Source organism: Equus quagga, chromosome 15 (assembly GCF_021613505.1).
Source record: "Equus quagga isolate Etosha38 chromosome 15, UCLA_HA_Equagga_1.0, whole genome shotgun sequence".
Lineage (NCBI taxonomy): Eukaryota > Metazoa > Chordata > Mammalia > Perissodactyla > Equidae > Equus > Equus quagga.
Window position 1 is genome coordinate 40019071 of NC_060281.1, and position 576716 is coordinate 40595786.

General features: G+C 40.3%; 4 protein-coding genes and 1 pseudogene across 12 annotated transcripts; all 5 read right to left on the reverse strand.

Moving 5' to 3' along the window:
* Positions 1-7383: 7383 nt before the first annotated feature.
* On the reverse strand, positions 7384-13795 carry LOC124227099 (histone H2A.J-like). The gene is made up of 3 exons (XM_046640998.1): positions 13782-13795; positions 13286-13641; positions 7384-7475 (listed from the first exon to the last, which is right to left on the reverse strand). The coding sequence occupies exons 1-3, from the start codon at positions 13793-13795 to the stop codon at positions 7384-7386; spliced, it is 462 nt and encodes a 153-aa protein (XP_046496954.1).
* Positions 13796-18916: 5121 nt separating this feature from the next.
* Positions 18917-19300, reverse strand: LOC124227386 (histone H2B type 1-A). Its single transcript, XM_046641364.1, has one exon. It carries the CDS (start codon positions 19298-19300, stop codon positions 18917-18919), a length of 384 nt encoding a protein of 127 aa, XP_046497320.1.
* Positions 19301-71413: 52113 nt separating this feature from the next.
* On the reverse strand, positions 71414-116335 carry SCGN (secretagogin, EF-hand calcium binding protein). Its single transcript, XM_046640935.1, has 11 exons — positions 116078-116335; positions 115087-115157; positions 110022-110114; positions 107393-107482; positions 102945-103001; positions 102447-102524; positions 90080-90135; positions 82555-82600; positions 82243-82302; positions 80397-80465; positions 71414-71950 (listed from the first exon to the last, which is right to left on the reverse strand). The coding sequence occupies exons 1-11, from the start codon at positions 116157-116159 to the stop codon at positions 71822-71824; spliced, it is 831 nt and encodes a 276-aa protein (XP_046496891.1). The 5' UTR covers positions 116160-116335; the 3' UTR covers positions 71414-71821.
* Positions 116336-144789: 28454 nt separating this feature from the next.
* Positions 144790-455249, reverse strand: CARMIL1 (capping protein regulator and myosin 1 linker 1). Of its 9 annotated transcripts, none has more exons than XM_046639893.1 (38): positions 454613-455248; positions 449645-449742; positions 335744-335794; positions 330412-330471; positions 322318-322439; positions 310732-310829; positions 310327-310397; positions 310001-310074; positions 294936-295011; positions 289246-289334; positions 287941-288035; positions 275596-275682; positions 269509-269612; positions 267021-267098; positions 266809-266885; positions 263166-263270; positions 257572-257641; positions 248934-249015; positions 248089-248188; positions 247932-247986; positions 243265-243437; positions 241598-241666; positions 238733-238826; positions 232106-232204; positions 223645-223773; positions 222774-222905; positions 211362-211537; positions 208226-208313; positions 205873-206022; positions 181070-181136; positions 180219-180415; positions 169215-169327; positions 163315-163744; positions 160109-160190; positions 158737-158931; positions 155041-155181; positions 152090-152239; positions 144790-145837 (listed from the first exon to the last, which is right to left on the reverse strand). In XM_046639893.1, exons 1-38 carry the CDS (start codon positions 454650-454652, stop codon positions 145701-145703), a joined length of 4254 nt encoding a protein of 1417 aa, XP_046495849.1. In that variant the 5' UTR covers positions 454653-455248; the 3' UTR covers positions 144790-145700. The 9 variants fall into 9 exon arrangements, 6 of the variants coding, with proteins under 6 accessions (XP_046495849.1, XP_046495848.1, XP_046495847.1 ...); XM_046639892.1 differs by having other exon boundaries at positions 152090-152236; positions 158737-158949; positions 454613-455244; XM_046639891.1 differs by having other exon boundaries at positions 158737-158949; positions 454613-455244.
* Positions 253623-253740, reverse strand: LOC124227471 (uncharacterized; annotated as a pseudogene).
* Positions 455250-576716: the final 121467 nt, after the last annotated feature.

A 576716-nucleotide genomic window follows, 5' to 3' on the forward strand; every position in this document is an offset into this window, starting at 1 on the left:
TTTCTTTATGCAGGGAAAAAGAGTTTTTCCCATGATCTGTCCTCCCTCCCCCAGGAAACATGCTGTGATTTGAGGCCAAAGGACTAGTGAGTGTTAAAAATATTCCTTTGCCTCTCATTGTCCCCTGTACATGCATCGCATTTAAAGGCCTCTCTCAAATGTATAGCTTATAGACAGTGATGTGCTGGTAAATGTTTAATAACTGGCTCTAATAGAAAAACGAATACACACATACATACACACAACACATACGCATATATACATACATACATATATATGTTAATTCATGATACTGCTTGATGGTTAATTTAAAAATTTCTGTTAAATGTTTCTTTATATCGTTTTAGAAATAAATTTTAAGCTAAAGTCCTTCCCTGATTTTCAGGCTAGATCTATAACTTCAAAGGAATTGCTATTTTTTACAAAGTCTACTATTTATTTTTATAATTTTATTGCCAACAATAGTGTTACAAAATCAAACTGCAAATAACTGATTACTATCCATTTCATCACAGAAATCATTCATACCATTGACCAATGAGTATAGTCCTTCCCTAAACTTGGTTCTTTTCTTTTCATGAAGTAAGAAAAAGTATGTCAAAACATTGCTCAGATGTCAATGACATGAGCAACTAGTTTGCTGAAGCAGATAATAGTTTTCGAATACCAGAAGAATATTTCTTTAATATTTCAGGCTATTCACAGTATAATAGTTACAGATACATCACACTTGTTTTCTTCAAGATGTTCTTAAATCTAGATAATCAACAAAACAAGTAAAGTCCCGATTGATAATATCTGTTGATTTCCATGGTGTAAAACATCCCAGCAGGCTGATTTCCAGTCACCAGCACATCTCTGAAATCAGAGCTGGAAAGAAATGCACAACTGCATGTCATTGAATGGCATTTCTACTACTCAGATAGAATTTGATGTAAATAACCTCAAAATGCTAGCAAATAATAAGGAAGTGACGAATATTTTCCTCTTGATTTAATTTTATTTCTGCAACCTGTGACACATTAACAGGATTTAAATTTCCCTCTATTTTACACAAAAGTAGAACTTGATATGTAATTTTTCTACCTTTCTTCCCTTCACAATATATCATGGAGCTCTTTCCCCACCAGCACATGAAGATGGTTCTCATTCATTTTCATGCTTCCTAGGTGCCCTCGTGTGAGTCTGTCCTGGAGATTGCTTAACCTTTCCCCTATGAATGGACATTAACATTATTTCCAATTCTTAATATTATAAATAATGCCACATGAGCAACTTTGTACATTTTTGCTAATTCACATATGTAGAATTATATTTTCAGAGTAGATTCTTAGAAGTGGACTTCCTGGGTCCAAGGTTAAGGCATACGTTATTTTGTTAGATTTTACTAAATTTCCCCACTATCTGTACTATATCATTTTACACTCCCACCAACAATGTACGCATTTGCCCATTTCTCCTTAGCGTTGTCAGCTGGTTGGGTTGTAGGATTTTTGACCTTCTAATCAGCAAGAATTGATATCCGAGTGTAGTTTTAATTTTCCTTTTATTTTGATTATAAATAAATATCTTCTCATGTATTTAAGGGCCATTTGCCATTTTCCCCCTGTGAACTTTCTTTTCATCTTGCTAAATAAATAGGATTACGCTGAATGTGACATCTTTAGTATGTTATATCATTCTGTCCGTAAGAATAAGATGGCCTCTTGTTTATTCAAACCTACTTTTGAGTCTTTTAGGAATTATAAAGTTTTCTTTATATAGGTTTGCCATATTTCCTGTTAAGTTTACTCCTAGATGTTTTATGTGTTTTGTTTCTTTTGAAAATTTGGTCTTTTCCTTTTTTATATCTTCTGAATGGCTATAGTTTATAAATAATGCTATTGATTTTTGTGTTAGTTTTCTACCCTGCCACTTTACTGAATCATCTTGCTTTTCACTGGTTCTCTAGGGTTTCCTCCAAGAAAGTTCTGTTATCCTGTTCCCTACAGAAAGAATCCCTCCAATTCCTGGGCTTACATTTTCTCCCCTTCTGGTGCCCCTTTTGAAAGCACTTATACATTCATGTGCCATGTAACAATGTTTAGGTCAACGTCCATCGTGTATGACATGTATGACAGTGGTCCCATAAGATTATAATGGAGCTGAAAAATTCCTATTGCCTAGCAACCTTGTAGCTGTCATAACATCATACCTGGGTGTGGATGAGCATGACGTTGAGGAGCTTCTAGAGGTGGTTCCAAAGGAATTGACTAATTAGGATTTGTTGGAACTGGAACAGGAACACATAGCTGATGAAGAGGCAAGAGAAAAGGAAACTACAGGAGAAGAAAAAATAGAACTCCCAAAAAATTTTCAGTAAAGGGTTTAGCAGAAGATTTGCAGACCTCAAGAAGCTCCTTCCAAGGTTTGAAAACACAGATCACAAAACCAAAAGGTTTTCATTAATAAAGAGGAATGTTCATCACGCATTATCCCCTGACAAGCAAATCTATGATGAAAGAAACAAACCAAGCAAACCACCATGGACATATTTCTGAAAAGAGTATCATCTCCTCAAGAAGAGCCTCAGGCAGGTCCTTCAGGAGGTATTCCTGAAGAACACATTTTTACAAAAGGAGATGACATCTCCATGCGAGTTCTTGACCCTGAAGAGCTTCCAGTGGCACAAGACGTGGAAGTGGAAGACAGTGATACTGATGATCCTGACCCTGTGTAGGCCTGGGCTTACATGTGTGTCTGTGTCTTCGTTTTTAACAAAAAGTTTAAAAGGCAAAAAAACAAATTTTTAATTTTAAAATAGAAAAAAGCTTATAGAATAAGGATATAAAGAAAGAAAATATTTGTGCACAACTCTACAATGTGTTTGTGTTTTAAGCTAAGTGTTAATACAAAAGAGTCAAAAAGTTAAAAATTTAAAAAAGATTATAAAGTAAAAAAGCTACTGTAAAGCTAAGGTTAATTTCTTATTAAAGAAAGAAAACATTTTTTCATAGATGTAGTGTAGCCTAACTCTACGGTGTACACAGTAGGGCACAGTAATGCCCTAGGCCTGCACACTCGCTCACCACTCACTCATTGACTCACCCAGAGAAACTGCCAGTCCTGCAAGCTCCACTCATGGTAAGTGCCCTAAATAGGTGTACCATTTTTTATCTTTTATACTATATTTTTACTGTACCGTTTTTATGTTTATATACACAAACACCACTGTGTTACGATTGCCTATAGTGTTGAGTACAGTAACAAGCTGTACAGGCTTGTAGCCTAGGAGCAAACGGCTATACCATTATAGCCCAGGTGGATAGTAGGCTATACCATCTAGCTTTGTGTCAGTACACTCGTGATGTTCACACAACAACAAAATCACCTAATGACGCATTTCTCAGAATATATTGCTGTCATTAATCGACAAATGACTGTACAGCACTTGCTATGTGTTAGTCAATATTCGAAGCACTTGATATATACATTTATACTTTAATTCTCACAACAAATGTACAAAGTACTATCATTATCCTTACTTCACAGAGAGGTTAAGTAATTTGCTTTAAGAGATGGAGTCAGGATTCTAGCCCCAAGCCCAGCTATCTATAGGGTCTGTCCTCTTACCCTCCACCTATTAGAAAATAAAATAGTTTCCTTTAACTTTTCTGTATTTTCCTTCTCTTAGTTCAACCACCTCAGAATTCTAATCTTAGCTTGGAGACAAAAGCAAGAGGAGTTTCGGGGCTGGCCCAATAGCATAGTGGTTAAGTTCACAAGCACCCTCGGCAGACTGGGGCTTGCCAGTTAGCATCCCGGGCGCTGACCTAGCACCACTTGTCAAGTCCTGCTGTGGCAGCATCCCACACACAAAATAGACGAAGATTGGCAACAGAGGTTTGCTCAGAGCCAATCTTCTCCACAAAAAAGAAAAAAGAGATAGAGGAGTTTCTTTTCTTTCTTTTTTACTTTTTTTTTAAATACCCACTGCTCTCTTTAGGAATGTCAGACATAGCTTCAAACTCTACTTGACTACCTTCCACTTCCACCATTTACCTTAAAGGTTTTAAAGTGGTTCAATTCCATTAGGTTCCTCTCTCTCCCACTCGGATTTTCACTTCCCTTTCAAGGAAATATAGGGATTAAGAGCAAGGTATCAGTATGGTTATTACAAAAAAAGAAGGGCAGAATGCCTTTATTTGTTCCTTATTCTAGTAGATGGAGGTGGAATTTTCATTGTGCTGAGTTAGTTTTACCTTGGATTTGTCAGACACAGTCTTTTGCAAGTGACAGAAGTCAAACCGAAATAGCATTTTTAAAAAAGAGAGACAAAAGAAGAGTGCAGATTCAGTATTATATAGACTGGGACGGCTCACACGATAAGAACCTTTGGAACAAGCACAGATGCTGAGACTGAATATGAATGCCAATCTCTCTCTTTCCCACCCCAAACTTCCAAACTCTCATTTTTGTTGATCCCTTTCACTTCACCTTTCTTTTCAATCTTTCTAAGAGATAGGAGACGCTTCCTCAGCAGCTGCAGTTTCATTAACATCCTCATAAAGGAAAAGAAAAGTATGTTCAAGCTGCCGAGATGAAAAATCTCGGAAAGCTCTTTCACTGGCTCAGCTCAGACCGCTGCCCCACCTTTGGGCCAATCACTGCGATCCAGGAGGGTCGTTCTATTGGCTATAGCCCAGCGGTTGGGAGAATGGGCAGCTTTCGTCGGGCGCTGATTATGCCAGCATTTCTCAAACTGCAGAGTTCTACCCTACCTTGAAATCAACTTAGTGGGCACCCAGAGCATGGTTTTTAAGAAATAGAAAAGGTTAGGATAGAACAGGATTAACATCTAACGACAATCTAAGTTTCAAGTAAAACATTTCACAAGATAGTTACAGACTTTACAAGAAGGGTGTGAAGAAAACATATTCTTAAATGGATTCATTTATTGAAATACTGCATATTGTTCTTTGGAATCTGGCCAGGGCTCTTTCTCTGCAGTTGTGTGCAGAGCTCTGAAAAAGCGCCGTTGGTGTTTGGTTTGCTGTTGTTTGTTTCCGTTCCCAGAAATGCCTATTACTCGCTGAGCTGTACTACCTGGAGACTTGACTGCATTTGCCTCTGGGGTGGTGGCACCTCGGTTTTCTTGGATAAGGGACAGGAAGCACGCCCTGCGCAATGATGCGCAGAAGCACGCGGGATGATGCCCGTCCGGTCGTTGCCATGTTGTTTGCCAGCTCCCGACGCTAAAGCATCGCTCCCAGCTCACTCGCTCCTTGCCAACCACGGAGGAGACACAATAGATCTTAGCCATAAGCCTTGCCTACGTGCTCCCGCCTTCAAAAACAGAAATAACAGAAAATTAAGGATACTTAAAACTGAGGGAAGTATACTCAGACGATTTTACTTTCTTGACTAGGGGATAGGGAGAGGTTAGTGTTCTGATTGGCTGATGTTGGGTAGGCATCTATCCAATCAGAGAGTCGAACTGGCAGTTCTACTTTTACACGTAGTCCCCTTTATTCGTTCGTCCAATTAGACCTGGTTATTTCAAAACCTTATTTGAATACACAGACCATAAATAGACCCCTTCCAGCTTGCCCAAGAAAATCGTCAGTCAGTCTTACTATGTTGTGTTGTGATTGATTCTCTAAAGGGTTTTTGTGAGTCTCTAGGAAAGCCGATGAGAAACGCGAGGACCACAAATGTTGACATTGAAACAGGAGTTTCGTTTGTTTGGCGAGATCCTAAAGCGAGTTTTTTCCGAAGTTCAGCTGTGAGAATGGGAGTCAAGTTTTCTGGGAATACCGGAAGTTTTCTAATACGGAGCCTCTGCTGCTACCCAGGGGTCTTGGAGGCTGTTGGACTGTTTCCCCAGAAGCCAAAGGCTTTACTCAGAGCCTTTTGAAGTTGTTTTTATCAAAGGTATGTTTTCTGAGTAATGACAATCAAGGACACCAGCTGAAAGTGAGCTCTAATTTATATTCTATCTCTATAACTTTGCTATTTCAAAATGGAACGTAAATAAGATCATACAGTATGTAACCTTTTGAGATTGGCTTTATTTTCACTCAGCATAATTCCCCAGAGGTCCATCCAAGTTGCTGCATGTATCAATAGCTTGTTCCTTTTTATTGCTGAATAGTATTTCATAATATGGATAACCAAGAGCATATTTGACAGTCATTTATTAAAGGACATTTTAGTTGTTTCAGATTTTTATTATTACAAAATAAAACACAAGCAAACAAAACCCAGCTATGAACATTCACATTCAGGTTTTTGTGTAAACATAAGATTTCATTTCTCTGGGATGAATGCTCAGTAGTGAGAATTCTGGATCACATAGTAAGCATATGTTTAGGTTTTTAAGAAACTGCCAAAGTATTTTCCAACGTGACTGTACCATTTTATTTTCTCATCAGTGTATGAAAGATGGAGTTTCTCCACATTCATGCCAGGATTTGATGTTGTCGCTATTTTTTATTTTAGTTGCCTAATAGGTGTATATTGATATCTCATCATAGTCTTAATTTGCAATTCCCTAATGATTATTAATGTTAAACATCTTTTCATGTGCTTGTTTGCCATGTATATGTCCTCTTAGGTAGAATGTCTCTGTGTCTTTCGCCCATTTTTTAAATGAAGTAGTTTGGTTTTTTTACTATTGAGCTTGGAAAGTTCTTTGTATTTCTAAATATAAGCCCTTTGTCATATATATATATAGTTTGCAAGTGTTTTCTTTATGTCTATAGCTGTTTTTTTAATCCTCTTCATAGGAACTTTTACAGAACAGAAGTTTTTACTTTTGAAGATATTTATCAATTTTTTCTTTTCTGGATCATTTTGGTTTCATATCTGAGAACTTTTTCCCTAGCTCTAAATTCCAAGGATTTTTCTTTTTTTCTAAAAGTTTTATAGTTTTACTTTTAAATCTACCATCCATTTTGAGTTAAATTTTGTAAAAGGCGTGAGGCTTAAGTCAGTGTTCGTGTTTTTGCCTCCAGCATCGTTTCTTGAAAAGACTTTTCCTCCTCCATTAATTTTCTTTTCATGGTTGTCAAAAACCAGTTGCCCATACTTGTGGGTTCTCTATTCTGGACCATTGATTTCTCTATCCCTTACCCTTTACCATACAGTCTTGATTACTGTATTATATAATAAGTTTTGAAATTTGGGCGAGTGATTCCTCCCACTTTATTTTTCTTTTTTAAAGTTATTTTAGATTTTCTAGTCCTTTAAAGTGTCAATCATTAATTTTAGGAGTTTTGGGTTTTATTTTTGTTTTTGTAGATTCCTCATGATTTTCCACATAGACAATCGTGTCATCTTCAAGTAGAGGGAGTTTTATTTTCTTCTTTGAAATCCGTATGCCTTTAATTTCTTTTTCTTGCCTTACTGTACTATGAAGGACTGTAGTATGAAGTTGAATTTAAAGGTGAGAATGGATATCTTTGCCTTGTTCCTGATCTTATGGGGAAGGATTGAGTCTCTCTCCATTAGTCTAATGTTACCTGTAGGGTAGTTGTAGATACCCTTTGTCAGACTCAGAAAGTTCTCTTCTATTCAAAGTCTGTTGAGAGTTTTTAGTCAGGAAAACATGGTAAATTTTATCAAATGTTTTCTACATTCCTTGTTATGATGATGTTGTTTGTCTACGTTATGCTGGTAACATGGTGGGTTACATTGATTGATTTCAAATATGGAACCAGTCTTGCATTCCTTGATCTTTATACACTGCTGGACCTGATTTGCTAATATTCTAACTATGTCCATAAGGATGTTGGTCGGTAATTTCCTTCTATTTGTACTGTTCTTTGATTTTAGTATCAGGGTAAATTTAGACTCATAAAATGAGTCGGGTAAGTGTTTTTTCTTTTTTTATTTTTGAGAAGAGATTGTATAAAATCAGTGTGAGTTCTTTAAATATGTAGTAGAATTCTTCAGTGAAACCTTTTGGGTCTGCAGATTTCATTTGCATAAGGTTTTTAATTACTGTTTCAGTTTCTTTAAAAGTTATAAGAATACTCAATTTTTCTAATTTATCTTGGGTGAATTCTGCTAGTTTGTGGTTGCTTATAGTATTCCCTTATCATTTTAATAGTCAGTTGTTATAGCCTCTGTTTTATTTCTAGGATTGGTAATTTGTGTCTTCTCTCTTTTATTATCAGTTTCAATAGAGCTTTTTCAATTGTACCGATCTTTTTAAAGGGTATTTTTTTCTTTCAATTATTTTTCTATTGTTTTTCTGTTTTTAATCTTATTGAGTTCTCCTCTTATCTTTATTCTTTCTTTCTGCTTGCACTGAATTATTTTGTTTGTCTTTTTCTATGTCTTAACATAGAAGCTTAGATTAATGATTTGAAAACTTTCTCCTTTTCTGATGTAAACATTTAGTGCAAAATTTTCCTCTAAGCCTGGCTTTAATTGCATCCTACAATTTTTTTTCCCAAGGAAGATTTGTCCTGAGCTAACATCTGTCCGAGTCTTCCTCTATTTTGTATGTGGGTTGCCACCACAGCATGGCCACCAATGAGTGGTGTAGGTCAGTGCCCAGGAATTGAACCCAGGCTGCTGAAGTGGAGCTCACTGAACTTAACCAGTACCCCACGGGGCTGACCCCTCTACAGATTTTTTAAATTAAACTTTTTTATTTTTAGATAATTGTAGATTCACATGCAGTTGTAAGAAATAATACAGAGACATACCATGTACCCTTTATTCATTTCCCACAAAGGTAACATCTTGCAAAACTTGGTATAATATCAAAACCAGGATATTGACATTGATATAATCAATATAGAATATTTCCATCACCACAAGGATCCCTCATGTTGCCTTTATATGGCCACAGACACTTCTCTGCCACCCACACTTCCTCCTCAATTCTTGGGCCACTAATATATTCTCTTTTCTTTAATCCTGTCACTTCAAGAATGTTATATAAATTGAGTTATATAGTAGTATATAAAAATAGTATATAAAAATAGTATATAAAAGTAGTATATAAAAAATGACTTTATTTTTTAAAGCAGTTTTAGGTTTACAGAAAAATTGGACAGAAAGTACAGAGAGTTCTTATACACTTCCTCTCCCTTTACATTAGTGTGGCACATTTATTGTAATTAATGAGCCACTATTGCTATACTATTAACTAAAGTCCATAGTATACATTAGGGTCCACTCTTTGTGCTGTACAGTTCTGTGGGTTTTGACAAATGCATAATGTCATGTATCCATTTTATAGTATTGTACAGAATGGTTTCCCTGCCCTAAAAATCCTCTGTGCTCCACCTCTTCACCCCTACCCTCTCCCACCACCAAACCCTGGCAACCAGGGATCTTTTTAGTGTCTCTGTAGTTTTTCCTTTTCTAGGATGACATTGGTTGGACTCATACAGTATGTGCTCTTTTCGGACTGGCCTCCTTCACTTAGCTATATGTATTTGAGCTTCGTTCATGCCTTCTCATGGCTTGATAGCTCATATCTTTTTATCACTGAGTAATACTCCATTGTATGGATATTTCATAGTTTATTCATTCAGCTATTGAACAGCATCTTGGTTGCTCCAATTTTTGGTGATTGTGAAGATTTATATAACATCATAATAATGTTGTAAGCATTCGTTTGCATGTGTGTGTATATGTGTATATATATATATTTTTTTTTGACTCATTTGGGTAAATACCTAGGAGCATGATTGCTGGATCAAATAGTAAGCCAATGTTTACTTTTGTAAGAAACTGTCTTCCAAAGTGGCTGTACAGTTTACATTACAACCAGCAATGAATGAGAGTTTCTGTTGCTTCATCTCCTAGCCAGCATTTGGTGTTGCCAGTGTTTTGGACTTTGGCCATTCTAATAGGTGTTTGGAACACTGGAATGATGAGACTAACCAATCAAAGCAGCGCACAAGGCACCGGGTTCAGCCAATAGAGGATTGTGGTTTTATTTGCTATTCCCTAATGATATATGCTGTTGAACAGCTTTTCATGTGCTTATTTGCTGTCTGTATATCCTTTTTGGTGAAATGCCCCTTGATGTTGTTTGTCCATTATTTCATATTTTTCTACTATTGAGTTTTGGGAGTTCTTTATATATTGTAGATACTAGTCCTTTGTCAGATATGTGTTCTGCAACTATTTTCTTTGAGTTTGTAACTTGTGTTTTCATCCTCTTAACAGAGTGTATTAGTTTCTTATCGCTGCCATAACAAATTATCATAAACTAGGTGGTTTAAAACAACAGAAATTTATTCTCGTATAGTTCTGGCAGGAAGAATTCCAAAATCAAGTGTGGGCAGAACTGGTTCCTTCTTTATCTTCTGAGAGAGAATTTGTCCCATACTTCCCTCCTACTTTCTAGTGGCTTCCAGGAATCTTTTGTGTTCCTTGGTTTGTAGCCACATCACTTCAATCTCTGCCTTCATCTTTCACATAATCTTTTCTGTGTCTTCTCTCCTGTCTCTTATAAGGACACTTGTTACTGGATTCAGGCCCTACCTGGGCTCTTGAGATGATATGAGATCCTGGATGACCCAGAAAGAATGCAGATACCAACCTAGAATCCAAGCAGACCCTGAATGGCTGGGATTAAGGAGAATCAGAAGAAAGGTGTTAGGAATTAAATGATTTATATCACATAGGACTTACATTTCTCTGTGGTAGCAAAGGAAGAGGAGAGTCATTCAGAGATTGCCATATTTTTCTCCCAGATTTTTTTAAGGGGTAAACTGTCAGTGCTCTAATAGTAGTGTTATATTTCAACAAGCTTACCTCTTATTTCCAGCATCATGTTATTTGGGTGCCATTCTCATACGATGGTCATATATTATTGGTTGATGAACACACTGATGAGTTTAGTTGGACTGTTGTAAAAAAGTACAATTCAAAATGGAAAAGGTATTCAAGTATCAGTTTTATTTCAACAGGGTAGAAAGAGCTTGAAGGCGAACTTAGTTAAATATGGTCCAGTTCTGATAAATTTCAGGATTTCAGAAGACTCACAGAGCGAAAGAAACCATGAGTGAGAGACCAGCCTATGTCACTGCCTTCATTTGGATTCTAGCAGCAGAGGGAAGGATTGGATTGATGACCCCATCAAATGGAGTCAGAATGTTCTGATGATCCACACATATTCTCAAAGAGCCACACCACTTACTTGGTACTAAAATTGTTTTCATTTATTTATTTATTTAATTTTTTTTTTTTTTGAGGAAGATTAGCCCTGAGCTAACATCTGCTGCCAATTCTTCTCTTTTTTGCTGAGGAAGACTGACCCTGAGATAACATCGTGCCTGTCTCCCTTTACTTTATATGTGGGATGCCTGCCGCAGCATGGCTTGACAAGCGGTGCATAAGTCCACATCCAGGATCCAAAATGGCGGAACCCCAGCCGCCAAAGCAGAATGTGCGAGCTTAACCGCTGTGCCCCTGGCCTGGCCCCCTAAAATTGTTTTTAATTGCTTTAAACTATTAGAAGAAAAAGGAACATTCCATTCTGTAGCTAAGTTTCATGTTTCTTCTCTGCCTGTCTCCCCCTTATTGACTATCTCTCAGTGACACACTGATTAAAAACAAGTCCATTTCATTTCACTAAAAAGAATACGGTGATGAGGGGCCAGGATTGAAGACGAAACACATTTAATTGATCATGGTGCTGGAGGTAGGGTTTTTGTACCAAGTTGAAAGTTGTCACTTGAATTTGCCAGACAAATGTGCTTGCAAATGAAAGAAACCCATTAATGAAATAGATTAGAGAGAAAGGGAGAGGCTGGTTAAAGGTAGTCTACTGAGGTAACCCTTAGAACAGAAAGAAAAGCTGCTGAGACTGAGTCCTCAGAGAGTGGAATCTGAGATACACAGACATCTCCTCTTCTCTTTCAGCAACCACAAAATTTCTTTTTTCTGATGTCACCTTCATTTTCTTAATTCACTGTAAGAACAAGAGACTCAGCCACTGGCAGCTCTGGATTAGTTTTCTAAAGCCTTCAGACTGCCCTGCACCCCTACAAATGCGTCCCTTCCATCTCTAGGTCTGAAAGTCCCAGGAAAGACTCTTATTGGCTCAGCTAAGGTGGCATTCGCACTCAGCCAATCATCGTGGCCCAGTGTGTGCAGTACCTTTTACTGGCTAAACCTGTTGCCATGTGGCCTGCTTTGATCAGCTATTCCCATCATTCCAGTGTTCCAAACAGCAAGTCCCTGAACCATTTGTGAAATAGGATACACAAGAAAACAGTAAAACAGAACGGAATAATTTAGATCAGTAATCTCAGAATCCTTCCACAATAGTATATTGTTTCTGAAAACTTTCTTTTTAGTTATTGTTATGCATGCGTATGCCTGAATGTGATTTTGGTCATATAGTAAAATGTATTTCTTAATGTGTATTGTAGGTAAAAAAAGAAAAAAAACCCTCAGCTTTGCTGCATTGTTTATTTGAATTCTGTCGCTGCCGTTGTTCCCAGAGCAGATGCCTGTGTAATGCGTTACTCCCAGCTGTAAGGCAGCTTCCCTTGTGTGGCCTTAGCCTAACAGACTACGTTAGAGTGTGATTGCTCTCTTAGCCCCTGTGCTCCTCATTCACCCACTTACATAGTAATCAGCTGTACTTATTTCCCCATCTGGGCTTCAGGATCATCTTACTCGTCCTTGTTTACTCCCATTTCCTTTGTCTTTAACCGCCCTCCACTCCCCACATTTCCACAGTCTGATTCCAGTGGAATATTACATTTGTTTTACTAAGAGTTTGCTATGGCTTTCTGAATTGATAAATGAAAAACAGTAAACACTCATCAAAAAAGTCCTATTTTACTTTACTTACTAAAATGGTTTCTCATATAACATTGCTGCCGAGACCAGCTAGGCAGCCAGCCCAAGGGGTGGACGGAATTAATGGAACACAATCTTTATTATTCAAATGGGACAGGGGACCATCAGCCTCAAGGACTGAGGTGAGGTCCCTCGGATAGCCACATATTTATTTGTAGGTAAAGAACCTCAACCGAGTACAATAGCGGAACTCATGCCTGTAGGGACACGCAAGCCAAAGTCCAAAGGTTCTATTCTTCATCCCCCTGAAACACACCAGCCCATCCCAGGTCACTCCCTTGGGGAGTATTTCAAGAATAATCAACAAGGTATACAGACGGCATTCTGTTCCTGCAATGGCCTGGCGTTCCTAAGCCTCATGCCTTCATGCTTAATAAGATATTCCCTTCGGGCCTTTGACTCCAATGCACAAGCCATCTGGTATCAGCCTAGGTTTAAAGCCTAGCAAGAATGCTGCTATGATCTGCCTGGATGTTGGGCAGGACACCGCCCTGGGCGATAGTCACTTTCCCCAAGAGCTTGCTGAGCTTCTCGTCGTTGCGGATAACCAGCTGCAGGTGGCGCGGGATTATGCGCGTCTTCTTGTTGTGACGGGCGGCCTTGCCCGCCAGCTCCAGGATCTCGGCCCTCAGGTACTGCAACACCGCCGCCAGGTACACCGGCGCACCGGCCCCGACCGGCTCAGAATAGTTGCTCTTGCGGAGAAGGCGGTGCACTCGGCCTACGGGGAACTGCAGGCCCGCTCTGGAAAATGAGGTGTTGGCCTTCGCCCGTACTTTGCCACCCTGATTTCCACGACCGGGAAAGATTATACAATACCTGTTTTAAAACTGTAAAAGTCGCATTAGACTGGGTACGGCCCTGTTTACAGTCTGACGGTAGGTGGTGATTTGCTATTTGATTGGCTGATAGCCTGTATCCAATCAGAGAGCCATACTGGAATCACCTTATTTACATACACGCTCCTACCCATTACCCAATCAGATGTTGACTGTCCAACAAGACAGTTGCACCTCACCTATAAATACCGCATTTGGGGGCCGTGCTAGGTTTTTGCCGTTTAGGGGCTGTATGGTAACTTTGTTAGAGGTGTCTTCAAAGGGCGGGGCGCTACTACAAAAAAAAGGTTTTAAGAAAACCTAAGTAAAACTCAAAGAGGAGAAAGGCTCCAAAAACGCCAGTTGTTTTGTTTGTATCTACAGGGTGTTGAAGCACGTTCTCCTCGATATTGGCATTTCTTCGAAAGCCGTGAGTATCGTGGATTTTTTCATCAACGACGTTTTCGAGCGAATCTTGGGCAAGACGTCTCACCTGGCGTATTACAACGAGAGCTGGATCATGTCCAAGGAGATCCGGACGGCCGTGCGCGTGCTGCTGCCCGGCCAGCTAGCCAAGCACGCTGTGTCCGAGGGCACCAAGTCTGTCACCAAGTAAAAAGCTTCTCACCAGGCAAGTTTTATAATCGCAAGGTTCTTTTAAGAGCCATCTACTGTTTTTTTAAAGGGCTGTAGACTCTTTTTTTTTAACGTGTGTCAGTAGGCCTTACTAGAGGAACAAACGGCTGGTCTAGCTAGTAAATGTGTGTTTTGATCCATTTGCCAAGTGTGCTTCGTTCACACCATTCGGCATGGTTAGAAATAGGTAACTTTTCGAGGTAGTTACACTCTTCTGGTTCTAAACATTAAGTGGGTTGTCGCATTTGCAGTGTTTTCTGTGAAACCTCAGAACTCAAATGAAGCCATTGAAAGAAGGGGAGCTCTCTGAATAGAAGCACACTCTGCCAGATGACAGTGAAAAGGGTGTTAAGCTGTGGAAAGACTTTAAGATCTTAGAGGAGTCTATCGTGGGGACATCAATCAAAGCTGGTTTGCTTCCTTTTTACGTGTCAGGTTAGCGCCCCCTAGCAGCTGAGACTTGAGGCTCAAAGCCCAGCGTTTCATCTACCTATTTATTGGAGTCAACTGGGCTACTGAGAACAGGTTAACGTTGGACTGTGGAGACCCTGCCATATCAAATAATTCTTACTGAAATCCAACAGTCTAGCTAACAACAATCAGCTGGCAAAGAGGAGTAACATTAACTGGATTTTCTCTCTTTTTGCATTACTTTTCTTAGAAGGATTACTTGCTTTTTGTTCTGTGACAGGCTCATTAAATTAATGCTTGTGTCTTGTATTACTGGACTGAGATACTGTGTCCAAATTGGGTCATAGGGTATTTATCAAAATATGGATGCCCAATATTCAAGTCAGGGGACTTTGGGTATAAGATTTATTCTGTCGTCATCTGGACTCTGAGCAGACAAGCATTAAAAAAAAAAAAAAAAAATCAGTGGTAAAGGGCATTGGAATAAACATCAGAAAGAAAGGATCAAATTATTACTACTTCCCAAAACCTGTGGCTTAGCGGGAATCCTCAATCTGTTTATATTTTTCATTTTTCTTTTTAAGATTTAGTGTATGTACTTCGTCTTTATAGTGAAAAAACATCCTTAGTACCATTTGATTGAATATTTACAGTAAAAATCTATAGGGAAAAAAGTGCCTCACACTTCCGTACACAGTGAGCCATCCTTGCAGAACCTTTGAATGCCTTAGCTGGGAGTCCTTCAAGGAGCTAACAGATGAGGCATCTGCACCACATTGTATGGAGGGAGCATCATTATCCATCAGAGATCCCAGCTGTCCTGGTAAGACCACATGAAAGAGCAGATAGCTGCATAGCTCCCAAATCATTGTCAACTCTGGAATTGAAAAGTGCAGTTTTTTCAGGCTGGTTCTTTCCCTTAGCAGCATGTATTCACCGATTGTGCTACGTGGATTAATATCTTGTTCCTTTGTATTGCTGAATAGTATTCATTGTATAGACGGCAGTTAGTCTATTCATCTGTTGAAGGGATCTTGGTTGTTTCCACTTTTTAGTTATTGCCAGTTCCTTACAAGGCTAAACACATGAGCCAGCAATCGTGCTCCTTGTAACATTTACTTAACTAATTTGAAAACTTATGTCCACACAAAAATCTGCACATACTTATTTATAACAACCAGATTCCTCCTTTGATGATCCATTTTTGTCATGTAAGTTTATCAGTGGGAGACAAGGAGGCAGCTGAACTACATGGTTTCTACTTGTGACTAAACTGAATAATGTGCAGTGACAAGTGACCCACAGATTTTAAAATAAGTGACAGGATAGGTCACTGATCACGACGTGCATCTGTTATTTGTGCAGTGACTTGTGAACTGAAGAGTCAGCAGTGGGGTTTGTAATTTATTCAATTACTGACTGTTAATGAAATCTGAACTATATTGTTGGGCAATTGGTGTTACTTAAACTGTGGTAAATGAAATCCATTTATATCAAAACCATGCAATGTGAAGACTATTTCTATAAAGTAAGCACCCCGTTAAAGATAAGAAAAATGAAAAACTGAGTGGAATCAGAAAGGTTAAGTAATGGAAAAAGTATTTTAAAAAATAAGGGAAAAGAAAAACAGTGAAATTAATAAATGTGAAAGTAAAGAAATAGCAAATAAATACAGTTTTAAGACTAATTAAAAGGTTAAGCAATAATTAATGTGGTTTGTGAAAGAACATACAAAATTAAGGATAATAAAGGAGTTGTAGTTACAAATACTGTGGAAATAAAATCATTGGAAACCAATTTGCTTATCTTTAAGACAATAGCTTTAATTTTCTTGAAAAATTTAATTACCAAAACTTACTACAAATTATTAGGAAATATAAACAGAATAATTTCATTTAAAAAAATTGTGAAAGAACTGTCATCTGAGAAAAGGCCCCAAGTCCAAATTGTCTTAAGGAATTTTACCAAAATTTTAAGAAAATAATTCCAATGCTGTTCAGTAGTTCCTGACTATTAAAAGGACAGCTATCCTCCATGTTTATGAATTGAATAAAAATTTATACCAAAAGCTGAACATCACTGCACACACAAAAAAGGAAAATAGTGATTATTTGTAGTATTAAAGTGTAGATTGTAAATGATACCTTGGCAACCACAATTCAGTAGAACATTAAATGAATTACATATGATACCCAAGCAGGGGTTTATAGCACAAATGCAAGGATGATGCAATACTAGGTAGTTTATAAAAATAACCCATCATAGTATATCTAAAAAGAAAAAGTTTATGATGATTCTCCAGAGATTCTGAAAGGGCATTTTATATAATTCAACATCCATTCTTGACTTACAGCTCTTAATAAAGTTGAGACAAGAATTCTTCCTTATCATAACAAAATATATCTAAAGAGGAATAGTGCAGATTCTTGAGGAAAATAAAGGACCAAACAGGAATGTCGACACTCTTCACTGCTGTTAATATGATTATGAAGGTATAAGCCTCTCAAATCAGACAGGAGAAAGAAATTAGAAGTGAACTAATGAAAAGGAGGCAGTAAAATGTTTACTAATTTCAGATATTACTGCAAAAAAGGCAAAACCCACCAGAATTTACCAAAAAGCCAATCTGAAAATGTCAATGCAGCAAGGTATAGTAGGGTGTGAAAAAGATGCACAGAAATCAATACTTTCATGTAAAAAATATAATGCTGGAAGATATGAATAGGGAAGTACACCGTTTACAATAAGAAAACAAAATATCTAGAACTACATTTAATAAAAAGTATGCCAAGTTTACAAGAAGGAAATTGATTCGTCCCTACCAGTCACATGGTCCCATTCCTGTAGGTGAATGGCTCAGGCAGGACTTGGGACTACGCTCAGTTCTAGAAAAGGGCCGTGAGAGGAAATCCTCTGGGAAGGCTTTCCTTGTTCTCAGAGACCCACTGAAATAGACTGTCTCTTCCTGTCTTTATTTTGTCCTCTCTGCGTAAACACTTGGAACTGGGACCAGCACGAGGGTAAAATCAGAGTGTGAACAGAGGCAATGAAACTGCAGGGCAGTGGAGCCAGGACTCTGATCATCCCAGTCCTGTTATTTCTCCACCAATCACAGTTGCCTGTAGAGAATATTCACGAAGTTCACAGGGATTTAGGAGCTATGTGCTGTGTCACTGGGGCAGCTGGGACTCCGATTACAATGAGTACAGTTGCTGTTAGCTCCTTGGAGGACTCCCAGCTGAAGCACACTAGGGGCTCTACAGGGGCTGTCCATCTATGGATGGATGTGTAAGGCACTTTTAATGAAATTTCACTGAATTTTCTTCATGTAAAGAAAACACGCAAATTCTGAACCAGTTAAAAATTAACTTGATGGTTAACCTAGGCTTTTGAGGCTTCCCGTTATACCACTGTTACAATTCGATCCTTTCTTTTCAAGGTTGTTTCATTCAGTGTATTAACACTAATTTTTTTAAAGCTTGTGTGTTTAGTCCCGCTTATCTAGTAATGCAGAGCTTAAACAGTCTGTTAATGATCCATCACACAGCAGACAAGCAACCTGTACCACATCTTACAAGAAACGTAAAGGGATTAGTTAATTGCGCTTTACCAGAGGATTGTTCCGTTCCAATATGAAGTACTTTTGAGAGAAGGCACTGTTTTCACACACGAATGTCAAGATGCTCTCAACACTGTAGAGCCTCAAATACACGTGAAAGGGTCAAGCTTAAAAACCGTGACTTGCCACGCTGAAGTCCCCACAGTTGGAGGGCATCCAGTCAACTGCACAAGACCAAACTTACCGTGCTGAGCTCTATGCACATGAGATATTTTCTTAAGACCCCGAAGTCGTCTCAGTTTTACTTTTCCGAGGGGAGTCTGGGGAAGCAAACCTGTGTAACTTTCAGGCGCACCAGTAGTGTTCCGCCAAGTCATACCCACGTGTTCCAAGCGACTAATTTTTCAGAGGGTTCCTCTTCGGCTACTCGTGCTGTAATTGAGGTAAACTGAATAGTGCCTCTACTATTAAGAAACCACATGCTAGCTGCTGTCTCCACACTGCGTTACCCACTTTTCTGAACCACTAAGTTTAACTTAAACCTCAAGTATTTCTTTAGCCCACCTACTTGAGAGATGTAGTCGCAAAGTTTACAGCCACTTTTTGGGAGAAGTTAGGTGGCTCTGAAAAGAGCCTTTGGGTTAGATGTGCAGACGCTTACTTGGGAAGTTTACTTTGAACTAGTATACTTGGTGACAGCCTTAGTACCCTCAGACACCGCATGCTTTGCCAGCTCTCCAGGCAGAAGCAGTCGAACTGCTGTCTGGATCTCTCTAGATGTGATAGTTGAGTGCTTACTGTAATGGGCTAGGCGTGACGCTTCTCCTGCGATGCGCTCGAATATATCAGTCACGAAAGAATTCATGATGCTCATAGCTTTCGATGAAATACCAGTGTCAGGATGGACCTGCTTCAGCACCTTGTAAATGTAGATAGAGTAGCTTTCCTTTCGGCACCTCTTGCGTTTCTTTCCTTCTTTCTTCGGAGTTTTAGTCACAGCCTTCTTGAAACCCTTCTTAGAGATAGTAGCACCTTTTGAAGATAACTCCGGCATGATCGGTATACAGCTCTATGAGAGTTAACAGCTCAAGAGTTACAGCTTGAAGAACTACCGCCCACGCCAAGCAAGCGAAGAACGGCTGAGAGAGTGGAAAGACTGGTATTTATAGGCGCGGCGCTCGAGTGACGTGTGGAGGAACCAATATCTGATTGGATAGTGGGTAGTGGCGTGTATGTAAATGAGGTGATTGCAGTAGGACTTTCTGATTGGATAGACGGCCATCAGCCAATCAGAGAGCACATTACAACCTACTGTCAGACTATAAATAGGCCTAGTAACGTCTTTTTCAGTTGGTGTTTACCGGTTATCTGTAGAGAGATGTCTGGGTGTGGGAAGCAGAGGGGGCAAGTTGAGGTCTCGCTCTTCCAGAGCAGGCTTGCAATTTCCGGTAGGCCAAGTTCACCGACTGCTCCGTAAGAGCCATTATGCTGAGTGTGTGGGAGCTGGTACACCCATTTGTTCAGTAGCCGTGTTAGACTATCTGACCGCTGAGGTCTTAGAGTTAGCCGTTAACGCCTCTCACAACAACATAGAAGATACGGATCATCCCGCGTCATTTGCAGCTGGCTATTCGTAACTATGAGAAGCTGAGTACAACTGTTGGGTAGTGTGGTTCTGGCCCAAGGAGGTGTCCTGCCAAAGAAGACCGAGAGCCAGCATCAGAAAGTACAGAGCAAGTAGACTCTCCAGGAAGCCACACCGGGCAACCTGAACGTCTGGGGAGTAAAGAAACATAAGGCTCTTTTCAGAGCCGCTCATATTGTCAATGAAGACTGTGCATAGGCTGCAGAGCGGCAGTAGTTGTGCCGTTTGGTGGCAACAGACTGCTGAAGGTGTATTAACTCCGTTTCTAAGTAACGTGCGGTACTCAGAAGTAGTGTTATGTTATGAGATCCTTGAGTTCTTTCCTTACCCCTCAATAATAATGCTAGAGAAGTAAGTTTATGGACTCAGTAGTCATCGGTTGGTTCTGCTATTAGTGTCTACTTTAGCCGTCGTATTTATTCTCTGGCAGCAAGGGATTAGTCAACTCACCACTGGAGTCCTTGGGAAAGAGAGCAAGCAAAATAGCCTAAGGGCTACGTAGTTTCTGAATTGTTGTGAATACAGGATTCTTCCTTTTAAGGCTTAAATTCTTAAAGACTGTGCCTGAGTGATGATTGGTTTAGGACAGGTGTAATCTTTCAGTTGCCAGTTTAATTCAGGTGGCAGTCCTACAGGACATGAATTAATCTAGCTGAGGCTGCACGATTTTCCAAAAGTAGTCTCTAGAAGTGAACTTTCCAAACGTGCTAGTGTGGTAGTATCAGAAAGTCGTTAAAGTTAGAAAAGAAATTAATCCTGAAATATAGTAAGGCATGTCTAACTACTTTAGACCTGTGATTTTACACATACCTAATAGAATGGCTTATTAAAATGTTGGACGAGATATGTCTTGAAGCTTGATGACATGTAATGGAGAGATACTAGTGTCAGTCTCAGAGGCAGGAATGTGACAAGGTCTACAAAAGTAAGTTGAAATGACTAGAGAATTTGGTCAAGTTTTTTAGAAATTGTAACTACAAAGAGAAGATAGTTTTATTTGATCTGTTTTGCAGACACCAAGAGGAATTGGGAAGCAAATGAACATTTAATGGGATTCCATCCCCTATACTGGAGTTTGGTCTGGATGGTCTCAATAGCACAGTCTCAAGGCTGCATCCTTGAAGTGACTCCTTGAAGGAACAGGGGGTGGGACTTAGATTCGAAGGACGGTGGAGTGGGTAAAGAGCCTTTGTTCACCTGGGTTCAGTTGACTGCTCAACTGACAGTCATGTTCTCTCAATGAGCACCTCCAACACTCCACACCTGGTGACTGGCTCTTAACACCATCACACGTCTCCTTTATTCTGCAATGTGCCCTGAGTGATCAGCAAGGGGTTTGATTAGTGTGGAGGTGGCTTATTTGGTGGATATCTGGCTGCACTGGAGGCAGATAGCCCAGCAGCAATAAGGCATATGCAAGAGAAAACAGATAATGATCCCTAAAATAAGTAGTATGTTTTTCCACCCAGAGCCCCATGATCCTAACCACTAATGAAAGCCCCTAGGCTTGGGGTTGGATCACTCAGGGAGTTCACTATGTCCTCATATGACTTAATGAAGATGATACATCAAGTGTGAACACAACATTCTGCTTGGATAATGGCACAGGTGCCTCCTTGCCAGGCAGTAGTAATGTCCAAGGCCATCCTATTTTGGAGGACGGCTGTGTTCTTTGGAGACATTTCAGTGTTCAGTAAGGACAGGCTTTGTCGGCTATCATTGAAGCCTTGTTGGGTGAAGTTAGTAAGGGGTTCTGTGTGTCCTATGTTGTCCTCCAGGCTAATGGAGGGAAAAAAGATGGAGGCCAAATGATGGTGCCAGTGGGAAACAGAATGTGACCTCCTGGCTTTTAGGAGAGGGAGGTTGGCAACTTTTGTTACCATAGGATGAGTTCTCACTTGTGCCCAGGGAAAACCCAGGGTGCAGCAGCCCAACCACCCATGTGGAAGCCATGGCCAGATATTTTGTGCCACACAACCACTGGATGCCATTTAGGGAAATAATAAATTACTTGGGCAGTGCAGCCAGTCAAGAGTTGCTATTTTTTAATGTGGCGGAATGACTACACAGTTTTGGAGTTAACTATCCCATATCCCTGGTACAGTTGGGTTGATTCTGTTTATAAGGATTTTTCTGTTCCTAACATAGGGGTGCATAAGTGCTCAAATGTTCATAACTTGGGGAGAGCCACATAAACCTATCCCAAATCTGAGCATAGCCACCAATGGCTCTGGTGGTGGTGTTTTTAGGACCCCCTGGTCAGTAGTTTGACAGGCTGATTGTGTAGTTTGACAGAGAAAGAATACCTATGCCCCACATTATTGATAGTGTGTGCCACAAGCCAGGGTTCTGGATGACCATATTGGTAATATCAGGTGAATTACGAGTACTAGTCCTAGCTTGTTTTTCCTTAATGTACTACTTCAGGGCCTTCCAGTCTCCTCCCTGGAGTGTGGGTTATCCTCTATGGCAATCCAGATGAGCTGGAGAGGGGCAGCTGCTCGCATATCCAACAGTTGGGTTGATTTCTTTGCCAAGCATACAAGTGGGCCCCCTGTAGAAAGATATTTCCGTCAGCTGCCTATTCTGTGACCAGACACCACAGGAGCAGCAGAAGTACAAGGTTGGAAAGACGGATATTTAGTAGGAATTTGTATGAGAAAGTCTTCCCCTTCTGTAAGAGTTATGCTTGTGGTGTGATCCTTAGATATTAGTATGCCTGCAGCTTTAGGAACTTGACCTGGTTGTGCATACCATACATGTTGGCCAAGGGAGGCAGCACTGTCAGACATGAGGGGACGGACTGGGGGCAAGCTATGCCAGACCGGGATCCCCGCCTTCTGCCCTCTTTCAGTGGTGCATGTTCCATTCCAGGTATAGTGCATTTCAACGGATCCGTCTTGTACAAGGCCAACAGGATCCCAACGCAGATTGAGTAGTTCCGCTTCACCCAGAGGTGTGAAGTAATTCACCCATCCCAAGAGTACATCCCATGGCAAATTCCAGTAGACAATTCCCTTCCCAGGAATAATGGGGCTTGGTGTTCTCAGCAGCATAGCACATTGGTTCACTGTGAGACTTAGGGCAATGACCGTTTCCCAAGACTTCTAAAACTTTACAGTATTGGGTGCCTCAGCAGGGGTCCCCAGTATGGCATATGGGGCAACAGGTCCTACTGGTTGATCATTCAAATGTAGTAAACCCTGGGATAGTACATTAATCCATCCAGCCAGGGTGGTTTTACCTCTTAATAATTTGATCTGCTGCTTTAATATTCCATTCTTCCTTTTCTACCTACCCTGCTGCTGTGAGTTATAGGGGAAATGGAACCTCCATCCAATGTCCTCTTATTTTCCCCGGTCTTACACATCATGACATTTAAAATGTCACCTCAGATGACTGTTTGACCAAAGGTTTCCCTACATGGTACTGGGCTTCTCTAATCCCCTAATGGTGGCAGCCTGGTTTGTGCAGTGACAGAGGATAGCTTGAGTTAAGCCGGACACAGTGTCCACACAAGCTAAGGCATGTTTAGAACCCTTACCAAGAGAGAGGAGGCCAATATAATCAACTTGCCAAGCCCTCACTGGTTGGAAACTCCATCGGATGGACCCAGACTTCTTTGTCAGTTGCTTTGGGCATTGTTTAGAAGATGCAAGACATGCTGTTATTGCATTAACCAAGTCACTGAATCTCAAGGGCAATCCGGCATCCTTGTCAATATGGCATCCCACCTGGGCGCTATGGTGACTGCTCTTCCTATGTGCCTAACCTGCTCTATCTATTGAAGGGTCAGTTGCCAGGCTTATAACAGAACTAGGGCATCAGCTTCCTGATCACCAGGGGGTGTCAGCGCTTTGTAAGCTGAGAAGTGGAAGACCATGAGGACTGCCTCAGGCTCTTGCCGGTGAACCCAAATGTCTTTCCACATATCCTGACCCCACAAGGGCTTATTCATCATTGTCCATCCCTTAGCTTCCTGTTTTCCAAGCCATAGGATTTGTCCTTTTGGAACAGCCCAACTGTCAGTGCAAAGAGTTAACAGCCGAGGCTCATGAGTGATCACCAGCCAAACCACTCTGAGTTCAGCCCACTGACTGCCGTGGTTTGTTCCTATTGGGCTGAATAGTGACTGCAGTCCATGTGGATGGGTTGCCTCTACTAGACCCATCTGTATACCAGGCATCAGTGGGAATTTCCCGTACTCTCTCTCTACAGGCCACAAAGACTGCCACAGGAATAGGGACGGGGGCATTTGGAGGATCTATATATTCTACAGGGCCTACTAGCATCCACATTTTTAACCACAAGCTGGTGGACACAGTGCTCCTTTGCTGCAAATAAGTATGTCCCTTAGTCAAAGTGGGAGTTTGAGCCATGGCAGAGGTGAGTCTGTGGACGTATCCTCAATCTGCTCCTTGTTAGGAAGGGAAATTGTTACCACAATATGCAGTTCCTTCACAGGAGGCTCTACCTGGACGAGCGCTGAGTACACTGCTAGGAGCTGTTGCTGTATGAGGTTATATGGGGTTTCAGCCCCCTTCCAGAGCTGAGACCAAAATCCTAGGGGTACTCTCTCCTCCTGTTGTCTCTGCCACAGTGCCCAACCCATACCTCCCAGGGTCACAGACACATCTAACTCAAATGGCAGCGCTGCTTGGGAGATGTCTGGGACTTTCATCTACTTCACTAGTGTTTTTGCTTCCTCAAGGCGGCTTGTTGCTCTGATTCCTAGTCCCACATGTGGCTTTTTTTAAATGGGCGTTATAAGGGATGGAGACACTGTGCTGGGTGGAGAAAAAAGTCCTCCAAAACCCCCAAATTCCTACGAAAGCTTGCACCTGTTTTATGTTCTTAGGGATTGGATAGTCTTGCACCTTATCAATCTTAGCTTCTGGAACAATACACATCTTACCTGACCAAACGACTCCCAGAAACTTTACAGCAGTGGCTGGGCCTTGAATTTTTTGTGGGTTCTATCCCTATCCTTTCACTCACAGATGCTCCAAGAAAATCTGCAGAGCGTCCTGCAGCAGAAGCAGTCTTCACATGTCAACAGTATATCATCAATGTAATGGGCCCATTTTACTGATGTGGGGAAGGAGAACGGGGACAGATCTTGGGCTACCATCCCATGACATATTGCGGGGCTGTGCAGGTACCCTTGGAGTGGCACTTGAAAGGTCTATTGATGCCCCTCCCACGTGAAGGCAAATTAATCTTGTGACTCAGCAGCCAGGGGTATACTAAAAAAAGCATTTTATAAGTCCACCACAGCATGGCACACTCCTAGGACCGTGGCCTAGGTATCCAGGATGATGGCAATATTGGGCATGGCCACATGGATGGGGAGGCACCTCCTTGTTAAATTCTCAGTAGCCCACAGGCATCCACCATAAGCTGTCTGACTTTTTGTATCAGTCATATCGGGCTGTTGAAAACCTATGGGCAGGGAATGCAATACCCACTGGGTGCAGTTCTTGGATCATTTCTATTTTCTTATGCCCCCCGCAGGCAATTTATATTGTTTGACAGTTATCACTCTCAGTGGGGATGGCAGGCTTACTGATTGCCACTTAGTGTTTCCCCTCAGCGCTGGTTTGATTATTCTAACCTGGAGGCAGAGTTCGTGGATAGAGGTTTGCAAATTTTGACCTTGTAGGATATCAATAACCAATATGTTCTCTACTATTGGAAAGATAAAAACCTTGTATTCTTTTAAGGGAGAACACCCAATATTCCATGTCAGAGGGATCTTCCTGACCATAACCTTTTGTCCTCTATAACCATTGATGGTGCTGAGGGGGCCAGAACTCTTCTGAGGGCTACCATGTGTTAGAGTACATTCTGCTCCATTGTCAGCCAGAGCCATCACCTTTTGTTTATTTCTGGAGGACCAGTGAATAGTGAGCTCAATATGGGGCCTCCGATCACCTTCAGTGGCCCTCACCTGAGGTGGTCTTGGCCTGCTTCCTGTACCTAGGGCATGGGAGGCACCTACCCCGAATAGGACTGTATCCCTGAGGCCTCTGCTGGAGCAGGCGGGGAACTAGGGATGGTAGGGGTAGGTGTGAACTGTTGTTAAGGTTTTAAGGCTTCCCACAGGCCAACCAACACAGCCTTGGGTTGCTGGTCTACCTTTTCAGGTAGAGTCCTGGCCGCAAGGAGGTCAAGCCACATTTGCTTCCAGGTTACTTTCACAAGACCCTTTCCAGCAGATTGAGATAGCCTTTTGGCTTTTCCAGCTCCCTCTCTATCTCAGGTCTTTCCCGCAGCCCGTGCCCATTTCCAGGATTTGTCAGTTTCCCCACATCAGCAATGGACTGCCCGACATCATAAAGGTCTTGTCCCCTGACTGGACTCAGCAGACATATCAGTTCCCATACCAGGTACTGAGGGCAACTGGAGTATCTTGGCTTTCATTCCTGCAGTGAATGTGGTCTGGTTAGGGCCTTTAAAGACAAGGATGTAGATGGCCTGTCTCATTCCAGGCTATCTAAGAATTTGTTGTACCTCTGTATAGGTTTCTAGGGTCGCCTGTGCCCAGGGAGATCCCCCTCTTTGGGCCAAGCCTCCCTGCAGAATAGACTCATCCAATCTATAAGGGAGCAGGTATCTTGAATACTCCAAGCATCATGTAGGCTGTGCCAGAGGGCAGGGTGAGTGATGATGTTGCTTATTTTCTCTGCCTCTTGCCTGGCCAGAGAAATGCCACCCCGAAACCCCCACACCCCCATTCCATAGCCATACTAACCACGCCTGGATACTTACCCTGGTCTTTTGCTGGAACTTTTCAGCTATATCAGTAAACTCGGTGAGAGTATGTTCTCTCGTCATGAATGTTTGCTGAAGTGGAGTTTGCCCCAATGGCTAGGGTGGTTCTTGCTGGGTTTTCACTTTCCTTTGTATTAGGAGTTGGAGGGCATGGGGTGCTTTGTCCATTTTACTGTCAATCATCATAACATCCTCCTCTTCACTCTCCTCACCTTCCCAGGGATTCTACCTCTTAGCATCCCAATCAGGCTGTCACAAGCACTCAGATCTTAATCCACACCAGCTTATGCCCTCCTAGCTTTGTGACACAGCATGCTAAGTTCTCCAGTTCTTTATTCTACTCTCCTACCTTATCTAACAGCCCTAAAGCTAGCAGAGTAATGGACAACTGCACGTCATTCTCTAATCTCAGCTGTTCTTCCAACTTTCTAACTTAAGCTTCAGCCTGTAGTTGGGCATCAATGGCCAGCCCACTGAAGCAGCCGTTTGTTTTCCTTCTTTGCCACAGTTTCATTTCTCAAACAAACACATTAGACCAGGCGCTGTTTTCTGGGAGTCCTCATACTCACATGGTGGTCCAGAAGCATCTAATATATGGGCCACCCCTCTCCACGTAGAGATCAATGGCAAACCCAGGATTTCCCCCATGGATGCCTCTTTCCCAAGACCCATTTCTTCTGTCTCCTGGCTGGCTCACCAATTGTTGGTTCCCCAGCTGTTCCCCAGGTGAAATTCAAAACTGTCCCTCATATACAGAGGGGAAGGAGAGACCAAAGAAAGAGGCAGGTCATTCCAGATTGGTAGATTGCAGTTTTCATAAACAAGAGAACTTACATAGAGGCAGCCACAAGATTAGTAGATCTCTGCCCCTGCCCACCAGAATCTTAAGAGTGTATATACCTGGCTTCAGTCACATATACTGTCCAGATGACCTCAATAACACATTGCTCTCTTGAGAAAGGCTGTGTCCTTGAAGTGGCTCCTAGTACAGGAAGAGTGAATGGAATGTACATTCCGAGGACAACGGAGAGGGTGTGAGGAGCATCCAATTGCCCAGGTCCAATTTGAGGGTCAACCTGCAGTCACATCCTCTCAATGACTTCCTCCAAAAACATCTCTCCACTGTTACTCCTAGCTTACAGGGCAAAACTCAGATTCTACAGCTTAGTGGTGGGATCACGCCCCTGCCTATCTCACAAGGTTCTTTCTTTATACTCTCCCATGCTATGGTTGTATCAGTCTCCTTACAGTTCTTTGAACCCATTTTGCTTTTATTCACTTTTGTCTTTCTTAGTTGCATTCCCTTCTTGGAATGTCCTTCCTGTCCATCTTCATTTAACTAGTTTCTATAAATCATTCAAGATTATGCTCTTATATTACATCATTTGTGAAGCTTCCCTTGACAATCCCCCCATCTTAGAGCCATTTAGATGTCCCTCTTTTGTGATCTTGTTGAACCTTGGCTGAATCTCAATTATAGCATTTAACAAGTTCCAGTGGAAGTTGTTAATTTTTATGCCTGTCTTTTCTACTAAACTACAGAGTTTTTAAAATAGTCTTAATTGTTTAGCCTGTCACAGTGCCTAAAACATAGAAGATACCAATTGATAGCTTCTTGAATGCATTACTAAATAGATTTTTCTTCCAGCTGCTTACTTTTTAGTATTTTAATAAGATAATAGCAATATAAAGAATTTCAGGGGGCGGAGGGCATCTGTGACATCAACATTTTGACAGATTTATTTTTATTTTTGTATGTTTTCCATTAGCCTTTATGAATATAGAATATTTTCTATTTCATATCATGATTTTTAAGACCATCATATCATTAGAATTTTTTCCAAAGTGGTTATGTCATTTTTATAATTCTTACTTTCAATAGCTGCATAGTAGTCCATCAAATGACATTTATTGAGCACTTACTATGCACCATACACTGTTCTATGTACTTTATGCACTTAATATTATTTAATCCTCAAAATTATTCTGTAGATAGGTACTATTATGTATGAGCTTTACAGATGAAGAGACTAAACGTGTTTGAGACGACAGAGCTAGCATTAGAGCCATCATTTCAACCCAGACACTCTGACTCGAGAGCCCACCTTAACCACTACTATACTAGAATGGATGTACCATAATTTAGTTAAATATATCATTTTCCCATTGGTGGCTACTTAGGATGCTTCCAATATGTCACTCTTGCAACCAATGCTGTAATGAACATCTATGTGCAAATACCTTTTTCCTCCTTCTAAAGTACTATATTTGCTTAAACCATCCTGATATAGGATGATTCGATCAAACAGTATGCAAGATTTTATGGCTTTGTCTACATATTGTTAAATTACGCTTCCAGGTGGCTGCAGCAAAAGCTATCAACAAAGCATGAGAGTATATCTGTTTTATTTTTCCCTCACACAATTTGGTGTTATTTAAATAAAGATTTGCTTCGTTGGTAGGGTAAAGCCTTACCACATTGTTGTTTTAATTTGCATTTTTTTAAATCAGAATGAGACTAAACATTTTCTTTGATTTCATTTCATATATATATGTTTGGTTTTGCCAGTTAGTCTTATCTTGTGAAAGGCCTCTTTGGATCCGTTAAAAAATAATGTAAACAAGAAATGCACATTAATTGTTTTCCAACATTATAAAACTTATGTTAGACCCTTAATAGAATATTTGTGAAATCTGAATAAAACAATTTTACAGTGTAGTCAATAAGAGCCAATTGGATTTTCTAAACTGCCTCTTGACGATGAACATATTCCTCATTAACTTGAAATGTGATCACACATGAGCTCCTTTAAAGTCAAATATAATCTTATCTGACACCAAAGGGAGCCAAGTAGGCAATCCACATAAAAATATATCCAATTTTTAATGCATTTCTGAAATGACACCAGAGAAAATGTGCAGCGAAATTATGAATACTACATTTAATAGTCCTAGGGAGAAAAATTAAAATCAGTGCTGAAAATATACCTTCAGACTTCAGCCTTTCTCTGAACTAGGAAAGATATAAAATAAGAATGGTGATTAAGTGATCAATTGTAGAACACCCACAATGCCCGTACAGATAGATCTTGTTTCAGTTGTTATTTCTGGCTCCTCGGAGCAGGGGAATCAGACAGAGCTGCTTCAAAACCTGCTCTGCTGCTTCTAAGTTGGGTGTTCTTGAGCCAGCTGCCCAGTCTCTCTGTGCGGCAACCTCCTCCCTGCACACTGGAATCCTACCTCACAGGGTTATCGTGAAGGTCAGATCATAGATTGCATCAATAAAGCATCTGGCACATAGCACATGCTTCAGATATGTTACTTCTTTTCTTCATCCTGTGCAGTGGATCTCAACCAGGGGTGATTTTGCCCCTCCAAGGAATATTCAGCAACGTCTGGAGACATGTTTGGCCCATGGAGCCTGGAAGAAAAGGCCTTTGAGTTAGAAATCCTGGGTTTGAATCCTGGCCCTGCCTCTTTATGCCTCAGTGACCTGGGGAAAGTCTCTTGACATCTCAAGCCTGTGTTTCCACATCTATAGCCTGAGAGGAAGACTCCCTCCTGAGGTTTATGTGGACTTTACCCGTTCATTGCTTTACAAGTGTAAATTGCAATCCTCTTCTCCTTTGCTTTTGAGTCCTCTGGGCAAGCTCAGAATTTACCAAAGAATTACTATTTATGGCCATAAATTGCCAGTTGGAGGCAAGTGGATTCATGCTTATTGAGCACCTACTATCTGAGGATTCTGTATTCGACACTTCGTGCCCATTGTTTAAGATGCAAATATGGAAAAGCATTCTAAAGGAGGCCAACGGGCTAAGCAGTCGGCTTTATCCCAGGAACCCACTTCCTGCCTCCTCTTCTACCTGTGCTGCTGCCATCAGCCGGGTGAGAAGCTCAGCTCTGGACAGACCCACTCTTCACAGTTTTACAACAGGCCGCTTAGGGATCCACATTTGTCTAAACGGAGAACACCCACACCGTGCATCTGAAATGTCTACATAAAATTTGTAGTTGTGACACTTCCATCAGATCAGAAACTTACTGGAAACATTTAATAAAACAGTGGGAACCCCAGTGGGGCTAATTTTATGGGTTTCCTTCTGTGCAGTGTCTGAAAGAGATAATGGATGATATAATTGAAAATCGAGTAGTGTTGTGGGGCCACAGCAAGGAAGCCAGCTGGTGGATGTCAGAGAGGGACAGCAGCAGCAGGTTTGGGGCCCTGTGCCTGTGGGGTGAACAAGGTCTGAGTCAGTCTTACACCATGCCCTTGGGGAAAGTGCACTCTCGAATCTGACCTATTACTCCTACAGCAGATGGTTCAGCAATGTTTGTTTCTCCTGACGGGAAATATACAAGCATTTTACAGAAACATACATCTTAAAATGAAATTTGGTGTAAAATCAACATGGGTTTGGAGAGTACTTTCCCTTCTTATTCTTTTAATGGACTCGCCTCAGGTAAGCCTTCTGTACCAGGCAGCAGCTAAAGAACCAAGGGAAAAGCCACTATTTTACTTTCAAACATTAATTCACATGAGCGTGTGGGGCAGGCTGGGCCCAACCTTATCTACCTGAATGAAAATAGCACTAAACCCACTTTTCACATCTCAGCACAGAAGCGTCAAGGACTGGAGGGTCAGAAGAAATGCACCAATACCTGTGTGATCTCTGAAGTAGGCTCCTCTGTACCAACACGGAAACACTCAGACACCCAGGGAAGAATTCCTCTCGTCCTCATACCTGTCTGGGAACATACTTTGCTTCAAACCAGGAGTTTTTCTGGGTCTAGAAGCTGGTATCACAGGCAGTCATTTAAGCAGGAAATATAGACTCTTCTATCAAGGGGTGGAAATCTGCTCAGTCTTATAAGTAAAAGCAGATATGTACAGTTTCTGCAGAGCTTAATCGAACATTGCCTGTGGTATGTGCTGGAGACCCAGGATTTGAGACCATCTTCATGTAGGATCAGCTGTCTGGCAGGTGTGTAAAAGCAAGTGATGGTCTGATCTATCCTCTGAGCCTCTTTGCTGCTATCCTTTCCATTCAGCAGAGTTCTGGGGTTTGGGAAGAGTGAGACAATGGCAGAATTGGGGAGCCAGCCTTGAGAGTGAAGCCAAGGGTGGCTGAAAGGTTCTGCTTTAGTGAGGGCTTCTTCTAAGTAGATCAGAATCCCCAGCGATACGAGGAAGGTTTGAAAAAGAGACGTCCCTTCTCCCACCCCCCGGCACACCGTTGGTTAACTGATAACTGGTGGTGCTCTAAACCAGTGCTTCCCAAACTATCTGTGCTGAAGGACTAGTTTATTTTGTTGTTGTTGTTTTCCTTTTAAATACCCAATCTATTTCGGACTATTACTTCTGTCAAATAAAATAAAAGTAAATGGTTAGCAACATGAAAGTTTTGGTTATGCAAAACGAGTAGGTTCTAGAGATCCAATGTACAACAATGTGGGTACTGTTAGCAATGTTTTATTGTGTACTTGAAATTTGCCAAGAAGGAAGATTTGAAGTGTTCTCACCACAAAAAAAAAAAAGTGATAACTATCTGAGGTGACGGATGTGTTACTTAGCTTGAATGTGGTATTTCACAATATATGTGTATATCAAGTCATCAAACTGTACACCTTAAACATATACAATATTCTTTTTTTCTTTTCTTTTTTTCTTAAAGATTGGCACCTGAGCTAACAACTGTGGCCAATCTTTTTTTTTTTTTTCCTGCTTTATCCCCTCAATCCCCCCTGGTACATAGTTGTATATCTTAGTTGCAGGTCCTTCTAGTTGTAGCATGCGGGACGCCACCTCAACATGGCCTGACGAGTGGTGCCATGTCCACACCCAGGATCCAAACCAGCGAAACCCTGGGCCACCGCAGCGGAGCGCATGAACTTAACCACTCGGCCACGGGTCCAGCCCCAAACATATACAATATTCTTAATTGTCAAATATACATCAGTAAAAACATAAATACAGAGCCAGCCGTGATGGCCTAGTGGTTAAAGTTCACATGCTCTGCTTTGGCCACTCAGGTTTGGTTCCCAGGCAGGCATCCACATCACTCATCTGTCAGTGGGCATGCTGTGGCGGCAGCTCACGTAGAAGAACTAGAAGGACTTACAAATGGAGTATACAACTATGTACTGGGGTTTAGGGGAGGGGAAAAAAAGAGGAAGATTGGCAACAGATGTTAGCTCAGGGTGAATCTTTCCCAACAAAAAAACAAGTACACAAAATATAAATTCTAATTTTTTATTACTAAGGTTCAGTAGACAAAATCACATTTTAATCAAGAGAATCAGAACAAACATAATTTAGAGGAAAATAGGGACTCATACAAACTGTATGCATTTATGGAAATGTATGTATCAGTGATGAGTAGAGCTTATGCTTGTCTTGTGGTAGCTCTGTAAACCATTTTGAATGGCACTGCTCTGAGCCACAGGGCTCCAAAGTGGAATAAGCAAGGCAATCACTAAGGAATATAAAAGAAATTTTACATCAGTCTGTTTACTTTTTTAATCTTAATGTGTTAATTCTTGTTTTGTGTATGTTTTGCAATGGATATACAGTACAGTGTATATTATTGCATATAATTTATGAACAAATAAATGCAAATATTTTTGGAAATGCTAAAAAATTTTTTATAGCCAAAAATGTTTAGGGATGTCTTCTAGACACGTGGTGGAAGTTGGAGGAGATGCTCTGGGAAGTGGGCCTGGGGGATGGTGCACCTGAGTCTCACTGTTCCTGAGCAAGAAAGTGAAGATGACAGAGGCTCAGCATGAACAGTTGTCATGACTCCCTGGGTCATGGACAGTCACAGAGCATGGGACAGATGTCCATGTACCTAGTCCCCACTGTTGTGTCTCAAAGTGTGGTCTACAGATCACCTGTATCAAAATCACCTGGAATACTTATTAAATACGCACTCTTGGGACTTTCCCCCAGAGATTCTGGTTTCTGCGTAATCAAGTTTAGGAGCCATGGCTAAGGCCCAAGGGAAATTTCAGAGGCTGAGGGCTATGGGGTAGATATGCTGCTGAGGCAAAAAAGACCTTTCCCATGAAGACCACAGTAGCTTGGAGTCCTGGCTTAGCATAGCTCAGGACCCCAAGGTTCAGATCTGGGACTGAGAATCCTTGTAGTATATTGGTCCCTGAAAGCTACCTGGGAGACGACAAGTAGTGCTGGACATCAGTGGAGGAACGAGTCAAAGTGAGTGCTGTGGCATGAATTGTGACCCCCACAAATTCATGTGTGGAATCCCTAACCTCCAATGAGATGGTATTTGGAGATGGGGCCTTTGGAAGTAATTAGGCTTAGGTGTGTTCATGAAAGTGGGGCTCTCAAGATGAGATTAGTGCCCTTAAAAAAAGAGTTGCCAGTTGATGAAGTCAGCCTCATGGCAAAGTGAGCACTTCCCTTAGTTTCTCTTGCTAAGATATGATGAAAAAGACTTTCATAAACCAACAGAGGACATTCACACAACAAAATAGGTGTATGAGAGATCTACACAGCCAAGCATCTGAAGGTGGGGGTGCTGGACTCTCCCCAGGAGGCAGTGGAAGAAGGTAAGAGGATCTTTCCCTCCTGAGTGGCAGTGACCTCGGGCACAAGACTTCACACAGTGGCTGGCATGTGATCCTGAGAGGCGAAGGGGAGAAGGCAGCCCTCCACAGAAAAGCTTGCAGTCTCAGAGTTGCCTTCAAGCCTGTGGGAATGCTGCACACTGAAGTGGCTAAGCAATCGCAGAGGCATCCACCCCAAGCCAAGCAGCCCAGACGAGCAGGCCATGGGACCACACTTGTGAAAGAAAGTACCCCTTCCCCCCTCACACTCGGCACACAAGCCCGGCCTGTCGGCCAGACCAGAGGATCCCCGCACAGCACCTGCACGTACATATGTAAAGTATCAATGACCAGTGGGTAAATGCAGATGGGCCCTGTTGTCACAGCTTCCAACAGACAGGCACATCTGCCAGGAGTCACAGAGAGCTCAGAAAACATAGCTCCTGCCCCCAGCCAGTGGTGGCAGGTGGAATCTGTGACCAGATACGACCACTATGCAATGGCAAAAGTCCACCCCATCAAATAGAATGAAGAAATATGTTAACACTCCAGATCAGAAGGAAAATGAAAAGTACCCAGAAATCAGTCTGGAAGTCACAGAAATTTATAAGCTAAATGACAGAGAATTCAAAATAGTTATAATACAGAAACTTGATGAGTTACAAAAAAACTTAGAAAGACAGTTTAATTGCCTCAGAAATAAAATTAACAGAAGAAATTCTTCACAAAAGAGATCAAAACTATAAAAAAAATCAGAAATATTGGAGATGAAAAACACAATGAATGCGATAAAGAAAAATCTGGAGTCCTTAAAAGAGATGGTATAATGGAGGACAGAATCTGTAATTTAGAAGACGTAAATGTAGAAATGCTGCAGTTGGAGGAGGAGAGGGAACTAAGACTGAAAAGAAATGAAAAAATTCTCCAAGAAATATCTGACTCAATTAGGAAATGCAACATAAAGATTATAAGCATTCAAGAAGGAAAAGGGAGGGAGAAAGGAGCAGAGAGCTTGTTCAAAGAAATAATAGCTGAGAACTTCCCAAACCTGGGGAAGGAGCTGGAATTACATGTAAATGAAGCTAATAGAACTCCTAATTATATCAGTGTAAAAAAGACATTTTTCAGGGCATATATTAGTAAAACTGGAAAAAGTCAATGACAAAGAAAAGATATTAAGGGCAGCAGTGCAGAAGAAAATAACCTACAAAGGAACCCCTATCAGGCTTTCAGCAGATTTCTCAGCAGAAACCTTACAGGCTAGGAGAGACTGGAATGACATATTCAAATCTTTGAAGGCCAAAAACTCTCATCCAAGAATACTCTATCCAGTGAAACTACATTTCAGATATGATGGAGAAATAAAAACTTTTCTAGATGAACAAAAGCTCAGAGAGTTCATCACCACAAGACTCTCTGCTACAGGAAATGATCAAGAAGGCCCTCATAGCTGAAAAAAAAAGAAAAAGAAAAAGAGTTAACAAAGCCTTGAGCAAGGAGATAAATAGACAAAATCAGAAAATTGCAGCTCTCTATCAGATTAGGTTAGCAAACAATTAATTATAACATTAAAGATAAAGTGAAGGAAAGTATCAAAAATAACTATAGTTACTTCATTTTACCCACAAACTCACAACACAAAATGAAATAAGTTGTGACAACAATAACTTAGATGGGGAAGAGGAAAGGAGTGGAACCTGCTTGGACTAAGGAAATAAGAGGCTATCAGAAAACGGACTATCTATGGGGCCGGCCCCTTGGCTGAGGGGTTAAGTTCTTGCACTCTGCTGTAGCAGCCCAGGGTTTGGATCCTTGGCGCAGACGTGGCACCGCTCATTGGGCCATGTTGAGGTGGTGTCTCACATGCCACAACTAGGAGGATTTACAACTAAAATACATAACTATGTACTGGGGGGATTTGGGGAGAAACAAGCAGGAGAAAAAAAAAAAGATTGACAACACTCGTTAGCTCAGGTGCCAATCTTTAAAAAAAAAAATGGACTATCTCATCTATGAGATCTTTTATACAAAGCTCATGGTAATCACTAAACAAAAATCAGAACACAGACACAAACGGTAAGTAAAGAGAAAACTGAGAAAACCATCATACAGAAACACCAAACTGAACTGGCAGTCAGAAATACATGGGAAGAGAAACAAGAGAAATCCAGAAGAACTGGAAAACAAGTGATAAAATGGCAGTATTAAGCCCTTATATATCAATAATCACTTTAAATGTAAATGGATTGAATTCTCCAATCAAAAGACACAGAGTGGCAGGATGGATTAAAAAGCAAGACCCAATAATATGCTGCTTCCAGGAAATACATCTAAGCTCTAAACAAAAACACAGGCTCAGAGTGAAGGGATGGAAGACAACACCCCAAGCTAATGGCAAACAAAAGAAAGCAGGTGTTGCCAAACTTATATCAGACAAAGTAGATTCAAGATAAAAAAGACAATGAGAGACAAGGAGGGGTGGTATATACTGATAAAAGGGACATTCCACCAAGAGGACATAACACTTATAAATATATATGCACCTAACACAGGAGCACCAAAGTACACAAAGCAACTATTAACAAACCTAAAAGGAGAAATTAACAATAACACAATAATAGTGGGGGCATCAATATCCCACTTATATCAATGGATAGATCATCCACACGGAAAATCAACAAGGAAATAGTGGAATTAAATGAAAAACTAGACAGATGGACTGGAGATATATATAGAACACTCCATCCAAAATCAACAGAGTACACATTCTTCTCAAGTGCACATGGAATATTCTCAAAGATAGACCATATGTTGGGAAATAAGACAAGCCTCAATACATTTAAGAAGATTGAATCATATCAAGGATCTTTTCTGACCAAAATGCTATGAAATTAGCAATCAACTATAAGAAAAAAGCTGGGAAAGTGACGAATATGTGGAGACTAAACAACAGGCTACTGAACCACCAATGGATCAACAAAGAAATTAGAAGTCAAAAAGCATCTGGAGACAAATGAAAGTGAAAATATGCCATACCGACTTACATGGGATGCAGCAAAAGTGGTCCTAAGATGGAAATTCTTGCAATACAGGCCCAACTAAACAAATAAGAAAAATCTGAAGTAAATAATCTTAAATTACACCTAATAGAACTAGTAAAAGAAGAACAAACAAAGCTCAAAGTCAGCAGGAGGGAAATAGTAAAAATTAGAGCAGAAATAAATGAAATAGAAACCAAAAATAAAAAAATAGCAGAAAGGATCAATGAACTAAGAACTGTTTCTTTGAGAAGATAAACAAAATTGAAAAACTGTTAGCCAGACTCACTAAGAAAAAAAGAGAGAATGCTCAAATAAATAAAATTAGAAATGAAAGAGGAGAAATTACAATGGATACCGCAGAAATAGAAAGGATATTGTGAAAAACTATAAGGCAACAAATTGGACAATCTAGAAGAAATGGGTAAATTCTTAGTCTCATAACAATCTCAAAACTGAATCAATAAGAAATAGAGAATCTGAACGACGAATCACAAGTAGAGAGATTGAAACAGTGATCAAAAACATCCCAAAAAATAGAAGTCCAAGACCAGATGGCTTCTCTGGAGAATTCTACCAAACATTCAAGTAAGACTTAATACCTCTCCTTCTCAAAGTATTCCAAAACTTGAAGATGAAACACTTCCTAACCCATTCTGTGAGGCCAACAACACCCCGATCCCAAAGCCAGACAAAGAAGACAAAAAGGAGGGAAATTATAGGCCAATATTGCTGATGAACATAGATACAAAAAATCCTCAACAAAATATTGGCAAACCAAATAAAGCAGTACATTAAAAGGATCATACACCGTGGTTAAGTGGGATTTATATGAGGGCTGCAGGGATGGTTCAACATCCACAAATCATCAATGTGATACACCACATTAACAAAATGAGGAATAAAAACCACAAGGTCATCTCAATAGAGGCAGAGAAAGGACTTGACAAGATTCAACATCCATTTATGATAAAAACTGTCAATAAAATGGGTATAGAAGGAAAGTACCTCAACATAGTAAAGGCCATAAATGACAAACCCACAGCCAACATCATATTCAATGGTGAAAAATTGAAAGCTCTTCCTCTGAGAACAGGAACAAGACAAGGGTGAGCACTCTTGCCATTCTTATTCAACATAGTACTGGAGGTTTTGGCCAGAACAATTAGGCAATAAAAAGAAATAAAAAGTGTACAGATTGGCAAAGAAGAAGTGAAAACCTTGCTGCTTGCACATGACATGATTCTAGATATAGAAGGCCCTAAAGAATTCATTGGAAAATGATTAGAAATAATCAACAACTACAGCAAAGTTACAGGGTACAAAATCATCTTAGAAAACATCAGTTGCGTTTCTATACTCTAATAACAAACTAACAGAAAGAGAACTCAAGAATACAATCCCATTTACAATCACAACAAAAATAATAAAATATCTAGGAATAAACTTAACCCAGGTGAAAGACCTATGCAATGAAAACTATGACATTATTGAAAGAAATTGATGATGCCTTATAGAAATGAAATGATATTCCATGCATGTGACTTGGAAGAATAAACATATTTAAAATGTTCATACTACCTAAAACAATCTACAGATTCAATGCAATCCCAATCAGAATCCCATTGACATTCTTCATGGAAATAGAACAAAGAAGCCTAAAATTCATGTAGTGCAACAAAAGACCCCAAATAACTAAAGCAGTCCTGGGAAAAGAGAACAAAGTTGGAGGCATCACAATCCCTGACTTCAAAATTTACTACAAAGCTTTAGTAATCAAAACAGCATGGTATTCCTATAAAAACAGTCACACAGATCAATTGAACAGAATTGAAAGCCCAGAAATGAAACCACACATCTATGGACAGCTAATATTCAACAAAGGAGTCGAGAACATACAGTAGAGAAAGGGAAGTCTCTTCAATAAATGGTGTTGGGAAAACAGGACAGCCATATGCGAAAGAATGAAAGTAGACCATTATCTTACACCATACACAAAAGTTAACTCAAAATGGATTAAAGACTTGAAGGAAAGATGTGAAACCATAAAACTCCTAGAAGAAAATGCAGTCAGTACATTCTTTGACATCAGTCTTAGAAGCATCTTTTTGGATACCATGTCTACTCGAGCAAGGAAAACAGAAGAAAAAAATTAAAAATGAGATTTCATCAGACTAAAGAGCTTCTGCAAGGCAAAGAGAGCCATTAACAAAATGAAAAGACAGCCCATCAACTGGGAGACAATATTTGCAAATCATATGTCCAAGAAGGGGTTAATCTCCAAAATATATAAACTCACGTAACTCAACAACAAAAAAACAAACAACCCGATCAAAAAATGGGCAGAGGATATGAACAGACATTTATCCAAAGAAGATTTACAGATGGCCAACAAGCACGTGAAAAGATGTTCAACATCACTAATCACTAGGGAAATGCAAATCAAAACTACAATGAGATATCACCTTGCACCTATTAGAATGGCTATAATTACCAAGACAAAAAATAACAAAGGTTGGAGAGGATGTGAAGAAAAGGGAACCCTCATACACTCCTGGTGGGAATGCAAACTGATGCAGCCACTGTGGGAAACAGTATGGAGATTACTTAAAAAATTAAAAATGGAAATACCATATGACCCAGCTAACCCACTACTGGGTATTTATCCAAAGAACTTGAAATCAACAATTCATAGACTTATGCACCCCTATGTTCATTGCAGCATTATTCACTATAGCCAAGACATGGAATCAACCCAAGTGCCCATCAACAGATGAATAGATAAAGATGTGGTGTATATACAAGGGTACTGCTCAGCCATGAAAAAGACAAAATTGTCCCATTTGCAACATGGGTGGACCTTGAGGGTATTGTGTTAAGCAAAATAAGCCAGACAGAGAAAGATAAACACCACATGATTTCACTCATATGTGGAACATAAACAAACACATAGACAGAACAGATGGGTGGTTACAGAGAGGAAGGGGCATGGGGAGTGGCCAGAAGGGGTAAAGGGGCACATATATACAGTGACCGACAAATAATAATGTAACTGAAATTTCACAATGTTATGAACTCTTCTGAACTCAATAAAATAATAATAATAAAAAAGAGACACCAGAGAGCATGGCCTCTCTCTCTCCAGCATGTGAGGACACAGAGAAGGTGGCTGCCTGCTACCCGGGAAGAGAGTTCACATCAGAAACCAACCAGGATCTTGGACTTTCCAGCCTCTGGAACTGTGAGAAGTAAATTTCTGTTGTCCAAGCCACCAAAGTGTATGGTACTTTGTTTTGACAGACTAAACAAGCAGACTAAGACAGCGGGCAATCTATTTACAGTGACTCTGGGACCTGATAGGAACACCTTTCATCACCCTTACCTACCACATTTGACCTCTTATTTTACTTTTCTCCACTCTCTCTCTTAAGGGGGCTGCTCTAGGGTCTGGAAGAGAGATATAAGCAGAGAGGTAGCACTTGGGCTAGGATCTCTCCTCCAGAGCTACCACTAATCCACAGAGTACCCTGTGGGAATTAGGAGAAAGTGCTCCATGTCTGTGGCCACACACAGACCTGTGTTGCCTCCCATGGCTTGAGAGTTAGAGCTTGGGCTGGATTTCAGCCCCCTTTACCAGGTACCTTTATCAGGACATAATAGGTCTTACCGATGACCTCTCCAGGCCCATAATCTCGTGAAGCACTTAGTACCTTGTATGGTGTATTATCTTTTGCTGCATAACAAATTACCCCACCTTAGTAACTTTTATTATCTCACAGGAGTTTGGGAGCCTCTTTGCTGGGTAGTTTTGGCTCAGGGTCTCTCATGAGGTTGCAGTCACACTCTTGATCTGGGCTGCAGCCAGCCCAAGGCTTGACCAGGGCTAGAGATCCGTTTCCAAGCTCACTCACGTGGCTGTTAGCAGGAGGCTTCAGTTCTTGCTATGTGGGCCTCTCCATAGGGCTGCTCATGACAGGGCACCTGGCTTCCCCCGAGCAAGTGATCCAAGAGCCAGAAAGTTTGCCCAGGATACAAGTCATGTGTCTTTTACAACCTAACCTCAAAATGACACGCCATCATTCTTTCCGTCACACAGACCAACCATGGTGCAATATGGAAGGGATTCCTCAAAGGTGTGAATACCAGGAGGAGGTAACTGTGGGTCTATCTCTTTTGCCCGCAGATTGTGAACGCCTTTGGGAACCTTGTATTGTTCACCTTTAGATCAGCGTTTCCTAAATTTGTCAGATCATTAGGATTGCTTGGGACACTTGTTAAAAATAAAGATTCTAGGGGCCAGCCCTGTGGCGCAGCAGTTACATTTGTGTGCTCTGCTTCAGCAGCGTGGGGTTCACCGGCTCGGACCCTGGGTGCAGACCTGTGCACCGCTTGGCAAGCCATGCTGTGGCAGGCATCCCATGTATAAAGTAGAGGAAGATGGGCACAGATGTTAGCTCAGGGCTAGTCTTCCTCAGCAAAAAGAAGAGGATTGACAGCAGATGTTAGCTCAGGGCTAATCTTCCTCAAAATAAATAAATGAATAAATAAAATAATAAAATAAATAAAAGTATTCTAGGCTCCATCCAGACCTATGAAACCCTCCAGAGGATGGTGGAGTGCTTATGAAAAGTGCTTTAGGTGGTGCCTATGACCAGGAGACTTTAGGAAATATTCTAGACCACCAGTGCATGATGAATGCTTGCTGAAGGGAATAAAAAGTCGTGATGAAGGCTTAAAAACAGGCGTTAAACCTGTCCTGCTCCTGAGGCAGAGCCCAGAAGGGCCGAGTCGAGTGCTTCAGGCCACTGGCAAGGTCTAGGGGTGTGAGGTGGGAGATGTTGTGTGGAGGTGGAGTAGATTAAAGGAGTGTGCCCTCCCTGTGGTGAGTGAGACTGCTGAAGCCTGCTGTCCCGGGTCCACTCAGCAAGGGAGCAAGGGGACTCAGCTTGCTGCAAGATTTAGGGCCAAAAAAAACATATGCCAGGCCTTGGTGTCTCTGGTTATCCAGCTGACTGTCTTCTTCCTTAAATTATATCTTTCTTTGCTCTTTGAGAAGCTGGCTCCCTTCAAGCCTGAGACTTCTGTCTGCTAAAAACTCTGTCAAACAAACCTCCCACAAAGGGAAAAGCCTTAACTGGCAGCCAAGATAAAATTTCAATACAATGGACCCCCTGGTGGGCTAGTGGTTAAGATTGGATGCTGTCACCACCATGGCCCGGGTTCGTTTCTGGTCAGGAAACCACACCACCCATCTGTTGGTTGTCATACTGTGACAGCTGCATGTTGCTGTGATGCTGAAAGCTAAGCACTGCTATTTCGAGCACCAGCAGAGCTACCCATGGTGGACAGTTTTCAGTGGAAGCTCCCACCCGGAGTCACTAGGAGTCGGAATCGACGGCACTAACAACAACAAAGGAAAAGGAAGTTGTATTAGTTTTCTATTGTTTTCCTAATAAATTACCACGAACTTAGCAGTTTAAACAACACAAATTTACTGTGTTACAGTTGTGTAGATTCAGAAGTCTGACCTAGGCCTCAAACAGCTAGAATCAAGGCATCGAGAGGGCCGTGTTCCTTCCTGGACCCTCTAGGGAAGGATCCATTTCTTTGCTCATCAGGTTGTTGGCAGATTTCAGTTCCTTGCAGTTGTAGGACTGAAGTCCTCTCTCCTTGCTAGCTGTTTGCAGCTTCTAGAACACCACATTCCTTAGCTCAAGCACCCCACCCCCAACTTCCTCCATCTTCAAAGTCAGCAACAGTGGGTTGAGCCCTTGCATTGCCTCTTTCTGATCCACTCTTATGCTGCTTCTGATTTTTAGAGTCCATATGATTAGATTTGGCCCACCCAGACAATCCAGAATAATCTCCCCATGTCAAATTCCTTGACTTAAACACATCTACAAAGTCCCTTTTGCCAAATAAGGTGACATATTCACATGTTCTGGGGATTAGGATGGGGGGGCACTTTCTTTATTCAGCCTACCCCAGGAGTGCTGGTTGAGAGCCAGAATTATCTCTGCCCTGAGCCCTACTTGGGGAAAGGCACTTGCTGGCCTTGCATATTCCACATTGAAGAGTTCTGGTAATGTGCTTAAGGTAGAGAGAAGACAAACATCACATTTTTCCTTAAACACTTCAGCTGCAAGTTTCTATTTCAAATTAACTCTTGGGTTTCCCAACTTCTACACAAAACTACCCACAATTCAGAGTTGTATTGCAATGCTCTCCTTTCACATGTTGGGTGATAGGCCTTGTTGTCTTCCTTTATAAAATAATACTTCTTGTTCCCCTGTTTATAAAGCCCTCATGGTCTTGGCAGAATATATGAAAGGAATGAGGGAAAATTTAAAAGAAAGGTAAAAAATCATGCAGAATCTTACCAACTGTACTTACTTTTAACACTTTGGTGAATTTTTTCCTAGTTTGTCCCCATGCATTTATTTACATAAATATGATTTAAATAAAATTGAAATTGACCTACTTATAGAGTATTATATCTTGTTTTTTTACTTTTTTATAGTTAGCTCCTTCTTATTTTATTACATAGCTTTTGAAAGCATTATTTTCTAATGCCTGCATTATACTGATCACATTGACTTTACCATAAATTATTAGACATTTCCTTACTATTGGGCATTTAGGTTTTGGGGAGGTTTTCCCTATTATAAATAGTCCTATAGTAAGCATCTTTTTTCATAGACATCTGCTGTGTTTTCTCCTCTTAGGATAGATCACTAGAAGTCAGATTTTTTTTTGCCAAGAAGTTAGTTTTCTTTTCTTTCTTTATATAAAATAACATTGTTATGGGACACTTGCGCACTAAACAACATAATAAATAACCCTCATGTGCACGTATCACCCAGCTTCAGCAATATGAACTCATGGCCAAACTGGTTTGCTCTGTACCCCTATGCAAATTAATCTGAAGCAAATCCAGTCTAGATATCATATCTTCTGTAAATATTTCAATATGTGTCTCAAAAGGATAATGTCAGCTTTCTTTTAAAGTAACAAAACTTCAAAGTTGATACAACAGCAAATCAAAGCAAATAATATTTGCAGACCAGGTAACCAGTTGTACTTACATATTTTTAAACCGTAAGTTTAATTGGATTAAACAGATTTACAGAATCTTTCATTTGGGTTTGCGTTTTGTAATTTCTCACTCTCTTTTTGTAAGTATTAAAAAGAGTACTAGAAAATCAGACATTCTCCTGCCTCCATCAAGTGTCTTAATAGCCTCAAGCATTCCTTTTAACTCTGTCATCCCTGGAATAGGTTATTTCCCTGATTGTGTATGTGCAAACTCAGGAAGATACCAATGTAACATTGAACCTCAGTTCGTTTACTTAAGTTCTGATCGTTTATTGGAAAATACTTAGTTCCAGCTTTATTGAGATATAATTGACATATAACATTGTGTAAGTTTAAGGTGTACAATGTGTTGATTTGATACACTTTATGTATTGCAAAATGATTACCGCTATAGCACTAGCTAGCACCTCCATCACGTCACATTATCACCATCTCAGCAGAGACTTCGCAGGCCAGGAGAGTGTGGGATGATATATTCAAGGTGCTGAAAGAAAAAAACTGACAACCAAGAATACTTTACCAGCAAAGATGTCCTTCAGAAATGGAGGTGGGATAAAGACTTTCTCTAACAAAGAAAAGCTGAGGGAGTTCATCACCACTAGACCTGTCTTGTAAGAAATGCTGAAAGGAGCTTTTCAAGCTGACATGAAAGGATGCTAATTAGTAACGTGAAAGCATACAACACACTGGTAAGGGTAAGCATGTAGTCAGATTCAGCATACTCTTCATCTGGTAATATGGTGGTGTGTTAATTACTTAACTCTAGTATAAAGGTTAAAGGACAAAAATATTAAAAAGAGCTATGATAATTTGTTAATGCATACGCATTTATTGAAAAATATTTCCCTTCAGGTCATCCTCAGTCCTCCAGGGTATCTGGTTTTCATCCCAGGCAAACTTCCCTTCTCTTCTCTTATTTCCATTTCTCTAGAGTGGTTCTCCCTTCCATTTTCCAAACACCACCCATGACGTCCAAGGTGCCGTTGACCTTTTGCAGCTGAAAAGAGTAAGTGACTAAAGTGTAACCAGTGGCTTTCTAGTGCCTATAATGGGAATGTTAATTAGTTCCCTTTTTCTGGTTCACCTCAAAACTTGCTTAAAGGAGGAGGTGGCAAATGAATTAACTAGATGCCAGGAAGAGGGATATGGGTTGAGGTGAAGAAAGGTTGAGGAGAGGAGACCCTGGGTGTGAAGGGCCCCCTCCACCAGGAGAAGAGATTCCAGGGCTGGGGAGAGAGCTGTAAGTGCACATCCTTTCTGCCTCCTCCTCCACCTCCTGGCTTCTCTCTTTTTTTTTTTTTTTTAAAGATTTTATTTTTTTTCCTTTTTCTCCCCAGAGCCCCCCAGTACATAGTTCTATATTCTTCGTTGTGGGTACCTTCTAGTTGTGGCCTGTGGGATGCTACTTCAGCGTGGTTTGATGAGCAGTACCATGTCCGCCCCCAGGATTTGAACCAACAAAACACTGGGCCGCCTGTAGCGGAGCGCGTGAACTTAACCACTCAGCCACGGGGGCAGGCCCTCTGGCTTCTCTCTTTGAACCTACTTTCTCTGCCCATCTACCTCTCTCTCCCTGAAGACCTACCTCTCCCAGGCTCAAGCTTTTTAAAAGTAGTTGGGTGCAGTGACTGCTGGAAGGAAGAACAAATAAGAAACAGAGGGGCAGTCTGTTTTGAAAAAACGGCTTGGGGCAGGGCATTTAACTTTACCTTCTTAGTCCTTCCAGCCCTTTGGTTTCTACCTGAAACTTCTCTCTGCTCTTTTGCCAGAAAATGACCAGCTTCATGCCACCCATGAGAGTCTATACAAAGTGACAGAAAATTGCCCCTCATTAAGAATCTCAAGGTTCAGCTTGAGTCAGCTTTCCCTTGAGTGTTCCCAGGAGGAAGCATTCCAAACGATTATTCATCTAGAAGGGAGGGAAACGTTTAACTCCTCACCATAATAGCTCTGGTTAGGATGAGAGCCAGACTCTTGCATGAGTTCATCCAAAGGGAGATGAGACTGCTGACCCTTTAACTCATTGCGTTTGAGGAAACTGATTAGAGACCCAGGTCAAAGCCACCTGGAAGACAGAAGAGCCTATAGGCTGTGGAAAGTGGTTCCTGAAGCCAGCTTTGGCTTTTACCTGTACACCAAGATACCCCTGCCTTGTCCCCAAGCTGTTGTGATCACAATAGCTGTGGTTACATGAGTGTGTACCTGGTAGGATCCTAAAGGTCCGACACCTCCAAAATGACGCCCTGAGGGAAAAATGCCTCTGTGTATATTTACTCATTTACATCATAAACTGCTTAACCCGACTTCCGCGGTCCTGAATGTATTAGATTCTTAAAAAGGATGAAAGGGGGAAATTGTTGAGGAGTTCCGTTAACTAACACATATGTATTTGGGAAACTGAGGACAAGCATATCCCTTATCCAAAGTTCATCTTTGAAAACAATGGTAAAAAATTATTCCCAAAGGTTGTTTGAAGTGAAAAAAAAATCACTAAATCAACTATATTTAGCACAGCAGATATATTTTTGAGCAGGGACTTTCTTTACCATCCTCATTTTTATATCATTTAGGGCCATTCATCTTTTCTGGACTCACAGAAAGACATTTTTCCTAAGTTCTCACAAGAACCAGCATTGTCTAGAGCAAGTAGCATATCTGTGGTGAAGGGCCAGGGTTTTCTTCTTTTTTGAATTTTCTATCCATCATTGACCAATACTTTTGTGAAATACAGTAAAACTAAATGTTAGAAAAATGCAGTAGATTTGAATTACATTTCAATATATATAATCAGTACAAACCTAAACAAAGGAAAAAAACTACAAAAACTGCAGGCTGGTCGTTGAGAGTGGAATGAATGTGTCCTTGTTGCCAGATCGTGGGCTGGCACCAGTCTGAGGACCAGATCCTAAATAGCACTGAGAAAAGTCGCTGGACTTTGAAGACAGACTAAATTCTTTTGAGCCTCTGGTTCCTCAGCTATATTAGTTTGCTATTGCTGCATAAAAAATTACCACTAACTTCACAGCTGAAAACAACATCCATTTATTAGTTTACAGTTCTAGAGATCGGAAGTCCTGCATGGCATGGCTGGGTTCTCTGTTCAGAATATCACAAGGCTGAAATCAAGGTGTAGGCCAGACAGTTCTCATCCAGAAGCTCTGGGGAAAAATCTTCTTCCAGGCTCTTTCTTGTTTTTGGCAGAATTCAGTTCCCTGTGGTTGTAGGACTAGGGTCTTCATTTCTTTGCTGGCTGTCAGCTGGGGGCCACCCTTGGCTCCAGGAGGCCGCCCATATTTCTTGCCACATGATCTCTCCATCTTTAAGCTAGCAACTGTGTGCTGAATCCTTCTCATGTTTTAAATCTCTGACTTCTCCTTCTGTGAAGAGCCAGAGAAAACTCTCTGTTTTTAAAAGACTGGCGTGATTAGGTCAGGCCTATCTGGATAATCCTTATATTTTAAGGTTAACTTTGACATATAATCTAGTCACAGGAGTAAAATCCATCATAGTCTTAGTCCCAGGGATTATGTGGGGTGTGGACTGGAGGAAATCCTGGAGTCCAATTTATAATTCTGCCTACCACACCAACCATGAAATGAGGATCCTAATTCATATGCCAGGAAGGGTGTGAGGGTTGGTGGCATGGGTGAGAACTGCTGGGCCAATATCAGGTACTCCGTGAACTGCAGCACGAGAGATGCGCACTGGCTGAAGGCTTGACTGTCTCCATCTGCCGCCTCTGTTAACGTGACTGGTGTGGTTTCTGACCTTCAACCAGCTCTTGATTGATACACTTTGCTAACTCCTACTCACCCTTTACGATTCAGCTTAGCAGTCCTTCAAAGCCTCTTTGGGAAGGCTTGCCCAGATTTCTGCAAGGGCTGAATTTGATGTCTCATTTCTTCCAAAAATCCTTGGGTATATCTTTATCACAGCACTTACTTTATTATTTTGGACTCGCCTCCCAGATTAGACCCAGGGCAGAGAGGTAGGGGAATAATTTCACCTCTACAGAAAATTTGCAAGAATAGTACCAAAAAAAATCTATATACCCTTTCTTTACCAAGATTCACCTATTGTCAGCATTTTTTTCCATTTTCATGTTCTCTTTATAACACATTATAATATACAATATAATATAATATAATATAATATAATATAATATAAAATAAAACAAATTAGTCTATGGCCCACAGACCACTTCTGGCTGGCTGCCAGTTTTTGTAAATAAAGTTTTATTGAAACAGCTAAAGCTTTTTGTTTACATCTTGTTTATGGCTGCTTTTGTGCTACAGTGACAGAGTTGTATGACCCACAGAGCTGAAGACATTTACTATCTGGCCCTTTACAGAAAGAGTTCACCAGCCCCTGTAATATAGTATAGTATAATATAGCATACTATAACATAACACTATTATTCTGTACCATTTCTGTATAAGTTGCATACACCATGGCCTTTGCCTCTAAATATGTTAATGTGCATTTCCTAAGAATAAGTATATTCTCTTACATAATGATAGTAGTTCAGTAAATTTAATATTGATTATATTTATATTATATAATATATATACATATATATTCTAATACTTTCATATAATCCAAGTTTTCTCAGCACTATTGACATTTGAACCAGATAATTCTGTGTTGCCTGGGGGCTGTCCTGTGTATTGCAGAATGGTTAGCCACATCCCTGGCCTCCATCCACTAGATGCTGGTAGCAAAATTGCTCCCTGTTGAGAACCGCTGATCTAATCTACCATGCATATTCCAGCTTTATTAGTAGACCCATAATGTCCTCTATATGGAGTGTTATTTTTTCTCCCAGGACAGAGTCTAGTCTAGGATCATATATAGATTTTATATATTAAGTCATCATATCTCCTTAGTTTCCTTTAATCTTGACCATTTCCTCAGCTTTTGCGATTTATGGCGCTTTTTGAAAACTAAACTCTCTTCTTTAAAATGTCCCTGATTTGGGGTTTGCATGCTATTTCTTCACAATTAGATTTGGGTCATTCATTCTTGGCTGGAATACTTTTGTGATGTTGTGTCCTCAGGACATCACATCTGGAGCCACACGATGTCCATCCGCCCCTCACTGGTGATTTTGATCACCCAGTCAAAGTGTTGTCTAGTTTCTCTACTGGAAAGTTACTATTTTGTCACTTGCAACTAATAAGCAATCTGTAGGAGACACTTTAAGACCATACAAATGTCCTGCCTCTCATCAGTTTCTTCCTAGATTTAGTATCCATCAATGATTTTTAGCCAAATCAATCTTTACTATCATGATTGCAAATTGATGATTCTCTAACTCCAGCCCTCCCTACACATTTACCAATCAGCATTCTACTGCAAGCAGGAGCCCTGTTTTTTCAAAATAAGTACTGTTGTTGCACTAAGTTTTGGGCAATTTGTTACACAGCAATAGATAACCAATACATAGTATGATTTTAAAATCTTCCCTACCATCACTAGACTGCAGACTTCCTGGTGGATGGGGAATGGGTCTTACTTATCTCTGTGCATTTAGCAAGTCTATATCCCTGATATATTATAGGTGTTATCAGTATGAACTCAAGGATTCCCATTTTTCCAATGGTGTAATTTATTAGACGTATGTTCTTAATTATTTTGGAAGTCAAAGTTGTCCCAGATTTGGTTGGTGGAATCCCATTCACGCTGACTCTTGTTTCCTTTGACATGCCCCTGTCATTGTTGGAGCACTTCCTTACTTATTTTCGCAACGAGATGTTCTAGGCTCATTTCCTACCTTCTCTGTCCCAGGCCCATAATCAGTCATCCATCCGAGGAACCCCTGATCCCTCTAGTTTACCACATGTAGTAAGTAGGTTCAGATATGGCTTCCAGTGGTTCCTGCCTCCTGGTATTCACACTCTTGTCTAATCGCTTCCCATGAGTGTGGTCTGCACCTAGTGACTTGCTTTTAATGCATAAAATATGTCAAAAGTAATGGGATGTCATTTCCCCGATTAGTGTGATGGTTAATTTTATGTGCCAATTTGACTGGGCTAAGGGATGCCCAGATAGCTGGAAACATTATTCCTGGATGTGTCTGTGAGGGTGTTTCTGGAAGAGATTAGAATTTGAATTGGTAGACTGAATAAAGAAAATCACTATCCTCACCAATGCAGGTGGGCATACCATTATAGATGGAATTAGGTAAGATAAGGTCGTATTGGAGTACGATGGGCCCCTAATCCAGTATGGCTTGTGTCCTTATAAAAGGGAAAAATTTGAACACAGAGACAGACGTGCACATAGGAAATGACATGTAAAGATGAAGGCAGAGATCAGGGTGATGCTTTTATAAGCCCAAGGATGCCAAGTACTGCCAGCAAACCACCAGAAGCTATGGGAGAAGCATGGAATAAAGTCTTCGTCACAGCTCTCAAAAGTAACCAACCCTGCTGCCATTTTGATTTCAGACTTACAGCCTCAAAAACTGTAAGACAATAAATTTCTGTCATTTAAGCCACCCAGTTTGTGATTCTTTTTTACAGCAGTTCTAGGAAACTAATATAGCCCCCCAGGGAGTTATTAGCAAAGCTAGGATTTGGGTTCAACACTTCTGACTCTTGGTCTGACGCTCTTTTCCTGATAGGCCAGTTGTCTCGCTTCTTGAGGAGAAGCAACCACTTCCATCTGGATAGTCAATATTTTGAAAAGAGACTGCCTCCTGTAAGAGGTGGGCTTTGAGGTGGGCTTTGAGCTGTGCTTGAAGATGAAGAGTGTTTTGGAGTGTGGAAAGGAGAGTTGGGAATGAGGGTGGCACAGACAAGAACTAGGAAGACTCCAGGCCAGTCTGGCTGGAAGAAAGGACCTGTATAAGGAGGCACCTGGTTAAGACTTTTGTATTTCCTGAGTGTTACAAATATGATCTTGTAGTGTGTTATAAATCTGCTGGAGATAACAGTTGTAGCCAATAGGGAGCCATTTAACATTTCTGTGAACCTGAGCAAGCCAGCAATCAAAAGTCAAGCATCCATAGAAGCTAGTTCTTTCTTTGGTTTGCTGGTGGGGGCAGGATGGGGAGAGGAGGGGGAGAGGGTCAATGGAATATATCAAAGAACCCAGTCATGTAAGCAGCGAACACCTCTCTCCTGAGCAGGTTACCTGATCTTCGGATATTAGGAGTGATCCTCTGTGTTTGGAAGACTACTCTGTGTACCCATTAAGGTAAAAATATTAGGCAAAACATTGAAAGATGAAGTTTCCCCGTCAGGAACAGTTGATGAATATAATCTCATCACTGCGGGCACAGGGAGTGGAGGGGAATCCTTCCTCTCCAAAAATGTGAAAAGGAAAATGTCAAGAAAATGGTCAAAGGACTGGTGAAAGTGAGTGATTTGGGTTAAATTGACCCCAAGGATACTCAAGCACAAGATCACAGATGGGGCTGGCTGGTTTGGTTCCTTGAGAGATCTCAGCAATGACCTTTGCAAGCCTAGAAGATGCTTCTCCAAGCAAAGAGGGAAAGATGAAGCAGCCAGCTACAAAGCTTCATTCCTTTATGTGCTCTGGACTCAAGGGTTTTTATATTGAGATTCTACATCTTTAAAGGTCATCACTAACCCTAGAGCCTGTGAGCATGTGAGCCAGGCCTGCCAGCCCCCTGGTGACAGCGTGTTTGAGCTAATTACAGGCTGCCCTCTTCCACAGCTCTTTTTGACTGAACAAGTGCTGCCCTCTCCACCACTGGCTTAATGTGTAGTTACACAAATGCTGTAATCCTGATGCAACAGCTGAGAATGGCTCTCAGATAATCACTCTGCAAAGCGATATCATTAGCAATATTAACACTTGCCTGCAGATTACTATAATTGTGCATGTGGTAATCAATGCTGACTCAGAATGGCACAAATCTATAGAAAAGACACAAAGAGAGTGTGCCAAGCAAGGGTTTCCACACAAACCTTCCTCCCCCTCCCCCCACCATATGTAGAACAACATTTTCTCACTCAATTCTTCTACCATCTGCACTCAAATAACTAGGGGAGTAAAATTTTGCTTCAATGTCTAGGAGAAAATGTGCATTATATTTCAATAGATGAAAGAAGGCTGCCTCATTATTCAAGCTCAAAATGTCGATCTCAAGACAGTACAACCAAGCAGGACAAAGCAAGGATTTGAGGGTTTCAAGTCTCACAGACAAAGCTGGCCATGTCATGAGGTGGAGAGGAAGACTACTGCCCACTTGGAGGGCTTGGAAAGGCCAGAATTGTCCAGAATTATTCTTCCAGCTGATCATAGAAGTCTGAAACACTTTTAACCAGAGACAAAGCTTCTCATATCAGCAATAAGAAATGAAGTTGTCTCTAAATACATTATCTCAGTAAAATCTCCTAACAACCTATAAGCTCATTCTTGTCATTATTCCCACTTACAAGAAGTTTAGAGAAGTTAAATGGCACAGCTAATTATGTAATAGTAACCAGGATAAACCCAGTACATTCCGACCCTGACCCCATGTAACTGTTCTGTAGGCCTGTTGTGTCTAGTATCATAATTGAGTGGCACCAGATTCTCCCATGAAGTCTAGGAACAAGGAGGAGAGAATGTGAGGCAAGAATGGGTTTCTGAAGCCTATGGCACTTCAAAGGAATTTGAAAAGAGAGAGAAAGAGAAAGTGGGCTGGGGCCCTGACTCACTTCCTCAGTGATTGACCCTGGATGGTGTTTCCCTCCTCGACTTTGAGAACAGTGGGAGCCACAGAGAACTGCAGTCCAGTAACAAAAGTCAGGGGAGCCCTGCTTTGTCCAGGCAGATTAGTTTGGAGACTCTAAGTCCACTATAACTAAATAGGCGCAGCCGGAATTTCAGAGCCCGCAGGCTGGGGGAAAGGGAGTCTTGGTGATTTCTTAGATTTGCCCTGAGCTAACATCCATTGCCAATCTTCCTCTTTTTTTGGTTGAGGAAGATTCACTCTGAGCTAACATCTGTGCCAGTCTTCCTCTATTTTGTGTGTGGTCACCACCACAGTATGGCCAATGAGTGGTGCCTGGGATCTGAACCCTTGTACCCAGGCCGCTGAAGCAGAGCATGCAGAACTTAACCCCCAGGCCACAGGGCTGGCCCCTGGTGATTTCTTTTTTTTTGCATTTATTTTCTATACATTTTTCCCCTTCCATTTTTCCTCAAATACCTTTCTTTAGTCTTTCATTGAATGGAAACTGTTGCCAGTAAGGAAGAGAAGATATGTTGTAAACTATTTACAGGGATTCCATATTTGTCAAAAAACTGCTGTCTTGCTTTTCATTTCTTGCAGATAATTTTTGGCCCCCATTTACAATGCCTACCTAGTCCTCCCCCCAAAAATTCATAATATAAAAGACTAAGTGTGAGTGGGAGAGAAAATTACCTAAATCAAGTGTCTACTGTGTTTTAGACATTTATATCATGTGTGTCTTTACCCATCACAAAACTCATAGGTAGAAGACACTCGCCGTGTATTACTGCCAGGCATTCCTTTTTCCTTTTTCCTTTTCCTGATAATTGAATGCTCTGTTTTGAGACTTTCAGGGTCATTTAGGAAGGTCAAGCTCTGCAACAGGGGTAGCTGGACCATCTAGACCAGGGCTCAGCAAACTGTTTCTGTACAGAACCAGATAGAACATATTTTTGGCTTTGTGAGACATGCTGTCTCCGGCACAACTACCCGACTCTGCTGTTATAGCGTGAGAACAGCCATAGACAATGTAAATGAATGAGCATGACCAGATAGGACCCACACTGGGCTGGATTCAGCCCAGGGTCATCATTTGTCCATCCCTGATCTAGACCTGACCAGTTGAAATGCCCTGTGATTGGTTCAGAGATAGGTATGTAATCCACACTAGGCCAATAAGAATGTTCCCTAGAACTTTTCTGTTGGAGCTACGGAAAAGTCGGCCCTGTGGTTAGTTGCTTGAGAGGATGTGAATCTGGAACTGCCAAGGGCCATCTTCTTTGCACGACTAGAAAGATTCTGACTGAGAAATGGAAAAAAGAGAGAGAGTTGATAGCATTTCTTAAGCCCCTAATCTCAACCCAGGATCCAGATCTACCTTTATGAATTATAGTACCATATGCAAGAAAGATTTTGTGGAAGCTACTTGGAGTCTGATTTTGGTCTTACAACTAAAGTATTCTAGCTAATACACTCTAAGAGGTCAACATTATCCCTGTTTTACAAATGAGTTCATGTTCTGCTCTGTCACTTACTAGCTGGGAGACATTGAACAATTTGATTAGTCTCTCTAAGCCCCAATTTTCTGATTTGTAAAATAAGAATAATAATGTACATTCATCCTTTGATTAAAGGGGATAATTTATGTGTAAAAGGTATGAATCTCTGTTCACAGTTCAGGTGAGCAAGAAATATTTCCTTATTTTCTATCACTTCATTTATACTCTGAGGCCCCATTCTTTCTGGCTGGTGAAAATTTTAATCTCTGGCATTCTTGGGTGTTCCTGCCCCTTCCTACCCTTGGCTCACAACTCCAGTTTGTGTGTGTGTCTGTGTATGTGTGTGTGTGTGCACGTAGAGATTATTTGTCATTCGGTCTTCATCCCTTTGTCCACTCTATTCTGGTCTGCAAGGCAGCTCAGGTCTGCTGGTTCCCAGATTCTTCTTTGCCTTACTTTGGACACAGGGAATCTTAATGTGACACATGGCAATTTCCCCTCCAAGATCTTGCTGTTTCTCTGGGATTCTGCTATGAAGCTGGGTCCAATGCAACTGCTCTGGAACCCAAAGACCTTTCTTTCTTATTACAGCCAAAAGAGACCTTTCTTTCTCTTTTTTTTGGTTGGGAATGGGAAGTCCAACTTGCCCTTCTGCTTCTTCAAGACCCTCTGCTTTTCCCCCCAAGGCCTTTTGTCTCTTCCACCTTCTCCTCAGACCATATGAGTTCTTAGGCTTTTGGAAGAGGAAAACCTGGGAGACTCGTGGACCAAGGCCATAAACCTCCTCTGGGGCAATGGGAAGTACAGCTCTGGTTACCTGTAGAATAACAACAAGGAAATGGAAAACACGCAAGGCTGCTGCCCCCAAATTAAAATTCTTAAAATAGTCAGCTGGCATCAGGGGCATGCCAAGCCATAGTGCAGCCTGAGGCAAAGGTCAGTAATACTGATCCCATCTTTATGTAACATTTTGGTAATTTTTTCGTCATGGGTTTTTTGCGTTGTGATCTCTTTTTAAAATATTACGTTAAAATAGTATTTTTCTTGATCACTGATTTTTTACAATCCCTTAAATTTTTTCTCCCTAGGAGAGAGCCTCACTTGATCCATCCTGGTCCTGGCCCCGACTGCCGCATACTAACTGCTCAACAAATGATCACCATAATTATCATTTGGGTGAAAAAAAGGAAAGATTGAAGCACTGTGTCAAATCTCACTTGAGTCCTGGGTCAAGGTAAGAGGAAAGGAAGCCCCATGTTTGCAACTAAAAAATTCTGACTAATTCACGATAAGAGGTAAATATTATCTCTGTTTCACAAGTGAATTTGTGTCCTGCTTCATCACTTACCAGCCTGGAGAACTTGGACAATTTAATTACTGTGAGCCCAAATTTTCTAATTTACAAAATAGAAATAGTAATTGTACCATCATCACAGCCCTCTCCATTGTTCAAAAATCAGTTCCTACTTCAGCAAGACGGTCAGCCGTTTTCTGCTGCTTCCGGCCAACAGTAAGGCCAAGCCACCCCTAGATTCCTTGGACTAAATGCAGACCTAGTGGGGAAGCTGGAAAGATTTACTGCTCTTTCAAGTTTAGGAATAGGGATGAGGCTTAAAAGAGAAGTGAATTAACTGCAAGCAGAATGAGTCCTGAGGTGACTGCAAGGGGACAAAGTCAGGACTCATGGTCAGCATGACTGTGTGACATACAGACCCATAAGGGACCTTGGATAACTGCAAGCAACCACATTTAAGGGACTTGGGGAGCAGGAATGGGACAAGGGAATGACAGACTGTTTTAAGCTTTACTACTTAAGATGGTGATGAATGAAAACCATCCCTTCACCTCCCACCATTACTATCTGACCGACCTAATGTCTGTGCAGAGCATCACGGTTTATAAAATGTTTTCATATACGTTAGCTCATTCAATCACATAATCTCTTACCAACCATGTGGGGTAAGTATTATTATTACTATTGTTATTATTTCCATTTAATAGATAAGGAAACTGAGGCTTAAACAGGTGGTACGTGAGTACACAGAGCACAAAGCTCATGGTAGGCTCAGTCCTTTGATGAGGTTTCCTGATCCCAAGTTCAGATGCTTTTCTTCTCATTTGTATAGGATCTTTTCCTATTGCATGTTCTTTCTGACCTTGAATATTCTAGCACTTTTTTTAACATTAGAGGCACCTGTTGGGCCAAATGTCCTGCATTTGCCCTCTTACCGTATATAAAGTACAGACAGGCCCCATGATGCTCTTTAGTTCATATAAGCAGCTTTCAGCTTTGAATCATCTTTGGGGCAACAGTTGTTCACAAGTAATTTTAGACAGTAATATCTGTAATTAACACACAAAGTGAAAACAATTGCTTACTCTTTCATCATAGCAGATGTTTCTACAATGTTGATGCTGGCAGCTCTGCTAACTTGCAGGCTATTGTTTTCATTAATAATGACATTTTATTTTTCTACAAACAACCATAAGCGAGAGAGAGAGAGATGAAAACAATCTGTTTGTTTTCATATTCTCAAGTACTTTTTTCTTCCTTAAAAAATTTTTTTGGCAAGTGATGGGAACTAGAAAATTGTTTTCTAATTCTGTCTTAGGAGGAGTCAAAACTGGTAAGGATTTCTCCAGACGTACTCTAACTTTGTCATGGTTCTTTAGAACTATTAGATTAAATGAGAATATTTACCCGATTCTCTTTCTTTAGAATACTGGGATATTAGAAGCATGTCGTGAAATTGTCTCCCTTAAAAATATACCCAACTAGGGCCAGCTCCAGTGGCCTAGTGGTTAAGTTTGGCATGCTCCCCTTCAGTGGCCTGGATTCAGTTCCTGGGTATGGACCTGCACCACTCATCAGTCAGTGGCCATGCTGTGGTGGCAGCTCACAGGCAACAGGAGGAAGATTGGCAGTGGATTTAGCTCAGGGCAAATCTTCCTTAGCAAAAAAAAAAAAAAAAAAAAGCCCATCTGATTAATTCTGACTAATAGTTCAACTCATATATCCTCTTATCCAATGTGAGATGAGTCAGGCCATGCAATACAGTAAAAGGAAAGCTGGAGCAGAGGCTAGTGGGGAAGGAAGAGAGAAGAGGGATCTGGGCTCTGCTCTAGAGTGTCTACATGTGTAACAGCCCCCTCCTCAACCAATAATTTGCTGCGAGCTCTTGGCCAAGACACAGTCTCTCTAGACTTCAGGGCTATGTTGATATAAATATAATAGTGTGTAAAACAGCTTCACCTACAGATTCACAAAGATATTGGGAAAGAAAATAAAAAACCAATCCCTCCTTTTCATCTAGTGGGGAAGATTAATATGAGCTCTTAATAAAGACAAATGAGGAAATTAATAGTGTTAATTATATTAGATTTTTCAGTGTACTTGATTTTTTTTTTCTCTACCTTTCAAAACAGCAGACTAATTTCTCTAGTTCTTTTGAACTCAACTGTGGTAAAAATTCATCAGAACCCTTAAACACCACTGTGCCTGGCAGTGGGCCATACTGAAGAGGAGAGTGACAGGAACATACTACAAATTAATGGGGCCTGGTGATGTGAAAGGGAGCCCCTGAGGCAAATCTCAGGTAAAGACCTTCTTATTCAGGGATTATGGTAGGTAGATCACAAAAAATGGCTCCAGTCCTCCTCCCCTTATACCCATGCCATTGCCATGAAATTTTGCAGGGCCCTCCTCCACTTGGTCCTACTCTTTGACTCTGAGCTTTGGTCAATGAGATGTTAGCAAATATGGCTCAAGAGATGCTTGAACAATGCCTGCCTGCTCATATGTCTGCAGCTGCCATGAGGAGAATATGCCCAGACTAGCCTCGTAGAGAATGAGACATATAGAGCTAAGGTGAGTTGCCCCAGCTGCCCAAGTGAAGGCCAGTCTCTATCAGCCAGCAGCCAGCCGATCCCCAGCTTTCTGAGCCAACCTAGCCACGATCAGCAGAGTGACCTTGCTAACCCCTAGTTGATCTTGGACATGTTAGCAATAAACACTTATCGTTACGCTTCTGAGATTTTGTGGTTGGTGGTGACACAGGAAGTGCTCATTGAAACAGCCTCCACCTCCCAATTTTTGTACCTGGGCCAAACCTAGTAGTCCTGGTGGTAGGAGAAACTTATTTGGAGCTTATCCAGAATAATGCTTAGTGGTAGGGAAAAGTCAACCTGGGATTAATCATTTAGCCAGGATGGTTTACAGTGCTACTCTTTCCCTTGTGACTAGTTGAGAGTTGACCACATTTCTATTCTTAATTTCTATTTATATCTGGTGACTGTGAAATGTTATTCTTTATTTCATAGTTTCCTTATCATCCCTAAGACTCTTCTTCCTTTTCTAAAGAGATGAAACAAAGAAACACACACAGGAAACTAATGGGGGGGCAGTCATTTATGTTGCTTGATGTTAGAAACTCCAAGATGCATCCATGTCCCCCATAATCTTTTCCATTCTCTTATGTTTCAAAGGGCCTATCTACTCCTTTGAGAGAAAGCACTGTTCTCAAAAAACATAACAAAAAAGGATTACTGTACTAGTATGCCCAGGAAAAGGCAATTCTTTAGGTTATCAATCCTGCAACATGCATTGTAATCAAGTATGGGATCAGAGCTGGAAGGAACCTTAGAAATCTATCAGTCTGGCCTTTCATTTTTACATAAAAGAGACATAATCCCAGGAAAGTCAGATGACTTTGTCCAAGATAAAATGGCCTAAGCAGGAACTCACATTCAAGATTTCAGACCCCAGGTTCCATGCCTCTCCTAATATCCTGCTGTGTTCTTCAGATGGCAACTTCTAACCCCTCAGAGAAGAAGAACCCACACATATCAGATGGCCTCACTAGGTACTACAAAGTATTACCAATTTAAAATTGAGCAGCCTGTGGCCCACTCACGCACAGTGACTTATTCAAGGAAATGCCAATCTGACTATCAAAAATAACTTGAAAAGAAAATTCAAATCATTATTGAACTATTTCAATAAATATCAAAGGGGGGTTCCATTAATAAAATCCAGTGAAGTTTTAAAAATCCTATTTTTCCATCTTTCTCCCTTTTTAACTCACACAAATGACTCCCCCCTCTTTGCAGACTCTCCTAAACTCTCCCCAAATTCCAGCCCACACTGTTGCTTCATTTCTTTCCTCCTTTATCCTCGTTCGGGTCTGTCCCTCTCCCAGTGACTCCAGGCCTTTCCAATGTAAGCCAATTGGAATTCCAGGCTTCTGCAGTTGTCTCTGCATGATACCCTTATTCTACATAACAGAGTCTTGGGAATCTAGGGGGAAAAGTAAAATTCTTCTCAGTGGGTGGGGATGAGAGATGAGCTATACATACACCAGGATATAAGGCCACAGGGCAGTATTTTGCGTCTTTGATACTGCTATGTACTGATTGCCCAGAAGAGGAGTAGTACGTTGTATTAATTAAACACATAAATATTTCCTAAATAAAGGCCACACATGCAATGAAACCTACAGGAGGCCACAGGAGGTACAAAAGAACAAAGACTGTCAATTTATCTTATTGGTCTTGTGGATACCATTGCAGCAAAAAGGCTGGTGTCAAGGAGAGGATCCTATAATCTAACAAAATCTGTTGTGCCATGTGACGTTAATCCTGTTGATTCCAAGTCATGAAGTAACATTAGGAGTGAAAGATTATTATTTTCACCACAATGAGATTTTCCTGGTAATAGGTGAGCACAAGATGGCAGGCGAGCCATTGGTTATCATGCCTCTTTTTATGGTGGGTATAAGAAGAAAGAGAAGATGTTCCCTTGACTGTAATAGGGGATGCAAAAAGTGGAGTTTATCATTTCATGCTCTAACAAATTAATGAACACAATTATTAAAGGAAAATGCAAGCTACAGGCTGTAATTCGCTAGAAATGATTTCCCTGTGAAAACGATTACCTCAACTCTGTTGCAATATCATCTTCATTTTCACATACAGAAAATAAGTTGAGAAAATGTTTAAAAATAATTAGATTCCAGGAAAGCCAATTAGTCAAGCGCTAATTCTATTTTAAGAGGAAGATAATGGATAGAGTTTTATGACAAGACAAAGTAGAGGATGGGGGAAAATCACATCAGAAGAAATGCCATAAAGTGCTTTAGCTTTTTTAAAAGCCAGCTCCCCCACCCTTGGCCCCCCACCCCCACCCCCCTGCAGCTTTCTCACTTCTCCATAGAGAGTTGGGAGTTTTTCCTTATAATTTGACGTGTAATAGAGTTAAGACAGATCTGTCTCTTTTATCTACAAAATGTCTCTAAACTACTGAAATGCTCCTTCCAAAAGGGTGAATAATCCCATCTCTGCTTGGGGTGTATTTCCTAATTCATTCCAGTCAGTTTCCTGTTTATACTCTCAATGATCTTAAAATGTCTTTGCACATTTTTTAAAGTTGCATAATACTAATTGTTCCATCATTTTCTGAAGAAAAAAATAATCATCTTCCTTTTCTCCTCCACTGTCAGGGAAGTATAAAGGATACTAACTAACTAAAGGATGTAACATCGGAAAAACTCTTTACCACAAAGGCATTTTCTCAGATGATTATGTAATATGCAAAAGACTGAGGCATTTCTTTGAAGAGGCTAAGTTTTTCATAAAAATGAAGTGCTACAAAGCTTGGAATAGCTGTCAGAAAGTTTAAAAAAATTTGTATTAATGATCAAATGTTATGTTTTCAATCAATGGGTCAATTAACATAATAGAATTATAACCTTAGAACTAGAAGAGACTTAGAGATCATCAAATAAAGCATCTCATTTTTTCTTCGGAAATATTATTTCCATCACTGTGTGATATGAAAATATTCCATGTGACAGATGTAACATAATCACATCCTTACCATTGGCATTTTAGTTGCTTCTAGGTATTATCTATTATAACTAATACTACAGTAAACATCTTTATATACTAATTTTTTACCAGATCCTTGACCATTTCTAAGGTTTAGATTGTTAAAAATCGATTTCTGTGCACACTGTTATTTATGTGTCCAACAATTTCCTTTTGGATTTACTTTTCTTTTGCTCAAATACATTCTTTACTAGTTCTTTCAGTAAGAATCTATGGGGGAGTGGTAAATATTTGCATATCAGAAATATTATCTCACCCTTTAATTTTGAATGATACTTTAGCTAGGTCATGTATTTAAGTTGACAGCTATTTTCCTTCATGACTTGGAAATGCTCCATTGTCTTTTGGCATCTAGCTTTGCTGATAAAAATCTGCTGATGGTCTAACTATCATTATTTAGTAGATATTTCTCTCGTTGTTCTCAGGTAGCTATTGAGATTTTTCTTTTTGACTTTTGTTTTCAACAGTTTTAATATAAGGTGTCTGGTGTGAGTTTATTTTTACTAGGTTTGGCATTCAATGTGTATTCACACTCTGAGGACTCATGTCTTTCTTCATTTCTGGAAACTCTCAACCATTCCCTTCAAGTTTTGTTTATTCACTACGTTTTCTATTCTTTTTGTTTGGAATTGCTATAGACATATGTGGTGGACTCTAATAAAGCTAGCATCTATCTTCTTTTTCATATTTGTTATCTCAGTGTGTCTCTATGTGGCTTTCTGTGTGAATTATTTAGCATATTTTGATTCACTAATTACTTCCAACTGTGACCAGTCAAAAGTTATTTCTTGTGTTGATATTGTTTCAATGATTATTCATTGGATGAAGGTGGTCAAAAGGTACAAGCTTCCAGTGATAGGAAAAATAAGTCCTGGGGCTGTAATGTACAGCATGGTGGCTATAGCTAATAATACTGTATTGTATATTTGAAAGTTGCTAAAAGAGTAGATCTTAAAAGTTCTCATTACAAGAAAAAAATTGTAACAATGTGTGGTGATGGATGTTAACTAAACTTATTGTAGTGATCATTTCACAATATATGCATATGTTGAATCATTATGTTGTACATCTGAAACTAATATAGTATGTCAATTATATCTCATTAATAAAAAAATGGTTATACATTTTATTTTAAAGATTTCTAATAGGTTCTGTTTACATCCACCAGTTTCTGTTTTATTTCTTCCTCTTTAATAATTGATTATTCTTTTTAAAAGGATGTTATTATTCTTTTATCATTGTAAATATCATAAGCATACTTATTTTAGTATTATCTATGTCATATATAATGTAATTATAGTATTCTAATTATTACATTTTAAATTTATAAATTTGTTTAAATAGATAACACATTTATATGGTTCAAAACTCAAAAGGTACAAAGTATATTCAGTGAAGTATCCTTCTCACTCCATCTATAGCCACCCAGTTCCTCTTCCTGAAGGCAAATGAATTACAAATTTCCTTCCAGAAATAAGCTACACATATTAAAGCAAATACAAACATACTTACTTTAGAGCTATTTTCAGTTAGAACTATTATTTTTATTTCATTATTTTATTCCCTGAGTATTGACTTTTGTCTTAGTCCATTCGGGCTGCTATAACAAAAATACCTTAGACTGGGCAGCTTATAAACAACAGAAATTCCTCACAGTTCTGAAGCCTGGAAGTCTAAGATCAGGGTACCAGAATGGTCAAGTTCTGGTGAGGGCCCGTTTCTGGTTTGCAGACTGCCAACTTTTTATTGTATCATCATGTGGCAGAGAGAGAAAGAGAGGAAGCAAGTTCTCTCATGACTTTTATAATGGTTCTAATCCTATTTTAATCCTAAATATCTCTTCTAATCATAATTACCTTCCAAAAGTCCCACCTCATAATACCATCACAATGCGGGGAGTGGGGTTTTCATATATGAATTTGGAGGGACACAAACATTCAGTCCATAATAATTTTATAACAATCCCTTTCGGCGTTATTTTTCCTTATGAGTTATGGAATTAAAGTTTTCAGGCTTAGGTAAATGAGTCTCTGTCTCTCTCTCTCTCTTTCTCTCTTTCCCTCTCTCTCTGCCTCTGCCTCTCTCTCTCTTTAAATTCTAACTTCCCCTTCTCCAGTGGCTTTGTGGTTGCATCACACTGGCCTCTCAGGGTGGTAGCTCAGAATCAATGTCTTGCACTGGTGGCTTGTGACTCCTTTCCTCTGCAAATATTGGGGATATTAGAGGCTGCGTGATGGAGCAATGGGTGACTTGGGACAGGTCCAGCCTATGCAGTTGGGATTTACTTCCTCCAAGCTTCCTAGATATGAGCCACTCATAAGCCTTAGGCCGTGAAGCACCGCGCAGCTTTTCAGCCTCTTTTAATGGGCTGGGAAGTCCATCCCCAGCCTCTGCTATCAAGCAGTGAGGAGAACTTTTGCCTCCCAACCTCTCTTAATGCCTCCTGCTGACCTTTTAGTCTCAGGATCGGGTGCCCTGCAAGACCTCAGGCCCTGCATTTTCTTACAGAAAGAGGATTATCTTGTTTGTGAGCATCATTTTTAGAATTCTTTTTATCACTTATTGTGACACTGCTATGCATTCAGAGTGGTGGCCTGAGGAGAGATGTGCTCAAAGCCTGAAAACACAGCATCGCTTTCACTGGAAGTCAACATTCTTGTTTCACAGATGAGGAAATTGATGTGTAGAGAGATTAGGTGAACTTTCCCTAGAAAAAGTTAGAATTAGAACTAAATACTGGGCTACTAGTCTCATAGTCAAAGCTCTCTCCATTGCGCAATAATGTTATACATTTCTGATCAATGCTGGGCACTGTCCTAGGAGATGCATGCGTGTATAGTCATAGAGCAGAGCCCAATGTTGGAGGAGGTCTAAAACATGATTTTCTGATCTTACCAGAAGTTGCCACCTCACTGGAGGTGACAGAAACAAATATATAAAACAACTACAGAAGAATTAGAATCAGACTATGGGGTATTAATTAAATAAAGATAGAAATTGGAGGAAAGAGACATTAGTGGAGAGAATTGGAGCACACTCTATGGAAAAGTTGGAATTTAAGCAGACCCTTAAAGAAAGGGTAGATTTTAATTGGTCCGGGGCAAGAGGGATGAGGTGGAAGGAGGGAAAAAGAGAGGAGAGACTAGACAAAGGTAAAGAAGAGAGAATGGGCAGCTGTGAAAGCACTGCAGCAAGGGGGTAGAGGTGGCAGAGGAGAGCAGAGCGACCCTCTGGGAAAGGAGCCCGGGAGGGGCTGAGATGTCCTAATGAGGTGTCTTCGAGCGGTGGAAAGAAACAGGATTCAGAGGACCGGTGAAGAGGGACGGTTCGCAGTCACGATTAGTTCCTCTAACGCTCAGGGGAGAAAAGAGAGAAAGTCCATGAGGGAACAGAAGCAGGACTTTATCTGCCAGGTTGTGATTGCTTGTATTGATAATTAGAAACTCATATTATCCTAAAATTCTCATAGAAGTATCCGTGACTCTAAGTATTCTCACACGAACAAAACAAAAATAGGGTGACTACTGCTATTTGGCAAACATAAAATTTCAGAATTTATAAAGAAATAAGGAATCAAGAAGCAGAACTAAATCCAGTGGGTCGAGCAGTAGAGCCTCTGGAGTTGTTTTTATACCAAGTCTTGTCTGGGTTCGATTAGAAAGTCTGCTACTTGGGCGACTATTAAGTCCACTCAAACCGCTGGATTTTATAGGATTTGGGGCCGAGTTGATCAGATATTGCAATTTTGATATTGCAATATCCGAAAATAAAGCTAGGTACTCACACCAGTTTTACTGAATTTTATACAAAAATGAATGATTGAAATCTGTCATTTTGTTTTAGGCTACATTATGCAGCAAATGTGATTACATTTTCTTGTTTTTGTTTTAGTATCGTGTGGACTCAATAAAAGAATGTATTAAACACTGCCTCATCCCTAATTATGCTTCTATGAAACTAGGTAGAGAGATGTGAAAAAGGAAGGGTTAGATTAGAAAACGTGTGGAGGATTCTTGGACCAACACCACCAACAGCATCACCACTGACATCACCAGCAGCACCACCACCATCATCAACACCACCAAACATTCTTAAGCACAGAGGACGTGCTAGATATACAAAGGGTTGTAGGACACAAGTCCTTGATATCAATAATTTTATAATCCACTTTAAAAAAAAAAGTAGCCTTAAATATAAAAATGATACTTCACGGAGGCATAAATGCCAAATGAGCAGCACAGTGAATAACTGGGATCATAATTCAAGGGAGAGAATGGGGTCTGAGGACCTAACAAATTGAAAAAGGCTTTATTCATTCTTAGTGAGGTTTTTTCCCCAGTTTTATTGAGATATAATTAACATATAACATTGTGTAAAATTAAGCTGCACAATGTGATGATTTGATACCCACAAATATTGTGAAATGTTTACCACACTAAGGTAGTTAACATATCCTTCGCCTCACATAATTATCCTTCAGTTGTTGTTATGGTAAGAACACTCAAGATCTGCTCTCTTAGCAGCTTTCAAGTATGTAGTATGATATTGTTAACTTTAGTCACCCTGCTATACGTTAGATCCCCAGAACTTATTCATCTTATAACTGGAAGTTTGTACCTATTGACCACATCTCCCTATTTCTCCCACTCCCAGACCCGGCAACCACCATTCTACTCTGTTTCTATGAGTCCGGCTGTTTTAGATCCCACATATAGGTGAGATCATGTAATATTTATCTTTCTCTGTCAACTTATTTCACTTAACATAATGCCCTCAAGGTCCATTCATGTTGTCTCAAATGGCAAGATTTCTTTCTTTCTCATGGCTGAGGAATTTTCCATTGTTCTCCTTTATCTTCTTTATCCATTCATCTTCTTTATCCTTTCATCCTTTGACCGGGCATTTAGGTTGTTTCTGTATCTTGGCTGTTGTGAATGATGCTGCAATGAACATGGGAGTGCAGATATCTCTCTGAGATCCTGATTCATTTCCTTTGGGTAGACAGCCAGAAGTGGAATTGCTGGATCATATGGTAGTTCTATTTTAAATTTTTTGAGGAAACTCCATGCTGTTTTCTATCATGGCTGTACCAATTTTCATTCCAACCAACAATGCACAAGGGTTCCCTTTTCTCCACATGCTGACCAACACTTGTTATTTCCTATCTTTCTGATCATGGCCATTCTAACAGGTATGAGATGATATCTCATTGTGGCTTTGGTTTGCATTTCCTTGATGATTAATGATGTTGAGGACCTTTTGATGTACCTGTTGTTCATTTGTATGTCATCTTTGGAAAAATGTCTATTTGCGTCTTCTGCCCATTTTTTGATAGGATTGTTTGTTTTTGATATTGAGTTGTATGAGTTCCTAACATGTTTTGGATATTAACCCCTTATCAGATAGATGGTTTGCAAATATTTTCTCCCATTCCATAGGTTGCCTTTTCATTTTGTTGTTTGTTAATTGTTTCCTGTGCAGAAGCTTTTTAGTTTGATGTAGTCGCATTTACTGATATTTACTTTTGTTGCTTGTGCTTTTGGTGTCATATCCAAAAAAATTATTACCAAGACCAATGTCAAGGAGCTTTTTCCCTCTTCTCTTCTAGGAGTTTTATGGCTTCTGGTCTTACACTGAAGTTTTTAATCTATTTCAAGTTAATTTTTGTGAGTAGTGTAAGATAGGGATACCATTTCATTCGTGTGCATGTGGTGAGCCAGTTTCCCCAACACCATTTTTTGAAGAGACTATCCTTTCCCCATTGAGTATTCTTGACTCCCTTGTTAAATATTAGTTGACCATATGTGCGAAGGTTTATTCCTAGGCTATCAGTTGTGTTCCATTGATCTATGTGTCTCTTTTTATGCCTGTACCATACTGTTTTGATTGCTACAGCTTTATATTTTGAAACCAGGAAATGTGATTCCTCCAGCTTTGTTCTTCTTTCTTAGAATTGCTTTAGCTATTTGGGGGTCTTTTCTTGTCCCATACTAATTTTAGGATTTTGTTTTTTCTATTTCTATGAAAAATGCCATTGGAATCTTGATAGGGATTGCATTTTATCTATAGATGGCTTTGGGTAGTATGGACATTTTAGCAATATAAATTCTGTTCATCTGTGAATGTGGAATATCTTTCATTTATTTGTGTCTTCAGTTTCTTTCATCAAAGTCTTATAGTTTTCATTATACAGATCTTTCACTTCCTTGGTTAAATTTATTCCTAAGCATTTTATTGGTTTTTGGATTTTGGTTTTTTTTTAAAGATTGGCACCTGAGCTAACAACTGTTGCCAATCTTCTCTTTTTTTTTTTTTTTTGCTTCATCTCCCCAAATCCCCCCCATACACAGTTGTATATCTTAGTTGCAGGTCCTTCTAGTTGTGGCATCTGGGGCGCCGCCTCAGTGTGGCCTGATGAGCGGTGCCATGTCTGTGCCCAGGATCCAAACTGGCGAAACCCTGGACCACCGCCGCGGAGCACGCAAACTTAACCACTCGGCCACAGGGCTGGCCCCAGCATTTTATTGTCTTTGATGCTATTGTAAATGGGAGTTTTATTTATTTGTCTCTCAGATATTTCATTGTTAGTGCATAGAAATGCTGTACACTTTGGTGTTCTGTATGTTGATTTTGTATCCTTCAATTTTACTGAATTCATTTATTAGTTCTAACAGCTTTTCGGTGGAGTCTTTAGGATTTTCTATATATATCAGATTGTATCATCTGCAAACAGAGACAGTGTTGCTTCTTCTTTTCTGATGTGGAATGAATGAACAGACATCTTTGGCACAGAGCACAGCTCTCAGGGGTGCCATCACACCTCTCCCCGCCCCACCAAACATATACAGCATGGGCTCTGATAAGAGACTTCTGCCTTCTGGCAGCCCTCCTTCATTACTCAGTTCCCTTTTGGTTTTCCAGCAGAGGCCTAAGGCCAGTTACCTTCCTTGGCTATTGCGATAGGCTGAATGTTTGTGTTTCTCCAAAATTTATATGTTGAAATTAAACCCCAATGTGTTGGTATTTGGAGGTGGGGCTTTTGGGAGGTGATTAGGTCATAAGGCAGCATCCTCATGAACAAGATTAGTGCCCTTATAGAACTCCAAAGACCTTCCTTCCCCCTTCCACCATTTGAGGACACAGGAAAAGACAGCTATGTCTGAACCAGGAAGTGGGCTCTCATAAGACACTGAATCTGCCAAGGCCTTGACTTTGGACTTCTCAGCCTCTAAAATTGTGAGAAATAAATGTCTGTTTTATAAGCTACCTAGTCTATGGTATTTTTGTTACAGTAGCCAGAATAGACTAAGACAGTCATCCATCAACAAACCCACCAGCACCTAAATTGTAGGATCTGAGGCTCAAACTTATTGAGAATGTCTTTGAGCGAACTCACCCCTTATCTCAAACAGACTCACCTTTCCACTCAAAGATCTCCACCAGCCCTTTCTTTGCTTGTTTGGAAAAGTCTTTGCCAGTCTAAGGTTCTGATCAGGCAGGAAACCTAAAAGCTTCTGATAGAGTCTCAGCCATATGCCATGACTCAAAGCTTGCTGGTGCTCATGGCTAGTAGCTGCCTTCTGTGCATCTGAACAGACAAATTACCTTAAAATAGTAAAACTTCCCTCCCCTGTTAATCCCCTCAGTCATGTCCAGATAGACACTGAAGGGGATGAAGACTCTTGGCTGAGAATTTATATAGCCATTGCTGGAACAATAGCCTCAGAGGTGTTCTTCCTATAGCTAAAGGAAGAGTCATGAATTAAGCAGATATAGGTCAGCCTTGAGCCTAGTTTCTACTTCAGGAAGTTCCAGAAAGGGCTCTATTTAGAAACAGGAGATTAAAATTGGACCACATGTACATTGCTAGTGGGAATGTAAAATGATGCAGCCATGTGGAAGCCAGTTTGGCAGTTCCTCAAAAAGATAAATGTAGAATTACCATGTGACCCAGCAGTTCCACTCCTAAGTATATACACAAAAGAACTGAAAACAAAGACTCAGATGCTTGTGTGGTAATGTTTATTGCATCATTATTCACAATAACCAAAAGGTGGAAACAAAGCAAGTGTCCGGCAACAGATGAATGGATAAACTAAATGTAGAATATCCATATAAAGGAATGTTATTCGTCCATAAAAAGGGATGAAGTTCTGATACATGCCACAACATGGATGAATCCTGAAAGCATTATGCTAAAGACAAAAGGACAAACATTATATGAACTATCCGGAATGGGCAAATTAGACAGAAAGTAGATTAGAGGTTAGCAGGGGCTAGGGAGAGGGGAAATGGGGAGTTATGGTTTAATGAGTCCAGAGTTTCTATTTGGAATGATGAATAAGTTTTGGACATAGATAGCGTTGATGGTTGCACAAGATTGTGAATGTAATTAATACCACTGAATGGTACACTTAAAAATGGTTAAAATGGCAAATTTTATCTCATATATATATATCTTACTATAATTTTTTAAAAGTGTTAATAAATGGTAGTAGAATAGAATGCATTTGTGACCTATAGAGCAATATTTCTCAAACCAAATATAAAAAGCATCACAATAAATAAATATAAAATAAATCCAACTATGTTAAAACCCAGGAGATTAAGAAGAGGAATTAACGTTCTGCAGAACCATGTGATGGCCTGGAGATAGAGATTTTTTTTTTTCCTTCTTGTGGGTTTAGACTGTCTGAACCCTGTAAATGAATTTTTGTCCTTTGAAGGGTCTGTGTGTACACAGCTCAACATTGGGACAATGAGGAGAAGTTTGCATGCCTGTCTTGCTCCATGCTGCCTTCTGGGCTCTGCAAGCTCCCATCAGGTGTTACCCCAGACTTCATGCCCCAGACCTGGAGAGATGTCCTGCTGGATGTGGCCGTGGATCCCACATCGGAACCAAACCTGGGGGAGGGGGCCTAGGTTCCCGAAAGGTGCACGAAAATTGGCCCTAATTAACACCCCAGCTCCCCACTTCCGAGATGTACAAGCACAGACACATTGCTTAACTTCTCTCTGCCTCAGTTTCTTCATCTCTAAGATGGGTATCAGGGGAGTACCTACTTCATACGGTTCTGATGAGGATTAAATTATGTAAGGTATGGAAAGCACCTAGAAGTACTTGGCCTATAGAAAACACTTAGTAAATGATAGTTATTGATATTAAGGATCTGTATGTTTGAGATGAGTGACACCTGGGGGAAGGGGAATCAGGTCAGGACCAGGGTGTGCCCGTGAGGGGAACCTCTGTGAATGTTGGGGTTCCTTGGGTTGTGAACAGCTCTACATACACCATGCTACACTGTCATTTTTCTCAATTGCCTGTAACACTTCATTAACCTGAAATTCCTGCACGGTCTACTATAAGACAGGAATATTACGGAGAATAAAGTGTCAGGACAGTAAAGGAAAGTGGGGCCTGCCCCTGTCCCAGGAAGAAGCAGTCCCCCCTCTCATGGGGATCGTGTCAGAGTTCCAGAGTCCATGGTGGAGCCAGCAGAGGGGCCCCCGATACTCAGGAGCATAGGAGAAGACCTCAGTGGTCCCGGATTCACTAGAAGAAACTGTTAGAAGGGGAAGGGATGGAGTGGGGAGCAGATGCTTGGCTTACCTGGGAAACATTTTCTCCAGATTTCTTCTGCATTCCGATTGGCCTGGCCGTGTGAGCTCACAGAGCACTTAAAGAGCAAACCCCAGCCCAGGATGAGTGTTCTGGTCTTCTCTGTGCAATGAATAAAAAGTGATTATTGGCAACTCCTACTTTCATGCGAACTCACCAGGGCATCCAAGAACTACAGAGGACTGGTGGTGTGGATTCCATGAGGATCTTGCCCTTCTCTCTCCTTCTCCTCCTCCCCCTCATCCCAGTTTAGAGAAGTAGTTTGTCTGTCAAACCATCAGGTAGAACATTTCAAAGGTCATAACACAAAAACAATTACGACTGCATCTTTGTTTCCAGCTGCAGGTTTATTTCCAGGTCAAAATCTATTTGTAGAAGTCATAGGACTGTGACAGATGCCACTCAGCAGAAAGCCCACAAGAAGAGCACAGAGGGGTGGCCTCAGCTGTCCAGCCTCCCTGGTGTCTGGGGGAGGACAAGCAGAGCAGATCCAGCAGGTTAGCTGAGTCTTTGGGGGGGACAGGAAAGCCCAGGGTCAAGGGGAAACTAACACGGACACTGTATGGGGGGCTTTCAGTGAGGTGGGAATACACCATGCCACTAGAAGGAGACTCTAGGGTCCCTCCCCTTGCCCAAAAATATCACACCACTTGTTAGAAAAGTTTGCCTACTGCGTCCCCAACAGCAAAGCACAGATAGAATTTTACCAGCAGGCGCACAGAAACACCCTAAGAGCAAAAAGGCAGAGCAGCCTGGGGATTATGGGTTGATCTTCAACCCAAGACACAAAGCCAGCTCAGACTTCTGAATTTTTCCATCCTTGTTCACATCACAGTGACGCAGAAGAATCTCCCGGAACTTATCGAGGTCCACCCCGCTGATGCTGGGCTGAGGACAAGAAAAATAACACGTCAATAGGCTAGCCAATGGCAGTCCCACTCTTTAATGCCACCCCCCTCTCTGTGCCCCATGCTCACTAAGCTTAGGGGACATCCTGCCTTCCGAGAAAGCCTCCGTGGAGACAGGCATGGGGGAGGGGTTCTACCCGCTCATCCCACCAAACGTCGCCAAGGGCGAGTTTCCTGCCGACAGGTTTATTGCTCAACACGGTTCTTCAGGCAAAAGAACTTGTATTCCCGCATCGCTTCTCTGTGGTTCTTACAGAAAGCTTTCCTTTTTAGCAACCATAATAAAGATATTTTGCCTTAGAGCAGAGATTGTCACCACAAATTCTGTCTTGCTACACTAATGAGAGAAGACACATTTTATGATCTTCCCGTGGGAGATTTTTGTGCCTCTCGTTTTCAAAAGTGTTGTAATGAATGAAAATCTAACTGAAACATTAAATTGTTGAGCGAGGGACGTGGGATTCATTCCAGGGGATATTATAGAGGCTAAGAAGGAATGGTGATACATGTCAGCTGGGAAAATATTTTTAAACTCAAGTCATGCAAAAGTGAGTGGTGCCTGAACTAAGTGATCCTCCATAGGTTATTTCATTTTATCCTCACAATAACTTTGGGAGGTAAATGATCACTCTTCATTTACAAATTGAAAAACCTAGGCTCAGAGAGACCTGAAACATCCTGCCACGTTAGAAAGGTGCAACAGCATTTTTGATCCCAGTCTTCCATGTTCAATTAAGGGCTGGTTTCCGCAGTTGGCGCTGTTGTCATGGAGAAGGGGCTGGCCTGATGAAGCCGTACGAATGGTGATGAATGTAACTTAAAGAGTCAGTGTCCAGAGAGAAAGGAAAAGGAGCTAATCAGATTTCCAAACCCCTTGATTACTGCACTAGTTATGAGTGAGCTGAGGAGGCAGCTGGCTGCAGGGTTTGATCTCAGGAAACTGGGAAGCAGTTCCCAGCACCCAACCCCACCCCAAGGTTTCTCACTTCCAAAGAAAACAACCTGTCATTCTTCAACTGGACAGCCATATTAAGACAAGTTAATTTGCACTGTCCCACAGGGTAAATGACTGACACCAAATCTGTCCCTGATGGCAGGATTTAACAGAGAGAAGGAGGGAGGAGAGCAGCAGGAGCTGGGAGCCAGATGGCAGAGCAAGAAGAATAAACACCAAAGTCGGGCAGGGTTCTGGGAGATAGCAGGAGGTGAAAGAGTCCTGGGGCCAGAAGCTAAACTTGATCAGCTTCACTCCTCTGTTGAGGGTCCTTCAATGACTGGACAAAGAGGCTGAGAGGGAACACATTGTCAGTAGGTTCCCTTTGTTGGGGTTCACAAAGGACAGCTCCCTGGGTGTCAGTGCCAAGCAGTTATAGGTGTGGCCCAAGGAAATATGGCTTAGAGTTCCAGAAAACAGCAGGCTACCGTCTGTGGCTCCGTATTGGGAGCTCATTTATTGTGCAGTAACAAGATGAGGATGTTTGTTTTTCAGCATCCTCAACCACTTTTACTACCTTCTTTCTGCAGTTAGTGGCACCCTGCTTCAGAACCCTCTTAACAAGTCCCCGCTGTTAGAAAAGACTCAGGTGGTAGTTGTTTACATATTAGCATAAATTAATTTCCCAATATATTTACCTCTTTCAACCTATTCTAAGCCTTTTTTCTAATCTGTTAACTACAAAAGGAATTATTCCCTTCAAGTGAGTGGCAGTATTTTTGGTGTGTGAATGTGTGTGTGGGCAAGGTAGCAGGGGTAAGTGGAACAGGTAGGCATGAATGTAGGTGACTGTAGGTGTAAGGGATGTTTATTTGGACCTTTCGAGTTATGTTTTTAACGCTCAACAATTCACTAGGAGCCAGGAGAACTGAATGCCACTGCTCAAAAATGCTTGAATCACAGAATACAAATCACCTGAAACTACTGAGGGCCTCAGTTTTAATAGCAAGTCACCAACATAAATGCATACAATTCTCTGATCTAAGGCCTCTACACGCATTAATTCTACTTAAACAACCATATGAGGCTGTATCTACTATCATCTTTAATTTACAGATGAGCAAACTAAAGCACAGAGAGGCCAATTAACCTGTCCACTGTCACACAGCTGGTACATGTCAGAACCAGGATACAAACTCAGGCAGGCAGTCCCCAAAAGACATCTCTCTATCACTACACTGTATCATACCCTTTCATGTAAAAATACATTTTTTTTCTCATCCATCTCATGGGAGAGTGTGAGAATGGATCTGGGATAATTGGCTGAAAACTGCTTATCTGTCCCCCTTAAATCTGGCAATAGGGGGACCTCTGGGGCTGGATCTGTCCCCCCGGCACTTGCCTATAGTAAGTGCTCAATTCTATCTATGGAATTAGTGAGTGACTATCTCCCAAGATAGTCTTTTGTCATATGCCTTCACTTTTCTACCCATTTCATTTCTCTTAAAATAATGAAAGCCAGTGTCCAGCCCCTCTCTTTACCAGCACTCCCCAAATCTCCATCCTAGATTCATCACGGTGACCCCAAGGCCCTGCACCACCTTCTCACCACTAGAGGAATGGGATTATTATAATCCACTTATGATGACTCTGTCAGTCACACTGTTTAATTAACCAGAACCTCATTCTCTAACTGTGCAAAATTACAACATGCTCTCTATCTCCACGTTGCTATTTATTGGCCACACTGGTGTCTGAATACACCAAGGTGACAGGCAGAGGCCAAGACATTATTGCTTAAGATGTTGGGCAGGTCTCTGCCAACAAGCCTCTGCTTGTTTGTAAGAAATAATGATAATAAATGCCATATCCAGGGCCAGTTCTGTCCCAATTTTCTTCTAATTATCACCTGCCATTGGATATTTTACAATGAAATGAGGGATTAGGTTGGTGTTCTCTTAGGACCATTTCGGTAAATAAACGGAAATGCCTGATCAGATATTGGGAAGTCTACTGGAGTGGTGTACACAGGTGGCTGTACTGTCATGTGAGGAGCTTCAGGAAGAACATCACCTGTTCCCACAGCTCCCAACGTTCTTTTTCTTTTTGAGGAAGATTAGCCCTGAGCTAGCATCCGCCACCAATCCTCCTCTTTTTGCTGAGGAAGACTGGCCCTGAGCTAACATCCGTGCCCATCTTCCTCTACTTTATATGTGGGATGCTGCCACAGCATGGCTTGATAAGCGCTGTGTAGGTCCACACCAGGGGTCTGAACCAGTGAACAGTAGGCTACTGAAGCAGAGCATGTGAACTTAACCATTATGCCACTGGGCCCAGCCCCACTCTCTACATTCTTTTGTTAGATATTCACTCTTTTGGATTACATTGCCTTCTCCTTGCCACCCATGGTCTCTTCTTAAAAGTTATCACCCAAGGGATGGCAGTACATTAAGTCATTAACATCAAAGTGAGAAAAAATGTACATACCAGACTGCTTTCTTCTTTAATAGACAAGTCTGGGTCAAAATGAAGTCATTGGCTATCTGGGCAGTGAGGGGAGGACAGGTGGGGCTGGCAGAAAGGACTTTGAAGAAGGAAATAGGGAAGCACACACTGCTCTTTCTTCAAAAGTTTGATAAAAGGTGACAGTGGGTGCCAGGCATTTTAAAGCGTGCACACCCCTTGACTTAGTAATTCTATTCCTGGGATAAGGCCAAAAAGATAAATATTTATGCACAAAGTTACTCATTACAGTATTATTTTGAATCACAAACATGAGGAACAATCTAAATTACTAGCAAAAGGACTGTTTAGGTAAATTATCATCTAACTACAGGTGGAATATTATACAGTCAGTCAAATGATGCCTGTTATTGGGAAATGCTTATTCACTGTAATGTCAACTGTATGCGAAACATACACAGAAATGAAGTCAGTTAATAGGAGGTCTACTTGAGTGTAGAGATTATGCTTCTGGGTTTTTCCCCTCTACTTTCAAATTTCTCTATGATGTATGTATCATTTTTACATTTGTAAAAATGAACAGAAATTATAAACTTTGTGCTAAGAGTTTGTAGCTCTTTCAAGGGGCCTTAGATTAGATCCAGTCCTTTAGGTTAAGTCCTGTCACCTCTTGTCAACAACAGAAGGAAGCAGATGGGGCATCTAGCAGGGAAAAGAGAGAACTTTGTGGAGGCCTGGAGGCAGGAACTCTCATGGAATCCAGGCATACGCCCTGGTCATCTACAGCATCCCATTTATTTGGCTTCCAGTATTGTTCACATTTCTATTTCTTGGTGGGTGCTGGGAGTCTTGAATGTCTTGCCTTTCCACTTTCTGGTTTGGGCTGTACATTCTTATGTTGATTTTCTTGCTGTGCTGTTTGAGCCACAGGCTCTTAAAAAGCTTTGCACAGAAATTATGGTGTCTGCTCCCTCAGGGACTTGCTATCTCATCACGCTGACTGAGGACAGCCTTGGGTACCATTTTCCAGAGGTTAGGGAAAGGGATGTTCTGGTAACCAAATAATTCTTGTAATGCAAAGTCAACAAATGCGTCATACAAGGTTGTGCAAGAATTAAAAGGCTATGAAATAAGCCTACAGGAAGGTTATTATTGCAAACATCAGGGATCCTGACCAGGACCGTACACTTAGAACCTGGGCCGGCTCCCTGCTGACCCCATGGTATGCTCTGATAGTTGCTTTTAAAATAAATTCTAGATATTGGTTTGTTTATTTGTCCCATGGCCCTTGTTTATGAAATGAAAATAAAGAAAAAAATCAGAGGAGATGACTAATTTATGAAGCTATGAAATGTCAGATTCACACGATGGTTACCTCTTGACTACATTCTTCAAATTGTAAGGTGACTTTTTTTTTTTTGAGCAACCTGGAAGACTAGGAAAGATCCGGTCAAGGTATGTACCCACAATTATCTGGCTTCAGAGGAGAACATTAATAGTTAACTCCTGTGTACCTACGTTTTAGCTCAACAAATCAGCTCCCTATAAACTGCTTTTGTATTAGCAATCACAGTCTGACACAATTCTTAGAAACCAGCTGTCTCAAATTGTCTGCTACTTACACCAAGAGATGCCCTTTTTTTGCTCCACTAGCTCCCTAGAAATAGAGGGGCAAGGTCCAAAGTGGTGGGGAGCCTCTGGATTCCCCTGGAGGTGTATGAGTCTGTCAAAGAATGAGGCAGACTCTTGCTTCCAATTCTTGTTTTTGAATGGTCTAGAATTTTTCCCTTCTCTTCAATTTTCTCTGGAAAAATGTCTTCTCCACTCTGTTGCTGATTTAGGTTTTACTTCCATCCTCTCCCGTTAACCTTTGGAAGCCATTGCCAAACTCAGCTATGATGAAAGGCAATTGAAAGGGTCTGTCAGGATCTGAAGCACCTGGGCTCTGCACTGGCAATCGGCAGCTCTGGCTCCACAGTGTGGAAGAAGCCGTACCCCTCTGAGAAACAGGCTTACCATCTCATTGATTCTATCAAAAGCAAATTAAGATTCCAGTTTGGCAAGGCCTTCTGCTGTGCAGTTTTAATGTCCTACATGTAATTGCTCATTTTCTGTTACAGAAGTCACTCTGGCATTAAACAGATAATGAGTAAAATGGCATTTCCCTTAGCAATCAATGTAAAAGGCGATACCACACCAAAACCCGTCAACTATTCTGGCTCTGCAAATGCCGGTGAAATCTCCAACAGGAGCAACGCATGAAGGGGACAGAAAAGAGGCAAGCGACCACTTGGGATGGGAATAACAAGAATTAGGAGGCAAAGAAGACACCTCAGTCATCATCCTGATTAGACGTCAGAAAAGATCTCATCCGTGCCTGCTCAACTGCATATGTGAACTTCCTGGAGATTCATACAAAACTCGGTGTCTGGGCATTCTTCTGCTACAAAACTCCATAGTTTTAATCAGATTTTTGAAGGAGTCTGGGACTCCAAAAGCGGTTAATCATTGCTACTCTAATTTGTTGCCATCTGGGCCAATCAGGACGCAATTATTGTGTCCTGTACGAACCTCAAAAACTCCATAAGGAGATGAGACTACTAAATTCAGTGTCCACACAGGCCCATAGAAAAACTCCCAGAGAGGAGTTGGAAAGTATCTGTCTAACTGGGTCATGCAGCCAGTCTACACAGTTTATCCGGACCTCAAAGGACATTGCTTTTTTAAACATTGTTTACCCTACATGAAACTGCTCTGTGATGTAGCTGTAATCTAAATTGCATCAGTCCCAACCACAGTAATGCCTTGATAGATAAAATAGCCATCTTAGGCTAGGTGTGAGAGCAACCCTTTGGTTAAAAAAAAAAAAAAAAATTAGAATCCCAAGTATTGGACTTATTACATGAAATTAAAAGCTCTACTTGTTCTAACAAGCAAGTCCAGGGGAGAAGGGCTGTCTGCAGTCAAAAAATAAAGCAGTAACCAAAGAGGTGAATGACTTGTACACTGAACTATAAAACGTTGTTGAAAGAAATAGAAAAAGACACAAAGAAATGGAAAGATATTCCTTGCTCTTGGACTGGAAGAATTAACATAGTTAAAATGTCCATACTTCCTAAAGCAATCTACAGATTCAATGCAATCCCCATCAAAGTTCCAATGACATTTTTCACAGAAATAGAACAAAGAATCTTAAAATTTGTATGGAACAACAAAAGACCCCAAACAGCTGAAGCAATCCTGAGAAAAAAGAACAAAGTTAGATGTATCACACTCCTTGATTTCAAAATATACTACAAACCTACAGTAATCAAAACAGCACAGTACTGGCACAAAAACAGACACACCAATCAATGGAACAGAATCGAGAGCCCAGAAATAAACCCACGTATCTGTGGATAGCTCATTTTTGACAAGGGAGTCAAGAACGTATAATCTAGAAAGGAAGGTCTCTTCAATAAATGGTGTTGGGAAAACTGGACAGCCACATGCAAAAGAATGAAAGTTGACCATTGTTTTATACCATACACAAAAACTAACTCAAAATAGATTAAAGACTTGAATGTGAGACCTGAAACCATGAAACTTCTAGAAGAAAACATAGGCAGTACGCTCTTTGACATCAGTCTTAGCAGCATATTTTCAAGTACCATGTCTGACCAGGCAAGGGAAACTATAGAAAAAATAAACAAATAGGACTACATCAGACTAAAAGCGTTCTGCACAGCAAAGAAAACCGTTGACTAAATGAAAAGACAACCTAACAACTGGCAGAGGATATTTGCAAACCATATATCTGATAAGGGATTAAGATCCAAAATATAGAAAGAACTCATACATCTCAACAACAAAAAACTAACAACCCAATTAAAAAATGGGCAGAAGATCTGAACAGACATTTCTCCAAAGAAGGTATACAGATGACCAATAGGCACATGAAAAAATGTTCAACATCACTAATTATTAGAGAAATGCAAATCAAAACTACAATGAGATATCACCTCATGCCCATCAGAATGGCTATAATTAACAAGACAGAAAATAGCACGTGTTAGAGAGGATGTGGAGAGAAAGGAACTCTCAGACACTGCCAATGGGAGTGCAAAGTGGTGCAGCCACTATGGGAAACAGTATGGAGATTCCTCAAAAAATTAAGAATAAAAATACCATATGATCCAACTATTCCACTGCTGGGTACTTATCTAAAGAATGTGAAAACATGAATGCGTAAAGATACATGCACCCTTATGTTCATTGCAGCTTTATTCACAATAGCCAAGACTTGGAAGCAACCTAGGTGCCCATCAAGGGATGAATGGATAAAGAAGATGTGGTGTATATACACAATGGAATACTACTCAACCATAAAAAAGGTTTAGATCTGGCCATCTGTGACAACATGGATGTAGCTTGATGGTATTATACTAAGTGAAATAAGTCAGGGAGAAAGTCAAATGTCGTATGATCTCACTCATAAATAGAAGATAAAAACAACAACAAACAAACACATAGAGACAGAGATTGGATTGGTGGTTACCAGAGGGGAAGGGGGGAGAGAAGAGGGAAAAAGGGGTGATTAGGCACATGTGTATGGTGATGGATTGTAATTAGTCTTTAGGTGGTGATCATGATGTAATCTACACAGGAATCGAAATATAATGATGTACACCCAAAATTTATATAATGTTGTAAAGCAATGTTACCCCAATAAATAAATGACTAGAAAGAAAGTAGTAAGATATACAGTGCCCCTGTGCTCCTTTGCTAAAATAGATGACTTTTAAATGGTAGGAACAAGAAGCTCCTATGGGGGCTTCACTTAATTGAAACTACAAATGCTTTTAAGAGAGAAAGGGAGATTTGTTGGGTTTCACAGAAACTCAAAGGTTGTCAAGTAGACTACATCCCTAGATTTTCTCTCCATCATTAATCTTCAGCCCTACTGATTCCCAAATGTAAACAACGGAATCAATCAAAATGGCAGCCCCAATTCATGATGGGAATAATCTACACAGCCTCGTGAAGTCACCTGGACAAGCTCCATCATGTCTTTGACAAATCCATCCACTTCTGGGCCTTCTAGGGCTCCAGTTTTACTCTGAAAGATAAAAGATCCACTCAACTAAATATCATTTTCTGAAGTCAACAGGCTAAAGAATAAATTGGGCAAATAGACCAAATCAACATTCTTTTGTGACTGCAAACAGGCTCAGAGATGACATGTTCCAACTTGTGTTCTCTGTGCAGGATGTGAATGTTTCACATAAATTAAAAGAATTCTTTGTAAATAACTCCCCCCATGTAACCAAATGGGAGGCAGTAGTTTTGAGGTCTTTGGCTCTTATAAACAGCATTAACATGACATTTATACTGACTTTATCTGCTTCCCAAATACCAGAATTCAGTGCAGACAGGTATTAATTGCAGATCATATTGATCCTTTGAAGGATAGATTGACATTTTTTTAATTCTGTTTTACGACTTAGCAATGATTTGATGATTATTAAAATACATATTTTAAATGAAGAAAGACTAGAGTGAGCATATTAGAATAATTATATGGTCAATACATGAAACCTTTATTTTTTTCTACCTATTTTATAAGAATGCCTATAAAATACAAGACATATTAAAATATTTTAGTTTCTCCTCTAAAGTTCCAGTTATGACAATGCATCCATTCTCTTCAAGGTTTTTTAATCCTGGACCTTTAACATTTTAAAATTCCAGTCAGTGTACTTAGCAAAACACTAATATAATACTTGCTACATGCCAGGAACTCTTCTAAGAGCTTTACAAACATGAATTCCTTTAGTTCTCATAACAACCCCATGAGGTAGGTATTATTAGTATCTTCATCACCCTAATTCTGCAGGTGAGGAAAATGAGTCACAGGGAGTTGAAATCATTTGCCCAAGGTCATGTGGCTAGTAAGCAGTGATTCAAACCCAGGTAATTGGTCACAGAAGCCACACACTTAAACACTTTGCTACACTGCCTCTTTCAGGTGATTCTCTTTTCTGCTCAGACTATGACACACAGATAGTCAGTCTGATTAGTTTCAGGATCTTTTATGACCTTTCCCAATTTTCTCCTTGTTTTTCTTCCTTCTTGCATTACCCTAAGTTGTCCTCAGGAAATTCAATCTCTCTGCCGTACTTTGTTCTTTAGAATTATTACTTTCTCCATGCTAAAGAAGAACCAAATAATTAGTCCTATAGGAGAAGTAGTTCTTATGCCAAATACGTCTGACTTTGCCCATTTCTTGAAGTTGGATGCATTTTTTTTCTAGAGAAGAAGAGAGGAAGGTGGGCCCCAAGCTAACATCTGTTGCCAATCTTCCTCTTTTTTTTTTCGCTTGAGGAAGATTGACACTGAGCTAACTTCTGTGCCAATCTTCCTCTATTTTGTACATGGGATGCTGCCACAGCATGGCTTGATGAGCGGTGTGTGTGTCTGCACCTGGAATCCAAACCCACGAACCCTGGGCCACTGAAGCGGAGTGTGCAAACTTTACCACTACACCACCGGGCCAGCCCCAAGGTTGGATGCACTTTTTAATTTGATTGTTTGCTTTTATTTTCAAGCATACTATTTTAAATAGAGACCAAGAAGGAGAAACTTTCTCTTAGTTTGGATCTAAGGAGCAAAAAACTATTGTGATTTTTTCCTCTTCTCAACCATAAATAGTTCCTTTCTCCATTTTTACTTAGTTCTCAGAAGTTAGAAGATGAGGGTACCTTAACATAGCAACACACATGTGGGATTGCTATTCATCATATAAGTTTAGGGTCTGTGAGTAGAATGACCCCACATGGGGATAAACAATCTTCCTACCTAAAGATGGCCAGCACAATATGAAGAGGCACACTTACAACATCATAGTGAGCAAAGATTTTCTCAAAGTCTCTCTTTCTTTCTTCAGCAGAACAAGCCTGTGTATGGAGAAAACAGTATGTCAATCCAGCAATGTGAAACTTCAGTTGTACAATTCTTCCAGGGTCTTAGACAACTTTTATAAACTTTGAGTTAATGACCCTTAATCCTTTGATTCCAACACTGTGCCTTGTCAATCTCTAGATAAGTTAAAGCCAAGACAAATAGATGCCTTTTTTCCTTCCCTCCCTTTCAATTCTGTAGAGAAAGATGAATGACGTAAACCCATCTAGAGAAATGTCACTACTTACGTCCATTTTAAATTCAAGAAGGAAGTTTTCCTGAAGAGCCAGAATCCTAAATGGAAAAAAAAGAAAAAGTAATCCATGTGATGATCTGTCAGCTCTCAAGTACAAGCAAATCCATAACTCTAATGTGAGGAAAGGGCAGGCAATTTCCCGATTATTCTGCAGAATAGGATAAATGCTTGAAAATAGAAATTTGTACATTATAAAAACAAAGTTAATTGGAAAGACTTTTGTTGAGATTAGCAGTCACCATAGAGAAACTTTTAAAAATTCATCTTAGTGGAAAATGGCAGAGTAAGAGCTTATGAAAATTCTTTCCTCTATGAAAGCAACAAGAAAACTGACCAAAAAAATGGTCAAAATAATGCTTTTCAGAACTCTGGAAATTAACCAAAGGCTTGCAGAAATCTGGGAAATATTTATTTTGGAAAAATTACTAAATCATGGTGAGAAGAGTGGACTTTCTGGCATTTTAACTTATTCCATTCCCCCATCCTCCAAATCCCCATGGTATCCTTGAAAAACCAAGAGCCCACAACCCCAGGGAAAACCATTAGTCTAGCAGCTACTGTAGTGAGAACAGGATAGGAGCTCTTTCAAAGCCTAATACCCAGAGAACTGCCAGTATTTGATCTCTTTTATCATTCCCTAAAAAACTTCATTTGCAAAGACGCCTTTATTTGACCTGATTTTGAACTCATCCAGTGGGCAAACCATTTGTGAAAAACAGTTAGAAACAATTGTTTAAGAGCACAGCTGACCAAATCGGTAGATAAGAATCTGGGTAAACAATAGGCTAACCAACAAGCTTAAAAGGAAAAGCTGAGGAATGAGATATCCATAGGGGCTTTTATAAGCTCCAACATATTTCTGGGAATCTAGAAGGCCACACACATGCATGGGGCTACCTCTATGCCCAGGGCTGTGTGCATGCTCAGGAAAGACCCAAGAAGGCCCTAAGCTTTCACCTCTGGCTTATCTTCATGCTCTGTGCAAGCAGGAATTGAAGGCTAAGGCAGAGTTGCAAACTGCCTGGTTGACTGTTGAAGATGTGCCCCAATATATACACAGAGCCCCTCAGCAAAGACTGGGAGACTTATTGATTCTAGGCATTTAAGAAAATCTCTGTGCAATTATTAACTAACTGAGCTAACTGAGTTAAGCTAACCGAGCTGAGACTTTAGTATGCACACATGACAAAGATACAGACTTTACAGAATTAGTTCAGAAAAGTCACTAAAAAAAATTATCAACAACAAAAAAAGTGACCTATAAGAAATACTAAAGGGAGTTGCTCAGACTGAATTGAAAGCACATTAGACAGCAGCTTGAATCCACATGAAGAAATAAAGAATACCAGTAGAGGTAGCTACATATGTAAATATGAGAGACAATATAAGTATATTTTTTATCTGTAACATTATTTGCTATATGACTTAAAAAACAATTGCATAAAGCAATAATTAAAAATCTATGTTGATGTAATTTGTATAACAACAACAGTACAAAGGAGAGTGGAGGAATTGTAATTATATAGAAGCAAAGTTTTTGTATAATATTGAAATTAAGTTGGCATTAATCCCAATTAGATTGTTATAAATTAAGATGTTAATTGTAATCCCTCAGTCAACTGCTAAAATAGTAGCTTAAAAATATGTAAAAGAAATAGCAAGGGAATTAAAATAGTAGGCTGGAAAAGATCTATTTAACACAAAGGAGGCAGTAATAGAAGAAGAGACAAAGAAAAAGACATAAAACATGGAGAGGATGCAGAGCAAAGTGGTAGACATAAATCCTATCTGATCAGTAATTGTATTAAATGTACGTGGATTAAACACTCCATTAACAAGCAGAGATTGGCAGAATAGCAAGAAAGAATTAAAACAACCTCTGTTTGCAGATGACATAATCTTTTATATAGAAAATCCCACAATATATACATATGTTGAATCATTATGTTGTTCACCTGAAACTAATATAATATTATGTCAATTATACCTCAATTAAAAAAGAAAAGAAAACCTAAGGAATACCTCAAAAACCTTTAGATCTAATAAATGAATCCAGCAAGGTTGCAGGATACAAGATCAACGTGCAAAATTTGATTGTATTTCTATACATTAGAATGGCCAATTCAAACAAGAAATTAAGAATACCATTTCATTTACAATAGCTTGAAAAAGATTAAAATACCCAGGAATAAATATGACAAAAGAGACATAAGATTTGTAGACTGAAAACTATAAAACAATATTGAATGAAATCAAAGAGCTAAATAAATTAAAAGACATCGATGTTCATAAATTAGAAAACTTAATATTGTTAAGGTGTCAATACTTCTCTAATTCATCTACAGATTCAATACAATAGCTATCAAAATCCCAGTTGACTTTTTTCCAGAAAATTTGTGTGGAAATGCAAGGAACTCAGAATAGCCATAACTTTATTGGAAAAGACGAAATCGTTCCTGATTTAAAAACTTACTACGAAGTTACAGTAATTAAGACAAGGTGGATTGTACAGCTTATGATGTGGTACTGCCGTAAGGATAAATCAATGTAGATCAATGGGATAGAATTGACAGTCTAGAAATAAACCCATTTATGGTCAATTGATTTTCAACAAGGATGCCAAGACCATTTAATGGAGAAAGAATAGTCTTTTCAAGAAATGGTGTTGGGACAAGTGGATATTCACATGCAGAAGAATAGAATTGGACCCCTACCTCTCACCATATGTAAAAATTAACACAAAATATGTCAAAGACCTAAAAATGAAAACTGACCCTATAAAACTCTTAGAAGGAAAAGTAAGGGTAAATCTTCATGAGCTTAGATTTTTGGCAATGGTTTCCTAGCTATAGCACCTAAAACACAAGCAACCAAAAGAAAATGAGATAAACCGAACTTCATCAATATCAAAAACTTTTGTGTTGGGGCTGGCCTGGTGGCGCAGCGGTTAAGTTCGCACATTCCGCTTCTCGCGGCCCGGGGTTCGCTGGTTCAGATCCAGGTGCAGATATGGCACCGCTTGGCAAGCCATGCTGTGGTAGGCAGCCCACATATAAAGTAGAGGAAGATGGGCACAGATGTTAGCTCAAGGCCAGGCTTCCTCAGCAAAAAGAGGAGGACTGGCAGTAGTTAGCTCAGGGCTAATCTTCCTCAAAAAAAACAAAAAAAACTTTCGTGCTTCAAAGGACACAATCAAGAAAGTAAAAAGACTACCTATATAACGGGGAAGAAATGTTTATTAATCATAGATCTAATAAGGGTCTAGTATCCAGCATAGATTGAAAAGACTGTGACAACTCAACAATAAAAGGACAATTAACCCAATTTTAAAGTAGGCAAAGGATCTGAATAGACATTTCTTCAAAGAAGATAAACAAATAGCCAACAGACACATGAAAATATACTCGACATTATTAGTCATTAGGGAAACACAAATCAAAACCACAAAGAGATACATGTGCACTAGGATGTGTAAAATCAAAATGATGCCAACAATAATAAGTGCTGCTTAGAATGTGAAGGAATTGGAACACGTATACATTTACATTGGAAATGGAAAAGGTGTAGCTACTCTGGAAAAACAGTTTAGCAGTTTCTCAGAAAATTAAGCGTAGAATTACCATATGAACCAAAAATTCCATTTCTGGGTAAATAACACCAAGAGAATCAAATACGTACATTCACACAAAAACATGTATAGAGATGTCCATAGCAGCATTACTCATAATAGCTAAAAAGTAGCAACAACCCAAATGGTCATCAACTGATGAATGGACTAACAAAATGTAGTATATACGTAAGTGAAATATTATTCAGCTATAAAAAGAAATGAATTATAGATACATAATACAACATGGATATACATTGAAAACATTATGCTAGGTGAAATAGCCAGACACAAAAGGCCACATATTATATTATTCCAAATATAGGAAATGTCCAGAATAGGCAAATCTATAGAAATAGAAAGTAGATGATTAGTGGTTGCCAGGGGCTAGCAGGAGAGGGGCGGAGAGAATGATTCCCAATTGGTATCGGCTATCCTTCTGTCATAATAAAAATATTCTGGAATTAGGTAGGGTTGATGATTGAACAACCTTATTAGTATACTAAAATGTACTGAATTGTATACACTTTAAAAGGGTAAATTTTACGATATATAAATTATACTCAATAAAAAACTTAATCTTGTTTTTGTCTTGGAAAGCAAATGTATTTGTCTCTTTTCTGTATAATTACAATTGTACTTCACTGGAATACATTCAGTTTCAAAAGACCAAGTCATTGGATTCATAGTGTATTCATATTCATGGGTATATATAGAGGAAGGCAGAAAAACATATCGTACAACAACTTGGAAAATTTTCTCCTCTGGATGCCCAGGGTAGAGAGAATTAACTTGAGCCAAGTAAAAGGTAGAATATCCTGGAAATCTACAAGAGATGCTGTCCTTATCTGTTTGTTGGCACCAAGCAGTCTAAACCACATTGCCAGTGAGAGGCCATATGCTTGAGAGGTGCTTGTATGTGGAGTAATAGGGCTGCGTTTCAGAGCTAGGAGTAGAAAAAGAAGATTCCCATGTATAAAATGTTTTAAGACCTTTCTGCCACATACTTAGTGGCTCAAAATAACATAAATTAATATCTTACAGTACTGGAAGTCAGAAATCTGAAATGGATTTCGCTGAGCTAAAATCAGGCTGTTAAAAGGGCTGCGTTCCTTATGGAGGCTCCGGGGGGACTCAGTTTCCTTGCCTTTTCCAGCTTCCAGAGGTTGCCTGTTTTCTTTGGTTCATGGTCCTTTCCCACATTTCAAAGCCAGCAGTGCAGCATCTTTAAATCTGTCTCTGACTCTGATCTTCAGCCTCCTTCCACTTTCAAAGGACCCTTCTTATTACCTTGTGCCCACCTGGGTAATCCAGAATAACCTCTTTATTTTAAGGTCTGTTAATTAGCAACCGTCATGCTATCTGCAACCTTGATTCATCCTTGCCATGTGACATAAAATACTCTCCGGTTCTGGGAACTAGGACATGGACATCTTTATTCTGCCTATTCCAGTTGTCATTTTCAAATTCCATATCAAGTTGGTTTTGAAATAATACAATAAGTGTTTGGTTGCTTTGCATCTCCGTTCAACTCTACTTTAAGTTCTTCTTCGGTCCACAAGTATTCGTTGAATTCTTTTATGAACATAACACTCCACTGTGTGAGAAATTATTTAAGAGATTAAGGCCTCGTCCCTACCCTCTAGGTAAGACCACGATAAGGGGTGTTTGGATATCTGCAGGGGGGCTTTTTGGTTATCTCAGTGATGAGGAGACATGACTGGTCTCCTCTATCTTGTAGATGGGGGCCGAGAATGCTAGATGCCCTGCCTTGCATGGAAATTTCCACAGAATGAAGAATATTCCCATGTCTGGCCTGACTTTCAAGCATCCAGTGAAGCATTCATGTATGTAAAAACCCTGCTTATGATTATTTGAGCTTAAAACTGAATTCCTATTTACATAAAAATCCAAGGAATTTTTTTCAAAGTATATGTAATTTACTACATCTGTAAATTTTCCATATAGTATACTGAGCTGTGTAAATTGAGGGGTGATTGTACTTTGCTTCATTTGGAATTCTACCTGTAAGACTTATTTATAATTTTATGAAGTCATATCAACAGCAACTGTGTCCCTGACACATGAGTTGCCAAAAGGCCACACTTGTTATCAGTCAACATTTGAGCTGCAATATGCGTGGTGATTCTACACCAAGGTACACACAACTGACCACTTCATTGTGTCTTCACCTACACACTGACATCCATGTTATTTTGTTATTAACTACTTTTCCTTTATTTATCCTTTACGTGTTACAGTTTGTGCATTATATTAACTATTTTAGCATTATGTATATAGATAGGTTACATTGTCTATGGGTTTTATTTCAGGAATAAACAGAGCTTTGGGACCAATAAGGTGGAAAGCAGCTTACTGATACTGGCACCCTCCAGCCTCTAGAGGGCACTCAAGGCTCCTGACTCTCACTATCCGAGAAGTACAAAATTGAGTCAGCGTACGAGGTGGGTGGATGCTTTTGGTGGACGGAGGAATGGAGATTAAAGGCTCGTTTTTCATCCAGATTGCCATCTTTTGAGTGAATCCTTTAGGTGCTTTGGATCCTCTTGTTAGGAATGGTTCTCTCACACAGCTCTCTCAGTAGCTAGAACTCACCTCCACTTGAGAGGAACACTTGCCTTGATTGGCCAAAAGAACTGTGGGAACTGTGAATGAGATCGAGAGGATAGAGGCAAGACTGCATGGCTGAGATCCCTTCTGTGCTAAGCCTTTGGGAGAAGCACTCTTGTCCTCATCTAGTTTGGCTCATCTCTCAGAGCCTCTTCTCTAAAATTAGGAAGAAATTAGGCCAAAATTAGGAAGAAGACCCTGGAGAAAGCCAAGGAAAACACATAGGCTGCCTCACAGTTCCTATGAGGCTCAGAAAAGAAGATTATATAGAGTGCTGGGGTCAATGTCCTGGTCATTACTGAGGAGAGATTCTTCCTGGTGTGTCCCCTTTTGCAGATCCCCTTCAAGACCTGGCAGAGATAGCTGCCAAGAGAGGAGGGGGCTGGCACAGGATTTGGTGATTCTGAATTCAGGTTAATATCCACGCTTAGTGGATAAGTTAACTCCCTGTCATTGAAAACTCACCCTCAGTCCTTGGACTTTCTCTCTCCCGGCTAAACCTACTTCTGCCCTTCAGCCTGTAGCTGCCTTCCTCTGTCACTGTCAGTCTACAATTGCCCTCCAGCCTGATCCTGAGGTCCTGGTGTTATAGCTGCTCCCCCATAAGAGTTAGATCCGTGTATTCTGGATGCAATGATTTCAACCCTGTCCATCTATTCAAAATCTCTTTTTTCTTTTTATGGACAATCACAGGTTGTTTGGAGGTCAGCTGGCCTTCACAAAACATGCTGTCATGCCCGTCAAGTGTCATAACACCAAACTGACAGCATTTTTGCAGATACTAGGTCACTTCCACCGTCATCCTCTCCTCCACTTCTAGCCTCCAGGTGCTTGGTGCCCCGTGGAGGATAGGCCAACACTCAAAGACCAGAGAGTGCAGCTGGAATCTAGCTCAGTTGACCTCTGTCCTGAACTAACTGCTCAGTATTCCTAGAGCCAGTGAATGGGACTTGGGACTTTTTTTTGTCATTGGGTCCCTGTGTGGGACTATGAATGTCTGAACTTTGAGGGCAGGGCTGGCCCATGACCTATCCATAAAATTTGATGAAAATTTTGTGCATTGCATATTTGGTGGGGGGGGGAGACCTTTCATTATCTCCATAAAGGGATCTGTTACCCCAAAAGATTCAGAACCACTGTGGTTAATTTGGTAATATGTGCCTAGTCTTCAGGATTTCAGGTGAGACTGAATCTCTGCCTTTCAAAAAGAAATGTGTGCTGTCGTCAAACCCCTATGAAGGAATTTCTGTATCTATGACACCATTTCCATGCTACTCACCTGGCCAAGTCATTAAGATCCAACCGACCATCTTTATTTTTGTCAAAGATCTTCATCTGGAATGTAGAAGGGAAAATGATTGTAAGAAATACTTGTAACACAAATTCATTTTGAAAGTTATTAAAGCGCTTTTCTCTTTTGCCCTTCCAATTATACATTTGTCTAAATTGGCTAAGGATGACTTATACTCTTTATGGAGTATAAAAGAAATATCATTTTTCCATGAAGGCAAAAGTAGCGAGGTAGATATGATATAGGGGAAAGCCTGCCCTCTCTAGGCCTCAGAGGATTGTAGGAAGAAAAGAGGGAAAGACAGAGATAGGAGAGTAAACTAGACAGATGTGTGACCTAACTCTGCTGGAAAGGGGATCTCGGAGGGAGAAGAGTTCAGGAAGGACAACACTGAGTGGAGAGAGTTGCTGTGGCTTAGCTTTCCTAGGACACTCTGAGCACCCAAGGGTTTGGATGCTGAGTCAATGGCCAGTGGACCTCCCATGGGGCCAGCTGTGACAGTATGTGATGTTGCAGGAACAGAGGGTGGGGGTGGGTCACTGAGGAGGATGTGGCAGAAGATTAATGGTCTGCATCTAGCAAGAGTTAAAAGACGGCTGTTGGACTAGCCTATACCTCCCGATGGACTAGCAAAAGCTAAGAGTATGGATTCTGAATTCATCACAGACTTCAACAATGAATACCAATAAGGTAACAGCAAGTGAGTGGTCAAGAGGCATCACCCTGGAAACCAGTTGGAGCATGGTGCCCAGGGACCTCGATTCCTCCCCTCCACCATGAGGTCTCATAAACCACTTTCCTATCCTTGCCCACCTTGATGCCATTTTTGTAGAAGAGTTTGTGTTGGACAAAGATGACTGAGAAATCTAAGAGGCTGAGCTTTTCCTTTTGTGGAGATACTTAGCATTATTCAAAGAGGCTATTTAAATTATTCTGATTCATTATAAGAGGTTCTGTCTTAATAGAGAGCTAGATTATCTTGAGGTTTAAGCAAGTAGTGACTCAATTTGAAAGAGCCATCTCTGTTGCCGTGCAAAGTTAATCGAAGGGGAAAAAAGCCCTTTGCTGGAAATTATCTTGGGGAAGAACTGAACACCAGTGTGGTAAATTATGCTTCTACCCGTTAGCAAATTAAGAATCAAAATCAGAAAAAACAAATACTTCCTGAATTCCCCCCACCCCACCCCACCCCACCCCCGTGTGTGTACACATATGTGAGTGATACGTGCCTTCCCTCGTATCTGCTCTTCAAGTTTACTAGGACCTCTACGGTGATAAGAAATATGCATAATGAAGGAAGCTTGGGACATGCCTGTTACACCAGACCAGAAATCAGACCTTGTGTGGCATTAGGCAAGACATATTATCTCTTCAGGTGCATCTTCTTCATCTGTAACTGTGTGTCCATGATTTAAAAACTTTCCTTATCAGGGGCTGGCCCCATGGCCGAGTGGTTAAGTCCACACACTCTGCTTCGGTGGCCCAGGGTTTCACGGGTTCAGATCCTGGAAGCCAACGTGGCACCACTCATCAGGCCATGCTGAGGTGACATCCCACATGGCACAACCAGAGGCACTCACAACTAGGATATACAACTATGTACTGGGGGGCTTTGGGGAGAAGAAGAAAAAGGAAGATTGGCACAGATGTTAGCTCAGGGCTAATCCTCCTCAAGTGAAAAGAGAGGAGGATTGACAATGGATGTTAGCTCAGGGCAAATCTTCCTAACCAAAATAAATAAATAAATAAACAAAAATTTTTTAAAAAGCTTTCCTTGTTAGCAGAACCCTTCTGATGACTTTCAAATGAAATTTTGTATGATACTTGATTGTGTAAAACAAAGAAATGGAGCTGCACAAGTAGTGAGTGAGAATGGTCTGGAGTGTAATCCTCTGGGCTCCCTCTCACTCCTGAAGTACTGCCTCTGAACCTGAGGATTTCTTGGAACCCTACAGTTTGATAACCACTGACTAGATGAGATCCTAGATCCCATCCAGCTCTGAAAGCTGAAAAATGATTTCATGACTTTGTCAAAGCAGATGAAGGGGAATGAGAGTGATGCTCAGCACTTTTCCTGATAAAGTCAGCAAACAAAATCCTTCAGAGCAAGTTCCAGTGTGGCTGATGGCAGAAGCGGGTTCTTGGTGGTCCAGGGATCTCAGTGGCACCTGCCCTTGAACTTTTCCCCTGAGTAATTGATGGTGAGCATCTTCTCAAGGGATGCTATTTGGCTACTAAACAGTGGTATTCAGAGCACCCAAATTAGGTAACACCTACACACCATAACACTGTATCGTATGCAAGTTCACTGCAACCCGCACAAGCGTATCTTCCACCAAAAAGCCATTCTGAAACATTAAATTAGTAGCTGGTAACTAATTCAGTTATTTGAATTTACTAGGATCTTTATCATCCCAAAATTTGATTACAAAAAAGAATAATTTGATAATGAAAAAAAGACTGACCAGTTTCTAAGTGAGAGGGAAGAGTAGTCTCCTAACGGCTCATGGTCTCAGTGACTGAGAAGGTTGACTGTAAACACGTCTGTCTTCGGAAGTATAACCTTTGGTGAATTTTGAGTGTTTGGCATATTTGTTTGGGAAATAAAGTCTTCTTAAATTTTAAAACTATAATAGTAACCATTTGTAGAGTTATATATGTTATTTCATTTAATCATCACAACATTCTTATAAGGTAAGAAATACCTGCAGGTCACAGATGAGGAAACAGCGCATTTAGAGAGATTAAAGTAATTTGTCTAAGAAAGTAGCAAGATTTGAATCTAAGCATATCTGACACCAGAGCTCTTTCCATAAAACCAAGCTTTCAGCTTTATAGAGTCTGGGTATCTCTTGGTTAATTTGGTTTGCTTCATGTTTGGTTATGAAATAAAATATCTGGTGTCATAGATTATGCCAGAGATGTGGTATTTACCTTTTCTAATTGCCCGTCTTTCCCAGGGAAAGCAAAAAAGACTTTGTTTTTATGAATTTCTTTCTGACCTCAGTGTTCTGGTTTGTTTTTTTGGTTTTTTTTTTCTGGCAAGGAAGATTGGCCCTGAGCTAATATCCATTGCCAATTTTCCTCTTTTTGCTTGAGGAAGATTGGCCCTGAGGTAACATCCGTGCCAATCTTCCTCTATTTTGTATGTGGGATGCCGCCACAGCATGGCTTGATGAGCAATGTGTAGGTCTGTGCCTGGAATCAGAGCCCATGAACCCCAGGCTTCTGGAGCAGAGTGTTCAAACTTAACCACTATGCCACCGGGCCCTGAATTTTCTTAAAGAAATTGAAACAATGACTAAGTTGAGTCAACTCTAAGGCCACCAATTTTCACTTCATTCACTGGATTCATGCTCAGATAGTCCTTTCCTGTACATTTCCCCTAACTCTGAATATGAAACAAGAGATATAGGCCTGAGATGTTCCCTCCTTTGTGGCATTAATCCACTCCTGGAGGGCTGCAGTAGTTGAAGGTGGTTGGAGGGGGGACAGGATTCCATTCTGAAGGGCTGATTGTTGAGAGGTTGTGAATGGCCCTTAGCCACTGTTCTCACGTGTACCGCAGCTTTTCCAAGACTTGAACTCATGTTCCACAAGTTTTTGAGTACTAACTACATGAAAGGCTCTGTAAAGGCTCCCAGAAATGGAACACAATGCAATACCGACAAACTTGTCAAAGTTCTGTAGGCCAGTGGTGTCTCTTCCCAGGTAAGAGATTGCTCGGAGATTGTGGAGCTACCCAGCATTCTCCTTAGATTGAATAATGTGTTTCTCTTAATTTCTCAAATCTTTATAGATGCCATAGTGATTGAGAAATGCAAATTCATTTAAAATCATTACTGGGTTAATAGTAACTTCTTGTCAGTAGACATTTTCTCAAGCAATAGATCCAAAGTACAACTACTGTCACGTGGTGGGAGAGGTAGTCTGTGAATTTTTAAAGAATTGTTAATTGATAATTTGAGATGATGGTTCAGCCGAGTGAAGAGTACAATATATAAGTCCTTCCCATGCCTGTTCTAGAGAAAACTACCACTCACAGTCCTGTGCATCCTTCCAGAAACTTTTAAGCTTATTATACATATAATATAATAGTAGTATTATATATATATTTAATATCTATATATATATAGTATATATATATAAGGTCTACATTTTTTTGACAAATAGGACTGCATTCTGTATACTATTTTGCAGCTTGCTTTTTTCATTTAATAATATTCTTGGAATTCATTTCTTAACAGTTCTTTTTTTTTTAACTTAAAAAGAGATCCTCTTTCTTGAGAAGTCTGGAAATTGTGGCCATACACAACCTCAAAAAGGATTCAGAGCCACCCTCCGTCTTACCAATCAATAATTCAGTGTTGAGTAATTACCATGTGTCTAACAACATGTTAGGCACCATGAGAGATCCTCAAAAATCATCAAGGTGGTACATGATTCAGGAGCTTACAATGTAATTGGAGAGGCAAAAATGAAGATCTGAAATAAGATTAAGCATTATCGCTGCGACCACTCAGACACAGAGACAGGGCAATGTGTCAGAATACTGGAGAAGACGGAGAAAGGAGATGGGACTTCCGATAAGTCCTGAAGGAGGAAGAGGATTTGGACAGAAGGCAGGAAGAAGAAAGGAAGACACCGGAGGCAAGCAAGTGTAAGAACAAAAGCACCAACGAGGAAATCCACATGATGGCAATGGGATGCCCACAGAGTGTGACCACAGAGGAGGGGTGTTGTGGGAGTAGAGCAGAATAAGTTAGAGAGAGACAGACTAGCTGATGCAGGGTTTCAAAAGCCACAAATAGGAGTTTGAATTTTTGTAGATCCCTAAACAGGTGAGTAGCATCATTCATTCATTCATTCACTCATTCACTCAACAAATATTTATTGAGTACCTACTATGTGCCAGCCACTGTTCTGTTCATTGAACAAAGATTCATGCTCTCATGGAGCTGATTTTCTGGAGGGGTGATGAATAATAAAAAAGAAAAGTAAGTAAAACATTGACTGTGTTACATCTGGAACATAACATACATAAGTTACTCATGTTCAATGCTATGGAGAAAAAAAATGAGTAGCATATGGAATAGTGAGTTGAGGGATACAATTTAAAATAGGATGGTAGTGGAAAACTTCGATGAAACTTTTGAGTAAAAGCCTGAAAGAGAGAGCAAGTCATATCCATACTCCCGGTAAAAATATTGGCAGAGATATGGCAAGTGCAAGGGACCTGTGGCAGTGCATACTTGGCATGTTAGAGTAACAGAAGGTGTGTTAGTTAACAATGTGGTGAGAGCAGAGTGAATAAAAGGAGATAAGGTGAGAGAGGTGATGACTTGGAGTGTGAGTATGTGGTATGAGTAAGAACTTTGGTTTTTTTGTCTGAGAGACAGAAGCCATTAGAAAGTTTTGAGCTAAGCAATGATGTGATGTGACTCACAGCTTAACAAGATCACTCTGATTGCTGTGTTTATCAGGTACTGCAGGGGAAAAGAGTAAATATAGGGAGATCTAATGAGAAGTCACTTTAATAATCCAGGTAAGAAATAATCGTGGCTTGGAACAGTAAGAAATGGTCAATGCAGGATATAGTTTGAATATAGCCAATAGGATTTGTTGGTTAGACATGGGGTGGGAGAGAGAGAGAAGCAGCAAGGATGAGTTTGAGAGTTTTGGCTTGAGCACTTGAAAGGTAGAGTTCACATCAACGGGGATGAGGAAGCTCACTAATGGAGCAGGTTTGTGGGGAAAGGTCAGGATTTCAATTTTGGACATGCTCAGTTTGAGAGGCATATTGGGCATCCAAGTGGAGATACACATCCAAGTATATCCAAGAAGTTCAGAGAAGTGGTCTGAGTCAGAGATATAAATTGGGGGTCGTCATCTTTAGCTAGTATTTAAAACCGTGAGACTAGTTGATATCACCAGGAGAGTGAGGGTGGACATATAAGAGATCTCAGCACAGCCCAGACATGGACTCAGGTTGGCCCAGATCAGCGAAGAGAAAGCCTAGACCTAGACAAAGGAGCAGCTAGGAACCCAGATATTTCAATCCAGACCTGAAGGATGAGACCCAGGACCAGGGTAGAGGATGAAGACAAGCTTAACCTCATATACGTCTCTGTCTGCCGTAGCCTCAGATTTTAATTTGTTGTTTTACAATAGTTCAAGTTCCACGCTCTAATTCGGTACATGAACTTAATATTTCCCACACGTATTAGCTTACATTTGAAAAAGCTCCATGTTATCTAATAATAGTCTGTTGAGACAGCTCATCTTTCCCCCTGCTGGGTCTTGGCCGCACCTCTCAATTAGATGTCAGAGTTGGATTTTGTTAACAAGTTGTTTCCTTCTTTGTCCAGAACATTAATTAGGATTTAGAATAAGGCAAGGTGTGCAGACCTCAACTTTTCTTTTCTGATTGGATGTTCTGCCTTGACTCATTCATTGTTCATGCTTTAGACAGCTTCCAAATGTGCCAATCCTTAATTGGGTCAATTTGAATTCATTTAGTAGTTACATCTCTTAAGTAAAGCATTCAATGCTAAACCTCGGGCCCAAATCTTTAATACAGTGTTGCTATGACTGTGTTCATTGCTCAATAAAAAGCCATTAAAGCAGCAGTAAGGGGATTTCACACGTGGTGTATCGCTTAAAGCTCAGGTCCTAGAAGTCTTTTTTGAGAATGTTGAGTTTTTGAGAATTAATACACCCAAAGGTCTCTAGGGAAATGTAAAAAGTCTTTAAAAAGAGAAAACTATAATCCACTTGCCAAATCTGTTTATTGGAAAAGTATAAGTGGCCTCTATAATTTAAGGAAGAAAAATGAAATAGATTGGCCAAAATTTCATTAAACTCATCTAATCTTGTGGTCAAACTCAGATCTTTGGGTGGAAAGTCTTTCATCAGATTCCTCAACACTTACCTATCACCTGAGTGCATAAAGAACCAGTGAGGTGCCACTTGGAGTCTGATTGATCGTGGACCTATCTTCGCAGGACAGTTTGGAATGAAAATGAGTGCTTAACTGCAGCACACATGAGCAGAAGAGCCACAAGATTTTAGCAACGAAACAGACACAGAATAACAGGACAGCCTTGGTCAATGGACCGTTCTCAACCTACATGCTCAAAAGTCGGGTAAGACAACTCTGATTCCCCCCCAGCTACTTCACAGGACTCTGAGCTTCTGGATCTAAGCTCGAAGCCGTCAAAAACTGCCTATTGCCAGATTTTCTTTAGCTCAGGGCATTCCATTGTAAGGGCTGCCAGCTTGAGGTTTCTTGCATTTAAACCTAAAGACGATGAAGAGAAGAGCCCTGAGCAACTAAGGCCGCTATGCTGATGCATGAGGTGCATACTATCTTTTCAGCCAAGTACTGACTTTCGCAACACTCTGCATGTCTCCTTCAGGCCTGTTCCTATCCCTTATAATGGGTTGTTGGAATGAAGTCACCCCTGGACCTTTATGCAGCCACAATTCACTCTTCTCCTCCTCTCTTCCCCAATTTAATCAGTGTGCCTCTCATCTCCAGAACCATTCTGTGGAAATCCTTTCTTCTTTCTTTTGTCTTTCATTAATTTGTTTCCTGTTTGGTGTTTAATAAAATGCCAGTTCTTAGGATTACGTAGGGACTTAAAACTGAAAATCAGTTTTTCTGGGTAATAAATTCTGTTGTGGCTATCAGCGCTCCTGTATTATCTTTAAAGATAGTAAGAGAATCCTAATCTCCTAACAAGGCTTTGTCCTCACCTTGCTCTTCATTTGCTTCATAGGATTGTCATCTCTTCATCTCTCAGTAGAGCTTTACTGTTTGCCTTTTGAAAGTTTCCTTTTTAATAATTTAATTTAAATAACATTTAGACTTTCAGACATGAATGTTATGGTTGAAAAATAGGCTTCAGAGATAGATTTGGGTCTGAGTTTCCACTCCACCCTCACCATATTGACCTGTTAAAGTCTGTAATCCTCACTTTTTTCATTTATAAAACAAGGATTAAAAAAATACTTATTTTATAAGGTTGTTGTGAGAATCAAAGGAAATGTTTGAAAAGTGCTTTGCACAGGGCTCAGCACAGAGTGGACACTCAGTTCTTATGATTAAGATGCTCAACTCTAGAATAGATGCTGGCTATGTTTCAATGAAAATAAAATAGCACATGTACTCAGTTGAGAAGACATCTTACAACAATATAACTAACTCTGTCCACCTACCTTTTTTGGTCCTGCCTTTGCTGAAGCTCTGGAGTTGCTATCTCATTGTAATACATCTTATTTTTGAAAAATCAGGAAAAGTCTTCAAAAATTTCTTCAGCTGGATCTCGGGATGAGATTGATGTACTTAAGGACTGAAGGCGAAATTGAACTCAACTCCTACTTACTGGCGGATGTTCTATGGCAGTGATATGCACCATGGGGATGAAAGGGAGGGACCAGAGTGACTTTTGGCTCTTTTTCCCCCTTTACCATATTTTCCCCAATTGGAAGTCTCCATAAGGTCAGGGATCATGTCTTTCTTGGTAGGTTCTCCCTAAATATTGGTTGAATGAATGAACTCACATCTTGGTGTGAACTAGTTCACCAGATCATATTCTAACCTGAGAGAAAAGCATTAGGAGAGTGAGTGTTTTGGTTAGGGAGGGGATGTACTGAGCCACTTTGAGACCCTACCTCTCACCCAGAAAAAATACCTCAGACTCAACTTAAGAAAACCAACATAATGATGTGAATTCCAAATCCACAGAGACTTGTCCTACTTGCCCTGATTGTCCTACCTGCCCTGATTGTCCTGCCTCAATTGTCCTTTCTGGATTTGCTCTGCTCTTTCTCCTCACCTGCCTCTGGGGCTCTAGCCCTCACTCCAGGCCTCATTCCTGGTTTTCCTGTTCCTCCTACTTCTCATCATCAGCTTGGGCTTCAGTTTCCTCGTCTATCTCTGCCCCCTGGGCTCAGCACAGCTCATCCCCACTGCCTGGTGGGGATCCCTCTGGCTGACTCTCTTTGTGATGAAGGACCCCAGTGAGAGCCATAAAGGATCAAGCTGAGCTCTTCCAGGCATTCTTTCTGGCTCTGCCCTGGAGGGTCTGGTTTAAAGAAAGAAAAGAAAAAAAAGGAAGAATTTCAGAACACAGAGCACTGCTTGAGGAAAGTTGAGTCTACGCACAGTGCTGAAATGTGCATTATGCAATGTACCAGGCACCCCAAGAGAGAGCAAGAGTTGTAATGGTGGTGGAGGGTCACAAGGGACACAAACAAGGGAGGTAGGAGGGTCCCAAAGGCAACTTTACTTTTCTTGTCATGGTTTATTCTTGATGGCACTTAGGTAACAACTGAAAACTCAGTTCAGACAGTTTATATTAGGCAGCCTAATGTGCCAGGCCCCTAATGTGTGAGGGCTGAGAACACAAAGATGCTGCCCTGGCCCTTGAGGAGTCCCAGGCCAGCAGAGTGCAAGATCCATAAACAAATAATGTCAGTGTCATCCTTGACTCCCAGCTGATTCATCAAGAAATCCTATTGATCCCATCTTCAAAATACATCAGGTTTTCATCTCTTCTGCTTCCCTACCCTGATTCAAGCTGCCATCCTCTCTCACCTAAATGGCAGCAATGACCTTTTAACAGGTCTTCCTGATTCTCTTCTTGCTCATTTTTGGCTCTTCTCAACACAGCAGCCAGATCATGGCATCCTCTGCTTCAAACCCTCTAGCGACTCTCCATTTCACTCAGACTAAAACCCCAAGTTCTCACAATGGCCTAAAAAGCCAGTCAGGATCTGGTCCCTGTTTAGTCTCATCCTTGCGTACTCTGCTCCAGCCACACTGGTCTCTTCCTGTTCTTGAAAATCCCAGGCACACGCCTGCCCCAAGGGCTCTGTGCTGGCTGCACCCTCGGTCCTTTCTCAAATCTCACCTTCTCGAAGGGCCTATCCTGACCACCCTGTTGCAAATTACACCTTCTCCTCAATGCCCCATCTTAGCTACCCCGCTGGCACTGCTCTGTTCTACTTTTTCATTTTTTCCATGACACTCATTACACTCTATCATGTGATATAATTTATTATTTATTATGTTTATCGTTATTATCAGTCTCTCCTTTGTCTGTTTTGCTCACTGTTAAATCCACAGTGATCAGAACAGTGCTGGCGGCATAGCAAGTATTTAATGAATATTTATGGAATGAATGAAATGGATGGCTATGAAGTCAGACAGTGATATACACAAGGAACTATAGGGGCACAGAGGAGAGGTACTTGGATTCACTATGAAAGGGAGCTTATGGAAGATTTTCTAGGGCAAGATGATGTCTAACTGAATCTTGAAGGATGAATAAGAACCAGAAGAAAAGTAGGGAAAAAAATAGCTAAGCTATGTTAAGAAGTCAGAAAATAGTGGTTTAATATTATAGTTGGAGGTAGAGGAAAGCCCCTCAGAGTCAAAGGTATTCAAGGAAATACTGGAAACATGCTGGAGATTCTAAATGCAAGCATTTCATTGCATAGTGCACGTTTTATAAGTTAATAAAATCGAGATAACAATAGCCAGTGCTAACATCGTGCTAAATCAATGTTGAAAAAATGCTCAACTGGAAAAATAATCTCCCGTTATTCTCTCCCTCAGGCAGTTTCAGTCTAATTTCCTTTTTCATATCATTCATTTTATTAGACGGTTTCACTGGAACTTAGTCCAGAAGGAACCTAGAGATTTCCCTGTAGCTGGGAAACTGCTTCCTGCTTCAAGGGAATTTCCCACTTCACTTTTTAGGGCTGAGCACGTATTTACTCAGGATTTCAAACATCAATTTGCATGCTATTAAAATAGATCAACAGAGTAAGAAGCCAAATTATTTCCTTGATTGAGATCCTGGCCTGGGGTTTGATTCTGTCGTTGGCATCAGCTCTGCTCCTGTCTAGGCCATTTACACGTTATCATGGTCAAGAGCACCTTCTTCTTCCCAGGGCAGATGCCCTTGACTGGGGGCAGCATTCAGAGTAGCAAGAGTGCAGAGAGCTGGAAGGATCCAGGGCTGAAAACCAGGAGAGTTCAGCTTCCAATTTACCTGCTGCCTTTGGCTGGGTAACTTAACTTTTCCAAGTTATCTGATCTTTAAAATGAGATGAAGAATACAACTTGGTGGTGACTCAGTCACTTCCGTTTCTAAGCCCAACCACCAGATACATAAAATAGCATGAACAACGCCAACACTGCAGAGAAGTTGTTAGAAATAATGCAGTATTTGGAAACACCAATTAAAGGCCCAAATAGATCAATCTAGTGGTTCACATTATACCAGGAACCTACAAACTCTTTTCAGTGATATGTATCTCTGACTATTCACCAGAAGGTTCAGTAAGGTGAGTCTACTCAAGAACTCTTTATATATGTAACAAGCCTACCAGTAATTAAGCCTTTACCAGCTATTTTTTGCTTATTAATTAAGAAACCTACAGAGTTTGATTGGCATGAAGCATACTCCTGGGGATGAGAAGGGGCTTGGAAGAGACAAAAGGTAGAGAAGCCAAATCCAATTCAATACAAATTTCTGATTAGTACTGGGAGAAATGCATCAAGTTAGGTAATGAAACAGCACAGAGGATGAGTTCACCAAAGGCAGCTTCTACTCCACTGCTTTCCAAGGAGCTTTGACACTGAAATAACCTCAGGGTCACTTAGGACATGGATGCCAAGAGGGGCAAGCAAAATAATGACAACAAAGACCATTGCAACCACTACAAGAGCTAACACGTGTCGAGCACTCATTATGTCCTCGACACTCTGCAAAGTGCTTCATACACATCAACTCACTTTGCCCTCACAGTAACTAGGAACTATTATCCCCATTTTATGGATGAAGTAAATAAAGTTGAGAAGCTTGGTAATTTCCCAAAGTCATAGCAAGTAAGTGGCAGAGGTAGGACGCACATTTCCCATCTATCTGACTCTCAACTGTGCCACCTCAACACACTAAATGTGTAAGGAATCATCCTCCAGGGCAAGAGGTGGCTCCTGTGTGTTTGGTCCTGATTGTCTAAGTCCATGTTTACTTGCTTCTATGTGACTTTGATTAACATTGAAGTTATTAGCTTGCTGCTTAGTGACCTAATGTTGACTGAACTTTTCAGGTCTCCCCAAGGACAGCTGAACAGCTTTCTTTCTCAAATGCATGCAGTGTTGTCCGGAGAGGCTACAGCAGCTCCATTTTAGCCAATGTTTTCCAGCGTCAAGGTTTTCTCATGCATTTAGTCTGCAAACACTTATTGAGGGCTTACTCTGTGCCAGACACTGTTTCTGGGCCTTGGGGAGGCAGCGGGGAAGCTGGCCCCAAGGAGATCACATAGCTCAGTTACTTACCATGGTGCCAGTATACTCCTCCAGCTTTGCCTCAGAAATGGTCTTTTTGTGGTGGAGGAAGAGATCCCGGAGAAAGTTCTGTGACACCAGAGAAGAGTAACGTTTTATATAGTGAGTAAATAAACTGCAAAGATCTCAAGAAGCCTTATTTTAAGGATTGTGTTTTGTTTCAAGAAGAAAACAAAATGCTTTAGCAAGCAATAAATTCAAGAATATAGGGCTGTCAATGTTTAAAGGGAGCTCCTGGAACCCAGAGAATAGCTCTAGGAATGAAAAAAAATTGTCAAAAATCCTCAATTATGTCTCTTTCCCAGAGAAAGCAGTGTCACCTGTACTTTCTAAACCTTCTAAACACAAACAAGGTTTTTTTTAAAAAGTAACAGATTTGTATCCATGTTTCTTGGAAACATGGAAATCAAACTCATGATACACATGTATCAAATTCCCAGTGATGAACAAACCACCCTTCACCCAGCGACAGTTCCCAGCAACACTTACAGAAAGCTCAGCAGCCGATATAAAGCCACTGCTGTCAGCATCGTATTTGCGCCAAATCTGAAATACACGAAAGCCGTGAATCCATTTATCCTCAGATAATTTGGGGTTGACTTATGCTGTTGTCTACTATGGTTCAGCACCTGAAAACAGCCCTTAACTGGGTGCAAATAAGAGTTTGCATAGGGAGCTTTACGCTTTCTTTGGTGCCAGCAATTGTTTGGGCAGAACTCACTAGAAATGAGTCACTGCATTCACTTGGAGACGCTTAGGAGGACCACAACACACCCCCTAAAAGAGATCTTTTGGAAAGCTCAAAATAGAAAGTTATGAAGGGATGGACTTCAATTTGGGGCAATGATGGCAAACTAAGAAACCTTCTTTGTACTAAATTCCTAAAAATGCAGAATCCTTTAAAGACAAGTCTTTAAATTTATAACTCAGTTGACAAGAAAGTGAGAGGACTTCTAAGAGGCCAGGCATGATAGGAAAGCACCAACCCAGAGAAGTCGTGTATAACTGAAACCAAAGTCTGTCCCAAGTATGTCTGCTGATCTCTGACAACTTAGCCTGCAGCTTTATCAGAAAATTGCATAGATGGTAGACAGGAGACAAATCCTGGGGCCCATGCAAGGTGGGAAATCAAACTAAAGCTCCCTCATAAGTCTACAACCCCAAATAGCAATAACCTTAATGACAGCACGAACGTCTCCAAAATAAATTATGCTGCAGAAAAGACCCCTAAAGAATCTTGCCTGTGTCGCCTTGGCTCAGGGGAAAGGAAATAAAAGATCTCTGGTAATTCCCAGTGACCAGCCAACCCTTTCGTTGGTTGCAGACAGCATTCCCCCAGCTGAAGATGCAATTCCTAAACTGGAAGACAGAACAGCTGAACATTTTTAAGGAAACACGGCGCTGCTTTCCTTATTAAGTCTCTGATCTTGATTTGCTCTGATTTTGACCCTCTCTGATTCTTCCATGTACAAGCCTCATAACTTAGCAAGTTCCCTAACTTCCGTGTAAAATGAAAAAGTAGCGCTAAGCATTTTTTTTAATTGGCAGATTTTCCATACACGTAGATTGGGTTACTTGAGTCACCAACAGCAGGGACCTTAATTCTAGAGCACGGTCATGGCCCTGCCTACACACCCTGCGGGAATGGTGGGACATATTGCTGCTGCTGCTGCTGTTTGGGGAGAAGCGTTCAGAAACTTCACTGCTTTCTGTCTCTGTCACCAACATTTCTGCCTGAATTTAACCAGACTAAGAAAATAATCCAGTTAAATGTGATGTCTATTCTAACTTTGATGGTGTGACTAAAACTAAGAATGAGAGTTTCAAATAACAAAAAACGTTTTTACATGCTTTTTTCCATGCTATTCTCTAAACATTTTCCGTCTAAATGATTTTATAATTTTACTACAGCTGAGCCATTGGAGAGCCAAAGAGTTTTATGTGAATACTATGCATGTGTATCTTTAACGAATGAAAGCAAAATGAAGAGATTTCCAGGCAAACAAAACAGCTCATTACCAACAGACTCTTAGTAAAGGGTATACTCTAGGAAGAAGGAGGAACACAAAGAAGGAAAATCTAAGATACAAAAAGGAATGGTGCACAAAGACGATGGGAAATTTGGGCAAATTAAATAAATCTTGACTGCATAAAATTTGGGGGGTTAAAGAAAACAAGATAGAACTAATATCCTGGACAGTAATGGCATGTGAGCTATTAGACGTATGTTAGGGCCAGAGGGTTTGAAGATCCTGTGGTTCAGAGGGAATGTAAAGATATTAACTTGGAATTTCCTAAAATGTATAGATAGTAATAGATTGTAACAAATTTTGTTCAAAAAAGAAGAATGGGAAAGCTCTTCTTTACAGAAGAAACTGACAAACTAACAGGAAGGAGAAAAAAATGGAATAAGTTAAAACAAAAGAAAAGGAAGTCTGCATAATAATATTTCCTTTTCCCATTTCTCAAGATTATTCAAGACTACACAAGGGCTAACATTCTAATACTTTTTTTCTGATTATAAAACTGTCATATTCATTGTACAAAATTAATGAAAGACAAAAAGCAAAAAACAAAATCTCCAGAATTCCTACCCCAGAGATAGTCACTTATTATTTCTATGTGTTTCCTTTCCATCATATCTCTATTATAAACATAAAACTGACTTGGAGGTCATATTGTCTATGTACTTGAGTGGTTTATTTATTATTTTTATTTAAAATTTTTGTGAGCATTCTTAAACTCAATTAATTATTTTGAAAATGTCATTTAAAATAATTTGTAAATAATTACAATTTCACACACAATTGGAAAATACGGAAGTACAAAGAATATGAAAATCATCTGAAATCTTAACACTTAAAAACAACCAATATTTATCTTGTCTTTACCTATTGTCTTATTTATGCAGGTGTTAGGATGAATAATTGTGTGTGTGTGTGTGTGTGAGGAAGATTGGCCCTGAGCTAACATTTGTTGCCAACCTTCCTCTTTTTGCTTGAGGAAGATTGTCACTGAGGTAACACCTGTGCCAATCGTCCTCTATTTTAAGTGGGATGTTACCACAGCGTAGCTTGACAAGCAGTGCTAGGTCCGCACCCAGGATCCGAACCTGCGAACCCTGGGCCACCAAAGGGGAGTGCACAAACTTAATTACTTCACCACCAGGCCAGCCCCAGGATGAATAATTTTTTAAACAAAGATCCTAATGTATATACAATTTTGTTTCTTAATGTTATAATACGTTTCCTCCAAGTCATTAGATATTCTTTGAAAACTTGATCTTTAGTGATGCATAAAATTCCGCAATGTGGCTTTTCTCTCATGAACCTTCAATGCCTAGAAGAATATAAGCATATTGCAGGTGTTTATAAGTATTTGTGGAATGAAGGAATTATATGAATGTATTATAATTTACCTAATTTTTCTTTCATTGTTAGGAATTTATGTTATTTTTAATTGTAACTGTAAGTAACTATAAGCAACATTTAATGAACATCATTGAGCAGAAAACTTGTCTACGTCTCTGATTATACCCTTATGATAGATGCCTGGAGAAGATAACTATTAAGTCAAAGGATAAAGGTTTTTTTTAATTAACTCTAGATAAGGAAATTTTAAAAGATCTTGATTACATTTTTGCAAAATTATTTTCCATACAGTTATCCAATGTGCATGCCTCCCAACAGAGCACGAGCAACAATCTCAGTGCTTCCTTGCCAGCACTGCATTTATATATATGTATATATATATTTTTTTGAGGAAGATTAGCCTTGAGCTAACATCTGCCACCAATCCTCCTTTTTTTTGCTGAGGAAGACTGGCAGTGAGCTAACATCCATGCCCATCTTCCTCTACTTTATATGTGGGACATCTACCCCAGCATGGCTTGACAAGCAGTGCATAGGTCCACACCTGGGATCCAAACCGGTGAACCCCGGGCCAACAAAGCAGAATGTGTGAACTTAACCACTGCACCACTGGGCCAGCACCCCCAGCACTGCATATTTTTGTTGATTCTCTTAAAATCTTTACCAGTTTGGTAAAAATTAGTTGTTTTTGATTTGTATTTCTTTGGCTATCAGCATATTTTTACTGCATATTCAGATTTCTTCTGTGAATTGACTATGCATATGCTTGCTCAATTTTACATGACTTCCACTTGGCCAGGAAGTAAACAAAGTAGTGCAAAGGGATGCTAAGTTATTATCTCCTAAATGGAGATTTGATAACTGTTTCAAGAATGGCATCCTGGATGCAGTAGCTGTTTTGAATCGGCCACTCTGGCTTTGGAGAAACCCTGCTCTGCCCTTCCCTGGTGTTTTTTCACCAACAGACAGTAACACCTAGAGGCTGAATGAAGAGATAAAAGGAGCCATTTAATTCCGCCTTTAGCTTTTACTCAAGTGAAATGATTGCAAACAGATCTGCTGGCTGGATCGGCACTCTAATAAGTTATGTCTTGATTGTACTGTACCTTCAGAACTAGAATTAGTTGCCAATATTTAAAAATAGTTTCACACAGAGTCTAGATGTCTACACAGCATTCTTAAAAGGCAGCAGTTCACTGGAGCTCCGCAGGGCTGTTGGCTCTAGGTGGAAAAACGTGCTCGCCAGTCTCCACAGTCCCCCGCCTACTCTCCCATCACATTCCTCAGCGTAGTATCTGCCTGGTCCCTTGTCCAAGTCTTCCTCTGGCCCAGGCTAAAGGACTCTGTCAGCTCAGGAGCAGCCTAGGTCAGCCCACTGAGAGAGAATACTGGGGCTTAGGGCCAAAGTCCCTGCTTTATCACCAAGGGATTCTGTGCTTGGTCTTGTCCTCGGTGGGAAGCTCTCCCTTGGGGACTTGGCAGGAGTGGTGGCAGCCAGAGCAGGTGGCTGGGATTCTGACCTCTTCTCAACCCTCATCCTCCATAGAGACTCAACCAAATACTTACCTGCATAAACTCCACACTGCTGTCCAAGGGGGTTTCCTGGCGAAAAAGCAGAAGAAAGTTTTCATCCTCGGACAGGAACATGCTGGAAAGCTAAAGAAATGGGGAGAAATAGCTGTCAGTGACACTGGCCAGTACTCCCTGGGTGAAAGGCATGGTGGAACATATTATAGGGCAGAAGGTCTTTGCTCTCTCGGGATGGCGAGCCCAACTTGAAGTTCTGTGCTCTTGATTGTCACTCCTGATTCACTGATTCTTTCAAAAAGTATTTCACCCTCATTAGGCAGGAAACACTATGCATATTTGCCTTCCATTAGCTTACAATCCAAAATAACAACAATTATCATTATTATTTAATAGTACATTTGTTAGTGCTTAATATATTTCAGGCACCTTTTAAAGAACTTCCAGTATTATATGAATTTAACTCTATAATAATAATAGAAAATAAAAATAGCAAATAATTCTTACATGTGCCATGAATTATTCTAAATGCTTACATATGCGAGCTCATTTAATCCTAGCAACCTTTAGGGTACACAACACATCATTGTTATTATTTATGAGTTAAGGAAACTGGGCTACCCAGAGATACGGAACTTACTGTAATTAAGTAGTTAGTAAGTGGTGGAGTCAGGACTTTAACTAAGCCCTCACTTTTTTTTTTTTTAATATTTTATTTTTTCTCCCCAAACCCCCCTGGTACATAGTTGTATATTTTTAATTGTGGGTCCTTCTAGTTGTGGCATGTGAGATGCCACCTCAGCATGGCTTGATGAGTGGTGCCATGTCCACACCCAGGATCCGAACCAGTGAAACCCTGGGCTGCTGCAGCACAGCACGCAAACTTAACCACTCAGCCACGGGGCCAGCCCCTAAGCCCTCACTTTTAACCGCTATGTTATGCTCATGAGGTGCTGTATATACATCCCTTCAGTGCCGTATGCCAAACAGGAATGATTGATGTTTAGCTTAATCTTGAATGTTAGGGCCAGTTTTATGTCACAACTTGCCTGTAATTGGAATAAGTGAAATAGTCAATGCTATAACAGAAGAAGGTAGGGGAGACCCTGCTACTCTTAAACTCAGAGACACATGAGGTTTTTTGTGTTTTATTTTTTTGAGGAAGATTAGCCCTGAGCTAACTACGGCCAGTCCTCCTCTTTTTTGCTGAGGAAGCCTGGCCCTGAGCTAACATCGTGCCCATCTTCCTCCACTTTATACGTGGGATGCCTACCACAGCATGGCGTGCCAAGCAGTGCCATGTCCCCACCCGGGATCTAAACCGGCAAACCCCGGGCTGCTGAGAAGCGGAATGTGCGAACTCAACCACTGCGCCACTGGGCCAGCCCCACATGAGGTTTTAAGAAGCCTTAGAACTGACACAGTCCTACATCATTGGATTTTCTACAAACAACCTCAGTTAGGCTCATTTGCAGGACTCCATGACAAAATGGTTGGCATGGATGTCAAAGTTGTGGCCAAGTTCCCAATTGCTTCGAGAATGTCTATCTGGTATTAGTAAGATAACAACATAGTTTTCAGTTACTTACCATGTTTCATTCATTCATTTATTGTCCACCAATGTTTATTGAGCACCACTATATGCTGTGCTCCATTCTAGGGGCTGGAGAATACAGCCATGCACATGTCATCATGAGTGCTTCACTATTTCTAGCCTGACACTTGCGCATACCTTTCCATTAATGGACACACTGATATTTTTACATCAATTACAATGCAGATTATTGGTAACGTATATAATTTTTGCCTTTCAGTAAAAGTTTGGGAACATCTACACTCATAAATCTAGAGTTTAGTTTATTAGTTTTCTGAAAAGGCAGTCTCCTGGTGAACATGTCCATTTTTTATAAGGAGACATTATACAGTATGAACCTATATAGATCCATACGTGTGAGTGGAGTTACACTTACACCACTGCCACTTATTGATGCTGGGAAAGTAACTCAGCTTTCCTCATCAGTAAAATAGGCATAACGCTCCAGGCCTATGTTCTAATAGCTACTGTTGGGATAAAATAACATGATATGTGTGGAAATCCTTTCTAAACGGTGAAGCTTTTTGTAACTGGAAAGAAGAATGATCAGGTTAAAGACAGCCTATCCAAGGCACTGCATGCTTAACAGAGCTCCTTTCTTTAGTAGGTCATCCATAAATGTGGTTCAGCTTAAGAAAAGACAGATGCTGTCTATTTTGTTTTTAATGATCTTCAGAGATAGATCTTTTTAACCTCCAGTGGGAGCTGATGCTGAAGTTTAAATGCATTTATTGTCAGTAAGTTTTTCCTTATATCAAGGTTAATTTGAACAGGACACTGTGCAGAGAGACAAATATTAGATCAAGTAACTTAAAGGCCTCCAGCATTATCAATTCCCCAATTATTAAATAAGTATAAATATTGATTGACCTAAATAAAATAATAGAAGAATCATGCACTCTGTGTTACTAAGCAGATGAAAAAGGAGAGGTGAGTACTTCAAAAATGTTGTCTAGGCCAACTGTCTTGCAGAGTGTTCTAATTTCCCAATCAAATGTAAGATTTTCATTATCTTTCAGAGGAATTTATAGCCCACAAAGGCACAGTTAAGAAAAGTACAGTTGTGAAAGGTACCTCTTTCATCTGTATGTAACCATCTTTAGAGACATCATGAGTAGCCATAAATTGCTGTTTCAACTTCTGCACATTTTCTTCCATGACTCCATCCTACAATAGGCCAGAAAGAACCACATTAAAGCCCCTGGGATCCCAAAAATATAGTTAGGATATCAAATATTCAGAGCATACAATCTGATAGTTACGTTAGTCTAACCTGGAAAACAGGTCGCTCAGCCTTTTAAAGCAAGCCTACCATGTTGCAGAAGAGACAACCGTGATGGAGATTTCTTGAACAAACAACCACTAATCACAATCTCGACTAGGAAAGACGTAGCTAGTAAGCTCCTAAAATATGAATGAAGAGAAGCTCAGAGACTAGAGTGTTGAGAGAATGAATTTGAACATCATTATATGCTTTGTTTTGACAAAAGATTATATTGTAATGAACATACAGACTTTCTTCCCAAGAACTCAGAGGTTTTGATCTATTTTAGGTGAAAAGTCTAGTTCTTCTGGGCCCCTAGTTTGCCATAGCTCATTCTCTTAATCTTCTCCTTGGACTCATTGAGGAAAAAATAATTCGAAGAGAAAAATAATTAAAGAAGAAATGAAAGTAATAAAGTAATTGTTAAATTATGGAAGATGTCACATCTTCCTTCCAGGTACAACCTATTCTATGCATTAAATTGTTCTTCATCAGTGAACTGCAGGGTTATTGCAAGCAAAGATGCTATATAGAATCAACAGTGGAGAATGAATTCTGATGAAGACTCCAGACTTGATCAGTCGTGCTAAATTCATTCTCTCTAGTACTACCCCAATGTCCCTGCCAACCAGGTTTCCTCATATGACACTCCACGAAATAGAAAGAGAGTAGCCTCCCTGGTCTTGGCACCATAGATATTGTGTGTGTGTGTGTGTGTGTGTGTGTGTTTGGGTGTATATGTGCACCATACAGAAAAGCACGATAGAAATCACTCAACAAGATGGGCCTTCACGTTGAGTTTCAGCTTGGCCTTCTAGATTAAGAGTTCTGCCAGGATAGCTGCCATTTCTATATCTCTAAAATATAGTATCTGTGGAATGAATAAATGATTCTTTATGGTGAGCTGGGCATTTCCAAAAGAAGTTAACTCACATAGGCCATGTTGTGGAAAAATTAGATTTCAAAGTAAATAAGTATGAAGCCAAAGAAGATAGAGCCAGATTGTACATGCCACCTTCAGTTTGAAGGCACAGACCCTTGACTTCTGTCCTCTCAGACCTCTAACCCCAAAGACCATGACTATTCCTTGGATGGAAAGCAAAAGAGCCTAGGGCTCCCTCTGTGGTAATTTCAGTCAGCACCAACCCTGCCACCTTATCTGAGACTCTACCCCCAGCAGGGACTTATTGTCTCTGAAGCATTGAAAGAGCCCCAGCACGTGCTGCAATCTGGACATGAAGAATGTGTGCACAGCCACGGAAAGAGGTGCTCTGCGATACACGGGCCAGACCTGGACCTGGTTCAGAGGCCAATTCTGAGCATTTGAAAAGAAAAAGGTGGGCAGAGTGAGAGGGGCAAGTAATAGAAACAGTAGCAAGAGCAGCTGATTTTTCCATAAGTCAGTTCCCTCAGAGGCTCTGAGGAGCAGGTAATTACAAACAGGCTGGTTCCTCTCCAAGAGCGACCTGTAGGCAGGTTGCTGTTAAAACCTTAAAATTCCTTTTCTGAGATCTCTGTGACCCATTAATCAGGGGAGGAGAGTAGAGCTATTCAGCCTTCTGAAGAACTGCTTCCCGCTCCTAGACACCAGAGTGAGGCGCTGCCCAGTCATGGAGGGCTCCCTGCTGCTGGTTCTGTACTCGCGAGGGCATTGATGATTAAAAGTAGCTGTCACAAATGATGACTTCCCCTCAACTTAAAAGGCTTCCACTTTTGAAGTCCTGCCCTCTTGTTAAGGACATGCTTAGGGCCTACTCATTTCTCAGCAGGGAAAAAGCCCAGAATTAGGAATAGTTTCCTTCATCATGGTTATCCAGGTAGCATGGAGTGCTTAGCAAAGGTCCCTGTAGCCATCCTCCCCAGGGTAATGCCTCAGCATTTTGAAGGGGAACATGGCACATCATACAATTTTGGGTAACAGTTTAAACAGCTTATTGCCCTGGCTCCAAAAGCTTTCTCTCTAGCCGAGTGCTGAGGAGAGGTACCTGGGGCTACAGCCACAGCTCAGCAGGACTGGCCTGATTATATTAGAATCCCCTCTCCAACAAGGAGTTTTTTTTTTCCCTGGGACAGAGGGTGAAAGGAGATGCAAACTGATTTAGGGTGCCTTAAAATGCAAGATCTTAAGCAGACTCCAAATGTACTGAAATACCTAGCGGATGGGACCTGGGGGTCTGCATTTTAACAAATATAGATAATTCTTAAGCACGTCAGAATTTTATTTCCAAAGCCCAGCCTTCCAACCCTCTTCCCTCCAGCCTCAGGAACGCCTGCATTGAACACAGTTGCACAGGACAGCGGTGAGAGATTTGTTGTCCCCTTTCCTCCAAGGACTATGCCTGCCCTTGTGTGAGAGGGGCCAGATCTGAGGCAGAGGTGATGGTAAGAACAGCCAAGCTAAGCAAATGTTGGAGAGCATGTGGAGAGAAGGGAACTCTCATACACTGCTGGTGGGAGTGCAAAGTGGTACAGGCACTATGGAAAACAGTATGGAAATTCCTCAAAAAATTAAGAATGGAACTACCATACAATCCAGCTATTCTGCTCCTGGGTATTTATCCAAAGACCATGAAAACATGAATGCATAAAGATACATGTGCCCCTATGTTGATTGCAGCATTATTCACAATAGCCAAGACTTGGAAGCAACCTAGGTGCCCATCAAGGGACAAAGAGATAAAGAAGAAGTGGTATATATACCCAATGGAATACTACTCAGCCATAAGAAATGATGAAATCCAGCCATTTGTGACAACATGGATGGACCTGGAGGGTATTATGCTAAGCAAAATAAGTCAGAGGGAAAAACTCAAATACTGTATGATCTCACTCTTAAGTAGAAGATAAAAACAACAGCAAACAATCACACAGAGGCAGAGATTGGACTGGTGGTTACCACAGGGGAAGCGGGCAGGGAGGAGGGTGACAGGGGTGATTAGGCACAGTGTTGTGATGGATTGTAATTAGTCTTTAGGTGGTGAACACGATGTAAACTACACAGAAATCAAAATATAATTATGTACACCTGAAATTTATATAATGTTATAAACCAATGCTGCTTCAATAAAAAATAATTAAAAAAAAAAAAAAAAAGAACAGTCAAGCTGCAAGAGAGGGCATCCCTCTTCTCTCTCACTAATGGCAACGGTGCCTCTCAAGTTAGCCAAAGCCCCAGAAGACAGCTTGCAGTGTCCTCAGCTTAGAGCAGACCCTTGTGTTTGAGTAGCCCCAGCCCCCACCCCATGACAGAAAATAAGACACTTTCAGTTTCAAAACTGACAGCAACTTTTCTCCTCTTTTTCTGTAAATCACTAAAGCAAGGAGCCTTCTGAAAATGTGTGAAGTTCCAAGTCTCTGAGAATTTGGTTTTTTGACCACCCAGTTTATTCCAAAGTGTTGAATGGTTTTGCCTTTATTTTTTTGTTTTCCTCAAATACTCCTGTCACGTTTGACAAAACGGCATCTGACTCATGGGTTTTGGAATGCCATGAGCCCATTTACAGCAGTCAGTGGGAGCAAGGCAAAGAAAGAAAAACAGAGAGAGATAAAGGAAGAGAAAGGAAGCAAAGAGGAAAGAAACTGATGAAAGAAAAGAAATGAAGGACAAAGAGATGAGATAGATAGGAAAGAGAGAGGGAAAGTGAAATAAAAGGGAGAGGAGAAACAACAAGAAAGCATTGAAAAGCAGGGGGAATGGAGATAAAAAGAAAGAAGTAAAGAGACAGAAGAGAGACGGAAAGAGATGGAGAGACATAAGAAATACAGATCAGAGAGATGAGAGACAGCGCAGTCAGGGGGAAATCAAGAGACGATGGGAGATGAGAGCCATGAAACACAGAGGTAAGAAACAGTTGGAAATGTGCATAAAAATGAGGGGACAGACATAAAAAGAGAGACAGAATATGAGAGGCAGGCAGAGAGAGAGAGACAGAGAGGGACCAAGAGATCTGTGTGGTTGTTGGAGGCAGATGGCAGTCTCTTTTATTCTGTGTTGGCTGCCCCACCACCACCTCAAAACACCCTCCCCGAGCTCTCCTTGGTAGTACAGAGCTCCTAGTACCCCTCATTGGGCTCCTACATGAAAGAGTGATGTGCTTCATATCCTTCCATGTAGACAGTTATATCTGGGGATGGACTAGCTCCACAATTCAATCTAAATTCGACTGTTTCCAGAGCTACTCTGCTTTCCCTTCATCCCCTGATGGAGTCTTTACCACATTCTCCTGTCCCCAGGCTGCTGTGTCTCTGTGTATTTCCTCTGCGTTGGTACAGAGATCTTCAAAAGTTAATCTACATCTCTCAAGGCCTCTCAGGGAGGGACATGAACACTGGATAGATTGGTCTACATTTATACCTTGGCTCTGGATATGTTGGCTATTTCCTGGTTTGTCATTCCCTAATAAATCTGTAACTTCCTCTAATAAAATGAATAATGGAAACAATTTTAAATGGTTTGTTTGTGGTTTGCTCTCAAAGGAGTATCGAATGCACTAAACCCACAACCTTAAAGCTCTTAACATCTTTTCCACCTTTTTGAACAAAGTGAGCTGCCTTATCTTCAGGTTTAAATCCATTAGCAGAGACATAACCAAGGAAACGTTCAAAACAGAGTTGTTTGAATCTACAGTTCAGATCCCTGAGTAGATGACAGATGTTACACTGAAAGTCAGTGACCAGCACGTCTAATGCTACAGTTGTACCTCATAAAACCTGCCTAAATCCCTTTGTGTTGCTAGGAGAGAGAAAAAAATTACATGCATACAAGGAAAAAAGCAGTCAGATAGGATTAATAGGTACAAATCAACATAAGACTTAACTCTTCTTGTATTTCACTAATAGACACATAAATTAATGCTTAGTAGCACAAGTACTTACATCGGTACCCAATTTTGTCAACGTGTGATGAAAGAAAACATCAAGCTCCTTCTCTTCTATGTAACCTTTTTCTAAATGCAAGAAGATATGCATAAATAATAGTCACTTATATAGAATAACATGTGACATTTAGTATTTATCTAGATTTGTTTTTAATCTCGAAATTTATAAAATCCCCATGGGTACTAGTCTTTGCTATTCTAGTAACTAAAGGCCCACATCTACCTCCAGAAAACAAGGATTTGAGTAATAAACACACATTCAAAAATAAATGCTTTGTGCTAGTTTTATATGAATATTTGGAAAAGAAAAGCTATTAAAATATGAATTTTAATCCACAAATAAACATGAGTTTTAGAATAAAATCCAACCCAAGGATTCTAGAAGCTTGGAAAAAGTTAACAGATGTAAGTATTGAATCTTAGTTTGCAGGGTCAAAACACACACTTCAGATATTTTCTTGATGGTAGTTTAATTATTAATAAAGACAAAGCAAAAGTTAAGTAGTTCCATTGTCTTTTCAAGTAGTTTTTTTGGAGGGGTGAAGGTAGTGTTTTTTTGAAAGTTGATCAAATTCATGCTCCCTTTGAGAGAGTGAGGGTTATACCACAAAGTCACTGAGTGAAAATGAGCATATTTAGGGAGGGCTGACTTCAGATACCTGAGTGTCAGCCCACAAGACTCAAATATATGTAATGATATTTGTCATTATATATATGGTATATCATTACACACACGCACACACACACAGATTGGGAAGTGGGGCAAGTCCCTCCTTCCACCCTGAATTTTCACAAGGTATCTAGATGTGTAACTCCAGTATACCAAACGTCTGCCAGGTATCCTGCGTTAGGTATACTGCCTTAACGCTGGAAGACGACTTTCCCTGCAAGGAAAGACGTACGGGAAGGGGAAACTTCAGGTCCTTTCAGCGGGACCGGGCGCGGAGCCACGTCTACACCTGAACGTGCAGGTGGCTTGTTCTACTCACCCTCCGCGTCAAAGCGCTGCCAGACCTGCCAGAAGCCAGCGGCGTCCAAGCGCCCCTGCGTCTTTTCGCGGGCGCTGTCCATGGTATTGACCACGAAGCTTAGGCACTGGCTGGCAAGGAACACCTACAGAACTTTAGCGACGACTCCTTTATGATATTTTCTGACTCCCTCGCCTGCTTCTTTCACTCTCTGATTTGCTTTGAGCACCTGTCTGTTGTGCGAGCGCGAGGGCGGCTGGCGAGACTGCTGGTGGCGCCTTGGCGTCGCCAAGCAGTCCCCGAGCCGGGACGGCGGGCTCTCAGCGAAACCAGCTGCCTGGAGCCCGCCCCGCTCCTGGCGCGTAGGTCCCTGCCCCGCCCTGCGCGCTGTCCTCGGCAGATCCACAGGGGAGCTCGTCTGCCTCCGCGCTGTGGGGAATTCGAGGAGAAAGGAGCTGTCTCCCAGTGTCTATGGTTCATGCTTTTAACCTTTAACTTGTTTGTCAAACTCAGAAAACATCCCCTTTACGTTTGACTCACGTTGCAAATTTGTGTCTCAAGCGTTTTTCTAAAGAGAGCTCCTCCCTAGTTAAAGAGTTGGAAGAGGTGTCAGAGTCCTTTGGACTTGATGAGTTAGAAATGTAGTGTATAGGGAGGATTGCAGTGAGTTGGAGAAGGATGATAGTGATAATAGTAAGATATTACTATTAAGCATGGGGACAGTCAATAGCAATTATTGATCCCTAATTGTACAGAGCATGTACATTTTTGTGCTATAATGCACTAAAAAGATTTGCAACTAAGTAGAGATTCTGCAAGGAATTGTAGTTTAAAGCAGTGTGTTTGGATGTTGAGGAAAGTCCAAATATGCCAAGCTCTATCAGGAAAAGAGAGTCTGGGGGAGACATGATAGCCAACTGCAGAGTTCTTAGGTGGGAAGGCTTAGACGATTGTATTTGGCTCCTAAGAGCTGCATGAAGACCAAAGGACTGAAATCATTTGGAGGAATACAGAGCTCTTTCTAACGATCAGAACTTTCAAAACTTGACTGGATGCTTTGTGAAATAGTGAAATTGACTGACACTGACGGCTTCCAATCATGTGCTTAGAACCTTTTGCTGAGGAATCTATAGAAGGAGCTTGGATATTAGGAGAGTTGGACAAGATATAGTCCAACTTCTTTATAGCACTCTGACTCTGATATTAGCATTCAAATTTATTCTTAAAACGAACATATTCACAAGCCATCTAAACGAGAGCAGTAAAAAGAACATAACATTCATGATAGACAGTCCTGGGTTTGGAGCCCAGTTCCATCACTTACTAGCTTTGTGACCTGGGCCATTAGTCTTCATCTCTCTGAGCCTTGGTTTTTTCACCTATGTAATGAGGGTTGCTGTGACAATCAGAGCAATTCATAGCAGTGTGCAAAAAATCACAGCAGCTACGGTCTTGTAGAAGATAAGAGGTGACTGTCTTGTAAAATAAAATTTAGAGAAAGCATGGGATGTCTGAGTAACTGTCACAGCCCAAGAAGTCTAAAAAACCATGACAATTAAATATAATATTGTGTCCTGGATGGGATCTTGGAACAGAAAAAGGGCAGTAGGCAAAAATTAGGAAAATTTGAATAAATGTGAACTTTAGTTAATAATAATTAAAAAGAAATAATTTAGAGGCAAACAGCTCTAGGTTTAGGGCCCACTTTTTCCTCTGACTAACTGTGATATTGGGCAAGTTACTCAAAAGAAGCCTTATTTTCTTTGCTTGTGAAATGGGGATAATAGTAGCATTTGAATCTGAATTGTCATAAAAGTTAAACTTAAAAAGACATATAAACGTTTTAACACAGGAAACACCCAACATAAGTCAGCTACTAAAATTATGAATCTTCCATACATACACATTTGGAAGATGCTGAAATAAACCTCAGGATTTTTGAGGAGTGTCGCTTAGGTTAAAAGAGGAAAGACAATATCATCGCTCCTGGGGAAAGTGTTGGATACAAAAATTGGAGGACAGAGCAGGAGGAGAGGATAAGGGGCTCAGTATCCATAGCTACCTACTGTAGCCCTGGGAAATTATTGGTTACAGTGTCAAACATCAGCCAGGAAGAGTATTCTGTATGCACTCACCAGGTGGTGACCAATCTCATTTTCTGATAAAGGTGGAAAAAGGAAAAATGAGGCAAATAGAAGTAATAATCAAGGTCTAATATAGGGAGTTGTTAAATAAATGATGGTAAATATCTGTGATGGGCTTCGCTGAATACACAGAAATCTTGATTTTAAAGCCAAGTGGCCCCCCAAAAATGCTAACAATATAAGATTGAGATTAAAAGGTAAGTTACAAAAGTGTATGTATTGTATGGCTCAGTTATGTAAAATAAAATCATCTTTCTAGAAATAGAAAAAAGTGGAAGGATATACACTTGATGTAAATAATGTTTATGTCTGGAATGCAGAGGAGGGAGACTCATGGATGATTTTAATTTTGCTATTTGTAATTCTTCTACTTTAAAACTTTCTACAGTAAGCATATAGTGCAAACATTTATAATTTTTAAAAGTTGCAAACGTGAAATCTAGGGAAAGGAGGAAGGACGTACAGCTACAAGGACTGCTGTTCTTCTTGGAACCGCAGAACAATGGAACTGGGAGCAGTTTCCGGGAGCCTGGCGTGTGGAGCTCTCTGGGAAGTTGTAATTTCCATTTGATGACTTATTTTCATTTTCTTTGTATCCAAATGTCTATCATGGAACAAGATAGATAATGTTCAGGTACCTTGAATTCTCTCATACAGAGATTTCCTTTGGGAAAATCATCCAAACCCTTTGCAGAGAAGAGAGCCGTTAGGAAGGTATTCAAAGATACTGGACCAGCAGGAGTCAGGAGTCACCTTTAAGACTGTCTCACTGGAGACGTACTCCTACATGGGAATGGAGTGATGGGAGTGAGAGTGGAAGAACCGATGGTGAGTTACCTGAGACCTTCACTGTCCAACCAGAGAACTCAGAGTAAAGCAAATACAAAGCCGCTAGAATCAACTTGAGATGAATTATGCAGTTTATGGGTTATTTTAGTGACTTTCACAGAGATTCTGATTTAAATGGTCTGGAGGGAGGACTTTGCATTGATACTTTTTAAAAACTCTCCTAGAGATTATATTAAAACCACTAACTAGCCTTTTGTCTCTAAGTTTCCTCTTGCTTATTTTGGTCATTTTATTATTTGTGTATGGCTTCTCTGAAGGACAATCTGGACAAGGAAAAGTCTGCTAATGAATTAATACTATTTTTTATTAATACCCCATCTCTTTCAAAAAGAGATTAGTATTTATACATGTCACTCTAGTAAGTTTTAACAACTGGTGGCTGAAACTAAGGACTGCAATGTGTTGTTTTTCTTTTTTATCCCTGCTGAATTCATTTTCTCCTGCAATCATTTCCTGCTTTTCTCATTAGCATAGCTAATTGATGGTTAGTTGTACAAAAAACATCTGTGGTCTATAATTTGAAGCACTGCTAATAACCCAGATAAATGCATTAAACTCTGAGTTAGAATACCTACATCTTTTTACAAACTCGAAATGACATTTCTAGCTGGAAGTATAAACAATGCTTTCTTTGGCATCATCTCCCAATAGACACCTCACAGACTGTATGGTAGACCTTAGAATTCAAAGAGATTGCCTTGGTTTAATGCCACACCAGCTCCAAAGGGCAAAGAAAGTAGACTAAAAGAAACCAGAGAATATTTATCATAAGAAAATACTGGAAATAGAGTTAATACTTTTATAAAAATACATCTTTTATTGTTTCTTTTGTAATCATATGAATAATACAGACCATTTATATAATATAGGTCAGAAAAGAAAAAAGAAAAAGTAAAGATTCCCCCATAATTTCACCACCTAGAGAAACCGAGAATGATAACACAATGGTGTACATCCTTCCAATCTTTTTTCTATATACAAAAATTGGACTATACTGCTCTGTAATTTGCTTGTTTCACTTAATATTATAAACACCTTACATGTCATTAAATAGTCTTCAATACATCACGTTAATGGTGGTATTACCGTAATTTATTGAACTAATGTCCTCTTTCTAGACTTTAAATTGTCTCTAGGTTTTCACTGTCATAATCAGTACTATGACAGCTAAATATTTGCACACTCTCATAATTATTTCTTTGGGATAAAATTCTAAATGCAGAAGTGCTGGACTGAATGATACATAACATTTGAAGTCTTTAATACACATTTTTTAAATGGCCTTCTCTATCTTGATTTTGCCAGTTTATTCTGCTATTAGTGGTAGAAGAGAGTACTTTTTTCCTCACCTTAGCAATAAACTCAAAAATGTTTGAATGGGATTAATTCTCAAGTAGTAGTTAATAGTTATTTTATGGTGAGTGTTTTGGGTTTTAGGATTTATTGAAAAGTGGGCTATGTGTTCAATTCTGTGATACTCTAATGGCTCATGAAAATCCCTTTTGCTCTTTCTGCCCTACTGCCTAACGCATAGCAGCTGGCACAGTGTATTGCAAACAGTGGTTATTTAGTATTTCTATATTTCCCAAAGAATATCACTTTTTCTAAACATGTGATATGTCACTAAGTTATAGAAGAAGACTTTGATAACCTATACAAAAGAGCAAAGCCAGTTTTTCAAAATCTCTAGGTCTGTTAAAATAAGTTAAGACCACACATATTTTTCCAGCTTATGTATACAGACTCTGTACAGAGTCATCTCACTACAAATTTAATAATACAAAAGCATAGTGTAGCTTTGTTATCTATTTTCTCCTTCACTTATTCCCCCTCTCATTTACATTCCTAAATAATAAAAGGTTCTATATCGCTGGGTGTCATGTCTGATGCATAGCACCTGTTGAATCCATGGTGGCCATAACTACATCCAGGTGACACATAAAATAAGAACTTTATTGTGTTTATTTGCCAAATGGTTTGTAAATTTTATTTACAAAACATTGCTACCCTAATAAGCATTTCTTTTCCTAACTTAATTATCTGGATGCTTAACTTATTAATTTGAGGCTTCTTTCTTTTTAATTTCATCATTTCAAAGCTATAAATTTCCCTCTAAGTACTGCTTTAGGTACATCCTACAAGTTTTGTTTAATTAGAGGGTTTTTTAAAAATTTCCACTATTATATCCTTTGACACATGAGTTTAGACGTTTCCTGAATTCTAAATACATGCGGTTTTTCTGGATATCTTTTTGTTATTAATTTTTAACCTAATTGTACTGTAGTTGGAGAATGTGATCTATGGTGTTCATCTTTTGAAATTTGTTGAGGCTTGCTTTATGGTCCTTCATAAAATAAATTTTCACAAATCTTCCATGTGTACTTAAAAAGAATATGAATTTCTCAATTTTGGGTGTGATGTTCTATGTATGTTCATTAGATTAAGTATTTTAGTTATGTTATTCAAACTTTCTTGTCCTTACTGCTTTTTGGCTGCTTGATTTAAAAATTATGAAGAGATACATTAAAATCTTCCATTCTGATGATGGATTTGTTTGTTTCTTCTTGTAGTTATTTCCATTTTTTTGTTCTGTGTAATTTGAGATTGTGTTATTACATGAATATTGATTTATAATTATTATTTCTTTTTGGTGAATTGATGATTTTTACCGTTGTGTAATGATTGTTTTTATCTCTCTTTTTTTCTTTTTTAAAGTCTATTTTATCTAATATTAACACAGGCACACCAGTATTCTCTTGTATTTGATTGATGTAGCTGTCTCCATCCATTTACTTTCATCATCTTGCATTTTAGATGTATCTATAGAATATTTAGCTATTTTCATTCATTATAATTATTGATGTATTTGGATTTCTTTTGTCTTATTTTTTCTCCCTTCTATGAATTTCTTTCCTCTCTATTTTTGGGTTGTTAAAGTTTTTTTTTTTCTCATTCACTTTTTCCCGTTTATTAGTTTGAAAGTTATACATTTATTTTCTGTTTTAATTTCTTTTATCATAGAGGTATCAACATGCATACTTAAATTATTAAAATTAAGCTTAATACATTTACAGCCCTGCAAAATGACACAAACACCTTGGATCATTTTAGAACTGATCGCCCCATTCCAACTTACGTGCCATTCTTATTACATATTTTAAGTGTATTTTTACTCCCCAGAATGTTATCATTACCTTTTTATCCTGCCAATATTTGTTTAGATTTTCTCAGATATTTGCCATTGTTTTTGCTCATCGAATACTTCTTGCATTTCAAAATTTCCATCTGGGATTAATTTTATTCTTCCTGAAGTACATCCTTTAATTGAAGGTCTGAAAATGTGAGTCGTCAGCATGTCTCATCCACCACACTATTAGAAACAAGTCAATAAGAAGTTCTTAACATTAAGATTCCTTGTAAAGAAAATTCCATTTTTCTCCACATAGATTAAAAAGTGTGAAACTTTATTTTTTAAATCTCAGTGCTTACAATGATGAAAAGGTTTGTTGTAGCTTCCTTTTTTCCTTCTTTTCTTTTCTTTCTTTCTTTTCTTTGTTTTTATTTTTTTAAATTCTATAAAGTTCTTCTATCCAATAGTAGTCTTTTTGAGAGTAGAGTGTAGAAGCCTAAGGCTGAAGACAAGACAAAGGAGAATGGTGTAATTTATAAAAATTTGTTTGTTGCACATACTTATAAAAGCATGAATAGTGATGCATGCATAACAATGTCTCATCTTTGTCGGTCCTTGAATTGTGGAGATGTTATGGTTAGCTGAAACATTTCCTGCAAACCTTTAAATAATGGAATAAATGGAGCTGGTAAATTAAAGTGCAAGACAAAATAAGTAGTTACCAATTACCAGGTAATCTGGGTTTTTAATTAGCTGTTTGACTGCTGCTATTAACAAAGGCCCTGCTAGGAAAGAGCTGCTCCAGTGTGCTCCACACAGTTAGGTCCTCTGAATGACTAAGGGCAGGGGGTGGGGGTGGAGTGTTGGACTGACAGCAACTCTCTTGCTGAATTCAAATGATCCACCTAAGACTACCATCTCCGGATCTGGGAAGGGATTTTAAGAGCATCTGATAATTCAGTGTTTTCCAAACTTGGCCTGATCATAGTCTAATCTGGGTTAGGAGTGCTCAGTAAATATAAAGATTCCCAGTCCCTATCCAAGACCTGATGGATTATAATCTCTAGAGCAAGGACCCGGAACCATATTTTAAAAAACTACCCAGGAGATTCTAACCATCCAGAAAATCTAGGAAACACTGATGTAGTCATTGTTGAGGAAAATGAGACCCAGAGAGATGAGATACTGAGGAAAACGAGACCCAGAATGAGTGGATGCCTAAGGTCACCCAGGAAAAGGTGTCCTTTTCTTTACATCTCTGGAAGGCTGGGGAGAGGGAAAATGACGTGTATTATCTGCCTCCAGTTGCCCAGGCCCTGCACTGGGTCCACCTGGCACTTGGGCAAGTCAGGGGACCAACCAAAAACTACACTGTAGAGATTCCACCTTCTGAAAGCTCTTTTTTAGAATTAAACAGAACAAACAACTCCATTCTGCAGTTCCTCGTGGATGAGGATGAAGATCAGCAAGGCCTCTCTGGGTCATTTGTTTTCTTCAAGATTCTGCCTTATTCAAACTGGGAGCCCTTTGAACACAAAGCTCTGTCTGGCTTATTATGTCTCCTAGTGCACGCCGAAATGCCAGCCAAGGGTGTTGCTCTGGAAAGTGGAGGTTTCCATTTAGAGAAAAGCAAGTGGCTCAGAGCACAGGATTGAATGTTTATAGGGTGTGGGCATCTATGTATGTCTATCTAGAGCCAGCGCTAAGTGCACAGCAGGGACTCAAGTCGCCTGCTTGGGACTGAAGGGGCACTTCTGGGGAGAGGAAGAATTTGGTGCTTGTGCAGAAAGACTAATCTTCTGAACTTTTGCACCTAATTTTAGCTGGTGTTTTTCCAAGAATGAACGCATTTGGGGGAAGCATGTCAAGGAGATGAGCCTCTCGTCAGAGAAAGGCTAATATTTTTCCAGGAATCTAACCAAACTTCCATGGAAGGGTCAGACTTAATAAATCCCTCAAATAAACAGAACAAACAAAGATTCATTTGTTTCTTGGGGGTATCTGTCTCTAAGATACACAGAATGCACTTCGTGAGAATATAAGCAACTGCTAAGATCTTTGTCTTTTCAGGAAGCTCAGAGAAACATCAATATTTACCTGGAGGGATTTCAAGTTGTTTTACTGACATCATCTGGACCAATACTTCCTTGATAGAAGGCAAATCTGGAGGCCACATATTCCTGTACCAGCTCTGAAAGGGATGGCAGAGTGACCACGGGTAACTTCTTCATTCTAAGCATACGTTTATTCTGGGTCTAAAACCCCAGCTCTTAGGGGCGTCTGTCCAGACATAGACAGAAGGAAATAAAACATAGGACTAAAATGGGATGTGATCTTAAAAAGGTCATATTTCTAGCTTCCTGCTTTGTTTGTTTTAGGGATCCATTAAATGGAAGAAGAAACTCCTGTTCTTCCCCAATTGAGAAATAAGACACAGAGTTAGCCAGGTGAAGATAAAAAGATTAACCTTATTACTGATGAAAGCTAGATGGAGGATGTGGCTAAGATGTGGGCACAACAGCCTTCCTAATATTTTCCGGTTTCCAAATGAAATGTGCCCACCTGCCTCAGGAAGAGCTAGGCAGTCCCAGGCTACCCCTCAGGGGCAGATCTGCCCTGCTAAGCTTATCACATGGTAAGGAAGAGTTCAGAGTACATCCTCTCTGTGGGTAGGCAGATCCGTAGAGTCGGCATGCTCAGACCCTGTCATGGACTGAATTGTGACCTCCCCCCCACCAACCCCCAAAAAAGTCATCCATTAAAGCCCCATTCCCTAATGTGACTATATTTGGAGATAGGGCCTTTAGGGAGTCAATTAAGGTTAAATGGGGTCACAAGGGTGGGCCCCTCATCAGATAGGGCTGGTGTCTTTATGAGAAGAGGAAGAGAGACTATCTCTCTCTCTCTCCCCATGCAAGCACAGAGGAGAGGCCGTGTGAGGACGCAGTGAGAAGGCGGCCATCTACCAGCCAGGAAGAGAGATCTCACCAGAAACCAACTCTGAAGGCACTTTGGTCTTGGACTTCTGCCTCCAGAAATGTGAGAAAATAAATTATTGTTTAAGCCACCCAGTCTGTGATAGTTTGTTATGGCAGCTTTAGCAGATTGATACAGACTAATACCTTTTCTAAATTCACCAAATGGTAAAATCACTAAATTCAACAGTGGGGAGGTGAGAAGAGATATGTGTGCATCTGGAGAGAAACTGAAATTATTTCTTTCATATTCATCTTTCTGGGATATGAAGGAGAAATAGCTTCCCTTTTATGGAAATGCAAGGAGAAGGGAACAAGTGTTCCTCCTTAGCATTCCTGCCTCAGGAATCTCCCTCTCATTATCCCTGATAGGTGTTTGTCCAGCCTGTGATCAAAATACCAAGGGATAAAGTCCCTCCCTCCTGCAGTAGCCTCTGGAGAGCTCTGACTCTGGGAAGATGGCCTTGAGTCGTCACCCCCGCTCCCTCCATGCACAGCCCCAACACGTGCCCCCTGAGCCATGCTGATCAAGACCGTAGCCTCTCCCACTTGGCAGATTTCCAGCTATTTAAGGCTAGCTGTCTCTTAGATCTTTACTCTTCTCCTTTTCTAGGTGAAATACACACAAATCCAGTAACAGGACCAAGTGGTTGCCGGGCCTCTCTGGTGGGTTTCTGGATCAGGGCCCTCTGCTGGGGACTGGGCTCATTACTCCAGCTCAGTCTGACTGGATAGAGGATGGAACAAGTTCTTTCTGCCACTTGATTGTGACACCCCATGGAGGCCAGCCTCAGGTGCATCTGCAGCCATGGACAGGCTGACTCGTTTGCTTCTGTGCTCTGAACTTAGGGCCACGCTTTGGTGCCTGACTGAAAGCTTATGAGCCCCATAGCCAGCCTTCTCGAGTAAATAGGTATTTGCTCAATCACTCACCCTTTAGTGATGTTCTGCCATATTTTTGTTAATAGTTCATAGAGAGCTTGTTGCGCTTATAACTCCTGGGTCTCTAACTGGCTGCTGCATCAGCATGCCTCACTTAGCTTTCAAAGCCTAAATGTAGGACTTTGCTTTTTCTAATAAATTTCAATTTATTGGTTCCAATCTGATAACAGTGCTTTCTCTTCTTTTTCAAAGCCCCAACTCCAAATTCCCCTCATTTCTACTTTCTCATTCCACCCTCACTACCTCCTGTAAAGAGAGATTCCATTCCTATTGAGCTCTCAAGGGAAGTGTGGGACGGTGCTGGCAGCAGGGAGTTCATACCAAACTGAAAATAGGCGACTTGAAATTTGTGGCCCAGGAGCTAGGGTCTCAAGGAGGAGTAACCGAGAGAAGCAGATATAGTGCATATGACTTATTCATTAGTGAATTCTCTGCAAAAATATTCATTCTTTTAGCTTAATAGCATACATGGTCAGTGATTTTTTTTGTTGCCTATAAATAGTATGTGATACAAGTGAAATTTCAAAAACTAAAGCATAAGATCCAAGTTAATTACTTAAAATGATAAACCTTCCTGTTATGAAAGAGTGAACACTGAAAGCTTTTTCTTCCCTATGGGATGACTTATAACTCATTTTCAGCCCTGGCTGCTTGTTGCCAGCTATTTCTCTTCTCAACCTTGCGTGTGTCATGCTCTCTGCTCTGTCTACGGTCTCGTTCCCAGGTAACGTTGTTTTCACTTCCTTCCAACAAAGGCCTGCGTAGTATCTGCCTTGGAGCTCACCCAAAAGAAACTTGGCAGTGGAGGTCTGTCCTGTCTGTTCATCTGAACTGTGACTTCTCCATGATGGTTTTTTTTCAGTTGTCTATTGCTGGGTAACAAACTACTCCAAAACTTAGAGAACAGCAATCATTTACTTGCTTAGAATTCTACAATCTGGCCTGGGCTCTGCAGAGGAGGCTTATTGCTTCTTCTAGAGGCATCACTTTGATTGGGCCTAAAGGGTCCAAAGAACGGCCTCTGTCACACGGCTGCCACTTGGTACCATCTGTTGGCCAGGAGCTCAGCTGGGGCTGTCTGTTGAGGTGCCTCAGTTCTCCTCCACGTGGCTCACTTAGGCGTCTCATAGCATGGTGACTGGGTGCCAAGAGCAAGCATTTTAAGAGACAAATACAGCAGCCACAGATCCCTTGAGGCCCAGCCTCATAAGCTATGCAGCATCACTAGTGCCACATTCTATTTGTCAAAACAGGGTGCAAAGCCACCCCAGGCTCTGCCTTTCAGAGAGAGGCATTGTAAAAAAATTTGCAACTCCCTTTAACCCACTACAATGATCCTTCTGACTTTCAAAAAACTGCCTGTTCTTTTAAAAGTAAATTCATATTTTTGTCTTGAGGATTCTGTTTTTTAATATTTACATTTTTTTGACATCTTTGTTTTAAGTTCCCTTCAGATTGCTTTATTATCACTGGCGGTGCATTTCCTTGTTGCTTTATAATTTTTGCCTGTGAGGTCATCTTCATGGGAGTCCCATGCAAGCCCCCTAGTTAGTGGCGGCAGTCCTATCTGATGAACAGATCTTCCAAGGAGGAAGTTTTTTTCCGGTACGCATACATGAATACATGAAGAGGCCAACCTCTCTCTGGCTTCTGGATTTGGGGTGTCAGGTATTAGGATAAGGCGGGGGGGGGGCTTCCCATATCTGCTCAGTCTATCATCTTAATCTGAAGTTCCCAATTATAACTAAATCTCTTACAACATGGCCTCTGCCAGTCATTTGTAATTTCTTTTCAGATTTAAAATCATACCTGAACACTGTAGCAATTAATCTGAAAGTTAATAGGGATTTCTTCACAGATAGGAAGACAGTCCCTCCGCTAGGATAAAGAAATTAGTAACACTAACTATTCAGTGAAATAAACAATGATGTAGCCAAGTGTCTGTGATGTAAGTTGCAAACATTTTTATGTTTGTTGTTATTTTCTGACTTTCCTTATGGTCATATTTAACACACAGATTTTTAAAATTTTTATGTTATTAAGGGTTGGAGCTGTCAAAATTTTCTTTTATGGTTTCTGGTTTAGTAAGAAAGGAAGATGTTAATCATTCTAATTATTCCCATCAGTGTTTTAGTAACTGGACCACCCTTGCTCTGCCTAACTTTGTGATTTTATTACTTCTTAAAATTATTGCCATAGTTGTTTCTATTTTACATGACATGAATGAGAGTTATAATGCATTTCCCAAGTAGAGGCACCATGAGAACATACTTTTTTCACTAGAGAAGAACAAAACCATGAAATCAGAGGTACCACGATCACAGTAATTCAGCCAACTCATGACACACCCATCTTCTCATGTTCCTTTCGGTTTATTCTTTATTAGTCTCCACTTCTTATCAGACAGACAGGGTGAGGAGGCCGGGGGCAGCTGGGCAGCCTCAGTGGAGTTCCTCTGGGACTCCAGCTGCTGCCGCAGGGGAAAAGGGTGCAGTCTGCTTTGTCTAGATCTTAGGCTGAAGGACAAAAGTGGTCCTCTTCACTCAAAGGTAGACTAGCACAGCTCTCCAGGATTAGGGGATCCATGAGTTAAGAGCCCAAGGTCCAGAAAAATTGCCTACCATTTTCTCTAAGCTTAACTCCTTCTGGGACTCATCAAGGGAGTCAGCAATGGACTCAGAGACCTTAATTTGTCCATACTTTTTGCAGCCACATAATAGGCCCTATGGCTGACTTATCAGGATTTGTTTTATTGAAAGAAACAGAACTGCATTAGGTTAAATTAATTTAGGGTAAAAGGGTTTATTGAAATAATACATGGGACCATCATGGATGTGGATCACAAGCAAGACTATGTGTCTCGTGAACACTAGAAGGTTGTCAGGCCGTTTCTCCCCTTTCTCTGAGCTGCTTGGTTCTTGTCTGCCCTTTGCAACCTCTGCTGCATTCTGTCTCTCTCTCACTCATGTCTCTGAGCACAGTTTCCTCTGCTCTGAATGCCTGTGGCCCTTCTGTCCCTAAATGGTGGTCTCAGTCTCCATGTCTCTGTGACTTTCTCTTTCGGGGGTTGAACAAATTGTCTGTAAAGAACATACAATAAATATTTTAAGCTTTCTGGAACACCAGATCGCTGTTACAACTATAGATAATATGTAAACATGTTTAGACACAGACAATATGTAAACTAGTGGTGATTGTCAGATTCGGCTAATGAGCAATAGTTTGCCAACCACTGAACTAGTTCTTTTTCACTTTTCCAAATTATTTGGAGAGAAAATCTGACCGATTCTGTCTGGGTCAGACATTCACTCCTAATCCAGCCACTTAGGGAAGAAGGTTTAGAGTTGCCCTTTGGGCTTATGGGCCAGGAAGAAAGATGGGCCTTCCTAGCAGAGTAGCTGTGAATTGGGGCAGAGAGAGTTTGCATGTCTCACTTCCACGCTTCAGTATGATTATGGATGAGGAAAATTTCCTGAATGCTGGGGCATGCTGCATACACGTTAAATTCCACAGGAAAAATAAGCAATCCCAATTCCAAAATTCCTGGATCCCTATGATAATGGCCCAAACCCAAGCTTTTTTATATTCACAGATGGTCAACAGAACAACATAACTGCTGCTAGGACTGTCATGCTTCAGCTGGCTGCGTCGGCTCTGAGCCTCTTCCTTGTTAAAGCTTCCAGCTGTGGAGCATAAGGAATGACGTCTCTGTGGCAGGAACACAGGGTTTTTCTTTTTGAAAGATTGGCACCTGAGCTAACAACTGTGGCCAATCTTCTTTTTTTTTTCTGCTTTTTCTCCCCAAATCCTCCCAATACATAGTTGTATATTTTAGTTGTGGGTCCTTCTAGTTGTGGCACGTGGGACACTGCCTCAACATGGCCTTGTGAGTGGTGCCGTGTCCATCCCCAGGATCCAAACCAGCGAAACCCTGGGCTGCCGAAGCAGAGCACGTGAACTAACCACTCAGCCACGGGGCTGGCCCAAGAACACAGTCTTTTTGACAATTGTTTTTGTGTATTGCACCTTCTGATGTAACCTAAAAATAAACCATTATATGTTTCATTTTCTTTTTAAACATTGGCAGCTGAGCTAACATCTGTTGCCAATCTTCTTTTCTTTTTTCTTTCTCCCCAAAGCCTCTCAGCACATAGTTGTATATTCTAATTCTAGGTCCTTCTAGCTGTGCTATGTGGGCCTCAGCATGGCTTGATGAGCAGTGCTAGGTCCGCACCCAGGACCCGAACAGGTGAAACCCTGGACCACCGAAACACAGCGCACGAAATTTACCACTCAGCCCAGGGCCAGCACCAAATGTTTCACTTTAACAAAATATCTACGTCCTTGCTCCATCCTGTGTCATCCTTAAGCCAGGGTTGGGATGGAATGAGCTGAGGTTCAGGAATGAAGTGTGGGTGTCTGGTGTGTTCCTTTGTTAGTAATAAGAAGCAACACTTCTACATACTCACACATCAAAATGTACTTTTTGTACATTGCTACACTTTAAGAAAGATACAACATAACCAGGATAGAGTCAGAGAAGAGACACAAGCGTGGTCTGGAAAGGAAGGACTTCCACCCGTGAATATGGAGCAAAACCCCCCTAATTGTCATCTGCCTGGTGGATCAAGCCTGGCATACATCACAGAGGAGGGATATGGGAACCATGATGGAGTCACCAAATCCAGGTATCTGAAGAGGATCCCTAGAAAAAGACTTTGGGAGCTAAAAGGACACAGATGAATTTTAGGGAAGATTAAAAGTTCTCTACACCATGACAGGAAGTTAGCAGAAGACTCTACTCGGGGATGTTTCCTGGTCAAAAATGTGAATGATTATGCTCTCTTCACAATTCAAATTGAATAGCTATTTATTCAGCACTAGCTCTCCCAACTCTATACAAGGCACTGAGAAGCTGCAAAATCGAGGGGCTGGAGAAAGGGAACCACGTTTTCTGAGTACCTACCACATGTAGATGTTTCCCCTCGTCGTCTCATGAATCTTCCCAACAGTCCTGAGCAGTAGATATTATTATTCTTATGTTTAGAGAGGAGCAAGCCGGCACTAAGAGCATTTAAGTCACTGCCCCCAAATTACTGTCAGTGTGTAGCGGAGTTGGAGCTCAAATCCACGTCTTTCTAAAACCAAAACTTATTCTCTTTGCACTAAAATAGAGATTTTCAGTCCCATAAGACCCAAGGCCCCTTTTTATAACAAATATTTTATAAGGCCCCTTTTACCGTCGTGAAATAGAATTCATTAAAAATTAGCCTTCCTATGTATAGTACTTAATTTTTTAAAAAGCAATAATATCTGCACAAAAGCTAGTACACAAATGCTCACAGTAGCATTATTCATAATAGCTAAAAAGTGGAAAAAATCCAAATAGCTGTCAATGGGTGAATGGATAAATACAATGTAGCAATTCATATAATGAAATATTATTCATCAATTAAAAGGAATGTGTATGGATAGATGCGACAACTTGGATGAACTCTGAAAACATTTTGTTACATGAAATAAGCCAGTCACCAAGGATAATATATGATTTCAATTACATGAATTATCCAGAACAGGCAAATCCACAGAGACAGAAAGGAGATTAGCGATTGCTTAGGGCTGAGGAGATGAGGCACTGGGCATTTAGAGCGGGATTTCTCTTGGGGGGTGAATGAAAATATTCTGTATTGTGGTGATGGATGCACATTCTGTAAATATACTGAAAAACCATTGAATTGTACACATTACATGAGTTTGGCTGAGATTTGGAGTGGGTTTGACTTTGGTCTGGCTGAGACCTTCCAGGGCCACTCCTCTCAGATATTCTGCTGTTCCTTATAGTAATGTAGTCGTAGTCATCATCATCGTCATCTTGGTCAAAGTGGTAGTTATTATTTTTTAAGCATTTACTCTGTGCCACTTACTGTGCTAACTTCTTTTTATAAATTCTTATTTAATTTTCACAATAACCTTAAGAAGCAGGTAATCATTCTCCCCAGTTTCCAGGTGAGGGAACTCATCTATGGATTTCAGCAACTTGGGTAATTTCCAAAAGTTAGGTGGGATGGTTGGCGGAGCAATGCTGCTGCTTTCCTATGCATCTCTCCTTCCCACTTGTAGGACAAGACCAGACTACATCACGTCTTTGCCCAAAAGCTCTACATATGTCTCTGCTCCCTGCTGCCCCCTCCTTTCATCACACCCTCTGTATTCAGGACTCTGCATCTCATCCACTTCATTCCGTGATGGCTGCCTCATCAGCAAGAAGAGCCAACATAGTGGCTCCACCAGGCAACGACTGGCCACTGTGCATTACCAGCTTTCAGAGCCTAGAACGTGGGCCATGCTGAGAGCAGGTGGCAGAGCTGTTGGGCACGCAGAGCTGTTTCGATGCACAGCTTTGCTCTGGACACCTTCCATGTGGAAGAAAAGCCAAATCACTTCTTCCAGGCCCCAGAGACTAGCCAGCAGCAGTCCCTGTGCCAAGAAAGGAGCAGGAGTCATGGCACCCAGGACACTCCACCAACACAGACCTGCCCTTCTCACCTGCTTTCCCACTCACTCCATCATCATGGACTGTGGGTCTGAAAAGTCAGGAGGAGAAACTACCTGCGCTGTGCCTTATTTTTCATTTCTTTAAGAGACAGCATACATTTGCAACATTTTCTCCAGGTCTCCATCAAAAGCACTTTATGAAACAATCTAGGCTTAACAGCTTTGGCACCCCCCGGCTCTCTAGACTTGGTCACAAAGGGGGATGATGCAGAGCCTTAGGGGTGGAGGTGGAGAAGAGTACTGGCTCCTCTGATTGCCACGTGCATGCATTAAATGGACCAGCTACTTCCTTGACTTTTCCTGGGGAGGGAGTTGTAAGCCAATCAATGTCCTTTCTCTGCATGGGATTAAGAGTAAAGCGACAATCAGTGCTTTTACCAGCTTGGCTGCTCTGGGCCCCTGGGGCTCCTGATTGTAACGAAATAACCCCTCTTCTGGAGTGGGCCCTCCTCCCTCCACCTCTCCCCAGTATGATCTTGCTGCAGAGGGAATGCTGGAGTGTCCTGGGCTCGGCTCACTTAGAAGTACAGTTAATGCCAGGCAAGAAAGGGCTGTTTTTCTGGCTGGAGACAGATTGTTCTTTTCAATCAGTGTAGTGGGGCAAACCTTGGGACTTACATACCCCTGCACTTTCCCATCACTCCCAACACTTCATCCCCTGCTTCCCAGAGCTCTGGACTGAGAATCAGGAGGTGAGATCATCCCCTTGGTGGGATAATTTAGTGCTCCAGAGAGTGTTTTTGGCAACAGACTGCTTGGGTCACAAACTGTGTGACCTTGGGTAAGTTACTCAACTTCTCTGAGCCTTAACTTCCTTGTTTTTAAATAGGGATGATAATGCTGCCTACTCTACAGGGTTGCTCTGAGGATTAAACATAGGGAAGTCATGTAAAGTGCCTGGCATATAGCCAAAGGACAATTAATGTTTACTATTCTGGTTGTCATCTTCTCCATCTTTCTGGAGGAATTCCAGAAAGCCCCTAAATATCCTCTTTCTCAGTTTCTTCACCTACAAGTTGTAAATAATAGTGCATTTGGAAATATTTCACAAATGCCAGAAACTTTGAGAACTAAGACCATCATATGGGCATTTACCAGAGAGGGTAACAGGAAAACTGATGGATAGAGGGGCCATGGGAATGGGAAGCTATGGTGGATAAGAGAGAGGAAAAAATGATGGACTGGAAGGAAACGAAATGGCAAACTCAATCTAAAGGGGTTAAGGCCCCTCAACTAACTCCAGCAACTTTGGATGGTTCCCAAGACGCTTAAGCTCTCTGCGGCGGCTCCTAGGTTGCACAGCTTACTCGTAAGGCCAGACCAGGTATGGTTTCTGAGGAAAGGGAGGTTTATAAGCCAGCGTTTGGCATATGGCAGACGCTCTGTAAATATTTGTTAATGATTAATGAAGAGATCACAGCCTACTTCTCCAAGGTGGCAAGGAGAGATGGCAGTGGCACAGGGAAGAAGCTGAAAGAAAAATCCTGGAAGTTTCCAGAACTCAGTTTATGCAGCCCCTACTAGTGGAAGATCCATTTGCTCTCCTAAAAGGCTACAGGGGCAGACTGTCTCCTCAAAGCGCATCATCCCTTGGGTCAGGAAATGCCAAGAGGCTGAACGAGAAGAGCAGGTTCCTCTGGTCTCCCATGCTCTCCTGGGAAAAAGAACAGACCATATGGTAGTGTTTACAGGGGAGAGAAGCTGGGTTTACAGTCCCAGGAGGTCTTAGCGTCTCTGTGAGGCCTGCCCAACGAATATTTGATATAAATATAGACATATTCTGTTAAATAAATTTAATGTAACTACTTTTAAATTGAAACACTTTGAATTCATTTTGCTCAAAGTTGTCACAGATTAGGGTCACCAGAAAGCCAACTGTGAGGTGGAGGTTGGTGGGTAAGAGGGCAATGGGGAAGTGCTCTTGGGATCAACACTGGCGGGAAGGAAGGCAGGAGTCGGATTAGGCAGAGGGAGAAGTTGAGCTGTGACGCTGCCTCAGTGGTGGCCTCAGCCTCCCCTGTGGAGGGTTCTGAAGAAGTGGTGACATTTCACAGCTTGTCCTGAGTCAAGTGAGAGGCTGGGCTTTTATCATTGATCAGCATTGTTGCATTGATCAGCCATCGAATGAGCCACCAGGGAAGGGGGTGTGACCTTGGGCAAATTGGCTCTCTTCAGCTGAGACAAGTCTCCCAGGGAGCTGACAGCTGTCACTGTCTGCCAGTGGCAGCTGAAGAAATAAATCTGTGATTCCTAAACAGAGATCTAGGTAGTGTAACCCAGCACCCACCACAGTGGGGAGCATAAATTAATAGAAAACGGTATTGCAGGAAAAAAACCCCAAAACCTCTCATATCCAATAGTTACCCCCCCCACCACTGCCTATTCCCTTGCATTTAGAGCACTTATTATATATTCATTAATTTATTTGTTTATTTTCTGTCTCCTCTTTTAGACACTTAGATCCATAAGTCAAAGGATGGGAACTTTGCCTTACCAGACCACCACCCAGACCCTTTCCTGATGTATAATAGGCACTCCACAAATAATGAACAAGTTAACCAAATGAGAAACTATAACTGGTAGCAAGAAGCCTGACTCGTACTGCAGATGTTCTCAGGAGTCCGAGAAAAAGAGGAGGGAATATGCTATGAAGCCAAATTCCATGGAAATAACCACCTGTGGAATCAGTGAAATGGACTGGGTTGTGGAGATGCTAAGTCTGATACTATAATTGGGGATTGGCAGTCCCTCCAATCTCCAGGTGTCTTGCATGGTTCTGCATCCAAGCTAGGCCTCAATGGGGCAGGGAGTGTGACAATAAGGCACATTGCGTTCCTCCCTCTTCATCCACAATGCACCTTGTCTTAGTAAAACTGGCCCCAGCCTTGTCTACCATCAAAGGAGAAACGTGCGCATTAGTGGTCACCCAGCCCTGTTCCTTGTAGCCTGAACACTTGGAATTTCAAAAGCAGCATGCTGGCATAAAATTTGCAAGAAACCCACATGGCACACAGGGTTCTCCCTGCTTTGCTTGCGTCGGTCACCGCCACTGTGGCTTCTGGTGCACTAATGCTAATAAGATGGAGGGTGCCAGCATTCTGGGCTGCAGTGACATCCCCTCCTTCACCTCAGAGTCTTGCTTTGTTTGCCTTTCAGGAGTGATTGGAGAGCTAACTTCAGGCCAGTATTCAATTAGATAAAATTGGATTTAGTGAGGTGGAAGTTCTTCCTCTTGCCCTTTCCAGGAAGAATCAATCTAATTAATGTGTTCATGCTCTCAGGACTTTTTTTGTTTAATCTCCTCCTCACTGTTTCAACTGAACTTATTAATGACACAGAATTTTTTTTTAAAGCTATTTGATGGTTGGAGTGGTTTGCAAAGCTTATTCAGGACAAGCCGTTGGCACAGTGATCTTCCCAGCATGGGCATTCTTTTAGCAACAAGCCTGAACTGATCGCTTTTCCTCCTTGGACGGGCTCCACCCAGCCAACCCCAAAGTGCTCTCCAGGCCAGTCCTTTCTGGAATGTAAGATGCCCTCAGACCCAGGGGCACTCAGGGATGCTGGTTTCCAACCCTCTGCTCCTCCCCTCAGGCCTCTGAGCCCCCAGGGCCCATCAATCCAGGCATGCTGAGCCCCTTCCCACCCACTAGCCCAGGAGGAGGACAAAGGGTATGGAGGCAGGTGGGAAGAGGCCAGAGTGCTGGGAAGATGCCCCATAGGCCTATTGAGCATCATCTGAACATTAGGCTCTATAGGACCAGCTGTCCATCATAGCTCAGGTATCTGCTAATGGAAGATCAGTTTGCTCTCACAGGAAGGGACAGGGGCACATCTTCTCCCCAGATTGCACCACTTCTCCAGCCAGGAATCAAAAGGGGCCTCTGTATTAATCGTACCTTTTTATTTTCTGTAATTCTGATGCCTTGACATTTTGGGTCCTTGCTGACACTGGAGGGACTGCCCATCCCAGAGCTAGCCAGTTCCTAGAGACTGTGAACACAATTCGGGAGTATGCCTTTTGTCAATACAAAACAGCCAATAACCATTCTATAGAAAAGAGAGATAGGTGAGTTTTACTTGAGCCAGAGTGGGGATTATAACCCGGGAAAGCCTTTTCCAGAAAGGAAGAAAGCATTCCGGAGAAGCACGGTTTTCAATACAGTCGCACATTTTTAGAACAAAGAACATACGTTAAACGCACTCAGGATACATATTCATCAAAGTTTCAAAGAGCTATACAGTTGCAAATTAACAGGTCAATATGACCCTGATGCTGGGAAAGGGACTAACATAGGTGTTACCAATAGGTGTAGGAGGGGCAGTATGCATTCTTATTTTAAGAGTGCATTCTTTAATGGTTAAAGCGGATGTACAATGCATGTTTGAGAGGCCATAAACCAGGCTTTTTAGTTCAAGCTGAATCAGTTTTGAACCCAAATAGTTACCCCATATACCTCAATATGTGAAAATCCTTCATCCCTTTCATATGCAAACTAACCAATCCAGCACCCCAACACCCCGCCACTTCCTCTCTGGGGCCCTCACACTCAGGGCCATCGTTGCCCTGCCCTAATCACTCCAGGGCCAAAAAACTCTGGACAGCTACTCTATTCCAAAACCCACTGAAACTATTCAAACTAGCCAATCCTAAGCTTTCTTCCCCCTCCTTTCCTGCTCCTTCTCAGAAACCACAACAAAAGCTCTTGCCATGTTTTCCCCTCACTCCCTCTGCCTCCTGACTGAGCCTGGTGCTTCCCTGCGTGGCCCGGCATGGCACGGTGTGTCCCCTCCTCTTGGGATCTGTAAGGACCATCTTTCAGTAGTAGTCCCCTGATCTGTTGACCTCATGATACCTAAATAATAATAAAACCGAACTATTCAGCCATAAAAAAGAATGAAATCCTGCCATTTGCGACAACATAGATGGACCTTGAGGGCGTTATACTAAGTGACATAAATCAGACAGAGAAAGACAAATACAGTATGATCTCATTTATATGGGAATCTAAAAAAACCAAACTAAACAAACAAAAACAAACCAAGCTCATAGATACAGAGTATGAATTGGTGGTTGCCAGAGGCACGGGTTGGGGGTAGGTGAAATGGGTGAAGGGGTCAGAAGGTACAAACTTCCAGTCATAAAATAAATAAATCATGGAGACGTAATGTACAGCATGGTGACTATAGTTAATAATACTGTATTGCATATTTGAAAGTTGCTAAGAGAATAAATCTTAAAAGTCCTCGTCACAAGAAAAAAAGTTTATAAATATGTATGGTAATAGCTATTAACTAGACTTATTGTGGCAATCATTTTGCAATGTATACAAATATTGAATTGTTATTTTGTACATCTGAAACTAATATAATGTTATATGTCGATTATACCTCAATTCAAATAAAAAACAACTACATTTTACAACAGTCTCCTGGAAGACAAAGTCCTCTCACTGTTCACCTTGATGGGGGAAAACCATGCCTCTTGTAGCATCTGATCAGAGGCAGCTGGCACACAGAGGCGAGCCCACTCCACACTCCCTCCCAACCAGCCTCCAAGATGAGGACTTACCCTGAAGTTTGAGCTCCTGTTCAAACTTTGGAAACCATTTTCTCCTCACAAATAAATACTGACTTTTAAATTTTATGCACTTTCTGGACCCAATGAAGGAAATTCCCAGGGGAACACATGGTACAGGAAGATAGAAAACAGCTTGGAAGACAACAGAAAGGAATCCATTCCCATAAGAAGAGCCTTTTTCGGTTTATTTCCAGAAACACACATGAGGGAATACTTCTGTCCTGCCCTGCTGCACCTGGGGTGGCAGCTTTTAGAGCCAGTCCCTAACCTTGCTTGGGCCATCATGCCTCTGGCAGTCTGATGAAGTCTAGGGACCCCTTCTCAGAATAAATATTTCATAAAAATAAAATAAAATATGGAGTATTACAAAGGAAACTAATTACATTGAAATGCGTACAGTTATTAAAAATATTAAAAAGCAAATTTTTATTTAGAAGTGAATATGCTTCCTTATCAATTCATTAAACAACACGATCTAGCAGGATATCTCATAACTACCATAATTTAGAGTCTGGATCAGTGTGGATGATGTTCTGCAATACCTGCAATGCTTGTAAACTCATAGGAAAATATCTGTGATTCCCATTGTCCGGAGTACTGTTAACACAACTGTGGCTTGTTGCATATATTCATAATTGGAGGAAATGCTAAATTGCAAACGAGGTTAATGAAGATAAAGATGTAACTTTTTTCACAATCCAAGTTCACAGATGCCTTGAATCCTACCCAGTCTGCGGCCTGCAGGTTAAGGACTCTGTTTAGAGCTTCAAAAATCAGTGGCAGTTGGAGGAGCTGGTCTCCTTTGCCAAGTGTGCCTGGGCCATAGCTGGCTTTGACGCAGGAGCGCTCTCCTGGAGCCCAGCAGTTCAGGCCAGCAAATCATGTCAAAGTTTGCAAATGGTCCTCTCTGTCCTTACACCTGGAGGGGATAAAGCCAGGTTTTCCTTAGTAATGGCAGGGAATGAGGGCCCCATCAAGGTCCCTGGGATGGGCGAAGAGCAACCTCAGCGACCTTTTGCCCAAATCAGTTTTTGCTCTATAGAAATGGAAGGGCAGGGCAGTTCTGGTCCCATATCTCCAGTAAGAGATGAGTCTTGTGAGTCCTGGAGATCTCTATGGAATCATAAAATTTGATTTTGTCATTACTGAGCATGCCGTGTGGGCACCCTACATTCATGAATCATTGGTATTGGACATATAGAGTCCCTTATGCCTATGGATTATCCTAATGATGCTGGATCAAGACTGGGCTGGACCAAGAAATGAGGGGGACATCATTACAAAGGTAGGAATTGTAGCCTTGGGAGGAGATACGGTCACCTGGGGGTGTGATCAAAGTGAGAAGATGGCCTACGAGGAGCCAGCCTCAAAATAACTTGATCTCTGAGAGAACAGGCTCCCAGGACTGGCCAGGGCTCAATGTGAATGGAGCCACCACAGGGTCAAATGTCCCTTTGAACTCTTTGATCTCATAAGTGGGAAACAGGCTGCCTTTACTCTCCCCTCCTCTGAGGACCTGAGAGAAGAAAATGAGTGACCTCTTGACCCTTTGGATTGGTCTAGGAATGTCCCTAAGCTGAGTGCCCCTGCACCAACACCTCCCATTCTGCAGGCCCAGTTCCAGGGCTCCTCCTCCATGGTGCCTGCCATGGGTAAGGACCCTCCTCTATGGAAGACTCCATGGACAGTTCCTCTCTGAATTCTCTGCAGGGATTCAACAGCTGGGAGCAAAGCACAGCTTCCCAGCAGTGGTGTCTGCAGCCAGGCCCCTCTGATCACACGGTAAACGACTCGGTGTGTCTGCCACCCCGACACTGCTTCTGTCTTTGAAATGATTTCTCCCTTCACACCTTCAGAAACTAAGGCTAAATGTACGTTTTTATTGTCAAAAAAGACCTCATGATCACCATATAACAAGGGAGGTACAGAGTTGTGCCCAATTTCGAAGTCCCGGGTTGGGTGTGAATGCATGGAACAGGCCCACAGTGTAAACAGCGCATACAGTGTAACCGACAGTCTCATTTTGAGTTGAATCTAATGCAAGTTATAACTAGAAAGTATAAGTGCATTACCCTCATTCTATTCAAATTTGCCACCATTTCATAATTGCATAGATAGTGCTCTTAGAGAAAACACATTTCATCTTCACCAATTTTGAAAAATCTCCAACTGGGGAGGGTCTAATTCATGAGAAATTTTTCAGGAATGGCTTAGAGATTTAAGCTCTGTGTAAACTGTCTTTACAAAGGAAGTTACAAATTCAAGGCGTGGTTACGAAACAAGGTAAAATCCGACCTGAGGATAAAAAATCCTAAGATGCAATTTGTGGGTCTTAAATGCTTTTCTCTACATTTTGAACTGTGGCTGACAGTGACCAACATTCCAAACCCCAGGCAGACTCCCCTGGCCCCAGGCTGAAGCTGACCGTTCACACAGAAGCCAAATTCGCTGCTCTCCCATGTCTGTATGTGAGACAAACGCCATGTAGATCTTAACTCTAATTATGGCACCAGCAGGTGGAACTTATGGCCCATTGCAGTGAATCAAGCCTGCTCCTGCTCTCAGTTTTGTCACTCACAGTGTGTAAGAGTTGCAGGGGACTCAGACGTTAAAATAATGCAGCTCAGTGAGCAGACAGTTTGCTCAACCCCAGGACTGTACTGTGAAGGAGGAGAGGAGGTGAGGGCCAGCCGGCCTCAAAGCATCGCATTTATAGTTCTGCAACATCCAGTCAAAGCTTAGGAGAGACAAACAAAAAATCAAAACACAAGAGAGAGAAGACCGAAATACGTTCTTTCTCTTCATCCTTCTGTCTGCCTTTGTCCTCCCTACTTTGCTTCCTTCCTCTGGTTTTCAGCAGTTTGGCCAAGAGGTTGGGTTCTGGGCTATGGATGTTAGAGTCAGGAAGGTAGGTTACTATACGGAGTGTGCAACCTAGGAAGGCAGGACCCCAAACACGTCAGTGACAAAAGTGAGGGTGTGAAACCTCTACCACTTCCTTAGCACCTTCTAAAGAGAGTGGAAATGAGTCAGCTTCACAATCCACAACCCTCTCCCAGGACTCCCCGCTGGGCTCCCTGCACAAGCTGTAGAAGGTGTTCGTTAATGTTCTCGCTCTGACGAAAAAAGCAATGAGCGATACAGACAGAGAGAATGAACACCACGTGGTTTTTACTGCAGGGTCACACTTGGGCAGTGCTTTCAATCTAGCAAGTAAGAAATGTTAAAACTCCTTTCAAGGCCATTTCATTTTAGGATTTTTCACACTTGGGATTGAGGACAGGTGTAACTTTGTTGAAAAATCAGCACTGTCCGGAGATTTCCTGTTGTAATTCTTTTCTTTCTTCTTTGCGAAAGAAAATGTATCATTCTATTTTCCCAAGTGTGCAAAATTATTTTCTCTGGGAATACTATTTTGCAAACGGAGAGTTAAAATGGACAGTCAACAAAAGCTGGATCACATGAGGAAATGAGCGAGCACAGGGCAGGGTCAAAGGCATGAGAACATCTTTGTTACTGCAGGCAGATCGCCCCATCCTCATAAACCAGGTGCCGGTTATCCTTTTCCTGGATTTTCAGTAACCAACTTTTAATTGCAATTTGACTTCTAACACCTGACACACGCTTGACTGATGGCTAGCCAATGGCACGTGCTAGTAGACCCAGACCGACCAATGTTAAACTAAGGAAAAATAAAATTGGGAGGTCAGCCTGCCCCATGTAGCCATACAACGAATGCATCCCCAAAACAGAAAGAAGTGATTCCAGGATTATTTGGCGCCTGCTTAGTGTACCTGAGATCCAGTGTGAATTATCACCTCATTCTTAGCTTAGGGCTTGCACACGGCACAAACAGGAAAATCATGATCTGTAGTTTAGTGTTCTGTGAAGATTTCCAGCTCCTCCTAGCAGTAGTTTACTCAACTCACAGAGTCTCAGGATTTTCTGGGAGACTCTGGCCCCCACCCCATCAGATCCCTGTCACCTGGCCTGAGTGAGCTCTCTGGGACACGCAGCTCCTGCTCTGCTCTCTTCACTTCCACTGCACTTTACAGGGTCCCTGGAATTGAGGTGGGGTCTGGTTTGTCAAAGTTCTAAAGGACCTCAAGAAGCCAATCAGTCCACTCTCTGCCTTGATGGTACTGTTCAAGAAAAATTATAAATTTACAAATGTTATCAGGGCTGGCCCAGTGATTAAGTTCATGCGCTCTGCTCTGGCAGCCCAGGCTTTCCTGGTTCAGATCCCGGGTATGGACCCATCCACCACTTGTCAAGCCATGCTGTGGCAGGCATCCCACATATGAAGTGGAGGAAGATGGGCACAGATGTTAGCATAGGGCCAATCTTCCTCAGGGGAAAAAAAAAAAAGAGGAGGATTGGTGGCAGATGTTAGCTCAGGGCTACTCTTCCTCAAAAAAAAAGAATAAATAAATGTTATAAATTGCTATGGACTGTTTGTATCCCCTGCCCCCCACTTCATATATTAAAGCCCTAACTCCCAATGTGATGGTATCTGGAGGTGGGGCCTTTTAGTAGGTGATTAGGTCATGAGGGTGGAGCCCTCACAAATGGGATTAGTACCCTTATAAAAGAGACCCCAGAGAGACCCTTATAAAAGAGACCTCCCTTGTCCCCTTTCACCATGTGAGGACATAGCAAAAAGATAGCCTTTTATGAACGAAGGAAGACCTCACCAGACACCAAATCTGCCAAGGGCTTGATCTTGGACTTCCCAGCCTCCAGAACTGTGGGAAGCAAATGTTTGTGGTTTAAACTACTCAGTCTATGACACTTTCGTTATAGCAGCCAGAACGGACTAAGACACAAATTCTATCTAATACATTTACAAAACAAACACGAAAGCCCATATACTTTAGGAGAAATCCACTAGCCCTCAGCTCAGCAGATACACATCCATGATCTTGAACTTGATTGGTGGTGACAAGATATGAGTGAGTGTATCAGTTCAGGTTCTCCAAGAAGCAGACGTGAAGATGAGATTAGAATGCAGAAGATTAATTGGGGGAAACGTCTGTGAAGGATAAAAGTGTAGGGAGAAGGCAGGGAGCACCCTCAGACCATGATGTTGGCTGATCACCTGTGAAAGGAGAGAGGCGAGGAGACTTGGGTAGGAAGAACTTCAGTGCAGTTCTGAGAAAGTCTCGTCAGGCCAACGGAAGGTCCTAGAGCAAAGACTGCCCATAGAGAAGCCCTGTGTGGGGCAGGAATGGCCCAGCTCTAGGGGCCCAGCCACTCTCAGTGGTTGCCTGTGAGCAGCTGGAGGAGTGGGGGTCGCATGGCCTCAGTATGACCACAGCAGCAGGTCTCAGTGTACAGCAGCTGGAGGCTGTCAACCGACCATGCTCCCCACAGCATGCTGTCTTGAAGGGGTGCCTGGGTGGGCACCTCCTGATCATCACAATGAGGGGAAACTTACGGATTCTTGCTGGCCACTCCACTGGAAACTTGCCTCCAGTCCATAGTGTTTCTCTGTATATGCCCTAGTTCTTTACATTATTGCTTAAAAATATGCAATGGCTCTTACTGTAGACAGTCAAGTTCCACTCCTTAATAAAGCACCAAGGCTATTCACCACGTGGCCTTCTCCCTTCTCTCAAGAACAGCTCCTATCCTGAAATCCAGGGAGGGGTTTCAGGTGTGGTTCTTACCACAAAGAATTCTAACTGAATGTGAACTTGATTGCCCTTAGATGGAGCACTTTCTGTATCTCCCTACCACTCCCTATGGTCTAATATGAGTCATACCAAACATTTGAGGGGTATAATTAGGAATCAGACAAAGTCTCTGTACTTATGCAGGTGTTACTTCAAGGCCTTGCACAAATGTCACCTCCTCTGTGGCTTCCTGAGCATCAGAGACAGAACTAATCCCCCTTTCCACAGCACTGTTTATTACAAATGTGGGCTCGATCACACTGTAGTCTACTTAGTTGGTTTATGTATCTGCCTCCCCACAGCCCGTTTGCTCATTGATGCCCATCTTTGTCATCTTCTACTTTGACAGCCATTAGAGGTGTCTGTTCCCATCAGCATTGATGACAGCAGACCTACATTTGGAGAAAACAATCCTGTATCTGCACACCCTCATAGAATCTCATGCAATGGCAGCAAACCATTCAGTCTATATTTACCAGCGTTCAGTCTATGCCAGGCACCTGAATGTGTGTGGGGGTTGGGGTGGGGGGAATAATGAGGAAAACAGTCATGTCACACAAGCCCCACCTTCTATGATTCTTTTTTCCAACAGACAACCACACTGCTTGCGACTCTTCAAATCACACTTCATAGTTCACGCTTGCATCCCTTAAATGACCCCTGATTTGAGGTAATGAGAGCTGGATCAAACTCATAATATGATAACCTTTTGATAAAATTCATCTTCTTCCCAAAGGTAATGGAATTAGCAAATTACATTTATTTTGAATGTATCAGGTTTGATTATCTGGGAACCGTGATTATTTTGGATTCTGGAAACCAAAGAAAGTTCATTACCACAAGCCAATCCTAACTAGAAAAAGTAACTGGAGAAGGTCAAAATTCCACTTGTAAAATCATTTTATTGGTATAAATATACATATGAATAAAATAGCTTCAGCCTGTAATGTAAGTGAATATTCATGAAATGTCTTAAAAAGAGTAGTATTTTGATTTTTTACAGGTGTCAAAGCTTTCTCTCTTAAAATCACACATTAAAAGCTAATATGTAGACAGAAATTAAAGGCCTTCAAAAAAACACGAATATTCATAAAACCTCATTCCAATCAACTATATACATTAATCTGGGCACCTGGTAGAACCAGCCGTGGGCCTCTTTCACTTTGTTCTTCACTGTGCTTGTTGATGGTATTGCAAAGGTCACCGACCAAGTTTAAATTTACAATTCCACATCAGGAAGGAAGAAGTTCCCCATGGGAGAATGTAAAAACCATACCCAAGATCTAATATATATAATTTATACAAATTATTTATTAGTGTGCTCTGTTAATATAATTACAATGTGCAATTGCATACCTCAAGAATAAATCGCTCTATGGAGTCGAGTGCAGACTTGACACAGGTACATGCAGCAGTACCCCAGTCAGCTGGATGGCGTTACTTGTGTGTGTGTCCAATTACTTTTTCTCCAAAAACTCATCTTGCAGGGCAAACTGTAGCTGCCTCAGAGAAATTCAAGTAGGGCCCAGGGGACAATTGCTGGCATTTGTGGAAGGCATATGAAGGAATGCTTAGAAATCAAATGGCAAGGGTTGGGAGAAGACCAAACAAATGTGCTTTGATTACCAAGAAATGGATCTGTTTCTGTTTTCCAAAAAAAAGCAAAGGAAAAAGGAAAAGAGAAAAGCACCAAGAGAAGAGCGCCTAGCAAGTAGGAAGAAGTGTTGCCCTTGGTTCCTCTCTGATGGCTAACAAAAGTACCCTGCACAAGAAGACTTCAGCACGGATGACCTTCACACAAAAATAAACTCTTTTTCTGCTTCTTCCCCGGAGTCACTAGATTTGCTGCCTTGACGGCCATCTTTACTGGAGGACCATTGCTTCTGTTCTGGATTCTCCTGGGCCTGCTGGCCCCAGCTTCTCCTTGAAGCTGAAACAGAAAGGGAAGAAGTCATTATCAAATAGGTAATACCCATGGCCTGACCAATGATGGGGTGAGATGCAGGGAATGGGAGGGTTCAGGGTAAACTCTCTCAGAAACAACTTAATTATGTTTAGAGACTCTAGACAGAAATTACAAACCAACAAAAACAGAAACAAATTAATACAAGAAAACATAAAGAACCCAGTCTATGAGAGGGTAAACTTCTCATAGATGTGGCTGAGAATCTGAGGGGGAGGACCCCAGAAGCTGAGGATTGAGAGGAAGTGAAGGGAGATGCTAGGAAGGAGGAGAGCTCTGAAGCTGCTCTGTGCCAGGCGACCTCCTCAGTCATAGCGGCCCCCTTCTGCAGCAGAAAGAACAGGGCAAACACAGCCTTGAGGAGGCACTGCTGGACAGATGTTCCATTCGATGCCTTCTGCAGACCATTCAGGGTTGACCCTCTCTGCTTTTGGGACAGGATATAAGGAAAGGCCCCAGCAGATCTCTGTCAGACCTTTCTGTGTCACAAAAAAAGTCAGTTTCACTCTTTAGGAAATGAATAGTTTAAAAGTCTGTGAAAATGAATTAGTACTGCCCACAGCATATTCAATCCTTTTGGAACCAGCCACTAGGCAGAAGAATTGCCGTTATTGTTGCCTGTTCTGATTACATATAAATATTGAAGGATCCACTGAGACTTTACAAGGCAAGGAAGGGAGAACAATTGCTGGAACTAGCCATTGAGATGGGCCATGTCAGGCACTCTCGATTTTATTATTGCTGTTCCTCACAACTACCCTGTAAGGAAGGTTTTGACTCTTGGAATCAGGATTGCAGAATTCCAAGACCAGAAACTAGATCTCTCTCTCTAAAGCCCATGTTCTTTCCAACTAGATCATGGCTTCACTGCTACTATACCTTGGGAAAGGGTTCAGATGTCATTCTCCAGCACGGCTACTAAAGGTTATTAAATATTACTCACAACATCTATTGTACAGACATCACTTCCACTAAAACTACCAAACGCCCACACTTCGTGTGGTTTGAAAAAGACGTGCAGCTGCCTCATCACTCAGAAGTTCAAATGATCCAACCAGGAGCACAGTCCTGGAAAAACAATAGGATTCATTTATGCTTCTAATCATTTTGATTTTAGCATTATGCTAAAAAACTCATCTTGCCAGGAACTAGTTATTCAAATGTTTAATCCACTAACATTTCAGGAAGTGAAAGCTCATGAAGCCTAGTAGTCAAAATGCAAACATAATAAAGTACTTCTCTTGCCATTTGGTTGTCTGGGCCACATGCTGATCTCTAGACAATAAAAAATTAAATTTTTAGTGAATTACATTAAACGGAAATTACCCAAAATTCTGAAAAGGATAAACCTTTTAAATCTTATCAAAAAAGTATGTTATTTTTTTTAAATTTTGACTTTTTACCCAACAGCTGTGAGCAAAGTCTCAGATAGAGGAGAAAAGCAATGAATAAATATTATAATTGATTTTTATTTTTTTAGCTTGAATTGAGTAAAAAAATTAAATGTACTTGTTTGATTGGTCCTTTGAAAGTTGTTAACAAGCCAGGCTTTGGGAAAAAGGTAAATAATTTTCTATAAATAGTTTTCCCTATATCATAAAACCAATTTGATAGTAATACACAAAGAAGCCTTTAAGTTCTCAATTTCTATATGTACTATAAACAGGAGGAAGTCAAGAAGATTTATAATATTTTTATCTTGAAGACACTTTGCAATAATCTAACCTCAAAATAGAGCCTCACTAGTAAAATCTGCTAGAAAATTTTATTCATTCCGTTTTAAAACCAAAACAAGTGTTCCTCTACGTCAAGTGACTCAAAATAAATTTCCAACTCGACAGGTTCAAAGGAAGAAACAAATATGGTCACACATTGCTCATTTGCCTTCAGAGCAAACATATTTGCTTAAATTCTTAGATTAAAAAAGCATTTCATCCTTCCTAGTCTTTTAGCTTCCTCAAAATCCCAGGTCTAACTCATGTTATATGATATGACATCAGAGTCCTCTCTAAAAATGAAGAAATTCATGCCATCAAAATGTTTATGTCATGGATAAAAACCGAGATAACCCTGGTCCAGGGTCATTGTAGCAGAGCTAACTGAAATTCAGAGGAATCCAATATAAGAAATCTTCCTGCAAAAAGTACACTGTCCTCCAGTCTCCATCCAAGTGACACTGGCTTTTGAGTCCTCCAGGGCTGGGGGGCGGGGAGGGAGCGAGCTGAAGAAGGGCAGTTGGGAGGATTCAGCAAACACTAACAAGTTAACAGGCTGGTTTCTGGGTTGGTGACATAGACCTGTTACCAGTCATGAATGCAAAAATTTGAATTTGTCCAACACAGTCACTGAGAGGAATAATGACATGTTCTTTCTGGAGACCTGTCAAAGCAGTTCACTAGAGTAGTAACACTATTTAAAAATTCATTCTAAAAATATTCACTTTCGTTAACTAAACTCTGCCAATTGTGAATGTGAATGTGATGGTGAGACTAGTACCAGGCTGACATTTCCTTAGTATTGTCAGGAGGCACCATTCACGGACAGAAAACTGAGGCATAGCGAGATCAAGCAACTGAAGCCAGACAACTAAAGTGGCTGAGTTTGGAAGCCAAAGCGCTCGGTCTCCAGCCTCCTGCCTTCTTATTAGCCCAGGTCACAAGTCCAAACAACTTTGTAGGGGGAATGTGCTTCGCCAAGCTTGTTTTTCAGCCCTTAGGCAGCATCTATTTGATTGCATATCATTAGGATGCTAATTCCAATTATATTGAAGTAGCTTTGGTCAGGCTCAGATTAATGGATAGTCTAAATAAGATTATGTCTGCTTGAAACTTAAAAACGCCAGAAATTATTTTAAAATATTTATAAAATTCACACTTTTTACTAATTCAGAGGAACCTTCTCCTAGGCACTCTGATTTAATACCTGACTTTATACAGGAGAAAAAAAAAATTGAGATTGTTTTCCTACATTCCTTCAGTGCAAGTATTCACACAGTTAAAGTGCTGGAGTGTCTCTATACATCTATTACCACTCCACATACCATAAAAATTATAAAAGATACTTGAGTAAGTGAACAGGTAATTAATTCAACACAAAAACTCCATGTATATTCACATCCCGTCTACAGGGCAATAATTGGTGCAGAGAGGCTCAAACTCGAAATCTGTCATTCTTGAAGATGATTTGACTTCGCATATATATATATGTGCAAATATATATGCTAATTTTAAAGCTTCTGAAGCACGCATATAGACTCAGAATTAGAAATTCATATGAAAATTTGAGCTTTTCTCCATTTTCAGCTCTGCTGACATCCATATTTCCCAGGAGGAAAACATTATGATGACCTTAAAATAATATTCAGTAGTCGACCCTCATTTTTTATACTTTCCTGCAAGAGCCAAAAATGCCAACCAACTGTTAAATTTCTTTTGAAGAACTCATATAGGGGTAGTGGAACCCAGATCTGGTGAAAAAAGTGGAAGAGAGCACTGGCTTATACACTATAAGCCACAGCCAAATATGTGTTGGCTGTAGCTTGGATTATGGAAGAACCAAGTCATATATAAAAGGAATCTCAGAATAAGAGGCCTGTACAAGCAGGATACATTAGAATGCATACAAAGCCAAAACCAACTATTTTCTTTAAGAAAATAGGACATGCTAGAATGAAAACATCAGAGATTATAATTAAATATAGAGAGGAAATTATATGAAATTCAAAAGACGTAGTTACAAATATTTCTAGGAAAAGAAAGTAAGCATCTTATCTGTCAAATCAATATTAAAATAGTCACACAATTAAAACATAATAATCATGATAAAAATATGCAGCATGCTTTGAGAACAATAGCCTCTGTTTGTTTCACAGATACAGGATTTAGGAGAATAAGAAAGTTGTTTCAGCATAAACAAAGCTGCTCTTGAAAGACTTAAAGGAAAGTGCATACCACAGTTCACTAGAATTGCTCTGCTAAACGCTATTTGTTAACCAGGAACTATTCAGAAAGCAGACTGCTGTGTAGTTCTCACAGGTGAAGACAGGCAAGTGCTAGGAATCGGCACTAACAAAACAAAATTAAAATATTATATATAAAACTACTTTAATTGAAGCTCCTGTAAAAATTACTTTTTTGGCTCCTGTCAGTATTTCAAGAAATCAAGGCAGAAAAGCAAACACAAGATGGTCCTATTTAATTCCATCAAAATTTGCTGCAGCCCATCACAGTGAGAATTTTAAGCCAAAGGGGTCATGGAAAAATCTGAGACAGATGCAGAATTTCTTGCCTTCCTATGATTTGGCTTATCTCTGTCTTCATCCTCTTTTCATTTTAATTCAAAGCCTTACTGGATGATGAGTGTGGTACTGGGGGGTGGTCTCTTTGTGTGCTGTATAAAGTGCTTTTAGTGGCCTCTTAAAGAAGGAACATTGTATCGCATCAACAGTGCTTTGTCAGTAATCAAGTGATATAAGTCAACTGACACAGTAGTTCAAATGTAAATTTCTAAAATCTAGAAACATCTATGTAACCTTGGATGTTCTTATCAAAAGAGGCAATATAAAGACAGAGATTCTGATTTAATATACTCAAAAAAACCTACCACCACATCTCTTCAGAAAATGTCTTAGCTGTTCATTTATGTAATTTTTCTATGACTTGAAGATAATAGATTTTCTTGAAAACCACAGAGAAAATCTCTTGTAGAGAAAAGAGTTATTGTAACCATGTATCTATAAACAAGTCTACCACACAGGAAATCCTTTAAAAGTGAAGGACCAAGTCAGTTTTCTCCAGGGCAGGGGCTACTTGGCCTAAAGAGAATGTTCTGTCCCTACGTGACCTATAGACTTCGCTTTATGCTGTGGGTCATGTCCTTAACTCCACCCCATCATCTAGCTAGTGTGGGCTGGACCAGCAGACAAGTTGGAGCATATGGCTCATCCAACCATATTGGCCAAGAAGGCTGACTCCAAATGTTGTTGAGCCGGTAGATGCTTTTTGTTATTGTTTTTGTTTTTAAATCTATGTCAAGAAAAGTCCTCAAAGACAATAGTTCCCACTTGAGGATCATAATTCATTGGGCTCTTAAGCTACTAGGTGGGTCACAGAGGTTTACTATCAATAATAAAGTGGTAAGTTTGAGACTTGTTTATCCTTTTGGAATAAATCCTACGATAAGGTCACTTCCACTGACTTGCCATCTGGGGTGCCCTGTTAAGGGGAGTGAAGGGCCTGGAGCTATAGGTAGAATGCTGGACCATGCGCTTAATCCCTGGGAGCCTAAATACACTCATATGTTAACCCCCAATAAAGTTTTACAGGAAGGAAAGTGCCTCATTCCAAAGGAAGAAGTCTTTTAAGGAAATCTCGCCTATCAGAATATTTTATATTCTTTTTCTTCTATGATACTAAGATTTCCCTTAAAAGATTTTTCAAGTTGTGTTTATAAAAAGTTACTAACAAGGGAGATGAGCACTTCATCACAGAAAAGACATTTCCTCTCTGAATCAGCAATGATTGTTCTAAAATTTCCCATTGGAGATTAAAGCCAATTTCAAATCTGTCCTTTTCGTCTCCTGGGACTGTCCTCACCTGAACAGAACATCACAGAATTTACTACCTTGTCAAATGGAAGACAGAAGTCATAGAGTAACTGCTGTAAAATAGAATAAATTGTTCCTAGAGGTCAGAAAGTTAATTGGTACTTTTTCTTTCTTACTAAAGGGTCATAAATGTCCACGAAAGATGTGCATGACACAGGTCTGCATTTAGTCTCTGGCTCTTTATTGATCCTTTTCTTAAGGACTGTAAGGTAAGGTGTTAGGCCAATATTCTCTAAAGGTATAAATTGTGTTACTCTAAGAATTTCTGATCCGATCCCAGTTTAAATCAAATAAAAAAGTAAAGAGGGAAAGCAAGAGAATAGGAGACATGACCCCAAAGATAAAAATAAACCTACATGATGGTAAAAATTTGAAAGGACAAGTCACCATACTCCAGAGTAACTTGATCCTCCTCTTAAGAATTTCTAATTTTAGATTTTTAAGTCAATGCTTTTTGCCCAAAGTGAAAGGACCATCCTGTTGCTATTTAGAAAAGAATCAGTCGTATGAATCACCCCAGTCCCGGGATAGAAGTTACTCAATTAAAGTTTGTTTGTGTTAGTGCCAGTTCATAAGCTTTGGGTCAGTGAGGGATGATAATTGAAGGCTCTAACCATTTGTTGGCTGTGACTTCCTGTGCCCAATTGCATTCACTTCCTCTTCTGCAATGGTGGAGTACAGTTTTGAAGATCTTTTCCCTCTACTGGAAGGCTTGCCACTGTCATGATCTGAATGTCTTTTGTAATAATCTCCTCTTTGCACTACTGAGGAAAAGGGATTCATTTTACCCTTTATATTAGCAGATACATCAATGTGTCGACATTAATATTAAAAAAATATGAATATTAAAAATCAAATATCAGCTTACCCACCCCGCTTAGGATTCAAGGAACCTACAGTGTTGGTCCTGAACAGATACATCGTTATCTACAGAATTCAACAGCCAACATTATGGAAATGTCGTGCAAAATGAGGTGAGCTCTGAGTCTGCCCCAAAAAGTTAGTAACAAAAAGACCCCAGTGTTACCATTTTGATTCCGGGATGGATTAACGAAAATCACATTCACTATGGAATAATCCAGAAGAATCAAAGCAATTTACCTGTTTCAGAAATTAGTTGGGCACGCTAGTCCAAAGGGAGGCACGGAACAAGGAAATGAAGTAACCAGCATGAATAATGTACAAGAAAATAGGAAAACAGGAGCATGTCAGGAACATTTTTTGAAGAGCAAGAAAGGGCTCACCAGTGGCTCTCATTCCTGGGCCAGTTAAGTGGACAAGCTGATAGATAAACTGAAGTAAAAAATCTTACCCCCTCAGACATTTACAAATTATTTCAGACCTCATGTATATTTCTAGTCCAATTTCAATACCAAGTGATACCATCAGAATGATCTCTGTGATTAACTTATTCTGGATCCCAGGTGGGAAAATAATGGTCTCCATAATTCCATACTTTCTACCTTCCACCTGGAAAGATGGAGACATGAACCATTCCTAATATTTGCTATGGGGGGAGTGAGAAATGGGATCTAACATCTACCCCCTGAAGTTCTAAAATGTCTGAGGAGTAACTCATTCATTTCTAACTTCCCGGGGAAAGAACAAGTGACATTTTCAAAGTGGTTAAGGGCATGCTAGAGACATCCAGTATTTCACCCACTTTGTTAACTACAAAGGTTCCGTGGGCCACACTCTTACTCATGAGGCTGGTGGGTTACTCCAGGCCTTGTTTTAATCATATAGGCATCTAGAAAACATCATTCTTCAAAAATGTTAATTATTCTTTATTTAACCTTCTGACCTTTTCTTTTTAATCTTTCTACATTTCAATTGCTTTTAACAAGATGAGCATTCCTATGTACCATTACCACCCCATTCCCCATCCCCATTTCTCTCCAACAGGATTCTTTCAGGCATTTTCAACCCTTCCTTATAAGTAAAGACACAAAATCAGCAGTTGCAGAGAGGAAGGGAAATGAGGGTAGGAATCAGGGACGGGCTGTGTGGTTCGAGCAGGGCTGCCAGGGACACTTGCTGACTCAAGCCACTGATCCAGCACAACCAAAGGTTCTTCTTTCTACACCAAGACTTCCAAAGGCTGGGTCTATAATATCAAACTCTGTATTTATTTATTTATATATTTTTTTGAGGAAGACTAGCCCTGAGCTAACTACTGCCAATCCTCCTCTTTTTTGCTGAGGAAGACTGGCCCTGAGCTAACATCTGTGCCCATCTTCCTTTACTTTATATATGGGACACCTACCACAGCATGGCTTTTGCCAAGTGGTGCCATGTCCGCACCTGGGATCCGAACTGGCGAACCCCGGGCCGCTGAGAAGCGGAACATGCAAACTTAACTGTTGCACCACCGGGCTGGCCCCTCAAACTCTGTATTTATTCACCACAGGTGAAATGACAATAGGAGTCAACCACCTTCCATGGCTTTAGTTTCTGTTTGACAGAGTAGTTTACCAGCTTTGGTCAAAACCCCACCTTCTTTTATTTATAGCAAACAGGTGAGTGAAGCTTGTACCCACCAACTAAATCTGCAGAATAGAGATGAGAAAGCAGATAGAGTTATTTTTTTTTATTAAGTTCCCAAATCAAAAAGACAGTACTCAGAAACACTTTGTATTAACTTCAACCCAAGACTATCACCAATAAAAGAAAATAGGCCAGTGTAGGAAGATGTCAGAGCCAGAGAGGTCAAAGAACTCTAAAGCATCAAACAAATCTAAAACAAAACAATGAGAGCCATCTGGACATGGGTGATGAATTGCATGGCTCTAGAATTTCTTTAGAGGTCGGGCTTAGAGACAGTAATTAGATTACACTTTATAAAGGACAGAACCCAAGTTAATTGTGCATTTAACAGAATGAGGGAGGTGGGTGAAAGAAATGGGGAGCTGAAGCCACCCCAAACACACCTCACCTCCACTGATAACAACTCTTGATCTGATCTAGGAGACGGCATACAAGTCCCAGGATTGTCTTGCTCAGCTCCCACCCCAGCAAATTAGGAGCAGCAAACTGGTGTGCTGATGCCCCGAAGGTGTCCCAGATGGTGCCACATTTCTGAGAATGAGGAACGTCTGACCTCAGGACTGAGCAAGCACAATGAGTCACAAGGTCCCTCAGGCCTGGTGGGCTGCTCCTGAACCATAGCAACGGTAATTTACAACCAGGGGAAGCTTTTCTTGGAAATAATGAAACCTAGAAACCTACAGGTAGCACCAAATGAGTCACAAAATAATGTTTAAACACTCCTAACATGCTGAGAGCCATTTCCCGAGCATCCAGCGATTACTATTACAGAGAACTTAGCCCTTTGGACTGGTGTCTCAGTTACATTTTTCATTCTTGGTATATGCTCCTTCATTAAGATCTAATGGCATCGATAATGTTGAATTAAGTTTCTGAACTAAGCAACTGCTCTGGTTCTGAAATTTAACCCAACAGATGCTGACGCGAACAAACGCTGAGATCTTAAGTCCAGGATTATTTCCTTTCTCTTGAAATGTCTCTTTGTGGGGAGAGCTAACCCAGAGAAAAAACTTCTTACCTTCCTGGGAAAACGTCCTGGGACTGGGCTGGGGGCTACTCTGGCCATCTCTCTCCTTGTCCGAAGGGACTTTTTTCAGGACAGGCGGAAGAAGAGCAACTTTAGGGGACGTGGTGCCAGATGGAGAGTCTGGGACGTCCTCTGTGGAGACACAAACACAGGCATCAGACTGCTTCACAAACTGGACTTCTAAAACAGAAGCCGGATCAATCTTTAAATACAGAGGACTAATAATTTTTAACAAGCACCATAGGATTTTTCTGGCCCAAAACTAGTTTTACGTTTCTGGTCAGTGAAGTAATATCCACAAACAATAGAGAGAAAAACAATGAAAACTTTGAAAGGTTAAAATCTGCAGATGTGAATCCACCTTGCAGACACAGAATGTAAATAAGCCGATATTTGAAAATTAGACTATAAGTGAACTAAATGTTCCTTCTGCCTCAAACAAAAAGGCTGTTTGATTTTCTTAAAATAGATAATATTTATAATCCACTGCCTTTACCTGTTGTCAAACCCAGTAAAGTGGTCACTATACGTATACATACATACAATGTGCGTGCAGGAATGTCAGTGCACGTACTGACATACACATAGTGACATCAGTAAGATTAACTTAGGATCACGGACTTTTAGAACTAGGAAGAACTCTGGCGACCCCTGTCCAAATGAAGAGATTAAATGACTAGGTAAACTAAAAGGATGGCAAAATAGCTAGGACTAGAACTCTAGTCTCTTAATTCTAAAGGCTGTGCCGTTTCACTCTAATTGGAAAGGTTAACTGAATTGTGTTCCTTTCTCTGCTCTATTACCAGCAAGGTGATTCTCCACTTGGCACGTGTGTGCGTGTGTGTCTGTGCACGTGCGTGTGTGTGCGGGCGTGTGCGTGTGTGTCTGTGCGCACGCGCATAGGAGACAACCTTCACCCAGGTTCTCTTCAGCCTGTACTTCCAATCCAAGTCTTCTACACGCTTCACTAGATGAGCAGGAATGCGACAAGACACTGTGAAAATAACACTCCCTACTTTGACAATCTCCCAGAACCGCGGAGAGGAAATGAGACGGTGTATTTGAAGATGCCTGCCGAATTCTCAAGCTCTAGAAAAACATTAATTTGTTAACATAATTCTCAATATACTAAGTATAGTCATGCATCGTTTAACGACAGGGATACATTCTGAGAAATGCGTCGTCAGGCGATTTCGTCGTGCGAACATCATAGAGTGTACTTACACACACCTAGCTGGTATAGCCTTTACACACCTAGGCTATCTGGTACTAAACTTATGGGACCAACTGTCATATATGCGTTCTGTCGTTGACTGAAACGTCATTATGCAGCACATGACCGTACTAAAAAATAATGGAATATACTTACCAAATAAACTAAAATAAAAACTTCTAGCAACAGAATATTGGGAATCCAGTTAGTTTTATATTCAGCATTAGCAACTTGAGAGCCAAAATACTCTACAAACTAGATTAGATTCATTTAAAAGAGCTGTTTCCTTACTTCAGATTATAAACACACTTAGCCATTGAGTAGTTGTAACAGAAACTGTATGGCCTGCAAAATCTTAAATATTTACTGTCTTACCCTTTACAGAAAACCTTCACTGACCTCTGATCTAAAGGCAAGTAGTTTCCCTAGCTTTTTATATTGCTTATTCTTTGATAATTCCTCATGCCCATCCTGTCAACCAATACAGAACCCAAAGGCCAGTTCATTAAGACTATGAGAATAGGTTCCAACCCATTCAAACTACTTGCTTTTACTTGAATTTCTCTGCTTCCTCTTTCTTATCTTCCTAAGATGTCCTTTCCCTGTGTCATGCCAGCCTGCTTTTGAGCAGTCATCTTTTTTTTTTTAATTTTTAAAACTATTTTTTTGGCCTTGATTCTCCCCACTCTTTCCACTGTGAAGCTACTTTGTGTGCACCAAGAGATTTTTTGTGTTCTCCATCATAAAGAACTTTGGTGGGTAAAAAGGTTTGAGTAGAATTAGGAAGTCCTAAGTGATTTGCTTGAGGTAGTTGCTTGAGGTGACCCCAGTGTACCACTTTCTTTGTGGCTTCTCTTTGGAGACTGCACTAGGTTTCTTGAGGGATCAATGGGCTGTGAAGACTAGACGGTATTAACCAGGCTGCCTGCTTGTTGAATGAAAGAAATGTTGGAGAGAAAATGAGAAAGATCCACAAGTGGAATAAGTTTAGGCACATGGGATGCTGCCATTTTTTTTCATTGCACCCAAATCATCTGCATACTGATGAATGACCATGATGAGCTGTGTATCTTACTTTTTTTTTTTTTTTTTTTTGAGGAAGATTAGCCCTGAGCTAACTACTGCCAATCCTCCTCATTTTACTGAGGAAGACTGGCCCTGAGCTAACATCCGTGCCCATCTTCCTCTAGTTATACGTGGGACGCCTACCACAGCACGGCTTTTGACAAGCAGTGCCATGTCCGCACCAGGGATCTGAACCAGCAAACCCCGGGCCGCCAAGAAGCAGAACGTGTGAACTTAACTGCTGCACCACCTGGCCGGCCCCTGTATCTTACTTTCTAATACGCATGTCCACAGGGGATGAGGCCCACTAGAAGAGTGGTCACCACCACAGGTGCTGGAGTCCTAGAATCTGGCTGCTACTCACTAGCTGTGTGACTGAGCAAACCTGGTGCCTCTGTGCCTCCCCTTCTGCATCTGTTAGATGGAGCTGTGGTGAGGACATTAGGATTCATCAACTGAAAGCACTCAGAACACTGCCTGGCACAGAGTTAAGAGTTCAATCAAGATTAGCACCATGATGATGATGAGCATAAGCCGCCTATCTATATCCTTGTTTGCCTAATTCTTGTGGGGGATTAAAGTGAAGAGGTGATAAGAGGTTCATTGTATTATCCATTCTACTTTTGTATGTTTGAAAATTCTTAGAACATTGGAAAAAAGAAAGACCTGCTAGGGAAAAGAGGCAGTTACAGAAGAGAATATGGCAGAGCCTAATCCATTTCCAATATATTAAAATTTCTTCTAACGTTAGATTTTCTAAACCTAGAGTCAGCGAACTTTTCCTGACAAGGGCCAAGTAGTAAATATTTTAGGCTTTGCGGGCCAAATGGCCTCCTTCACAACTACTCAACTCTGCCATTTTAATGCAAAAGCAGCCAGAGGCAATATGTACATAAACGGTGTGGTTGTGTGCCAGCATCACTTTTTTTTTTTTTTTTTTTTTTTTTACAAAAACAGGCCCAGAGTTTGCCAAGCCTTGTTCTAAACCCTAAATATTTCACAGAATATAGGAGAAAAACAAAGCTTATGCTTTCCCTCTTTGTGGCTCTCATCCTTAAACTGCAGCCTTCTGAAGCGTCTGTACCCGTTGGAGACAGATTTCAGAAAGTAAATCAGGCACCACAAATGGGTCAACACAACACAAGACTGCTTTTCTGGTCTCGCCCTCCGACCTGTAGCCCTGAACGCAGGGACGGTCTCTGAGTCAGCGGGCCTTGGTGTTCGATAAAGGAACCCTTAGCCTTTGTCACTTTCACAGTCTCTGGCAAGCTTCTCATGACTCCCATCCAGCAGACCCTCCTGTGCCCACATCCACGGGCAGCCCTTGAAATCATCTGTGGGGTCCCGATCCAGCTACCCTGAGAAGCCAGCTGGTCACAGTGCCAATGCCTGACCAGCAAAACCCTTACCAGGCCGTGAGGCGGTTCTTGGTTTCTGCGGAATGGTGGGCCTTGCCGCCAGGGTGGGTTTTGGGGACTGCAGGGGGGGCTTCGGACTGGTGGGTGTGCTGGAAGAGCTCCGAGACCTGGAGCCCGCTTCCACTTTGGGTTCTGCTTTGGCATTCTTTTCTGGGGTTCCCAAACCGAAGCGGTTCTCTGGAAGACCTGGGTGCAGTTTAGGTACTAAAATGAAAATGGGTACAAAAAGCACACTTTACAAATCAAAGCTGAAAGAAACCAATAATTTGAAGCTAGGAGAAGTCTGGTACAAACTGCTATAATCCTTAATTGTCATTCCTCATCATAAATATGTTAGAAAGAAACACGCCATTCCAGCATGTTTTCAGAATCAAAACATACTGGTGGAAGACTACAATTCTTGTAGAAAAGCAGTAAACTTGATAGTGCTCTTCTGATCGCCCCTGACTATCTCATAGATGACAAGCCTTACATTCAATAGGGTACAGGTCCATTCTATTGTCCACAGAGAACAGGAGTTCTTCATGCATTTGAAGCAGTCAGATCTTTCTCGGCTCTGGCACAAGGTACAGGGATAACCAACTATAGGCCCCTCAGTTCTGGACAACAATCAGGGAGGGGTCAGGTGCGAGTCCTGAGTGAGGAGGGATATGCTGATGGCCATAACCTCATGTCTAGTGAGAACAGCTCCAGGAATGTCACCTCAGGCCCCACCTCCATCCCTTTTGATGCCTTAATTTAACCGGACAACTGGCAAAAATAAGCCAGTTAAATGCAATTTATATTCCAACTCTTACTGCATGAAGATATTAAAGCTAAGCATAAGAACTTCAAGCAGCAAAATGAAGTTTCTAACATTTAATTTTCAAGTTACTCTCCAGTTTCCGTCTAAGGTATCTGATTCTTTTACTATACCTGAAAATCTGAGGGACAAAGGATACTGGATATTTACGAATATTTAAGCTGAAAGGGAAGAGCATTACCTCATATCAAACAAAAGAGGCACCTTCCAAAAACCATGTATGGCTTATTTTTAAAAACATCAGCCACATCCCCAAAATGTTCCCCCTGCCTCCCCAAATGCTCACAGTTAGGGAGTTCTTCTCAATGAGGTTTCCTCTTTTTGGGAAATTGGAAAAAGTGCCCTGTCCAGGCACAAGGCTTTAGTGGTGGAAGACATGCCCCAGGTGGAGCTGGCGTAGGTGAAGGGATATGGTCCTTTAGCTGGAAGCTGAGAACACGTTAACACAGAGGCCCATTCTTGCCTCCCCATCTTTATTTTTCTCCTGTCAATCACGTGTGACTCCTGGAGCCAGAAGGTAAGCGTTTTTTCTACGGAGGTGATGGTAATGGCCCGACTTACCTGCCCCACCTCCATCCAACCGTTCTGTGCTGCTCAAGGCCAGGCTGGAGGAATCTTGGGAGAGGGCGTCATTCCCAAGCTTCTAAAAAATTCAAGTACCCACCCCCACCGAAAAAGTGCACATTTATTTAAAGTGTAAGAAAAAGAACAAAGCAGATAATAAATGACAACAAATAATGGCTCCTTAACTCTACTGCTGTTACACTGACATTCTATTCTGTGTTTACAGTCAGGGCTCTGAGATCCAAAGTGAGGCCAGTTCCTCAGATTGCTCCCCACAGATGAGAGGTGGGGTGTGGGTGGGGAAGGGGAAGCCAGCGGGCTTGGGGATGTTTTCTGTTTTTCTGGTTGAACACGTTTGTGGGCTCTGCAGCCTGAGATGCGCCATGCAATGGGGACAACTGAACCCTCTGAGTTTACAGGACCCTCCCCAGATTGGGTTCCAATTATCTAGTTTTAAAAGCAGCAAAGCCACTTCTGAACTCAATGTACAAAACAGGTAGAATGGGGCCTGAAATGGACAGGCTCTTCCTTGCCACTGAGGCAGAATCACATTGATCTATTGTTTAGGAGGCAAACACAAATAGACAGGTCTGAATTAACTTCTTTAAAACTCTGCAGGTGGGAGGAGTTTGTGATGGCAAAGATAAGGAAGGTTAAATGCCATGGTCTTAGAGTAGATGCTGTAACTGAAAGAGTGAGGAATCAGCCTCTACCTTATGGTGCAGAAAATCCACACTAAAGGGAGGCATTTAGGTACAAAAAAGATTTGCAAAGAGAAGTCTAGTGTTGGCTTAGTAATACGTAAGAATTCTATTGACAAGGGTGATCCACGTCCACCTCCTGCCTTAAAAAACAAAAGAGGTGGGCAGGTAGACCAGGAGGCATGCTGATTCCTAAGACAGTCTGACCTTCAGCTTGTCTGTTCCTACTCAACTCTGGCTTCTGACAAAGCTAAAGGCAAATATCTGCTGCTGATTCCTAGCTTTACATTGGTTTTGATGACATAGGAGGGTTATTTGAAACACAGTTGAGATCTGACCCATTGACCAAACTACCACAGCCAAACACTCGCCAAGAGAGCCAGCTCTATCAGAAGGGAGCGGTGAACGTGGCAGGAATGCTGAGGAATTTCTCAGCTAGACTACAAAAGTTCCAATTTCACTACTGGAGGGTGCTGAGCAGGCCTCTGAGAAGAAATGTGTACGCGAGTCTGCCAGTGAGAAGAGGCATATTACTCAACAACATCATGGAAAAGGTATCCCAACAAAAGGGAGCTGCACGCCAGGGGCTGCATGGAGAGCCCTCTGGGCCGAGGACAAGTGTCGGCAGGGCCAGGCATTAGCCATGATGTCCCAGCCCAAAAAAGCAGGGGGGCACTATAGCCCTTGAGCCTGAGCTGTCCAGAGGCTGGGCTTAACCAGTCCCCAAATGCTTGTCCTAGCATTTTATAGCCTCTTAGAAGGCAGGAGCGTGTGTGTCCGTGCTCTGACGAAAACGATAATGTGGAATATTTATACAGGGTCAGGATGAGGGCGAGTCAAGCAAGGTGCCAGAGCACAATTTTAAGGAGGCTCACGCAAATGCAGTACGGGCACCTGAGAATGAGTGTCTCCTTAAATTTTGCACCCTGGGTGCCTCCCTTGCCTGTATTTAAAATATAACCCTAGGAGTTGTTTCTACTTTTTCCTCCCAGGCTTTCTGAGGTAGTCATAAATACCAAAAATGACAGTGTGGAATGAGGATGCAATAACGTAATGCCAATTATCTTTGAATGCAGGCAGCTGACTAGGTGGCCCCAGAAAAGAAGATATTGCCTCTAAGCGTTCAATACCTGTTACTCTCCTTTGTTAATAAATGATAAATGCCATATCTTCATTTGCACAGACCTTTTTCTTTAAACACAGGTGAAATGTGGATAGTGTAAAGAGAATTACTGAAGAGGAAAGTGAAGACAATATATTTTTTTAATTGTATATTGACAACTATGCTTATGTTGCTAACCTTATAAAGAATATGGTCATGGAATTTTAGGGGAAAATATTCTAAAACTAATTTTTGAAAAAGTTCCTCTTATTGTTTTATTATTCTGCTGGAATACCCCTGACTGGTTCAAATTTTAAATACTAGGAATTTTTATTATTGTTGCTGTTTTACACAGACACTAGATGGTGCTAAGAGATCATTAGTAAAAGCCTTGAACAACTACAAATACTGAACCATAAGAATTTTGTCACTTTGAGCCAATTTATACATCAAAGTCAAAGCACATGGAAAAAACCCTATAGCACTTCTCATCTTTCTACCAAAGGCAGCTGTTCATCAATGGAAACAGTGACAAAACAAACAGCTCTTTAGTGAAAACAGCACATTCATTGTTGTTAAGAAATTCTATAAAATGGATTAAAATTTAAACATTTCCTTGGGCGTCTGATTCACCAACGATGTGGTCCCAGTATTGATTCAGAATTCTGACCAGTGAAGGCCACATCATGCCTTTCTCGCTGAATTAGCAGAATATAGTTATATGGTCCCCTCCCTTCAACTCTTCTTCAGGGGTTGAGTTAGGAGGGAATGATAACTAGGAAATTGCTAGATAACAATGGTGCTGGTGGAAGAACTATGGTGAACAGTTGCAAAACCACGTGGGATGCAGGATTTAATGAAAAAACAACTAGTTGTTTAGAAGTAATACAAAACAGCCCTCCACACCCTGGTATATAGTTTACCATTTACTTCCCCAAAATCAAGGGTCCACTGTTTTATTCTAATACTTCAAATAGAATCTGCTTTCAGTATTGTTATTGGCCTCTGCCAGGTGTCCCCTCTCCTGTCACCCTCAGGTCTCCATTTGGATTCAAGACTCAGTCTTTTCCCCAGAGTTGAGCGTTTCCCTGGCACAGCTGTCACATGCTTCTATGACAACACAAGGAGCACCTGGGCAGGTGAAAAAGCCCGAGTACTCCCAGCCAATGACCTACCTTGAAACACTGCGGCTCTCCGGAAGAGCGTGGCTCTAGTGCCGAAGGGAAAACATGGCCCTGCCTTCATGGTCTGTGCTCTGGCTTCTTTAGGGAAAAGTCTTTTATTTTTGGATTTTTATTTACTCAATAGGCTATTTTTCTGTACCTCTCTTTCTCACCCATAAAAACCGAGTGGGGGCAAAAACACAAAGACAAACAAGTCAAAGTGGGCTCCCCGCTCACCTTCTGCGCACAAGCAGCTCTCCTCTCCTGCTTGGCCTTCATCTCTGCCAGCAGACCACTGCCCATCACCTGGACCCCGTACCTCCGCCCGCCCTGTGGACTGCTCTTGCTGTCACTCCGTTCCACCTTGCCCACATCTTCTCCTTGACTCTCTTCAAGGGAGTCGGGTGTTTTTATCTCCTCTATCCGTTCAGAATTGCCATTGTGCTCAGCTGGCTTCGTGTCCTTCCTGGGTGTGTCCACGGCTGGGCTTCGGCCTGCCCCTTTTGGTGAGGAGGGTTCCTCTGTCATCAAGCCCATTGATGGCCGCTCAGATTTGGACCGGGATTTGATTAAATTGAGAAAGCCGCTTTTCCGAGAATCCCGCTTTTTCTTTTCATCTCCTCCTTCGCTAAGCTCTTGGGACTCGGAGCCTCTTGCTGATGATCTCCTGTGACGTGAAAGGACAAATCCTGTTGGTTTTACTGTAATTAAAGCTCCAGCAAGAATCAGTCAAAATACAAATATGGAGATGGCTGCTTTGACATCAACCATTCTGAAGCATTTTAAAAAGTCGATTTGAGTTACTGCGCTTAGGAAATAGAGAGGAAAGTGGAATATTATCACCGTATCCACAGGTGAGGAAATGGAGGCACACACAAATTAAGAATGAGAATCCGAAGGCACTGGTGGTAGGACTGGGAGCTGAGGTGAGTTTTTTCATATTGAAAGCTCTAGTCAAGTGCCTCTCCACTTGTAAAAACTCCCAACAAAGCTGGCCCCACTCAAGACAGGTGGGCCACTGCCTCATTTAATGTGGCGGGTACTAGACAGGACTAGATTTCTCCATAATACTCTAAATCCCTCCAGAATCATTAGATACTAGGTGAAACCCCACCCTTAGTGTTCAACCCAAACAAAGATTTGGGTCCTTGCTTAAATGTCATACCACTGACAAAGAGCAACAAAGCGAACAGATAAACAGTGAACTTTGGTAGAGGGCTGTCAGAGAATATTCAGAAACTTGGGCAATGGATGGGGAGAAGAGTCAACAAAACGGGCTGAGCAGGAGGCATCATCACTGCCTTTCATAGAAAGCTGCCAGACTGAACGCTGTTTAGTTCCCTGAGTTGCCAATACAATCACAGTAAGGGATTTAAAAAAAAAAATCATAAGCCTCAGGGGGAGGAAAGGCAAAAACAACAAAGTTTGGAAGCCAAAATAGTCATGAGTGACAAGAGATTTAGGAGCTCTGGGAAAGCTTGACCGCTAAAGCGTTACTAGTGGAGACCCAGAAGCAAATGGATTTGCACTGGCTCCAGAACGAGGAGCAACAAGCCCCTCTGGAAACAGAAGTGAAGGTGGGGCTTAAGAGAGGTTGAAAGCCCATTCACCAAACTGTTCGATCCTCGCCCCAAACCACAGAGCCCAAGACTGCCCCATCCCACCCCAAGTTTATCCTCTGGGCAGGGTGAGTCAAAGAATCTCTGAGCTGAGGGACAGCAGGTGCAGCTGAGCTAAGTGTGACCATCATGAAAACAGGGAAGTTCAGGGAAGGAGAGCAGAATTTGCCATGCCCAAATATGCCTCTTTGGCATAAGGATTATTTTAGGCTGATTATTTTTAAGAAACAGCAGACAGGAGAAGTTCTGAAAACTGAGTAGAACTTACCCTTTTGTAAGAGACATTTATAAGGGAAATCTCCATTTGTAAGGGTGTCCCCCCCTCTCTGTACCAGGAAGAGGAGGACGAATAAAACTCTAGAAACTTATCAATGGAGAAAGCAAGGATGTAATTCTGCATAACAACTTTACCCTTTTTACTGTCCTTTTCCGGATTCTCTCCCAAAACTGACTCCCCCTCCCAAACATCTTTCTTTCGTCTTTAGCTGGAGATGGTATTTAAGGTGGTGGCTTGGGCCAGTTTGAGGAGTCCCTCAGTTTTCCTGGTGTCTCCCATGTACACAGAAGGTATACATCTTATTAAACTTCTGTTTGTTTCTCTCATGTTAATCTTTTTATTACAGGGTGTCTTAGCCAAGAACATAGAAGAGTAGAGGGAAAATTATTTTTCCTCTCCTACACAGGAAAGTCTGCATACTGAACAGTGATACCACCCAGCTCCTTTCCTTCATTCTGGATCCCTTCGAATGGGGCAGCCAGGTTTACGCCCTCCAGGCAAGAGATCAAGTTTTCCAAGAAGTCCAAGAGACAAGATTAAAGATTCAGTCAGTCAGGGAGCCCCGCCTCCCCAACAAAATAGTCCAAGAAGGTCACCCTACATTGAGTCATACCTCTCAACAAACCCCACTCACAAACTTCCAAGAAACTCATGAGTGCTCCATTCCATTTCAACGTGAAAGAGAAAAAACTGTTACATCCATGAAACAAGAATAACAGAAAAGGGAGAGAGCAGAAGTGGAAAACTCAAGGTTGGAAAATACAACTGAGGAAATCTCCCAGAAAGTGAAGGGGGGGAGAATTAAAAAGAATGAGAAAATAGGAGAGAACAGGTAAAAAAAAAAAAAAAAACCCAAAACCAAAAAAACCTAGTGGATTAACAGAGTAAACACATAATTTGAATAATGGAAGTTTAAGAAAAAGAATACAGGAAAAAGAAAGGGAAGAAATTATAAAAGAAATAATTCAAAAAAGAATTTCCAGAATCAAAGAACCCGAATTTCCAGAGTAAAATGGCTCATTAGTGTGTAGCAAACGGGTTAAAACCAAACCAAACAAAAAAAATCCACCCATAAAATTTCCATAAAACTTCAATATACTGGGAACAAAGAGAAACCCCCAAATGCTTCCAGAGGAAAAAACCAAACACAAGTCACAAACAAAAGCTTGGGACTCAAAGTGACATTGAATTCTTCTAGCAACACTAGAAGCTAGAAGATAATGGGACTAGGTTTTCAAAATTCTAAGGGAGAATGGATTCTAGCCTAAACTTCTATACCTACTCACACAATTAATCAAAATGAAAGACAGAGGAGTTTCAGAAACTCACCTCCCATGCTTCCTTCCTCAGGAAGCAACCTGAGGAGGTGCTCCACCAAAACAAGGGAGTAAAGTAAGGAAGAAGAGGCCAGGGACCAAAGGAGACAGGAAAAGGACACAGGAATGAGGTGAAGGGAGGTGCAGGCAGACAATGAAGGGAGATCCTGGAAAGACTGCAGAGGAACAGCCGAGCGGTGACGCTGGAGTTGGTCAGACAGCAGTGAAGGATGTGTCCAAGAAGAGGAAACTGAGAATACTTAAAGAAATTGAGAGATTTACATCTTTATTGGAGATTTAGGAATACGTCAGTGATAGGAATCCAGAAAACTAAGCAAAAGGCGACAGTTATTAACTCCGGGGACAATACAAAGTTGCATAAGGAAGACAATGTGGTCATAGTCTACATACATCACAGCCGTGAATATTTAGCTGTGAATCTCAGCTGTGTTATAATGAAGAAAACATTAAATATTGACGTCACCAACAGTTATGACAGAACTAAAGAAGAAGATGGGGAGAGGAGAAGTGCGTGTGTGTGTGTTCATGCGTGTGTGTGTGTTTTTGGTGGACAGTAGGCTCAGTGTTTATAGTGCCCACATAAAACTGAAAAACAGGAAATAGCAGGAAAAGATGTTATTAAGGAATATGGAAGCAAAATAAAAAGTAAACAGCTAGAGGAATAGGAAGCAATTGCCTCTGGGGAATAGTAAGTAGGGAAAGAAACAAGGTCCTTTTTTCTTTTTTTGAAAAAGCCTTGTAGAGCATCTCACATTTTCAACCATGAGCGTGTATAACTTTGATTCTCAAACGTTCTTCACACAACTTGATTTTACCTATGCCTAGCCCTTTACATATAGACTGACAATAATCTGTTTTTATGTAACAAAAAGAAATGGGAGGCTGGCCCTTTGGCCGAGTGGTTAAGTTCGCGTGCTCTGCTGCAGGCGGCCCTGTGTTTCGTTGGTTCGAATCCTGGGCGCGGACATGGCACTGCTCATCAAACCACGCTGAGGCAGCATCCCACATGCCACAACTAGAAGGACCCACAATGAAGAATATACAACTATGTACCAGGGGGCTTTGGGGAGAAAAAGGAAAAATAAATAAATAAATAAAATCTTTTAAAAAAAAAAAATGGAAAAAAAATCTCAACTTCTAGTAGATTCCATCATTATTTGATGAAAATTGATGTATTGAGTTCTGTCTAATTGTGCACTGGAAGATGAATGGAATCCTCCTAGAGCAGTATCTTTGCAGAAGGTGGATTTTACACTTTATAAAATGTGCCCAGCTTCCATTCTGTTCTGTTCTTTCTTCCTTTAAAGGAGGCGGCAGCATGAAGGGTAGAGGAAATCACACTGGGGCAAGTGTAACAACACTTATGCACCTGATCAAATGTGTAGATAAACCTCTCCACTATGTAAATATCAATTTCTAAAGTTTTGAAAGACGCGAGCCTACAGTGGTGTCTGTAGTTTATAGGGGTACAGGCCAAGATTGTCTCAATTCATTCAACCAGTAGTGACTGAAGGCAGACTATATATTACAGGCTGTGTCAGACATCAAAGTTACAATGAAAAATAAGACCCAGGTGTTGCTTCTGAAGAACAGCACTCTATGGGAAAAAAAAGACTTGAAAGCAAATCATTATAAGAGATTTTCTCATTTTACTCTGTTTATGTTGGCATTGCTTGAACCTTTTACATGGAGAATATATTCAGCCATTCCTTGCACTGTAAAAAAATTTAAAACCAAACAAACTCTGAAGGAGTACGTGTGCTCTAACAGATGTATGCAGAGGATGGAGAAAGAAAGTGTTGAGTCAGCAGCAGAGAAAGAGCAATTAATTGGGAGTAGGGGGGCAGACATGGAAAAGCTTCAAAGCCTAAATGACATTTAGGTTCTTGAAAGATAGGCGAATAGAATTTTTCCAAGTATAGTATGCCAAGCTTCAAGGCCAGTGTCAAAGAAGACAAATAATTGGGTCCTGAAGCTTATAACATTCAGTAAGTTATACTGTTATGGATATAAAAATTTAACTGACTTTCACCTCATCATCCTGCTGAGGCAAGATAAGGCTCATCAATCTATGAATGGGCCAGTTTCTTTCCTCTCTGTGCCCTGCCTGCCCACCCTCGGCTTATCAGTCTGGTTTAAATTCGTTCCTGAATTTGATATCTCAAGGTGAAGAATACTTCACAGAAGCAAATCCATGTTAAGAGAATATTTTGGGATGGATCTGCATGTAGTTGGGGATTAAATAACTTGGTACGAATCATGTTTAAAGACTGGAGTGTTTTAAGTTAAATTGTCAATAAAAGTACCACTGAATTGTCCTTTAAGGAAACTCCACCTAGTAATAAGAAAATGCACACAGAACTTTCTAGAGGTTAACTCCGAAGCCTCTTCACTAATTCTGTGGTCATTTTGACGCTGTTGAGGTTGTGCCATTTAGCAATGCTGTAGGGTCCTTACATATATCAAATTACAAACAAGCAGAATTTAAAAGTAAGTAATTTCAGCTGTCAGAGCTCACGGTGCTGTAATAGAATCATCCAGGTGAATGTGATAAAGCCCCCAAAAATACCTAGGGGAGGTGCATTTTGCAGTCTGGTTTAGCATAGTACAATGGTTCTCAAACTGGAGCAAGCCTCAGCAACCCTGGAAGGTTTACTAAACACAGATTGTTGGGCCCCAGCAATTTGCGTTTGGGCTAGAGACTTGAGAATCTGCATTTCTATCAAGTTTCCAATTGATAGGGAGATGGCTGGCCTGGAGAGCACATTTTGCAGACCATCAAAATAGTAAATCCCATTAAAAAAATTACAAAATAAACGAGCCTTAGTATACTAGATTTTAATTGTAACTATTAGCAATTTAAATGTGAATTAAATGGTATTAGTGAAATGACTCTGAACTCACTTGGAATCCATTTTGGTCACTTTCTTGGTGAAAAATTCATCTACACCTTCATCCACTCTCCCCATAAGACCATTCTGTTCGCCATCCTGGGAGACTATGCTGGCAGCACAGACCTGCGAACCAAACAGGTGTCATGTTAATTTACATTCAACCTTATTTAGCAAGCATTTATTGGTAGATTCAAGGGACTGAGATAAAGGCCATGGGAAGGAAAAGACTGACTAAAATAAGGGGCCTTATAATCTACTAGAATAGAAGCTATGTATGGCAGTAACAAGGGCAGAAAGAAACAAAAGTGAGGAATGCACTATAAACACAATGCCTGGAGGAGGATTCATGCTGCCTCGTATATCAGAAGCAGCTGGGACCTAACAGGCTGTGAAGAGTTGAGTGTGTCGAAAGGCAGCGAAAGGCATTGCAGGCAAATGATAAGGAAAGAGAGAATGCATGGAAAAATGAAACACACGCTGAATTCTTGGAATGGTGATAATTCCAGTGACCAGGGGCCTGTGGTGTGTGGATGGGGTTAAGCGCTGAGGATAAACCCTGGCAGACGCTAATAGTAGCCATTCCAAATCCCCTCCTCTTCCTCCTTTCTTTCTCGCTGAAAGAAACCTGATTTCAAGATGTGAATACTTATTTGTATAAGCCAAACATCATAATTCTATCTCCTTGCTTGTGATTGGTAGGCATGGGCATGTGATACAATTCTGGTCATTGATATACAAGGGGAAATATGCTAGGGGGCTCACGGGAAGGTTTTCCTGAAGAGGAGGAAATGTACTTTTTCTGCATGGTTATGAGAGGGAGGATATGACGTGTGAGCTGTGGCAGCCATCTGGAGCTCATGAGGTACTGGTAAGCTTGAGGACGAAAGCCAACATACTGAGGATGATGGAGCAGAAAGTTGGAAAACACCTGAGTATTTGTGCTATGCTGCTGAATAAACCAGATCTGGATCCTGAGATTTCTAGATTTCTTGTTAGGTAAGAAAATAAATATTTCTCATTATTTAAGTCACTTTTAGTTGAGTATCTTGTTACCTCCAATTGAATGAATATTTCCCAACTAATGAAACAAGAACCAATGATGAACAGTCTTGACTTCTATGCCAAGGAGTACAGAATTTACTTTGTAGGTGATAGCCCACAAAGAAATGGCATGTCCCAACCTGTATCATGGGCAGAAAATTCTGGGGCAGCATGACGGAGAAGCATATTGGAGAAGCCAGACAATGAAAGTAGGGAAACCTGTACAGGAACACAACTGAAAGACTCCTCTAGTTGTCTAGTCTAATCTGGAGGAGATGAGAGACTGAAGAAATGAGAATAGAAAGAAAGGAATTGTCCCAAATGAGATCGAAGTTTCTAGGCTGGGTGAATGGGAGCATGGTTCTAGGGAACACAGTTCAAAGATTTGAATTGGGGAAGATGATGATGAATCCAATTTCAGACAAGTGTTTGAGGTATAGTGGGAAATCCAAGGACAGGTGTCCAGTAAGGAGTCGAAAGCTTGGGTCTCAGGAGAGAAGCTGGTGAAAAGCTAGAAGGAAATTATTCACCAAGTTAGCATTTCTTTTTGAATAGACAACTCACAGTGAGCTTAGTAACATGCTTGATTTGTGTCTGCAATGGCGTATCAAATTAATATTTCACACAGATAGGTTGTGGGCCACTGAGAGAGAACATGTATTTGACCCATTATGTTGGGCTCAAGGACAAATTCTCACGTGGTTGGGATATCCGGTCTGATGTCTTGCCATAGAGTGGTGGGAAATCTACTTTCTGTAATCTTGATTTGGAAGTCTCAAGTTGCCTCTGGGGGAACTTGGCTCATGCCTGCACATGCACTGTTTAAAGAAAAGACCATCATTTGCTTTAGACAATCATCCGCTTCATTCCTCGGGAAACCTCTGTTATGAAAATGAACTGCGTGTTTGAGTTCACATTTGTGAAATGCTGAAAAGTGAGCAGATAACAGACAAAAAACCCTGTGACATGTGAACAATAAAAACAATTACACCTCTCATCTGAATGGCGCTTTACATTGCAGCAAGGCTTTCCTGTGTATTGCAATGGAGCGGAGAATCAGAGAAGCTCTACAATCCAGTTGAGAAAAAGCAGCTCACTGCAAAACTTTCATTTTGATTCCAAAAGATAAAGTAGCACGAACTTGCTTGCATTATCATTTTTCCTTTTGTACAAGAAGGGAGAACGGAATCTCTACTGTAATAAGAGCTCCCTAAGTCTGTAGAGTGCTAGGTAGTACTTTACATGTGTTTTGCACATCATTATTTCACCCTCACATCTACCCTTTAAACTGAAATCCTAGATTTTGATTAGTCACAGACCAAACAGTGGCTCAGAGGGTGAGCAGCACCCACACAGAACACCTGACAGACAGACAAGCAGGATGTGACCCCAGGACACACACTCCTGACATGAGGCTTCCTTCCAGTGCCCCCACGCTTCCCCTCAGAGGTTTCCTCTCAAATTCCTTTTCCCATTTTGAGGGGAAAAAAAAAAATCTTTTACTAGTATAATTTTTCATCTCAGCCCTTTTCTTTTTTCCTGCTTTGAAACAGAATTCACTGCTAGCACAAAAAGCTCCCTAGGGATGCGAGGAACGTCAATGGGTTTCAGAGATGGAGGCACAGAGGGCTTCACAGAACAGTCTGCTTTCCTACAGGACCGGCCAGTTTCTAGGGCTGGGAAGGCACCTTGTAGATCCGCAGTCCCACCCTGTTATTTTAGAGATGAAGAGACTGAGAGTAGAGAGGGTAAGAGAAGTTCAGCGTCACTGGGAGATCTTCAATGAGACGCGGTTAGAAATGCACCTGTTAAAATGGGAAGCGGTAGGTGTCTGCAGCCTGTAAGAAGAGCAGCAGAAAAACTGAAGACTGAAATGATCTGTAGTTTGTCAAAACAGTTCAAGGCCAAACACACATGCTGTTTTAGCTCAATTTCTAGTGAAAGGAAAGGAAAGGACACACAGACATCAGAAGTTCTCAAAATCCCATTTGACTTTGGTCTTTTCCGTCAAGGAGAATAAATTTCAGGCTAAAAAGGGTAGCATAGGTGTTGGAAAGGGGGATGGCGCGCAGAAGCCTCAGTCCTGAGCTGGCTGGAACCCACCGCACTCAGAGAAAGGATTTTGCAAATAGAATCGGGAATTGCTGTTGTTGATATCTGAGAAATAAAAAAGGTAGATTTTCTACCACTGGTGCATAAGCAAATGCTAAAAGGATAATTGGCAAATGCTTAGAAGATAAGCCGGTGATTACAGGAACTAAAGACCATTCAGACCAGACCACCCTCCGTTTTCCCTCTGGCAGGATTATCAAGATGAATGAGCCAGGGAAACGTGGTAGGTGGTGCACCTGGACTCTGACGAGGCAGCTGCCGAATATCTCATGATGTCTCCATGGGCCGGATGGAGAGAGCCGGGCAGGAAGTAAGGACAATTAGGTACATTAGTAACTCAGAACAAACAGATCCAAAAAGTGCTAATTAGTGAGCTGACTAACCATGGACTCTCATATGCATATATTAGAGAGTAAGAAACCTGGAAAAGTTGAGAACTAAGCAATCAAGTCAGGAAATAAGGAACCCAAAGGAAGCAAATGAAGGAAATATAATAAAAAGAGAGAAATTAATGAACTTGAGAGAACTAATAAAACTAAAAGCTGATTCTTTGAATAAAACTAATAAGAGACAGGGGCTGGCCTGGTGGTGCAGCGGTTAAGTGCACACGTTCTGCTTCTGGGCAGCCCGGGGTTCGCCAGTGCGGATCCCAGCTGCGGACATGGCATCGCTTGGCACGCCATGCTGTGGTAGGCATCCCATGTATAAAGTAGAGGAAGATGGGCACAGATGTTAGCTCAGGGCCAGGCTTCCTCAGCAAAAAAAGGAGGACTGGCAGTAGTTAGCTCAGGGCTAATCTTCCGCAAAAAAAAAAAAAAAAAACTAATAAGAGACAACCTTGAAAACTGAGAGGCATTTAAATATTTTAGAAATGAAAAAATGAGACATAGCTATTGATGAAGAGATTAAAAACTCTTATGAGAATTCTATAAACAATTAAATGGATAGACTAAGTGGACAATATCCTAGAAAAATATAAATTACCAAAATGGTCTCAAGAAGAATTAAGTGCTCTGAACAGATCTATAACAAAAGAAATCAAATCCCTCATAAAGAAATCTACATACAAGCATCACATGCACACAGCATGCAGGGAAGGCATCAGGCCCAGATGGCTCCCCGAGAAGAGAAAATCTATTATATGCAAACTGTTCCAGAGAATAGAAAAGGAGAGAGCTTCCCGAACAATTTTATGAAGATAGTAGAATTTTGAAAACCAAACTAGATGGATGGTCTAGAAAAGAAAAAGAAAAATTATAAATCTCTCTCACTTATGCACATAGACGAAAAATTCTAATAAAATACGGTAAACAAAGCCTCGCAGTAGATTAAAAGAAAGCAAAAATATCATGATCAGGAATGGTGTAATGTGAGAACAATCTGTGAATGTGATTCACCATAATAGCAAATTAAAAGAGAAAAATTTCCACAAATACTGAAAAAAAAATACAATGAAATTAAACCATCATTCATTGAAAAAAAAAGAAAGTAGGAAGGAAACTTTCTCAAATGAATAAATAAGACAGAAACTGCCACATGTCTACCCGATGTCTATTCTCTCATTTACTCAGTAACAAAATCCTGATGTATATGGAGTATCAACGTGACCAACTAAAATACTTATCTTCCCAGATGTTCTTGCATCTAGGACTGGAAATATGGTTCATTTCTGGCCAGTGAGATGTAACTGGAAGCATACTAGGACCTCTCAGTATGTTCAGATTTCCTGATACACATACCCTCTCTTTCTCTGTCTGATATATGCTTATAAATACAGAAGATTATAGGCTTTGTCTGAGAGTAAGACCAGTCACTAGCCATTAAAAAAGCGATCACAATCTGAGGTTGAATAAAGAGAAGTACAGAAGTTAGAAGAAGGGAGGTGATGTGGCCAGATCCTACTAAAGTACTCTGATTTTGTTTTGGGTGCCACACTGCAATTTATTCAGAAGAGAGCAACAAAAAATTGTAAATGGATTCCAGACAGTACCATATGACAAACATCAAAGGAGCTAAGAAATTTAGATTGGAGAAGGATAGACCTAGTAATGACCCACATCTATTTGTAAGTTTGCTAAGCAGAAGAGACTTAAATAACATGCCTCTTCAGATAAAAGGAACAAGACAGCTAAGCTAAAATTATAAGGATAGATTTTAGCAACACATAAAAAGTAATTTGCTAATAACTAGAGCTTTCAGAAAATGTCTGCTTCAGAGAAGGAGGTCAATATATTGAACAAGTGGCCAATTGATGGTTGTGTAGGATTTTTAAGCAGATGATGAGAGATTGGACAAGGACTTCAAAATCCTTTCTAGCCTTGCGATACTGTTAATCAAAGCACGTAGGAGAAAACTGATTACCCAGGATCTGGTTAATTTCAATTAGAGTTGGTTTGTTTCATCACTGGGCCAAGTAGTATGGGGCCATGCCAAAAATATATGGTAAACCGATTAACACCGACTATCACGCAAAGGGAAGCCATTGTGGTCTATTATAATCACTCAGAGGATGATCACAGGCCAATCAGTTACTTGCCCTGAGCTTCATATTCCCTTGAATAATGAACAGATAGTCTTCAAAATTCCTTCCCGTAGGAGATGAGTCTAATTAGTGGCAGAGTCTGGATTAGAAGCTGGCAAGTTTCCTGAATCCCAGTCTAGTATTCTTTCCATTCTTCTATGCAGATTTTTCAATGATTTTTCCTTTAGGGAATATTTTCGCCTACAGCTATGATAGGCCAAAGCAGAAGCAGCAATAGTCAACTGGCCATGGATGGGTATCAAGGCCATCGGCTCTCCTCCCTCCCTGACAGTTGCCATGGTTAGAATGCGTTTCTCAGGCTCGGACTAATAGTATTCAGGTGAAAGTGAAGTTCATCACTTTCAGACCTGGCCCATCCAACCTCCTGGGTGTGAACCTTGGTGCTTCATGTCATCCTCCATCTGAATGGATAGGACTCCAAGGACCAACGAGGAGTAAAGCCACAGATGAAAGCAGCCTGGGTCCCTGAATGACCCTGATGGGGTCCCCTGACCAGATATACCCACATTGGGCTATGCGCTGAGCAAGAAATAAACTGAAATATCAGGGACTTGCATATTATCCTCCCTCCATATTTTTCCCCCGTCTCATCTATTTGTTTCACCCTTTCATGGGAACGCTGGCACATTCTGGTACCTTCAAAACTGGCATTTCCCTCTTAATTTACCCATGCGAAGTACTCATCCCAAAAGCAAAGACTCTGAAAGTCACTTCTACTAAAGAAATAATTTTTGAATATGAACTTTTGTAAAATTAGTCGACTTCTTCCTTAATAAACATGAGTAAGAATTCCCCAAATTGGTGAGACTAGCTAAGAGTGATATGGATCCATGCCAGAAACATTTTTCTCTTCCTCCCCCATTTTAGTGTCAGGGAGGTGAAATAGGGAACCAAGGAAAAGGCAAATATTAATACAGTAAAGATAGCTAATATTAATAAAATGGAAATACTAGCTTTAAAAAGCAATATTTGCATTTAATACAGGATTATATAATTTTATTCCATTTCTCTCTCATGACAGCTCAATTATGTAGGCAGTGCTGGTATTTTAGAAGTTGGCTCGGGCTCAGCAAGATCCCACGCCTGCTCCAGACACACGCTGTCAGGGAATGGGAGAGCTCATCAGCTGGGTCTCACAGCCCACTCTTAGTACAGTAGAAGATCAAATTCTGTGGGCTAATTAGCCATAATGTTTAAGAGTTCCTATATATACATTAATGAAATGAAAAAAGAAAGAAACTGGTATCTTTTATCTCTCATTAAAAATAATTTTTTTTTTGGAGAGGTATGGGAAAGACAAAATGTATAGATGATAAAATGTCTATAGCAATTATTCACAAACTGACTGGTAGTTTAGAATGATTGTAGTTTGACCCAAGATTAAATTTTTACTCAGTTTTTATTTTATTAGGTTATCTAGTCTTTATATTTACATAAATATTTTATTTGTATATTTTTGCCACAAAAATCAATAGTTACAATACTAATATTTTGGGCCCAGTAGAAACTGACATGCTAGCATTTAAGTTGTGTGATGCAATAAGAAGACTGTATTTTGGTCTTTGTCCCTGGCTGACACAGAGCTTCTAAAACTCTTGGAATAGGGTGATAGAGGTAATAGGAACATCTTTTGTTGTTCATAACAAGCCCCTTTCAACCATAACGAGTTTATGCTAACAAGGTGAGTCTTGGTGGACCCCTAGATAGCTTCAGGATAAGGGCTGGTTGTCAGAGAAACCAACCATGTAATGAGAAGGTTGGAACGTTCAGTCCCGTCCCCCAAACACGGGGAGGGGAGAGGGACTGGAGACTGAGTTAATCACCAATGACCAACGATGTAATCAAGCATGCCTACTTAATGGAACCGCCACAAAAACCCCTAAACGAGGAGGGCTTGAAAAGCCTCTGGGTTGGTAAACACATTGAGGAGCTGGGAGGCTGGCAGGGCCTCTTCCCAAGGGAGAAGGCATGGAAGCTCCCCGTCCCCATACCTTGCCCTATGCATCTCTTCCAGCTGGCTGTTCCTGAGTTGCATTTATAATAAACCCGTAAAGTGTCTCTTTGAGTTCCGTGAGCTACTCTAGCAAATTATCACACCTAAGGAGAGGGTCATGGGAACCTCTCCTGAATTTATAGCTAGCTGGTCAGAAGCACAGGTGGCAACCTGGGGCTGATGTCAGAAATGGGGGCACCACTGAGCGCCTAACCTGTGGGGTCTACACTAACTCCAGGTTGTTAGTGTCAGAATTGAATTGAATTGTAGGACACCCAGAGAGTTGAAAAATTAGTTGGTGTAGGGGGAAAAGTCCCCACACATTTGGTATCAGAAATGTTGAAAGCAGGGGGCCAGCCCAGTGGTGCAGCGGTTGAGTTCGCATGTTCCGCTTTGGTGGCCTGGGGTTTGCCGGTTCAGATTCCGGGCACGGACATGGCACTGCTTGGCAATCTATGCTGTGGTAGGCGTCCCACATATAAAGTAGAGGAAGATGGGCACGGATGTTAGCTCAGGGCCAGTCCTCCTCAGCAAAAAGAGGAGGATTTGTGGTGGACATTAGCTCAGGGCTAGTCTTCCTCAAAAAAAAAAAAAGAAACAAAAAGAAAGAAAGAAATGTTGAAGGTAAAAATGGTCCATACCTTGGCTTTGAGGCTTCTGACGCCTGGAAAAGCTCATTAGGGGCATTAGAGGTTAAGGACAAGCTCCAGAAAAGCTAAAATAGACTTATGGTGGACTGACTCTACTCACTCTTAGCAAACACAAACAAACGAAAAAATGATAATATTAAATGATGGCTGCTACTAAAGTCTAGTAATAAAGATGAATTGCAACCTCCTCATTCTCAGCGGAAATATGTGGATGATGGCGCCTATGCGGCCGCTGCACAGTTATTAGATGTGAAAGCACTTTGAAAATCTCAAGCACTGTGAAACCATAACGTAGCACGTATTTTCACTATGAAGCCAGGGAAAAGCAAGCTAGGCCTTGTTTCTCAGTCCACCAAGCCTCTGGGGAGAAGCTGGATCTATTTAGACCCAAGGCCTAATCCATCATCTCAGGACAGAGCCCTGTGGTACAGAGGCCCCAGGATGGGGCAGCCTAGGACATGCCAACCCTGTGAGTGCTGGCGTTGCTGTGGACAAGGTTAAAATCTCTCTAGGACAGATCTAATAGGCTCCTCCACTGAGGACTCCATCACAGTTTTCTTCCCCTCCCTTCTTTCTTGTTTTTGAAATGTATAAAGAAAAAAGTACACGACCATTCTCTTTCCACGGGTCACTGACTTGATCAAGGGAAATTCAAACCATCGTTTCACATGCAAGTTATACTGCTAATGGCTCACCACATGGAAAGAGGCAAAGGTTATTCTGTAACCATCTAGAATCTAGAGGGTGGGAGGCTATATTTTCCCTGTCTGAAAAGGTCTTTTCCTTATTTAAAAAAGTGTTTATTCCTCTAAGAATATGTAATAGTGAACTAAAAAGTTAAAATCAAGTAAATTGGAAAAGAAAACTATGCGCTAAATTTTTTTCCTTTTGTTTTTTGAAATCATGTCAAACTATTCAGATTCAAATGAGAGAAATAAACTAAACACAACTGCCTGATCTAGTGTGAGTAAATGATTGACCATACAGGTAATCTGCTGTGGCCTTTATTCATGTCTCTGGTCATCCACCTACCACCCAGTAAGTATTGTTGAAGCTCTACTACATTCTAAACCCATACTGAGCACTGAGCATAAAATTATGGACAATAAACCCCATGCCTTCTAATATGGAGCTTATAGACAAGGAGAGAGTGCTCAGAAAACACTGTATGAGGACAGCTGTAACAGCGTAAGTATCAGGCATGGGAGGAGCCAGGGCCTCCATGGAGGGTTGCTCAGGCTGTGCACTGTGCACAACCAGTATGTGAGAATGACTTTCCCTGGAGTTGTGTAACCACGGCCCTATAGGAGCACAGATAGGGAGGGCTTCCTGGAAGAAGTCTTGCCTCAGTGGAGATCTGAAAGATGGGTCATTACCAGCCCAGGAGGTGTGTGTGTGGTGGCGGGGAAGCAATGAGAAAAAGGCTGTAGCACTGGAGGACTAAACATGGGATGGGAGGGAGGGATGGCAGGGATGACAAGGAGGAAAGCAGACAGCAGGTCAGGGTTGGCGGTGGGGAGCTGGTGTTCAGGATCATATCCAGGTTTCTAATTTGTCAAGTGGTGATGCTCCACTGGGGACAGGGGATATAAAAAGAAGGGCAAGTTGATAAAGAAAGACAGGCTCCCAGGTTTGAATCTGTTAAGCCCGAAGTGCCCTAGGACATTCCAGTTCAGGAGGCAGGTGACTGTCAGAATCTAGAGTTCAGCAGAGACGGCAGGAGTCAACAACAGAGAGATTATAACCATGGGTTTAAATCACATGACCCTGACAGCAAATACTACCCTCCAGGGCCAGGCAGAGGAAAACCGGAAAGACACCACGGGAGAGGCGGGCGGGAAGGAAAAGAGTGTGATGACTCTCCGCCTTTCAGGGAGGAGAGAGCTCTCTCTGTCAAGTAACCGCTGAGACATCAAGTAAGATGACAGCTCACCATCCACAGGATTAGGTCAGGAGTGACCCTGGCAGGGCAGTTTCGGGAGTGGTAGGTACAGAATGAAGATTTTGGTGGATTGCAGGGTGACAGGAAGATGAGGAACAGAGACAATAGGCACAAAAGACTGTAAAGCAGAGAAAAGACACTAACCAGAGACATGGGGTAAATTACATTAAGGTTCCTTAGTACAAACAATTCAATGTTCTCCTGTGGGAGAGACAGCAGGAGGCTGAGTCCCGCCACGGGCACAGTTCTCCACACACGGCCTCTCCACCACCCAGTTTGCAGGTTGTCAAAAGCAAAGGCGCCAGAGTGGGTCAGAAACGGAGATGGGCAGAGTGTCTGTGTGCACTCCAAAATGAGATGCAAACAATTTTCAATTACAAATAAACTCTTGGGAACTTTTCCCCCATCTTTTCACCCTCAGACACTATAAAATTCTATAGATGTAGCCTATTTATCTCACTCATGTGAGTGATATTTTTCTAAGGACTTTCAAGGACAACTCTTCTCTGAAGAGCTGGAAACGTTACTTGTCTTTTCGTTGTCTTTCCCAAAACTGTTGAGCCCCAAGTGGAGACATTTGGCACGAATATCACACGGAAAGGTTCTATTCTCCTTAACTGTAAGCTTTCACACTGTGCAAGGCACTTCAGCAGGATTCTCCAGCTCCCCCCGCCCCCACCCCCGCCCAAGAAGGAAAGGGTGCGGGAGGGGCGGGGCCTCTCCAGGGCACCTACCGCTGCTTGGGTGGGTTGCTGCTTCTTGTTCCGTTTTGGCCTTAACTTGGTAAAGTGCTCCAGCTTCTTCCCTTCTTCGGAGGGCAGCTCAGAGATAAACCCTGAGCTCCGCTTCTCCTGTCTGATGGACGGGAAAGGCGGGTCTTCGATGTGGATCGGCACTTCTTCCAGGGCTTTATCTAGATCAAACTCCATTTCTAAAATAAAGCAAAGCCCAAGGCTGAAACTTATTGCATAGAGATTGATTTAAAAGTTCCTAAAAGCACCTGTAAGTTTATTACGGAATACAAACACCTCATTCACAAATCACTTAACTCTCTTTCTCAATATTTACTCATATATAGTATCCCTAAGAAACATCCCAGGCCAGCCCTGGTGGTCTAGTGGTTAAGATTCGGTATTGTCACCGCCGTGGCCCAGGTTTGTTTCCAGTGAACCACACCACCTGTCTGTCGGTTGTCATACTGTGGTGGCTGCATGTTGCTGTGATGCTGAAAGCTATGCCACCAGGATTTCCAATATCAGCAGGGTCACCCATGGTGAACAGGTTGCAGTGGAGCTTCCAGACTAAGACAGACTAAGAAGAAGGACCTGGCCATCCACTTCCAAAAAAATCAGCCAGGAATACTCTATGAATAGCAGCAGAACATCCTCTGATATAGTACCAGAAGGTGAGAGGATGGCGCAAAAACACCAGCCAGGGTTCCGCTCTGCTGTACACGGGGTCACTAGGAGTTGGAATCCACTTGACGGAACCAACAGCAAAAGAAACATCCCTGAAGTGGTCCAACATCCTTGCTGAGGGTGTTGCATGGTTACAAGGAAATGGCTGATGTTAGCAAAACACTCACCAAAGGCCCTGGAAACAGGCCGCAGCATTCGGCTATGGATGCTCTTCCTTTTGGATTTGGGAGTCATCTAGCAATAAAATAGAGAAAGCACTTAGACAAGTATTCACAGAAAACTTGCCTTTCAAACTTCAGAAACATTGGCGGGGTGGTGGTTAGAGAAACATTTGGGATCAATTGTTGAAGCTCAGTATTTTTGTTTCACTTCTTTGGAGGGTGGCTGGGAACATCTGACAGCCTGAGGAAAGACTGAACCGACGCCACATTTCTAAATGTTTACAGTTTTCTCTAAGGATATAGCCAACTGCTTTCTTCTTTCTCCCAACCCTAATCAGTTAAACTCTATTTATATGGTGGAAAGAAACAAAGAATGATACAGAATTTAACTCCAAGCTGCACATGAGGATATTAAAGTGGACATAAAGAATAAGATTGAAAGATTGTAAAAATCAGTTGTTAAATATTGAAAACACAATTAATTATTCATTGTTCATGATCACAGAAACATCAATGCAAGCACCACTGAACTCGTCACTTCAATGATTTAACCAGTTTCACTGTTTGGTTCCATATTTCTGCCACCAAGATTTTGATCTTTACGTTATGGGCAAAGCCTAATTAGGAAAAAGTTGCCATGATTTAGAAATCTGGATCTTCTGTCATTTCTCAGTAAGACATCTTTGATCCTCCTAGTCCTCTAAAATATGAGACCAAAACCCAAACCATGGCCAAAAAAAAGAGCATTTTTCTAGCACTGGTGTCAACTGTTGATTATGTAAAGCCAAACCTAAGGAAGGCATGAGCCTCTCCCTCTATGGGACCACACATGTCAGAGCTGGAGAGAACCATCGTCATCACCAACACAAACAAATTCCAAGGAAGAAACTTGAGTCTTGGTGATGATGAAGGCTACCATTCGTAGGAGCAGTGCCAGGAAGAGACTCGGTTATGGAGGTTAGCCCAGCATCCCTGCTACCACACCACTCGTTATCACTATACAGATGGATGGATTTTAGGGATATTTTAACTGGTTTGATACTAGAAATTGGCTTTTGCGTAAACTAAGAGATAACATAACTGAAAAAACTTGAGTTTGTAGATTTTCATTTCATTTAATAGGTTGTCATCTAAGGCTTTCTCAAAAAAAAAAAAAATCCACCAGGTTGATAAACTTTCTTTGGTTCAAAGAACAAATTGTCTCATACTGAATTTTAAAGCAAATAACTTGACAGTTTCAACAACTTTATGCCATTTTTAATAATAATATCCTTTTGCTATTATTTATTGTTGAAGGAAAAAGGATAGAAAAAATGCTGAGCAATTGTATTGAAGTTCAGACTGGTCTTCCTGAAATGCACAATGAAACTTGCAGATTTGGTTCTTTCAAGGTTTTGTCAAAGGCAGACAATCTGAGGAATATCTATCTATAAAGCCATAGGCTTTGCAGGTTCCATAGAAACAGTCAATCCAGGGCAAGTGGAAAGGAATCCAGTTTCATGGTTGTTCTTCCCAAACCTGGCCTTGCAGTTGGCTGAAGAAAGTAATGTCTATTCATAAGTGAAACCTCTAAAAATAATTAATTCTCAAGAGATACAACCTACCAAAATATATGCTGTGTTTAGTCATGAAAATTTCTTCAAGATTCTATCCACTTTGTGCACAATCACGGTAGGTAAAAAGATCAAGAAGTAGTTTGGATTTAACTTCCAGTCAATTCCTTTAGATCACCACAAATAAAAAGGGAAGAAGTTTAAAAATGCATGGAATGAAGATGTCTTCGAAAATTTTTTCCTGTGACTCTTGATTAGATTTCATAGAAAGAGTATTCATAGGCAAAAATAATCTGGCTCAAGTTTCCCTATTTAGCCTTTATAACAGATATCAAATACACGTAAAACATGAGAATTATGACATTTCAAATATACTATAATTTTTTAAATATATGAAAAGGAATATATATGGAATTATATATCCAAGTACGTAAAATAAATCAATAATATAAAAATATATATAGAAAGAGACTCACTTATAAACTGACACCCATGTGTGAATGTGTCATTCAGTTAAACCTAATTTTATAGACATACTGAGAAACATACAAAATCATCAGGATTTTTGATGGTTGACTTCAACCAAAGGGGAATTAGTTTGTTCTTGGTCCAGCTTTCTAATGCCTCAAAGCCTAGTATACAAAATTTGAAATGAGAAAGACGCATTCTAATGCTTTCATTGCTTTCCTTCATTTCACATGCTCTTTGCAAGTGCAAATAACTTCTAATTGCTTTTCACATAAAACTCCTTCACTGTATTTGACAACCTGTTAGTTGTGAAGTTTTGCCATGTTTGGACAGGGCCAATGGCCTTCTGCTAAAATAGGCAGGACCTGAAATCAGGCTAGTTTCTACAATTGGCATTAAGAATGCAACCCAATTTTAACCATTTCTTTTGATGGATGAACTGTTTTACGATCCGCTTTTCATGGAGTTTAACAATGGAAAGAAAAAAATGAATCTTAATTCTCTCATATTTTTCTTTCTTTTCTTTAGAATTTCTTCTTTCTTTTCTTCTTTATTCCTATGATCCCATTACATTTACATCTAAAGCAAGGGGAAATTTAAGAATGATCTATGATTATCCACGTAAGTATATATTTAGGAACAAATATTCTTGGTTTCTCTAGAAATCTGGTTGACATGCACTCCCACTTCCCCTTCACACAGCTGTTGGTTAGGTGAACTGCATCCTGGGAAAAAAAATCTGGCTTTACCATCCTCTTTAGAACTGTTAACTCTCTTCCCTTTTTGTATCCAGATGAAAGGGTTAATTTTCTGACTGTTTCTTAGCCCTCATTTACCTTCCCTAAAAATTTGTCAATGCCTAAGTATTTTCTGTTTAGAGAAATAACAAAGGGCCCATCAGATGAACGGGGGTCAGCAATTGAAGCAGAAGAAGTACACACACCAAATGGACCTTCCACAAATCAACTCATGGTTAACACCGTCAACTATTACTTTAGGCCTAGACAACATTTTTTATCTTTAAGAATGCATTTTATGAGTAAGAAGAAGCAATTTTCAATATTCTCATCCTCAGGAAATACAAGGAGCAATGTGTTAAATAAACCCTTTAAAAATGTAACTTTAGAAAGAAAACCCTAAACACAGACTTCTTTCTCATCCTGACATCACAAACCATCAATACATCCCCACCATGGCAGACAGTGTGAACGAAATGCATGGCTCTTATTCTCTAGGAATCCAAAAGCAGAACAATGTCTACATTAATCAAAAATCTTCCTCATTTGATCCAATTTTTATAATGGATTTTAAACTGCTCTCCATGTAGTTGAATAGTGGTACGTCCACTTTTACCACAAGTTAAGGACTAACGTTGGAACCTTACAAACAACACAATATTTTTTCTGTTAAACTCACTTTTATCATGTAACTCCTAGACACACAATTTTTTAAAAAACAAGTTAAAGTGTTTCTATGACCATAAAAATAGGATGGAGTAGTTTCCTTGTTCATTTTATCAAGTTTGCCAAAGAATAATAAACAACACTCTCACCCCAAGCTCAAGAATCCCTAATTAATTTTCTTTTCCATGAGGTTAAAAAAATAAAACAAACAAAAAACCCAAACAGTTATGAAGCAGATTAGTAAAATTCTTCTAATACAAGGAGTGAATCATGATGTCGATTTATATAACTCTGGGACACAAGTAATATGACAAGAATCAGTAAGAAAAAAAAAAAGAAAAACAAAACTTGGAAGCTTAAGTATTCATGTCCTTTTTTGTTTTTTTTTACATGAAGGGAATAAGGACTTTTCCCCCTCTTGAATGTTTATACTCTCTTCATCAACACTCTCCTTGCTTTCAGGAACACAGCTGGGGATATTTTAAATTCATGGCTTGTTTTGCTAGCTGAACCGTCTTGTAAAATCCAGTCTTGTCTCTAAATTGCTGCCTATTTCATTCAGGATCCACAGATGCATGACGACACTGCAGTCTCCTGGGAGACCAGCCAGGCAGCACAGAAGCGAATGGAGCACAAGAAGGCAAACTAATACAGCCAGAAACTGCAGAGCCACCAAAAAATACTTACACTTGTACAGCAGAGAGTCTCCATGCAGCAAAAAGGAAGGAAAAAAATATGAATGGAAGAGAGATAAAGCAACAGCATTACCAGAAAAGGGGAGGGAGAGGCACATTCACAAACAAACAGAAAAGCTACATAAAAAGCCTTCATAGCAAAGGAATAAGGCAAGAATGAGGCCAAAATATTATTAGCTTAAGGCACACAATCTAGCTTTTTAGAAGCAGAAGCACAATTACAGCTTGAAAATTGCAGAAACTCTTAGAGATATTACCTCTTTTGCTAAAGGTGCACAAAATGCCATCTACCAGCCTCATAAGGTATGAACTCCATTTGGGGGATGGGATCATCAGCTCCAAAGGCATATGGTGGACAGGACACCGGATGGATATTAGCAAACCCCACAGGGCTAGTCCCAGCCAAAAAGTGGGGACAGTGTACCTATGGGCATGTGTAAGCATCCCTTCCAGGGGTCTTTTACATCATGCCATGTTCCCCACTGCACTTTAGGATGAAGTAGTTTGAATTCTCTCTCCTTCTCAGTCATCAAAGCATTTCAGGAAAGGATCTGATGCCAGGACCTAGCACAGTTATCTACCCACAGGGTAATTAAATGTTGATGATAGCTTATACCTTAGTGGGAATTCAGGTCACCTTACCTTTCACATTAAATCTCTAATTAAATAATTCTAAAAACCTTATTGATCATTATTTATAGTTGTTAGAGCACTTAATATTCTGAAAATTTCCAAAAGAATTTTAAAAAAGCATAACAAAAAACAAGACGTCCAGTTGTAGAATGTCAGCTTTTGTGAACGCAAAGTATGGAGGGGTTGGGGAATTCTTTTCCAAAGCTACTGAAAACATGCTCTGAGGAGGGCCACCTGCTCCATCTCCCTGGGGCTGACATTTTTTTACTTCAAGTTCCTTATTTTTTGTGTGCCAATTTTGCTCAAAATATAACAGGATAAAAATACAGGGCTCCTCAATTTGTGAACGTAACAGTTTAGGTCTCTTGAGGGGAAAGGGGGCACATATGTAAAAAGCATTCCCCATAACCAACACCACTGTTACCATGATCAGGGTCATTTGCTTATCAGAAAGGCTTCTATGAGCAATGTCCTGAAAAAGTCTCAATCTCCAGACTTCTCATTTCATACTTTATTAGGTAATTTTCTTCAACTATGATACATTAAATTAGGTTGAAAACAGCCTTGCTGAATGAAAAGATAAAAAGTAATAATGCATTTTCAAATATTTCTGGATTGCCCAAAATACAGACTCCTCTCCCTCTCTTAACACACATCCCCTCAAAAGCTTCCTTAAAGGTGTGACTATGGATACACACAGAAGAGAGGTACAGCTGATGGTGAAGTCCCATAGAAACTTTTAGACCTCCCTTCTCTTTGTGAAAGGCTAATTCAACAGGACAACTACTTTGTCCCAATTATCCAACTACAGATCATTATAGGTGAAAGTGAGGAAACCTTCAATTGGTTCAACTCCTAAAATGACAGGCAAGCAAAAAATCACTCCTATGAAGGGAAACCATGGTAACAGACAGTTAACTTTCCAACAAAATGAAAATCATTAGTTCATTCTTCTACTTCTTCTGCCCACTTTTTGGAACTCTTTTAACCATATTGACTTCAACATCTCCCCATGAGGATGAGGGAGGGACTAACGAGTGAAGAGAGGTCATCCTCTCTCAAGACTGTATCTCACACTCAAGGGTGGGCATCCAATAGCTGGGCTGGAATCTAGATCTTCCACTTAAGGGGTTGCGGAACTTTGCCCAATGTTTTTGTAAAGTCAGACCTACTTTTCCAGTTTGTAAAATAAATTGTTATGAGGATTAAATAAGATAATGAATATAAAGCGCTTAGCACAGAGCCTGGCACATAGTGGCAATCAATGACCTCACAGTGCTTCAATAATTGGTAGTGATTATAAGCAGTAGTAATATTATCATTTTTTTATTTGGGGAGGGGAGCATGCATGAGATGACTACTCGTAAGCACAAAAAGTTAGGAACAATCTAAAAGCCATTCAAATAAGGAATGGATAAACAAAATGGGATATATTCAAATGATGGAAAAGTAGTTAAAAGGAAAAAAAACTATATATGGCACCATGAACAAATCTGAAAAGAAAATATGGAGTGAAAAAAGCAACTTTTAGAAAGATATACATGGTATGATGCTATTTATGTAACTTCTAAAATATACAAAACAATGCTGTAGTATACTGTCATGAATACATGTATGTTTGAACATACAAAACGAACAGGAAGTGTCCGATAAACTCATGATAGTGGTCCCTCTGAGGAACACGGACAAGAGGGAGACTGTCAGTAGTGATCAAATGAGGCTACAGCTTTATCAGTAAAGTTTTACATGATTTTAAGATTCAATGAATATTTCTTGAGCACCTTGTGCAGTGGGCACTCTTGGAGAAGGGGGATTGGCAGGGCAGTGAATAAGAGATGAGGTCCCTGCACACTTAGTGTTTATAAATTGGTGTTAAAAAAAAAAAAAAAAAAAACCACTGGCAAGGGGCTAGCCCCGTGGCCGAGTGGTTGAGTTTGTGTGCTCCACTTCGGTGGCCCAGGGTTTTGCTGGTTCGGATCCTGGGCGCGGACATGGCACTGCTGGTCAGGCCACACTGAGGCGGCGTCCCACATGCCACAACTAGGATTCACAACTAAAATATACAACTATGAACTGGGGGGATTTGGGGAGAAGAAGGAGAAAGAAAAAAAAACACACTGGCAAAACAAAGACACTAATGTGTTAATGGTTGTCTGTTCAGGTTGGTGGGAACACAGGTATCTGGATTTTTTTGGTGTTTTTGTAATTTCTTAAGAGCTCTCCAAAACACCTATTTAAGAACACTTAAAGCACTCACTCTGGTCACTTGGTGCTTGCTGATGATCTGGACTTAGTTTGCAGACACCCTAATAGAAGCTCCTCTAAATGACCAAATACTACCACTACAGTGGCCACCTTCAGTGGCCTGCCCAGTGGTGTAGTGGTTAAGTTCCCGTGCTCTGCTTTGGCAGCCTGGGGTTCGTGGGTTAGGATCCCAGGCTCTCCCCACCCTCGGATTTTATAGACTTGTTTAAAAAGAAAATTTGCCGGTTCGAATCCCAGGTCGGGACATGGCACCACTTGGCACGCCATGCTGTGGTAGGCATCCCACATATAAAGTAGAGGAAGATGGGCACAGATGTTAGCTCAGGGTCAGTCTCCCTCAGCAAAGAGAGGAGGATTGGCAGCAGATGTTAGCTCAGGGCTAATCTTCCTCAAAAAAATAAAAATTAAAAAAAAAGGAAATGTTAGCTCAGGGCCAGGCTTCCTCAGCAAAAAAGAGGAGGACTGGCAGTAGTTAGCTCAGGGCTAATCTTCCTCAAAAAAACCCCAAAAAAACACAAGTTAATAGCCCAGAACATTTGCTACAGGATTCTTTATCACAAAACCCAGTGATTTTTTTCAAGTTTTTTCTTTTAAATATAGAGCAGAATTCTTTTTGAAACATCTTAAGCACTGTCTCAAAAGTACATAATAGGGGGCTGGCTGGCCTGCCCAGTGGTGTAGTGGTTAAGTTCCCGTGCTCTGCTTTGGCAGCCTGGGGTTCGTGGGTTAGGATCCCAGGCTCTCCCCACCCTCGGATTTTATAGACTTGTTTAAAAAGAAAATTTGTCGCTACTACAACCATCATTTCCATAAAGGAAATTTAGGCACAAAGATAAAAAAGAAGGACACGATCTATTATAAAGAACAGTCCTTTAAATTAGATACATTTTCATGAAAAATTTTCTCTGTTGTCCTTATTTTTCCCATTTCATGTTGGACTGATTAAAAAAAAACTTTCTTTGGACCCTGGAACTTCCTGTGGACGCTGGTGGTGTCCAGCTCTTTACCCAATAACCTCTTCAAATGCCCACACCTATCTTTCTCTCCCGGCTATTTATTCTAAACATTTTCAAATTTACCAAAATAAATAAATAAAGCGCAAGGATAGTATAATAAATACAAGTATACTTTTCATGTAGATTCTCTAATTATTAACATTTTGTCACATTATAGGAAATTCCTCCATTCTCATTCTCTGTGTCTCACACACACATACATGCACAAACAAATTTTTGGTTGAATCATTTAAAAGTTGTTGACATCTTGACATTTCACCTTTAAATACTTCTGCATGGCTATCCTAAAAGTTACATTCTCCTACATAACTATGTATGATTACCACCCCTAACAAAATAGCAATTATGTAATATCTATGTACATTTTATGGTCTATATTCCGATTTCCCCAATTGTCCCTCAAATGTCTTGTAACACTCCCGCCTCCTCTTCCTGGACCCAGGATCTAAAGGAGAATTCACCCATGTTACATGGTTATGTCTCTCTAGCCTGTTACCCAGCACACCCTTCTTCCTCCACCCCGAATCCTACCTTTCTTTTCATGATACTGACTTTCTTGAAGAATTCAGGCCACTGTTTCACAGACTGTCCCACATTCTATATCTGTCTGGTTGCCTCCTTATGATTCAGATGAACCATTTTTAGCACGAACGCCACATGGGTGATGCTGCGAAGTGATGACTGAATCGCAGCAGGTGGCACTCATGTCAGGATGTTCCACTGTTGGTGACACTAAATTTAATCAATTAGGGTGGGGACTTCCCAATTTCTCCATTGTAAAGACATTTTTTTCCTTTGGTAGTTACTAATAACTCTATGAGGTGCTATTTTTAGTCCATGTGAATGAGCCCATTTTTATAAAACCACTGACAATACTTGCCTGAATGAATGAATATAATGGGAGCTACAAAATTGTAACTTTCTACTTCTTTTCATTATTCCCACATTTATTAGATGTCTTTAAAAATCAACGGTCCCTTCTTTAAATCCTCCATATCCTCCTCTCTTATTTTTTTAGTATTAATATAGACTCATGGATTTTTAAAAATTAATTCAATGTATCAAAAACTATTACTATCATTATTCTTTTTGGTGCTCAGAGCGTCCCAGCGGAAGCCATTTCAATCTGGATTTTCTATCTTTGAAATGATCCTATTGGATTTAAAGCCAATCCTTGATTTTTGATACAAGATGTCCTAGGCTCAGCTTGTCCTCTTCTGTGCACTTTTAAAATGGATATGGGTGATCCCTGTTTAATGAACTAAGTTATAAAAATTAAATATCTTCTACTAGATTTTCAGCTTAGTCAATGCTCAAGGGGAACTGAAACTCAGTCATTCTTAATTGATTTACACCCTGAAATATCTAAGCAAACAGTATTATCACAGCTGTAGTTTAAAAAGTAATTTTTATGCATTTCAATTTTTTAAAGTATGAGGCAGTATAAATCTGAGAAGAAGAGATGCCTAATCCTTTCTACGATAACTGTCGGACATCAACAATCTTTAACATCTAGGACGAGTAGGTATGAGGAAGCCATAACTCTGAGAGCTGCAATAAATCGATGAACAAAAGGGGGCACAATCTGTGGAGATTTAGTGAGGTGCCACATTTCCCACTGAACACAACATTAAATCCAGCTATTCACATCACACTCATTAACTTTTATATCCAGAGTCTCATTTCATATCAAAGTTAAAATGGCATCATGATGTTAAAACAAAAACATTCAGGGAGCAGCACTGACGAGAGACTATTGTGAAGATCACAGGAGAGGACTATTTTTAAAGGAACATGATTTGTTTCCTTATTTTCCAGATCTGCCCAATTTTTTTTTTGATGCAAGAAAATAAAATCTTTACCTTCCTAACTTTGTTATGTTTTTTCCAGGAAACAAGAAACAGCTCGCTTTTTATTCATTTTCACTCAACTTGTAACTGATGGGAAAGTAAAATTTCACCCTTGAATGTTCTCTTTGAAAAGCAGACACAATTTAATACATTTTTCTTAAGAGCCGTCCAAAGAATAAAACTACCTGGTACCAATTTCAAGCAAACATCTTACCTGGAGAGCATGTGTTAGTGCTGCTGGGCACAGAAGCATGATGCTTATTAACACAAGGTATGTGCCCCTTGTAGCATTACAATAAAACAGAAAGTGGGAACATTCTTTAACCACTTTATGCCCTATTAAGCATAATGTTATTCCAATAGTAATAAGAAGTTGAATAACATTTTAACATTTTCTTTCTTTTTTTTAAAGGTTTTATTTTTCCTTTTTCTCCCCAAAGCCCCCCGGTACACAGTTGTGCATTTTCGGTTGTGGGTCCTTCCAGTTGTGGGATGTGGGATGCCACCTCAGCATGGCTTGATGAGTGGTGCCATGTCCATGCCCAGGATTTGAACTGGTGAAACCCTAGGCTGCCGACGCAGAGCGCGCAAACTTAACCACTCAGCCACGGGGCCAGCCCCACATTTTAACATTTTCTTAACTGTAAAAGAATGAATAATGGGAGAAAACCCCACTGAGTATTATACCGAGATATTTTAAGACTAGATCTTTGGAAAGCCCATGCAAGAATGAGGAGGTCGGGAGATTTACATACTCTCCTTCAGAATGGACATCATGGTTCAGTGACAAGATGAATGATCAAAATAAGCCTAAAATGCTTAATGTAACATATTTGCTCTGTCCATAGAATATAAGCTCTATAAAGATGACAAAAATTAATAGTTAACACTATCACCACCACCACAAATCAAATTAAATCCCCTAACGATTTGCATTACTGCTTTAAAAAAACTTAAGTCAAGTGAACTCAAATGGTGCCAGGTAAAAAGAATGGATGGTGATTAAAGGGCTTGATGACTTAGGATTCTGGGTGGAGGTTGGAGGGCTGCAGTAATCCGTCAGTAGTCAGGAGGCCTGGTTCTCACTGGATCTCATAGCTCCCTAAGCTTTTCTAAGATTGAGTCTTAAAACTTCTTATCCTAACCCTTCAAGCTCAAATAGAACTTCAGGTAAAGATAGCTTAGCACCCAAACTCTGTAAAACCTGTTCTGGCTTGGAAGCCAAGATCTTTGTCACATCCAGTTTAACTCCTTTTGAACAATATCCCTCCTGAATGGATCCTTAAGAGAGATTCTCCAAAGAGAATTGATTCTCAAGACACTGCTCTCTAAATTACAGATCCATGATTTTGATAGTTATTTGCCTGTAACTTTAGATCATCATTCTTATTAACCCATTGTTTTACCTACGAAGAGATCTGTAAAAAAACAATGCAATATCGTTTGCCACTTTTGATTTTTTTTAATTAGCTTTGATTTCATTTTAAGGTGAATCAACTATTTGCAGCCAAGCTATAGTGGAAAGTTGAATCAAGCGTCTATCAAGCACACGTCTTATATGCCGCTGTGGTATACTATAACCAAAGAAAAATGGTTTCAGAGCATACGGGTACAGTCTCTATTTGTTGTCCTGACTTAATAATAACTACAACAAACCCTATGCCTTTCACTGACTCGACATTCTCCAACATTTAAGGTTTCAACATCAACTGCACACAGGTGGTCAATTCATTCCGCTCCCCAAGGAGTAGAGGCCACAGAACACACAACTAGAAGCATTTCTGAGGTTTTGCTATGGCCATGATATAGAACGCTCTGAAATCTTCTTCATGGAAAGGCCATTTTGGCCATGCTGAATTGGGTATGGCATTTGGGGATTTCAGTTGAGCGCATGCTCAAAGGCTAATGTGGATTTGAAGCTGCCTCCAGAGGAAAATCCTGACTTGTCTTTGTAGGGACCCATCCTACAGCTCAGCTCTGGTTAGAAGGTATTCTGTCTGGACAAGCGAAATGACCACATATGTCAATTTTGATAATCAGATGTGAGGTCCTAAAGCTTGCGGCACTAATTCCTGAGGTTAAGTTTCCACCCTTACCCAACAAGCAGAACAGAGGACCACACAGTGGGAGCAGGGGGACAGGCCCTGAACTTTGCTATAGCATAACTGCCTCAGTTTTCTTCTATTAACTCCATTCACCTCGCTTTACAGTTTTATTTTTTATTTTATTAATTATTAAATATGCCACCTAGTTTCTCAAAGAAGGTAGAAAATATACAAATCCTATATATATATATACAGTTACATAAGTAAACTAAAACATATAAAAGAAATACAGTTATATCTGGAGCATGGAAGTAATTTTTTGGTCTAGTTTCCAAGTATGGTTTTCAGCATGAAAGTCAGTATGATTTTCTTCAGCAACCCATCAAAGGCCAAAGCTAAAAGCCATTTTTACTTTATATTTCGATTTTGTTAGGGAATAGGCTTGACAGAGGGTTGGCCTCAGTCCTGAGAGGTGGAAAATCCTTAGATATCAAGTTCTAGCAGTGATAGTGGTTTCCTTTGAGGCACATAAGAGAAACCGAGAATTTGGAGAGGCCAACAGCTTTCCTCTCTGCATTTCTACACTTGAGCTGAAGATTAATATATCCCAACTCCAATGAGTGTTTCTAAACTATAAGTGGTATAATTAGAGATTAAGATTGAATCACTTAGGCTATCGAGTCCAACCAAATTTGACTGAGATGGACAAAAGCATCAGGAAAGCACCACTTTCCTTTCTTCATCCACCTCCGTTTTAGGTCACTTCTTTTGGTCATTCCCAAATGTCAGCCCAAGTTATTGACGCCACTTGTTCCCTCCTCACTAAGCCTTTACTTCCAGGAGACACTTGGTTAAACTTCAAATTCTATCCGGCATGAAGGAAAACCATTAAATTAAAAGTCAGGGCAAGTGCACAGCCTGATTAAGCAGGACTGAGTTTGGAATGACCACACATGCTCTCCAATGACCACATATGTTCTCTGTACGAGCAGCTTTTAGAGGCAGAGAGCCCTCCATCCTGGGTCTTTGTGCTGCTTGCTCCGATCAGTCCAAACACCTACAACTCAAGCCATCATTTGCCCCATAATTCAAAGAGATGTGGATTTGCTACCATAGGTTGGAATCTCGCTGAGTCCACTGGGAGGAAGAGTAAAACCCCGTAAGGAGAGAATTAGCCTGCAGTCCTAAAGACACCACCCACCAAACTCACACTCAAACTCTCTATGCAAAGGCTCATTCCCACCCCAACCTTCGCCCGGCTTTCCCTCCCAGTGACCTGGACCAGCCTGAAGACCGGGGATCCAGCAGAGTGGGTACTGGCTTGGAAACTGGATCATTTGGAGTTGAGGCCCCAGCTCTGGCCAGCCCCTAACTAGCAGTGTGATATGGGGCAAGTGTGTTAACATCTGTGAGCTCTGAGATTCTCATCTGAAAAATGGATTAAAACAACTACCACACATGGCTACCAGGAGAAAGAACAGGTCACAGTGCATGTCACCCAGTGGGTGGTTGGTTTTTCTCCTTTTTTCCTATTCAACTTGCTGAGAGCTTGGATCACTGAGGACATAACCCATAATGTTCTCATTAATTGAACCTCATATGTTTAAAGATAAGAGCCTTTTCATGCAAAGAATTATTTTCTAGAGTTCCCAGAGAAATCTGTTCCTGACATTTATTGACGGTATTAGCTATATAGAAATCAGTAAGACATAACTGCTGTACCCTTGAGGAGCATAGAATCTAATAGGAAAGTAGAGCCAAGCAAGTAACTATAGTACAAAGCCAAGACATTAAACAAAATTTACTAAGCGATTATCATGTGCCAGGCACTGGGCATTCGATACTGGGATATGTGGTCAACAGCAAAGTCTAAGTCTCCAGGCTCCTCTAGGAGCTTATATGCCAGTGTGGGGAGATGGGCAAAAAGTACTTACATGAGTAAACAAGTTCCCTTCAAGTACTGATAAGTGCTATGAAGATAAAATAGGACAAGATGGTAGAGACACTGGAGGGCTTCCTTATAGGAGGGTCAAAAAAACTTCTGAGAAACAGACATTTGAGTTAAAATTTGAACAGTGGGAAGAAGGTAGCTGTGGGAAGATGTGGTGAAGAGTCTGCCAAGCTGAAGGAACAATAGCTGAGATGGGAGCTGTGGCAAGTTCTAGAGAAAAGCAATAAGGCCACTGTGGCTGGAGGGAAGTGAACGAGAGAGAGAGTAGAACAGGATGGAGAGAGAGGCAGGGCCAAGATCACGCAGGACCTTGCAGACTAAGAGGAAGAAACTACACTTATTCTGGCTGCAATGGGAAGCTATCCCAAGGTTTGACACCTCAGACCCTGATCTGTGTCCTGATGACTGAGTAGAGGATTGACTAGAGAGGCAAGAGTGAAGGCAGGAGTGTGAGCCACAAGCCTGTTTCAGGAATTCAGGCAAGAACCAAGGGTGGCTACGATGAGGGACAGAAGTGGATATGGATGGTAATGGGAAGGGAGAGATTGAGGCTGACTGGTAGAGATAGGAATAAATGGGTAGAATAAAAGGCTATTCTCTCTTGGGATCTCTATCGGGATGGTGAACGCTTGGGTAGGGAAGATGGGGGAAATCAACAATTCTGTTTTGGATGCACTAAGTTTGAGATATCTGTTGGACATCTAATTGAGATGTCAAGTAGAAAGTTGAATATACAAGTCTGTAGCTCACGGTACATTGAGATAAATGTCACGAATGCAGAAAAAGAAAAGTGCTTATAGAGTTGAAGACGCAGTGATCATTTCAGGGAAGGAAGTCTAGGGAGCCCATCTGTACTGTGGCTGTGTGTGGCTGACTACCAACTCAGACCTGGCTACTGAGCCCCAGGGCACATCTACAATTCCCTACTGGACATCACAATCAGGGCTTTGCAAGCACCTCAACCTCATCATGTCCAAAACGAAATCACTAATGTCTGCCCCTTCTCCCACATTCCTCACCTTCAGTGACACCTTGTTGCCTTAAAAATAAACAAACAATATAGAAACAAACCTTTAGTGAGATCTACAAGGCTCATTGTGATAGGGCCTCCAGCCTTTTGACTTCATCTCTCTCCTACCCTTTATTTCTGTCAGATCATAATACAGACCATAATACTATAATGTTCCTCAAACTGCCATGTTCTCTCCTCACTCCGAGCCTCTATACATGCTCCTCTGTCTGCTAAATTTACTTACTCATTTTCCTCCAGCTACCTTCTCTTTCATATGCCATCTCTCATTGTACCAATAGTTACTAAGGGCCTACTATGTGCCAGGCATGACGCTTAGAACCTTCCTCCACGAAGCCTTCCTTGACAATACCCCTCCCCAAGGCAGGCCTGGGCGCCCCTTCTCTGTGCTTCCATAGCAATCTGCACACCTCTAACAGAGCACTTCCTATTATCTCTAACATCTCATTGTATTAATGTGTTACCACCTCAGTCCAAAAATGAGCTGAGGCCCATTTAGAACAGCAAGATTTTTAAAAAATGAGTAAACTAGGATAAAGAAGAAAATAATGAAGCCAGAACTAAGGCTGAATCCAACAAACTCTACTTCTTTAGGCCCTAAACACTTTTATGGGTCAAGTACACATTGAGCTCTGAGTCTCTCAAGTGATGATAGAAAAGTCAGGTAAAGGCCACAGAGCAATTCGTCGTGTCTACGTGATACAGAGCAAACTAGCAGCTCAGAACTTCCACTCCCCTTGATAAAGACCTGCAATTTCTCCTGCACATATGTGTAACAAAGGCATCTTGGGATAAAGTGAACAGTGATCACAACAGTGGTACAAAAAGTATAAAGAGCAGATACGGTAAGAAGTTTTATAGGGATATTAAAGTGGCCTTTAATGAAGGTCAATGACAAGGCCAAACCACACTTCAATAAAAGCAAAACAACAGGAAAAAAGGGGGTGAGTCTATTTAGCAGGGCCTCTCCAGGGTACCATATCCTCTTCTACCCTTGCATCTCTGCTCAGGCCCTTCCTGCATCTCGATGCGCAGTGAAGAAAGAATAAGGTCAATGCAAGGAGCTGCCGTGTACCCACTGCTGTGGGAAAATCGAAACACAGCAGGGAAGGTAAGTTTCTGCAGATGAAACTTTCTCAAACTTTTTTGACTGTGATCCATCTTATATAAAATTTACTTTTTATGTTACAACATAACGTACACACATTTATGTAAAACTGAAACAAACATCTGGTGTAATCTGATACTTTATACTCATAATTTATGTCTTATTTTTGATGAGTTTTTTTTAATTCCAGTCAAAACCCTTACAGTGATTTCCTGCCTTACTAGTGGGTTGTGACCAGAGGGTTGAAAGATGTATCCTGTACTAATTCAAGCTTTCCCAATGACCTCATTTCAGTGGCAGATTCACTCTTTCAACACCCAAGCAAATGCATGGGATTTACACAGATGATAGTTCTGGGATCCACCAGAACTAGCTTTGCCACTTCTGCCTCCAATGTAGCAAACTTGGTGGGTGATATATTGGTTCATTCACCTTCCATTTCTAGCAAGAAGCCAAGAACACTTGGTACACAATGGATCAACAATAAGCATTTGTTGAGTGAATAAATACCCTTCTAGTGTGTACTTTTGGTTCAAGGGGTCTTTTGATAGCCCATAACTACCTAAGACTTCATCAATGAGAAGTAGTCCTACTCCCCAACCCCACCCCGCACCCACGCTCTTTTGCCAGCAGCCAACATCTTCCAGCCTTTCCCTATTCCCCATCGCCTGGGTAAACAAGCCCTCTTTAAGGACTTCCCACCTTCTTCTTCTTTCGACAGATACACACACACACTCATACACAATAAGTACATTCTTAGTATCTAAAGACACTGTTTTCTCCAATTTGCATACTGCTTAATTTAGAAATTAAAGAGAAAAATCTTTGAAACTGCAGGGGTTTGGTCTTTGATTTCAATTGGCAAGCAGTGCTAATTTAGAGCTTTCTGACATAAAAGAGAGGTTGTTGAAGTAAATGTGTCGTAGGATGCTGAAAACATAGAGTTTCTAAGGGTTCAAAAGCAAGACTGATTTCAGAGAAATTATTTTACTTACTATTGATTCTGGATACTATCCCCAGGAGTTACTAAACCTGTGATTGCTTGTAAAGGACTTAACTAGTTTGGACTACATTAAAACAAATTTAAAGGAAAGTATAGTATAGTCTTATGTTACCTACAAACAACACAGACAAATGAACAGGTGATTAATGGAATGGTTTCTGTTTTATAAATCCGCAGGCTATTAGTCATTTGCCTACTTTAATGCACGAGGGACGACCAAAATTAGCTTTTATAATTATCATTACATGTCAAAATTAAGGTTATAAGAACCGTCCTTTCCAATCTGCAAGTCAGATGCCCAGTTTGGTTGCTGGTTTTGAGGACGCGCTGAGTAGTCACAGCTGCTTCAGCCTAAATCACTTAATAGAGGGGATTTACGAAGCCCTCTCCATCCTCTTCCTCAGGAGTTTCGTTCATCCTGGCAGCTGCTCCGTCACCTGCAGGGGGAAGGTGGAGGGTCCTCATCCTCCCAGGAATGACCGTAAAAAGGGGGGAGTCAGAGGGATTTTCCATGGGGTCTCCTTTGTCTCTGGGGGGCTCGTGAGGGTGGTCAGTGCTGTGCCTTCGGCTTTATTTTCATCCTTTTATAAAGGCGTATGGGACAGATCTCCCTGTCTAGGGAGCATCTGCAAATGGCATTCACGCCAGTTAAAAATTAAAAGACACTCTGGGTCGTGAGGGAATGATAAACTTTCCGGAGATTTGGAGTATGTTTGCTTCTGACATTACCACAAAGGACTGTCACAAAAATTACTAGAAACTTTGAGGAATATACAATATCCATTTTAGGTGGACTATATACATAGTACTATAGTTTTGAAATTAGAATTTGGAAATTAAGAGGTTTTCATAGGTTGCCTTCTAGTAGTTAAAAAGTTAAATCTCCATTTTCCAAAGTGGTATCACTAAGAAAATGACATTACAGGATAAATAAAATTATAAGAGGAAACGAACAATTGGGACTTGAACAACCTTGTGCACATAGTTAATATTAGTGCAACTAATTTTGAACGAGATATCAAGTTAATAGTCTGTACTTGGCAGTATTGTTCATAGGTTAGTTCAGTTAATAACTGCTGGTACATGAAAATGAGGTAATTTGTTTAAAAAAATAGTATTTTGACCAAGACAAATGGATCTTCACTGAATTTTAATCTGTATTTAAAAGGCTAAAAATTATATATTGAATGTGAGGCTGAATTTGTTAAAGGAAAATAGTTTTTAGTTTGTCACTGGAGAAAGGATTCACAAGATGTATTCCGTAATAATCAAGCCTTTTAAAATTCTTTTCCCAGGAAATAGCAATAGGCAGATGAACTGCTTCTCTGCATGAATATCTTTTGATTTAAAACTAGTATGACACTCATTAAGATAATTGAAAAAATTACATACAATTAGTGAGCTAGTTATGCCTACGGAGCAGACACTGGCTCTTCACCCACTTGGCACATTATCCTAAACCCCAATTTTCTATGATCTTTTAAAGGTAGCAAACTATATATAGTGACAAATTAAATATTTAGAGATAACTAATCAGTAGAATGAGAACTATAGCCTTCAATACCCCAAAGGTCAATGACAAACAAACCAAAGTTGAAAGATAGGTTGGCAATACTGATTTCCTATGAGCACCTGATTGCAGGAGAACAGATGGTCTATAGACAATAAAGATACTAAGTAAATACACATTTCAGGATGACATATAAGGCATGTGTGGTGAAATGATAAGAAGTATATAGCAAAGCTAATTAATCATTGTCACCAACAAAATAACACAAAGAGACGCATGGAATGTTCCAGGTAAGCCAAAAATGGCCAGATTCATTTCTAACAATTGGATAACAATTGAGCGTGGCAGATTTTTGACACAGTTGTTTCCAATAACGTTTAAAAACTGTAGGCTTACATTATGGCTATACAGCACACATATCTTTCACTTGTGTTTCTATTCACATATTAATTTAATATGGAATTAGTAAGTGGCTATTTTACTTAAAGCAATGCAGTTTATTTAAACCTAACTCAAAATTTAATTCTAATGGTAAGAAATATACCATATATGACATCCATATATTGATTACAGCAGACTGGTTAAATATACAGACTACAGTACCAAATTGCCTGCCTTTGGGGGAACTTAGATAACCTTGGGCAGACTACTTAAATTTTCCATGCCTCAGTTTCCTCATTTGTTAAATAGAAGATATTAATAACACCTATTGCTCATAGGTTATGAGAATTAAACTGATTACTCTTCATAAAGAGCTTCGAATGGTGCCTAGCATGTCATAGGTACTCTATAAGTGTTAAATGAGTGAATAAGAAGACTTTACTATCTGATTTTCTGCCCTGGAGTTCAAAGGATATCAGAATCTCTGGGGCTCTGAAAGCGGAAGGAAATAGGTTGGAAAAACTCTGCAGGTTATTCTAACAGTCCTTGTTCAGCCTGTCCTCCTCCCCACCAGGTGAACTAGATCACCTCCTAGTTTCTTTCTTGTTAAAAGAAAAAAAACAAAGACAAGTATTTGATCGGAGACAGAGTTTTAAAAAAAGATTCCTCTTTCTACCATTTCATTTAAAGAAAATAGCCTTTTCCTTCAACTTTATCTCAGTCATCCTTCCAGCAGATAACAGGCCCCATCAAATCATTCAATCATGCTTATTTCAGCCTTCGCTTAGTCAAAGCGTAAGTTTAATAGGTGTTGACAAGGTGAAGAATTTCTTTCTAAGAAATCAATCATATAGATTATTGTTTCCACCTCCAAAAAGGCAATCCTTAAATTCAAACTAATATGTATTTGGATCTCTAATTTATGGCCCTAAATCTTCACTAGTGCAATTATAACTACTAGTTCTCTAAAGAGACTTAAGCACTGAAATGGAATTGACTTTTGGACCATGGAGAAATGGAAGAAAACATGAAGATATCCAGGGGCAGGGAAAAAAAGAGATGCCCAGACTCTCTACTAAGTCTGTTAAAGAAGCATTAAAAAATGGATTTAATAGATGTCATGAACATCACAGACAAAAAAATACCAGGATCTGTTAACAACCTTGAATCTGTAAGCAGCAGGTTGGTGATGAGTCAAAGTTACTTTGGAATCCCCTAGGGAAAGTGGCACAGGGCTTTGGACTATAAGCAAACATTTCAGTTACTACAGTAGTTACAGCACCTCCCAAAGCGGTCACATTCAACAATGCTCTAGCTGCAGGTGTGGCACAATTTCTACCTTCTAGGGGCTTATAATTCCAAGTAGGAAAGGTTGCATGCATGCACTTATGCTTCTGAGAATTTTCTATACAACAGTTAATCTTGTGTCCTAATTTATTGGCTCACTTAAGATATAAATGTTAGCAAGGAATATGTATAGGCTCATTTAGAAAACCATCACAGACTAAGGTCTCTCCCTTTGAAATATGTACTTCCAACTTTTTTAAAAAGGGTACACGAGGATCACAAAGTGAAATATTTGGTAATAGATGTCAATGAGAAACAAAAATGATTTGCTACTTTGTCTACGAGAGATGGCTGTGGCAGTAATAAAAAGGTGAATCTAATGCTCTACTCCTTTCAAGTTAGCTGTGAGTCTGTACCACTAGCTTCGGGTAAGAAGCCAAAGCTCCGAAAATTGATTTTCTTTAGGATCCCTGCACTTGGAGTAGCTGCAGCTGTGTAAATGGTACTGTCTTTGGGCGGCTTAGAATCGATGGTCTGGCTGAAAGTATCAAGGAAATCATTACAGCACAAAATCCACTGACTGCACTTTTTACACAAAAATGTTCTTTTTCACTAAACTAACAGCAAACTTAGCTCTGGTTTTCTCTTACTTAACAACTCATTAGCCTAGTTAAAACAATTATTAAAGACAAAATTTGGGAAACAGAAAAAAATGCTATTTTCATGACTTAAAACTTCTGCCCATGTAAGTATTTGGTTTTTCATAGAGAGTTCTGTCTTGTGTTCCTCTGTCACTCAACAGCTGAGGCCCTGCTCCTCATCCTAGGATTCAACAGGTGCTCGTGTCAGGAACGGCCCGGACTGCTTGCCTCCTTGGCTGTCTGAACCAGAAAAAGACCACCCTTCTAACCTGGGTCATTCTTAGAGTACAGTTCAGAGAGATCTCCATCTACTCCAGCCGCTTCATGCATCATGGCAATGAGAATGTTTTTATAAAATGGAAGCCACTTCTGCCGCATGGTTGGCCCTTTGGTCCTGATGGTGGTCCTACGTCTCTTTTTTAAAAAATGATCTGCACATGCATTTTTTTTAAAGGTACAAACTTCTAGTAATAAAATAAATAAGTCTTGTGGGATGTAATGTACAGCATTGTATTATTTGAAAACTGCTATGAGAATAGAATGTAAAAGTTTTCATAACAAGGAAAAAAATTTCTAACTATGTGTGGTGACAGATGTTAAGTAAACTTACTGTGGTAATCACTTTGCAATATATACATATATCACATCATTATGTTGTACAACTAAAACTAATAAAACTTTATACGTCAATTATACCTCAATAAAAAATAAATTGAAAAGAAATAATGATTGTTCTCCTCTACCCTCACCCCACCTACTTTACTTAAGGAGAACAATCTTTCTTTCTTTCACATAAACAAAACCAAATCAATCAATCAAGCAAAAACAAAGCTTGTACAATTTAAAATCATTCTTTTAGTAGCTAAGCCAGTCTTTCTTAACCAACACTCTCTCATCCAAAACCACATGACTTATAAACTCAACAAAATACACTTTACGAGCTCATATTTGCTTTATCCCTTCGAAACTCACACATGACCAAATAATTCTGGCAGGAATGTGATAAGTAGAGTTATCACTTTTTAAAATTTTTAATTCAAATCTATTTCCTACTACTTATTTTCTTTTAGGGTTAGCTTCAGAGCTTTCTGGAATAATTACCCTGTGATTACATGGCATCCAACCTCGACTGCCTCAAAATACAAACAAAATAAAAATAGTTATTAAACATACATTTTACAATATACTGGACAAGCTAGTTTTTAAAAACTTAATAATTCTTCCACATAGACCAAACATATGTGTAGATTTATCTAGTTATATAAAAAAGTATTTGTCATCTTTAGTTATACTAGAATAATACTTGAAATCTAGGATTATATTTTAGCTTTGCTAGTTTCCTTATATGAGACAGGGTTTCATCTAAGGGCACTCAACTACAGTCACGTGACACATGACGAAGTTTCGGTTAGCAACGGACCACATATACAACAGTGGTCCGATCATAATGGATCTGAAAAATTCCTATCACCTAGTACATCTAGAAGAAGACATTTAAGAGGTTTGTTTATGACTTCGAAGGATTTGCCAAGGATGAGGAGGTTGCGAAAATCAACCAGGCTGGTTGAGATGGCAAACCACTTTAACCTGGGTGTGGCTGAGGATGACACTGAAGAGCCCCTAGAGGTGGTTCCCGAGGAATTGACTAATGAGGAGCTTTTGGAACTGGAACAGAAATGCATAGCTGAAAAAGCAGCAAGAGAAAAGGAAACTGCAGGAAAAGAAAAAGAAGACTCCCCAAGAAAATTCACAGTGAAAGGTTTAGCAGAAGCTTTCACACACCTTAACATGCTCCTTCAAAAGTTTGAAAACATGGACCCCAACACAGAAAGGTTTTCATGAATAGAGAGGAATGTTCATGGTGCATTATCTGCTTATAGGTAAACCTACGACGAGAAAAGGAAACAAACGAAGCAAACCACCATGGACTTATTTCCAAAAAGAGTGATGCCTCCTCAAGAAGTGCCTCAGGCAGGTCCTTCAGGAGGTATTCTAGAAGGCGTTGTTACCACAGGAGATGACAGCTCCATGCGTGTTATTTCCCGGATGGCCTTCCAGTAGGATGAGACATGGAGGTGGAAGACAGTGATATTGATGCTTCTGACCCTGTGTAAGCCTAGGCTAATGTGTGTTTGTGTCTTAGTTTTTAACAAAAAGTTTAAAAAGTAAAAAAAAAAAATTAAAACCAGAAAAACCTTACAGAATAAGGATATAAAGAAAATATTTTTTGTATAGCTACACAATGTGTTAGTGTTTTAAGCTGTTATTACAAAAGAATCAAAAAGTTAGAAAAATTTTTTAAAGTTTATAAAATAAAAATGTTATAGTAAGCTAAGGTTAATTTATTATTGAAGAAAAATATTTTAAAAATAAATTGAGTGCAGCCTAAGTGTACAGTGTTTATAAGGTCTAGAGTAGGGCGCAGTAATGTCCTAGGGCTTCACATCCACTCACCACTCACTCACTGACGCACCCAGAGCAGCTTCAGTCCTGTGAGCTCCATTCATGGTAAGTGCTCTATATAAGTGTACAATTTTTTATCTTTTCTGTATTTTGACTGTACCTTTGCTAGGTTTAGATATGTTTAGATACACTAATACTTACCATTGTGTTCAACTGCCTACAGTATTCAGTACAGAAACACGCTGTATAGGTTCGTAGTCTAGGAGGCTATACTATATAGGCTGTACCACATAGCCTAGGTGTGTAGTTAGACTATACATCTTGGCTTGTGTAAGTACACTTTGATGTTCCCACAACAAAACTGCCTAGCAACGCATTGCGTTCTCAGATAGTATCCCCGTTATTAAGCAACACATGACTACATTTTATTCACAGATTTTTAAAAGATAACAATGGTTTATAAATAAGGAACCACTAAAAGCACTACATTCTCTTCTGGGCTGGAAAAATAGTATCGGCCACATCAGATCCTTGCTTTGAATGTTAAAAACAAGTACCATTCCTTAACAATGGCTCCAACTAAAAATTACTAAAATCAGTAGCTGATGTAGATCCAGCTGGGCACATAAGTACTCAAACCTAGTCTCACTAACACCCTCTCAGATTATAAAGAATTACTAAAAAAATGGATATTTTAGTAAAACAAAAATATCGAATACAGAAGATAAAGCCATATTGAACACAGAGGCATATACAACTGTTTTTATGGTAAAGTGAGAAGTAACTAAACTAATAACACAAATTTTTACATAATGAAATAGGAACTGGAATAAACTTGTCCTCAGAGAAAAAAGTATCAACAACCCGAATACTCTATAACTATATGGTCAGATGATATACCATGTGAAATTTAGAAAATGAGTAAGGAATCAACACCTACTGCTAGGTAAACACTGTAGTGTATACTCCATCTTCTAAAGCACAGCAAGTCAAGCGATTTAAAGAGAATATGAACTAAACAGGAAATGCAAATTTAAGAGTATACTCCAAAATAGTGTAAAGAAAAAATAAGAAGTAACAGAAAACATAAATTATAGGACCAAGAAAGAGATAGTCATCCCACAACTTTTATTCGGGAAAAAGTCCTTCCTTACATTTTTTTAATGGCTTCTTTATTTAAAGATATTTTCCTGTCACAAATGGCCTTTAAAAGTTAATCAATTTCTCCTAATTAATTTAGGAATTTTTTCCACGATGGCTATAAGGACAGATCCAGGTTTTATGTTCACTAAAACTTTCACAACTTCTCTGGGGGGTGGGGGGAGTGTAAATATTAAGAAAAGTTTTACAAAATTACAAATAAAAAGTTAGGTACAAGGCCTTAGTGGGGACCTGAAGCTTAAGCTTTATTAGCTTCATTAATAGCCTCTGCATGCAAACAAGTTTCTGAAAGAATTGTCTCTCGGGGGGAGTTTTAGTTGGTCTGGTTTATAAAGGTGAGATTCTTAAAAAAGCAATAGTTGAGTCCAGTGAATGGAATAAGGTGCTGCCGAAGGATGTGTCTTACCATACAAGTATCCAGGTCTTCCAGACGCTCTATCTCTGTGAGCTCCTCCACCGTGATGATGGAGCGTTTAACCGGCTTCTCCTCAGCCAGCTCGAGCTCCAAGGACTCCTGTTGAGGAAGGGTCTTGCCACGTCTGCTGAAATGGTCAGCCTAGAGAGTCAAGATGCGCACAGGGAGAAATCAAAGCACAGAAGCGAGGGAAGGGCAGGTCAGCTGAATTCCGGAAGACATCTTCCACAAGATGGCCCAGTGAAGGATTATGCCTGCCTGTGGTTAACAACGACTCGTAATAGAGTCACGCTAGAGTAACTTGCCTCTTTTCCACTATCTTTCTTTGGAGGGCCGAGTGTTTTAAGCAAGAAATTATAAAACCTCCTTTAGTAAATGAAACTACTTAGTCTAGAAGAAAATAAGGATTGTTCTTTCTATTAATTTTATTTCCTATTTCTCTATCTAATGCTTAAAAGTATCTAACGAGGGGAAATAAAATTATTCCAAGCTTCATTATTTCTAAAGGGCTTAAAGGAAGGAAATTGCTAATATAATTTTAATTATTGCTAACTTTCATTGTTTTCATGTTTTATATGATTTATTAATTTCCAGGTAAACCTAAAAAATTAAATGGTAAGAAGTAGAATAAACTGGGCTGAAATTAATGAGCGCTGGTGCTGAGCTGCTGCATCACCAGGAACTTTGATTTAACTCTTTTAAAACAAGGAGAACCAGGGAACGATTCCACGCAACCTCTCGGAACACTTGTAAACTTAAGTGGGAAAAAAGATGAATATAATCGGAATGTCTTTGACAACAAAATTTCATTTTGAAGATTCTACTTCTTTCACAGAGCAGTTAAGCTCTCTCTTACAAAACAAGAGTGCATTCACACAATTCTTTCACAACTGTAAAAAGAAAATGCCAGCACTACGAGTGCTTAAATTCTGCAAAGAAGAATAAATGCAAAAAAAGTGAAAAATTCAAACTTTCGGTGTAGTTCTCCGGTGCGGTCATGTTGATTCAATATCCAGTATTTGTCGCATCAAGCAGGCATTCTGAGGCAGTCCCTGGAGCTGTAGGTTATGGATAAACTGTTTCTATAAAAGATGCTGTACTGACTTTGTTTCTGCTTATTTTAAAAAAGGAAAGTGTGAATTGGGAGCTCTGTAGCTCTTGACGGTGCCATGAACTAGAAACTAGCACTTCTTAAATTCTCTGTACTGATGAACCAGTTTTATTTTTACGTTTCCAATTTCTCACAAAGCAATATATTGGTAAAATACAATCGAAATGAAAAATTGGAAAAATAACATGTGTTTGGATATTGTGGTCAGGTCAAATTGCTCTAGAAGTTTCTCCATGTTTTCCTTTGGTTGCTGAACTAACTTTGTCACGTACTAGTAACCATCTGCTTGTGGGTCAGCTATGGTTCACGGGCAATTCTCTGAGTAGCATTGCTGGAGATGTCTACCTTATCTTTTAGATTTTAGAGGAGAGTCATATATTTTCCTGAAACTAATTTTTCAAAATACTCATGTTGTCTGCCTCATGGATAGGAAGTTGTTACTGTTCCTTTCATTTTGATGTTCTCTAGTGTCACCCAACAATTCAATGGCATAAAACTAGTATCTCCATTCCAGAGAGTTAATCTGAATTTTTTCTCTGGAAAAAAGTCATAACTTGCTTGGGAGATTTCTACTTTATCACACTGCTAATATTTTTGAGACGTAAGATATAACCAGTAATAAAACCTTCAAATGAGCCTTGGAGGACTTCCTGAAGTTCAAGAAACATGAAGTTTCTGATATATTTTTCATATATACCACCAATATTGGAAGGAGAGTCTTCTACCTTGGTGTAGAACCAGTATCCAGATTAAGAAAATTTATTTTTTCACCTTGGTTATATCCAAGAGGCCTGGATGGGCACTCAGCAGCTAAAAATCACTAGAGCATGTCCATTTTACTCAAACTTTCTTTGGACGCCAAATATTTCATTTCCCCCATGTTTTCAAGAATAGTCCATTCTCAAATAAATCAGAGAGCAAAAAAATGAGCACAGATTAACCAACTAATCTAAAAAATCTTAATTTTAGATCTCAGTCTCAACATCATTGCCCACCAAGACTTTCGACCTGCATTTTTCTGGATGACATCATTTCTGCTTTCCTCTGCCACTCCCTCTGGAGAAATTCTAATATCCTCTAGATTGGCTAGAAGCAACGTAGAAGAGTAAGGAGGAAAACCAGAATCTTAACCTATAAAGCTGCAAAGGAGTAAAATGTAGAAAGGCTGGAGGTCACGCTGCATCACAGAAGACCAAAAGAGGAGGTCCCGCTCCAGATGTTCATGGCACTCACCAGTTTATGATGGCAGTGTGAAAGTGCATCCAGAATTTCGTCCACAATTCGATCAGACAGGAAGGAGGCCACTGTCAACTTCACTTCACTATGTGAAAATCAAAAGGACAGAGGAGCATTTTAATTTGTGCAAAGGAAAAAACATCTCCCACCCTTGAGGCATGCTGATAAGCTCAACTGTGATTCCGTTTCTGTCTTTGAAAACGGAATATAAGAGGGTGTGATTAGGGCCAAGGACTTCTAAAAATAAGCCTTAAACACTGCCATAAACACACAGGTAATAGACTTTCTTTACCAATTTCAACCTGCCTCTGCAATTTCAAAACTCAAGATTTAGTGGTAGAAATGAAAAACATCTGGATAAAGACAAACTTAATGGGAACCATACGCACCATGTGGTGAGGAACAATCCATCCATTGACATGAATGAAAACAAACTTGGGCTGGAGTAAATTAAGACAGCCTAGTCTGATTGTTAAACCTGGGTTATTACTTTAATATGCATATCCCCCACCTTTTAAAAAAACTTTTTACTCGTCAAATGGTACCAATTTGAACTCCTTCTGCTTTGACCTGCCATCTTACTTTGAATACGTACAAATTCACTGTCCTCTTGTCTTTTATGAACAGAGGCTACCAAAATGTTCTGTTTTAGTGCTTCTTGCCTGACCTTAAAAAGGGGCCGAGACAACAGAAAATAGCCGGTAGTTTTCACTAACAAACAACTCAGCCACTAAGGTTTTGGTCAGATAGCTGGTATTTTAGTGATTTGGTACTCCCAAGAATTCAAATTCCATGTGTGTTTTCAGTCTGAATAACCCTACCTAAATGCACATATGCGCAAAGGTAGATAAATGCACAATACATTTAAAGGTAAATGCGCTGAGAGACATGTCCCCACATTCCAACACTGCCTCATAAGCCCAGTGTGCTTTCAAAGTAAACATATTTAAAGTTTTTAGAGCAGGGAAAGGAGTTATCAAAATAAAAGGATTCTATGCTAAAGCTACAGTTGGAAGTATATCTGCGTAACAGGGAAAAACCTTTCTAACTAAAGGCAATAATGTGCATCGCCATTTCTCTGCCCAGGAAGACTTCCGACGGGCGGGCAGAAGAATGGAAGCAGTAACTCTTCGATGCCTACGTTAAAAATTGTCAAGGCGAAAGATAAAAGGATGTTTCTTTAATTTCTGTCTCTGAAACAAGGTCTCTGTAGCTATTTGGCTTATCTGATACTTTATTACTCCCCAAAAGTGTCCATTGATAAGATGCACTGGGTCTCTTATTAAAAATGCAGCTTACTGGGTCCCACCCCAAACCTCCAGAGGGGCCTGGGAATCTAACTTTAATAAGTGCTTCCTCTGATTCTTTTTAGACATCTTTGGGAATTTTACTTCCCCATAAAACTATAGAGTCAGTAGTTTAGTTCTCTCTCTCTTCTCTCTCTCTCCCTTTCTCTCTCTCTCTCTGAGCTAGGGAGGAGCGGGTTATCTATTTCAAATTGTAGCCCCCAAAAAGATTCTTAAAAATGCAATTTTTTTTAATGACTCAAGATTGTTCTATCATTTTGCTATTGGATGCTATACTTCCTTACTGATTGAACTTCCAGTTTGCAAAATTTTTAGAGGAAATGATTGGACTTAATCTGCACGTGCACACATGCATATGAATGTATACATCCATGTACGTGTGGGTGCGCATACTTTCATTCTCTCCAGGCTCAGTGTAACGTATTACAAAAAGCCAAGTAAGGAGTTAATGGACATATAATTGATTCATTGATATGAGAAGTTCTATACTGCTGTTCATCTATCAGAGTTTGCCCATTTTCAGGGGAAATGACCATATTTGACAGAATTTGGTACTCCAGTAAAGGCATCAGAGTATGATCTACTGGCGGTTCAATCCATTATGTATTATGAAAGAATGGTGGTCAATATGTTTTTTTCTCCTTCATACTAAAAGGGCTTCAATGAAAATTCTGAAACCACGGGTTATAGAAATATGTAAGCATACCTTGTAAGGACTAGAGCTCATACAATCACTAATCTAGGGGTCCTATAAACCCTTTGAAAGTCTTTTTTAAATTTCTCAAGTCCTTCCAATTGTCTTACTATTCAGCTGAGTAGGCACTAGGATCTGTTATTTTTTTAAAAACCACACACACACTGAGGACAGCTGCATCTATGACCTGAGACTGTCCAGTTACTGCAGAATTTCTTAACCTTCAAAATTCCACAATCTAGCCTTCAGGTTGTCGGCCTTCAATATCTACATCATGATGATATAATTTTTGGCTTTACTTGGTTTTTGACTCTCATTTTCTTGCAGGCTATCATTTAACTATATCATTATATTTTAGTACAACTCCCAGCTATCCAGATAAGAGCTGTTATTTTGCTAAATATTCTTATCCGGATTCAGAAATGGTTAAAATGGGAAACTTAAAATGCTTCTGAACTTGGTTTCTAATTCATCTGATTCCCCATCTAAGAAACATAATGAGAATTAGCTGAACTATCATGTAATTCTGGTAATTATCCCAGAGTCTCTATGTAAAAATCCAGAAAGGTTTGTTAGTGATCACACCTTCTAAATATTTCTATCTTGGCATGTTTTTCAAACTCTAACAAGTAGAAATCTTTATAAACACTCCATAGCACCATGAGCACATACACAGTATCAGAGACCGACCGAAGGAAAATATGGTGAGGTCATAGTGGGCCTCTTTGCCTAATTATAGGCTACACATTTGCTTATAATAGTATGGTGGTAGAAAGCAAACTGACCTCAATCTCAAGTTAGCAATTTATAAAGGTGAAAGATAAGCTTCAGAAGCAGAAGAAAGGGATCACAAACATGTACCCCTCTCCCCATTAAAAATAAAACCCTTAAAAAGAGCAGACAAGTGTAGGCTCTTCTGTAACACAAGCCTATCTGTGGTCATCTTATTTTGAAAATGTATAAACCTATGCATTTATGCACGGCTATGCATATATTTATATATAGTCACTGCCTATTAGATATGCCTAAACACATTATATATGGATAAAGGCAATAATAACACTCTTTATAGCTTCCTCGACTGCATTCACAGAATCTGCAGATACTAGGTTTATTAATATTATAAACCTACCTAATTTTGTTAAGGATATCAATTCCAGACTGCTCCAACAGGACATTTTTAACAAAGGTACGTGGAATGGAAATCTTTTCAGTGCTGGCATGAATCAAGTCTTGTCGAATGTGGGCTTTTTTCATCACATTGGGACAAAGATTCTCGGCAGCATCAACCATGGACTCAAGCAACGCCTGCAATGCAGCACAAGTGGAGGGGGAGAGATGAGCACATTGCACCGGAGGCGCCCGCCATAAAGCTGAAAGGTGGTTATATATGACACCGAGCCCTGGGAGAAAAGGGACACAATAGAGTCTCGGGACACAATCAAGGATTCTGAAGTGCCCCGCCGTGCCTTGTGACTATTGGATGATCATTGATCTCAGGTAATCATTTTAAATCACTAGGAAGATCCATCCAAGCTTCACACTGGCATTTGAAGTGTTATGGTGTACTAGCTGTATTTAACACAAAGGCATTCATGATAAGATTTAAAAAGACATACATCAAGCCTTTATAGACCACCTTACCACACCATATCATTCTCCCTGGTACTAGAAAATAAACTTACAGATCTCCCTAGAAAATATATCAGATTTGAACTCCTGTACGATTTTCCATAACACAGAAACCCCAAATCAGGGTGAACCATTCAATAGCATTATCAAAATACCAGTAATAGAGAACCACAGAAACTACTGCCAGTTTTACTCTTTTAAAAGAAAAGCTTTAGTGTCAGGTAAAATTATAATTGTTATAACAAAAATAAACAACATGAATAACAGACAAAAATATTTACAGAGCACTTTGTAAACAACATTAATAATCATCAAAACACACTTATATAGCACTTTAGAGTTTGAAAAACGCTTCCTGCCCATTTTATCTTTCCAACATCTGTGAAGATGGGTACAGAAGCTATTCATGTGATCTCCATTTTATAGCTGAAGAATGTGAGCTAAAGAAAGTTCAACGATTTGCTAAGATGGATGATATGGCTGCTAAGTGTGGAAAGGGCATAAGCATTCGTATCAGACTTAAATTTAAATCCTAGCTGAGTGACATCAGGCTAAGTTACCGATCTCTCAGTTCTACTTTCCTCATCTATAAAATGGCAAATAAAAAAGTTCTTGCCTCATAGGATTAATGAGAATTAAATGGTATTACATATGTAAAGTGCTCAGAATAGTGTCCAGCATACAATAAAAGTTCAGTATAACACAGACAATATTATTAATTTGTTTTCAAAGATGCTACTCTTAATGGTAAAATTCCAGTTTTTGAAAGCCAGGCTTGATCCCATTACTATCGCAGCGTGAACAAGGACTAATGAAGCATTATTATGGAGAGACTAGTCCAGTGGTCTATCTGCTCACATGTTCACACACAAAGTACAATCGCACTACTACAATGTCTCATTACGCTGGAGGATGAGCAGTAGAGCAGCAGTATGTTTATAAAGACCTTGTGGAAAACAGAGGAAGAGAGGCGGGAGGCAGCCCCTTGAGAAGTTTCCAAAAGCCACTCACATTTTGACAGCATTCTGTCCCTATTATAACTCTGACTAATCATTGATGTAGTACAACATTCCAAGAAAGCTGCAAGCAATGCCAATGAGTCAGTTTAAGACAAATTCTTTTCCTCTTTGGTGTTAGAATAAACATATTCTGTTCCAGATGGAGTTGCAGTCTAGCACTCCTGATAAGAACGACCTCAGGTATCAATACGCTGTTTGGATTCTGTCACGTTCATCAACATATCCATGACTTTCTGAAAGGTCCCCCTGCATGACAGTGCTAATTCAGTTGGAATGAACCCTAGACCTAAAGGGAGGAGACCTGGCTTCCAGTGTTGGCCCTGATGTGAAATTTCTGTAGAATGTTAAGTGAGTAGTGTCAAGTGAATAACCTTTGCACATTTCTGCAATCTCACCTATAAGATTATTTCTAAGGTCTCTTTCTGCTCTACAAATGGATGATTGCATGACTTTGACCTTATAAAAGGAATTTTTGCCTGCCCTAGGCATTCAGTTCAACAGATTTTTTGCAGTTAGCTCCCTACCACCACCTCCAGACCAAAACTGACTGACAATATAATATAGCACTTTATACGCTACAAACTGATTTCATCCACAATTTCCTTTGATCCTCATCACAACCCTGTAAGTGAAGGTAGATTTCAGCAAACTCATTTTATAAATGAGGAAATTGGGGCTTGGAGGAGCCAAGTGACTTGCTCAAGGTCACTCAGATAGTTACTAGAATAAGTGAAATGGGGACTCAGGTCTTCTGCTTCCTACTCTGGCCATCCTCTTCCAATGCCCCTGCCCAGTGCGCACAGAAGCATCCTGTTCCTCTTTCTTCATTACCTACAATTTTCATACCTATTCCTTTAAGTCTATGGTACCTAAGGCTGCCATGGTCGACTTTCTGGTGACAGGGCTAAGAGAAAGGGGAGAAAGGATGACAGGCTAAATTTGTAATGGAGCTCCTGACCACTTCTTTGTGTCCAGCTCCTAGCTCAGGTCCTTAAACAGCATCTCCTTCCAAGTCCATGGCCTTCTGCCCTCCAAATCATATTTTCCAACATCCATTCTTCCCATGACTTCAAATTACTACTCATATTCCGATGATTTGCAACCAAATGTTTATCTACAACCAGCTACATAATATATACAGTACATGAATAATACAGTCCATTAAGCATTTCCACCTGGATATTCCACCATAGAAAGGTCAACTGCAACATGTTTCATTTTCCCCTTATCCTCACCCAAACAATAACTACAACAGTAAAATCAACCATTGTTGCAAACTTTTTATTGTAAAGTAAAGCACCAAACTGGGTCAGAAATTTGTGAGTCTTCCTAGACTCCATGTACCTCAACGCCTTCCACCACATCTATCTCTGTTTTAGAGATAACATGTTTTATGTTAAATTTACTCCTAGATGTTTCCTCAAAAAATGAAATATGCCAAGAACATTATTCATTAGCACAGAATAGAAATCCCTGAAATATTTGGTAAACAGATTATCTTTCTAGCCTCATTTCTTGTCACTTCTTTATATTCTCCTTAGAACTATGCATATTCAATTACAGGTGCAGTTCCTCACACGATCCAAGCTCTGGCTCCATGCTTTGCACACCTTGTTTTCTTAGCCTAGAATCCTCCTTTTCCCCTCTGGAGTCAGAATAAATCACCTGTACTCCTCCACACTCAGCTCAGCTCAAGTGTTACCTCTTTGAGGACACTTTCTTGCTCTTGTCCACCTTACACCCTCTGCACCCCAAGCCGTGTTTGATGACATTCTTTGGTGATCCCATAGCATCCAGTGGGGAGCTCAGTAACCAAATGTGTCATATAATGGTCAAGAATGCAGTAGCTTTTAACCATTTGGGAGCCAAAGAACTCCTCTGAGAATCTGATGAACACTCATCCAGAAAAATTAGTTGAAATTTTGCATATAATTTTAGGAGTTCATGGAGAACTAGAGGCACCAGACTCCAGAAACACAATTTGTACCTGATGGCAATGGTGAGGTCCTCCCCTCTATCCCCAGAGCCAGCACACTTTTTGGAACAATCTCTAAGAAACATATAAAAGCATTACAAGCCCAGGTACTCACTAAGTGTAGGTACGGAATACTCCATCCTTTTTCTACTGATCTTCAATGCTACCTCTGTCATTACTAAAGTTTACAGACATGTATATGTCTATTTCTGGGATCTCTCTTTCTGTTGCATTGGTTTGTCTATCTCTGCACACTGTCCTAATTATGATAAGTCTTAATATGCGGTAGGGCAAGACTATCAACCTTCTTGTTCTTCCTCATAAGCGTCTGGGCCATTCTTGAGCACTGCTTTTCTATACATTTAGAATTAACTCTATCAATTCTGTTAAAAACCTGTTGGACTTTTTAATTAGAATTGTACCCAATAATAGATAAGTTTGGGAAAAACTGACACCCTACAGTACTGACTTTTCCTATCCATAAACATGGCAGATACTCTTCTTTATTTTAGACTTTACAGTCTTTCAATCAAGTTTTTAATTCTTCTCCATTGAGGTATTATACATCTTTGATTTATTCCTAAGTACGTTAGTTTTTCTGTTGCTATTTTAAATGATGACTATTTTTAATGCCATTTTCTAACTGTTGCTGATATATAGAAATGCAACAGATTTTTAAGTATTAGTCTATCTCTAGCAACCTCATCATACTAATCCTAATAATTTACCTGCAGATTCTTCTGAATTTTCTATGTAGACCATCAGAAAATGTGCAAATCATGACAATTTTTCTTTTTAATCCTTACACTTTTCATTTCTTTTGCTTGTCATATTGCACTGGCTAAGATCTTCAATACAGTGCAGAACAGAAGTGGTGATAATGGACATCTTTGCCTCAATCTTGATTTCAAAGGAACTGCTGTTTTCTCTCCCACCCCGTCCCAATGTATTTCAAAATATTTCAGACCTATAGAAACATTGAAAGAATGGGATAATAAGTACCTATGCCCTTCTCCTAAAATTTATCAACTGCTAATAATTAGCAATATTTGTTCTCCCTCTCTCTGAGTCATATGAAAGCAAGTTGTAGGGCATCAAGACCCTGCCCTCCTAAGTTTTTAAATTATCATATGCTTTCACTCATTAGTTTTCGGCCTTTCCTCACTTTCAATATTAGCATTTAGGACCACGTATTTCACTCTAAACACTAGTTTAGCTGCATCTCACAGGTTCTGATATTATGATTTACATTATTGTTTAATTCTAAATATCCTCTTATTTAAATTATGTCCTGCCTTTGACCCTTGAGTTAGAAGTAATTTTTAAATTTATAAACATGGAATCTTTTTAAGTTTTCTTTTGTTATTAACTTTCTAATTTTTTTGAAATGGGGCCAGAGAATATGGCCTTTGAAAATTGTTCAGATGTTCTTTATGACTTCATGGGCATTTTTTGTAAATATTCCACGTATCCCTGAAAAGAACTGATATTCTCCTATTGTTGTGCACTGATGCTATAGGTCCACTAGATCAGAATTGAGAATTCTGTTGTTCAAATATTCTTTTTTTCCTTCTTCTCTCCAAAGCCCCCCAGTACATAGTTGTATATTCTAGTTGTAGGTTCTTCTGGCTCTGCTAAGTGGGATGCCACCTCAGCATGGCTTAATGAGCGATGCTAGATCTGTGCCCAGGATCCAAACCAGCGAAACCCTAGGCCACTGAAGTGGAGCGTGCAAACTTAATCACTTGGCCACAGGTCTGGCCCCTCAAATATTCTTTATCATTACCTTTTAAATTTACTTGATCAATCAATTACCGGCAGTCATTTAAAAAGACCTCTACCATAATGGTGAATTTGTCAATTTCTCTTTGTAATTTTGTCCGCTTATTCTTATACATATGAAGCCACATGATTAGATGTACACACACTTGAAATTATGTACTTCTGGCAAATCGGACCATTCAATGTGCTGTTTTATCTCCCATGATGCCGTTTTTATTGCATAACTAGATTTAGGGTGGCAACGTTCCTTCTGCTGTGGAACTGAACTTTGTATTGCAGGATGTTTAGGATCCTTGCTACCTGCCCATACCAGCTGCTAGGATAACCCAAAATAATGCCAAACACTTCCTAATGCCCCTGTAGGTATGCAATACAACCCGTGGTTTAATGCCTGTTTTGGTGGTTACTGTAGACATTTTAACATGCATACTTTACTTCCTATCTAAAGCAGCACTGTCCAATAGAACTTTCTGAGATGATGAACTATCAGTGCTGTCCAATAAAGGAGCCACTAGCCACATGTGGCTACTGAGCACTTCAAATCTAGCTATAATGCAACTGAGAAACTGAATTTTAAATTCAATTTTAATGAATTCAAGTTTAAATTACCACATGTGGCTAATGGATAACATACTGGACAATGCAGGTTTAATGCTGATCTCTTAAATCTTTTCCAGAATAAAACTAGGACCTTAGACTGGCTTTTACTCATTTCTTACTGACTTAAATGCTCACTTCTAGTATTTACTTTTATTTATTTTTAATTTTATAGCACAAATTAGGCATTATTGTTGTTGTTTTATATAGTCAATGTCTCTCTTTACCTACATTTGGCATTTTCCCTGCTCATTATTCTACCTCACAGCTTAGATACTCTTCCTTTGATAATTTTTCCTTTGTCCCAAAGTATATCCATTAGATGTTTATTTAGTGTAGTCTGATGACAGTAAACTATCTCAGTTTTTGTTTCGATGAAAATGTTTTCATTTTTTCCAAATTCTTAAAAATTAGGTTTATTGGGTATCTAATTCTTGGTTTATATTGTAATGTCCTCTTGAAAGTGTAAAGATATTATTTCATTGTCTTTTAGCTTCCACTATCTGTTGAGACATGAGCTGCTTAATATTAAGTGAATCTTAATATTGGTCTTTTTAAAGTAGTATGGCTTTTTTTCCTCCCTCTGACTCCTTTTAAGATCTTGTCTTTGTCTTCTGTGTTCTTTATTTTTCACTATGATGAGTCTAGACATGGATTTGCTTTTATCTATCCTGCCTGAGTTTTGCTGCACTTCCTGAATCAGAAGATTCTGGTCTTGCATCAATCCTGGAAATTCTCAGCCACCATTTCTTCAACTGTTGCCTTTTCCTATTCTCTCTTTTCTTTCCTTCTGGAAGTCTAAACTTGGCTTATGTTAAACTTTCTCACTCTATCCAGGTTTCTTCCCTTCCCTTCCATATTCTCCTTTTTGTAAGTCTATGCTATACTACTTCAGACAACTTGAATCGAGCAGGCCCTGTACTTGAAATGTGATTATCAGATTTCATTTTGCATGTATCTCCCCAATGATAGTTATGAGGGTCTATGTTTCTTAACTGTAAAAATAACTAATGATACTTAGAAAACTTTATAATATTTGTAAAATAAATTGGATTAATATCCTTAACATGGCAGCTACACTCACATATTTTTGCAGTGAGCCAATGACCTGCTGTAATTCGTTACAAGCAAATACAACTTTCACACTAAAGTGCTCTGAAATCAATCTTTCTTTTGCTTTGGACAATATAAAGTGTAAGAAAATAAGAAAACCCAGGAACTCTTCTAGTCAAACTGAGTTAATCTTGCCACAAGGCCACCTACACCCCTCAGGTCTCATTTCCTAAGTAAATCTGAAATTTACTGGTGAAGTGTTTCATAGTTTAAGCCCTGAGTGAAATCAACATTTCCAAGGCCAAAACAAGCACTCTAAAACTTAAGTCCAGAAGGGAAAAATGAATGTTTCCTTATGTTAAAACATTCAAATCTCACTTATTCATCGACTATTACTCTAAGAATAAATGTTAGGATCAGAAAAGGGAAAACAGGAGGAGAGTTGTCATTTTAAAATACTTAAAACAAGTCAGTCCAGAGAAAATATCACCTGTTTTCAAAGAAGGTATCTAAACTTACTGTTTTCTTTTCCTCCAGGAAGTTTGCCAAGAAGGCTTGCTCATCTGGCCACTTTTTTGCTTTACTGAAATAATATTTTTGAAAGATGACTCAAAGAGCTATTTGAACTTATTCTCATCTAATATTCAAAATATCTAACACTGACCATGATGCAGGATGGCTGAATATTAAGGCCGGAAGGGATCCCCCTGATTAACTTGAGACCGAGACAATCTTGCACAGTCCTGAAAAGTTAGGTGACTTGCTTACAGCAAACAGTTAACTAGTAGCCAACCCAGGACACAAATCCAGGCCTGTTAGTACCATATCTTTTCATTCACAATAATAAAAATTTATTTTTACAAAATAATTTATTCACTTCAGCTTTTGCTAGTAGAACATGCTAATTTCAGAGAATTTGGGAAACAGAGAAGGACTCTTTTTAACAGGGAAAATTTGATACTAGTAGTGAAACAAATGAGGAGAACAATAGCTTAATAATTAACCAACTGAATATTCATTGTAGTAAAAATACATTTTTCTTACATAATTTTAAGAAAAATCAAGACATTGGAAGGCTATACAAATAGACAAATGGAGAATATTTTTTTAAATAGTAAAATGATGTCCACTTGTCCGGTAAACTGGAAGGAAATAGAAAGAAAGTAAACTGTTACAGTCTATTGAAAATATCAAAAGCTAAATGTGTACCCAGTTAAAAGGAAATTAATAAGTAACATTTAACTAAGAAGTTGTGATGGATGATTTGCTACGATTCATGGCAGATGTCCCTAAAGGAAATGAAACCTGAAACTCAGAAGGAGTGAGAGTACCAAAAACAAGCAAGTGGGGAACAGAAAAAACAGGCCATTTGGGAGCCTGGGACCTCAGAGATTGTAAGAATGAGGGAAAAGCATGTTGTGACACTTACAAATAAGGAAGCTGTGATGAATGGAGAACACTGATGACATTGACAAGGGATCAGAAAGGTCAGCATCAAAAAAATGTGGGGAATGTCTATTTACAGAAAAATATTTTTGGTCCTAAATATATTTATATTATTTCAGGCTTTTAAAAATTCAAATGCCTTTTACTTTGGACCTTTGCCTTCTTCTCCCTCCCAAGAATAACTAACAAGAGCCAATTCCAACCCTCTGATGCACTGAGAAGGAAATGGCCACCAAAGGTACCAAGGATAACTTGTGATTTAGACCAGTTAAAAGAAGTGACAGCAGGAGGCTGTTTGACAGAGAAGCTTCTGTTGCAATGTTTCATGCTGATTTAAATGCCAGCCAATTCTTAGTATGTAAGGAGTTCTTACAGATATTTTCAAGAAAAGAATTAGGCAATAGAGACCAAAAATGTAATTTACAAAAGAAGAAATACAAATGGATAATAACATTATTTGATGTATTACTGGTTACTAAAGAAATCCAAAAGACACAATGAGATTTTCTGGTAACCCATCACACTGGCAAATATTAAAAGGTTGATGTATTTAGTATTCATGAGGATGAGGCAAAATGAGCAATCCCTTATACTACTGGAGAGCAGTTTGTGAATACAATATGAAAATATAAAATGTATGTAATATTTGACCTAGAAAAGGGTCAATTATTCACTCTAACAGAATTAATTGGAAAATAAATTATGCTTGCTGTGAGATAATAGAAAATATATATATTGGTCTCTGCTCCTGGTTCCTTGCACAGAGCTCCTGAAACCTTTGTAAATTCCTAAGTGACAAGAGCACTATGAGCATCTCTTGTTCTAATATTTGGTCTTTGACCCTAGTTCCTGACACAGGGCTCCTGGAATCCCTGTAATTTCCTGGGTGATAGGAGTGGGTTTTGTTATAATGAAGCGACTTTGGGTGGGCTCTTGGATGGCTACAGAATGAGGGCTGGTCACTGGACAGACCAAGCCATGATTAGAAGCTTGGAATTTTCAGCCCTGCCCCTCATTCTCTTGAGAAGGGAGAAGAGCTGAAAACAGACTTAGTGATGGATCACACCTTCAGGATGCAGACTCCATAAAAATCCCAAATGTACAGGGTTCAGAGAGCTTCCGGGTTGGTGAACACTTGGAAGTGCTGGGGGATTGGTGTGCCCAGAGAGTGCATAGAAGCTCTGAGCCCCTTCCCACATACCCTGCCCTATGTATTTCTTCATCTGTATCCTTTAACATATCCTTTAATAAACTGGTCAACATAAGTGTTTCCCTGAGTTCTGTGAGTTGCTCTAGCAAATTAATAGAACCCGAGGAGGGGGTCATGGGAACCTCAGATTTATAGCCAATTGGTTAAAAGCACAGGTGAAAACCTGGACTTGCAATTGGCATCTGAAGAGGGGTGGGGGCAGCCTTGCAGGACTGAGCCCTTAACCTGTGGGATCTGACACTATCTCCAGGTAAATAGTGCCAGGATTGAGTTAAATTGTAGTACACCCAGCTAGTGTCACAGAGAATTGCTTGCGGAAGCGGGAGGGAGGGGACCCCTACACATCTGGTAACCAGAAGTGTCAGAAGTGAAGTGTTCTGTATGAAAGTAAAGGAGAGACACATAGGAGGACTGAGGTTTCCCAATACACTGGAATATCTATACACTGAAATACTACATAGCATTAAAAATGATGGTGAATGTTCACTGATCTAGAATTGTATTCATGATACTTTACCAAACATAAAAAGGTTACTAATCAGGATGTATAGTATGATCACATATATGCAAAACTGTGTGTTTAGACACAGATTGTTTGGAAATTCACTAAAATATTAATTAAGAATGACATCATCTCTGAGATTTCACGTGACTTCTACTTTCATTTTGCTATACTTGTTAGCATTGTTTAAATGTTTCACAAAGACTAAGTTTCATTTTTTACAGTCAGAAATAAATAAGCAACGAGGATGACTTTGTTTTAAACATGTAAGAAAGTATCCTTTTTATATATTTTATCCTTCATAGAGGATAACACAAGTGCTATTAGGTAACAAACGATCTGACAGAACTCTGTAAGAACCAACCAGTCTATTTTCTACCCCTTTGTGGACCTCTCAGAATGGATTCAAAATGCCATGGTTAAAAAAAATAAAAATGACACACAAGAGTCTCTCTATATTATATGCAAAGGAAGACAGGGACTTACACACCTAAATAATCCACAACATTTTCTCCTTCATTAATTTAATTTCCAAACAAAGTAATTAGCATGTTGCAAAGTTATTACTGAGGTGCATATCAACTCCCTATGAGCTGCAGCAATTGCGTTCTCAGAAGAAAACAGACCAAATAATTACAGAGATTTAGATAAGGTTTTTAAAGGCATCCTTGAAGAGGCAGATTGAAAATGATGAACACTCTCTGCAATTTGTCTGGTGTAGCTGTTTTTTGAAGTTACCTTAAGAAAAGGCTGGTCTTGGGTTATTATACTCCCTTAAATTTCAGAGATTTTTTTTAGCCACTTTGCCTAGAGACAAGTCTCTGCTGCTTTGGGTGCCTTGTAACTTCCTCCTAAGTCCCTTTCCTAGTCTTTCAACCAAGTGCTTACAAGGACTGTGATCTCTTTACCCAGTGGCAGACTCTCTACATAAGGAGCATCTAGGCACTTTAAGCATAGCTCCTGTCATGCTTCCCAGGCTCTAAATCAAATGTAATAAGAGAAGATACTTTTTCCTTAAGTAGAAATCAATCATTCCCTTATCAGTGGCAACCTACCATATGTTCAGTACATTCAGAGATTTACCGTCAAAAATGAAATTGCATTTGATAGGTTTTACTTGATTTCATTAGGTAAGAAGTTATTCCAAAACTTATAAATGAAGTCAGAAAAGACACAGTATTCAATTTTTACTACAGTGCTTGTGCGTAGGTGTGCACACATACACATATACAAACATCCATAAAATATAGGTAGCTATGGTATGAAATGCTATCACACACAGTTAAATCATAACAATTTCATTTTCCAAAAGAACAGAAACCACAGACCTTTAGCTGTTCATCTACAACTCTTGTAACTTCTCCAGCCATTGATTCCAGGGTCTCCTGAATTGGACTGGATAACAAGCCACTGGCTCCTGCCCAAGACGCACCACCAACATGGTACAAATTTGGTAACAACTGTAAGAAAAAATCAGTGACCTCTCCATAATTAATTAAACAAATAAACATTCAAATAAGTACCAAAAGTCATTACAGAGTTAGTGAAAAGGGTGGAGAAATATTATTAGGGATAATCTATTCTCTAACAAAGGCCCTTTATACAGATTAATAAACTGAGGTTCAGCTTTGAAGCCATAGGAACAGTACATTACCCCTTTGCGCCTTCATGTCCTCAACTGCGGAATGAGAGTATTTGACTAACCCATCAGGTTCCTCCCACTCACAACATTTAATGATTGTGTGATTCTTACAGCAGAGCCAGGACCAAATATCCCAGGCTTTCTGACTCCCAGCTAATTCCTTCTCTACTAAGTCATACATTGGGGATCAAATTCTAATTAGAGAGAAGCTTCCTTTTAGAGGTGACTGGGGAGTTTCATCCTATCAGCTTGGAAGCAGAATAATTTTAAATGAGTTGTTACTCATTTAAACTACAACTACCTCTCAGTTATTCAGGACCTGATTACATCCTTTGCAAATCACATTGGCCCTCTGCTTTTTATTCTATATTTTGATTATTGGTCATTAGCACAGGAACAAGAAGGAAGCAAAGATGAATTCAGTTCACTTTGCCACTTGTTCATAACCTTGGAATTGGGGGTGAAGGTAGAGAAAGTTGGAACTGGTTTCTAAAATTGAATTCTAAAAAATCTTTTTATTACATAAGACACTCAATGTAGCCTGAAGTGAAACTCACCGTTTTAGAGTTCTTGGCATCACGCATAAGCCTTTCTGCTGATTTTAAATCTTCCTGGACAGCATCTCCTCCACAGTTTCGTAAAGAGTTGAGATGATCTTGTACTTTCACACATATTCTGTCAATCATCTGCTCCACACCATAAAAATGCCAGGAAGCATCCAAGTCAGCAGAGCCAATATTCAGATAGAAGGAAACACAGAAGGAATGAGATGAAATCTTCTAACTGGAATCTTGGAGAAGGCAGCTTATAGCCGATTATTAATTTGTCTATTCATATAAGAAACTTTTGGCAACATTAACTCCAGAAAAATATTTAAGGCACTCCGGTCACCTTTCCTGCCTTAGGAAATGCAGCATGTAGAACAAAACTGAATACTTCTTAATGATGCAGAATCTCATAGCTACTCAGTAACACTTTGCTAAATAGTAACTCTCCTTCATTAATTTTTATTGAGTATCCTCTGTGCATCAGACATAGCGCTGGGTACTGAGGAAACAGAGAAATGAAATGCATAACTCTGAGACTGTTGAGATGACTATAAAATGATGACCACAGCCAGTTGCTCTCAATATTATTGAAGCCAGAACACTCTGGAAGTTTTTTCTTTTTTTGATTAATTCAATTATATCATGTAGTTTTCTATACAAATTAAGAGTTACCAAAAAAAGGAAGAAAAAAAAAAAAAGCAAGTTGAGGTTTTATTATATTAAGATGGGTAATAATAAAGTTAATAACATCTAGTTTCTGTTCCATTAAGGTCTATCTCTCAAGTTAATTACGTCTGAATCATTTTCCAATTGTTCCATGAATTTAAACACAAAACCAAAGGGCAAGCAGTAGATCACTATTGCAGACAAAAAATATTACAGAAGGATACGATTATATCCATTTACATTTGTATTTATAGAGAGAAGCATGAAGAAAGAAAGGAAATCTGAAGAAAAAGATTACAAGAGTATGGTTTAAAAAGTTTCTCCAATGTTCTGATCAGAAGTGCAGGTTATCTATTTCATGTTCCTAAAAAATTAACTCTCCAGAGACCTTACATATCAGGAGTCCCAACCCATCTGATAATTCATTTGGCAGAGGTGAGGTAACAATCTAGCAATATTCTTTTTTAATTCAAAATAAATAGATAAATGAGAATTTAAATTATTTGACATAACAACTATAGGAAACTAAAGTCAGCCCTCCTTCCCCCATAAATTCCACGACAACAGAAACTTTCCTACAGTGCTCAGAAGACCTAAGGGCTAAGCAGGGCCTCGGTCTATTTGCTGTAGCATCTGCATCTCTCTCATCTTTCTCTTTTATAAAGTCAGGTTTATAACATCTACCCCATCCGTTTTTCTAGTGTATTATGAAGACAATCCAGTAAAATACCACTACTCAAAGCACCTGTTGATGAAGGGTCAGTAATGCTAACGATGTATACTAAGAACAGCTCCTGTAACTATAAAATGTATCAAGGCCACATTAGTGAACTACCTGGAGTTCCCCACAGGAAAAAGAATACGAATATATGAAAATATATGAATAATGCTTCTCATACCATATTCTCTCTTTGACTAAAATCTAACCTTCTAGGCAGGGATCATGTCTTAACTTTGTGCATTCACACAATGCCCTGCAGAGAATGAACTAGATATTTTTAAAAATCATCTTAATTGATAGAAATTCTAACTCTCCTAACTATTGTATCAATGTGCTTCCTGAAGGAAAAAATGGCCATCAATAATTCATATCTTACTAAGAATGAATACCTAATTTCAAGAGACAAAATAAACCACGTACTAAGTGAAGAACTGTTATACATCTGAGGCCACAAAAGGCTAATCTGAGAGGCATGTAGATGCGGCCGTATAAAGTTGATCATCTTTAATAATCATGAGAGACCAAAGAGACTCCTGAAATGTGAGCCATTAAGCATCCACCAAGGAGAGCGGGTTTAAAGGAACTCAACAAAATAGTCTTCGAGTGGGACTTTTTTAATCACATCCAAAAGAAACATAAAAATTTGGTTCTTCAAAGAAGACATCAAATCTCACAAGTCCCAAAGATTCTCCGGAATGTGCACTTGCTAAGGTTTAGCACAGTCCAGTAGATTACAGACGCTTTACAAACACATATAGAACTCAAGGTCCAGAAAAGTTAAACCACTTAAGATGACAGAATGATTACACAAAATGCAAATGGAAAATTCTGAAAAAAGAAATCAAGGATTTTGACCGTCAGTTCATATTCAAGTCTCTAAGGACACCAATGTGAAAAATAAAGGAGACTGCAATGTGAAAGACTGTCATCTCTTGGGTAGCCCCATCAAAGGTCTCACCATAGATCACTGCACCTCGGCTCTTTAATTTAACCTTCCGACTTCACCCTCTCCTCTTTAATGTTCCATTTTTCCAAAGCAACCCAGAAAAGATGTTGGTCGCCATAGTTTGAGCAGCTCACTTCCCTCCAAGGAAATGTACTCTCTCATTCTCAGACATGGTCTTCTTTATTCTGAGTCCTAATCTGTCTTCACATGTCCTTCCTACAGGTCCCATGTCTTCCCCTTGAGGACACTCTGAACAATCACAAGCTCTCTTCCGGGTGACAGTCTCACACATGCTTAAACATTCTTTCCTAATCTAATCTAATCTACTTTTCCTCAGGCTTAACATTCCCAGTTCCTTTTACCATTCTACAGTGACACTGTTTGGCAGTCCCTGACCCTCCCCCTGCCCCAGGTCACTTCTCTGAATTCTCTCTTCCATCTAGGACACTCATGAAATATACCCGCCTCAATAAAAAGGATTGGAACACAGGAGGCGTGTATGGTAAGCTGAACAGGGCTATCACCTTTCTAACTGTAGAAAGTATACTTCCATTCATGTGGTACAAGTCAAAATGGCTTCTTTGGCAACTAAATCACATCACTAAGTCATATCACACTTGCTGGTGACTACTTAGGCTTTTTCAAATATACAGGGATGTAGAACCCAAGTGCAGGACCTAGAACTATTAGCAGTAAATGCCATCTTGGGTTGCTTGCAAATTGTTACAACTGTTCTCAGTTCCAGCAAATAGCTTATTGACAGAAAATTTTATCTTCCTTCCTCCTCGTGTCTATTTCTTTTTTCAATTCAAGAGAAATATACTTAACAGCTATCATTCAATGAGATATAGCCCTGAATAAGATACACCCTTTGCCACCAAGCAACTTAAAAACCTAGAAGTGGAAATAAATACTCATAATCAACAGTAATACAAGATATAAAGTGACACATAATATCCACAAGGACATACACATTTTGTTCACTGTCAAAGCTCCATTTCCTACAAGAGTGCCTGCCATATGATAGACCCTTATACATGTTTATTCAATGAAGAAATGAATGATAGAAAGTTCTAAAAGATTTCAGCCAAGGGACCACATCCAGTTGAGATTGATGACAGCTTTTTAACTGAGTCCTGAAAGATTTCTACAGATTGAGAAAAGAGAAGGGAATTTTAAGCAAAAGAATGAATAGAGGCAGTGCACATCCAGACACTTGTGATTCCTATTTCCTGATTAGGAACAGAGGCACTTTATTGTGGGAGATCAGAGAGGAATGTTAGGTTAAGGCAAGATAATGGAAGACTCAGGCACAGGCTTAGAGTTTGAACACAGTGTGCAAGCCCCAGAGCATCTATTCTCCAGCTCCTCCCACAACAGTGAGGGTTGAAAAGTCCCATGACACTCAACACTCATAGTGACTTGGTTTCCCTGACTTATAGAAAGGATATGGGCTGTAGAAAGCAGAAGAAGACATGGAAGATGAATAAACTAGTTCCTGTAGTACTTGTAAAAGAAGAGGTAGGATGGAGTTACTAAAAAAATACTGAGCAAGAGGGTTGGCAGTAGAAATGGAAAGAAAATAACAATGGCAAAAGAGACTTCAAAGGTAAGTGGGCAGGGCATAGTGACCACCAGATGAGGAAAGCAAATGAGGCATTCAAGATGACTCCTGGGGCTCCACCCTCAGTGAGTGACAATGTCACTGAGAGAAATGGTAAGATCAGGAGTTCCAAGGGATGTTTGGTTTTAGTGACCCTGATTCTCAGAGGGCCACCTGGATGAAGATGCTGAACAAGTAGTTGAAAAAATAGGACTTTCTGGAAAGAAACAAGAACTTAAGGGATAGATTCAAGAGTCATCCACAGATGAGAGAGTTAAAATGGTAGAAGTAGAAGAGATAGCCAAAGGGAAAGAATACTAAGTACAAAATTTGGGAAAATGGCTGCATTTGGAAGATGAAAGGACAAAGAGTCATGCAGGTAAGACACAAGAGCAGTGGAAAGATATTCAGAATGGCATCCCGTCAAATGAACCAGGAAGTGAGTCTCAAGAAAGATGAGGTGGTCGGTAATAATGTTGATGATTGTGATAATAAAAATAATAGCAGCAATACAATGTTTACTAGTGAGGAGCCAAGTACTTCACATGCATTATCTCATTTCATCCTCACAGCACCTTCGGAGTCATCTTCCCTGTTTTACAGATGAAGAAATCAAGGCTTAAAGAATTAATAAGTGACTAACACCACTGCACACCAGCAGGGAATAGCAGAGCCTATACTTAAACCTGGGTCATCTGACTTGAGAACCCAAGTTCCTAAGCACTACACGTATTGCCTTCTTTCATCAAAAGATGAAGAAGGAGGGGATGGCCCAGTGGCCGAGTGGTTAAGTTCACGCACTTCGCTTCAGCGGCCCAGGGTTTCACTGGTTCGGATTCCGGATGCAGACATGGCATTGCTTGTCAGGCCACGCTGAGGTGGCGTCCCACGTGCCGCAACTAGAAGGATCCACAACTAAAACATACAACTATGCACTGGAGGGATTTGAGGAGAAAAAGCAGGGAAAAAATAAAAGATGAAGAAGGAGAAAAGACCCCTGGACTTGGTGACCAGGAGACATTGAGAGAGCCATTTTGGTAGACAGACAGGAACAGAGGGCACATTTCAAAAGGTTACAAGGTGAATGGGTAACCAAGAAGTCATAAAAGTATAAAAATCTGCACATGAAAGGAAGGAAAGAGAATAAGCAGAGTAAATAGCTCTAGACAATAAAACTGCCCCTTTTATTCTTTTTTTCAGGGTAAGAAAACTTAAGAGCAGAGGTTGGCAAATTACAGGTGATTCTGGACCTGGTTTTACAAAGTTTTATTGGAAGCGCCACGTTCATTCCTTACATATTGTCTAAGGCCGCTTTTGCTTTACAACAGCAGAGTGGAGAAGCTGCAATGGAGACCATCCAGGCTGCAAAGCCTAAAATATTTACTATTGGTTTTTGACAGGAAAAGTTTGCTGACTCTTGATTAAGAGAGTTTATGAGATGGAAAAGAAGAGATCAAAAGCAGAGGTGGAGAGTTGAGGCTTATAAAGGTCTTTCCTAAACAAAGACAGACGAGACAAAAACAAATACATGAACAGTTACGAGGCTTCAGCGTTTCATTAAAACATTTTCCTTCCTTCAGGGTCACCTGAGAATGATGACTGGCTCTGCAGCTGGCAGGGCATCAGTCACAGAGGGTCTATTCTTTCTGTATTCAGCTGTCTGGAAACTTCAACAAGAAGTTTCAATAAGAAGGAGATAAATCTCTCCTAAGTGACTAAAACAATTAAAGTCTGAACATTGCTAATCATGATGTCCTCGGAAATCCCCAAAGTGAAAAGGTGGCAATATACCTACTACATAACGACTCAAATAATTCAGAACGATGCCATCCCCGCAGAATTAAACACCCGCATTATGCCTCCTGTGTACAATTTCCTCTCGATTGAGAAGATGAAACTTACTTTTAAGAATTGGCGGTAAAGGTTGCTGCAGTAATTTTTTTGGATGGGCAAAATTCCCTGTGAGTGAGCAAAAGAGCTGGAGGGATATTGTATTAAGAAAAGCCTGCATTAGGGCAGCTCATAAAGGAGCCGAAGGCAAAGGTTCAATGGACGATTTTAGCACTCTCATTGCTTTTAATGTTAAACACTAAAACCAGGAAACAACTGTAAACCATAAAGTACTAAGCCGATATCAGTCCCTTGCAGGAAAAAAATTAGATTTTTAAGGCATTAGTAAGGTCAAAATAATGTTTTCTTTCTCAAAACTCCCTGTTACTTCACCAATATTCATTAATTATTATTGCTCTTTTATTCAACACCTATCGCTTTACTTTTTCTTATATAAATAACACATGGTTGCGGTAAAGCATTCAAATAATACTGTGAAGTATAAGAAAATAAAATTCACTTAATCGCACCACCTGAGATAACCATCATTAACATTTTGGTGAACACCTTTCCACAAATCTCTATGCAGTCGTCCATATAGTTTTACTTACTTGGAATATTATACGTTATGCTTTTATTACAGACACTTTTCTTTCATTGTGTTTTAAGAGAAAGCAACAAGAAAAAACTAAAATGACATCTGTAGAAGGTAAGAAAACAGTGCAAACCATAGAAAATGACCTCAAATGACAAAGCTTCCCTTACTAGTCAGTTCTTCATCTCTGAGATGAACACTTTTGAAAACTTGCTTTTCTAATTCTTCCGGTGGCTTCCATTTTAAATTTAAATAGTAGACCCAAATTTGTGTTTTTGCTTTATGAATTATAGAAAATAGAGGTTGATTCCATGAAACAAAAACTAAAAATTTAGAATAATTATACTACCACTCTTCAACTCCTAATTTTAGTTAGTTTCATTACTTTTACATTAAGATTTCCAATATTAACACTTTTTTAATCTAACAATAATTAAGTTTTCCTTTCTTGTCTAAGTTGACATTAAAATTTTAAATCCACTAAAATGCAGTTACAGAATTATGATCATGAGATCCATTGAGAAAAAAATGTAATCTTATGTCTTTTAATCCTGCAGCTCAAAGCAGATTGTCCCAAAGTGGCAACTTTTAAAAGCTTTCTTTCAGCTTTTATAATCTGTATGATTTCATTTCCGCTACAGTTTCTTATTTATGCCTCACATTGTGTATTTTCTTGTTTTCCTTTGTTACGCTGGAGAATTTCCTCAAAAGCTTTTTTCATATGGAATACTGGGGGTAAAATATCTAAGTCCACATCTTAATGTATTTTTATTCTGTCCTTATATGTGTTTGATACAATGGCTAGGTACAGAATTCTTGGTTCGAAATCAATTCCCCTCTGAACTTCGATGACATTACCTCATCTCCTTCTAGTAACTGGACTGATGCTAAGAACTGGTTCTAGTTCCCCTATAACAGAGCATGTTTAATCTCTCTGGAACTCTCTACGATTTTTTTTTCTTTCTTCTAGGTGTTCCGATCAGGATACATCTAGGCGTGGGGCTTCTGCCCATTTATTTGGATCAATTTTAGCGGTCATATCAACCCCAAGATCCATGTGAAATGGTTTTCTACTATTTTCCCTCTTTTAAAATTTTTCTATTATGTCTCTTCTTAAATTCTGAAGTTCCTGTTGGAAGGCTGTTGGTCATTTTGAATCTATTCACCATTTTGACTTACTTTTCTCTCGTATTTTTCCTCTTTTTCTCTTGATGTTCTAAAGATTTCCTCTACTTTTTCTTCCAGAGAAACAGCTTAATTTGTGCCCTATCAGTTTATCTAATTCTGTATTACAGTCACCATATCTTCAGTTGCTAAGCATTGTTTCTTATTCTCTGACTATCCCTTTTCATAGCAGCCTATTCCTATTTTATGGACATAATATTCTCTCAAGTCCCACTGAACTTACTAATTCCTTTTTTTTTTTTTAAGTCCTCTGCTGTCCTCTGAGTTATCTGAGCGTGGTTCTTTGGTTTATCTTGCTTTTACATGCTACTGGTTTTCCTCAAATATCTTATGATCCTTAGTTTTGGTTGATATTTTTGGAGGTAAACATTTCACACTTTTTTATTATTATAATCTGTTTTTTCCTCTCTAAACTTGGATAGAGAGAATAGGAACAAAATAAAAGAGAAAAGCACTTCAGTTTCTCTTCAGCACTTAAGTGTTAATTTTCAACAAATTCTTAATTATTCAGAAGAACCTGGGAATTTGTTTCCTACTCATAGAAGTGCGAGGGAATAGAGAGAAAGGGGCAGAACGTCTCCAAAGTAGCAAATTTGACTACCCTCAGATTTTACCATCTGTAATCAGGTGTTCCTAACATTTGCATATAAACTTAAAATACACTTTACTGACGACATTAAAAGGCACAAAATCATCAGCAATTAAAAGTGCACATTTAGCATGAGAATTAGCCTACATTTTCCTCCCTCTATATCTTGCCCTAAACTCTACTTAAATTTGTTGTCATTCTCAGAAACCAGTTCTCACTGTCCCAATGAGAATGATTCAAACAATATAAGTCCTTTGTCCCTTTGCTTTTAAAAGGGTCAGTCCAGCCTGAGCAGAAGGAGAAACTACACGTGGAGAAGACGGGCGCCCTCTTACCTGCTGGGTGGTGCTGGTGACAATGCCCTGCTGGAGGCGGTAGGCCTGCTCCTGAAGGTATTTTCTGGTCTCATGATTCCGGAGCAGATAGTTTTCTATCTGGAAATTAAGCACATGTATCTCTCAAGAACACATCTTGACTCAGCAGACAGTAAAGTTATAAGTGAAACAGCCAGTTGCTGAACCTAAAACCAAAGCACTAATTCACACAGCCTGCCAGTAACTTGACCCCACAAACCTGGGAAATGAGGAAAGTGGCTATCATCGTGAGGCATTCTTGGTGGTCTCAGTTAGAAATTTAACTTGCAGGTTAATAGGAGTGATTTTTATGTGACTTGGTAGTTGACAAAGATAAGCAAGTTATCTAATCGCCTGCAGGGTTAGGAAACCCCATTTAGTGACTTTTCATCACTTTCATGCACACAATTGCAATCTTTCTCTCTTGTGAATTTTTAACCACTAAACAGTTCAGAAGTTAAATAAATATCCCCCAGGTGTATGGATGGTACTCTATCCATACTGAACCTCTTAGCCTTATTCCAGTGGTACAATCCACCAGCATCTAGAAAATTCTTTATTTTTAAGGGGGGAAAAAAGACAAAATAGGTACAAAATTTAAAGGATACAGGCTGCTAAACTCAAAGGCATATACTAGTTTCATTAATCCCACCAGGTTTCTGTATTTTCTCAAAAACAGAACTGATTTTAGCAAAATTACTGAAAATAAGAAAACGGACTTTCACAGAAAATTAGAGATGTTGAACTTGGTTGACAATGTGTATTTTTATACAGAGAATCTCCTATGAAAAATTCAAATGTACAAATGGTAAGAGATTGAAATAAAGTATTTAAGAAGAACAACATGCGAGAGATATACATTGAACAAAAATGTAGGGTTAACTATTGGAAATGATGGATACCTATGAAGATGTTTTTGAAAAAATGATTTGAGATGGGTAATTGTGCCATCTATTTTTTTTTCCAAATGTTGTTTTTGTTTGTTTTTAATAACACCACTTAACCATTTGGCTTTTAATTTGCCACTACAGTTCCCGGGTTAAGAACTTCTAATAACTGTGAGGCTCTCACGATTATTACATTTTCATTTTAATTTTCCATATGCTAAAATGACTACTACTTAATACTAATTAGGAACAATTAAAACATAGACTATAATTACTATCATCCCTGGAAACCGTAAAGCAGAACAAAGTGTTCCTTTCTACTAAACATAAATGAAGAAATTATAAAAATGAAAAGGTCCCTGAAACGAAACATCATTAAAGTGACACATTAATTCCACGAAATTACATTACATTAATTTTCTCTTGCTGCTCCCCAAGAAGTCATCTCTTCCCAAGATGACATTAGCATCAATGTAAAGTGTTTTCGCTAAAAAAAAGATTCTTGCCTAAAATATGACAGACATAGGCTGCCACCCAGCATTGGGTGCTTTTGTTTTGTTACTTGTTTTACACTTGGCCTCGTTAAGCCCTGGCTGTGGGCCAGTTCCAAGAGCAGTCTGTTTATTTGGGAGGCTCAGCTCACACACAGGCGGTCACCCAATGCTGGCCCGCGTGTTTCCAGACCTTCCCTGGGTGCACCAATAGTACTTCACAACCTAAGCCTGCAGGGAATATTTAGAAAAAAAAATAATATTCAAAGCTCATTTCTAAAAGCCAGGACAAGGGTAAGGAAGAATAATAATGTTTAAGAGTTATGTACACATCACAACTGAAAGTATTCACATCTTGCAGTAAATGGTAAACTTTCCTTCCATGCACCATTCCAGGCCAAGGACGGAGAACCCATCTCCTAGGGGCTGAGGATGGAGGGCCTGACTCACATCAAATGGCAAGGGAAGGGCCAAAAGTGTCATTATCACATCTGCCAGTACCCCTGGGCAGCAGCGTCCCGGGAAACAATCTAGAGCCAGTTAGACATCTTCAGTCTCACTGCTGAAAACAGCAGCACAAGAGGCAAAAAACTTGTACTTTAATAAAAGAATCTTGTATTAAAAAAACATTATAAAGATTGAGTTCAGAATCACAATATTGTCCTGTAGTAGAGTAAAATTATAAAGACATATTTCTTCCAGAGGATAAAGTCCTGTTAAAATGAAAACTAGACTATGTAAGAGCATAGTAAGTATTACAGGAAAAAACCACTATGAGCTGTAAAGTCATCAATTCTTCATTTAAAAAAAACACAAATTTTAGGGGCCGGCCCGGTGGCACAGCGGTTAAGTTCACACATTCTGCTTTGGTGGCCCGGAGTTTGCCGGTTCGGATCCCTGGTGCGGACATGGTACAGCTTGGCAAGCCATGCTGTGGCAGGCGTCTCACATATAAAGTAGAGGAAGATGGGCATGAATGTTAGATCAGGGCCAGTCTTCCTCAGCAAAAAGAGAAGGATTGGCGGCAGATGTTAGCTGAGGGCTAATCTCCCTCAAAAAAAAAAAAGAATCCACAAATTTTATAATTAACACATTTGCATACTCAGCATTTGTTCCATTTCTTCTTTTATCTTCCTCTCTTTTTCTGCCTTCTCTAGTTTTAAGCATACATGATTGCATTTTTCTCTATCTTAGCACATTAACTATAATTCTTTTAAAAATTTTTTAGTGGTTGCCCTAGTGTGTGCAGTACACATTTACAACTAATGCAAATCCACTTTCAAATGAAACTATCCCATTTCATGAGTATTACAGGTACCTTAGAGTACTACCAATTTCTCCCTTTCATCCTGTGTCATGTTGCTGTCTTAGAAAGTCTTTATTTCTCTTTTTCTTCTGAAGGAAAATTTCACTAGATACAGAATTGTAGGATGCTGGTTTTTTCTTTCCACACTTTAAATCCTTCACTCTGTCCTTACTTGCAATGATTTCTTACCAAAAGTCTGATGTAATTCCAATCCTTATTTCTCAGGATGTAAGGTGTTTTTTCATTCTGGCTTCTTTCCAGATTTTCTCCTTATCTTTGGTTATCTGCAGTTTGAATGACATGTCTACGTGTAGTTTTTTTGGTATCTATCCTGCTTGGTATTCTCTGAGATTCCCAGATCTGTGGTTTGGCAGGGCTGTCATTAATTTTGGAAAATTCTCAGCCATTATTCCTTCAGGTATTTCTTCCATTCCTTCCTCTTTCTCCTTCTGGTATTCTCATCATATTGGATGTTCAATCTTTTGTAATTGTCCCACAGTTCTGGGATATTCTGTTTGGGGTTTTTTTTCCTCCCCATTGTTTTTTTGGAATGTTTTTGCATTCTACTTTGAGAAGTTTCTACTGACCTATCTTCAAGCTCAATGATTCTCTCCTCAGCTGTGTCCAGTCCCCTGATGAGCTGATAAAACTCACTGTTTGTTTCTGTCACAGTGTTTTGGATCTCCAGCATTTTTTTCTGAGTTTTTCTTAGAGTTTCTACCTCTCTGCTTACATTCCCTGTTTTTGAATTTTTTTTTTTTTACCTTTTCCATTAGAGCCCCAAATATATTAATCGTAGTGATTTTAAATTCCCCATCTGGTAACTCCAAAATCTGTGTCATAGCTGAGTGTGATCCTGATGTTTGCTTTGTCTCTTCACACTGTGTTTTTTCTTGTCTTTTACCATGCCCTGTAATTTTTTCACTGAAAGCCAGATATGATGTATCTGTCAATAGGAACCAAGGGAATCAGGCTTTTAGGGTGAGGTTTCATGTGAATCTGGCTAGAAGCTGGGTTGCGTTGAATGTTTGCTATGGCTATATGTGCCAGAGTGTTTAATTTCTTCTAGTGTCCTTCTTTTTGTCTCCTCAGTTGTGTTGGGGTTTCCCTAGAAACTCCTTCTTAAACAGTGTCTTACAGCCTTGCTCAGTTGTAATCCACCGTTATTATACTTAATATGGTAATAAAGTGTTACAGAGGGGAAGCTTTCTATAATCTTATGATTAAATTTAGAGTTTCTTTTTTTAGGTGGCCTGAGTTTCTGGGCTATGACCTTAAGAAGTGTTTCTTGAGGCTTTTTTTTCCCTTCCTTCTTTGAAACAGGAAGCCTAGAGGGGGCTGGAGTTGTCTAATTGTCTTCCGTAAGGCTCTGGCAGACCAGTTTCCCTTGAGGCTGAGCCTTTGTTATGGAGAACAGAATGCAATGAGTGTATTTCAAAATGGTTACTTTTCCCCTTCCCCCTGCCAGAAACAGGAAGGGATTTTTCTCCAGTCTTTACTGGGATAACTTGGTGGGGCTCTCGGAGGTAAAATCCATGAAAGAGCCAGGGCCTCCCTAAGACTAGGGACTCCCTAGGAGTTTTAGCTCTTAAAGTAGTCCACATTAGGCCTCCAGCAATTCATCAATTCTTGTTCAAGCATTCTTCTGAGTTACTGGCTCCAGTAACTTCTGCTCCTGGTGAGCTGATTTCACTTTCGATTCACTGTGATTCTCTGTATTCCCATCTCTCCAGTTTCCAGGGTGACAGTTTGCTTTGTAACCTCAATTCTCTGGCAGATCTAAGAAAAGTCACTGAGTTGCTGTTTGTTCAGCTTTTTTTCTTGTTGTGAAGATAGGAATGATGACTTCCAAACTCTTCACATGTCAAATCTGAAACCAGAAACCCAGTTTCTCTAGAATATATCTTTTGTTATAAGATGACTAATATCCTTTAGGGAAGTATAAAGATATCTAACATTTGTATGTTGCTTTATGGTTGACAAACTGCTTTCCACATATACTACCTCGTTTGATCCTCATGGTCACCTTAGGCAAATTACTTACTCACCCTGTCCTTCAGTTTTCTTATCTGTAAAATGGGGATATAATAGAACCTATCTTATGAGTTTATTTTAAAGATTACAGGTGTTAATTTAGGCAAAGCATTTAAAATAGTGTCAGGCACCCAGTAAGAACTATATGTTAAGTGTCAGCTAGACATAGTAATTGAATAGCTTTATTTTTTATATAGATGGAGAAACTAAAGTTCAGAAAAATTAAATAGCTTATTGAAGTTAGAAAGCAGAAAAGAATTTGATTTAGTCAGATCTTCTGAATCCAAATCTCAGACGATCTCTTTTGCCACACCACAGCTTTCCCTCCTCGCTGCCCCCAATCTTACTCCCTTTTATTCAACAAATGTCTAAGGGGCATCCAAGCACACACGCCAGGCACTGTGCTAGCTGCTGAGAATAAAAAAGATGAAAAATACACAGGCTTTGACTTCAAGCAGCTCACAAGTCACTGGGAGAAAAAAATATGGAGGCAGGTAACTTAAAACAATGTCACAAAGCCAGTGACAGAGAGAAGCACAGGCAATGCTGAGAAGACCCCCTACCTAGGGGAATCAAGGGGCTTTGAGGACTCTTCCTGTCTGAGCAGACATTTGATTTCAATTTAAATAGACACGCATGGTAGTGGGGAAAGCATGAGTATCATCTAGATTAGAGCAGGGATTCTCAAGCTTTACAATCACCAGGAGGGCTTGTAAAGATTCTTGAGTCCCACCTGAGCTTCCAAGGCCCAAGAATTTGCATTTCTATCAAGTTCGCTGAGTTAGAGCAAAACAAAAAGTAAGTGTTGGTAAGAGATGAAGTTGGAGGTGGATAGGAGGCAGACCCTGAGCAGAATTTCATGCCAAGGTAAGGAGACCAGGCTTTATCTCTACAGCTAGCAGAGAGGGATGGATTGAAGGTTTTAGTCTGTTCAAATTTATCTTGAAATAAGATGGCTATTTTTGACTGCAACATGGAAAACAAACAAGAGAGTAGAATAATCCTGGTGAGAGAGAATGAGGCTTGAACAAGACATCTGTAACAGGAATAGAGCAGAGGAGAGCTAATGAAGAGATTTCTTCTATAGAATCAATCAACTTGGTGACTGATTAGCTAAGGAAGACATACGAAAGGAAAGACAAGCTTGCAAGACTGGATGGAGAGTAGTATCACCAGATGAGAGAACAAAGAGGAAAAATTTCAAAGATTCCCTAAATAAGCCCATAGTAAAGGCGGAGTACGCTTCTTCGGATGGCAAATATTTGAGCACATCTAAAAATGGAGAGAAAAGTAACCATAATCCCAGAAAGAGAAGGATGAAGATATGGCAGAGCAAGGGGATGACTCACAGGGCAAGTTTCCAGCACAGGGCAGAGATGGTGGGGTCAAAAGCACCACGGACTACGAAGGGGAAGGTACCCATCATCCTCTGGGTTTGCCAGAAAGAAGGTGGAAATGAGTGTGGATTTAGACACATTGACAGACAGAGATGGTGAAGAGAGAGCTCAATAATACCCTCAATTTCTTGATCAGGAACGGAGGGATGGTTCTATCTACTGAGAATGAAGAGGATGAAGGTAATGCTAACTGATATCCACTTCCACACATTCTCCAAGGGACAGACAGGAAGTTATCTATGCATGCTTAAGCTCCGACATGATGATGTTGTAAGAATGTTATTTTATTCCACTTAAATTTCATGGTAAGTTTTAGTCTTTCTTATTTTATTCCTCCTCCAGTCACGCATTATGCCAGTCGTGTTATAAGAATACAAAGTCAATGCGAAAAAAGCTTTAGAAAAAAACAAAGTACTGCTCATATGTTCAGAATTATTAACATAATTCAATTCAAATGTGAATTTATTATAATTAGGCTATTGATTCCTCAATACCTTCTGCAGAGCTTCTTCTGTTTTTTCAGGGTTTGTTTTCAGGGCTTGAGAAGCATCATACATAGGAATCGGCATAAATCTCAATGTGTAGTTCCTAGAAAAAGGAGAAAACAATGTTTATTTAAAAATAACTTCCTGTTGTTACCTTAATACAGCACTCTTTTTTAAAAGCCAAAAAGATAGTTGCCAAATATTTTAGGAAATTCTAAACTACTAGACCATCTTAGGCCCCTAGGTAGCAGATCAGCTTTCTTTTGTTTCCGTGTGTGCCGCACCACTGGCCACCTGCTACTGTCTTACAAAAGTGACACAACTTTAAGAAACGTGGTTTTGCTGTTTTGCTTTCAGTTTTTAATCATATCAAGAATCATATCAAGAATTTTCAAAATGAGACTGGAAAGACAGACCAAGAGAAAAGCTAGAAAAAAAGTTCCGCATTGACCATTTAGGTTTGAACCACCAGTAGATCTGAACATACCTAATCACCACAGCGACTACATGTGATAGCCAGATCCAGACTGTTCAAGGAAAAATCAAAAATCAAAACAAAACACTTGCTTGCAAGGCAAGGACATGAGCATCCACAGAAACAGTCTGTTCAGGCTCTGGCCTCCCTTAAATAAACAAGTCCAAAACCAGGGACTGTCTTTAGAAAGGCTGCTGGGAGCGAGCTTCCTGCCTAGCTCCACACCCTGAGCTCTGCAGGTCCTTGCAGTTTGCAGTCAAGACCAATCCAAGTCCACCAGGCTCTAAACACCAATGGAGCAGCTATGGAGTACTGCCTCTGTATATTACCTCACCACTGCTGACTGGCTGATTAGACGCAGAGTGCAAGGATGAGTCACTTTTGTGGGAGGAAAACACACAGAACTCCGCATCTGTGTGCCGGCCTTTGCTCCTGACCCTGCTACAAACTGCCAGGTGCCCGGTCAGCCGTGAACACCTGCTCCCCCACTGCAAACTCGAGCACTGGAGCTCCCTCTCTCACCCCAAAACGCATCTGTCATGTCTACAACATGATGCTCAGGAGGAATGACATTTTGGGTCCTGTGGTAACGACTGGGGCATTCTCTCAGTGCACTGGTATCACAGCTGGCTTGCTTTAGGTCTCTAACGATAAGCAGCATTCACAGTGTGATGCTCATGGATATTTAGATGACTTCTACTGGAAGAGTACATTAACAACTAATTGCGAAAATAATGAAAAAATAATAAAGAAAACAAACAATTATCTTAATCATAACAGTAATCTTTTTAATCTAGATGGGCATTATCTAATGGAAAAATTGTTCTTCATCCAGACCAACTTATATGGTGGCTTAACGTAAAATAACCAGCAAAGAAAGGGCTGTTATTTCTGTAACTTCAATTTTCACCTTAGCTTTGCTTTAGCAAAACTGTTGTTTTTGGTTTAAGAGGAGCCAGCCAACTGAAACTAAGAGACAGTACATCTTTTTTGCAGCCTTGAAGATTTTCCTTTCCCTCATCCAATTTTGATCATGCTACAGACCAGCCTCGTTTATTTAAAACAAATGTGGTTTTGAACCATTGACATCTGGGAGGAGAGCGTATGTAACGGACTGTAATCCAGGGAGCCCCACCATCAGTCTGGAAATGTTGGTGTGAACGCTTCTGGCTTCTCACAAAGACCAGTCTGGGCTGTCTACAACATCATCATGGTAGCAACTGTGCTCTTAGCACCCAAATGCAGCTATTGGTAAATAAACGGTCCCATTTGGAGGTTTTGTGGTGAGGAGGAGTAATTATAGGTGGTTCTGCAGTCACAAAAGGCTCCAGGGACAGGTGGCTGTGGTGACTGGATGGTGCGAGGCGCCATCCATATTTAGTGACGGCCTGTGGTGGCAGCAACTTTGACCTCCTAGCTAAAGCAGAACCCTGGGATTTAGAATTGGAAGGCAGAGATATTTCCTTGACTTTCTCACTTTATAAACAAAGAATTAAACAGAAAGGTGAGATGCTTTGCTGAAGATCACAGACTTGCTGGTGACAGAGCTGGGACCTGAATGGAGGGCTCCTAATTCCAGCTCTAGGGTCTTATTCATGTCACCGTGTTGGGCATGAGAGCTCCACCTAGGAGGACTCATGCACGGCGAGAAATCTGGGAAAACACGAAATCATGAGCACACTCTCCCCTTCCCCAGTGGACTGACTTATACACTTCTTGCCCATTTCACACCCACATTTTGTCACGTCTCATTTTTGATGCTATATATCTGCTTTGATCATTCCTGCCTTTGGAATAGAATATAAGGATTGAAAAGCTCAGAAAGAACCAGATTTTTAGCATTTTTTTCAGCCAAGTTTGTATTATTATTTTCTCATTTAATTTACTGCAAGAGTCAACTCAACAATAAATAATAATTGCAGACTTTGGTTAGCAAGGTAATAAAGAAAGCTCTTTACAGTAATGAGACAAGTTGGCCCTAGGCTTGCCATTCATCAATTTCATTTTTATTTTCTGGACCTCAGCTTTCTTCTCACCACTGCATTCAAAGTTGTTGTAAGGGTCAAAAAAGCAAGATCCTGTGGAAAGAGATTGTGAAACCGCAAGAAGAAGGAAGCAAGGCAACCATCATGTGGTCCCTCCCCATGATCTCATTTAATCCTCACAACAAGGCAGTGTCTTTGGCAGAACAAGCATTTCTGCCCTCATTTTACAGATCAAGAACTCAGGCCAGCAGAAAGTAAATGTCTTCCCAGGTCCTGTGGCTGGTTAGCAGTAGACTAACTCAGACCCAGGTCTTCTGACTCTCAATCTATTGCTACTTTTATTACCCCACTGATAACACAGACACCATTGGTTCTTCTCTATTTTCCCATAAAGAAGTCCTAAATAAAACTTACTTTTCCATAGCAACGGCTATATCTTGAAAGCCTTGGGCAGTAATGCTGTTCTTGTCCCATATTACAGTCCTGTTTGAAAACCAAATTATAGAAATGATCAGACACTTAGCAATGAAAGAAACGATTCTCCCATTGAAGATAAATCTCTTACAGGTGACAATGTCTAGGTATTTTCATACAATGGCATTATGTGAGCAAGGAATAATGTTCATCTTTGTTTCAAACAAAGCAAGGATGAGCATTTCCCCCAATGTTACATTCTTAATACATTTACTGCTAAGTGGTATGAAAAAACCATACTTAAAAGCAACAACGAGCACATTAATGTACCATTAAGTTACCTAATGTTTCACTAGCCAGAAAATTCTAAAACCTGATTTCTCTGATAGTCTCCCAATAGTATTCTAAGTATTCATGTCTGAGGCTGAAGCTACTTACAAAAGATGCTCAACAGCCCCATGTCCAACATAAAGAATTTCAGGCACCGAGACTTTTTCCATTCTAAACAACTAGAGGGAATCTTGTCATAATTTCTTAGGTTTTCATCATTGCCCTGAGACAGTGTGACCAAAAATCCCAGGAACTTTGCTCACTCTGCAGGCTAAACCTCAATTACCAAAGATAGGAAGTTGTTTACTTTTTCAACACAAAACCTATTTTGGAAGAAAAGTATTATTTTACCTTCAGAATGTGAATACTTCAGAGGTATTTTAGGATTGGTCACATCGCCTGACACTTGAAATGGCTTTTATTTGTCTGAATGATCCCGGTCTTACGACCTCTAATTGCTTTCCCCTGCTCATCTCAATGACCTTTTTCCCAGCCACACTGACCTTCAAAGAAATTGCTGCAGTTTTTGGCTTTTGGCTTCATTTTAGACAAAAGGTTCAGACTCTGTCTTATGTTGGAGAGCAAGGGAAACATCAAGAAAGAGCCCTTGAAGAGTAATGTGAATTAACTCTTCATTCGGCAGACTGCTGGACTAGGTGGCAATCTGGCTCTCTCTGAATGACGGATGATAATAACATGGTTGCCACCTAGCTAGGGCTTAAGAAAGTGGTTGCCACATAGCTAGTCCTCAAGAAAAGTGCTTCCCACACAGCTAGTCCTTAAGAAAAGCCATGCTTCGGAAGCACTATGGATGAAAACCACTAAACAGCACAGTTAGTACCCAGTGTGAACTTGCCTTTGACAGTGGATCCCTTGGGTTTTAAGTCTTTATATTGGCAGGAGTAGGAGGGAAAGATAAGACGCCGGGCTCAGCCAAGGACAGGAAGTCCCTCGTGTTATTCCTTCAGTCTTCCCAGCTCTGCTCGTTTGGCACTGCCTACGGAACCCTCCTCTGCTGCTCACTGCCTTTCCCCACACATCGGTCATCTGCGACACGGATGTGAAGCAGGAAACTGCAACAGCTTTCAGTCAGGTTTCACCTCACTGGAAATCTTTAAGACAACAGTTTGAAGAAATCACTTTGTCTAAATTTGGGAACACTCTCCCCAGTATTCTGACAAAAGACAACTGTCACCTCTGCTTCTCAGCTGGCCGCATGGGAAGCTCAGGCCCATGCAGGCAGAGCCAGCTCTCCAATGCTTGCTGGTCAGAATATTTTCCAGGCCTTCCTGAGAACAAGCGTCCACTCCTAAGGGCTGAGGGCCTGACATGCGTACCTGAGCTTGGTGTTGATCTGCAGTGCTTTGGCCAGCATCTTTGCTCCCATGTCCCCCATTCCATTCCCACTGATGTCCACTTTGGTCAAGGAGGTGTTGCTTCCCAGGGCATTGATGATGATGGTGACCTCAGTCTTGAGTTTCGAGTCAGCCAGGGACAAGGACTGCAGAGGCTATAGAGGGCACAAGAGAAAGCACTCACACTGTCTCATCAAAGCAGCCCCCACTCTCAATGACCCATTCCATGGAGAATCATAAAGGGGAGGTACCCACTGCACAAAGTGTCTGATTTTGAAAGCTCTGTCCAAAAGAACCTGATAAATGGGACAGAAAATGAACATAAACACTCTGGCATAAAATGAACATTTAGATTCAAACATGCAGAGGTTCTGTTTTAATGCCGACTACCAGCCACCTCTCTTCTAAGGGAAGGTGTAGGAAGATATCTAGAGTGGCAGATACCAGCTCCATTGAAGTGGAGGATAGGAGGAAATAAATTAAAATACTATACAAAAATTTCTGAGCTTCCGTACTGCTATACTATCCCTTTTTACCCATTTTACTGCTATAGAAGGTGAAATAACATCTTAAAATATTAGTAGAGGGTCCAGTCCTGTGGCCTAATGGTTAAGTTCGGTGCACTTAACTTTGGTGGCCTGGGTTTGGTTCCCAGGTACAGACCTACACCACTCATCAGCAGCCATGCTGTGGTGGCACAGATGTTAGCTCAGGATGAATCTTCCTCAAGCAAAAAGAGGAAGATTGGCAAGAGATCATAGCGCAAGATGAATCTTCCTCAGCAAAAAAAAAAAAAGAAAAAAGAAAAACCAACACTAGTAGAGGCCAAATGCAAAATAAAAATCAGCCAAGATTAATAATAGCTGACATTTATTGAACACTTACTCTGTTTAACCACTGTTTAAGCTTTCTACATGTATTTATTCACATAATCCTCCCAGTAACCCAATACTTGGGTATAATTATATTAAGCATGGTTATTCCTATTTCCCAAGTAAGAAACAGAAAGGTCCAGTGACTCAACCATGGTGACACAGAGAGTAGCTGAACTGGAACCACACAGTTTAGTTACAAATTTTGTGCTCTTAACTCTAACACAACATTGCCCCTATTAGTTTATCCCCGATCTTTTTGATCACCACCCTTAGCTTTATCTTTTAAGTACCAATCAGAAGAGATACCTACAATTAAAAAAAAAAAAAGAAAAAGTAAAATGTGCGTGACGTTTTTAGAACCCTAAGCTGTATGGTGAATCCACACCAACCCACTTGCAGCCCATTTAAGCCAGAGACTGTAAGCCACTCAGCCTGGAAGCCAGTTTGGTTTGGCCTGCCTAGCATCTGATAAAAAAAAAAAAAAATGAATAGTACTCCCTACTTACACCCAGCTCACTTTATTTGTTTATGTTGCCCTCCTAGCCCTGTGGACATTTGAATTTGCTATCCTTGATTTCAGCCATAACTGAATTAACAAAGGGGTGAGAATTCCAGGACATGAAGTAATGTGGCTCTAAAAGTCAGATTTCAGACTTCCTTGGGGGTTTTGGACATCTCCTGAGTTGCTTGAGGTGGTCCATATTGGCCCAGCCACACTAAACATTTCCATATGCTTATTCCATAGCAGTGCTGACATCACAGGGTGGTGGATGCTGGATGTATCTTCCAGGGTCATCTATGACCAGGTTCTACAGTGGCCTATGGGATTGGGGTCTCAAGATGTACCTGGGTGGTCTGTATGACCCCCACACAAAGCCTGGGGTGTATGTGCGTTCACTCAACCATTGAACATTGACTTCCAAAGGACACCTGTTCGAGGCGCATCTGCCCAATGGCTGCAGGAGGCAGGATGAGGGTGTTGATGGTTTCCAGACTCAGATACCCACAAAGTGGCATTATGCATGTGGTCATAGTTTTACCAAGTGACTATACTTGTGTCCTTATAGCCCAAATTTGACCATGTTTTCTAAACTAAATACATCTATGGCAAAATCAAAAGGTAATACATTAATTAGAATCAAATCTTTAAAAGTTAAATGGCACGGTAATTAAAAGGCAATTAAAACCTCAGCCAAAAAGCCTGGATATGCTTACATTCAGTCAGGCTGAATGAGGTTGTTTCAATTTTCTTAAGATCCTACACTCAAGTAAATGGAAAAGACTTAACTAAAAATGCTGCAGGCTCAGAAAACTTAATGTTTTAAATAAAAATAAATGCAACGTTGCTTTAATAAAAAGCTGTAATCACGTCTCTCATCATTTCCACAATTTCTATTCAACTACTACAAAAATGATATACTACAGCTTCTTCCGAACACTGGAAAACTGCCAAGTCTCCAAGCTAGTGAGCACCAACTCCAATACTATATTCAAACTCTAATACACCCCAGTTAACACTTAAAAATAATAGGCAGAGTTATTAATGCGAAGAGAACAGCCTGAATTGCATGCATATTTATAAGGTCATCCCTTCTTGATTTATTGCACTTCCATGTAACATTACTATTTCTTTTCATAGCTGAAGGTGCTGAATCTGAGAATCTGTCTCCTTGTTACAGGCACTCCCAGGAAAATCACACTCTGTTCTATTGGTTACAAAACAGGTTTGTACGTAATATTTCAAAACAAGATTCCCTGTTGTCTTGGCCCCTCAGTGTTACCATCCCACAGCTCTGGGTGCAGCAGCCTGACAACAACTGTCTAGAGTTGCAGGTGACATCTAGGTTTTCCAGCTGAACGTAATGTGCAATACTGGGCAAATACAGTATTCCACGGACTGTCAAAGAACAAGCTTTACAAACACAAGGTCAGGATGGAAAAAGCAAAGAGAGAACTTTACATACGTAAAAACCTTTAAAAAGTAGAACAAAAAATGAGCCCAACTGTGCCAGGTATCGGTGGAATTTTTATAGTCACAAGACATAACTCCCATCATTTAAAATTGTTTTTGCGCATCACTATTGCAGAAGTAGGAAGAAAACAGAAGGTAATTGCTTTTTGAAAAAGCCGCCTACTTTTCAATGACACGAACATAAAAAGCTTTTCACTGTACATAATCAGCAGCACACTACTTAAACTTATAAACAGAATTCACATTTATATAGCAAATTTTACCATCTGCCGACATGTTTTTAGGTGTGTTTTAAATATCAAGATTATCTTTTAAGTGAGAGACTTTCAAAATTACAGAAACAGAGTTGGAAGACCCTCATGTAATAAGCAAAATATGAAATTAAGAAATATGTTTTTCATAAATTTTCCTAAAATATATGTTAAGAAACAATATTTGGCGGTGAACATTAAATACGATTCTGCAATATCAACTTTCCTGATCTTTTAAAACTGGGCCAATACTGGGAAATCAGAAGCTCAGATAAAGCAGGGCAGTATAAAGTCAAATTAAATCTGTAAAACAAACAGTATAAATTCTGAAAGGTGTAAATTACATTCTAATTATGCCCCTAATTTTAATAACCCAGTATAATAGGAACAAAATATGGGGTTTATCGGCAAATGAGGACAAAGACAAGCATTTTAATTCATTAAATAATAATGAGTTTCATTTCTAGCCCACAGGTTGGAAATTATATCCACACAATGAGGAGGCACAACAGAATTTTCTCTTGCCCTCCAGATCAGATCCCCACAAACAGGTGTGGGACGAGCAAGGAAAAGTTTTGGTCTCCATCTCTCCTGGCCCCTTAGCTTTCTCAGCAAAATTAGCTTACAGTTATAATAGAATTTGCTCTTACCCCGTATGAATTCAAAAGGGAAAATAATACTTTTTTAAAATGTGACATATCTCACATGATTAATGTAGGAAATCACTCTCATGACCTACAGAAGTAGCTGTCACAGAACATGAATAATGTGAATCTTCATGGTAGGAATACCAATTGATTTGGATTTTAGGAAACATAAAAGCTGAGTTTGGTGGCCAAATAGGACTAAGCTGGGAAAGGGACAAAAATCTTAAAGAGCATCAGTAAAATATAAGGTGTGAAACACCAGGTTTAAACTAAAGGAATTAACAGTAGAGTGCTTCTGGCTTTGTCCATAAAATATCTTTCTTTTTTCTAATGCATTTTAAAGGGCAGCAAAATAGGATATTATTTAGAATTAAATTTCTTTACCCTGAACCAATTCTTAGTCACAAGCAGTAAAACGGATAAAAATAAAATGATTACTAGAGCTCAAGAAGCAATGTAAGATGGGAGACAACTCTCCTAGTCTCTTATAATTCTGCGTAATTGTTAGACAAAGTTCAAATGAGCAATATGATGTTTCTCAGCATGATATAAGGTCATAAAGTCAACTAGATTGTAAAAATTCATGTCTGCAGATTAATGTATTAGATGAAGTTAGGAAAGAGTATGATTTATTAAAAGATGAGCTTAGAAGTCAATTTATACTATTTTCAGCTATTACAATCTTCCTTTAGTTAGTAAATGAGTTGAATGAAAAGTACGTAAATTTTCAATACATTCTATAACTGTACTAAAGCATATTTCTCCCATTTTTTAAAATAACAATAAGAGAAAATGTATACATAGATAAAATTATCTGAAGTGTATCAGCATTAACCCAGTAGAAATAATTAGTAAGAGTGGCAACAAACAAAAGATTTTAGGCAAAAGCTTTTCGAATACTCACTGATTCTTCATCTTGAATCATCTGTACTAAGTTGTCCAACACAGGTGTCAGATTTCTAAAGAGATTTTAAAGATGCGGACAGTGGAATGAAATCAAAAGCTTTCAGGAGGCTGGTTATTTTCATCATTGTCATAGAAAAAAAATTCAAAACTCTTACTTGGATTTCATATTATTAAAATTTTTGCCTAATGCCAGGTGTTGTATTGATCTGTTTTTACTGAGCCACACTATTAAGGTAGATAGGTCAGATTCTAAACCTGGAAAGAATCAGAGTAAGCGGAGAATTAAAACACATGCTTCTAAATGAATTCTCAGCTGGAACACAATAAAGCAAAAGTGACACGCCGTTGGGTGACTTTCCTGAGGGCCCTGGGTTCTAATCTTTTATTTTCAAAGGAACTTTTTGCTCTCTTTTCATGTCCTATTATTTCACAGGGATAAACTCATTCTCTACAAGACTTATCTAAATCTCTTATACAATCAGTGGCTAAATAAAGTCAGCAGGGATGGAGCACGGATAATGGCAGAAAATTCCACTTCTCCCCATCACTTTGTGAGGGAAGATTCCAACGCACTGTTCGCTGGTAAGTAACTGCAGTTGTCTATGCAAATTTAACAGGTTCACACTCACATGCTATTATAATCAGCAGAAACGAAGCTAACGAAACAAGCTTCTGAATAAATAAACGAGGGTTCAATTTTATTATCACCAAGAACGCAAAATGTTGGACTCAGATCTTTATCAATGTACTGATGATATATATTTTTTAACTGACTCATTTTACTGCATAGACCTTGCATTTTTGGTCACGGAATCAACTTAGTAAGACTTTTTGGCACAGATTTATTCCATAAATAAATTCTATTGTTAAAAGGTTCTATTGGTCGAGAAGTAAAGTAACATTTTTATCAAGGTGTTGTCTAGATTGGGCTAGAAGATTATTTTCCCTTTACTAAATGCTTCAAATAATATTTCTATTTCTTTTCTGATTTCTGACTTACCATTGTCGGAGATGTCTAAGCTGGTGATGTTGTGGATTTCGGCAATGCAGCCTTCTAACACTTGTGCACCTCCCGATCTCAGCTACGGAAACACAAACCAAATATAAGGTAAAGGCTTCACCTACTGGAGGATAAAGAGCCAGTCACTAGTCACTGCTATTTCTCATACCACATAAATCTAAAAATCATTAGAAAAAGAAACAAAAAGAAGATGGAGCCCACGCAGGACCACCACTGGCAAGGCACTGTCTGTCAACCCATAAGAATTTTCTTCATTTCTGACTTTTGGGAATCCAAAGAGTCCCTTTTATACATGAGAACACGTGACTGTTTTATCTGATTATTACAGATTTCAAGGTATAACTCAACCAAGTAGCAGTAAAACCACCAAAGGAGACAACACACACTAACTTTGACTGTCAAACACTTCAGGAAGGACCCATCCCTAATTGTCCTACAGAAATGGTGTGAGGTCCAACTGTTATAAAGTAGGTAGTAAACAGTTAAAGGTGAGTGCAAAAAATGATTTGTACAAACTCACTGAGCCACAGAATAGAAAGACGTTATATTAATCTAAATTACTATCATTATGGTTGGCTTATAGCAAAACCAAAAGCAAATTGTTAATTTCATCTCAATACCTAATTTATGCCAAAAAGAAAGGCAACCTATAAAACCCAGTATTTTTCATCTTTTGACATGAAACCAAAAGCATATTTTATAGAGATCAGAATATCTTTCTGTTTTCTATTCAGCAACTATTTGAGTCCCTACAATGTGTAAAGCATTGTGCAGAAAGCAAAGTTTCCCAAGCTATAGCCCCTTTGCTCAGTAAACTTACTAACAAGAGAGAAGAAACTACCATTTATTTGGAACTTACTATGTACCAAGGAACATGGTCATTTCTCAATTCCCTTAAGAAAATTAAAATTTATATAAACTTCCATACCAAATTTAAAATATAAAGTGCTACTTTCTACTTGTCAAGTTTTGATGTAAGAATTTAAAGAATTCTTGTTTCACTATTTTAGATGCGATATTTTTATGGTACCCTGGCCCAAAACCTACCAATTTCTCTGGCTACTCATATGTTAAGCAGAGTTTTGAGCAGATCTTTGAGATCACTCTTTATTCAGGAGTATTTCGGTTGATGTGTTTAAATTCAGCCTAACCTTTTTTTTTCTTTGAGAAAGATTAGCCCTGAGCTAACATCTGCCGCCAATCTTCCTCTTTTTTTTTGGCTGAGGAAGACTGGCCCAGAGCTAACATCCGTGCCCATCTTCCTCTACTTTATATGTGGGATGCCTACCCCAGCATGGCTTGACAAGCGGTGCCATGTCCACACCAGGGATCTGAACTGGCGAACCCCGGGCCGCCAAAGCAGAACATGCAAACTTAACTGCTGCACCACCGGGCTGGCCCCCAGCCCTTCCAACTTTTTAAGGTAACAGCAAATTACTCTAAGGTGCCTGATGTGACCTCTGAATGTGAGTGTCACTCAGGCAGACCTCCCAAAGAGACTGGTCTACATACTTCAGGGAAATCAAGACCACCCAACTCCACAGCTGAAAGGCTTCTGACCCAGTGTGTGGAATTATCGCCAAGAGTGAGCAGGCCACTTTCACTACTCCTTTTTTTCTTTTCCAGAGCTTTCCAGCTTATCCAAATGCTCCATCAAGCCCATCTTATCACGCCACCTCTAGACCATCCCTACTACCCTGCTACTCAAAGTGTGGTCCGCGGACTGGTGGCAGTCTGCAAAGTTTGTGGCCTGACATAAAATAAGTACAGAAATTGACTATAAATATTTTAGAAACCTTAGTAATAATAACATTAGGTCTGTTGTATCTCATAAGAAAAACTGAGGGCTTGTATTTTTTGTCTGTTTAAATCTTTGTAGGAATTCATTTTTATCATATTTTAGCAAAAGTTTATGGGTTATGACAAATCAGAAATTTGAAAAAAAAAAAAAAAAAAAAACCAGGTTCTTCACCACAAATACTTTTGAGATGGACTGCTCCAGATCACAGCTTGTTAACAGCTGAAGAAGTGAATGTGTATGTATGCTACATCAAAGTTAAAGCAAGAAATGATTTAGGCAAACACTTCAAAGAAACAATTTGATTTTCAGAGCATGCAAAAACATTATGTTTTTCAGAATACAAACGTAAGTGCACAAGTCTTGACAATTTCATTATTTGCTGTTAGTGATTTCTCTGTTCAGAAGTAAAATTTCTACAAGAGAATTTCTACTTTCTATTATAAAGTACAGTAAAAATATTCCATCTATGGAAAATACAGGCAACATTTAAGTGCTCAATTCTGTTTATTATATAAATACTCTCGACTGATAATATTTGTAGCATACACCCATAAAACTAACATTTTCCAATTGTTAAAAAAATAATCAAATGTATCAATTTATGCTAATTTATTGATTCATAAGGTACTTACACAATGGCCAAGCTAAGGAAAGCCCAAGGAGAAAAGACAAAAAATGTTATCAGCAGTAAGCAGACTAACGGAGAAGATAAAGTCTCTATCAATACACAATGCAAAAAAGCAGAGTCAGAAAAAAACACTTCCAACTAAAATTTGTTCCCAAAACAAAAATCAAAAATTTAAATAAGAAAATAACTGATCTTCAGTTACCAAAAAATTTGATTGAATTCACCAGTTATTAGATGCCTAAAATTCCCAAAAAGCTAAAGCTTTCCTAAAACTGTAAAAGCTTTTCCATTACTGTAATGAAAAGCCTTTTAAATGAATTTGCATAATTAGAGGCTGTGTCTGCATGTGTGCGTGTAAAACTGGTTTTTAAATTACCCTCACTTAGATCTCACACACTAATGTTATTTAAAAGAAAGCAAGATCAAAGAGGAGTAAATGCAACTGAATCACTGAATACTTTTTGAATGTTAAAAATAAAATCACATTTCTTTTAAGAGGAAGTGTCCTCTCAAGGAAAGTGGAACATTTCAGATGTTACTCACAGTTCTAAGAGAATAGTTATATTTAACACGCAAATATCCGTAACGGGGACAAGAGAAGCAAAGACACTAAAATCTAGAGAGGACTTCTAATAATCCATTTTCCTTCCTCAAGATCACTTGCCACTTAAAAAGATGTGGCAAACATTACAAATTTAAATATAAAATAACTCCCCAAACTATCACTTTTCTTCAATTGGAATTCCAATTTTAATTTAAAAAAAAAACATAGTTTTTCATTCTGAGAAATTTTCTCACACAAAACTGTGAATATTGTAGGTTTCTCCAAGGATGAAAAATGGTTTGACAAGATCCAACCAAAAATGTCCTCTTGCTGGCAGGGTTTGAGGCCAAAAGGCAATTTAGAACCTAACCAAAATATATATAAATACAGTGATTTCCAAGGTGCAAATGGTTGCATGTATTATATTGTTTCATATATGCTTCCTATGGTGAAACATTTTCCAACCTGCATTCCATACCCAGTCTAATAGGAAAGTGGTACACGAAGGGTACAGCAATGATGCCCAACACACAGCAGATCCACCTTCTCATCTCAAAGGAGGTTGAACGACTATCAAATTGAACGGAATTGCCTCAGAAGTTTCTATTCACTTGCTGTAATGTCCTAACTCGTTATAAATTTTAATATCAGGTGCTCTTTTCCTACGCATCATCAGAGCACCTTGCAGTGAATCGTGGAATTATGTGCAGCAACATTTCCCCTTAAAAGAACTAACTCCCACATCCAGACCTGCAACCAATCCTCGGCTATAATTAGCCTTTGCATCTTCACTAAACTATCAGAGATTTTTCTCTCTCACTTGGAAGAAGATTAAGCTTGAAGACTTTCGTTCCAGCACTTCTCTAGTCTTCTCTTGAAGTAAGACTATGAAGTAATAAGATTTTTAAAAACAGGCCAGAATGTATAGATTCACTGCCTCCTTTCAAGTAGACAAGCACATGGGGTGAAGACATACGAATGCCATTACCACCACCACCATATAAAACAGTTTTCAAACTCTTCTTCTGGAACCAACCTTGAGGGCAATGGAACATACACATTCCTTTGAAGATCTGCACAGATGCTAAGTTCTTACCCTTTGAGAGTGAATTAGGGTCAACCACAGGCATTTCAGACGCAAGTCTGGCCAGAGCCGGTAATACCATTTTGTGTCAAAAATTAGGTGTGACTGTAAATTGATGAGACTAATTCTTCTTGAAAGATTTCAAATAGCTTTGAAGGTAATTCCAAAAAATGTTTTAGTAAAGACAGAATATTTTAAAGCTTCTGAATAAAACGTTTTAGAAAGGCAATACCAATCTCTGCTGTAATTTCTAACATTCAAAATAAGTCTCCTCTGAAGTAATCTCTGCCTCCCCAGATAATGGTTCCCATGTGCCAGGCTCAGCACTGCGCCAAATACTACCCCCACAAACTATTATAATCCCCGTTCCACAGGTGAGAAACAAAGGCTGAAAGAAAGTAAGTCACTTGACAAGCCAAGTGGCTGAGCCAGGTTTCAAACGGGGCCTTTTTGATTCCCAAGTGCCCGCCCTTTGCCATGTCACCTTTTTCCTCCCGTGACTACTCTGAGTCATGTTCTTACGGAAAAAAATTATTCCTTTAGGTACTAAAAGACCAAGGGAAAGAAAAAGAAATGCTAACAGAATTCATGTGAAACGGCTTTAGGAACACAGATGTTCTTTCTCTAAGTATAGACGTTATCTGTAAATGTAAGGTTAATTTCAGTACTTATTAAACTGATAAGAACAGATACTAACACTTCATCTTAGCCAAAAGGCCAAAAAGAGACCATTTCAGTACTTACTAGCTTAGCCCTCATAGATCCAAAAGAACACAGCCCCAAATTCTGGATTTAAGTTTCAAATAACAATGATGTTTGTGTTACAGGAAAGCAACTCCATAATTTATATACCTGCAAGGTACTTTTTTTTAGTAGCATGAAGTGTAAATCTCCTCTCTCATTCAAATTGATGAATACGAAATGCCTCTTTCAGGGGAATACAGAAATACCACAAAATACTACAAGGACAACTCACCAGGAAAGGTGAGAATGAACAGCAAAGGAACTGGCATATGGTAGAAACAAAAATAATTTGCTTAAGCAAAGTTATTCTAAGGTTCCAATTTAGACTTCCAATTCCAACTTCAAGGTCACTTTCTTCTCTTTTCGTCAATAAACTCAACCACCACCTTAGATGATGATCACTTACCTACCATGACACCCATACAAACCTCATTTTAAAATTAATCAGGGGACAGTAGTTGTTTTCTAATAAAATTAATTATCTATTATAAGTATAAAAAGACTTCAAGGTATTTCACATTTGTTCTTTGTTTCTATGGCTCAGGTACCCTGTAATAGAGGCATCTGTAGGAGGTGTTGAACTCATACAGTGCCCACGTCAGAAACTGCTCAACATTAGGACTCTGACATTTGACTCCTTTCAGGTCTGTCAGTCCCTCATCTTAAGTAAGCCATCCCCGTGGAAATGATTTCCCAAGATGATTATTGGTGTCAGGGAAAAGTTTCAATTCCCACCACCACAGGTTGGGAATTAATCTGATCATCAGAGAAGGTTAAGTGCTAAATTATTCCATGATTTTGATTGGCATGCTAAGAGTAGAGGACATTATGTCTATAGCAGCTACACAGAGAATGAACAGAAAAAAATATACATACGCATAATTTTAAACTTCCAAGCTAGTGAAAGCTTTTTTCTAACAGCATTACACAAACTTTGAAGTAGTGAATGATTAAAGAGCAGCAGTAAAACTCAAAGTGCCAAGCATTCTATATGGATGATATTGTAACCCCAAATATCTTTCAGGAGAAAGGTTTACTATATCATAGAGATGAGCAAAGTGGAACCTAGTTAAATTCGGACATCCAGTCTTAAGAAAAAAAAAGGGTGGAAAAAAAGATGACAAGACACATTAGGAAAAATAATTCTGTGTTTCATCAATTTCATGAGCAGCAATATAACACATGACTTTATAAATGTGGTCACCAGTACTGTGATCCAAGCTATAAGACGGTAGGAGAACATGGCACTAAGATAGTTTTAAGGGTTCCCCATCTCAACAGCATCATCTTATCACATAGTCCATAAACAAATGGCCAAACTGAAGTTAGAATTATCATCATACTAATGGTCAATCCTGCCGTTAGGGAACAATCATTTGATCTGGATTCCTATCTTATTAAGAAAAAATTTAAAGGAAAAAGTCCACTAGCTGTTCAGTAGAACCATACGAAATTGCCAACAGTCTGCCATTTCTGACCTACAAAAATGTCAATTTCATGCAGGTCACCTAATATAACTGTCTTTGAAAGTTATTCCCAATAGGATCCCAAAGGAGTTGAGAGAACAAGCTCTATAGCAATATAAGACAATGTTCTTTGGGCACATGACCCCTATCAATTTATTTGAGAAGAAAATGTCTAATCATACTTAATATCTGGATTGGTTATTTTTTTTAAATTTTTTTTCTGAGGAAGATTCACCCTGAGCTAAACATCTATTGCCAATTTTCCTTTTTTTTTTCCTTGAGGAAGATTAGCCCTGAGCTACCACCTGTTCCACTCTTCCTCTACTTTGTATGTGGGATGCTGCCACAGCATGGCTGATGAGTGGTGTAGGTCCGCCCCCGGGGATCCAAAAACCGTGAACCCCGGCTGCCGCAGCAGAGCACACTGAACTTAAGCACTATGCCACAAGGACAGCCCCAATAGTACTTAATATCTAATAATTACTCATATTATCAACAACAATCAGGAGAACATACTTTCATTGTGGCTCTGCCATTAGTGAGTTGGGTTATTTCAGCTTCTTTAGACCTCAGTTTCCTCATCTATATGAATGGGATCACTTATTTCCATTCCAGTTTTGATGACAGAACTAAATGAAAGATGTTATATTAGCAGCAGTCATCATATTTAATCAGGATAGTAAAACCACTTATAGGCCACTGCTAATTCAGTAGTTTGATCTAACAGAGCAATCAAGTTTATACCGACTTGCTTTTTTTGATAGAATAACCCTTCCCATCCCATTCTTCTTATTCCTCCTGCCATAAAAAAATTATTATTGGCAAGTCCGTTAATAAAGTCCTGGTAAACAAATAATTAATTCATATTACTAGAGTTGGTTTCTGTTCTATGGTCTTTCTTTATAAATAAAAAAGCATTTATTTTCACATGACAACTTCACAATGCAGGGTTGGCTTTATAGGGGTTTGGGTTTTTTTTGGCTTTTCTTTTTTCCACACAAAAGATTAGCAACCCACACACAGTTGGTGTTCACTCCAGCTCCAAAGGAATTTTAAAAAATCCTGCACTAACAATTTACATGATACAATTTCAGACTTGTCAGTTTCTAGAATTTTCAAAGAGGTAAAGCATTAATCTTCAATATTTAGTGTTGGCTTAGGTGCCCGGCATTTTGGTAGGAGCTGAAAACATAAAACAAAGTAAGACACAGATATTGCCCTCCAGAAAGTTACAGCCTAGCTGGGAAAGCATACAGGAGACAATTTAATAATTGTGCAAGGCACTATGTGGTTCAGTGTTCAAATGCATGTCACCACCACTAAGTACTAGGCAATTAGAAAAGGACAAGATCATAAAGGGTTGAAGCAGTCAGGGAAGAAATTCAACAGATGGACAGACAGATAAGAGCAAATAAACTTTATATGTACCAGACACTCTCAGCAGCACTTGTCAAAAAATAGCTTCTCTAAACTTCATAACAAGGTTGCGGCACTAATATTGTCTCCCTTTTGCAGATGCAAAAATTGAGATTTAGTGATATCAACTAATCCATCCAGGATTGAAAACTGGGATCGAACCCTAAGAGTCTGATGCAGGTAGGGAGGAGACTGGACTCGAGCTAGATCCTTCAAGAGAGGGACGCCTTGGAGAAGAAGAGGGACATGGCAAGAGTGTGCCAGGAAGAGACAACATTGGGCATAAAGACCCAGGAACAGGACTGAAGAGACTTCCACCTCCAGCCCTGAGAAGAAGACAGCAAGTCTGACATGCTAGGTAAAGTCGGGCTCCAAAGAGACCGGGTGGTTTATACCTGGGTATTTTCTTACAAATGTAGAGGGGTTTAGTCTCAATTCCTCTCTGCGTTCATTGATAGGAAGTGTTTAGAATTGCTGTAATTTTGAGAAGTATCTTAATTTTTCTGTTTTAAACCAAGACATTAAAAAGTGAAATTAATAACAAGCCAGCCATTCCTTTCATAGTCTTTAAATTCAAGGTAGGTTATACACACTTGCCCCCTGCAAGGAACGCTGTACGGTACACTTTTCATGACAGCAAAGCTAGTTGATGACTTTATATCTCAAGGCTCCAGCATAGAATACTTAAGCAACTGGCTCCAAGAAGGGGGGGAAAAGTCATTAAAAACACACTTGAATGCTTTCTGAACGGTGTTCCATGGCTGTTTGTAGATTAAACTTGCAAAATACGGAACATCAAAAACTTCTGTAATGTGTGTTTTTCTGCTTCATTTATACCCTCTAGAATCACAGTATCACACTTTTTCCCGGAAAAAAACAAAGCAATTTTCAGGCTCTTATCTATTCTAGTACATACTCTTAAAGATGTTCTTACCTCACAGTTGCTGAGATCAAGAGAAACCCCTTTCAAGTTGTGATTACAAGCCAGGCCCAATAACAGCGCTCTGAGGGGAGGAAATACACATTAGACACAAATTCCACACATCACACTAAGAATTTGTAAGCACACTGAATAAAGCCCAGAGAAAAAAGAACGCCTTTTCTGAATCACAGGTCAAAAACGATCTCACTTTTTAAAATGCCAACTGCATTTCTGCCTCCCAACAGCAGTGAAGAAAATGACAGCGCACATTCTTCTGTTTGACACGGAGCAGATCCATCATAAATGCAAAACCCGACAGGATTGCTATTCCTATGCAAATAAACCAACAGTACACCTAATTGCACATTGAAATTAAATTGTGTTCATCACAGATCAATTCCCACCTGCATCTGCTGGGAACACCTTTAATAATGTTTAGAATATTATTAGGCAATTGTTATTATAATAGCAAAGTAAAGCTGGTTTTCCCTAAGGAATATGTTAGTGAGGAAGTCAGGCTCCACAGTATTCCAGGATGTGAAGTTATATCTAGATGGGTTTATTAAAGGGCCTACAGAGCGGGGATGGGTAAGGGTATAACAGCACCGGAAATAAGGAACAGGTCTTGAGTGTGAGTTCAGCATCCTGCCTGTGTGTCTGGCTACTAGCTGGTCACAAGGTAAACCACATCATCGTCTCAAAAGGAATGTTCTCATCAGCAGATTGAGGAGACTGGACTAATCACTGGGATCTCATATCTCTAAGAGAGTGAATTGATTCTACTCTCCTGACTCTGTCCTATGAAATCCAACACCATTGAGCAGGCTTGAAACATAAGTTTCACACATGCACACACATCCATTGAATTACACTGAGACGGGCCAGCCCAGTGGCATAGTGGTTAAGTCTGGCACACTCTGCTTCAGTGGCCTGGGTTCACAGGTTTGGATCTTGGACGCAGACCTACACCACTTGTCAAGCCATGCTGTAGCAGTGACCCACATACAAAATAAAAGAAGACTGGCACAGATGTTAGTTCAGAGCAAATTTTCCTCACCACCAAAAAAAAAAAATTACATTGAGAAGACAAAAGGCCCTCAGGTAGGCCCTGTAAGGAATACAAAGATGAGCACAAGAGGGCTCCTGCTCTCAAGCAAGGGAAACAAGTATGTGTGTAAATAACTATAATACAAGGCAGACAGTAGTAAGAACTAGAGAGCAGAACTGAGGCATCTGCTACCTAGGGTTGACTACCTGTTCTCGGTGTTCCAAGGAAAAAGACCTGCACCCAGTATACTCCAAAAATACCCCAGGGTAAGGGTGAGGTGGGAAGGTAAGGAATTATTTCACGGCAAAGTCTCTGAGATTTTCCCCTCCCAGTGGTTCTCTGGCCTCATCCACCGAGAGAGAACCCCAGCAGTGGGCGTGGAGCAGAAGAGCTTGGCTGCTCCCAACTATGAAAACAACCCCTGCAGGAAGAAAGCTGGAGGGCAGTGCCTTGCTCCTCATGCCTTTAGTCCAGCTCACTAGCCCCTTATTCCAAGACACTGTCCTATGAGAAAGGCTGGGCATATCTCATCTCTGTGCTTGCTTCTGTTCAACTACTTAATAAATTGTTTCTTCTCCTAAGAAGTGCTTTTTCCCTTTCTTTCTTGCGGGTAGTAATGAGCTGCTGAAATCGATTGGGACTGAGAACCAAAAGGCCAGTCCAGAGGTCCCGGTTCTTACTAACAGCTGGGTGGTCTCAAGCACATCTTTTTCTCTCTGTGTCTCAGGTTCTCATCAGCAAAATGGGAGAGTGAGGACATTACCAAAGAGGTTCCTTTTATTTCTGACACATGCTGAGTTTCTAGGACTTAGCCACATTATTTCACATTGTATTTTTCTAAGGTTTAGATGGAAGGAGACTTCTTCCTATTTTCTGACTTGTAGATTAAGACCAAGGAAACAAATGCTGTGCTTTCTGATATTTAACTATAGAAGGTCAATGATTAAGAGGTAAAGACTCATGAGACAATACAAATAACCCACAGAAACTGTCCTTAGTAAAATGAAATAAAGCAGAACAACTATAACAAAGCATAGCAGGCACTGGGGAAAAATTCTACAGCAAGATATGTTATTTCTTTTAACCCAGTGATGGAAAAACTGCCTTAACAATTATCCTCTTGATCCTCAATCATTAGTGCAAAATTGGTTAAGAGAAGAATTTGTATTTAACTTCTCAGCTCTATGTGGGGAAAATATGTGATGCTATATGTAATTCTGGAATAGCACATTTAATAGGTTAATTAAAAATACTTGGCCAGGGATATGGGGTCGGAGAGAAAGGGTACTACGTGGCAGGGAGGGCAGGAGGACAGAGGGAAGAAGGGACAAGGGGGAGAGAAAGCGAAAGAACACGAATGAGCAGTAAACAGGAAATTAAAAACCAGTCTGAGTGACACTGGAGCAAGGAGCATCCTTGGGACACACATGAACTGCACTATTCCGGAGGTTTTAGGAAACACGAAGGAACGGTGTCACCATGTTCTTTAAAGCCGCTTGAAACACTTTAAGATGGACTAAAACAGCCTCCAAGGAAAAACATAACTGTGAAGTAAGCAGTTATATTCTTTGTATTGCTTTCAAAGAACCCCAAATTAAGAGGGAAAATTCTGCAAAATATTATTATACCCAAACTTAAAGTGTTACTCTCAAAAGAAGTCACATTTCTTTAGCTTATTCTCTTAAGGCCACTATTCCTCAACCCTTTAAGAAACAAAGGTGTCCTCCAGCGCTCTTGGTGCAGTGGAGCGAAGTGTGTGCTTAGGAACAGTACTGAGCCAGAGTCAGCTGTGGGGCAGCGGGGGCCACTGCTATGCACCTCCCAGAACCCCCTTGGCTATCAGTCCTCCTTGGGAACTGCTTCCACCGAAGAAAAAATGCCTTGAACAAGGTCACATCTCTTTCCAGAGGCAGCCTATACCCAAGGACAGATCAACACAGGGGTATAAAGGCCTAGTCTCCTATCTCAACTCAGGACAGCTCTGTGAAGGGCCAATCCAGCAACAAAGCTCCCATGAGGTTGGCAGAGGCCTTCATTTTGAAGGCGTCTCCCTTCAGCATCCCCTCTGTTCAATCCTGCTTTCTTCCCGCCTCCTCCTCCACAGAGGGGATTCCAAGATCACTTCCTGATAAATACCCTACATGCTAATCTCCATCTCTAAGTCTACTTCCCAGGAAACCCAATCTGTGACAGTGAGTTCTGACAAATTACTTAGCTTCTCTGAGCCTCAATTTCCTCACCTGTGAAACAGAGATAATGATACCCTCCCTCCCACAACTGTGGTCAACACCGCAGGTGACAGTCTGTATATAAGCATCTAGATTGGTGTCTAGCTTAGGGTAGTGCTTTGCAAGTTCCCTATCATCCCCACCCCCTCAAAGGTAAACCCGAGCACCTCAGTTTTGTTATGACTTTTCAAATTATAGTATCACATTAAAGGTACATACGGAATTTTGTTTACAGACTCTTCAGCCGTGAAGTCTTTTGCCCCACATTAAAATTTGTACTGAATAAAACATAGACCTGAAGAGACTACATTATTAAACATCCATATAAATAACAACAGGTCACATGATTTAACACAAAATAACTTTGAAGTATAACATTTATAAGTTTATAGCTATAATAAAGTACAGTAAATCCAGTGTTGTTGTGGTATGGGATATTCTGTAAAATCAACTACGCTAACCAGTGAAGAGCTACTCTACATTTAAGAGGGATCAACAATATTAAAAGAATTAGACAGGGGGCCGGCCCAGTGGCCGAGTGGTTAAGTTCACACGCTCCACTTCAGGGCCCAGGGTTTCACCGGGTTCGAATCCTGGGTAAGGACATGGCATCACTTATCAAGCCATGCTGAGCTCATCCCACATGCCACAACTAGAAGGACCGACAACTAAAAATACACAACTATGTACCAGGGGGCTTTGGGGAGAAAAAGAAAACAGAATAAAAATAAAAAATAAAATCTTAAAAAAAAAAAAAGAATTAGAGGGGCTGGCCCAGTGGTGCAGCAGTTAAGTTCGCACATTCTGTTTCAGCAGCACAGGGTTCACCGGTTTGGTTCCCAGGTGCAGACATGGCACTGCTTGGCAAGCCATGCTGTGGTAGGCGTCCCACATATAAACTAGAGGAAGATGGGCACAGATGTTAGCTCAGGGCCAGTCTTCCTCAGCAAAAAGAGGAGGATTGACAGCAGATGTTAGCTCAGGGCTAATCTTCCTCAAAAAGAAAAAAAAGGAAAGAAAAAGTTACAGTACCATGTACCTAGGACTAAAACTATTTTCAACATGCTAATGCTAATCTCTCACTGATACACTGAGGGCAAGGACAAGGTCTGGTTTTGCTTTACTACTCAGTAGTGCCCTTGTGGTCTCTAGCACATTATAGATGCTCAATAAATATTAGCCGAATGAATAAGTAAAGAAGTGTGATTAAATTATAATGGAATCCCTTTAGAGTATTGATTCTGATAGCCTTATTCATATCCATACAAACAGCTTAGTCATGAGGCTTTTACTATTCGCAGCTGTGACATTTAAAGACGTCTAATACTTTAATTCAATATTTTTTTAAAAAAAGCCCTGCTATAAGATGTTGTTGGTTTTATTTTAGCACTTGACTGGATCTACTGTTCTTAAAGGCACCCATTGTTTTAGTCACACAACACTATGTGAAATACCGTAATCAAGAGCTTCGCACCTCTCAAAAAAAAAGGCAATTTACAAATTAAAGATTCATTTTCTAGCAAAATGAATAGCAGACATTGATTTTAACATTTCATACAAATTACAAAAGAAAAATTAAATGGTGATTTACATGTTAGCTAGGGAAAAGAGAAATCTGTGCATACATCTGAGCATATCTGACAACATACGTCTACTTGAAAACATGTCCTTTAGACTCAAAGCAAATTTAATTCTATAGCCCATGTACACTGAATTTTTTATTATTTCTGGGAATGGTGAATAGAAATTTCAAGTATAACGAATTATTCTTAAACTTTAATTTAGCTAAAAAGTTGAACTTCACCACTATACCAACACTACGGATATTAACCCATAATATAAGTTGGCTGCCAAGTAAAAATACCAAACAGATGATCTATGCTGACCTGGATAACTCAGAAACCAAAGCACCTAAAAGTTGATTCTGTTGTATAAACATGTGTATAGAGTTTGACTATTACTGTTAGTAGAAACATTTCGAATAAATATTGGTTAAAACACACACACACACACAAATATACCTAAAATGAACTGAACAGAGATTGATATAAAGGCAATGGCACCTGGGAACAAAACTTTTATAGAAGATCAGTGACTCCTACCAAGGTCACAAACCAAAGAAAGCTATTTTTTTCACAGAAGATGCAATAATATCAATAATGTACAATGTACTCAAAAAGATTTTCATTTCCTTTTGTGCTCATAATAAAAAGGCATTTTCAGCCGCCTTGTCTGCTTCAGGATTATGCGTCTTTTTCCCTTCCCCCAAGCACATTCATAATAACAAATTGAACTTTAAAAGGTCTGGAGAAAATGAACTAACCACTCACTTTAAGGGCTCAGGAGATAGTTTTGTGCCTGAAAGGTTGATCTGCATCAGAGCCAGAGAACTACTAAAAAACTGCTTGAAAGACGGGGGTACTTCTTTTCCTTTCCTGCAAAACAAAACACGCAAGTCACACCAGCAGTTACCCGTCCCTCTGAGCGCCCCGCTTCCAAATTGACAAAACTATCCATCGTCACTCACTGTGAAATAAGCCGTGAATCAGTTACATTTTCAGTAGAAATTTAAAGGTAAAAAGAAACAAAATGCCTGAAACCTAAATAAATTAATTCAACACAATTAAAGGAATGATGTGAGAGAAGCTAAGATATCCTGTTAAGTCTTTATAATATTTTATTCCTATTCTTCATAGCCCATGAACTCATTGTGTTCTATCCCTAGATCTTTAGAAAACTCCATGTTTGGATTTTTAAGAAATAAGAGGTCAAAGAAGATGTATATTTCTCATCAATTTAAAGAGCTTTCCCACTGAGTGGCATCGAATGTTAAGGATCGCTACATGCATCTGGCAATATTTTCAGATGCAGTAAGTCTCAGATGCAACAAGATTGTGACCTGATGTCAAGCTGAGGAACAGCATGGAAAGTCTGACTGGGGGCCGGCCCAGTGAGGCAGCGGTTAAGTGCGCAAGTTCCGCTTCGGCGGCCCGGGGTTTGCCGGTTCGGATCCCGGGTGCAGACATGGCGCCGCGTGGCAAGCCATGCTGTGGTAGATGTTTCACATATAAAGTAGAGGAAGATGGGCGTGGATGTTAGCTCAGGGCCAGTCTTCCTCAGTGAAAAGAGGCGGATTGGCAGCAGTTAGCTCAGGGCTAATCTTCCTCAAAAAAACAACAGCAAAAAAGAAAGAAAGAAAGAAAGAAAGTCTGACTGGCATGAAGCCTGCATGACAAATATCCTGCTCAGGTCTTATACCCATAGCACAGATCTAATAATTTCAGGCCAAATATTAGAATAGTTAAAGACAAGCTCCAAAAGGAAATGGCTATAAGCTCCATGCTACTACAGTGGGAAGTTAGTGGATCAAATTATACAGCTCAGCAAGAAGGCAGAGTCAACACCACAGTACGAGGGTTTGAGAAAACAAGATTCCAGAGTCACAGTTGGAATGTGAACTCTTTGCTTGTTTTGTTCTATCTGACAGGATCGTTGGAAGGACTGAACAGGTACACATAAGCAAAGCACTTAGCCTGATGCGTAGTAAACACTCATTTACTGACAGTCATTCCTGTTCTGCGGAGGATTCACAGACTCTCACAGCAGAGGCCATCTTAGTGGTCTAGCTCAACCACGTAATATTCAACAACTTTTACTATACAGAGATCCAGGGAAACCTTTCAATATTTGAAAAAGGTTTAAAAACAGGACAATTTCAGGCTAGTTGAGAAGAAATATCTAAGCAATCAGAATCTTTATTTAAAAAGACGAGAAAGAAATTTAAGAGAAAAGAGAATTCTGGTGGAATATATATTAGACGTTTCAAACAACTCTGGGTCCAGATAGTAGAACAATATAATATAAGCTTGTATATTCCTGTTCATTTTTTGATGAGCAAATGTTGTTAAATTATTCTTTGAATATAGTTCTCCTCCTGTTAGTCTGTCATGGTGTTAACTCTTCCAGTGTTTGCAAATATTCACTGCCCCTTTCTGAGGCAGGATGCTCCGTCACCCCACTGATGGCAGGCTTGGCCATGCAAGTCCCTTTGGCCAATGGGATGTTAGCAGAAGTGACATGTGTGACCTCCCAAGAGAAGTTTCACCAGCCAGTACTTGCACTACCATGATTCTTTTTCCTCTGCTATGTGACTGTCAACATTCTAGAGAGAGGCTGCTCTGCCTCCCAGAGTGAAGACAATGTGGCCAGCCCACAAGAGACATGTCACAAAATCATCACTGCCGAGGGGCCAGACCGGTGGTGAAGTGGTTAAGTGCACACGTTCCACTTCTCGGCAGCCCGGGGTTCGCAGGTTCGGATCCCAGGTGCAGACATGGCACCTCGTGGCAAGTCATGCTGCGTTAGGCATCCTACGTATAAAGTAGAGGAAGATGGGCATGGATGTTAGCTCAGGGCCAGTCTTCCTCAGCAAAAAGAGGAGGATTGACAGCAGTTAGCTCAGGGCTAATCTTCCTCAAAAAAAGAAAAAAATCATCATTGCTGAAAGCCAGGGAGATGGTGGTGGGTTGGGGTGGGGGGATCATTTGTTACTACAGAACAACCTGACCTTTCCTGACTGATACATTTGTGAAATTATCTGTGAACAGAAGTCTGAATAGCCTGGCTAACGATCCACAACTCTGTGTAAATGCAGCAATTTCAACATAATTACTAAAGGCTTTCTATGATTATATCTAGGTAAGGCACTGGGTATTAAACAGTTTCATCACAACTTTTCCTTTGAAAGCAAGGCAATTTGTTAGCACAATTTTGCTCTACAAGCCTAATAGTTCTACTGAAGGCCAGTCATCACAGCACACACAGTATTGTGATCTCAAAAGAGTTGATGACACAAAACTCTTCACAGTCTATGATATCATCTTCCAGCTCAGCTCCTCAGTCAATTCCAGCTCCATCAAAGCACGGCTTCACAAGCTGCCTGCAAATACACGAGCTGACTGAGTGGTCTCTGTTAATATGCTTTAAGGCCCTCAGAATAAACTATCTTAGACAATGTTCAACTTCTCCTACTATTTTACATCCTAGATTTTACACTCTCTGATCTTATTCGATTGAGGTACTTGTGGCATACTTTTCCTATTATGAAAAGATTTACATCACTGTTGAAGTAACAGACCATTAGTACTTTAAAATATAGAATAATTCATTTGTGAGGTGCAATTGTAGAATAAAGCATGCTGAATAACTGAATTTTCCAAATAAGTGAGAGTTATCCCTTTGATTATATAAAACTTTTAAAAAGTTAACCAATAAAATGGAGCTATTTCTAATATTAAGCAATTTTCCATGTTATTAAAATGACCATGTAATGACCAAAATATTGCTTATGATTTGTGGTCATAATTACAAGTACTAAGTGTTGAACTGTATTAATATAGCGGATGGTCCCAGAATTCCAGGTTTATACGACCTATGTACTTTTCATAATTCCTTTCCCCATTCTAAGTTGCCGCTCTGTGTGAACACCTGCTGCTCTAATCTACTGCCTCATTTTGCAAACAATTCTAAGTCAGCAGGGCTGAAGTGAGGTCCCTAGACTGGTCCCCCACATCCAAAGGTAAAATGCATGAGCTTTGGGATGACTGTTCTCTTTGCTCCCCATAGGTAGTTTATACTTAATTCCAAGTTCATCATTGAGAAATACCTGTAGAAGTTTCTAAAAGGGCTTTACCATATTAAGAGAGAGTGCTTGTCCGCTTCTGAGAAACAGTACATTATTATATAGTTCACACGGGCAGGCTAGAGCTATTGATAAGAACATCAACCTTTGGTGAAAAAAGATAACAAAAACTTGAACTTTCAAGCCTTAATATTCATAGATAATGGTTTAAATTTGTCTCCTTCTTCCATGTACAATATTTCACCCTTTATCATTCTATTCTCATACCACTGCAACTTTCTCTGAGAGCAAGACACACCTAGATGATAATGAAAGCAGGAATAAATCCATACCGGTGAGAAAAGACAGTTCTGGAGAGATTGAGTACAGCTAAATATTGAAGGCATCCACGGAGAAGAGCTCCACAGACCTGAGAAAGAGAGCAAGTCATGCTTATTTTCAAATATTTATAGGGCTAAGAGAATATTTTATTAGAAAGCAAGCCCCTTGTATCCCATCTAAATAGCTGTTTCGAGACCCCCAGAGCAATATAAAAAAATATTACCATGTCCAGGGAACATTCTGTATTGGATAAGTCCAGATGAGCAATGGCGTTAGGCTGAGCCAAAAAACTGTACATGTACTTGAAATCAAAAACAAAAACAAATTAGGATTTAGAAACACATACACACACACACAATACAAGCTAATATTTTCAAATGAAATTGCCCAAATCCTCCTAGAATCATTTTCTACTCTTCCCAAGAGGATTTGCAGAATTTTCTGTCATTCCATTACCTTCCCTGGGAGCAAAAATCCAAAGAATATTTAAAATAAAATTATGTTTAAGTTAAAAAAAACAAGGCCAAATGGGATCTTGGCTACCAAACCCCCTTTTTATTACAACATGCCTTCGTTTTCCTGATGAGCTCCATTTTTATTATACAATTTTGAAACAGTGCTAATTAATTTTAATTGCTGAGATTGAAATACCACCTGAATTGCAGTCACCCTATCAAAATGCTAATCACTGCTGAAAGTGTTGGAGGAACCACTAATGTGAATTTGAGAGTCTCAGGCTATACCCTCTTCTATCCAACACAATGATTTTTCTATTTTTAGTTACTTCCAAAATCTAACAAGGTAGGGCCTGACAGCACTATTAGTTTGTTTTTGTAATTTCACATATAGCAAAGACACTTCAGGTTTCAGGAGGTCACACTGCCTAAACTCTCCCCAACCCCCCATGCAAGGCCATCAAAACAATAAAATTAACAACTCTCTGTTCTTCTCGATTCGTCCTGTGTGAGTGGCAACACCAGAGTCCACCAATGGAGTCCAAGCTCCTGTCACCGGGTAAATAGCTAAATTCTTTTTTGCTTCCCTGGATGCCATGAGATACTTGCAAAGACAAACTTAATACTGACACGGTCCTAGTCCTCGGCAGAGACTCCTAAGTGTAGCAGCTTAGTTACGTGATGCTTGAGAAATATCCTCTCTACCCAGGAATTCAGAAGAGCAAAAGATCAGCCTGTACATCACTTCAGAGTGACCAGATACACAGAACAGACTGTATTAAGGGAAGCTGATTCAGAAGAATAATTTTGTTCTCACTTTCATGAAGATCTCACTGCTTCTCTGTCTCTGTCTGGCACTGTTTTACTCCTGGCCACCAGCTAGGGGAGCTCTAATCACCCTCAAATGGTGATAAGTCCCTACTTGGCCAACACTTCTCCAAAGAGACAGGCCCTGCTAGGCTGCTCTCTCTGCAGGCACAGGGCCTGGTGAGCCCCTCCTTGCACCTGCTGCATGGCTCCCAGAACCTCAGCCTGCCCAGGGCTAGAAGCCCACTCTCACTCAGGCCTCTTCATTCCACTTCCCCTTCCTCAGAGGCAAGCTGGGACAAGACCCACCCCTGGATGGGGAAAAAATCCTGGGCTACTAAGCCATCTTGAATGACTATTAATGCCCCTATTTTAGCAGAGTCTTATTATTTAATCTTCAGGCTCTTCTTTTATCCCTCTTTCTGTTCCTCTAGTTCATCACTGTAACATTTTGGTGGTTCACATTGGACTCCTTGTTTGTTTCATCTTGGGAGGGAGGACATTTATGAATCATCAGAGAAGGTGGTGACTAAAATTGGACAATGTGTTGAAAAGTCATAGCGTACTAGAAAACAAGTATTATTGAAATGATTTCAAGTGTGAGGGAGAGGGAAAAATCTACAAAAAGGACTTTGGCAACATTCCCTGCTTTACATGGAAAGTAAAACAGGAGAGAAATGAGAATAAATTTCACAGTGTTTTTCACCCCCATAAAGCAGTGGAATGCAAACTAAGGTTCTTCGAACATGTCCGCCTGCTGTAGGCCTACTGGTAAGGGACCAGTTCCTCTAAATGCCATTATGGTGACCAGAGGGGGACCACTCACCACATTTAGTAATGAGATGATACCTAATTCACTGGATCAAGTTCTGCCAAACATTTATATTACTGATTCAGGTGCATGAATAATCTTGCTACAAATGAGGGGAAACTTTTTGCCTTCACACAAATTTTAAAGAGCTGTCCCAGTTTACTCCTAACTCCCCCTTCTCCCTACTACATTCATGAAACAGCCCAGGACTGGAGTTTAGCCCAATATCTCCTTTCAATCGCAAACTATAAAAAACCCACCATTCTTCCCAACAATATTATTGAGTGATGAAATAACTCTGTTTACATTTCCAATCTTTCTTATCAGGCAATTTTAACAGGTACAATAATGTTTTATAATGAAGAAAGAAATTTCTTCAGAAAAAGTATTTCCAAAGAGAATTTAAACTTCAGCAACTTTAAGTGGGATGGGGGGAGTGGGGGGGGACAGACTTATTGATAGACTATGTTTAATTTAGGAAGGCTCCGGAATTTTTCCCTAAAACACTTCATAAGCTCATAACAAAATGATTTTTAAGGTGTTATGATAAACGGATATGCAAGGAAATAAGTTAGAAAGCCATGTTGAGAAATTATTCCAGCTCCTTTGAAGATGGCATAAAGGAAAGGAAAACCTACCGAGAGGTCATCTCCACGCAGGACGTTCCCTGAGAGGTCTAGGTGGGTAAGGGTGGTGGCAGTCAACAGGTTGGCACTGAGTGACTGAGAAAGGCTATTCACCCCTGCAACAACGAGAAGATCCAGGCTCAATTTCCACTCCAGGAAACAAAATGAGGCTTGTGAGTTTCTATAAATGGCCCAGCAGTCCCCTCAAATTGCAGGACTGAGGTTAACCATAAGCACTGTCCCCAAAAGGTAGCACTATGATTGCCCTTTTTTTGACATCCCCTCAGGAAGAACAGGTTAGTCACAGACAGAACCGTCTCTCTTAGGAGAAAGAAATGGATCAGCTTCATTTTGCTCCACTTCTTCTGATGTAGATGGACAGGATTTTAAAGCAATCTAATTGATCATTTCTACCCTTTTCTTAATCCTGCCAGGCAATTCTTGACTTCGCATATAGTATTGAAATGATGCAGGTGCAAATTCAGATACTTTAGGCTATTTAAAGTACTTGGAAGTTAATACAGGAATGCACTGCTCTACTTAAGGTAGTAGATTCAAGGAAAATTTTAGACTGAAATGGATTTTACAAAGAGTGAGAAAATGATCTGTACACAATGTAAGAAGCAATTAAAAAGAAAAAGTGATCATTTTGACACTCTATATACTATTTACATACATAACATAAATGGCTCAAGTTAAAGTCAACTGAACTAAACTGTTAATACCATCTCAGAAAGCAAAGAATGAATATATGAGGATTATTCTGTGAAAGAATCCACAACTAAAATATACAGCTATATACTGGGGGGATCTGGGGAGAAAAAAGAGGGAAAAAAAAGATTATTCTGTGAAGAGAGAGCTATGTTCTATTATACGTGGGTAATAGTAATTGAAACAGGCCTGCTAATCAAGGTTTTGTAGTGGGTGAATTTTCATCAGGCCACTTCTTCATGGGGGAGCAGAGGCTCTAGGAGATGTGTGACTACAAAATAGGAGCCCACAAGAGTCTGGTCACTCACTGGGATTCAAAGAGGTCAATACACACAATATCACTGATGATGATTCTTAAGAAAACAGGGACATGGGGTATAGCGAAGTTCTTCATGTTTCTATTAAAAGTCTACAGTTCCAATTAGTATATCTTGGAAATATGACTATGTCTAAATTGGGTATACTTTTATAAATTATTTTGTTTTTCTTGTTTTTTAGTAAAATTCTTTTTGAATATTCCAGCCTGACTCTACCACCCTAAAGAGAAACAGGAAAGGGGGTTTTTGTCCACCTGGGACAGAGCCTTCATCCAGATAAGAGGTCAGGGTCAGGCCTGCCAGTGAGAGCCAGAATTGGTCACTGCAGCAGGATCTAATGAGGGCGCTCCAAGAGGGTTATAAACACAATCCTGCACTAGAGCAGTTTAGGTGTTTGGTGTGCGGTACTCAGGAAGGTGTGTGGTACTGATATTATCTTATCCTCCAGCTTTGAACAGTTACAAAGAACCGACTCCAGTGTGTGTCTAACAAAGGCTACTGAGCCATCTCTCAAAGATGAGTGTGCATTTGGGTATGTAGACAGAAGAGACAGAGGGGCAGTGTGAAAGATGTTTTACTTAAGTACAAAGAAGAATTTCTTGGCTATCAACTCAACATTTATTAACTGCTCATAAAATGTTTCTAAAATGCTGGGGATTGGGAGACATGTAAATAAGACCCATTCTTTGCCCTCAAAAAGTTCAAAGATCATCAGGAAGGAAACTAAGTAAATTCCAGGATGAAAAGTCAGCGCTACATAAGAATATTTATTCAATGCAACAAATCTTTATTGAAAGTCACCTGTGTACCAGGCATAGGCTTCTGAGACCCAGGGAATACTATCTTACCCTCTAAAAGCCAGTCCAGTGGGAGACACAGGCAGCCCAATAATCACAATCCAGTGAGGTCAGTACTATCAACAAGGTAAGAAACAAGAACTTGGCACTGAAGAGGATGGAGATTTGATTAATTACGTTAGATAAAAGGAACCCTCAATGGCCTCTAGAAAAGGTTAATTTCTTGAGGTACCTTCTCTGATTGTCTAAATGATCAATCTTCCTTCAGTTTGTCCTGTTATTAATAGTATTAATGCATTTTGTAATGGAATAATTGAGTCCACAACATAATGGAAAACACCAGATTGTCATCAAGAAAATCATTTGTAAAATCATTTTCTCAGTGAGGTATATAACAAAACTCAATGAATAAATTTCAAAATTAGAAGGTCAAATTAGTCTTGACAGCAAAATGCTCCTTGACAAGTGCTGGCACTTGGCAGTTGGTCAACATCTGAATAGAATCAAGAGAGAATCATGTTAGCAGCAGCTAAGCTTCATGCTACTGAAACAGAATGAAGGATTTCCTCTCCCACCTCTTGAGGTTACATTCACAACAGGCCTGTGTTAATAAGTACACTAATAGCAGGAAATTACAAAAATATAGGACAGAAAAAATCTGGGCTCTTACAACCCAAACTAAACACACATTTGCATGCCATCCTTGATTCTGGCTGTCTAGTGATTTTGTCTGCTCTTTGTATTTATTATCGGAGTGTTTACAGCTGGAAAAAGGTGGTACCAGATGGCCCTGCATTGACATAATCTGGCAACCAGCAGGACATTTACTAGAAATCCAGAAAACTATCATTTAGCTAACATCTGAGGAAGAAAAAGGGTATTTGGAGATAGTATAGATGTCATGGGAATATTGAAAAAACAAAATCTGTCTTGAATTATAGAGCCACAAATATAAATGTTTTTCATAGAACAAAAATATAAAAGTTAGTCCAACTCAGCAAAAGCTTAAAACTCAAAATTAATCTGAATTAGTTTGAACCTGCAAACGTCTCAGATCCTATGTGAAAGTCTGCAAGAAAGCCTTCAAGAAATCAATTTTTAAAAAAACGCAACATTTCAACATCTTAGGAAGGGTGACAAATTCTTTGAGTCACATGTTATAAGACAATATTAATTCTCCAAACACATATTTTACTGCAGGGAAGAGATAAATGTGATACCCTTTCTTTGTGAAGGGTAGAGCAAAGGTGGTACTGTCCTCACTCACAAGGAAGCCCAGGACCCTGGCTTTGCCTGTGGTACCCCCTACTCTCATCACAAGGAGGGACAGGGACATCAGTGAGTGGTGGCACTGAGGCACCTGAGAACCAAATCTTACCCTTGGAAGGATAAATGATCACCACATCCCTCTATTTGCTTTATAGTAATGAATAAATAAATATATCAAATTTTTTTTAAAAAACCACTTTTATCTTAAAAAGTTTAGACCTGGACCACATGATAAATTATTAATATTTTTAATATGTAGAGAATTTGTATAAATTAAGAAAAAAGATCAGCATTGTAAATAGAGAAGTAACAAAAGATGGAAACTAGCAGTTTCCTCCAAAAGAAATACAAATGACAAAGGAACAAGGGGGAAAAAGTTACCTAAGCAATAACTGAGGAAACTAAAATTTAAATATCACAACACTTTTGCTTATGTGCTTGATAAACAATGATAAAGGAGAATAATATCCAGTGAGAGTGTGAAGAGATTTGTACAAAATACCTGGAAAACAACTTAACAATAAATATCAAAAAAACTTTAAAAACGGATGCAAACTCTTCAATCTAGCAATTCCACTTACAGGAATTTATCCTAAAGAAGAAATTTTAAAATGATCAATAATTAGATATACAAGTCATGTTAACATTGTTTGATTTATTGAAAAATTAAAAATCATCTAAGTGTATGATAACAGATTATTTAAATAAATTATGGAACATTTTCCATAAGCTGGAATATCATGTAGCCATTGAAGGTGATCATGCGTTTACTGACATAAGTGATCATAAGATACTATGTGGGGAAAAATGTTTAGGTAATAGTGAGCATAGTGTGATCCCATATATGCAAGTGTGTGTTTGTTGGTATGTATATAAATAAACTGCATACAGACAGAAAACAGTATGGAAGGATAGGCAAATTATCAATAATAACATTCTTGTAATGGTTTCATACTGGCATAACAAGTAAGTTTTGCTTTCTTATTTACACTTTTCAGTATCTTCTAAATCTTTACTATAAATATGTAACACATTGATAAGCATCAGAAAAAAAGTTTTTATAAAACTGACCTGCTGAGTTACAACAGTGATAACACAAGGGATGACACTTTGCTTAAGAGCTATAGATGGCTTCAGGCACCAGGACTGAAAACATTGATTCCTGGGGAAATCTTTCCCTTTGGAAATTTACTTTTATGCCTTAATCTTAAATGTGTGTACAAATGTGTGCACATAAAATCATGGGACTTATGAAACTAACCCCAACTTCAAAACCTTCTTAGTGAAACTGTATGTTCAGAATAAAGTATGATTGGATGGATATAAAATCACTGAGGGACCGCTCTGCTTCACTCACTCACCCATGACACATTCAGTGAGACCCTGCAATGTGTCAGGGACACAGCAATGAATGAGGCCAAGCCCTTACCGTCTGGAAACTTGCAGGATAGGACACAACCAAAATACAATGGGAAACGTGCTAAAATAGAGGAATTTACAAAGTGTGACAGAACACAGAGAAAGGCGCATTGAGTTCTGTAAGGTGTAGGGAGAGGAGGCTGCCTAAGAGGCTTCAAAGAGAAAGTGAGAGAGAAGCGGAATCTTACAGGATGAGCAGTAATTCCCCAAATTTGTGGGTGGGGACACTGAGGTTGTCCCAGGCTGAAATAAAAGCACATAAATAAAAGCACAAGCACAAAAAATAAAAGCACAAGAGGACGACAATGATAAAGATGATGGTGATGGTGATGGTGGTGATGGTGGTGGTGGTGGTGGTGGTGGTGGTGGTGGTGGTGGTGGTGGTGGTGGTGGTGATGGCCCTTTATGCCAAAAACCGCACTGTATCTATATTAACTCATTTAATGCTACCACCAATGATGAAGAACTCATCTCCATCTTACAAATGAAGCAACTGAGGAACCAAGAGATTATAAAAGCATATTCAGAGTAAGTGGAAAAGTTAGGATTCAACCCTAGGCAATGTGGCTTGAGAACTGGCACTCTTAAGCACTACACATACTGCCTTCTTCAAAAGACAGTGATATATTTAAGAGATGGCAAGTTATTCAATTCAAAAAATTCTCACTGAACACCCACTGTGGTCTGGGCACTGTGCCAGGTGCTAGAGCTAGAGATGAGAGAAGCACAGGCCGCAAGGAGAGCCCCTTTCTAGTAGGGAAGACACAGTATTTTTACCATAACATTAGATATGTGATCTAGAAAGAACACAAAGGAAAGAGCAATTGATTCTGTTGAGGCCTCTGGAGTAGGGAACACGTCTCAGAAGACATGATCACAGATGAAGGTTTTATAAAATAAACTGAAGCTCTCCAAGAGTATTCGGGGATGAAAGAAAAGCTTTTCAGACAACCAGAGCAGAACACGAAGCTGTCCAAAAGCACGATGTATGCAGGAATCTCTCAAATATTACATGGGGTGCTGACGTGGCAAAATAATCATGGAACTGACAGGATTTGATTTGCAACTGGATAAATGACAGAAGGGTGAGTGGCATCAGGAATGAACCTGGGGAAGGAAAAGCAATTTCCAGACACAGGTAGAGGTACAGTGGGGACTCAGCGGTTAGGCCCAACAGTTTTCTTCTGAGCAGACAGTCCATTTGACAGCCGTGTGTAAGCATGTGTTGGGGCAGGGGGCACAGGAAAGGTCGACTTGTTTTTCCAAGGATGAACCAAGAGAAACACAACCAGTTGCCTCTGGGAATGTGAGGCAGGAGACAGGAGGCAGCCAAGTGAGTGTTTCCCAACTCAACGTCTAAGGTAAAGATTGCACGTGTATTTCGAAATCATTGTCTACTCTGAAAGCACTTTAGACAACCAGAATTCAAATCACATCATTTCTTTATCTTAAACTTGCCAGCATACTGTAATATACATATTTTTAAAGGCACACACATAACAGAATAATAATTCTAACTATTTCAGGTAGCATGGTGCAGCAGAAATATTATAGACATGAAGTTAAGTAAAGAAGATATACTGTACCTTTAGGTGACAATGAGGTTTTAGATAAATTTAAATGCTTTAATCCCTTTGGGAGTTTGGCAAATTGAATACTTAAAGAGGATACACCTGAGAAAGGAAAAAAAAGAGATGATTAGAATTTGCAGGTTCTCAGAATTGCATGTGTTTTACAATGCCTGAAAATTGACTAAAATTTGATTCCAATTTATGTGATCATATTTTTCTTTCTAATATCAGACCTTGTTTTCAAAGCATCTACCATCATGCATCCTTTTTTTTCTGCAACTCCCATAGGGTGGGAGAAGGGGAAGATTGTTTGATTAAGCACACCAGTATCAAAACTTTACCATTAAAGATGTTTTTTTGGGGGCCAAGAATTACCCTCTCCCTCACAGTCCTATTTCAAATGCAAATCCTCTTGGGAAAGGTGATCTAACTGTTCCCTCCTTTTCTTTTTAACCTGTGCCTTAATGAGTTGATAGCTCTTCTGAGTGAGCAGATGCATGCTATTTAATCATTGTCAAGAAAAATGGCATAATATTAACTATTCCAATAACAGCTTCACTTTTAGCAGATGGATTCCAATAGTTAACTGGCTTAAGGTTAACAACAAAGCATCAGAGCACGTTTTAACTTCTTCCAAGTAGGTTTGGTAACATGAACTAACTCACTAGGAATTTATAGTATCAAAAATTGGATAGTCTCCAAATTTAATGGCCAGAGTGGGAGACTGAACACCAGCTCACTCATCCAAGGAGTGCAGTGAATGTAGACTGTTTTCTGGGAGAAACTAAGTAATACACGAATGTATGCCCTTCCCACAGGTCCTTTAACCAACCTCCTGCTTCACGGGTTATCAGCTCCCAGGAGCATGTTCCTGGGGAGGTTCCTGAAACAGTATTAACCGTATGGTCCCCGAGACTGATTCTCAAACTCCAGGCTCCACAAAGGAACGATGGCACTGGTTGCTGCCCTACTATATAACCCCAAATTCTCTACAATTTTATCAAAGTTCATCAAGAAATACCTCCCGTAGAAAAAACCTAAAGATCCTGCAGCTTGACCAAGCCTCTACATGGGCATTTCCCCAAGGACGGCCAGTGTTCTTAGAGGCCCTGCCAATCTCCCCAAAGTGTTTCATTGTCAAATAAGTTTGACAATCACTGGATCAAATAATGTTAAACAGCTTTTTTTTGAGTGAATATTTCTAGAGGCTTGATTGTGCTAATCCATGTTGTTAATGGCAAAGAGAGGGCAGGCCTAATATTTAACTGATCCATTCTTGTAGAAGAATAAAAAACAAGTTACTATGGGGAGAGGAAAAAGATGGAGCAACGTTTAAACCTCGATTAATACAACAGGCAAAAAAGGAGAGAAGAAAGAAGAACAAAGGAAAAAGCGGAAAATAGAAAACAGACACAGAGTAGATTTTCACCCAAATAAATCGATAATTACATCAAATATAAATGTACTAAATACTCAAACTAAAAGTCAAAGATGGATTATCTGAACAAAAACATCAGATGTTTTCAAGAGACACATTTAGAAATATACGTATTCAGAAATGAATGTAAAAGCATGGAAAAAAATACATACACTGTAAACCCTAATGAAAGAAAGCTGGTGTAGCTGTAATAATGTAAGACAAGTTTTAAGAAGCATTACTAGAGATAAATTAGACATTTCATTAATGAAGAAGATGTAGTCATTTTAAATCTGCATGGTCTGAATAACATGGTCTCAAAATACATCAAGTAAATCTGATAGTAACAAAAGGAAAATACATTGTTAGACACATGCATAAATACATATGTATGCACACACATGAACACACACGTGCACACACAATAGTGGAGATTTTTAAACACATCTGTGTCAAGTAGCTGATAAAACAAATGGACAAAAAAAGTCAGTAAAGATATAGACGATATCAAGAGCATAATGAAAAAAGATCTAATTGATATATTTAAAACACTGTACCTAATAACTCAGAATGTATTTCTTCAAAGTACACATGGAACATTTACCAAAAGTGACCATATACGGAGCCATAAAGCAAGTCTCAACAGATAATACAGAGTATGTTCCTTAACTGCTATGAAATCACGCAGAGTATATTCTCTATCAGTCTGTTCTCTAACTGCTACCATTACAATGGTATTATAACAAAAAGAAAATTAGAAAATCCCCAAATAGTAAGAACTTAAGCAATATACCTTTTTCTTTGGGAAGATTGGCCCTGAGCTGACATCTGTTGCCAATCTTCCTCTTTTTGCTTGAGGAAGATTGTCCCTGAACTAACATCTGTGCCCATCTTCCCCTATTTTGTATGTGGACACTGCCACAGCGTGGTTTGATGAGCAGTGTGTAGGTCTGTGGCCGGGATCCAAACCCGTGAACCCCAGGCCACCAAAGCACAGTGCATGAACTTAACTTCTATGCCACCGGGCCAGCCCCTTAATCAATATACTTTTAAACAATAAATGAGTCCAAGAAAAACAATCACTCTGGAAATTTTTTTAATATTTTGAGTTAAATAAAAATAAACTATTATAGTAACATTTTGGGGATACAAATACTGCCATGCTTCAAGGGAAATCTATAGTCCTAAAGACATATGTTAATAAGGAAGAAAAGCTTTTGGAAACTAATTATCTAAGTATCCATATCAAGATGTTTGACAAAACTAGCAAATTAATCCCTACTCCATCCCTATAAACAGAAGGAAAGAAAAAACAAGAAGTCTATTAAATAGAAAGCAGCCATAAAATCAGTAAATTTAACAAAGCTTGTTCTTCAAAAAGACTAACAAAATTAATAAACTCCAGCAAGACAACTTAACAAAAAAGAAAAAATAAAGGCGAGATCAAATTATCACAATCAGAAATGAAAAGAGAATACCAGTAGAGATCCTACAGATACTGCAAATGCAACTCGAGGGTATAAAAAAATTCTGGAGGTGAAAAAATGTATTGTTTTAGAAGAAATGGACAAAACACAACTTACCAAAACTTATATAAGAAAAAGTAGATAATCTCAAGTCTTCTACCTATTCAAGAAAATTAATCCATTATTAAAAACCTCTCCACTGGGGCCGGACTGGTGGCATAACGGTTAAGTTCATGCACTCCACTTCAGGGGCCTGGAGCTCTCTGGTTCAGATCCTGGGCACAGACCTACACACCACTTCTCAAGCCCTGCTGTGGTGGCGTCCCACACAGAAGAACTAGAAGGACTTACAACTAGGATATACAACTATTTACTGGGGCTTCGAGGGGGGAAAAAAAAGAGGCAGATTGGCAACAGATGTTAGCTCAGGGCCAATCTTCCTCACCAAAAAGCATACCTAGAAAACTCCACAAAGAAAAGCAAAAGAAGCCAAATATAAGAGTATACACTGTAGAATTCTATATTTATGAAGTTGAAGAGTAAGCAAAGCTAATCTATCATAACAGAAGTCAGAATAGTGTTTATCTTTCTGTGTGGTGGAGGGCAGGGGTGGGAATCACTGGTGCAAAACACTAGAGAAGCTTGCGGACTGTGGATAATGTTCTATTTTTCACCTTAGTAGTGAGTACATGAGAGCATTCACTTTATAAAAATTCATTAAGATGTAAACTTGGGATTTGTTGACTTTTCTGAATGTGCATTATACTTTAATGAAAAAGTTTACTTCAAAAAATTAGGTATGGAAGATAACAGGAGAAAATCTAGACGACTGTGGGTATGATAATGACTTTTTAGATACAATATCAAAGGCACAAACCATGAAAGAAATCATTGATAAGCTGGACTTCATTAAAGAGTTCTTCTCTGCAGAATACAATGTCAGGGGGCCAGCCTGGTGGCTTAGCAGTTAAATTCGCACGTTCCGCCTCTAGGCGGCCCAGGGTTCCCCAGTTCAGATCCCAGGTGAGGACATGGCACCGCTTGGCACGCCATACTGTGGTAGGCGTCCCACATAAAGTAGAGGAAGATGGGCACAATGTTAGCTCAGGGCCAGGCTTCCTCAGCAAAAAGAAGAGGACTGGCAGTACTTAGCTCAGGGTAATCTTCCTCAAAAAAAAAAAAAAAATACAATGTCAGGAGAATGAGAAGCAAGCCACAGAGTGGGAGGAAATGTTTGCAAAAAACACATCCGATAAAGGATTGTTATTCAAAATATGCAAAGAACTCTTAAAATTTAACAATCAGAAAATAAATAACCCAATTAAAAAAGAGCTAAAGACCTTAATAGACACCTCTCCAAAGATATACAAATGGAAAATAAGCATATGAAAAGATGCTCCACATCTTATGTCACCAGGGAAATGCAAATTAAAACAACAATGAAATACCATTATACACCTATTAGAAGGGCCAAAATATGGAACACTGACAACATCAAATCCTGGCCAGGATATGGAGCAACAGGAACTCTCATTCATTGCTGGTGAAAATGCAAAATGGTACAGCTACTTTGGAAGACAGTTTGGTGGTTTCTTACAAAACTAAACATACTCATCATATGATCCAGGAATCATGCTCCCCTTGGTATTTACCGAAAGGACTTGAAAACTATATGACATTTGGAAAAGGCAAAACTATGAAGACAGCAGCAAGATCAGTGGTTGTCAGGGGTTGCGGGGGGAGTTGTCCAGAGGGATGAATAGGCAGAACATAGATTTTTAGGGCTGTGAAATACTCTATATGATACTACAATGATGGATGCATGTCATTATACATTTGTCCACATCCATAGAATGTACAACATCAAGAGTGAACTATAAACTATGGACTTTGGGTGATTATGGTATGTCGATGCAGGCTCATCAATTGTAGCAAATGTACTACTCTTTGGGGGATGTTAATAATGGGGTAAGCTATGCATGCGAGGGAGCAGGGGCCATATGGGAAACTGCTACACCTTCCTCTCAACTGTACTGTGAACCTAAAACTATTCTAAAAAATTAAGTCTTTAAAAAAAAATTAGGTTCAGGAGAAGGAAGAATACCAGATGCTCACTTTGAACTTTTGATGAGTTATCATTGCCTACTCACCACCAGTTCTTTTATGTATTTTTTTTTTTACTTAACAAAGCATATGCTACGACAATGCTAAAAAGAAAAGTCCCTAAAGCCATATTCCATATCTTCAAATCAAGCTGAAAATACTGTCTGTTAGATCAAAGTTGAAACCTACCAGTAAACTTCGAATTTGTTGTACTCAGGTTGATCTGAGTTGTTTTGCTTTGTTTTGTGAGAAGATGACAATTTTTAAACTTTTAATACTTTCTTTTCTGTCAGACACACCTTGAAAACCACATAAAGCTTTAAATGCCTATAACCACATGCAAGGCCAGAATGCAACAATTATTTTATGCCACTGGTGACACCCACCCATCTGTTCATTCCTTAATCGTTACGTAAACTATCTTCAAAGAAGGAAGATAGGCAAAAGGGAATAAATAATTCACCTATATTTTTCTCTGGTAAGGAACTATCACACCACAAGTAATGAAAGTAATAAAAAAGTGAAGTTCCTAAATTAGAATAAGCTGAATAAAGTCATGTTTGATAATTTATTTAAAAGAAAAAAGCAGGACTAAAGGCAAATACGATTAAAGTAAAGAGAACTAAAGGCACAGATATAAGACAATCTGATTAAAGTATTTTTTATCAAATTCCAGCTAGGTTACTAGCTTTTTTCATGACCAAAATGTTTTGTTTTCATTTCCTAGGCATCCAAAGTCATAAATATATTATATTTCATCTTTCAAGAAACGCCCTTGGTAAGTGCTAACGGAATGAAAGGCCTAACTGGGGTCAACTTTGTTCATTTTTTTTTTTAAATGAGGGAACCAAATTGATCTATGAAAAAAGGTAACATTATTACACAAAAGGTCCTCTCCTTTGGCAGACGTCAGAAATGGGGTCTTGGCAACATGAATAAATTGAGGATGGTTGGCAGTCATAATCTCAGGAAACACAAAAAAATTAACGTGCCCGGTGCTTTCTGAAGCTACTTACTCAAGAGTGCCATGGAAAAAACTTATCACCAAGAAAACATTTCCTCACAAAGAAAGGACAGAAGAGACTTTTCAACTTTTGGCCAAAACTACTCAATAAAGCAAAACATAGCTTTCAGAGCTATGAATTAAAACAGAATTTATCGCTAAAAGCTTTCATTTGGAGAGTTTACTGGATGGATTGCCCTTGTGATTTGTTTATTTTTTTAGTATGTGTCAAATTTAAAAGAAAAAATGGTCTAATTTTTATTTCTCCTTTCAGAATGAAACTATTATAGCTCCCTCTGCTTCGAAAGATTTATGCCTAATAAAAAAAGTAATTATAAAATGTTTAGCATTATAATTCGCCATCTGATGTTATTAACTTACAAAAGACAGAAAATTAAATTTGACATTGCAGATTTAACCCATTAATCATGCATGCACTTAAAAACCTATGATAACACCATATAAAATTCTAACACTTGCACATTCTGGAATCAGTACGAGTCACATGGTAGGAGAAAAGGGTTTAAGGAGGTCCTTGTTAATTGAAAACATCAATATTAACAATTCAACAAAATTCTGCCTGTGAGTTTAGCAACATGATGTAGGGAAACAAAAGCCCTCTTTCTTGTCTGTTAGAAACCATATAGGGCTGGCCCGGCGGCATAGTGGTTAAGTTCGCACGTTCCGCTTCTCCGCGGCGCAGGATTCACCAGCTCGGGTCCCAGGTGTAGACATGGCACTGTTTCGCTCACCATGCTGTGGCAGGCATCCCACATATAAAGTACAGGAAGATGGGCATGGATGTTAGCTCAGGGCCAGTCTTCCTCAGCAAAAAGAGGAGGATTGGCAGCAGTTAGCTCAGGGCTAATCTTCCTCAAAAAAAAAAAAAAAAAGAAACCATATAGATTTGAACACTGTAGATGTCAGAACACAAGTGAGAGTTAAAATCTTTAGATTTCCACTAATTCCTACGGCTTCCCTGGAGAGTTCAGAAACACTAAGATAAGTGGATAAACAAAATACAATGAAGTATTTCCATTTCAAAAATAAGGCTGAGAGAAAAAGATTCAAGAACTAGGAATACGGAAAATAAAAGACTAGTAGAAAAAATGGAGTCAGTACAGAAATCACGAATCTAAAAAAAGGTACTTTCTGTTCTGTAGCTGTTACACAGAAACGTGGCATCTTTAAATATTAAAGTGATTATTTAAGAAAATTTGTTGACAGCTATGGAATAAGCCAGTGTTTTTCAAACAGCACGCACAAAATTGTTTTCTTCCACTTGCAAAGGAAATCTAAGCAGCCAAATCAGAAAATCACAACCAGAATATGAGAGACTGACCAATTATTCAGGAAATCCAAGAAGGGAGTCTGAACAACTGGTATTAGGTAGGACTCCACAAGCTTTGTCCAAATCACGTAAACACACAAACAGTTTTCTCATCCACAAAAGGGGAGTAATAATGCTTGTGCTATTTAACTTCACAAGGCTATTTTACGAGTCAAATGAGGTAGTAAAAGCTAACATTTCTAGAATACATAGTGTATGACAAGCTATTCTTATCTTTTTTGTGCATTATCTCATTTAATCCTTAGAACACCTTTATGGTAGGTACTATTATTATCTATTTTGAAGATGAAGAAACTGAGGCATAGAGAAGTTAGGAAACTCAGGTAGAAAGTGGCAAAGCCCAGAACTGAACTTGTGTTTTTTGATTCCAGAACCCACGAGTATACACTGAGAGATATGAAAGACATAGAGCACCCAAAAAATGTAAGCAGCAATTCTGGAGTCTATTTCTTTCTCTTATTTAAAAGATCGGATCAGAGCCATCATCAGACGATCGGGAAAAAAACCTTTGGGTACTTTGGGTCAACATTTCCAAAAGAAAAACACTCTGAGACAGGATTCTAAGTCATCTTTAAAGAAAATATCAAATTCAGAACAAAAGAGGGAAGGAAATAAGGACACACATTCCTGACAAGGCTAAGGTCATAAAAACTAGGCTAAGTGGGAAGGATAACTAGCAAGACTAAAACGGAATTTGCAACATTTAGGGAAACAAAGCATTGGAAATGAGCTGAGAGAGAAGAGTTCCAATCTCTGAAAATCCCTAACTTTGATCCAAGCAATAATGTCAGATCCAGAGGGTGAGTCACGAGGGGATGACTGACACACCCAGACACCCAGTCAGCCCAGAGGACTCGCCACCGAACTAGCTAACAGAGCTCAGCTCGAGCAGGGATGTTCAAGCCTTTTCTACGATGACCCACATAAAGAAATACACTCGACATCATGATGCAGGAACCTCATACAAAAATACATACATACATCTATTTTAGAAAACTAAGACCAAAGTTTTCCTGAACGATGCACTCTGATATTTTCTATTGTACTCCATTTCTTCTTCTTTTTCAATGCTTGTCATGAACTATTAAAATTGATTTTGTGACCTGCTAATGGGTCTTGACCTACAATCTGAAACACACTGGGTTCGAAGAAGGCCAAGAGGAAGCTGTGGAACATGCCTGACCCTGCACCCAGGATACGAAGAGCTTGTGCATGTGTGTGGTCCGTTCCCTGTCTTGTGTGGCTTTTTCAGGGAGAGCAGGGCCTCTCGCGTTTGAAGCATTACTCATACACACGACACCCGTGCTTATTAAATCATACTTTAAGTTCCTTCACCACAAGCCCTGTAACAACAGAAGGCTGCCTGTCCTTTGTATATAAGTATGACAAGGAGACTGTGTTGTAATATCAGGGATTTGCTGCATCAACATTCATATCACAAAGCAAGGAGCCAAACTTTCTCTTTCAGAGTTTCCAAATAGGTCCCCGAGTGGACAGCTCAGGTGCAAAATCAAATTCCATTTCGTGTTTAAATTCCCCAGAATTCTGGGCTGCTCAACTGTGGAGACCCTATTTGTCTTGTTTCTTTGAGTTTTCTTGTAAATAATCTTCCCTAGTTGGTCTCTTTTATATACTATACCACACAATTACAAACTCCTCCCCACCAGGCTTCTTATTGTTTTCAGACAGAAAATATTGTCATTGAAAAGCAGAGAAAGAAAAATTAAGATTTTTCCCTAGATTGAAATTTCTATAAATATTTTACACTTGGTTGGATTTCTTGTGGAATTTCCATTCGTGAGCAGAAAAGCTACCTATCATCTTCAAATATTTAGCCGGAATAAAAAGGAAGCTATAAAGAATTCCTGTTCAGGAGGCTGAGCCCCAAGAGTGAAGAAAGTGGGAAATACAGGTGTTGGCAGGTGTCCAAGAGCACTGGCAAATACAGCAACGCATCAATCTAGAAGGGCAGAAACGAGGAAAGTCTTAGCCTGAGAAAATCTTCTCAGGAGTGTCAAAACTGGACTGTGTGCGAGCAGAAACCACACTGGAAAGTCGGCATATACACACGAAGCTGAGGAAAACAGCCTTGGAATGATTCATGATTATAAAACCTGTGAATGGACTACAAGTAGGTGAAAAGACACAAAATCGGGTAGGGATGTGGAGAAGAAAAGCAGAAGAAGGTGATCTTTGAACACAAATTCTGACTCCATACAAAAGAAATTTCTGTAAACTTTGCCATGATTTTCAAGTGTAATTAAAAAACCACAGAAGGGAATTAAATTAAATGAAATCAAACTCAATTTAAAGAAAATAGATTTATTATGTAGAAGGTCTTATGCTAGATGCTGTAAGGGGACGTTAGGGGAGGAGGAGTGACAAGGATGGGGATGATAAGAAGTAAGCTGGTGGAGGAGAAATGTCCACATCTAATTATAATACAGCAAAACGAAGTGAGTGATGTCACAGAAATTTAAACCAGAGGTGAGGGTCTGGTAGATGAAACTGTACCTGAGGCGACAAGTTGTCCAGTACGGCTCAGAGCACATGTTCTACATGACAGAAAAGGAGACAAAGGGCCTCAGATTCATCCCTTCCCTTGTAGCCCCTCAAACTCAAACAATACGTGGTCTTTGGATCTGGTTTCTTTCACTTAACACGTTTTTGAAGTTCAGCCACATCATGGCATGCATCAGCACTTCATTCCCTTGACTGTTGAGCAGTGTTCCATTGTACAGATATACCACGTTCTGTTTGCCCACTCACCAATGATGGGTATTTGGGTTGTTTCCATTTTCTGACTATTCTGAATCATACTGCTAGAAACATTTGTTTACAAGTCTTTGTGTGGACATATGTCTCATTTCTCTTGGGCGATACCTAGGAATGGAATTGTGGAGTCATGTGGTAAATTTGTGTTTAAGAAACTATCTAACCAATTCCAAAGTGGCTGCACCATTTTACTCCCACCAGCAATGTCTGAGTTCTCATTTCCGCTCAGCCTCTCCAAAACTTATTTTGATGACAGCCATTATGGTTTGAACTCGCATTTCCCTAATGACTAAGAAGTGTCCCTTCTTAGTCCACTACACTCTAGATTTCAAATCCTTAAGGACCTGCCTCCAACAACTACCTTCTCTCTACGGATTTTGTTCTATCAGTAGATAAATATGGTTGAGTCTCCCCCATCTTAAAAAACAAAACCAAAGCAACCCTCCTTTTTATAAAAAGTGATTTACATGGTTTCCACTTTGCCACATTCATCTCTCTGTAGCCTTTGACTAATAGGGAGAAAACTTGTTTTTCCTAAAGGAAATCATTATGCCCCAGAGAAACTCCTATTCCAAGGATATGCATCCATTATTTTCATTTTTGGCTTCTTCTATGAGGGTGTTTTTCATGTGATCCAGTTTTCTAATTCAGTCTCAACCTTCCTTTAGATTCACTACTTTAGATGCTGGGAAGTTACTCTTGAGATTTTGCTTGAATACTACATGGGTACCTCTTTTAATGCAGAACAGTGTCTATATCAGGAACAAAAAGCAGAACTGAGTGTCTATATCAATATCTTCAGCTCAGTTTAATAATTAATCCTCATCAAATATATAACATTACAAGATGAAAGGCCCTTATTCAACCATGCTGAAAAAATATTTGCAACAGATAATGAAAACAAAATATTCCCTCTAGAGATAAAGCGAAAGATAAAATTCTTCTTCATCCATCAATGTTCTCCTTTTTTTTTTTAATTTAATTTTATTTTTTTGAGGAAGATCAGCCCTGAGCTAACATCTGCTGCCAATCCTCCTCTTTTTGCTGGGGAAGACTGGCCCTGAGTTAACAACCGTGCCCATCTTCCTCTACTTTAATATGTGGGACGCCTGCCACAGCATGGCTTGCCATGTGGTGCCATGTCCGCACCTAGGATCCGAAATGATGAACCCCAGGCCACCAAAGTGGAACGTGCATGGTTAACCGCTGCACCACGGGGCCAGCCCCTATCAATGTTCTCCTACAGAGAATTCAAATTCTCAAGTTCCACTTTCTAAACCTACTAACTCTTCTTTCTATCCATGTAAATACTTTTAATCAAACCTTCTTCTGCTTCATTGTAAACTCTAATGCTTTAACTTCCCCCATTTTCATATTCAAATCTTGCCAAATATTAAAAGACATTTGTGGTAGGCAGAATTCAAAGATGGACCTTAAGATTCTTATCCCCTGGTATATATGTCCTGTATAATTTCAAGTGTGGGGAGCAAGACTGATGAATATGATGGGATATCACTAATGTGATTAGGTAACTAATGAGTTGACTTTGAATTAATCAAAAGAGAGATTGTCCTGGGTGGGCCTGACCCAATAAGTGCTCCAAGAGAAAGTAAAGTGTCAGAGAGATGTGCTCCTGCTAGCCTCAAATACAAAGCAAACTGGCATATTGTGAAAGGAGGAGGCCACATGGCAAAGCCCTGAAAACAGCATCTAGGCACTGACAGTTGTCCCCCACCAGCAGCCAGCAAGAAAGTAGTGACCTCATTCCTATAGTCCCAAGGAAATTAACTGTGCCAACCAGTGAGTCTGAGGAGGACCCCAGGTCACAGATTACAGCCTCAGCTCACAACCTGATTTCAGCCTTGAGAGACTCTGAGAACCCAGCTAACCTGTACCCAGACTACTGACCCAAGAACACGATGAGATAACACATTTGTGTTATTTTAAGCTGCCAAGTTTGTGATAATTTGCTACACAGCAATACAAAATTAAAACAATGCTTTAAAAATAGTATCCTCCTTTCCATTTGTATCATTTTGAAAAAACTTAATCAGATGATAAAATTTTAGCACGAGTATTTTCATCAAAGGGTGAAAAGAACTAGAAGCCAACAAACAAAATGGCATCAGAAGCATTTATAACATAATTACAAATAAGCGCGATACTATTCGTCAGGCACGGCTAAATTAAACTCCCTAATCCTCTTACAGTTCTGGCATCAACGGCCACGTGAATGCTACCGTACCTCGATCCTCCAGTGGGTTGCCAGCAAGGTTAATCGTGTGGAGTCCTGAGTTGGGATTATGCGCTAGAGCACTGGCCAGCTTTTGTGCAAAATCCCTGCAAGTAAACAAAACAATACAATTAAATAACACAAAATGTAAAACTGTTCAAATAAAACATTTAAAGCTAGTAGAGCTGCATTGAAATCTAAAAAAAAAGAAGGCTTCTTTACAATATCAGTCCATATATCACGTTTGTTAACACCCAATGTATTTCACGCAAGTATAGATCCTCATTAGAGAATCTGTAAAGCCACAGTCAGAATACGGTTCATTCTGACTAGCCAAACCCTTATTCGAAAGCAAAAAGAAAATATATAATTGCCCCTTTAAAGACACATTAGCAGGATGCTATTAATAGCATACCTTGGCCTTCCTATAACTTAAAGAGAAAATCCCAAACTGAACCTAATTTTCACGAAAATTGCAATAAGCTATTCAGCATATCTTACTTCTCATTTCATGAGGTAGTCACGAAGACAAAACTGATTGCTCTAATTACGGAGTTTAAAGGCTACAGTTGCTAGCATGGTATTTTACAAAAATCAAAATGACTATTTTAGGTAAGTTTAACTCAAAATAACACACTAAATGCTGTGATTATGATAGTCAACTCTCCTCACTGAGCAGCAGTCAAATCTTTGTTCTAGTACGTTCAAACTCTCACGCCTCAAGGAAGGCTTGAGTATTGCCCACAGACTATCTAAGTGAAGACTATCTAAGTGTGAATTTGAAGAGGACTATATATGTGTGAATTTGAAAAGGGAGAGAAATGACTAAAAGTGATCAAAGCAAAGCAGTAAAATCATTTGAAATATGATATGACTACCATTAGTGATACTATAAAAGCTAATACACAGCATCTACAATGACACCTTTTCAAGCACTTCGTATACATTCATTCATTTATCCTCACAACTATAATTCTATAAGGTGGGCACTATTATCATCCCCATTTTAAAGACAGACTGAGGAACAGAGGGCTTAAACAACTTGCCAAGGCCATGAGGCATCTGCTTCAAGAGCCCATGCTCTTAACCACTACACCATGCACCCTCAAAAATATCACGCGACACAACAGCAAACAATCTTATAAAATCCTTGACCTTTGTGATAATGGTGGGGATCATAAGGATTTCGTCTTTAGAAGGGAAAACACTATACTCTCCATGTGCAAAGTCTGACTTTTTTTTAACTATAAATTAATTTTAGAGAAAATGGCAAAAAGTTTTAAAGCAACATATTCACACATTCAGGAAAATACTCACGTTCTAAGTCCAGCGTTTTCCAACACCAATTCTTCCAGTCGATTGGACCTACTCACCACCCTCAAGATCTGTTCACAGACGTCAGTGGACTGTTAACAGAAAACGTTCTTTAACCATGCCATGAGTCTAAAAACAATCTCACTTCATTGTTATAAATCTGTGCAGATGTAGAATTTTAATAAATCATTCATTCATTCAACAAACCTCGACTGAGCATCTACGACTATGCACCATCATGATGAAGGTCCTGGGAATACATTGACATAAAGGACAAAGTCTCTGCCCTCAAGTGTTCCATCCAGCAGGGGAATCAGACAAGAAAATGCACCGTTATGATAGAATAATGAAAAGGCCAGTTTGGTAATGCTATGGGTACACAGAGGTGCATCTCTTCCAGTCTTGGGAAAACCAAAAGGAATTTCCAAAGGAAGTGATATCCAAAATGGAGAGCCAAAGACTAAGTGGTGGCGATGACGAGAATGATGTTGGTGATAAAGATCTTACTAAGCTCTTGTCATGTGCCAGGCCGTGAGCTAAGCCCTTTATATGTATTTCATTATAAAACTGTTGAGTAGTATTGTTTCCTTTTTATGGATACAAAAATTAAGCTTTAAAGATGTCATGCACCTTAAAGGGAGGCTGAACAAGCACTTGACAAATGTTAATTACTGTTACGATGTTGCCACTAGTATTTTCTAAAACAGGGTAAAGTGGGAAACAACCTAATAAAAAGAAAGAGTTCAATAAATAATAGTCTCTTATGTTAACAGACATATTTTTAAAAATTACATAGGAAATTTTACATAGTAAAATTATTATGTCTGCTGAAATATTATAAATGCTTAGAATATAATCTTAAATGAAAATGCATAATTAAAATGAAATGTTTAATAAAGATTACAACAATTGAAATGGCTAATGTATGTAGCAAGTCCTGAAGGGACTATGAAAAATAAAGAGTTGTGCCCCAGTGGTAGAAGTGTGCATAATTTTTTCTTTTAAAATATTTTATTAATCTTTTTATACTTATATCCTGCCTTATTCCAAAACTAATTTAAGGTGGCTCTTGACCTTAAAATTATTTATACATTGAAAAGTGATTCTAAAATCTCATTACAACATAAGGTTTACTTAAATCCTTTATGATATTAAAATTAAAAAAAGAAATTGTATTCTGTGTGTCATGGTATATGATAGTCAAAGCAATATCTTTTCTAAAAATACCACATTAAAATATTAGAGTTCTGGGGCCGGTCTGGTGGTGCAGCGGTTAAGTGCACACATTCCACTTTGGCGGCCCGGGATTCACCGGTTCAGATCCCAAGTGTGGACATGGCACCGCTTTACAAGCCATGCTGTGGCAGGCTTCCCACATAGAAAGTAGAGGAAGATGGGCACAGATGATAGCTCAGAGCCAACCTTCCTCAGCAAAAAGAGAAAAAAAAAATTTGCTGAGGAAGATGTTAGCTCAGGGCTAATCTTCCTCAACAAAAGATATGGTTGGCCCATATAATATGCGTGGTTCCTCTTACTTATAAATTTCCATATCTGTTTTATTTTATACCAGCTTGTTATTTTATAGCAATTGCTCTCATTTTTATAGTATACATTTGATTTTTAACTAAATACAAACTCTTGGAGAGTCATTGTATTAATCTGTTAATTTTTTCCCCTAAATCAGTAACAGTGCTGAACATGCAGTCAACATTTGGGGAACACTACTGTAATGGTCACATTTTAGTTGGTATGAAATCTAGGTTTGTGTGTATCTCTTTAAAATGAAATCTAGGTTTTTGTGTGTACCTCTTTAAAAATTTCACCACTACGTGTTCTTCTGTGTAGAAACCAATGCTTTTCATGTAGTTGGCACTTAATTTAAAAAGAAAACAAAAAAACAGCAAAATTAATGTAATCATGAATGACTTGTTACACCTCTCCCCTACTGGCATCTTAAAGAAAAGTTGGACACAATTTTCATACATTTTCTTTAACAAATTTTTATTACAATAATTATACCCAATGGGTAAATGAAAGCCCTGCTCAAAGCTTTGCTCTGGTAAATTCCTTTTCTGGATGCTCTGTGAGGTAGCCCTGGAAAGGTAATGATACCATGGATTCTTTCTAGAAATTAGGATAATCCCTGCAAAAACATTGTCTATGTAATCTTCTTTTACCATGACAACACAGAATAAGATCAATTCCCCTGGTTATATATTGTAAGACAAAGAATTAAACTGATAAGGGGTCACCATTTGGAAAATCAGCACCGTCAGCATAATGTAAATTGCCGGCATCAGGTCAACTGGAATTAATTTTCCTATTTGCTCATCAATCTGTGGGACACATTAGAAACCCAGGAATAATGTGAAAGCAACGTTAAAGACCGAATGGAATCAAACGGCATATAAGAACTGCAAGAGCTGTAGATGCTGTGGGACTTGTGTTTCCAACTCAGATTTTCTAAAGAATACTTTACTGGAGAATTTTTGTCACATTTCACACTTCCAGTGATCCAGTTAGGTATTTGTGATCTGCTAAATCAAAGAACTATAATATTTCTTTTTTTTTCTGAGGAAGATTCATCCTGAGCTAATATCTGCTGTGACTCCTCCTCTTTTATTGCTTGAGAAAGATTAGCCTTGTGTTAAAATCTGTGCCAATCCTCCTCTATTTTTTTCTATGTGGGATGCTGCCACAGCATGGCTGGTGAATGGAGTAGGTCCGTGCCCAGGATTTGAACCTGTGAAGCTGGGCTGCTGAAGTAGACAGCTTAGAACTTTAACCACTCAGCCACGGGACTGGGCCCAAAGAACTGTAATTTTTTTTTTTTTTTTTTTGGAGGAAGATTAGCCCTGAGCTAACTGCTGCCAATCTTCCTTTTTTTGCTCAGGAAGACTGGCCCTGAGCTAACATCCATGCCCATATAGCCTGCCACAGCATGGCTTGATAAGTAATGCGTAGGTCCAACGCCTGGGATCCAAACCAGCAAACCCCGGGCCGCCAAAGCAAAGTGCACAAACTTAACCACTGCGCCACCAGGCCAGCCCCCATATCATTTTTAAAAGGTTAAAAAAAAACCCAGTGATATTTGCTGACTTGCCTAAGTTACAAAACTGAAACAGGTGAGCAAGACCCCAATTCTACTGCTATATTAGTGAGTCCAGAATGTTGGACAGAAACTTGATCCTAATCACATATTTGGCATATCTGAAAAAAAAAATCTGGGGCTGGCCCCGTGGCCGAGTGGTTATGTTTGCGCTCTCCGCTGCAGGTGGCCCAGTGTTTCGTTGGTTCCAATCCTGGGCGCGAACACGGCACTGCTCATCAAACCACTGAGGCAGCGTCCCACATACCACAACTAGAACGACCCACAACGAAGAATATACAACTATGTACCGGGGGGCTTTGGGGAGAAAAAGGAAAAACATAAAAATCTTAAAAAAAAAAAAAATCCCTCTATCCCTCGATTTAATCCAAAATAGTGACTGCTAACTGGTTTCATAAGGTCAGGATAAGGTACATAAGTCATATTTTTCCCGTGGAGCCTTCATCGAGCTAGAAGCAATCTTAACAACCCAGAGAATTCATATAACTTGAGAGGAAGTCACTTATTTTTTGTCATGCACTTCGTGTTTTAAAAAATCCAAAGGAGGTCTAATGCTGTCCTTTGCTTCAAATAAACTGGGTGTTAGAAAACCTTCACAGATTGCATATTGCAGTACCCATTAAGGGGGAAAGGATCGTTTCTTTTTAACTTTGGGTGAGAAAATTGAAGAATTGCTCTTCTTTTTAAAGACTTGCAGAGTAATATCCCAAAGACCATTTTTCATTTTAAAATACCAAATATTAAAAATGTATGCATATGTATTTTTGTGTTTAAATCTCAGTTAATAGCAAAGCAGTAGGGCCGTCCTCAAACCCTGTCACCCCGCTTCCTTCCATCCCAGGACACCCAAGAAAGCACACGAGCACTTACATGCTTTATTTTGCCAGGACTGAAATGCTTAGGGGCATATTTTCTTTCCTAAACATCTAAGGCAGCTGAAAGGGAGTGATGCCTGGGAGGAATAAGGACAGAATGGCAGCACTGATGGCCTGGACACGTTCCTGTACTAGTGAGTTGGAACAGTTTCCTAAAGCAGGATATCCGCACCTCCTCAGAGCTCTCTTGTGCCCCATTCTGAAAACCACGAGCTTAGGTGAATGTCTGAGTGAGCCAGGAAAGCTGATTTAGTAGAGAAGCATTCTTCTCTCTGATCCCACAATCCCTGGGCTAATCTACTTCTCATTCCTCGAATGGCTCCCCTCTCCCACCTGTGATCTCTGCTGGCTCGGTCCTGCATATGGTCCCCATCCTAGCAAGGAGCAAATTAGAGGCTTTTCTTCCCAAGTGTCTGATCATGGCTCTCTGGATGGCTCCCCCACCATCCCCAGCTCCATCATCGCTGACCTCAGACACTCCCCATGTTTAACTGAAACACTTTCCGTAATTCATGCTCCCACATTTGTTCATATCTCAGCCTCTCTGCTAGATTGTGGTGATGATAACAACAGTTAACAGGTATCAAATGCCTGCAATATGTCAGGTACTATGTTAGAATTTGTACATATATCATTTACTTGTCTCAATAACCTGCAAATTAGGTATACTGCAATGTCCATTCATTCATTCAACAAACTAATCGGACATTTATTTATTAAAACCATTTTTACTGAGTAGCTACTATGAGCCACAAACTCTGATAAGCACTGGATAGAGATGAATAAGACATCAACTCCAACCAGCGCACAATAATAGGTACGCAAGACGCTGAGGCCCTGGAAGGTCAAGTAACCTATCTAAGGTCACATAGCCTGGTAATAAGCGCCAGTATCTGAAACCCAGGTTTCTGTGCCCTACTCCACACTCTTTTCCTATACCACGCTGGCTCTTAATGGATCCCAAATGACTTCAGCCCATGCTCATACTGATAGTGCCTTCAACCACTCACACCCCAGGCAAATTCAGAGAACCAGCAGCCTGTCTGCTAGCAAATCTCAACCCTCCACTTTCTATAAATCCACGTCTGAATCCAAATTCTACCTCTTCACTATGATAATTGCCAAAAGAACCCAATAGACCACCTTTTTTCCACTCATAGAACAGACCAAAGATTTGGCTCCCCCATCCCTTATGAAAATTAACAGATTTCACTTTGATTTCATTCTGCTCACATATATATCTGCCCTAAAAATCATCTAGAAGATTAATGTTAACTCTCATAATTCAACCAGACCAATTCGACCTGGAAACATTTCCCTAAACTCTTGGCGGGGGGGGAAGTTTTGCGGAGACGGAATGCAAGACCGGAACATAAAATCTACTATTTGCAACTATGCAAATGTAACTTTAGCGGTTTTTGCCAACAGAATGAGGCAAACTAAAGCGAAGGCCACACTAAATGTGTCTTTCTGTTCATCATCTAAAATTACCTGAAGCAGCTGAAAACGTGAGGAAGTACTTCCCTGAAGCATCTCACATTACAAACTTTATAAAATGTCGTGCAAATCATTTATAGGAAAATATCTCCTCAAGAAATAACATGTATGCGGCTTGCCAGTATAGGGGGAAAAACCCTTTTTTTGATAATTCTCAGGTTTTTGAAATTCAGCAAAGCCAAGCAACATTTGCAACATCTTCAATCACTTACCAGTTTTAGGTCCTTAGAAGACAGCTTGGTGAACCACTGATTGTATTCCAGAGCAGCAATGATAGGTATTAGGTCCCTAGAAGCAGAAATAACAAAAGATATGAAAGTGCTTTTACAGCAGCCATATTGGCACTTTATTTTTAATCTATGACATCCAAGTTTACTTGTTAATTTCTATTATTTACAAACACGACATCCAGACAAAGCTATTTTGACCACTAGACAACAATTAAATTCTCTAGGACAGATCTTCAGTACGCTGTAAGGAATTAAATTAGGAAATTAAATGAAATTAGTCTAGGAACTCTCATTCCTATTTCCAAAGGAAAAGAGGTTGGTAACTGTGTTTGCTTGGAAAACCTCCTTGCTCTAAGAGAAACCATATATTTAATTCCATACTAACAAGCCTTATTTCTTTAGACTGCTCTTTCATAAATTTTTTAACCATCAAGTATGTCACATATTCTCTAGAGGAGCTGATATCACGAGCAAGGATAGTGTCTAGCCTGATAATATGTGACATCAGAAGGATCCGGAATGGTTAGCATGTAATCCTAGAACCATCTGGTACTTTCTCACAGTTCTTAGTACTGATTATACACAGGAGACAGCCCAGCTGTATTTTTGTCCTACGCTTCATACAAGCTCTTCAGCCATCAAGTGAAGCTATTTGCATCAGAAATCTGCCTCCACTCCATTTTTCCAGCCTGATCTCGCACAACATGTCCCCATCTCATGCTCAAGCCAAAAAGCAGACAATTGACTACTCATCAAACACACCATGCAATTTCACAATCGGAATAATCTTGTACTGCTGTGCTCAGCAATGAAAATCTATGTATCCTTCATGCCTCTATCAGACATTCTCTCCTCTATAAGCTCCCCGCTGGCCACCCCAGCTCGCATACTGCTTGCATCTCTATTTAGCATTTATTTTATTCTGTCCTGCATTATAGTCTGCTGCTTAAACATTTGTCCCTTATCACCCTCGGTTGTAAGTTCTTTCAAAACCAGCCTCTGTCTATTTCAGTTTTGTGGCTTCAGTGCAACCATATCAGTTTTATCCTCAGGGCATGACACATAGCAAATACTCAAAGTTTTACTGAAATAGAAAAGAAAGGCAGAAAGCCTAAAGAGAGCTGAAAATCCACTTTAATTCATAGCTTCTGGGTACCAGGCCCTGTGCTAGGCACTCTACACGGACCATCTCATTTAAATCTCAAAACAACCCTACAAGGTACTGTCGTGTACATTTTACAGATGAAGAAACAGATGTTCGGAGACAGGCAGTGAAACTAGGCCAAAGGGAAAGAACTATGGCCGAAACCCCGAGTCTGAAGCACCACATGTGTGTAGTTTTATCAGACAAGCTTTAAAAAGGCAAAATAAGTGCCCACGGATAGTAGAGAAAAATGATGAAAAGGAATTAGTCGTCTCAGTCATGTGATTCCACATGTCATCTTCCTACCAAGAAACCTCTTTATTAACTTGGCTTAAGTTTCAGGTTTTAAAATAGTTTTAGATTAAAAAACAAGAACAACTCTTTGCATAGTTGTTCTACGGTCTTCACTCTTTCACAGCTCTCCAGTGACCATGTGCTCAGAACGAGTCCCTGTAGCTCTCCCCAGTGTCTGATGACAGGTTGTAGCTTCGAGGGTGAATCTCACCTTATTACACAGGGCTCCCAAAGCCCACGGTGCTCGAGAGTCCTCCCCTGTACTTCACCACTCAGGGACTATGACAAATCATTCTCATCTCCTTTCGTGGATTTAATGTCAAGTAGGGACCACACTTCAGAACCTCTTTATTGTGTATTCTATTCTGTCACTTGATTTGAAGTACAGCTGGCTTTTGTCATAATGAACTCACTTTCAGGAATTGAAGAGCACATCATAATAGAACCAAGCATTACACTAATATATTATACTAATGTAAAGCACTGATGCTTTATACAGCATCATCTCTACATACGACAGGCCAAAACCTTGGGGGCAAAAATTCTGGTACACTAAAAGTCGAATCTAATATTTAAGGACACCAGAAATGTTTATGGTAAAATATTAAATTTAAAAAATATATAGCATTATAGTTCACAGTTGTTTGATATAGACAATGATTGTAATTGGTAAAAACTACATATAAAATGATAGATCTAAATGTTAACAAATACAGACACTTTTTTTTTTAAAGAAAAAGAAATATAGCAAAATTTTATGAGGATACTTTGCCTGGGTGGCAGCATTCGAGGTGATATGAAATTTTTCTAACAGAATTCTTGCTCCATATTTTTAAAATTTTCCCTTATGAGCCATATTCACAATCTAAAAGAGTTGCAAAATTAAATGTTCTATGGATGACGTAAATAAAATTTTATTCTAGAAAATATTTTCCATGAAGATGATGGAGTCTTGTGCATGTTGGCATAGTTTGCCTACCATGTTTCTCTAATGCCTAAGTTTTTTAATGTTAAAAACAAATTAGAAAAAGACAATCATATATTTTAGTTCATTCAGTAAACATTTATTTAGTACCTACTAAGTACTGGGCGGGGTTATTAGGCTCTTAGGGTTAAGTGATGAGTAAGAGCTGCTTTTGTGCCCCTACTAGACTCCAGTGGTGGACAAAGACTGCTACTCAGCTATCTGCAGCACAAAGGGAGACATGCTGAATAGGCGGCATGTTCAAAGTGGCCTCAGAACATGGGAGGACACGAGGACACAAGTACTGGGTCAGCTTGGCGCAGAGGGGGAAGCATCCACAGGGTGTAATTAGAACAGCACATACAAAGGCATGGGAACCTGGAAATGCCCCAGCAACTCCATCCATTCATATATTCAACAAGTGCCACCCACTGTGCATGAATCACTGGGTTGATGCAACAATGAACACAGCAAGATGGTCCCTCCCCTTGTGATACCGATAGCCTGGCATAGCCTAAGAGAAGACTCAGGAAATAAAAGCAACTATATACAGTGAAATAGTCACTTTGGAGTAGGGAGAATATGAAGTACTATGGTGCTTATAAAAGAGGCATTAATCAAGAAAAAGAAGTCAGGAAAAGTTCTTAGAAGAAGTTATTGAGACTTCTGAAATGAGGATGTGGAACGGGACACACATTCTAGGCAAAAGAAATAGTGAAAAAGCAAGGTATGGCTTAGTCAAAGAGTTTTTAATCTGACACCAGAAGCATGATCCATAAAAGAAAAAAAATGATAAATCAGATTTAATCAAAATCAAAACCTTTTGTTCCGCAAAAGATGCTGTTAAGAGACAGGAAAATCAAGTCACAAGCTAGGAGAAAATATTTGCAAATCACATTTCTGACAAAGGACTTGGTATCCATCATGTATAAAGAACTCTCAGAAGTCAATAATAAGAAACAATCAATTTGTGTGTGTGTGTGTGAGAGAGAGAGAGAGAGAGAGGAAGATTGGCCCTGTGCTAACACCTGTTACCAATCTTCCACTTTTTGCTTGAGGAAGAGTGGTACTGAGCTAACATCTGTGCCCATTTTCCTCTATTTTTTTTGTATGTGGGACACCCACAGCATGGCTTGATGAGTGGTGTAGGTCTGTACCAGGGATCCGAACTCACAAACCCCAGGCTGCCAAAGCAGAGCACACTAAACCTAACCACTATGCCACTGGGCCAGACCCCCAAATTTTTAAAATGGGCAAAAGATCTAAACAGATACTCATCAAAGAAAATGTACTGATAGCAAACAAGTACATGAAAAGATGCTCAAAATTATTAGCCATTAGAGAGATGCAATTCAATGCCAAAATGAGATACCGCTACAAACCTACTGAATTACAAATTTTTTTTTTTTTAAACTGACAATATCAAGTGATGACAAGGACACAGAGCAACTAAAATCCTCATACATTGCTGATGGGAATGCAAATGGCACATTCAATGTGGAAAACAGTTTGACAGTGTCTTATTATGTTTAACATACACTTACCATATGATCTAACAATCTCAATCCTATACATTCACCCAAGAGAAATAAAAACTTATATTTGCACAAAAACTTATATATTATTGCTTATAACAGCTGTATTCATAATTGTCAAAAACTGGAAACGACACAAATGTCCTCCAGTGAAGCTATGTGACTTCCAAGGCCAGGTCAGAAAAGGTAATAATATAGCTTCTGCTTATTAACCCTCTCTCTGGGACACACTCACTCATGTTATCCAGCTGCCTTGCTGCGAAGAGGTCCAGGCCACAGGGACATGCCACATGTCTGTCTCCTAGCAGATAGCCAGCATCAACCACCAGACACGTGAATGAAGCAGCCTTCAAGATGGCTCCACAGCCAGCTCCCGACTAACTGCAACAGCTTGAAAGGGCCCAAGAAAGAACCATCAAGCTGAACCAAATCAACCCCTGAGTTGTGACAGATAGTAACAATAAGTGACTGTTGTTGCAGACCCTTAAGTTTGGGGTGGTTTGTATAAAGCAGTAGACAACCAGAACACTTAGTATCTAGAAATAAAGGCTGAAAGCTACACTAGGTGAACATGACTATAGACAGGGTAACCATAAAAAGGCTTTTAAGCAAGAAATGTTTCAGCATTGTAGGTAGGATGTATCAGAGGAAGGTAACAATTTCTGCAATGCTGGCAAGATGTGTCAGAGATACGGAAGAGGCCTGAGGCAGAAGGTGGATTCAGAGACTAGAATAAGAGCCACGGTATAATACAAATTTTCCCTAAATTGACTAAAGAGTTAATACAAACCAATCAAAATGTGCATATTGTATAATGAAACTATAAAGAAACATGGACTACTAGGATAATTGTCATAACTGGGTATGGTAGGGGGAAAGGGAGGAAGTATGGTTGGAAACTGATTTATGCAAGTCTTCTAAGGAACAATAGCCTATTTCTTGACCTAAGCGATGGACATCGTGGCTGACTTTACAATTATTTACATTCTGGTACATATCTGCACACTTTTCTCTAAGGAAACAAGTATAAGAATGGCCTTAGAGGCATTGCTCATAATAGTCATTAAGTTAACCAAATTGTCTGATCAACAGAATGGATAAATTGTGGTATGTTCATCCATGAGAATACAAAACAGAAACAAAAGTGAATAAACTATATGAGAACGTGTAAAACCTCAATTTCTCAAGTACTTAACATCTCTCAAGCAGAGAATGGGGAGCTTTAAGGGACAGGAGACCGAGTATGCAGGAAGCACTTCAGCAAACACTATGCAAAAGTCGAGGTCTGAAATAAGTGACATTCAGGATTCCTAGAATTCGTTACTCTTGGAACATGCAAGCCACCATGACAGCCAGAACAAACACAGAGGCCAAAGATCAGGGAGACTCAGGCCCGGATATCAGAAACAGTATCACGGAGCCAGGAATGATCAAAACTCTGATTTGGTCCCACTTAAATAGAAAATACACAAGGCAGTACATAACTAATTTCATTTCTGAGAGCTCATTTTCATGCATGGCTTTCTTAGAACAGAGTAATAAGTGAGCACATTAGCAAGGCTTGGATAAAAACTCAATTTGGCATTCACATGGACCCCCCAACTGCTATGCTGATACCACTCCACCGCAAAGAACTCCCTGGATTTCCTTGGTGGGGTCTGCGTCCATCAGGACCAATCCCTCCTCGTGTTTTCACTCAGCACTGCTGTGACTATATTACATAATGCGGAAAGGTTTCCAAAGACCAGTGCTTGTCACTTTGACTGATTGTCTCATGGTGGGAAGTGGTTAACAGCTTTCTAGCATCTGTCCGTGGCATTTATTGTGCATGCTCCCAGGTTTTGCTTTGACCTCCCCAGAGACTTAATCACCATGTGACTTTTGATCTGAAGAGTAGAGCTGGCCTTGAAGAGTTACAGCAGTTTCAAGAACCCTCTCATGAGTCCTGGCAACACAATATTCTCTCGTACATTTCCATGACCCTTCTACCATTTCCATAGAATAGGAATAAAAACATTTCAAGACTCCAAACCCTGAGAAGGAAGAGCCAGTTTTAAGATTCTTTAGAGCCACGTGACAGAATCATTTCTTATATACTGTGCTGAAGAGAGATGAGACAATATTCCCTAACCTTTTTCCTGATGTAAATTTATTACACACAGAAGTTGTATTTGTTGTCGTTAATCCAGCCACTGGTTGGGGTTGTTAATAAGAGCTGGGATTCTTATTTCTCATCTCAACACCTCTGAATAATCCAAACCTTTCCTTAAAACTCAAAAGAACCAAGTTTTTCACTTATATCTTTCCAGAAGAAAACGCCATCATAAAACTAACAAGAGTATCACAGAAAACACCATGAACTAGTCTCAGGAAATTCAAAATTTTCTACAATGTAGAGATTTCGCAACTCTAATTCTTTATCTTTCAATTAAGAAAACTGGTCAGTTTATATAGTTGTTCATTTAGAAAGAGGGCAAACCTATGAGAACATAAAAATAGCAAGTATTTATTTAAACAGTTTTATGTATTATCATGAAGTGTTTTAAATACATTAATCCAGATATTCTTCACAATAACTCAAGAAGGGGGCACTATCATTAACAGCCTTTTACAGATGAAGACCCCCAAGGCACAGAGAGGTTAGAGAGCTGCCTCTGGTCACCAAGTTAGTCTGGGCAGAGCCAGGATTTAAACGCAGGCAGTGTGACCCCATGAGCTCTTGTCTTAACTGTGCTATCATCACACTAATAAGTAATCTGGTTTCCACATGGTCAAGAGTCTTCAATCTACTCTACAGGTGAACCCAGGGTGGGATATCCATAGGGTTTCAGGTCACAGATTCCAAACCTCTGTCATCACATTCAACCAACCTCTTAGTTTCTAATTTTTCAAATTACTATACTACGTCAATACTAACATACAGTCTCAAGTGATTTTTTTTCTTTAAAGATTTTATTTTATCCTTTTTCTCCCCAAAGCCCCCCAGTACATAGTTGTATATTCTTCGTTGTGGGTCCTTCTAGTTGTGGCATGTGGGACGCTGCCTCAGCGTGGTTTGATGAGCAGTGCCATGTCCGCGCCCAGGATTCGAACCAACGAAACACTGGGCTGCCTGCAGCGGAGCGCGCGATCTTAACCACTCGGCCACGGGGCCACGGGGCCAGCCCTCAAGTAATTTTTTAAATATCGCTTGTGCTCTTGTTGCTGTGGACTTCAAAAATAAGCTGCTAATATTTGAGGGCTATTAAAACAAGTTAAAATGCAAAAAGAAAGAAGTTGGTAAGCAATTTAGAGTCTAAATCACTTGCCAAATTCTTTGCTGCTCTAGATTCTAGATAATCTATTGAATTAGCAGTTCGTACCTCATCTTTCTGATCTGTATGACTTCACAACAATTGAATTTTTCCAGTTACTATTTTCGGGCCAAATTTCCCTCCTTACTCCCTTGCCCCTGCCTGCCTCCTCCTACAATTTCCCTGAAATTTTTAAAATACGACTTTTACATAAACATTGTGAACTACCTCAGGAAAGTGTTAACGAACAAAAATAATCAACAGATTTGAAAGATGTCTAGCAAGCCTCATAATCTACCATGTCAGAAAAGTACAAAGGTAGAGAGAATAATCCAATGAACATCATGGTGATTATCTGTAGCACATCCACATACCAGAGGAGTGAAGACCTCCCCCTAATAAATCTTACGAACATTCCAAGGCTCAAAACAGGTGTTTCATACAAGAATGCAGCCCTGCCACCCCGCATGCTTTCTGCACACACACAACGGAATATGCTCTCTCGAGGACAAGCTGCTAAAGCACAGAACCACAGCATTATCTTCCTGATATCTTCATTTGATAGCCTTTCTGGGGATAATCTAGACTTTCCTCCTTTATATCTAGTTTGAAAATGGGAGTCGGAGAGCTTTAAAGTTTAAAATGTCATGGATCAGCTATTTCTTCCTGATATCCTAATTTATATAGAGGTATATCCTGATTATTATTAAACAATTAGTTGGACCACTCACCAACTCTGTGAAGGATGTGACAACCTGAAACACTTCAGAGATGAGGACATTACCAGAGGTCTAAGAAAGTGGTCTCAAAATTTTTTGATCATTCACTCCAAACCGAGAAGTATTTTGGGCACAAACCTACCTAAAACCTGTGTTTATCTATAAATTATACACATGTGCTACTGTCCCAATAATTAGGCACAGTATAAAACATACACATACATACAAATAAAATGGATGAGAAAAAAATAAACATAACCACGTTCTACTATTTTCTCCACATTCTTTGACATATCATCAACTTGTTCACCAGAGTCCATCTGATGCAGGTTGGAGACCACTGTTTTACAGAATTATTTACAGAAATTTTGGAACGGAAACAGAAGCTAATACTATTTACACCTGATTCCACACTTCAAACAGCATTTCTTCCTTTCTAAATGAGAGCAAGAATAAAGAGATGGAGCTTAGATTAGGAAAGAGTTAGACCAGTGCCCTTAGGATAACCTTGATAAGCATTAATCCACTCTCAAAATTCTTCTCCTGAAAGTATCAGGCTCAAGAACGTCACCCTGATGAGTAAGATATATGACATCACAAAAACATGAGTCTAAGGGAATGAACTGCTGGCTGGGCTCTCAAGAGTCAAGTTTAAACTCAATGATGCATGTCATTGAGTCTTCAGAGGATTGATGAGATTAGCGACTCTTAAAAATCTTCTGGGAACAAGAAAAATCGATGTATTTAAAGCTATATACTCTCTTCTCCTTAGCACCACTGCCTCTGCCCTCCTCACTCCCTGCCACTTCAAATTACAGTGTAATTACATTTTCAACATGTCAGCTCACAGACCCTTGAGAGATCCCATGAAAAATGTGTAACAAAGCCTTTTTCAAAGCGATGCTTCTTTTTGGCCCATTGATACCTAAACCAGAATGAATTTTAAGAATATACTTAAATAACATTTTGGAAGCTATAAATAACAACCAAGTAGGCATTTTCCAAGTACTTCCTAATTAGTTTTCTTCTCCAGAGACTAACTGGATGGATCTAGTGTGGCCACTGTCATCCTCACACCTAAACGTTTATTCAGTAACAACAGGGTCCCTGGCCCCACATTCAGTTCCAATGGAGCATTAGTTAGTTAGTAATCAATTACAGCATTCAAGTTGCTTGTAAATCTACCCTGAAGCTCCTGGGCAGACCCTGAAGGTTTCAGTGAAGTAGCCGAATATACAGAACAGGGAGGCTGGTCTACAGCGACAAGAGAATAGCATGCTGGATGACACATAAGCGGCCTCAGGATGATGTACATGTTCTCCATTCCTCAATTCATTTTCAGAGGAGTTAATCTCATCAATCCTCTGAAGACTGTCAATGGGTGGGGCTATATAGGTCATCTGATATAACGGTTACAGTAATAGAACACAGCACATCTCTGAAGAAGAGCAGATCCCAGGCACATGTGAGGTGTCGGGACATTAGTAGGGTCTCTGCGGTGAGAACAGTGACAAGGGCAATGCCCGAGCCCTAGTCCTGCACCTTCTAAATCCACCTTCCACGTGCGGTGATGGACTCACACACATACAGATTATCGTTTCCTCCATCTCTGTGCTTCAGATGATAAATCTGCCAAAACCACGTTAAGATCTCCCATTACCAGACCTGCAACATTAACAGCAGTGCCATAGACATGTCTCAAATCTCCCACTTTGGATCTGAACTGCTCCTGGAAAAACGGTAGTTACAAACCCCTAGGTGCAAAAAGGCAATGACCTGGGTGAGTGAACTGAAAGAAACACACAGAATTGTATAGGAATTCAGACATGATTCAGCCATTGGTTGGTAACACAGAGCAAAATCAGGTTAAGAACACCATTAAAGCAACAACCGCCAGCCTGAGTATGGGGGAGAAAGTATTGGAGTAATCTGATGGCATTCCTAAACATAATACCCTCAGTCTCCCAGGATTCTGCCGTGCCCTCTAGCACAGCTGAGTTTCCCTTGAAAATCCTTTATTCTGAGCCACTGGTTTGACTGCGGAGTATCATGCTGTATAGCACAAATAAGACAGGACGTGGCCCAGCCCTCATGAACTTCCATTCCAGGAGCACTGATGGTTTTAAGGACTGTTAAGAATGGATGTTTCTAACTATGATAACTAAAAGTATTAGGGAGAAAGAGTGGAATGAAAAAATAAAGCTTTAAATGATGGCCATCAAGAGAGCTTTCACATTGATTATACGAAATGAGAACAGCTTTCTAGAAGAAGTCTGGCTGAAATGATCAGGTTCAGGGACAGCTACGTAAATGCACACAGAATGTTCTTTAATAAATGTAAATGGTGAACAAAACTGCTTATTTCTATCTGAATTATGTTCAAATCAGGACAGAGTGGGAAAATTCATACATAGATAAGAGAATTATTGCTCTCATTTGCTAACAAACTCTAGTTCAACATGTAGCCCAGTTAATCTCTCCTCCTGCACCTCCAATTTGTCTAATTCCTCCATTCTCCTCTCCATGATTCACATCTAAATGAGAAAAATAATAATATGCCTTTTTGTAAAACCTCTCAAGTTTACAGAATGACCCACATCACACACAAATTATGCCACCATGAATACTTCCAGACAACTGTACCATCTGAATAGACCATTCTTTCATGGATAAGCATGCTCAAGCTTCTCATACACAGAATGTTCACCCATCATAATTTGTTGTAACTTGATTGGCAAAATATTATTAATACAGGCCATATAACAGGACTGAGAGCAACCTCTTCATATAGAAGCTGGATAGAAGTTGGCTCTAATTTTAATAAAAAGAATCATGGGGAAAAATCAGACCCTCAAGAAAGACGCAATAAACTGAAGATTACGGTGATTAAGATAGAGCTCTGAAAAAAAGTCAGAGTATTTAGGCATTAGCAGGAGAAATGACCTCTAGAGCAGTAATCATTGTTACAAATCGAGCCCACTGCTGTAAAAAAAAAATCTTCAGAACCCCCTAATTTTCTAATATTTAGTTATTATATACTAAGTACTACACGAGAAATATATTACATACATTATAAAACAGAAACAGACATTTTTACATGAGTCAACAAATATAAATAGAAGTTCTAATATTTTTTGTAGCTTATCTTACATTTTCCTTTGGGTATTCACATCCCATATCAGAAACCACCGATCTACAACAGGAGTCAGCAAACTACAGCCCACAATGCATATTTTTGTAAATAAAGTTTTATTGGAACACAGTCACATTCATTCATTTACATATTGCCTAGAGCTGCTTTCAAGCTACAACAGTGGTGGTACATAATTTCAACAGTGACTGTCTGCCCCATAAAGCCTAAAATATTTACTATCTGGCCCTTTCCAGAAAAAGTTTTCCAACTCCTGATCTAGAGTTTCAGTAGTGAAAAAATGTCTTTCTAGCCCTTAAGCTAGAAAACCAGATGATTATGATCCACCTCATTAATGCAGTGTTTACTGATGAACTGAAACTTCTCCAGCTAAGGAATTAGGAAAAATCTTCTTGGAGGAAAATCCTAAAAGTTTTGACAAAGTTTCTCAATTTTGGACAGCATTCTTTCTTTCTTTCTTTTTTTTTTTTTGAGGAAGATTAGCCCTGAGCTAACATCTGCTTCCAATCCTCCACTTTTTGCTGAGGAAGGCCGACCCTGAGCTAACATCCATGCCCATCTTCCTCTACTTTTATATGTGGGACGCCTATCACAGCATGGCTTGCCAAGCAGTGCCATATTCGCACCCAGGATCCGAACTGGCGAACCCCAGGCCGCCTAAGTGGAACGTGTGAACTTAACTGCTGCACCACTGGGCCGGCCCCATGGATAGTATTCTATATATTTCAAGTAACTGTAGATATAGTTCCCTCTGCGACAGAATAATCACCAAATTAAGCACAAGTGGATTAGCTGGAAAGTTCAGCACTGAAGCTATGTATAATCTATTAACACTGCAAAAGGGATTAAAGGTGTAACAGACAAAGAAACACCTCAGGCTGCCCTATGGTGTCTTCACTCCTATAGGCCTGATGTTCTCCAAGTATGGTCCATGGACTCCTGGGGCACCCTGAGATTCATTCAAGGGGTTCACAAGTTCAAGACTATTTTCATAATAATACAAAAACAAACTTGTCCTTTCCACCGTGATGACATTTGCACGGATGTTGCAAAAGCAATGGTAGCGAAAAGTACTGGCACCTTAGCAGGAACCCAGGCAGCACCCCCACGCTGTGCTGTAGACACCATATCCTTCACCACCACAAACCCATAGTTTCTCTAAACAAATGGCAATTTCATTGAAGAATGTCCCTGACGAAGAAGTAAAATGTACTCATTTTATGAAATCTGAGCCCTTGACTAATGGCTTTTAAATATTCTGTGTAACAAAATGGAAGTATCACAAAATGCTTCCTCTATATATACCAAAATGATAACCGTTCCAATGTAGAGTATTTGTGTGATAGCTGGAATTAGAAGCAGAACTAGCTCCTTTTTTTCCTGGAACACCATGAAAAGAATGACAAAGTATGGTTATTCAGACTTGGGATTTAGCAGATATTTTCTCTCAAATGTAAGATGCTAGCCAGTCACTGAAGAAAATTACCTGATAGCACCTTTTTCCAATAGTAAAATTATATCTTAAAGCAAAAATTTGATTTTGGGGAAACTTTTTCTGCCATTGACAGCTTTGCTGTACTTAAAACCTTTTCAGATAAGATCGGTGCTGATAGTTAACAAATGTCTCTTTCTCCCTCTGTTGCACAACAGCAAAATATTTGGACACTATGCATAACTCAGTGAACCAATATTTTCTAAATGACCAACGTAGGGCGCTGCAAAATCATGTATGAGTAAGACCCATTCAAAGAAGAAGGTGGACCAAATGGATTTCAATGTGACAAAATACAAAAAAGTTCACTAATATGGTTTCAGATACCTCATTGCAACTGATCTTTCGGAAACTGTCACTTGTTGAGTTGTGGTGAAGTATCAAACATAAATTTCTCTAATTACGTGAAAAGGCTATTAAAAACACTCCTTTTTCTAACTACACATCTGCATAAGGTTGGATTTTCTTTATATACTTCAGTCAAAACACTATATACTGGGCCAGCCCCATGGCCGAGTGGTTAAGTTCTTGCGCTCTGCTTCGTGGCCCAGGGTTTCGCTAGTTCAAATCCTGGGCAGACATGGCACCTCTCATCAAGCCACACTGAGGGGGCATCCCACATGGCACAACGGGAAGGACCCACCACTAAAAATATACAACTATGTACCAGGGGGCTTTGGGGAGAAAAAAGGAAAAATAAAATCTTTAAAAAAAAAAAAAAAACACAACGTATCCTAACAAAGTGAACACAGAAGCAGAGATGAGAATCCAGCTGTCTTCTATTAAGTCAGAAATTAAAGACATTTGCCAAAAGGTCAACTGATGCTACTCTTCTTGCTGACTTATTTTTGTTTTGGAAAATATATTTATTTTTCATAAAAATGGCACCTATGTTGGCCTGTAATAGGTTTATTAACATTATTTTTAAAGGGATTAATAAATATTTTTAATTTTAGTTTTAATTTCTAATGTGATAAACACCAAAAGATATAACCCACATAAACAAAAGCTCAATCATTTTCAAGAATGCAAAGGGATCCTGGGACCAAAAACCTTGAGACCTGATACTGTAGACCAACCCACTTCTATCTCATTCTACATGAAATTTTCTATTTTTATTGGAAAGTACTTACAAAGTAAAACATTCTATTTTTTTTGTTTTTCAGTTCACTTTTTCATGAGCTACACAAGAAATACCTTGCCTAAACTTGAGTATGAAGTTCCCTCATACATAGGAAGAGGGAAAATGGCTCTAGGCAGGAAAAACCTGCCTGCTGCATAAAAAAAGCAAGCCAATCCAAGCTTGAGGCAGGGGGAGGAGCAGCTTTAGGCACTTCAGCCACCATTACAGACACAGCTGAACCCGCTTCACTGTCCTTCGCAGACCCAGGCTGTGCAGGGAGGAGTCATACCCATGCAGTATACTTTTTCTTTGCTCAATTCAGTTGGCTAGAACTCTTTGGGGAGCCTACTACAATTCTGGATTTCCTGCCAGGTAAGTGGAAAAATTCTTTGACATGACATTTTGGGGGGCAAGATGCTGGTGGTAAGAAGAGGCGATAATCCTCTTGGCAATTCCAGTTGTCCAAATGGCCTAAAAGGAACAGCTGGAATCCCAGAGTTCTCTCTCAATTCCAAACAGAAAAAGATTTATTGGGCTGGGGTTCCCTGCCATAGGGCTGATATCTGTCCACCTAAAATAAGTAGCAGCATATCCACGGTGGAGGAGACTGGAATAGGACAGGATAAATTACCAGAAAAGACACAGGAGAGGCGAGGGCAAGGCTCAACTTTGTCGGGGAGTGAAATAACTGGGATAGGTCTGCCCCTGCAGAGAGAAGGAGCAACTGAATGAGGCTTTTCCCCTGGGGCCTGATCACACTAGCCCACAGCGCTAAATATATTAAAGTCAAGATCTTAAAACCTAAAGTCTCTCAAATAACTCGTAACAGGTTCTACAGTTCTATTATCACTATCAGAAGGCAGATATTGGCAAACTGCTTTCCACCAACATACGCACACATACCGTCAACAATCCCCAATTCATAAAGACATTGTAAACTAAAAGTCATCTGTTAGGATTTCAGCGTAAAATTTCCTCCTAGAGAAATGCTTTAAATGGCAGGCAGTCATATAAAATAGTACTATATTTTATACACGGGATAGATGAAATAGACCTTTGCAGGCCGGTATAAGAACCTAAGAATTATATCATTTCCATAGTTTCTAACTACAAACTCTAGATTTGAGATACACACATGAACCCCCACCCCAAATCATTCATAGTGATGAACACATTCGAAAATACTACTTGAAAGGTAAAATCCAGAGATTCTTAGATTCTCCTGATTCCCTGTATAAAACGATTTTCTGGAGATCCGTAAGCATCAACAGAGAAGTGCAGCTCTGAGAGCAAAATTAGGAGTAGACGAAAGGAAAAAAAGAAGTAGCTTACCTGTGATCAAGATGACTGAAGTCTTGTAAATTCAATTCCCTGGTGTCTTGTGTCAGATAAATTGTATCCACATCCTATTTGAAATATAATTCAGTCATGTAAATAGTCCGCATAGATGATCAGGGAAGCAAGAGAGATGCAAAGAGAATTAGACAATGACATAGGCAGATATTTATGTAATCTGAGGGAGGAAGATTTTAAACAAAAAAAAAAATAAAGAGTGGGGAAAAAGAAATAAGCCAGTCAAATATGGGAATAGTCTCCAGCTGTGTGTGAATGTGTGCATGTTAGTGTGTGTGTGTGCATGTGCGCACAGATACACTTACCCATTGTACTTCTTCCCTGTATGAAAATCCAAGCCAGTCACAAACACAGGCATACATCTGAGAAAATCCACCTGAAATATACAACGGAAACGTGACGGGTTTTCGGCTAAGTGATTTTTAAGTTAAAATTTACAAGCTTAAATACGGCTGATGTCGACAATGCTGATATTCTTTCCGTTTGGGAAAAGAGCAAAGATTTTCCCCCCGTCCTATAGTAAGTACATAGCAGGGTGCAATACAGCTTAAATATAGGACTTTTGTCCACCAACCTGAAGTCTGTGCGGTGCTAATTACACCTTAAAACTAATTGTACCTTTACAGTAGCATACCAGGAATAGACTTAACTTCCTGGCAGGGGGACATCCATGCAGCCGTTTACATTTTGATTTTAAAATGCATGCTCACCACAGGGGCCCTGCTCGGCCACGGTCTGGCTGTCCCACAGGGCCTGGAGACTGGCCAGTCGCTCAGATGGCTCCATGGAGACTTTTTTCATGATTCTCCTGTAAAATGAACAAGAACGAATTTCAAAAACCAAGTTTTTTGAACTGCACATAGAAATCTATTTTGTGATCCACCTTTTTTTTAAACAAAGATGGGTGTCACTTCAATTTGGGTAAATATAATTCCATTTTTTGAGCACTAGGGAGCTAGAAATCTATAGGAATAATAATAAACCCCTTTATTTAACTTCCCTTTGTAAGCTAAAGATATCTGGCAACGTAAATAGTCTCCATGTTATTTAGCTGTTTTATAACATTAGATTTTATTAGAATAGTTAGAAAATAGTGTGTTCTACTTAATGAATTGAGTTATATTATGTGTATACTAACCATAAATTACTAACTTTCAAAGAATTAAAGTACAACTCTCCTCCCTTGTCCTTTCATAGTACCCTGTACAAACGTCCATCCAGAAACTGAGCATTTCATACTGGAAGAGCTGTTCTTTTTACCATCTCTTCCCCTGGACTATCATTCCTCTGGAGCCGAGAACATGTCTAACCACGCCGCCCACAGCCCCACTCTCACCCTCAGGACCTAACAAAGTTCCTGCCCACATAGGCAGAGGCAGCACAGAATCATGGTCAAAACAGAGTTTATTAGAACAGTCTCTGGGGCATGGTGAAGTCTCAAGAAATGTTAGTTGATGCCGTTGTAGTTATCACATAGTAATCAGTTAATGAATAATTTGTGAATTAATTCACCCCCAAAATTGTATTAAATGTCTACAGGGTGCCAAGACCCATTACCAGGTACTAGGTAGGCATCTAACCACAAATAAAATAGAAAACAGATATTGTCCCTGCCCTCACCAAGCAAGCAGTCTGTTATGAGAAAGAGACAAATAAACAGGCAATATGAGAAGAGAAGTACTAATATAGGGGAGTACAGGGTGAAAGAGGGGGCAGAGAAGGGGCACTTGGCGAAGTCTCTGGTGGGGCGGGCAGTGGAGAGTGGGGAGTTGAGAAATGCTCTTCAATACATAATACATTTATGCTAAGACCTAAAGGAGGAATAAAGAGTTACTCAGGTGAAGCGTTGGGGGAGGAGGTGCAAATCACGGACTGGGAAAGTGTTTCAGATAAAGGGACGGCAAGTTCACAGAGAAGAGAAAGCCTGTGCTTACCAGAAACTGAATACAGTTCAAAAGAGTTAGCCAAAAAAAAAAAAAAAAAAAAAAACACGTAATAGGGATGGGGCAACAGAGGAGTCTGGGGAGCTAGGCAGGAACCAGGTCAGGTCATGTGAGCCTTAAGGGTCAAATTAAGGGTTTTTATTGTAAACGCGAAGAGGAGCCAGGCAAAACCTAAACAGGGAGTATGAGATGATTAGACAAGCGCTGTAAACAGTATCTGGGAGTGGAGGAGGTGGGACCTGGAACAGACTTTGGCAATCAAGTGAGAAGTTAACAAGAAATTCCTGGGACTGTTAACAGCCCAGTGAGAGCGAAGGTCATGAATTTTTGGTGGTACCAAGGTGAAGAGCTGTGGGGTTTTCTCCTGCAGCTCCCAGCAGCCCAAAAGTGTGTTGAGAAAGGGGCAGTTGGCTTGCTGCAGGCTTGCAGGCTTTCCAGGCAGGCGAGCCAGAAAAACAGAGGGGACAGAAGGAGCCAAAAGGGCCTAGCTGAAGTAACAGACACTGTGGGAAGGCAAGAAGAGGATGGAAGGAGGGGATAAAACTAAGGGATCCAGGTCCTGGAGGCCCTGAAAAAGTCCAAATACTGGTACTTCCAAGGGAGAGAAAGTGAAAGGACTAGAGGCTGCGGTCAGAGAGGGATGACTAAATTGTGATTTCAACACAGAAGAAGCTGTTCCAGGAGGTGACAAGGTTTAGGGCGTGGCCATCAAAGGTAAAGTGGGGTGGACGTCAGAGATTATGGGCTGTGAGGAAGGGTGCTCATGGGTCATAACCTGACAGGACCACGACAGCAGCTGGGTGCAAAGTGGTGCAATACACATACTAAATCCTATTGGACATAGTATAATCTCTCTTCAATGATTTAACAGCACTTTGGCTATGTAGAACGCTCTCAGTCATCATTAGGAATTTCAAACTCCAAGTTGAGTATTAAAAGAAAATGTTCTCAGTTATTTCTGTTTCCTGATTGGACAGATTCCAGATGAAATGTACTAGAGCTTGACAAATTGCCTGGTTGGCTTGCTCCACTCCTAGAGACAACCTCAAATGCATACCAAAGCATTTAAAAACAAACATTCCGCTAGCATTGAAATTATCCCTACTTGTTTGCAATTTTTATGATTGAAGCATAATCAGGTATAACCAATTGATGTCAAATGTCATTAATTCTCTCAAATTCCTGTGTAAATGCATAAGAGCTACAAGTGCAACATGATTTTTCTCTGTTTTGCCTGAAAACATCTATGATTAAGTCCTATTATTCTAAAAGTCCTTAATTTGGGGGCAGCTAGGGGTTTAAGAAGACATTCACAATGAAACCGGTATATTATAGAATCTGGCAATTTGGAATGGTTCGTCTCGGGTCAGTACTATCATTCGGGTATTTCAGTGGCATTATTTTCTGGCTACAAGTCAGTGAAGCCAGACATTATGCAAAGAAATCACAGAGCTGTCGGAGGCAGATACAAGCATTTACACAGCTAAATGAAGTCAGCCTTGGACACACCAAGCTGGACTTATATCTGACTTCATCTGAGATCAGATTTCTCGTCTAAAATTCTTGCTTTATTTCAACAGAACTGCAGGCCATGCTGTTTCAACGATGCACAGGATGAAGTTAAGCTAGTCAAAAGCAGGAAGAAAAGGCAAAATCTTTGGCAGGAAGCTGGGAGGATTAAGAATAGGAAGGTGGCAGTCTAGGATTATAGGGAGAAATACACTTCACGACAGATTCAGAAACCAGAGCCTCAATTTTGCTCCAAAAACAACCCTGGACATTCACACTCAGGGGTAAGGAGAAGTCAACTGGAGAGTGAGGGAGGCAGCGGCCACTGAAGATGTCGGTGTGAACAGGGCCCTGCCATGAGGAGGCTACACCTGGCATCTTCCCTCACCTTCAAAACACTCTTCAAAGGAGTCAGTCTGCGCTTTTCCAACTAGCTCCACTTCTGTAACACTTCTCACCTTTCTTTTTTAAGGAAGTAAAAAAACTTGAATTTCAGGAACTAAAGGAGTCTCATGAAACAAGTACATTTATTTACATAAGAGAGAAAGCGCTAAGAATTCAACTTCCAGAAGGCAGCAACAGTGCCGTAAGTATTCTAACATTATGCACAGAAACAATGACTGGAAGGAAAACCCACCCCACACAACTTGTTTTCTGCCTGGAGCTAAATAACAGCAAAGAGCCCGTCTGTGCATGCATCACAGGGCTCTGGCTCACATATAGGTACACAGAGAGAGAAGGTGTGTCAGAAAGACAGACAGACAAGGGATTTGCCGTCAAAATAAGTACCATAATAGGTAAACCAAAGTCCTAGAAATCAGATATGCAGGGCCTGCCGCTCACCTGCAGGCAGCACTATATAGTTGAACCAACTATATTTACATCGGGTGCATTTAATTTACGTAAGACTCAGAAAATAGTTACGTGTGGCAAAGAGCAGTGAACTAGACGACAAGCACACCAGCTATCTATGCAAATCTCATGCTTAAATTGCAGACATGGAAAAAATCTGTAAATTCTTTTAATCCACTTAAAGTCATTGATTTATTTAAAATTCAATTCCAAGGCTCATCCTAGGCAAGATGGCAACTGTATCCAGAATAGTATGTGTTTTACTAATGGAAACCACACCACAAGAAAATGCAACTTACTGCTTTAGAAAAGTGATGAGATGACCAGCGCCTGGAAAGCACCTTTCTTTTGTTGACAAATAAACTTCTATTTTCCTTCTTTTCTCCACAATAACCTCACCTTTTCATACTTCAATCAGCTTGTGACTTCGTAGAGACTTGTAATACTATTTTTATTATAATAGTAAAGAAACATTGCCCTAACATACCAACGCTAATACTCAGCCAACTTTTAAATGTGTCACATATGAAAGAATCATCAAGCATGCTGAAAGCCTAAGAAAAAAATCACGTTAGAAGGTTACTATTCTGCCACGGAAAAAGGACGTTATTATCCACATTTAACAAAAAAAAAAATCAAACTACAGACATTCAATCAACTTACATATAATTTTTAAAAATCATAAACATCAAAGGAATTCCCTACAAATGTCACCAGTTTCCTTTCTGACAGCATAGGCCTTCATTCCGACGCCTCTGGGTGACGGGCTGCCACAGCTCATGCAGCCAAAACTTCTGGAGCACTATTAAGCAGTTTACATGAGTTGATTCAATTTGCACAAAACTGCATTAACATCATATTCCCTGAAGCATTCAGAAGTGAGTTAACTTGCCTAGAGTCTCCGCCGCTAAACTATCCAGACAATCTGACACCTTCCAGTTCCACCCTGAGGCTCTCTCCACTCCAGTTCATAAAGCAGACCCACAAGAACGATTCTCCCGTAAGTGGAACTGTTATTTTATTCCAAAGTTGGAAAGCCTTCTCTAGCTCCCCGGTGCCTATCCTTGAGCCTTCTATTCAAACCCTTTCTCCTTGGACCTCATCTTGACATCCCAGTGATATCCGCAGGCTCCCAATTCCAACCACACTGGGGGGCTGCTGTCTCCTGAAGGCCGGCTGCACCTGCACCAACCCTTCCCTCTGCTTCCAGCCTTGACATTTCCCACAGAATTCTCCCCGGGCCCACCCCCGACAGAAGTCCTCCTCTCAAACAAAGAGAAAAGCAAACACAAATCCAACACTAATTTTTTGACATCCCAAGTTAAATGTTACTTTCCCTTGTCTGAAATCTGGGACTCTCACTCTCTTCATCATATTATTTGTGGAACTTTCTTACATGACTTTTAGTCCATAAATTCTTAGAGGGCAGGAAACATGTTACTCATCTATGCGTGACTGGGGAATCTCTTGAGTGAAGCTTTTCTACATTCATTCTAACTTGCCTTAATGACTTAATTTAATGTAAGAAAATCTAGCTTGGTTTTGGAGAACGGCCAAGGTTCTTGTTATTAGAAAAGCTGAAGGCCATAACACAAAACAGCTTCCTGAAGAGAACTGCCATTACAGACACCTCTGTGAAAACAGATTAAACAAACTTAGACCATAAATACTTCCCTAGATTGCCCCACTGCCATTGTCTTAGGTGAGGCCTCCAATGATAGGCAAGATCGCAGAGCAAAGATGAGAATGTTCACAAAACAATGCTAAGAGGGAGTTGATTTTTAAACCTAAATTTTCTTCTTTAATCTTTAAATTTTCTCTATATTTTGAACTAAACTTTCCTTATATAATGAGGGAGGAAAATGTAATTTTGTAACGGAAGGCGAGAGGAAGAGATAAACATGCTTCCATATATGTTAGAGGTAGGTGAAGAGAAGATACTGGTGTGAATATTAATTTTAATGAAAATTCTTCATTTTTTTTCCTACCTACGGTCTCTTGACTATAGTCAAGAGGACTGATTATATTTTATAGATATTTATATACTACTTTTATAGTTGATTTTGGTCATAGATGTTATCTTCAAAACTATATTTGGGTAAACCAGAAATTCAGGTCTTTGCAGGTGTTGTTTCATTTATATCCAGCCAAACACAGATTATTCGAGAACTGATTATCTGAACTGAGGGCTGCCCCATCTGTGTTCGTCCTGATTCTTCTGGTTCTTGCTATCTGCTCGTCAGACATTTTCCTGTCGACCAGTCTCTACCAGAAATGCCCTGAGCAAGGAAGGAGAGGAGGGCTGGGGACCCAAGGTCACTAAGATGGGCTCAGGTAATATATTTGATGGGACAAATGACTCAAACAAGGCTTGAAGATTCTAAATATAGTTTCATATTCTCCAACTTACTATGAGTGGAATGTATGACACTACTGGGGACATATTTTACTTTGCATGTTCTATATTATTTATGTAAAGGAAGTATTTCCCTTACTGACAGCTTTGACTTAAGGCATACTAGGAATGTAGAAGAAAAGATACAGTTACCCACTTCTTCACCCTCTCTAGCCGCAATAACCAACACCAACATAACTATACATTTCTCCTGCCGAAATCATGTAGCACAATCTAAGGAACTTCCAGAGTAAAGGCACAACATGTAAGTCACAAAATATTAAGAGTTTATTTTGACAAGCTAACTGTGTGTTGGGGAGGAAAGCGAAATAAAATTCAAATACATTTAAGTTATTTAAATTCTCTGCCAAGTCTTTCTAAATTATAATCTGCACCTTAGTCCACATTCATATCTTCATTTGAATTGCCTCTCCTTTTCGTACCCTCTCCTCTAAATTCTCTCCATCCTTTTCAAGCATATCTCCTCTGCACAGACAGCCTGCCCTTGTTCACCTCCCACTTACACCTGATCACTTACTATCTCATCTGCTTTGTGTCACCTCAGCTCAAGCATCCATGGCTTCTACCTTCTATATATTCCAGGTCACATCAGCCAACAATGTATTAGGCACAGAGTAAGCATGAAATTTATGTGCTCATTCAAGACCTCAGTGAACATCTACTATGTGCCAAGGACTAAGGATTTAAGATTAATAAACACACAAGCTTTGCTCCAGCAACTCCCAGGCTAGAAGAAAGAAGAGGTATGTCTTGGGCTCTGTATCTCTCTCACCTTCTCAAGGATATTGTTGATTTACCTACCGCTGTCTCCAGCAAGAATCTCTCTCTGTCTATTAGGCCATTCCCTGCATTACAGCCATATGCTTTAATATCTCCCATTGTGAATACAAACAAAAATCTCCTGTAATTCCTCATACCCTGTTAGTTACATCCCATTTATCAGTTTTCCTTAATAGCTAAACTTCTCTAAGAAGTTTTCCACATAGGCCACACCCACTTTCTCACGTCTGAGTTCAGCCGACAATCATGGCAGCCTGCAGAACTACAGTCAGACAGTCTACCAGAAAGCTAGAACTGTGCCCTTCACAGCACCAGTCCACTGGACAGCCCTCTGTCCTCAGCTCGTTCAATGCCCAGTATCATTCTGCAATCACCCACTCCTTCTTTCAGAAAATCCTCCCCGGCTCTGGCTTTCCACTGGAACGCTTACGCAACTCCCTTTGTGGCTCTTCCTCTTTTATTTGACCACCAAATGTTGGCCTCATTCCCAAGACACCTTCTCTTCTAGTCCACGTATCTCTCTAGGTGATCTCATCAACAGTCATGCATTCAAGACAATCTTTACACTAATGACTCTAACATTTGCTGCATGTCCAGACCTGGACCTTTCCTCCAAGCTCTAACCTCATCTATCTAATTGCCTATCTGATAACCCCACCTAGATGTCCTCGATCTCAAATTTTGCATGCCTAAAAAGAATGGCTGGAGGGGCTGGCCCCGTGGCCGAGTGGTTAAGTTTGCGTGCTCCGCTGCAGGCGGCCCAGTGTTTCGTTGGTTCAAATCCTGGGCACGGACATGGTACTGCTCATCAAACCACGCTGAGGCAGCGTCCCACATGCCACAACTAGAAGGACCCACAACGAAGAATATACAACTATGTACCGGGGGGCTTTGGGGAGAAAAAGGAAAAAATTTAAAAAAAAAAATCTCTCCAAAAAAAAAAAAAGAATGGCTGGCATTTTTTTTCTCCCCAAAAAACTTGCCCCCACACCTACCCCAGGCCCTCTTCATCTCACTGAAAAGTAGCATTAGTCACTAAGTCATTAAACCAGAAACCTAGGAGCCATCCTTGGTTCTTCCCTTTCTTCCCTGCCACCACCAACCCAATGCATCAGCATCCATCTATCAGCAAGTCCTGTATCCAAAACAAATCTTACATCTAACATCTCTCTCCTCTTTATCTGTAATGCCACTACCGTACTCCTGGCTACAGCCATCTCTCACTTAGATTACCACATGTGTCCAAATTAGCTTTCTGCATCTACTCTCGCCCCTTCCCGATCCATTCTCTAACAGCAAGAGTAATTTTCATAAAATATATAAAATTACGTCACATTGCTACATACAACCTTACAGTGGCTCTCTATTGAAAACTACTAAATTCCAAACCCTTTATCATGCGACTCTACATAAACTGACCAGTGTCTATGTTTCCAGCCTCATCTTATACTATTTCTCATCCCCTCCTTCATTCTCCTTCATTCATATACTCCAGCCATACTGGTTATCTTTTGTTCCTTAATGACACCAACTCTTTTCTAAGCAGAAGAAATAGCATGAGCAAAGGCCTGAGAAGAAAATGTTCATGGCCTCCTTCAGACTCCTTCTCTTCCACCATGTCTGTTTAAAGTACCATGGCTACAGGGAGGTCTTTGTAGACAGACGTTTATTCTTTATATTAGTCCCATATGGAAGATCAGTTGCAAGCATTTATTCAAATCTCCAGTTATTTTATTTACTTATTCCCAATGTAAGTTTCATGTGGGCAGGGACCACATTCACTGTTGAACCCCAACACTTAGCACTCTGCCAAGCATATAGCAGAAATTCAGTAAATACTCATTGAATGTAAAAATGTATAAACAAACAATTATAACACAATGTGATATGTGCTAGTATAGGAAATGATCACAAAGTTCTAAGGAAACATGAATAGAGAAACTCTTTATAGAAGAGAAACTCTATGCATCTGGGCTATGTCTTTTGGAGTGGGAATTTCTCAGGATTAGGAGCCAAAATAAAAGCACTGAAAATACAAAAAAGGCTGATTGTGTTCAAAAACAGGCTGAATTGTGGGCAAGGTGGCAATGGCCTTCCATGTCAGGCTACCCAATTTAGACTTTATCAGGAAAGCTAGCCAAAGAGAGCTTATGCAAGGAATAGATACTATTTGGATTATAGAAAAATAACTCAGGTGACAGCATATATGGAAGATCAGTTGCAAGGAGAAGAACTGGAAACAGAGAGATGAGTTAGAAAGATGTTACACAGGGAAAGTGAGCCAGTCTGAACTAAGGCAGTAGAAATGACAAGAAAGAGAAAGAGCTAGACCAAGAGATATTAAGACAGAATGAAAAGAGCTTGGCAACTAATTAGATGTGTAAGTGAGGAACCAGATATCAAAGCAGCTCAGCTTTCACGTGGGAGACTATGAAAAAGATGAACCCACTAACTGAGATAGAATATCCAATACAGGCAGGTTTTAGGGAAAAAAGTAAGAAGTTCAGTTTGGAACATACTAACCATGAGGTGCTTGGGGACATCCTTGTAGAGACTTCCAATAAGCAGCCAGGACATAGAAATGAAGATCAGGGTAAAGTGGAGGTCATGGATTTAGAAACCAACATATATGTAGTAACTGCCTGTCTAGAAATAGAGCTGATTATTTAATACTTATTGTTTAATATTTGTTGCCTAAACATTTTACCAAGAAGTTAAATGGAAGATAAAAGTGAAAACACTTTTCTTATACAATCTTCTCTGGGAAGAAAAAATGGAAGAATTGGGCCCAGCCCCACAACTGAGTGGTTAAAATTCTGCATGCCCACACGGGTGGCCTGAGTTTGTGGGTGCAGATCCCAGGGTATGGACCTACTCACTCACCAACCACACTGTGGAGATGTCCCATGTACAAAAAACAGAACAATAATGGCACAGGGTTAATCTTCCTCAGGAAGGAAGGAAAAGGAAGGGAGGAAAGGGAGGGAGGGAGGAAAGAAAAGGAAGGAAGGGAGGGAGGAAGGAAGGAAGGAAGGAAAGGGGGCGAGGGAGGGAAGGAGGAAGGAAGGAAAGGGGAGGGAGGGAAGAAGGAAGGAAGGAATTCCTAGAACAGTAAATAAAAGTGGATTTTAAAAAAAAATAGACATTCTAAATATTGCTGTGAGGGTCTTATAAGTCCTTGCTGAATAAGGCTGTGCTTAATACTTTTCTTATTTCCTTAGTGTTAATTTGGAGGGAAGAGAAGGACATTGTAAGGAAACTTATGTTCAAAGTCACATTACTAAAATGTAGTTTAAGGAAAATAGGTTGTAGTCATTGCTAACTCATGATTACCCCGGACAGTCCTCTAGTGGCTTTAAGGATGATGTGGAAACCATTCCTAAGAATGTTTTCCTTCTGGGTATTTCCCCATTGCCACTACTGATTGACTCCTCACCTCATCCCACCACCCATCACCCCGTGCCAGTCCACACTTCTCCTCTACACACACAACCGTGTATGTGACCAGAGGACAGCAAGAGCTTGCCTGTAAGATATCTCCTACCTGGAACTTCTAGCCAGGCAGGAGTCAGAGGGCAGCCCCAGCTCGCCCCCTCCACTCACTGGAATGAGGCCAGGGGACACTTAGCTCCCTCGGCAACCAGCTACCCAGATACTCAGAAGAGCATGAGGAGGCTTAAGCCCTAGGTGAACAACAGAAACCACAAGGCCAGTGCCTCCATTCTGGTGCATGAAGTGAAGAAAAGAGAGAACAACCCAGCGTGAAAAGAACCAAGCAGTTCTCTGAAAGCCAAAGAGAGTGAAAGGAAGCTCCTATCCCCACTGAGCCACTTTCAGTCACCCAAAAGGTTGGAAGGACGAGAGGCCAGGTTTTCCTGTCACTTTGCCTCTTTATTTACAAGCAGATCCCTGTAGGGTCATATTCCACGAAGGGTAACAGTCCTCAAAATTCCCCTCCAGCCCCCACCCAGAAAGGCGCACAGCAACCACCTTAGACATGTCTACATGAGGCTTCACAGCCACCTCAGCCTGCAGAGAGAGCAATGGGAGAGGGATTTCCCACCACCTGTGTATTATCTCCTTCCATCAGGAAGGTATTCTGACTACGAACCATTGTTTTAGGGAGATTTCTGACATAAGGGTCTCTCTGCCTTTTCACCTCAGCCAATCAAATTCCCCCTTTCCAACAACCCCCACAGTCTCTAAGTACAAACTCGGTTACCCAAGCACATAATCCTGATGAAAATGTTTAACAAGAAAATGAGGGCATGTACAGACAAAATTTACTAAAACCCCTGATGTATTTTTCAGAAAACTAAGAGGAAAGTGAAAGAGGCTAATTTTTTAGCTTTTTTTTTTCAAGTTTCCTCTTACCAAAAAAACAAGGAGAAAAAAGAAAAATAGAGCACTCTCACTTTTTATTAATACTATGCTCAATACCTTTATACAAAGCATTCGGCCCCCGGCATTCTGCTAATAGTTGTGAGTGAAATTCACAGTAGGGTAAATCTCAAGTTACATTAAACAGGATTCTGTTTCCGTCTCATGAGTGGAGGTGAAAGGATTGCCAAATCACTTCATCACTCAAGCTCTTTAAAGTAAAGCATAAGGCGCAGCCCTATAGAAAGGCTCAGAGACACAACACAAAGGTTTGAGTTAGGGTTTTGGTATTTAATGTTTAAGAGAAGGAAGTATGAGAGAAGAAGTGAAAGAGCAAGAGGAAGGCCCGTTCTCACTGGCCGTTTTGAGGAAGAAGGAGCGCTCTGCTCTCCTCACCCTTCCCCAGGAAAACTCACACGGGAGAGAGGCCAGGAAAGATCTTCCGCAGGCAGGTGCCGATGTGAGCCAGAACTTCACTCACGTCCTCGGGCGACGCCATCTTCATGGAGATGCTGCACTTCTCAGTTTCTACAATCATCTGCAAGAAGCGGGTTGGACACTGCTTAATACTTAATAATGAGTCCAATTCCTTGAATTTTTAACTCTAAATAACGTAAACTATATACCCACACTGATACAATACCAGCTTTTTGAGAAGCACTTCCTTAAACTAATGCTTAGTTTTAAGACTCAAACAACTGTTTGGGAAGTGAGTGGAAAGGGTGCCAGAAATATCCAGAAAGTGAAGCCAAGTGTTTCTAAGGGCCAAATTGCAGATTCAAACAGATCCCCCATGTGCTGGAGACTGAATTTCTACATTCGTACATGACCTACCCTTTTACCAAGATTTTATCTTGAGATGTGGTCTTACAAAGCCTGTCATATGCCATTACCTAGTGTAAGCAAGAAATCTCCTTCAATGAGGATCTATGGACAATCTGATAGTCACTTTTCTTAAAAAAAAAAAAAAAAGTTTTAAAAGAAAACACCTTATGAGATGTTCAAATGAAATGCTAAAACCTTTTACCTGATAACAAAAGAAAAATCAAATGGTTATAACAGTTTCAACTTTTCTAAGAAGAGGGTATTTGGAAAGGATTATATGAAGGCAATAAAGGAATCAATGTTCAGGGCTAGGCAAAGACTCATTCCTATAATTAACTCCCGGAGACGTCCACAACTTACGCCAAAAATGTTGGCCTGAGGTCCTATAGCTAGTCCTATAAATAAATACAAATCAACCTGGAAAAAAAGAGCAGGTCACAAAAGGGACAATAGGTGGATTATGGACACATTGCAAACAAAAAGAATCAACTTCAATCATTTTCAGGAAAAAATACCATTATCTTGGAAATCCAGGATGTAAAATGCAATCCCTTTGGATTATCACTGCATCAAAACATCCTTATACTTTTACTTCCTGTTGCTACTTAATTTGTACAAAATATGATGGGGGAACACCGCAGTTAATGTGCAATTAACTGACTGGATTCAGGAAACAGTTTTAGACTTGTTTTAAGTTGTCCTGAAATTAGCTAAATTAAAAATAATAATAATCATCTGTCTTTCAAAGTGTTTATGTTAAAAGGAAAAGTTATGCAATTTATTTGTCAAAATGATGAGATCAAAGAAAAAGACTTAAGTAATTTGAGTCCTTAAAAGGTTACTTTTCCATAAGCGCCCCTGAGAAATCTGTTAACAGGTATTTAATATGTACCACCTCTGTGCCAGGTAGTTGGATCCATATATAAAAATAGACTTTAAATCCTAATTTTCTTCAGCATGTTCCTCAAGAAATTCATGAGAGAGCATCTGAACTTCTCTAGGCAAAGACTGCATTGGTCTTCCAGAAGCTGGTCCGAGAGATATTTGCCCCCAAAAAGGCAGCAAGCATTATTGTACCTGGAGGTGTCTACTGATCTATTCCAGGATATCTCAATGACTTTTTTCTCTTTTTTTTTTAGATTGGCACCTGAGCTAACAACTGTTGCCAATCTTTTTCTTTTCTTCTTCTCCCCAAAGCGCCCCACCCCCCAGTACATAGTTGTATATTCTAGCTGTAGGTCCTTCTGGTTGTGCTATGTGGGACGCCACCTCCACATGGCTTGATGAGTGGTGCCATGTCTCTGCCCAAGATCCAAACCAGCAAAACCCTGGGCCACCAAAGCGGAATGCACAAACTTAACCACTCAGCTATGGGGCCGGCCCCAATGAGGTGTCTTAAGTAAGACTAAAGCTCTTTGTGCAGTTCAGCTCAGATATTTCACAGGCACATGTCTGTGCATATGCATGTTTTATAAAAAGCCAGATATTTTTTGGGATGCAGCCATTGTGTCTGTGTTCCACACCCCACCCCCAACCTTCCCACCACGGGTAAGTATATTCTCCACTAAAGGGTATTTCTGCTTTCTTCACATCTAGAGTATCTATTCAGTTCACAGTTTGGGCACGAGTAATTAGTAATTTGCTCATTCTAATTCCACTTAATCTTAACACCTAATCATCCTTAATTGCACAGCATTGAATAGAGTGACAGGGAAGAAAAAGAGGTGACAGGTGGGGGAAGAAATGAAGTCTTCAAATTCAGCCTTACATGAAAGCACTCACATAGTCCTGCGTGATATGGCACCACCTTTGCATAATGTAAAGATTGCAACAAAGTGTCAGAGATGAGAGTAACACAATAAACCATTTCATCGGGAAAAAGAACCCCTCTCAAACACCTTTCCCTCCTATTTCAGCTGGGGAAAAACAGAATGTTTGAAATACTTTTTGCTTAGACACCTCACAGGACATAATCCTTGACCTCCCATATACATTTAAAATAATCATCCGAGATATGAACCATAGCATCTTATTTAAAATTCAAGTTTCTGACCCCACCTCACTTCCTTTTTTAAGGTAGAACAATCTGACTGAACTTTAAGAGAAGCATTTTTTACTAACCCCAGCCAACAGATTTGTGAAGTGTTTCTCTTTCCTCTAACAGAAACAGTCATGGGTGGTTTACCAAAATCATTCTATGACATAGCGAATAACTAACCCTACAATTAAAAAAAGTCATAGCAGGTGTTTCAGTTGTCGAAGAAATGTTCCAAAAATTCTATAACTATAAAGCTATATAACTGTTGGCCTCAATTTACTAACCATAAAGGCAACAGAACTTGACCACCAGAAATGTTATGGAAATGAGATTTGTAAAATCAGATAGAGGTCTCCCACATTTCCTCAAGGAGGAGGAAAATAGCGATAGTGAAAGCCACATTTCACTAACTCAATAACACAGTCACTTACTCTCACTCATCCCCAATGAAATGTCTTTGTCCCAGACTTTTTATCTGAATTTCTAAGCTCTAATTAAATGATGATAAAAATAGCAATGACAAAAAAGTTAAACAATCCAAGAGAACATTAGAAAAGAATGTCCTAATCAAAGCTAGATTGTGAGTGCCACAGGCAGTCACTATTGTCTTTATGATTTTAGAGAAGAGAAAATCAAATGAGAGACATCAAGGGTCCTGAGGTTACATAGGTTACTAATTCTCAACCTTTGGAACACAAGAGAATCAAATGCCCACCCCAGACATATTGAATCCTAATCATCATGTGTGTGTGTGCAAGCGGGGATGTGACAGGGAGAGGGGTACTGCTGAAGCTACCAGTATTTTTTAAAAGCACCACAAGCAATTCTGAAACATCAAATTTTGATACTACTACGTGACTAGTACTGCCAGTGTCTGAATCGCTAGCCCCTTGGTGGAAGCAGTACCATTGTTTCACTCTAATTTCACCTCCAAGGTCCATATTATGGGAGAAAGTTAAACTGAAGTAACGTTGTAGAGCTATTCTTGTGGCACTTAACGATGACAGAACAGCACCATGGGACTGAGGTGGACTGCCTTAGACCTAGTGCTTGTGAGTGCCGGACACACTGAAGGGGACGTGACTACAGAGTGTGACAAGGCCAGTTCCGGCAGCCACGTGGGAAAATTAGTCTTGCTGTATCAACACTCTTTCTCATAATTAAATACCACAGTCAAATCATATTTTGAATATAACCTTGGCATTAACATTTCAATAGTGCCCTTCTACTCCCATCCCAAGCTCCAAATCATAGACATGAACATTCCTGAATTAAGATCATCAAGAAGGCCCCAGTTATGTCATCATTCATGAGTGATTATTCACTCCTGCATATGTTTGCCCAAATGGGCAAACATATGGTACTATAATTTTTCTTCCAAACTCCAGTTTCTGAAGAATGATAAACACATAGGATAATGTTGCTCTAAGATGAACTATGGAAAAGTTCCAAAGATTTATATGTAATCTCTATCAATGTAAAGTGACAATTTTGACAATTTCTTTTAGGAACGTTATCAACAAACCCCCTACACACGCGTGCATGCACGCATACATTTCTTTATAGTTTTAAAAACTAAAACATAAAGTAGAAGGAAGGAAATAAAGAAGATCAGAGTAATAACCAATGAAACAGAAAACAAAATCAATGAAATCAATAGAGAAAATCAATGAAGCCAAGTTATTTGGGAAGATCAAGAGAACTGATAAACCTCTAAAGCTCTAACCAGACTAACATTGGGGGGGGGGGGGGGGGCACAGAAAGGAGAGGAAAATCAAATTATCAGTATCAAGAATGATATTCTACAGACATTTAAAGGAGAACAAGTAGATACTATGAATAATGTTATATCAATAAATTTGACAACAGAGATAAAACAGATAAATTTCTTAAAAGAAACTACCAAAGCTCACTCAAGAAGCATATGAATGTGTCTCTCTCTATTAAAGACTTAGAATTTGTAGTTAAAAACATTCCCAAAGAGAAAACTCTAGGCCCAGATGACTTCACTGGTAAATTCAACCAAACATTTAAAGAAGAATTGATACCAACTCTACATAAATTTTTCTAAAAGATTCAAGAGGAGTGATTACTTCCCAACTCATTCTATGAGCCCAGGATAGAAAGCAGGCAAAAACATTAAAAAAAGAGAAAACTACAGCTAATAACTCTCATTAACACAGATGCAAAGATTCTTCGCAAAATTTTAACAAATAGAATTCAACAATATATAAAATGGATAATACACGATGACCAAGTAGGGTTAATCCCAGGAATGAAAGGTTGATTTAATATTTGAAAATCAAACAATATAATTCACCATATTAAAAAAACCTAAAAAGAAAACCACAGAATAATCTCAATAGACAGAGAAAAATCATTTAACAAAATACAACATTAACTTCTGACAAAAACTGTCACCAAACTAGGAAGAGAAGAGAACTTCCTCAATCAGATAAAGGGCATCTATGAAAAACCTCCAGCTAACATCACACTTAATGGAAAAAGAATGATGCTTTCCCTCTAAGATTGGGAATAAAACAAGAACGTCCACTCTTACCACTTCTATTCAGCACTGTACTGGAGGTATTAGTGAGCACAAGGGATCAGGGGCTGAGATTTGATTCCACCCTACTTACAAGCCAATAAGTTAGCCTGTTGCTGTTTCATGAACACTAGTAGAAGACAGGAGAATCCTGGGTCAGAGGCACAGGACTTTATTATTCACGGCACAGCAAAGAGTATGACCATCTGTTTGCAATGATTTCCCCCTTACGCACAAAGTCCCACAGGGTAACACAGAGGGCTCAGATAGATGCCTTCACACACAGTGGGTTGCTTACAGGAAAGGAACCACTGAGCTTGAGTAGTCTACTGTTCTCATACTAAACAGTAAGCAAGCCTACTCTTTGTTCAGAAGGGAAACAGTCCATCATCCCACAGGCTGCTCACTACAAACATAACCCTGAGAGGCAGCCGGGATAAGGAGTAGTCACAGCACTGAATTCTTGGTATACCCAGCAACATGTGTAGGGGCGTGAGAGACCCATGAGGATTGTCTTTCAACAGCAATAAGGCAAGAAAAAGGAAATAAAGATATCAATATTGAAAAAGGAAGAAGTAAAAATTGTCTTTATTCACAAGCGACACAATCATCTATGCAGAAAATAATGGAATCTATAAAAAGAAGCTACAAGAATTAATAGGTGAATACAGCAAGGTGGGAGGATACAAGATCAATATGCAAAAATCCATTATATTTCTATATACCCACAAGAAACAAGTGAAAATGGAAATTTAAAACAATACCATTTAGAATACCATCAAAAAATATGAAATATTTAGGAATAAATCTGACAAAAGATGTACATTGAAAGCTACAACAAAATACCACTAAGAGAAATTAAAGAAGACCTATATACATGGAGAAATATACGGTATTCTTGGGTGAGGGACTCCATATTGTTAAGATGCCAATTCCCCCCAAATTGATTTATAGCTTCAATATAATCCCAATAAAAATCTCAACAGTTTCTCTTTGTTATAGAAATTGAGCTGAGTCTAAAATTCATATGGAATTGCAAAGGACTTAGAATCACTAAAACAACCTTGAAAAAGAATAAAGGTGGAGGAACTAACACTTGTTGACTTCAAGACTTACTATAAAGCTACAGTAACCAAGACAGTGTGGTAGTGCAGACCAAAGGGATGGGATTCAGAGTCCAAAAACAGACCAATATTTACATGAATAATTGATCTTCAACAAAAGGGAAAGCCAGTTCAGTGGGGAAATAATAGTCTTTCAAACAAATGGTACCGAAACAAGTGGATATACCATACACACACAAAAACAAAAAAAATAACATGGATGCATACATTGCTTTATATACAAAAATTACCTCAAAAAAGGGTCCAGCCCCAGGGCCGAGTGGTTAAAGTTCCACGTGCTCCCCTTTGGCAGCCGGGGTTCATGGTTTCAGATCCCAGGCACAAACCTACTCCACTCACCAGACATGCTTTGGTGGTGTCCCACATACAAAAGAATGGAGGAAGACTGCCACAGATGTTAGTTCAGGGCAAATCTTTCTCAGCAAAAAAAAAAAAAAATTATCTCAAAATGGATCATAGACATAAAATGTATAACCTAAAGCTATAAAACTTCTAGAACACATAGAATATTCTATGACCTTGGCTTAAGCATGACACCAGCACAATGCAAAAAAGAAAATATTGATAAATTACACTTCATCAAAATTTAAAACTCCTGCTCTTTGAAAAGCACTGTAAAGAAAATGAAAAGACAAGCCTCAGAGAAAATATGTATAAATCACATGTCTGATAAAAGATCTATATTCAGAATATATAAAGAACTCTTAGTAATAAAGCGAACAACTCAATTTAAAAAACAGCAAAAGATGTGAACCAATATTTGAACAAAGAAGATATATGATGGCAAATAAGCAGATAAAAAGATGCTCAGTATCTTTGGTCATTAGAGAAATGCAAATTAAAACTACAATGAGAGAGCTATGTATTTATTAGAACGGCTAAAATTAAAAACACTGACCGTATCAGTATTGGAGAGGATGTGGAGGAAGTGAAACTCCCATACACTGCTGGTGGCGGTATAAAATGGCACAACCACTTTGGGAAAAATTTAGCAGCTTCTTAAAAAGTTCAAGATATTCCTACCATACAATTAAGCCATTCCACTCCTAGATATTTACCTATAGAAAATGAAAGCCTACATCCAATTAAAGATTTGTCCATAAATGTTCATCGCAGCTTTGCTTGTCACAGCCAAAAACTGGAAATCACCAGGGAAATGGATAAACAAATTGTGATATAACCAAACAACGGAACACTACTTAGCAATAACAAGGAATAAACTATTGAGACATGCAACAAAATTAATCAATCTCAAAATAATTACACTGACTGAAAGCAGACAATAAAGAGTACATGCACTCTACAATTCCATTCACATAAAATTTTAGAAAATGCAAACTAATCTACAGTGACAGAGAGCAGATGCCTGGAGACGACTACAGATGAGGAGGAGGGGCAGGAGGCAGTGTTCACTAAGGTGTACGAGGAAACTCTGGGGGGATGATATATTCAGTATCTTGATTGCGGTAATGGTTTCACGGGTATACATATGTCAAAACTTATCAAACTCTACATTTTAGTTTACGGCATGTTACTGACAGCCCAATAAAGCTGTTTTTTAAAGTTTATATTTTATTAACACCAAAAAAATTCACTTATCACTATATTCCCCAAAAGACCTTATATAGTCCTGTATAATAACTATGAAATTTTAGCGCTAAAACTTGTTGTACAAAATCTCTAAGGAACAGTACTCTCACATTTACATTGCCAGCTAACATACGGCTAATTGTTCTTTTCAAAGTGAGTTATGGAGAATGGGTTTTCCTTATCAGAACAAATTCCCAAGCCCTGCCCGCACAGCATCTGTTCAGTCTCTCTCTTGGAAACTTTCATTTTCCCTAATCTTGTTTTTATACATTGTCTCAATAAACTTTAAATGGTCAAGACAAATAGAAGACGTTTCGCGGTTTCAGAAACTCAAGAAAGGTTACGATCTTGTAGTTACGACAAACAGGTTTCTGTTGCTCACACTCACCTGAGCTGGCTTGCTGCAGATGACGCCGTGAATCTCCAGGTAGCTGAAGGTTAAGTCGAGCTGCAAGTGAGGAAGGAGGGGGAAATAAAGACCTGTAATAAGAGTTTTAACACATCTAATTCAGAGTAAACATGCTTCAATTAGAAACAGTCCAAGAGCAAACAAGAAATTGGGCATCTTCTGAGGGCAGGCTTGTTTAACATCTCCATTCAGTGAATAAGATATAACCTTGATTTATCATATTTCAGAAAAATTATTAGTCACTTTCCTAAAGGGTTGAAAGGAAGCCATGTGTCTGACTTTTTAAACTTCATCCAGGGACAAACCCAGTGGAAAGTTTTTGTACTTCTAGTCCAGTATTGTTCATTGAGAAATGAATGCATGAAGTGAGCCATCTAAATATACTTTTTTCTCTTTTATTTCAAAATTTTCCTTCTGAAAGTCACATCAGGATAAAGTCAATGTTGGTTTTCCCTTCTTTCTAAACTTTTACCTCTTTGGGTTACACTCTGACCACTTACTGGAGTCATCATTCCTTCCACTGTCTTTCAGAAAAAAATCATATTTTAAATAGATTTAGAAAAATATTTAGGAATTTTAAATCATGCTTAAATGAAACACACATAGTTAAATAAAAGTCTACTCTCTCTGCACGTGGATAAATGATGATTTACTTCCTTCTATTTAAATAATGAGTGCCCCTTCCTCTCTTCTCCTGTGTTCAGCATTTCTTTTTCTTCAAAACATCTTCCTCGTCAGGCTCTTTGCCTATTTTTCCTGGACAACAGCCAGTAATCTCTCTCCCAGTTTTGCAGCCTTTCATCTGACTACAGCCAACAGTCACAGGGCATAGGACTAGAGACAATGGAGGACTGAGTGGATTAGTTTATTTTACCCTCTCACCTTAAAACTAGAAACGTAACGGGGAAAGAACCTATCCAGAAACAAACCCGCAGAACCTTAGTTCTGCTCCCTGGTGGCATGTTGCACCATCACACATTTGGTAGGATAAATGTCAAAACAGAGAACCTCGAATCTCTGTCAAATAACTTGAAGTATGGTGATGAGGACTGGAGGTAGACAGATTAATTCATTCTTTCATTATTCACTTAGTTAACCAACAGACATTTATGGAAGGCCTACTAAGTGCCACAATTGGAAACAGAAAGAGGAACGAGGCATTTATCTTGTCATCCAAGAGTTAAATGCAGCACTGGAGGCACATTTTAAACATTCAATTAGAATAGAAGTCTTCTTACCTACGATCATCAACATCTATACCTGGTTGGGTTTTGACAAGTCATTTAGAGCAGGGAATTATTTTCCTAAAAAGTACACATTTCTGCTTTCACTCATTTCAAATTAAAACTTATAAACATATTTTCATTTGCTAGCCTTTGATATAGTGCCAAAGTTTCTTCTTTGAGTTAAACCCATTGGCTGGCCCTCCAATGGCATTTCCTCTATGGACTACACCCATAAATGCAGAACATGCAACTTCCAGTTCAATAATTTTCTAGATTACTACCCTCCACAACCCTTCAGCCTTTACCAATTTAATTGCCTTGACAGAAATTTTTTTTAAGTAATTCACTTTATCAACGTTCAATATTTCATAGACATTGTCTCCATTTGAAGGCATATTTTATTGATATGTGAATTATCTTTAATTAAACAAATTTACTATTGTAATTATAACTCCACGTATAAGTTTGGGAACAAACCACTGACCCTCACTGGGCATCTCATTCAACTGATAGGAGCAGGTGTGAACAGATACACTCTCTCACATCCTAGCAGCTATGAAAATGCAGCTGACTTCAGTCAGCATCATCAGGGACGGCATGGACCACTTTGGTCAATTTGACTGAGTGAGGTTAGTTGGAGGTCAATTAAGATGCTGCTACTAGACCAGAGGACTGTCACTGGGAGACACGAAGTGCCAGAAAACCAGGAAAACAGTGTGACATTTCATCTAAGCCCTGAAGAATGACTTCAAGTTTGTCAAGCAGAGAAGGGGTGGAAGGGAAATCTAAGCAGAAGAAAATGAATTTGCAAAGGCATAGAGGAATTAAAAGAAGTAGAACAAGACAGAAAATAGAAGCAGACCCTGCAGCATCAGAAATCAATAAGCAAGGACAGGCTAAGTCTGTGATTCTTCGGAGTCCCAGTTATTATTAATGGTGAGGGGGAGGGTCTCTAAGACACATTGACAGACAACACAGAAAGGTTCAAATCATTCTCCCTAATCTCATCCAGGGCTATTGTTAATAGCCCTTTGCTCTCAATCCCCCCAATTAACCCTCCACAGACTCCAGCCCACCCCAAAGAGAGTTTAAAGAATATCACAGGGCCGGCCCAGTGGCATAGTGGTCAAGTTCAAGCATTCTGCTTTGGGGGCCCAGGCTTCATGGGTTCAGATCCTGGGCATGGACCTATGCACCTGTGATGGCATCCCACATACAACATAGAAGACTGGAACAGATATTATCTCAGGGACAATCTTCCTCACCAAAGAGAAACAAAGAAAAAAAACAAAAAAGAATGTCACTGGGCAGGTGGAGGCAGGAAGCTAGTTAGGGAGCTGAAAAACCTGTAGGCTGCATGAAGACCCGAGGACATTTTTAAGACACAACCACACTTATTAGTGATTGGTTAGATACCAGGAAGGAATTAGCCAGACTATCAATAGCTTTTCCACCACTCTCTCGCTCACCCCACCTCTACCTCCTAGCAAGAGTCCCCATCAGGGAAACAGAGCAAATCTAAATGTGATTATGTGACTGTCCTTCAGTAACTCCCACTATCCCACAGGCAGCAATTCATGCCGCAACTGCCCTCCAACCACAGCTTCCTCCACAATCTTTGACCCACACCACAGCTCCCTAAATGCACTTTCATACTGTGAAAGCTTTGAGCAGTGGAAGTCCCTTCATCTGCCTGGTTGATATTGGGTGATCCTTCAACTCAGCTTCTCTGCAGACCCTTCCCTGATCTGACAATGCCCCACCTCCACCACCCAAAGCAGAGCAGGGGCCTTCTGGTGAGATAGCAGAGCTCTATTTCTTCTTCTGGGTATGACTGCAGAGGTATTTGCTTCGTGATTAATCAATAAGATGTACATTTCTATTTTGTGCATTTGGCTGTATACATAGGACATTTAACAATAAAATGACAAAAGAAAAAATGCTTAATTAATCAGCCCCCAAAGAGAAGAAACCTATGCCCTAATCAGTGCCTGGCGTACACTGTTGTTCTGAATATAATTATTTCTCTAGAAAATCAATGTCATTGATACTGGTTTTGCTTCTCAGCCAAGGTGTACTGTGGCACATGAAAACCAGCCTTCTCTATGGGGGGAGCATGCATACAGATTACTTTGGAGGAAAATCTGCCTTTCTTGATCTGTGATGCTGACAATATCAGAAATTAGAACCAATGTCCAAACTACCCTAGCCACACTGATGTGAAACAGTACATAGACCATGGGATGAAGCTGGGCCTTCGCTCAGGGGCAGAACTAGGAGGGGCAATATAGGCTCAGCCAGCAGAAAGGAGGCAGGTGACTTCCCAAGAGGTAACACACCTTCTGCGTCATCATAGCATTTTTAATTAGGCTAAACATATGATTCAGGAGCCTTCTACTCAATAGGCTGCTTGACTATTTTCTCAAGCCCATAAAATTTCTGTCTGCAATTAATTTTTCACCAGTGGGATAATGGTTAATTCACTTCCTTAAATCCTGCCTTCAGGTATTTTAATATATAGGCAATTTAGCCCAACATCATTTACGTAATAATAAATTTCATTGATAATACATTGTAAACATACAGGCTCACTTTATATTATCAAGAAGGACTGGGACCAACAGTCTCATTCTTCAGAGAAACTTTATAATATTTACCATTCATATGATCAGAAAGAAAAAAGGCAGCAGGTACCCTGAGCCTTTGACTAGCAAACAGTGGGTTGTATCTTTGCAAAGTTCAGCAAATCACACAAATTATTAGATTCCAAGTCCTAAAAGGTCCATTTCATTACAGCACAGTGTCTAACACACAAGCAGTATTCATGAAATTGGAGCTAAATGTTGAATTTTAAGAAGCAAGAAACGACTAAGAAAATGAGCAAATAACATAACACTGCAGCCCAAACAGCATAGCGTTGCAAGGCTAAAAGCATCTTTCAAAGCTTACCCATTTTCCTGGGTCTGTGGGGCAGGTGAGGCAGTTCAGCTCAGGAGAAAGTAGCAAAGAGTGGCCTATAGTGAGCCTAATTTTTCTTTCTCCCATTCATTGCTTATGAATCCTTGGCTAAGTCAACTTTGCATTCTTTGAGCTATTTTCTAATAGCTCACCTACAAGGCTTCTGTGAGAATTAAGTGAGATAATGTACTCAAAATATACTTAGTAGATAACTAATTAAATTCTAGTAATGATGGTGTAGTTAAGCAGGGGCTTTGCAGTCCCTGCTCTCATCCTCTGATGCGAATCACACATCCAGCACCTACTAGTGGAAGTTGGACCTTGGGCAAGTTACTGAACCTCCTCTCTGTGCCTTGGTTTTCTCAAGATGAGAATGACAATGGGACCTACATCATGGTTTTCATAAGTTTCTTTTAAGGAGTAAATCTTATTTTTTAAAACAGCACTCAATAAATGTAGCTATCATCATCTTTTTAGAAAAAAAAAACTCCCAATTTCTTGCTACCCTTTAGTCTATATCCTATAAAATTGGTCAACACCTCTTTGCTACCATAAAGAAAATAAAGCAATTATTATGCCTAATTCATGACCTATTAGTTCAAATTTTAATTTGCACCATACAATGAAGGACTTCTTATGAAAAATGTTTAATAGATCTTTTAACGAACAATGTGGTACTGTTATTTTTATAGGCAACACCAGAATACCTGGAGAACAGCTGAGGTGTGTTATAGGTAAGGCACTCTCTTTAGAGTTATGAAGGTTATTTCCCACATGTCAAAGTCTTAGAAAAATCTGTCATTACTGGACCAAAGGAAATAAGAACTAGACTTGAAGAAAGTGTAAACCGTGCCCCAGTTGAGAGAGAAAAATGAATGGACTCCACAAGCCTCAGGGATACAGAGCACAAAATGCTTTACCACTTTTCTTGGAAGTAAAAAATGTCCGTCATCACAATGTGTTTTCTGGGGAGAAGGAAGGAAAACATGGGCATGCTAAGAGAACTCTGGACACATTAGCCTAAATCATAAGTCTACTTAATTGAGTAGTGAGTGTGTGTTGTGTTCGACTGTGTGAGTGTGTGGGTGTGTGGTCCGTCTTGGAAGGAAAAAACTCACAACACTTACCTTCGTGGGGATTCGTGCTGTTACAAGGAAGGCTCGGCATGATGTAAGCACCTGTAAGTCAGAAGAAGCAACATCAGTATAAGTACCAAAAAGTGGAGCTCATGGGTTTTGGTGTTACCCACAGAACTTTACTGACATTGAAGACTTGGGAGGTCACGTGGCTTGGTTCCTGTCGCATAAGAAGAACAAGTGAACTGGGGCAGCTTCTTGGCCCTGAAGAATTAGTTTTACTCTAAGAGTCTCTGTATGAAGGACCATATGAACAAATCATCTGTAAAATCTCAAGATGATCTATCAGTCAGCAGCTCAAAGGACCAACAGATTACTTCTGCTGAGTAAGCAAGACAGATCTCTCTGATATTAAAATACAGATATCTTATATATAGTCATGAGCCCCACTACATCAACAGCAAACAATGAAAAAGCCAAGTGGTCATTTGTACTTTCCAAATTACAACCCTACTCACATTTGCCCTCTTGCTGTCCATTCTCTATACACATAGGCATAACTGATAATATTTACATAATGCATAGGTAGCAAAAGAGGCTATTTTTCCAAGAAGTTGTTCCCAACTTTGCTTCTCAGTTATGCCTCCTTCAGTCCTAGAGAGAACATTTAGGGAAGTTTCAATTGCAGTACTCAGCTAAGAACACACGTCTATAGCCTATGGGTTTCCATATGCCTATAGGCACTCTCTTGCCCATCAGGGACCATTGTGACTACAAAGCGGATGGAAATAATTTGAATTCCTAGTTCAAACCCAGAGCAGGGATTCCCATGTCCACAACCCTCAATGCCTAAATGTGACACTCTGCAACTTGGAGGTCTAGGCAGCCTCATGGGCCTTTGCAATAAAGAAAGGAGACCAACACTTCTCAAGTTCTGATGGGAGAATTGTCTTTTTCATTTTCCAAAGAACTTCCTTGTCACTAAATTGATATTTAGCAAACAATGCTTACGTGCTGGTCTAAGAATGCTACATTTGACCAAACCCTAAGAAATCATAGTCAGGGAGACTGAGGCCCAAATTGTTATAGGATTTACCCAGATTCAAGCCAGGGCCCGAACTGCTAACCCGTGCACAGAAGGTGAATCAACGGTCATGTCTGTGCCTGTCTCTAGTCTCCCACCTCCAAACGGAAACAGTGTATTTTCTATAATACTCTTCTTTGAATAATCATAGGTCAGCACTATTAGGAATAACTCAAGTCAGGACTATTTCTGAGACAGATGACTAAGTGTGGTGGCCCGACACTGGCTGGGAGAGTCTGATAATGAGCAAGGTGGGGAAGGAAGAGCGGGGGGTCATGGCCCATTTCAAGACCTTCCACCCAACTGCCTTCAATCACAGCTATTCACAGGATCCACTTTACCTGGTATCAGTACCTGATTTTAGAGGAGACATGCTCTAAGAGACCATTAATAAGCGTCTTCTAAAAGTTTAGGCAACAGAAGAGATCTATATTTGAATATTCCGTACGCTATGAACCACAGTTCTTTTCCCTAAGGAATCATCCTTTCTTTTTACTGAGGCCCTTGGGAGACGGAGGAAAGCAACAAGCAATAAAAAGGACAGGGACGTGTAAGAAGTGGGGCCAGATGTGTGAGTGCAGGTCAAATGCAGCCCAGTAGTAGCAGGGCTGGTATATAATTTGCAGGGCCCTAACTCCAAAATTATTGAGAATTTTAAGACAGTGACAAAAAGCATTAACCCAAGTGCAGGGCCCTTCTGAGAGTGGTGCCCTGCACAACTGTACAGGTCACATGCCCATGAAGCCACCCTGAGTAGGCACTACTATTAATCAGGCATTCCCTATGTGCCATAAATGGGTGAACATCTTTGAATACACTGACATTTAATCTTCACAACAACCATATTCTATATCATTATTACTCCCATTTTACAGATGAATAAACTGAGGCTCAGTGATGTAACTTACTCAAGGTCACACAATCAACAAAGGTAGAAGCAGGATTCAAAACCACCTTCCTTAACTCCAAAACCTACGCTCTTCACCACTAGGCTACATTCACATGTTCCTACCCACTCCTGCCTCCTGGTACTCTACTCCCTGGCAGATCAGTCAGGATTGGGTAGGCAGAAACAGCCCACTTAGGGCTGTGACTGGGAAGGGACCCACAAAGCTCCCAGTTCAAACAGCATCTTCCTCAACATTCCAACAGTTTATAGGATTCTCTTTTCAAAGGCCAGCATGCCCTGGAGAGTTAAACTCTTCAGTCATGTGCACTAGCCAGTCCTTGACTAAGACAGCAGTACTCAGGGAAGTAGAGTTTGGTTACTTTCGGGGAGGAGAAGAGCAAGAGGTAATTTTGTTGCATGAGACACACAGGGTTCAATAGTGAGTGTCAAACAGTCAGAAGTGGCCTGACAGTAATAAAAATGGAGAAAAAAGGGTGCCAGAGGCAGGTGTGGCCTGCGGTGTCACTTGCTTAGGTCTGGGGCGCAGGTTACCAGTGACTGAATTACAAGATCAGGACTTATCTTCAAGGATGAAAAAGCCCTTGCTCCTCAGCACATCTTGAGTCTTCAAGTTCAGTCCAGCACCAGGATGTGATACCCTCTTTCAAACACAGCTCCTCCTCCAGGGGAACAGGAAAAGAAAGAAGAAAACAATGCTCACAGCCATGAGCAGAAAAGCTATAGGAAGCCAGACTCCTCTACTCACCATTTCTCCCTCACACACATTTCGCTCTTCCAGGGGTCCTTGTGTGATTAATCCCCAACCTCTTCAAGAATCTTAAGTCTACAAAACCTCTGCATAGAGGTGAAATAATAGCCAAATCATAAAACTCACATGCCAGAAAGGACTCAGATCACCTGGTCAAAGACTTTTTTAAACCCCCCTTAGTTTACAATCTGAGTGCAGGTCCAGAGAAACTCATCATCTCACAGCTGGTTCATGCCACAGTCGGTGCTAGAAGATGCAACTCTTTAGTCCCAGTCTATGATATTTTCACTCTCTCCTCTGATTAGTAATAAGGTTCAATGCCAAAAGCCCCAGATGGGAACATGTAGCCTCTTCAGTATTCAGAAAAATATATTTAGCTCTGTGAACATTCCTTCAAAGGAGAATTGGTCCCACAACATCCAGGATCACTTTGCAAGCATAGCAGTAATGATAGCCAATACGTGTTGGCTACCTTGATTATCTCCTTTAATCCTCACAGCATCCTATGGGGTAGACACTGTTATTATCCTCATTTTAAGAAAAAGAAACTGAGGCACAGAGAGATTACATAATTTGCCCAGGTCACCCAGCAAGCAGATGGTAGAGCTGGGATTCGAATCCAAATGGTTTAGCTCCAGAGACTCAGCTCCTAATTACTTACACTGGCTCTAAAATCTCGCCTATCCAAGAACCAGCTGCCTCAGTTGTCTGCACACATGCAAGTATAGATGAGGCATAGAACTTTAAAGCCAGAAAGAAGCAAAGAAATAGGATGAGGGATGTTTGGGTGTCATAAGAAAAAGGACCAGTCCCTACTGGTCTGTCTGTCTCTCTGTCTCTGTCCCTCTCTGTCCCTCTGTTTTATATCTGTCTACCCGATTCTCTATGTATATCTCTTGGTCTATCTGTGTCTCTCCTCGCTTGCTTACCCACCCTCCCCTCTAACCCCTTCTCTCTGCTGTAGGGCCACTATCCCCACCACACCTCACATCATCTTCTCATTCTCTCTTCCCTCCTCTGGCACCCTCCCCTGACTTCACGCTGCCCTCCATTTCCCAGGGCTTTCTCTATGCTAATCACTTGAGAGCTTGTGTCGTATTTATGCCTATTGCAAAGCAACAGACACCAATCACAAAAGAAATACAGCATCCTGGAAGAATATTTCATTTGTAACGGTCACAGAGAAACTTGAACAAAACATGAAATAAAAATGACAGGACACCTTTTGACATTATTATACAATGAGCACATCGGTAATTAAGTGATTACAAGGTCCCCTCTGTGAAGTTAATTAATAAGTCTTAAAAACTAATCTCAAAACAGGCACCCAAACAACTGTCATGCGGCAGCATCACTAGCACAAGGCGCCGGCTGGCATTTCCATCCTTTTACAAGTGGCGCGCTTTAGGAATAAGGTCTCCCACAAGCACTGAGCCATCAGATGACCTGCCTACCTTCTCTTGACCTGCCCTCTTCTCAACAGTCATCACAGGGAGTTTTAGGGGCCACTGGCAGGGTACTGACTGGGTCAGTACATTTTTTAAAAAGAAAGGAAAAAACTCCAGAATGTTCACATGGATTCACCTTTTGGGTTAAGAGCAATCTCTTGACCATATGTAGAATGTGATGTTCTAATGATCACTTCTGCCTTCACTCTGGCACCAACAGGGCTCACAATCTGTGGCTGTGCATGCCAACTCCCTTTCTTTAAAAATATTTTAAAGGCAGTGTAAGTACACAGTGTCCTTTGGCAGCTGGACACAGACCAAAATAATGTTTGGAAAGAGACATATCCATGAGGGAGGCCAGGCTTTAAAGGAAGAAGTTCTGTGCTGGCAGGTCCCCATTTCTGGTGGTCAGCTAGGGTCCCCAGAGACACAAGGGCCACTCTGAGAAAGTCTGGAAGCAGATGCGGTTGACCAGGTGAAATCCTCCAAAGCCGACCCAGCCTTTCCCAAGACTATGCCCACTTGCGAGCACAACGTTGTAGCCATATTTTGAAGCCAGAGTGAAAAACTACAACTGCTACCATTCCAAGAATTGTGCCTCTTGCTCTATCAATGCAAATAGAGCCAATAAATGGGCGATGTTCATGCTGAGAATCCCAAAGAACTCAGTCTCCCAGCTTTCCCTCTGGGCTCCAAGATTTGTGGCCATGGAAGTCTTAACAGGGCACAGGTATGGCTTCTAGGAGGTGAAGGGAAAAATCGCACAGGAAAATTCGGATTTATCAGAAAGTGCTTCCAGGTGATGAGTTCTACCTTGGTGTCAGGGATAGCCAGCATTTTGCTTGCCAGGTGACCAAACCTTCCCGTTTCCCTAGAACATTTCCAGTTTTAGCACTGAGAATCCTGCCTCCCAGAAACCGGGACTCTGGGTCACCCCACTTGCTTGGACTCTGGAGTCAGGAAGACAGATTCAGATTCTGGCTCTGCCACTTTCTAGCTGTTGAACCCTGACAGCGATACTTAACTTCTGTATGCCTCAGTTTGCTCAACCGTAAAACAAGAAGAAGATTCCCCTGCAAGACAAATACTGTTGTTTTAAGTAAGATATAAATGTAAATAAAACCCTAGCCAAGCCCGTAGAAGGTCTTTGCCAAATACTAGCTCTTATATCATTATAATGGATGTGACAGCATCTTAAATTTAGATTCCCAAAGTAAGATTAAGTAGTTACACCTATTGGATTTTTAAATAATATTTTTTGTCAACAGAACAAAACAAACAACAAACCCACAAAGATTCTGAGACATCTCCTAGGCTGAAATTTTCGGTTCAATATAGATTTTTGACCTTGAAGGAGAACAATTTGCTTGCAAAGTTAAGAAAGGGGCAGGGGTGGGCGTCAGAAGGAGTATATATGCTTAGCCAAGGAACCTTAATCACAAAGGGGAAGCTATAACTTCCCTCCCACCTCCTCCGGGAGGCCCATTCTTCCACAAGGGTCTTAGCATGCAAACCACATTTTCAACCTCTATAATGAATTTGCTCTCCTTTTCATTGAGATGCAAGCACCAGCCTGGTTCCCTCTGAGGCTTCTCAGTTCAACTTTTAACTTCAACATTTCACTTGGAAACATTTATAAAAATCTTCCCTACTGCTAAGACTCACAGCTTAGCAGAGAAGCCTAAATTTTCTTATGGAGATGAGATATAATGAGGTCGGCTACGGAACCCTCTCCTTGCACACCCTGTTTCACCCTCTTAATAGCTCCACCGCCTAAAGCCTACCACTGCGCAGGCAATCCATAAATTCATGTCCCCTAAAGCCACGTTCTCTCATGCAGATTACCAAGAATGCCTTTCCTTTAAAATTGGGCTCTACACGGCAAACACACAACATAATGGTCTTATACCCCAAAAGTGCTCTCAGATCTACAAGCTAAATGAATGATGAATGCCATTTAATGCTTTCCCCTCTTCCAAACTCCCAGCTCCAAGTGCATCAGGGACAACATTCTCATTAATCCAAGACACACACTTCAGGGAGGGAGAGAGGCAGGTGGCGAGGACCGTTATCACCATTGTGGAGAGTTATGAGTGACAGATGCTAAGGGACTTGTGCAAGGTCATCCAGAAAGCTGAGGGAGGAAAAAAAAAGTCTCTCCTTGGCTCTGAGCCTCATAACATCACACTGTACACAGCTATGACGACCATCACTCTCTCTGGCCAAAGCAGGAGGACGCTTCACTGAAAAAGAATACAAAACAATGCATCATTTTAGTGCAATTTCTGGCCCCAAATCCCTTATAAACCTGGATTACTATACTTCTCAAGCATCTCTCCTACTGTCATTAATAGGTGTGCCCTGGTGAGGGAGCATGGGCTAGTGCAGGATCTGAAAACTACAGCCTGTGGGTCAAATCCAGCCCCCTGTCTATCTTTATAAATAAAGTTTTATTGGGACACGGCCACGCCCATTTGTTTATCGTCCCTGCCTTCACACAACAAAGACAGAGTTGAGGACACGCAACAGAGATTTTTATGGCTCACAAAGCCTAAAATATTTGCTATCTGGTCCTCTCCAGAAAAAGTTTGCCAACCTCTGGCCTACTGGTTTAGAGGACAAATTCTGGGATCAGGCTGCCTGGGTTTCAACTCAAGCTTCACTATTTACTATCTGTGTGACTTGGGGCAAACCGCTTAACCTTCTCTGTGGCTCAGTTCCCTCTTCTGTAAAATGGGAACAATAATCCTACCTATACCACATGGAGTCATGAGGGTTAAATGAGTTAACACATGTAAAGTTCTTTAGAAGAGTGTTGGTGCATGGAAAGAGCTACACAGTGTTTTATATTATGATTTATATTTCAATATTATAATAAAATTATAAGTGTCCACAATAGTATTAAGCTAGGAAGAGAGTTATCTAGATTCAGCCTGGGTTTGGCCTCAAGCTAGCCGAGTGACCTAACTCTGAACAAGTTACTATCTCTGTGGGCCTAAATTTGCCCAAACTTAAAAAAAGGGGGTTGGAACAGGTCTTAAGCTACCTTCCTATACTCTGGGTACATGATTTAGGCCCACTGAGGGATTCTCCCAGTTCTAGGATTCTGCTACTCTTTGGTTTGGGTGGACTGCTGGCAATGGCAAGCCCCCAGGAAACACTTGCTGAGAGCAATTAATTCCTTCTTGGGTCCCCGCTCCCTGGAATGACAGATGCTCCCTCAATAGGGGGCAAGGAAGCCAGTGGAGTTCGGTTTTCTCTTCAGATGTCTAGTTTCAGGGGAAGTCTTTGTACTCTACCACCTGTGCAAATCCACTTCTTTTCACCTGGTTATTTAGGCCATTATGCAGAAATGAAATGTTTACATACAGCTTGTCAGACACAATTGCTTCATTCTTTCTGCAGTCCCATTATTGCAAGTTGTAAGACATTATCAAAGCATGAACGAAAACAAACATATCTAATTTTCCCCACAGAGGAATACGTGGCCACTTCAAAACAACATCAATTCTTCTTAATGTCACTACATATCAGTTCTTCTTCTCAAAGCACCAGCTGACAAAAAATTCTGGAATCTGCCACATCAATTCTATTATATGACATATTTTTAAAGATAGAATGATGGCATGACCATAATCCCTAGAATGGGGCCACCTCTTAGATTAAAAGTAAAGATGAGTCCAATACATAGCTCCAGTCCCACATAGTCCAGGAAGATTTCACGTTAAGGCACTCATGTGTGACAGAGTTTCTGCCCAGACCTCTCAGCCTGTGGTGACTGGTGAGCAGGGGTCCCACGGGTCTGCATGTGGCATGCTTGGGACGGGACCTCTTCTAGCCATCACTGTCATATTTATGTTTTAAATGAATCCACCAACAGTAGAGTCACAGTCATGCAAGGAGTACAGAAAACATACAAAATGAATCTAAATGTCATATTAACCCAATTAATTAACAAAGTTTCTCCTGCTTCAAACACAGGGCCAGCCAGTCTCAAGTCACTAGAACCCAACTCTAGCTAAAAATCACACAGCTAAGAAGGATCTGGACATAGATGTACCCAATTCCTTTATTTTACAAATGAGAAAAAAGACCAGGAAGGGTTAAACAATTTATATGCCTTCATTAAGGAACACTCTTTGTTTCAAGCAACAGAATCTTAAGCACAAACAAATTTATTTAAAGGAAATGAGTAGCTCTCATAAAAATAAAAAAAATAAATAAAAACTAGAGCTCAAGAGGGACAGAAACCAAAGAACAAATCAACTCCTCATGTATGAGAAGCAAAAACTAGTGGGGAGTCCCTCCTGGCTCGCCCTATGGAGTGAATGGACTCCAATCTTTTCATTCACATGACCCCTCTCAAGAGCCAAAACCCAGGGGGGAGAACCCAACATGCCAGGGGCATGGCACCCAACAAAGACCACAGAGAATTACTTGAAAGGAAAGACAAATGACAGTTATGGCTTAGCGACAAAGAACGCTGGCTCTAGAGGCAGAGAGCCTGGGTATGAATTCCCATTGGACCACTCATGACTAGCTGTGTGAACTTGGGCGGGTTACTTAGCCTTTCCATGCTCCAGTCTCCTCCTCTGTAAAAACATGGGGACAATATCACCTACTAAGATAACGTATGTGACATACTCAGAACAAGACCTGGCACATAAAGGAGTCCAATAAACATCCTTGGATAAGTATAATGATAATAATAGCTAACAACTGGCCATCTGGCAGAGTGGGAGCAGGAACTAAGCTCCACTTATCTTTTATCGAAATTCTACTGCTACGGTCCCAGCCCAACCAATACCATTTCAATTTGCCAGCCAATGTTTCCTGGCCTTATATCCTCATCTTCTCAACCAAAGGAGGCACAATGTCACTTCCTTATTCTTCCCCTTTTGTTATATTATCATTTTCATCAAATGAAAAAAGTACACATCTTCTTTCCTACTCTTAGAGTAGATTTATGAAATATTCTTCTACTTTGCATATGGTGGGGGGATGGATTTAGATTTAATATTGTTACGTAAATAATCGGATAGAGAGAGAGTCTTCACTAAATTCAGAGATAAGAAATAGGGATAGAAGGACAAAAGAAGATTTGGAGTGATTATATCAAGGAATCCAGGTATGCACATAATTTACAGGGCTGTAGCCCATTGGTGGGGCTTAAATCAATTCAGTAGAGTTTAACAAGCATGTTCATAAAAAAGCCTAACTGAACTGAAAGTGGAAAAAAGATCAAGTGCATTGCAAGTAGAAACCATAAGCATTGTTTTAGGAAACTCTTGTTTCAGAGATATCAGTGTGCACATGGTATACATGCAGGACGTGCGTATGTGTGCACATACGTGTGTGTAGGGGGTGCTTCTCAAAATCCATATAAAACGTATTTCTTCTCTGGGTCCAGGATTTGAAAGTTTGATAACCAGTGGCTTATGGCACCATCTGCAACTGTGAAACATGACCCACCATGGGGCTATAGAAGAGGTTGAGGCAGCGTAGTAGGATGAAAAGAACGTGAGCTTTGGAGTCAGACAAACCTCAGAAGAAATCCCAGCTTTGCCATTTTGTGAGCTGAGAGGTCGCAGGCGGGTAACTTTAAATCTCCAGGCTGCAGTAGCCTCACCTCTAAACTGGAGACAATATTTATCCTTGCGTAAGAACTAGAGATAATGTATCAAGTGCTAAACCCATAGTAGACATTAATATAAAAGGAGCCATTATAACTGTCCTCACAGAATATAGCTCTGAAAGTGACCTATAGGGATGAAAAAGTTAGACCTACAGAGACATGTGCAAACTTGCCAGTTGGAGAGAAAGCCAAGCCCAGATGCCCCGTCTCCTGGGCACAGCTTTGTTCACAACACACCATCTCCAGGATGTAGCTTAATCTGTGCTTAAGGAAGAGATTATTCCCATGGTAACTAGAGCCTACCTGAGAATTGGAAGAGAATTTCATTTCTATGTGGTGATGTAGCGAAACCTGATAAAGAGGAAGAACGGGCGTTGGACTCAGACCAATCTGAATTCACTTGCCAACTCCCCGACTTCATTACCTAACCTCTCTGAATCTTACTTTCCTTACCTGTAAAATGGGTATGGCGTAACCTCTGTGAGACAGTTATGAGGATTAAATGGGATAATTTGTAAAAACTCTAGCACTCTCTTAGACACTCTTAACTTTATTCACAAGTGACACTAACACCTGGCTGAAAATTTTTCTATGCCCCCCTCCACTTCTGTCATCAGGGGTCAGTAATGACTCCGCTCACACAAGGGCACTGGGCTCTGGAGAGGTACTGGAGTTGCACTGCCAAAGTTTGAACCTTACTCCACCACTCACAAGCATGGGCCATTTAGAGAAAGGCCTCTCTGTGCCTCACTTTCCTCATTTGTAAAATAAGCGATCATAATACGTACTCATTGGGGGCTATCGAGAGGATTAAACAACATAATATACACAAGGTGCTTAGAACAGTGTTGCCATCACTGTCGTGCATGCTGAGAGACTCAATAATCAGGTGGACTTCCCATTCTTTCACCTCCTGGTCACTCTGTCATTCTCCAGGCCATGTCATCTGTTGCTTAAAACTGCAACACCTCCAGGATTTCTAATGCAGGCACCCCACTCTCTGACTACAACCTTCCAATGTCTCCTCAAAGTGCGCTCCATGGGCCAAAAGAGTAGGCATCACTCAGGAACTTGTCAGAAATGCAGAATCTGAGGCCGCCCCCACCCCGACCTGCTGTAACACAATCTGTACTTTAATAAGATCCCCAGGTGATTTACATACACATTACAGTAAGAGGCTTGTGTTCCCCCACTCAGCTACCCACCACCACACTATTTCTTGCCCCCTGACACTGTGGGGTCACTGACCATTCTACATTCTCCCTCTCCATCAGCCCTAGCCTGTCTTCATCCCACTGAAATCTCACCTCCATTGTTAATATCTTCAGCCTGTGTGTTCTTGTCCTTTCATTACGCCTACAGAAAAAAACCTCAACCCTGGATGAACCCACCTAGCCGCCTATTCTGTGTTTGCGGTGGTAGCTGCCAAAGACAGCTGGAGAACTGATCTAACCCAGCAAGCTGATTCCACACTTCCTTCATCTGGGAAAACGACTCTGCCTCCTACTTCACCGAATAAACAGAAATGATGAGAATGCTATCACTGACCCTCCCACTCCAAACCTCCACACCTGCCTGGCCCTGCGCCTGCATCCCACCTCTCCTATATTTTTAGTTGTATGTCCTTCTAGTTGTGGCATGTGGGATGCCGCCTCAGCGTGGCATGATAAGCAGTGCCACATCCGTGCCCAGGATCTGAACCGGTGAAACCCTGGGCCCCTAAAGCGGATCACACGAACTTAACCACTCGGCCAAGGGGCCGACCCTCCACCTCTCTTTCTGAAGTGCTGGAGGTAAATGCCCATCCCTTCACCTGCGCTCTGGATTATATTCCGCCCACCATGGCAGGAACCTTCAGTGACTGACTACGCCTTCCCTTCCATATCTAAATGTCCAAACATAGAGATACAAGATCTACAGCTAGATCTTAAATTCTACAGACTTCTTGCGGCTCCAGCTAACTCCCTCCTTCCTCTGAGCCCACCTTCTCCAAAAAGGATCTGCACTTGATGTCTTCATTTTCCTGCCTCAAATTCTCTCCTCTACTGTTCATAATTGGCTTCTGACCCCATAACTCCACTGAAATTACTGCTGAGGTCCCAATCACCTCCTTGTTGCTAAACCCCTTGTATAGTTTTCAGCATTTCCTAACTAGATTATGCCTTAGCATTGGGCACAGCTCACTTAGATTTCACAGCTGAACTAGATCTCTCCTTAGCATTGGCTCAAACCTTCATGCTTGGAATTCTCTTTTCCACAGGTTTTCCATCCACCTCTCTGCTCATTCCTAGTTGCACGTCCATTCCCCACTCCCTCCTGCCATCCATTCTCTCCCATGACTTCAATGGACCCCAGATGACTCCCAAGTTCATGCATAGCCCAGACCTCTCTAGGATCATCAGATCTATTCATCTATGTCCACTTGGATGTCTCTCTGACCCTTAAACTCAGCATGTCCTTGACTAAACTTGTGATCTTTCTTCCAGAATCTGTTCCTCCTCCAAGAGTTTGAGCTCAATAATGGGCATGGCCATCCACACAGTTTGTGAAGCCAGAAATCAGGCATTGTCACCTTTACTCCCTATCTCCATCCTTCAGCAAGTTTACACGGTCTAAACATTTCTTAAATCCAGTCACTTCCTCCATCTTGACTACAATGACTCTATTCCAAGCCACGATCATCTCGCTCCTGCACCACTTGCAATAGCCTCCTAACAGATCCACTCTTGCCTCACCAAATCAACTGTCTATACAGGATCTTGAAGCGATCTTCTAAAAACCCAAACATTATCATATCACTTCTCTGCTTAAGCTCTTCAGTGGCTCTGTATGACTACCCTGGTCCCTGCCCGGACTTGCAGCCTCACTTCACTCCCTCTTCTCCCCACTGGCCTCCCATTCTAGCCACACTGGCCTTCTGATGGTCCTTTAAGTGAAGGGCTCCTGAGCCGCCCTCTGCTTCAAATGCTCTCCCTTCCCCTTCCTTTCTTTACCTTTACTTGGATCACACCTACTCATCTTTCAGATCCCAACCTAGAAGACTTCCTGAAGAAAGCCCAGACTACAGCAAGTCTTCCTATCACATGCTCTCACAGTATTTGCACTTTCCCTTAGTAATACCTATCCCAATTTTAATTATCTGTGGAATTATATATTTAATATCCACCTGCCCCACCAGACTGTAAGGTGCCTGGGAGCAGGGGCCACATCTGTCCTACTCAAAGGTATATTTCCCAGTGTCTGGCACAAAAGAGGTACTCAGATATCTGTTGAATGAATGAATGCAATAAGTTTTATTGTTCTTTCTCGTCCCCTTTTCAGCTGTGAAAATTCAGTCTCTTAGAATAAAAAGTTGCTATAGTCTGTGAATCTGATTATAAAAATTCCGTTACACCTGTTTATTCCTGTTGCTTATCACATAATTGACATCTATCCTATGTATTAGTCATATCGAATAAGGAAAGTACCTGAAAATCTGTTGTTTGCAGCTTACCTCAACCCACTTCAAATAGATCTACTAGTTAATTCCCAACTCACCTGCCAAAATGAAGAGACACGGAACAAGATAACCTCGAGTGGACACATAGAAAAGTGCCAAGTGCTGACATCCCTGTCTTTTGCCTACTGTGTTCAGAGAACTTCTGCACTCACTAATTCATTAGAGAAAGGCAGGGTTCCAGTTCTAGTCTTCTGCAACTCCCCACAGGCTGGGAATGTCACTTCTAGCCATGGATGCAGGGTAAGCAAAATCCCCTTTAATGAATGATTTCAGATATCCTATGGCTTTCTATATCTTGATTTTGCCCTTGATTGTACCAACAGGGCAACAGAGTTAAAGCCACAAAACTAAACAATTTACAAAGGATGGGTCTGGGTACTGATGAGGTGGATATTATATAAAATACAGAAATAATGTCATTTTAGTGACAATTAATAGACAATTTAAACAGAAGGAAACCTATCTTTAAAAACCAGGGCATATTGAAAAGACATGCCAAAGAGAGGAAACATTTTTTTTTTTTTTTTTTTTTTTTTTAAAGAGCCTGTCTTTCTTTCTTGAAGCTTCAGATAAATGAGATTGGCTATGTGGAGAAGTGTTTTGCTCAGGGAACATAGAAACATCATTCATCTGCTAAAAGAACTCCACGTTAGCATTTTTCCAAACCGTACAAAGTTTCAAGATAAAGTGAAATTTGGGGGCAGAGCTTTTTAAGCCACACCCAGCCTTCCTACAGTAGGAGGAAGTGAAGAGTTGTTGACGACTTTAGGCATAAATTCCACCGCTGCTGTCCCCTTTAAAGTAGAAATTAACAACTCAGGCTCTCTGCGCAGCCGCACCTCCTCCTCTCTGCCTCAGTGGGAACCAGCAAATCAGCAAACCGTAAGTGACCCCTCTATCTTTATTGCTACAGACCACTCCCAAGCCTTCCCCTCTGCCCCACTATGCCAGAAACAGGCCGGGTGCCCCAGTCTGGCATCAATCACTTCCTAACATGGGGCTGGGAACTCTGTGCTTCTCTATTTCTAAAAGTCATTGCCTCCCTTCCCAAGGCAGCAAATTATGAAGGTTGGGTCCTTCACCCATGGCCCCTGCTCTCTCAGAACAAACACATACCCATGGCAGCTCAGCTCCAAAACCAAGAGGGTCCTTCTTCTGCATCTTTGAGTGGGCTGGCAGGACAGCAAAGGACTGGCTGGTCTGCAAAAGGACCAGCCAAACCTGGAGCCTCACTTTCTTTTTGAAGTTATCCACATACAACCCCGGGAGCCCTGCTTCAAACGCCCCTCTATGTAGCTCTTCAAGAGTGGGAAGGAGGGCCAGCCCCATGGCCGAGTGGTTAAGTTCTCAAGCTCCACTTGCGTGGCTGAGGGTTTTGCCGGTTCGGATCCTAGGCGTGGACATGGTACCGCTCATCAAGCCATGCTGAGGTGGCATCCCACATACACCACTAGAAGGACACACAACCAAAAATACAGAACTATGTACCAGGGGGCTTTGGGGGAAAAACATCTTTAAAAAAAAAAAAAAAAGAGTGGGAAGGTGAGGAACCAAGGCGTCTTGTAGAGCCAGGCAGAAAGCAGAGTAATCTTCCAGAGGAAGTAGGTAGTGGCAGGATTACGCTAGAAGATGTGTCTTTGTTTTTCTCTTGCTAAAATGAATTTCAATTGGATTAGCACTCTTTGGTTCCAAAAAATATAATTCTCTTTCAAATGCACTCGTCCTATCATATTTTTTTCTTGTAGCATTTATCATAATTGCCATTAAAGATTTGAGTAATTATTTCTTTCATTCATTCATTCATTTATTCATTCATTTAAATAATTATTGAGTGTCTACCCTGTGCTAAACACTAAGGATAAAAAGACAGAAAGCCCTGCCTTCAAGCCACTTATATTCTACTGGGAGGAGACAGACTACACGCAAATAAATAAGTTCAACATGTGGTATACCAGATGGCGATAAGTGCTATGGAGAAAAATATAGCAGGGAGAGGGAACAGTGATTGCTCTGTGGGATTGGGGGAAGGGTGATGGGTAGATAGCATCTTTAAATAGTTTAGCGAGACCTCTTTATGAAGTGACGTTGAAAAAGGTCTAAAGGAAAAGAAGGAATGAGCCATATGAATATCTGTCGGACCCTAGAGTGATCCAGGCAGAGGGAACAGCAAATGCAAAGGCCCTGAGGCAAGAATATGCCTGCAGTTATCGAAGGATAAATAAGAGCCTACTGTGCTTGCAGAGAGTCAGCAGGGGTGAAGTCAGAGGGGTGATGAGGTGGGGGTGAGGGAGGCTGTGAGATCTGTGAGGGCTTATAGGCTACTGTCCACACTTTAGCTTTTACTTGGAATAAAAGGGTAAGCCACTGGAGGATTTTGAGCACAAGAGGGATGTGACCCGACATTAAAATGATCTCTCTGGCTGCCATGCTGAGAACACACTGAAAAGCGGGTGAGAGGGCAAGAGTGAAAGCAGGGAACCAGTCAGGAGGCAGCTGCAATAATTCGCAAGAGACATGATGATGGTTGGGACCATAGTGGTCAGTGGGAGTGGTGAGAAGTGGTCAGATTCTGGTTATACTTTGATGATAAAGCCCAAATGGATTGGTGGATAGAGTGAATTTGAAATATAAGAGATTCATTATTTTGCTAAGGAAGTAGTTTAGTTTATATCCATGAAATATTACATAACAGTTCAATATGGTACCTGATTAAGTGACTGGACTGGTCTGGGTAATATGTTACGGAGTAAGTAAGAAAATATTTCTGGAAGAAGGACAACTCTGAAAGCAAACAACTGGTTCCAGGATTTTCCAAGTGTTATCCTGAAGGGCATATTTGTTCTCAGCAGAGAAACAAATCATGTTTTAGAGTGAGGTGTGCTTTCCTGCACAACCACATTGTGTTTCCTTTAATAATTTCAAAAGTTCATTTAAAACATAATACTATAAAGCCAGAGAGTCTATTTAAATTTTAAAAAGCAACTGTGAGAAGGACAAGGATGGGGATGTTCTTTTACCTTTTCTCAGTTCTCTAGGGTAGTGCCACTCATAGAACCTTCCGGAAATGTTCTATACCTGGACACTCCAATACAGTAGCCATTAACCACATGTGGCTGCTAAGCACTTAAAATGTGACTGTGACTGAATAACTGAAGTTTTAATTATATTTAATTCTCATTCATTTTAATTAAAATAGCGACTTGTGGCTTCTTTATTGAATCATACAGCTCTAGAGAAAAAAAATCACTATACATTAAAACATTCGTGAACTATGTTACACTTTTTCTCTTGAAAGGATACACACAAAATAGATTTCTAAAATCTTAAAGTATAGCTTCTTTTTGTATTATGCCCTACAGTTAGCATCTAACTCTCCTATTTCTGCACATATTCTCTGAAAAGAAATAGTCGATGGCTTGGTCTTAGTTCTTAAACACATCTTCTTGGTTTTTGAATGCAACTCTAAGATCTTCTAGGCCATGATTCTGTCAATGACATTCAAAATGAGATTGCCCTCCCTGGTGCATATTCAAAGTTAACATTTTAAATGTCACATAAAAATAGAGAAAGATAGAAGATTCTTATTACAATCGAACTACCCTCCTGCTCTAAGTTCAAAGGACTTTATGGCATCAGTTACCTTCACTTTTCCTCCCAAGATCACAGTGAATAAAGGGGCTAGTATTAGTGTCACCATTCTTCAGTTGAGGAAATCAAGGCAGAGAAAGCTTAATGACGGTCCATTTTACAGTGTAAATCTATAGTTTAGTCGGAAAAGAAGAGTAGGAATTAAGAAGATATAAAAAGGGAAACTGAAAATGAAAAAAAACTACATGTAAATCCTACATGTTCAAATTCAAGCGAGCTGAGAGCTGGGTCTTGGAAATACTGACTGGATGAATAAAGTTGGTGCCAGGGTCTGTCCTTTGGGCCCTGTGACTCAGACCTTCCACATCTCAACAATGCCCCTGATGTCTGGCAAGATACTGGCTCCACAACTGGACGGCGAAGAGGATGTGGAGGTGAGGCTGGGGTTCCATTAGGGAGGGGGCCTCAGAATAATGGAGTTTGCTTATTCATCAGCAAACCGGATTCAAATGACGGGGCAACATTCATGAATAATCTCCCCACCCGACAGCTGGAGAAAGAGCTTCCGTTAATCTTGCTTTTGAAACACTCAGGCTAACTCTAGTTATATCACTAAATTGCACGACCCAAGAGATTAACAGGACAATTCAATCAGTTTAAAGCTGACATTTGAAGTTGTCAGTTAAATTCCTTCATTTTGAGAATGAGGAAACTGAATCCCAGAAACACTGTGATACTTGCAAAGGAACATAATTTTATTCATTTTACAAGCAAGGAAGCCTGAATTCCTATGTTATGGATCATTGATGCATGGTGCTATGTTTTCTATAAGCAGTTAAAAGGAGTTGATTATCCTACTTTTTAACTCCAATATGTTTCTAGAAACTATAGGATTAGAGGATCATCAATGTTTCCAATACATACACACACACAAATTACATATATAACATACAATATATACAACATAATTATATATATAAATTATATAATCTGCCCCCCCAGGAAGGATATTAAATTTAGTGGTTGCATCCTCAAACATTACTAAATCAGAGCTGAGACACGACAACGTTATAAAAACAAAGATAAAACATAAACCATTAAAGTAATTTAAAATTGTTTGAATATGTGTTCGTTCCTGTGAAATAAGCGTAAATATACTCTATACATTATATATGGGGCCAAAAGTATTATTCAATATTTAGGAAATGCATAAAATTAGAACTGTATCATAAATCTTGGAATTTATGCTCCTTGGAATTTAGAAGGGCTTCTTAGGGATGACTTGGTTAGCCTGGTCTTTTAAAATGCAGTCTGGGCAAGTCTAAACTGATGTTTCCTTTTAGTGAGCAGAGACATTCAAACATTCTCCACCTTAGTGATATCTCAAAATGCTATATATAGTCAGGGGCTTTATACATGTTTCCTGATGATGATGAAGATGTGAAGATGTAGGTGGTGTTTTAAAGGCAAAAGTAGCATAAGGCCAGTTCTGCTCTGTTACAGGTTATCCGCCCAAAGGTTACTGTCTGTGTTGCATCATGTGGATTATCATTTCGACAGCCACTGTTACAGAAATATTTCCTTCATAAGTGATTTCTTTTAAAAGTCCTCAAATTGTAAGTTTTAACAGGAGCTTAAGATATGAGTGCCAAAAATTCCCAGTCTTAATCCTGACAAAAATTTTGGCCAGTACCATTAAGCACAGCCAGGGGTAGGAGACATAAACTGGGTAAAGCTTTTTAGAAGAAAGGGGGATGAGTCAAAATTCCATCACCAGACTTAAAGTGTCTTCTTTTATTCCCTGAGAAACCTTCATGGCAGGAAGACTGATTCTAATCCTTCCAATGACACGCAGGAAGGAAAAGCATAAAGGAAGATGCGTAATGGTCTAAACAGCGAGAACCTAAAACAGAATGGGCAGTGGGAGAGCCAGGGCCTGCGTGGACTTCCCCTTACAGGCTGATTTCTTTTCCCACAAAATGCTAGGTGGTTTCATCATAGACTGTGCTAAGTCAGCATGATTTACATGGAGATTTCAAGGTAAACATAGAGAACTAAGGACAGAGAGGAATAGAGGATAAGAACAGAAATGGAAGCCGCACATGAATTCTGCAAGTCAGACAATCCCTACAGACATAATTGTAGGCCGACAGTGTGGTGTTTCCAAGACAGACACACCTGTGCCAGCTCCTCTCCTTAGTAGGTGTGCCTTGGGCCACAATCATCTAATCTCCCTACACTTCACGTCCTCAGCTGTAAATGGATAAAATACAGTATCTACTTCCTATGAGCACTGTGAAGATTCAATGAGAGTATGTATGTAAAAGCTTTTCAGCATGGAGCCTAGTGAACAATAACAATTCAATAAATATTAGCTATCTAATGATAATAACAATAACGGTCATAGTTCAAACAGTAATAATAGCTCTCTGAAAGGCCAAGCTAAAGAATTGTTTAATTCCCTTAACATACCAATAAATCAACTAGAATTGGAAATAAAATTTCCTCCAGCCATAATTTGGTTGCCAAGTTCTCTAACAATGACATGAAGGGCCTACGTGGAACAGGTTCCACCCAAGCCTCCCTACACATTCATTAGTGTTATTTTCAAATTTAATAAGTTGACAGAACTTTCATTTTCCACTATTAGAAGTCAGCCTATTATATTTTCTGAATGGTTAAGCGCTAGGGGTTGATACCTGGTTTCAATACCTCTGAGATTTTTACAGAACTTGCCAATTTCCAACCACTTCCAGAAACCCGACTCACACCAGTCACCACACACACACCCATCCCCAACAGAAGAAGGCTATTCAGGTCTCCCACCAGCCCCTCTGGTCAAAGGGACCACGGCTGTTGAGAGGCTTGTCTAGCGCATGGGCAGGTTACATCCACATTCTGGCACAGCCTGAAGATGGGAAGCCCAGAATCCTTAATTAGCAGATGTACTGGAAACAACTGTCACAACAGATTACACCTGCACAGCTAGGAAACCCAGGCATTTTTCCAGCCACCACCATTGGCCTTGCCTTCTGGACCACTCAGATAAATATCAATAGGTACCCTTCAGATAAATATCAAAAGATAGGCCTTCTCTCGACACTCCAGTTCACAGCTGCTCTTCCTCTTAGGAACCGCCTGCGAAGAGGGAAGAAAGGAGGGGGCATATTTTTGAAGTCTGCTATAAGCCAGGAATGGCAAGACACTTATCTTACTGCATTTAACCCTGTGAGGAAGATACCATAATCTTTGTGTTATAGATGAGGAAACCAAGACTCAGAGAAGTTTAATTGAACTTGCCCCGAGTGACACTGAGTTAGAATTTGAACCCACATCCCTCAGTTTCTAAACCCTTGACCGCTGTAGCACCCTATGAGGTGAGCCTCTCATTACCAGTGGCTCTCATCGCTACCTCAAACCAACTAGTGGGGCTTGTACCATGGGTGATCTTATTACTCCTCAAAGTCTTCTCATGTTGAGCCACCATTTACATGCACCTCAAAGAGCTTATCCATGTCACAAGTCACTTAGCACAGTGTCTGGCAGAAAGGAGGCAATTGCCTGACCTAAATCTTTCCTTTTACAACCAGAATGCAGGAAGCCTGTGTCCTCTGCATGTGATTATCACATAAATGGGCCTCGTTAACATCACGCTTTCAAAAACAAGCCTATTTCCATTAGGTAACAGGCTAGTCAGTAATTAAAAGATGCACCGGTCTATCCCCTTAAGCACTTCACATTAAGAAAAGGATTAACTCAAATCAAGGACTCTACTGACAGTCTTATGTGGGAAGACCTTTAGGGGAAGAGAGGAATATATACATTGATTTCTCTATTTGTGAGTTTGTATGATTAAAGATGTTTCTTTGCCACTGGGTCATCAAAGAGGCACATCATCACTGTGAATTCTGAGCAAAAACAAATGAATTTTCCCTAGTTGAGAGCTCTTGAAGGAACAGGTCCCAGTCATGAATATCATTGGGTCTCACCATTGGAGGCACAAAGTTCCACCTAAATCAGAAAAAACATTATAATTGTTTTGTTTATTAATTTTTAAAGTTCTTTCTTCAGCCATGGTTCTTTTGCAGTAACCTAAAATTCAGAAACATGACCCCTTTTCTCATTGCTTAAAAAATGTATTATTCCCCCCCCACAATGTTCTTAAATCAGCCAAATGTGCACTAGATGACAGCATTAATATCAAATGATAATCCAGGAAAAAATCTGTACGTCTCTCCCCGTCCCCCTACTCACACACACACAGCCATTTAAATGAAAGGAAATAAACCTGAATTTACCTTAAATTTGTGTATATGTTTGAAGCAAGTGTATCTGCCTATTTTAAGTGTCAAATTAAGATTTCAAATTTCATGGATTCTCCAGGAAAACTGCAGCTGAGTGAGGGAAGGCCTAAGAATGCATTACGTGGAAAAGAGATGATGGCACGGGGAGAAAATATACTAGAGATAAGCCAGGCAACAAACCATCCTTTACCCAGATACGCAGCGCATCTCTGAGCAGCCCAGCAAACGCCACGCTGTGCAGTTGACAGAAAACCTCAGTGTGTCAAAAGATGGCCTCTCCACAGGCACTGTGGTGACCAGCGCCACATTGATAATCAGTGGCAAAAGTGCATGTACAAACCACCCTTTCTTTGGTTGGCAGCTATAGCTGCAACTTTCATCACTTCTCTCTGCCTCTTTAGACTCACTCTCAGCCCCAGCCCATGCTCAACATGCCCCACATTCCTGTTGACTGCTTGCCCCCCAAGGTCTATTTGTTGCCATTTACCCAAACCATCCAGATTTCCATTCTGACCACCTACTTGATGATACCCTGTTGATATGAGACTTGGGCGATAACCAGCCCACCAGCCTGCAAGCCCCCTTGGTAGACACCACATACCACAACATCTCCTTTTATTACAGTTTAACCATAAGGCACTTGCATTTGTAGAGATGTGAAAATAAACTTTTTTTAGAAAAAGCAGCTAGAATCATTGGGTTAGAAAGAACTGTAAGAAATCTCAATTCTGCATAATGCTTAACTGTCAATATGCCTGTAAACCTTTTTCTGGACTGTTTGCTCCCTGAGGGCAGGACCATGCCTTAATCATCTTCATCTTGGGATCCTCCCTCCCCAAAGTGTTTGCTGAATAACACAACCTCCTCAACGAAATTTCTCACCAGCCTCTCTCATCAGCTGGCTAGTAACATGAAAACTGTTAATCAGCTGGGGACAAGATGGCTTAAACTAAACGACTCCATGTGGTGGAGAAAACACTGCACTGGCCGTCAGAAGATGTGGGTCCTGTGTTCAACTCTGCCCTTAACTAGCTACTGGGTGTTGCGTGAGCCAATTAGCCTCTCTGAGCCCATTTCCTCATCTCTGCAGACAGTGACCAAGATCACTTCTGAAGGACCCTGTGGCTCTATCATTCTATGCTTTCAGGTTAAGGAAGAATGTCATCTAACTTCCTGTTAAAACAAAAACACAGACTAAGTTACCACTAGGTTAGGGAAACTGCCTAAAGATTAAAATATATTTACTTATTTTCCTGGGATGGTTTTGCTCCCGGTGCTATAGGAAATGAGGGCATAGGTGACTGGTCATCAAAGACCTCTTCCTTTCAGCTCTGTAATTCTTTGAGCAAGTGAAGATTTTTGAAAATAATGCTATAATCCTACTAAGTTTATACCATGGTGGCTTTTATCAAATAGTCTAAGAAAAAAAAAAAAACAGCAGAGCTATTTTCATTTTTCCTGGAAAAAAATGAGGCAACCCTCCAGTCAGTGCTGTCAAAATAAATCTGCTCAAGCTTTTTCACAGGGCATCTGCATACGCTGAAGGGGATGGATCTCAAACACGGAAAAGCTTGAGTGTCGCCTGCCCCTTAGTCGAGAAATAACCACAGCGCAGGAAAGACTCTGGGAGGAGGGCAAGGCACAGAATCATATTCAGAATTGGGGATATGGAAGTTACAAGGACCCCCACAGTCAAAGTACCATCCAGGAGAACAAGTCAACACACAACAGCATGAACAACAGGCTTCATCACTCAGCTGGAAACCATCTTCCCACTTGTTCATGTCTTACCTCAACAGGAGGACAAACGCAATTTCCTTGTTTCCTCCATCCTCAATAAAATTATCATCCATAACAGCCACTTTAGAGTAATGCTAATTTAAGAGTGGCTTGCAATGCTCAGGCAGATCACTGATTCAAAAAGCAAATAATATAGGAATGATCATTAAAGAGATTCTCAAAATCAAGTATAATTTATTTATCATAAAAATACATTTTTTAAAAGCTGTATTTTTAAAATTCTTTCACAGGAAAAATAAACGAAAACAAAACTGGAAACTCCGTCATACTATCTCGAGGCAGTCCTAAATCAACAACCTTATTCACAGAGATATTGATCAAGGAATGGCCACAAGGAGAGTTAACTGAAAATAGTTTATTTTACCTTGGCTTGTTTTTTTTTTCTTTTTAAATTTAAAAGGCCTTACCCAGTCCAAAGAAGCCAGTAAGCCTGGAGCAAGAAATTTTCAGTGGTACTAAGCATTTATCACAGAGGATACCTTTGTTCTTTCTTCTTTTCTGCTTTTATTGAGGTATAACTGACATATAACATTACTTTTATTACTTTGAGGTATACATGATTAATATTTTTACATTGCAAAATGATCACCACAATAAGTCTAATTAACATCTGTCACCATTTGTAGTTACAAAAAAAATTTTTCTTGTGATAAGGACTTTTAAGGTCTACTTTCTTAGCAATTTTCAAATACGCAATACAATATTATTAACTATACTCACCAAGCTGTACGTTACATCCCCCTGACTTATTTATTTTATACCCCTTGACCCTCTACACCCTGCCTCTGGGAACCACCAATCTGTTCTCTGTATGTATAAACTTGATTTTTCATTGTTGTTTAAATTCCACATATAAGTGAGATCACACAGTATCTGTCTTCTTTTGTCTAACTCATTTGACTTAGCATAATGTCCTCAAGATCCATCCATGTTATTGCAAATGGAGGATGCCTTTGTTTTTCATGTACAAAAATTCTTTCCTCTGTCATTCAACCAATGTTGACTAATGGTGTTGTGGTGGCCCCTTGTTTCTGCATCCTCTACACCCTGCCTGGTGACTTCCTCACCCCACCCCCACCCCAAGAATGCATATACTTAAGTCAATTGGCTTGGGGGCAACAATGCACAGAAATGTGTCCACACATGCACACACCACAAACTGATGTGAGCCACCTGGGTGAACTCATGGCCCCTTGTTGAGGTTTTAATTTGCACTTTTTGTGATGTGCTGATAAATTTAGACAAAAGAAGTGAAAGAGATAAAGGGGAAAAAGTATTGAAGGGACAATTTTTTTTTTAAGTGATAAGATGACTCGGGGGGGAAATGCAACTACACATACCTTACCATAAATAGTCCAAGAGCTACCATTATTCAGAATATATTCTGTGGTTAAAGTAAACAATTCTTGATGCATTTCCACCAAAGTATTTTCCTCCGCTAAAGGAAAAGGAAATAAATCTGTAAACAGTAAGACACTTCAAAATAGGTAATGCTCACTTGCTGGAATTATTTATTTATCTTGCTGGAAAAAAGCAACTGTTTATGTGTCAAGGTTTATTCTAAGTAAAATTAGATACACAATATAACTTTCCTGTACTGAAACAAATTTACTGGAATAGTTAGAAATGAAATGTTTATCTTACAACTTCAATCCTTCCAACAACTCATGGCGGCTCTGCCATTAGACTGGATTGAGAGGAGACCACAACGTCATTACCTGTAGAGACCCAGCTCTTGGCATAGTGGCTGCACCAACTGCAAAGGTTATTTTTCATATTCATAAACAGTATCACTTCTTCTTTCCATTAATTATACAGATTTAAAAAAAAAAAACCACTAGCCTTACCAGAGTGATTACCAGATCTCTGACCTTGCCCCTCACTAGTCGTGTGATACTAGGTGGATTTCACCTCCCTGTGTCTTGTCTCCTCTTCTACAAAATGGAGATTAATTATAGCACTTGTCTCCTAGTGTCATTATAAAGACACTAATTAAATGAGTTAATAGTGTAGTGCTTTGTGTCATCATCATAACCATCATTACCAGTGCTGGGAAGGGGGACAAAACCATCGTGGGAAGGGCCCTACATCTGATTTGAAAAATTTCACAATAAAATGGTGAAAGAACTGGATCAGGGGAAGAAACAGGTGAAGAAGAAAAGGAAATCAGCATGGTAGACAGGTCACTCTACCTCCCTAAAAAAGTATTATTCATATTATTCATCAGGAACAACAATGACTACAGCAACAGTCGCCACTATCTTTACAGAAATCGCCCCTACTGTGTTCTACCGTTTTGATTTTAAGTCTTACAACAATCCTAGAAGGAAGCTCCTCAAGGATCATTCCCATTTCAGAAATTCAAAAGCAAGGACTGAAAGACCTGCTGAAGATCATAAAAGTGTCACTGCAGGGAATGAAATATGATTCTACTGCATCCTTCCCGCTGCTAGAATAATTCAAATATTCGTTTAATGCCTACCTCCATGGAGGAAACCACTCTTACTCATCATTGTGTCGCCAGTGCCACAGTTCTTCACACACAGCAGGCACACAAAGATTGGTGAATGGATGGAATGTAAGAAGGAAGAAAAAAGGAGGGAGAGAGAGGGACAGAATATTATGTTTTGTTCTACTCACTAGATCCAAACTCTCCCCGATACAGTGATTATAAAGAGAAGCATCACTTTTCTTAAAATTGCATATTGTCTGATCATAAAGGTAATACTATTATAGACAACTATATCACTTCTTACCAAAGGAAATTAAGTTAATCTATTTCCTACACCTCGCTATTTTTTTCCCTCAAGAAAGCCTGACTGAGATCTTCCAGTGCATCCAGCTGTAACACACATTCAGATGAAAAGTGAAACTTTCAATCACACAGATCTGACCCATCCCCCAGAGTCAGTCCAGGAGGAAGCAAGCAGGGTGGTGAGAGGTTTGCAAAACATGTCACAGGAGGAACAGCTGACGGAACTAGATCTACTTAGCCTATAGGAGAAAAGACATAGGCACGACAAGAAAACGGTCTCCAAATACTGACAGGCTGCACATGTCAGAGGGAATAAACGTTCTTCTGTGAGCCACCTAGGACCAATGTGTAGAAATTAAATGAAGGAACAACTTAACTTGATATAAAGAAAATCGGAAGATCAATTAGAAGTTGTGCAAAGAAGTGAAATCTTTTATGAGGCAGTTCTCTCACCATCAACAGCCTTGTCAAGAATATTGTACATGAGTGTGCAAGATTAAACTAGATACCTTCAAAAGTCCCACCCAGTTCCAATACCCCGTGCTTCTAGATCCCCATATATACTTCTATGAGGACATCATATAGACCAGGGTTAGCAATATGTGGCACTTGTGGCAAACCACTACCATACCACATGTGATGTGACACACACACATAGAACTGCCTCAGATAAATCACAAATATTTGAAAAACTAGAATTATGTCATAAGAACTAATTTCTAACTATTACTGCGTCTCTCATAGAGACTTTGGAAGAAGGATGTGGATACTCCAAGACAAACTTTTTAGCTCAAGTTGTGATGCCCATAACGGAAGGGCTGCACGATATAGAAAAATTGCTACAGTAGTCCAAACTCTTGATTTTGCACCAACTAGCTATGTGACCTGTGGCCACTGTATCTTTTTAGATGTCAGAGTCCAAAAGGACTCGCAGTGCTGTTCAAAATGGTAGCCACTAGCCCCATGTGGCTTACTGACACTTTGCAATGTGGCTAGTGCAACAGAGGAATTTTTAATTTAAATGTAATTTTTAATTATATCTTACTGTAACTAACTTAGTAAATTTAAACAGCCAAATGTGGCTAGCAGCTATTGGATGGAACAATAAAGCTCTAATGATTCCTGATTGTTTAATCATTAGGCTGTTGAAGGAGAGAGTCAAATTCCAGGCCAACTTCAACCCATCATCTTCTCTAAGACCTTGATACATGCACAGCTGTGTGAGAAGGAAGAGGGATGAAAATCTGAGCCCCATGGGGCCGGCCTGGTGGCACAGCAGTTAAGTGTGCATGTTCCGCTTTGGTGGCCGGGGGTTCGCCGGTTTGGATCCTGGGTGCAGACATGGCGCCGCGTGGCAAGCCATGCTGTGGTAGGTATCCCACATATAAAGTAGAAGAAGATGGGCACAGATGTTAGCTCAGGGCCAGTCTTCCTCAGAAAAAAGAGGAGGATTGGCAGATGTTAACTCGGGGTTAATCTTCCTCGAAAAAAAGGAAAAAAAAAACGAAAGAAAATCTGAGGCCCAGCAACAGAAGATCCTTAGGGTTCCTGCCAGCTACTGTTTATGGAATTCATCATCACTCCAACATCCTGGGATAGATAGTCCAATAGCACCTCATTCTTTAATGTCCAGAGTTGGGGTCCACGTTCTAGTATGACAGGATAATTATCAAAGTTCTCTGGGAAGATGACCAGGGAAGTGCAATGCCCTATGGGAAATACCACCAGCCAGCCACACCACCAAGCCACCGACCCCTAATATGAAGACATTGGTGTATTATTTGTAAAATATTTGTGAATAATAGTGAGTAATTATTGAATATATTGAAATAATACAATTATTATTGATTAACAATATAATATTATTAAAATAAAGCATTCCACGCAGAGTACAAACAGCTACCTCTAAATCAGTTAAGTATCTCCTAGGAAGTACACCATCAAATTTATTTCAGGTTTATGCATTTATTTCAAATCAAAATATACAACCAACCCTAAAAGCTCTTTCACAAGTTTGAAAACACACAAATATTGAAAGGCAGAAAACGTGACTTTTTAAAGAGTTGTGTAGGTTGTTTCTTTAAAAAATGTAACAAGTCCAGAAAACTCTCTTTTTAAAAATTACCAGATAATGTTAATAATAGGCATATTCCAGAGGTTTAAGAGAAGCTTGGAGACAAATCTACTAACATGTTAGTAATAGCAATCATTACAGCGCCAGAGAATGAGACCTCAGAATAGTAAATGTGAAAGGGCAATGAGCCTAATCACAACTTATTTTAGGAGAAAGTTCATAGTGTATCTAGGAATCTATTATTATTTTTGCAATACTCTGCTTTTGCAATATTTTAAAGTCTATCTTTTTTAAGCTAGGCAAATCGTACAAATGAGAAGCCAATCATCTGTGTAACAACTGCGTGGAATGCTTCCTAGCACAGAATGCACAGCCCTGGCTAGTCTCACAGAGGAAGTTTTCCTGTGCAGAAAACTCAGATGTCTGCTTGCTGATTCTTAACTCCTAAACTGCATTCTGCTGATACTGCAGACCTCTTGTAATTACCATGAGTCCCACATCCAGAGAACAAGGCAGACGAAAGCTCCATTGCTGCTGCCCATACCAGCATTAGCTTGCCTTACCCTGCTTAATTGGCTCTGATCACTGGGCAGACACTGAACTCACTGCCTTTTTCTTTTCACATGCTGACTCAAGTATTCCCAACACCATTACTCATGTTTCAGATTGTCTAGAATAAAAACCACTGATATTCAACTCCAGCAATCATTCCATTTTAGACTTGAAAGAAAAGTGATCAACTACTTCCAATCTGACTTGTCTTAAGCAGCTAACACTTTTCAAAAACTTGACTTACAGATGATTTGAAGTTATGAAAAACATATAATAGACAGTACCATAATTTTTAAACACCTAATGAAAGCCTAAAGGGCAGATTCCTTTAAAGTTTGCCTATAGACCCTGTCTTAGGCTTTCTCGGGCTGCTGTAACCAAAAGCATAGACTGAGTGGCTTAAAAAAACAAAGGCTTCTTTCTTGCAGTTCCAGAGACTGGTAAATTCAAGATTAAAGGTGCCAGCTGATTCAGTTCCTAAGAAGGGCTCTCCTCCTGGTTTGCAGATGGATGCCTTCTTGCTGTATCCTCATGTGGCAAGAGAGATGCTAGCTAGCTAGCTCTCTGGTCTCTTCTTAAAAAGGCACTCATCATGAGGGCTCCACCCTCATTACCTAATTACCTCTCAACGGCTCCACCTCCAAATAACATCACCTTGGGATTAGGACTTCAACATATGAATCCGGGGGACCACAAACATTCAGTCCGTAGCTGACTCCAAACAAGAAATGGAGGTCCTCCTTATGTCTTCTGAATTAAAAATCACTGCATTTCCAGTAGGGAAGGTATCCAAGGATGGGAGAAGCACAGTACATGGCACAGCTCCAGGCACTTGGAAATGACGACAGTTGAATTTGCAAACAAGAGCCTGTGGTTTCCCCAGCAGTGGAGGGAGGAAATCCCCAGCAATAGGAGTGGAAGCCGAGTTCCCCTTTGGCTGGTGGTTTTTATGTTAGTGGTAATGGCTGCCATTAGCAAGCAGAGAAATTCACCTCTAAAGGTGAGAAAAATAATATGCTGTTGTCTGGGCTAAATACCTTGGAAATTTACAGTATTAATATAACAGGAAGCTTCATGCCTATTACAGAACTTTTAGCTGTTTCAACTAGGGCAGACATCACCCAAAGAAACAATGGCCTTTCAATACTCTCCAGCCTTAACTGTCCTAGAGTTCTAAAGAACAATGCCAAATGTAACATTTATCGACTTGTGGATAGCAAGACTGTTTCAGAACACCTGTAGACACAGCATAGGTGTGATGCTACACTCACAATACCATTAGACAAGGTTTAGAGGCCCCACACACTTCAGACTTTTGCTCCCACATGCTCAAGGTTCTTTCTTTTTTTTTCTTTCTTCCTTTCTTTCTTATGAACTGCTCCCCTCATAGCTCTTGTTTCCTTTTCATCCTTCCAAAAGATATCCAAAATGACAGAGTCCCTTTGCCAACTCATAGCCAGAGGCAAAGAAGTCATTACCACCTAGGAAAGGGAGCCCATAGTCATATCTGGTGATTATTCTCCATTTCACGCAATGCATATATGTTTACTGCTTTCCCCTCAAGGCCTCATTCTTGTACTGAAAATATTTTAATTGTAATTATAAGTCATCTCCATCCAAATGTATAGCAGGCTCATTTTGATTAGAAGTCACTGCGGCCAAAAAACAAGTCACTTTACGGTGCTCAACATCTTCAACAGCTGAATCCCAAGAATGGCTTGCTGAATGCAAGGAAAAGTCCTCAAGTAGGAACTCCAAATCTTCTGCATCTTCAAATCCAAAAGATGGTTATGAAAATCATAGATTGAAAAGCTGATAATTGCAGAATATATATTGCTATTTAAGCATCTATATATCCTCTATTTAAGGAAGTGTACACCTCTTAGAAAATTCAGGGGCCAGCCCCGTGGCCGAGTGGTTAAGTTCACAAGCTCTGCTTCCGCCAGTTTGAATCCTGGGCGCAGACATGGCACCGCTCACCAAGCCATGCTGAGGTGGCGTCCCACATGCCACAACTAGAAGGACTCACAACTAAAAATACACAACTATGTACTGGGGGACTTTGGGAGAAAAAGGAAAAATAAAATCTTTAAAAAAAAACAGAAAAGAAAAGAAAAAAAATTCAGAATAATTTACATTAATGTTTCATTTGTCTTGAAATAGGTATGATGAGCATAGCACTCGATAGACAGCTATCTTCTCAGTCATAGATTTCTATGTCTCTGGGTATGCTCTTCAGAATGATCATTTGGGGACCTGTTGAAGAAAAGTCACAGCCCAAATGCTGTATGTGCCTATTCCTCAGTTCATAACAAGTATTTTTCAACCTTCCATCTACAACTATAAACACTTTTAACTTTGTTTGAATCTAAGCGTTTAAAAATGTCTACTCCGCCCATTAAATGTGCTGCTAGACAAAGATACAATATTGTATTATCTGGTATTTATGTTGTATTATCCAGATAATGTATTATCGATACTGTATTATCGAATACTATCATGATTCTCACCTGTTGCTTATTAATTTCATGCAAATTGATTGATTTTCAAAAGCAGAGCAATAATAATGGCTAATGTTTACATAACATTTACTATGTGCTGGACCGCAAGCTTTGCTTAAATTAACTCATAAGAACCACACTGACCCTATGAAGTGGGTAGTATCACCTCTCCAATGCCCCGGAGAGTTTTCGTTTCTGTTTTTATTTTAAAGTTCCTACTCCTAAACTATACCAGCAAAGTTCAAGTAAAAATAAGTACCAGATTAATAACAAAATAAATGTCATGTCCTTACACCAGACCAGAGTAACTTCTTTGGTACTACAAATGATGACTGTGATTGGTAAAATAATTAAGTGTATTAATTCTTGGGCTATTTGCCCACACCAAACTTCCAAGGCTAATCTCACCCATCAGTGTTCACAGGCACACACACCCACCAGACACATCCAGACACTGAGTTATCCACGCTTGGGAGAAAGTCAGAACTGTAGGCAAGAACGCACCCACGGACACGTTGCAACCCAATTTTCAACATGAATTTTTAATTTTATCACCTTCTTTACCAAATCTGCTAACAAGTGGCAAGTCAGACTGAAGTTTCTTCCTCCTCCCCACTCTTTGGTAGAGATGCTAATGAGCAGAAAAATGAGTCTAATAAGGCCCAGAATAATCCACAGACTGGAATAATCAGTCTGCAACCTCAAGAGCTGACTTACTAAAACTTTACTAATTTGTACCCTAGAAGAGGCCAATTCCCACATTAGTGCTACATGACCCAAAATCTGAGATAAAATATCCCAAATCAACTTATTCCTCCATAAAACAAGCATATATTCAAAAGTTTGTCATGATCACAACCAGCAAACTCTGCAATTTATTTGGTATTAATAACGCCCAAAAATCTTACTATTTCTCTCGTTTGTTCTCCTACGGAACATGTATTCCAAGTGCCTAGAAGAGGCATGGCACAGAGTAGGTGCTCAATAAATGTTTACTAAATGACATGCATGAATGAACAGTTCAGACACCACAGCATTCCCACCTACTTACTCCTAGTTTCCAGTCCTTGCCCACTGAAAACCACACTGCACATTGGTACCAGAGGGACTCCTCTACAACACAAATATACCTGTCGCTCAACTGCTTGAATGCCCTCCACAGACTTTCTCACACCTCACCAGCAAGACAAAGCCACAGCCATTCTCTCACATACTCTTGGCCTTGACTATATGGTAACAACAGTGAAATTCCCCAGGCCTAAGCAGTGTCCTCTCCTCCCTTCCATCAACCAGATGCCTTAGATGACTGGTTCTCCTGAAAGGCAACACATATCTTTATTACTGCACCTAGCTCACTGTGTTATTAATATTTTGGCATCCATCTGCCCTCCCAGACTATGAACTCTCAAAGGGAAGATTATCTCAATAACCATGGTATCCCCAGCATCTAGCAAAGTACTCAACACCTGGTAGGCATCAATAAATGTTTACGGGATGTTTGGATGGATGAATGGATGGACAAAATGAAATAGTATACATCTATCCAAAAAAATCACAGGCAGCCATGCTTTTGAAGATGACAATATTAGGCTTGCCAATAGGAAAAGAAAATAAATATAAATGGACTGCATAACAAAATCTTCTCCACTAGTAGCAAGGATTAAAGAATTTATACTGTAAGGCTGCTAGGACTTTCACTTAATTTCTCAGGGCAACGAGGTATGGACAACCCTAAAAACTGGGAGATAAAGTGGTAGCTATGCATTCTTGGCTTCTCTACTCCAGAGGTAATATTCTGAAAGCTAATCTAAAAAGAAATGACTTTCAGTCAATGCTAAGAAAAAACAAACCGATATCCATGCAATGCCATGCAGACACACAGCTTCCACTCAGTGCAGACGGGGTGGGAGCTGGCTCAGAGAGCCTCTGCCACCACCCAAAGGACACATTAGTGCAAGCCCACCCACCTGTAGAAGAGAAAGCTATCAGAAGCCCAAGGACCTAGGGTGCACTGGACTGGCACTGCAGAATTTAGTTAGTTTAGCTCTAGCTAGAGTCCAGACGCTGCCCAGAAGCTTTGGGTTTGTGTCTTAATTGAGGGATAGCCTTTGGCACAGGCACTGAGTGTTGCCAGCCACAGGAGGATCTGAGCATCAACTCCGGCAAAAACAGTCAAAAGACAAAAGAGTATTTTTGCTGCATCTGAGCTATGCCAGCGATGGTGCCAGTGACATCCTGCCGCGTCATGCTCTGCCCTTCAGGCTTTGCCCCCAGATAGAGCACTGGGACAAGTGGCCTTCATTTCTTGAAAACAAACATTCTGAAATTCTGTCTCTTAAAAACAGAAAATGTAGACGAGAGGATCATAATGCTATTCTCTCTATTTTGGGAAATATTTAAAATTTCCCATAATGTTCTCAAGAAATTTTCCATGATAAGTTTTAGAAATATATAAGCCACAGTTTTATATTTCAGGACTTTTATTCCAAGGTAATTGGGACATGAAAAAGAAAGCAAGATTATCAAGATTGTCTTGTTGAAGGGAAAATACCAAAATACCAACAACAATAGATTTAAAGATAGATTTCATCCCACCCAGTATAGAGTGACTCAATGTCACCAAAAGCATACTCTTCTCTATGGATTGTTACACATTTATGGAAATTACTTGCACCTTTGGAATATATTATTTTTGTTTTTCATCTCTAAAATACTTTACATAGACACGATGTTTTTCTTCTACATCTTTATGTGTTTAAAACTTTATACAGACATTCCTTGGCACCCTGAAATACCACAATCCAAGCCTATCTTATTCCCATTAGCTGACCCTTTATGACCCCAAAGGGACAAAGTAGAATTTCCCTCTATTTCAAAACAAGCAACTATTTCAGCAAAACAAACAAAGGTCTTTTCTCTGTATATGTTTTATAGAGGAATATATAAATGCTTGCTACTTATATTTTTTTCTATTAACTCCCTCATCATGTTTTTATCATTGATATACTCTGCCAATTGTATTTGTAAAAATGTATTTTTTAAAGTTGTATCTATTTTTTTTTTTAATTTTCTTCCCTCATCGCAACCCAAAGTACTTCCTCTCACCTCAATAAACTCTACTGGAACAGCTCTTTTGGATACTTTTTATAGTTATCTAGGCAGACAGAAATGAAAACCCTCTTCTTCCCAAGCCTTTTCCACAGTCCCCTGTGCTCAGATCTTTCTTTTCTTGAAGCCACGTCCTCTCTGTCTTCTCCCTTTGTCTCTCCATCCCTCCAAAGCCACACCTTCCCATGCCGTTCCCCTACTTAGGGAACAGCTTTCTCTCTCTCCCATATTTCATTACATCTAAATGTCTGCCTGGTTCCCAAGGTCCGCTACTATCAGAATCATCAACACCTGTCCAATCACATCACCCCAGGTGCTCAGGGGGACCCGCAAGTGGACCCGCAAGTGGGAGAACGTCACATTCCACACCCACCTAGACTTTAGAGCTTTGTCCTTCATGAACTGCCTCCCTCCTTTCTACCCAACAATTCCACCCAATTTGCAAAAGCCAAAGGGCTCAGATCCAAGGAACAACACTCTGGAAAGGAGGCTGGACATAGGACAATTTTCATACCAGTGTATTTCAATATGATTGGAATATTACCGTCTGCAAGCTGGTGGGGCTGGTCTATAATTTGGTAGGGAGAACTTGCAGAAATTCACAAAAAGAATTCCAGTGACTATGTAAAAAACTTTAAAGGGCAGGAAAACACATAACCTCTTGAATCATGAAGACTGAGAGTTCTGGCAACTAAGTTATTAAAATAAATATTTTTACCATTTATAAATTTGTCAAGCAGGCCTTCTTTAACAATATACAAAGAGAAACAAAAATATGGAAGTCCCAAATGAATACACAGTAGAGAGAGAAAAGATGAGTGTACCCCCAAAACGTCTCTTTTGCAGCGTAGGACCCTTGGTTCCGTGGGCCATATATTTGATGTGGTCTAAGACACGAGCCCATATTTGGCTACAATGAGTACACAGTCTAGACTGTGGCTCCTGAAAGGAAATGTCTGTGTCTAAATTATTTGTGAATTTCCAATGACCTAGACAGTGCCTAGCACAAAGAAAATACTCAATAAATAGTTGCTTAATAAAGAGGGGCTTATTTTGAACCTTAGATCCTAGATTTTAAAAAAAACAAACTATAGATAAAGATATTTGGGATTTATTTATAAACTCATTATTACACATGAAGTTTAATGCAAACAATAAGAGAAAAATTCTTTTTTCTTTTTAGTCATTGGTGGAGTTAATTATCTGGAAATGTTGTGATTTACCTAATTTAAATTTTCCATTTACCTTTCCAATCTAACAAAATCACTTTCCTTTTAGGGCAGAGGTTAGCACATTGCTTCAGAGAGCCAAATCTGGCCCACTATCTATTTTTGTCAATAAAGTTTTATTGCAAAATAGTCACATCCATCCATGTATGTATTGTCCATAGCTGCTTTTGCCTTTTACTACAAAGGCAGAGTTGAGTATGTGTGACAGAGAATTGACCGACAAGCCTAACATATGTGCTCTCTGGCCCTTTACAGGAAAAGTTCGCTAACTCCTGCTTTAATCATGTAATACTGAATATCCAATAAAAGGTGTTTTTTAAAAAATATCTCAGAAAATTTACTGAGCTAAAGATATTTTCAAGGGAATCAAATATACTGTTTACTTCTGGTCATTATGGTTTTATTTGTATTCTCAAAATTGAAATCTATCAGAGACATACGTCAAAAAAAAATGAAGCCTAAAAATAAGGAAAAATTTCCTTGCACACCTAATTTATGCCATGACATACTTATAGCCTCTGAGAGCCTGAAAGAGCAGAATAAATTCCACAGAGGTAGAAAAGGGAAGAAAAAACTGCACAAAGAAGTTAAAAAGAAATTTAAGGCTACACAAAATTGAACCAGGGTATAAGGCCACATAACATCTTGATCTCTCCACATATTGAGTAAACGTGATATTTAACAAAATAAGGTGTGAGTAATGTTAAAGAAAAAGAAAAAAATGGCAGAAAGAGCAAGTAGACCTTTGGTTTGCGTATCCAGTCTACAAGGCTATCACAGAAAAGTGCCCTTTTTGGGAATACAGCAATCCCAGCCCTACACAAAGGAGACTCAGAGAAGACAATATTAAGACAAGAGACGTTTCCCCCTGACCTGTACCCATCACTCGAGAAGGTTCACTCCACCAGCTTTCAGGAATTGGGAAGAAGCAAGGCCCTGGAGCCACCTCAAGCCTCACAGCTGGTCTCCCCGGCCTCAGTGCAACGGCCCTCCTGCCAGCTGGGAGATCTCACCTTCTTCTGAAAGAATCTTGTTTATTCCTACCAAGTCCGCCCTCACTCCTCTTCCATCTATCCAAATTCCACCCATCCTGCATGGTCCCATTCAAAATCCCAAGCAGTACAACTGCACCACTCAGAGGGACCCATTCACAAAGACCATGATGTGAATGATGCTCCCTGGGGTTGTACAACATGGCAGCCCCAATCTCAACCCCTCCGTAAAGCCTCTCCCATCCATATCACAGCAGAGTGATAGTACCTCTCTCTTTCCTGAATCTATACATGTGTCTTATGGCCTTCCATGGACTGCAAGCTTCTAGAAAGCAGAACACACATTATATATTTCTTCCATACATAAATCAATAATGACACTAACAACAAATGGCACTTAGCAAGTCAGGCCCTGTGCTAAATGTTCTGCACACATTCTTTAATTCTCAAAATAATCCCGTGGATAGGCATTATCTTCATTTTCCGGTTTTCCAGATGAGGAAGCTGAGTCTTAAAATGTTAAATTTGCTGGAGGCCACACAGCTAGAAAGAGGCTGAGCCAGAATTCCAATGAGAGTCTGTCAGAATCCAAGGCTAATGTCCTTAAATTATGCCCTACCTCTCACCTAGAAGGTATTTGATAAAACTTGCTTAGTGATGAAACAAGACACAAAACTGATTCAACCCCTAGCTGGCCCTTTAGTCTTTCCACTTCCCACCTTAGAATAGCTCTCAGGGTGGGAGAGCTATGAGGCAGAGAAATATCATAGTATTCCATCATCCCACACAGATACAATGACGATATGACTCTATCAGGGTGGTACCAAATACAAAATATTCCTGTTTTGTCCTCCTAGGAAGAAGCATACCATGCAAACAGCTTAAAATTATTTTCCATGTTTCTTCTGAATAGCCAGGCCATTTGTGTCTTTACATCTGACCACTGAACTCATCATCAGACCATACACCCTCAAAAATAAACACAATTATAGAAAAGTTGATCTGTTCCACTCTAATATATGTATAATATAACTACTCTTACAACAGAACCTTGGAGCTACAGTCAAAATGAATACTCTCCTCTCCTTTACCTTCTCCCTCCTACAACCATAGAGACGAAGGCCTTAAGTATAACAGATCCCTATTCTGAAATGAAAATATTAAATTTAGAAAAGTATTAACAAGGTCCCCTATAGAGCTGGTTTCAAACGTTTAATTATATGCATACATACTTTATCACTGTTTCCTAATGAGGTTGGCAAGGAGATAGATTTGGCATTTTATTCTTAGTTTCATGTGCTTGTTTTTATGCTTACTGTAACAGCTTGCTGGGGGAGCACTGGAGAGAGAGTCTGATATGCTTTAAGAGGTGGCAAGGAAAAACAGCTCCCCATGGATGTTCCCCATATGGAAAAAGGCCAGGACTGGAAACATTAGGAAGAAGGGTTATCCAAGGTAAGCAGCACCATTTATAAATGGGGGAAACTTGACTCCAACCTTCTACCTTCCAATAAGATTTTGAGTTTTAAAAACCAGGAGGTGAATGGGAGGGGGGAGCCACAGCTGCTTAATCTGAAAGCACCTTCAGTTTCCTTGCAAAAGTTTCCAAGTCAAGGGGAAGAACCAACACCTACCATACAAAGCAAGCTCCAGAGGCTGCTTGGGCACCTGAGAGGCCATGGTACCCCCAGGGCGGAGTCCCAGCTGAGAAAAGTTCTCCTGGTGAAAGAAGCTACTAGGACCCTAAGGTTGAGCCCCTGGCAGGGTGGGAAATCAGCAGCTTATTTGGGAATCTGCCACCTCAAAGCACAGTAAGTGAGGAAGTAGTGAGAGGTGGCAGATGGGAAGGGGTGAGGTGGGGGGCAGAAGCTACACCCAGACAGCTGTGATGTTATAAAAATGTCGCAGCCAAGCGGTGTGGAAACAGGAGTCTTAAGCATCTGATTAACTGAGAAGCAGGTGTGGTAATTTCTGAACTAACTTGAAAAAAAAAAAATCAAACAACAGCATTACACTCAACTGTTGAGCAGACTGCAATGGGTTGAGAATGAAACCAAAGCCTGAGATGTTAAACCTTGATCTAAGGGTGTCTGTGGCACAGGGCCACGCCACGGGTAAAACCAGGTTATAATGAATTCCCCATCTGGGACTTTCAAGAAGCTTTCCCTAGAAGAGGATCCAAGACAGATCCACCCGATATTTAAATCCAGCCTTTAACAAAGGCCCTGTTAGACACCAGACTTAGTAATTTGAATCTAAGAAGAGACTCCTAAAAATTCAGATAAACTTGGTTACTTGAACTTCCCCATTATAGCAAAAATAGAAGGAATGTGTAATCTAATCATGCAAGGGGTTTTTAAATTCAGCCAAAATAACTGGCAAATAGGACCATATGAAATTTTCCTTGCAAAAAAAATGGCAAAAACAAAACCCTCCTAACAGAATTGCTTCGTTAGAATTATAACTCCTTACTGTAAACCAGAATTGTACCATTCTATACAACATATTGGTCAATAAAACATAGCTTGACCCATTCAAAATTCTGGTCAAAAAAAGTGGGTCTGGACAAGGGACACTGGTACACTTATGTGAAGTAAGGTTGCAGACATGCAAAAGTCGCATTAATTCCACATGTAGACATTTCAACCATTTTTGAAGGGTGGGCAGAGAACTCAAGAGTAAAGACTGCAGGATTTAAACATTTTAGTAGGAAGATTCACAGAGCTAACAACCAGATAGTCCTTAAGTTCTTGGTTATACCACATCACTTTGCATGAGGTGGTCTGTGAGATTCTCAAGTCCTATCTGTTTTGTCTCCCTAAATTGACTGCCCACGTTCGGTTTCACTTGAAAACATTGATCTGTATGCAGCCGGTGCTTATTAGGAGGTGTGAGCTGTCTGTTCAATGATTTCTAAGAGTGATGCACTGAGCTAATTTAACCCAAATGGCTTTATAATTCTGTCTCAACCTTCCCTCTTAGGCTGCCTAATTTTTCGAGGGCAGGATAATGGAAATTATTTCAAGAAATGGAAAATGTGTGATTTAAGTAACTCAACTGAGCTGATTTCCCTTGGGGAAAGGACAGCTGACTATTCTCAGAAATTAAATAAGTGGTGTCTCTGACCTCTATTAGTTATTTAAATTTAGAATATCTTTACTAACAAAGAGAAGGTGTTCCAGTCAACGCCAATGAGCATCAGGACCTTCTGCTTTCGGCATACCAAATGATTGAACTCTGTCTGAATCTCCCTCACAGTTGTACTGAGAATTTTCTCTAATGTTCAGCTGACATAGAAAAGTCTGAATCCACTACATGAAAGGTAGTTTAGGAGTGTCTGGAGATAATGAAGGAAAGTGTGAGTTGTTTGAAAGCCAAGTGTTCACACGTGGGAGGCTGTCTCAAAATATGAATTACTTTCTGGCATTCTCCCTTAACTGTTCCCTCCCCAAGCTTTCTCCTCCCGGCATTCTTAACTCACATAAGACCAAGGGACAGGAAGGGCCCACAAAGCCACACCACAAATCGCTGGGAGTCCAGCGGGCACTATTGGGGCGGGGATGAGGGTGGTGCTAGCCCTGCCCTGGGAGGCCTTTTCCAGCCATATAGCACGCCCCCTTCCCACTCCTCAAGTGCACCCACCCTCCAAATCACTAAAACAGTCCCAAGGAGACCAGACCTTTGCCCAGCTCAGTTGCTTGCATCCCACCCTATCCAACTTTGTCAAAGGCAAAATTGTTTTCTTATAACCAGAGTATATATTTTACCTAAAGTATCCCTAGGGCAATATTTCTTTCTTTTGCCATTCCTAGTACTAACAAAAAGCCCAACAAAGAAAAACTGAAACCAAAAATTTACTTCCACCACAGATTCTCCTTCCACCAAGAAAGCAAATGTTATGTAGCAGTTGACCACGCCCCCCAAATCAAAAACGAGGCACAAGCTTCCCAAATGTGTGAGAGAAACCAATTTTCACAGTGGCAGCTAACATGGGAAAACACTTCTATTGCAAAATTGAAGAGTGTAGCTCAGCAAATACATGCTAGAATGCTAATGTGAGTAATTACACAGGTGGTTATGCAAACACTGAACTCCTGCTTCAATTTGGCATAAGTATAAACATTTCTAGGATAGTTTGCAAGGTTCAATTACCTAGATCTGCTGGATAATTTCCTTTACATCTGAAAGAGCTCCCCCAAAGTCAATCATTTTCCAACGGAAAAGCCACTATTAGAAACATGTTCTAGGGAGACAAGAGCGCATTTTGTACTAAACTGATTCAACGTGTTTAAATGAGCATCTTACCAGGAGCTGACCTGGGCAGACATGATTATTTTCTTGTGTCCTACACCTTAATTCAAACACATCTTTACTCTTGAAAACATTCATTTATCCGAATAAGACCCATTGAGATCTAATATGAGCCAGGCACTATTCTAAAATACTAGGGGTACAGCAGTGAACAAAATAGGCAAAAGTATGTCACCACACAAAAAGGGGGCTCTCTGTCCAATGCACATAAAAAGCCAATAATGACGCTACCAGCTTTTGAGAAAAGAAAGACTTTATTGCAAGGTCGACCGCAAGGAGACAGGAGTCAAAGCTCTCAATTCTGTCTCCTCCATCCAGGGCTTGGGGCAAAATTTAAGAGGTTAGGAGGAAAAGGCTGGTACGTGGAAGTGCTGGCGGGGCAGGTTTTGATTGGACAGCTTTAAACATTTACAGTAAGGTGTGGAAGGGGCTTTCACACTGGATCTTCCTAGACAAGGGAACCCCAGCTTCTGATAAAACTCTGATAAGTTTCAAGTTCCTGCCATGTCCCAGTCCTTGGGTTCCATGGGGGAGAAGCTTTGGTTCCGGGTGTCATTTCAGGTCAAGATTTTCCCCTCTGTGCACACTCTGGCTCCATGACTTGCATTTTTTTGGCTTGCCCCTCAAAAACAGCTTGAACATTCTGGTGATGAAATGCGGGTCAGTTTGAACTGGTCCTAGAGGGCCCAGGGTTACATGCCCTCAGGAGGCTTGCATTCTGATAGGGGGAAATAATACATAGTCACACAAATAAGACATAAGGCATTTTAGAATGCCGATCAAAGTATGATGGAGAAAAATAAAGCAATTAAGGAGAATGGGATGGGGATGGGGTGTTATAATTTTAAATATCAGAGAAGAATACAGGGAAAAGGGTACATTGTGCAAGCACCTGAAGAAAGCGAGGGACCAGGCCAAGCCCGGTGGGAATCTTGGGAAAGAGCTTTCCAGGCAGAAGGAACAGCTGATTCAAAGACCCTGAAGGGGCCGGCCCCGTGGCCGAGTGGTTAAGTTCATGTGCTCCGCTTCGATGGCCCAGGGTTTCACCAGTTCAGATCCTGGGCATGGACACGGCACCGCACATCAGGCCATGCTGAGGCAGCATCCCACATGCCACAACTAGAAGGACTCACAACTAAAATATACAACTATATACTGGAGGGCTTTGGGGAGAAAAAAAAGGAAAAAAAAAAAGATTGGCAACAATTGTTAGCTCAGGTGCCAATCTTGAGGGAAAAGAAAAAAAAGAAAAAGAAAAAAATGACCCTGCAAAGGGGCATGTCTGGGGGGGTTCAATGATGAACAAAAACATACATTTTGTTAATTGTTTCATAATCTTATTAAAAACTGTATCCTACACAGAGATTTCAAAAGGCTTCATTGTTTTCCAGTACTGGAGTTTTCTCTTAAATATAGAGCATCTGATGCTTCCGTGATCCATAGAAATGCATGTGTTTTGCTTTCCCTCCATCCCTACGTGCACTGATGGCTTCTTGTTTGCAGGGAGTTAGGTCCCAAGGGCTCTGGGAGTACGTTTAGCACCACAGCAACCAAAGCTAGTAGACCAAGTACAGCACTTGGATAGGCTGCAAGTCAAAGATGCCTATATATGGACTTAAGAAATGGGTGCAAGAATCTCTACCTTTATCCCCTATGTTATAACCATTCTCATCATTTGTGCTCGGTGTCAAGGTGGTGAGAGGTCAGCACAGAAAACTCCAAAAATGGTAATATCCCCAAAATAGAGCTGGAGGGAAAAAATAGCCACTCTCTGCACTTTCGAAGTAATAATGTGACCCAATCTTCTTTCTTAAAAGTTACAATTTAAAAAATGAAAAAAGTGGGGGCCAGCCCCGTGGCTGAGTAAAGTTCTGCATGCTCTGCTTTGGCGGCCCTGGGTTCACAGGTTCGGATCCCAGGTGTAGACCTACTCCACTCACCAGCCATGCTGTGGAGGCATCCCACACACAAAGTAGAGGAAGATGACACAGATGTTAGCTGAGAGCTAACTGTCCTCAAGCAAAAAGAAAAAAAGAGGAGGACTGGCAATGGACATTAGTTCAGGGTGAATCTTAGACACACACACATGCATAGAAATCTTATTTCGAATACAGAGGAGGAGAAAAGGAGAACTGTGAATGTGAAAAAACAGAATGTGAATTCCCAGAACCTGGAGGAAGGTCAAGTCCAGAGTGAAAGGAACAGTGGCTGAGAGTCAGGCACATCTGGGCTCCCTCCCTGGTCCACTAGCTGTGTGGCCTCGTGTGTCCAACTTTACCTTTCATAAGCTTCACTTCCTCATCTCTGAAAGAGAATTCCTAATCCCTACAGTATAAGATTGTTGCAAAGACTGGAAACAGTGGATTTAAAGTAGTCAACATGTAAAAAGGCCAATCTCAAAAGGTTACTACTGTGTAATTCCATTTATAGAGCATACTTGAAATGAAAAACTTATAGAGATGGAAAACAGATTAGTGGTCGCCAGGGGTTGGGGGGGGGGGGGAATTGGCTATGATGATACAAGAGTACCATGAGAGATCCTCGTGATGGAAATATTCTGTATTTTAACTGTGGGGTGGTCACATGAATTTTCACACATGATAAAATTGCATAGAACTAAATACACACATACGACCCACACAAATGAATGCATGCAAAACCTAGAAATCAACAAAGTTGATGATTGCATCAGCATTAATTTTTTTATTGTGATACTGTAATATTGTTATACAACGTTATCATTGGAGGAAATTGGATGAAAGGTACACAAGATCTCTCTGTATTATTTCTCATAACTGCTATGAATCTACAATGATCTCAAATAAGCATTTTAAAAATCTCATCACCTTAAAATGTCCGGCATGTTATGAATGCTCCCTAAGTGGCATATTGGGCAAGTTATCCTCTCACCTATAAACCAGAACTGCGAATTCCTACTTCCCAGTGAGACTCTAGAGGAAATGCTGAAGCCAGCACACTAGGTGAGGGTTCACGCAATGGAGGTTATCACCACCATCATCTTTGGACCCCAGCCCTTCAAAACCTCACCAATATCCAAGTGAATTATCAACACTTTCTATGTAACCAATAGAGAAACTTACTGACAGGCATCCGTTTACCACAAAATTTAAAGAACATTTATTCTGCCTCTGAGTAATAAACACATACACACTAATATAAAAGAGCCTAAAAAGAGAGAGAGAAAAAAATACTTTCACAGTCTAGTCTAGCGCAGCATTCTCCAAAGTGCTAAGGAACACTAATCCTTTGAGATGCTCAAAAAAAAAAAAAAAAAAAGATCCATGGTCAAATAAATTTGGGAAATGCTGCATTCGCTGTCCCCCACTGGGAACTCCAGGAAAAACAAAAAAATCCCCATTCAACTTCACCTAACCCATCTTTCCCGAAATTTACTTGTTCACAAAATCATTTTTCACACCTATTCCTAAGGTCTAGGATTTAAAAAGTCTTTTACATCAGTCAGCTACTCACTACCCAGTTTCTTCACCCATTACATACTTCAGAAGAGAAACAGATGGTTTTTCTACAACTAGTGTAGTGGTTTTAACTACACACATCAGATTCAATGCAAGTACAATTCTGTGATGACAACTCTAAGCATAGGAGAAGTGGTTTTTCCGGTCTTTCTTTTTTTTCAGGTCTCTTACTTGAGAAAACAAAAGTGCTCCTTTCTGGAAGTTTCTTAGAAACTTCCAGGTGCAAAAGTTTTCCACTATGCCAGCAGTCTCCTCCTGAGTGGCAACCACTCACAACTGGAACAGCAGTTTACAACATGATGTGATTATGAGGAATAAGCTCATGGGAATAAGCTGAAGACTAAAAAGATCCCTACGCAAAACTATAGGTACTCAAATTCCTTTAGCACCATTCAGAGCCTTTCACACCAAAAACAAGGAAAAAGCTCTAACTGCAATTATTCCTGGAAGAGATGAGTTAAATTTAAGTCATTTCATGGAAATGGCTTAAGCTTAAAGACATATAAATAAATTTCAAATGTCAAAGAATTTGCTGAAATCAGGCTCGGATGGGGGCTGGAGGGGGAAAGTGAAGACCATGAGTTCTGAGGAGCAATGGGACAAAGACAGAGAAAAGGGGAGGCAGAAATTACCAAAAATCATGTAATTCACAGGTCTGTCGAGGCCAAAGCCTCTGCTTTACAATTACACGTTTACCTTTACAAAAATAACCCATATTCCAAATTGCAAAACCATGAACTAACTGGAAAATCAAAAGAAAGAAATTAATGAGAATAATTTTAAAAGGAAGAGATTAATCAGAATAAGGAATAAGGAAAAGATTAGGGATTTTTTTAAAAAACACACAAAGCATTTGAGGGACATCCACTTCAAAATTAGTTCAATGACACCTGCCTTCTCTGTAAAGATCTGGAAAAGAGGAGTTTATCATGAACCCCTGACATACGGAAAAAATGTCTCCATCATTAAAGGATAATAAAGCAAACTCACTGAGCATTCCAAGCCAAAGGCACACTCCGGCCTTTGGGAACATTTCCAACATGTCTGAAAACAAAATGAGTTGCAGATAAAACCTCAATTTCACCAGAAAAGCCCAGCTTCCCAAGCATTCCAGTTCCTCAAGGTTGCTACATAAAACTGAGCAATGGTTTAGACATTCCATCGCCGTGAATCATCCTAAAATCACATGAATATGGCTGTCAGGCATACTCATTCCTCACTTTGGCTAGGTCTAATCATAACACTTGAAATAAACTAAGATGTCACTTGACAGATGCCATCGTTCCCTCCACTCAGCTTTCTCAATGGTCCTCCCCTACAGCATCACAGGGCCCAATCTCTTGGCTACAATAATTTGAGGAGCTTTTGCCTTGGACATCTCAGCCTTCCTCCTCTTGGCCCAGAAAATAGGGTGGAGAAAAAATTAAGTTTTTTGGTAAAAAAATGTTTTCTGGTAATTGAGCTGAGTTTGACATAACAAAAAAAGTGTCTATGGTTTAGCAGAGATCCCAGGGAGCTTCCAGACTCATGGCCCCTGCAGACTAAACCCCATTGGAGATAAGAAAGGCAATAGATGGCCGGCCTGGTGGCGCAGTGGTTAAGTGCGCACGTTCCGCTTCGGCGGCCCGGGGTTCACTGGTTCAGATCCCGGGTGCGGACATGGCACCGCTTGGCAAGCCATGCTGTGGTAGGCATCCCACATATAAAGTAGAGGAAGATGGGCAAGGATGTTAGCTCACGGCCAGTCTTCCTCAGCAAAAAGAGGAGGATTGGTGGCAGATGTTAGCTCAGGGCTAATCTTCCTCAAAAAAAAAAAAAAAAAGGCAATAGAAGCATTCTAAATCTGCCTGCTGACTATTTGAAACCCCCTAATGGTCTATGAAAATTTTCTTCTAAGGAGCTCAGATATCTTTTATAGTGTCGCTCCTTGCTGCAAGATGTTTTCCTCTATTACAAAGAGAGAAAGGCACTGTCTTTCATTCCTTTTTCCCTCCCCAACTCATGAACACAGGAAATAGTGACTTTCCTAAATTCCTTTAACATTGACGGAAGGAGGGAAAGCCTGGGTACTCATTCCTGATCCAATGTTCTATTAACAGGATTTTAAATGCCATGCAGTTTTCTGAATAACGTTAAGTGGGAAGACAATGAACAATGCTGGTATTGTGGCAGTCCTTCTACCCGCCACCCCACAGGGAGCTGAGCGATATCTTATCTGCAGGTCCCTATTTGGACAGTGATGCACCTGCAAGGTGACAGGCCATGCCTAACTGCAGTAAAAAGGTCTCCCTTTCACTCCTTTAACGTGCGAAAGTTCATTTAGGTCAATAAGGCCATGTTCAAAAACAAGTTAAGCCTTTCTCATTTTTTTTTTTAAAAAAGTGCTTTCATTCTCGTAAAAGACTAAACCATTCAGCCAGACTTGGCCAAACCTTCCATTTACACAGAGAGACACACCGTAACAATTGGCCCAAATACCCCTAAGGGAAGAACCAGACTTCTGGTTTCAGAAATGAGAAAAATGCCCCCGAGTTGGCTTCCGGGTTCCCCCACATCAGGGCACACAGAGGAAATGATTCCTATTTCGGTTTCTCTGCTGAAATAGTCAAGGGAAGGCAATCCCAGTATCAGAAAGAAAAAATGAGCATGCCACTGGAGCTCGCAGGCTGCTGGGTCATCAGAGTGCCTCCTCTCAAATTCCAAACACAAACCCACACGCCCGAAATGCTAGACTGAGCCAAGAGGCTGTGCGCCTGCCTGGAAGTCTCGCTCTGCTGACTATCTTCATGTTTATCTTTGAGCACGAGGCCAGCTTAATGGCTGATGCTTCTGTCTTCCTGGGTCCAGTGGCAAATCTGCCAGGAGGTCCTCATGGCCAAGCAGAAAGAGGCTCAGTGAGCTCTGGGAAGCCAGCAATCAGAGAAGTGTGAGTCTAAGAGAGCAGCCTGCCCTGCTGGGTTCTGAAACACCAGCTCACGGATGAGCACATTAAAGGCTTCCAGCAGCAGGACTGAATGGTGTCAGCACAAAGCAGCAAGCCCAAGTCCTTCCGGCTTCCCTTTCTGGCCAGTATGGGAGAGTGTTAGCCAGAGAGGCATTCACAGACTTCTGCCTAGTAGGACAGAGCCAAGAGGGAGCCTTTCCTTTACAGCAAGCAAGAAGCATGGGACCATGGTGCCCAGTGCCCATCCTGGCAGAAAAAGGACAAACAATGATCCCAATAATAAATGCACACACAGCACAGCACAAACCATGCGTAGCATAATTATACATTCAAATTTGGTTTCCAAAACTGGGTGAAACAATCAGTATTCTTGGTCACAACCACCATACAATAAAACTGCCACCCTAAGAGATTTCTACAGTGTGATACCTGTCTATATGAATTGCATATGACTAACACATGATTGCTGTTCCCATCTTTGGAGGCACCTTGAGTCATATTTCTTGAATTGCCTATATACTAAGTTCCATCATTTTTAAGTGCATTTCCTGGTATTATTTCTCAGAAATGCATGGTACACAGTGCCACTGTCGGCAAAAGGACTAGCCCTGAACAAATTATAGATCCTCATGTAAGCAGCGAATGACTACTTACACTCCCTTCAGAGATACATCACTTCCTTATAATCATACGATGCCTCCATATGCCCCAACTTTATATGTCCTATGATATGCTTTATAAGTATCCTAATGTTTAAGTATAATAGGTAACATTTTATTTGACTGTCTAATTTTTACTCTTATTTATCTAACCCCTAGTGCTCTAACCCCCAGAAAATAGAAAATCCTATGTATTTTTCACACATCACATTAAAGTAACATCTCTCCTACCTTCATATTCTCCCCTTGTTTCTACTGTCTGCCTAATATGACCAAAAATGAAAGTATAAGACAATCACAGTGCTTCAGCTAGCAATGAAATCCATCTTTATCCCATGGAAGAAAAATGACAGCCAATATGACACTGCCTGATGTTTTTCAGACACAACATAAGCTGTGTTCATAATTTAGTTCAGGAACAGTTGGTCTACACAGTGGAATGGCCAAGTTTTTTTTAAACAAATATTAATTTCTATTACCAAAAAGTTTTTAAAAATGCACGTAAGGCAATTCTGTGGTACTCCTTCTACGGACAAAACCAGGGAACAAGACAAGTTGGTCCAAGCTTTTGGGCTAAATGCTTATAACCAGCTCAGTGTAACTAAAAAGATTTATCCTGCCCTGGCAGAAATCATAAAGTGTGTCCTTTCAAACTTGGATATGATCACATCTAGAAATCTGAAGCATTCATAACATTCCAGTAAACACAATGAAAAAAACAAACAACAACAACCATATGCCTACCATAACACATCAGTCTCTCCTTAGCGAGTAAAGTTGAAATACCTGCGCCTTCTCTTCATTTACCACCAACTTGTTAGAAAGGCACTTCAACTTAAGAAAGTAGTTCAAGCTTCTTATTTCATTAACCACAGAATTACAGGTCGTTTACCCTGAGCTGGGAAACTTACCCCTACCCAGGATGGACAGTAAACAACAGCTTCTCAAGGCTTATTAAACATTAAATAATTAGAATAATAACACCATGAATATCTACAGGCTTTTACACTGTTTTGAGTTTTTGTGGCACATATTTATGAACCTGAAATTTCAAGTGCTTTCTCCATTGGAAAAAAGAAACAGAATCTGACAACAACCACCCCAGCAAAGAAAACCCAATTATCCCACTTAATTTAGTTTATTCTAGAGGTGAGGCCCCTGGGGAAAATTCATCCAATAACTGACTTTCGTTAACCCTTAGAGGCTGCTACAAAAATAACGCAACGGCTTCTGTTAAGTCTCGGAACACACCTCCATCTCACCCTGATAGATAATCCCACTAAGACAGCCATTCTGAAGTAAGGTGCAAACCCACCTGCAAAGGTCAGAGTTCAAAGTCCAGAAAAGGCTGCAGTCAAAGGGTCCCTGAAGAGGATTCAGTTTTTCCCACCATCGTTCACTACAGCCTGCACAAATAGCACGCTGCTAAAAGAAGGTCAGCTGGACAGACCACAGAGTGCCAGCGTGCCCGCCTGGTAAACACAACTTCATGACTAATTCATGAATTCAAGAAACCATGTAAGAGTCTAGGAGCAAAAAGCCCAATTAACTCAAAATTAAAACAGCACCCAACCCCTGTGATTCAGCCCCAGCAAGATAAGGGCATGGCTGCCAGAGGGCATTAAGAAGTAGGAGAGCTACCAGACGGGATAGTGGAGAGGGAGAAGTGCCAGGAAAAACAACCTTGGACATCTTTCCAGGCTGGGACCTTGTGCTAAACTCAGAGAATATTCTCAAGCTGAGTTATTTGATGAGGATTATACCCACTCAACTGAGAAGACCTGCTGCCCCGGACGTTCCCTCTCTTTAAACCACACCTCTGGTTTTTCAAACCCCACCTCTACTTAGATTCCCAGTCAGTGAGCTTGTAAAGAGTGTGAGACAACTTGAGCAAACTCACTGAATGGCTGACCCGGAAGTCTTCCAGAGAGGAAAGTGGCCAGAGGAGCGTCCTTCCTACATGAAAAGCTCGATGGGAGCGTTCTGTAGGAGGGAGCCAAGCAGCAGGGCGACCGGTAAACGAACAAGTTTACGAGAACAATGTGTCTCTCCCTACACCACCATGGAGGATATTCAGCAGACAAGATGAAAACACTCTGGAGACCTGTTTTACAACAATGGGAATATACTTAACACCACTGAACTATACACTTCAAAATGGCTAGAATAGTCACTTTTGTGTTTTTCACCATAATTTTTTAAAAACTAAAAAAAAAAAGATATTCAGCAGAAGCAGCATTCCACACTGCACAGAAAGCCAAGGAGGAAAAGACAAGTCAAGATGACAGCAAGCATTTACTGCACGGTTTTGAAGCACTTATTACTTACGGACTGGACAGAAAACAAAGGTCATTGAGCGGAAGGCAGTATTCCTGGCATCTTGTCCAAAACATAGAAGGCAGAATAGAGGCACTCAAGCCACTGACAGTTCCTTCCTCAGCTCATTCACGTGGTCCTAAAATCAGAAGCATCTAGGATGTCTGCATTGATTCTGAAGTCCTAACTAGGAAATCAAAGGACTTAGACGACCCCGGAGGTGACATCCTCTCTTCCTACTGATACCCCTGCCACTGGACTCTGGCTCTGAAGACAAGACCCAGAAGAAGGTACTAGGTTCTAGACCTACAACCCTCCAGAATATTTGGAAGAGGGTGTCTGTCAACAGACTTGCCAACTTGATCAGGATGACTTTCCACCGACATCTGTGAGTGTGTGGAAGACACTGCCGAGGTAAATCCCAGCCGAGCATAAAACTAGGTTCACAAGTAGAAGCTTCTGGGGTCAGATTTCAAAGTAAGGGAGAACTTCTGAATAATTAAAGACCTGCAACAATATTAGAGTCACCCCCTGAGCAGTGAATTATGTCACCAGGAATGTTGCAGTAGAAGTTCTTGATTAAGTGACACACTGGGTTTAGGTCCTCCCCAACTCAAGTTTCTGTGGTATATTCGTTGCGTATGTGTTCGGCTACAAAGGGAAAACCCAAACACTTTTCATCCTTTCACTCCACCATCCTTAGAATGTTGACTTTTATCTCCATGTTTGTTACCTCCTGGCCACAAGACGGATGCCCTATCTCCAGGCTCAAGCCCATGCTGAAGGCAGAAGCAGCTGAAAACAGGAAAGGACACCTCCTGACTCAGAAAAACAAAATTTTCGGGCCAGCCCCGGTGGACTAGTGGTTAAGCTCAGCACACTTCACTTTGGCGGCCTGGGTTTGGCTCCCGGGCACAGACCTCCATCACTCATCTATCAGTGGCCATGCTGTGGGGGCAGCTGACATACAAAAAGAAGATTGGCAGCGGATGTTCGCTCAGGGTGAATCTTCCTCAGCAAAAAACAAAAAACAAAAAAGTCTCCAGACATCACCAAATGTCCCCTGGAGGGCAGAAACACCCCTATTTAAGAACCACTCTTAGACTACTCATCACTCCATAGGGTAAGATGAAGAAGGTGGTGAATGGGGTAGTCAGCCAACCAACAGTGACCGCCCTAAATACTCTAAATCTATTTCTTAAATGTTTTCTAATGAGCTTGCCTGCTACTGCGCTAAGTATTCTGGAAAATTTAAGAGAAACATATGAAGTGTTCCCACCTTAGAAGTGCTGACAATAAAGTTTGAAAAATCAAGATTGACGCACAAGAAAAAATACACTGTAGAGGTCTTAAACCATAGAGACAGGCAAGACATCCTTCAGTTGGTTCAGATCAGGAGAGATAAAAGCACATAAGAGTGTAGCCTGGAGTCCTTAATAAAAACGTCACTTCAGAGGCAGAACTTGCATTTGAAGACTAGAAATTCTTAGACAAGTGGCAGGAGAGAAGGAAAACAACATAAGCAGAGGACATAAAGTGAGCACGGTGAAAGCTCAGGGGCTACCCTTCAACTGACCTGGGTTCTAACAGACTCAAGCCTGAGCATGGGCAAGTCATTTAGCATCTCTGCACCTCAGTTTTATCATCTGTATAATGGTGACAATAACAACATCTATCTCCTAGGGTTGCTGAAAGGATCAGATGAGAGCATATCAGTTACAAGAGTATCTGGCACATAGTAAGCCATCAGTTGTTAGTTTCTATTACTGTTGTTATTATATAGCTATGTTATGATATATAATTTAATATAATAAGAAGTCAGGAAAAGAGACCACCTGTTAGTGAGTGGCTGTGATATCCTGAGCAAGACAACCAGAACTTATAGTTAGTGGGTAAAGTCAGGCTCCTGATGGCCATGACCTACTGGCTGAGATCCAGGTGAGATGGCAGGAGGACCACCACAAAAGCACCATCCACACCTACCAAGAGGTGGTGGCAGGAGGGTTGGCTGGAATCTGTGGATGATTTCAAGTGAACACCATGGCCAGCAGCCATGGTCAAGTTAGTGATAAGACTTTCCATGTTATAAAGGAGTTTTAACTTGCAAAGCATTTCTACATATACTATCTGAGTAATTTGCATGTAACAAGCCTTCAACAGCTAACAGAGAGCTACTGTAGCAAGGAGGAGTTCTATTCATCATTTCAACAGTCACTGCCAAGCAAAGTCAACCTGTGGAAAGAAGTGGGAGATACAAGACTTGCCTCCTACCTGAGCATAAGAGACATGGAAATGAATCAAATGATTAATACAGTATCTTTAATAGATTTAAGGGGAAATAGACAGGCTTTAAAAAAATATTTTCAATCTCATCATTCTTATCTACAAGCAGGCCACCAATGGGTCTTCTGAGTCCCCAACTCCTAACCTCTGCGTCCTGATTCTTTTATGACCAAAGAAGAAGGGACAAAGAATACACAAAACGACCAATTATGGGGCCAGCCCGGTGGCAAAGCAGTTGAGTTCACACCCTCCGCTTCAGTGCCCCGGCGCTTGCCTGTTCAGATCCCAATGTAGACCTACGCACGGCTTATCAAGCCATGCTGTGGCAGGCGTCCCACATACAAAATAGGGGAAGATGGGCACAGATGTTAGCTCAGGGCCAACCTTCCTCAGGAAAAAGAAGAGGATAGGCAGATGTTAGCTCAGGGCTAATCTTCCTCAAAAAACACCAAAACAACTACCAATTCTTCCTAGTACTCTGCTTTTCCATTCAGAGTTTCTCTAGCAGTTAACTCGCACAGATGATCCCCAGAGTTATACACATTAATCTTCCACTAAGTTTAATAAGTTCCATATGGCACATAATAACAGTTTGAAGATGTGGAAAACTTAGCCTTACCTTAAAAAGAAAAATCACAAAGTACCCCTGTGTGTGCCTGAAAACCACAAAGGGAGAGGCAAGATGAAGAGCGGGTCAGTGCTTCCCACTGCGTGGTCTGGTTCCTGCTCCCACCCTCACTGCCTGGTTCCTGTTATCTGGGATCATTTATGCACTAAAGTATAGATTACTTCATACTGGACCCATGACCCACGCTTCCAGCTTCTGTAAAAATTCAAGGTATCCAACACTTTTCAAAACAGAGTATCTGTCACTGAGTCTACTGCTGGGTTTCAATCCATATGGATCATCAACAACAGAAAAGACCCATCTGCTCATGATAAAAACCTAAGCTGTGTATTCACAAGCAGTAAATAGGAAAAAAATCCATTTATAAACGTTTTCTGATAGATCCAATATTACATCACATAAATGAAAAGGTGCCTTTTTCTGATTTTGGGGGGCAGTCTTACTCCCAGCACACAGAAGTGATAAATGAGATTCTTTTTTCATACTACCAGAAGTGATGATTAAAACAAAAATAAATCTCATTTATGGTACTATTACTGTGCTCTCAATATAGCACTGGGCATTTTACACCTGTTATTTTCCCTAATCCTCACACAATAAGGTGGATCACCACTGTCCCTACTTTTTTTTCCCTTTTTTTGAGGAAGATTAGCCCTGAGCTAACATCCACTGCCAATCCTCCTCTTTTTCCTGAGGAAGACTGGCCCTGAGCTAACATCCGTGCCCATCTTCCTCTATTTTATATGTGGGATAGCATGGCTTCATAAGCAGTGCAGAGGTCTGCACCCGGGATCCAAATCGGTGAACCCCAGGCCGCCAAAGTGGTGCGTATGAACTTAGGCACCAAGCCACCAGGCCGGCCCCACCATTGTCCCTATTTTACAGGGCAGGGCTCTGAGGCTCAGGGAGGTTAAAGAATTGACCCAAGGTCAAGTAGAAGAGCTTGAGTGCCAACTAGCATCTATCTAACTTCAAGCCCCGTACCACTGCAACAAGTGCCACACCCTTGATGCAACCAAATGAGAGAGCAACTTTGAATCCATCTACATGCACCAAACACGCTACAGTGAGAAGTTAAGTATATACTTGATTAAAGCCAAGAGCTGTGAAAACAATTTTCCATTCACAGTCTGTCACATAGCTTCTTTGCCCTTTACTAAGGCCTGAAAAGCAGGCTGCTCCCCCTTTCTCAACCATCAAATACAGCAGAATCTAGAGCCTCTCTGTCCAATAGAAACATCATAGGAACCACCTATATAAGTTTAAATTTCCTTGTAGCCACATTTTTAAAAAGTTAAAAAAAAGAAAGATGCAATTAACTATTTTATTTAACCTAATATATCTAAACTATTATCATTTAAACATGTAATCAATATAAAAATTATTGAGACATTTTTACATTGTTTCTTTCATAGCAAGTCTCTGAAATCCAGGACTTGGATTACAGCATATCTAAATTTAGACTAGCACATTTCAAGGGCTCAGTGGCTACTTAGGATGGGAGCCACCATACTGGCCACACCGATGTAGTCCCTTAGAGGTCCACACATGTACGATACTCCTTTAATAATCTGTCCCATGTTTCTATAAAGATCCAAAAAGGTGGTGCTCCACTCTTGTTTCTATCCTTACACACTCCTGGGATGAGATTATAGGATACCAACCAGTCACTGCCTGAAATTCCACCACTGTAGCTTCCAGTTAATTCTTTGAATATAGTGCTTTGAGTTGTGTTCAAACAAAAATGTCCCTGAAAGGAGGAACATGCTCAGCCAATGTTTGTCATTAAGCCTTAGGTGACATAAAGGGAACTGGCAGCACATCCAAGAGGAGAGGACAGGGCACAGAAGACAAAAGGAGACGGCTGACTTTCGGCACACCTACTCTCCAATTCTGTCACCAGTCCCTGCCCAAATTTCCTTTTCCTCAACGACTTGGAGGAGTTATTTCAACAAGTCCTTGTGAAGAATAACTATCATCAAGAAACACAAAAAGGAAACTACTGGGCTTCCCTGATTTCCAACCCAATAACCTAAGGAGAACAGCACAAACTGAAATGCCCACAGCAACTGAGGCAGGCCCCACAAATGGGATTAAGGGGCCAGAGAAGCCTGTGCCCATGGGAGGGGACAGCCTGGACCCCAGCCCAGGAGACTATGCCAGGAGGGCGTGTGGCCCCCAGCACAGCCAAGTCATCTGATTTCTCAAGAGAAGTCATAAATACAGATTTTCAGATTAATCACCCGATTTTTAACCGTTAGCAACTCATATAAGATTTTAGGCAACCATGTGCAATGAAACAGGAAGTGATGGCCAACATGAGGAACTAGTTTGTACACTGTGGTATTTGCGGGACACAAGTACACATACACGAAGACTAGGAATGGGGCTAGGGTTTCAGGGGGAGTTTGTATTGCATCCTCTTCTGCCATCATCTTTGCTCCCCTCCAGAGGAGCCAAAACCATATCCGGCAAGCTCTCTCCGAGACCAAGAGGAGCACAGAAAGCAGAGATAAGGCAGGCTTCCTGCAGCACCCGTCTCCTGGGCATCTTCAGCTATAAAATGAGAGGCTGCTTTAGGCCAGGGCAGCATTGGGAGGGGCGCACTCTGGTGTGAACTGGAACACACTTGCCCACAAAAAGGGACAGCGCCTCTCGGGGCCACATGACTGTCTCAGTCAACAAACAGACCTGGGCAGCAGGAGCTACCAATTCCTTAAAAAGAAGCCAAAAACACAGATTTTTTTTCTGGAAAATCTCCTAATTGATAAATTTTGGCAACTAATTCAAACCATATTTCCCAAACCACGTGAATCAAACTCAGCCTAGAGGGCCAGCCCTCTGTAGCCCCTGGACTAGAACGTCTCCGAAGTCCCACTCTAGCCGCAACATTCTGGCTGCTTTAAACCTGTACATTCTCACAACTTCACTACAGCAGTAACTTGACCTCCTTTCTCCATCCACGTAAGCTTTGAAAGAGGTGCTACTGTCGCAGGAGATGACAAGCTAAATGAAACATGGTATCCCGGATTAGATCCTGGAATTAAAAAAAGGACAGTAGAGGGAAAATTGGTGAAAAATACAAATAAAGTCTCTAGTTCAGAAAGTAATATTGTACCAATGTTAATTTCAAGTTTTGATAAATTTACCACAGTTAAGTAAGCTGTTAACATTAGGAAAAGCTGGGTAAAACACACATGGGAATTCTCTGAACTATCTCTGTCACTCTTCCATAAATCTAAAATAACTTCCAAATAAAATGTTCTGAGAAAACTCCTAGAAATGTACCCCCTTAAAAAGGTTAACTTTATAGTATGTTAATTTCTAAAATGAAATGTCGTTTAAAACTTACTCGTAAGTAGAAACACGAATTGCCCTAAGTCTTCACTCTGGTAGGCTAAGTGACTAAGAGAAACCAGAAAAGACTAAGACTGAGAGAAATCACAATGTACCAGAATAGGTTTTGTCCTCTGTTTTATAGTGTATGTGCAATAACCAGCAGGGAACAGAATCAACGGACTTTTAGTAAAATACCAAATGGTTGAATGCAGGTAATTATGATTAATTTGACTTAAAGTGAGAAAGTTGTCAAACTCTCATAGCTTTTTGGCCTTAGAATATAAATTAGCTTACAGTGGAAGACTGGAGACATTATTACTCAAACAACAGAGGCGGAACTAAAGTAATATATACAAAAGCTTTCACATGAAATAATGTAAACTGCTCAACAGGCAGATATCAGCACCTCTTGGAAATGAGATTATTAACATAAATAATGTACAGTCTATTCAAATCACCCAGCATTTGAAACAGCATGTTAGGGTGCAACATCCTTACATCATCACATTTCCAACCAGCCCCTTTAAATCTTTTTTGTTTTCATAATAAGGCAGGATACATATAAATAAATAAGCTGACATATTTCCAAAGGTATGTAGAGAGAGCTGGACCATGAATGGACTCACTTACATGAAACAGCATGAAAAGCTGTAGGAACTCTTATCTATTCGCATTCTGCCTGCCATTCCTATTATTATGGTCTTAAATCAATTTGACATACATAGTAAATATACTTAACAGAAAACATGAAATAAAATAATTAGCTTTATTAGTTCTTTGTGGCAAACAGATTTACAATAACTTTAAGCCAAAAGAATGCCCAGAGCAAGAAACAGTCATTCTTCTGTTTAACAAATATTTATGAGGCTCTTCCATGAGGCAACCTATGTCCTCAGCCCTGGGGATAAGCAGTGAGCAGGACAAAGGCCTCTGGCCTTATGCAACTTACACTCTGATAGGAGAGAGAAGAGACAAGGAATGAGATAAATAAACAAAATATATACTGTAAATGCTAAGGAATAATAGAGAAAGGAGACAGAAAGTGTTGAAGGGGTGTTGAAAGTCAAGATGGGTGGTCATTGAAGCCCTCACTGAAAAGGTGATATTTGAGGAAGGACCTGAAGGAAGTGAGGGAGCCAGCCTCATGGACATACAGCTGCACACGAAAGGAAATTCCAGGCAGAGGGAACAGCAAGTGCAGAAGCCCTGAGGTAGAAGTAGGCCTAGGCTGTTTCAAGAAACAGCAAGGATGGATGAAGTGGAGAAAGCAAATGGGAAGAAAAGAGGAGATGACGTCAAAGGGGAATGGAGGGCTGGATGACGTAATACCTTGCAGGTCACAGTATAGTCATGTGTCACTTAACAACAGGGATACATTCTGAGAAACGTGTCATTAGACAATTTCCTCACTGTGCGAACATCATAGAATGTACTTACACAAAGCTAGATGGTATAGCCTACTACACATCTAGGCTATGCGATACTAACCTATGGGACCACTGTGGTAAATGTGGTCCGCTGTTGACTGAAACATCACCATGCGGCTCACGACTCTAATGACTTTGGCTTTTACTCTGAGTGAGATGAGAAGAGGAGTGAGTGACATGATTTGAGTACATCTAATAACAGACTAAAGGGGATAAGGCTGGAAGCAGAGAGCCCAGTTAGAAGGACACTCCATTAATCCAGGTGAAAGATCACGGTGGCTTGGAGCAGGGTAATAGCAGCATAGGTGATAAGAAATGGCTTCTGAATATATTTTGAAGGTAGAGTCTATAGAATTTGCTGATGGGGTGCGAGAGAGAGAGAATTCAAGAATGGTTCCAAATATTCTGTCCTAAGTAAGCGGAAAAAGGAAATGCCGTTAACTGACATGGAAAGACTATGGGGGATAGCAGATTGGAGATGAATGGAAAATAAGGATTTCTCTTTTGGACATGTTACGTTTTTGTTTTTTGTTTTTGTTGTTGTTGTTTCAAATTCAAGCAGCTTGATTTTTATTTCGGTATTCCTGAATTTATAATCAAAGAACTGACAGGATATGGTCTCAAGAGCCATTCAGAAAAGGCATCATCAGCTCTCCGTTAGTCACTGATTAGCACCTTTTCCAAGCTAATCCCCACACCCTACACCCCCTCTGCCCCTCCACCCAAAACCACTAACCCTGCTCAACAATACTAATTTCCACAAAATTCAAGCAACTATTGAGGCAATTTTGCCCCTAAACTGCCTTTTTTCCCTCCCTTTGCCTATAGAAGCTCCTTTATGCGCATACATCCTTTCGTGATCCCCAGAAGCAATCTCCTAGGATCGCCTAGAAACAGTCACCTGGTAAAACAGACACATCAGCACCCTTGAGGGGTTCCATGGACATGTTATAATTGAAACGCCTTTTAGACACATCCAAGTAGAGATTTCCAGATATTTAAAGCGTGAGCATAGATAGAGAAGACATACAAGCGCCCTGAGGCACACCATTCAGAGTATGGGGAGATGATGAACAAGCAAAGAAGCCTGAGAAAGACAGCAAGAGAGAACAAAGGAACACCAGGAGGGGTGTGTCCAGGCAGTCAAGTGGAGAATGCGTTCAAGGAGAACAACCTACCACACTAAATGCTGCTGGTGATGAAGAAAGCGGTGACTGGGACCTGACCATGGGCTGCAGTAATGAAATGTCACCTGATCAGAGCAGTACAGGTGGAGGAGGATGAGTAAGGTGAAAACCCCACTGTAATATGTTCAGGACAGAATGGGAGGGGCGACATTAGACATAATGAATACAGATGACTCATTCAAACTGTTCTGTTGTAAGAAGAAGAAAAGAAACTGGCTGTTAGCTGCAGGGGAAATCAGAGTCAAGAGAGGATTTTTTACTTAATGGGAAAAATACTAACTCGCATGCCTGTGGGCGTTCCTAGAGAGAAGAAAATTGATGATAGAGGAAAGAGAGGGGAAATTTTAAGGAGCAATGTCCTTGAGAACGTATATACGAAGGCAGAGATAAGATGTTGTGCCCGAGGAGCTGGGAGGTCAGGCACAAAAAGGCAGGTGGTAGGTGTGGTGATGGGAGAACGTGGAAGTTATCTTCTGATATTTCTGTTTCGCCAGTGAAAAAGAAGTGGTTGACAGTCAGGAGACAATGGATGTCTGAAGATCAAGTATAAAGTATGTAATAGTCGTCTAAGAGAGTAAGGGAATGAATGGACGGTGGAAACATGGTATGACTACCAGGCAGCATCAAGGGCCCACTCGGATTGGTGATCATTAACTTGGAGTGAGACCATCAATATGGTGGTACAGTTTTATCCAAGCATATTCAGCTGCACAGGTGCAGGTGCAGAGAAGGTGGAGAGAGAGAGATGGATTTAACCAGAATTGTGGTTTAGTCAAGCAAGAATGATACAGTGTGAGACGGACAAGGGTGATGAGGATATATACCATGATAGTGATTATAGTGGTTGATCATGGGATTCAAGCTGGGAAAGGAGAGAAGTAAGGCCATGGGTGAGGGTGGAACCATGAAGAGGTGGTAGACTCAATGAACTGAAGGTCCTGGTCGTCCAAGGACTGTCAAGGTTGGAGGTATTGCACAAGGCAAGCCAGAAGGAGAGGAAGTAGTGGTCAGAGTAGGGTGTCCCAAGTGAGCTCTGGAGGCACTGAGGTTACTGTATTGAAAAGATCAAGGACGGACTATGGGATGGAACGGCTGAGGAAGGTGGGAGACAAGCTCATAGAAGAAAGATGAGGTTGAGGAACTGAGGGACAAAGGTGTAGGGAGGACTATCAACATGAATACTGAAATCCTGGAGAACTAGCACAAGTAGCATTGGGAAGGGGCACAGTGAACCAGAAACAAAAACCTTCAATGAATGAAGGGAGAAACTGGGTAGAGGAGCAAGTGACCGACAAGGAGGTGCAGCGGGCCAAAGAGAGATCTGAGATGCAGAGTAGGAGGTTTCCAGGACAAAGAGGGGAGCAGTATAGAAACCACACACAGGATACCAGCCCATCCCTGACCACGGCTCATGGGTAAGGTGGAAAAACTGCAGGAGAAGCAATATGGTCAGGGGAGCCCCAGGTCTCTAATAAAGCAAGAAGGGGAAGGGGATGTTCACAGACAAGGTCAGGAAGCAGAGGATTTTGCTGATGACTGACCACGAGGGTGCGGAGTGCACAGCAAAGTGGCTCCGCGAGTTCCAGAGGGATGAGAGACAAGATGAGAAAAACTGAAGAAAAGATTCAAATGAGGATTAGGACACAGGGCTGAAGGATGCCCTGGGAGTCGTGGCTTCCTATGGTGACAGACACAAACAGGAATAAGAGGTGTGATGACATTGGTACTGAAGGTCAAGGCAGAGAGTGATGGAGAGGCTGGCAGTGCGGAGGGGTCTTGCCAGGAGCAGAAAACTGGGGGTCCTATTTGACCGCAGCTGAGGAAGTTAGGGGGGTGCTAAGAAAGGCGGGGGGCTGAGGAGGCGCAAACTTACTCCCCCATCACGAGCCAGCAGAGAGATGTTTTGTAAAATTAGCCTCTTCAAAAAAATGGGGAAATACTGACTTGATCTAACTATCCCAGGTATTACCTTAGATGCTTTATGTCTAAAATAAATGTCAATCCTCTAGAAACCACAATTCTGCATTTTTTTTTAATTACAATTCAGACTATCCAAAATTTCCTCAGCTACAAGAGAATGACCAGGAAAGCACATACTGAGGCCATTGGGTGCTGTAAATCTAAATTAAGGAAACACCCAGTTATGTGCATTCTTCTGCGAATACAATCTTATAAAACATCAGAATAAGAAGGAGCAGTGCTTAGGGCCTAAATGCTTTAGAAGGATTCTTAGAAGGAAGCTGTGTGCTTGTCTTAAGTTTGGAAAATAAGGTTAGACAGATAGTTACATCATATTTCCTGACAGAATTATTAGAGTGTGGTTACCACAGTAACCAGCAAACCACGTGCAGAGCTGGAGGAGGAAGAAAGTTAGAAGGCATCTTTTTACAAGAAGAATAAATCACATAATTTCAGAGCTGGAGAGGAATGCTAAAGGCCCTGTAGCAGAATCCTCCCAAATGCCCTAGACGATGTCAAGTTTTTACATATAGAGAAATTCTAAGAAATGCCCTTATAAAATTTCACATCCTCCAAAGAGAAAAGTAAGGCAAAAATGAAACTTCTTGGTCTTGAGTTGAGAAATGTTAGAAAACTTATCAGCAATGTGAGCAAAATAAAGATTTCAGGCATAACTAAAAAGAGGAGAGAAGACACCCTTAGTACTCACAATATGCCAAGTACTTTCTTTTCACCTAATCCTCATAACAATCCCATTTCCTCGGTTGGGCAGTCAAAGACATCAAGGTTACAGAGGAAGTGGCAGAGACAGGATCTGAACCCAGATAAGCCTAGCCCCAAAGCCAGCACTGCCTCCTAGAGACTCTCTCAATGGCCCAGTACACAGGTGGGCTGCAATCAGATAAGAGCACAGGTGAGTGTCTAGCGTGCCTCTGTCACCAAAACAGTTGACTGGACTTGGGAAAGCCATGCTCTCATCCTCTCTGAACTTGAGTTTCCTCATCTGAAAATGAGATTAAATGATCTCTTCGCAGATGGAAAATCAAAGATCCAAATAAGCCTCTGGTCTAGTTTCATAGATACCGAGTCGCGTTCTTAGAAACAGGTCAGCGGAAATCTTAATGATCTAATCACTCCCTGATATTTATATCCCGTCTGAGACATCCCCACGCCACAGTCTCATCCATCTTACACCTGAATTCTTCCAAATGAAAGTAACGTACTAGTTGACGAAGAAACTCACTTGAACGGCAGATAATTCACTTTGTCCCCACTTAACGCCCTTTCTCTGATTCTACTTTTATACTACAGGCTCATTCAGAACAAGCCTGGAAACACAGGATGCTCTAAATATTTAAGGATATCAGCTTCTTTGAAGCAGAGCTTCCCAATCTACTCCACACCAAGGCACACGCTGCTCACCTCCACCTTGCCAGCACTGTTTCTGTTCTCCATGTTTCCTCAAAGATCATGGCCATGGTTGAACTATCTTAACTCAAAATCTTCTCAGGACCATGGGAAGGAATTCTGTTAGTTGGGACACCTAAATTCATGTAGAAAAACTAGATCTTTCTTACTACTTTCTCAACATAGTTTTAACATTCTAGGTTATTTAACATGCATATAAAAGTCAGGCAGACAACAGGAGTCGAAAGACTGTGCCCTATTACTACTCACACCCTCCATCAGTTCCATTCAGATGTAGCTATTTCCTTTTCTTCTGGCTCTGAACAGTTCTTTTAAGAACTTTTTTTATTGTCCACAGCATCTTCTGCAAGTCTCAGATCTCTCTAGAATCAGACTGCCTCGAGTCCCACCCCAGTTCAGCTACTTACCCAGCTATGTGACCTAAAGCAGTACCTAAAAGCTCAGTGCCTCAATTTGCTCATCTGTAAAACAGTGATAACAACAGCACCTATCTCATAAAGTTCTCGTGAGGTCAAACAAGAGTGCATACAACAGTGCCTGGCACAGGGTATGTAAAGGTTAGCTATCATCACTGAGGTTGCCCTTGTCACCCTCTATCTTTTGTGTACTTTCTTTTAAGATCCAAGTGCATTAGGAAACTGCCATATTGGCATACTCCTTCATTTGGGTACCTTCCCCTTATCTTCTACAATGGAATCATTTACAAATACACAGTCAGAATTAAAATATCTGAGTTTCCTAACTTTCCCGACTTCTGGACTCTAATCTATCACTTAGCAATTCTTACTCAGCATTTTTTAAAATAAAAGCTTCCTTGACAGTCTTCTCCAGCTTTCATTTTTGGGGTTGGTTCTATTGACTCACCATCCTGCACACAGGGGGCATTTGGACCTCTCGTCTAGTAAGTGGTCTTCTCCTGATCAACCAGTCTTTGACCAAGGTGACCAGTGTGTCTTGTGGCCAACAGCATGTATTAAAGACAGATGGCTGGGGTGTGAAGTTCAATCTGAAGTTGTGGAACAAAGCTACACTAATTGGCCTATCTGGGAATTAAGCCTCTGGTCTTTGACCTCTTTAAGTGTCACACACTAAACAAATGAGCCAGTATTCTTGGCCTGCTGCCAAAAGCGATATATTCTAATGGATTGTTCTCAGTCATCTGTAAAGTCCTACAAGTGGAGGATTTGTCAGATACTGAATATTCTATACTCAAAATGTTGTGACATAAACACTGGTTCAAAAATAGCGATCGTTTCAAAAGACATTAAGCTACACAGTGAACACTGAAGATGTTAATGGAAATTGACTTGAGAAGTAATGAGAAACCCTCTGCTTCTTGACTATGTAGCCTGAAAAATAACACTTCTAAGGAAGGTCTGCCTGCTTGGGTTAATTAGGAGAGAGTCAGATTCAGACACTCCATCAAATTTTCATTTCATTTCTCTTTAGAAAATGGTTCTGTGACCATGGTAAGGCTAAAGAAAACATCTTAAAAATTATAAGTAACAAATTTATAAGGAGGGGAAAGCAGGAAGGAACCAAAAAGATAATGAAGTTGACAGTATCCTTAGGCTTGACAACAACGCAGACAAAATGGGCATGATGTTGGAACCTTGGAAAGCAGGAAGGGGCGTCTACAGACAACTCTTTCTTAATAAAATCATCATCACCTCCACAAGTTACTGAGCATGTGCCAGTAAACGACTATGCTGAGGGTGTTTTATGCCACACCTCATTAATCTTTATAAAAACCCCTGTGGCACAGGTGATTGAGGTTTAACAAGGGCAAGTCACACGCACATGGGCACACAGAGCAGGCCTGGGATTCCAGCTCCAAAGCCACTCCATGCCCTTAATCACTGCCCTCCACCTGCACCAGCATCTATGATCCAGCCACCCACTTCCCAGCTCCAGACACATCTGACTCTGGGGAGAACGGAATCTTCCATTTGGTAGCTTTATCAGTACTGGATACCATGGCCCAAAAAGCCAAATTTGCCAATGGCCACACTGCTAGAAGTTGCTGCCCTACTCAAGGAAAGAGTATCTGACATATCTACTACCTGAATATCCACCACACAAGGAGGAATATTGAAAACGGGACCAACTCCATGATAGGAATTAAAGTAAACCCAGAAAAGGATCAAGTAGGATTCAGAAAAGGACAAGGGTTTCCCCCTCCTACGCTACTTTAAGAGAATAACCTCGTGGCAGGGGACGCTCTAGTTATCCACTCCCCCCACTGAAGGGAAGCAGAGGGAGATGGAGGTGGGGAAAACCTAACTCCACCTTCAAATGCTCGCTAGAAGCCAGCTAGCTAGTCATCTACAGTGGCCGGAACTCACACACTCAAATGACTTCCCAGGAGGATTGAAATAACTAAGAATGGGAAAACATTTTCCCCTTCCAGGCCAGGCTTCGGGATGGTGGCTGTGTGGATGGGGGAGGTGGCGGGACTCCTCTGCCTATAACACAAGTACCAATGTCTTGATTGTCACCTCCATCAGTTTGTTGTGGTGGTTTTATGTTATTTTATATTGCTGGGGGGACAAATGGGAACTAGGACAGGAAAACCAAATTACAAAAAGGGAATTCTGCAGGGTTTTTTTAATTCATGGAATATACAAATTCCATCCAAACTAATACACCCCTTAGAGATCCTCTGTGGAAAGAGTAATGCTGGTGGAGACTCAAATTCTGAAACAATAGGATCACCCTTTAACTTTCGTATATAAAACTTAAGTGCTGATTCTTTTAATTTTAAATAACTTTCAAAAGACAAAAATAGCACAACCCAAGAAGCACAATTTCAGTGTGAAATCCTTTCATAACAGAACTACTCATTCATCAAAATAGGTGTTAAAACCCAATCAATGGCCCACTTATTGGAAAAGTGCTAAATACAAAGATGCCATTGGAATGAAATTCTCTGAACCGGCCCTATAAAATAAGTGCAACAATTTATATCTCCTAGGAATGACATAATGGCAAAGCCATTACCAAAAGTATAAATCTCCTAATAAAACCAGTCGCAAAATAGAAAAAGGACCACCTTTGTTCAGTAAAAGTCACATATAAAGATGGAACACCATGAGGAAATGGGCAGAAGAAGCCTGCATACTATTTCCACCACATGCAGGGAAAACGAAGACTGTGATCTGACAAGAAACTGTGCAAGACAAAGTCTACCAAGGGACAAAAGTTCTGGGGACAGAACCTAGCAGTCTACAGTCACAGCAAAAGGAGTAGTGCTCTCCTGTCACCTTAAACACGACTGAGTATTTACAACTATAGTATCCTTTTTTACATACTAAGACCTTTTGAATGAAGAAATGTTTTTTTAATATCTTTATTGAGTCCAAATATTAGTCACTAAATGAAAGTTTTCAAAAACTCTTCACTACATCACGTCCACTCTGACCAAACAAAGCTCTTTGTTACGAGAACATTTTCTAGTATTTTATTTCACCAGATAACAAAAGCAGCATTCACTGCGCTGTCCTCATTCCCGGCTGGCCTCATTCAGTTCACTTGAAGAGCCTCTGACCCACCACCACCACCACAACCGCCCCTCACACTTGTGTTTCTCTATAGCACCTTTCAGAGAACAACACCATACAGTTCTAACGTCAATGATGCCATTCTGGCCAGGGATCTCTCAGAGGATGCTGGCTGCTTACACCATTGTGTGATAAGACAATTAACTTGACGTTCAATTTTTTAGAGTTGGTCTAGATCTGTTTCCTTCCAACCTCCTTATGATAGAAGTGAGATCATCGAGGTCAGAAGAAATGTGCCCAATTACTCTAATACAAATAAAGAAAAGTAAAATAAAGAAATTAAGTCTCTTAGTTCGTAAATGTTTATCTGGCTTTTTAATAGTTCCTGAGAAATGATACCGAGTGCAAATATACTGGAGCGAATCCTGGAAACTGAACCACCAACATTTGAATTTTCAACAGATATATGGTCGACTAGCAGTGACACATTAACTCAGAAGTGGTGATGTACAATAAGGAAGTAGAGGACTCTATTTGGCTATCTCTACATTTTTTTAAGGCACAAATAAATGATAAGCATTGGCCTCCTTAAACCGTATGTCATCCTATGCCAACATTATGCCTGCCTTCACAAGGAAGCACTTCACTTATTCCAGCAGACACACAGTTTATTTAAACATGGTATTTTTATGTTCAATCTGTACACTGTCTTTTAAAGGGTAACAGTGCCAAAACTACAAATCTGTTAGTGAAAGAAAAGAATTTTAAAACGAAATTCCAAATGGCTCCTGAGTCTGAGGAAGATACAGATATTAAAGTTTACATCTACACATTGTTCCTAAAAGAGTGTATCTGAAACAGTGATTGAAATAAACCCTTTTCTGGAACAAAACTAGGCATAACTTGACAAACACTAAAATATGTGCCCTGTGTTTACTGATTGCTTCGATTCACTCGTTCACACATTTATTGAGTGCCTACCATGTACCATGCACTCTGAAAGGGGCTTGAGGGTATAAAAGTGGAATAAAACTAGTTTTTACTCTTAATAAAAGCTAATAATAATACCAGATTGAAAATATAAATAATAATGAATAGGATTTACAGTGCTTTCATGAGTGATTTATATGTATTAACTCATTTAACCCTAACAACAATCCTAGGGGATAAAGACTATTATTAATTCCATTTTATAGATGACAGAGCAGAAGCACAGAGAGGTTAAGTGAGCTGTCCAATATCACACAGTGTAGAGTTGGGATAGCAGAGGTTTGAACCAGACAATCTTGGAGCACAGTCCACTCACAAGCTGGTGGGAGGGTGGGAAGGACAGACTGGGTCTAGGAGGCACAAAACCCCTTATCATCAACAGAGCAAGTAGTTCCTCAAGATGGAACAAAGGATGCATGCAACAAGGGGCAGGCGACATGCTGGAAAGGGAGACCGGGCCAGAAAACAATTCTTGAAAGCACTCGGGGGGAGGGGGAGGTGTCAGTGAAGATTTTTTTTCTCTTGGGAATATGGAGGATGGGTGGAAGGGGGGTGGACTAGGAAGCAGGAAGGCAAGTTGGGAAGCCATTATAACAATTTGGGAGAGAGGTGGTAAGGATCTAACCTGAGGTGGTGGGAATGGTCAAGTGACTGACAATTATAGTAATAGACCAGAATGGAGATCTGCCAGCCATTAATAATTTAGACAAACACCCCCTTCATTTAAAAAATGTGCATGGGGCCAGCCCAGTGGCACAGCAGTTAAGTTCGCACATTCCACTTCGGTGGTAGGGGGTTCACCGGTTCAGATCCCAGGTGCGGACATGGCACCGCTTGGTAAGCCAGGCTGTGGCAGGCCTCCCACATAGAAAGTAGAGGAAGATGAGCACAGATGTTCACTCAGGGCCAGTCTTCCTCAGCAAAAAAAAAAAAAAAAAAGAGGATTGGCAGCAGATGTTAGCTCAGGGCTAATATTCCTCAAAAAATATATAATAAAATAAAAGATGTGCATATCTTCCAAATAAAATGACTAAACGTCTGTAGGGATGTGGAAACCTGGAGACAATAAGCAAAAATACAGATGCCAGCACAAGGTGAAGCAAAGAGCATTGAGCATGAACCCATAGAACATGGTTTCAGCTCCCACTCTGCCACTCCACAGCAGGGTGACTTGGGACAGCCCACATGGTCACTCAGCGCTCAGTTCCAAAACCAAGCTAGAAATGGACTATAAGTCTCTTTCTCATATGACCTCTGAAGACCATTTCTCAGTTGGAGACATGTCGGAATCAGTAAAATGTTTCAACCTATTTTCTCTCCTTCATGAGTTTATTTTAAACAATTGTGCACAATCAAGCAGAACAGCAGAAAAATCACAAAGGGTAAAAATAATAGCCCAATTGGACTCTTCAAAAATACATCTTTTTAATAAACATTGCATCAAAATAGAAATTGCTTAATGACACTTTCCGGAACATAGAATTTTCAGCGACCTCATATCATTTTCACAATTTAACACATCCTTTTAATTTAAAGCCAGGAACCCAGAGTCATTATGCATTCCTTATCTTATAAAGGAAGCAAACCAACGGAACTGTACGCTTTCCAGGATTTTCACAGATTAACTGCCCACCTACAGAGAAGGCCCCAACTAATCTAAGAACCAGCACTACGAGTTGCAAATTTAAAAACACTTGAAATTGCTTTAAAACAACAAATTGTGATTTAAAAAACAAACACAAAAACACACAAACAGACCAAAGCATATAATGCACAGAGATCCAAGTCTTCCTAAACACCTCATAGAAATGCATAAATCCACACAGGATAGTGAAATGAATGGAAAAGACGGGAAATCTGAGTTTCTCTTCCAGACCAGCCCTACTTGTATGACCTCAGGAAGTATCTTAAACTATGTGGGACTCAGTTTCCTCATTTGTAAAGATGGGATATTTATGGTGTTTCCTTTTTTAAATCCACACTCAAATCGATTTGGGAAGCATTGTACTAATCCCCCTGGTGAAGAGATGCAAAACCCATTCAATATTAAGCGTTCTGACAAGTTCAGCTGTCAGGAAACCTCTTTCTTTAAACTTGCTTGACCAAACAAAGCTTTAGCCATTTAACACCTTGGAATCTTGGCGTTCCGAGAGGCACAGTGTAGCAAATAACAGGGAAGGGGTCTTTGCACATTTCTCTAATCTCTCCTTTTCTGGGTAAGGACATCCTCTCTACTACTCAGAAGGGTCTCCTCCATGGAGCAGGAATCATGGCACAGGCAGCTCTGAGGGTACACCGTCTCGTCTCTCCAGCTGAAAGAGAGGGCCTCTCTCTCCAGGGTAGTATTTCCAAAACCCCAATGAAGGACTCTTGCTTGGTCAAGAGACCAGGGCACAGGGACCAGCAGGCACAGAAGCATCAGGAAAGGCAAAGCCACGCTGGAATCACAGTGGGCAAGAGAGATCCCTAAACGAAGGGTGTAAGTGTGTGTGTGTTGGGGGGTGAGGGGGTGGAGAGTAGGGAGCAGAATCTCTATCCTGAGCTCCAAGCAACCTAAATATCTTCATTCAGATGTGCAGTGAGGACCTCAAGTGTACCAGTCCACAATGTTTTCAGCTCTCCATCTCTTGCCCGCTGACCTGTTCCTCCCTCAGTCTCAGCAAAAGTCACCACCATATACTCCATCAAAACCTGGATTTCGATGCTAGATTCCTTTTACTCCTGACTCCCTGCTTTTAGGCTTCAGCAAATCCACTTGATTCTACCTTAAAAATATATTTGGAACCCATCCACTTCTCTACAACTTCACGGCCAAGACTCATCCCAGCCACCATTATCTCACACCAGGACAACTGCAGGCCACCCACTTCCATTTTTGCTGCCTGTCTTACTCACCGCAGTGGTCTTAGTGCTTGCACATGACAACCACTTGATAACTATTTGCAAACAAACGGATAAATCAGGAAAAGGCCGCTGGGCAGACAAAGGCAGCAGACTGGCAGTTCAACACTACCTAGGCTTTTATGATCATCATGACTGAAAATTTTAGCTCTGAGGCTCTTGGCGACAAAGATAAAAAGCAAATACAGTATTACTTTAAATAACTGATTTTTAAAAAAGAAGCATGTAAGTTTTTTAAATGAGAAAAGTTTGTCTTTCCTGGCGGCACTAAATGCTAAAAGCAATTTAGTACATGAAGTACTCATTCGACAAATAGTAACGGGGCCTTAATAAAGCCCTGCAGAGGAAAATGGACTGATAATTCCTTTACCAAAAAAACTTGGACGTGTCCTTCACACTAGGCTTCCCCTATCAACTTTTGCTAAAGGCCAAAGGCAAACGTTAAAAATTAAAGTAGTAAGTGCTGGCCCCAGGGCATAGTGGTTAAGTTCTCACACCCTGCTTCGGTGGCCCAGGGTTTGCAGATTCAGATCCCTGGCACAGACCTAGCACCACTCATCAGGCTTGCTGTGGCAGCACCCACATACGAAGTGGAGGAAGGGGGCGGGCCTGGTGGTACAGTGGTTAAGTGTGCACGCTCCGCTTTGGTGGCCTGGGGTTCACCGGTTCAGATCCCAGGTGCGCACATGGCGCCGTTCATCAAGCCATGCTGTGGCAGGCGTCCCACATATAAAGTAGAGGAAAATGGGCACAGATGTTACCTCAGGGCAAGTCTTCCTCAGCAAAAAGAGGAGGATTGGTGGCAGATGTTAGCTCAGGGCTGATCTTCCTCCAAAAAAAAAGTGAAAAAAAACAAAGTGGAGGAAGATTGGCACAGATGTTAGCTCCGGGGCAATCTTCCTCACCAAAAAAAAAAAAGAAAAGAAGAAAAAGAAAAAGAAAATTAAAGTAGTTAAGGCACTTCCTCCAGGAGGGTCCAGCCAGACAACTTTCTAGAGATCTAATAACAAAGAGGACTGAAGCCTGCCTCCCTGGGGGATGGTCCTGCAGGGCAGTGAGGCAGAGTAGAAAGGGCACAAGCTGCGGGTTGACAGACAAGCATGGTTGGCTTCTGGCCTCCACTGATTAGCTCTGGGGACTGTGGAAGGATTTGAAGCAGAGAACGGTTATGCTTGGATTCAGAGCTCAGAAAACGTCTCCGGCAGCAGTGCAGACAAGGGATCAGAGTGAGGCCACAGGCCATGGGGCTAGTTAAGAGGCTACTGAAGTTTTTCCTGGAGAGCAATGATGACAGCCTGAACCAAATTGTAATCAAACTTAGTTCCCACAAAATCTCTTTAGCCTACAGCCGGGTGGCTGTTTCAGTGAAGCATCCATTACAGCGGTGGCGCCTCCAGGAGCATACAATCGCTACCCAGGATACTTTGTGGGGGCTATTCCACCACCCACTAATGAGGCCCTTGCACGTAGCACAGAACATCTGACTTCTGCAGCTTCTATTCGAAAATAAACAGAAGAGGAGCTGTTTTGACAGCAGGAGGCTGGAGGAGGCCCAGAATTACCTAGGCCCAGAGTGTGTGTGCACAGCAGTCATGCTTCATTCCTTAGGGTCCTTATAGGCAGAAGAGGATGCTGCATGCCTATGCCCAGGAAGCCTGCTGCTTCTTGTGAAAGAGTGATTTCCCACACAAACGTGATTTCCCATAGAAACAATGTTGTAATCAAACAAACTTCTTACACAATGTACCTTTCTACACGCGATTCCCTTCCACAAACTTTTAGCAAAATTATGTCACAGTAAGTTCCTTCCCCCCTCTCCTCAAAGAAAGAAAATCCTTGAAATACAAACTATAGTTTAAGAGCTCAGCTTTCCTCAATCTTTCATTTTTTGTGGCCTTTTTTTGAGGAAGATTAGCCCTGAGCTAACATCTGCCACCAATCCTCCTCTTTTTGCTGAGGAAGACTGGCCCTGAGCTAATATCCATGTCCATCTTCCTCCACTTTATATGTGGGACACCTCCCACAGCATGGCGTGCCAAGCGGTGCCATGTCCACACACGGGATCCGAACCAGCGAACCCCGGGCCACCGAGAAGCAGAACGTGTGAGCTTAATTGCTGTGCCACAGGGCCGGCCCCATCCTCAATCTTTCTAAGTCTATAATGGAGCATCTGAGGCAGTCTTCAAAATGGAAAAGAGTCAGCACCCCGGAGAGGAGTTTCACCTAAGGTAGCAGGTAAATTGCGGCCGAGGCCATTCCAGATCCCATCCTCACCTGTCTTCCAAACCCAGACAGGATTTTCTGACTTGGTTGCAACCCTCCAGGTCCCCCAGCCTTCAGTCCTGGCACTCTGTAATCCAGTAACCACACTGCAGTCAAAACATAAATTTGATCACAGCTGCCCTTCTTCCTGGGCTCCCCAAAAGCTTTGGCGAGCCCTCCACGACTTAGCCCCCTCCATGCCCCAAACTGCACCTCATACTTCAAACTCTTCCCACTTGCCACTGCCTAGCTAACTGCTACTCAGCCTTCAAGGTTCAACTTGGGCATCAACTTCCCCGGGGAGCATCCCTCTCATCCTGAACTGGACCAAGGGCCGGTGTGTAACCCCACAGTACTGTGGGCACATCTCTTACTACATGATACTGAAATTCTCTCTTAGAGCCTTCATGTACTTTTCATCCCACCTATCTTCACACCCCTGGCAGCAGCATAGGGCCTGACACATCAAAGGCACTCCACTGGCGTTTCTGAACTAATTGCAGGATGAAACTCTCTTCTCCTACTTCCCTCGCTATGCCCTCCCTTCAATTTCCTGATCTACAACAGTGTAGCTCAGTGTGCACAAATGGGTTATTTTAACCAGGAAGCCCCGATGCGGAATAGGATCACATGCTCTTCGCAAGTTCATCATCAAACAATTCATATCGAACAAGGTCTGCTTGGATTAACAATAATGAGCTAATGCCCAGACCAGGGATTGAAACCTTCCAAATAACCTCTTATACACTCAACAGCCTGAACAACTCTTTGGGGTCAAGATATCCCTGTTTCTCTTCTCATGATTCTCCTCAAGCCTGTCTTTCAGACCACACACATAAAACAACAACTGAGACACCTTCAGTATCTTTGAAAAATTCTTTCTGAAACAAGAAGGAACCTGCCCTTAGGTAGAACTGAAGAGGTAACCTAGTCTCTTGTTCAACTTCTCCACCAGATCCCTTATGCATTCCACTTAAATGCGTGCCTCTTACTTCTATCTTGATCTGAACACCAGCAAAGGCTCTTAGTGGATAAGAAGACTTTTCTCATCCTCTGCATTTGCAAGGAGAATACAAACTTCTAAATGAGTCATGTCCTGATCATTTAGGATGAGGGTCAGCAAACTCAAAGGCATCCAGAAGCCAACACGCCACAAAGAAAAACAAAGCAGGCTGGATGGGAAAACAACAGCCTTGAGGACAATGACAAATGGCAGCCAACACTGGGCTTCAGGGCCAATTAGAATTCTAGGGCATCTTGGGGATTGTGGCAAACTAGAGTCAGCACGTCTCAGGTGAAAGGGTCCAGTCACCAGCTCTTCCCCTTCCTGTTAGGCACAAAGGTAGGCCGAATGCGCCATGGTCTAAGTTTTCAAGAGTGGCTGGAATCAAGACTTATGATTGAAATCTCCCAATCGGTAAATGCTGGTAACCAACTTTATTTTTTTTACTGTATGCTTAAAGTACGTTACAACAGGCTGTAAGCCACTAGCTTGTGACATCTCCTTTAGGTCTAAGTTACCCATTGTCATTTTAAATGACCCACTGGTTCTTATGAACTTTTGTCTCTCCCAACATGAATGAAAGATCTTTTGTGACTGGAAATACATATGATCCTCGTAAGACTGGCACCAATTGTAGAGCCCAAGACTTGGCGCCCACGCTCAAGAACAGCTGGATTAAAACGTCCGTGTTCACGCACATGAGTTTAGTCTAGCTTATCATTCCAGGAGAGTTGTCCCCCACGTTTCAGTTTAATTACTTCAATCACTGTTTCCACAAGGAGCCAGGGGAGAAATGAAGGCAACTGGAGGCTCTGAGGAAGTGCTCGAAAAGCCCACAAGACCTCAGATAACCCTGGGAGAGAAAGAGATGAGGATCCCAAATTCCCGTAGAACTTGAGAGAGAAAGGACAAGGGTGTGATACCTAAGCTCAGAGCAATATAACTTCTACAGAAAAGAAACAAGGGCTTGCAGCTCCACAGGGAAGAAAAAGTAAATAAATTAAACATGCACACAAGAGGGAGAGAAATGACATCAAAGTAGAAAGCAAGCTCTTTAATGAAAGGCCCAAAGGAGCTCCCTTCTATAGTCTCTTTAAGGTAAGATTCACAGCATTATCTAGAAAACTATCAGCCAGCCTTTAAGGACCAAGCCCCACACTGAGTATTTAAAGAGTCCTTTCTGTTCTGTGCAGTACTTGTCAGTAAAACCAAACTTAAGTGCCTTTCTGTGGTTCAGTCTCCTTTAAAGTATCTTATTAGTCCTTTATCTCTTCGAGACACCTCTGGATTATCTTGATAGAAACAGTCCTGTGAGCCTGGTTCCCACACTCCACTCCCACACATCTCTTCCCCCATGAGCTTGACACAGAAGAAAGATTCATTTTAGAGCTGGGTTTAAATAGGAGTTTTCTTTACGTGCTCATTTCCTCATCTACAAATGGGGAAAGACCACCTACCTCACAGTGGGGATTAGATGAAATAATAAATCTACAGACGCGAGCTCAATGGTCCAAACACAAGTGGTGCTCAAACGTTCATTCCTCTCCCTGAGCCCACATCCTCCCAAGCCCACTCCAGCCCCAACATTTTATAGTTTATCACCCAAAATGTCAAAAATACAAAATTTTGAAATACTGTTACCAAACAGAAGCTTGAAGAGATACTCAAGTTATAAATCACTTTTTCTTCTTCTTACTCATCAGTGTAAATTTGCTGAGTGACAGAGTAACTAAAAGACTCTCAATTCCAGGAAAGTGGATTCAAAAACACAACATGAGGCACAAAATAGCCCCTATCAACAGCCAGTAATAATTTTTATTGCAGCCTGTTACGTTAGTTGCCAGGAAATTTTTTTCCTAATCTTGGATGTTGTTTTAAATACAGTAATAAAAGAAAATATGACCGGCTGTTGAAGCCCATATGCTACTCCTTTTCAGGACTACAAAATGCTCATTCAGAGTTTGTTTGTGCACAGCAAGCAGCAGCCGGAGAGGAGCCAGAGAAATCAATGAAAACTTACTGTTTGGAAAACGAGTAAATAGAAAATTGGGGCTGTGTTTCTCTGGTTTCTTCTAATCTAAAATCCCTGATGCAAATCTAGGTGATCCTTGAATTTTTATTTCAATTTCCCAGAAGACCCAAATGGAGTGTTCTAGTTAATGCTCTCTACGCTACAAACCTCAGCTTCATCATAGTGAGCTCTCAGAAGAATTAATCACAGCTGACCACTCTTTCTCCTTGAAATATTCCCCCATGAAGTAACATTTTCCTGGTTCTCCTCTTTTCTCACTGGCTTTTCTTCCTGTTTCTTTGCTGGCTCATACTCCGCTGAATGTGGAGTTCCTCTGGGCTTGGTCCTATGCTACTTCCCTCTTTCTCTTCCTGGTTAAGACCACACCTTTGGCCTTAAGTGGCTTTAAATACTTCCTGTACACTGGCAAGTCCCAGAGGTCTTTCTTGAAACTAAACCTTTCCCCTGGGCTATACACTCATACTGCCAGCAACAGCTCAACATTGTCACTTGGACATTTCAAAGACATCCCAAACTCAAGGTACCCAAAAGTTACGTCCTTTCCCCATCCCCGCCAGTCTCCATCATCACACTAAATAAGGTCCCTGTCTACCCAGTTGCTCAAACATCACTCATTCCTCCTTTTTCCTCAACACCCGTATGCAAGTCCTGTCATTTCTATTCAAACACATCCTGAATCTCCCCTCACCATCCCCTCCAGCAATGCCAACACCAGTGCTTCTCAAGCTTTTCTGTGCATCAGATCATCTGGAGGGCTTGTCAAAACACAAATTGCTGGGTCCCACCCTGGAGTTTCTGATTCAGTAGGTCTGGGGAAAGGATGAGAATCTGCATAAATAATAAGTTCCCACGTGATGCTGATGCCGCTGATAGGACACTTTAAGAACCACTGTCCTACACCAAGCCACTATCTCTCCCCTCCACTCCACAGTAACGCTCTAATTACTGGTTTTCCCAATGTCCCTTCTCCCTCTAATTTATTCTCTACTTAAGAAGCTTCAGTGATCATCTTAAACATATCAGATTATGTTATATCCCCATTTATAAATAAAATACAAACTCCTTAGATACCATAGTGTATGTGATCCAGCACAATGGTCTCCATTCCATTATCCTCTAGCTTCATTGTCCTCTTAGTTCCTCTAAAACCATAAGTTTCCTTAGGGCCTTTGCACATTCTGGTGAATCCGCTTAGAAGCTCCTCCTCCTCACTCTTCACATGACTCTTCTCTCTTTCCCTTCAGGCCTCATCTGAAAATCACCACCTCTCATCTAAAATGTCTCATCTAACTACCCTACATAGCTCCCCACCTCACTCCAAACTCCCTCTCATTATAGGGAATACAGTTTTCAACAGTTTCTAGCTTTGCCACAATCAGCGTGTATGTGTATGTATACATTTGCTTTGTCTCGCTCGTGGCCTAGATGGCTAGCCAAGCCACATCTGTCATATTTGCTGTATAACCAAGCCTAGTACATACTGAATAAATTTTTATTGGATAAATGAATGAATAAATAATGAAGCCTGCAATAGGAGAAGGCGCTGACTTCAAATTTCTAGCTAACATAATCAAACTTCCCAGATTAGTCGAATCAGTCTCTTTAAGATACGTAAATTAGCTTCCAAAACAAGTCAAAACAATACCATATGAAAGCTGTGAGGAAAAAAATGCCACTGCACACAAATCATTTCCACAAAAACAGACCCACAGCAGAACCGTGAAATCTGGAAGTAGACTGTCTTTTCCAGGACTTTTTTTTAAGATAATTAAATATCAGCCTTCACAGCAGATGACACTTTTACAAATACTTCCAGATTAAACAGCTGATGGTCTATGACAATATGTCAACACCTTTTCCTAGAATATATATTCCTGCCTCACATCATGGCAAATACTCAAGTTTCAACGAATCCTCCACCACATGGATGGTGGAAACCTCATCTCAGGGCACAGCTCAGGGATTTGGTCTCCATAGATACTCAGCAATAAATCAAGCAAATTAACATAAAGCTCAAAGGAACCTGTACCCCCAACCCCCAAAATAGTGTCTGTTCTTCTCTGCTCCCTGATAAAAGGCCTATGCCATGCTTGCTCTTTAAGCAAATATTTATTGAACAAGGAATAAGTAAAATAAAACATCATGGGCGTTTGCAGCAATGATCACACTGCTGCTAGTATATTCCTCCTAAAAAGAAAGTCTGTTATCACTTTTACTGCTTAAAATCCTCCAATAGCTCCCAGTGGCCTTCTAGAAAAACTCTGTATCCTTTAGCACGACACAGGAGACCTTCCAGATCTGTTTTTCCTGGCTGCTGCTTATGCTTCCAGCTACATTTCTCACCACTTCTCACATTCTCACCTCCTGCAATTCTGTAACCAAATTTGTTTTCCCTCGGATCAAGGTTCCTTGTCTAGAAAACCCTCCTCTGACCATCTCATGCTCATCTGACTAATTCTAGTTTTTCCTCAAAACTTAGTTTGGTGTAACCAGTGCAGACCAAAAGCCACTCTCTTACCTCCACCACAGCTCTTCTTTGACGCTATGGAAATCGTTCACTTACTTGGTTTGTCTTTGACTCTCCCGTAGCATCCCTGAGGGTCTGATCTGGACCCCAATCGTTTCCTGTCCCAGAGCTCAGCCCAGTGCCTGACACAAGCAGGGGTCAAAAGAAAGTAACAATAGCCATGAGGTAGAAGCAACCCAAATGTCCACTGATGGGTGAATGGACAAAGAAAATGCGGTAGATACATATGACGGAATATTACACAGCTTTACAAAAGGAAATCCTGTCATATGCTGCAGCATGGATGAAACTTGAGGACATTATACTTAACGAAATAAGCCAGTCTCAAAAAGACAAATGCTTAAGGATTTCACTTATATGAGGTATCTAAAGTAGTCAAACTCTTAGAAACAGAGAGTAGAATGGTAGGGGACAGGGACTAAGGGGACAGGAAAAAGGGGAATTGCTGTTCAATGGGAACAAAGTTTCGGTTTCGCAGGATGAAAAAGTTCTGAAGATCTGTTGCACAACAACGTGCATACAGTTAACAATACCGTACTATACACTTAAAATGGTAAAGATGGTAAATATTATGTTACGTATTTTTTTCTACCACAATGAAAAGGAAAAAAAAAAGAAGAAATACAACTGAGGAAAAAGACTTTTTATCCACCTCCTACCAACAACTGAGGTCTAAGCCAGAATCCTTCAGTTTCCAGAAAAGTAAATTTATACGGAAATTTCTATTTTCCCACTAATATTTATCAACCTAGAACTAATGTCGCCATGAAAGGCCTAAGGCTTCAAAGCAAACCAAGAGGAGACCATCCGGCAAGTGAAGGGCCTGCAAGGCCCTGTGTGGTCTCGCCTCTTGGCCATCCCTCTCCTCAGCCCCATGCCCCCTCGCTTGCTCCTGCCCACAGCCCCAGTGGCCTTCTTGGGGTTCCCTTGTGCTTCCTTGACCAGGCCAAGCACACTTCCATTTCAGCACCCACATTCGCACTTGCGCCCTCACCTGGAATGTCTTCTCCCCCACTTCAGAGCTCTCTGCTAAACGTCCTCAACCACCATATCTAAAACACCATCCCATCACCCACTCGCTGCCCTTATCCTCCTACCTCTTATTACTGCCAGAGACTTTATTATGCCTTTATCTAAGTGTTCACTGTCCATCTCCCCCATTAGAATATAGGGTTTAGGGACTTGTTTTGCTTGCTGCTATATTCCCAACAAGCAGCAAGGCCCTGGCTCACAGTGAGCGCTCAAATGTTTGTTAAATAAATGAAGAGCAAGACAACATTTAGCCCCATGTGATATGAGAAACTATGACACTTAACAACACTCTTAGGATTGCTGTGCCATGCTTAAGCATTCTGCAAAAATTTGCTGCAACTTCCTGACACCAGGAATGAATTTTTTTTTAAAGGAAGATTAGCCCTGAGCTAACATCTGCTGCCAATCCTCCTCTTTTTGCTGAGGAAGGCTGGCCCAAAGCTAACGTCCGTTCAGACCTTCCTCTACTTTATATGTGGGATGCCTACCACAGCATGGCGTGCCAAACAGTGCCATGTCCACACCTGGGATCCAAACCGGTGAACCTCGGGCCGCTGAAGCCAAACGTGTGCACTTAACCGCTGCAGCACTGGGCTGGCCCCCCAGAAATGAATTTCTCGTTCTCTTCTGACCAGGGTGTTTACTACCTAAGAGAGTTTTGTTCCAATAGGCTATCAACAGACTTAGGTGTTTAAGTCAAAAAAGTGTATTAAATCTTGAGATAGCAGACTCTTCAAAATAATTAGTACGTTGCATTAGGAACTCGAGAATGCTGGTCAGGGCGTCCTCAGCTCTATTAGGGACAGCAGGAGCATCTCCCTCCAGGGGTGTACTTAAGTCTTCCCCCACACTGCCCAGCATGGGGTTTGCTACCCTCTGTGGCAGCTGCAGACAGGAGAAGGCATTTCTACAGGCCTGCGCCCTTGTGGGGCATTAAATGGGGTACACTTCCACAATTCATCATTACCTCGTGTATTATCTGAGTCATGGGCTCCCAAACTGCTGACCTGAAGACGTGGGATGCCACCCAAAGTCACATCTCCTTTTTCCTTCTTCTGTGCCCTTTTTACCTTTTGCCATAACTGATCACTACTCTTCCATCTTTATGTTCTGAGCTAGAAAACTAGAGCCCCCTAAATCCTGAACCATCTTTTAACCTCTTGTACTTTGATCATTTATGTCTGAAAACTATAGCTGAGAGGAAAAAAGAAACAAACAAGCAGATGATCAAATTGTGCTTTGCGTAGTGGGGGATGTGAAGATTAACACAACAGTCTCAGTCTCCAAATGTTTATAATCTAGTGACTATCCACAAAACAAGCTGTCACGAAAACTGGAAAAAATAACCAGGAACTAGTTCCATGATTTTCAAAAATCCTTCCAACCATTTACAAATTCCTTAAGGACAGCTTCACCTAAGACAACTAACCAAGCCTCAGAAATACTTTTTAGTTCACGTTCTTTCACCCATTTCTTCCCCTTCTCACTGAGAATATGTTTTTCTACCACTACTTGTCCAAATGTTGATCCAGGTCAGATGCACACAGTAGACATCCCTTTTTACCCTACCAACCTAGCAGACTTTTATGTCCGTTTCCATCTGCTGAAATTCAAGAGCTCCCTAGCCAGCAGGCTACTCTGAGGAAAACCTTCCAAATGAAGTTGGAATTACTTGGGAAATCTGCAGAACACCAAAAGGAGAGGGGAAGGGGGTGCTCCTGGGGGGGAGAACATCAATCCAACCAGCACAACTCTAGCTCTTCCCCGAGCCTCCTCCTTGGGTACCTATGGACCATAAATTATCATGTTGTCTTTGAAGTTGAATGGAACAATCCAGCCAAAGAGACGGGGCCTTGGACTGTGTGGAATGCTGATCTGAGAGGTGATTAGCAGAGACGGTCCTGTGAGAACGGTCTGAGTATCGATAAGGACGGGCAGAGAGACATGAAAATGGGGCTTACATGATAGCAATCAGTTACCTGAGCTTAACAGAAACTCTGCTCTTTAGGAGCTTCAATCGAAGACTATCACCCAGGTAACTCCTTTCCAAATCCAGCTGGATCAAAGAATGTACCACTAGAGTATGTAGGTAGCATTTTTTCAAATGGTTATAATGTGGAGACTGTGTTAGGAAAATAAAGGTTACAAGATTGTAGAAAATAGGAGACTCTGATTGCCAAGCACACACAAAGGGAGCACCCAAGCAGACTGAGAGAGGAAGAAGTTAAATAAGGTCAAATGCAGTTTCATTGTACTGCTGGCATTTTCGGTGTAGGTTTTAAGGAGAATAAGACAACTTTCTATCTTTTCTCTGCTGATAACTTACAGGGAAGTTTCCCACTGCTAGAAATGAAGGGGACACTCATTCTTCAAATGTTTACTCAGATACACTGGGCATACGGTGGGCTGAGTGCTGGGGATACAATGGCTCCCACCTTGGGGGTGTCTGCAGTACAAGGGGTCAACCCAACTCACCTGGGAACGCCCTTCCCATGTGAGATTAGGCAGCAGTGCTACTGATCAAAGCCACACCTCCCTGCTGAAATGGTTATTTTCCTAGAGAAGAAACGTGCATCAATACAGCACGGATCTGAGGGCAGCATTACAAGCAAACACAGAGCAGCATCGGGGAGCGAGCGGCACTCCGGCAGCTTCTCCATGCCCGCAGAGGCCATCAGACACAATTCTCATCTGTTGTATTCCAATAGCCCCACTAGCCAAACCTGAAAAACATTTTCATCTATTTCGTGGTTCTTCTTCATAAGTGTCCTAGCTGTTCTGGGATACATTCTGATGATTACAGGAATTATCTATAGATTGTAAGTACTTCAACTCATCATGATATAGAGTCCCCACAGCAGGAGAGAATGCTGACAATTATGTGTAGCATTCACTGCCATGCACACACATTTATGTTGCCAAAACAGTGGGTGGGTGTGTGCGCATGTGTTTAATCCAGAGCACTTTACCACCCACCCTATTTATTCCTTTGTATAAAAGCATTGAATTTCCTTAAAATTAACTGAAAGAAATGAAAGGCTCAAAACAGTATCAATTACTTAAATTTCTTTTCCTGAGTAATAAATAACACAGATATAAGTTGCGTTCTGTTGATTCAGTTATCTCCATTTTTAGAAGGTATTTTTGTCTTTTATTTGGAAAAATCCCTTTAATCTTTCCTATTTGCATAATGTATTACAGGCTGTAACATTCCTGAGGTTTACAATAACAGTATGCACTTACTATTAATTTACTCATCCATTCAAATGCAACCTTCCCCTGAATCAAGGCTGAATTAGACCCTCCTGAAGATTCTCAAACATTCTGTGTGGCCTCTAGCAGTGCTCTTATCTCACCACTGCAACGCCTAGATTGCCCATCTGTCTCTCCTTTAAGTCTGGGAACAAATCAAGTACAAAGACCTTTTTTCGTTTTGCCACGGAACCTCCTAAGTTCCTGCATCTTAGTAGGTGCACATTCAATAAAGGTAAAAAAATACTAAACAACTACATTTTTATTGTCCAACTACTATATTATATGCAACGAAGTGCTGTAAATGCTCCCTTCAAGGAGTAATTTCACTTCTGGACATTTAAAGAGAAGACAGTTGTGAGTTTTGAGCAGAGGCCAGGCAACTAGTGTGTGGAGAATGTGGAATGTGTGTGTTGGGGGGGAGGCGGGGTGGGGGCGGGTGGCACACAAACCTGGTGCAGAAAGATCTAGATGATCTCTAAGGTTCCTCCTATTTCTGAGAGTCTTTGAAAGAGGCAGCACACACCCCTCCCAGCTCCAGAAAAGCTGGGAGGCAGCATTCAGCTACCTCCCTACCACTTCCACCAAGAATGCCCTGTCAGGGCAAGAATGTTATCTCAAACACTCGACCAGCCTGCAGGAAGAGATTATGGACTAGTGACCTTGTTTCCTTTTTATTTCTGAACAAGGCCTATTCAAACCATGTAATTTGTTAGAGGGATAAAATGAGTTATTATGTGTAAAAAGCTTACAAACAGTTCCTAGCAAATGGGAGGCACCAAATATCCATTAGCTATTAATATTGTTTTCGAATTAGTCAGAACGTAGGCAAACCAGGACGTTTCAGTAAGTTACTTTCCTTACCCTCTGAACTATCCACCGTGTCATTATTCAGCCATACAGGCAAATGAGCAGACCTGGGAAACTACAATCCCAAAACAAACACACACAAAAAGGACACCTTCCCTGTAATTTAGGGCCATATCTTTGCTTATGCAGATGCAGAAAATTAACAAGGTATTGCTTTCTCTAACCCCTCTAGAAACCCCCCAGTGGTGCCCATCCCTCCTCTAAAACCTGCTCTAACCATGGAGAGGGGTGGGCAAGGAGGAGGAGGAAGAATATATGCTCCCATTTTACCTATTCATAGGAGTCCTGCTTCTCTTTAGAAACAATGTTATAAGTGCAGTAGAAATAACACCATATTCTGGATACATTTTGGGTCTTTAAAGCAACATTGCCTGTGTTCATCGACTAAACCTTCTTGATTCGTCTTTTTTGACTAGTGTCTGAATATAACATGTGCAGATGGGTTTGCTGACAGATATGCAGTGTAAATAGGACTCAAGCCACTCTCAGAGGCCCATTACAATCTTTTTTAAGACGCAGATATAAGGAGAGATTCAGTTATTTCTCAAATCTGCAGCAATGATATCCCACTCACGAAAACATTTTGTAGAGATTCCCAGTTGTTAGAGGGCTACCTTTTCCTTTGAAAATCTAACAAGGGCTCTGGGCCCCAGAAAAAATGAATGTAGATTAAGGTAGCATATACATTCCAGGAGGTTAACGGGCCCTGGATTAGGAAAGTTAGTCAGAGCATTAAACTCTGCGCCCATCCTCCTCTACAGAAAGGACTTCACCCTCCCTTAATTAGCTATCAGATTCACAGACTCTGCCATTTAAGGAAACCTAGCTCTTTGAAATTAGCATAACTTTCAATGTTAAAAGGCACAAAGTATGATACTACTATATACAGCAAAAACTTACCTAAACTTTTTTTAAATATAAATTATAAGTTATTTTACTACTCCCAAATATTCACAGAAGTCAGAACAAGAAGGCAGCCAAGGGAAGCCCAGAACAGGCTGCAAAGCAGAGACTCCACTGATGAATAAACCAGAATGATTCACAATTAGTCTAATTAGTTTACTCAACACGTAAGCTAAGGCTTCTGCAGCACCAGAGCAGGACCCTTGAAAAGGAGTCTATGTTCCTAGCTGTTCTAAACAGAGCAACTCCTTCCCATTTGATTTACCTTCCTATATCTACCTTCAAGGGCCTAATTCATGAACAAAGAGCTAACAATTGTCAAGGACTCCAGCCTCAGGTAAACACAACTTTCAAAGTTTGGTATTCACTGAGCAAGGCTTTACTAAGTATGAGGTGTGTCAGGATTCCACTTCAGATCAAAAGAAAAAGCATTTCAACCTTCTCTGATGGCACCTGTGTCCCCGTCGGGCACCTCACAGACCCAGGCAAACAACAGCCTTCAGAAGCTGGACTGGGTTTTCTGGGCCATAAGGCTGGGCTGACATCCGGGCACTCCAGGACAGCCATCTGTTATTAACTCTGCCTGCTTAACCGAACTCCCGGGAGCTTCTTCACAGCAAAGGGAACATGGCTCCCAGGCAGGGTGTCCCGGGTGGCTGCCTCGTAAAACTTCCTCATGCTTCATACCCAAGACACAACTGTGAGTCGAGTTGTATTAGAAAAGGGGGTTCTTGAAAAATGAGTGAGGTCTTGCTTAGGAAGCTCAATCCACTCCACCCCCTAGTGGTGGAGGACCTGAGGTAAGGGACAGAACAAAGGGACCAAGAAAAGGTTAGGAGCCTTCTGCAGCCACTTCTTTCCCACAGCAAGATTTATGACAAACAGCTCAGAAAGAATTAAAAAAAAAAAAAAAAAAAAAAAAAACTCTGCTGACCCAAGGCTTAGATCATCAGGAAAGGCGAAAAGAACATCATATTCGAAGAAGATTTTCTCAAGGCCTGACAATCAGGGTCACACAGATCCTTCCCTTTTTCCTTACTCTCTGCATCTAACCAGTAGCCCAGATCAGTTTTGTCCCCAGAAGGCCTTTCACATCAACCTTTCCTCCTTTCCAATTTCACTGCAGATGCCCCAGTCTAAGACCACCCAGACAGCTGCCACACTGACACCCCTGCTGCTCCCCTTCCAACCCACTGTGCGCACAGCTGCCAGAGCACTCTCCCTGGGCCAGCCTCTTTCTCCTGCCTAAAACCTCCACAGCTCCTCAGGGCAGACAAAACAAAATGACAGACTGCTTGGCCTGACACATACCAAGCCCAGAGACCTGCAGATAGAAGATGCTCAAGCAAGGTAAAGTCAATAAAGCAGAAACAAAACTAATACACTTCCTGGCTTCTTTTCCTTTTCTTTTTTTGTCTTTAATTACACCCAAGTTAATAACTTATTCCTTCGCTACTTCTAAAAGGAGTTTGAGATGACAAAATAAATCGCAGAATCTAAAAAACAAATTATTACCACAAGAATTACAAGGAAGAAAAGATAGAAGGAGAATTAGAAGGCCTGGTAAAGGACAGCTTCTAAGACAGAGTCAACAGAACTTAGGAGCTTCCCAGAAGACAAGAATACGAAAATAATACCATGAGTTACGGCACTCACTATTTAGTATTTTTAAAAGTTCCCAATTCAACTTTGAGAGGAAACTTGTCCCAAGGACAATATGCATTACAGAAGAAATATAATGATCAGTGTTCTCAATGACAGCTTTTAGTTTTTAAATTGTAGAAACGGTCCTCAAACCTTCCCCCTTTACTCAACTTTCTAATTAAAAACTAAGGACCAGGGACCAGCCCCGTGGCAGAGTGGTTAAAAGTTCCATGCACTCTGCTTCGGTGGCCTGGGGTTCGCAGGTTCAGATCCCGGGTGTGGACCTATTCCATTCATCAGCCATGCTGTGGAGGCATCCCACATACAAAGTAGAAGAAGCTGGCACAGATGTTAGCTCAGGGCTAATCTTCCTCTAGCAAAAAAAAAAAAAAAAAAGGATTGGCTAACAGATGTTAGCTCAAGGTGAATCTTCCTCACAAACAAACAAAAAAACAACTAAGGACCTACTGATAAATCATACCTCTAGAAAAACAACCCTAGAACACAAAGTAACACACCTCCAGGTGCACTGTTTTCTAGTAACCTAACAGGATTCAAGAGCAGCACCATGATGAGGACATAATAATTAGCCCATTAGAATATGAACCATCTCACCCAGAATCATTAAGACAATTCAAAACTGAGACCCTGTCAGTCCCTGGGGGACAGGCTGTCCACCAGGCTGAAGGATGGCAAGGATGGTCCTTCTTGACCAATGCAAACAGCCTGAGTTGTATTGGGGCCCATTCCTTACTCTACATGACATTTTGCTGGGCAGCCGGTGCTCCCTATAGAGGTTTCACCTGCTTTAGAGAAATCACTTCACTAGTTAATTAAGTCTACTTTCAATTCTGTCTTTCTGGTTATTAGAAACATTTCTCAGCTTACGTCAAGAAACATTTCTCAATTTAAAGTCATCCACAAACCTCATCAGGACCAGCATCACTACTAATAATGACACTGAAGGCTTTCAGCTGTGACCAAGTCTTAACATTTAGCCTTAAAAATAAGGAAAGAAATGAAGTAGAGCAGACTCTCAGCGTTGCCTAAATGTTACGTGCACATAATCACCCGCGGATCTTGTTAGAATGCAGGCTCGGGTTCTCTAGGTCTGGGACGGGGTGAGAGTCTGCAATTCTAACAAGCTCCCAGGAGATGCCAACGATGCCGGTCCATGGACCCCAATTTGAGTAGCAAGGGGCTAGATAGTGTCTGTTTCTTTCGCTATTAATTCTATTGTATCTAATACTGAGGGAGCACAGGGAAAGGGAAACTAAGCTTAGAATATTGATGAGTCAGACCCTAGCAATCCCCAGTTTCCAGGAAGGGGCACCTTCATTTGTTTGACAAAGGTGTGAAACTAAGAATGCATTTTGTCATCGAAAGAATAAGAGATCACCAGAGATAGAATTACCTTATCTGCCTGAGGGAAACACACACAACACCCCCCCCCCCCCCCCCCAAAAAAAAGCACGGGTGAGGGAGAAAGAGGCAAGAGAGAAAGAAGGAAGGGATTGGTATGTGTGGAGGAGGCTGTGGGACAGCCAGTGCCCTAGCCTGGCACCCTCCACCACAGAGTGGGTATTTGGGGAGTCCTTAGGGTGGACAGCAGAGGGGGCAACAGTGTGCAACCTACTATGTCTGCGAGGGGGCTGTTTATAACTGAGGAGTGCCTAGTGTTCTCAAACAGTGAGCAATCAATGACCAGATAAGGATCAAGTCGAGGCTAGAATTGGTGTCTAGGAAAAAACCTCAGTCCACCACAGGATTCCCGGGGTTAGGCAGGGGAGTCTAGGCAATTTTCCTTCAATAGGGAAAATGAGCACTGTCTACAATCTGAGACATATGGCCTCATCCATATGCTGCCTCTCACTGAAAACCTGAGAGGCCATCCAGTCTCTGGCCTCAGCTTCCTCGTCTGTAAATTGGAGACAACAATAGGACCCACCTCACAGAGTTACTGAGAGGATTAAAACAGTTACTGCATATAGTACTGGCATATGGGAAGCCTTTATTAAATGGGAGCTATTACTATTTTTTTCTCCTTTCAACAAAGCAGTGACACCCTATCTCTGACGTACCATTCCCTCTATAACAATCTATGACTCAGTGAAACTCTTCAGTCCCCTCTAAGATCTTGCTGCTAATTTTTCTGACTTCAAAGCAGATCAGTTTATACAGCAACACTTTAAATATGTAGGTGAAATCTAACCATTATAAAAATAAACCTTTCTTTGGGGCATTTATATACAGTACCTCCATCTGTATCACAGCCAGTACTTGCAACAAAGCGAAGAGTATGCTCGACTTTGGTAAAAATCTATAAGGAAGATAGAGAAGGTTCCTTTAAGGAAACAGACACACCAGGAAACTATGGACATAGCAGAGATATTGTCAGGGAGGGGTTGCAAAAATTAGCTGGACTATAATTGTGAATAATACGTACACACGTTACAAAATATATAAGCTCGCTTTAAAATTCAGGCAGAAAAAGACTTGCATAGCAGTTTAGACTTCCTCTAGGATCCTTCGTGTCCTTCTGCCTCGCATATTTTTCCCTACATTCAAATGTCTGAACCAGTGAAATTAGAGCCTGAAAGGAAAACATAGAATAATTGAACACATAATGTTCAAATCTCACTGGACTCAATAATTTTCATTATCTCTTCCCCTCCGAGTTTCGCTGGGGCCTAGTTTTTGGCAAAATTCATTCCATGCTTTCCATCCTTTGCTTTCTCGTGCCCATTCCAAGGAGTGAAAGAAATCATTGAAAGGCAAAAAGTCAGAGAAGGAACTGGCCAATCTCCAGACAAGTGAGCCCTAAAATACATGTATTTGAAAGTTCAAAGTGCCTATTTTTTTAAAAAAATATACTACTTCTGGTTTCTCCCAAATAACCTTAAAAAAAAAATCTGCTTTCCCTGAGTAAAGATCTAAAGATCTTAGAAATGCTGGCACTATTAACGGATACAAGCAGGTCTTTGTCCTCAACTCTTTGCCTGACTGCTAACTAGTGAGCTGTGGGACCTGGGCACAGAGCCCTGCTCTTCATTGGCAAGCTGTACCACTCGCCCCACGAGCCTTCCTGATTCTAAACACGGTCCATCCAGATGGGTTTTCGGCCCTCACCCCCATATCTTTCTGTCCACTATAGCTGCAGCCCTATAGACCCCACTGCACATTGGCACTAAATATATAAAACGATCAGGGAAGCCACTTGACCAAGGGAAAAAAAGTCCCAGGGCAACAAGCCAGTCCATGTGAGACAGGCCTGTGGGCAAGCGGGCAGGGGAGACAGCAACCCCTAGTCCCTGGGAGGAAGGCCATCCCCAGGGGCCGCTGTAGCACTGGGACAGGAAGGGTGGGGGGAGGAAAGGACTGTTCTCTCCCTCTGGGCAAATATTCAGGTCACCTATTTTGCAAATCTAAGTACAGTTTGTTTTCTCTTAAACTAATCACTCCCACACTTTAGGAAGATAACTCTGTCCACTAAATGAAAAGGAAAAATTATTTTCAAACTAAAACTGTGGAAGGCAAGCCCAGCTCATATCCAGTCTTGTGCAGAGTTCTTGCAAGCCAGTTCAAGGAGGGTGTCTTTAAGTGCATCAGATGCTGTGATCCACTGAAGGAAACAAGCTCAATTAAATGAAAACCTTCATAAAAACCCTTTGCAACTCAGAAAGAGAAACGAGGATTTCTTCTCCTCCCCACTGATTCCCTTCCCTGGCCTATTTTTGACTGAGTCATGCAAAGGAAATTTCAGGCACTGGCATGAACAGAGGTGGGACATTACAGAGATCTGCCTTAAATAATGCAAATCTCCTTAAACCTGGCAACATTTCAAACAAATGTCTTCAGTAATTTCTTACGGAAAAGGAGATGAAAGTAATTTGAAAAGGGGGCATGGGAATTCCAAAAGCTGTCCCAATAATAAGACTGAATGAGCCCTACCCCAAAAATATCAACTCTAAAAAAGGAAGTTTCTACATCCTCAATTAAAGAGACTTACCATGCGTTTGAGAAAAAGAAATGTGTTAGGAATTAAAATTCCACATTTATTATGGGTGTGGCCCTCAGTTTACATTCTTACAATCATGAAGTTTTGTCTTTTTAAAAGCTTATGTTTTGCAATCTTCCTGGCTATTTTCCCAGGAGAAAAAAATAATTGGTGGAATAAGAGGAAGGACGCCTAAAATTTGGAAATCATCCTTGGTGTCATAAACCAGTGAGGAGCTCTCAGGTCTCCCTGAGATGTATTGGGGGATATATATACTCATGCACTAAAGCAGTTAAACAAAATTACAGTAAGTTTATGACATACAGAGTCCCACCTTTGGTAAAGCTGCTGTAAGGGGCATTATAAATCTCTGGTGCTTTGAAATTTATTTGGGCACACCCAAAATGAAAGGAAGTAGAAGGAGGCGAAGACGGGATGGGACAGAAAAGTTTTTACCCTTTACCTTAACAAAATATCTTACGTTGAAAGTAAGTAACTTAGAATGTATATTATCATGAATAACCAGATTTTATGGGCATGGGACAATTTTTTGTGGTTACTATTGCTATCACTGCCCACAAAACATAGTACCCGACTGGCACACAGTATATACCATGGATGTTCAAAATACGCTTATTGGCCAAGAGGAAAATAATGTACCAGTAGTTTGATAGGCAGCGAATGCCTCCTGGAACAAAATCAGCGACTGAAAGTCAGGGTGGGGTGGGAGGGTAGTGTCTTCAGAAGCACCTTGGAGGCAACTTTTCACACTATGCATCCCCTGCCCCTCTGAGATTATGACAAACCCATAGGGATTTGGCCTCTTTCCCGTCTTCCTCCTCCCCAACCCCATTTGAGAATCATTGCCTAAGTGTACCATTGTTTCTGATGGGTGTGTCTTATTGCAGGTGTGGGGGGTGGGGGGGTTTGACGTCTAATGGTCTAATGATTTACAGCTTCACTATATAAGCTTGGCATCTCCCTTAGGATGATATGAGGGGCAGTCACCTGAATCTGATGGGTGGGGGGGTGGGGACTGAGATTAACAGCCTTTAAAGACCGTCATCTAATGCCCTTCTTTTCAGCTCCATATCCTACATTCACCAGTGTAAGACCTGGGACTTCCAAATCCTGGCCCTTCCTGGGGCTCTAGAGGGCTAACTGGCCCACTTCGCAATGGCATCCTTCTTTGAGACCCTTAGGGTCCAGTTGCCTCTGCTCTACCATGTCCGCGATGCCCTCCTTCCAAAAACCTGGTGATGGCTCTTAGCTGCTATGGTCTCCTCTCCTACCCTCCTATCTTTGTGTGGCCTACATCTTTTTTATTCCTTTGCTTTCTCATCTTAGAGGTGTTTCGAAGGACTAGAGATATTCATGTGTTCCATCTGCCATGTTTTACCAGAAGTCATTGTGACTGCTTCTTGTACATCTTCCCTGCCAGATTGTAAAGTCCAAAAGAACAGGGAACATATAAATCTTCCATGGTATGCCCCAGAACCTAGCACAGTCCAGGCACATGGTAGAATATTTTAATATCTGCTGAATAAATGAATAATTGTAAATGACAAACATCATAGAACTTTAAGCTTTCAAAGGATCTTCAGATTTCTAGGTTATCCTTTCTTAGCTCTGTCTCTCCATCTTCTACTAGGACCATATTTAAACTTCCAGATTAATAATCTAATCCCCTTTTCAAAATCCCTAGCGCAGTGGCTTTCACATTTTCCTGACTATAACCTAGAGAACAGAATATATTTACACTATAATACACTATATGATCAAATGTAACAAAGATGAATTTTACACAATACTTACCCTTACCACACGGGATGCTAATATCTACTACTCCATTTCAGTTCAGCTCTTAAAAATGCTAGCCAGGACTCATTAAACTGATTTCACAACCGACTAACGAGTCATGACCGACAGTTTGAAAAACTTTTTACTTCATCCTTTCAAGTCTCAGCTTGGACATAGTGTCCTCAGGAAGCCTTGCCTCCCTAAATTAGGGCTACATGTTCCTCCTTTTTGCTTCCATAATATCTGACCCTTCTACATTATTCTGTGATGTAATGGTCTGGATCTGTGGGATGGGCAGGAGATGTGGGGGATCCAAGAGAAATGAACACATATGTCCATGCAAAAACATATACACGCATGTTCATAGCAGCAGTACTCACAATAGCCAAAAGGTAGAAACAACCCAAATGTCCATCAATGGATGAATGGATAAACAAAATGTGGCCTATCCAAACAACAGAATATTGTTCAGCCATAAAAAGGAATGAAGTACTGATCTATGCCACAACACAAACCTTGAAAACATTATGCTAAATGAAATAAGCCAGACAAGAAAGGTCATATATAATTCCTTTCATAAGAAATATCCAGAATAGGCCAATCCAGAGAGACAGAAAGTAGATCAGCAGATGCCAGGGGCTGAGGGAGATGGGAGGATTGGAAGTGAGAGCTAAAGGGCATGGGATTTCTTTTGGGGGTAATGAAAAGATGCTAAAATTGGTTGTGGTAATGGATGCACAACTCTGTGAAGATGCTCATAGGCACTGAGTTATAAACTTTAAATGGGTGCATTCCATGGTAATGAACTTATAATTAACACAGTTTAAAAAGAGAGAGATCTAGGGGAAAACTTGGAAGTGGCCTAAATTGCAGGAGGCAGGACTAAAATCTGTCTCATTTTGCTTTATCCCTGACTTCTAACACAAGGCCAGATATGTGGCAGAGGCTCCATGAGTATTTGCTGAATTAGTAGTGAACTCTATGAGGATGAGTAAATGGGCTTTCTCAGGGGCAGCCTAAGCTTAACCACTCGAAGAAGGAAATGGGTTTCATTTTTATTAACTGACCTTCTACCTTCCCTTATAAGATAATCCAGATTCCAATACCCTTGATAATTATAAACTGAAGGGTTTTTTTTTAAAGAGAGAATAACATTATTTTTTCCTACTTCACTATTTCACAAAGAGAAAGTTGCACCACAGCCTGTCCCAGGGAACCTCATACGAAATCCTGCTAATAAAAGCTTTCTCAGCCACAGTGAGAAAGGGCTGCTGTTGGAAACTGCATTGCTCAAAGTTATATCATACTCTGCAGCTGACTACAACCTCAAACTGCCTATTTTAAGCTTAATTCCTGCAAAAATACAGTTTTGGCTCAGCTGTGGACAACAGTTAACCGCTAAGAGACTAGAAATAAGGGCTCGGGGAGGCTAAAATCACAAAAGCCGTGCTTGTGCTACTGCTACTTTTATTAATCAAAATAAAATGTTTACATCAGTGTTAAATACGGAGCTCATTCCAAATACAGCCATTGTTTTCAGTCTCAGTATAACTGGATGGTTACTTCATTTAAGGTCTTATCTGCGTCGAAAGGCCAATACCCACAGGCACCTGCCATAACAGCGTCAGATTGCTACAAATAAGTGGATAACATTCTGACCCAAGAGGTGAAAACTCTGGTTGACTATGAAAAACAAAACAACCACCCACAAAAACCTATGTTTCACCTGTCCCCAACCTCTCAAAAATAGGCTTTAAACTTCCGATTTAGATGCCTACAGAGTGGCCAAAGGAAAAGCAGTGTGTAAACAAAGTAAGAACTGACGTGAATAGAACTACCCCAAGAATTTTAATTCTCTTTCCACACTATTTTGGCTCCCAATGGAAGCTATTCCCCAATATCTAAGTACTTTTCTGTTTTACCACCATCTTTACCATTTATTTTTAACATCAGGAATACTTCCCATTCTGCAACCAAGAGAAATTAACAAATAATATCAGATCTTAACTTTGGCCAAACAAAACCTGGAAATGATTCCAACGTGTTTCCTGATATCTTTTTTAAATGATATTTGAGAATATGTTGCACATCTAATCATTGTATCAACAAGCAACTATTGCTGTATAAAGTACAAAAATGGTGGCTACAGGGGCCAGCCCAGTGGCATAGCAGTTAAGTTCACACACTATGCTTCGGCGGCCCAGGTTCACCAGTTCAGATCCTGGGCGCAGACCTGCACACTGCTCATCAAGCCATGCCGTGGCAGTGTCCCACATATAAAATAAAGGAAGATTAGCACAGATATTAGCTCAGGGACAATCCTCCTCACCAAAGGGCCAAAAAAAAAAAAACAGGAGGCTATAGATGGAAATATGCAGATCAGGTCAAGGAACTCCTAATGAAGTGGGGAACACAAGGCAGGTACCCAAACAAGTGACATGCAAGGAAGATGAATAAATTCCACAACATAATGTAAATATATAATTAAACTGTTAACAAATGCACTCTGTTTACTTTTCTAACTTAAAGCTTTAAATGGTTGATAAATATGTGAGAACTCTTCCTGCAAGCGTAGGTATTGCTGCTCAGTTTTCATACAGCCAGGGCAGTACAGAAGATAGTTTGGTGGCTCCTCAAAAAGTTAAACATAGAATTATCATATGATCTGGCAATTTCACTCCTAGGAACATACCTGAAAGAACTAAAAGCAGGGACCAGCACATCAGTGTTCACAGCATTATTCACAATAGCTGAAAGGTGGAAACAACCCAAATGTCCATTAACAGATGAAGGGATAAACAAAACGTGGTACATCCATACGATGGAATAGTATTCAGTCATAGAAAGGAATGAAGTTCTAATACATGCTACAATGTGGATGACCTTGAAAACATTACACTTTATGAAATAAGCCAGACACCAAAGGAAAAATATCGTCTGAGTCTACTTATATGAGGCACCTCAAATAGGCAAATTCATAGAGACAGAAAGTAGAATGGTGGTTTCCAGCACAGAGTGAAGGGAGGAATGAGGAGTTGTTGCCTTATGGGTACAGAGTTTATGTTAGGAATGACGAAAAATTTCTGGAAATGGATAGTGGTGATGGTTGCATTGTGAATATACTTCATGCCACTGAATTGTACACAAAATGGTTAAAATGGTAAGTTTTATGTCATGTATATTTAGCCATAATTTTTAAAGTAAAAAAAAATTAAATGGCTGGGGCAAATAGCAGCTCAATGAACATGATGTTTTCAGTGGTAGAGACAGGAGGGCCTCACTGTCCTGATGGTCCTGCAACAAGCAGTCCTACAGGCCAGTAACCTACACAATGGCTACATATTCACAAAGGAGGACAGCGATCTCCAAGCTCCAGCGAGAGAAGCGTTGTATCCCTTTATTTTGTGTGCTATCAGCTAAGCCACAGGGATCACCTACAAAAAACAACTTTAGGAGGCCGGCCCAGTGGTGTAATGTTCGTGCGCTCTGCTTCAGCAGCCCGGGGTTTGCAGGTTCAGATCCTGGATGTGGACCTAACACTGCTCCTCAAGCCATGCTGTGGGAATATCCCACACACAAAGTAGAGGAAGATTGGCAACAGACATTAGCTCAGGGCCAATCTTCCTTACACACACACACAAAAAAAAACAACTTTAGAATAAGAAATTATCAACAGCCTCCATGGGCTACAACTCACTGAAGAAAATGGAAGGGTCCAAAGTTGAGAACGAGAGCAACAATTCTTACAGAGCAGGCCACATTAGAGAAACAAGAGGGCGAACTAGCTGCCTCCTCAACTTGCCACTTGTTTTAATGACTCCACAAAATTAATGTCATTTAATACAATGATAATACTTAGAGGAAGCTCTACAATTCAGGGCGGGGGGGGGGGGGGGGGGGGGGGGGGGGGGGGGGGGTGGGGGGAGAGCTCTAGTGAATTACCTCACCTTTGAAAAGCGAAGAAATGAGGACAATGAAAGGAGAAAACTCTTCATGTATTATTCACTGAACTAGCTGGGCCCTTTTCTCCTAAAATACTAAAAGCTCGACTTCCCACTCACTCTCACAGTATTCCTGGAAGGCGGCTTTTCCACCCCCACACTATTAACTAAAAGAGCAGACCTAAGGAGTTCTTAAAAGCATTAGCACTAACCCTCAGGTCTCCCAATTCCCAAGTTCCCAAAACAAAAGGGGCTGGTTAAAGGTCCCTGAATCTTTCCCCATCTAGAGAGATGACAACGCCCATTGTCTTCTGCCACCAGCACGGCAGGGAGAGAATTCTGCTCAGAGGAAGATCCAGACGTGCCAAAATCCAGCCCTGCAAAACACAGTCGAAAAAGCTTCTCCCATCTCTACTGGAACTCAAAGCAGCAAACCCACGAGGGACCAAAGGCCAGACTTCCCAATTTGATTTTCAGCTCAAAGCGATGAAGTGTATTCAAACATGGAGCCGAACCATCAGTCAGTGTGAGACTCAGTGGTTCTCAGCAACTGCTTTGTCCTGGCCTCCCTAATAGAAGTTCTAAGTTTTTAACAGCACAGTTGTGACATTTAATATGCTCTAACATAAATTATTTGACATATGAACAGTGAAAACTCTGAATGCTGGAATGGTAGATCAAAGGAAGCATTTTCCTACTTGAATATCCTCTGGGACATCTTAGTTAAGAAGTCAAGCAATCTTGCCATCTATATACTTGAACTTGTCCAACTCCAAGAAACTCCAGCTCCCACCCTCCACCCCACACACAAATAAGAACTTTCTATTACCAGACAGCTCTGCTGGGGAGATTTTTCTGAGGTTCCTGAGTCCCCAATAGTTTTTATCCATTGTCCCCAGGTCATAAGCATAGATAACAAATCCACATCCTCTTCTCTGTGACAGCCCTTCCCATGTGTGAGGGCTGCTCAGCACTGTGGAGAAGGCAGCCTGGTAACATAAAGTGCACACAGTCATATTAACGTATTTAGGGAAACTTCCCCCGGCCCTGGCCCGCCCCATTTCTCAATACTTTTTCAAAGCAAAGTGCTCTGAAATTCCCCTAAACATTTATAAGAAGCAGATTGATTATCGGACTCAACTTCTTTTGCTCAAACCAAACTCAGTGGAGGAGATCCCTGGACAAAGGGCTTCTTCCTCGACTCGAGCCCAGTCAATTCCCAAAATACAGCCTTCTTCCTGCAAAGCACAGCACCTTCACACACAGATGGTGAGCAATAATTATTTGGTAAATGAAACATTTCAGTGATCTTCCTGAAAGAAGGATGGACGAATACGTCGTCTTGACAAATTTTTGTCCAATTGGCTAATTTGTAAAGCATCAGAAGCAGATATGGCAACTGTCCAAAGGGATCACAAATTCTAATATATAGGTCCTTTATGTAAAAGATAAGACACTGAAATAAATAAGTTGTCAGCTTTTCTCTGAATCCCTCAGACCACTAGTGTCCTATGAGATGTTAATTGGTGCTTCATGAAATGTACAATGTATATTAAGTAAGAATGCTAAAGGTTCTTTCTGACTAGAGAAATGGAGACACCTGTTTAACTTTGAGAAATGCAAAGTCAAGTCCTTGGGCCTGGAGCACTTCACTCCCAGGACATCTATTCATATCTTGGGAGCAGGATCTGTTCCCCAATTTGGGAAACACAGGCTTAGAGCCACACAGGCCTCTTCTGGTTTATATGCTTAAAAAAGGGATGCTAGTGGAAGCAATAAGAAATGAGATGCTTTCCCGGTTCTTCCAACAATTGTAAGTGAAATTTTAGGTGACAGTTTTACTTGCTTAAAAATAATGAAATAAAATCACATTATAATTTTATCACATGAAAGAAATAAAGTGTCATCTCTGAAAGCCTATGAAAAGAAACCTTTTCATTGAATCCGTGTAAACAATTCTCACAATGAAAAGAAAGACTACCTGTGCAGGCAAAGGAGGTGCCAGGAACCTGCTAAAAGTCAAAATCAAGGCTTCACAAACAGGAAACAAATCACTCGCTCTGAAATGAAGTGCGAAAGGGAAACAAGAAAAGCAACTCGTTTGCACAAGGATTCACATTCCTGAGACAGTGGCACAAACACTGCACAGTCCCACCATAGTGAGATGTGACAACCTTTCTCCTTAAGCAACCTGTAATCTCCTGGATTAGGAACAGGGTGTAACGGGGAGCAGAGCTGAAATGAACGAGTCGGGGAGCACTTAATGGCTTTCTTGACTGCACTAATCATTCTGACCAGCGCAGAGTCCAGTTCAAGTGTTCGCAGCCGGCCTTTCTCCCCTCCTCGCTGCATCACTGTTATTGATCCCTGCATCCTGCACAAATTAAAGATGGGCTACGTTAGATAAGGCTGCTGAGTAAGGAGACTTACCAGGCCCTTGAGAAAACAAGTTTGGACTTGAGACTTGTATTCCAGGCCTGTATCATTTCCTAGGCAAATATTCTGTGAATACCTTGAAAAAGATCAGGGCTAGGGGTGCTTGATACGAAAGTAAAAGTTAAAAAAAGAGTCCTAGACTCTGGAGTAGTTTATAATCTCCTCAAGGATACTAGTTTGAGAACAAGAGAATCCTGATTATGCTCTTGGTCAGGCCCCAAATCCTTTAAGCTGGCCTTGAAAACAAGCACTGGCCCACGTACCCAGAATCTATTACCCTAATGGAACTCAACCATCTGAGCAACAAAGTAAAATATTCTGTATCTCCACTCATTTCCCTCTGGAGTGATTTGTGTCAAAGAATCCCATGGATTTGCTGCACAAAACTACTTGTATTCTTTTCCAGGCTTTAACGAGAAAGAGAGGGAGGAAGAGATGACTGGAAGGATAAGGGAGGCACTAAAAATTGGAGAGGGTCAACGCCAATCCTTCAACTACAAAGAAATTTCTTTAGGCCCACTGAATTTTTAGAAAATGATTCACAAGGCTGATTTCAACACTCCACGGCCTGTATTTCCAATGGTTTTTGTTAAGGTCCTAACTCAGCACCTCCCTCAAAAGAGATGGTACTGAGGGGCCTTAACAGGAAATATTAAGAGAAAATGTTGTCCTAGTCAAAGCAATAGATGCCTGGAACGAATATGGTAAGTTGGCCCCTTTGGTCTGATCTAAGGTTTTCTGAAATACACCCTATGCAGGTTTCTTTTGGGACAGTCAACATTGCATACTGAAATGTACAGCTTCCGTCTCCCATTCTTTCCTATAATGTGGACTTCAGCTGCATACCAGGATCCCATGTGGAGAGTGTTTTCAAATAATGAGGTAAGGGCTACCCATGTGATTCTGAGGCACAGCCAGGATAGGAATCTCTGCTTAAAGGAAGCAGCATGCCATGAAACCTGTCTGCAGAGAACACATGGTCTTCTAATGGGAGTGTATATTTGTTGGGGTCTTCCAGGTGACAAAAAATACACATATATTAAGGTTGCCTCAGTTAATGAGAAACCTAGAGAAGGATGAGGATACCTAGAGAAGTCAGCAGACAAGCAAGCAAGACAGGAAACCCTATGAGCAGCTGCCCAGCTGCGTCTCAGAGAAAACTGAAAAACACAGTGCCTAGATATAGTCATTACTTTGATTCACTCAACTTTAGGAGTCACCCTTTCCAAAGCAGCCAGCCAGTGCTCTGTCACCATGTTCCACTTCTACTGTTCTTGCCACAATTGGCTCATTAATATGATCAGCAGACACCTAGCATGACCTGCCCAGTAAAAGTCATTTTTCTAAACGGATTTCAAAGTTCTGTATATGGTGGCTTATGATTATTCTCAATAAGCCTTATTTTACAGGTATCTAATTGGTGCTTACTTAAGAACCCAATGATTCTCAACTTTCCACGTGAATCAAAATCACCTGAAGGGCTTGTTAAACCAGACTGCTGGGCCTCACTCCCAGAGTTTGAAATTCAGGACCTCTGCAAGGGACCTCTGTGAATTCACAGTTCTAACAAGTTCCCAGGTAACGCTAATATTTCTGTTCTCAGGACCACACACTGAGAACTACTGATAGAATCTATTAGGTATCTTAAAACAAGACAAACTCCTGTTCGGTGCAATCTGTTTTTTTTTGTTATATATAGATATAGGTATCTAAATACTTCAAAAATAAGTATTTTAAAATGCATATATATTTTTAGGTAAATCAGCCATACCTATATTATAGAACTGTCAGTTTTCAGACTTAGCTATAACTCTATCAGCTAAGCATGACTAGGTATGCACCTGCTCTCTGACATTTTGGGAACCACTGCTCTAAACCAGTCGTTCTCCACTGGGGCAGTTCTGCCACCCAGAGAACATCTGACAACATCTGGAGACATTTTTAATTGTCATAACTGGGAGGAAGGGGTGATGCTGCTGGCGTCTAGTGGGTAGAGGCCAGGGATGCTATCAAACATCATATACTGCACAGGCAGCCCCCTTCAGTGAAGAACGATTTGTTCCAAAATGTCAATAATGCTGAGGCTGAGAAACTCCAATCTAAAGGTTGTTTAGGTGAGAGTCCAGCATGGCCTTGAGATTCAGAATCCAACATGCCCAGGAATCCTCGAGTGTGGAGCTACATGGGCCACTGAACCCAAATAATGCCCCTCACCATAAAATGAGAGCAATCATAACTGAAATCCAGGAGGAAGCCATCTGAGTGAGGCACCAGGAACAGGCGGCCGTGTCCCAAAGGTGCCAGCTAAGCCCCACAGGGATGAACAGGAGCCAATGACTGATTTGGGGGCTTTTTTTGAAATCTGACTAACTTGGAAGTAAAAGAGGGGCTTCAGCTTATTTCTGAACACATCCAGATTTGCAGTGAAAAGGAGACAAAAAAAGATACCCAGAGAAAATGCACAGCACTGTCTTCAGAGACACATTCTCAACAATGTTACTTATACCCTTTCTTAAAGAAAGATTTTTCAAAAACAATGCACCCTCTTTAAGAGCAGCCGAGTGAGAAAATCCTAAATCCATTTCTGTAGACAGTCGATACTGCCTTAAAATAGCTCTGAGCAGAGAAAATATCGAAACATGTATCTTGCACAGGGCCAAGGAAAGATGGAAAGTAGAGTACTTCTTGGGAATCTATATAAAATATACCCAAGTAATCCAGGACTATGAATATACAATCAGATTCTTATAATCAGAGCATTTAGCACCACCCCTCACAACAGTAATAATGCTAAGATTTATTGATGACTTACTATATGCCAGACACTATTTAAAATATTTTATAAGTAATATCTCATTTAACTTTGAAAATAAATCGATAAAGTAGGTTCTTTTATTAGGCCCATTTTACAGATGAGGAAAGTGAGGCACAGAGAGGTTACATAACTTGCCCAAGGTTAGATGGTAGCAAATAGTAATTTCAGGATTCAAACCCAAGCAGACTGATCCAATAACATAGAGGCTTGCTAAATGAGTGGGAAGTATAAATTGTCTGTGAAGACACTTGAAAAAAAAAAAAAGCCATCCCTGAATTTAAGGTTAAATACACCACAAGCATCACTCTCCAGAATATTAACATGTAGCACCCTACTCTGATGAATAGAGAAACCGGCTCTTCTCCAAGAATACAAAGCCAGACAGAAAGGAATGGAGTGCGCAGGCTTCCCGCACATACACCATTGCTAACACCACTTGTTCAGCTCCATGGACACCCCGCATATGTCAGATGTAAAGACAGATGCCACTTTCATTAAATCTCTGCAGCAAGCACACACAAATGGGACAATGCTTAAGCAAGTGTGACAAGGTGCTAATAGCCTCTTCTTTGCTGCAGATGCTTTGCTAATATGCAAAACCGGGCAGGAAAAATTGGACCAACTTCTTCCATCCAGGCCTTGTCTAGAAAGAGAAAGAAATATTGAATGGAGATGACCCAACATGTTCCCCCACAGAGACCAGGGAGAGGACGGTAAAATGATAGAGGGTTAAGGGCTATTTAAACTCGGAAAGTTTTTTCTAGAGAGGCAAACTGCTGAAAAGGAAACAGCTCCCACAACTTCACGCTTAATTCACAAATGATGAATTTGAGGGGATAAAAGTTCTGACAAGGAACAGGATGCCCAAGAGACTTAGATGGAAACATCCACACAAACAAGCCAAGCTTTGGACTAAGTCATTCTCTGCAAGCTGGTTTTGATTTTCATCAGCACAAGCAGTGCCTGTGACTCAGTGAACAAAGTTGGACAAAAAGTTTCCCCAAATTGCAACATTTTTGCTATCCCAAGGACGCAGGCAGAGAATAGAAACTGACTCAAGGCGATTTGAAAAAGGAGCGAGGATGCTCCAAGGGCCAAAATGAACTAAGATTGAGCAAGAAAGCAAACACAGGGCATCCTCTCCAGGTCTCCAATTCATTCTCATGCCCACGAGGTATGAAATAATCTTTTTTTGGTCACTAATTCAGGACACATGAATTCAGGAAACAGAAAATGCCCAGTGACAATACCTTACCTACCAGCCTGGACTCCCACTTGCCATTCTCTAGCTCAGATTCAACAAGAGAGTATAGCTGGGGCGTCAAGAACCAAATCATATAAGACTGTCTTAAAATTGTGCAAGCCTTCTGAAATCTCAGTAACTTCCCCACATCTGGCTCTCTTGCTTTTCCTGGTCTGTTCCACAAAGTGACAAATGTAACCCTGAAAATGGAAGGGGTCCTATGCCTCTGTGCTTGTTTTCTGAAGCAGCAAATAAGGGGATCCCTGAGGAGCCTCAACCGACCTGCCAGCCTTGGAAGGAAAGACAACCACAAGCAGCATGGTACACAAGACAGCTCTGGAGAGAAATGCAGGCTGAACCCTTGGGGGACTCTGCAAGGAAGAAGGGGCTCCATGAGGAGCTGCTCACGGGAGGAGAGCCCACAGGTCCTCAGCACCTGCACATGCCCGCCGGGGGTGAGTGGACAGAGAGAAGGTGAGGAAGTGGAGAAGCTAAGTGGGAACAGAAGGAAGGACGACTCCCCAGCTGCAGGTAGTGGGGAAGGACCATGCAACTTCAGAGATTTATTATTAGCTACATAGGTGAAGTAAATTGCCATCAGAACTGTCTGGGAGGAAAAGTAATGTCTCCTTTCATTAGGATACCAAAAGATCTTCTAAGACACAGGATTAGCTGTCCATGCATATTAGCTTAGAGTTCTTCTTAAATACACTTCATCTAATGAAAGTGCCATGGGCCTTATCATTTGCAAATCAGCTTAACTACCCTTTATCAGAGCATCCAGAGCAGAGTATTCAAAGACCCAAGGCAAGAAAGTCTCATGACAAGAGCAAAGATCAAGATCAAAATTGTACAGTACAGTCTCACGCATAGCTAGTGTTCAGCACGGAAAAGCCTATCACTGATCCAGCAGAAGCCAAGACAGCGAAAAGCAAGAACTGTGACTCTGGAACCCCATTTGCAGTAAACAGAAGAGCCACAGGACTTCTCTGTGCCCAAAAACATATCAGAGAAGACAAGACATCCACACCGGCAGACCCGTGCAAGAGTCGTAAATAGCAAGAAAAAATGATTGCCTCAGGAGCTAGGATCCAAGGAGCACTGATCTAAGAAACACAAGGACTGGAACAAAGAGAACAAGCCATTCTGCTACGTAGTTTTTTTTTTTTTTTAAGACAATAAAATTGATGCGATAGGGGAATTATTCTCTATTGAGACTTCCTGAATAACAATCAGGTGAAAAATATATCCTTTTAAAAGCCTGTCAAGCAGCAATTCCACTTCCAGGAATTTATCCAAGAGAAATAAATATGAGGATGTGACCATTTATAAGGCAAAATATTGGAAGCAACCTAAATATCTCAAAATAAGTCTTAGATAGAGCATACCTCTAGTGGATTAATGGAGTGCCATGCAGAAATTCAAAACATAGATATATATTATTGTCATGGAAAGCTTTGACCTTGAAAATTAAATTTTAAAATTTGCTTACAAAATAGTATTCATGATTCCATTTAAAAAATATATATTTATATGTATGCTAGCATAGAAAAATAAGGAAAATACTCATTGGTATTTTTCCAATGGTTATATCTGAATTGATAGGACTAGGTAATGCTTCAGTTTTGCTTTCCTTCATTTTATGATTTTTTAGTAATGCAAATAGCAGATACTTTCACATTTAAAAAACAAGAGGAAAACTTTCAATGCCCAAGCAATGTGCCGCTGGTATTCTTCTCCTGGCAGACTGCATCTAGATCAACCTTTCCTACATGGTCTGGAGGAACAATTCTGTGATGTCACCGCCTACATCCCCCCCTTCAAAAGGCACAATCCACAGGAGCTCATTAAAGACTCTGAGAAAGTCTGTTTAATTCATTTTCTTTAAAGGTACTCAAATATATCTCAATTTTATTAAGATCCTCTATACACACACTTGCTACTGAAAACAAACAGCACAAAAAAAATTATTACAATTCAAACCTTTGAAAACTAGAAAATCTGGTTAATGCACCCTGCTCTAAGCATGCTCTAGCCAAACCACTCGATGTTTTCTTTACATTCTTTCCACACAAGTTACTTTGCTTCAAATTCGTGATGTTGGGTTTCATCTTACTGACCTCAGGCTTCTAAAACACAGGCAATACTTGAGACATATTAGTGCTTCTTTGGGTCAAATCAAGAAGTTAAAATAAAGTATACTGAAGTCATTCAGATGCAAACTACATAGGTTCCTTATAAATTACTAGTACCGAGGTAGAAAAGAGATGCTAGAAAAGAATACAATACAGAACTTATATCACTTACATCAAAATACTGGTCTACAGTCCATCTGAGCATAGAGTAGCTTTCCCAAACTGTTGCATAATGATCCTAAAAGTAGTCGTAAGAATAAGGTTTATGGCTCACTCGACTCTGTCATAATTATTCTCCATGCCAGTATTCTCAGAAAGATCTCTATGATACAGGCAATGATGACAGCTACATTAAATCTTTGAATTCTTGATTCAACCTCAATTTCCTCCTGTCATGGTTCTCTCTGAAGCACAGGAAGTTCGCTGCAGTAGTGGCGTTTAATAATTTGTATCATCCTTTGCATCCTTTCTTTTGGAGCAGTTAACAATGTCCTTACTCCCCTCCTCCTGTAGGGTATGCCATCACTTAAGCCTGGGAATTTCTTTTCTCTGTCAGGCTGTTGGGGTTGATATTCTGGGAGAAGGGGAGGGAATTTGTTACTAGGGTTGAGAGTCAAGTTACTAAGGTTCTTTATTAATGCTTCTGAAATAAGTGGTGAGGCAGCTGAACCTTCCTGGAATTTTCTTCACTGAGAGGACTCCAGGGTCCAGGTTGGGTTAAGCTTTGGTGAGTCCACTGGAAGCTTAGTCACACTTGAAGCTCTTCCTAGGTCTTTGGGTTGAGCGGAAGGTGATGCTCAAGACTCTCAAACTGTTACAAATAAACTAGCAAGAACTATATAGCCCAGAAAGAGCGAGAAAAACCCAACTCTGACAAACTGTGGTGAGAGAAAGAGCTCTGTTTAATTCACTTTAACAGTGTTTGTCAGACATTTGTGATGCCAAAACACCTACAGTTTAAAAGGCACATTGACAAAGTAGGATGCTTCCCAAGCAAGATGATCAGAATAGTAAAAAGGCTGAAAGCAATGCCCTCCAAGGAGTAAGATTGCAGGAAGTGAGCACACAGCCTGAGGACTAAAAGACCAAGGAAAAACATGATAACCGTCTTCAAATACTTGAACTGCACTCATGAGCGGGGGGGGGGGGGGGGGGGGAGCAATTCTTCTGTGATGTTCTGGTAGACTACACTAGAGTGAATGTGGGGAAGTTACTCAGAAGCAGATTCCAGCTCAAGCTAAGAAAGGACTTTCTGAGACTCTTGCTTTTCCCATCACCAAAAATAGTGAAGCAAAAAGTGGATACCCAGCTATCAGGGATGCTATGGAAGAAACTTCTCATTGGCTAGGGTGCATGGTTAGATGGCCACCAAGAATCCTCCAACCCCAAGATCCCCTAGGTAGCAATCAGGAGGGCAAGGTCTGTACAAAGTTTCCCAGAGTCAGCTTAAGTCAGTCTGTCCATACGAGATCCTGTCTGGAGGACAGGCCTACTATTCCCAGTCACTGCCATAAATGTCTCCTGAGACCCTGAGGCCCAAGAATCCGCAGAAATAGACACATTTCCCTCCCTAATAGGACTAAGCACATCCATCTCTACCCCTTACCAAAGGCTGGAGATGCTCCAAGTACAATTCAGGGTATTTGTACATCCCTGCCTCTACCTCCACAAAGACCCACTGTGCAGCTACTCACATCTAAAGAGACCAAGACACCTACTGGTCAAGGTTCATCAACAGAATGTTTTCAAAAAAGAAAAACTCTCTCCCCTCAAAAAAGAAAAATTCTCTCCCCCCCAAAAAAGATGAGGAACTGGACCCAGTGAGTGAAAGTCAATAGACTGTTTCATTTACCCGCAGCCCCCCCCCCACACCCCCCCCCCCCCCAGCATCCTTCTTTTCCCCCTTTACCCTTCTTTTCTCAAAGAGTTGGAGAAAGTGATATATTTAGAGAGAGAGAATATAGTTAACAAAGATTCACAACAATACGCCCCATGTATACCAATCCAAATTCTTGTATTCTATTAAAAGAGGAGCATTTTAGGGGAAAAAATCTTCTAAGCTTCATCAAACTTTAGCTGCATTTTTTCAATCTACTATAGCAATAGGTATTAACAGTGTTTCCAATGAAATGAAACATAAAAGTGTTACAGTAGCCTTTTACTACAGTCTGTTTTGTTTTCTCTGTAACTATTTTATAACTATGAAAAAAGAGTCCTCCCTATTCATTGCATATTTTGGTTATTGCATTTTTTCTGGCACCTCAGTTTCCACAATGTCCCTTTCACACTACTCCCAAACTCCCTAGGCACCCTCCCCTCCGCAAAGTGTACCTAAATGCCCTGGTCCCAGGGTGGCTAAATCCCAAAGGCTAGAAAACAGTATCTTTTTAAGAGCAACGAAAAGTTACACCAAGGCTGGTATATGTTCAACAGCTTCTCGCCCAAGGTCATTTGACTCGCCTATCCTAACTACAGAAGAAACTGGGGCATTTGCCGAGGAGAGAAAGAATGTAAATGCAGCTCAGGTAACAAGTTCAAGCTGGCCAGAACTGCCTCCTGGAAATATATGCCCAGAGCCTGCCTCCAACCCCCTACCCAGAGATCGGTGGGCGCTGACTCCAGTTTTGAGTTAGGTTAAATTCTAAAGCACTCAATATGGATTCTTTTATTTTGAATATCCCAGAACTTTCACCAGGACCCTTGGCAACAATGTGTGCTCTCTGATACCCACTCCTGAAGATCGTTTCAATGTTGTTGCTGTTTTCTAAAGCTCAGTTTTCTAGAGTCAGGTAACTTCACCCAGGTGCTTTGAAAATTACCTGTGCACTGAATTGTAAGTGATCCTTAAAAGTTGAGACTCCTAATCGTACCACAAAGAGAACTGTTCAAATTACCCAACAACTAGTACAAGAGCCTCCCGCAGAGGGAAATAAACCCAAAGGCCTAGAACAATGATTTTCCAACAGCGTTCTTCAGAAGCCATTGCAATCTACAAACATCTGATGTGAATTTCATTCTTACCTCTATTTTAACTGCTGGAATAAACCACAAACACATGATTTGATGTGTTAACATCTTGGAGATCAACAACGAGGTAAGCTATGCCACCAGGATAACCTACTTTTGAGCAGAATTCAAAATAAAGCTTCTCCTGCCATCTCTGTTTACATGGAAAGCATCCTGAGATGGCAAACCAGCTATTTCAAAAAGTGTGATATTTGTACTACTTTACTGGTGAATAGGGAGTCTCTAATATGCAGCCAGAACAAAATTGAATCTCCCCTTCTATTTCCAATTTTTTTTTAAAGTCTGGAAACCGCTGGCCAAGGCTGATGTCTCCTGAAAGTAGCTGGAAACACAAATTCCAAAGTGGATATCTGTCTGAGAAGGGACCATGCCATAGGAATTGCTGCTGAACCAACTTAGGTATTAAAGACTCAGAAATTAGGAAAATATTCAACAGACTGGCCATGCAAAATGAACACGGCCTAGTGTGAAAGAATAATGCTTCCCATATCGTAGAATGTCTGAGATTTAAAATAATTAGTCAGGGGCCAGCCCCATGGCCGAGTGGTTAAGTTCACACACTCTGCTTCGGTGGCCCAGGGTTTCACCGGTTCAGATCCTAGGCACGGACATGGCACCGCTCATCAAGCCATGCTGAGGCAGCATCCCACATGCCACAACGAGAGGGACCAACAACTGAAAATATGCAACTATGTACCGGGCAGGCCTTGGGGAGAAAAAGGAAAAAATAAAATAAGATCTTTAAAAAAAATAAAAATAAAAAAATAAAATAAAATAATTAGTCATTAAGTGAGCCAGATGCTTACAAAACTTTTAGGTGAGAGATATGACCTTTTTAATGTATTTTTCTAATAAATAGGTAGGAGTAGAGTTTATATTTTGAGTTAATGAAAGACAGCACTGCCACCAAAGTATTTTAGTTACCCAAAATAACACTCTTATCCATTTCAACACTTTTAAAGTTAACTTACAGTTATTCCAATGAAGCCTAATTAAGATGCTCAAAAGTTATAAATAAATGACAAACAAAAGAAAATACATTAAAGAGATTCCAGGTTAACTTTTCAAGAGAAAATAAATGAACAATGGGTGCATTGTTTTAAAAGGAATAGGGGAACAAGCCAAAGGGTTAAATCTGCATGCTATTTCCCTACCTGCTTAGGCTCATAAGAAAGAGATTCCTGCTCCTGACCCATTTTATGAGGGGTGTAGAAGAACAAGGGGTTGGCAAGGATGATAGAACCCAAATTCCAAAATGAAACAGAAAAAAAAGGAAGCTGAGACCAGGAACAGACCTCCACATACTTCAGAGCCACCACCCTGGAGAGAGGAGACCACATTCCTCTCCACCAGACAAGCAACAGCAGAGCGTGGGTAGGAAGAGGTCACCAGGGACCTTGCTTCCTCCTGAAAATATTTTTCTTTCCACCATTAGTCCTCAAAAAAATGTCCAGGCAATACCAAATGCTGCCAAGAATCTGGAGAGATTGGATAACGCATCCATTGCTGGTAGGACTCGACAAGGATGGTACAGCCACTCTGGAAAATACTTTGACAGCTTCTTATAAAATTAAACAGGCAATTCTGGTGCAAATCTGCAATTGCGCCCATTGGCATTTATCAGGGAGGAATGAAGACTTATGGTCACACAAAGATCTATAACCAAATGTTTATAACAGTTTTTTATTTCTAATAGCCGAAAAGTGGAAACCACCCACAAGCCCACCAATGGGTGAGTGGGTAAATAAACTGTGCACATCCAGACCACGGACTATTCCTCAGCAAAAACAAAGAACAACACACAACAACTTGCATGAAGGTCCAGGGAATTGCTCGAAGTGAAAAAAGCCAACCCCAAAAGACGTATATCATGTGATTACACTTACATAACATTTTGAAGTGACAAAATTATAGAAATAGAGAACAGACTAGTGGCTACCAGGGGTCAAAGAAGTGACGGGTGTGTGACTGTGGCCATAAAAGGGGATATGAGAGATCCTTGTGGTGACAGAAAAGTTCCACATTTTACAATATCCATGTCAACATTCTGGTTGTGATGTTATACTATAATTTTGCAAAATAGAGGAAACTGGATAAAAGGGGATAAAGGATCTCTCTGCATTGTTTCTTATAACTTCCTGTAAATCTACAATTATCTACAAATGAAAAGTTATTTTAAAAAATAGACAAACTAAAATACATTTGTAAAAGGGCAGGCACTGTAAAAAATGGGTGAAGATTCTATTAGAAAACTGGAAAAAGGCTTTCAGCTAGAGGCGGCCAAGGTGCAACTTCCTTCAGTCATCCAGAATCCAGGTTCATCCAACACCAGCCGCCTCCACCGTGCAGCCTAAGTTTGACCCCGACAAGGTCAAAGTCCTGTACCTGAGGTGCACTGATGGTAGAAGTCGGTGCCACGTCTGCCCTGGCCCCCAAGATTGCTCCCCTGGTTCGGTCTCCAAAAAAGGCTGGTGATGACATAGCTAAGGCAACTGGTGATTGGAAGGGTCTGAGGATTACAATGAAACTAACCATCCAGAACCGACAGGCTCAGATTGAGCTGGAACCTTCTGCGTCTTCCCTATCATCAAAGCCCTCGAGGAACCACCAAGAGACAGGAAGAAGCAGAAAAACATTAAGCACAGTGGAAATATCACCTTTGATGAGCTTGTCAACATTGCCGGAGAGATGCAGCCAATCGTTGGCCAGAGAACTCTCTGGAACCATTAAAGAGATCCTGGGGACTTCCCAGGCTCTGGGCTGCAATGTTGATGGCTACCACCCTCATGACATCATAGATGACATCAACAGTGGTGCGGTGGAATGCCTACCTGGTAAAGAACCACCAAGGAAAATACTTCAATAAAGGGTCATTTGACAACCAAAAAAAGAAAATGGGAAAAAGGACTAAGAGTCTAAGAAACACAGAATCACTTCCTAATGACATCTCCTGAAGATAACAAAGAGGTATTACAGCAAGAGATGACATGCTGCCAGTGTGCGGCGGGTGGGGACGAGACCACTACTTAGATAAAAAGTACAGGGCCCAAGGGCTGCTCCCTAGGAGAGTATTCCTAAGGATAGACAGCCTTTCTTGCCTGTTCTAGCTTCCTTTTACACAGTCCCAAAGGCACCAGTTTGGGCCTGCTCCATCCCAGTTTCCCAACCTATCGTTTTTAGGGTGTCTGGCTAAATAAGTTTAAGAAAGCATACTTTATCTCATTCTTAAAAACCTCCATGCACATAGTGTATTAATGGCTCTGAAAAGCCACGCAGTAATGAAACTGGTTTGTCTTGTTTAACACCCTGATTGCCAAACTTATTTGACCACAGAACATTCTTCCCCCTGAACACCCTACCATTTCTGATTTCAGCTGACCAGAGCACACCTCACAAATTTTGGATCTAGTTAGTTGCACTCCATCCTGCTAAAAAGCTGCCATAAATTATAAGTAAACCTTCTTGACCTCGTGGTGAACAGAGCTCAATCCCTCAATAAAGGCAGCGGATACTTGGACATCAGAAGGACTGGCATTTTCTGTGCCACTGAGAAAAAAGAGCATAGCGCCCCTTGGTTCCTTTCACTTTATCATCTGTCAGTTGTTTACCATGTGCTAGGTGTTGTGCTAAGCGAAATTAAAATACACCCCAGTTAATCTTCAAAGCAGCCATTTACAAATAGATACTGTTACAATGCCTATTTCATTAGAGAAAGGAATTGAGGCTTAATATTACCAAGTAGCTAGGCTGCGGTGTGAACCAGGTGTGATTGCAATATTCAAGTCCTTAACCACTGAGCCTACTGCCTCCCTTGAGAGGGGAGGCTAAAGTTCATGTGAAGGTCATTAGAACCAGGTGGTGAGAAGAGACCTGTTGAACCAGTCCCAGCTTTCACCTGATATCCCAATTGCCAAGAAAGGAATCAGCTTTATGCTTGGCCATTCTCCGCCCTGTACCCTTGCTCCAGGCACACACAGTATGTTTCTCTAACGTGCTAAACCCTCTCTGGCTTCCAGGCATATGCTGATCCCTTTGTCCAAAACATGTCTCTACTCTCTTCCCCTGGCAACTTCTACTCATCCATTGACCGTCAGCTTAGGTTTCCCTTCTTTCCAGTCTTCCCTGACCCACAGGCCTGAATTAGGGGTTCCATTTATGTGGCATCACAATCCCCAATCACTCCACTCGGAGCACATCTCAGAGCACCGCCTGTTGACGTTTACCTCTCCAACGAGACTGTGAGCTCTGAGTCCCATGTACTCAGAGGCTGTCTCCACCTTGTCCATACCATGTGCCTGGCACACAGTGGGTGTTCAATAAGCATGGAACAACTTAATGTATCAATCAATCAATCAAACTCAGGAAGCACTGATACGTCTAAGGTCCAAATCTCTCCAATCATTGGTTGAAAGTTTGCAACCAATGAACAAGAAGCCAAAGGATGTTTTCTTTTTCTTTTGAGCATAATAAATGGTGAAGCAGATAGGCTCCGACTGAAACAGATCAAGGTTCAAAGCCCACCTCTGTCATTAACTAGCTGGATGACCTCAAGCAAGTTATGGTCAGCCTCTGGGAATCTCAGTTTCCTTAAATGGAGATGTAAACAGCGCTTACCTCATAGGGTTGTTGTGGGATCAGATAAGGTAATACATAATTAAGTGCTCGGCAGTGCGCCTAGCATCTAGTCAATGTTCAGTAAATATTATGATCATGAGAAGAAGGAAGATGAGGATAAACCCTCTACAAAAGATAAGCTATTATTGTATAAAGTCTCAAAGTGCAAAACGAGGGAACCACATAACATATAACACACTCCTACGCTTTATGAGAAGGAAGGACACTAAGAGTGGTCACTGGGGGAAAAGAACAAGAAATAAAACTCCGGAAAGATAAGTTGAAAATATTAAGCCAACTCATTTATAACCTATTTTAGTAGACTGACAGATCCAAAAAAAGTCAGAAATGCACATTATAAGGAGATCCTCTAATGTTTTAAGTTATTGAATTCATCTAAATTCAGAAACTGCAAAATTAACAATTTAAGGTTAACTCATAGACCATCATGCTCAAACTTGAAGCTTGTCAGACCTTGAATATTTCGATTAATAATTCCTGCCCATGCAAGTAAGGGACAGTCAAAACAAGTTTATGCCAAGCTCCTAGAAACTGCTTAGAGTCCAGATTTGGGGAGATAAATGCTTAAATTCAAATACATTTGTAATCTGGTTACAACCTTAATGGACTCCAGCTAATGTTAAGATGAGCCCAAAACAATCTTAACATTAAGTACTAATCATACCTACTTTTAAATGGTGCTAACTTTACTATATTGTACCTTTAAACTTGTCTTTGAAATTTTAACCTTGCAAATTTTACTCATGACATGGATTTATTCTTAGTATGATGAACAATGCCCATACCAAATAACACGATGTACCATGTTAGACTGTTGTAGAACACTTCTAGATATTTAAGCTGTATAAAGTGGATCCATCTTGTGAAGATTTACTTTAAACATATAAAACAACACACAGGGGCCCACCCGGTGGCGCAGCGGTTAAGTGTGCACGTTCTGCTTCGGCCACCTGGGTTCCCCGGTTGAGATCCCGGGTGTGGACATGGCACCGCTTGGCAAGCCATGCTGTGGTAGGCGTCGAACATATAAAGTGGAGGAAGATGGGCACCGATGTTAGCTCAGGGCCAGTCTTCCTCAGCAAAAAGTGGAGGATTGACAGCAGATGTTAGCTCAGGGTTAATCTTCCTCAAGAAGAAAAATAAATAAATAAAATAAAACCTTAAAAAAAAATAAAACAACAAACAGCAGAAACAAAATTTCTTCTACACTACCACCACCAAAAAATACCACAATCCTATGACTGAACAACATTAGTAAAACATACTTTAAGGAAATTTACTCTTTATTAAAGCTAAATAAAACAGAATGATGACACCAATCATTTCTACTACTGGTCATCTTAGTTATGCCATCTACATGAACACATTTTGTCACAGGGTAAAAGTCACTCAAGTTTTGGGGCTGGCCCCGTGGCCGAGTGGTTAAGTTCACGTGCTCCGCTGCAGGCGGCCCAGTGTTTCGTTGGTTCAAATCCTGGGTGTGGACATGGCACCGCTCATCAAGCCACGCTGAGGCAGCGTCCCACATGCCAAAACTAGAAGGACCCATAACGAAGAACATACAACTAGGTACCAGGGGGCTTTGGGGAGAAAAAAGGAAAAAAATTTAAAAAAAAAATCTTAAAAAAAAAAAAAAGTCACTCAAGTTTTCCCACTTCAATTTCTCTGCCATCCTGACTTGTACAAATAGACCACAGAGAAACAGAAGTCACCCATCAGTAGCATAACCTTCACACCTACAGGAGGAGGCAGTCAGATATTTTTAAAGATTGTCAAGCCAGATGTTATAAGAAAGACACTTCAAATTCTGTGGCAACTTCCACTGAAGAAACAGAATATCAAAAATATTCTCTTCCAATGACATATGCTTGGGATTTGTTTAAAAATACTCCAGGAGAAAAACAAACTAACTTTGGGGAGATAGATAAAACAATATTGGCAAGACACCGAAAATTGTTGAAGCTGGATGAAAAGTACACACGGTTCAAAACGCTCATTCTCTATTTTGCATGTTTGAAACTTTCCAGTGATAAAAAGATAAACAGAATATTCTTTCCAACAAAAACATAAACAACTTGTATTCACCTAAGCTTAAATTTAGGTTTGCCACAATTTCAACCTAGAAGCCACTAAAATACCACAAAAGGCTTTTCACCTTTCTAAACATACAACTCAGTCATTGATGCTCTCTTACAACTCGGTGCCCAACAAGGTCTGACTCCCAGCAACTCCTCTCACAGCTGGAGGGAACCCCAGTCCAACCTCAGCACTAGTCGATACTGCCTCCAGCAGGCATTTCCCTCCAAAATACCAGAAAACCAGTGTACAATGACAAATGTTTTCTCCACATTCTCAGATCGTCACCCCTAAGATGGATGTGGATTTTGAGAAAATTTAATTAAATAATTAAACGGACACAAGATGACTTTTTTTAACTCCTCCCTAAGTCCTTACAAATAAAATCACATAATCAGCCACAACAAAGATAACAAATAAGCTTCACTTAACCTCAAACCTTGAATAACTTGAAAACAGGCTCTAGCAGGTGACCAAAACATGGATGCCTCTTACAACTTTAGGGAATACAGTTTTTAAAAACTTCAGTCTCTCAAATTTAAATTCTCCTCCTTTTAGCTTTCAGCAGACAAATATTCCAATTAATCTAGGACAAAAGGTCACAGAACTTTCAAACAGAAAATAAAACACAGAACTTGTGCTGAATGAAAATTAAGCAATCGAAACAACAGAGGAGAGAAACACTTTCACTTCCAAACATTTTGTTTAAAAAACGATAATACTTACCAGGACTTTGTTTTCAACTTTGTCTCCCTTAACTTCCAACTTTACTTTCTTCTTCACTGCAATTTTTATCTTTCTGCCAATAACATCCTTTATGCTCTCTGAAAGAAGGGAATAGTTTCATTATATTCTTTTCTTAGTAAGGAAAAAGCATTGGGGAGAAAAGGGCATTTGAAGGAATATTTTTGGTTGTTTTTATTGTCTTTTGTTTGTTTATTTTAACAAGCCTGATGGATATCAGTGACCAAGTATTTAACAAATGCCTACTTTGTGTCTTCTACTCTGTGCTCAGACACTGAGACCAAGATAAAGTCATATGACAGGGGCCGGCCTGGTGGTGTGGTGGTTAATTTTGCGTGCTCTGCTTTGATGGCCCAGGGTTCGCAGGTTTGGATCCTGGGCACGGACCTACACACCTCTTATCAAGCCATGCTGTGGTGGCATCCCACATAGAAGAACTAGAAGGACTTACATCTAGGATACACTACTATGTACTGGGGCTTTGGGGAGGGGAAAAAAGGGGAAAATTGGTAACAGATGTTAGTTAGCTCAGGGTCAATCTTCCTCACCAAAAAGCATACTTAAAAAATAATAATAAATAAATAAAAGCATATGACATAATACCGGCCCATGCAAGGCATGACATCATCTTGCTGGGCAAACAGGATGCACACACGAAAGAATGCGCAATGCAGGCAGTATCGTGAAGCACCATATTGCATGCAGACCATAAGCACAATAAGAATTCATATGGGGGCCGGCCCAGTGGCGCAGCGGTTAAGTGTGCACGTTCCGCTTCAGCAGTCCAGGTTCGCCGGTTCGGATCCCGGGTACGGACATGGCACCACTTGGCAAGCCATGCTGTGGCAGGTGTCCCACATATAAAGTAGAGGAAAATGGGCATGGATGCTAGCTCAGGGCCAGTCTTCCTCAGCAAAAAGAGGAGGATTGGCAGATGTTAGCTCAGGGCTAATCTTCCTCAAAAAAAAAAAAACAGAATTCATAAACTCCCTTCGTTACCTGGTTGCCTCTGGTGCCCAGCAGCCTCTGTGTTTATCACAGGGCCATACAATACCATTTTCAATGAGCGCCTTAACATGAAGGTTGGGAAATACGGCAAAGAACCAGAACTAGACCAAACAACTTAGCCAGGGAAGGGTGCTCCTGGCCATTTCTCCTTCGAAAATAATCACAGCACAACACCGCAAAGAGCAGTCAAAGGCAATGGAAAAGGAGGAATCAGGAGAGAAGGCAAGGGCCAGCCAGGTGCCGCAGTGGTTAAGTGCGCATGTTCCGTTTCAGTGGCCCGGGGTTCGCCAGTTCAGATCACAGGTGCAGACATGGCACCATTTGACAGGTCATGCTGTGGTAGACGTCCCACATATAAAGTAGAGGAAATGGGCACAGATGTTAGCTCAGAGCCAGGCTTCCTTGGCAAAAAGAGGAAGATTGGCCGCAGTTAGCTCAGGGCAAATCTTCCTCCAAAAAAAAAAAAAAAAAACAAGACAGAAGGCAAGACTTGAAAATTTCGTAGTGGCAGGAAGGTCTTCCTGGGTCTTCCTTCCTTTTGGCACCCCAAACTGAACAGGTCCCAAATCAAACCTATGATCTTCCCTTCTGGTCACTACCAAAGCTAGAAACCTTGCTTACCTCTAATTCCTTTCTCTCAGATAGGGAGCAGTCACCTACTTTCCTAGAACAACTTCCCAAAACAGCTCCTGACCCCTGGGTTTGACCCTGCATGCAGGGCCTCAGAATCTCTCACCAAGACTAAGTCCATGATCCAAACTATCAGCCCCCGGCCCCTCCACAACCAAAGTGACCCTCCCAGAACCACAGGTCTGATTATGTCATTCTTGGGCTGAGTCACAGTCATTTTTGGGTGAACCCAAACCTTGCAGCATGCCATTCAAGGTCTTTCCCATTTTTTCAGCTTAACTTCTCAGCACACACCTAAAGATCCAATCATCCCTATCATCTCCATCTCCCTCACCCTCAGGGTTTTGTATATATTATTCTCTTTCCTGGGATGCCCTTTCCCTGGTATTCTCCTGGTTACATTCGACTTAGCCTTCAAAATATAGCAACCTCCTCTATACTCCCATAGCTCTGTATTCTGCATGATAATCATTTGGGTTCATTCATATATTCAATAAACATATGTACACAGGAGTATCTCCTGGGTGCCAAGCAATCCAGGAGGTGCTAGGATAGAGATGGCCCTTGTCTTTCCCAGGAGCTTACAATCTAGTGAAGGAGATGGACGAATGCCATTAAGTGAATCTGCACTCACTACCATGAGATTATGGATGAGCAGCTACATGAAGGCTTCAGGGAGGAGGGGATTCCTGAGCTGAATCTGGAAAGAACAGGAAATAGACCACAGGTTTCCAAAGCACAGTGTACAATACAATCCATGGAGGTACAGGAAGAAAATAAGAGAATTTTTACTTCTATGTGCAATGTGTGTTTTAGTTTATGTTCTAGATTATACACACTAAATGATGCATGCAGCTTAACAAATAAATAGATATGTTTACTAAGGGGTGGATCAAATTATTCTTATTGGAAACCCACCACAAAAGCTGACAACCACCAAGTTAGATAAGAAGAGTGAAGAAGGGAAGGAAAGGGCATTGCCAGCCTAGAGAAGGGCATGGAAAAGTGAGAAAGCACAGCTCGTTCAGGGAACAGGAATGAGGTGGGATGTTTGGGAGGAGGGGGGTATGCGGGAGAGCTCACTTCACTGGGAGTTCTCTATGTAGCTCCTATCTTATCAGAACTCAAAATAAGTACAAGCTACTCGTCCCTCCCCCAAAAAAGTAGTGTGGGAAATGAGCATCTGAAATGACGTTAGACTATATACACATGGAAAGAGACTGGAAAGTTATATACCAGAAGATTAAAAGTAGATATCTGGGAGCAGTAATATACGTGACCAATAGTCTTCCCTGCATTTAAATTCTTTTATTAAAAGCTTGTATTACTTTCATAATCAGAAAGATACACAGTACGTTTCTTAAATGCCTTGGAGAATTAGTTTAAGGGAATATACTGTGGTTTTCACATGGCTGCCATTTTGAATTGATGAGAGCAAGAAACTCTTGGGAGCACTTGAAATTAGCACAGGAAAGGCAGGTGCAGGAATTTGCCCCAGCCCAGCCTAATTAGACCACTTATAGGCCCAGAAAAATCCTACTGGGCATATCACAAAAGCCTGTGTCACTTGGTTGAAAGATATGAGATGGGCAAGGCTCAATAAACACAAAAATTCCATTTGTAGATAAGGGTTAAATTCAACATTTACAATATACCCAAGTATTTATTTCGAGAACCATTGATATAAACCAGGTACCTTATCCCCACCCTGTCCTTCACGACCCTTTCTCTTGGATTCAATTACCTAAATTTCTCATCACCAGGCTCAAAAACAACTAATTTAAAAATCTGCCATCCTCATTAGGTATCCTTAACCTCTGGCCAGCAAGGCAAATCCTCCCCTAAACTCTTTCTCGGAACTCTGAGATTTCTCTTCGAGGTAGAGTGTTAGACAGATCTCAGCCTCCCAGAGCAGGATGGACCACTCACTCCAGCAAAGGCAGCTAATGTTTTATCTCGGGAGGGGATTCCACAGGCTTGGAGAGAGGGAGGAGGCTGGAGTATGATGGGGAGACAAGGCGGGTAACTTCATACCCCATATTTGGATAAAGAGTTAGGTGTTGCGGTTTTTTAAAATTCAAGAAAAGCAGAAGTTTCCATACAAACCAGCGAGAGCTTCTTTACGTCAAGTTTTATCCGCTGAGTTAGCAGTCAGTAACAGAAGAGCACACACGAACTTCTCCAAAGTACTATGGCTAAAAGGAGCACAGAGGGGCAAATTCCTCAAGTGCAGATGAACGAGCGGTTAGAACTTCCTCCTGTGGTCAGCACTCATTAAACAGCATCTTTCTGAGCTGTAGGTTGGGTAGTGTGCCAAGGATGGTACAGCCAGGAATATAGGTCAATGGGGCTCAAAACATGCGCGCGCACGGACACACATACCTTGTCGCGATACAGCATGCTGCACGCACACACACACACACAAGCTTAAACGCTGGGTTTTCAGAACACTCTCCCTCCATCTCATTTTAGTGCTGCCATTTTAACCCTCCACATAATTAACTTAAACCTCCAGGCGTAAAATCCAGCCCCCCCCCCCTAAAAAAACCCCCAAGGGACTCAAACAATGGGTCACCTTGCATAGGGTAGCACACATAGGGTTCCCTAAGAGACGGGCGAGGGTGGGCGGAGGTGGGCCAAAGAATCTGCAGGTTAATTATTATTAAAATAAGATTTGTATCATTAACCCTGGATTTCCTGGCCCCAGTTTGCGTCAGTCCTGTAACCCTTTCGCTCCCAGCTCGCTAAGCGAAGCCACGCCTTGCCAGACTCACTCATTACACCAGACTAGCAACCCCATCCCCCTAGTCTGTACGTCAGAGGGGTACCTCCTGCGGGATATTCGGGGAGGGGGTGCCTGGCACGTGCCCGAAACGACCTACCGTGCTCCCGCCAGCCGTCCTTGCGCTGGGCTGTCCCGGAGTTTCCTGAGTTTAAGGCACTGGGCTGGGCGCTGTAAAGGTTCCTCCTAGCTTCCAGAACTCCCAAGACCGAGGCAGCCTGCCCCCTGCTTCTACCAACCTCGACCCCCGAGTCGTGGCGGGAGGAGGCGCCCCGGACTCCCAGCCGACCCAGCGGAGTCCGCTCCCGGGTTCCCGATCCCTCCCCACGCCAGCCCTCTCTGGACTTGGCTTTTCAGGCGGTCAAATGGGAGCAAACTTCCCGGCGGCCCCGAGCGCCCCTGCCCAACACCCCTCCGACCTAAGGGGAGCCGAGAGTTCGCGGGACCTGCGAGAAGGCAGAGGTGGGAAGGGAGGTGGAGGTGAGGAGTACGCAGAGGCAGAAGGAAATCAACAACCGCGCGACTCTTACCTATCAACTCCCTGGGAACCTCGGAGCTCTCCTCGGTCATGGTTGCTCTCTAGGTGCGGGGGGGATTGCAGGTCCAACTCTGATTGACGGCCCCCCGCCAGCTCCCGGACCCCTCAATTTCTCAGAGGCAGATGCAGCTTGCAAATAGGAGTAGGCAAGCAAGCGGGGGCGGAGATACAATTTTGCCGCGCCCCCCGCCCCACCAAAAAAAAAAAAAAAGAGTTGCAAATACGAGCTGGGTTTGCGGCGGCTGCTACATGACGCCTCCTTGCAGTTCCCGGCGGCGGAACGGAGCCCCGGCAGGATTCGCGAGGGCGCCGGGCGCTGCGGCGCGTGCTGCTGCTCCCGGCTCGCTGCTCCCGGCGGCGCCACTCCGGCCCGTCTCCGCGCCGCACCTACGGCCCTAGGTGAAAGCGGAAGGCGTGGGGAGAGGGCGGGGAGAGCGGCGCAGGGCGCGGGGCTGGGGTTTCCTTGCTCTCCTGCCGGGCTCAGGCGGGGCGGGGGCAGCTCGGGCCCTCCTCCTTCTCCTCCTCCTTCGTCTCCTCTCCTCCTGCTGCGTCTTCTCCTCACCTCGCGAGAGCCGGCCTCCGCCCGGGTCCCAGGCCGGCCTCCCGCGCCCGGGCGCTCGTTCCCCGGCGCGGGGCGCACACCCGGCACGGCTGCGGCGCGGGGCTGCGGCGGCGGCGGGCAGGCGGCCCTCCTCGCAGCCTCCCTCCCTCCCCGCAAAAGACCTGCGTCTGGAGAGGGGCGAGGGAGCGAGGGCGCGCGCGAGAGCCCGGGAGCCATCTGCTGGCTGCGACGGAGAGCCGGCTGTGCAGGGGCTTCCCGATTCCCTGTCCCCACCTCCCGGCGGGCCGAGGGAGCCCGAGGATGCGGGACTGCAGATGCTGCAGACCCGTCTGCGCGGAAACCGGCTCTTTCGGGGATCCCTGTACGCACTTTCCTTTTGCAGCCCTCCCTGTCACAAGTTGTTTTATCAGCATTATTAATTTTCCATTTCTAGTGAGCAGGAGCTAGACAAACCTGTAAATACTAACCACATGGCGAGAAGACACTTTTTGGGGGGCTCAACGGGCGCTCTGTAGCTGCCGTTAGCAATCTGAGACGTTCGAGTTGTAAGAGCGCCCGGAAAATGCCTTTTCTTCTTGGTGGAACCTCCTTTAACCCCAGGGTATATTCGGGCAGCTAAGTATTATTCACAAAAGGCGGAATAAGGCTGCTGTTAGGTCTGATTCTACCTGGCCCAACTCCCTCCGACTTCCCTGGGCTCCACCCCCGGAGACACAAGTTCAGGGCCAAGAATACTTGTGAGCGCCTCCATTGCTGCCTTATTCCCTGGCGGCTGGGAATGTCTGTCGAGCCAGAGTCTATTTTGAAAGGACAGAAAGAAGAGAGGGAGGAAAGGAAAGGGAATCCCACGCATTGGTAGTCTAGTTTTAAACACTGCTGTCGACCTTGGATCCCCAAGCATAATCTTCAGCCTCTCAGCCAGGCGTGACCATTAAGGCATTTGCTAATCTGACCCCTTGCCACCCTTCTACCCTCTGCCACTGCCCACTCTTACAACCTGACTCCCTTCAAGACTCTTTGCTATTTGCTTTTCCCTTCCCCTTAGGGTTATCTGATTCTGCTCTATGTTTTCAATTCCAGCCCAATGTGTACCTTCTTTGTGAAGATTTTCCAGGGTTTTTCAGATCACTGTGATCGCTCTATTCAAAACCTCTAGAATATATTGCCTAAAACACTCCTGTAAGCCCAACCCCACAGTGCCTTGTTTCATTGCTTGTGTGTTTGTCTAGTTGTACTAGTTAACTCCTGCATTGTTCCCCGGGTTTGGGTTTGTCTGCCCGACTAGACTGTAGGTGATGGGAAGAAGGCAGGACTTTATCGCAGTTTTCAACCTCCTCAATACCCTTGTGCAAAATAGATATTCAATAAACATTTGTTAACTGATTCGTTTTCAAACTTTAGACCTTAGGCTCCTTACTGTTTGTCTCAAAAGTTGGCGATTTCTTTAAGCTAGACATTTCCTTTATGCATTAAATACTTTTTTTATGCAATCAATGGAAATGAAACTCTCAAAACTGTCTTCCATTCAACTATGTGTGTTAAAGACGATTTTTCTGGTACCTTCTAATGAAGTTTCAGAAATAGCCCTGAAGGGTCCAAACCGTGAGGTAACTCGTGAAAATAAAGACAAAAGTTTTTTTTTTTTTTTCTTTCCGGTAGCTTGGGGTGGTGGAAAGAAAGGAAAGGCTCTACAGCAGTCCTGTAATTCAGCCCTCCTGGGCATCTTTTACAGGAAGCTGGGGTTTCAGTAGAAGCAGCAGGTCTTTTTCACGGCAGCAGGATCCCGGCGGGCTCCTGCACCTCAGAAGGCGTAGATTCAAATGAATCTGCTATCCCCGTGCTCAAAATGATTGACTGATTTCCAAAACCAAAGTCTTTGACTGGTGGGTGCAAAACTCAAATATGTTTCAGAATCGCAGGCAGAGAACTCCAGGGAGCACTGCTGATAATGCTGTAAAGCCCAGCAAGCAGTATATATCCCCTCCACTGTACCACCATGGTGCCAGTTTAGAGACTGTGTTTCGAATTCTGAAATGTGTGCTTGATCTGAAGTCTGCCCAGCCCTCTACTGCGCCTCACTGTCCTCAGGGTACCTCCCTCCAATGTCTGTACTTTCAAGTTCATCCCTGGCCACATTAGGAGAGTGGTTAAACCACTACAGGAAACTGATGGCCACTATAAATGTGATCAGCTATAGCTTCGTCTAAGTAAATATTTATACGTGCCTGTGTTGAAGCATTATAACTAGCACTGATAAACTGAAATCTGTTAGAAAGGAAGAGAAAGCTGGTTTGTCAGAGAATCCCACTGCACTTGAACTTTTAAAGTGTTAAACACAGTCGCGATAAATTTAACATATACTGAGTAACAAAATCATTTTGGAAGATTATGCGTGGACTTTTATTTTTAGTTCCTAGGCATATGTTCATATCTGTGTAGTATATCTTGTATTGCATTACAGTAAGAAAATACTCTCTGAATTAAAAAATCTACTGAAAATATGTAATATCTATAATAATCTAACACACTATCATTAGAACCATATCATATAATGATTAAACCCATGGAGACAAAACAAACAAAAACCTTAAGAAGAAATCAGTAAGCTAACAAAAAAATCCACAAACTTACCCAAGTCAGTTTCTGATCTTGCCTACTGCATTGAGAACTGGTTTTAAAACTGGAAGATATTCAGATATGTGGGAACCAACAGCCTTTCCATTCCCCAAGTAGTAATTTGCAGACTGACTTCCCACCCTTAGCAACCACCATTGGTCAGGGGCCTTCTTAAGGAGGTGTGTGTTTCTCAACTGAGTTAATGTAGACCTTTTAGGAGAAGTACGCAATGTAACACCAAGCTTGCAAACACCTCTAGGAAAAATTACTTTATCTCTGATTAGAAGACAATGAGAGGTAAATTTCATGAGATTTGCTTGAAAAAATAATCCAACCAGGGGTGTTTGTGGGGTAGGGTGAGGGGCCTGCATAGGGATGATGAAACAAGATTGGTCTTGATTGGTTTTTGTTGTAACTGGACAATGGGTACATGGGAGTTCATTACTCTCACTTTTATGTATATTTGAAATGTTCAATCATCATCATCATCATCATCAGAACAAATCCTTGATAGATATGACTGACCAAGAAGGAGGAAAGTCAATTCAGTCATTAATTCAGAAAAGATTTATTTGAGTGTGCCATAATCAGAGTTCATGGTCATTCTGTGGTTTTCCATATTCAGAACACTTAAGCACTTCAATAATACCATATCACCTTGATTCAAAGAAGCATTTTTTTCTCATTTTAACATTAATGAAATCAGAATGCATTTTATAACTGGTGTAGACAATGAATAGCATGCTTCTCACACCCCACCCCCAACACAAATACAAAATCTGCTATCAAATCAATGGTGCATCTAATAGCTGATGACCTCTGACAAGTGAGGAAATAAGGGTTTATGTTTGAGCTACCCAGTGACCCCTTGAGTTAGAAAGTATAATTGCTATATCTTTTTCACAATGAGGAAATAAGTTCAGACTTGTGGAATGACTTACTCAAAGTCACATAGCTCATAAGAGTCAAAGCTTGAACCTAGAATTGAGATTTGCAGGCCAACGTTCATTTTACTACACCACTTTACCAGGTTCTTGGTCTGTGTTCCACGGAAAGTGTAAAGATGGCCAGGGCTTGGCCCCACCCACCCACAAGGAGCTCCATCTCTAGAGGAAGATCAAGGTGATCTCTGTTTGCTCTGTAGCTAGTCCAGTGCCAGCCACATAGTAGGTGGTGAATTAGTTGAATCTAAGTGAATTGAACAATTTTAGAAAATAATAAAATAAATGCAAAATGTTCTACATAGGTGCTAAATGGTGTGTCCAGTAAATGCTCTAGAAATTCAGAGAGATGGTGGAGGAGAGAACGCTAAAAGGAGGAGATGTGCCTTTATAAATTCACTCAACAAATGTGAATTGAGCACTTACTATTTGCCAGAGGATATACTGGTGAATTATACAGGTGCTTCATGGAACCTTCATGAAGCAGTCCAGGAAGAGACACAGAGACAGAGACACAGAGAGAGAAACAGGCAGTTGCCCTAAGTGCTGAGGTGGGGAAAAACAGGATATTATGGGAATGGGGGGTGGGGAGGAGGAAAGAAAGGGAACGGAAAAGTTCCTGGTAGAAGGAACAGCATATGTGCAGGCCAGAAGACAAGATAAAACATGGAGAAGCTGAAATCAATTCAGTGGGTTTTAATCAATGGAGATAGGAGGGAAGAGAAGGTAAAAAACCGACCATAGCATGTAGGACCTGCTGAACCACTAAAAGAGTTAGAATTTATCCAAAGAGCAAAGGGGAGTTCTTGGGAGATTTTTAAGTAAGGCAATGTCACAATCAGATTTTCCTGTTTAGAAAGAATACCTGGTTGGATTAATAGAAAAGACTGGAAGGGAGGCAAGACTGCTAGAAGCAGAGAGAGAAGTTAGGAGGCTGTTGCAGTAAATGACGCAAAAAACCATAGTAGTCTGAGCCAGGGGAATGGCAAGGGAATGGTCTGATCTGAGAGCTGTGGATAGGGGAAGGAAAGAAGAAGGAGAAGATGAGGCCCAGGTTCTAGGTGGGTGAATGGGCAGGAGGTAGTAATCAACAACTGGGAAAGCAAGCACTGAGAAGAACATATGTGGGGAATCAAGATGAGGGGTGCAGGTTTGATCTGAAGAGTTTGAGGTGCCTATGGGCCATCCAAGAGGAGATGCTCATTAACTGGCTGGATATGGAAGTCTGAAATTTAGGAGAAGTTCTGGCATGTAGACTCAAGATTCATCAGTATACGGTATTTGAAATTATGGGATTGAGTAGGAAAATCTAACTTATCGGAATAGATGACAACGGGAGGTACATGGTTATTCAAGAGCAAGTCCCTCTCAAGAAGTGAGTGAGATCTAACCAGGAAAGTGTGGAATGTGAGGAGGAAAGAATTTGAATGGAACTGTAAAGAATTACCAGGCCATCACACAAAGAGGAGCTGCAAAGGAGACAGTTTAACTTATCTATTATTGTGTAATAAATTACCCCAAAACTCAGCAGCTCAAAACAACAAACATTTAACATGTCAAAGATTCTGTGGGTCAGGAATTTGGGAGCATCTTGGCTGGGTGGTTCTGGCCCAGTCTCTCATGAGGTTGGGTCAGGCTGTCAGGTGGGGCTGCTGTCAACTGAAGGCTCGACTGGGGCTTCACTTGGGGTTGGCAGGTGCCAGTTCCTCACTGGTTGTTGGCTGAAGCCTCAGTCCCTCAGGACATACAGGGCTGCTTGAGTGTCCTCATGAAGAGCACCTGGCTTTCCCCAGAACGGGTGATCCGAGAGAGAGAGAGAGAGCCAGAGAGAGAATGAGACATGCCAAGAGAAAAGCCAAGACAGAAAATGCAGCACCTTTTATTACTTAATCTTGGAATAATACACCATCACTTCTGCTATATTTTACTGGTCACATGGATCAGTGGGTCAACCCATGTCAATGAGGAAGGTGACTACACAAGGATGTGAATACCAAGGGCAGGGATCACTGGGGGCGTCTTTGAAAATGGCTACTACAGAGATAGTGAAGGACCAACCAGCAGAGAAGTATTAGGAAGATTAGGATGGAATCCTGGTTAGGAAAATAGGATGTCAAGTTGGGAAGACATGAAAAAATAGTATTTCAAGAAAGGGGGAAAGGCTTACAGTGTCCTATGCTGCTAAAAAGTCAAATGTGATAAGGATAACATGTAATACTTGAATTTAGCAGTAAGAGAATACTGGTTTTGTCGAGAGATTAAATTTAGTAGGATAATGGGGGAAGAAGAAAAATTGCAATGGATTGCAGAATGATTAGGAGATGGAAAGGAGAGGAAAACTGAGTGCAGATGACTCCAGAATTGGGGGTATGAAGGAGAACAGAAAGGTAGGGCAGTAGCCAAGGGGCTAGATAGGTGACTTTCTGGTAAACATAGAGGATTTGATACTTACCTTTATGCAACTCTGCTTCTTCCCAATGAAAGTGGAAGAAAAAGAAATGCATGGAGTCCCTAATCTCATCTCTGAAGTTTTGTTGATAATATTGTATTAATATTGGCTCGTCAACTTATGAGATGGTAACAATAGGGGAAATTTTGGGGGGTGGAAAGCGAGGGGGTATGAGATCATAGAAAATATATTATTGAGGGCTGGCCCGGTGGCGCAGCAGTTAGGTGCACACTCTACTTTGGCGGCCCGGGGTTCACCAGTTCGGATCCCAGGTGTGGACATGGCACCACTTGTCAAGCCATGCTGTGGTAGGCGTCCCACATATAAAGTAGAGGGAGATGGGCACGGATGTTAGCTCAGGGCCAGTCTTCCTGGGCAAAAAGAGGAGAATTGGCAGCAGTTAGCTCAGGGCTAATCTTCCTCAAAAAAAGAAAAACAAAGAAAATATATCATTGGTCTCTGCCTGCCATTCCTGTCACAAAACTCCTAAAACCCTTGTAATTTTCCAAATAATAAGAACATTAGAAGTACCTCTTCTTCTAATATTTGGTTTTCGACCCCATCGCTGACACAGGGCTCCTAAAACTCTTTTAAATTCCCAAGTGATAAGAGCACTAGGAGCATCTTTTGTTCTAATGAGGAGGCTCTGGGTGGGCTCCTGGCTGGCTCCTGGATGGGGGCTGGTCACTGGAAAGAACAAGTCATAACTAGAAGCCTGGAATTTTCGGCTCCACCCCTCATCCTCCAGAGACAAGAGAGGGGCTAAAAATGAAGTTAGTAATTGATCACGCCTACGTGATGAAGCCTCCATAAAATCCTACTGTATAGGGTGCGGAGAGCTCCCTGGTGGGTGAACACACCCTCACCAGGAGGGAGACTCACCCCAAATCCACAGGGACACAAGTTCCTGCAGTCAGGACAGCCCCCAGACCTCACCCTCTGTGTCTCTTCATCTGGCTGTTCATCTGTAGCCTTTACGATATCCTTTAATAAACTGGTAAACATAAATAAGTGTTTCTCTGAGTTCTGTGAGCCACTCTAGCAAATTAATCCAAACTGAGGAGGGGTCACAGAGACCTCTGATTTGTAGCCAAACAGAACAAAAGTTGTGGGTAACCCAGGGATCAACTAACTGCAATTAGCGTCTGAAGTGAGGTGGGAACAGTCTTATGGGACTGACCTTTGGGATCTGACGCTATCTCCAGGTAGATAGTCAGAACTGAGTTAAATTGTAGGACACCCAGCGGGTGTCCCAGAGAATTGCTTGGTGTGGGGAAAGACCTCCACATATTTGGTGACCAGAAGTGTCAGAAGTGAAAAGTTCTGTGTAAAAGTAAAGTAAATTCACAAGAAAGAAAGACGCAGCAGGGAAGAACTGGGTTTTCCCCTCACAGAAGGAGGGAAACTGGTTTTTTTCCTTTACAGAGGATATATGGAAACTGTACTTTCTGTTCAATTTTTCTGTAAATCTAAAAATAGTCTATTAAAAATAATCTTTTATGGGGCCAGCCTGGTGGCGCAGTGGTTAAGTGTGCACGTTCCGCTTCAGTGGCCCAGGGTCAGCCAGTTCAGATCCCGGGTGTGGACATGGCACTGCTTGACAAGCCATGCTGTGGTAGGCATCCCACATATAAAGTAGAGGAAGATGGGCATGGATGTGAGCTCAGGGCCAGTCTTCCTGGGCAAAAAGAGGAGGATTGGCAGCAGTTAGCTCAGGGCTAATCTTTCAAAAAAAAAATAGTCTTTTATTTAAAATAGGGTATTAATTTATATTAAACATGCTTAAAACCACAAGGACAAAAAATATGGATGATAGTAGCAAATAAGAAAAGTCAACATTTTGGAACCTAGGGAAACCACTGAAGGAATGGTAACTGACTTAACAGATCAAAGAAGGATAGATTCTAAGCCAGCAGGGAGAAAGCAAATAAAAAGCAAGCTAATTTCTGTAGCAGAACCCAAGAAAAATCTCAGGATCTAGAGACGCAATTACGTCTGAATGCAGAAGTGCAAAAAGAGAGAAAAAAAAAAAAAAAAAAAAAAAAAAAAGCAGGAGGATTGGGAAAAACTTTTTTTTTTTTGAGGCAGATTAGCCCTGAGCTAATATCCACCACCAATCTTCTCTTTTTTTGCTAAGGAAGATTGGCCCTGAGCTAACATCCATGCCCATCTTCCTCTACTTTATGTCTGGGACACCTGCCACAGCATGGCTTGATAAACAATGTGTAGGTCCATATCCAGGATCCAAACTGGCAAACCCTGGGCCACCAACATGGAGCATGCAAACTTAACTGCTGCACCACCTGGCTGGCCCCAGGATTAGTAAAGTCTTTAACAGGAAGAGTTAGACACTTTATTGATCCTTTTGTACCTGACACAGCCAGTCAACTACCTGTACTTCCCCCACTCCCCTCACCCCCAAACAGCTGCCTAACATTGGAGGTTTACTCTTGTGAGAGATTGAATCAAAAAGGACAGAGTCTTGGAACAGCAGAGAGTAAAACTCAGAAGTCATACCATAACAGAAAGGGAGAAATTCAGAGAAAATCAACCACCTAAATATAAATCCCCCACAACCTCTTTCTTTGCTTGGTTCTCAAAAGTGTAGCAGAAAGGCTTATAATCCCAGGCAGAGGATTAGCGAATTCGTCTCTTAGGTTATTGACTATCATTAAAAGAAAAACCTGTGGGTTACTAATATATGGGGATTTGCCAATGAAAAGGCCAGTTCCCCATCTGCCATCCCAAATTTAACCCTACCAGTTGATAAGCCCTGTCCATTCATGCAGAGCTTCAGAGCATCTTTGATATGCCTCACTGTTAAAAATGGACATCCAAAGCACACTGATGTTGGAGGAAAGCCTCTATCATAGAAGCCTGAGACCCAAACAAACCAACCCTAGCAATGAACATAGACAAGCATGGGAACAAAAGAAAACTTAATAATCTATAGCGAGGGAACTTCTGCTTCTGGTCATGATGGACTAACAAGGATTGGACATTGCCTCCCATTAAAAACTAGAAAGACGGGGGCTCTCCGGTGGTATAGTGGTTAAGTTTGTGCATTATGCTTTGGCAGCCCAGGGTTTGCTGGTTTGAATCCTGCGTGCGGACCTACACACCGCTGTCAAGCCATGCTGTGGTGGCATCCCACATACAAAATAGAGGAAGACTGGTACAGATGTTAGCCCAGTGACAATCTTCCTCAAGCAAAAAGAGGAAGATTGGCAACAGATGTTACCTCAGGGCCAATCTTCCTTACCAAAAAAAATGTAAATAAAAAATAAAAAATTACTAAAAAAAACCTAGAAAAATGTACAAAATATAAGAAACTACTATTTTTTAGACATTGGACATCAGATAGGACAGGACTGTGATTCTTGAAAGAAGGGAAGCAAACAAAGTAGCCACTATGATTGCCCCAGATATCTGCTTGGAAATAACTGGATGGTCGGTGCAAAAAGAGGATCCTAAACGGAGTCCACTGAGTCCAGGAGATGTGAAGTTTGGAGAGGCAGAAGTGGAGTTCTAAGGAGGAAGGAGCTGTGTGGAAAAGAGCTCCAGAAATCTGCAGAGGGGTTCCTTCGAGTCTTTGCTGAGACGAGGCCAGACAAGCATAGGGTGAAACTCCACAAGGTCAGGCAGAAAACAACTGGGGCCTTGTAAGCGGAGCCATTCCTGGAGCTTACACAGAGCCAGGAGATGTTCGATCTCAGACCAGCCAACGTGGGGAGTCGTCTGTTCTCATCCTTTAAAAACTGTAAAAAAAAGAGAAAATAAAGTCCAAAGCAGGGGCCAGCCCCGTGGCTGAGCAGTTAAGTTCGCGCGCTCCACTTCAGTGGCCCAGGGTTTCTCTGATTCCGATCCTAGGCATGGACATGGCACCGCTCATCGGACCATGCTGGGGCGGTGTCCCACATGCCACGGCTAGAAGGACCCACAGCTAAAAATATACAACTATGTACCGGGGGACTTAGGGGAGAAAAAGGAAAAATAAAATCTTTAAAAAAAAAAAGTCCAAAGCAGGTAGAAGCAAGAAAATAATACAGACATCAATGAAATTGAAAATGGACAGATAATTTTTAAAAATCAATAAAACCAAATCCAGTTCTCTGGGGGAAAAAATCAATAAATTTGGTACAACCCTAGATGGATTGATCAAGATAAAAAGACAGGAGATTAGAAATTACCAATATTAGGGGCTGGCCCCGTGGCCGAGCGGTTAAGTTCGCGCACTCCGCGGCAGGCGGCCCAGTGTTTCGTTGGTTCAAATCCTGGGCGCGGACACGGCACTGCTCGTCAAGCCACGCTGAGGCAGCATCCCACATACCACAACTAGAAGGACCCACAACGAAGAATATACAACTATGTACCGGAGGGGCTTTGGGGAGAAAAAGGAAAAAATAAAATCTGAAGAAAAAAAAAAGGAATTACCAATATTAGAAATGAAAGGGGGGACCGGCCCCGTGTCCAAGTGGTTAAGTTCGCGTGCTCTGTTTTGGCAGCCCAGGGTTCCGCTGGTTCGAATCCTGGGTGTGGACATGGCACCACTCATCAGGCAACATTGAGGTGGCATCCCACATGCCATAACTAGAAGGACCCACAACTAAATATACAACTATGTGCTGGGGGGATTTGGGGAGAAAAAGGAGAAAAAAAAAAAGATTAGCAACAGTTGTTAACTCAGGTGCCAATCTTTAAGAAAGAAAAAAAATGAAATAGAAAAATCTGAAGAACCCTATACCTATTAAAGAAATTTGCATTTGAAATTTAAAATCTTCCCATAAGGAAGAGGAGAAACAATTACATCAATTATCTCAATAAATAGGCACACACATACACACACACAGAAACAACCATAAGACAAAATTCCACACCAATTCATAATAAAAACGCCAATAAACTAGGCGTAGAACAGAATTACCTCAACTTGATAAAAATGCATCTATGAAAAACCTACAGCTAATATTATATTTAATGGCAAAAGACTGAATACTTTTCCCCTGAAATCAAGAACAAGGTAAGGATATCCACTTATACTTAATATTATGCTGAAAGTATTCACCATTCTACTAAAGCATGAAAAATAAACGAAAGTTGTAATGATGAGAAAGGAAGAAAAAGGTGTCTTTATTTGCAGATAACATGATTGTGTACATAGAAAATCCTAAACAAACTACAAAAAAGCTACTAGAAATGAGTTTAGCAAGATTGCAGACACAAGGTCAATATGCAATCAATTATATTTCCATGTGCCAGCAATGAAAAAAAAATTAAATTATTGTTTACAATATCACCAAAAAACATTAAATACATAGGGATAAATTTAATAAAATATTAAGACATGAACAATGAAAACTGCAAAACACTCGTGAAAGAAAGTAAAGATCTAAATAAATGGAGAGTACATTAATAACCATGGATTGGAAGATTCAATATGGTTAAGATGTCAACTCTCCTTAAACTGAACTAGAGATATTAATGAAATCTCAATAATAATAGTAATAGGATTTTCTGTAGAAATTAACAGGATGATTCTAAAATTCATATGGAAATTCAAAGGAACTAAGATGGCCGAAACAATTTCAAAAAAGAATAAAGTTGTAGAACTTATATTACCTAAATTCAAGACTTACTTTAAAGCTATTATAATTAAGATGTGTGATATTGGCATAAGAAAGGACTTATAGATCAATGGAACAGAGGAGAAAGTGCAGAAATAGAGACACACATGTTTGATCCATTGATTTTTTTTTTACAAAGGTGCCAAGGTAATTCAGTGGGAAGCAACTGCAACAAACGATGCTGGAATAACTGGCTATCTACAGGGAAAATGATGGTCTTTGACATTTCCTCATGCCGTAACAAAAATTAATTTCTAACTAGAACAAAAACTAAATGTAAAAGTTAAAGCTGTAAAAACTTCTGGATGACAACAAAGGAGAAAATCTTCATGGCTTTGAAGTAGCAAAAAATTCTTGGATGTTACACATAAAGCACAAGTCATAAAAGAAAAAATTGATAAATTGAACTTTATCAAAATTGAAAACTACTGACCTTTGAAAAGGGAGAACATTTTCTCAATACATATATCCGACAAAGGATGGTTATATGGAACGTGCAAACATCTCTTACAACTTGATAAAAATGGGCAAAACATTTGAACATTTTCCTAAAGACATGTACAGATGGTCAATAAGCAGATGAGAAGCTTCGAAATACCACTAGTCATTATAGAAATGCCAATTGAAACCATATTGGGATACCACTACATGCACTAGAATGGCTAAAATAAAAAAGGTCGACAATATTAAATGTTGACAAAGACATAGAGTACTTTCATACATTGTTGCTAGGAATGTAAAATGATACAATTACTTTGGCAAATATTATGACTGTTTCTTACAAAATTTACCAAATACTTAATATAAAACTCTAAAATTCACTTCTATACATTTACCTAAGTGAAATAAAAATATACGTCCACACAAAGACTTATACATGAATGTTTATAGCAGATTTATTCATAACAGCCAAAAACTGGAGTCAAATAAAAAATATACAACAGATGAATAGATAAACAAATGTAGCATATTTATACAATGGGATACTACTCAGCAATGAACTAATGTTACATGCAACAATATGGATGAATCTTGAAAACATTATGCTGAGCAATGTAATCCAGACACAAAAGAGTACATAAATTATGTAAAACTCGAGAAAAGACAAACCTAATCCATAGTGACAAAAAGCAGATCAGTTGTTACCTGGGGCCTGAGGCTGGGAGGGGTTTGGGAAGGAGCACAGGGAACAATCAGCAGTGATGAAAATGTTCTATATCTTAACTGTGGTTGTAGGAGCAGACTGCACACACTTATCAAACCGCATTGAATTGCATGCCTAAAATGGTTGTGTATTATTGTCTGTAAGTTATGCCACAATAAGATTGATAAAAACATCTATAATTATATTATCAGAGAGATTTTAAAAAATCATTGCATCCGTTAAAACTAAAGAATCCATGGTCTAGGGCCGGCCTGGTGGCACAGCAGTTAAGTTCACACATTCTGTCTCAGTGGCCTGGGGTTCACCAGTTTGGATCCCAGACGCGGACCTATGCACTGCTTATCAAACCATGCTGTGGCAGGCATCCCACATAGAAAATAGAGGAAGACGGGCATGGATGTTAGCTCAGGGCCAGCTTTCCTCAGCTAAAAGAGGAGGATTGACAGCAGATGTTAGCTCAGGGCTAATCTTCCTCAAAAAAAAAAAAAAGAAAGAAAAAAGAAATCCATGGGGAAGGATTCTATTTTAGAAATCAGAGAAGATATTAGAGCTCTGAATTCTAAAATATGTTACGAGTGATTTTTATTTCTGGAGGCTTTTGGGAAGAATCTGCTTCTAAGCACATTCAGGATGTTGACAGAATTTAGTTCCTTGCAATTATAGGACCCAAGGTCTCCATTTCTGGAGAAAAGTCTGTTGGCCAGGGCCCGTTCTCAGCTCCAAGAGGCTGTTCACACTCCTTGGCATGTGATCCCCCTCCATTTCAATGCTAGCAAAGCTAAAAGCTCTCTTCCATCAAATCTCTCTCATGTTTCAAATCTCTTTTGCCCCTGAGAGACCTGTTCCTTTTAAGGGCTCACCTGTTTAGGTCAGGCCCACCAAGTATAATCTTTCTTAAAGTCAACTGTGCCATACAACATAACCTAACTTACTCATGGTAATGATGCCCCATCATATTTACACCTCCCTTCCACACTTCAGGGAAGGGAATATACAAAAGTAGAGGTCATTAGGTGTGATTTTAGAATTCTTCTACCACAATAGAGCTGGCATAAAACTTAGAGAAAAATAATTGAGGAAATTTCAGCAAATTACTATGTTGTGGATGCTCAGTGGCAGGCTACACTTGTTTTGTTTTGTTTGCTTTGTTTTACTAAACTTCAGGGTGTGTGTATGTATGTGTTATTTTTAGCATATTGATCCATCATAAAATCAAGTAAGAATACCAAACTGTTTTTATTAGTTAATAGAAGTATTTTTTCACACTCTTTTTCTTTTTGATTAATTTCTATTAATCACTCAGGATTAAGTTTTTTTTGCTTATCTCTTCTGGAAGCTGATATCAGGAACAGTTTCAAGAAGGGGTCTTTGATGTGGGAGTAAGAAATAAGTCAAGTTACAAGAGAAGATAGCAGGTTATGAAATTTTTTCAAATTCTCTAATTAAAAAAATCTAACAACCAAGATGTTCTTCAGCAGATGAATGGATAAATAAACTGTGGTACATTCAGACAATAGAAGATTATTCAGCACTAAAAAGAAATGAGCTATCAAATCATGAAAGGACGCGGAGGATCTTAAATGCATATTACTAAAGGAGAGAAGCCAATCTTCAGACTGTATGATTCCAACTATGTGACACTCTGGAAAAGGCAACGCTATGGAGATGATAAAAAGATCAGTGCTTGCCAGGGGTTAGAGGGAGGGAAGGATGACTAGGAGCGCAGAGGAGGGGCCGGCGGGTGGTGCAGTGGTTAAGTGCGCACGTTCTGCTTGGTCGGCCAAGGGTTCACCTGTTAGGATCCTGGGTGCTGACATGGCACACTTGGCAAGCCATGCTGTGGCAGGCATCCCACATATAAAGTACAGGAAGATGGGCACGGATGTTAGCTCAGGGCCAGTCTTCCTCAGCAAAATGAGGAGGATTGGCAGCAGATGTTAGCTCAGGGCTAATCTTCCTCAAAAAAAAAAAAAAAAAGGAGCACAGAGGATTTTTAGGGCAATGAAACCACTCTGTATGATACCATAATGGTGGATACATGTCTTTATACATTTGTCCAAACCCCTAGAATGTATAACACCAAGAATGAACTCTAATGTCAACTACGGCCTCTGGATGACAACAATGTGTCTATGTAGGTTCATCAATTGTAACAAATGTCCCACTCTGGTGGGGGATGTTGGTAACCGGGAGCTTGCATGTATGTGGGGGCAAGGAAATCTCTGTAACTTCCATTCAACTTTGCTATGAACCTAAAACTGCTCTAAAAAATAAAATCTGCTTTAAAAACATCTAGTCATATGAGAGGTAATAATAATAAGAAGAATAGCTGCCATTTAAGGATACTAAGCCCTTGACATATGTCGTCAGCGTTGTTTATCTCTATATCCTATTTTTCCCCTGTTCAATTTCATCACATTAATTTTCATAAAAATGAGAATATTGTGGCTCAGTTGCTCATCAGCTCAGGCTGTGGAGATCTCCCCAAAAGGATCACCCTTCTTGTGGGACATCACCATTTCTTACGAGAGAAAAGTGCGGGATGTTTTCACTGCAATTGGAAACGCGGTTTCCCTCTTTAACTGAACTCTTGAGATTGCCCTGAAATCATCTGTGCCCCGATGCTTCTGAGTCATTTCCATATGGATGAATTTATTCAATTAACCCCTATATTTGCATATCTCAATTACCTCTAAAAATAACTGTCTTTTTTGGGGAATCTTTGCTGTTTAAGCAGTTCTCAAAGACATATACAAGGATCGTAGTCCTCCCACCCAACCCTCCGCCCCGACTCTATTCCCCAGCTTTTCTCGCTGTATCTTTTCTAGAAGTGAGGTAAGCTGACTCTGAGGCTTTTAAATTCTGAATTCTGGCTCATTTTAACTGAGTCATTCCGGAGATCTTGGAACAACTCTCTCCTTTGTCCAAGAAACAATAAGCTTAAGTCAAACTATTCACTTTCTGATGACCCCATGGTTCCCCTGGCTATCTAGCTAGGAACTCCGTTAGTGAGCCAACCACTCCTCTGATTAAATAGGAAATCTACAAATAATTCACAATTACTTTGAGTTAGTGCAACTAGCTAGTTATTAGACAACCAAGATATTCTAAAAGTGACCTGTGGGCAAAGCAGTAATTTAAAAACCTGCCCACTTTCTTGCTTTCTTTCAAATGATTACCTTAAGATTGTATTGCACCCTTTGTTATATTTTTAGTTATTTAGATCTCCTTTTACTCTGTTGTTAATATTGTTATTGCTCTATGAAGAAATACTACTTTTAGACCTCTGATTTTATTCCTATTTTGGCAAGTTGACATTTTGTCAAATGGCATGAGAACAGTATCAACCATACTGAATAATATCATTTATGAGCCCTTCTTCCTACATGCTGAGCGCTTTAAATGTCTTTTCTCATTTAATCCATTAAACAACTTACGAAGTAGGTTATTATCTCCATGAATCACATAGGGAGAATTCGGCCCAGAGAGGTCAAATAACTGTCCCAAGGGCACGCATCAACAACATAGAGGAGCTCTGATTCCATGAAGAGGTTGTGGTACTTCGATTTATTCCTAAATCCAATACGCTGAGGAAGAAATGACTACTACTGCCACCTGCTGGTAGCTAGCAGAGTTGACGTGCTCTCACTCAGGTTGCTCCAAGATTCGGACACACTTTAGCGCCATCTGTCATGCTGTAGTGTCTAGAACAGTACCTGACACATCGTAGGCACTCAACATTTGTGAAACGAATGAAGGGGAGATCCCAGGAGAATTTTTGTTGGTAAAAGTTCTCAAGTCGTTCTTTATTTTAACTCCATAAAGAACCAAATCCAGAAAGAACACAGAAGCTACCTCCGCACAGGCAATGATATTGTTGAAGACTGTTTACTCTATTAACTGTGCCACCTCTGCATTTATATACACACTGTGCATTTCATTGCTTTAATCTAGTTTATAAGTTGAGGCTCATTCTTGTGTCTAAGTCTAGCCCTACCATTTATAGTGAATAGGTTTCAGAAAGAATCTTGGTTTTACAACTGAAAAAGATCTTAAAATCCTCTCTAGTGTTTCCCAAATCCTATTTCAAAAGAGGATGATAAAAAAGTGTTTCATAGACAAATAAGTTTTAGAAACAATTCACAAATAAACAAATAAATAGAGTTCTGTAGGTTTCTTCACTGTCAAACTTCTCAGAGAACATAATATGTTACCGTGCATTAGGACTCTCTGAGAGGGGGCGTAGTATGCAGCACTTCCCAAAGGTATGAGACTACACAATTCTTTTTCATTAAGCTCCTATCAGCATCTTGAGGAATACTGGTGTTTTGTGGAACTCAGTCTGAAAAGCTCTAATATTCCCCAACTACCGATGGAGCCCAATGAGAATAATTTGCCTGATATCATTCAGCTAGTTATTGGCAGAGCTAGGACTCTCATTTTAAGTGTTCTTTTCACAACATCATGCTTGTTCTGTTTAATTTCCCCATATGAAAACCAAATACTAATATTGCCTTGTACAGAACTTTACAGTTATAAAGGGGCTGTGAACTAACATTCAATGAGTGCCACTAGGTACTCTTTTTCTGCCCCCTCTCATCCCTGCTACAAATGGATAAACACTCCAGAGCATGTAACTGTTGCGTTTCCCATCATGGCTTAATAAACGAGCGTTCTTGTTTAAACAGCTGCCTCTGTTGACTGGTCAGTGAGCGTCTGCCCTGAGGGACACATCCTGTTGATTTTCGATGGGTCAGCCACATTGACTTTTTTTCATTTTCCAGAAATTCTGTTTCCTGCCCAGACTCTTCACATATGCTGTATTCTTTCCTACTCCTCCTGTGTTACTTTTCCTCCGTCGTCTCCCCTGGACCTCAAGTGCAGAGAATTAGATTAACGATAATATTTGGTTGACGAAGTATCATCATCATCATTGGTCTGTTCATGGCATCCTTTATTTATTTTAATAACATAATGAACATCATCCAACCCAAGGGCCAGAATATAACTAGTAACTTATATTTATCTACATGTTCCTTCCTTATCCCATCCCACTGCATTTTCCTCAAAGCATATCTTGATCCTAAATATTAGATTTATCTTACATCTGTTGCCAATCTTCCTCTTTTTGCTTGAGGAAGATTGTTGCTGAGCTAAGATATGTGCCAGTCTTCCTCTATTTTGTATGTGGGATGCTGTCACAGCATGGCGAGTGGTGTGTACGTCTGTGCCTGGTATCAAACCTGCGAAACCAGGCCACCGAAGCAGAGCACATGAACTTAGCCACTACCCCACTGGGCCAGCCCCTAAATTTATCTTTTGCTTGCCTTTTTTTGGTTTTTGTTTGCCTAAACACACACACACAGATTTCTTTTGATTACTTGTTTTTTCTGGCTTTGTTTTGGGGTTATATTTTCTTGCTTCTTTGCCCTGGAATCTTTGATTAGATGCTGGACATTGTGAAAGTTATATTGCTTAGTGTCTGGGTTTTGTTGTCTTCCTTTATAGATAATCATATTCGAGTTTTGTTCCAGGAGGCTTATTGATAAGCTTTTAAAACTCATTTTTTATCTTTTTCGGGGTTGGTCTAAAGTAGCCTAGAGTAAAGGCTACTTTAGCCTTACTCTTAATTTGTGGCTCTTCAGGAGTCTCTGGTGAATACCTGAGTGTTCAACAGGATCTTTGTATTCTGCTTGGTCAGATATTGAACATCTCCCAGACCTCTGATAGTTGGCTAGCTTCAGTTTCCTGGTAATTGTTCTTACTGGGATTCATCCATGTTATTTCTTACATATGGTTTGTATTCATTCACCGTGCTAAGTTCTTTCCATGATTTTTCTAGAGGTAGTATTACTGTCATTCATACTACAGATGGAAAAACTGAAGTGCAGAGAGGTAAAGGAAATAATTCCAGATCAGGATTTCAGTCTGCTTCTGCATCTGTCATTACACCATGCAGTCTCTGCATACCATGAGCCAAGTTTTCACATACCTTCCTCTGTATGATGCTTACATAGTGCCAAGAACAAGATGCATACTCAATAAACGTTGGTCACCACAGGAAAAAAATGGGCAAAGATGAAAAAGAAAATCATTTGAATACAGAAAAAACTTGATTGGGAATTAGTCAATAGGTCCTACTGAATTAAGAATCAGTAAATGCGCTCTAGGCCTTACCCTGTTGTTAACTAGCAATGTTACTTTCAGATAGTGCTTTCCTATACTTGTTCAATTTGCTCCTCACAAAAACTGCTGAGCTTTCCTTGGCACGATTTTATAGAAAGGTCAGAACACTTCCCCAAGGTCACAGGGCAAAAAATGGTAAAGCCAAGACTTAAAGCCAGGTCTGCTGGATGTGGATTTTTTCTAATCACAGCCGTGGAGAAGTATCTTAACTTCTTTGAGTTTTAGTTTTCCCATCTATAGTATGAGGATATTACCCCCTTCACTAAGTTGTTCTGGAGATTAAGTGAAATAAATGGATGTAAAGCATGTTGGAATATGTAAAAAACTCAATAGATGTTTATTATTAGGAAACAAATATGTGGTTTAAGAAAGTATTTTTAAAAAGAAACCAACAGGGTTTCTAACTCCAAACTCAATAGGCTTTCAGCCACACCATGCTGTCCCTTTCACAGTATATCTTTGCTCAAATTACCTGGCATTTCTGGGCTTAGCTTTTCTCACTGCAAATTGAGGAGGCTGGACCTTATAAGTATGCTTTCCACTTCTAAAAGTATCTGAGACGGAGATAGAAATAAACAAGGGAGCATAGATGTCTTTCATGCTTAAATATGACTCTAATTTTTATCCAAAGTGAGTTTAAACTTTGAGTCTTGTGAATTTGCCACTCTTTATGAAGTTAATAGCAATTTAAAAAAATAGAGCTCTATTTAACTCAGTTCACAGTAGCCATTTCTAAATCCCAAGAGATCAATAAGACTATGGAGCTAACAAATCCATTTTTTTTAAAGATTGGCACCTGAGTTAACATCTGTTGCCAATCTTCTTTTTTTCTTCTTCTTCTCCCCAAAGTCCCCCAGTACATAGTTGTATATTCTAGTTGTGAATGCCTCTGTTTGTGCTATGCAGGACGTTGCCTCAGCATGGCCTGATGAGTGGTGCCATGTACACACATAGGATCTGAACCAGTGAAACCATGGGCCGCCAAAGCGGAGCACACGAACTTAACCACTCGGCCACGGGGCTGGCCCCTGCAATTAACGTTTTAATAACCCTGTGAATATGGTATCTTTCTATCAACTCCAATAGAAGTTTTTTGGTATCTTTAAACATTCTTCCAAATTATTCAAGAGTCACTTTAGTTTTTAAAATTAACATTTGAATTTTAAAGTAACAAATGCAAAAGCTCAGTTTTCCTTTGTACTTTGTCCTTTTTACAAATCTTTTGTTCTATTTATAATTATAGTTACCTTATAACATTCATTTCTAAGGTGGCTTTTGATTTTTGTTTAGTCCTATTTGCAAATTTAATTAAACTTCCTTAAATTTTTTTATTTTTTGAGGAAGATTACCCCTGAGCTAACATCTGCCACCAATCCTCCTCTTTTTGCTAAGGAAGCCTGGCCCTGAGCTAACATCCATGCCCATCTTCCTCTACTTTACATGTGGGACACCTACCACAGCATGGCTTGCCAAGCGGTGCCGTGTCTGCACCTGGGATCCGAACCAGCAACCGTTCCCCCACACCACCCCGGGCCACTGAAGCGGAACGTGTGAACTTAACTGCTGTGCCACTGGGCCAGCCTCAAATATTTTAAGCTACATTTGTAAGTGTAATATTTTCCATTTTTAAAAATTTTTTAGTTGTCTGACTTACAACCCTTCCCAAGTATTTAAATAAACATAATAAATTTAATAAGTAAACATATTTATGGAGAATCATTACAAATTACGTAAAATTGTCTCCAACCTTTCAACCTAAAATAAGTCTAGATCAATGATGACATTTCACATTTTAAATCTGGAACCATTACGCTAATTTATTAAATAATCTAAATAATATAATCAAATTTGCTAAACATTACATTACTTCAAATACCACATTAGTCACAGTTTATTTCCAAATATGAAACCAAAATATTAGCACTAGTTTTGTGCTTTTTTTTTTTTTAACTATTTCTCCACTTAACTCTGGGTTTTCTCAGGATTAATTCACTTCTAAGAAGGAAACAGTGAAGTCTTCCCAGGATCACACCGAAGATTTTGGTAGAAAGCTCAACCATGCAGGGCAGGTGGAAGACATCTAGCCCATACTCTCCACATGGGGTTCACTCACGGCCCAAGTCCAGCGAGACCAAGGGACCGGTTACATAAGTGCCAAGGCTGGTTTACTTTGGCAACTCTATCTAGGTTTTTTAATTATTTGATTAGATTAAAACAATCGATTTAAGGTTTAATTTTATTCAGAAAATTTTCCACATTTCTCAAATGAGAACTGGGTAGATTCCACTTTTTCCTCTTGCCTTGTCTGGCTCTAGGTCATAGTTGTAAGGTCATTTTAATTATGCCTCCAAGCAGATACAGACATTGCCAGGAACCTTGCTGCTTATTAACAGATGCTCCAGTCCTTGGACACCCCACATTTAGAAAAGGCAGCACTGTCCATGGGAAAAGCATAAGTAATTTAAAGCAACAAAATATGAATGTCTAGAAAGAGGGCTAAAGAAAAGTCAAGACAAGTCAAAGAAGTATATTACATCAATGTACAGGTGATCTACAATGAGACTGACGTCCATCATAGGGATTTCCAACCCTTTTCCTGACATGCACACATAGAAAATGATAATGCACACTGGCATAAACAGATAAGGAAGCTCTCAATGGGAGGGGGTCGTCCTAGGGGTCCAGCACCAGCACATTCCCAGGCCCTGCCTGGCTGCCCTAAGGGCTAAGGGAGATCAAGATGTCAACACATTTGATATCTCTTCACTGTGTGAGAATTGAGATGCTCTAGGATAAGGGTTCTCATAATTCTATAAATTCTGTTCAAGAAAGAAAGGCAATAAGGAATCTACAACTTCTATGACCCCAAAGACTCTTAGTCAGTAATTGTTGAGATATTTAAGATCTGTGGTTGACTCAGGCTGAACAAGCACATTGTATAGCCATCATCTTATTATTAATGTCTTGGATAGACACACATTGATATATGCATACAATCACATATACATTTTACGTCATACAGTCCTTCAGAGTTTACATTATGAAGCACTTTGGGAAAAAAATCACCAAAATCCATGAACACATTTTAAAAAGTCACCCTCATTAGGTATTCTTAGTTACTTTTACTAACAAGTACCAGGAAATGAGAATTTCTTGGTTGTTTCTAAGTTTGTTTGACGAAAGGCACACATCTAACAAGTGAAAGAGCTGGTAATTGAACCCAGGTCCCTCTTTTTTTTTTCACGATTGGCACCTGATCTAACAACTGTTGCCAATCTTCTTTTTTTCCCCTGCTTTTTCTCCCCAAATCCGCCCAGTACATAGTTGTATATTTCAGTTGTGGGTCCTTCTAGTTGTGGCATGTGGGATGCCGCCTCAACATGGCCTGACGAGCAGTGCCATGTCCGCGCCCAGGATCTGAACCTGCGAAACCCTGGGCCACCCAAGCAGAGCACGCGAACTTAACCACTCAGCCATGGGGCTGGCCCTGAACACAGATTCTTAACAACATAATATTAGTGCACATGTCACTGCTGAGGCACACATCTTTAACCATCACTGATAGGTAAGTTTTCTGCAGAACTGAGACATCATGGGCAACATAGCAAATACCACCATCAGAATGGGTCCCAAAAGAATAAGATCCTGGATATTTTATTTTTTGCTCAAATACAGCTCAAGTTTCCACAACTCAAAAGGAAAGGGGAACTTAGTGAAGTTCCAGTGTGCGACCTAAACATTTGATTTTTTTTTTTAATCACATGAGGAAAGCTGAATCACACCAGTTTACTCAGTTTAGAACTGAGAAGGACTCTCAAATACAAGAAAGCCCATGTCCCCGGTTTAATCTTTTAAATGGGACTTTTGTCCTTTCCTCTTTAAAATGATAAGCCCCCAGGGCCAGCCCCGTGGCCGAGTGGTTAAGTTCATGCCCTCCACTTCGGGGCCCAGGGTTTCCCCAGTTTGATCCTGGACGTGGACATGGCACCGCTCATCAGGCCACGCTGAGGCGGCATCCCACATGCCACAACTAGAAGGACCCACAACTAAAAATACACAACTATGTACCGGGGGCTTTGGGGAGAAGAAGGAAAAATAAAATCTTTAAAATGATAAGCCTCTGAAAGGAGGCTAGACAGCAAGCATAGAATTTTTGAGTTAAAGTGCACATCCTTCAGCTTGAAGCATTACCAGCCAATGGTCGAACAAGACTTAAAAGGAAAGCCCCTTATTGGGTTATATATCTATATATTTACAGTTTAAACCTCCTGTTCCAAACATACCTACATGCAACCTCAAGGAAAAAAAAAACACTGAAAAACTCTAATATGGAAGTATAGTGCTCTTGGCTGAAATAACAAATACAGAGGATGGAAATTTTAATTTTGCGAGACAGCAAGATAAAATATACTTAAGCCACAGCATGAGGAATGCAGCTTGTATTCAAGGAGACTTCACCGACACTTAAGTTTATTACTCAGTGGAGGAAGACGCAGGAAAAGATAGCTAATTTCCTTCTCTGATTTCATGTTTTTAACTTACTAAATGTAACCACAGTAGGGAATATTTGGGAAATAGGAAATATTTTTAAGTTACTTATACTCTTGTAGTGCTACATTTCCAACAAAGCAGCTCTCGTTATTTTTGGTGTATCTTTGGCTACTCTTTTTGAAATTTGTGTACTGGTTACATAGTTGTTGCTATAACACAATAAACTGTACATTTTACAGTTTTTTTCTTTTTTTTTGAAAGATTGGCACCTGAGCTAACAACTGTTGCCAATCTTCTTTTTTGTTTTCTGCTTTTTCTCCCCAAGTCCCCCCAATAGATAGTTGTATATTTTAGTTGTGGGTCCTTCTAGTGGTGGCATGTGGGACGCCACCTCAATGCGGCCTGATGAGCGGTACCATGTCTGCGCCCAGGATCCGAACCAGCCAAACCCTGGGCTGCCGAAGCAGAGCAAGCGAACTTAACTACTTGGCCACAGGGTCGGTACCATACAATTATCTTTTCTTAATTCGACATCCTCCAAGCATTTTTCTATATGCTATGGATTTTATAATTGTTCCTGAAATTAACATTCCACACTGGAAATATACTGTTGCTTCCCGTGACATTGCAGTATTGTCACTTCTCATTTTCTACCAGGATAAATTATGCCGCAATGGACATATTCATTCATACAGTCTTTGTTCATGTTTGGACGAGCTTCTCAGATAAAATCCCAGAAGTTCGATTAGAGGCTAGGAACTTTTTTGCGGCTTCCCAAATTGTTTTGCAGAAAGGTATCATTTTTGTTGCTACCAGCAGTGCCTGAGTGCGCCAGTTTTACTGAGGTTCTATTGGCATCAAATATCATAGCTTTTTCCATTTTTGCTCATTCAATAGGCAGAAAGTCACTCACTCTTGGCTTCCGTTTACAGCTACAGGACAACATAGTAATTAGCAATGTATCTAATTTACCACATGACCAGCTCATCGAGTGGGCTGTTTGGCCAACTACTTAAAGCGATCTTTACAACAGGTGATGGCTCCCATTTGGAATGTTGTTCAATCATCCCATTATTTTCGTGCATAAACAAAGAAGCCTGTCTTTTCCAAATGCCAGTTTATCGTTCAGATTTTTGCAGCTTGATTTAAGCCCTGTTTATATTTTCAACTTCTTAAAACTGAAGAAGACAGAATTTGGGGGAGAAATCTTCACAGGCAAGACTATTTAGGAGGAATTTGACTCTAACTATGCACAACTATATCCAAACTTCCACACGTAATTAACAAGCTTTATAACTGATGGAAATCATCCCAGTCTTGAAAGAAACCAGCTTGTGCTCGTGACTGACTCTCAGCTGCAAGAAGACTATACGAATCACTTTTTAAATCAAAACAAGAAAAGTAAAGTATTTCTTCAGTGCATTAATTCTTTCTGCCCTCAAACATACCGGCACTGATCAGTTCAGTTCAACTCTGTTATTTAGCGTCTACCAAATTCATGGTACTAAATACTCTGATCTACAAAGGCTGCTGACATGAATAAGACATAATATTTTCCCTCAAGGCACACATAGCTTTGCACTGCTTCAGCGAACATTTTTCAGTTGACACATATTTCAGAAATTACCTCCAAGACTGCAAAATAACATGTCGCATCTGGAAGACTGTGGGACTCAGAGGGCAATTTGCCTTAAGGCCTATTTATCTTGGATCCCATCCAAGAAAGCATCAAACTTCTTTTTTTTATGATGTGGATTCTTCTATGAGTGGGCCCCACACCATAGCCCCGTAGGGTAGTCCGGGCTCATGTGTTTACAAATCGAAAATCAATAGCCTTTCTTAAATGACTCTCTGTCTTAGCAGATTGTACACTTTCAAATGTTGCTGCCCAGTGTGTATTGATTTACTGGTTTAAAGCTCTATGTTTTTATTGGATATTGGAAAATACTTTGCTAGAACTCAAAAATGGAACAGCCACTGCCAGGTTTTCTGAACAGAGTTTATCAATAACAATTGATATTGATAGGCACTGGCCTAGCCATATACCCAAATTACTCTTGGTTGAAAGGTTGGTTAGCTAAGCACATTGGTATTGCCCATCACTGGAGCTCAGGCTTACACGATCTTTAAAAAAGACTGGGCATCATCGTCATTTCTAGTGTAGGAGTGTAGCCTCCTGAAGGACACACTGTAATACCCAGAGAGAACCGCCATCATGATAATAACATGCTATAGGTGGGATGAATTGAAGTCAATGTTAGTGGTAATCAGACATGAATATAAACTAATTTTTGTTAACTGCCTACCCTGTGTTAAGCCCTGGGCTGGCACTTGATATGTATTTACTCTTATAATTTTCCTAAGAAGCCCTTGGGAAAAGGGTTACCCCAACTTTGAAAATGTAGAAATTAAAGCTCAGGGAAATTAGACAATTTTATCAAGCTTACATAACTCATAAATAGTAGCACCAGCATTTGAATCCCGAACAGCCTGACTCCAGAGCTTCTGTTCTCTCCTTCATACCAACCAGTTCAAGGAAAGCTGCTTGGAAGATCCCTGTCAAATGCAATCAGAGGGAAGGCCGATTGGTTGATGGTGCCATCTTGAGCATTTGGGGTTGTTTGAACAAGTAAACCAGCCCTGTCTTTGAGATTGTTTTGGCTTCCTCTATGCCATCTTTAAGTTATTTGGGGTTAAATAAAGTAAACCAATAATACAGTGAATTGTAATTGTATTCGATTTTGTCCAATGGGAACTTGAGGGAGTTGTTAAAGAACAAAGTCAGGAAGCAATTGGAATGATCTCATTTTAAACTTAAAATTTTTCCTTTAACCTAAAATAAATATTACTGAAATGTAGATATATAGCATTGGCATTAAAAAGCATGTGAAAAAGGGAATTGAGCTCCAAGGGTTCATTTATTTAAAAAACTTGATTGACATACTTTAAATGATTAACTGACTTCTTAGAGCTAACATATCTAAATTATATCTTTCTCTTGCCCCACTTTCTCTGGCTTCTGTAGCTTTTGCCACTTAGATCCTCTTTTTCTTTTTCTTGTTTATCATCTACTGCTGGCAGCTGTCAAACCATGCTGGCTGACAGCAAAATTATTGCGCATTTAACACAAAGTGACAATACTGTGGCCCAGCTACATTTACAAAGGAATCTGGGTAGATCTTTTAATGTATTGTTGGGCCATTATTAGGAGATGGGAGCAACGCTTCTTTAGTAGAGGTCAAGATAATTTGTCTAACAAAGCCATTTGTAAAGCTTCGCAACAGTGAAGAAGCTATGGTCACCCAAGGGTAACCAACAAGAGGTGGTCTCGGGCAGAAGAAGTGGCATCTAAAAAGCTTTGAAGAGGTATCAATTTTCCACAAACGTTAAAAACCAAGAAATATTAACAGCTGTTAGACACACAAAGGAAAATGCCCTTACGCCCAACCACCTTGGCTTCCTTACCACAGAATGTCGCCTTAGCAGTGGGGTAGTGGCGTTGGCTCAGACAGCGTTCAAATATTACATTCAGCAAGTGACTTCACCTCTCTGAGAGTCAATGTCTCCATCTGTAAAAGAAAGATGATATAGCAACCCTGCAGGGTAGGTACTGGGATTAAATGGGATTAAAAATGAAGTACTGACACATGATAGAGACTCAGCAAACGTTAGCTCCTTCCCTGACTCTTACCCTCCTGAACCTTTTTTTAAAAAAAATAATTCCTGGTTTTATTCTTATACATTATTGATCCAATTTGTAAAGATTGCATTAACTTTTTTTTTAGAGAAACCTCCAAAGACAAGGGTTTTTTTTCTTTCTATTTTTGGTTGGCCAAAATAAGGAAGATTGACCCTGGGCTAGCATCTGTGCCAATCTTCCTCTATTTTGTAAGTGGGATGCTGTCTCAGCATGGCTTGATGAGCGGTGCGTAGGTCTGTACCCAGGATTGGAACCTGTGAACCCAGGGCCGCTGACACCGAACGTGTGAACTTAACCGCTATACTACCCAGCTGGCCCCCCCTGAAGCTTTTTTTAGCCACTTGTTAGAACAGCAGAAGGACACCGTGTGTATTTCCCCTCTTCATTGCTTTGAGTGCTTGCTGTGTTGATGTGTGGTCAAGTTTAATTTAAAAACGTTCTTTCTTTCTTTTTCTTTTTTGTTTCGTTTTCTTCCTTTCCCCTCCCTCTCTCTCATCTTTCCTTCCTTCTAATTTTTATTGCAAAAGTTACATGCATTCAATTACACGTTTATTGTGGACAACACAGAAAAGCAAAAATAATATAAAACTTCCCATGATCCACATCACTGGTAGATCCACTGCAGGGGTGTGCATGTGTGTGTGCATGCATGTGTGTACACGCCTTAGTGTGTGTATGCGTCTAAACCAGTAGTGCTCAAGCTCAGCTGTATACTAGAGTCACCTGGGGAGCCTTTGAAGCAGATGCTGGGGATCCCCACCCAGAGAGTCTGACTTACTTGGACTAAGGTGGGGTCTGGTCGTTGGCATTTTAAAAGCTTCCCAGGTGGTCTACTGTGTAACCAGTTCCTGTCCTAGACTTCTTTTCTATGCTTACATCATATATTCCTGAAAAATAAGCTCACAGCCTGATATTTCCCCCTTAATATACTTATATACTTAATATAATAATATAATAGAATATAATAGAATAATAGAATATAATATTACATAAATGTCCTTCCATAAAATTATTTTTTAAAAAGAAGCTAGAAGTACTGAATTTATTCAAATAAAAAAACAAATGTCACAGAACTAAAGATATTAGAAATATACATAGAGTAAAAAAGTGAGTATGAATTAGATAATTCCATAAACATTTTAAGTTAAGCTTCTACAAAGTAATATTCATCTCTTTTCTTTCCCATAGATACAACACACACATTCATGACATGTTGATTCTGGCAAAAATCAGAGAAACCAAAAATATTCTTGAGTTTTATAAACGGTGTGAAAATAATTTCAACAGCAACATCCTGTATAAATGTAAAACCCTCATGTCAGAGATGTATTTTCTATTAGAAGCATTTTTTTTTAAAGATTTAATTTTTTTCCTTTTTCTCCCCAAAGCCCCCCAGTGCATAGTTGTATATTCTTCGTTGTGGGTCCTTCCAGTTGTGGCATGTGGGACGCTGCCTCAACGTGGTTTGATGAGCAGTGCCATGTCCACGCTCAGGATTCGAACCAACGAAACACTGGGCTGCCTGCAGCGGAGTGTGCAAACTTAACCACTCGGCCACAGGGCCAGCCCCAGAAGCATTTTTTTTAACAGTTGTTTTTTTAACAGTTTTTTTTACAGTTATTGATATAACCTATTGACTTATTAATAATTATGATATTTTGCTTACCTAGTGTCTCAGTGTGAACAAAATATTAATATTGATTATTCACTATTAAAAACATTTTAAACACTTCTCAACATAAGAAAATAGCAAGACATTTAAAACACTATCTCAAATAAATTAATGGTGATTGCTGTCGGTCATTTCTGGTAATGTCTTTAATTTCTCTTCATAGAAGTATAAATTATACTCTTGTGCAGTATGAAGGATTGCTTCAGGACAAAGTATTCTTACACAACATTTGAAATTTCAGCAAAGGAAATTTTCCAGTTCACTTTCATCTCCTTGAGGTTGAAATTTTCTTTTAGATATTTTTCACCTTTGCTGTGAAGTAGATTGTAAGGTTTCCTTGGTGGTTTCATTATATGGCTTTAAAAAAAAGGTTTTCATTCCCTCCACAGTTCATAGTTCTCAGAACAGATGTCTTCCTGGGAATCATATATTTCAAGATATTTTGGATAATCAAACATTCTTTAATAGGCATGGACCATCAATGCAACTGCAATAAATATGCATCTACGTACTTAGCCTTATTGCCAATATGTTCTGGAACCAAAATAAGATGATCTTCCCATTTCTACAGTCCTTTCAGAGCTTGGATTGAATAATCCACAGTCTAAGACAGTCAATGACCTTAAATAGGTATGTAATCCCTGCCTACGAGTAACTGAGTTGACATATCAAAAATCTTCCATGAAAACTTAAAGTATTTTGTCTACTATTTGCTGGATTCGTTTTGTGATCATTTGCCTACTGCCTTATGATAGCTCTTTATTGTTTACTGATGAATAGTTTATCTCCTGCTTTGTTATTTGACACCAGGACTTTATCTGCTCCATGTCCGCACCTGGGATCCGAACCGGTGAACCCTGGGCTGCCAAAGCAGAATATATGCACTTAACCGCTGTGCCACCTGGCCAGCCCTCAAATTAACCTTTGAGTAAGGACTTTATAAGAGGCAACAATGAACACAGCAGCAAAGTGAGATGTATTATTTTTCTTTCTGTGTAAACAATTGGTGATCACAGGAAGACAATTTAGCACAACTCCAAGAGGGCTAGAAATGAACTTACGCTTCTCTTCCTCTAGAACTTAAAGCCAGATTTAAAGTCAAATTTCTGTTGAACAGAATTTGTGTCATTGTTTCATGGTTCAGAGAAACGTCAGAAAAATACCTACTATATTTTATTATGGGATCTCTGTCTGCGGTGAACCACTGCAGTTAAACAAATATATTCAACTCTCATGGAATAATTTGTCAGGCAGGGGCCCGCACAAGTCACATAATTTTCTTTATTTGCCAGGTCACAGCCACAATTTCTAAAGAATTTCTTTTCACTCTAACAAGCATTTGGAAAAGGATGACAAACTTTCTGTGATTCTTGTGCTAGGTCTGGTCCCTTAAAATACCTTTCTAGGGCCAGCAGGTGGTGTAGTGGTTAAGTTCACATGCTCTGCTTTGGCGGATCCCGGAGGCAGACCTGCACACCACTCATCAAGCCATGCTGTGGTGCTGTCCCACAGATAAAATAGAGGAAGATTGGCACGGATGTGAGCTCAGGCCCAGTCTTTCTCACCAAAAAAAATCCTCCACATGTCTATGGACAGGTAATTTTCAACAAGGGAGCCAAGAACATACAGGGGAGAAAGGAAAGTCTCTTCAACAAATGGTGTTGGGAAAACTGGGCAGCCACATGCAGAAGAATGAAAGTAGACCATTATCTTACACCATGCACAAAAATTAACTCAAAGTGGATTAAAGACTTGAATGTACGACCTGAAACCATGAAACTTCTACAAGAAAACATAGGTGGTATGCTCTGTGACATTGATCTTAGCAGCATATTTTCAAGTACATGTCTGACTGGGAAAGGGAAACAACAGAAAAAATTAACAGATGGGACTATATCAAACTAAAAATCTTCTGCACAGCAAAGGAAACCATCAACAAGACGAAAAGACAACCTAACAATTGGGAGAAGATATTTGCAAACCACTTATCTGATAAGGGGTTAATATCCAAAATATATAAAGAACTCATACATCTCAACAACAGAAAAACTAACCACCAAATTTAAAAATGGGAAAAAGATCTGAACAGACGTTTCTCCAAAGAAGATATACAGATGGCCAACAGGCATATGAAAAGATGTTCAACATCATTAACTATCAAGAAAATGCAAATCAAAACTACAATGAGATATCACCTCACGCCTGTCAGAATGGCTATAATTAACAAGACAAGAAATAACAGTGTTGGAGAGGATGTGGAGAGAAGGGAACTCTCATACCCTGCTAGTGGGAATGCAAACTGGTGCAGCCACTATGGAAAACAGTACAGAGATTCCTCAAAAAATTAAGAATAGGGCTGCCATATGATCCAGCTATTCCACTGCTGAGTATTTATCCAACAAACATGAAAACATGAAAGTGTAAAGATACTTGCACCCTTAGGTACATTGCAGCATTATTCATAATAGCCAAGACTTGGAAGCAACCTAGGTGCCCATCAGGGAATGAATGGATAAAGAAGATCTGGCATATGTACACAATGGAATACTACTCAGCCATAAAAAATGATGAAATCTGGCCATTTGTGACAACACGGATGGACCTTGAGGGTATTATGCTAAGTGAAATAAGTCAGAGGGAGAAAGTCAAATACTGTATGATCTCACTGACAAATAGAAGATAAAAACAACAACAATCACATAGAGACAGAGATTGGATTGGTGGTTACCAGAGGGGAAGGAGGGAGGAAGGAGGTCAAAAGGGGTGACTAGGTATGTGTGTGGTGATGGATTATAACTAGGCTTTGAGTGGTGAACATGATGTAGTTTACACAGAAATCTAAATATAATGATGTACACCTCAAATTTATATAAAGTTATAAACCAATGTTACCACAATGAAAATAAAGAAAAGAAAAAAAAATAAAAGAAAATGGAAAAAAAATGTCGTTCTGCACCCAGGATCTGGGTCCACAATACTGTTACTCACACACAACTGCCTAGTCAGCTGGGATAGCTCTCATTTCAAGCGGCAGCTTTTGGGCCTCTACTAAACCCTTTTAAGTGAAGGAATATAATTCCACTATTCTATAATTTATTTAACTCAATAACCTGATTTTGGGCTTATAAATTATCTCCAATTATAATTTACATAAATTATGATCTAACAACTCCAAATATATTCCCATATTCTGAAAAATAATCCGTTAAAACGAACGCTTAGAAGTAAATTGCTAGGATACGTATACAGTCATGCACCACATAATGTATATTTCAGTCAACAATGGACTGCACATATGATGGTGGTCCCATAAGATTAGTACCGTATAGCCTAAGTGTGTAGTAGGCTATACCATCTAGGTTTGTGTAAGGACAGTCTATGATGTTTGCACAACGAGAAAATCACCTAATGATGCAGTTCTCAGAACGTTTTCCGTCTTTAAGCAACACATGCGTGTATATATCATTATATACATTATATATAATGAAATCAGTTGATAGGCAAGAAGGCATCTTATTATTTCCATTTGCAGTCTTTTAATTACAAGTAAGTTTGAACATTTGTTTCCATATGTTTCTTGGCCATCTGTATTTCTTCCTTCATTAAATTACCTTTTCATGACCTTTGCCTGTTTTCTATTTGGGCTTGTTCATCTTTTTCTCATTGGTTTCTAGAAGTATTTCTTTAAGACAATTGGATATGGTACAACTAAGATAGTGTAACAAAAAGTTTCCAAAATATAATGGCTTATAGGAAACAAGTTATTTTTCTCTCATGTAACAATTTTGAGATGAGCAGTCCAAGTTAGTGGGCTGGCTCTGTTGCACACGAACATTCAAGGACCTGAGTTTCTTCCATCTTGCTGCTCAGCCATCTTCTAGATTGCTGTCCTTGTCTGTGTGGATACGTTGGGTGTAGGAAAGCCTGTGTTCTAATTCTCAGAGAGAAGGAAGAAGCATGGAGGCTATTATATACAAGGTTTTAAGGCCAAGACCGATACATGGCAAATGTTACTTATTTTCATCTAAGTGAGAATTTAGACATAGCCATAACATACCTAGGTGCAAGGGAGGCTGAGATTGTATTCTCCAGAAGTGTAGCTTTTTGTCCAACTATGACTCTTCTATGAAACAGATGGAGAATGGATTCAGATAGACAACTGGTAGTCTCTACAACAATGGGTTAATTTCCACTTGTAAGTCACTAGGATTCAACGGAAACCTTACTTTCTATGAGAAGTCTTCCATAACTTCCCTGCCCTAACAGTATAATTAATTATTCCTTTCTCTTGCCATTTTACCTTATACTTATGTCTATAATTATATAATATATTTCTCTTATTGAATTATGTTTTCTTCTTCCCCATTAGAATTCTTCTAGAATTCTTCTAGAACTTCTTCCTGCTAGAATTGTGAGCTTCCTGTGAGACTACGTCTCTAAGTCTTATTCGTTCATTTTTTCCATCCAACTCCTAGCAAAATGTCTGGCATATGTTAAGTATTCAATAAATGTCTTTGAATGAATTAAGTAATTAATAAAGACATCCTGCCTTTTATTTAAAGTAGTTTGTACCTTGAAAGTGCTTTATACGAATATTATTTCATTTGATCCATATAAGAACCCAAAGAGGTAGCCATTATTATTCCTAAAAGATGTTAAGTAAGTTTGCCAAAGTCAAATAGCTAGTAGGGTAGAATTTCAAGACCACTTCTTGAGCCACCACACTAAATACTACTTTGATTAAGATGTTACCTACAAGTAGCCTTCCACTTTTGAGTAGAATGAAATAGGTCATAGCAGCACAATGCTCCTGTGCAGGAATCAGAAAAAATGTATAAATTACAAAAGCACATTTTTAGACACCAGAGAGCTGTGAGACCAGGTGAATGGGAATTTCAGAGAAGGAGGAGCTCTTCTGGAGTAAGCTGATAATCACGTGCTGTGTTCTTCCTTAGGGCGTTTGCTGATTCTAGGCACTGAGGGAGAATTAGCCTTAGCCTATACAGTGGAACTCTGATGGAGGAAAGAGAAACCAGTGAAGTTTTGTGCAAGGCTGGCATGACCGATTGGAAATTTGAGGAGATGCAAATGTGGCTGGTTTCACCATGAGACATATGTTGAGTGCTGAGGTTGTGTAAAGGAAGCTGAGAGGCTGGGTTTAGAAAAGGAGAATGAAATCTACAATTCTACATCGCTTAGTAAGCAAAGTCTCTCTAGAGGGAGGGAGCCTGTCTCAAATATATAGCTGGTCTCTCCTCAAGACATCTGCCATACTTGAAGTGGTAGAGAGAAGAAGTCTAAATAGATAAGGTCAGAATCTCCAAAGGGCAGAGCAGAATGTACTGTTCTCTTTCAGGACAAAGGAGGCAAACACTGCCAGGTTCTCAATCAAAAGCCTTGGAGGAACATGTCCAAGGAAGAGGGATGAACTAGAGCAGACCTAGTTTACCGAAATTACAATGAGGCCCTAACCCAGCTGAATCCCTGGTTAGACTGAGGCAATCAACCTCTCACCCTCCCCACTGAAGCAAAGGGAAACTCTCTCTGGAGGAAAATGTCCTCTGGCACATGATTCTTCTATACACATCATATAGAACACAATAAAAATTCCTAGATATATGAAAAAGCAGGAAAACGTGACTTAAAGTCAGGAGAAAAATAAACAATAGAAGTAGATCCGTGAATAAATCTCATATTGGAGTCAGCTGGCCTTGAGTTTTTGAACAACCATAATGGATGAAAATGGATAAAAAGAATAAAGAGATGGAGAGTGTTAAAGGAGAATTGAAATTGCTAATAAAAGAATCAAGTGGACGTTCTAGAACAGAAAAATACAATATGTGAAATTAAGAACTCCTTGGATGAGTTTACCAGCTATATTATGCATGCCTGGAGGAGACACAGGGAACGTAGTGGAAAAGTAGGCAGAGATCAGAGAGAAATTTCTTGAAAGATAGAGTTACACAGAGTGAGATATGTGAGTTTGCTGCTCTTCAGCTGAGTATATTCCTCAACAACATGAAGCTCAGGTAGCAGAAAGCTAAAGCCTTACAGGCTTGAAGTGTAAGAGGAAGGAGATTAAAGCTAGCAGAGAAGTTAGAAATTCGGGAAAAATCCTTAGAAGCTAGGAAATCACAGAGAAGGTGAGCCACAAAATCTGAGAATATTCTTTATCCGAATATTTGGTTGACTAATAAACTATGTAGGAAAGAGACCTCCCAAGGGGCCAGGATTGAAAAAAAAAAAACAGCAACTGAAGGCTATGAAAATAGAGAAGAGATATTAGTAGCCAAATAAAAGTAGGGAAGACAAAATTTACTGTTTGATCCCAGGCAAGTTAACTACCAACTGCCTAATAGAACAAAAGATCAATAATACTTGGAAGAACACAACAGACTCTAAAGTCACTTAAACGTTATCTACAGTTTACAATTTTCAATGAAAATTTACTAGAAATCCTAAAGAAACAGCAAAGTATGTCCCACACTTAGGTGAAAAGGCAATCAATAGAGAATGACTCCAAGTGCACCCAAATGTTGGATTTACCCTAAAAAGACTTCAAAGCAGCTATTATAAAAATGTTCAAAGGATTAAAGGAAAATATATTCTAAGAATTATAGGACAATATAAGGGGTAGTGAACAGATAGGAAATCTCAAAAGAAGAATGGAAGCTATTAAAAAAGAACAAACTATGTACTAAAATAAAATAACAAATGATTAACACAAACTAAGGCATGAAAAGAGGAAGAGGAACAAAAAATAGCTGAGACAAGTAATAAATAAACAGCCAAATGTCAGACCTAAATATAACCATATTAATAATTACATTCTTCTCAGAGGTCCCATAACACCTGCCAGTTGGGTGATTCGCTCAAGGACTCACACAACTCAGCATAAAATCAAACTGATGGCTAAGGCTTATCACAGCAAAAGATGCAGAGTAGGAAGAGAAAGTGAAAGACATACATAGGCAAAGGCTAGAGACGTCACATGTGGGCTTCTGAGTGCTCCCTTTTTCTATGAGCATCACACAGGTGTGGTCTTCTCTCCAGCTGCAAACTGCATGTGCAAGATGTCTCTATCCAGGGAAGCCCACTTTAGTCTTGAAGTCTAAAATTCTGAAGGAGAATTGGTCACATACACAGGCACATAACTGCCACATCAGCAGCCATGGTGCAGATCCCAAACCAGATATGAGGCACACGTCATGAATTTTCATGTTTACTTTAACGCTGCTGACCACCTAGTTCATCTTGATCCATTACTTTAAGCATATAGAATAATATCTTTACCCAGTAACTATGTAAATGTTGCAGTAAATGTAGTTATTAGAATTTGCCAAGAGTCACTGTAATGGCTACAGAGATAAGCAAGGACTTAATAAAACATAGCTGCTGTGTTAACTCTTTCCTTGCAACACTAAATGTAAATGGACTAAACACTCTGATCAAAAGGCAGAGATTATTAGACTGGATAAAATCAAGAACCAATTATAAGCTGTCTACAAAAGATGCACTTTAAATGCAAAAACACAAACAGATTAACAGTAAAAGGATGCAAAAATATGTACCAAAGAAGTTGGAGAAAGCTGGAGTGCTTTTACTAATATTAAACAAAATAGACTTCGAAACAAGGAGTATTACTAGAGACAAAGAGGGATACTTCATAATAATGAAAAAGTCAATGCATCAGTGTCATAATTATGAAAAAGTCAATGCATCTGTGAAATATAGCAATTATACATGTGTATGTGCCTAATTGAGCTTCAAAATACATGAAGCAAAAATCTGACAGAACTAAGGGCAGAAATAGCCAAATGCACAATCATTGTTGGAGATTTAAACATATCTCTCTCAATAATTGATAGAACAACTAAGCAAAACAACAGTAATGATGAACGAAACTAAAATATGTGGGTGTATTGGTCAGGGTTCTCCAGAGAAACAGAACCAATAGAACATATATACATAAAAGAGGAGATTTATTATCAGAATTGGCTCCTGCAATTATGGAAGCCAAGAAGACCCATGGTCTGCCATCTGCAAGTTAGAGAACCAAGAAAGATGGTGGTGTAATTCAGTCTGAGTCCAAAGAACTGAGAACTAGGGAGCCAATGGTATAAGTCTCAGTCTGAATCCAAAAGGCCCAAGGATCGGAAGGCTCAATGGTATAAATCCGTGTCTGAGTCTGAAGGTCTGAGAATCAGGAGTGCCAAGTCTGAGGGCAGGACAAGATGGATATCCCAGCTCAAGCAAAGGCAGCAAATTTGCCCTTTCTCTACATTTTTGTTCTATTTAGGCCCTCAACAAATTGAGTAATATCCACCTGTACTGGAAAGACAATCTTCTTTACTCACATTCAAATGCTAATCTCTTCCAGAAACAACCTCACAGACACACCTAGAAATAATGCTTTACCAGCCATTCAGGCATCCCTCAGCTCAGTCAAGTTGCCACTTAATTTTACATGCCACTTAATTTTTATTAAATTTGAAATTAACCATCACAGTGGAGTTGACTTCTCCTCTCTCCATACTTCCCCTTAATCTCTTCCTTAACTAATAGGTTCTAGAAGGCGTTGTTCCTGAAGAAGGCCAGAACCGTTTGGCTTCCTCTATGCTTCCCAAGGCCATGACCACTTCTGAGATTCTACATCAGTTAGGATATTTTCAGTCACAAGTGACAGAAAGCTTAATTCAAACTATATTACAAAGCAAAGGGAACTTATTCCTTCAGGTGTGGATCAATCAAGGTTAAACTTCTCTTTAATTTTCTTAGTTTTCTCTTTGTGTGTTGGAATCATTCTGAGGTGAGCATCCTATGCAATGGCAAAGCAATGATGACAGTTCTAGCTTTACATCCACACTCCACAGAAAGAAAGAAATGTGTTCCAGAAGAGTCAGCAAAAGTCCTGGAATTCACTATTGGCTTAGACCATAGGCCCATCTCTGAGCTAATCACTGCAGTCAGTGCAATAGAATGTCCTCTTTTGGCCCAATACATGTCTTTTGTTCCATCCTCAAGTTGGATAGTTGAGGGTAGGGTAGCAATGGATCTCCAGTCGAAGTGGGGACTATCGGAAAAGGTCAAGTGAGGAATGAATATTGGGGGTCAACCAACAGGTGACCATTACAGTGCTTGACATAGATTCACACACACACACACACACGTATGTGCACAGACTCACCAACCAGCAGCAATTAAAAGCTTAACCAGGGGCTGTCCCCATGACCACATGGTTAAGTTCACATGCTCCTCTCTGGTGGCCCAGGGTTTTGCTGGTTCGGATCCTGGGCGTGGATGTGGCACCACTCATCAGGCCATGCTGAGGTGGCGTCCCACATGCCACAACTAGAAGGACCCACAACTAAAAAATACACAACTATGTGCTGGGGGGCTTTGGGGAGAAAAAGGAAAAATAAGAAAGTCTTTGAAAGCTTAACCAAACAAATGAGCATAAATCATTCACAGAGTATGTTAGAGAAATAGACTCATATAGAAGAAGGGTTTTGTTAAATTACAAAACTACAGTTTAGTGAGCCAGAGAGGATAAATTATATATCACATTGTGATGGTTTTCTTTCATCTTTCCTGCAGCAGGTTTTGTGTGAAAAAGAGCACTGACTTTCCTTTGCACCTTAAGGCTTAGCGCTTGAGAATTTTTCTTGTACTCTCAAGTATAGTCACATTACATCAGATTTTAAACCAAGACTTTAAACATTTTTTTTAAAGTTCTAAGAATGTTCCACGCTTATGACTATATAAGCACTACTGAACTTGGCATTCCGCTTCGTCTCCTTCATTGTTAGATTAATGTTCATGTAAAAGCATTGCTGTAATTACAACAATGGAGGGTTGGCAGACACCCTCTGTGAGTATCAAAGGAAAACTAAAGCCTGAAGAGCATATCTAGTAAAGAGGAAAGGGCTTGGTTGACAGTGGGTGATAAGTTCTCCAAGTTAAAGCTCATTTAGTATAAAAGTTGGAATTACTGAGCTGGAAAGGATCTCAAGAGGTCATTTGGTCCAGTCTCTGGCTTCTAGGCAACAGTACACATTAAGATTATTCAAGACTAAGAGTTAATTGTATTCTGCGTAGCACTTTTTATTTTTCCTCTTAAAAAATTGATCAAACAGTAGGGAAAAGCCCAATTAATTCTTAATTCAAAGCTTACTGTATTTTGTGGTTCTGAAATATTTTTCAAAAGGTTTCTAAATTCCAAATCCCCGCCAGATAGAAAGCAGACATTCCAAAATAAATATTTCACTGTTTGCTCTGCTGGTGTGATATGCGGCAATAATTTTCTTATTACCACAAAAGCCAAGGAAAGCCCTTGTAAGTAGGATCAAACTAACAATTCTGCATTTCTGAGACTGTTGCGGGATAGTTTGTTCTTTAATTTATTCAGGGATTATTAAGCACACAATCCAACTAAAATGCTCAAACATATTAATTATATATGTAAACAGCTTATATTTGTCACATACTTCATGAAAGCATACTACTCTTTTCTGCATATCCTACTGATTTATATATAATCAAAATTATGATAGTAACATAATTTTGTACAACACTATTTGCTCCAGCAACTCAATTTACACTTCTAAGAGTTTATCCTGAAGAAATAATCAGAGACGTGAGCAAAGACATATGCAAATGTTTATTACAATATCATTTCTAATAGCCAAAATTGGAAATCAGTAAAATACCCAACAATAGAAAAATAGTTAAGTAAATACAACAAAATATTATATAACCATTAAAATTATAATGTCACTGAGTATCCAATGTCATGGGAAAATGTTTGTGACATGTATCATTGTGAAAAAATATATAAACACTATGTACAGTATGATCTTGTTTTTTTAAAGCAAACAATATGATCTAAAGGAAATATACCAAAATTAATGAGTTAAATCTGAGTGGTAGGTATATATGTGATTACTACTTTTTTCTTTGTGCTCTATTGTATTTTTCTATAGTGAATATATGTCACTTTGATAGCCAGAAAAAAAACTCGTAACTATTATTTTTAATTCTTGTCTTTTAATTTAAGCAAATAAATGTTCAAAATATTCACAGCTTCTCTTCGTTTGGAGGACATACATAGGCACATATTATCGACATTTCTTGTTCAGTCTACATATATGCTGGACAGTCATTACCATAAATTATTACGTTTGTCATCTTGAAATAGTTCCACGTGATGCCGATCATATTTCTAATTCTTCTTTCTAATGTCTTTCCACTGGACTAGTGCTGCCATATTTCAGTAGTACTTTGAGAGTCTTTCCCAATGTTTTTCTATTAGATGTGGTGTTGCCTCATGTTGCAGTTCATTCTGGAGAAAGGATGCCTTCTCTGCAACTTTTCCTCCACAATATTATAGGCCTTCTTGGCAAATTCATCAATCCTCACTCTAATTTGAACTCATAAGTAATTTTGGGGAGATTTCACTAAAAAAACCCCTTTACCTCAGATGCTAAATATCATGTTGACCTCAATAAACAGAGAAGATTTCTTTTTACAAGGCCATATATTAATGAAAATGAATATATTCTACTTGATAGTGGCACACTCAATGAAGGCTTCTTCCTGTTAATTGCAAGTATATGCTTGTACATCAACTGCACACTCTTACACACTCTTACAAGGTACTCACCTGACTCTGCTATAGGTAGACCACATGAGATTGTGAAGAACATTTTAGGTTGCCCTAAAGAACGATACAACAGGTTTGCTTGTGTTCCAAATTGTCTCACAGATATTTTAATTGATTCATGCCTGTCTGCTTGGCTGCCCTCCTGAATAATTCAGTCCAAAGTGATTACGAAGGGCAGAGTGAGGTAGGTCTTTGTGTAGTGGTGGGCAGCAGACCAGTATGAGGTATTGTAGCCTAAGTAGAATGAGGAAGGCACCCATGTCTGGGTATGCTGGTGTCAGCAGCAACCCAGTGTGGGGAATCAGAGCCAATGAAGGGTAAGGAGAACAACCCCCCTTGGATGGGAGTTCTCGCACAGGGTGTTGGCGTCCAAGTGGGTTTAGGAAGTCATCTGCATGAGCCTGGGGGATTGTAGTGGTAGCACCAACAAGAGATTAGCAGTGTATGAGGGGTGGTAGTGATGAGGAGTCAATAAATAAATATATTGAGGATAATGGGAACCAAATTTCTCACTGTGGAAGAAGGGAGTTATAAATATGAAAATGGAGAAAACTAGAATGAACCTGTGCTATTGGATTGGAATTGGAGTTAGTGTGAATATATGGTTTTCAAAATACATTTGGATATACAGATATAGAAATAAATAGGGGCCAGCCTGGTGGCACAGTGGTTAAGTGCGCACATTCCCCTACAAGGGCCTGGGGTTTGCCGGTTCGGATCCTGGTGCGGACATGGCACCGCTTGGCAAGCCATGCTGTGGTAGGTGTCCCACATATAAAGTAGAGGAAGATGGGCACAGATGTTAGCTCAGGGCCAGTCTTCCTCAGAAAAGAGAGGAAGATTGGCAGCAGATGTTAGCTCAGGGCTAATCTTCCTCAAAAACAACAACAACAACAATGAAAAAAACAACCAAAGAAAGAAACAAAGAAAGAAAGTTTTCAATATGTATTCATGTATTATATAGACACATACACATATTCCTTAGCTCTGTCCACTTGGAGGGCCTAGGAGCAGCAGCAACACCCCAATAAACGTGAGCACACCTAGTGCCCAGATCTTGGTGTTTAAATACCATTTTTTACTAAAATGAACCAAGGCTTCCTAGAGAAATGGCTAACTCCACAGCTGGGGCAGGGAAAGTACAAGATGATCCTGGGATGCTCGAAGAATGATGAGGACATTCAAAAAGGACACTAGAGTTAGCTTAACTGGTGCTTTTACTGCTGGAATCTGGAATAATTTGAACTTCAAAATAAATGATAGTGACAAATTATAACCCACTGAAAAAACTAGTAATTCATGAGTTCACACTGCTATAAGTAAATAAATAAGGAGAAGAAAAAGTTTTCCTTACAGTAGAATTCCAACCAATAATTAGAAGGAATGTTGGAATTAGAAAATCACAACCTGGCAACCATGGAAGTAATGATGAATTGAGCTAAGAAACATCAATGAATGCTAAAACTAGCAGGTAAAAAATTTGATATTTACATAGTCTCAAAGAATCTCCCTACAAAATATTTGGACTTCTGCCCATTACATGTCAAGGTATTCCTTGTATGCAAGTCAATAGGGAAAATCAGACATCCCCAAGGAGAACAGTCTCGTCCTTTTCTGAGAATCCCAGAGTCTCAGCCTGCATATTCTGCCATTGAGAGTGATTTGCTGGGGCCCATCATGGCTAGTATTGAAGGTGTACTTGAATGATTCTCTGCAATGATTGCTACCTTGTCCCCAAGTTATGATCATAGCTGGAACACTTGTAATTCCCACTGTGTTAGTCCGTTTGGGCTGCTATAACAAAAATACCATAATCTGGGTGGCTTATACACAAATTTATTTCTCATAGTTCTGGAGGTTAGGAAGTCCAGGATCAAGGCGCTGGCAGATTTGGCGTCTGGTGAGAGCCTACTTTCTTGTAGATGGCTGTCTTTTTGCTGCGTGTTCACATAGTGGAAGGGGCCAGGGAGCTCTGTGGGGTCTCTCTTTTTTTTTCTGCTTTTTCTCCCCAAATCCCCCCAGTACATAATTGTATATTTTAATTGTGGGTCCTTCTAGTTGTGGCATATGGGACGCTACCTCAACATGGCCTAATGAACGGTGCCATGTCCACACCCAGGATCTGAACATGTGAAACCCTGGGCTGCCGAAGCGGAGCAAGCGAATTTAACCACTTGGCCCCAGGGCTGGCCCCTGTGAGGTCTCTTTTATAAAAGTACTAATCCCACTCCTGAGGGCTCCACCCTCATGACCTAAGCAACTTCTAAAGGCCTCACTTCCTAATACCACCACATTGGGTATTAGGTTTCAACATGGGAATTTGCGGGGGGGGGGGGGGGACACAAATATTCAATCTATAGCACCCATTAAAAAATCATGTATTAAGCAATTAACAGTATATTCCAGATCTTAGAGCTTTGCCTAATCTAAGGTGTTCCAGGTTTCTGGGCTGGTTCCTCAGGAGGAGGTACCAGTCCTTCAGCACATCACACAGATTTGATAGAAAAGGAATGTCCACAGAGGTGAAACTAGCCCTGAGGGGACAATCTGTGGGATCCCAAAGCAGCACAGTCCAACAGAAATATGACGCAGGCCTACAGCCAGGGCACACGTATAACACAAAATTTCCTAATAGCCGCACCAAAAAAGTAAAAAGAAATAGGTGAAATGAGCTTTAATAATATATTTTATTTAACCCAATATATTCCAAACATCATCATTTCAACAAGTAACCAATAGAAAAATTATTAATGAAATATCTATATTCCTTGTTTATACTAAGTGTTCAAAGTATTCATGTGGACTAGCCACATTTCAAGTGCTCAATGGCCATATTCGGCCACCTTATTGAACTGCACAGTTCTAGGGTCTTCCAGCCCTATGAACACTGGCAAAGCAGTTGTTGGCACCTCTCTTCTAGGTAGAGTCAGGCCAGTTTTTTGTGCACCCCCATGGGATTTTTGTGCCCCCTTCTGGCTGACAGTGGACTTTCCTAGTCATCTTTCTTAAGCTCCTTCAAGCAGAGATCCTCTCCCCTAGGGCTTCAGGGACACATTCATTGCAAGTTCCCTTTGCTTAAGGGAACCCACCAGACACAATCTCTAGAGCATTCTGAGACAAGTGGTAATAGCCCATCCTGGTGGGTTAGAGCATGTGCTATGTGAGTTGGATTTTGGCAAGGTTGTGAGATTAGTTAAAATAATTTTGGTGAAGCAGCAGTAGCAAAATACAGAATAATTCCATGACAGAAAAACAAGAGACAGATGAGTGTGGCACGCAAGAGAGAAAAAGAGCTTGGTAGTTTTGGAAACACACTTGGGTCAGGTTCCAAGGGATCAGATAGACCCAGCACAAGATTTTGTTGCTCAGGAAACTTGAGAGCAGAAATTTTTAATCGGGGGCCCATGCATCCTTAGAGGGGTCCAGAGATGGGCTTCAGGGGGCCTCTGGATCCCCTGAAATTATAAGCAAATGTTGTGTTTACATGCATGTTGCACGGAGACAGATAGAAGCGCATTCACCATGGAAGACTTGAGAGTCATATTTTATGGGCTAGAGGGTTACCAGGTAGAGAGTTAGAGTGAAAATTGTCACTTGTTCAAAGCCAGGAGGGAACCTGCAGTTTCTGAATCAAACCTGTCACTTTCCAGCAGAGAAAACTGAGACACAGATATGTCAAGCTACTTGGCCAAGCAAGGGTTTTCACCAGCTACTTATTGACTGAAATATAAAAATACAATATTAGGAACTCTAGATGACCTCTAAGACTCAAGAAAAAATGAGGCACCCTGGACCACAGAAACACCCACTTGAATGGTTCTCAAAACTTTCTCTGATGATCTCAGCTGGACGTGACCTTTCCTTCTTTGCTCTTCTGGAGCCCCTGACTTGTATCACACACGGAGTACTACGCAATGGCATTATAATGTAATTATCACGTTTTCTCAACCTTGTAGAAACTTTAAAGTGTTTCTCAACCTTGGCACTACTGACATTTTGGGTTGGATACTTCTTGGTGGTTGGGCCGTCCTGTGCATTGTAGGATGTTTCATAGCATTGCTGGCTTCTACCCACCACATGCCAGTAGCGTCATTCCCCATCCCTACCCCCACCTGCAGTTGTGATAAACAAAATTGCCTCCAGATGCTGCCAAGTGTCTGGGAGGAGGGGTGCAAAATTACCTCCAATTGAGAATAACTGCCTCACACTGAAGGCATTTTAACCTATGTCATACTTGTAGATTGAAGGTTGCTTAGACAGGGGCCATGCCTTGCACAGCTTGAGGCAAGCACGGTACGTGGCATAATGTGCTTAATATCTTGGATAAATAAATGGTCAGTTCTTGTGTTCCTGAATTCTGCCTGCCATATTGACAGTTTCCAAATAAACAACGGGTTACTGGTTTCAAAAGAGAAAAAAATAGAAAGGAAACATTATATTCCACTTGTTCTTTTAGGCTCTCCTGAGTTCTGCGTCAGGAACTAGTTGAGGCTTTTATTTTCTTTTTTGAGCAGTAAAACATAGGTTGTCAGCTTCTCTGGCATGATAAGGAAGAATACAATTAGAATCTTACCCAGATGAAGTTTTTCTTTGGCCTCGCACAATGCGCTCCATTCAGAGTTCCTCACAAAGAGAGTGTTTCCCCTACTTCCTTCATATTCTTTTAACTGGGAATTTTAAAAGGGACCAACACTGTAAAATAAAACAATTGTTCCTCTTAATAGTTACCTCTTACAATAAGTAGGGTGGAGCACAATTTTAAAAATCCACTCCCCGCCTCCCCCAAAATTAAACTGTGCTCTATGAAGTAAAAGTGGTGAGCCCCCCCATTTTTCTTTCTTTTCAACCCCCAACCACAGAACTTGGTGTGATTCTCATAGTAGGTACATATGCAAAGAATACAACTAGAGAGGAAATATATTTCAAGCCAAGTCTTAGATGTAGGCAAATTAATTCCACACCATTACACTCTTATGGCTTAACTAAATGGAAATAGTTTCCCTGGGGATGGAGCTGGCCGCGGCTTGCTTGGATGGGCTGGCGCAAAGGAGTAAGTAGAGGCTACATGTAAAAGGTCTCACCAAACTAGGAAAGGAAAGCCAATGCTAAACACCATCTAAGGGATGATGATGTGAGAGAATCTCCAAGTCATGGAGGCTGAGCCTCTGCCTGAGACGCCGGAGCTTGAAGAAGGGCTGGGATCTGAGATATACTCACTTGGCGGCCCTGTGGGCTCCAGCAGCAGGTTTTTAGTTAGTTAGTTAGTTAGTTTATTTATTTATTTATTGAGGAAGATTAGCCCTGAGCTAACTACTGCCAATCCTCCTCTTTTTGCTGAAGAAGACTGGCCCTGAGCTAACATCCATGCCCATCTTCCTCTACTTTATCTGTGGGATGCCTGCTACAGCGTGGCTTTTGCCAAGCAGTGAAATGTCCGCACCCGGGATCCAAACTGGTGAATCCCGGGCGGCTGAGAAGTGGAATGTGTGAACTTAACCGCTGCGCCACTGGGCCGGCCCCTGTTTATCTATTTTTAATAAACTTTTTATTTTAGAATAATTTCAGATTTAAAATTGCAAAGAGAGTAGAGAGAGTTCCCAAATAACCTTTTGCCAATTTCCCCTCCTTGTTAATATACTTGTCAAAACTAAGAAACTAACATTGATATATTAATATTTGTTTATTTTTAACTAAAAGGTTTAACTATTTCCTTTAACATAAAAAACACTCAACACATTTATTTGAGGTTTCAGATGTTTGGGGGTGCAGACCAGTGGTTCCCTCAAGGACACAGAAAAGGTGGTTAATTAGATGCTTCTGTTACATCCATGCTAAACAACAAACCCCACGCCAGTTCTGTTCCCCAGCATTTGAATTAGTTCCTTCTGTCCCTGAACATTTTCAGTGATAAATCTGTAGGGGTGTTTGGGGTCTCAGAGGGATTTTCCATCCTGCAGGTTGGGGGTAGGTGGATGGTGGAGTGGGCAGGGAAATTTCCCCAGCACCGTGCCCATGGAGTTCCCCGGGGGCGAGGTTACAATCTGAAGAATGGAGCTCTTGGGGCCTCCATTGCGCCATCCCGCAGGCTCTTGTGGAAGCCCACTTTCTTCCTTCTATTTTGGGAAACTCTGGGTCTGGCTCCAGAGGGTAGGCATCATTGGGTCCTCAAAAAAAAAAAAAAAAAAAAAAAAAAAGGAGTGGAGGCTCCTGCCCCACTCCTTTGAGAAAGGTCAGAAATCTCGGATGTTTCTTAGTGTTTACGTGTTATGAAAATATAAGCTCCGCCCAAGGTTGTTTAACCATCTCACAGCCAGCCGGGGAAGTTGCTGACAGGTAGATCCTTAAACGCAGAGTCAGCAGATCCGGGATGGGTCCTAAAGATTTGTGTTTCTAACAAGCACCTTAGATGATTCTGATCCAAGTAGCTGGTCCTTAAGTCAGTTTATGCTGTTCAACCAGCCTGCCCTTTCTGGGCACTAGAATTTGGATTGCTGTCAGCTGAGGGCATCATTTTTGGCATTCCCCAGAGGGGCTCTTCTATTCAGAATTTCATGAATTTTATTTTACTGTCATTCTTTGACAGTCACTGAACATACATTATGGAAGGAGAACCAGGTACAATTTGCTAAACACCTAACTCAGGCATAAATGTATATATCAGTGATAAATATCCATTCTCTGCCAGATGTGGTCAAGGGAATTGCTCTTTTCTGGGTCCTAGCTCTTGGATTTCTGTTGGTTGTCTAGCATCTGTCTATTCATTCTCTCACATACTGCAGTGGGTCTGTCTTGGAATGATTACTCTGTCACTGGGATTTCTAACAACAATCGTATATGTAATCTAAGTCCTTATGTTGTCACACTCTCCAAAGGCGCTCTTCACTTTACTACTCAGAGAGCCATGATCTAGGCCCCCATTCTGCCTGACAGGTACTTGGGTTCTCAGGGAATGCACCTACATTCTTGGAGGTGTTGGTCTTCTTTCTCACTTCACATTGCTGAGCCCAACTTCTCTCCTGCCCCTACCTTCTCCACTGTTCTTCTTCTGGACATACAGAAGTGACGGACTGTTTGTATTCTAAGGGGCCTAAGCAATACTTACAGCAATCTTTAATTTCCACTTAATAAGTATCATTCAACTTACGAAAGTCTCTATAAGTGAATTTTAGGTCATGCCACGTGTGCTTCACCTTCTAAAGTCTGCCCATGATGACCTTCATCCAGATGCTTCCAGATCCATTTTGTCTAATATAGATTGTTTCCTCTGATATTGATTTCATTAAGTTCAGAAATACAATTCAAATGTCATAAAAAACCAGGTCAATATTTGACCTTCTTGTGTAACATAAAGACTCAACTGGATGAATGGCATCCAGTCTTTTGTTACTCTTAACAGGCTGACCTGTGGAAACTGAAGAACTGTAAACATTACAATTAACATTAATCTGACGTGTTTCTGATGTTGCCTTCTTCTGACTTTTCAAACCCCACGTGGTTTTTCATTTAGAATATGATTCTAGATACCAGCTATTTTATCTGATTTCATAAATCCCAGTGATTCTTGTTTCTATCTGGCCTACCTCTTCCTTCATTCCAGAGCTGGGTTGACTTCATTCTCTGATGACCACAGGTGTGTGGTTTTACCACCAGGTCTAGCTCCTGGGTCTCTGTGTGAATTTGGGGGCCTGTGAGTCTTGAAATTTTTTTTTAACTTTATTTTTTTTTGAAGATTAGCCCTGAGCTAACTACTGCCAATCCTCCTCTTTTTGCTGAGAAAGACTGGCCCTGAGCTAACATCCACGCCCATCTTCCTCTATTTTATACGTGGGGTGCCTACTACAGCATGGCTTTTGCCAAGCGGTGCCATGTCCGCACCTGGGATCTGAAGCGACGAACCCCAGGCCGTCAAGAAGCAGAACATGCGAACTTAACCACTGTGCCACTGGGCCGGCCCTAATGAGTCTTGAAATTTTAATCAGCAGCAAGGGAGTATAGAGCTCATGCATGTGACAAATAATATGAAGATATTTTGCTCCCTTTATTTTCATATATGTCTGTTGTTGAATAACTGCTTTCCTTGCTTTTGTAGCTTTCTTCAGGCCAGTTTTTCCCTCTTATGATCACTAGCTCCTCTCTTCATTCCCTCAAGGAGTCACTGTCAAATGTAACATACTTTACTGAAGACTTGAAAATAAAGAAAAGAACTACAATTCAGAAAGGAAAATCTGTACACTCTGGTGGTCCTCAGAGCCCACTGCTCCTGAAGCTTCTCAGCCATGCCATTTCACAAGGGCCATCTCTGGTCACCCTCCTCCTTGCCTTCTCCTACTCCCACTGCTGTCTCCAAGTTTCGGGGGCTGCTCCTCTCTTACACAGACAGGCGTTCCCTTGAATCTCTCATCGGTCCTAAGGTCCACAGCTCCAATGTCTCTTCTTCCAAGCTCCAGCCAAAGAAGAATTAGAGTTCACCTCAGCATAAGCTCTCAGCCACGGGGCCAGGATTAGGGTCAGGCAAGGAAGTGCTCGCTGAGGCACGCATTTTAAGGGAGCATCAAAAAACTCAATGATGAGGATCAATAATATTTTAATGCAATATTTAAAAAAACGAAAATTAACGCAGAAAATCCATGATGAACAAAACATCAAAAGTTTAAATAAAGACCGGCTGTTTTTTTGTTTTATGACTCTGCTTTATTGGACAACAGCAATCAGCTCATGGTTCCTGGGCCTACAACAGCAATCAGCTCATGGTTCCTGAGTGGTGACAGTGTTGTGTGAACAGATTGGGCAATGTGGGGCTTCATATGTAGTCATATTTCTAAATTGTAATGCTTGTATGAACCCTTTCCACTTGGGTCAAGATATGGGCGGGGGTTTTGTGTGTGTATATAGGAGAGCACATTTTGCCTTTGGCCTCAGGCTCCAACATGGCCTTGCTCAGCAGCGTTCCATCCACAATGAAAAGGAGTTTTTATATCTTGGTCAGAGCAGGATTCTGGACCCTGCCATGCACAGTTAAAGCTCACCAAAGTGTCCCCCTTACCTCAAAATCAAAGAGGAGTCTCCTCCCACAATGAAGTCTGCCTCCCCTCTAGTAATAAGCACATGTTACAGCCAGCTTTTCAAAATCACAAAGTCATATTCCCACAAAATGCATTCCACTAATGACTATTTGTGAATCGGGTCTCTGCTCGGCATGCTTTGAAGGATGAGGTGGAATTTTCTGCAAGCCTTTGGCTCTTCGGTGGGAAAAGCAATTCCTAGACAGAGGTGCAGAGGTCATTAAAATCTTTAACGCTGCACCTGCCTTGGAACTCAGGGTGGTTGCTGTTAATTATTCCTTGCCCATGGCTAGGAAGGCTACGCTTTTCTGTGCATTATCTCACTTCTCTTTACAAACAAATCTGTCACACTCGTATTATCATTCCTTTTTTACAGGTGAAGAAACTGAGTCTCAGGGGAGATAAATGACTTGCCTAGGTAACAGCACAATTTGGACCTGACACATAAGGGTCTGGTAAGTAGAAATATGCTCGCACTCTACTTACAGACTGTAAGTTTTACTATACAAAACAATCTTTTTATTTGAGCAAAATAAATGCAAAAGGAGTTTCCTAAATGCATAACTCTATGTACCTGTTTCCAAGAAAGGCAGCATCCAAATTATTATTATTATTTTTTTTTCTGAGGAAGATTAGCCCTGAGCTAACATCTGCCACCAATCCTCCTCTTTTTGCTGAGGAAGACTGGCCCTGAGCTCACATCCATACCCATCTTCCTCTACTTTATCTACTTTATAGCTGGGACGCCTACCACAGCATGGCTTGCCAAGCGGTGCTGTGTCCGCACCTGGGATCCGAACCAGCGAACCCCGGGCGCCGAAGTGGAACGTGCGCACTTAACTGCTGCGCCACCAGGCCGGCCCTCCAAACTATTTTTTACTGAAGGATGTGTTATAACATCCCTTAGTAGTGAATTCAGGGATTGATGACTGATAGACACCTTGGGGAGAAAATCTTAATAACACATATTAGTTTAAAAAGAAAACCTGATAATCAAATTAATTCAAATGAGGGAATGGAAGCCCAAGTTAGATGTCTGACATAGAAACTTTAATTCTACTGCTGTGCTCTTTGGCTTATGACTGTGGTGTGTGTGTGTGTGTGCATGTGTGTCTATAGCAATGCTGTCCAGTAGAATTCTCTGCAATGAAGGAAATGCTCTGTATCTGTACTCTCTAAAGAAGTAGCCACATGTCACAACTGAACCCTTAAAGGGTGGCTGGTGCACCTGGGGAACTGAATTTTAATCTTATGAATTTTAATTAATTTACATTTACATTGAAATAGCCACAAGTGGCTATGGTTACCATATCGGACAGCATGGGGCTATAGAACAGGTGTGACAATATTGCAATGTCTTCAGTTCTTCTGGCAGTTCCTCTGATTCATTTTCTTGAATATATTCCAAAATGGAACTTTTTTATCCTAAATTCTGAGTTCATAGGTAGGATTACAATGAAACTCTAACTTAGGCATATGAATGAAATCTGAATAAGAACAAACCTTTTTTTCTTCTGCTTATTCTCCCCAAATCCCCCAAGTACATAGTTGTATATTTTAGTTATGGGTCCTTCTAGTTGTGGCATGTGGGACGCCACCTCAACGTGGCCTAATGAGCAGTGCCATGTCCGCACCCAGGATCTGAACCAGTGAAACCCTGGGCTGCTGAAGTGGAGCATGCGAACTTAACCACTCGGCCACAGGGCTGGCCCCAGAACAAACCTTTTCAAAGAAGGGTCCTATGTCTACAAGGGAGGAAAATCTGGGCCAACAAACCAGGTAAATTTTGCTTTGGAAAGCTCTATTGTGTTTTACTGCTAATGTTCATCTAGTGAACTGATTGATTTTCCTGTTAGAATGTGTGCAAACATAATCTGAATGCTTATTGATGCTGAAGCCTACCACAGCTAATAAAAAGAACACCATTTGTATTTCACTGATCCAGGTGGGTTATAATGAATGGCTGCATAGCACATTCGAAGCAGAATTTATGTAGCACAGTGCTTCCCATTATATTTTCCTGTCAAGGAACTATTTTATCTTCTATTAAATTACACAAATATAGTTTCATTTGTGTAACATTATTTCTCCTATCTCTGAACACCTGCATCTTCTCTTTCACAATATCACCTTCTCTCTTTATATTGCAATTTGGTCCCCCTAACTACTCTGTTCCTTTTATTTTCAGAATATTCTTCTCAATAATATTCTCAAGAAGATTCCTGACCTTCTTGTTTAACTTTTATTGGGTTCCACAATCTTTTCCTTTATTCACATTCTAATAGCACCATCCACGTTATGACTCAATTGTTGTCAAATTCACTTCAACAGAACCCCCCTCCTCCAGTCCAGTGAACATAAGAATTCTTCTGGGTGCCAGTTGAAATGCACACCCTCCGGCACCAATGCCAACATGTAAGCAGTAAAAAGAGAAAGAGCGGTCCATGGCAAAGGCCGGAGGAAAAGACAGAGAACAGGTGGGAGATACCAGGAAAGTTATCATTGGTGTCTCATGTGGAAAAAATGTCCTGTAAGATAAGGACTGAGAATGCTCCCCATGAGGATACCATCTACAACCTTGGTGAGAGTACTCTCCAGATGGCAGAGGGGTGAGAAGTTAGTGGAAGGTGTTGAAGCTGCCGCCAGAAGTGTGGACAAGGAGAGTTGTTGGATAAGGAGAGAAGGAGAAGGTGAAAAGGAGGCACAAAAGGCTCAGGGTGAAGAGGCTTTTGTCTAGGATGAGAGAAACTTGAGCAAGTTAACATCAGCTGAGACCTCCGTACCTCTGAGAGATGTAGGTACAGTTGATCCAAAGCCACAGTCCAGGGCTCCCTCCCTGCCCGGATTTCAGTGACTTCCTGAGAGCTTGCTCCCTCATGCTTCCATCCATCTATGCCTGTAGTCTCAGGTCCATCTCATGTCACCTTAGAGCAAATCTCAGTCCTTTCACCAGTTTCTGTATAGATACTCACATTAATAGTAATCAATATAATCAAATGTCATAAGTTAAGAAACCTGAAGGAAGTCTGGAGGTGTTCCTGGAGAGGGGTTACACTGTAAACTGTAAACCACATTGCCACATTGTCCTGCTGGCTCCTCCTCCATCCTCCCCAACTCCTTCCTGCTTCTTTAGAGCCAGGAATTACTGTGTCTAGAGATGCGTGCTCCTCCCACAGTCAGGCCCCTGCAAGGTCTCACCTTCAACCTTCAAGGGCTTATCAATTAATTTTTCTAACAAATCATCTAAGGGAATTTTCATGCCATTTGCTAAGAGAATTCAATTTTTCTCCATCCCATTACATTAGCAATCTGGGGATTAAGAGTTTATAGAGACAGAGAGACTGATTCACGGAGCAAAGTCCTGGGAGACACTTGGAGGAGATGCGAGGGCAGCAGTCTTACTTCTTGTCATTGGTGGGGCAGGAGGTAAGAATGGGTAACAAAGAAGATGAGCCCGTATGGGGGGCAGGATATTTATGAGGGACAGGACAGGATCGTGAGGACCTGAGGGTTTTGGACTCAATGTTCTCTCTGAGAGCCAGATCATCTGCTGGGAGAGAGAGTTGAAGGAGGTTTGGGCTAGCCGAAGGCAGAGCGAGGGGAGAGAGAGAGAAACCTATTCTTGGACAGGGAAAATGATTGACAAACTGAACTGAGACTCCTTCTGAGATGGAAATTATACATCTGTGAAAACACGAATTCTCATGGTTGTGCTTTTCTCCAGCAGTGCTGTCACTAAGTTATAGAAACAGAGAAGAGGGAGTGTAGGACTGATCCAGGTTGGGGGTGGTAGAAAAGGACAATCCAGGGACTGGCTGATGAGAGCTCAGTTCTGGGGCTTTATTTTCAAGTCCTGGGGAACAAGCAAAGAGCGAGCGCAGGAGCCTCCCCAGCAGTGAGGGTCACCTATGCTGGACACTCTACTCCCTTTGGACCACATTGCCTTGATGATAATACAGTAAAGGGAGAAGAAGGGATTCTTTTATACGAGTTTTATTTAAGCAGCTTGGGGAATTTTAGTTGAAACTTGTGATGACACCTCCATTTTCCTCTGACTCTTGCTATGGTTTCTTTCACCTATTTCCCTCATAAATATTTTGCCACCCATACGGGCTCATGGTGAATCTTTGATGACTTTACGTTATCTCCTCAAATGTTATTTATCCCTCACTCTCAGGTTTGTCTTTCCTGCCTTTTTCCCCCTACAACACAGCTCAGGACTGACACCCAGTGGCCTGTTAGTACAGTGCTGCAAAAATGCTGGCGTTTCTTCAGCACAGCCCTAGGAGACCAGAAGCAAGCGTATGGTTCCCTGGCAAAGAAAGTAAAAGCGGAACTTCCCGTTCCCCGAGAAGTTAAAAGAACACCCCCTCTACGGAACTCAGAGGACCCTCAAAAAATAAGAAAGGATTTGACCTCAGAAATAGATGTGCTTCTTTGAGAGCTAAGTGGATTTAGCCAGAATCTATATTAAACTGGGAATGAAAGCAGATGAGGATTTTGAAGAAAAAGGAAAAAAAGAAAAAGGTTTCTCAGATTAGGGAGAGTTAAGCAAAAGAGATTCTGAATACAAAGCCATTACAGGAAGGTGAAGACTCTTGGATAAATCATTGTTTTCAACAACCATGTATTGAGGATCTCCTATAACTGGCTGATTGAGCAGTCTCACTCTGGTGGGAGATATAAGTGTGAAGAAATTTTTTTTCCCGTCGTTGCTTTTAGTCATGCCCTGTCAAATATCCCTTTTTCGATTCATAAGGAGATCTTGGGCAGATTTAGTAAATTTTGGTTACTAAAGGTCCATTTTGTTTAAAACTCTAATAATATCCAATTCAAATTTCAAATATTGCCATGCCCTACTCCCACTCCAGGTACTAGGTCACAAAGTCTTCACTTTACAGAAGTCATAATTTTTTAAATGGGGACATAATTGACATGCAACACTGTTATGGTTTTAGATGTACAACATAAGGATTTGATAGCTGCGTATACTGTGAAATGGTTACCAGAGTAAGTTTAGTGAACATCCATCACCATGCATAGTTACCATTTTTTTTCTTGTGATGACAACTTTTAAGACCTATTCTCTTAACTTTCAAATATACAATACAGTATTAACTATAGTTGCCATGCTCTACATTACATGCCCAAGATTTATTTATCTTATAACCAGGAAGTCACAATGTTTTTTTTTTTTTTTTTTTGAGGAAGATTAGCCCTGAGCTAACATCTGCTGCCAATCCTCCTCTTTTTGCTGAGGAAGACTGGCCCTGAGCTAACATTGGTGCCCATCTTCCTCTACTTTATATGTGGGACGCCTAGCACAGCATGGCTTGACAAGCGGTGCCATGTCCGCGCCCGGGATCCGAACTGACGGACCCCGGGCTGAAGGGGAACATGCGCACTTTACCACTGCGCCACCGGGCCAGCCCCGGAAGTCACAGTTTTTAAGAATCTGTCATATAAACCATATTATCTGACCTTATTGTAATAATCACAACAGAAATGAACAACAAAAAGACTTAAAGAATCTAAATGTTGGGAAACTTCAAGATGAATTCCTAAACACTCATGGATTAAAGAGGAACTACAGGAGAGACGACAAAATCTTTGTACCTGAAGAGCTGGGAGCGTTCTACGGATCTGAATTTGTGAGATTAAGTTAAAGGGAAATCTATAACCTCATCTGCGTTTATTAAAAACGCAACAAAATCTGGAAATAAAGAAACTAAGCTTCTTACTCATGAAGCTATTGAAGAGTGATACGGTATACTTAGAGTAGAAGAAAGTAATAAAGATAGCAAAAAATGAAGAATTAGAAAACAGGGGCCGGCCCGATAGTGCAGCGGTTAAGTGCACACGTTCCACTTCAGCGGCCTGGGGTTCACTGGTTCGGATCCCGGGTGCGGACATGGCACCGCTTGGCAAGCCATGCTGTGGCAGGCATCCCATATACAAAGTAGAGGAAGATGGGCACGGATGTTAGCTCAGGGCCAGTCTTCCTCAGCAAAAAGAGGAGAATTGGCAACAGATGTTAGCTCAGGGCTAATCTTCCTCAAAAAAAAAAAAAATTAGAAAACAAATAAAACAATAAGAGGATCAAAAAACTAAGAACTTCTTTGTAAAAATAAAATAAAGCAAACCATTTTCTAATGAGATGAATGAGATAGAAAGCACAAATAAACAATATTGGGAGTTAAAAACAGGTATAACTACAGATACAGTAGAGATTTTTAAAACCATGAGACTGTTGTAAATAATTTTATGTCAATAATTTGAAAACTTGAACAAAATGCAGTGTCTTCTAGAAAAGTATAAGCGTTCAAAAACTAATTCAAGAATTAGAAAACCTAAAGAGACTTATAGTTGATATTTATATCTTCCTTCTGCAAACTATGCCATGTTTTCTTTCACTTCCAGCTACGACCTCAGTTACTCAGGGTTCTTAACCTGCTGGGGGGACTCAAGACTTCTTTTCTTTTTCTTTTTTTTTTGAGGAAGATTAGCCCTGAGCTAACATCCACTGCCAATACTCCTCTTTTTGCTGAGGAAGACTGGCCCTGAGCTCACACCCATGCCCATCTTCCTCTACTTTATATCTGGGACGTCTGTCACAGCATGGCTTGCCAAGCGGTGCCATGTCCACACCCAGGATCTGAACTGATGAACCCCAGGCCACCGAAGCGGAACGTGAGCACTTTAACCGCTGAGCCACTGGGCCAACCCCGTCAAGCCTTCTTTTCTGAAGGGTTGAATCTTCAGCAGTCTTGCCTTTTCTAGTTTTTCATCAACCCTTTTTTCCTTCCTGATTGCAATTTAATAATGGTTGCATTTAACAGCAGAGTTTTTACATATTGCAAACATTTAAAAATATATCCAAGCGTCATTCAATTATCATTATGCAGATTTTAATACAGGTAAAAATTCTCCTGAAAACATTTATGAAATTCAACTGTTATCATCTTAATATTTATGTAAATATTAAGAAATAGGAAAGATGATCTTTTTCCTTTCAAAAATTTTTCACCATAAGGCACATAATATTAAAGTCTAGAAACCATTGTTATGTAATACTTCTCTTTCAATCATTATTTTTCTTTTAACTTATATTTCCTGAATAAAGCAGGTGAAATGTGTAATTATAATAGAACAGAATTGATCAAAACTATTGGATTTAAGAAATAACATATTTATGTGTGGAACAGATATTATTAATTTAACAAGAAAAATGGTATATAAACTATAAATCCTACACTGTCATAGGTAAAAAAAATTGTGAGGCACTTAGATTCACAGTGAAAGAGAAAAGCATTGAAATTTTCTTTTTATAAAAACATCACACTATTTATTTTAGCATTTGAGATAAAAACGGAAGCTAAAAACATAGGAAAACAGTTTTAGTTTTTTAACTTTTTTTTTTTTTGAGGAAGATCAGCCCTGAGCTAACATCTGTTGCCAATCCTCCTCTTTTTGCTGAGGAAGACTGGCCCTGAGCTAACATCCGTGCCCATCTTCCTCTACTTTATATGTGGGACGCCTACCACAGCATGGCTTGCCAAGCCATGCCATGTCTGCACCTGGGATCTGAACCAGAGAACCCCAGGCCACCGAAGCAGAATGTGTGCACTTAACCGCTGTGACATGGGGTCAGCCCCCCAGTTTACTTTTCTACTAGCACTATATGAGGGTTCCCTTTTCTCCACATCCATGCCAAAATTTCTTTCATTTTTATTTTTTTTCTTGTTGAGTTGTATGAGTTCTTTATATGTTTTGGATACTAACTCCCTATCAGATACATGATTTGCAAATATCTTCTCCCAGTTATTAGGTTGTCTTTTCATTTTTTTGATGGTTTCCTTTGCTGTGCAGAAGACTTTTAGTTTGATGTAGTCCCATTTGTTTATTTTTGCTTTTGTTTCCCTTGCCTTAGGAGACGTGCGAAAAGATATTGCTAAGACTGATATGAAGGAGTGTGCTGCCTCTGTTTCCTTCTAGGAGTTTTGTGGTTTCAGGTCTTACATTCAAGACTTTAATCCATTTTGAGTTAATTTTCCTGTATGGTATAAGGTAGTGTCTACTTTCATTCTTTTGCATGTGGTTGTCCAGTTTCCCCAACACCATTTGTTGAAGAGACTTTCCTTTCTCCACTGTGTGTATTTGGCTCCTTGGTTGAAAATTACCTGTCCATATATGTGTGGTTTATTTCTGGGCTCTTAATTCTGTTCTTTTGATCTCTGTGTCTGTTTTTCTGCCAATGCCACTCTGTTTTGTTTACCATAGCTTTGTAGTATACTTTGAAGTCAGGGAATGTGATACCTCCAGCTTTATTCTTTTTTTCTCAGGATTGCTTTGGCTGTTTGAGGGTATTCTGTTGCTCCATATGAATTTTAAGATTTTTTGTTCTATTTCTGTGAAAAATATCATTGAGATTTAGATAAGGATTGCATTGAATCTGTAGGTTGCTTTAGGTAATATGGATGTTTTAATTATGTTAATCCTTCCAGTCTATAAGATATCTTTTCATTTCTTTGTGTCTTCTTTGATTTCTTTCAACAATGTCTTATATTTTTCAGCATTCAGGTCTTTCACTACCTTCGTTAAATTTATTCCTAGGTATTTCATTCTTTTTGTTGCAATTGTAAATGGAATTGTTTTCTTGATTTCTCTTTCTGCTACTTCATTGTTAGTGTATAGAAATGCAACTGATTTTTTCTGTTGATTTTGTACTCTGAAACTTTACTGTATTTATTTATTATTTTTAGTAGCTTTTTGGTGGATTCTTTAGGGTTTTCTATGTATAAAATCATGTCATCTGCAAATAGTGACAATTTTACTTCTTCCCTTCCAATTTGGATACTATTTATTTCTTTTTCTTGCCTGATTGCTCTGGCTAGAACTTCTAATACTATGTTGCGTAAGAGTAGTGAGAGTGGATATCCTTCTCATGTTTCTGATCTTAGAGAGAGAGCTTTCCATTTTCCATTGTTGAGTATGACGTTAGCTGTGAGTTTGTTATATAAGGCCTTTATTATTTTGAGATACTTTCCTTCTATACTTATTTTATTGGGAGTTTTTGTCATAAATGGATGCTGAATCTTGTCAAATGCTTTTTTTTTGCATCTATTTAGACAATCATATGATTTTTATTCCTCCTTTTGTTAACGTGGTGTATGATGTTGATTGATTTGTGGTTGTTGAACTTCTTTGCATCACTGGAATAAATTCCACTTGATTGTGGTGCATGATCCTTTTAATATATTATTGTGTTTGATTTGCTAATATTTTGTTGAGGATTTTAGCATCTATGTTCATCAGTGATATTGGCCTGTAATTTTCTTTTTTTGTGTTGTCCCTGTCTGGTTTTGGTATCAAGGTAATGTTGGCCTCATAAAATGAGTTAGGAAGCATTTTTTCTTTTTGATGAGGAAGATTGACCCTGAGCTAACATCTGTTGCCAATCTTCCTCTTTTTGCTTGAGGAAGATTTTCCCTGAGCTAACATCTGTGCCAATCTTCCCCTATTTTGTATGTGGGATGCCACCACAGTGTGGCTTGATGAGCAGTGTGTAGATCCACACCCCAGATGCAAACCCATGAACCCTGAGCTGCTGAAGTAGAGCATGTGAACTTAACCACTATACCACCAGGCCAGCCCCTAGCATTTTTTTTGAAAGAACTTGAAAAGGATAGGCATTAAATCTTCTTTGAATGTTTGGCCAAATTCAGCAGAGAAGTCTTTTGGTCCTGGACCTTCATTTTTGGGGAGGTTTTTAGTTACTGTTTCAAACTCCTTGCTACTGATGATTTTATTCAAATTCTCTATTTCTTCTTGATTCAATTTTGAAAGGCTGTATGTTTCTAAGAATTTATGCATTTCTTCTAGATTATCCAATTTGTTGGCATATAGCTTTTTATAGTATTCTTTTATAATCCTTTGTATTTCTGTAGATCCATTGTAATTTCTCCTCTTTTATTTCTGATTTTATATATTTGAGGCTTTTCTCTTTTTCTTAGTGAGTCTAGCTAAAGATTTGTCAATCTGTCTATCTTGTCAAAGCACCAGCTCTTAGTTTCATTGATGTTTTCTATTGTCTTTTCAGTCTCTATCTCATTGGTTTCCACTCTGATTTTTATTTCCTTCCTTTTACTGACTTTCATTTTCATTCGTTTTTCTTTTGCTAGGTCCTTTAGGTGTAATGTTAGATTGTTTATTTGCAATTTTTCTTGTTGCTTGATGTGGGCCTTAATTGCTACAAACTTTACTTTCAGTACTGCTTTTGTTGCATTCCATAGATTTTGGTATGTCATGTTTTCATTTAAATTTGTCTCCAGGTATTTTGGGATTTCTCCTTTGATTTCTTCATTAGTCCAATAGTTATTCAGTAGCATGTTGTTTAGCCTCCACACATTTGTGACTTTTCCAGCTTTCTTCTTATAGTTGATTTCTAGTTTCATACCATTGTGATTGGAAAAGATGCTTGATATGATTTCAATCTTCTTAAATGTATTGAGACTTGTTTTGTTTCCCAACATACAGTCTATCTTTGAGAATGTTTCATGTGCACTTGAGAAGAATGTGTGTCTGCTGCTTTTTGGATAGAATGTTCTATACATATCTATTGAGCACATCTGATCTAATATTTCATTTAAGGCTGATGTTTCTTTGTTGATTTTCTGTCTGGATGATCTGTCCATTGATGAAAGAGGGTTATTAAAGTCACTTGCTATTATTGTGTTGCTGTCAGTTTCTTGCTTTAGGTCTGCTAATAGTTGCTTTATATATTTTGACTGCACCTGTTTTAGGGGCATATATATTAATAAATGTTATGTGTTGATGGATTGTCTCCTTTATGATTATATAATGTCTTTCTTTGTCTCTTGGTATCTTTTTTTGGCTTGAAGTCTATTTTGTTTGATATAAGTACAGCTACACCCACTTTCTCTTGTTCACCATTTGTCTGGTGTATCATCTTCCATCCCTTCACTTTGAGCCTCTGTTTGTCTTTAGAGCTGAGAAGGGTCCCCATGAGGTAGCATATTGTTGAGTCTTGTTTTCAGTCCATCCAGCCACTCCATGTCTTTTGGTTGGTGAATTCAATCCACTTAAATTTAGGATGATGATTGATATGTGAGGACTTAATACTGCCATTTTATCTTTTGTTTTCTGGTTGCTCTATATTTCCGGTGTTTCTTTTCCATGTTTCTGTCTGCCATTTCAGTTTGATGGTTTTCTGTGATGTTTTTCTCAGGTTCATCTTTTTTTATGTTTTGTGTCTCTGCTCTGAATTTTTTTTTTGGGTGGTTACCATGAGATTTGTATAAAAGGTCTTGTAGATAAATTAGTGCTTTTTCTGCTGATAGCATCTTATGTTCATTTGCCTATGCAAGTTCTGTCATTTTTCTTTTCCTCTTCTACGTTTTAGATGTCACAAAGAATCTCTTTTTATATTATGAGTTCTTTACCAAATTGAAGTGGTTATAGTAATTTTTAATGCTGCCTTTCCCTTTAATCTTTATGTTATAATTAAATGTTTGCTAACCATTTCTGATATAGAGTTGTGATTTTCTGATTCTGTCTGTCTGTTTATCACCTTGCTCAAAGTTTTGTATACCGTTGCCTTTTTATTTCAAGTAGGAGAGCCCTTTTAAACATCTCTTGTAAGGCAGGTCTAGTGGCAATGAACTCCCTCAGCTTTGTTTCTCTGGGAAAGTGTTTATCTTTCCTACATATTTGAAGGATAATTTTGCTAGATAGAGTATTCTTGGCTAAAAGTTTTTATCCATTAATATTATATATATCATTCCACTCTTTCCTGACCTGTAGACTTTCTGCTGAGAAATTTATTGGTGGCCTAATGGGGATTCCATTCTAGTTATTGTTTTTTCTTTCCCTGGCTGCCTTAATATTCTTTTATTTATTTATTTTTGATGAGGAAGATTGGCCCAGAACTAACATCTGTTGCCAATGTTCCTCTTTTTTCTTGAGGAAGATTGTCCCTGAGCTAACATCTGTGCCAATCATCCTCTATTTCGTATGTGGGACACCACCACAGCATGGCTTGATGAGTGGTGCATAGGTCCTCACCTGGAATCTGAACCTGTGAACCTGGGGCCACTGAAGCAGAGCATGTGAACTTCACTACTATGCCACCAGGCCAGCACCTAATATTCTTTTTTGTCATTTGCTTTTGACAGTTGTATTATCATGTGTCTTGGAGAAAGTTGTTTTTTAAATTTTATTTTATTGAGGTAATAAAAGCCTATAACATTGTGAAATTTCAGTTGTACATTATTATTTGTCAGTCACCATATATATGTGCCCCTTTACCCCTCTGCCCACCCCCAGATCCCTTCTCCTCCAGTAACCCCTAGTCTGTTCCCTTTGTCCACGTCTCAGTTTATCTTCTACATATGAGTGAAATGAGATGGTGTTTATCTTTCTCTGTCTGGCTTATTTTGCTTAAAATAATATCCTCAAGTTCCATCCATGCTGTCGCAAATAGGACAATTTGTCTTTTTTATGGCTGAGTAGTATTCCAGTATATATGTATATATACACCACATCTTCTTTGTCTATTCATCAGCTGATATGCACTTGGGTTGCTTCCATGTCTCGACTATTGTGAATAATACTGCAATGAACATAGGGGTGCATAAATCTCTTTGAATTGTTGATTTCAAGTTATTTGGATAAATACCCAGTAGGAGAATAGCTGGGTTGTATGGTATTTCCATTTTTAATTTTTTTGAGAATTTTCCATACTGTTTTTTATAGTGGCTGCACCAGTTTGCATTCCCACCAGCAGTGTATGAAGGTTCTCTTTTCTCCACATCTTCTCCAACATCTGTTGTTTTTTGTCTAGGTAATTATAGCCATTCTAACAAGTGTAAGGTGATATCACATTGTAGTTTTGATTTGTATTTCCGTGATGTTTAGTGATGTTGAATATCTTTTCATGTGCCTATTGGTCATCTGTATATGTTCTTTGGAAAAATATCTGTTCAGATCCTCTGCCCGTTTTTTGATTGAGTTGTTTGTTTTTTTTGTTGTTGAGTTGTGTGAGTTCTTTATATATTTTGGAGATTAACCCCTTGTCAGATATATGATTTGCAAATATTTTCTCCCAATTAGTGTGTTGTCTTTTCATTTTGTTGATTGTTTCCTTTGCCTTACAGAAGCCCTTTAGTCTGATGAAGTCTCATGTGTTTATTTTTTCTTTTGTTTCCCTTGCCTGAGTAGACATGGTATTTGAAAAGATCCTTCTAAGACCAATGTCAAAGAGTGTTCTGCCTATATTTTCTTCTAGGATCTTTATTGTTTGAAGTCTGACCTTCAAGTCTTTAATCCATTTTGAGTTAATTTTTGTGTATTGCAAAAGATAATAGTCTTCTCTCATTCGTTTACATGTGGCTGTCCAGTTTTCCCAACACCATGTATTGAAGAGACTTTCCTTTCTACATTGTATGTCTTGGCTCCTTTTCAAAGATTAACTGTCCATGGATGTGTGGTTTTATTTCTGGGACTTCAACTCAGTACCATTAATTTGTGTGTTTGTTTTGGTACTGGTACCATGCTGTTTTGATTATTATAGCTTTGTAGTTTAGTTTGAAGTCAGGGATTGTGATGCCTCCAGGTTTGTTCTTTTTTCTCAGGATTGCTTTAGCTATTCATGGTCTTTTGTTGCCCCATATGAATTTTAGGATTCTTGTTCTATTTCCCTGAAGAATGTCACTAGGATTCTGATTTGGATTGCATTGAATCTGTAGATTGTTCTAGGTAGTATGGACGTTTTAGCTATGTTTATTCTTCCAATCCATGTGCATGGAATATCTTTCCATTTCTGTATGTCATCATTGATTTCTTTCAATGATGTCTTATAGTTTTCATTGTATAGATATTTCACTCCTTGGTTAAATTTATTCCTAGATATTTTATTCTTTTTGTTTCTGTTTAAATGGTATTGCATTCTCAAATTCTCTTTCTGTTAGTTTGTTATTATAGAAATGAAACTGATTTTCTGTAAGTTGATTTTGTACCCTGAAACTTTGCTGTAGTTGTTGATTGTTTCTAATAGTTTTATGATGGATTCTTTAGGAGTTTCTGTATATAAAATCATGTCTGCAAACAATGAGAGTTTTGCTTCTTCCTTGCCAGGTTGGATACATTTTGTTTCTTTTTCTTCTCTAATTGCTCTGGACAAAACCTTCAGTACTATGTTGAATAAGAGTGGCAAGAGTGGGCACCCTTGTCGTGTTCCTGTTCTCAGGGGGATGGTTTTCACTTCTTCCCAGTTGAATATGATGTTGGCTGTGGGTTTGTCGTGTATGACCTTTATTATGTTGAGATACTTTCCTTCTATACCCATATTATTGAGAGTTTTTATCATAAATGGATGTTGGATCTTGTCAAATGCTTTCTCTGCATCTATTAAGATGATTGTGTGGTTTTTATTACTCATTTTGTCAACGTGATGTATCACATTGATTTTATTTGTGGATGTTGAACCCTCCCTGCATCTGTGGTATAAATCCCACTTGATCATGGTGTATGATCCTTTTGATGTATTGCTGTATTTGGGTTGCCAATATTTTGTTGAGGATTTTTGCATCTATGCTAATCAGTGATATTGACCTGTAATTTTCCTTCTTTGTGTTGTCCTTGTCTGGCTTTGTGATCATGGTGATGTTGGCCTTGAAAAATGTGTTTGGAAGGGTTCTGTCTTCTTCCATTTTCTGGAATAGTTTGAGAAGAATAGGTACTAAATCTTCTTTGAATATTTGGTAGAATTTTCCAGAGAAGCCATCTGGTCCTGGAGTTTTATTTTTTGGGGAGGGTTTTAATTACAATTTCAATCTTTTCACTTGTGATTGTTCTATTCAGATTCTCTATTTCTTCCTGGTTCAGTTTTGGGAGGTTGTATGAGTCTAAGAATTTGTCCATTTCTTCTAGATTGTCCACCCTGTTTTCATATAGTTTTTCATAGTATTCTCTTATAATCTTTTGTGTTTCTGTGGTATCCATTGTAATTTCTCCTCTTTCACTTCTAGTTTTATTTATTTGAACCATCTCTATTTTCTTAGTGAGTCTGGCTAAGGGTTTGTCAATTTTCTTTGTCTTCTCAAAGAACCAGCTGTTAGTTTCATTGAACTATTCTACTGTTTTTTTCATTTAAATTTCATTTATTTTTGCTTCAATTTTTATTATTTCCCTCTTTCTACTGACTTTGGGCTTTGTTTGTTCTTCTTTTTCTAGTTCTGTTAGGTGTAGTTTAAGATCGCTTATTTGAGATTTTTCTTGTTTGTTAAGGTGGGCCTGTATTGCTATGAATTGCCCTCTTAGAACCGCTTTTTGCTGTATCCTATATGAGTTGGTATGGCGTATTTTCATATTCATTCGTCTCCTGATAATTTTTGATATCTCTTTTAATTTCTTCATTGATCCATTTGTTGTTCAGTAGCATGTTGTTTAGTCTCCACATGTTCGTCACTTTCTCGGCTTTTTTCTTGTAGTTAATTTCTAGTTTCATAGCATTATTGTTGGAAAAGATGCTTGGTATGATTTCAGTCTTCTTAAATTTACTGAAGCTTGCCTTTTCCCCCAACATATGATCTATCTTTGAGAATGTTCCATGTGTAGTTTAGAAGAATGTGTATTCTACTGATTTTGGATGGAGTGTTACATACATGTCTATTAAAACCTAGACCATCTGGTCTAGTTTTTCACTTAGATCCACTATTTCCTTGTTGACTTTCTGTCTGGATGATCTATCCATTGATGTAAGTGGGGTGTTGAGGTCCCCTACTATTATTGTATTGCTGATAATGTCTCCTTTTATGTCAATTAATAGTTGCTTTATGTACGTTGGTGCTCCTGTGTTAGGTGCATATATATATATATATATATATTATCTCTTCTTTGTGGAGTCTCCCTTTTATCATTATATACTGCCCCTCTTTGTCTCTAGTTGTCTTTTTTTAATCTTGAAGTCTACTCTGTCCAATACAAATATAGCAAAACTTGCTTTCTTTTGTTTGCTTTTAGCTTGGAGTATTGTGTTTCATCCCTTCATTCCAAGCCTGTATTTGTCTTTTGCTGAGATGTGTTTCCTGGAGGCAGTATATTGTTTGTCTTGATTTTTAATCCCTCTAGCCATTCTATGTCTTTTGATTGGGGAACTCTATCCATTTACACTTAGAGTGATTATTGATATTTGAGGGCTTAATGCTGCCATTTTATCACTTGTTTTCCAGTTGTTCTGTATTTCCCTTGCTTCTTGTCCTGTGTACTTCAGACTGCCAATTCAGTTTGGTGGCTGTCTATGATCATTTTCTCAGTTTTCTCTCTGTTTGTCATTTGTGTCTCTGTTCTGATTTTTTGTTTAGTGGTCAATGTGAGGTTTGTATAAAAGATCTCATAGATGAGATAGCCCATTTTCTGATAGTCTCTTCTTCCTTAGTTTAAGCAGGTTCTATCCCTGTCCTCTTCTCCTTCTAGGTTATTGTTGTCACAACTTATTCGCTATTCCATTTATTTTTTATATTTTCCTTCCCTTTATCTTTAAAGTTATAATTGTTTACTAATCTGTTCTGATAGAGAGTCTCAATTTTCTGATTTTGTCTGCCTACTTGTCTCCTTCTCAAGGCTTTGTAACCCTTTTATTTTTTTTTCCATGTATGATGATGGCCTTCTTGATCATACCTTGTAGGGAGTTGTCTTGCAGTGATGATCTCCCTCAGCTTTTGTTTATCTGGTAAAGTTTTTATTCCTCCATTGTATCTGAAGGATATTTTCACTGGATATAGTATTCTTGGCTGAAAGTTTTTGTCTTTCAGAATTTTGAATATATGATTCCACTCTCTTCTAGACTGTAGGGTTTCTGCTGAGAAATCCATTGTAAGCCTGATAGGGGTTCTGTTGTAGGTTATTTTCTTCTGCCTTGCTGCCCTTAATATTTTTTTTTTGTCAGTGAGTTTTGCCAGTTTTACTAAAATATACATTGGAGAAGGTCTTTTTACATTGATGTAATTACGAATTTTATTAGCTTCTTTTACTTGTAATTCCAGCTCTTTCTCCATGATTGGGAAGTTCTCAGCTATTATTTCTTTGAACAAGCTCTCTCCTCCTTTCTCCCACTCCTCTCCCTCTTGAATACCTATAATCCTTATGTTGCATTTCCTAATTGAGTCGGATATTTCTTGGAGAATTTCTTCATTTCTTTTTAGTCTTAGTTCTCTTTCATTCTCCATCTGAAGCATTTCTATATTCCTATCCTCTAGATTACTAATTCTAGCCTCCATAATATCGGCTCTGTTATTTAAGGACTCCAGATTTTTCTTTATCTCCTCCATTGTTTTTTTCATCTCCAACACTTCTTTTTTTGTTGTTTGCAGTTTATTTATTTATTTATTTGAGGAAGATTAGCCTTGAGCTAACATCTGCTGCCAATCCTCCTCTTTTTGCTGAGGAAGATTGGCCCTGAGCTAACATCCGTGTCCATCTTCCTCTACTTTATATGTGGGATGTCTACCACAGCATGGCTTTTGCCAAACTGTGCCATGTCTGCACCCTGGATCTGAACCAGTGAACCCCAAGCCACCAAAGCGGAATGTGCAAACTTAACCACTGTGCCACCGGGCTGCCCCTCCAACACTTCTGATTGGTTTTTCTTTATACTTTCAATCTCTTTTGTGAAAAATTCCCTCTGTTCATTAATTTTGTTCCTGATTTCATTGAACTGTCTTTCTGAGTTCTCTTGTAACTCGTTGAGACTTTTTATGATAGCTATTTTGAATTCCCTGTCACTTAGGTTGTAGTCTTCTGTGCCTTTAGGATTGATTTTTGGGTGTTTGTCTGTTTCCTTATGGTCTGGAGTATTAATATATTTCTTCATAATATTTGATTGGGTGGATTTGTGCCTCCACATAGTGATAGTATCTAGTTGTAGATTCCACCTGCTTCCACTGGGGTGGGGAAGAGATATGTATTCTGAGCCTGCTGTGATTCTTGTCAGCTGTGCTTGTCTGAACCTGGGCCACTCCTTGGGACTGCAGGGGCCCTGTGGGCTCTTCCACTGAAAAGGAAAGTAATCACATGGGGGCTCAGGTCTGCCACCCTCTGCTTCCACAGTCCCACTGAGATGTGCTGCTCTCTTTGGGGCAGCAGCAGTACCATGGTCATTTGCAGTGGCCAGGAAGTCATTCTCCTGGGTGCACAGATCTGCTGCTATCTCCTCCTAGGTTTCACTGATTGTTGTGCTTGGTGGGTGGGACCTTCCCCTGGTCCAAGCCTGAGCCACTTTCTGGGACTGTGGTGGCACTGTAGGCTCTCCCACTGGACGAGAGAGCAATCACAGGGGGGTTCAGGGCTGCTGCAGCCTGCTCTCACAGTTCTGCTGTGACACACTCCCCCATTCAGGGCTGCAGAGGTACTATGGGTGTTCACAGCAGCTAGGAAGTCATTCTCCCAGGTGTGCAGGTGTGCCACTGTCTCCTCCTAGGTTGCACCAGCTGTTGTGCCCGGTGGTAGGGGCCTCCCCAGTGGTTCTGAGCCTGAGCCACTCCCTGGGACTGTGGCAGCTCTGTGGGCTCTCCTACTAGGTGGGAAAGTGATCATGTGTGGGCTCAGGGCTGATGTCACCTGTTCCTGCATTTGCACCAATGCATGCTCCCACCTGTGGGGCCACAGCAGTGCTGTGGTCACTCCAGCCAGGAAAGCAGCACACGCCATGTATAGGGCTGCTCAGGTGCTGGAGACTGCTCACCTATCTCCAGCACTTTTCCAGGGGTTGTCTGTCCACCTTCAGATGTATAGCTGCATGGCTTCCCAGGTGTCCTGATGTGTTGTATGGGTATCCTCCACTGATCAATGAATGTCCATTTAGTTGTAGTTTGAAGGGGAGGGACAAAGGGAACAGCCCACTCCACTGTGTTGCTGACATCACTCCAAGAAGGTCTTTTTACGTTGAGATAATTGGCTGTTTTATTAGCTTCATGGATTTGTATAGCCAGTTCCTTCCTCAGGTTTGGAAAGTTCTCAGCCATTATTTCTTTAAATAAGCTCACTGCTCCCTTTTTTCTCTCTTCTTCTTCTGGGATATCCATTATCCTTATGTTGCCCCTTCTCTTGGAGTTGAACAATTCTTATAGAATTCCTACATTTTAAAAAAATCTTAGTTCTCTCTCCTATTCTACCTGCATCATTTCTAGGCTTCTATCTTCAAGCTCACTAATTCTCTCTTCCATATGGTCTGTTCTATTTCTAATGCTCTCTGATGCATACTTCAACTCTTTTATTGAGTTCTTCAGCTTTAGAATTCCTGTTTGGTTCTTTTTTAGAGTTTCAATCTCTTTGGTAAAGAATTCCTTTTGCTCATTGTTTTCTAATCCTGAGTTCATTTAACTGCCTTTCTGAGTTTGCTTGTAGCTTGTTGAGTTTCTTCATGACAGCTATTTTGAATTCTTTCTTAGCTAGATCACACTCTTCCATAATTTTGTGTTTGGTTTCTGGAGAATTGTTATTTTCTTTTTCTGATGCCGTGTTACTACAGCTTTTTGTGGTGCTGGCTGAGTTATTCTTCTGTCAGTGTTTTTGTCATAGTGAATGCTTTTCTTAGGAATAGCTCTGTTTGCTTTGATTGTAACTATCCAACTGGTTGGAAATTAGAGGTCTTTCTTTTGTTTTTCAGTATGTGGTACTATGGCACTGGTTTTTGGTTTCTCTTACCTGAGCTGTCTCTGCCTATATTTGAGGATTGACACATTCCACCCTCTACTGCCTCTATTAAAGGTGTTACCAGTACTTTTGTCATTGTTGCCTGCACTTCCAGGGGTTCTGGATATCTTTCCATTGCTGGTGTCACTGTGGTTGCTGGCTTCACTGCTGGAGGTACAGGGATGGTTGACACCTCTGCCACATCTGGGGTCACCTGGGTCAGTACCTCTGCTGCCATGATGCAGGGAGGAGGAGGGTGCAAGGGAGCTGGGTTCATGGCTATGCCTCTGTAATTGCCCATTTCCTTGTGGCCCCAGGTGCTGCTGTGATTGGCAAGTTGGAGTCATATGCATTCCTCCATTGCTGCTACCAGGCTCTGAGCAGCAGCTGGGGCCTGGGATCACAGGGCTTTGCCTCCACTGCTATTCTGCTCCCTGTGGCTGCAGGTGCTCCCAGAACTGGGAGGCTAGGGTTGCATGTTTCTACCACTGACCACCAGGTTCTCTGAGGCTGAGGATGGCTGGCTCAGCTGCCATGGCTGGGAGGGTAGGATCCTGGGCACTGCCTTCAGTGTTCCCACAGGTGGCCTCCTCCATGTGCTCCAATCCACCCACCTTCATATGTACCAATGTGTGTATCTCTCTGGCATCCTGGTGTGTTTGGTAATGTAGCCTTTGTTAAGTTTTGAATGTTTTACTTGCTATAGATTGAAGAGGAGAGACAAAGTGATCCTCTCATGCCACCATGATGATGAAGTCTCTCCCATTCATGTTTTAAAAGTTGTGGTAAAATATATGTAACATAAAATTTATCATCTTAAAGTTTTTGAGTGTACATCTCAATGGCATTAAGTACATTCACATTGTTGTTTGAGCATCACCACTATCCATCTACAGAACTTTTCCACCATCTCAAACTAAACTCTGTACCCCTTAAACAATAACTCCTCATTCTCCCCATCTCTGAGCCCCTGGTAACCATTATTCTGCTTTCTTTCTCTATGAACTTGACTCCTCTAGAAATCCCTTATAAGCAGAATCATACAATATTTGTCTCTTTGTGTCTGGCTTATTTTACTTAGCATAAAATTTCCAAGGTTCATCCATGTTTAGAATTCAAGGTTCAGTGTGTATCAGAATTTCATTCCTTTTTAAGGCTGACTAATATGTCATTGTATGTATATACCACATTTTGTTTATCCATTGATCTGTTGATGGACACTTGGGTTGTTTCTGCCTTTTAGCTATTTTGAGTAATACTGCTAGGAACACTGGTGTACAAGTAGCTATTTGAGTTCCTGCTTTCAATTCTTTGGGGTATATACCTAGAAGCAGAATTGCTGGATCATGTGGTAATTCTGTGTTTAATTTATTGAGGAACCACCATACTGTCTTCCACAGTAGCTGCACCATTTAACATTTCCACTAGCAATATACAATGGTTCCAATTTCTCCACATTTTCCCAACACTTGTTATTTTCTGAGCTTTTTTTTGGATAATAGCCATCCTAATGGATGTGAAGTTATATCTCATTGTGGTTCTCATTTGCATCTTCCTAATGGCTAGTGATGTTGACCTTCTGTTTCTTTTCTTTTTTTTTTCAAGATTTTATTTTTCCTTTTTCTCCCAAAGCACCCCCTCCCCCCGCCCCCCGATACATAGTTTTGTATTTCTAGCTGCAGGTCCTTCTAGTTGTGGCATGTGGGATGCTGTCTCAGCATGGCCTGATGAGTGGTGCCATGTCTGAGGCCAGGATTTGAACTGGCGAAATCCTGGGCCGCCAAAGCAGAGTGCGTGAACTTAACCACTTGGCCATGGGGCCAGCCCCACATCTTTTTATTTTCTTATTGGCCATTCATATATCGTCTTTGGAGAAATGTCTTTTCAAATCCTTTGCCCATTTTTGAATTAGGTTGTTTGTTTTATTGTTGTTATTAGTCGTGCTGTTGAGATTTAGCTCTGTATATATTCTAGATATTAATTGCTTATCAGAGGCATGATTTGCAAATAATTTCTCCCATTCTGTGGGTTGCCATTTCACTCTGCTGATAGTATCATTTGATACACAAAAGTTTTTAATTTTGATGATGTAGCTCAATTTATGAATTTTTTCTTTTGTTGCCTGTACTTTTGGTGTCATGTCCAAATCCAGTGTTATGAAGCTTTCCCCCTATATTTTCTTCAAAGAGTTCTATAGTTTTAGATCTTAAATTTAGGTCTTTGATCCATTTTGAGTTAATTTTTGTATATGATGTTAGTTATGGATACAACTTCATTCTGTTCTCTCAGCTCTATTTATTTAAAAGACTGTCCTTTCAACATTTAATGGTTTTGGCACCCTTGTCAAAAATCATTTTATCCTATATGTGAGGCATTTTTTTCTGGGTTTTCTGTTCTATTCCATTTGTATATGTGTTAGTCCATTCAGGCTGATATAACAGAATACCATAGGCTAGCTGACTTACAATAACAGAAATTTATTTCTCACAGTTCTGGAGGCTGGGAAGTCTAAGATCAAGGTGCCAGCAGATCCAGTGTCTGGCGAGAGCCTGCTTCCTGGTTCATAGACAGCTGTCTTCATGTTGCATCCCCACATGGAGGAAGGAATGAGAGAAATTTCTGGAGTCGTTTTTATAAGGGCCAAAATCCCATTCATGAAGATTCTGCTCTCACAACCTAATCACCTCCCAAAGGCCCCTGTCTCCAAATACCATCACATTGGAGAATAAGTTTCAACATATGAATTTTGGAGGGACACAAATATTCAGTCTATAGCGGTCTCTATATATGGTGGTTTTGGTTTTTTTGCTAAGGAAGATTCACCCTAAGCTAACATCCATTGCCGATCTTCCTCTTTTTGCTTGAGAAAGATTCCTCTGAACTAACATCTGTGCCAATCGTCTTCTATTTTGTATGTGGGTTGCTGCCACAGTATGGCTGGCAAGTGGTGTAGGTCTGTGCTCGGGATCCAAACCTGCAAACCTCGGCCACCAAAGCAGAGCATGCCAAACTTAAGTATGAGGCTGACCCCTCACTGTATGTTTTATGCCAGTATCACACTGTTTTAATTTTCAAATCAAAACCTGATTTCAGCTTTGAAATCAGGAAGTGTGATTCCTCTTTGTTCTTTTTTTCAAGACTATTTTTGGTATTTGGGGTCCTTTGAGATTCTATATGAATTTTAGGATGGGTTTTTCTATTTCTGAAAATATGTTGTTGGGATTTTGATAGAGATTGCATTGAATGTGTAGATTGCTTTGGATGTTATTGACATTTTAACAATATTAAGTCTTCCAATCCATGAGCATGAGTTATCTTTCCATCTGTTTATGTTTTTAATTTCTCTCAGCAATGTTTTGTAATTTTCAGTGTATAAATCTTTTGCCTTCTTAGTTAAGTTTATTCCTAAGTATTTTATTCTTTTTGGTGATATTGCAAATTGAATTGTTTTCTTAATATCCTTTTCAAATTGTTCATTACTAGTGTATAGAAGTATAACTGAATTTTGTGTGTTGATTTCATATCCTACAACTTTACTGAATTATTTATTATCTCTATTTATTAATGTTTATTAGCTTTAATAGTTTTTTTGCGGGATCATGTTTTCTGAGGCTGGCCCTGTGACCAAGTGGTTAGGTTCATGTACTCCACTTTGGCAGTCCACGGTTTTGCTGGTTTGGATCCTGGGTGTGGACCCAGCATCATTCATCAAGCCATGCTGAGGTGGCATCCCACATAGCAGAACCAGAAGGACCTGCAACTAGAATATACAACCATGTGCTGGGGGACTTTGGGAAGAAGAAAAGGAAGAAAAAAAAGAGAAGATTGGCAACAGATGTTAGCTCAGGTGCCACTATTTTTTTTTTAAAGATCATGTCTCTGTGAACAGAGACATTTTTACTTCTTCCTTTGCAATTTGGATGTATTTTCTTTCTTTTTCTTGCATAATTGCTCTGGTTGAGACTTCCAATGGTGTGTTGAACAGAAGTGACCAAAGTGAGCATCCTTGTCTTGATCTTAGGAGAAAAGCTTTCAGTCTTTTACCATTGAGTATGATTCTGACTTGGGTTTTTCATATATGGCCTTTATTATATTGAGGAAGTTTCCCTCCATTCTTAGTTTTATTAGTGTTTTTACATTCAATTTTCAAATTTAATTTTGTTAAATGCTTTTTCTGTATCAACTAAATGATCATGTGGGTTTTTCCTTTCATTTTGTTAATGTGGCACATTATGTTCATTGATTTTCCTATGTTGAACTATCCTTGTATAGTGGAAATAAATCCCAGTTGCTCATATGGTATACTCCTTTTAATATGCTGCTGGTTCCAGTTTGCTAGCATTTTGTTGAGAGTTTTTGCGTCAATATTCATAAGGGTTGTTGGTCTGTAGTTTTTGTCTCTTGCAGTGTCTTGGGCTGGGTTTGGTCTCAGGATAATGCTGGTGTTGTAGAATATATTAGGAAGTGTTCCCTCCTCTTCAATTTGTTTGAAGAGTTTGAGCAGGATTTGTATTAGTTTCTCTTTAAATGTTTGGTAGAATTCACCACAGAAACTGTGTGGTCCAGGGCATTTCTTTGTTGGCAGGTTTTTGATTACTCAATCTCTTTACTGGTTATAGGTCTATTAAGAATTTTCCATTTCTTCATGATTCAGCCTTGGTAGGTCATGGGTTTCTAGGAATTTATCCATTTAATTTACCTAATCCAATTTGTCGGCATATAATTGTTCATAATACTCTATAATCTTTCTTATTTTTATAAAATCGGTAGTAACATCCCAATTTTCACTTCTGACTTTAGTAATTTGAGTCTTCTTTTTGTCTTAGTTAATCTAGGTAGTTTCCTCAATTCTGTTGATCTTTTTCAAAGAACTAGCTTTTAGTTTTGTTGATTTTCTCTATTTTTGTGTATTCTCTATTTTATTAATCTCTAATCTTTATTATTTCCTTTCTTCTGCTAGCTTTGGGTTTAGTTTGTTCTTTTTCTGGTTCCTTAAGGTGTAAAATTAGGCTATTGATTTGTCTCAAGGTATTTTCTAATTTCCTTTGTGATTATAGATTTATAATTATTTTTATACATTTGTCTTGTAAATCCTGTGCAAAATAAAAAAGTATAATTAAAAACCAAAATTACAGCAATACTGGTTTTTATATTTGTCCATGTATTTACATTTACTAGAGATCTTTATATTTTCATATGACTGGCTATAAGTTACTGTCTAGTGTCCTTTCATTTCAATCTGACTCCATTTAGGATTTCTTGTAGGAGAGGTCTAGTTATTTCCCCTGTATTTAAGAACTTATTTGAATAAAAAATATTGAAGAATGATTTGAAAAATTCCTCCAAGAAAGTAATATAAAATGCAATGAAGGTGTAGTACCCTTAGTTCTTTTTCCTTTGTTTTCCTTTAGCTCTTTCAGTATATTTTAAATGTTATTTATTTATTTTAATGGTAGTTCAATTTTAAAATTTTTTTAAACTAGTTTTCTTGGGATCAGAATGGTTTATAGCATTGTGTTTTTTCCGGTGTAAATTAATGTTTATCAATTTCTGAATACACTTCATCATGCTCACCCCCAGTAGTCTAATTTTTACCCACCACCAAACATACATGCCCCTTTATCCCATTTGTCCACCCTCCAACCCCTTTCCCCTCTGAACCACTAATCTATTCTCTTTATCCACGTATTTGTTATCTTCCACATATGAGTGAAATCATGCCATATTTGTCTTTCTTGGTCTGGCTTATTTTGCTTAATATCATACCTTCAAGGTCCACTCATGTTGTTGTAAATGAGATGATTTTGTCTTTTTTTTAATGGCTGAGTAGTATTCCATTGTATATAAATACCACATCTTCTTTCTCCATTCATCTGTAGAAGGGCACTTGGGTTGCTTCCACATTTTAGCTATTGTGAATAATGCTTCAGTGAAACATAGGGGTGCATAAATCTCTTTGGATCATTGATTTCAAGTTCTTTGGATAAATACCCAGTAGTGAGATAGCTGGATCATATGGTATTTCTATTTTTAATTTTTTGAGAAATCTCCATACTGTCTTCCATAGTGGCTGCACCAGTTTGCATTCCCACGAGCAGTGTATGAGGGTTCCCTTTTCTCCACATCCTTTCAAACATTTGTTGTTTTTTTTGTCTTGGTAATTATAACCATTCTGACCTGTGTAAGGTGATATCTCATTGTAGTTTTGATTTGCATTTCCCTAATAACTAGTGATGTTGAACATCATTTCATCTGTCTGTTGGCCATCAGTATATCTTCCTTGGGAAAATGTCTGTTCATATCCTCTGCCCAGTTTTCGATCAGGTTGTTTGTTTTTTTGTTGTTTAGTTTTATGAGTTCTTTATATATTTTGGAGATCAATCCATTGTCTGATAAATAATTTGCAAATATTTTCTCCTAATTGGTGGGTTGTCTTTTTGTTTTGTTCATGGTTTCCTTTGCTTTGCAGAAGTTTTTAGTCTGATGAAGTGCCACTTGTTAACTTTTTGTTTATTTCCCTTGCCCGAGTAGACAGGGTATTTGAAAAGATGTTGCTAAGACCAATGTCAAAGAGTGTACTGCCTATATTTCCTCCTAGAAGTTCTATGGTTTCAGGTCTTATATTCAAATATTTAATCCATTTAGATTTAATTTTTGTATGTGGTGTAAGATAATGGTCTACTTTCATTCTTTTGCATGTGGCTGTCCAGTTTTCCCAACACCATTTATTGAGGAATTTTCTTTTCTCCATTGTATGTTCTTGGCTCCTTTGTTGAAGATTAACTGTGCATAGATGTGTGGTTTTATTTATGGATTTCAATTCAGATCCGTTGATCTGTTTGTCTGTTTTTGTGCCAGTACCATGCTCTTTTGATTATTATAGCTTTGTATTATGTTTGGAAGTCAGGGATTGTGATGCCCCCAGCTTTGCACTTTTTTCTCAGGATTGCTTTGGCTATTTGGGGTCTTTTGTTCCAAGTAAAATTTTGGATTCTTTGTTCTATTTCTGTGAAGAATGTCATTGGGATTCTGATTGAGATTGCATTGAATCTGTAGATTGCGTTAGGTAGTATGGTTATTTTACCTATGGTTATTCTTCTGACCCATAAATACAGACTATTTTTCCATTTCTTTATATCTTCCTCAATTTCTTTCAATAACGTCTTATAGTTTTCAGTGTAAAGGTCTTTCACCTCCTTGGTTAAGTTTATTCCTGGGTATTTTATTCTTTTTATTGTGAGTGTACATGGGATTGTATTCTTGATTTTTGTTTCTGCTAGTTCATTGTTAGCATATAGAAATGCAACTGATTTTTAAAAATTGGTTTTGTACCCTGCAACTTTGCTGTAGTTGTTGGTTATTTCTAACAGTTTTCTGGTGGATTCTTTAGCGTTTTCTATATATAGAATAATGTCATCTGCAAATAGTGAAAGTTTCACTTCTTCCTTTCCAGTTTGGATTCCTTCTACTTCTTTTTCTTGCCTAACTGTTCTGGTCAATACCTCCAGTACTATGTTGAATAGGAGTGGTGAGAGTGGGCACCCTTGTCTTGTTCCTGTTCTCAGAAGGATAGCTTTCAGTTTTTCACCTTTAAGGATGATGTTGGCTGCGGGTTTGTTGTGTATGACCTTTATTATGTTGAGATACTTTCCTTCTATACCCATTTTATTGAGAGTTTTTTTAATCATAAATTGCTGTTGGATCTTATCATATGTTTTCTCTGCATCTATTGAGATGATCATGTGATTCTTTCTCTTCATTTTGTTAATGTGGTGTATCACATTGATTCATTTGCAGATGTTGAATCATTCCTGAGTCCCTGGAATAAATCCCATTTGATTGCGGTGTACGATCCTTTTAAAATATTGCTGTATTCAGTTTGCTAATATTTTGTTGAGGATTTTTGCATCTAAGTTCATCAGTGATATTGGCCTGTAGTTTTCCTTCTTTGTGTTGTCCTTGTCTGGTTTCGGTATCAGGGTAATGCTGGCCTCATAGAATGTGTCAGGAAGCATCCTGTCTTCTTCAATTTTTTGGAATAGTTTGAGAAGGATAGGTATTAAATCTTCTTTGAATATTTGGTAGAATTCTCCAGAGAAGCTATCTGGTCCTTGGCTTTTGTGTTTTGGGAGGTTTTTGATTACTGTTTCAATCTCCATACTTCTGATTGGTCTATTCAGATTCTCTATTTCTTCTTTAGTTTTGGGAGGTTGTATGAGTCTAGGAATTCATCCATTTCTTCTAGGTTATTGAATTTGTGGGCATATAGTTTTTCATAGTATTCTCTTATAATCCCTTGTATTTCTGCAGTATCTGTTGTAATTTCTCCTCTTTCATTTCTACTTTTATTTATTTGAGCCTTCTCTCTTTTTTTCTGGGTGAGTCTGGCTGAGGATTTGTCAATTTTAAACAGCTCTTAGTTTCATTAATCCTTTTTACTGTTTTTTTTTTTTAGCCTCTATTTCATTTATTTCTGCTCTAATTTTTATTATTTCCATCCTTCTGCTGACTTTGGGCTTTTTTGTTCTTCTTTTCCGAGCTCTGTTAGGTGCATTTTAAGATTACTTATTTGAGATTTTTCTTGCTTGTTGAGTTGGGCCTGTATTGCTATGAATTTCCCTCTTATGACTGCTTTTGCTGCATCCCATAAGAGTTATTATGTTGTATTTTCATGTTCATTTGTTTCCAGGTATTTTTTAATTTCCCCTTTGATTTCTTCATTGATCCAGTGGTTGTTCAAGAGCCTGTTTTTTAGTCTCCAAATATTTTTTACTTTCCCAGTTTTTTTCTTGTGGTTGATTTCTAGCTTCATAGCATTGTGGTTGGAAAAGATGGTTGGGATGATTTCAATCTTCTTAAATTTATTAAGGTTTGCCTTGTTTCCCAACATATGGTCTATCTTTGAGAATGATCCATGTGCACTTGTGAATAATGCATATTCTGCTGTTTTTGGATGCAATACTCTCTATATATCTATTAAGTCCATCTGATCAAGTGTTGCATTTAAATCCATTATTTCCTTGTTTACTTTTTGTTTGGAAGATCTGTCCATTGATGTAAGTGGGCGTGTTGAGATCCCCTACTATTATTGTGTTGCTGTGAATTTTTCCCTTTAGGTCTGTTAATAATTGCATTATGTACTTTGGTGCTCCTGTGTTAGATGCTTATATATTAATAAGTTTTATATCTTCTTGGTGGAATTTCACTTTTATCATTAGACACTGTTCCTCTTTGTCTCTCATTGTCTTTTTTAAGTTCAAGTCTGTTTTGCCTGATAAAAGTATGGCAACAGCTACTTTCTTTAGTTTGCCATTAGCTTGGAGTATTGTCTTCCAGCACTTTGCTCCGAGCCTATGTTTGTCTTTAGAGCTGAGATGTATTTCCTGGAGGCAGCATATTATTAGGTCTTATTTTTTAATCCATCCAGTTACTGTGTCTTTTGATTGGAGAATTCAGTCCATTTACATTTAGAGTGATTATTGATATATGAGGGCTTAATACTGCCATTTTATCTCTTGTTTTCTGGTTGTCCTACGTCTCCATTGTTTCTCTTCCTTTATATTTCTGACTGCCATTTCATTTTGTTGGTTTTCTGATGAGGTTTTCTCAGTTTTCTCTCTTATTGTGAATTGTGGCTCCACTATGATTTTTTGTTTAGTGGTTACCATGAGGATTGTATGAAAAATATTGGAGATGAGATAGTCCATTTTCTCATAGCCTCTTATCACCTTAACCTAGGCAAAGTCCTTCCTTTTCCTCTCCCCTCCGAGTATTCGCTGTTACAAATTGTTCTGTTTTTAATGTTGTGAGTTTGTGACTAAGTTGAAGTGTTTATGACTACTTTCAATGCTTTCTTTCCCTTTCTATTTTAAGTTGTAATTGAGTCTTTGCCTCCCTATTCTGGTAGAGAGCTGCAGGTTTCTGATTATGTCTGTCTTTATCTCCTTACTCAGAGCTTTGTAGATCTTTGCCTTTTTGTTGCCAGTGTGAGGGCATCTTTAATTATTTCTTGTAGGGGAAGTCTAGTGTTGATGAACTCCCTCAGCTTTTGTTCATCTGGGAAAGCTTTTTTTTCTTCCATCATATCTGAAGTAAAATGTAACTGGATAGAGTATTCTTGGCTGAAAGGTTTTGTCTTTCAGTATTTTGAATATATCATTGCATTCTCTCCTAGCCTGTAAGGTTTCTGCCAAGAAATCTGCTGAAAGCCAGATAGGGTTTCCTTTGTAGGTTATTTTCTTCTGCCTTGCTGATCCTAATATTTTTTCTTTGTCATTTACTTCTGCTATTTTTACTATTATATGCCTTGGGGAAGGTCTTCTAGCATTGATGAAATTAGGAATTCTATTAGCTTCATTTATTTGTAAATCTGGAACCATCCCCAGGTTTGGAAATTTCTCAGCAATTATTTCTTTGAACAAGCTCTCTACTCCTTTCTCCCTCACTTCTCCCTCTGGAATACCTATAATCCTTATTTTCCTTTTCCTAATTGATTTGGATAATTCTTTTTTTTTTTTTTAAAGATTGGCACCTAGGCTAACAACTGTTGCCAATCTTCCTTTTTTTTTTTTTTTAAGGATTGGCACCTGGGCTAACAATTTTTGACAACCTTTTTTTTTTTTCTGCTTTATTTCCCAAACCCACTCCCCCCCTGCCCCGTACACAGTTGTATATCTTAGTTGCAGGTCCTTCTAGTTGTGGGATGTGAGATGCTGCCTCAATGTGGCCTGATGAGCGGTGCCATGTCTGCGCCCAGGATCTGAACCCTGGGCCGCTGCAGCAGAGCGCGTGAACTTAACCACTCAGCCACAGAGCCGGCCCCGAGTTGGATAATTCTTGAAGAACTCCTTAATTTTTAAAAAATCTTAGTTCTGTCTCCTCCTCCACCTGTAGAAGTTCTAGATTTTTATCCTCTAGGTCACTAATTATTTCCTCCATAATATCAGTTCCATTTCTTAAGGATTCTAGATTATTTTTTATTTCATTAATTGTGTCTTTCATATCCAGAGTTTCTGCTTGATTTTTTTATACTTTCAATGTCTTTGGTGAAGAGATTCATTTTATTGCTGAGCTCCTTGAATTGTCTTTCTGTGTTTTCTTGTAAGTTGTTGAGTTTCCTTATGACAGCTATTTTGAATTCTCTGCCAATTTAGGTTGTAAATTCTTGTGTCTTCAAGGTTGGTTTCTGGAGAATTGTCATTTTCCCTCTCGTCTGAATTGTTGCAGCAGTTTCTCATAGTGTTTGACAAACTAGTCTTTTGTTGGGGCATTTGTGGTTTTCTTAGGTCACAGATTCCACTTGTTACTGCTCAGGAGAAGTAGGAGCAGAGTTTTTGGCCTCCACTCTGTCTGCTGGAAGCTGTGGGGGTATTATGGGTACTTGCCCCAGCCTGGGGTGTGTTCAGGTGCTTGTTTGGACTGTGCTTGGTGGGCAGGGCTTCCTTGCTGGACTGAGCTTGGGCCACTACTTGGTGCCACAGGGGCATTATCATGTCCACCTCCCTACCAGGAAAGTGATCACCAGTAGGTTCAAAGCTTCCACTGCCTCTTCCTACAGCCGCCTGGGACATGTTCCCCCTTTAGGGGCTCAGCAGCACTATGAGTAGTTGCACGGGCCTGGGGTGTGTTGACCCCAGCATGTAGACCTGCTGCAGTCTCTGCTTGAGGTCCAAAGGGCCACTCTGCTTGGTGGGTGAGGCTTCCTCACTAGGCTGAATTAGGACCACTCCTTGGCCAGCACAGGGGCTCCCCCACTCACTGGGGGAGCAATCATGAATGCAGGCTAAGGGTTACCACTGCCTCCACCTATGATTGCCCTGGTGTGTGTTCCCACCTTTGGGGTGCCTGCCTCAGGCTGGAAAGCATTTGTGTGTGTGCACCAGTGGCCACTGGGGGAGAGCAGAGTGTGCTCACCTATCTCTGCCACTTCCCAGGGGAGCAGTCCATTCACCCTCAGGTGTATAGCTGCATGTGTCTCTCAGGCATCCTGTTGCACTGTTGCACTTCCTCCATTGGTCATTGAATGTCTGTTTAGTTGCAGTTCAAAAGGGGGAGAGACAAAGGGAACTGCTCACTCTACCATGTTGCTGACATCACTTTCTAAAATAGATGTTTTAAAGTCTTTGTCAAGTAAGTATGATGTCTGTGCTTCCTCAGGGACAATTTCTGGAAGTTTATTTTGTTCCGTTGAATGGGCTGTGTTTTCCTGTTTCTTTATATGCCTTGTGAGTTTTGTTGTTGAAATTTGGGCACTTTAAAAAGCCAGCCCCCTCTCTCAGTCTTTGCAGACTTGCTCTGTGCTGTGGCAGTCCTCTACTTATTGGCTGGGCATACTTTGAGCATTTACATCAGCCCAAGGTGAAGGCTTAAGGTCTTCTCAGATCTTTTCTGAGCACGTATCCTCAGGTCTTTTCTGAGCATGTACCTTACCTGTCCTATACTGTGGCCTTTTGGATTCTCCTGTATACACAGCTGTTTTTGAATGCCTTCATTTCCCAAAGAGTTTCACTCCAGCTTCTCCTAAGGGCCTTAGATGGTCCATTGTATGTCTCCACCTGTAATCTCCTGCCCCAGGTATCTATAAATCTGTAGTCTCCCTGTAGCTTTTATGAGCAGTGCTCACTATTTCCTGTCACTTTTCCCAGCCTGAGACCCAAGTTAGGTGAAGTAGAGACTAGCCTTTCAGGCAGCACTCCGACAGGTTAGAAAGTTGTAAATAAGGCCTATGTTCCCTCTGGTTTGAGGAAGTGAATTGGGAACTGATCTGCTGCCTTCTCCAGACCAAGATCTCACCATGCTCATGAGGGGACAAAGCAAAGGTAGGTAAAAAACACCACAAAATTTCTGTTTTGAGGGTGACTTGTTTTTGATTGTGCATTCATTTGGTTTCTGTAGACTTTGACTATTTTCCAGCACTCCTATACAGTTGTTTTAGCCAGTCTCTAGTTGTCTTTTGATGTTTCTGTGGGGGGAATGAGAGCCTGGAGCTTCTTACTCCACCATATTCCTAATCTGCACAATGGTTTTTTATCCATCATTTTATTACGAAGAATTTCAAACATCAAGATAAGTTGAAAAATTGTACACTGAACACCCATTTACTCATCATCTAGATTCTACCATAGATGTTTCGTTATGTTTACCTTAACACATCTATTTATCCATCTCTCAATCTATCTTATCTTTAAATGCATTTTGAAGTAAGTTACAGAGGATGGTATGCTTCATCCCTGAGCATTTAAGCATGAGCATCATTAACTAGGATACAGATTGATTTTTTTTTTAAAGACAAAATTGACATTCAGTAAAATAAAGATTCACCATTTGGTGAGTTTAGATAAATACATATACTTGTGTAATACAAACACCTTTGAATATAGAGAACATTAATATCATCCCAGATATTTCTCGTGTGCTCCTTCTTGGTTAATCCCCACTTACACTTCCTAGCGTCAACCTTGTTCTGACTTTTTTCCCCATAGATGAGTTAAGCCTGCTCTAGAACTTTTATGTAAATGGAATCACATACTGTGTACTCTTCTGTGGAAGGTTTCTTTCACTCAACAAGTGAAATCTTTGGATCCTACCATGTTGTTGCATGCATTGGCAGTTCATTCCTTTTTATTGCTGAGTAGAGTTCTATTGTATGAATGTAGACTATTTATCCATTCTCTTATTGAGGGTAACTGAGCTATTTCCTGTTTAGGGCTATTACGAATAAAGCTGCTGTGAACATTTTTGTATGCTCTCTTTTTGTGAACATGTGCTTTCATTTCTCTTGGATAAATACCTAAGAGTAGAATTGCTAGGTTATAGTGTCAGCGTATGTTTAGTTTTATAAGAAACTATGAGGCATTTTAGAAAGTGGCAATACATTTTACACTCACACCAGTAATGTATGCCCACCAGCAATGTATGAGAATTGTGGTTGATCTGTATCTTTACCCATTTTTTGTTATAGTCTTTAATTTTAACCATTCTGATGGGTGTGTAGTGATATATCACTGTGAACTTAATTTGTTAAATCAGAGTTTCTCTGAGACTCGGATCTCTGATCCCTGATGATTAATGATGTTAAATATGTTCTCATGTGTTTATTTGCCACTCATAAATCTTCCTTTGTAAAATATGTGCTCAAATATTTTTCCCATTATTTAATTGGATTGTTTGATCTTTTTTAATTGAGTTATAGGGTTTCCTTATCTGTTCTAATTATCAGTCCTATGTCAGACATTAGTTTTGAGAATATCTTCTCCTGGTTTGTGGTTTGTCTATGAATTTTTTAATAGTGTCTTTTGATGAACAGAGTTTTTAGTTTTGATGAAGTCTAATTTATCAGTTTCTTTTCTTTTATAATTATGGCTTTCTTTGTCATTCCAGGAAAGCATAACCTGCTCCCAAGCCACAATTATATTCTTCCGTTTTATTTCAGAAGCCTTAAAGTTTTATCCTTTATGTTCGGACCTATGACCTATTCACATTAACTTTTGTGCAGGTGTTTGTAGAGATCAAGGTTTATATTTTTTTTCCACACGGATATTCAGTTGTTCCAGCACAATTTATTGGAAAGACTTGTCTTTTCCCCTTGAACTTCTTGGGAACTTCTGTTGTTGCAAATCAGTTTACCATAGAAGTATGGATCTACTTCTAAGCTCTGTTCTATTTATCTACTTATATATTTTTATGCTGGCACCACATTGTTTTGATTACTGTACTTTATGGTGAATCATGACGACAAGTAGGATCAGCCCTCTTTGTTCTTCTTTTTCAAAAATTATTTAGGTTCTTCTTATTTACATGTACATTTTAGAAACAGCTTGTCAATTTCTATTAAAGACCCTGCCAGGATTATGATTGGGATTGCATTGAATCCAAATTTGGGGAGAATTGACATCTTAACTGTATTGAGTCTTCCTAATGACGAACAGGTGTATTTCTCAATTTATTTAGGTCTTCTTTAATTTCTCTCAGCAATGTTTTGGAGTTTTTCTGTTTAGAGGCCTTGCATATCTTTTCTCAAGTTTATTCCTGAGCATTTCATTTTTTGATGCAATTGAAAATGGAATTTAAAATTTTTATTTCAAATTGTTTGTTACTAGTATATGAAAAAAAATTATTTTTAATATATTGACCTTGTATCTAACAACTTTGCTAAATGCACTTATTCTAGTAGTTGTTTTAAAGATTATGTAGGATTTTCTACCTTGATGATCATATCATCTGCAAATGGAAACAGTTTTGTTTGTTCTTTCCCAATATTTATGTTTTTTATTTCTTTTTCTTACTTTATTGCACTAAGGCCTCCAATATAATGTTGAATAGAAGTGTTGAGAGTAGACAACCTTGCCTTGTTTTTTACCTTAGGGGGAAAACATTTAATATTTCACCATTAAGTATGATGTTAACTGTTGGTATTTTTCAGATGCCCTTTATCAGATTGAGGAAGGTCCTTTCTAATTCTGACTTGCTGAGATTTTATCATGAATAATGTTGAATTTTGTCAAATGCCTTTTTCTGCATCTACTAAAATGAATCCATAGTTTTTCTCTTTTATTCTGTTAATACGAACTATGCTGTTTGATTTTCAAATATTAAACTAACCTTGTATTCCTAGGATAAACTCCAATGGGTCATGATGTATTATCTTTTTTTACATATTGCTAGATTTGACTTGCTGAGACCTTTTTTCACCTATTTTCTAACAGTTTGATTTTAAAATCCAAAAGCAATATATGTTTGTTGGAAAAAAAGACCCTCAACCAGTATAAAAGTGTGTGAAGTAAAAAGGAAAGTTGCTTCTTCCCATCCCACAAATGTTCTTGAAGAGGTATTCATAATTAACAATTTGGTGTGTATCCTTCCTCACTTTTTTCTATGTATGTACAAATATATTGCATCTAGTTTAAATTCTGCTTTTTCACTTAACACTTCCTCATGACATTAAATATTCTCTAAAAACATGGTCATTTTTAAAATTTAAATTGTGGGGTATTATTACATAGCATTGGACATAGCATTTTTGGACATATAGTTTGCATATATTACTTTATAACAGAATGAAACAAAATGGTAATAATGATGTATGATAGGACTATAATAGAAATATATACCAGGTGCTGAGAAGATTTCCCAGACAAGATGGTTGGGCTTGAGCTGAGTTCTAATGGATGAGAGTGCTGAGTTGCTTCATTAAGTAAGGAAGGGAGAATAGAGGGAGGGAGGAAAGATGACAAGGAAAGAAAGAAGAAAGAAAGACAGAAACACAAGAAAGGAAGGGAAGAAAGGAAGGAGGAAGGAATCAAGAAAGAAAAAAAGAAGGAAAGCATCATCAAGGTCATGCTCGGTATCATGACACGCTCAGTGTCATGTCAGTATGCTGACATACATCACGTTCTGGTCCCTTTTTCCATTCCAGAGGTAAAACCCTGAAAAATAAAAACAGATCTCTTCCAATGTAGTTCATTCTTTTCTTGTAAACCTTTTCTCATTATTTGACTTCTATTATTTTTAGCAGATGAAAAGCCAAATAACTCACTGCAAACTTTCCCATGAGGTAATGGGAGGAACCACGTGTCTTATTCCAAGTTGATTACATCTAAAATTTATTTTCCTCCTCTGCTTTTCCTTTGGCTAATGAGGACTATTTGTGCATGTTTGTCTTGTATTGGCTCCAGCTCCTCTTGTAGATCCTATTATGGTTTATCCTCTAAACTCTGACCCAACGCACTTGGCAGGGGATTTTGTCTCATTTGACCTTTCTCCTTTGAATGGCCTGCAATAGGATATTTCCGCTTCCTAAGTTTGGCTTTTTGAAATCTACCCAAATTTTCCTTGTCTAGTATGCCACTGTCTTCCTACTGAATGGTATTTAAGAATAAAAGATTTTGAAGATGTTCATTACTCATTTCCTGTTAGTCTCCCAGTATTATTAGTGTGAGCAAAAGGAAATTTATTCCTGGACTATTCCAGCTATTATGGTTCCCCCTAAATCTTTTCAGGTGGAACCAATCCTTGTGTTGGTTTACTATAGCAAGGCATGTGCCTTTTTTGTGCATTATTTTTCATATTTGAAAAATGGACATAAACTTGCCATGCTTCTTCCCGAGGGAGGCTTTGCTGATCAATTAAAATAACATGTAAAAATTCTTTCAGTGTTCAAAAGTGGCAGATGTCCTGTATGAATAAACGCTCATTATTAATAATGATAGCTGCCATTAAATTGAGTCCCTGATGTGTGCTAGGCCTCACGCCAAGTGCTTTATTGACAATATCTCATTTTAATTCTCACAACAACTCCATTATTCACATTTTGCAGATGAGGAGGTTAAATAACTCACCTGATGGCACACAGAGACAGAATTCAGGTGTGTCTTGATCTGCATCATCTATAGATGATGATCTATTATAGCCTGTGCTCTTAACTGTCACACTATATGCCTCTCAATAATATTTATTGAGTGTGCAGCATCAAATGTGATGATGATGTCGCTTAGATGGTCTCCACATAGCAGAATGTCTGTGATTGCTTAGGTGGTCCTCCCACTGTTGCTTTAGCCATAAGCTGGCAATAATAATTAAAAAATAACTTGTTTGTGTAGCACTTACTCTACAGATGTTTGTATCACCTTATTTAATCCCATCAACACTGCATTAACCAGAGCAGATATTAACCTCACTTTCTTCATGGAGATTGCTTCAGAAATGCTGAAGGTCCGATGTCCCACAACTTGCTGAGTGCCAATGCCAGATCTTTTCCTAACTGGGTTTTGTGTTTGTTACTCTACACTTGTTGACCCATAGTAGCTTTATCTTTATTTTTTAGGACATGGAGATCAGCAGTCAATCGCACTTTTTATATATTGAACTATCTCACAGATTAGAACTCTGCTCTCAGTCATTTTTCAAGCAGTCAGTTGTTTATTTATCATGGTAATTCTCCCACGCTAATGGTTTTCATCCTTGGGGGCAGTATTAACTTTCTGTGGTTGCTGTAACAAATTACCACAAACTTAGCAGCTTAAAACAACACAAATTTACTATCTCACAGTTTTGTAGGTTAGAAGTCCAAAGTGGGTCCCATTGGAATAAAATCAAGGTGTTGGCAGTGGTACTGAACAATGGCCTCTCTCTGCTCGCCGTGATCTGAGCCAATTAATCACGAGTCAGAGATTGAGAAAGGAAGTTTAATTAGATTAGCCAGCAAATTGGAAGACAGGTGACTAATGTCTCAAAAACCCATCTTTGGGGCCGGCCCCATGGCCTAGTGCTTGGGTTCGGGCGCTCTGCTTTGGCAGCCCAGGGTTTCTCGGGTTTGGATCCTGGGTGTGGGCATGGCACCGCTCATTAGGCCATGCTGAGGCGGCATCCCACATGCCACAGCTAGAAGGACCCACAACTAAAATACACAACTATGTACGGGGGGGCTTTGCAGAGCAGAAGGAAAAATAAAAAATAAAAATAAAAAAACCCCACCTTCAAGGATTACAGAATCTTGGGGCAGTTATATAGGGAAAACGGGCAGTAAGGAAGGGGTCCAGGGATGTTGATCTCCAGGCACGACGGGCTCCAGGCATCACATTTTTCCATTCTTCTGTCAGCTGTGATGTGGGTGTGTTTCCTGCCTGTGGTCAGCCTGTTCCCGGAGAGAAACTCATAGAACAAAGTTTTAATTTATCAAGCTATCAGGGAATACACACAGAAGCAGAGCTCATAAATCAGGAGAGCATGTGAATTCTTTTAGAGTCTGTACAGAGCAGTGAGTAGTTACATAGAGGAGGGACTGGGGCCATATAGCATAACAAGATGGCCTCACTTATGCTCACTTACAGCAGGGCTGTTTTCCTATCTAGACGCTCTAGGGGAGAATCTGTTCCCTGCTTTTTCTATCTTCTAGAGACTGCCCACATTCATTGGCTCATGGCCCCTTCCTCTGTCATCAAAGCCAGCAATAGCAGGTGGAGTTCATCTCACATCACATTACTCTGGCCTCTGCTTCTGCCTCCCTCTTCCCATTTTGTTTTGCAAGGAAAGATTTGCCCTGAGCTAACATCTGTTGCCAACCTTCCTCTTTTTTTTTTACCCCTCCCCAAAGCCCCAGTACCTGGTTGTATACCCCAGTTGTAAATCCTTCTAGTTCTTCTTTGTGAGCCACCACCACAGCATGGCAACTGATAGATGGGTGGTGTAGTTCTATGACCAGAAAACGACCCCAGGCTGCCAAAACAGTGAGAGCACTGAGCTTTAACCACTAGGCCATCAGGGCTGGCTCCCTCTTCCACTTTTATGGACCCTGATGATTCCACTGGGCTCACCTGGGCAATCTAGGATAATCTCCCTATCTTAAGGTCAGCTGATTAGCAGCCGTAATTTCATCTACAGCTTTAATTCTTCTTTGCCATATAACCTAATTTATTCATAGTTCCAAGGGATTAGAAAGTAGATATCTTTGGGGCCATGATTCTACCTACCATAAGGGCTCATTTATGTTTAAAACAAAGGATAACATCGATCAGCATAGGTAGTTGGAATGACTTATCTCAGTGGCCTATAGATGTACTTCCATAATGGAAAAGAGCAGAGTTGACTGTTGACTTTTAGGTAAGTTGGTTGGGCACGCTCACACACGCAAACTGCTCATTAGGGAGAGGAGCAGGCACTTAAGCTAGCTCTGCCCCCTGGTGGTCAAAGTAAGGATGCTTTTTACTTTGTGGCGGCCTTCTGGAGTAATTGTGCTTGGGCATAGCTCCTGTTCCTTTTTGTTTTCTTCACGTTGGTTGAGAATGTCCTGAGATAATTCAGGCTTTCCTCCACTGTCTCTGTAGCCCCATTGCTTCCTTTTCAAAGTGATATATTGTGATTCCTCTTTGTATACAAAATAAATTTCAAACTTCTGAGCATGGCCAACAAGGTTTTTCATAACATTGCCCCTGCCCTCTTTACAAACCTCAGTGGGTTTGTTTCCAGCTTAAACGAGATACTAAATATCAAATATCTGGTATGAGGTAGATATACCAGCCAAAGAATTTCCTTGCAAAATCTAAAAAGCAAACCTACTTTAGTTAGTGTAAACAGTAAAGAAATTTGTTGAAGAATATTTTCTAGGAGTTTCTAGGAGGCCCAGAGAATGAAGGTTGGCGGTCAAGGAGCCAGGAACAATGCCCAAATTACAATACTGACTGCTTCAGCACTTGGAAATAGGCCTGGACAAGGGACGCAACTGCCAGGCTCCCAGCCAGTGCTGCCTCTGCAGGCTGAATGCCTCCCCATTACTCTTGCCAGAAACAATTTTTCCTGGCAAGCCTTCGTTCATATCACTCTTGTGAAGTGATGATTTACCTGGGTACTTCTGACCGACAGAGTCCAGGTCTCATATCTATACTCCAGCCACAAAGGAGGTTGGAAAAAGTGGGTTTCTCGCTTCTGTACTGGGAAAGCAGAGACTCAAATGGCACAGAATTTCCCAAGTATATGAAGGGTGTTAAAAAGTTGCCAGAAAGTTTGATAAATGTTCGATATAATAGATAATCAATACATAGTACGTCTTTCCCCAGGGAAATTAATATACTAGAATGGATGCATAAACAGACACGATGACTATATCCTCTGTGAAGTTCACTATGAAACTTTATAATGAAAACTCTCAAACCTGTACTAAACTTCAACTTTATCAACTCATGGTTAATCCTGTTTTAATTATGCTTGTACTTATTCCCTCATTTCCCCCTGATTATTTTGGAGCAAATCCCAAACATTAAGTCTTTTCATTCCTAAATATTTTGGCGTGTATCCCTAAGAGATAAGAATTACTTGTGTGGGGCTGGCCCCATGGCCGAGTGGTTAAGTTTGCGCTCTCCACTGCAGGCAGCCCAGTGTTTCCTCAGTTCGAATCCTGGGCACGGACATGGCACTGTTCATCAAACCACGCTGAGGCAGCATCCCACATGCCACAACTAGAAGGACCCACAACTAAGAATATACAATTATGTACTGGGGGGCTTTAGGGAGAAAAAGGAAAAAAAAAAAGAATTGCTTGTGGATTTTTGATTGTGGAGAAGCCACGTGGCACAACCACCTTTCCTGTTTGCTTGAATATTCAGATTCTCCTTCAAGAGAACAGGTATTTATCTAGGAAACATTACGCAGAAGATACTGGAATAGACAGCTCACATTCTTCAAGAGCTTACAACCTTTTCAGTCATTCGTCTGCTCGTCCATTCAGCAAAAGGTGAGTGAGTACTAGCTACTTTTTCCACACTTGACTTGACACAGGGATGAATAAAAATATAGTCATTGCTTTTAGTGAGCTTTGATGGAGAGCAGATAAAGTCCTGGTGTCGAATAACAAAGCAGGAGATAAACTATTCATCAATAAACAATAAAGAGCTATCATAAGGCAGTAGGCAAATGATCACAAAGAGAATCCAGCAAACAGTAGACAAAATACTCTAAGTTTTCATGGAAGATTTTTGATATGTCAACTCAGTTACTCGTAGGCAGAAATTACATACCTGTTTAAGGTCATTGACTATCTTAGACTGTGGATTATTCAATCCAAGTGCAGAAATTAGAAAGAAGTTTTAAAACAGAGAAAAAGAACATGAACCAACATATTTGGAAAAATTTCCTCTGAGGGAAATCTATAAAAGCACGTCAAACCTGCAAATGTATCATTTATTTTTATGTAGACAGTATGTGTTACCCAGAATTACATCACTCTGTGGAGATATACTTGCAGAAATAAAACCTCAATGATTTCCAACCCAAAGAGGCAAACATCTGACTCATTACCTGCGGCGAACGTGACAACTGCTACACGTCAGAAACACTCTCTGACTCATTACGGTTGTGACAAGTTGCTGTGGGCTTGGGGAAGGAACTACAACCCTTTGTGTTTATAAGTAAAACAGATAAATAGTACCAGAACTCAGCTGAGCTTTAAAATTTTTATTCAGACTTTATCTGTGCAACAGTCTTCAAACCCTCCATTTCTGTAATTTTCAGTAGCGATTGAATTGCAAACAAGGAAAGAACTCCATGTGGACCACACAAGCTGGTCCAGTGCTTTGGACAAGTCTCAAATTGCTGAACTCTCAATCTGATCATATTAGAACATATGTCCGAGAGCATATCCTAAATCGACACCATCCAGGATATCCTGGCTATAGATGCCTGGATGTATAAAGAGCTGTATTTCACATAAAAAGCATAGGGCAGGGGCCAGCCTGGTGGTACAGTGGTTAAGTTCACACCTTCTGCTTTGGTGGCCAGGGTTCGCCGGTTCAGATCCCTGGTGCAGACATGGCACCACTTGTCAAGCCATGCTGTGGCAGGTGTCCCACATATAAAGCAGAGGAAGATGGGCACAGATGTTAGGTCAGGACCAGTCTTCCTCAGCAAAAAAGAGGAGGATTGGCGGCAGATGTTAGATCAAGGCTAATCTTCCTCAAAAGAAAAAAGAAAGCATAGGGCAAAAGTTGTCACCCCAACAGTAAGGCTAAAGTTTCCCAAGTATGGCAAACCAACCTGGGATGGACCGTACCTTTTGAGTGATTGGGTACTTGGCTAGGTTCTATTCCAACCTGGCCTTCTTTGTATAAGTCATCTAATTCGGAAATGACTATCAAAGAGAAGGCTGTAATAGTGATCAGGACCCTCAAAATCAAATCTCTTTTTCAAAGATCTTCGACCAGTACCTCAAACACCTTCCTGGGGCTGGTCTGGTGGCACAGCGGTTAAGTTGGCACGTTCTGCTTCGGCGGCCCGGGGTTCACTGGTTTGAATCCTGGGTGTGGACATGGCACCGCTTGGCAAGCCATGCTGTGGTAGGCGTCCCACATATAAAGTAGAGGAAGATGAGCACAAATGTTAGCTCAAGGCCAGTCTTCCTCAGCAAAAAGAAGAGAATTGGCGGCAGATGTTGGCTCAGGGCTAATCTTCCTCAAAAAAGAAAAAAAAAGACCTTCCTTACATAGGGCAATTCAATGTGAACTGCTAGAATCATAGGGAAAACTGTTTCTGTGGATTGTTTTGTATCAGCCCTAAACTTTCTCGGAAGATGCTGTGAAAAATGAAGAACTGGACAAGAACTGCAGTGCCTTTGTCCACAGAAAGTGGATGTCAAAGAGCTGTCTGGCCTCTAAGTGCAACCTAGGGTTCTGTACTGTATCCCCAAGTCTCTGGAGGGACAATGTGGTTTCCTGGGAAGAGACATTATGGATTGGCTTCCCCATTTTCACCATGGAAGCAGACTGGAGGCTGATGACATAATTTTATTTTCATTGTGCACTTGACTCCTTCTAATTGGCGACTGTGCAGAAAAGAGTTAACACAGCAGGCCTAAATGGTATCCTTTGACAGATCTGCTTACAAGGTTGGCCCCTGGCTAGTAATTGGGAATTTAGATTTGGGAAGTCTCCATGATTAACTGATAAGAGGGGCTCATAGTGCCTAAACCTTTTTTTTATTGAGTTCATAATAGTTTACATCATTGTGAAATTTCAGTTATTCAATATTACCTATCCATCACCATGTCCGCTCCTCTTCACCCCCTGTGCCCACCCCCTGACCCTTTCCCCTGGGTAACCACTGAACCATTCTCTTTGTTCGTGTGTTTATCTTCCACATATGAGTGACATCATATGGTGTTTGTCTTTCTCTGTCTGGCTTATTTTGCCTAACATAATACCCTCCAGGTCCATCCATGTTGTTGCAAATGGCACAATATTGTCTTTTTTATGGCTGAGTAGTATTCTATTGTGAATATATACCACATCTTTTTTATCCAATCATTGGTTGATGGGCACTTGGATTGCTTCCACGTCTTGGCTATTGTGAATAGTGCTGCAATGAACATAGGGGTGCATAAGACACTTTGGATTGTTGATTTCAACTTCTTTGGGTAGATACCCAGTAGTGGGATAGCTGGGTCATGTGGTATTTCTATTTTCAGTTTTTTGAGGAATCTGCATACTGTTTTCCATAGTGGCTGCACCAGTTGGCATTCCCACCAACAGTGTATGAGGATTTCCTTTTCTCCACAACCTCTCTTACATTTGTTATTTTTAGTCTTAGTGATTATAGCCATTTTAACAGGTATAACGTGGTACCTTAGAGTAGTTTTGATTTGCATTTCCCTGATAACTACTGATGTTGAACATCTTTTCATGTGCTTTTCGGCTATCTGTATATCTTGTTTGGAAAAATGTACATTCATATCCTCTGCCCACTTCTTGATCAGGCTGTTTGTTTTTCTGTTGTTCAATTGTGTGAGTTCTTTATATATTATGGAGATTAACCCCTGGTCAGATACAAGATTTGCAAATATTTTCTCCCATTTGGTGGGTTGTCTTTGTTTTTATCCTGGTTTCCTTTGCCTTGTAGAAGCTCTTTAGTCTGATGAAGTCCCACTTGTTTATTTTTTCTTTTGTTTCCCTTGTCTGAGAAGATATGGTATTTGAAAAGATGCTTTTATCACAGCGCCTAAAGTTTTTGTACAAACAGTATGGTTTATGCTGAACCCCTGATTTTCTTCTGAGAGTCTAGAATTTGGGTAAGTACCAAATAGAGGGTGCCTATGTGTCTAGCCCCCAATAAAAACCCTGGGTGCTGAGTCTCTAATAAGCTTTCCTGGTTGGGAGCATTTCACAGGTGTTGTCACAACTTGTTGCTGGGAGATTAAGTGCATCCCATGGGACTCTATTGAGAGAAGGCTCTGGAAGCTCATGCCTCGTTTCCTCTGGACTTTGCCCCATGTGCCTTTTTCCTTGGCTGATTTTGCTTTGTCTGCTTTCACTGTAAGCCATCATGGCCACAAATCCAAACATACACTGAGGCCTGTGAGTCCTAACAAATCATCCAACCTGGGTGCAGTCTTGGGACCTTCTAACACGAGGGCTCCATAAAGCTACTTTACAAGAAGCATGAGAAGATTATGGCTTCGCATTTTGGAAAATTGCCCTTGCTTTTATATTTATTATGTTTACTAGCGTGGGGTCGGTGTGCTCTACAGCGTGAGGTCCTGGGCCTTGGCATGAAAGACACTGAGATTTGGATCCAGCTATGACTTGAGCAAGTGACTTGTGACTAAGCTTCAGTTTCCTGACACGTAAAATGTAGACAGCGAGGGGCTGGCCCCGTGGCCAAGTGGTTAAGTTCGCGCGCTCCGCTGCAGGCGGCCCAGTGTTTCGTTGGTTTGAATCCTGGACGCAGACATGGCACTGCTCATCAAACCACGCTTAGGCAGCATCCCACATGCCACAACTAGAAGGACCCACAACGAAGAATATACAACTATGTACCGGGGGGCTTTGGGGAGAAAAAGGAAAAAATAAAATCTTAAAAAAAAAAAAATGTAGACAACGATATTTCCACCAAAGAATTATCCGGCGGATTAAATGACGTAATGCGTCTCAAGTGGAGGCCTGTGTCTGGTGCACAGTCATAGTCCAATATCGTTGTTGTGCTTGAAGAAAGATTACTGAGTGGTGTCTTCAAATATTGCTCCAGTTGAAGAAAACAGTGTATCTGTGGGAGAGTCAACTCCCAATTATTTCTGACATTGGTGAAAGATTACAAGAAGAAGGAAAGTTATTTAGTATTATCTTATATACAATATATACATTACATTTCATAATATTCATAATATTTTACACATTATGAATATAAAATATTTATAATATATACTACACCAGAGACATGATATTTCAACATGAAAGTATCTATGTTTTCACATTTAAAGCTAATATATACTTGCTGTAAAAGCATTTAAATGACACAAAAATGTCAAAAGTAGAAAGTGAAACTTCTCCATAATTTTATATCTTCCCTCCAAGATTTGGTGCCTATGCGTTCAGGTTATATATATATAGAAACGTAATTTTAGGCAGAAGCGGATCACATTACCCATATTTTTTCATGTTCATTCACCAATATATCTGGGACTTGGCATTTCTGTGTCATTACATATAGAGCAACCTCATTATTTTAAAATGTGCCTTGGCTTCCTGTTGTTCGGAAATACCATAGTCTGTTTACCCAATTCCCTTCCAACGGCGATTTGGGTTATTTCTAAGCTGAAGTAAAAATAAACCAGGCTACCGTAAACAAACTCTACATTCTAGAGAACTCCCCTCCTTTAGAACAACAAAAGCATTAAAAAAAAAAAAAAAAAAAAAGTCTGGCTAGTTTCTCTTAACTAAATGGCAAGATAGGCCTATTTAATCTGGAGCTGAGGGCTGAGGGACCCTGAGTCCCTTCACACTTGCCCCAAGGGCGGCTTCAGGGCCCAGACAAGCTTAGACTACCGGCCAGTGAGACTCGAATTTCTAGAAGAAAACTGAAATGAAAAAGCTGTGTTCAAACCATACTGAGATTGTAAATGGTTGGGCAGTTCTAAGTGTCTCTAAATATTTGGCTGTAAGGTATGGACCAGGTTTGGATCCTGATTTGGTGCAGAATATATGTGAGACAACTGCAGGAATTTGCCTCCTGAGTGGAGTTTCGATTATATTAAGGAATTTTGAACAGAAGTGTTAGATTTGGTAACGATGTTGTAGTTATGTTTATTAGAATCCTTATCTTTTAGAGATATATGCTGAAATATTAGAAGGTGAAATCATGATGGCTGGGGTGGGCTTTAGAATCTTCGGGCTGGGGAGGACAGAACTGCTTGTGAGTGTATGTGTGAGGGTGGGTGGGTAGAGACAAATTGTTAAAGTTGGGTCAAGGGAGTTGATTCGATCATTCTTTCTACTTTTGCATATTGTCAATTTTCCATAAAAAGTTGAAAAAATGACTAGGCTTTGATGACTGATGATCTCCACTGGGGTAGAGAGTAGCTGTGAAAGAACTTGGGGCTGTGAAGAGAGCACTTTGTCAGGGCTGGCTTATTTTAATAACGGAATTGTTTACTCTTGGCCTTAGTCCAGGAGAGAGGAGCTTTTTTTGTTAAGGTCACTGACTCATGGGAGGAAGAGAAACCAAACCAGGATATAAGCTTTTAATTAAAAATATATTGTTTTAATAAACAGAAAGCATTAACTTTAAAAATTCAGGAAAGAAATTACAAAATTCGAATCACTAAGTAATTGTGATGATAACAATGAGTGAAAAATAAGCATGCCAGGCTGGCCCCATGGCCGAGTGGTTAAGTTCGCGCGCTCTGCTTCGGTGGCCCAGGGTTTCACCGGTTTGGATCCTTGGCGCGCACATGGCACTGCTTGTCAGGCCACGGTGAGGTGGCATCCCACATGCCACAACTGGAAGGACCCACAACTAAAAATACACAACTATGTACTGGGGGGCTCTGGGAGAAAAAGGAAAAATAAAATCTTAAAAACAAAAAGAAAGAAACATGCCAAATTAATATGGCAAAATATGATAAATAAAGTGGTGTCAAAAGTGATATTAGAGTTTTAAGGGGAGAGAAATTAATCCTGATTGGGGGATATAAGAGAGGCAGTGTGGAATAGTGATTTGTTTGAAGTCAGTAGACCTGGATTAAAATCCCATCTTTGGCAATTACTAGCTGTGTGACCTTGCACTTTAACCTCCCTGAGCTTCAGTTACGGGTAAAATCCTCATGCCTTACGTCATGCCTTTATAGCTTTGCCGTAGAAAATAGAAACACTGACTATGAATGATAGAATTCTTGGCACATTGATTACAAGCAATAAATAGTGTGGTTATAAGATTATTAACACTATTTTCATATTTATTCATTTTTCAAAGAAAGAATAATGTCGTTATCTTTGAGTCAAAATATCATCTTGTTTTTGGCTGAGCAGCATTCATTCCCTCTTCCTAACTGCACGGCCAGTTTCAAACACTTCCCCCCTCACGTGTCGTCTTGGTAGGAGAGTAAATCCAGTGGGTTCCCTTTCACTTCAGAAGCTCCCTCCTCTCGTGATGTTGGCAGAGCAAGCTGTCTTTTGACATTTTGACACAGGGTTTATCCCAGCAGCGATACCCCAGACCAGATAGTTCCTGCCAGGAAACCATTCTTTCGTTCCTGCTAGCTTGCCCCTGGAGCCACCCTGGATGCTGCCAACTTCCAAGGCCAGTCTTCTTATCTTGCCTATTGATTTTCAGAGCTATCTATCTCCTCACAATAACTCTTTTTTGCCAGAGGTAGCCAGAGTCGGGTTTTCCCCATTAGTAAGCAAAAATTCTCATTCCTCTATTCTAAATTATGGCCCATTAAGGACTCCTGGAAAAAGAGGCCAGAAAGAGGAATAAGAAGAGAGAATAAGGGCACAACTGGAGAAAGAGCAAAGATGTGGCTTGCATGAGCAAAATTCAGCAGAAAGTTAGATGCGGAAGCAGAGGGAGACAGAGGAAGAAAGGCCAATTTTATACCCCCATCCATTCCCTGTCCCCTAACAACAGCCAGATCCACCTCTGTCACCTTATCCGGTGTCCTACCAACGCCTGTGCTTCAGATCCTACCCCTCCCATTCAAAGTCTCCAAACTGTTGAGGGCCAATGTGCAACTTTACAGGCATATTCCATCTATGTGCCTCCCCACCCACCAACAAAATGCCTCATACCTCTCAACCAACCTGCCACCCCAGCCCTGCCACTGCCAAGCCCCTTCTCCACCAGGGAGGGGCAGGATCGCCATTACTTTCAGTCCTTTTGGACATGGTTACCAGCTGCTGTCTCAGACCTGCCTTGCCCATGTTTGTCTCTATTTCACAACTAGGTTGAAAGGCTCAGGTGAGGGTGACCTGAAGCAGGAAATTAAGACGTGGCGTCTTTCCACAGAAGCGCTCTTTTGAAAATAGAGGATAGGTCTGTAAAGTAATTGCTTTTTAAACAAACTTGCAGGGACTTAAACATCTAAGCAAATGGTGAACCTATTAAAATCATGACCTCGGAGGCTACTGACTTATGCTAATTATGCTGTCATTTTCCCTCGTATTTCTTTTTTGTAAAAAAATTTTATTTTATTTTTACTTTTCTTATTGATTTCATAATAGTTTACATCATTGTGAAATTTCAGTTCGACATATTTCTGTCACCACCCAAGTGCTCCCCTTCACCCCCTGTGCTCTCTCCCCACCCTGACCTCCCTGGTAACCACTGAACTGTTTTCTTTGTCCATGTGTTTGTTTATATTCCACATATAATTGAAATAATATGGTGTTTGTCTTTCTTAGTCTTGTTTCCTCATATTTCTGAAACTCATTTTGGATAGTTTCTTTCAGCTTCTAAAGCATAATTTTTCTCACTCAATGAATGTGTTCTGAGTGTCTAGCTTGCCACAAACTTTGGGTCTGGTATTGGTAAAAAAGAGGCCATGGTTATGAAACTCCTAGCCTTAGAAGGACACAGATACATAAGCAATTATAAGAAGCAAGAGATCCAGATAATTCTTTTTCTTTCTCTTTTTGGTGAGGAAGATTGGCCCTGAGCTAACATCTGTAACCAATCTTCCTCTTTTTGCTTGAGGAAGATTGTTGCTGAGCTAATCTGTGCCAGTCTTCTTCTATTTTGCACGTGGGATGCCGCCACAGCACAGCTTAGTGAACAGTGTGTAGGTCCATGCTGGGATCCAGACCCACGAACCTTGGGTCACCAAAGAAGAGCGCGTGAACTTAACCACCATGCCGCTGGGCCAGCCCCCAAATAATTCATTCTTAAATAATCAAGTGTTTTTAGAACTGTATATAGTTTGCAGAAAATTCTTTACAGCATCCAAAAAATGTGAGCAAATTGACATCTTTTAAGAGTGGTCCTACCTCTAACACTCAGATTGTTTCCAGACACTATTTCCAACCAAAGGAACCAAAGCTTTTAGGAAAAATAGCTGATTTGAAGTCTGGAGCAGGAAATCTATAAGATGAACATGGAATATCTTGTCATATAAGAGGCAAGAAACTATCAAATACTATTGGGATCCTCTCAAAATGCTGCACAGCAGCCAACTTGAAAAGATTCTCACTGGCCAAGATGGGATGGTTTGAACATTAATAAGAATAATGAGTGGATTCAACCTCATCATATATGTTTAACTCAATAAGTTCACAATGATACTAAAAAGAAATTGAAGGATTCAGAAAAAATCATACATTTACTTCCCCTCTGCTTTATGAACTGTACAACTGGGTAACTAAGTAGTAAAGAGAAATTTATCTTACAGAAAGATTATAGTTAATGGTTGACAAAGGAATGATGGGGTTTTGCCATCTTGCAAGGCCCTAATGAGATAATGGATCACAGTATTGAACATCCATGGTGGCAAACATCACAAAAAGAGAGACCCTGACTTCTCTGGAGGTGAAAAGCTTTAATCAATTAATAAAGGGCAACATTTCTCAAAGCATGTTATGCTAACTACTGTCTCTATTAGATGTTCTGCCAAAAATTGTTTTAATCTTAAATAAGTTTGGGGAATGTGGAACACAGTGTCCCTTCTTTCTTTATGATTCATCATGCCCATTAGTATATTAAATTCCTGCAATAAACTATGAAAAAAAAGAGAGTGCCTGACATCATGAGTATCCTGATGGAAGAAACAAAGCATCATCTATGCAAAACTCTTATAAAACAAATAGAGCCTGAATCTCATAAAGCCCCTAGAGCCAACTCAAGGAAACAAGAAGAGAGAGGGACATGTTAAATTATACCACAGGGATGCAATATGCAAAATCCAAACGGTGTAAAGCGCTGAGGGTCCAACAACTTAGTTTTTTCTACAAATAAATTGTAAGAGGAAAATAGATGGAAGGGAGTCTATTAATGAAAAGAGACTTAAAAGATATACCAACCAGGGGCTGGCCCAGTGGTTAAGTTCGCATGTTCCGCTTCAGTAGCCCAGGGTTCGCCAGTTTGGATACCGGGTGCGGACCTACGCACTGCTTGTCAAGCCATGTTGTGGCAGGTGTCCCATGTATAAAGTAGAGGCATGGGCATGTATGTTAGCTCAGAGCCAATCTTCCTCAAAAAAAAAAAAAGATATAGCAACCAATCATATTGCATGGAGTTTGTTTAGGTCCTGAATTGTTTTTAATGCTAAAAAAAATCTCTATTTATGACAGTTAAAAGACAACTGGAAATATGAACACTGGTTATTTAATAATATTAAGGAATGTATTAGATATAATATTGGTAGATGGTTTTGTTAAAAAAAGATCTTTCCTGGCCTGCCCCATGGCCAAGTGGTTGGGTTTGCGCTTCACTTTGGCGGCCCAGGGTTTTGCCGATTCGGATCCTGGGTGCAGACATGGCACCACTCATCAAGCCATGCTATGGCGGCATCCTACATGCCACAGCTAGAAGGGCCCACAGCTAAAAGTGTACAGCTATGTACCGGGCGGCTTTGGGGAGAAAAAGGAAAAATAAAATCTTAAAAAGTCATTCCTTTTAGAGATTCATATGTAAACACATATGGATGATATAAGGGACTTGCTTTCAAATGACACTGGATAGAGGGAAGTGGCTGAGAGTTTGGATGGGGCCGTGGGTTAGCTCTGGGTTGATGGTTGTTGGGCTGGGTGATGGGTACATGGGGTGTCATTATATCATTTTGTCTACGTTTGTGGGGGTTTGAGATTCTCTCTACTGGAAAATTTAAAAAAGGAGAGTGGTTATAATTTTTAAGTGGCCATTTAGTGTTGAATCTGACAAGGGGGGAGAGTGGATCAAGTTAAGTCTGTTTTTCATAATTTCCAGAAAGATAAATATCAACCTGTCATTAGTGGCTGCCTCCAGGGGCAGGATGACAGGGATGGAACAACAGAGATTTGACTTCACCTTAAATACTCTCTTTTTTAATAAAATAAATAAATATATAAATATATGTATATATAAATATATATAAATAAATATATAAAATAAATTTTTTTATAAAAAATAATCTGTTTTCTTTTCTTTTTTGAGGAAGATCAGCCCTGAGCTAACATCTGCTGCCAATCCTCCTCTTTTTGCTAAGGAAGACTGGCCCTTAGCTAACATCCGTGCCCATCTTCCTCTACTTTATATGTGGGACACCTACCACAGCATGGCGTCCCAAGCGGTGCCATGTCCACACCTGGGATCCGAACCGGTGAACCCTGGGCCGCTGAATTGGAACATGTGCACTTAACCTCAGCGCCATCAGGCAGGCCATCTTTTCTTTTTACAATGAATATGTATGTACTTTTATAATACACAAGCCTTTGAGAAAATATTTTTTTCTTTTGTGTCTAATAACCTAGTCCAAATGATCAAAATACTTAATTTAAAGTAACAGAAGCATTCTTGCAATGAGAGTTACTGAAACGAAGGATGAGCACTTTTTTTTTTGAAAAGAGCAAGATTTTTTTTTTGGAGGGAAAGTGTCACCCTAAGCTAACTAACATCTGTTGCCAATCTTCCTCCTTTTTCCTTCCTTTCCTCCACCCCCAAAGCCCCAGTACATAGTTGTGTATAGCTGTGGGTTCTTCTTGTCCTTCTACGTGAGCTGCCACCACAGCATGTCTACTGACAGGCGAGTGGTGTGGTTCGGCACCTGGCAACTGAACCCGGGCTGCCAAAGCAGAGTGCACTGAACTTTAACTTCTAGGCCATCAGGGCTGGCTCTATCACATGTTTTGACATATAAAATTCTGAATTTTTGTTTTTAAATCTCATGATTATATTGTTCTGAGTCATAACATAATCAAATAGGTCCTATGGATCATAAATCAATTTTGGAAAATGAGTGTGGAGCCAAGGAAATCAAGCCCAGGACTAGCACCAGAGACTTCCCACTCACTTTGAGGTGCTATAATTTGGTTAGCTATAAGGCCAAACCCAACAGGGATCTGGAACACTGTATAACAAATTAAGAAAAAGTGTGATCATGTTGCTTATTCTTTCTTAAGTGTCCATGACATTCAATTTTTGTTCATAGAAGCTAAGGTAGAAAGCACACAATGTAATTTATGATAAATTTTTATAAGGGGCTCTCTTTGTTTTTGTGACCTGTGTCTTCAAATATGTTATTCCAGTCAGGAGGTCATTTATTCATTCAATTTACCTGAGGTGGGAGGCAATATAGTATGATGGTAAATGTTTTAGTTTCTATTTGCCACAAACCACATAGCAAGCCTTTATAGGGCAACCATGTATGCAGTGAAGTGTTATGGGATAATTATGCCCATAACACCCATTCTTTCAATAAACATTTGTGGTGTGCCTACGATGAGCTAGGTGTTATTGCAAGTACCGTGGATACAGAAGTGAACAAGTCATCTTAATACCTAAAGAATGACCTCATTCTTAGTAACAATGGCTATGCTATATGCTCTTTCTGTGTCTCACTTTCCTCATCTATAAAGCAAAGATGATACCTACTACATAGAGTTGTTTTTAGGATTACATGATAAAATGTGTGTAAATCAGTAAGAACACACCTGGCTTATCAAAAGTTCTCAACACACGTTATATTGTCAGATGTAATCAACGGGCAGGTGGCGAGGGAGTTGATAAATACCTAGAACTTGGAGAACTTACTCAGGGGTGCAGGTGCAGGTGATTGCACGAGCCACAGGCATATAGAGAAGATCAGGAAAGCCCTGGGTGTTTGGGGAAAGACCTTGGAGACACCAAAGGCCAACATTGCCCACCTCCCGTTTGCCTCAGACAGGCCCCGGATGCAGGTGTTGCGTGTGAAGAGCAGCATCTTGATATTTAACAAAACTGGCTTCTCAACATCAGCGGCAGAGAATATCGTAGTTGCTTTCTTAGTTGACGAGGAGAATCTCAACTTGGTGCTTCCATAGTGGTTCCTCCAATTGGCTGATAATCAAAATAACCTGGGAGCTTTTTGAACATACAAACTCAAAGTTCCAAGGTGGAAATTTCCATGGTGGGGAAATTTTGAGGACCACTCATGTAAAGGGAACAAAACTATTTGTTTACTGCTTTATCCCTCACCCCTAGAGCAATGCCCGATACGTAGGAGATATTGAATGAGGGTTTGTTGAATGATATTTCTTTATTCTCACTTTCCTCCTATCCTTCCTTCCTCCAAACACATAGGGCATTTACGCCCCTGTGAAATGCTGAGTTGTTTCGGATATTGAGTTTAGAGTCTTGTCGGGGGTGGGCCCTATGTAGAGGAAAAAGAAGTGACTTTGTCCTTGATGGGATTTAAGCGGGCATGGTCAGGCCTGCTTGCTTCAAACTCTTGTGTCTGCCGGAGTACGAGCAACTTCCACCACTGCAGCCCTTCCTGTGCTGAGATATGTTGTCTCTGGGGAAACTGCAGTCAACCATGAAGTAATATAGCACATCGGGGACAGTGGAGGTAATGGCGGCAAGCTTTGAAGAGTACAGAGAGGTGTTCACACGTAAAAGAAACTTTTCCTAAGTCACACTTTGTCTTAGGCTGGTCAGGTGACATTAATGACTCCAAGTGTTTGGTACACGGTTGACTCTAATCTGTTGAAATATATTGCTGAGAGTTAGCAGTTCAATTGCACAGGCATTTTGGGGGTACCTTCTAAGGGCTAAGGTTTGGGATACAGAGACTGATCAGTATGCTGCCTTCGTGAAACACGGGGTTCCAGGGAGTCACAGATTTGCACCACTCCCAGGGCTGCGTGACGGCTGGTGATTATTTCCTCAAATCGTGGCAGGTGGTTCTTAGCCTGGCCCTGGGTATTTTCCTCATACACACGCACTGCTGAGTCCTCAGCTGAATACTTAAGGGCGCGCTCTGCAGATCTCAAAGTTCTCTCTCGGGGCAGGGCTCTTTCGTATTCTGCCCCAGAAGGTCTAGCCAGCTTAACCTCATCAGACGCTCAGCTGTTTCCTCAGCTCAAGGAGACTTCCAGAAACGTGTCCCTTCCCTGCTCTGTGACCTGGAGACTCTCCAAACAGTAAGGGGGGCCATCTTCCAGCTCACCTCATTTGTTCACTGTTTCTTAGAGATCACCACTGTTCAGATTTGTTGTCTGACTTTGAGAATTGTTCTTCCATATATCTTGTCCTTTTTGTTTGGTTGTTTCAAACAGGAGGGTAAATCTGGTCCCTGTTTCTCCATCTTGTCCAGAAGTGGTAATATATGAGTCATTCTTGATGATTTTGTTTCTTACTCATTTTTAGTTTTAATTTACATTTTTGTAAGTTTTAATTTACTCATTTTGGTTTTAATTTACGTTTCTCTGATCACTAATGATGGGTACTTTTTCACGTACTCATTAATTGTTTATCTTTTTGATAAAATGTCCAAATCATTTGCCTGTCCTTTTTATTGAAGTCACATTGGTTTATGACATTATATAAACTTCAGGTGTACATCATATTTCCACTTCTGTATAGACTGCACCATGTTCACCACCAAACGTCTAGTTGCCATCTGTCACTGTACACATGTGCCCCTATTTAATTGTGTTGCTTCTCTTTTTATTTTTGAGCTGTAGGAATTCTTGAGTTGTATATCATGAACACGAGTTTTTTTTATCAGATGTGTATTTTGCAAATATTTTCTCCCAGTCCATAGCTTGCCAAGTCATTTTCTTAGCAACGTCTTTCTTTAAGCAGAAGTGTAAAAAGTTTTGAAGTCTAATTTATTAATTTCTCTTTTATGGTAATGATTTCTGTATCAATTCTGAGAAATCTTTGTGTACCTCCAAGTCATGAGTTATTCTCTATACTTCTAAAAGCTTTATAGTTTAATGTTTGCTTTATGTCTATGTTTATTTCAAATTAATTTTTGTATATGGCATGAGATAGGGATCAAGGTTAATTTTTTTCGCCCTATGAGCATCCATTTGTTCCAGTACCATTTGTCGAAAACTAACAAATGCCTTCTATTCCACTCCATTAATCTAAGTTTTTAGTCCTTTACCAGTACCACGCTGTCTTGATTCTGTAGCTTTATAATAAAAGTTTTGAAGTCAGGTAGTATAAGTCCACCAACTTTATCCTCCTTTTTCGAGATTGCATTGGCTATTTAAGTTGTTTGTATTTCCACATCTTAGAATGAACTTGTCACTTTCTACAAAAAAAAGCTTAGTGAGATTATGATTGGAAATGCATCAATTCTATTGAATGAACAGATCCATTTGGGGGAAAACTGATACCTTAACAACCGTCTTCCTATCTTTGATATTTTAATGTTACTATTTATGCAGGGTTTTAATTTATAAATTATATAATTGAATTTTGATGCAATACACTAGATTTAACGTTCTAGGATTTTATCCATTTCATCTATATATTTATATTTATTGGCACAACGGTTTTTATAATATTTTATCTTTGCAATGTCTGCAGAATCTATCGTATATCCTCTTCGTTCTTCCTGATAATGGTGACTTGTGTCTTTTCTCTTTTTTTATTTTTCCTTGACCAATAATATCACTAGAGATTTTCAAGTTTGTTTTGGTCTTTACAAAGCACTAACTTTTGAATAGATTATTTTGAATAGATTGTCTCTATTGTATGTTAATTTTCTATTTTATTAAATTCTGTTCTTTATTATTTCCTTTCTCTTTCTTTGCGTTTATTTTGCAATCCTTTTTTTTAACTTCTTAGAATTAGTATTTAGCTCATTAAATTTCAGATTTTCTTGTTTTCTAATGTCACATTTCCCTGTAAGTACTGCTTCAATGAATTCCCCAAGTTTGATGTGTATGTTTTCATTAGTACTTAGTTCTAAATAATTTCAGATCTATTATGATTTATTTCTGACCAATATATTATAGAAATAAATGCTTCTTAATTTCCAACAGTGAGTTTTACTAGTTATTTTGATTTTGATTCTGAGCTTAGCTGTGTTATGATATATGCAATATTATATCTCTATATTTTATTCCCTTGAAATTTGTTGAGATTCAGCCTATGTACAATCGATTATTGTAACTGTTACTTATGTGCAGGAAAATAACGTATATTGTGCAGTTAAGTGGTATGCTATACATGGTATAGAGGCATTATATATATATATATAATGTCCTCTTTTTTCAAACAGGAGGGTAAACCTGGTTCCCATTACTCCATCTTGGCCAGAAGTGGAAACACATAAGTCATCCTTGAGGCTTTTGTTTCCTACTTCTCTTTGGTTTTAATTTACATTTCTCCGATGACTAATGATGTTGGGCACTTTTTCATGTCCTCCTTGGCCATTTGTTTATATATATCTGTATATGTCTATATATATCTCTATCTTCATTAGGTCAAGTTTGTTCATTGTAATATTCAACCCCTCTTCATCCTTACTAATTTTTTCCCCCTGACATATCACATTGATTTGTACCTTTAAGGGCTAATATTTTTCTGACAATGGCTCACTGAGTCTGATAGCTGCAGAGACACCATCATTAGGTATCATACAGATACCATACCATAAAATTCTTTCTGAAGACCAGCTACGGCCCAAGTTAAGTCATTGTCCTTTCTTGAGGGAAAAGAAACACCACGCGAGAGCTGACGTGAGAGTCCTCATGGAGGGAGACAGGGAGCAGGAAGCATTCCAAGTGCTCCCGGAGCGGCCAGTCTTCCTCTAACGGCAGCGCCCTGCAGCGCGGGAGCAGAGAAAATGGGGAGGTGAGCCTCTTTGAAAGAGTCCAGGAGGGCTCCCAGGTGTCTTGAAGTTATCTATGGTCTGTGATGCGGCAGAGGGGACCCTTTCCCGAGGTCTCTGTCCTTACGCCCGAGCCCGCTGGGAGGTGATTCCTTTTCCCACGTAGTTCCCAGAGAGGCGCCTCTGGTGGATGCTACTTTCTGTTTCCTTGATTCTGGTGCCTCTCCCTCCCTCCCGTGCGATCGCATCCATACGTGCCTGGTCTCCTGCGATGCCTGCATCTCGGAGGACAAATTTGATCAGGCCACTTGCCTCCAGAAAACCCTTCTTTACCTCCCACAGGTGAGAAGCCTCCCTCACCTGCGCGTGAGTCCTCCTTACTAATTCTTAAAATACATTTTTATCTGCTCATTCTATCAGTTACCGAGAGGAGTATTTAAAAGTCGACTATGATTTTGAATTTGCCTTTTACTCTTTATAGTTTTGTCAGTATATCTTGAGGCTATTATTAGTGCATGCAAATTTAAAATTATTATGGTTTCTGATGAATTGAATCCTTTATCTTTATGAAATAACTATCTCTGGCAATTTTTGTTGCTTAAAATATGTTTTCTCTATTGTCAGTATGGCTATATCAGTGTGCTCTTGGTTCGAATTTGCCTATCTTTTATACATACACTACGTATGTATAAGTATGTAAATACACACAGATCTTTCAGGCCTCAGGCACATAGAGTTAAGTCATAATATTATGAACTTTTTTATGTAATCTGTTGTTTTTGTTGGTCCTTACTTACGGTGCTTTGGCTGTTTAGTTATTTTGTACTATGAGCTGCTCCACGCTTTGGAAGTTTACCTGCGGAAATTACCTTTAGCCAGATTAGAGGTGAAGTGCTTGAGAGAGGGTTTTCCTTTGCGTCGTCTGGGTTTCCGGGAACTGCGAGTCTAGGGTCACGTTAAATTAAGTATTCACCAAGAGATTTCTCCACTTCTCCCAGGTAGTGTGAATTCAGGCTGAAAACACTTGCGATGGCCAACTTCTATTTTTTAATCCCTTTTACGTAGCGCTAAACTTTGAGGTAATAGATTTGCTTTTCTGTCCTCTAGAGCTGGGAGTGAGATAGGAGAAGTGAGGGGTTGAGGAGTGATACCAGCCTATTTCTAAGTTCAAATTTAAACTGATGGTTTAACCCCCTGGGATCCCAGCTTCTAGGGGGGAAGATGTCCCGTTAGACTCCTCAACTTGGGGTGCGGCTCTGGGCTGTGTCTCTGGAACCCCTTGAGGTCACGAATGCAAAGCTCACTCTCCATCTCCTCTCCCTCCTCGTTTGGTAAATGACTGGCTATATAGCGTGCAGCCTCAACATCCGCTAGAGGTCCTTGTCTTCATTCAGTCCCTGACTGGAGAATTCCTTACTTTTGTGACTGCTCATTGACTTGTAAAATTTTTCTCAGATTTTTAGTTGTTTTTACCAAAAGGATTCGTTTGGGTTTTTAGTCCGCCACCTTACTGGAAACAGAATCTAAATTTAGTGGATGGCAACTCAAACTCTCTTAGGCAGCTTATTTATGCTCTTTTCCTCTCAATAATTACATATCTCAGTAGGTTACAATTGCGAATATTTACTTTAACTAAGTCATATGAAGAGAAATTGGGAGGCTGATCAGCTTTACTGGATAAGTATGTGGTGTCTGTTTTAGTAACATTCCCAGCTAGGGTCAATTTTTAAAGAGGATACCACAAACCGCTTACATCTGCTAACTTGAAACTGCCCAGGAAACTTTACATTTTTCATTTTTAGCTTTGACTTCCCTTTATGTTTCTGTTCTAATGACCTTCTAAAACGAAAATCATGCAAACATGCTGTTGTGGGTTAAATGTTTGCCCCCATCCCCCAAAGATATTTCTACCCAGAACCTCTGAATGTGACCTTATTTGAGAAAAGGGTCTTTGTAGATATAGTTAAGTTAAGGATTTTAAGATGATGCCATCCTGGATTATCTAGGTAGACCCTAAATCCAGTGGCAAGTGTCTTTCTAAGAAGAGGAAAAGACACAGACAGGAGAGGAGACATGTGAAGAGAAGAAGGTGACATGAAGATGGAGGCAGAGACTGAAATGATGGGTCTACAAGCCAAGGGATGCCAAGGATTGCCAGCCTCGAAGCTAGGAGAGAGGTGTGGACAAATTCTCCTTTCCAGCCCCCAGAAGGAACCAATCCTGCAGGCACTTTAGTTTCGGAATTCTGTCCTCTAGACCTGTGAGAGGGTACATTTCTCTTATTTTAAGCCCCCCAGTTTGTTATCATTTATTATGGCAGCCCTAGAAAGCTCACACCCACCTTGACAGATGCTTTCTGTTCCAGTTACTTTTAGAAGTCTGCCATTTAGTTTCCCAAGAAATATGAGCAAGGGATGACAATCAGGTAAGGGAACTGGACTGGAACTTCTCTGGAGGCCCAACCCAACTTCAAGAGCTTCCTGGTTGTGAGGATTAAATATTGTGCATGCTTAAAGCTTTTCACAAGTATAAAGCCTTTCCTAACTCTTGTTATTACTTTTCTCTCTCTTTTTTTTTTTTGAGGAAGATTAGCCCTGAGCTAACATCTGCGACAATCCTCCTCTTTTTGCTGAGGAAAACTGGCCATGATATCCATGCCCATCTTCCTCTACTTTATATGTGGGACGCCTGCCACAGCATGGCTTAGCCAAGCGGTGCCATGTCCATACCTGGGATCTGAACCAGTGAACCCCGGGCTGCTGAAGCAGAAGGTGCAAACTTAATCGCTGCGCCACCAGACCAGTCCCCTATAAGTCCCCTATAATTACTTTTTTTTTAACATGGCTAAGCATTCAAGCTTGGCATTTGCCATCAGCCCCCTCTTTAGCCTCAACTCTGGCAATGTTCTTAATGGTTGACCCTTCTTTCTGCCCCCTCTTTCATGCCTCTCCCCTCCTCCTACATACACACTGAAATGAGGCTCTCTCAAACTTCCCAGAGTGCCTCTGAACTTGGCAGAGAAGTAATTTTTATCCAGTGAAGACCAACAACATAATAGTTCCTAGAAGTTGCATATCAAATTATAACTTAGGACTCAATTTTACCTATTTGTTTTATCATCACAGCCCCTCTGTGACGTAGGTATTGTCATGACCATTTTACTAATAAGAACAGTTTTTCCCCAGTTAGAATCAAAGATCTGGAGCTGGAAGAAATCTTGGAGCTGCTGGCCTGACTGTTTCATTCATTAATTGGACAGTTCTTGAGTACCTATAATGTACTAGATTCTAAGACACTCTGGGGATTCAAATATAATCAATTTATTCAAGGCTTCACCTGCTGGTGAGCAAATATGTATCACTACCAGCAACAGTGTAGCAATTTTGTAGCATTAGTAAATTGGATATTAATTTTAAACCGAAGTAATTATTAAGTAGGAATTTTTTGCCCATTCCAAATCAAAAAATATAAATGATCAAAAATGTGTTGTAGAGCCCTATTTATGTTGGTACCTATAAATCTACCGTAGTCCTCCTTTATTCACAGTTTTGTTTTCTGCAGTTTCCATTACCCACAGTCAACCACAGTCCAAAAATATTAAATGGAAAATTCCAGAAATAAACAATTCATAAGTTTTAAATTGTTCACTGTTCTGAGTAGTGTGATGAAATCTCAGCCTGTCCTGCTCCATCCCGCTCAGGACGTGCATCTCCCCTTTGTCTAGCGTATCCATGGATACATGCTCCCCGCCGTTAATCACTTAGTAGCCACCTTGGTTATCAGATCGACTGTTGGGGTATAGCAGTGCTTCTGTTCAGGTAACCCTTATTTTACTTAATAATGGCCCCAAAGTGCAAGAGTAGTGATGCTGGCAATTGGAATATGCCAAAGAGAAGCCGTAAAGTGCTTCCTTTATGTGAAAAGGTGAAAATTCTTGACTTACTAAGGAAAGAAAAGAAATCATATACTGAAGTACTGAAGATCTACGGTACGAATGAATCTTCTATCTGTGAAATTGTGGAGAAGGAAAAAGAAATGTTTGCTAGTTTTGCTGTCACACCTGAAATATGTGTGTATAGGAAAAAACATGATATATATAGAGAGTTCGGTACTATGTGTGGTTTCAGGCAACCACTGGGGGTCTTGGAACGTCTCTCTCACAGATGAGGGGAAACTACTGGACTTCATTCTTTTTTTTTTTTCTGCTTTTTCTCCCCAAATCCCCCCTGTACATAGTTGTATATTTTGGTTGTGGGTCTTTCTAGTTGTGGCATGTGGGACGCCACCTCAGCATGGCCTGATGATCGGTGCCATGACTGTGCCTAGGATCCGAACCAGTGAAACCCTGGGCCGCCGAAGTGGAGCCCGCAACTTTAACCACTCGGCCACGGGGCCGGCCCCTGTACTTCATTCTTAACTACTGCATAGTATTTCACAGAACAATGTGCCGTAATTTATTTGCTCATTCCTATTGGTCTTTCCAACATTTTGTTGCAACAGACATCTTTTTGTACAAGTGCTGGAGTACTTCTTTAAAAAATTTTACTAGAAGTAGAGTTGCTGAGTCAAAAGATATTCACATTCAAAATTTGTAGATAGTGTCAAATTTCCCCGCAAAGCTACCAGTTTATACTCCTATGAGTATTATGAGCAGAACCTTTCTGAATGTCTCACCAATGCTGCATAATATTCATCTCTAAAATTTGGTCAATCTGAAGGGGGAAAAATGACTCAATCTTGTTTTAATTGATGGGGAGAAGGCAGAGGAAGAGGTTAGGGGAGATTTTCACTCTCTTCTTTTTATCTCTGCTGGGAAACTAATCTGGATGACCTCCACACCTATCTCCTTCTGCCAGGCTGAGCTGGCCCCAGCCAGTCGGCAAAGGAGCACCAGAAAGATAAAAGCTTTCTGGGTTTACAGAGGCTCTTCAAGACGGTTCCAGGGCCCTCTGTATGCAGACTTTGACCTTCAGTGTAGTCTCAGGCCCTCAATATGTATTCTCCCCACTCTTCTTCCTGGGCCTAGAGATCCTGTCATTCATTTCTTATGACCTAGAGAACCTAAGTATTCTATAGGCCAACGTAGGTTTCATAGCAACTTAAATGTGTAATGTGGTGTGAAGCAGGTCCTTTCTCTTGTGAGTCCAGACTACTCTCAGAGGCTGACTGTTCTCTGCTAGACGTTGCCTATGGTGCATACGGACGGTCTATACCTGGCCCATGCTGTGGGGAAATGAGAGTTTGGCGGTTCCATGTTCTCTATTCTCTATAAATTTTCCTCTAATAGACTCTGTTATCCCTGTACTGGGTGGTACAAGTGTTGTGTGTCTGTGACCCTATGGCATGACAATATCCGTCAAGTTTTCATTTTTTAACAATAGGAACTTAATTTAAATATTACTTGAGTAATTTTTTTTTCAGTAGTGAAAGCCATCCTTTGTTATCTTCTCAGAGCCTGTGGGTCAGGCATCCTCAGGGCACAGCAGAGACAGCTTGCTTCTGCTACCTGCCATTTGGGGCCTCAGCTGGAAGACTTGAGCAGCTGGTGATGGAATCATTGGAAAGCTCTCTCCCTCACATGCCTGGGATCGATGGAGGCTGAGCCCTTAGCTGGAGTTGCCAGACACCTACATGGGGCTCCTTCCTGTGGCTTACGCTCCCTCATAACATGGTCACGTGCTCCCAAGGACAGGCCCCAAAGACAGAGGGCCAGGTGGAAGCTGTGCTATTTTAGATCTAGCTTCAGAAGCCACATGGCATCACTTCCTTCATACTCTTTTGTTTGGGAGCAATCAGAAGATCCCACCCTGATAGAAGGGGAGGGAACACATACATCTCAGTGGGAGGAATGTCAGTCAAATAGTAAGAATAGCCTGTGGGAAGGTGCGGTCATCTTTGGAAATACAATCTGCCACTTTCCTTAATTCCTATAAACTCATTCTTTTAATTTCTGAAAAGATGCTTGGTCAAATGTTTCTCACTAGAAAAATGTAGCATAAGACTGGAACTGCTGGAATGATAGAGGATAACACATTTCTCTCTCAAAACTAGAGTCGGGTTCTAGTGACCATTTACTCATATATCCTTCATTTATTGTAGGTGCTCTGGAAGTAAATATCCTAAGAAAAATTATTTATTATGATCTTTAAAATTGCTGACCCTAAGTCTGACCACACACAAAGTTAGCATATTCCTCTTAATGCTTTCTCTATACTTAGGAAGATCACCAGGAAGACGAGTGGCTAGAAATGCCTTTACTGCATTCTAGGTATGACCTCTAGATATAAAACCTGGACCCCAAACCTGGCCATTTCAACAGGATATCCACATTTCTTGCAAGTGGCGATCATTAAGTATTAGTCAATATCATACTTTCTTCATTGAGTTTAGCTCTGAAAGGATATACACACTGGGTTTATATTATTCTCACAATTTTACATTTAACTTCTCATCCCGGAAACTATAGTCACACTTACACAACATTTACCCCTTTTAAGCTAAAAATCCTGCTTCTCCATGTTTCCATAAGAAATTAAGGGCTTGGTAGATTGGAAACTAGAAATGGAACAGACCTCGTAAGGAAAAAGATATACCCAGGGCCACAGTCTTCTAAGTGTAAGTGAGAAGGGGATGAGGAAGTTCTTTGGGCCTGGGAAACACTTCTCTTATTCAGATGCTAGATAGTTCCTTGTCCTGTGCATCAGATCAGGGTGTCATCCCAGAGACTCTCTTCTTGAACTCAAACTGAAGGAGAAGAGGAACCAAGAGAATTAGCCTCAAACTGCTGCTCCCAGGGCTGCAATTATGCAAGTTAAACAAAATTTTGGGCCCCCTACCCCCACTTCCGCTACTCCATAGACGGTGGGACAGGTCCGGACCATCACGTTCATTTACGTCATCGCTGGACTCCATTCCCCAATACACACGAGAATGGAGTCAATCCTAGATTGACTGCAGCCATCTGGACAGGGTGTGCATGAATGGGAGAGTCCGGCAGAACAGCATTTGACACCACAGGAACCAGCTGCCGCCATAGAGGAAGAGAATGTGTGTCCATTCTCATCCTAGCAGGCAGTCTTTATGCAAGACAGGAAAAGGACACTGGTGTTTTATTAAGAGGGCCCCTGAATTAAGATAATGTGCTTTATCAGTGTTGGCTTATTTGGAAAATTGTAATATGACTCTGTTTAACCTTAAATATTAACTTTTTTCTATCTACAAGTTAAAATTTTAAAGTATGGCTCAAAATTAATGATTACTGATGACAGTGATATTAACATAGTCAAATCCTGCTCTTTCTGTTTAATGTATGCATGACGTGTCTTTCTCTATTCCTTTACTTTCAACCACCTGTGTCTTATCTGAAATGAATCTCTTATAAACAGCATATTGTTGGATCATGGTTTTTATTCCCTCTGTCAATTTCTGTCTTTTAATTGGTGTATTTAGAGTACTTATATTTACGGTAATTGTTGATATGTTAAAGCTTATATCTGCCATTGTGGGTTTTTTTGTTTGTTTCCTCTATTTCTTGTTTGTCTGTTTCTCTTTCTGTACCTTCCTGTGAGTTACTTGAACATGCTTTAGGATTCCATCTTAGCTGGAACCAGAAGCTGCTGAGTAACTTTTTTTATTGTGGTAAAATATAACATAAAATTTACCATCTTGACCATTTTTCACATACGATCATGGTATTAAGTACATTTACAAGGTTGTGTAATCATCACCACTGGCTATTTCCAGAACTTTTTCATCATCCCAAACAGAAACTGTGCAATAACTCCCCCTTACTCCCTCCCTCCAGCCCTTGGTAACCCAATTCTACAATTCTGCCTCAACTTTCCTATTCTAGGCATCTCATCTAAGTGGAATTGGACAATATATATATATTTTTTGTCTGGCTTATTTCACTTAGCATAATATTTTTGAGTTACAGCTATGTTGTAGCAAATATCAGAATTTTGTTCCTTTTAATGGCTGAATAATATTCCACTGTATATCTATGTAGACTACATTTTGTTTATCCACTCATCTGCTGATGGACACTTGAGTCATTTCCACCTTTTGGCTGTTGTGAATAATGCTGCCCTGAACATTGGTATATAAATATCTGTTTGTGTTCCTGCTTTAAATCTTTTGGATATATATCTAGGAGTGAAATTGCTGGATCATCTTGAGTAAGTTTTTAAAGCACAAGAAGTTTCCCCCAATATTCTATGACAGTGAGGAGACTGATTTTCCCAGAACTCAGAATGGACAGATGGGGACAATGTGACCTAATGCCACAGAAGAGAATATCATGTCAAGGAGTTATTCAAAGTTCTTCAGTTACTACTGTCACCCCCTCCTAAGCCTTTCGGCAGGGTGGGTGGTGAGGGGAAGGTGTTATTGGGATGCACAGCCCCTGAAGGCTTGTCTTTATGCAGGATGTGCCATTTGGAGAATCAGGATCAGAGACTGGAGGGAGGTAAGGGTTTCCAAAAAAGCTTTTTCAGGCTGTGGTTTGGAGAAGGCTTATAAATTCCATAAAATTAGAATTGATGGAATCAGGGATCAGAAAGAATTCAGTTTCATTGACATGGAAACCTAGTTTCTATTACCACGTTTGACACTAACTGGATGTGTAATCTTAGGAAAGTGACTTAACTTCTTATGGCCTCAGTTTCCTTTATTGTACAAGATGCGGGTGGGGAGAGTGGTGTGGTAGGATTGGACTGGATAGTATCTGGTCCTTTTCAGCTCTAAGCTCTATGATTTAAAAAGCTTGTAGATTACTTTCGTCTGTAGGTCAATTTTTTGTTTGTATAAAGGCTCGATTCCTAGGTCCAGGCTGTATTGGTTTTGGGAGATCAGCTAATTTCAAATGCCTCATCACAGAAACTATTGTTTGTGTCTATCCTGCAACACTTTTACTTAGCTAAAAATATGCAGCATGAATTTATCTAATATAACCAATATTTCCTTAAAGCACGAACCACACTGCCAGCCAGAGTTATTGAATATTGTCACACCCTGGATCCTGTTGTATTTTATATTATAACACTTCAGAATAACAATGGTTCTCTTAAAACCCATTGTGCTCTCCTTAGTTGTTTCCTGTAAATATACCTGTCCTTTCCAAACATCCGTCTCTTTCTATAAACTTCCTCCAGTTTTGACTCAGTTTCCTCTCGAAATTACAGTAATATAGATTTGGAAAAGGCCTCACCCTCGTTTCCCTCTGACAGTGGGCTTAGGTGTCCCTCTGTTGTTTTTATGGTATTCAGCGCATTCATTATTCCTCCATTTATTCCTTCAGTCATTCATAGATAGGCACCATGCTAGGTGTTGAGGACGCAGCAATGAGCAAGACAGGCATGCCCCCTGCTCTCATTTAGCTTAATGTCAGGAGACGAAGACGGACATTGAAGGAGTAATAGTAGGTGTGCTGGATGTAAAGAAGGACAAATGCAGAGTTCTACATGGCATAGGATCTTATACTGGGATTTAACCAAATCCTTGTGTATCAGAGATTCCTAGATGAAGTGGCATTTAAGATGAAATCTGAGTAGTGAGTAGGAGTCAGCCTGGCAAAGATGGGGAGAGGGAATATTCAAGCAGAGGGAACAGCTGAAATGAGAAAGTCCATGGAACAGTAGAAAAACTATGGGAACATCCCACTGGCCAGGACAGAGAGAGGGCAGGGGAGAGGGGTGGGACATAAGGCTGGAGAGGTAGGTAGAAGTCTGACCAGCATGCACATTAGAGGCTGTGCTCAGGAGTTTGGACTTTATCCTCAAGGAAGTGGGGAATCGCTGAGAGTTTAAAGTAGGGAAGAGGCATTATCAAGTCTGACATTTTAATGGAAAGTAAAAAGAGAGGAGTAAGACTGAGAGAGAGAGACAGACAGACAGTGAATGAATACTACTCTTCCCAGAGTTTTGGCTGTGAAAGGGAAGAGAAAGAATCATTGCTGGGAGATAATAGTGAGTTAAGAAAGGGTGATAGTTTTAAAAATAGGAGAGACTTGCATATATTTAAATGCTAAATGAAAGGAGCTGGTAGGGAGGAAAGATTGAAGAATTAGGAGAGAAAGGGACAATAGCCTAAGATTCCTGAGACCATAGACTGGAGGAGGAAGTCTGGAACCAAGATGGAAGAATTGGTCACTTGTCACACTTTGCTGACTTTTTCTCACTAGATTTCTGTCTCCTTCACTAGGCTGTGAGCTCCTGAAGGTCAGGGACTGTATCTTATTTGATTTCGTATCCTTAGCACTCAGTTTAGGACCTAACACCCAAAGGTACCCTGTAAGTGTTTAGCTGAACTGACATGTTATTTGTGGCAGGAAGGCACAGCTGTGGTTTTCCCTTAAGGATTTAGACTAAATGCCTTGATGCTTAGAGGGTTGGGGATTAACTTGAGAGAGGGCTTCTGGAATAGATTTGAAAGATGCCCAAGAGCTATGGAATGGCAGAGTTGCCTGGCCAGTTGTTAGGCTAGTAACCCTGGTGTTTATACCCGATGGGGAGGCCTCAGCTGAAATTAGTCACAGTGCGGATAAAGAGCAAACTAGGGCCGGCCTGGTTGCCTAGTGGTTAAGTTTGTGTGCTCCGCTTCAGTGGCCCTGGGTTCACGGATTTGGATCCCAGACGTGGACCTACACACTGCTCATCAAACCATGCTGAGGCAGCATCCCATGTGCAAAAAAAAAATAGAGGAAGATTGGCACAGATGTTAGCTCAGTGACAATCTTCTTCAACAAAAAGAGGAGGATTGGCAACTGATGTTAACTCAGGGCCAATCTTCCTCACACACACACACACACACACACACACACACACACACACACAAAGAGCAACCTATAATGTGCTAGTCAAGAATGACTGAAAAACAAACTTCCTCCCTCTTGGCTTTCTCCTGGGTCCAGAAAGGAAGATGAATAATCCAGCAACTCTCACAGAAGAAGGAACAACACTCACTCCTTTTGAGTCCCCTTCTTGTCAGATAGGATGCAGCTATTCACACAGGCCGTGAACAGAATCACAAATAGCTGATCCCGAATGTTTCTCCAGCCAGTTGTTCTTAAACCTCGTACAAATACGGAAATTAAACCAATTCGGGGAAACAGGGAGGTGAGAATTTTTCTTCTTTTCTGGCAAAGGACGCCATTAATATCGATGAGCAAATGTTATTCTATGTTAATTTGATTTCCTGAAATTTCAAAATCCTTGCACAGTCCTAGAATGAATTCAAGTTTCACTAAGGCTACTCAGGGGGGAGTATTTTCTAGGTTCTAGTAAATAGGGCTGTAGAATTCTTCCTCAGAATTGTGGAAACATCATTCCATGTCCCCTGGGGCATTTAGTTTACAAAGGAGAGGGTGGAAGTCAACAGGTTTCTTTTCCCTGGCCAGGTGCCTGATTTGGGGGAGTCTGGGTGGAGGGAGGAGGGCGAGGTAGAGGAGCCGTCTAGAAGCTTGTAGGATTTCTTTTTTGTTATTTACAAATGTTATCAGATTATCCATAGCATGTGTTTTTTCAGTATTCCTGCTCAACAATCATTAGATCCTTTAAATATGAAATCAAGTTTTTCTTCAGCTAAGAAAATTTCTCTTATTATTTCCTTGATCATTCATTTGTTCTCTTTTCTCCTTCTGGAATTCCCATTATATAGAAATTAGTTATCATATATCTTTTCTTCCTGTTATTTTGTTTTTCATAGTTTCTCTCTCTCTCTCTCTTCTATAGTTTTTGGGGAGATTCCTTAAACTGATTTCCTATTTCAAAGACTCTAGATTTGGTTCTTGGCATACTGTTCTGCTACTTAAGGCCTCCACTGATTTTGTTTTGTTTTGGCACTCATGATTTTATTTTACTTATTTTTTATCTGAGTTCATAATAGTTTACATCGTTGTGAAATTTCAGTTGTACCTTATTTCTTGTCTGTCACCACGTAAGTGCTCCCCTTCACCCCCTGTGCCCGCCTCCCACCCCCCTTCCCCTGGTAACCACTGAACTGTTTTCTTTGTCCATGTGTTTGTTTATATTCCACACATGAGTGAAATCATCTGGTGTTTGTCTTTCCCAGTCTGGCTTATTTCGCTTAGCATCATTCGCTCCAGGTCCATCCATGTTGTTGCGAATGGGATGATTTTGTCTTTTTTATGGCTAAGTAGTATTCCCTTATATATATATATACCACATCTTCTTTATCCAGTCATTAGTCAATGGGCGCTTGAATTGTTTTCATGTCTTGGCTATTGTGAATAGTGCTGCAATGAACATAGGGGTGCATATGTTACTTTGGATTGTTGATTTCAAGTTGTTTGGGTAGATACCCAGTAATGGGATAGCTGGGTCATGTGGTAGTTCTATTTTAGTTTTTTGAGGAATCTCCATACTGTTTCCCATAGTGGCTGTACCAGTTTGCATTCCCACCAGCAGTGTATAGCCGTTTTAACAGAAGTAAGGTGGTATCTTCGTGTAGTTTTGATTTGTATTTCCCTGATGATTAGTGATGTTGAACATCTTTTCATGTGTTTATTGACCATGTGTATATCTTCTTTGGAAAAATGTCTGTTCACATCCTCTGCCCATTTTTTGATTGGGCTGTTTGTTTTTGTGTTGTCCAGTTGTCTGAGTTCCTTATGTATTATGGAGATTAACCCATTATTGGATATATGATTTGCAAATATTTTCTCCCAATTGGTGGGTTGAGCTTTTGCTTTGATACTAGTTTCTTTTGTCTTGTAGAAGCTCTTTACTCTGATGAAGTCCCACTTGTTTATTTTTGATTTTGATTCCCTTGTCTGAGAAGACATGGTATTTGAAAAGATCCCTTTAAGTTTGATGTCAAACAGTGTACTACCTATATTATCTTCCCGGAGTTTTATGGTTTCAGGACTTATCTTCAAGTGTTTGATCCATTTTGAGTTTATTTTTGTGTATGGCATGAGATAATGGTCTACTTTCATCCTTTTGCATGTGGCTATCCAGTTGTCTCAACAGCACTTATGGAAGAGACTGTCTTTTCTCCATTGTATGTTCTTGGCATCTTCGTCTAAGATTAGCTGTCTGTATATGTGAGGTTTTGTTTCTGGGCTTTCAGTTCTATTCCATTGATCTGTTTGTCTGTTTTTGTACCAGTACCATGCTGTTTTGATCACTATGGCTTTGTAGTACATTTTGAAATCAGGGATTGTAATGCCTCCAGCTATGTTCTTTTTTCTCAGGATAGCTTTAGCAATTCGGGGTCTTTGGTTGCCCCATATGAATTTTAAGATCCTTTGTTCTATGTCCGCAAAGAATGTCATTGGGATTCTGATTGGGATTGCATCAAATCTGTAGATTGCTTTGGGTAATATGGACATTTTAACTATGTTTATTCTTCTAATCCATGTGCATGGAATCTCTTTCCATCTCTTTATGTCATTATCTATTTCTTTCAATAACGTCTTATAGTTTTCATTGTTTAAGTCCTTCACCTCCTTAGTTAAATTTATTCCTAGGTACTTTATTTTTTTCCTTGTGATTGTAAATGGAATTGTAGTGTTGAGTTCTCTTTCTGTAAGTTCGTTATTAGAGTACAGAAATGCAACTGATTTTTGTAAGTTGATTTTGTACCCTGCCACTTTCCTGTAGTTGTTAATTATTTCTAATAGTTTTCTGATGGATTCTTTAGGGTTTTCAATATATAAGATCATGTCGTCTGCAAACAGCGAGAGTTTCACTTCTTCATTCCCTATTTGGATTTATTTTATTCCTGTCTCTTGCCTCGTTGCTCTGGCCAAAACCTCCAGTACTATGTTGAATAAGAGAGGTGATAATGGGCATCCTTGTCTTGTTCCTGTTTTCAGAGGGATGGCATTCAGTTTTTCCTGATTGAGTATGATGTTGGCTGTGGGTTTGTCATATATGGCCTTTATTATGTTGAGGTAATTTCCTTATATCCCCAGTTTGTTAAGAGTTTTTTTTTTTTTATCATAAATTGCTGTTTGAGCTCGTCAAATACTTTCTCTGCATTTATTGAGATGATCATGTGGTTTTTATTCCTCAATTTGTTAATGTGGTGTATCATATTAATTGATTTGCGAATGTTGAACCATCCCTGTGTCCCTGGTATAAATCCAAGTTGATCATGATGTATGATCTTTTTGATGTATTGCTATATTCTGGTTGCCAATATTTTGTTGAGGATTATTACATCTATGTTCATCAGCCATATTGGCCTGTAGTTTTCCTTTTTTGTGTTGTACTTGTCAGGCTCTGGTATCAGAGTGATGTTGGCCTTGTAGAATGTGTTAGGAAGCATTCTATCTTCCCTAATTTTTTGGAATAGCTTGAGAAGGATAGGTATCAAATCCTCTCTGAAAGTTTGGTAGAATTCCCCAGGGAAGCCATCTAGTCCTGGGCTTTTATTCTTTGGGATGCTTTTGATTACTGTTTCAATATCTTTACTTTTGATTGGTCCATTCAGATTCTCTATTTCTTATTGATTTAGCTTTGGGAGTTTGTAAGAGTCTGAGAATTTATCCATTTCTTCTAGATTGTCCATTTTGTTGGAGTATATTTTTTCATAGTATTCTCTTATAATCCATTATATTTCTGTGGTATCCATTGTTATTTCTCCTCTTTTATTTCTCATTTTATTTATCTGAGATTTCTCTCTTCTTTTTCTTTGTAAGTCTGGCTAGGGGCTTGTAAATTTTATTTCTCTTCTCAAAGAACCAGCTCTTTCTTTCATTGATCCTTTCTACTGCCATCTTTGTTTCAATAGCATTTAT

Excerpts from the sequence above, each read along its gene's own strand:
- LOC124227099 (XM_046640998.1), bottom strand. Across the intron at positions 7,476-13,285 it reads CCTGCCCAACATCCAGGCAG|CAATCCTTCCCCATAAGATC; the intron begins ATCATAGCAGCA and ends TGGAGAGAGACT.
- LOC124227386 (XM_046641364.1), bottom strand. The coding sequence starts at position 19,300 with ATGCCGGAGTTATCTTCAAAAGGTGCTACTATCTCTAAGAAGGGTTTC.
- CARMIL1 (XM_046639891.1), bottom strand. The coding sequence starts at position 454,652 with ATGACCGAGGAGAGCTCCGAGGTTCCCAGGGAGTTGATAG. Across the intron at positions 266,886-267,020 it reads CAGAATGTTCCCTGGACATG|GTCTGTGGAGCTCTTCTCCG; the intron begins GTAATATTTTTT and ends TCTCTTTCTCAG. Across the intron at positions 241,667-243,264 it reads CAGATCAACACCAAGCTCAG|GACTGTAATATGGGACAAGA; the intron begins GTACGCATGTCA and ends GTTTTCAAACAG.
- SCGN (XM_046640935.1), bottom strand. The coding sequence starts at position 116,159 with ATGGACAGCGCCCGCGAAAAGACGCAGGGGCGCTTGGACGCCGCTGGC. Across the intron at positions 103,002-107,392 it reads GCAGTGTGGAGTTTATGCAG|ATTTGGCGCAAATACGATGC; the intron begins GTAAGTATTTGG and ends CGTGTATTTCAG. Across the intron at positions 82,601-90,079 it reads GATCTTAATGACTTGGCCAG|GATTCTGGCTCTTCAGGAAA; the intron begins GTGAGTAGCATG and ends TTTTCCATTTAG.